The sequence below is a fragment of the Mercenaria mercenaria genome, chromosome 18 (genome assembly GCF_021730395.1).
Source record: "Mercenaria mercenaria strain notata chromosome 18, MADL_Memer_1, whole genome shotgun sequence".
Taxonomy (NCBI): Eukaryota; Metazoa; Mollusca; class Bivalvia; order Venerida; family Veneridae; genus Mercenaria; species Mercenaria mercenaria.
In genome coordinates, this window is record NC_069378.1 from 7,055,069 (window position 1) to 7,631,784 (window position 576,716).

The following is a 576,716-nucleotide window of genomic DNA, read 5'->3' on the forward strand; positions in this document are numbered from 1 at the left end:
TAAAATTATTGTGCTGCCTTGTGGCCAGCTGAGCCGGCACTGCACACATATAACAAGTTATATTAACCGCACAAATGTAAATAAGCCTTGTATAAGTTGTGTATATAATAGTGCTATATTTATCAAAAATATTATACAAAAATAGTAAACTACTGTATACCATAGAATACAGTCCTTGAAAGAAAACTCCCTAAACTTATGGCCTGAGCATTGGTCCCCACATTTCTGCTCAAATGTTCCGGGTTCACACAAAGAGAAAAATGGCATATATGCGACACGTGTAGGCCTTCGGGTATTTTTTAAATATTTCTAGTGGCCTGACACATAAGTCTGTGCACATAATATTGTTTTCTGACAGTTTCTCCAGGCAGTTTTGTGGTTATTTTTCCATAGCTAGGATTTTTATTTACTGTCGTACAACCAAGCCATTTCCGACACCCTTTTTCCCCCACCGGTATAGAATTATCATTTATTTTTTGCTTAATTCTTTCAAAAATCAATTGTCTGGGTTGATGTGCAATGTTTACATTTTTTTTTTATTTGCAGACGACAGAAAATTTTAGTAATTCTACCGGGTGACAATTCTTATAGGTTATAACACACTAAATAGCCACCACTATATATTCTATATAAAATGACAAGTTTTCACAATGCTGCAATACACACCTAGACCCATTTTAAATTTCTTTAGCTTACATTTTCTTGTAGATCAACATTAATACTGTAAAAATATCCAAAGAAAAGTAGGGGTCATGTTTGATGCAAGAAAAATATTTCTGGTCAAACGGACACACCGTAATTTTTACACTGAAATGACAATCACAATTTAGGGTAGGGGTGTATGAATAAATTTCACATGTTAAATCAGTTTGGAGTCTTTTTTCAACATGCAAATGCTACCAGTATGTCAAGTATAGGCATGCAATATGATTTCAACCAATATATAGCAATGATTTCAAGGAAAATCCTTCTTACAGCCAAAAAAACTGAGAACTACTTGAATCCGCCATTATGCGACTACCATTTTTTCATAGGTGCTCAGGCTATTTAGTGTCTGTATGCCTTTAGGAACGCTTACCGGTGCAGTGTGATCTTGAACAGGGAATATGTCACCGTAAATGATATACTTTTAAAATAATGTACCAAAATACATTAAAAACAATTGAATAATTTCCTGTATTGAAACTGAATACAAATAGTTATCAAGATTATGTACATTTTGACCCCGACCTTTTCTACTATTGGAAATAAGTGTTAAACGAATTATAATACACGTGAATTTCATAATAAATGCATTTATTTTGTCTTTCAAATTCATCAACTGTTTGATCTACCTAATCCGTAACAGGTATCTCGCGAATTGCGGCTTAATTTTGCAACATTCAAATCTAAACTATACATTATTCTTAATTTCTTTGAAGGTTGTAGTAGGATGTTCTCAAGTTTTTAAATACCTTTGATAATGTCGGTTTCATGGCAAAAAAGATGTAGCCTACTTTTTCCATTGTAAAATTCTGGAAAACAATATTTCAATAAAATGTTGTTTTAAAAATTTTACAAAGCTTTAGCATGTAAATGTTAAGATATCCTGAAAGTTTCATAACAATCCACCCAAACCATATTGAACTTTCAAGTTTTCCAATAATCGGTATTATCGATTTTTTGACACATTAAATAAAGAAGGATAAATTCGATTTATTCGTTATATCTTTTAAATGGTTTAAAATAACGAATTTGCTTCGGCGGCAATCGTTGATTTAATCTTTCCTACAAATGATGATATAATTTTAAAAATTGTAAGTTTATTATTTCACTTACCTTTTGAACCATTTATGTTACCACGCTTATTTTCCATTGAAGTCAATTGTAAAATTCTAATTTTGGACAAAATTTAAGGTCATTTTCATTGATATATCGCTCAAAATAAGGAAAACGGAAAAAAATAATCGTTTTTGCTTCGGTGATGTTGCAAAGAAAAATTAGTGCTCGACTCAACTGTGTATAAATAAAATTAATATTTTCATTATTTCGCTTACCTTTTTGCTTTTTATACAATCACTATTACTTTTAAAATTGAGACTCGGACCGGCTCGGAAATTTCCGAAGTTTCCCGAATGCGAGAGGTAGTATCTAAGGCCTAACTAAACTAAAGGAACCAGCGCGGGAGCCATCTGGTCTAGTCGCGTAATGGCTGCCAGGTATTTGAACACTAATTTTTCACTTGGCGTGGCAACAGAGGTCTAAATTGAGGCTAGTTTCTGTTTAAATTTCATTGTGGATGTATTGTTGACATTTTGGTAGGAAAAATGGGAGAGCAGGTTGTATTTGATGAAGTCAAGCTCAATTTTAGTATGAGTAGTACTTCCAGGTCACAGCAGTGTGATTTTGATGTCAGTTTACAGTAAGTAAATGTGACCAGAGAAATCTCTCTTAGAAGATACATGACCCCTGCTTTTCTCTTCATTTTATATCAAGTTTAAAATAACTCTTTAAAATGAGGTAAGGATTTGTTCTCTGAAATGGGTCTAGCTATGTTTGGTAGCTCTTTGAAAAAGGTCAGTTTTATATAGAATATATAGGGAAAACTATTTAGGCTATTGTGACCTATAAGAAAATGTGGGCAAAAATTGAGATTTGTCCAGATATTGATATAAATGAGCTAGTTTGGTCAGATTTTGGTAAAAAAAATGAGCATTTCATTGAAATTTTGCTGCAAAAATTGATAAAAACCCAAAAAATCACATTTTCACTGTGTTGGGTGTATTTTTTTTTAAAAAAAATGCACATTTGCACTCTAAATTTTGCCCATCTATACCTTTCAGAGGGGACATTTGGTATATTTCAAAGTGTAAGTGTGTAATTTGCTTGCAAATTGTGGTAAAAATGTATGAAATAGGGCAAAAACCAGCTCTGGCTAGAAGAACTGGTTAAAAATTATGTCGCGACATCAGTTTTGAAGGAAAATTGGCGCAGGGACCCGCATTACTGAAAATGCCATAAAACCTGGAAAACTGATTTAATCAAGCTGAAACTTGGTATTTTTCATGCAGATGTGTTACTGGTACTATACAAATGAAATTGAGACTATTACAGAAAACAGTTTTTCTTACAGGCCTAACTAAACTAAAGGAACCAGCGCGGGAGCCATCTGGTCTAGTCACGTAATGGCTGCCAGGTATTTGAACACTAATTTTTCACTTGGCATGGCAACAGAGGTCTAAATTGAGGCTAGTTTCTGTTTAAATTTCATTGTGGATGTATTGTTGACATTTTGGTAGGAAAAATGGGAGAGCAGGTTGTATTTGGTGAAGTTAAGCTCAATTTTAGTATGAGTAGTACTTCCAGGTCACAGCAGTGTGATTTTGATGTCAGTTTACAGTAAGTAAATGTGACCAGAGAAATCTCTCTTAGAAGATACATGACCCCTACTTTTCTCTTCATTTTATATCAGTTTTATCATAACTCTTTAAAATGAGGTAAGGATTTGTTCTCTGAAATGGGTCTAGCTATGTTTAGTAGCTCTTTGAAAAAGGTCAGTTTTATATAGAATATATAGAGAAAACTATTTAGGCTATTGTGACCTCTAAGCAGACGACACGTTTAATTTAAACCTGTACACTTTGTGATCTAAAGATAAATGTCTATGTCCGAGTCATTTAATGTTTTAGATCATCATTATTTATCAGTTTTTAGCTCTTTTTTCATAGACTGATTTAAACTTGTTAAAAACAAAACGTCTTATCATCACATATTTCGGCTGAAAGAAGGAACAATAGATATACACAGGATTTTTAGAGAAAAAAATACACCCACAAGGATGAAGTTGTGTGTTCTTAAAAGAAAGTGTCACCTTGATTATTTTATTTGTTTTCTTTAGACCGTCAAAATATCATCCATGGATTATATAATTATATTTGAACTGTTTCATTAGCATGTTCACATGTGCATTAGAATCTCCGCAACTAGAGAGATCAAAAAATGAAAATGTGTATAGCAGACATCTATTTAAAGTATCAATTTTAAACCAAAGAGCAATAAAATGATATAATATAACAATGTAATATAATACTGTATTTTATAGTTCTTTGTTTAAACAAACTATTCTTGCTTTCCGAATCGGGCGTATAATTATGTATCTGATGAATTTTAAGATGTTGTGTAAATTATCCACTTTTCAAACAACATAGTTGACAAATAAATAATTTTTCATTTTCAATTTATTGTTTTGTCAAAATTGTTGAAATATTTAGATATTCCAAACAGGTACAATAAATCAAACACAATTTTGCGTACGCACTGTTACTTAATTAGTGATCCATTGCTTGTTACTTTTATTACCTTTTGCGGAAATAATCTAGAAACCATATTAGGGGGTAATAAATTGTAATGATGGGGACTGATAGCGGGTATTTTGCACCTTTATGACACTGTACACAATAAACATGTTTCGTTGAAAGAAAGGAAACATTTAATTGCAGCAATAAAATAAAAATCCATAAAATAGTAATAGTAATGTTTTATTCTTTACTTAAACAAATTATGCTTTTCGCCGGCTACTTCAATTTTAGAGTTATACCTCGCAACGAATAAAGATTCTTAAATAATATGCTCATGTTAAATTATATAATGCGAAGTAACATAATCCTACTGCAAAGGAGTAAATGACATAATTATGTCAAATCTAAAGTCACTGGCTTCCAGATTTAGGCTAAAAATGATCTTTCTTTAAAAGTGAATATATGATGAACATATAAACACGAGTTTTTGTTTCTTGACTATCTTAAAAATGTCAAAAAAGTATTATGATTATAAAGCGGTTTACCTCCGGTATCCGGTTACAAACGCCTTTCAATTCTAATTGCAACTTATTCTTATATGTTTCCATAACTTATGAAAAAAAGAATAGTAATTTTCTGATATATATGAAAAGATTCTCTTTTTTAATTTCGCACGATCTGGATTTAATCATCTCATAATCATACCTACGCTTATTGTTATAGAAATAAATGTGGAAGGAACGAATAAATCTATCGGCATATAAATATTGCTTTATATATATACATGTATAGTTTTTTAATAAGGGTTAGGACACTTTAATTAAAACAGGAAAAAGAAAGCGTTTAAACCAACGGTATTATCAATAAATGATGAAACTGATTTTATTGTATGCAAAAGCTAGAACCTGATAAATCTTCATTTTTCAACGCAGACAGTTTATGCATGTGCTTTTATCAATTACTTAAAAAGAGAAAAAGAAGAATTATTCAAGTTAAGTTTTCATAGAATATAATGCGTTTTATACAATAACGAAAAAGAAGGAGGTAGATAACGTGTTTTTAACAATTTAATATCTATAGTTATTTTAGTTATAGCATAGCGAGAGAGAGGGAGAAAAAAACGTGGCTTCAGTAAGATCTTTTTGCCTACATACTTACTGACGTTTTTCTACCACCAGTAAAAACAAGTGTCCATTGAGCCATTAATTAGATATAACTTAAAGACACTGATTCTGGTATGCCTGGTATGTGGCCTATGGGGATGATAAGGTCTGCGTATTGGCGGTAAGGGCCAATACACAAGTCTGGACCATTGAGAGACTTGCTTCTGTTTATCATAATAAGCTACTGTATAGCTACTGTGCTGTAACTAAATTGCAGGTGATATTTCTCACCTTTATAGCAAATCAGTTCTCACCTTTATAATGAGTTTAGAAAGCTTGATTGAATTAGGGCTAAATAAACAAAGTTATAAGATACAACAGTGTTTTTATCATATTTTTAATAAATCAAGTTTTTTAACAATTACATCTCATCATTGCTGTTTTTTTTATCGAAAATATAAAAAATGCATTCAGGCACATAGCTTTTAGAAATAATAAATTATGTGTATTTTGAACATTGATATATCTTTATTGCTGGATTTTATTATACATAAAAGAAACGTTATTTAGACAACACAAGGGGAATTATGCATTTTTAATAAATAAAATCCTTCTGTCCATATTCCTTTTTTATCTATTAAAAATGCAACTGAACGCTTCTTTAATTTCTAAAGAAATCCAGCAATTATCTTTTTTTCTGGTTTTATTTTGTTACTTTTGATAACAAAATCATAATCATTGAATAAACAAACTTGTGATTTCTCTTATTAAGTTTTAAATAATTATTTTATTGTTAAGGAGTGAGAATTGCTTTAATTGCTATAAGAGTTATAATTTAATTGGCCAGGACATTACTCAACATGACTGAGCAATCAAAATTAGTATATTATCAATTCAAATAATTTTGTGTACATTCTGAAAAAAAAAACAAAAAAAAAAACAGCATTTCAATCAATAAAATGCAAAACACAGAAAATAACCAATTTATCTGTAGGCAATAAAATTTATGATTCTCTGACAATAATTAGGCTACATGTCAAGTCTACAGGGGTTTTATGGACCCTTATCAGACTGGACCAGACAGGATCTTGTATATTGGGGATTAAAAAGTCTGGTATTTAGGGGTGGGGGGGGGGGGGGGGGGGGGGGGTCACTTATATTGGAGATTTTCTTTGCAATAAATATCGATTTTATTGAAAACATGGTTTATGGACCCCCGCTAAATTTCGGAGATGGACGTAAATGTACGGAAGATAACGATCAAAGTTACAAGATTATCGATTTTTTCAGCAAGTCTTACCAGCAGTCGCGTTTAGTACAGAAAGTTCGATATGATACAGTCAACATTTAGCTAATTAATATTGGTGTCAAGTATAACCGAAGTACGCCACCTAAAATCGTTTATTTTCTTTTTATGATCAATTCAAAATTAATCGAAGTATTTTGAAAATTTATAAAGTTCGTATTACCACAGTGTAAGTTCTCTTATATTATGCAAAATATCAATGGCATTGTCTTTTAAGTGAAGAAAAATCAAATCTGATACACAAAAGACGAATGGAACAGAATCTCGGCTTTCAAACTTTGAGCTGGACTGGGAATAACGAATATTTTAAACGTTAGATATCATGAGAGAAACGCCACGCGAAGCATTTTGTTGCCAATCACTAGCATTGGACTCGCAGTTTTAATGTTTGAATGGCTTATAAAATAAGCAAGCATATAAATACATTAATCAGACCGATTCTCCATCATTATATAAAGCAGCAGAAGGACAGATGCCAGCTTTATCCTGCCATCATTCTCCTTTAAGTGCTACGAAATCCAGTAAAACAAAACAATCAAACTATTTTAATTGTATAAAGCAATCAATCATGTGACAAATAACTCAAAATTCTTATGACATTGTATGTTAAGGTAGTTCTGCACGTTTGATAAACCGGAAGTAATGGCGTAACGTCATTTATCCGGAAAACGTAGAATAATGCCTGGATTCGGCGTACGGAAACGAAAATCATTTTATAAATTAATGGCAACCAGTGAGTAAATTTATTAAAATGGCACTGTTACTATCTTTATAAAGTTAAAATATGATATTAAAACATCTGACACTTAAATAACTCAAAATAATGTCTTAAAATTAGCTTAAAATAGGCGGTTCACTTTAATCATAGCCAAATATCTCAAAAATAAGCACACGGACCTATATATTTTATTTCATCATATTATAGGCCATATATTTATTTACAACTGTGAGAAGTTTCATTAAAATCTACATTGTAGAAAAATTTCTATTCGCGAAAATGTTATGAAAGTTGCGATTTCCCCATAGACTTCCATTACGAAAACTTGCATGAGGTCGAAATTTTTCAAATCAGTCTAGCAAAAATCAAGCACACGACCCTATCTTTTTTATTTGCTGAATTTTCTTAGTATATTCTGAAGTTTTGAAAAATCAGAGTTTAATCAAATTCTACATTGTAGAAAAAATTTCGATCGTAACGTGCAGAACTACCTTAAAATCTCTGAACAATTGTACCTATTGTACCTTGGTATAACTTATATGAAAATTAGGATAGTACTGTCGTAACTATATATGAAATTAATGTTAGAAAAACGCACAATTATTGTTATGTTTTAAGGCATGCACGTTTCTGATATTTCTAATTGTTGCTTGAAACAATCACTTCTGTTTCTCTTGTAAAACACAATGCAACGTATTGTTTCCTGCAGGTGGCAATTATCTGGATTATATAAAGTCTGAAATCTATTTACAGATAAGAGTGCAGGTCTCTTCAGGCAAAACATACTCTGGTATTAAACAACTAAATTTCATATACTTCACAAGAGCTTATATTATTTAATACAATGCCTTAATCAAATATTCTTATAACCCTGGTGGCGTTCACAAACACTGACCCCCTAACTTGAGCAGACTCTCTGGAGTTATGGCCCTTGGTTTACACCGAACTTCAAAACGTGTCACAGTGTCTGTTCTTTAACTTGAGCAGTTCTTATAAAATGTTCACCAAACTTGGTCACAATGTATATGTACATAATATGTAGTCTTTGATAACAAACTGTAGCCTCTAAGTCTCTCTGGAGTTATGGCTTTTGAATCGCTCAAACTGGTGAAAATTAATACAATGTTTATGGGCTTTATATGTAACCTTATTCAATAACCGTCAGATTGTGGCTATGGAGTTACGGAACTTGAATTACTGAAGATTGCAAAAATTAACACAGTCCGCTTTCTAACTTTGACTATGTATTTTGAGTGTTTAAAAGGGCAAAACTTTTAATTTGCGGATAACATATTTATCTGGATGCATAAAACTTTTGAATTAAAATACCATTTAAATTTTCAATTTGTAATAACGACAAATAGTGTTCTAATTTTGTAACTGATATTTCTTCAACATGCTAGAATGTTAATAGTGCATGCAAACAATCATTATCAAAAGATCGTGTAATTAAGAAATCATGTAGTGTAGTGCAAAAGCCAAACTAATTAGATCGTTTTAGCTTGATTCCTCTGACTTTAATGGTGCCTATATCGATCAGTGTCATTTCCTTATCTTTCCTCTGGTAAAAAGTTTGTAAGGTCTGCGGCTTTTTCCATATAAAACATATTGTAAAGTAGTTACTATTCTACAGTGCTTTTTTAATAAATAATATGTGGCAGTTAAATCTACTGTGCTTCAGAAAAAGTGTCATGATAATTTAGGTCTTCACTATCCTGCTTTGAACACAACAACTAGATCAGTTTTCAGTTTAAGCCAGACGTATGTTTTGGATGATTTTCAATTATGTGGCCTTCCGCTTGGAAGAATGCAAAACAAATAATGCTAATTATAACTGGTCAAAACATATATGTCTGAAGGTAAACAGCAAGCAAAGTTTTGCAAATGACATATATATCCGTTAGTAGTATGCATGCAAATTGCAAATTGTAAATAATTCTTGTCACGTTTTAGCCCTCTAATTAAGACTCGGATGCACTGAATTTGTGCAGTGATCAACTTCCTAATAATGAATCACACAAACAAATTGATCGTTCATTTTATTAATAGTTTTTTTAATATCATATACGCTTTCAACATTCGAAAACAGGTCAGCATCACCCTCAATATCTAATTACATTAGTTCTTATATGAATTCATATCTTTACTTAAAAAAGCAATTACCAAGTGCATGTTGAAACTGGTGACACCAGAACAGAACAGAACAGAACAGAACAGAAAAGAAAAGATTTATTTGACTTAAACATACAACTCATTGTCATATCTATGCATAACATTTCATGACAGTTGCAATTGTACGAAACATACTGTGTCATATCATATATACACATAATATTCACTTACATTTGATAATTTAGAGATTTCAGAGTGATATCACCTTTTAACATCGTTATATATTTAAAAAAGAAAAACCGCAAAATATTTTGAAACATTTTAGGGGGGAAAAATGCAAATTTATGTAGAACAGACATTTTATCTGAATTAAGGACGGCACTGAATTTATACATACTTGGACGAGTTCTAAAATATCTTTGAATATACATATTTTTAAGTTGATTGTAATATGGACACACTAAAACAAAATGAAATTTGTCTTCTATATCATGTGTGTTAAATTAGGTGCAAAAACGACGATTCCTATCAATATTTCTGTTAGACCAGTTTCAAAGTTTAAGTTGTGCGAGTTTAACCTTAATTTAGCAATAACATTTTTAGGTAGCAAGGTACACTTAGATGCGAAAATTTTGGGCACGGACGGTCTTACATGTAGCGAGTCGCAATATTGCACTTCCCCTATGAGCAAAATTGGGTGGCTATTTTACAAATTGCGTGCATGTTTTGTGCTTTTAAATAATGGCAAGATCAGGATTCTCATACAAGAATAAAGAAAGTTATCAAAGCGAAAGGTTTACATCATCCATGAAAAATAGCGTGCCAAAATCATCAATTTTGCACCTTTTGAACAGTCTACAATGATCCCGCTGCAAGAACACTGTCCAATTTTATTGCATTTCTTAATTTAATAGTCCTTACTGAACGTCAGGACATAAACGGAATGGGGCCCATCCAGCTCGTTTTTTCGGAAAATAACGAAAATGTTCCCGAGTATCAATCAACAAGCACAGAACCCTTCCGTGAATTGAATTTTTCCGCGAAATGGTGTCTCATTGATCATACAAAGCTACCAGCAATTAGTTTTCCAACTGACATCAGAATTTTACATGTATCGGCTGTATAAATTTTCTTAAGAATTAATAATCATTATCTCTCACTTTAATTTACAGACATCCAAAATCACGATGTTCTCTTTATAACAAATATTGACGGGGGCCAAAATTCGAAAGTGTACCCTGCTACCTTAATACTTCGGAATATCAACAATGGTAAGGTATTCTGCACAGTTAAAGCACGTTTTGAAATATGTGACACTTTACATTTCAGGTTTGCATTTAACCAAATTGACAAAATTAACTTGTTTGGCGGGAGCAAAAATTAACCGTTCTGACAGCTTTCAGTCTACGAAACAGATAAGATCATGTACCTACATCTCTTTTTCTTCTGGAGGTGTTAATCCTCTCATTAGCAGAATCTAGTAGAGATGATCTCTGCTATTTTAACCGGTAACCCTGGTTATATCTTTGATATCAGTGTTTACATTTCCCGCGGAAGTGTAGAACTTTTCACATCGGTGAATGTACAAAGTTTTTTTCTCACCTATAATTATAGTAATAGCAAGTCAAATTACGCGGACTAAATATGATAAATGCTTGACAGGTCCTCGCATTCGATTACATTGTTGTATTTTATTTAACTCGTTTACTAATTCAATAGAAAAAACAGGCAATCATATGAACTCTTCTATTAATTATGAGCACACTCTTATTTTCTAATCAGTTTCGGTCGTTCGAGTATGTATTAAGAAATCTGAGTTTAAAAATAGTATCGATGATGTATTCCAGAGTACCTGTGTACGCGTTCAGTTACTACGAATTAAAGAGCTTTTTTCTGGAATAAGTATTACATCCATCATGGTAGTCGCATTTGACCTTTTATCATTTATCTTTGCTTCTGATTACATTAAATTGATATATCACATGTATTAGACCGATGGAGTTTTCTCCTACTCGTTCTAAGACATGAATGTAGGGATAATACACGTTTTTTGTGTATTAACGTCTGCAGAAGCCCGCGGGACTGTTTGTAACCGAGACCGAAGGTCGCTATTCTTGCATAAAAAACATTACACGATGACTTAATGCATTGTTTTTATATATGATGGCTTTACGATTCCGATACATTTTTAGTTACCATTCGGTTCTTCTTGGAAACGGTAAACATGTTTTAAATATCCATAACCAGGGCACACATATCAACAACACTACCAAAAGCGTCATTTTAAGGTTTTTGAGCATCTTATTTTTATTTCTAGTTATTACAAACGTTATATTAGCCATAATTTTGCATATAACTTAAAAATTTGATTAACAGGAACACAATTTTAAGAATAATAAATTTACATTCGAATTATTTTGAGTACGATCACATTTAGAGTACGGATGAGTACGAGGGTAGTGACTAGTTTTCAAGGTTTATTATATGAATTCTGCGAAAAATCAGGTAAAAACATACCGACTGATACTAACAAAAATCATAAATATAATACCTAATAACGAGCAATAGCACAAGTTACACGCGATACTTATTTATTCACAGTTATTGACGCTTTGTAAAGGGAGTGAACTCTAAGAGAAGCTAGTGCGTACATTGATGGGGGCAGTCGTTTGGGGTTGGAAACTGATACAGCTAAACATACTATGGATTACATTGTATCTATAATGCTACAAGAAGAGGTTGTTATGGAAGAAACAAGACGCAGATGCCAAATATTAGTGTGCGCAAAAATACATACATATGTCCCTGGCGAAGCATTTCAAAAATAAAAATCATGTATTAACAACACATGAATTGCCTTGTTTGCACACGATTTTTCTCCCGTTTATACATGAGCGGATCCAGTGAAAAAAGTAGTTTTTATGCAAGAATGAGACAAAATTGATATTAACTTGCAATAGAAGTTTTCACAAAACCTTGAAAGGAGTATAATTCTGCTGTTCGCCCTGATCACCCAGTCCCCACCCCGGGTTATATACCTGGTATGACTGTGCACAAGGCCATGTTCAAATTTCAAGCAACTTGTTTATATAGTTTTCTTTGTCTGCATGCACCGCTGTGTTGTTGTGGATAAGAGAAGATGCATTCGCGGATCGTGGCTTTCCTGTTCTATCTCTGTCAATGTGTTTTTATTGTAGCTTTTATAGCTACCCCTTCCCGTTCTTGCCCTCAGCCAGCTTCCACCCTGCCTATATAATTTTTTGAGTGGAGCACTAGAGTAATCAAAGTGATAACATTTCTTCAAAACAATGAAAAAAAATTTTATTCTTTTGTTCTAGAAATCATTAACTTTTGCAAGAACACCACAAAGAACATTTGTGATTTCGAGGACGTCACTGCATAATTCTGTTGTCCAATATCTTTAGATGCTTCCATAGAACCAAAGACGTAAAAAATGAGTACTAGTAGCTTCCTCGCTTGACGCTCAGCATTAAGAGGGTAGTGCTAGGACTGGTCAGCCCGGTGTCAGTAGTGTAATGTGACTGGGTGGAGTATCATGTCACGTGTCTATGGTGTGATATTCCAGTGAGGCAGCACTATAAAGTTAGGCATTGTGCTCACTGCTACAAGTAGACACCGTCGTTTATATGACTAAAAAAAATGTTGAAAAAGACGTTAAACCCGAACACACACGCTTCCATAGACAAATGTTTCATATAATTTAATACAACTATGACACATTTAGTTTAAAGCTGTCATGGAGATTGTTTTAAACTAGAACTAGTCTATCAGACAAGTTAACATGTTTTGAAAGCTTTGAGTTCGAAAATCTATGTGATGTACCGCTGAATTAAAAAATATAACTGATAAGCGCGTCGATACAATTACAGCGATTTTAAAATCCTAATGGAGGAATCCAATTAAATCTTCGATTTGTAAAGTTGTTTTTGTTTAAGAAATAATATATCTCATTTAGTGTTTTACTAATGAATGTATAAATATAAGGAATGTAAATACAATTTCAGTGAATATCCATTGAACCATTTATAATGTTTTGTTAATGTTGACTTTAATTGTTTCGTAACTATTTTCATTTCACGAAAAACAATGGCGAAATGTTGCTAGTCGGTCTGCATATCTGAAATTATAGATTTAAAATATCAATAAAAATATACTTGACGCTTCAATTTTTCAGGCTATATTAAGAAGAAATGGCTCCGGTTCAAGAAATGGAAGACAACACCAGTTGTCCCGCGGGCGGGTCAAAACGATTCGAATGTCAAGTTATTGGTCTTCCCCGTCCGTCCGTACGCTGGTACAAAGATGGTGTTAATATCACTACAAATACAAGATATAAATTTGAATATACACCTGATGGCTGCGTGGTATTGGTTTTAGAGAATGTAACAGCTAAAGACCAAGGAGTGTACTCATGTAGAGCTCAGAATTCGGAAGGTAGCGCGGAAACTGTGGCGCAACTCTATATCAAAGGTAAATATTATATTGACGTAATAACCTGTGTGTTTCTTTTCCCATTTCCTTAGTTTGATTATAAAACTTTACCTGTGCCCAATTGAAATCTACGAAAAAAATAATTGCAGGTTTTATTTTGGGATTGGCGGAGATTTGTATTATACAGGATAGTTTGTCATTATATATTGTTTTATTCAATTTTGAAATTTTTGGTGTGCTTGAAAATGAAACTGAAATGCAATTGCTTTAACTCTTTACACGTAACAAAAATGAACATTGAAGCGATATAAAATGAGAAAGATTTTTGACGACAATTTTTGTTGTAATAATCGTTTTATTCAGGAAAAAGATAGAGGGTATTAAATGTCACCCCCCCCCCCCCTCCCCCACTCCCCCACCCCACTAAATCGCTAGACATACAGTCAAAATTCTTTGTAAAGACCACACTTGGAAGATAAAATATGGTTTCTCTATACAGCTAAGTTTACACTGTTAATAGATAACATGTAAGACAAAATAGCGGCCTTTATAAGCAGGGTCCGTAGTTGTGGCCTTTATTCGGAGGTGGTCTTTAAAACAGGTTTGAGTGTTTTGTTAAAATGGGATGCTAAATGTTTCATTATGCACTGTGCATGTCTCCATTTCTTTTTATAATATTTCTGCTTAATTATTAAAGCAAAATGACGCCAAGTTCGTGCTTCAATCATTCTGCGGTAATATGCTTTGCAGTGGAATCAAAAACTTCATCCTTAAGTTTTTCATTACACAAAACAAACAAGGACTTGGAACACAACTCAAACAGACGTTTTTCAACATATCTACAAATCTATTTTCGCATTTCCCGAAATCCACACTAATTATCGAAGAGGTCTAATATTAGATAATAATCTAGCCAAGGCGTTATCTGACTTTGGTATGTTACCAAAAAATAACTTCATAAGCGTTCTGGGAGTTCGTGTAAATTTGGCGTTTTCTGCGATAATTGATTTAGTTCTTTACATTCACACCATATATGTTTTGTAAAATATCTGTTAAAATCCCTTCATTAAAACAAATTACTATAAAACTGAATACTCTCTATATAGTCAGTTACAAATCAAAACAGATAATAGAAAATTGTAGTAAAATGTATTTTTGTTTGATAACTAAATACTTAAAGGTCATGTGTAAATAATACTATATGAGACCCATATGCACATACCCACCTTCCCCGTTTATATCCATTTTCCTTGATAGATATAATTTAAAAGCATTGCTAGCCTTTTTAGCCAGTTTACACGGTGTAAAGTCTGAAGAGGCATTTTACCACTTTTCGTTCCAATGCGGCGGCTCCCCACTATATTGCTTTATGTGTTTGGTTTGTCAGTCCCTAACCGTTTGTTTTATGTTCCCTTGGAGATCCTTAAGACAGTTGTTTTCTTACAAAGTGACCATTCCATTTAGAGCTGTGTCCTTGTTTAGAAAATGTGTCTTAAACAATTCTTTCTTTTTTTGATTTCTTAAGCTATCATGAACTGATACCGCGTCTAAAATAATCAAAACCCGTCGTTCTAGTGTTTTCTATAAACGGTTTTTGTGATAACCAGTTTTACAATTTATTAAAGATCTATTATTACTACATAACAATCCATGATGGTGCTACTAAGATACCATACTATTAAGCAATAATTATTACTTTATGTCGTATTTTTTCAACCTGAGGGCAAATGTTTCCGATTTACTTTTTCGCAAGCTTACCTCTTTTTCATCAACTGCTCTAAGAGGCTATGTGAATGGTGGTATAAATTAATCGAACTAGATTTTTATACAACGCATCTCCAGGAACTGAACTGTTTTATTTAATAGAATACCTACATCTGTAATTAATTAACCTGAAATAATACCCTCATGGCAAACTCATATAAACACAGTGATAAAAAGTTTGATAAATATCATAAAAAAATCTTTGATAAGCTTATAATATTTTGATTAGTGATACCTGTTGAATATTCTCATTATTAAGTTATATCATATCAATTAGGTATGACCTAAAATTCCCTGTAACTCTTGATTTGTTAATTAAGCATTTGAAGCTGTTTCATAAGTGAAATACTGGTACATGTGTTATTTGTTCCATTTGTTTCAAGAAAAAAAATATTTCCAAAAAAAATCTGGTGCCTCCTTATTTATTGATTAAACTTCATATAAGTCCTAACTGAAATACTAATACATTTGTTATCTATTCCATTTGTTTCTGGAAAATATACCTTTTTTAATTTTGATGGAAATTTCTAAATACGATAGCATTAATATCCCGTATTTTATACGTTTATATGAAAACAGGATTACGTGAAGAGAAACACCGTTTTGCTAATTATCATAATACATGTAGAAAAGCAGCTGCACATTGTATTGATACAAACATCGTCTGGTTGCAATCAAAATATTGCACACAGTAATATAAAGGCAATTTACGTCATATATTTTTTCAATTCCGTTATTTTATTCTTTCCTGTATATAAAATCTATCAGAAGATCCTGTTGAAGCATGGAGCACAACCAGCAGACTCGGTTTGAATGAATTTATTCATCAGAATTAATGAAATGTGCAACACAAAAATTACGCCCAACTCCTAATCCCGACCCACACACCGAAAACCACTAGCAATGTCTTAAGCGACACTTTAATATTAAAATACTGAATGGACTCCGTGATTACAAAGGGCTAGAAGAGAGTCCAAGTGCGTGGAGATTTTACGGCCGGAGTAATCTTGTAAACGTATAAGATGCAGCATAAACTTAATCTAATAATAATTATTTAGTCCCCTACTGGTTGAAAACCAGTTTTGGGGACTATAGGAATGCACTTTTCCGTCATTCCGTCATTCTGTCATTCCGTCATTCCGTCCGTCCGCAATTTCGTGTCCGGTCCATAACTCTTTTATCTATGAAGGGATTTTATTATTACTTGGCACAAATGTTCCCCATGATGAGACGACGTGTCATGTGCAAAACCCGGACCCCTAGCTTAAAGGTCAAGGTCGCAATTGGAGGTCAAAGGTCAACAGGGCTTTCTTCCTGTCCGGTCCATAACTCTCCCATCCATGAAGGGATTTTAATATCACTTGGCACAATTGTACCTCATAATAAGACGATGTGTCATGCACAACTTTCAGACCCCTAGCTCAAAGGTCAAGGTCACACTTTGTAGTCAGATGTTAACATGGCATGAACAGGGTCTGTTTCGTGTCCGGTCCATAACTCTTTCATCCATGAAGGGATTTTATTATTACTTGACACAAATATTCCCCATGATGTGACGACGTGTCATGCGCAAAACCCGCACCCCTAACTCAAAGGTCAAGGTCACAATTGGAGGTCAAATGTCAACAGGGCTTTTTTCCTGTCCGGTCCATAACTCTCTCATCCATGAAGGGATTTTAATATCAATTGGCAAAATTGTACGTCATAATAAGACGATGTGTCATGCACAACTTTCAGACCCCTAGCTCAAAGGCCATCAAGGTCACACTTAGTAGTCAGATGTTAACATGGCATGAACAGGGTCTGTTTCGTGTCCGGTCCATAACTCTGTCATTCATTACGGGATTTCAATATTACTTGGCACAGATGTTCTCCATGATGAGACAACGTGTCATGCGCAAATCCCGGAGCCCTTGCTCAAAGGTCAAGGTCATACTTAGAGGTCAAAGTTTTAATTCAAGAATGACTTTGTCTGGAGCATTTCTTCTTTATGCATGGAGGGATTTTAATATAACTTGGCACAAATGTTCACCACCATGAGACAAATTGTCTTGCACCATAATCAGGTCGCTAGGTCTAAGGTCAAGGTCATACTTAGATGTCAAAGGTCAAATTCAAGAATGACTTTGTCCAGAGAATTTCTTCTTCATGCATGGAGAGATTTTGATTTAACTTGGCACAAATGTTGACCACCATGAGGCACACTTTTTTAGAATTACGTCCCTTTGTTGTTACTATAAATAGATTACATTGTAACTTTTTAATTACTGGCCGTAGGGAAAAATCGAGACCGTTTTCTGTGGTACAACATGCATGTTACATCCAATATTTAGGTGTATTTTGATCTATCTCTACCTGGTAAAGATTTTCTTGTGGACTTACATTTTATAGATTTTTTTTTTAGGATTAATTTCACTTTGTTGTTACTATAAATAACTTTTATGATAACTTTTTGTATAATAGGCCAAAAACATTCCAAATGAAAACAACTGTACGTTTTTATATATGCAAATTTTAATCCAAGACTTTAGTGCTTTGTTATATTATATTGTATATATAGTACAATATTGTTTATACATCATTGACAGATACAGTTCATTATGTTATACTGCAGTAGAGAAAATTAGGTGCCTTCCAGTAGGGGACTTTGTATTGCATGGCAATACTTCATTCACTTGTTATTACTCAGAACTCTCAATCTTACAATTGATCCAAGTCTTATTCTAACTGCATTTCGAAGGGTTGGAAGTTTTGTAATATAAACATTTTTGCAATATCTTATGTTTTAAGAATTGGTATCGAACTTTGTATATTTCTGATATGAGAATTAATTTAATTAAAGATCGGTTCAATATTCGAACATGTTTTGCCATGGACCACATTACTCACTCAAGGGGCAATATTTCAAATGAATGAAACAAATGTGAAGAGTATATCGATGGGATATTTATATATTGATTTTATTGACATTAAAAAACTTTCGTTTTCGAATGGCCACATGTAATGTCTTTGGCATTCATTATTTTAATTATGCTTACATTCCTCCCACATCCCTTTCATTTCCGGACGACTTTTATATGACAAGGTAGATGATCTCGGTTCTCATTATTTTTATGGTAAGGTAAACAACATCAGTGATTTTTATGATAATTTAAACATATTTGGGTTCGTCTTCATTTTTTTATGATTAGGTTCACAAAATCAGTGATGTCCTTATTATTTTATGATAACGTACACAAAATCCTCCATCATTTTGTATAAGGTAGAAGAAATCACCTACTAGTTTAAGATGGCATTAGCGGTGTCCCCATTATATGTGATTCAATATCTAATTGTTTAATCAATGTGCATACGATTTATCAATAAACTTATGTTCTGTTCTGTTCTGTTCATTATTTTTATGGTAAGCCTATCAAAAATATTACAACACAATAAGTCCAAGTGCATTAGTCTGCACAACACTCATGAACTTGAAGACGTTTTCACTAATTCTACAGAGCTATTTTGACATTTCTCGAAATCCCCAGAGAATATAAAGCACGTTTTATATCTATAAAGCTTTTTCCACACCTCCAGAAATTCACGCTAATTATTAAAGAGGTTCCAATTATTAGAAAATGTTATCTGACTTTTGTAGGTTATAAGATATAAGTTCATAAGCGTTCTGGTAATTGATGTGTCAGAAGCAGCAACATACATGTAATATATTTATTATTACAAAACACAAAAAAAAAATCATTAGTATGCAAATTACGTATGTTACTTTTTAATTTTGGTCATGTAGTTTTTGGTTTTGTACAAATTAATGGTAATCAAATATATATTATAATCATGTGTCGTAAAACTATTACATACATATTTAGACCAAATTTCCTAAATCTTAAAACAAGGTCGACCAAATTTGGTTTGCACTATATTTCAAGGAGTCGAAATATCTGCAAAATATTTTAGTATGCTGTGAACCGGAAACACTTTCGCCAGGCGCAAATGGTGTGTTACTTGTCATAAGGTCATAAGGAACATTTAATATATGTGGTCTTGGAAAAGAGATAAGTGGGGGAGGGGGACACCATTTACTTTAAAGTATTGTTTCGGCTAGCTACAGTTCTCATACATATATTTGGCAAAATGGCGAAAAATTAGCGTTTTACCCCTATTACATTTTTTTCCTTTTAATTTCAAGACGACTTTGACAGAATTCGTAGGCGATATGAAACAGTTTCCAAGCTTTCTTAGTACAACCCTGTCTAATTATTGTAACATATTGGATCTTAGTGCATAATTCTGCACAACGGCATTAACATGTGGTAATTTCCGTTGCAAAGGAACCATAAACGCATATCCTAAGTACTGTTCTTAACAGTTTTATACATAAAACAGACATGACATGGAATATAAAAGAGCCATTTGCTACATTACAAAATCCACGATAATTGTTGAAGAGGTTCAATATAAAACACAAACCTAGACAAGACATTATCTGACTTTGATAGGAAATCAGAGAACATTTCATAAAAGTTTTGGCATGTTAATGTCTTGTTACACTTGATGTTTTATAAAGTTATATTGATTCAGTGGAGGAAATAACGCAATTTCTACGTTGTCTGGTATATTTTTAAATCACCCCATCTACAGCGATGATGGGACGGAATGATATGAAAAACGGCGATTCGTTTAAACATAAAGTCAAACCTGCCCTGCAGTTGTTTTGCATGGCTTCATTCTGTGCTTCCAAAAGAGGGTCTCCTTACAGATTTTCAGATTTAGCAGCAGCCTTTGAAAGGTGAACGTTGGCCGTGATATTTCTCTGTGTTGTTTTATTTTCTGGTCCTGTGGGATCATAGATTCCATTCAAGGTTCTTATGTAATAGAATTCAAAAAAGAAACGTGGCTGGTGGCGTTAATGGTGTTGCACATATAATAGTTTATTATGAAAAAAAACTGATTCAAATAGAGTCTGTTATTATTTTGCCTGGCTACGACGTGTTTCTAAAGAATAGTCTCAGATTTTATCGATATGGTTCAGTTTAGTCGAGTACTCAAAAGGGCGCTTTACTCAACATAGCCTAATTTAATCTTTTAATGCACCTACCCAATTGTCTTATTTTCATATTAGAAGTAAAATGTTCGTATTTATTTGCACAGAGCATTAACAAAAGCAATGTGAGACTGAAAATGTTACAAGGTCTTGTAGTTCTCTGAAGTTGTCTAAAGTAAATTGTTGTTTATCTTGACAAAATCCATCGTTACAGAGTAGCTTCTGAAAGATTTTATTATGCCTTTTTACGGCTACTAAACCAGGACCAATTTTCCTTTGTAGGATATTTTCCAAAATGTAGCAGGCTAGTAGGTTTCATTATTTCACGTAAAATAGTACAAAAATTAAATAATCTCCATAGCTTCGCTGTGTTGCTTATAGAATATTTCTCGATTAAAAAAAACATTAGGAGCAATACATAACGTTACGCTACATATAATGGAACTAAATTGGAACTCTTTATAAGCGTCCTGCGGCAGCATTTCTGTTTACGGACGTAAATTTCTCCAGTATTGTTTACATTTGATTTACATTGGCTGGAAAAGTTTGAAATGCATAATTAGAGTATCGTATGTACACTAGTCGCAAATGTTTAGAGGGCTCGCTGAAGCTTGCATTTTTTTCTCACACACATTTTCTATAGCAAACTGCTAGTTGTTGCATATGTGATTCTGATCAGTTACACCATATTCTACATGATACATAATTCCTAGATGATATTTCGTGGTGGTGCTGCTAAGATATCATACTTTTCAGTATTAAAAATATCTGTCTATCTTAAAAATACTTGTTTTACTGCGTAAGGTCTGAAAAAGAACCACAAATAGTAGTTTTTAATTTCTAATAAGTTTTATAGCTTTCTTCATTCTGGGATGTGTTGCGGGTCAATATTTTTAACAAAAAGTATTATATGGCACCGCTTTTTGTTGATCAGTCAAGTACTCGTTTTTCGGGTCATTGCAGATACTTGTATATGAACACATTTGAAATTAAAATGGTCTTTTAGTACGGAAATATCATAAAACAAAATAAATAAGGGTAAAAACTAAACTTATATCAAAGAAAATATTGATGTTTATCAAGCTTGAGTCCACAACTTAACTATGGGGTTATTATTTCAGGTTAATTGAATACATATGTCGGTATTCCAGTAAATAAAACAGCTGTAAATTCCTAATGGTGCTGTGTATAAAGAATCTAGTTTGATTAATACCACCAATGCTGCAGGCTCTTAGCAGATAATAAAACTAAGCGAAGTTAATCTGAGTTAGGCTTGCATGGTTACTGGAAACAGAAAAAATAGAAATGGTTACCTCAAATATTTTATTTTTCAAAGGAAGTGTATGTATACCAGTTTTTTCGTTTTTCTTTCTTTTTTGTTAATTACTCTACATTGTAACTTACCTATTAATAGATTTGGTCCAGAACATTGTATGAACTATTCTAATATGACCAAGCATATAAATTTTTGGTTGCGGTTTATCCCGCTATCAAAGTTAAGTGTATTTCTGACAATCATGTCATCTTTATTTGATTCCAAATCACATCCAAAGGATGTTCATGTGCTACACAAAGTAGTCCCATTCATGAACAATGAGGATAAATTATCAATGACCAAGCAGTTCCTATTCATCCCCTATCCATTCACACTGACCATTTAGATTATATAAGATCTGTCAATGACAAGGTATTCCAGCCCATGGTCACATCACTGACTTCCAGCTGTCAATTAAGATAAGTTCATGTAAGGTCAGGTAGAGTTACTCAACCCGGGGCTAGAGGGCGTGGACGGTAGCATGCATTTCCACTACCGTCCATGAACAGGCTCAATCAAACCGAGCCTGCAACATTTTCGTTTTTGTCGTGTTGAGCGACCTGTGAAGTTTCCACTGTTTGCTATTTTATCTTAGATATGAGGTACATTAGTATTTGTTTCTTATACATGTATATTTATAGATTGGCATTTAAAATGAAAATAAATCTAGCAAAACCCGCAACCACCAGACATCTCAAGGCTTTGATTGTTAAAGCACTCGCGTGCGGTAAATGACGTCACGCTGAGCTACTTTCTGCTGTTGAATTTAACACGACGGTAACTAAATAGCGTGTCTACGACGCCTAGCCCTGTTTAAGAAAATGATGGAAAGAAGATGATGATGTTGTTTCATCTAACATATCTATTTAACAAATAATCACAGTTAAATATGTAGTAGAAAATGCAAATGTTGCTGTTTATCGCTTCCATTTGTCTTTTAGTCTTTTGAGTTTTTAATATCCATTTTTGGGTCCTCAACTGTGTAATACAGGATACTGTGTAAACAGATCGTAGTAAAAAAAAAATCTAAATGGAAATTCCTGTAGGGGCGGAGGTCGAACTGCGCGGAGATCGATATGGGAAATGGAAACTAGTTAACACCAACTTTGATCGACTTGTTCCTAAATTTATAATTCAGTTCAAAAAACAGGAAAAATAAGAAATGTTTTTAAAAACCAAACTACAGACAAGAAATTTTACTTTATCTTTAAATATTGGTCTGCATGTATATCTTTTAACTTCTAATAGAAAAAAGTGCTCGCATTTGAATATAATACTAGTATGGATTCAGCAGAGCAATGATATCCATTTCAATTTAAGGAGGAATTTCAGTGGGTCATTCATGTTTTAGTTTTTTTGATAATTTTTTAAAAAGTTGTGTTAAATACCATACAAACACTATACTATTCTCCAATCACGGCAGCCCGAACAGAAAACATTTTATTACTTATTTATTAATATGAAAGGTAGTCGATAGAATAAAGCCGTTATACAGTGTGTATAGTTTGCCTGATATTAAATAATACTGCATTTATTACAGTTACACTTTATAAACAATTATTGAATCCTATGATGCAATTTTCCTTCTAGGCAAAAATCAAATACTATCTTATCTGTTGTATTATCATTCTTTTTTAAATCGACAGCAAAGATCAGCAACTCTTTTTAACTGTTTTACGAATGGAGTGTCTTGGTCTGTTCTAAGCCATGTTAAAAATGTTTTCATGTTTATACTAAAAAGTATGCCTCTCTCGTCGAATGGGGATTCGATCTGTGGTGAATATCACCGGCAACAGCAGTGTTTATGGTGTATTTACCTGTAACAAAAAGCCTCCTTGCTATGAACACAGAAGTACGAGTATTCTAAATCAAATCCCCGTAAGGCTTCTTGGTCATACAGACTGTCATACATTTTAGTATAAACATGAAAAGACATTCCGCCAATATTTTTGAACTTGGCTGTACAAAGGCCCAGAGCTCTGCTGGCAGCCTGAGACACAAGTTTGATAGTTACACTATTATAATGAATTTTGTTCAATGTAAAACTCTAATTGCTAAGTAAACATATCTATCTTGAATGCTTAAAATGTGTCCACCAAACGTTAAATATATATTAAGTTCTAGTTCTAATTTTGATATGAGCTTTGGCATCGAACTTTATATAAAACATTGCATTTATTTATACAACATATTGGGCATACCGTCTCAACTTTTGTTTTTGCAAGAACAGATGGCACTGTTGCGTCAAAGTTTCGCTAAATAGGAATACAGACTTGTTCCAGAAAGATACTGGCATGTTATTTTTCATGAGCAACATTTATAATGTTTAATGATGATATAAAGCTTGAAAAGGGATTACGGACACATCTTACTTAAAGGTATTGTTTTTGGTTTGGTTTTTAACTCTATATACTTCTTATAGAGTGTGTGACTATCATTAGAATGTGTTCATTGTTGTTGTTATTATTATTATTCTTTGGAATCATGGAGTTTATTCGATGTTCGTGTACAAGAGAGTTTCGCTTAAACCATTGCCCGTGGGCGTGAGAGGTGTTGCACTATTCGTTACCTCTAATGAACACAAAAAGATAGAACCGAGTCTGTTGTATTTTTGTTATCTTGTTTTCAACGACAGCGAAGGTCTTCAAATGTCCTTAGATATTTTAGCAAAATACTGCAACAGATGAAAACTTACAGTAAATAATAAAGACTAAAGTGCAGATTTCAATTATTCACTCTTGAAAATAGTTGACTACTTTGAATAGCTAGGTGTATGTTTATGTCTGCTGGGGCATTCAACAAAACTAACACAATTTCATGTGGATATGCTTTTGAAGGCAATTTTCCAGATGTATAAATAGCTGTATAAATTCACAGTCATCTCTCCACAACATTGTCTTGAGCTCTTTGACAGGTTGATACTGCCAATAATTAACTACTCGTCTGACGTTTGGGGTTTTATCAGGGATATATATGTTGAAAGAATATCTTTAAGCTTTCATAAAAGATTATTATGTGTTGAAGTTTGTACACGGACCAATGTCGTATTTGGAGAGCTGGTTAAATCCTAGTTGTAAAGACTTTGTTTTATGATTTACAGCTGAGTATACAGGTTTTCATAACATTGTATATGTTATTGTGGTAAACAATAATATTAACTAAAAAGATAGCTTTTCAAAATGCTACAATATAAATAAATCTATTTTATTAATCTATTCATATATTCGATAGTTTGACAGTTGCTTCTGTCACTTATTCGGTATTATGGCGTATTTTTCTTGTTTTACTTTATTTTCAGAAAACCGTAGACAAAAGCAACAATGTCCCTAATTATTTGTATAATAATTCTGCCTAATTGGTACAAAATAATGGATATTAGTGCATAATTCTGCACAGCGGTAGTAATTCTGTTCTTGTAACTAGAACCATAACACATTTCCTAAGTACTTCACTTAACACAACATAAAACATAACATTAGAACTGAAACAAACCTTAGGCAACTATATCTAAAGAGCATTTTTTTCGCATTTCCCGAAATCCACACTAATTATTGAAAAGGTTCAATATTAGATAATAAGCTAGGCAAGATGTGATCTGACTTTGGTAAGAAATTAGAGGTAATTTCATGTTGATGTGTACTGTGCTAAATGCAAGGTCGTCTGTATACAAAAAGCCGAGACAAAATTATCTCTTAGCAGGATATGGGTTATCGGCTTAAAGGGAAAGCCTCTAAAATTTGTAAGATATTTTTATGACAAGTCGCAACGAAATGTCTCTTGCAAAACAATACATGTATGAAGTTGAAGGTATAATCAAAAGCAAGCGTCAACGTTTTTTACCTATCTCTGAACCATATTCTTGAAAAACATTATTTTTACATAAGTCTGTATATTTAATGTTTTGAAAGATTTAACAATTTGATCTTACCCTTCGGTTTAAAACCTTCTGTTAATATCAGGCACATATTTATTCACAAGATACTAGTACACAGTTCGTAGCCATGTGTCCATTTTGTTTTATCCTTTTTCTGATCTGTACAGAATATATTGATAAAAAATATTGTGGGTCTTGAAGACATTAATTTGCCATAACAAATTCAGAATATATTAAGATTCTTGCTCTAGTGGAAAAACATGTTTTAAAGATATTTGCCGTTTACACTCTATATTCTTTTATGTTTTCTTGAAGATTTGTAAGTAAAATATATTATTGGGTTTAGAAACTTTCTTATAAATAACACACCAAAATGTATGAAAATCGAATCATATAGGCTAATTGTAAAAGTTTATTTATGTGATACATTATGCCATTCTTGAAACATCACAATAATGCAATTATTTTTTACATCTATAAAATGATCACGAAAGACTGTCATTGATAAGAATTAGAAAACAGAAGTATACATGTATATATTAACTTTTCACTACATATGGCGGCTGTAAAAGTCTCCACGTACTTGGACTCAAGTTGTTATATTTTCTGGTCATTGTGATCATGGATTCATTCAGTTAATTTAGATAGAATTCTGCTTACTAGTAAGATGATGCTAGGGAGCGTGAGGAGTGATGTACATCTCATTACCTCTTCTCATGAACAGGTTCCATCAAACCAAGTCTGCACGTTTTTCTCGGTCGCGTTATATGCTTCCAACGGATCTGCTTATATTTCATTTTACTAGTATAGCAGACAATATTTTATCTGAGGACATCCTCCGCTTTTCATGGAATTACACGCTAGTGTATCATTGAAGGTTCCATGTGCACCGCCGTATGAACACATCTGCAGATGTCTCTAAATTGTTTTTGTACTTTTAGCATGTGTTAATGTTGAGTTCTTCTCAACCCGGGGCTAGAGGGCGTGGACGGTAGCATGCATTTCCACTACCGTCCATGAACAGGCACAATCAAACCGAGCCTGCAACATTTTCGTTTTTGTCGTGTTGAGCGACCTGTGGAGTTTCCACTTTTTTCTATTATATATAGCACAGTAATGACGTCCTTTGTTTCTTTCATTAAAAAAGTACATATTATACCGTTCCGCGTACCAAACTACATTTGAATAAACAAATGATATACCCAGAGGACCATTTTTTTTCAAAACAAAGTAATTTTCATGGTTAAGATGCCACTTGTTTCCAATAAATTAATTAAGTCTATTCCAAGAACGATGGAACATCTATATGCTCTTTTGTATATTTGTATCTCCCAAAGGGTGTTGCTCTACAATGGTTGCACTGTACCTGTATTTTATCATAATAACTGTTTCCCTTCATCATATTACCTCCTGTATAAAGTGTAACAGCTGCGTCATAACATTATCCAACACAAATAACCTTTTATATGAATGTATTACAACGTAACAGAGATTTATACTGCTATTTAGGTTCATAATTGTATGACTGTCTCATGAATGTAATTTAGGTGGCTGAGATTTCAGTCCTATTCATGTACAATATTAAGACTCAATTAACATAGTTTCCTTTTCGTTTTCGAAGAAATTGAGTTTAAAGTCTTAGGCAGTACCTGTTATTATGTGTTTTGTTACAATCGTACATTCTTATTTTGTAACTGTGCATATTGTCTGTTTGTCTATCACATGTAAATTGACGTGTATTATTTTGCTATTTGCTTCACATGTATTTTGCTATATACATCTTCAGAAAATGGAGGCAATAAAGATATATATATTAAGTTTTAAAATATGTTTGGCAATTTGCACGGTAAATTTGTCAGACAAATTTGCAAAAACCTTAAGAATCAGCATTTGTTTTGTCTTGTAAGAACAGATGGACGTGTTATTCAAAGGTTTGTGATATACGATCCAGAAGGCATTTCGTAAAACATACAATTCTATTTAAAGACCTGAATGATCAGGCATTAAATCTCTGTAACAATATTTCCTGTAATTAAAGGAACTGGCACATGTCAACTTGATGACGTTAGTACGATAGAGCATTACAGGAACTGACACATGCCGAGTTAATGACATTAGTTTGCTGCTAGCAACTGTATACATTTAAGCAAAAAATGTTACAACGATTATTATTTTACTTGATAAATATTACAGAGAAATAGCGGTTTGATATTTTCTACGTTAATACTAGTAACTTCATTATGGCAAATTTTAATAATTTTACTAAATGTAGAAAACCAGTCAGAATGAATGGCCACAGGAAAGGTTATATTTACATTTATTTTACAGGTAAAATATCTGAAGCTGACGGAGACACCCCATCTATCCATACTATGTCTTCATTTAAAAAGGTCGAAAATGATGATGAAATGACACAGAGTCAAAGGCGCCCTCTTGTGATTGGAATGTCCATTGACTCAGACAATGTGCCACCATCAGGAGACGAAACAGCTTTAGACAAAACTGACGGCACTGGAGACAATGAAAATGTCCATGAAAGCGAAGAGAAGGGAACGATAGAGACCAAACAGCAAAAATATGGAAAGAAATTTGATACTGGTGATGAAGTGGAAAATGAATGCTCAGAATCAGATGAAGAAACACAAAAGGATGGAGAACTTGCAAATGTGGTAGTGGATCTACTTGAACTAACAAAATTCGGAAATTCTGGACGGCGGCTCACGACAGATAGTGGTATTACATCACGAGGGAGTTCTTTCTCAAGTGAGCCTGACATAAATATCACAGAGGAATCTATACAAGAAATGAAGGAGTATCTTCATGGGAAAGCTGATGCTCTGTATCAACCGTTTGAACACGACAAAGTAAAAGACATCAATGAGTCTGACATTAAAACTGTTATGGCTCGAAGTGAAAAGCTCGCCACGAATGAAAAAGCAGAACATTTAAAAAGTCAAATTGTGAGTATGGCAAATCTTAGACAGGAGAAATATAATACAGATCGTGTAAATGAACTAGACGCAAGTGTTTTAGCTGGCATGTATCTGTTCGATACAGGTCCTTCTAAGTTAGATGAGCACAGGCATGGAATTCCTTCACTTGAGCTCCTTGTCCGGAAAGAAGCGTTAGAAGCCATACCAGATGATGAAAGGGGTAATGGTAAATTTGAAAAGTTTGTCTTAGATTCCAATATATCTAATACGGAAAAAGAAATGTCTCATACACTTGTGGAATACCAAACAGCTGAAATAATACACGAGTCTGAAACTGGTGAAAACAATAAAGTTGAAATCCTGAATGCAATTAACATCGAAAAAAATAGTGAAGCTGTTCGAATACATGAAGCAGAAAAACATATGAAAATAAAAACTGTCAGATACGTTGAGGACGATGAGGAAGGAAAGGACGAAATAATTGGAGGACAGGAAACTCTTAATAACTTAGCTGAAGATAAGAGTAGTGATAAGATGACCATGAAACACGATATAGACCTTCTAAATAAGGAAGATGAAAGCAGGATTAACAAAATTAAACGTGGTATGAAAACTGATGATGAAATAAAAGATGAAACTACTAGAACCCTTATTCATACCGATGCCGATATTGAAACAGGTAGTTCAAAAGAAGCAGTGGACAAATCCATTGGCTTATCGTCTTCTTCGGATGTAAACACTAGCGGTATGAATGACTTATCTCAAGATTTGAATGTTGAAATTGAAACACCAGAAGTTAAGACTAAAGAAGACAGTCAAAATATAGTTCCGTGTGAAATTGGCGAATATGTAGATATAATTCCAATAAGCACCATTGATAGATCAGTTGACCTTGAACAATCAAGTAGAGTAAATGCATTTGAAGATCAAGAAAAATTTAGAGAAAAAAATAATGCTGACACAAATGAAAACAAAGAAGATGGTTTGCTTTCAGTCAGCAACATAGTTGAGGATGAGGAACCCGATACAACTACTGCATTTAAAGACAACGACATTGCAACCGATGAACAGAGTCAAGTCAGCTTGTCTGAATCAAATAACGTGAAAGACCTCGACGACATTAAATCAGAAACACATCCGTCACAAGAGTCTCCAGACTTAAAAGTTGAAAGTGAAGATGTACTGGAACACCAAAATGAAACTACTGAAAACGACGAAAACTTTGCAGAAGACGACTCAATAGAAAACAATGAAGATAAAAATCAGTTGAACTGTAAGGTAATGAAAACTGATATCTCCGGATTACTCGACCATGAACAGATCGATGACAGTGAAGGAAGAATTAAGGCTGGAAAATATTTATTTGTGAATGAAGACTCAAGTGATATAAATAATAAGCATAGCCGTGAACACGAATACCATGTGAGACATGAACCAAAGACTATGGAGGAAAGCGAAGGACTTAATCCAGAAGATCCAACTTTAACACATGTTGACAGCAAAACCAGCGAAAACAATAATAACGATTTTAGCTTCGAAGCTGGTGTAGCGGAAAAAAATCTTGAGAATGACACTGAAATACGAGCTGACAGCTCTACTGTTTATTCCGAAAGGAAAAGCGAAAATGTAAATGATCCTTCAGTCGAAGCGGATTCATGTGTGTATACGAAAATTGAGGAATCCAAGACAGCAGATAATAAAAGCAAACGCCGCTCTTCCGGTGAAGAAAATGCAAGTGACCGTATTATCAATGACAGTTCTGAAACAGAACTTGTATTTTCATCAACAGATATAAAGAAAAAGGATATCACAAATGGTACAAGTCTTGACGATATTAATGTTGTGGAAGAAATTGCGACAAATGAGGCAGAGTTAAAATCTATTGAAGAAACATCTGAAATGAAATCCGGTTCAGTGCAAGAAATTGCTCAAAATGGTATAAATAAAATAAAGAACGAACGCACAGAAACGCATGTAAAAGAATATAGTGGAAATTTGGATGATTCTACTGTGACAATAGATAACAAGTTTAGGCCACACAATGCAGAAATAAGCCAGCTTCAAAAGGTTTATGAACATATTGAGGTACCCAGAAAATCAAAGGAGGTCATACTGTATTCAGCCGATGAGAATTCAGATAGCGGCAGAAAATTCTCGGAGCCGTTGAAAGATATTGATTTGGTACATTTAGATGAAACAAAACCGGAGGTACCAAATATCATCAATATTCAAAATAACTTTAAGCAAAATGAAATAAAAATAAAAGATGCCAGTTTAACAGAAGAAATCGAAAACAAGAGTTTGTCTTTGAAAGACTTGTCGGAAGATCAATACGTTATTAGAGCAAAAGAAACAGAAGCTACAAATAGTCTTGTAGTTGCATCAGCTGATGAGATCAACATGGCGTCATCGGAAAATGAATCATTTCTTATTGAAAATAGTCAAATGGTTCAACACGATGGAACTGGACTAATAGGAAACAAAAATATTACTGGGGAAATAAATGATATTTCTGATAGTAAAATGAAAGAAGGTGTTAAAGAATTAATTGACAAAGAAAGTGTTAAAGAATTACAAACGAACAAAGTCGTAGAAAAGGAGGATGAAGTATCTGAACAAGAAATATCACCACAAACAGCAAAGACGGAATCTGCAGTTATAGATCTTGACAAATTAGATAATGTTACTTTTAAAGAAAGCGAACAAGAAGTGTCTGAACAACAAGTAATTCCAGAGTATTTGAAGAAAGGAAGTGAAGTCCCTGGCATTGAAAAACTTTGTACTGTTGAAAAAGCTATGGATGAGTCGATAAAGACAATGCAAAGCAATGCATATTCAAATGAAGTGAATGAAGAATACATAATTCCGGAGAGCGCAAATAAAGATAAGGCTACACCTGATATACTTGAGGATAAACAATTGGTGGAAGAGATACGTGCACCAAAGGAAGGCAATTCTGAGCCTACAGTAGAAGTTTTATCAGATGACACAAATGTACAGGTGACAGAGGGCATTCCAGTAAAACTCCGTTGGAAAATCAGAGGTGAGAATTTAATTTAATAATAATGTAATAACTTCTAATGACGTGACTGATTCAGAGTATATGTATGCAATTTTAAGCGGGTCCACAGACAAGTGAATTCTGTTTGTCGTTGCCCTGGTGTATCAGCTTGTTCTCCCCAACATTTAAAAAAAATTGACATTGGTCTCGCGTTTTCGTCCGTGCCTTGGTCATTGCAACGTAAAGTTAATGGCGGATAGTCAGTTGTCAGGGGATCCCGAATGATCTATTACCGGGATTTTAAGAAGAAGAAAGTCACACCTGAGAAACGCATTTACTTAAAGTAAACGGTACAAAACCCAGACATGTGTCGAGAGGACTACAGTCTACTCGGGTATTCCAAATCAGATTAAAATGCAAGTCACCTTAAACCAGCCGATGACAACAAATGCTTTACAAAAAAAAGAAAGAAAAAAGAAAACAGTTGTGAAAAAATTATCTATTTGTAGATATGTAACAAACATAGGTTATCACATTTATTCATGAATAACTTGTGCCGCGAAGATTTCAGTTTCTTCTCCAACGCTCTTAAATATTCACCAATGCTATCCCATTCGTTTTAAAATGTCTAATAATAATAATAATAATAATTTCTTTATTTTACGAAGGTAAACTCATTATGCAATCACATAAGCAGATACAAATGAAATCACATATTTACAATGAGGCCTTCAACAAGGTACAAAGTATTTAAAAAAAATGCATATTAAAACAATACAATATAAAAACAACAAAAGGTAAAAACACATTTGATCTGAGCACCTGTAGCATTATGATTATGCTGTCTTGAACTCGTGTGGTTAGTTAGTCTAGTCCAGATAGTAGGGCGTTTAAGACAGCGGTCGCTGTCATTCATTGGTGGGATGGCAGCTATGAAATATGATGAGTAAGGCTATATATAGTTAGCCTGGACCTTTTAATACTACTAAGTGTTACATTGAATAATGGTTTGACAATGTTTCTTTATTGAAATTATAACAATACAGTAAATGTTAAAGCAGTCTCGTCATTTATTGTCTTACTTTGTTTAATTTAAACAAACCATTTGATGCTATTTGAACGATCACAATGTATATCTAAGGCGATATTTCACCAGTCAGATAATGTTTTTATTGGCAATTTAAATGTTGGCTGAGAAAACAGCCCCTGACAGATAGATTTTTCTTCAACCATTGGCGTAGGAGCGATCTCAATGCTCTGTGTGTGTGTGTGTGTGTGTGGTGGTGGTAGTGGGGGGAGGGGGAGGGGGAGATGGGGGGGGGGGGGAACTGGTCAGCTATACCTATCCATATTCCCTTACAAGTTTTTGACAACAAAAAAAGCCCACTCTCCCCCTTATTGACAGTACACTCCATTGATCACACGAAATCCTTATCAGAACTCAAATTGGCTTTTTTCCCTTTATCTACAGTTTTGGGGGTTAAAAGTTGGGGAGGAGGGGGGCAAAGCATATGCTGGCCCCCAGCAGTCAAAATTGGAGAGCCGGTCCCCTCACCCAAGCCCCCTGCGCCTTCACCTATGTCATTGGGAATCTGCACTCATGCGCCTGATTGTATGTCATTTTACAGTTACGTCCCTTAGATTAATATCCCCCATTTACCATGCAACGCTGGAACATAAGAAAACACTGTTTCTGGGACATAGCTTTTTCTTAGAACTCTTTTGATATTGCTACAACAGTAATTTAAGTAATGTCTGATAAATTAGTTCTAGCTGCCATAACGTAACTGACATGCATATTGTCGCCACTTTGTCCGTCCGTCTGTTCGTCCGAGCTCACATTTGCATACTTAGGTGGTAGTCTAAATAATGAGACCTCGGGCAGACCGATTTTACATTTTGATATTTTACGTTGTCTACCTAGAGGTCTCAACCAGAAACAATCAAAACTGTGGTGGAAACTGTGGTCAATTGAAATTACGATTTATCAGTAGTCACGATTTTTCTTTAGCCCTAACTGCTTACCTGTTGTTTTAAATCATAAATAGTAAATAAAAAACATAAGAACAGGACGTATTTATCAAGAATTTCTGTTGTAAAAAATTTAAACCTCTAACGTTTCAATCGTCTTCATGTAATGGCGGTCGGAGGCGTGACCAATGAAAACGCTTCGTGTAGTAATGTTTACCGGTGATCGGCCATTTTCCAGTATGTAGTGCACTCGTGTTAAACCTTGGCAATTTTTTAACTGCCATAGTTTGAATTTTTCTCAAGAAATCTCGGTAATATATACATCATTGAAAAGGAAAAATTACAGGCTTTCTATGTATGTATTTCTTTTTTTTATCCGTTGCATTATTATAACATAATTCCCGCCCAACGGATTCAATTGGGTGTTACTTACGCAAAGAAGAGGACAGTGCTACCACATTCTTTACCTTTTCTGGTTTGTACTCGGAGGCGGATATCGACAAGTCAAAATAATATAACGATATTCAACTCTCGAGTACAATTATTTGGACTAACTTCTAGAGGTGGCTATACAGTAGGAACTATAGGTAACTGTACTTTTTCTTTGATGTCATTCATTCCGTAAGGCTTTTATGTGGCTATTTTTCTCTTACGTGGCTAAAAGAACAATAGAGGGAACAAAAGAGTAGCCACGTAAGTATCCATATGTAGGAATGTCCGTCACAGTTCGAATCTAGATCTAGTCGAACTAAGGCCAAAAAAAAATATGTATGTTTCCTGTGACATGCCAGAAAAAAATAGGATATAGGATAGGTTGGTCGATTTTTTTTTTTTTTTTTTTTTTTTTTTTTTTTTTTTTTTTTTTTTTTAACGATGGATCAGGATACGCATCTTCACAGTAGAGTAACTTCGGGTATATTCGACACCTTAAGCATAAAAACGGTGAAGCAATTTTCGTTGCAGAATGACCGGTGCGAACATTTCAGGAAAACGAAAGTAGACCTTTTCTGCGTCTTCAGTATAAAACGCTGCCCAGTGTTTGCATCTACATCGTCAATATGATGGATTTTATTCTGATTGTTGTCGTCGTGTAAGTTCGACATCTTTCGGGCAAATTCGGCACCCTGATGAATTTTAAAAATTTACAAGTTGAACATTAATCATTTTTGTAGAACTACATTAAAAACACGTAGAACTACATTAAAAACAGCTAATTTCGCAACAGACATAACACATGGTTTTATGCTGACGAGTAGGCTCTAATTTTTCAGATTTCATAACTCGAGCTATAAAAAGTTAAACAAACAATAATCTTTATTGTTCAGTAGATTATACAAACGCTGGCTAATTGTTTCGGGAAACAATATAAGATATAGCCTCATTATTGAATAATGATGTTTATTTATTCATTCGCTGCTGCCTTCTTTTTTGACATGGTACCATTTTCTACCATCTGAACGGCGGAAGCAAGTTTTGACTGAGAGTAGCTGCAACATTTCGCATGAATTTGTCTCGACATCTTAATCTGATAGAAGGGTTTTTGTTACCGAAATATGTGGAGTACTCGGCTATAATTGTTTTAAATAACGATCGATGATATATTCTTATTGTATGCTGTTCAATATATACCACTTTGCATGAATTTTTATTGTCTATTGATAATTAATTGTCATATATTCATATTGGTCCCAGGTGTAATTATGTGCACGCTAATTAAATGAACAGGTGCTTTTTAATGACGTAATTAGCGACGTCAGCTCAGGTTACATACTCTAAGAATCTGTGTGGACAAAATTAGAAAAGCTTGGATTTGTAAAAAACCGCTTAAACCACTTGTATACCGTAAATATCCTTTAAAGGAGATATAAGTGAATAATTTTGAATAGTATGACGAATTTGCACGACAATGTTATATCTTGTCTTGCATATTCGTCACCCCCCTAGCCAAGGTCATGCTTGGAAACATGGGATACTATTTGTTTCTAAACATCAACATCAAATATAGTTCTGTTTATATTTCAGTTAAATAAAGTCAAAATGCAGTTGTAAGAATAGTTTTACATACCTTAGCTTGGCTGACCATTCTTACAGAAAACTGTAACTGCGGTTTTCGTTCAAAATAAATTTGACTGTCGAAGTTACCTGATGAGCGTATCGGAAAAGGAAAGAGCACCTGTGTGATCAAAATGTTCTCATGATGTCATACATAAATATGACGTCATATAAATTACCTAAGAAGAATTATTCTAGGACATTATGGGTTTTTCCACACGGATATTAATTCAAGGTGTCGAATATACACGACTGTCGAATTTATCGGAAGTTACTCTAGTAGAATTTCCTTATCTTTGCTTTTGCCTATTGTCTTATCAATACATATATGTCTGTACTAGAAATTGGTAGATGCTATACACTTTAAATACACAGCTTTTTAAGAACCTTTTGGCTTTTAGTCAGATTATTAAATACATACGGTCAGAATATATCGACAGATGCACCTTTGGTTTTCCGTTGGTTCAAGCCTAGCTTAGAATCATGATTTTTTATGTCAAGTTTAAGGCAGGGGTGTAAATATACTAAGATATTTACTTATTTTCATTTTCTCAAGACTTATTTCCCAAAAAATTTAATTATTTTGAAAAGTGTCCCAAAAATATGGACACAATAATCATCATCCACACACTCGTTGTGAAAGCGAAAAAAACCCAAACAGTTATCGGGAAATTATTCTGTTTATAAGCTAAGTAATTGGCCTTGTTTTCATCATTAATTAACACCCTCTAAAGAGCTAAAAGAAGTGTGTCGGTATCATGGCATCTGAAGTGGAGATCAAAGCGGTATAGTTGCCCGAGATTGTCATGGCATTACGTCATGTTTTCGCGCTATGTGAAACATCACTGTTTGATCGCACCGCCTCGCTTCTTTAATTGTTGAGAAAAAATCAATAAAAAAGTTTCTTCTTTAATTTTTTAACAGCAAATGTGCAATATCAAGAATGAACTGACAGGTAATTGTGTCAAACGATTATACTGGATATCCTACCTCAGTGACCTATTTGCCCTCAAGGAATTTACATTATTGTTAGAGAAGAATATCTTACAAAGTGTCGTGTCAAAAAATACATGTACAAAGATTCATTTAAAACTTAATTAAAAACCGCAACAACATCATACTGCTTTATTCTAAAGCCACATTTATAATTACATTCACGAGGTCACGTAACCTATTCTGCCGCGCTAACAGAAATCTGTTTGCCAAAAATCGTTTTACTCCATGTATTAAATTGCTGCCGCTTCTTCATTATTTAAGATTTTTTAATTCTGTTTTTCATACTTTCTGGTCAAAAGTCTGAATTTTATGACCATATTATGTATCATTTATTTACTTTTAGAAAGAAATAAGTAATTAAGATAGCGCTGTTTGAAATTTTACAAGTGATTATATGAAAATTCGACCGTTTTTATAGAATTTTGCCTACATTTCTGACGCTATCTTATTAAAATTATTATAGAATTCAAACTGTATTACTTCTCAAGCGGTGTTGAAAATTTGAAGCGATTATATCAAAAAATGAATGCACTACGTGCGTTTTTTGTGTACGTGTTGATAAACAAAAGTAACGGCGATGTAAATTAGATGTTACGATAGCTTTACGCTTCGCGGGTAAATTCCAGTCAATCCAGGTATTTTTTCGTGATATAATTTCTGAATTTGGTAAAGTTACGACGTAAAAACCACTCGCCCGATCGGTCGAGTATACAGCAAAGTCCATTCGTCCTATCCAGACTTTAACTCGCCAATGTACGATAAATGTGAATATAGAACTGTCAGATCCTTCCCAAGAAACTGCCTATCGGCGGGTGGCCTTGTTCAAAGAGCTCGGTGAATGTCCATCGATCCGGGAATGCGCCCATTTTTTTACAGAAAAAAAGTTTAGGGTTGAGGGTTAAAATTAGGGTCGGTCGGGTCACTGGAAACATACATATTTTTTTTTTTTGCCTAATCCGACGTATACAGTTTGTTTTATATTGTGTCGGTGGCTGCAAAAGTCGGAAATCAAAAAGCAGCCACTCAGCGACAGTAAGCTTGTCTAAGTTCGAATCTTGTGCGGAGGATAATTAAGGATTCGATGAAACTTCGATGTTTTGAAATTTGAGCATCACCAAATCACAGAAAGAAGGTGTTGTTTTACATAAAAAAGCACAGCTTATAAAATAAGTAGATTATACAATACAGTATTCTAAAAAACAATTGTCAACTTATTGTAAGATTCTTGAATTAGTAAAAAAGGACCACGTTTAGCATTTAAAATATTCTCTAAAAGCTGTCCCTCTTTGAAAAACAATTCCATTTGTAAAGAAATGAAAATAAACATTCTCAAAATTCCTGAGAACAATGTTTAACCTAGTTATTCGACATTTCAGCACTCTTACATTGTTGCAAATGCATCAAAAGGAAGACTTGCAACATCTCTTTGAAAATGGTGTGATTTTAAACGCCCTACACTGTCCATAAAGGTGGACCCTTATTGTGGTCACTTGCATCAATCAGTTAATTTACAATCAGTTTCTTGAATAATATATATATCTATTCTGTAAGGTGTTCAATTTTCATGTAAAACAATTCTTTCTTTCTATGATTTTGGTGATGTTCAAATTTTAATACATCAAATGTCCATCTAATACTTAAAGTAAACCTTGGGAGAAAAAATGCCAAGGTCCCCACTGGTCCATAACTCTGCCATCCTTGAAGGGATTTTGATATTACTTGGCTCAAATGTACCCCATAATAAGACAATGTGTCATGCACAACTTTCAGACCCCTAGCTTTAAGTTCAAGGTCACAATTGGCAGTCAGATGTTAACATGACATGGACATGGTCTGTTTCATGTCCCATCCATAACTCCGTCATTCATCAATGGATTTTAATATTACTTGGCACAAATGTTTTCCATGATGAGATGACATGCCATGTGCATCACCCAGAACCCTAGCTCAAAGGTTAAGGTCACAATCGGAGGTCAAAGGTATACATGTCTTTTTTCCTGTCCAGTCCAGAACTGTGCCTTCTATGAAGGGATTACAATATTACTTGGCATAAATATTTCTCATGAGATGACGTGTCATGCACAACACCTAGAACCCTAGCTTAAAGTTGAAGGTCACACTTGGAGATCAAAGGTCAGTAGGAGTTTTTTCCTGTTTGGTCTATAACTTTGTCATGCAAAACAGGATTTAAATATCAGTTTGCACAAATTCCCCCGGAGTGGGACAAAGTCTCATGCGCAAAACCTGGGCCCTTAGCTGCAAGGTCAAGGTCACACTTGGATGTCAAAGGTCAAAAGGGCTTTTTTCCTGTCCAGTCTTTAACTCAACAATCCTTAAAGAGATTTTAATATTACTTGGCACAAATCTTCAACACCATGAGACGGAGTGTCATGCGCAAGAACCAAGTCCCTAGGTCTAAGGTCAAAGTCTCGCTTAGAGGCCAAAGGTCAGATACAAGAATGACTTTGTCTTGAGCATTTCTTCTTCATGCATGGAGGGATTTTGATGTAACTTGGCGCAAATGTTCACCACCATGTTTGGGACAGATTGTCATGAGCAAGAACCAGGTTCCTGGTCTAAGGTCAAGGTCACACTTAGAGGTCAAAGGTCAAGTTCAAGAATGATTTTGTCCGGAGCATTTCTTCTTCATGCATTGAGGGATTTTGATGTAACTTGCCACAAACGTTCACCACCATGAGGCAGCCTTGTTTTAAAATTACCTTCCTTTGTTGTTACTATAAACAGATTATATTGTAACATTTTTATGCCCCCCTTCGAAGAAGGAGGGGTATATTGTTTTGCAGATGTCGGTCGGTCGGTCAGAATATAGACCAATCCGTTTCCGGATGATAACTCAAGAACGCTTGGACCTAGGATCATGAAAGTTGATAGGGAGGTTGGTCATCACCAGCAGATGACCCGTATTGATTTTGAGGTCTGTATATCAAAGGTCAAGGTCACAGTGACCCTGAATAGTAAAACGGTTTCCGGATGATAACTCAAGAACACTTGGGCCTAGGATCATGAAAGTTGATAGGGAGGTTGGTAATGACCAGCAGATGACCCCTATTGATTTTGAGGTCAGTATGTTAAAGGTCAAGGTCACAGTGACCCTGAACAGGAAAACGGTTTCCGGATGATAACTCAAGAACGCTTAGGCCTAGGGTCACGAAAGTTGATAGGGAGGTTGGTCATGACCAGCAGATGACCCCTATTGATTTTGAGATCAGTATGTCAAAGGTCAAGGTCACAGTGACCAGGAACAGTAAAATGGTTTCCAGGCAATAACTCTAGAACGCTTGGGCCTAGTGTCAGGAAAATTGATAGTTAGGTTGGCCATGACCAGCAGATGACCCCTATTGATTTTGAGGTCAGTATGTTAAAGGTCAAGGTCACAGTGACCCTGAACAGGAAAACGGTTTCCGGATGATAACTCAAGAACGCTTAGGCCTAGGGTCACGAAAGTTGATAGGGAGGTTGGTCATGACCAGCAGATGACCCCTATTGATTTTGAGGTCATTAGGTCAGAGGTCAAGGTCACATTGGCCAGGAACAGTTAAAACGGTTTCTGATCTTCTTGTCCAAAACCATAGGGCCTAGGGCTTTGATATTTGGTGTGTAGCAAAATCTAGTGGTCCTCTACCAAGATTGTTCAGATTATTTCCCTGGGGTCAATTATGGCCCCACCCCGGGGGTCACATGGTTTATATAGACTTATATAGAAAAAACTTTGAAAAACCTCTTGTCCAAAACCACAGGGCCTAGGGCTTTGATATTTTGTATATGACATCATCTAGGGTCAAATATGGCTCCGCCCTGGGGGTCACATGGTTTACATAGACTTATGTAGGGAAAAACTTTGAAAATCTTCTTGTCCAAACCACAAAAACTATGTCTTTGATATTTTGTAATGTAGCATCATTTAGTGGTTCTCTACCAAGTTCGTTCAAATTATCCCTCTAGGGTCAAATATGGCCCCGCCCCAGGGGTTATATCGTTCATATAGACTTATATAGGGAAAAACTTAGAACCTTCATGTCCATAACTTACATCATTCAAATTTGGACCACATGTATAGTTTTGAGTGCAAGATGAACCTTGACATGATTTGACCTTGATCTTGACCTAGTGACCTACTTTCACATTTCTGTAGCTACAGCCTTCAAATTTGGACCACATGCATAGGTTTGTGTACCGAAAAAAACTTTGACCTTGTTATTGACCTAGTGACCTACTTTCACATTTTTGAAGGTACAGGCTTCAAATTTGGACCACAGGCATAATTTTTTGTTCCAAAATAAAATTAGACCTTGATTTTGACCTAGTGACCTACTTTCACATTTCTCAAGCTACAGCCTTCAAATTTGAACCACAAGCATAGTTTTTGTACTGAAATGAATTTTGATCTTGAGATTGACCTAGTGACCTACTTTCACATTTCTGAAGGTACAGGCTTCAAATTTGGACCACTTGCATAGTTTTGTGTTCCGAAATAAAATTTGACCTTGATTTTGACCTAGTGACCTACTTTCACATTTCTCAAGCTACAGCCTTCAAATTTGAACCACATGCATAGTTTTGTGTACCGAAATGAACTTTGATCTTGAGATTGACATAGTGACCTACTTTCACATTTCTGAAGCTACAGGCTTCAAATTTGGACCGCATGCATATTTTTGTACCCCCCGACAACAAAGTTGTAAGGGGGTGTATACTGGTTTCAGGTTGTCTGTCTGTCTGTCCGTCTGTCCGTCTGTCCGTAGACGCAATCTTGTGCGCACCATCTCTCCTTATCCCCTTGACAGAATTTAATGAAACTTCACACAAGTGATCAGTACCAACAGTAGTTGTGCATGGGACATGTTAGATTCTTTTAGAAATTTTTTTTTCAGAGTTATGGGACTTTGTTTTTTTGTTACTATACTATATACATAGACACAATCTTGTGCGCACCATCTCTCCTCATCCCCTTGACACAATTTAATGAAACTTCACACAAGTGATCAGTACCAACAGTAGTTGTGCATGGGGCATGTTAGGTTCTTTTAGAAAAAAAAATTGCAGAGTTATGGGACTTTGTTTTTTTGTTACTATACTACATACATAGACACAATCTTGTGCGCACCATCTCTCCTCATCCCCTTGACACAATTTAATGAAACTTCACACAAGTGATCAGTAACAACAGTAGTTGTGCATGGGGCATGTTAGGTTCTTTCAGAAATTTTTTTTTCAGAGTTATGGGACTTTGTTTTTTTGTTACTATACTACATACATAGACACAATCTTGTGCGCACCATCTCTCCTCATCCCCTTGACACAATTTAATGAAACTTCACACAAGTGATCAGTAACAACAGTAGTTGTGCATGGGGCATGTTAGGTTCTTTCAGAATTTTTTTTTCAGAGTTATGGGACTTTGTTTTTTTGTTACTATACTATATACATAGACACAATCTTGTGCGCACCATCTCTCCTCATCCCCTTGACACAATTTAATGAAACTTCACACAAGTGATCAGTAACAACAGTAGTTGTGCATGGGTCATGTTAGGTTCTTTCAGCGACAAAAATTGCAGAGTTATGGGACTTTGTTTCTTGTTAACATACTATGTACATACAGTCTGCATATGCAATCTTGTGCGTGCCTAATCTACCAAACCCTTACACACAATTTAATGAAACTTCACACAAGTGATCAGTACCAACCCTAGTTGTGCATGGTGCATGTTACATTCTTTTAGATAAATATTCTGCATAGTTATGGGACTTTGTTTTTTGTTACTATACTGTATACATACAGTCTATATACATACAGTCCACATAATTATGCAATCTTGTGTGCGTCAAATTGCAATGTACTGTGTCAGTGCATGCGGGGGTACATTCATCACCTTTAGTGATAGCTCTAGTTGTGTTCTGAATTGAAATTTGACATTGATTTTTACCTATTACCTACTTTCACATTTCTCAAGCTACAGCCTTCAAATTTGAAGCACATTGATAGTTCTGTCTACCGAAATGAACTTTGACCTTGAAATTGATCTAGTGACCTGCTTTCACATTTCTCAAGCCACAGCTTTCAAATTTGGACCACATACACATTGTTTTGTACCGAAATGAAATTTGACATTGATTTTGACCTTGAGCTAGTCTTGAAATTTGGAACATTCAAAAATGGCTCAGTGGATGGCGCCAAGATCACTCTGTAATCTCTTGTTAGGTTAATAGGTTAAAGGTCAAGGTCAGATTAAACCAGAATGATAGAACTTCTGTTTACAGTGAGCATATAATTTCTGTTCCTTGTGCAATTACTGAATGCATCAAGGGGGGCATTTCGTGTTCGACGAGCTCTTGTTATGACTGGCTGTAGGGAAAAATCGAGACCACTTTTCTTCTGTGGTGCAACATGCATGTTACATTCAATATTTAGCTGTATTTTGACCTATCTTTATCAGGTAAAGAGTTTCTTGTGGACTTATGTCATATAGATTTTTTTTTTTTTTTTTTATGCCCCCGAAGGGAGGCATATTAGTTTTCAACTGTCCGTCCGTTAGTTCGTTCGTCACAACGTTAACTTTTTGCATGAAGGCACTTTACTCGCGAACCACTGCACCCAGGATCTTCAAACTTCACATGCTGATAGTACTTATTGAGTACACGACCCCTATTGACTTTGGGGTCACCAGGTCAAAGGTCAAGGTGTTTCGGGGGCATTTGTCACCATTAGTGACGGCTCTTGTTTTAGGATTAATTTCCCTTTGTTGTTACTGTAAAACTGTAGGTTTTTAAATATGAATATTTAAATCTGAGTGTTTTGTTATAACATATTGTATATAGTACAATATTGTTTATACATCATTGGCAGATATCAGTTCATTATGTTAAACTGCAGTAGAGAAAACTAGGTACTTTGTACTGCATGGCAATACTTCATTCACTTGTTTTATTCAACTTTACTTTAAATTACTGTAAAATTATGATTAAACATTCATTACAAGTCAAAACTTTTGCATAAATTTTGTATTTCAGAAAACGTTATAGAGGTCAAAAAAGTCCTAATCATTTTGTGTATAATAAATACATAATAAGTCTTGTAAACAGGCTGTCAGTCATAATGAAAAATCATGTTTGGAGAAATTATTCAAAACATCAAAGCAAATTAACCAACCACAAAGTACATTTATTGAATGAATGTATACAAATTCTCAACTCTATAAGAAATTTTTGTTTGAAGGTGTTTGTTTTTGAGAACAAGTGCAACTGATCACAAGTCTTGGTTCAGCAAGAAAATTCATATATGAGCGCACCATAAAGCCGACATAGTGCGTTTGCGACCAGCATGGATCAAGACCAGCCTGCGCATCCGCATAGTCTGGCCAGCATTCATGTTGTTCGCTTTCAAAGCCTGTTGTAATTAGAGGAACTATTAGCGAACAGCATGGATCCTGACCAGACTGCGCGCTAACGCACTATGTTTTCTCATGGCGCGGCTCAGTTGTCTTTTGATATTTTTATCTAATTGTAGGGGTAATGTTATGTAGTAAGAACTTTTGCAAGTAGCATGTATAGTTAACATAAACTGAATTACCAGTTAAAAGAGACTTGGGGTAATAAAAACAAGAGCTGTCGGAGGACAGCAACGCTCGACTATTCAACAGCCTTGTCGATTGAATGAATACGAAAGTCGAAAAAGGGGCATAATTTAAAAAAAGCAAAATAGGGTTATGGAACCTGCATAGTGCTTATCAGCTCATGACAGTGGACAAGTGTGTGAAGTTTCAATCCATTCCCATTAGAGGGTACTGAGATACCAGCTTACATATAAGAATTTAACCCAAAACTCCTAAGTTTAAAAAGGTGCATAATTTTGTAAAATGCAAAGTTGAGTTATTGACCCTTTGCACTGCATGTCATATCATGACAGTGAACAAGTGTGTGAAGTTTCAATCCTTTCCCATTAGTGGATACTGAGATACCAGCTTACATACAAAACCTTAACCAAAAAATTCTAAGTAGAAAAAGGGGCATAATTTTGTAAAAAAGCAAAATAGAGTTATGGAACCTGCTTTGTGCATGTCAGATCATGACAGTGAACAAGTGTGTGAAGTTTCAATCCATTCCAATTAGTGAGTACTGAGATACCAGCTTACATACAAAACCTTAACCAAAAAATTCTAAGTTGAAAAAGGGGCATAATTTTGTAAAAAAGCAAAATAGAGTTATGGACCTGTGCAATGTAAGTCAGTTTATCACAGTGAATAAGTGTGTGAAGTTTCAATCCATTCCCACAAGTGGTTACTGAGATACCAGCTTACATACAAAACCTTAACCAAAAATTTCTAAGTCAAAAAAGGGGCATAATTTTGTAAAAAAGCAAAATAGAGTTATGGGACCTGTGCAATGTAAGTCAGTTTATCACAGTGAATAAGTGTGTGAAGTTTCAATCCATTCCCACATGTGGTTGCTGAGATACCAGCTTACATACAAAACTTAACCAAATCGGGACGCGGACGCCGACGCATGAGCGAGTCCAATAGCTCTACTATTCTATGAATAGTCGAGCTAAAAAGGCATACAGGTATGCTGATTTGAGAATCTGTTTTTAAATTAATACAGGACTGCCTTTGATAACTTCTGCTTCAATTTTCTAGGTATAGCACTTTCGAACGTGAACATTTATAAAGATGGGCAGAAAGTTGAGACGAGTGGCAGCATCCATGTAGATATTTCGGACGACATAATTTCGCTGAGTATTGACAACGTCACTATTACTGATGAAGCAGTCTACTGTGTAAGAATACAAGAATCAGGGAGAGACTACGGTGAAGTTAGATTGAAAGTCGACACTTCTGTCAGTACTGAAGGAAAGGAGAGGTAACATCATATTTAACTTGACCCTTACCATGCTAATTTTCAAAAATGGACAGGTGCATCATTCAATATGGGCAGTACCACTTATTATTTGAAGGGGTGTTTACTGAAAAATTACACTTCACTTATGTGCAGGCTGATCTTGGTCTGCACTGGTCGCAAAGGCAAAATCACTGGGCGCCAGCAGGCTAAAGGTTAAAAACTAATTCCTTCTAAATTGTTCCTGTCTGACACCATTATTTTACTGTTAAAACTTTTCTTATACAACATTTCAGAGTTATTGACCTTTGAAATTCCTAATCAGTAAATTTTCTGTTGTTTGCTAAGAGATGCTAGTAGTTTGGTTCTTGAACTTTTCTGAATCCATTTTTAATGGTTACTGCCCAATTCTAAAAAAAAAATAAGGTGCCTTTATCTTAATATTCTACAAAATATGATCTGTCAATTTTTGTCTGAAATATTTAAATCCCTGACATGATCATTAGTATTTGTAATTTTATGTAAAACTGAAGAATGTAATTAAGTGATCTTCAGGCAGTAATTAATATAATTAAATTATTAAAAAGTTTACTAGGGTAGTGTCTTGTTTTAGAACAAATTGACATTTTGACGTATATGTACATACAGAGGTTTGTTGCTTTTTAGATGCATTACTAAGAAGGTGTTACGTTATAAGCTGATGTCTACTCTTTTCATCACGTTATGTTAATTATCCTATTTTAGCCAGTTGATTAAAATGTTACAGTGCTGCGCCGGAGGAGCCACAGTTTGTTGTAGAGCCGGTTGTGGATGTGGAAGATGGGAGGAGGTTGTCTATCAAGTGTTCTGTTACTGGTAAATGATTTAAGCTTTCCTTTTAAGTTAGCAGAACCTTGAAGACAGATGGCAAATAACGTATTCTTCATATGCGATTCTTCATATGCGATTTCAGTATTTTCTTTTTAGCTCACCTGTCACATAGTGACAAGGTGAGCTTTTGTGATCACGCAGCGTCCGTCGTCCGTCCGTCCGTCCGTGCGTTCGTGCGTGCGTAAACTTTTGCTTGTGACCACTCTAGAGGTCACATTTTTCACGGGATCTTTATGAAAGTTGGTCAGAATGTTCACCTTGATGATATCTAGGTCAAGTTTGAAACTGGGTCACATGCGGTCAAAAACTAGGTCAGTAGGTCTAAAAATAGAAAAACCTTGTGACCTCTCTAGAGGCCATATATTTCACAAGATCTTCATGAAAATTGGTCAGAATGTTCACCTTGATGATATCTAGGTCAAGTTTGAAACTGGGTCACGTGCCATCAAAAACTAGGTCAGTAGGTCTAAAAATAGAAAAACCTTGTGACCTCTCTAGAGGCCATATATTTCATAAGGTCTTCATGAAAATTGGTCAGAATGTTCACCTTGATGATATCTAGGTCAAGTTCGAAACTGGGTCATGTGCCATCAAAAACTAGGTCAGTAGGTCAGATAATAGAAAAACCTTGTGGCCTCTCTAAAGGCCATATTTTTCATGGGATCTGTATGAAAATTGGCCTGAATGTTCATCTTGATGATATCTAGGTCAAGTTCGAAACTGGGTCACGTGCGGTCAAAAACTAGGTCAGTAGGTCTAAAAATAGAAAAACCTTGTGACCTCTCTAGAGGCCATATATTTCATGAGATCTTCATGAAAATTGGTCAGAATGTTCATCTTGATGATTTCTAGGTCAAGTTCGAAAGTGGGTCATGTGACATCAAAAACTAGGTCAGTAGGTCAAATAATAGAAAAACCTTGTGACCTCTCTAAAGGCCATATTTTTCATGGGATCTGTATGAAAATTGGTCTGAATGTTCATCTTGATGATATCTAGGTCAAGTTCGAAAGTGGGTCACGTGCCTTAAAAAACTAGGTCAGTAGGTCAAATAATAGAAAAACCTTGTGACCTCTCTAAAGGCCATATTTTTCAATGGATCTTCATGAAAGTTGGTCTGAATGTTCATCTTGATGATATCTAGGTCAAGTTCGAAACAGGGTCATGTGCGGTCAAAAACTAGGTCAGTAGGTCTAAAAATAGAAAAACGTTGTGACCTCTCTAGAGGCCATACTTGTGAATGGATCTCCATAAAAATTGGTCAGAGTGTTCATTTTGGCGATATCTAGGTCAAGTTCGAAAGTGGGTCACCTGCCATCAAAAAGTAGGTCAGTAGGTCAAATAATGAAAAAACGTTGTGACCTCTCTAGAGGCCATATTTTTCATGGGATCTGTATGAAAGTTGGTCTGAATGTTTATCTTGATGATATCTAGGTCAAGTTTGCAACTGGGTCAACTGCGATCAAAAACTAGGTCAGTAGGTCTTGAAATAGAAAAACCTTGTGACCTCTCTAGAGGCCATACCCTTGAATGGATCTTCATGAAAATTGGTCAGAATGTTCATCTTGATGATATCTAGGTCAAGTTTGAAACTGGGTCACGTGCCTTAAAAAACTAGGTCAATAGGTCAAATAATAGAAAAACCTTGTGACCTCTCTAGAGACCATATTTTTCAATGGATCTTCATGAAAATTGATCAGAATTTTTATCTTGATAATATCTAGGTCAAGTTCAAAACTGGGTCACATGAGCTCAAAAACTAGGTCACTATGTCAAATAATAGAAAAAACGACGTCATACTCAAAACTGGATCATGTGGGAAGAGGTGAGCGATTCAGGACCATCATGGTCCTCTTGTTTTAATTTATGGAAAGTTATTTGCACGTTCACCTAATTTTTGTCTGCAGAATGCTGACTTGCCTAAGGAGAATATGTAATTGCCAAATATCATTACAGATCTGCTACCTTAATTATCTGCAAAATGAACTGAAGAAAGTTAAACAAGCTGAAAGTTGAAAAGTTTATCTCTTCGGGGTTATTAGCAGATATAGGTTTTCAGTCTGATTTGTAAATTCAGCGCTACTATAATATAATAAGAGAAAAGTATTAATTTTATTTCATTTCCTCTATTAATTTGAGAAAATGATATGTAAGAAAAAGAATCTTATCACTGGTAAAAGAAGGTGCTTATAGAAATATCTGAATCTCGTGTAACTGTTTAGGCAGTAATTTGTTACCGTCTGAATAGTTACCGTCGAGCCAGATATTTCAGTCTGAACCCTTAGCCAGTGAAAGAGTCTTATACATTTGCATTAGTATATGAAGGCATGTTTTTCAATGGAAAGAAAATGATATAATGTTATACAGTGCTAGTGTTGTCTGAAATACCTTCAGGATTTCCTGCACCAGAAGTTACTTGGTATCACCAGGGGAAAGAACTGGATCAAGATGCATTATGGGAGATCTACAGCAAAGATGGCTACCACTACCTTGGTGTGGGTGACCAGTCTGTACTGGACTGTGAAGAGATTGTATGCCGGGTAGAAAATGATCTTGGTTATGTACAGAGAGTAGTATGTGTGAGAAGAGATGGTACATAATTACATATTTTTGTTTACTTCATAAGTTTGTCTATAATACCATATTATGTTTTATTATCCCAAAGACCACATCCTGGAATATTTACCAGATAAAAAAAAATAATATCAAAAATACATCTTCAGTAGCAACTTAGTTTGTTTTATTTGATAAAAGGCATAAAATCTATTAAAAAATCCTTTGGAATCATAAAAACTAAACTGCTGCAGACTCTGTTTAATTGAGTCTGTTCATAATATTTTTATAAGAAGGACTTATGAGTGCATTGTTTTGTAAAATGTTTGAATGTTATGGCTGTTATGGGAACAAATTATCGATGATCACGCTTGATATAGTTTGAAATCTGTATAATCTTTGTTGGATATATTTATCGTTACTAGGAAGTCAAACTTCATCCAGAAGTTGATCATTATCGGATTGTGTTTTTGTTAGGTTTGATGTCACAATGACACAGTTATAGGTCATATGGTGACTTTTCAGCTTTTCTTGGTGGAGGAAGTGCTCGGGTGCTTCTCCAAGCATTAGTTCAAGCACAGGGCAGAACCAGCCAACTTCCGCAAACCAGTTAGATGGCTTCCTCTCATAAAAGAATTCTATGCTTCAAGCAAGGTTTTCTGGTCCTTAGAGATCATGGAGTCATTCAGTTGATGTGTAATAGTCTATTAGAGTTCCACTTAAGCTGGTGCTAGGGGGGCATGAAGGGTGTTACACTTTCCATTACCTCTCATGGACCTCTCATAGACAGACTCAATCAAACCGAGTCTGCTATTATTTTGCTTGGTTACAGTCTGTGCTTCCAAAGGATCTTCATATAGATTTTGTTATTTATCAAATTATGTATATTAATTAATGTATATGATGGCTTGTGTTTCTGTGTTCCAGGAGAGGAAGTATACTGTGAACCAGTTTTGCCACCTGTAAGTCCAGAGCCGTCTGAGGTTACAGAGTTATCTCCAAGCATAGAAATAGAGATCTCGGAAATAGTTGTAAGTTTATCATTCAAAATCTTCTTCTAAAATTAAATCAGTATCACATAAACATGCTTTATATAGAATTATCAGAGAACTTTGAAAGAATTTTCATTAAGTCTTGTCCTGCTATTTACAATGCCTGACGTGCATCCTGGAAATCTGAGAGCTGTTCATAATGTAATCTTATGTCTAGCCATTGTATGCCAAGGAAGGGAAGTAAGCACTTCCTTACTAATGGAACGGAAAGCTCACAGATTACCTCCCTTTGCTATTATACTTTTACAATAGCTAGTACTAATAATTATATTTCAGACTGCCAACTTAAGAAAACTTCCACTGGCCAGTGATTATACAGACAGGCTAAATTTCGTTACATTAAATGCTGGTGATGTTATTGAAGTTCTTGCCTATGAGACAGAAGGAAAAGTCCTTGCCAGGAACATGCCTCACAAAGATAAGGTAACTTGTTCTATTATGGAATACAGTCGAACATGTGCTAACAACCACTGGTGAACCAGTCTATAAAGGTCATTAGGTCCATTTCCAGTTTAGACATGCAGTGTATTTTAAACTCTGAATCAAGACTACTGTGAAAGCATTAACATTATTTGTTGGGGACTAATTTTCTTTGATTTCATATTGGTGTCAAACCATGAAATTAAATCCCAACAAACAGGTTAAATTCATATTCATTAAAAACTGAAATCCACAAAACCATAACCACATGAAACGGCTGTTTTGGCACAGTCTCGAAATTCTGTCGGCCATTCGTTTTCATGGTTTCCGGACAATAACTCATAAAAGGCTTGACAGATTTAAATAAATTTTGGTACATATGTGTAACATCATAACATACATATCAATTTTGACTTTGCCTACAAACCACCATTTTTAGCTCAAAAACTTGACTTCTTGTCAAAAACCGCAAGGCGTAGAGCATCGATATTTGGCATGTGACATCATCTAATGGTCTTCTATGAAGATTGTTCAAATTGTGCCCCTCGGGTGAAAAGACGCCCTGCCCCGGGGGTCCCAAGTTTTACATAGACTTGTATAGGAAAAAACTTTAAAAATCTTCTTGTCTGAAATCACAATACCTAGGCCTTTGATATTTGGTATGAAGCATTGCCTTGTGTTCCTGTACCAATGTGTTCAAATTATGCCCCTGGGGTGAAAAGAGTCCCTGCCCTGGGGGTCCCAAGTTTAACATAGACTTATATAGGAATTTTAAAAAAAAATCTTTTTGTCTGAAAGTCTAAGGCCTAGGCCTTTGATATTTGATATGTAGCATTGCCTAGTGGGTCTCTAACAAGATTGTTCAAATTATACCCTTGGGGTTAAAAGAGGCCCCATCCTGGGGGTCACTTATTATATCAGTTATTTAGGAAAAATACTTCAAATATTATCAGATCATATTTCCTAGACTGTTAAGTTATTAATCTCCCGCCACAAGTGGTGGGGGGGTTATAGGAATGGTCTCCATCCGTCCTTCCGTCCTTCTGTCCTTCCGTAACATTTTGTGTCCGCTTTGTATCTCCTAAACCCCTTGAAGGATTTTCATGAAACTTGGGTCAAATGATCATCTCATCAAGACGATGTGCAGAACCCATGAGTCAGCCATGTCGGTTCAAGGTCAAGTTCACAACTCAAAGTCAAAGGTTTGAGCCTTCCATTTCGTGTCTGCTCTGTATCTCCTAAACCCCTTGAAGGATAATCATGAAACTTGAATCAAATGATCACCTCATCAGGACCATGTGTACAATTCATGAGTCAGCCGTGTCGGCTCAAGGTCAAGGTCACAACTCAAGGTCAAAGGTTTGAGCCTACATTTCGTGTCCGCTCTATGTCTCTTAAACCTCTTGAAGGATAATTATGAAACTTGGATTAAATGATCACCTCATCAAGATGATGTGCTGAACTCATGAGTCAGCCATGTTGGCTCAAGGTCAAGGTCACAACTCAAGGTCAAAGGTTTGAGCCAAATTTTCACCATATCAAGACCATATTATTTGTAGTACTGAAAACATTATGACTTTATTACACAAAAAAGACTTTAAAATTCATAGCTGTATTTGTCAGAAGTTATCAAACTAGACGTGGTTTTCAACTGGTTGTGCAAGTTATAGATGAAATGAGATGATGGATTTTCATTATTTTACAAATTATTCTATTTGTTTGATTAATCCAACTTGCAGAATCATCATGCTGCTGAATAAATATCTGAATCAAATATATATAATCTCTAAATTGTTTTTCTACAGGTGTGTTATATCCCTGTACAAGCTTTGGTAAGTTTCATTTTGTTTTGTAATACAGCTGGTGGTATTTGATGTTTGTGTAGATGTGCAAAAAAAAATCCAGTATACATTTCAATAAGTGTCTGCCATTTGAATATTCAGAGCACTTCAGTTTTAACCAAGTGTAGTCATATAATTATATTCATGTTACACTTGTACAATCCAAATCTTCAGTTGAAACAGTGCATGTTTACAAGCAGTGATAAGATCCAGCAATTTTTAGCAGACACTTAAAGCAAAATATATATTGGAATTTCCTAAATCTGCATATTACTAACTTAACCTCTCTCATGACAAAAACCTCAACTAACCTGTGTCATAGAAAATTTAGCACCTTTGTTAAATGAAGGCTGCCTACTATCTACTTATTATTTGCTTATTATTTAGTTACTATACTTTGAAATGGCATTTTATAAGTTCTGTACAGAATCAGGCTTATCAGGAACAGAAAGACAGTTTTCTCAGAATACACAGGTAAAATTTTATATGACCACAAAAAATGTAATTGATATACCTTAATCTAAGGCCTTTGTGAAATCTCACATATACTTGCTCCATAATGAGGATATTCTGTATTTTGAAAATGCAGTCACAGTTCGATATATGGTGACAGACAGAGTGCATTAAAACATTAAGCTGAAGTTTCACATGTAAAAGGGAATAATTTATGGAATATTAGTGCCAGAGTTGTAGGACTTTGTGTGTTATGATGTGGTTGATGATGTGGAACAACTATATATTAAGTTTGAATAAAATCCATAAGTAGTAACTGTACGAAAATGTGTCAAAACTTTAAACTGAAATTCTAAGTAAAAAGAGAACATAATTCACGACATTGGTGCGAGAGGTTTCAACTTTTGAACCAGTTCTATTTAGTAAGAGCTAGAGTGAAAGTGTATCAAACTTGTATCAGATATCCTACGTAAAAAGCATAAAGGAATTAATTGAAAAGGGCATAATTTATTAAATATTGATGGCAAAGTGTCATATTGATGAGGAATAAGTATTTTAAGTTTGAAACAAATCCATTAAGTAATATAGATAAAGTGAAAGTGCATCAAAACTTTAACCAGGAATCTTGCTTTAGCTCCATCCAAAGACTTATACGATACCTTTCCATATATTTTGTACAGTTCAGCCAATGATTGGAAAAAGATGCTCAGATAATAATTCTGAAACTTTTGAAGAGAATTCAGTGACATTTGACAATTCTTCTGTACCAAATTCTTCATAGGAATGTTCTGTCCCTAGCACATCCTACTACACATTTTTGACTGGTTTTATGGCTGAATGATTTTCAGCATATTTGTAGATGTTTGAAATCTCGAGTCATATCAGATTACAGTTGATTTTAAGAATAAATAAAAAAAAAAAGATTACTTTTTATAGTCATCAGAGCACAAGGTTGTGATAATTGGATGCCCATTGTCCGAACGTCTGTCAACATTGTCTTCAGACTGAAACTGTTATGTGGAAATTGATGAAACTTGGCTGGATGTTTTTTTGGTAGTCCTATTCCAAAGTTGTTCAGAGCCTTAAGCTTGGTTGAACATAGATGGCCAGAGCTAAAAATACACAAATCTGCAAGTGATATTAACTATATGGCTGGCACGATAACTTAAAGACACCCATTGCCCATATTTCACTGTAGTGTCTAATCTTTAAAGCTGCTCACCTGCTGAAAGGTTTACAGATTCACAGCACTATATGTTTATGTAGGTAAAAGTACAGCATTGCAAACGGTTTATTATTTTTCCAATATAGCCATATAGAACGGTGAATCCGTAAACCTGTTTTCATAAGCCATTTTTAGCCCACCATCATCAGATGGTGGGCTATTCAAATCACTCTGCGTCCGTGGTCCGACATCAGTCCTTCCGTCTTTCCGTCCTTCCGTCCGTTAACAATTTCTCGTTATCGCATCTCCTCAGAAACTACCAGGGGGAGTTTGACCAAACTTTGTCAGAATGATGTATTGGTACCCTAGTTGTGTCCCCCTAAAAATCAGACTGGTTCAACAATTCTTTAGTGAGTTATGGCCCTTTGTTTATTTCTATAATTTACATAGATTTATATAGGGAAAAACTTGAAAATCTTCTTGTCCAAAACCACAGAGCCTAGGGCTTTGATTTTTGGTATGAAGCATCATCTAGTGGTCCTCTACCAAAATGATTCAAATTATTTCCCTGGGGTCTAATATGGCCCCGCCCAGGGGGTCACATGGTTTATATAGACTTATATAGGGAAAAACTTTGAAAAACCTCTTATTCAAAAACACAGTGCCTAGGGCTTTGATATTTTGTATGCGACATTATCTAGTGGGCTTCTACTAAGATTGTTCAAATTATTCCCCTAGGGTCAAATATGGCCCCGCTCCGGGGGTCACATTGTTTACATAGACTTATATAGGGAAAAACTTTGAAAATCTTCTTGTCCAAACCACAAAGCCTAGGGCTTTGGCATTTGTAATGTAGCATCATCTAGTGGTTCTCTACCAAGTTTGTTCAAATCATCCCCTAGGGTCAATTATGGCCCCGCCCTGGGGGTCACATGGGTCATATAGACTTATATAGGGAAAAGCTTTTAAAATCTTCTTGTCAATAACCTACAACATTCAAGTTTGGACCACATGTATGGTTTTGAGTGGCAAGATGAACCTTGACATGAGTTGACCTTGATTTTGACCTAGTGACCAACTTCCATATTTCTGTAGGTACAGCCTTCAAATTTCGACCACATGCATAGTTTTGTGCACTGAAAAAAAACTTTGACCTTGATATTGACCTAGTGACCTACTTTCACATTTTTGAAGTTACAGGCTTTAAATTTGGACCACATGCTTAGTTCTGTGTTCCGAAATAAAATTTGACCTTGATTTTGACCTAGTGACCTACTTTCACATTTCTCAAGCTACAGCCTTCAAATTTGGACCACATGCATAGTTTTGTGTTCCAAATGAAATTTGACCTTCATTTTGACCTAGTGACCTACTTTCACATTTCTCAAGCTACAGCCTTCAAATTTGGACCACATGCATAATTTTGTGTACCGAACCAAACTTTGACCTTTACATTGACCTATTGACCTACTTTCACATTTTTGAAGGTACAGGCCTCAAATTTGGACCACATGCATAGTTCTGTGTTCCAAAATAAAGTTTGACCTTGATTTTGACCTAGTTACCTACTTTCACATTTCTCGAGCTACAGCCATCAAATTTGGACCTCTTGCATAGTTTTGTGTACCGAAATGAACTTTGACCTTAAGATTGACCTAGTGACCTACTTTCACATTTCTGTAGCTACAGGCTTCAAATTTAGACGTACATGCATAGGATTGTGTACCGAAGCAAACTTTGACCTTGACATTGACCTAGTGAGCTACTTTCACATTTTTGAATGTACAGGCTTTAAATTTGGGCCACATGCATAGATTTGTATTCTGAAGTGTAATTATGTCTCCCCCAGGAGACATATTGTTTTTGCCCTGTCCGTCCGTCCGTACGTCACACTCCATTTCCGAGCAATAACTGGAGAACCATTTGACCTAGAACCTTCAAACTTCATAGGGTTGTAGGGTTGCTGGAGTAGACGACCCCTATTGTTTTTGGGGTCACTCCGTCAAAGGTCAAGGTCACAGGGGCCTGAACATTGAAAACCATTTCCGATCAATAACTAGAGAACCACTTGACCCAGAATGTTGAAACTTTATAGGATGATTGGCCATGAAGAGTAAATGACCCGTATTGATTTTGGGGTCACTCCGTCAAAGGTCAAGGTCACAGGGGCCAGAACATTGAAAACCATTTACGATCAATAACTAGAGAACCACTTGACCCAGAATGTTGAAACTTCATAGGATTGTAGGGCTGCTGGAGTAGATGACCCCTATTGATTTTGGGGTCACTCCGTCAAAGGTCAAGGTCACAGGGGCCTGAACATTGAAAACCATTTCCGATCAATAACTAGAGAACCACTTGACCCAGAATGTTGAAACTTTATAGGATGATTGTTCATGAAGATTAGATGACCCCTATTGATTTTGGGGTCACTCCGTCAAAGGTCAAGGTCACAGGGGCCTGAACATTGAAAACCAGTTCCGATCAATAACTAGAGAACCACTTGACCCAGAATGTTGAAACTTCATAGGATGATTGCGCATGCAAAGTAGATGACCCCTATCAATTTTGGGGTCACTCTGTCAAAGGTCAAGGTCACAGGGGCCTGAACATCGAAAACCATTTCCGGTCAGTAACTTGAGAACCACTTGACCCAGAATGTTGAAACTTAATAGGATGATTGGTCATGCAGAGTAGATGACCCGTAACGATTTTGGGGTCACTCTATGAAAGGTCAAGGTCACAGGGGCCTAAACATTGAAAACCATTTCCGGTCAGTAACTTGAGAAGCACTTGACCCAGAATGTGGAAACTTCATAGGATGATTGGTCATGCAGAGTAGATGACCCCTAACGATTTTAGGGTCACTCTGTTAAAGGTCAAGGCCACAGGGGCCTGAACATGGAAAACCATTTCCAATCAATAACTTGAGAACCTCTCGACCCAGAATGTTGAAACTTCATAGGATGATTGTTCATGCAGAGTAAATGACCCCTATTGTTTTTGGGATCCCTCCGTTAAAGGTCAAGGTCACAGAGGCCTGAACATTGATAACCAGTTCCGATCAATAACTTGAGAACCACTTGACCCAGAATGTTGAAATTTCATAGGATGATTGAACATGCAGAGTAGATGACCCCTATTGATTTTGGGGTCAGTCTATTAAAGGTCAAGGTCACAGTGGCCTGTTCATGTAAAATCATTTTTTGAAAATAACTTTAGAACCACTTGACCTACAATGTTGAAACTTAATAGGATAATTGGACATGCAGAGTAGATGACCCCTATTTATTTTGAGGTCACTTGATCAAAGGTCAAGGTCACAGGAGCCTGAACAGTGACTTGAGAACCACTAGGCCAAGAGTGTTGAAATTTAGCGGGATGACTGGACATGCCAAGTAGATGATCCCTATTGCAGCCAACCATCAGTGTCTCTTCGACTTTCGCTCCTGACCCCTATTGACTTCTTGCCTATAGGACTTTGCATTGGGGGAGACATGCGCTTTTTTACAAAAGCATTTTCTAGTTTGACATTGATTTTGACCTAGTGACCTACTTTCACATTTCTCAAGCTACAGCCTTCAAATTTGGACCACTTGCATAGTTTTGTGTACCAAAATAAACTTGACCTTAAGATTGACCTAGTGAACTACTTTCAAATTTATCAAACTACAGCCTTCAAACTTGGTGCACATGCATAGTTTTGTGTACAAAGAACTTTGTCCTTGAAATTGATATAGTGACCTACTTTCACATTTCTCAAGCTACAGCTTTCGAATTTTGACCACATGCACAGTGTTTTGTACGGAAATGAAATTTGACCTTGAGCTAGTCAATAAATCTTAAAATTTGGAACTCTCAAAAATGGCACATTGGTGGGCGCCAAGATCACTCTGTGATCTCTTGTTTCAGAATGTTATGTAGATTTTCCCTTATTTTGTTGATCATGCCTTTTCATTTTACATTCTTGTTATAAAAATGTTGCTTTTGTGAAATTGAATATTTTCGACCAAAATGGGGCGAGCAGCTTTAAATATTTACTTCAAAATTTTATACAGAAAATTCTCACCAAATTTATGTAACTTTACTACATCATGCTTGTCCAAAATATTTGTAACTTTTCTTTATAATAATATATGTATACAGTGGGAAACTGCTAGCCTGATTTCAGAATTATTTCACACAAGTTAATGTTCTTTGCATGATTGTTCAAATTTATCATATTTCGAAGTAATTCAAATAGTTGTTTTTAATTGTTAACTGTTTTGAGCTGCGGAACTCTTGTTGAGTGATAAAGGGGCATCATGACCTTCTTGTTGTTTTTCTCTCTCATAGAAATGCATGGAAATCCTTAGTAGGTTGATTGGTAAACATCAAGAATTCCAGGAACAGTAAATGCTACTCTATTGTTTGTTTGTTGATGTAAGAGTTACTTCCCTTTGAAAGCATAAAGATAGGAATTCAAATAATTATATATAATATACCAAAATGTGGCATATGTTCTCATGACAGGCTGATAACTATTCTCATATATATGCCAAACGGTATTCTGTTTTTATTAGCTCACCTGTCACATAGTGACAGGGTGAGCTTTTGTGATCGCCCTTCGTCCGTCGTCCGTCTGTCCGTCCGTCGTCCGTCCACAATTTCTTGTGAACAAGATAGAGACAACATTTTGCAAGCAATTTTGATCAAACTTGTACAAAACTTGTATTGGCATGATATCTCAGTTCCTTTCAAAAACTGGCCAAAACCCATCATGGGCTCTAGAGTAATTGCCCCTTAAAGGGCCAGAATTTGCTATTTTTGTGCGTCAACAATTTCTTGTCTGCACGATAGTGGTTTCATTTATGATTTTATTTTAACCAAACTTGCACACAACTTGTATTACCATAAGATCTTGGTTCCTTTCTTCAACTGGCCAGATCCCATTATGGGTTCAAAAGCAATGGCCCCTGAAGGGCTAAAATTAGCTATTTTGACCTTGTCTGCACAACAGCAGCTTCATTTTTGATTTGATTTTTACCAAACTTGCACACCACTTGTATCACCATGAGATCTTGGTTCCTTTCTTGAACTGGCCAGATTCCTTCATGGGTTCCAGAGTTATGGCCCCTGAAAGGGCCAGAATTAGCTATTTTGACCTTGTCTGCACAATAGCAGCTTCATTTTTGATTTGAATTTAACCAAACTTGCACACAACTTGTGTCACCATAAGATCTTGGTTCCTTTCTTGAACTGGCCAGATTCCATTATGTGTTCCAGAGTTATGGCCCATAAAAGGGCCAAAATTAGCTTTTTTGACCTTGTCTGCACCATAGCAGCTTCATTTATGATTTGATTTTAATCAAACTTGCACAAAACTTGTGTCACCATAAGATCTTGGTTCCTTTCTGGAACTGACCAGATCCCACAACAGGTTCCAGAGTTATGGCCCCTGAAATGGCCAAAATTAGCTTTTTTGACCTTGTCTGCACAATAGCAGCTTCGTTTATGATTTGATTTTAACCAAACTTGCACACAACTTGTGTCACCATAAGATCTTGGTTCCTTTCTTGAACTGGCCAGATTCCATTATGTGTTCCAGAGTTATGGCCCCTGAAATGGCCAAAATTAGCTATTTTGACCTTGTCTGCACAATAGCAGCGTCATTTATGATTTGAATTTAATTAAACTTGCAGAAAACTTGTGTCACCATAAGATCTCAGTTCCTTTCTTCAACCGACCAGATCCCATTATGTGTTCCAGAGTTATGGCCCATAAAAGGGCCAAAATTAGCTTTTTTGACCTTGTCTGCACCATAGCAGCTTCATTTATGATTTGATTTTAATCAAACTTGCACAAAACTTGTGTCACCATAAGATCTTGGTTCCTTTCTGGAACTGACCAGATCCCACAACAGGTTCCAGAGTTATGGCCCCTGAAATGGCCAAAATTAGCTTTTTTGACCTTGTCTGCACAATAGCAGCTTCGTTTATGATTTGATTTTAACCAAACTTGCACACAACTTGTATCGAACCAAGATGTTGTTTCCTTTTCTTGAAATGGTAGATTCCTTTATGGGTTCCGGAGTTATGGCCCCTGATAGGGCCAGAATTAGCTATTTTGACCTCGTCTGCACAATAGCAGCTTCATTTTTGATTTGAATTTAATCAAACTTGCACAGAACTTGTGTCACCATAAGATCTTGGTTCCTTTCTTGAATCGGCCAGATCCCCTAATGGGTTCCAGAGTTACGGCCCCTGAAAGGGCCAAAATTAGCTATTTTGACCTTTTCGGCTTAATAGCAGCTTTGTTGTTCCTGTACTTGGGGCTTCATCAGTCAAAATTTTGCTCGATGTAATCCTTTGGGCATAAAACTACTGGCCTGATTTGAAAATAATTTTATTTGAAGTAACTTTAAGAAAATTTTAACTATATTTTCTCATAATTCTTTTGATTGATCTGGATTATGATTCTTTGATCTTCTTGTCCTTAAGTGCAATGATATAAATATGGTATAATAATATAATAATAACAGGTGAGCGATATAGGGCCATTTTGGCCCTCTTGTAAGGACTTACTGCCAAAAATTTCAAGAACCATACCCTAATCGTATAAGCAGTTAATTACCTCGGAATGTTAGGGGATTTAGTTTAAATTAATAACTTATTCTATATTTATTTTAGCTTGAATGTGATGAAAGCTTCAGGCTTATCTAAACCACAATTGAGTCTGCTTCTTGCAAAAAACCAGTACTGGCGTCTTATGAGAAGGCCTGATCGTGACCCCAGTAGGGCTTGAACCCATTACTCCCGTCTGAGCGGCTAACGCCTTAACCATTAGACCACTGTTGCCCTTAATTACATGAGTTAAAAAAATGTAAACATAAATAAAGCTAGTTTTGTTTCATTTCATTAAAAAAATGTGCAATACATTGGAAAGCCTCTTTAAAATGTTTTGGAAGATGTTGCCAAAGTATTTCTTCTCTCCAGTAGTTTATATACACCCACAGTATTATCTCACACAGAAGTTATTTCTGGCAGGGCTTATCAGCAAGCTTCACACTCTACAGGTAATGTACCTATACTGTTCCCATGGCAACAATTCAGATTTTTATCATGGAGGCAAAATATGTTTCAGGCTAGGTATATGAAGGCAAAATTCCAAGATAATTTTAAAACATTTTAACATTTATACTGGTGTGTTGTGCTCTTTGCTTTATACGCTTCCCTGTGTGTCATTTTGTAATTTGTTTTTTTGTGGAATTTTAGAAACAAAAGCCATTTTGTATATATTTGATGTCTTGAAAATTTTGTTTTACCTGGATACCATATTACACTGTTTTACTAGGTATGTTCATTTATATTTCTTAACTAGTGTTTAAAATTTATTTTTTGGTTGTTTATGATTGAATTCATGAACGTTAGTGTGATTTGAAGTCATTTTTTTTGTTTAGTTGATGCGGTTATTCTGAACCATTGTTTTTGTGATAACTTGACTTGAGGCCAGGGAGAAAGACTTTCGGAATTTAGAATTTTTCACAGGGTTACTGATTCAGTTGTGTATGTTTTGTATAGTCTACCTAATTTCCAGTAAATCCCCATTATCCGACCCTTCTCATTTTTGGGAATATGGATTTGTGGGTTTCAGTTTAAAAAAAGAAAGGACTTTTGTATTTCGGTTTGGATTTTATTATGTGGCTAGAAGCAGTTAATAATTGACCCACCATATCATAACAAACTGTAGACATTCCAAAATTCCTTCATCAGTTTCTAACAAGTTTATGTTTGATACAGTCAGTGAAATTCATCAGTGGAGTATTATAAATATAATTCATTCAAATTATAGTTGATAATTAAAAAAAAAATATAAAAAAATAGCTTCTATGAAATAGCTTACCAGGTAGGTAAACAGAAGCAGAAGGTGGAGATGTAACTGACCTTTTAGTACTAACAGGTGTCCTGATTACAGGACATCAGATACTAAGGATTTTCAGGACAACAGGAATCAACTTGCTGTCTTTCTAGTCACATGACTAGCATGATGGTCTAGCTGGACAAACATGTGATATAGACTATGTTTTCTTACCTGGTCATTTACCTTTTACTACTATGTGGACTGGGAAAAATGCTTTTTCTGGCTCACATTTATTGCAACTACATGTTTAGACGGGAATTGTAGATAGGTCATTCATTGACCACTAAATGTAATGTACATTTTAATTTTAGGGCAAAAACTAAATTTTATTAAAAAGATGAAGATATTCAATACATGTTTACAGCTGGTATATATTTATTATTTTCAATTACACTGTTGTGTTTTGATCCCTTTAATATTTTTCTTGCATATCATTTATGGAAGTATGAAATTATACAGAGTTATTTAAACACTGAAAGTAATGGCGCTAAAACATTTTAGTTAAAGCTTTTAACTTTCTTTATCTAACAGTTGAAGGAATAATTATTTTATGTAAATCCAGAGTTTGATAATCCCCTCTATTAAAAATACTTTACAAATATATTACATCAAAATTTGTTTGTCCTTTACCTAATTTTGCATTCATGTGATGAAATATATAATGTGTGTCCCTTGCATTTTTTGCGTATGTGCAAATATATTCTAACAAGGTTTGGTTCACATGCATCAGTTTCAGCTGGAGCTGGATTTTTCCTTTTAAAAAATGCGTATAATTCCACTTTAACCTTAGGCATCACAAAACAAATTTCCAGTCAGTTTGTTTGGGGTGTATTTTTGTTTACGTGGCAAACAAAAGGCGCAAGTTTGTTTTTAAGCACAAAAAATGCACCCTAGGAAAATCGCGCATTGGGTGTGTTTTTGTTCACAGTGACATAACATTTGTTTTTGCTCTGGCTTTACTGTACCATGTGGCGAAGTTGTCTCTCTAGTAATTATAAGTAAAATCTATCAAACAGTTGTTGTACAGTTTACCAGACATCTAGGAACATTTTTATAAGTTTCCTCATGAAAGATAAAAAAACATTTGGAGCTTTTTAATATTAATCATTGCATGAATCATTACAAGATTTATTGGAATAGCTGAAATGCACATGATGGTTTAGACAATAGCCGGAGTATTAGACTTGTAACAGCATTAGAATAAAGTAAATTTTTTTCTTAACTGAAGTTAATCATTTCCATCCCCTCACATCATAAGAAAGTTGACAGATATGTGGCTATGTGTTTATTTTTGTATGTTGTGGTTTTCAGACTGTCAGTGGTGACGTAAGCAGCCAGGTATGTGAGAACGCAGCAATCAAAAATAACACCGAGCTTACAGAACAACAATTATACCAGAACAAAGGTAATGTGTAAATTCTTACCATATTATTAATTGGTGTTTATTATAAGTTGCATATATTAGAAACAGGCATAGGCAGGTCGCAGGAGAAGGTATGTGTTGTTTTTGTTGCTATTTTTGTTGCCATAATTATCATAATAGCATAAGTCGCAGTAATTTCAAGTTTTTATATGTAAAAAATAAGTTTTTCAACTTAAGTGAGAACTGATATTGTTTTTGTACAACTGTTTTGTTAATTGATGAATAACCTATTTAGTTTGTATGTTGTTCAGAATTATCTGGTAACAGATTTTCCGGAAAATATTTATCCCAACTCGAGTTCCAAAATCATGTTAATGTCATTCTTGTGCCAGTCTGTCAAAGAAAACAGGACTGTTTTGTAACTTGTTAGTCTTTATATACCAGTATATAAACCTTAGGGCTTACTTATACCATCTAAAGTAAAACAGTAGCAATATTTCGACAGAGGAAGTTCTTGCCATGCAGAAGCCATCTGTCTACTTTTATACTTATATTTACATAACATTTATTAAGTTATAAAAACATCCGTGCATTTATTACAATTACACCTTTTGTTCTAAGATTTGTCAAGGGATCTCGTTATATAGTTTTAAAGGGAGTTTGAAGCATACAGTGTTAACAAAATTGTAAAAGATATTAACCAAGGAGTGTCACTACTTCTGATCTATTACTACAGAAAGCTGAAGATTATCTAAAGTAACAATAAACAACATTAAAGAGATTCTTGGTAAAATCTTAGATTAACACTTCTTTTCAAAGGACCAGTCTCATCAAAATATGAAAATGTATCTAAATATAGACCGCGGCTTCCATACTTTTCTTCCATGATTTCCATACAAAACTGATGGTACTCAAACATGAATCAAAGGTATGGGAATTAGGAACAACCCAATTAAATAAAGGGAAGTTAATATTATGATATAAATAAGATAATCTAATACAGGAAGATAATGATCTTAACAGAAAAGAAAAGTAAAGGAAAGTAAGGGACTGTATATATGATTTACAGATGTAAGCTGATAACTTCGCAGGCAAAAGTATAATTCTCTAATTGATGCAGTACAAGAATAATCAATCTAGTTTAAACCATCTAAACATAACATTTAGAGGTTTTTGTGTGCCCTACATTTTTCTCTTCACACTAGTCAAAATATCATGGTAGATCTATACAGGGTGTGGCAGACTATTGTATTTGATATGTTGTTACCATTAACACTGGTATAACTTACCTACATTGATCAGGTATGCAGATTTACTAATGGGCTTATCCTGATCATACAGATAATTGATAGCTAATTGTTTCCTTTTCCCCAAAGGAAAGGTTGTCTGTAATATTTAAATTATCTTTTTTTGCACAGACTTTCAAGTACAGTAACTTCCTTAAAAGGCTCATAATGCCTTTGATTATAATGTGGCTGCCACATTTTTTTTTATGAACATAAAATATATAAATTTCTTATTAAATCTAATTTCTGATTTTTGTTTTTTCATATATTTGACAGAGGTTAGAATATTAATTGAATCCATTGTTTTTATTACCTCCCTTTATGGCTGTTACTATAAAAGTTCATGAGCAGTATTAAAAGTAGTTCTTTTCTAAACATGTCATTATGCATACTTTCTGTTTTGACAGCTGATTTGTGTGTTTTTAGCATAAAATTAAAAGCCATATGGGACTTACAATCATCGCTTAGCTCAGTATGGAGAGTGCATATTTACTGATCGTGGGGGTTAGCCAGGCATATATTCTCCTTGACGATTTTAAAAAAGACATTGTGTCTCCACCTCTGTTTTTCTGTGGGGAAGTTGGTAGTTACTTGTGGAGAACAGGTTTGAACTGGTACAGAATCCAGGAACTCTTTTTGGGTTAACTTCCTGTCGTTACGTAACTGAAATACTGTGTGCAGGATCATGTTAAATAAAGTTGTATGAAGATTCTCCAAATATAAAACTCAACATTTTTGTGTTGAGTGTTTTGTCTGTCCATATTTCAAGGGCAAACAAATATAAATGACATCATGCCCGGTTTTGAAGGTGAAATAATGTAAGACGTAGTAAGATAACTATCTCATGATGGAATCTGTTAAAGCAGTATGGAATGCCTGCAATATGTTTTAGACATGATTCTGAATGTTACTTGAAATGAGTCCAGTATCTGCCAGCTATTTATCTAGATTATCTATCAGTATTGAACTGCAGAATCTATCAGCATATCTTGGCAAGGAAGCTGCAGTATTTATTGTAATAAATTGGTGATGGCAGCAATTTCGTTTTCTTCTTAATTTTCAGCCACAATGCAGTTATTGAGCTATATCCAATCCATTTCCATTTTTGTTTTCTGTAAGTAACAGACAGCTACCAAATATTGAACAGGTGTGTTATATAAAAAGAATATGTATTTAAATGTTTTAAAAAGACCCACAGATGATACTTCTCAGAAGGTCATCTGTATATGAATTCACATGACAACCTTTTTCTCTAGACCGACATGTATTTCCCATACTTTGTGAGTATTATTGAAATTTTAACATTACTGCAGTGTAATCACATGAATGGATAACAAAGAAAAATATAAGTTTGAAATTTATGATGTCCTTTTGACATTGGCCACTTTGGACACTGAAAAATGTAAATAAAATTTAAATTTCATCTTTATTTTTTGATGTATTGTTATGAAACTTTCAAGGTGTCTTAGTTAGCATAGAAGCAAGTTGAACATTGCCATGCAAAAATTTAAAAAATATAGAAATTCCAATTTTGCATGATGTTTACAATGGGAAAATACATTTTTGGCCATCTAAAAATTGACATTCTTAAAGATATTTAAAACATTTTGAAAGCTCCTGATTCCTCCCTCAGAGACTTTTACAACAATGTGTAATAGTTTAATTTATGGATCTTGCAGCAATAAAGCTGCTTTATTGCTGCGATTTGTGAAAAGCCTGATCACGAATTAGGTGGATCAAACTGTATATAATTCTGAGAAAAACATTTTACAGTACTCTTAGATGTTACTGTTCAGAAAGGATGGAAATTCATGTAAATTTTGAAAAATTATTGTCAGCACTTTACTTTGGCTGGAAACTGTAGTTGATTAATAAACACCTTTTGGAAACAAAATCTCTGAGTGTGTCTATGGCCATGTAGGTAAGGTCACTGACATTGAATCACTTGACCTTAACCTCTCTGGGTTCATCCCCGTGTTCTAGACATTATGGAAGGAAAAAATTCATCAGATTTGAAATGAAAGTTATTATTAGGATGAAAACAAAACGTATGTCTCTGAAAAGTCTTGGGGAAAGTAATTATTATAAAACATGTTTTATAAGAAAAATATGGTATATCAGAATGATATTTATCAAAATACCATCCTCCAGGTGATTTTTGGCACAAGATGTAAATTTTCTAAACATTATCTTAGACTTAGTCAGTGGAAACAGCAATCAGATCTCTGATACTGGAGGTAAATAAAGTTTGTTGTGAGCATTTTTGAGAAGATCAAGATTTATAGAGAAAACAGTTTCTTTGTGCAGATACTGTTCTTACAGTCTACATTTTTAAACACTTGTAGCACTTCAAGTTTAATTTCAAAATGTTTTTTGATTTTAACAAAGAGTTACTGGGCAGATACTAAACATTTTCAAATTATGAATATGAATCAAAACAATCTTAATTAAGATTAAGCTATCAAAATGCTGCTTTTTAATGAAACAAATCAAGCTTTTGACACCAAAAGATACAAAATATAAAGAAATGATAATACAATATGGACAATAAACTAGGTGTGTTTGCGGAATTTTAGGCAAACAATCTGCTGTGTAGAGTTCTGTTTTCCAGGGTACATTACATTGGCAGGTGAGTCTGTGTTTGGAAAAAATGACCTAGTCTGGCTACCAACTACTTAGATAATATTTAAAAAAACAAACATTTTTTCTAAAAAGCTGCATTCTAATACTATCTCAGTAAAATTTGAGAAGAAAAGGGGCATACTTTTACAAAATTTGCATAACTTCAGGAGTTATCTCCTGTGAGCAAATTGTAGGGTCTGAATACAAACAAAAAAATATCCAGCAGTGATACGCATTAAGATGCTGATAATAAGGAGTTTTTGGATTCCAACACATACCAAAACCTTCTTGTATTATAATTTAATATTGTTTTTTGCCTACAGGGCTTTTATCAGTACAGGTGTAGAAATGTTGCTACAATTTTTGAATGCGTAACTATTGAAAAATTTAAATTTTGAAATGTGAGATATGTGATTAATTTAAATATTTTCTATTCAGAAGAGGCAACCATGCCTGAGAGACGTAAAATGAAGTCGCCCAGTCCGAAGATGACGAGTACGCCCAAGATGAAGCGTAAAGAAATGGACACAGAATCATCCGAGGAACTACAGAAAAGACTGGGCTTCAGTGATAACTTAGCACAAAAGAAAGGTAATATGTTTAAAAAAAGTTCTTTAGTGGATAATAACAGATTTATATATTTTTCCTTCATCCCTTACAGGAAGGATCTCCTAAAAAAACCTTTTAAACTTCATCCAGGTGATGACTATGTGCAAAATGCAGGCTGAAGGATTTTTAGCTCACCAGAGCACGAAGTGCTCAAGGTGAGCTATTGTGACCGGTCATTGTCCGGCATGCGGTGTGCGTCGTGCTCTTTAGGTCAAGTTTGAAACCGGGTCATGTGTGGTCAAAAATTAGGTCACTAGGGCAAATCAAAGGAAATTCTTGTTAACACTCTAGAGTCCACAATTAAAGTTTGAAACTGATGAGAATTGGTCAGAATGTTTGTCTTGATGACCTCTAGGTCAAGTTCGAATCTGGGTTATTTGGGTCAAAAACTAGGCCAGATCAACTCTGATGAGCGATAAAGGGCCATCATGGTTCTCTTGTTATGATAGATAACTGGAAGACAGTGGGTCACCAGTAGCCTATCTTTATAGCATGATTGCCTGTTGACACTGGAAGACCCCTATAAATTTGGTGGTCTGTAGGTTAAATGTCAAGGTTGAGCTCTAGGCTGAGAAACAGTTCACAATCATTAGCTGTAGAATGCTTTAGCTGGTGATTGCAAAACTTTGCAAGATGATTGACTGTGGTCAGAAGCTATAATTGTCCACTGGTTGATAAGTCCACAGTGTAAGGTCACAGTATCTTTCAGTCTTAAAATGTTTTTGGTAATAGCTTTAGAATTTGCCTTACAATCATCAAACTTTATAGTGTTACTGTCTACAATCACTAAATCATCCTAATTGTTTTGGGGGTCAGAAGGTCAAAGGACCATGAGACTGAAAAATGATATCAGATCAATGACTGGACAATGCTGTCAGACTTCATTTGGTGATTATCAGTGTACAGTAGAGAATACCTTGTTGTTTTATAGGTCAGTTGGTCAAAGGTCAAGGTCAAAGTCTTCTTGAGACTTGAAACAGTTTCTTATTAATGGCTAGAGAACATTTCTGTCTCCTGTCTTATAATTTCATACCATGAGTCTTTTGTCAGTAGATGATCGAAATTGCCTTTGGGTGTCAGGAGTGCAAAGGTCAATGTTTCGGTGACCTCAAGACAAAATATGGTTTAGGATTTATGGCTAATGAAGGTTTGGCCCGATAGTCATCAGACTTGGTAGCATTATTGTTTCTGGCCAGTAGATGACCCCTTTTAGCTTGACTGTTAGAAGAATAAGGCAGGCTATTGGACATCCCCTGATGTCGGCATCAGCATCTGCTTTGGTTAAAGTTTTTTTTTCATGAAGTGTTCCATATTTACAGAATTATGCTTTTTTAACTTAGAAATTTTGGTTAAAGTTTTTGTAATGTCCAGTATCTTCTTAACTTCCTAAGATAATTGATTGAAACTCTGAAACACTGACTCATGGTGACAGTGTATTTACTGAGACAAGATGCATAACTGTACATGCAGTCTTTCCAGAGTTATACCACTTTTAAGCTTGGAAATTTGGTTAAAGGTTTTATAATGTCCAATATATTTTTTATTACTTCAGAAATTCAATACTGAAACTAGCTGTACTTTCTCAGAGTGTTAGTGTTAGTGTACATTGGTTTGACAAGATGTGTAATTTTACCTGAAGTATTTGCAGAGTTATGTCCCTTTTCAGCCTAGAGATTTTGGTTAAGATTTTTCAAGTAGTATAATACTATGTTTTCAACCATTAAATCTTAAAACTTCACTCCTGTTTCATGTAATAACAGAATGTTATGGCATTATGTCCCATAATTCTTACATGAGTTTTGACAAAATTATTCCCTTCTTTGATTGAAGTTTTGCATGCAAATTCCTCTCTCCAAAGTTGATGCAAATATTGAATTGAAACATTATACAAGTTGTTCAGATGGATAAAACATGATGAAAGGTGCATGTTCCATAACTCTGTGTTGTATCTGTGCACAATTATGTCTCTTTTTAGACTTGGAAAATGCCGTTTAAAGTTTTGCATGTAAATCACTGTCTCTAAAACTGATGTATGTACATGGTTGAAACTTCACACAAATGTTGGGTGCAATTGAACAAGATCACAGCATCAAGTCCAGTAACTCTTGCATGAATTTGGACAATATACATATTCTTAGATAGAAAATCTGTTTTCCTGACAAGCCTTCGAATAGCCGAGCATACTGTCATGGGACAGCTCTTGTCACAATCCCGTCATTAAGTATGGGGATGGGGTCATATTGTGTATGTATATGTGTCTGTATTTGTGTATTTAATTGGAAAATTTTGTCCATCTGAGAATGACCGTAATGACCATACATTGGCTCTGGAATTGTACAATATCTAAAAAAGCCTCATTCTTGGTCTGAATGCATGATTTTTGATTTCTTAAATGGTGAAAAAATTCTTATTACACTCTTTTTGATATTTACAGAATTTTCGACGAAAGATTCGGTTGAGTTCACAGAATACAATGATGGCACAACAAGACCAATGTTCAAAAAGAGACTTAAAAGTGTTACAGCTAAATGTAAGTGTAAGATCTACACACTGTCACAGTTCTTCATAGTGCTCATATTGATTAAAGATAATTGTTCCAAATTCCCCCATTCTTTTGTTGTTGTAGGAATCATAATTTCTCTGTCTTAGGCAGCCTGACTGTGGAAGGAGTGGAAGCGGCCTTTTAAGACAGGCTGTTGATAAATACAGGTTAATTTTCTCTGAAAGTATTGAGATTTGAGATAGCAAATGTGACTGCTTGATAGAGGTGACAATTTATACAGGTTTAACTGTATTTAAATGTCCATGAATTCAGGCCTGGGATTTTTCAGGACTGGTCCTGTTTTCGGGCTTTTGAGTGCCAAAATTTTCTTATAAAACTCTATTGGAAGAAAATATTTCAGGCTTTGGAAATAAAATTTTCAGGCATCTTAGTTTTAACTAAACCACAGGCCTGTGTAATCAAGAATATTTCGTTCCTTACCACAGAACAAGCATCTGTCATACTGCAATATGTCATAATTGAAAGCTTGTATGAGGACAAAACTGTTATGATGTGAATGATTTACTGCTGCAATGGTTGATGCAGAAAAAAAACGAAATGAAAGATTGTTCTGTGAATACACAGTAGGGTTATTTGTGTTTTATATGTTGACTTGTGTTTCTGCCAGAGAAGTACAACTGAGCAGGGAGACATTAGTGTTAGGCAATAAAGTAGGTTAATGGATATATCAAGTTTGTTATGAATGAAAGAAATGATGCATGGTATTATTTGCAGATTTTGCTGTCCGGCATTAAAGTGGGATATACTTTCCTCTACTGTTTACTATACCCAATTTTCCTTTTTTGGAAAAAAAAGTCCATATTATAGACATAAAATGCATTAACCCTCTTGTCAAGATAAAAGCTAAAATAGTCTACTAAGGATCTTTGATCTCCTAGTTTTACAGGTGTACTATTCTTATCCTCTTATCCACCCACCACAATACAGATGAGACAGAAGTGCTCTGTATGTCCTTTCACCAGTCTGTGCAAGCAAACAAGAGGACATTTATTTGGTACCAAGGACAGTAGTTAACGGCCATACTGCTTATTTAGTACTTTTTGTTGCTCTTTAGTACTTTGTAACAAAAGAAATATCCAGTAGATGTTCGCTTAAAAGAATGGACATCCACCTGTCTGTGCTAATAAATAAGTATTTTATGTGGCTTGGATGACAAAACATAACTGTTACAGTAAATCTATTAGTTCTGTTGCTGTTATATGGCTGAAATTTCTCTTCCATGCTAAAGGGAGAATAGAGAGAACAAAAAAGTAGGTATTGTCTGTCCATCCATCCATCCTTTCAGTTATTGTATTTCCTGTATGCTCCCTATCATCTAAACTATGCTAAATTGATTTTGAATGTTTATCAGTTTTATATGTAATGCATATCCTTAATTCTGAGTGTGTCTAACGTGTATTCTGCCATATATATTTTATTTAAATCATTTTCTAATGTTAATAAGTTCTTTTCATATGCAAACAGCTGGAGAAATGGCTCAGCTTGAATGCACAGTTTCGGGTTCTCCACTTCCCAAAATCCTTTGGCTGAAAAACAACCGGCCATTGAAAGCTTGCGATGGTTGTAAAGTGATTGTTGATGAAGGCACAAATATTCTGGTGTTCCCACAAGCAAGAGAAGAGGATGTTGGGATATATACAGCCAGAGCAATGAACGTGAACGGATCAATTATGTGCTCAGCTGAGTTCACATTGTCTGATGGTAGGTGAAAGATAGGAATATTGGACAAATCCCCCCCTGGACAAAATCCCCACTCCCCCATGCTCAATTTAACCAAGGTGGACAAAATCTCCACTGATTTTGTTGAATAAAAAAATCTAAAATTATGAAACAGATATTAAAAGCTTAAATTTTTAAGTTCAATATGAATTTAAAAAAAAAACAAAAGGAAGTGAAAATTTGGATGTAATTGAACAAATTTAAGGGGTGATTTTGTTTACCTCAGTCAAATTGAGCTGGGGGGACTTTGTCCGAGGGGTATTCTGTGGTTATCTTGAAACATAGAAATTATAAGGTCCCTTAAAAAAACCTGCATCCTGAAGTCCACAGGAGTCTGAAATTGTCATAATGAATTGACTTGATTAAAATTGCAAAAATTATTGACTTGGTATGCAGAATTGTGTCCGTGGGAGTAAAAAGTCAATGTCTGTCTGTCTCTTAGTTGTTACATTATTTTCAGTTGCTGCTGATGACAATAGCAATAGCTTTAGATGCAGGAAAATACTTCTTTTTGTATGACAGATAAACAGGAAAAAAGATTGATTTGGTCATTTTAATGTTCTGATGTAAGCTGGCACCAAGATACTTGTTATGCTTGAGTTATTTGTCAGAAATGATATAGTGTACTTGCCATGGCATACAGATTAGTATGTTATAGAACATGATCTACTGTTTCTGTTCATATAAATGTCCAGTTCCTGTATTCTGTTAACAGGTAGGGGACTACCAGCCCAGCCAGTTACAGACAGCCCAATGGACATGGATTTTACAACACCCGCATACTTCTTCCAGATGTCAAGCTGTGAGGTGGCAGAGGGGAGACTGGCTAGATTTGACTGCAGGGTTGTTGCTTACCCTAAACCAGAAATTGTCTGGTATGTTAGAAATTTGCTAAGACATATCTTGACCTGAAAGCTGAAGCTGTTTGTCAATGAAACAAAGAAAAGACAATTTATAAACAAAGAAAGCCAGAAAAGAAACTTGAAAAATGTGAAAATGTTAAACAAAGATAATAACAAAACTCCCAAGAAGAAATCTAGATATCATGGAAAGTTAACAAATATTTCTGATTAAAATCATACTGGTGTAGCTCTCTTTTCTCTGTCCTTTGATTCATCTATTTTAAAGTCAAAGTTTCTTTGCAATTATGTCAAATTTTATGCAAATTAGGGAATAAGTCCATTTGTGTAAATATTACAGGATGAGAGATGGAAAAGTGGTAGAAACCGAGCAACGCTTTAAGCTGCTAAACTTTAACAATGAGATTTATTCCCTGCTTATACAAGATGTACGTATTGAAGATACTGGACGCTACACATGCTGGGCCAGGAACAAATTTGGCGAGGCTATGACAGAAGCTTATTTAAATGTCATAGGTAAATAGCATCATGAAACTTATGTATTAGACACAGTTATTGAGTGCAATGGATCTGCTGGACATACACTTACTTGTCCCAATTATTAGTCCTCTACCAGTGGAACTCCGGATGGGACTATAGGAATGTCATCCATCTGTCCATAAATCTGGATCCTGCAATTACTCAAAAAGTGTACAAGCTAGGTTCATTAAACTTAGTATGTGAATAGAGGGCAATATGTATATTATGCATGAACATGACATATTCTTAAAGGTGAAAGGTCAAGGTCACTATTAAAGGTAAAGTAAAAATTGTTTCCACACCGTAACTTTAAATTTATATGCATTGATGTGTTATCTTAGTGCTACAAAGAGATGTTCCATATGGTGAGACAGTGTGTCAACACATGACCTTTGTGTGTCTGTCAAAAGTCAAGGTCACCATTATCACTGGTAGGGGGCTTCTGTATTGCCACTACAATACGCATCTCAAGTTGTAATATGAAAATCAGTACAAAACTTCTTAGCATCTCTCAAGTGTTTAGCAATTTTAAATAACAGATTCTGATTGTGAGTTGACATCATTGATGAGAATTTGTTTAATAAAGGCCATGATATTGTCCCAAAATGTCTGTTATATTTATAGATTTTTAGCCATGTATCAAGAAATGTACATGAGTTCTGCAGCTGAAATATTGTGCGACATCAGAACACGATCTTATTTCATCAAAGAACCAGTGCATATGCCACAACCCATATTAATGACATCACTCACCCAATATGCAGTTCAGATGGCAATATTTATAGGTTCTTAGCTTTGTATTTGGAAATATGCACGGGTTCTGCATTGTAAATATTGCGCTTCTAAAGTTGTGCAATATTCTTCCACTGAAGAACAAGTGCATATTTCAAATGCAAAGATAATAACCTTTTTATTACATAGGTATCAACACTAAATATAATGTTAAGATTATTTTTCTCATTTCAGCATTAACTGAGCAAGAACCAGAAGGTGACATAGCACCAAAATTTCTCACCAGGTTCTATGACCAACAAACCACAGAGGGTACTGCTACAGACTTCAAATGTTTGATAGCAGGACGTCCTGAACCGAGTGTAACATGGCTGTTAGATGATCTTGAGATACGTGAGGAACAGGGGGTGAAAATGAGACGTAAAGATGGGGTGGTCAGTCTGGAAATAAAATCACCAAAAGTGGACCAGTCTGGAACATATACATGTCAACTTAAGTATGTCTGTTCTTTATGTTTTTACATATACTGTCACAAGTACTTTACAATAATGGAGATGATAGTTGTTTCAGAGTCAAATTGATGTAAATGAATGCAGTTACACTTAATTCACACACTCTGAATTAGTTTTTAGGCACGTTGTGATAAATTGCAGCATGTCTGTGCCATTCTTTGTTATTCAGGGATGTGTTAACTGTGCTATTTTAATACTATTTTAATACTCTGGAACACAGTTACACATTGATGACCTGCTATGTTTGGCATCATACATGTGCCATGAACTGGTACCTCCGTATTTCATTCATTTGTTTACATAAAAAGCATATTAGAATCGAAATAAAATATAATTGAACCATGTTTTAATGTATTTTAACAATTTGAATTGTAAAATAACACCTTATGCATATAACCCCTGTATTGTTCAGATATTTTAAAATTTGGTTCTGCAGTATATTATTTCTTAAATTAAAAGCACATCCATACTATGCAAAAATGCATACTGCATGTTTTAGATTTTTCTATGTGATTGTGTACTTTATTTCAGTAATCCACTCGGGGAGGCAACATGCAGTGCCCGATTGACAGTGGTTGAAGACAAGCTGCACGGGAAAATGCTGCCAAAATTCTTGAAGAAGTTTGATCATGTGACAGTGAAGGAGGGAGAAGAGGCGAGGTTTACAAGTGTGATTGTTGGTGAACCGAGACCTGATGTGACATGGCTGTTTGATCATAAACCAATCTCTGTAAGTACATGTATTGTATGGGATAGGTTTTAGAAAATGCAATCATAACTGACAGTTGTTTTGTGAACCATGTACCATCCTGATAATTTATCAGATACCTAGATGCTTATAAAGAAAAGAACAATTAAAGTGTTGTTTTCAGTAAACAAGATCTCATGTCTTTATAATGAGATTAAATGAGACTTCTTTCCATGTTTTTGTGATCTTCAGATTTTGTTTTATTTTACAGATCTTTGGTTAGGATTATTAATGTAACAGTGTTAGTCATTTATATCTGTCTGAAGGAAGAAAATATTTGCAAGACTTGATTCTGATTGCAGAAATTAAATAAATTTTTGGGGAATTTTTCACAAAAAACTTAACACGCACAAGTTAATGCTTTTCATGACTTAACCTTTACAAGTAGTTTGTTATGTCAGTTTTTATCAAACATGTTGCATCTTCATTGATTTTGCAAAATTCTAATAATGAAAATGTTTCCCATTACTTTAATCTCTTCCTATAAAACTGCATTTATAACAAAGGAAACTGTATTGATTCAGAAATAGTTCTTGTCCTTTTCTTTGAGTTGCTTCCCTTTAAATTGTTACGCAATATATAATGGTATATAACCTTTAAGTTTAATCAAAAGATAAAATAGGTTATGTTTATGGTTATTTAAATGGAATTTGTTCCTTGAGTTAATACTGCCTTAAATTCACATTTATTTTTCTGAACAAACCTCTAAACAAAGAGAAAAACTGCCAGGAAGTAAGAACTTTTTATGCTGAATTTTTCACTTTCATATAAAATGCTTTCCATGGTTCTGAGAAAAATACCTGATCATGTCTAGTAATTATAAAAGTCATAACCCCAAAATTTGAGAAAAATCTTGGAACTCGTTAAAGACAGGAAATTGGTTTCGGATATTAAACACTTAAGTTCAGAAGATTATATGCCCTTGTGTAATAATGGATGTGCTACCCCTTTTACATCTGATTAAAAAAAAACAATACAATGCATAAATGTAGACAGTATATATTTTCTATAATTCAGGACACAAACAGAAGGTTTCAGGTGAAGCAGGAAGGAGATGCCTATACTCTCATTATCAAAAACGTCAGATTTGACGATGGCGGTAAAATCACATGCAAGGCTTCCAACGAGGAAGGCGAAGTATACTGCAGTGCTAACTTACATGTGCGTGAGAGTAAATACATGAGAGATATGCCAGAACAGACTGGGTATGTATTATAGTTACTAAAAACATGAATATGTTTGAGGGATAAAAATTATTGTGGTTTCGAAAATTCATACATCATTTACTTAACAGTGTAGACAGTGATTCATTGAAGATACCTTATTTGTGATGAATAAAAAGTATTGAAACTCTTTCTAAACGTTTAAACAATCCACGTAGATATTATGCTTTCATTCTTATTTCCGTATTTCCCAGTGTTGAATATTGCTGAAAGAGTATACTTATTTCTTTATTCCTAGAAAGTAACCAAATGGCAGAAACCTATTCTGGTGGTAATAGCATGTGCACATGTCCACTAGATGGATGAAATATATTTAATTTAGAAGTTATAGTGCTGAACTTCTGATGGATGAAAATTTTCTACCTTTATGATTCCTTAGGAAAATACTGTGAAATCAGTTCATTTAATGGGCATGAAATTGTGAGCTTTTGGTCAAAATGGCTTTTTGTTGGTAATATGAATTAATAGATTTCAACTTAGAAAGATAAAATGAATGGGAATTATTTGTTGGTATTTTAATTTCATGCATTGATGCAACAGTGAACTTTACAAAAAAGTAGTTCCCCAGGAATATAAACAGTTCACTGCAGTTCTGTGTGCATACTTTATACTTTATATGATAATGAATTACTGAAAGAACCAGTATATTGTATTACAGTGTAAAGGGCCAGGATGAAACAGATTCTAAATTTGGCTACATACCAACATTTACCAAGCGTCTGCAGGATCTGGAGGTCAAAGAAGGAGCAAAGGCAACATTTGAATGCAAGGTCATGGGCATCCCAGATCCCGAGATTTCATGGTAGGTGTTATTAACTTGTCAAGGCATACTTATGACTGTGACACTTCAGAGTTATAGCACTTTGTAAAAGTTCTGCATTTGAATATGTATAGCACCTGAATATGTGTATCATCATGTAGATCCTGGATAGCATTTAATATTGTTGTTATGAAAACTTGGTTAAAAGCTACTGCAAAAAATTCCCTGTCTGTAAAACTGCAGTCATAATGTTTACACAATTTAGTGTCTGTTTCTGCCAGTGATATTACGATGTTGTTAAGGATTTATTATGCTGCCCGAAGTGAAACATATAGCCGCCACTTCGTCCATGAGTCAATCATTCCTGCAATTCTTGTCCAGAATATTTCCTTGAGTTATTGCCCTTTGATTATTCAACATTAGTATACTTTAGCACTATATAATGCCCTGTGTGTTCCCTAGCAAGCACTTGTCCAAATTCAATGAAACTTCATTGGAAACTTTGTTCCTAAGAGGATATATGCATATTATCTTCTTGTTCTTGTTCTTGGATTTTTCACTGAGTTATTGCCCTTTGATTATTTTAACATTAGTAAGCTATAGCACCATCCTTGTCTGAGGTATTTACTTGAATATATTGTTTATGTTTTTTTAAAGTATACTGATATTTCAGGATGAAAGATGGCAGAGTGATTTCCCCTGGTGGGCGGTACCACATGACTTTGCAAGGTGGGACAGGTCAGCTTGTGATTGACAATGTGACAGCTGCAGATACGGGAGTTTACACATGTATTGTATCTAACTCACAAGGAAAATCCTCCTCCACAGCTGCCTTAAAACTTGAAGGTATATAGTAGTTAAGGTGTAGTTATGTATAATTAAGGCAGGGTTCCCAATAATTGTATTTGGCTACCATAAGGAGAACAATTATTTTCTTAACCCGGTGGAGGATTTTTTTTTATGAAGCCATGAAACAGTTTGCCGATCCAAGGTTAGCGTTACGACTGGGACAATTACTCGGTTAACCGGATCCGATTCGATTACTAGGTGAAACCAGTTTCAATTTTACAAAACCTCTAATCGCTCTCAAACAATAAACATCACAAATAATACCTTATCTTGTGTCTCATGTCTTTGACCAGTACAAAGACCCGTAGTATATTTCCGTAGTTTATGAACCACATCGAACTTGAACATAATCAATACAGAAGTCTCTGATTTGCCTGTCATGATATATCTTAAGTGAAATTCACCAAAATACTAACTGCTTGCAAACGATAAAGTCCGCAAGTTCCTACTGTAATCAGCTGCTGGATGTACCCTTATTCTGTCGTCAGGAAAGAAAATAGCATTTTAAATATGGCGGCCAATTAACCGGTTTGATTCGATTTCATACAAAAGATTAACCGGTTTCAAAATTTTGAAATCATCCCAGCCCTAGTTAGCGTCATAACTCGTGCAAAGGACTTGAGCCTTAAATTTTTTGTGTGGTCAATAATATCCTAAACCTTTGGGTAGATTTTCATCAAACTATGGTCAAATGCAGAAATAGTGTTCCAGCTGTTTCAGCACAGGATCAAGGTTGCAAGTTAATTTATGGTTAAACGTTAGAGCCTTTGATTCTTAGTTCAGTTTATATCCTCTGTAAGACTTTTTTATGTAATTTTAGTTGAATGTCCTCATCACTGGCAATATGCATAGCCTTTATTAGGTCACAGTTCTAGGTCATGGTAAAGTCAGTTGGAGGGTGCCAATATTTCTTCTGGGTTTCATATCACCTAAGGGTTTGAAAAATTTCAAATACTGGACTACTGGTTTTGAACAACACTTATTATTTTATAATTTCTCGAAGAGTATAATTATTCGTACCACATAATTAAGCTACTTTGACAAGTATATATGCAACAAGTTGGAGGGCAGGGGGATACTAGTTCATCAACTTTGCTTATAGAAGGATTATCTGAGGAAAAAAGCTCAGCATTTTATAATTTATTTACAAAATTTTTACATATAAAACTTAAAGTAGTAATATATTTACTTGCACTGACAAATCCTGAATGATACACAACCATTGTAGAAAACTAGCTTTAATACTACCTATTCCAGCTCATTATTTGCTTTTTTCATGCACTTTTACTTTTTACAAGCATTTAACAGAAAAACAAAAAGAATTACTGAAAAATTATCAAATTCCGGTGGCACATTGATCTTGTTTGAACAATTAGGAAATAATTGAACAGAAAATTTAGTTAACTATCTTAATCATGAAAAACTCAACCATATTACACTGTATAGAGTTTATAGGTTTCAAGTATAGTAAAAATGAGTCTACATTAATTTTGTTGTATCAACTGATTGGTTTTGTTTAACTTTTTAATTTGATTTGAAATGTCATGAACAGTACAAAAAAGATCAGACTAGAATCCAGTTTTATTGTATTCTTTAAATTATAAGAAAAGACATCTCTGAAATAAAAGTGTCATGATTGACATCTGTTTTTATATACACATATTTTTGTAAGAGAAATCCATTTGAAGTATTTAAAAACAGACATTTCAGAAATGAACAAAACTGATTTGTCACTTTCCATCTAATTGAAACTATCATTCATTGTGGATGCATAAGAAGTGTTTTATTTTACTCTTATATTAAACACTTTAATTTTCCCAGGAGACATTCCTACATACAGTCTGTTGTTATTCTGGCAGTAAGCAACACTCACTGGATAGTTCATTCCATGGCTTTCATTCAGCAATATCTTAACTTTGTTAAGGTCAGATGATAACTGATGAACATTGTTTGACCCACTCCCACACACATATACTGTCCCTGACTCATCTACTGTCAGTTGGCATGGTCCATTCAGCTGACCATCCTTGTAGATGGCCTTGACCTTACCATCAAAGGTCATACTTGGCACAGTGTTTCTGCTGCTGTCTGACACATATATGGTTGTATGGTCTGGACTGATAGCCAGGTACCAAGGTTGGGTAAACAGAGGCTTACCCATAGAATCTTTGTCAATAGTTCTTACTATACGACCAGACATGTCTAGCACCTGAACAGTAACAGGCCCCATAGTACTGACTATTAAATTGTTATTACTGTAAGCAATACCATAATACCCTTTTCTGACTGTTATATCATCAGCATTGACCACAGACATTGATTCAGAAAATGTTATCAATCTGATCATTCTTTCACATGGAAATGTAACAGCAACTTTATTGTCTGCAACTTTTGTGATGGCCCAAGGTCCTGAGAGCATTTCAAAATTTACTGTATCATAGCTTTGTATATTTATCTTTGTTATTTTAAATATGACAAGAGAGCGACTACAATTATCAGCTGCTAGAAGTGTGTTTTCATTTAAACTTAAGAAAGAATTAGATTCAGAGTTTATGTCTGAATGAAAAGTAGCAGTTTTCTCTATAGCTGATTCATGTATTTCTTTGTAGGAGAAGAAAGTTGTTCTGCTCTCTAGAGATTGGATGGATGGCTTCAAATCAATATTTGGTTCAACTTTGTAACAACGTATATAGTTGTTTTGTAGCTCTTGCATATTCTGGGAAAGTTGTTCATGATTTCTTTTTGTAAGTTTCATTGTGAGAAATAGTTTACAATTCTGACCCAATACCTGAGCCTGTTCAAGATCAGCTGATAGTTTCTTTAAATCATCTACCAATGTCAGTTGTTTCTTTTTTAATGTTTTGAATTCAGCATTTAAGTTTTCAACTGTTTTTACAATGTTCTGCTCTGCATCACTGATCTTAGCCTTAAACATGGATTTCTTTTCTGCTAACTCCTCCACCAGATTTTTCCTTTCTTTCTTCAGCTTAGCAATGGTTTCTTCCATTTTCTTATCGAAATTATCAATAATTTCTTTCTGCTGCTGTTCGTAATTTTCAATCAGTTGGTCATTGTGCTGCTTTACTGTTGATTTTGCCCGACCTTCTAGTGAATCAATTATTACACATTTGTCACCCATCTCCTTTTCTGTATTTTTTACATCGTTCGAGAGTTTGTCAAGATTTTCTTTAAGATCTTTAAGTTCTGTACCAGTACTTGGTTTGATGTCTTTAACAAGTGTTGGCAAATGAGTTACATTATTACAATTTTGATGATCTTTATCCTTACACTCTTGACATGCACTTTTTTCACACTCAGAACAGAAAAACTTTATAAGCTCTTTAGGATGAGCTGAACACTTCTCAAAATAGAAATCTTGTGGCATGTTGTCCTTATCTTTAACTGTGTGGTTTTTAAAATGTCTCCTGTGATATCTACAGCAGTCCGCACATTTATACTCCACACAGTCCTCACAGAATCCGTCTGCAGGTGCATAACTGTCTTCATGTTTTTCACATTCCTCACAATACATTTCTTTCACTTCATCATTGCCTTGTGTCTGTGAGGCACTAAAATTGGTAGCCATTTTGTTATTGTTCAGTGCTTGCTAACTCACATTTGTAAACATTATCTCTATATACAAAATTTGTTGTCCATGAAAAGTAGCTTATGACTTAAGAGGTTTAAACAGAAGTAATTAATTTATTGATGCATGGTTATTAATAGCACAGTAGTTTGTCATGTGATTTATATACATGTATGTAATATTATGTGGTAAGTCCTGGTGTATGTATGAACTTTATCAGTATTTCAGTGCGAAATTTTAATAACCCCTTTAGATTTTGGCTTTTGAATACTAAAGAAACAAAAATTGGCCTAAAATGCCATAGAAAATTAACAAGTTTATAGCACCATAGCAAAAGCAAAAGTGTCGCATATTGGTTATGATGTTAAAGTTGCAAAATATATTTTACCTTCTCTTAAGCCAAACTAAAAATGTGTATATTTCCTGTGACATGCCAGAAAAAATAGGGTAGGTAGGTTGATTTTTTCCCCTAGGGCAAGTAGAATAGCCTTCTTCATAGTAGTAGAATTCAGTTCATTCGGGTTTTAAATAAAAACTAAAATATCTGTGTCGAAAAAACCTCGTATGGATCCTCCACACCCGCTTTCAGTGAAACGAGTGTTTTGACTGTATCAAATTATGTTCATGGGAAAATTTGTTCAAAAAGTTGATGGACGGTCCGGCAATGTGGAAAAGTGCCAATTTTTTGCAAAGGGGCAGACATGTGTGAACACTTTTCCAGCAAAACTGCCAGCAAACATGTGGAGTTGACATGCTTCCTGTTTATACAGCATATCAGCGACAAAAACAGAGGATATCCAAATCGCTTTGATTCGCCCTAATTTAAATTATAACCGGTGAATGATTCGTACCCAAATTTATTATCAAAAAACTTTTTTTGGGGTCAATAAAAGGTTTAGGGTCTGGGGTTAAAATTAGGGTTGGTCAGGTCACTGTAAACATGTTGTTGTTTTTTTTTGCCTTATCAGAGTTTCACCTAAGCTGGATCCATCCACAGCATTATGGGGAATATATGAATTAATGACTTTGTTAAGGTGAATGGTTCAAATATCAGGCTTAATATCACAGTAAAATTCTACTTCAGCAAGGTTCAAATATGGCTGTACATGAATGCTCTATAAGTTGTTCTGAAATTTTAACTTTGATTAATAAAGAGCCGATAAACTTTGATAACACTATGATAATACAGATACATGTTTCACTACCAGTCTGTGTGATCTGACTTTCCATATATTGCAACAAAGTGACATAAAATTTTATATTTTTCTGCTTTCTTTTCAGAACCAAAGAAGGAGAGGTACACACCTGACAGGCTTCTTGAAGAAAGTAAGTATTATTACCATAGCAATGTAACCATAACAAAATTCTCGTCCAAAATGTAAGGGCTTTGCGACCATTATGGATTCAGATCAGCCTGCAAATTTGTGCAGCCTGATTTTGCTTATCAGTTGCAAGTGCTGAAATTGATTAACTAGCAGTATGGATGCAGGGATAAACAAACAGTATGGATGTGCACTGGTCTGGTTTTTTGCACAGAGATGCTCATTTGGGTAAGGCTATTTAACCTTTAGCCTGCTGGTGGCAAGTGATTCTGCCTTTGCGACCAGTGCAGACTAAGATCAGCCTGCACATCCGTGCAGTCTGATCATGGTCTGCACTGTTTGCTATTCAGTCAGTAAATTTTCAGTAAATACCCCTTCAGATGATAAATGGTTCTGCCCAAATTGAATAATGGACCAGTCCATTATAGAAATTTAGCAGGGTAAAGGCTAAACTGGGTTAGCTTGAGCACAAAGCTACCAATCTACAGGTTTTAAGGTTGTGCCCTATCCAGGCCTTCATGAATATGCATATAGTTATTTGTCCTCTTCTTATTGATGTGGGGAAGTTGTCTGGCTGTATTGAACAAGGTGGTACTGGTATCAAATCAAGAAAAGGTTGATTAACTAACAGTCCTATACAATAGAACTAGTTTTAAAAAAAAATTGTTAAACCAAACTAAAGTGAACTATATGAAATTACATGTGTTGCACAAAGTCCGTCCGTATCTGATGACAATTTGTACTAAATTATCAAGATTATGAAGATAAAAGTCCAATCATATTTACTTCAGCACTGATAACATAAGTTATCAACTGATAAACTAGTTTTTGTGAAAAATCAAGCTAAGGTAACTGTTACCGACTGTTACTGAAATGCATGCAGATCATATGTTACAAAGGTTAATGTCCTAAATCAACTTGACATTCTGCATGAATCAAATCAGAAACAAAAAATACCAAGCAGTTGGAAAGGTAAGGGTCAAGAAAATATGAGTTGGATGTCTGTGAAACATCCATCTGCCTAAAATGTGTCCATTTTGTTGCTTTGAAAATGCTGAGGCAGATTTTCCAGTTTGCCAAAGTGTTATTTGTCATTGCTGCATATGCTTCTATAGCAACAGTTCAGTTCAGTAACACACAAGACATGTCTATCTATAACTCATTTTAATTTTTGGTCTTCATTTAGGTTCGTATGCTCCATGGTAATTGAAAATAATCCAATTTGAAACAACTTTTTGCAGAACTTGCATTAAAATTGTTTGAAGATCTGAGAAAAAAATGCTTTAGTCGGGCCCAGTTGACACTACAGTTGTATTTAAAATGGAAAATATAAACTTATAAAACCCAGGAAGGGCTTATAAGTAAATGTTTAACACTGCTTTAGGCAATTCCAATTTAAAATTGGTACTACAAAGACTTTTTTTGAATGACATTAAAATCAATTGTTGTCTCTTTTTCCGCTTTATAGGGACTTCAAGAAAAGAGAGATATACTCCAGATAAATATTTGCTTGATGATTCGACCTCTGCAAAACGTCTGTACCTAGATACCGATAGATACGACAAGTACGACAAATATGATGGTATGTAATAACCAGGCCGACAGCGGTTAAGTTAACAGGCTTCTGAGTAATTCACTGGGAAAAAAAGCATGACTTTTTGCTGTTTCTACAGAAACATTTCTTGTTTTGTTTAATAATATTAACAACAGCTAAAAAGAGTTCTATTACTTAAGCTAGGAAAAGTGAACTTGTGTTTAACGTGGCATATTTCAGAAACTTTTCACAGGTGTTGAAATGTTACACGAATTCAAAATTGTCCACCCCTATTGCATGGTTTTGTCAGAGTTACTGAAACCACCTAATATGCATAAAAAATAATTTTCCGTGGTAGTAATTGTAAGAAAATCTATGTTTTGGTCTTAAATGATTATTTTTGTAAGCTTGATAAAAAGGATTGTTCTAGGTAGTTTTCTGTATGTTGGTGACTTAGGTCTACTTTATGTTACAATTGCAATTTGAGCCGCACCATGAGAAAACCAACATAGTGGGTTTGCGACCAGCATGGATGCAGACCAGCCTGCGCATCCGCGCAGTCTGGTCAGGATCCATGCTGTTCGCTTTCAAAGCCTATTGCAATTAGAGAAACCATTAGCGAACAGCATGGATCCTGACCAAGCTGCGCAGATGCGCAGGCTGGTCTGGATCCATGCTGGTCGCAAACCCACTATGTTGGTTTTCTCATGGCACGGCTCATTTATATTTTAGAGGAGTTCTGGTATTTGTTAAAATTTGTACTAACTACTCTAGTATTGAGTAAGATTTGGCTCAGTTCAGTTCAAGATTAATTATATTTTATGCTAAAACATAAAATGGAAACTAACGGCATTTTTGTAGGAAATTTTTCAGCTTGAAACAGGAAACGGTTAGCTTTTCCGACACATGCATTACAGAAGTCACTTTAAACACAAGTTCTGAAGTTACTAAATTTACTGTGTGTATTATTTACTGCTTAAGTTAAATTTTAAAACTATTTGCAGTGACAGTGAAGCTTTTTTTGAACTACTCTAATGAAACAAAACTTATATAAATATTGTTCCAGTTTCATAAAACTTACCTTTTTTTCAGATTTTTAAAGAGCTTTTCATTTATTTCAGTAGCTTTATTTTACTGTTTTCTTGACATGGTTGAAAATCATGCATGTCTTTTTCATGTTTATGTTCTGTAGCTGTTGATAGCGTAATAATTATGCAATTTACAGATTTCATGGTGACAGGATACTTGAACTGTATAAAGTCTTTTCTCAGTTCTTTGTATACTGTTCAAAATGACCCTGCTATTTTTCAATTTCACAGTTCTGGACAGGTTTTAACATACTTCATCTATAGCTAATAGGAGATATTAACTGTGAATAGGTTTTTTTAAGCATTTTATATAAATCAAGATTACATTAACCTTTAGCCTGCTGACTGCAAGTGATTTTGCCTTTGCAACCAGTGCAGACCAAGATCAGCCTGCATGTCCATGCAGGCTGATCATGGTCTGCACTGTTTGCTATTCAGTATGTAAATTTTCAGTGAACACCTGTTTGAATGAAGTGGCACTGCCCAAATTGAATGATAGTCCAGTCCATTTGAGAAATTAAGCAGGTTAAAGTTTAATAGATAGTGGCCATAGTCTCACAGTGCTTCATAATTCATTAAGTAATATGAATATTCATAATAGCCCAGTTTTCCCCCCCAAGTCAGTTTTTTCCCAAGTCAGTCTGTTTTCCCAACTGAAAAAAAAAAGCCAACCAGTTGTTCCCCCACCTCATAGTTACTTTTTCCCCCTTAGGTACATAAAAAGGGAGAAAAAATAACAAGGGGGTCAGGAAAAGACCAGCCCTTCAGTTTCTGTATAAAAGAATAAGGGGGAAGACTAACTAGGATGAAAACAAAAAATCATTGGAAAGAATCAACCAGTTAGAATTTTCTCAAGGAAAAAAAATAACTAGAGAAAAATTGACTTACACTGGTATTTATACAGTTTTTTCCTGTAACCATGGTTTTAAAAGTCTCTTAATTTTCTTTTGCAGTATATACAGGGTGGACTACTTGCAGCATATAAATGGGAAATAAAATACTGAGTCTCACTTTTCTATGCTTATTTCAAAATGTCCTTGCCATTTATGCAAATGAAGTAAGAATCATGGGAGTGTTACTTCAGAAATGATTATTTTGTAAGATTTTGTTGGACTATTACATATTTCTTGAAGGGTATACATATTTGGTGTTGGGTGGGTTGAGAGTCGGGGGGGGGGGGGGGGGGGGGGGGGGGTTACTTCCCATTTATAAACTCATGAAATTTTATTGATGTGTGTTTGTTGTTTGCACTGTGTTTACTTTATTACCAGCAAAAGTCAAGAAAAGCTATGAAAGCCCGCTGGCTTCTACAAAACTTGAAGAGAGTTACGTGCCTCGCTCAAAGAAGAAGTATGACAGCCCAAAGAGTTCATACGATAGCTTTAAGCCTAAGTTTGACACCTCTTACGAAAGCCCAAAACTGTTGTATGATAGCCCACTGAAACAGTATGACAGTGCTTACACCAGGCTTGAAAGTCCAGTTAGACAATATGATACGTATAAAAGGTACGAAAGTCCAATTCGTCAGTATGAGGGGGTGTCTACAAGGTACGAAAGTCCAATTCGCCAGTATGAGGGAATATCTACCAAGTATGAAAGTCCTGTTCGACCATATGAAAGTATTTCGACAAGGTACGAAAGTCCAGTTCGACAGTATGAAGGAATATCCACAAAATATGAAAGTCCTGTTCGACCTTACGAAGGTATTTCAACAAGGTACGAAAGTCCAGTTCGTATGTATGACACACCAAGGAGTTTGTACGAGAGTCCTAGAAGACGATCTTCAGTAGGTAGAGAAGAAAAAATTAAAGCTATACCAAAAATACCTTTTGATAGGCCAGCATTGTTGAACAAGCGTGAAGACTCAGTGCAACTTTCCTGGCTCCCAGCACCAACTTATGACCTTCCTGATGATGCTAGACACATTTCGTACGTTGTCGAATCTCGAGAAGTGCCCAGCCGAGACTGGACAAAGGTGGCATCTTCTGTGCCCGGCACTTCATACACAGTCAGGCATCTGAGACCAGACAAAGAATATGAATTCCGTGTGCGAGCCCAGAATCAACATGGCGCTAGCGAACCTACTTGGAATGCCACGCTTGATAAAAGAGTTGGTTAGTTGTTGCTAGATTTTGTTTGTACTTTATTTGCTTATCCTGAACTGAGTGATGCTTCAACGTAAAATAGTATTTGAAATATGAGAACATACATTCTTTAAAGATAAACAAGAATAAATTGAAGGATATAAATCAGATCTTTATAAATGATTTTAAAATACTTTTACAACCAAAGCATTAATAAGAAATTAATATTTTAATACAGAACTCATTTTTATATAAAAATTTTCTGATCCTGACTTTTACGAAATTCTGTTCCATTCTTCAAGGCATGGAATACACTTTGATTTACCAGTTGTTTCCTCCTATGCCACAACACAAGTCAGTTATAGCATGACTCTCACATGTCTGGACACAATTATGTCACTTTCTCTTAAGATAAAATGTCAGATTGCACTTTTTCAAGCTCTTCTAATTCACTCAGCATTTGAATTGATAAACTGTTAAGAACCTAATTGAAGGCTTTTAACCTTTTCTATGTTAAAACATGCATCAAAATACAGGTTATGGAGTTACCTCACTTTTTCAGCCATTTTATAGTGAGACACTGCATGCTGTGTTTTGTGCCAGTTTTAAAAAGCTTTTTTATCCCCACTTCCATGTTCTGAATATACCAGCTTTTTACTGGGAAATGATACCCTCTTGCACAGGTTGTATATGCATTTTCACCATCTTTCTTACCACACAAGTTCATACCTGTCACATGTGTTCACCCGAGTTGTGTTAATGACAATCCTGTTTGTTGATCTACAGATTTTCTTTGCTTGCTTTGTATTACCCAAAGGTATGCATAAAACTCCTGGAAACATGAAAAATTTGAAGAATTTTTGGCTGAAATGCGTCAAAAAGAATTGATATACAACTTTTGGAGTTTTATGTTTACTTTAATTTAATGACAAACATTTTATTTCACATTTAATTTAGCTTGTTTCTATTCTCTATTTCTGTTTAGATGAAACTAGCAAACAGTTGGATTTGCCCGAAATGCGGGGTTAGTATAAATATTTTTATATTAAAAATGTTTTGATTTAACTTTTTTCAGTATTTTTATTTTTGCTAATTAAATTTATGAATATTGTTGTGTATCAAGCACTAATGTTATTTATTGTCTAAGTTAATGCTTAGTTATCAGGAAGTTAGATTAACATTTTAATGGTGTGTACTTTTGTTACAACTTGATAACGAAAATATTAATTTTGATGATAATAATAATAACAATAATAAAAGTGATCATTTTAATGACTCATTACTAATGCCTCATTCTAAACATTATAGACTTCTAGATATTGGCCCATCCAGTTAGCTAAGTAATAGGAACACAATATAAATTGAGAGGCCATGAGTTAACTCCCCTGGCAAAGGTAATTGTCTCCCTTTGAAAGAAGACCATACTGTCTGAAGTAAATCAACCACTTCTGATTGATACAGTGAAGTTTTCAGTTACTGCTGTAGATGTCTGTACTGGTACAGAATCCAGGAATACTAAATTAAATGTGATTACCTGGCAGCCATTACATAACTGGAATACTGTTGAAAAACAGTTAACCAAAATTCAAAAGAAGTCAAATTCTGTGTTTGGAGAAGATTTAAACATCAGTGAGGTAATATCTTTATTTTCAATTCTGTTTTCATCTCTTCTGTTCATATTTAGCTCCGCCCAGATTGCCTACACATCGACCAATCATTACTGATTTAGGGGAGGAGACTTTGAGGTTGGCATGGCGACCAGTGGAGACATACCAGTCAAAGAGAACACCCCCAGTATCATACAGACTGGAAGCTAAAGAGCTTCCTGGTATAATGCCATCTTAACATTTTCATAATTAACACAATTAACAGTCATTTTTCATTTTATCTACTTTCGAGGCGAATCTTTAAATAATTAGCGCATTATAGAGATGGACAAATTACCAGATGTTGTGATATTTTCTGAATTTGTTTTTAGGAATTTTAAGAAATTTATTTCATTTCAATTTTATTGGTGTGTGATGAAGGCTAACATAGTATGTATATGTCTTGGATGCATATTTACCTGAAAGGTACAGTATGTGAAGTATTTTTTTTTTAAACAATCCTTGTTAGATTGGAGGATTGAAATTTTGTGTAAATTAAAAGAAAATAAGGGAATTATTTGATGCATTAATCCATTAAAGAAATAGGATTAGAAGGAACTTTTTTATGTAAATAAGGTGAAAACAACATCTGACATTGGTATACTGTCACTGACTCTCAAATTTACAGATTTCTTTTCACTTTTTTAGCACAAATGAACAGGGACCTTGTCTAACATAAGATATATTTAGGCAAAGAAGTAATTTTATGAAATTGCCAATATAAAATTTCAATATATCTTTTATATTTTATATGAACCAGTCAAAACATACAAAGGGTTATTGTCTTGACATTATTTTGTCCTGCAGGAAAAGACTGGATGCCTCTGTCAAGTCGCCTCCGAGACACAACCCACTATTTGTCTGAGCTTCCACATGACAGAGATTACATGATCAGGGTGAGAGCAGAGAATGATTTTGGTATCAGTGAACCAACAGAACCTTTGTGGCTTCCCAGGGCTACAGGTACGTTAAATAATAGATTTCAAATTTCTAATCAACACTAGATAAGAACATATTTTACGGGCATTACTAGGAAGAAGTAGTACCCTGCTGCTGACCACATCCCATAATTCACCAGTACAAGCATTTCTTATGCTCAGCAGGAGCCTGTTCAGCTCCATAGATAGAATTCTATGAGACTATTACATTCAACATTATTCGAGGTGAATGCTGTCAAAGGTGACTGTACATAAAACATGATACAGTAAAACACCAATCAAACAAGGTTGCTGGGAGGGGAGTGGGTAGGAAAGAAGAGCAAAATGCTTGAGGTATCCAGAGTTGCAAGGGATCCAACATCAGATGATACAAAGAAAAAGAAAGTACCTGGCATCATGATTGCTCGAGCAAGCCCGGATGATCAAGCCATTGATGCTCGAGCGAGCAGTGTTTCACAATATGTCAGAAGTCCTCGAGCTCAGATTTCTGTTGGGAAGTTGTCTGTTACTTTTGAAAAACAAGTTAGACTGGTTATTTTAACTGACTGTCATTACATAAATAAATTACTGTTCAAAAAATGTTGTTTAACCCATAGTAAACAAACATTCATATTTTCATTTGAATGCTCCAGTAAAGAAGCTAATCAATAAATAAAGAAGCACTTGGATGGCAGTTTTATATGAAATATATCAATATTAAACTTTATTGCAATATTTTGTTATGGTATATTTCAGCATTCCCCGGTGTTCCTGTTACCCGGCCAGAGATCATTGACTATGAGGATACTAGAGCCAAGTTGTCCTGGTCACGTGTTGATATACCTGCATTTGGAATGGATGATGCTCCACTTCTCTACATGCTAGAGGTAATGCTATGTACATGTGCCGAGAACATAAAACATTGAAGAGTTAATAAAGTTGAATAACTTTATATCTATGCTTTTGTAATTCTATTACATTGATATAATTTTATTCAGACCGTTGAGGTACTTTGCACATTTTCAAGTGAAAGCATGTAAAATGAAAGAAAAATTCAATTTTAAAGTTAAAAGCTAATTTTACAGCTTTAATTTGATTTTATACAAATTTTATTTTTGAAAGATTCTGACTTTATATATTATAAGTTTAATTGTTTAGATCATATTGTAATTGACATCTTAAGAATCATGAAAATTGAGTGAAAATAATGTTTCAGGTTGAAGAGCCACCACACAAAGATTGGAGAACCATCGCCAGAGATTTAGACGACACTGAGTACATTGTTGAGGGTTTGAGACCAGGTCATGACTACAGGTTTAGGATCCGAGCCAAGACACCAACCGGTATAGTCAGTGAGCCATCACCTGCAGTGTCACTCTACACAAAACTTGGTAGGCTGATTAATTAGGTCTCTCGTATTATAAGTGTTGGTGGTTTGTATATGTTTTGTCTGTCTTTTTATAAGATCTTCACGTGGTTCCTTCCAAAATTTCTTGTTTGATTTCAGTAAAATTTGGTATTAAAGACGGATAAATATTGAATCCTTTCTTTGCTGTGTCAGTTAGGATGTATATAGATCGGGGTAACTTTGTGAAAGTGTAGGTCTGTCTGACAACTAATTATATAAAGATAGAAAGACTAGTGAATTTGTAAATAGAAAACATGAATCTTTTTATGTGGTTGTCATGTTTACATGAAGCGTCTTGCATTCTGTTATTTTCTAAATTTTACCTTGATCATTTGACATTCTTTACCTGTCAACAATAAAACATTTATATCCAAGTCTTTCAGGTTGATAATCTCCCTTTAATTGCAGCCCAGACCAGGGCACCAGTTGACAGACTGGAAGTGTTAGAGTATGAGCCAGATACCAGAAGTGTGAATTTGTCATGGGACCGTGTAGATATTCCCCCATACAATATAGATGAAGAACCATTGATGTACATGTTGGAATACCAGGAACCACCACTGCCTGAGTGGAGAACACTTATTACAGGTAGGTATATGTACATCTTCAAGGTGACGGTGTCCCTCTTGCAAATAAATATAAACAGACAGTGTGCTTACTCCCTATCTGAAACTTAGTATCTAACTGGCTCAGCTGTTTTACAGAAATAAGGGCCAAACATATTTGCTCCACTGTGAGATGAAATATTCTTTTTTTTTAAAAGATTGCAACAACGCTTCAGTTTTCACACAACATTCATCTGCCAATCTTCATATATAATATGCTTGTTTCTGACTTAAAAGCTACCTGTATATTGTGGGATAGGCTATTGCTTTATAAAATTCATAGATACCTGATTGATATATTTTGTCCTGTGACAGGAATACCCACTACCAGATACAGAGTGATGCACCTTGACAGAGAAAGGGACTACAATTTCAGGGTTCGAGCTCTGACACCTTACGGAGTCAGCCCACCCTCCCCAGCTTTGCCTGTAACCATGAGGCAGACACCAGGTCAGTGTTTACTTTCATTTGCTATGTGCTTAAAGGTTTGGATGTCAGATTGGCCACAACAGCGGTGACATGAATAACTAAAAGGGTTTGGAGAGCGGTCATAAAATCAAAGAGCTATAGATATAAATACTATATACTTATACTTTTTTATAAGAATGCAGTATTACCATGTGTCAGTTTCAAAATGTAATGTTTCTATTGGTCAGTTTCACAATCAACGCAGTATTACCATCGGTCAATTTCAAAAAGAAGTAATTCTATTGGTCAGTTTCATGAAGTAGTGTTTCCATTGGTCAGTTTCAAAATTATGCTCAAAAACAAGATATTAGCTGTTACAGCTTTTAGACTGATATCCAAATCATCTGTATAACATTGGCCTTAGTAGTATTAGCTTGGTGAAAAAAGGCACTGTGTCAGACATTAATCATTATCCACATAAGTATGAAATTTTCTGGTTACTCAAGAAAAAAGTAGCCCCTGTAAAATCATACGTTTTGTGTGGCTGAAATTGGACTTTAAGAGTTCAATTTTTAGTACTTGTTTGGGCTTTGAACTAAACACAACTGAGCCGTGCCATGAGAAAACCAACATAATGGGTGTGCGACCAGCATGGATCCAGACCAGCCTGCGCATCCGCGCAGTCTGGTCCGGATCCATGCTGTTCGCTAACAGTTTCTCCAATTCCAATAGGCTTTAAAAGCGAACAGCATGGATCCTGACCAGACTGCGCGGATGCGCAGGCTGGTCTGGATCCATGCTGGTCGCAAAGCCACTATGTTGGTTTTCTCATGGCGCGGCTCATTACTAATGAAAAGAGTCCTATAGCATAATGTATGACAGCATGATTGGTACAGTACCAGTTAGGATTTATGTTTGATAATTTGGTAAAGTAGTTAATACTGTATAGAAAAACACTATTGGACAATTGGACAAGGAGGAATGCCACAGAAGTTTAAGGCAACAAGCAAATTATTTTGTCAGAAAAACTTTTAAATGGCAGTGACTGCTTATGATTTAGTCGTCTGCCAATTCGTTTTTAAGTTTAATTTAAAATTAAAAAGTGAAATCGCAAAGTAAATTGCCCTCATTTAGGTAATTGCTAGTTTTTAACATATGACTTGTGTTATTTTCCTTAACATGTTTTATAACATGTTTTGTTTCTATTGCAGTAACGAGAGGTTTGCCAGAGAAAGTTATAATCTCAGAAGTGGAGCCTCACTCTCTGAGGTTGACATGGCGACGACCAATGTATGACCTTGATAAACCAATCAATTACCAGGTAGAAATGTTGGAATCTCCCTTTTCTGAATGGCGACCAATAGCAACAAGAGTCTTGGAAACCACATATAAAGTCACAGGTATACTTGAAATACTTCACAAACTTCTTTTTGCCTAAGTAAGGTTTGAAAGATTAACTTGAAAAGAATTTGAAAAGCACAGATTTTAAGAGAAAAAAAAAATATATAGAAAAATAAGTGAGCTGTTTCTGTGACCTTGTGGTTAACCTTTAGCCTGCTGGTGGCAAGTGATTCTGCCTTTGCGACCAGTGCAGACAAAGGTCGGCCTCCACATTCTGCAGGCTGATTTTTGTCTGCACTGTTAGCTATTCAGTCAGTAAATTTTCAGTGAACACCCCTTTGAATAATAAATGGTACTGCCCAAATTGAATGATAGACCAGTCCATTTTAGAAATTTAGCAGGCTAAAGGTTACAGTTGCTGACTTCGAATAGTTTGCCTCCAACCATTGTTTGCCTTGCCTCTAGCCATTGTAGATTATGCTATATCTTGACATATTACAGGTCTGAAGCCGACGAGGGACTACCAGTTCCGTGTGATACCTCAGGTAGACACTGGGTACCTCGCTCCTAGTCCATCAGCATCCCTGACCACCATGCCTGGTAAAATTAATTTTGTATTTAGTAATAAAATCCTTTCCATACCAAATATAGAACATAGGGTCTAACTCTAAGGCCACACCAAACTGATTACCTGTTCGTCGGATTAGCACCAATTTGACGGGAAATGAAAAAAAAATATTTTGATTTTTTTTACCACCCGCACCTAGCGTATTTTTGGCGCTGGGTCGAAATCAGTAGGAACGAAGAAAAAAGGTGGAAAAATCCGAAGTTTAAACACACCTTACTGGTAATTTATCATAGCAACGGAAGAACATGTTCTCTAATACAGTCACCGATCCGACTACGTAGTCTCCCTACCGCACAGAAGGGATACCTACCCCGGTAGTATGAGTTTATTCGATTAAATTTTGTAATATTCGATAGCTTTAAAAATTGGGCATAACAAAATGGCAGCCCCCTATGTCTTTTTTTATCTCATGCTGAGATGACGAACTGCAGGTATTTTCAGCAACAGCTGTTGAGATTTTCCCGAGCTGCAGTTTTACAGAGATATTAGGGCTGCTGCGCTATACAATAAGATGAATATTTCCGCAGATACAGTCGTGTAAAACCCGCCGGGGTTATGTGTGTTTCTCAAATGCAGGTTGTTTTTTATACGCCTGAAGGGATGTATTATGTTATGACGCTTGTGTCCGTCTGTCCGTCCGTCTGTCCGTTAGCAATTTCGTGTCCGCTCTGTAACTCTTGAACCCCTGGAAGGATTTCAAGGAAACTTTACACAAATGTTCACCACACCGAGACGATGTGCAGAGCACATGTTTTGGATGTCTTGCTTCAAGGTCAAGGTCACAATTAGGAGTTAAAGGTCATATCAGTCTGTTTCGTGTCCGCTCTGTAACTCTTGAACCCCTTGAAGGATTTCAAAGAAACTTGACATAAATGTTCACCACACCAAGACGATGTGCAGAGCGCATGTTCGGGATGACTTGCTTCAAGGTCAAGGTCACACTTAGGGGTCAAAAGTCATATCAGTTTGTTTCGTGTCCGCTCTGTAACTCTTGAACTGCTGGAAGGATTTCAAAGTAACTTGGAAGAAATGTTCACCACATTGTAACGATGTGCAGAGCGCATGTTCCGGATGACTCTCTTCAAGGTCAAGGTCACACTTAAGGGTCAAAGGTCATATATGACTTTGCTTTTTGTATATTGCTCTGCATTGCAGTGCTCTTGTTTTTATTTGGCAGATCTCTTTTTTGTACTTACAAAATATTTTTTTTTTTAATTACTTCCCTTTTATGTTACTATAAATAGCTTATATTGAAACTTTTTTATTATTGGCCGTAGGGAAAACCGAGACCACTTTTCTGTGGTACAACATAGATGGTACCTTTAATTTTAAGGTGTATATTTTTTACATACCTGTACCTGATAAGGATTTTTTTGTAGACTTTGAATATATTTTTTGTGGACTTAGATTTGTTTTTTGAAGTTTTCCTTTTGTTGTTCCAGTCCTTTTGGGCTACAACAGTCAAGTTCTTAAAATTTTGCTCCCATCCTATGATGTAAGCCTTCGGGCGTATATTGCCCCGCTTGGCGGCGCTCTTGTTTTTTATTGTTCTACAATTCTTTATTTGGTTTGAGTGATATTAAAGATGGTACATGACAATACATCAGGAATTCTAGACATTTGCTTATATGTCACTCAAAAGTGTCAACATTTGTTTTTGTTTACTTTGTATAGTCAAACTCTCAAAGTGCTGGATTTTCATTTGATTTCTGACAGTAAAACCCAGCCTGCAGACTTCGCACTGAATAGTACCACCTCAGATTAACAGGTTCTATAGAGTTCTGTGTGATCTACATTTGTAATAGATACATGTTGTCCAGCACTTCAAAGGTTAAAAGGTCTAATGTCACTAGCAGAGAAAATTGTTAAGTGATATGGGATAAATAAGACATTTCAGAATAATAAAAGCGCTGATATATTTCTTACTTTTTATTGTATGCATCACACATTAAACATTCAATACTCCAAAGACAATGCTGTCTGAATGTTACTTCACACACATTTGTTTTTCCGGCTTATGAATAGAAATACACTTGATTTGGTGATAAACATGACACAAGCGATTATTTAAAAAAAATTATTTCATCGCTCTTCGCTCGCTTCAATAAATGATGATATTTTAATTTTTTTTTCGCTCGCTCGCCCCAAATATTTTTGAAAACAATCCGCAGAACAAGACATCAATTTGGTGTGGCCTAATGTGAAGTTATCTGTATATGCCTTGTATTTAAACATTTATCCAGTTTGTAGATTTGACGATTTATACAGAAATATGATTATCATGTTATTCCATTGAAGCTCTGGCCAACAGTTTTATCTATTGACAGACAAACCATTGAGTAACCGATATTGTATTAATTCTAAACAGTACAGTATGTAGTGTTTGACCAATGGTGATAATAAAGACTTTAATTAAAGAGAAAACACAATGGACACAGGACAAATCTTTCCTGTTGGCCTGTTGGTAATAATAGTGTCATGGTTTTAATTTGGATTTTACGAGCATGAAAGATGCTGTTATACTTGGCCGTCCAGATACTTACACATAACTATAGATAAATATAAATACAGGCATTAATGGTTGTTTCAGAATGCAGTTCTTACCAGTTAGTATGGCTTGCTTTACATACCATACCAAAGTGCACCTTAGCTTTCACGAACAAGCATCATTTTTAGTTTTATGTTGTTGTTTGAATTTAGGTTAAGATGAAGGTATGATAAATATGGTAGCAAGTAAAGCTCTTATTTACTCTATAATTGTTTCAGTCAAACCAAGGTTACCATACAAAGAACCAAAATTGAAAGAGTTGACCCCAGAATCTGTCCAGCTGTCATGGGGATCAGCAGAGACACCTGCATACCAGAGGAAACACTCGCCGATACACTACAAGGTTGAGATGGCAGAGTTGCCATCCAGTAACTGGGTACCAGTAGCAAGAAAGGTACCAGAGACAACATTTAATGTGACAGGACTGAGACCGAACCAGGAGTATAAGTTCCGAGTGTTTGCAGAATCAGACAGTGGTTTGAGTGAACCTAGTATGCCAGTGACACTCTACAGGAAGCCAGGTAAGTTGTTCTTGATATGATTAACTATACATGTATTGGCCTATTGGTCTTCTGTGTTCTGGAAATTTTGATTTGCCTTTAAATATTGAGGCTTTCTTTGATGAAATAACTTATCACTTCTTTTGGTAATTCTGAGTTCTGCAGTTCATTTCTTAGTAGCCTCAAAAGAAGATTGTTTGCAATGCAATTCTGAATTGACTTACTGGAACAGGTGCTTGTTCTTGAGCAAAGGAAGAAAAATCTTTATAATTTCCTCTTTAAGTTAAGGTAATGGACCTGTAATAACAGTCAGCAATTTCCTTGCAACTATGTGTCCTTTGTATGTAAGTTTGAATACAGACACGAAAAATACAAAAACAAATGAAAATTGCCGATTGTCATTACGGGTCCACTACTTTAAGAAATACAATGTTTTGTTCATTTGCATGCAAGAAATATTTTCTAACATTTGTACAGTTATGTACTTGATAAGGATGTGTCAGCAATTGCTTATGTAGCATATTACGCAGCATTGCATGTAATAGATTATTAATCAATATCAAATATTTCTTTCTTCACTGTTGTGAAAGAAGTTTGACATTGTTGTCAGATACTGCAAATATTATATTTATTCATTATGTTATTCTCCATATTTTCAGCACCAAAGTTTGCTTTGAAGGAGCCTTCAATCCGTGATATATCACAGAATATTGTACACCTGACGTGGACACCAGCAGAGATCCCAGACAGTGCCGAGAGTATATCATACATGGTAGAGATGCAGACGCCACCAGGAATCTCTACTTGGAGTGTACTTCACAGAAAGCACCCGTCACCCAGTGTACGTCTTGCTGACCTCAGACCTGATTTAGACTATCTGGTACGAGTGAGAGCACAGTGTGGTTCCTACCGCAGTGAACCTACACATCCTGTCTATATACCAAGACGTGCAGGTAATGATTGAATAAGGTTATTGTTTATTCTGAAGCTTCAACAAGTGAGAAATTGTTTTTACATATACACTCAAATTCTATTCATTCAGCTTTCAGCTTAACTTTGTTTCAATACTTAGGCTTATATATCGAGGGCTCAGAGCGAAACTAGTCTATCTGCTTCTATTTCTGTATACACTTAGACTAGTTTTGCTCTGAGCCCTCGATATGTTAAATAGCAAAGCATCACAGTAAAGAAAAACGTTTCAAATTATGTCAAGCTTTAACGTTTGGTAGATAAAAGACAGATTATAGTGTGTTAATTGGGTGTCAGAAATACAAGATCCTGGAAAACCAAGGAACTGGACAAAAGTAGGTAAATAAAGGGAAATAACTTCCCTGAAATTTAAAGTATTGTAAAGGAGTCCAGAATATTCTAGGATTGACGGAACGCAATGGAAAGTTATTCAAGGACCTTAATGTTGAGTTTAAAACTTTGCTATAACTTGGCGTCAAACAATCTGTTTAGTTGCACAGATATTGCATAAATCTGGAACTATCAGAAAGTATATTGATCAGTACCTAAAAGTGCTGATATCACAGTTGTCTTGTTTCTTCTTTTGTGATATGCTTGTTTGAAGAATACTAATATGTATGAGTTACCTCCCTTCAATGCAAACTTTTAACAGCTCCACCAAGACTGCCAGTAGAGGAGCCGTATGCTGTGGACATTAACTCAGACTATGTGAAACTACAATGGAGATCAGCTGACCTACCAACACATATACAAGATTACGCACCAGTTACATACAGGTATTTAATGGGAGAATAAGAGGGTTGGATAAGTGGATAATGTATCGGCAGCTCATCCACCCCTGTCAAATACAGTAGTAGTATTACTGGAGAGCAAAATTGTGAGTTATTGAAAAGCTTCTAGCTTTCCCAGCAGTCAAGCTATTATATATATGAATGTTGGGAAAAGAGTGTACTGTTTACAAAAAGCTTTAGTTAAAGATTTCTTTTTGCTTTTCTGTTCAGAAGTGTGATATTTACTTGAAAAGCCATGATCATACATTTGCTTACATGAATGTGGAGTTTACCTGTAAGATTAATGCTTATTTTAAGATCTTTATGAATAGTTGACAAGTAATATACTGGATGAAACTTTTTAGTATAAAAGTTTGAAAACTGTGTTTAATATTGTTCAAGATTTGTTTTAAGATATCAGACACATCTTGCAGTCCATGGACTGTGGCAGCAATGGTTTGTTTGCTTAACTGATGAAAAACTAATTGTATACATTTGCAGTTAGACTGTTGCATACACAGTCATTTAATAGACACTTTCACAGGTAAGGTTGGTTTTATGTGGTTGCTGGTTGCATTATGAAAATTTCATTTAATGGAATATATTAATATAGTAGAACTATTTAAGCAGGATTTAAAGTGGTTGCTTTATAAAATAGTTGCTTTATACAGATAGTTGTATGTACATTGATATCTATGTTTATGTTTAGACATTTTAATAGCAGATTAATGATTACCTGGTATTTGAAGAAGAGACTAAAAGGAACATGTATTACATCAAGTAGAAAATAATATCTGTTTACATTTCAGACTGGAAGCACAAGAATTCCCTGATACTAACTGGGTCACTATCGCACGTGGCATCCCACACACTGACTTCAAGGTGACAGGTTTGAACCCACAGAGGGACTATAATTTCAGAATAAGAGCAGAAAATGAGTACGGGTTGAGTGACCCAACACACCCAATGTTGATAAGGAAAAGATCAGGTAAGGGAACTATTTCTTGTTTTTAATCTGATGATGTTGCTAATTAAAAAATGCCAGGAAAAAAATCAGTTTGAGCCCTGACCTTGTCTTGATGTAGCCAGCAGTTTAATTGAAACTTTATTTTTATTATCTTTGAGAGACTAATTTTCGGGGATGTATCAGTCCACAAAAGTATAAAACTCCTACTCTATAATGTAAAATGTAGAATCCACGAATTTTAAAGGGTTTATGAACATATTGAGGTACCCAGAAAATCAAAGGAGGTCATACTGTATTCAGCATGAGAATTCAGATAGCGGCAGAAAATTCTCGGAGCCGTGAAAGATATATTGATTTGGTACATTAGATGAACAAAACCGGAGGTACCAAATATCATCAATATTCAAAATAACTTTAAGCAAAATGAAATAAAAATAAAAGATGCCAGTTTAACAGAAGAAATCGAAAACAAGAGTTTGTCTTTGAAAGACTTGTCGGAAGATCAATACCTTATTAGAGCAAAAGAAACAGAAGCTACAAATAGTCTTGTAGTTGCATCAGCTGATGAGATCAACATGGCGTCATCGGAAAATGAATCATTTCTTATTGAAAATTGTCAAATGGTTCAACACGATGGAACTGGACTAATAGGAAACAAAAATATTACTGGGGAAATAAATGATATTTCTGATAGTAAAATGAAAGAAGGTGTTAAAGAATTAATTGACAAAGAAAATGTTAAAGAATTACAAACGAACAAAGTCGTAGAAAAGGAGGATGAAGTATCTGAACAAGAAATATCACCACAAACAGCAAAGACGGAATCTGCAGTTATAGATCTTGACAAATTAGATAATGTTACTTTTAAAGAAAGCGAACAAGAAGTGTCTGAACAACAAGTAATTCCAGAGTATTTGAAGAAAGAAAGTGAAGTCCCTGGCATTGAAAAACTTTGTACTGTTGAAAAAGCTATGGATGTGTCGATAAAGACAATGCAAAACAATGCATATTCAAATGAAGTGAATGAAGAATACATAATTCCGGAGAGCGCAAATAAAGATAAGGCTACACCTGATATAATTGAGGATAAACAATTGGTGGAAGAGATACGTGCACCAAAGGAAGGCAAATCTGAGCCTACAGTAGAAGTTTTATCAGATGACACAAATGTACAGGTGACAGAGGGCATTCCAGTAAAACTCCGTTGGAAAATCAGAGGTGAGAATTTAATTTAATAATAATGTAATAACTTCTAATGACGTGACTGATTCAGAGTATATGTATGCAATTTTAAGCGGGTCCACAGACAAGTGAATTCTGTTTGTCGTTGCCCTGGTGTATCAGCTTGTTCTCCCCAACATTTAAAACAATTAAATAATTTTCAGTATTAAACATGTGACAGGCCCTTTCCGATTGAAGCCCTTTCCGATCAGCGCGGTTTATGCAATGACCCGTATTTTGTCTATAATTCATTTAAAAATCGAAAATTGATAATATTTTTTCTTAATTTATTTTCTTTTTGATTTGTTAAATGAAATATGAAGAAATATTTCAATAATTTCAAATAATAAACATGTGACAGGCCCTTTCCGATCATGTTATGTCCTTTCCGATCAGCGCGGTTTATGCCATGACTCGTATTTTGTCTATAATTCATTTAAAAATAAAATGATAACTTTTTTTTCATAATTTATTTTCTTTTATTATGTCTTAATGACATATGAAGAAATAATTAAATAAATTCCAATAATAAACATATGGCAGGCCCTTTCCGATCATGTTAAGTCCTTTTTGCAAATATGCAAATATTTATATATTTCTATACTATGATGTAAATTATTTGATAGCTGCTTTTAGCAATGTATTTTTTTTATGTCACAACACTGTTAATTGATAGCAAACTTTCAAACCTTGAACAACAACAAGTGTACTTTTATTTTTTTCAATCACTGAACATCAAACAAAGGGATTAAAATATTTTTTAGTTTTGTAACTATTATCAAAAGTACCTTTAATCATCAAAGTCACATTTTTAATCATTGAACAAACAAATGGATTAAAAGATAACCTTGTAAATAACTGATGTTTAAAGTTTATGGTCAACTCTACTAACAAACATCATAAAATATTTTTTTTATGTATTAACCTAATTATAATACATATGAAATTATTCATAACTATACAACTTCCCCCCCCCCCCCCCCCCCCCCCCGCAAAAAAAAACAACAACAACATTATAATCATATTTAATAATAAAAACAAATAAGGGGTGAAAAGTCTTCATATGCTTTAAAACACCAGACTTTTCACCCCAAAATTGGGAGTGAAAAGTCTTTGGAGGAACAGTCTTGGGGGTGAAACGTCTGACACCCCGCCTGATTGTATGTCATTTTACAGTTACGTCCCTTAGATTAATATCCTCCATTTACTATGCAACGCTGGAACATACGAAAACACTGTTTCTGGGACATAGCTTTTTCTTAGAACTCTTTTGATATTGCTACAACAGTAATTTAAGTAATGTCTGATATATTAGTTCTAGCTGCCAAAACGTAAACTCTGACATGCATATTGTCCGTCCGTCTGTTTGTCCGTCACAGTTCTTCTTCTTAACAGGCTGGTAATTAACATTGCCCGATCGGGCTTATGACACAAAAAGTAATATTTCTTGACAAATAATGAAGATATTTCTTTCAAACTTGGTCCATTTATTAAGCATTACATATAATGCTTATCAAGATAGAAATAACTTTGTTGCCTTCAGTTTAGTTAGAATTACTTCCCTTTTTCAGATTTTTATGATGCATAATTTTTGAAGTCCAAAAATATTATGTTTTAATGCAATGTTTAAAACAGAAGAGGGTTCAATGGCTTTCTAGTGCTCCAAACTTGTGCGCCAATACCTTTATTCTATATATTTAGGGTAAATACTTTCTTTGTAGTGCAGATGTATGAGCAATTTTTTTAGCACTAACATTTCTCTATAATGTTGTAAGTGAAAGCAGAGTAAAATGCTTACATTCATGTACTAGCGCAATAATTTAGAGCATTAGAAAGCCATTTAACCCTTTTTTGTTTTAAACTTAGCATTAGAACATTGTTTTTTTGGACTTCAAAGATTATGCGTCATAAAAATCTGAAAAGGGGAAATAATTCTACCAAAACTGAAGGCAACCAAAAATTATTTTTATTCTAATTTGTATCATTTGTTATGCTTAACAAATGGACCAAGTTTGAAAGAAATATGTTCATTATTTTTCAAGAAATATTACTTTTTGTGTCATAAGCCCGATCGGGCAATGTTACCAGCCTGCTTAATACTACACTCCCTCATAATAATGAAGATTATGTGTAGTTCGAATCTAGTCGAACTAATCCGACGTATACAGTTTGTTTTATATTGTGTTGGTGGCTGCAAAAGTCGGAAATCAAAAAGCAGCCACTCAGCCACAGTAAGCTTGTCTAAGTTCGAATCTTGTTCGGAGGATAATTAAGGATTTGATGAATATTCGACGTTTTGAAATTGGCAGTGGCTAGGATTACGGTACCGTAATCCTAGCTTCTGGTTCTAGGATTACGGAAGTTCCGTATTTCCAGAAAATCCTATGAGGGTAGGCTAGGATTACGGAAGAATGTAAGAGGCATCAAGTATATGTAAGAACATGCATAAATGATGTTGTAAACTTACTTATTTCACTGAAATAGCGATTTTTTCATGCCTACCGTATTACATGTATTTCGTGTTATCGATCTGCCATTTTGGGTTAGTCGAGTTTTCCGTGAAGAAACAGGGGAAGTCAACACCTGTATACATACGTTTTCTTTCCAAAAGCATACTAAATATAAACTTTTTTTTGAAAATGACAGACAAATGTAAAATTATATTCTTAATGATAGCTCAAAAGGATTTTAAAAAATATTTTATACTTTAAATTTTATGATTTGATTTTGCCTGTGACTTTAGATCAAGTTCCGCGCATATAGAATCGGGCGAAATCAACACCCGTATGTACGACAGGAATACAAATCGCTATTTTAAGTGAAATAAGTAAGTTTACAACATTATTTATTCATGTCCTAACATATATTTGATGCCTCTTACATACTTCCGTAATAAATCCTAGCCTATCCTCATAGGATTATCTAGGAAATTACGGAACTTCCGTAATCCTAGAATTGAAGGCTAGGATTACGGTACCGTAATCGTAGCCACTGCCTTTGAAATTTGAGCATCACCAAATCACAGAAAGAAGGTGTTGTTTTACATAAAAAATGCACAGCATATAAAATAAGTAGATTATACAATACAGAATTCTAAAAAAAACAATTATTGTCAACTTATTGTTGGATTCTTGAATTAGTAAAAATGGACCACATTTAGCATGTTAAGCAGTTTAGGGGTCACCCTTCTGGACAGTGAAGTGCCTTTAAAATCTTACCATTTGCAAAGAAATGTTGCAAATCTTCGTTTTGATGCATTTGCAACAATGTATGAGTTCTGAAATTTCGAATAACTAGGTTAAACATCATTTTCAGACATTTTGATTTATTTCTTTACAAATGGAATTCGTTTTAAAAGGTGGACAACTTCTTGAGAATATTTGATGTTCAGGACAGAGGTCAGCATTAAATCTCCCGCATTGAATGTACGCACGCATAAACCTACGTTAAACCTAACCCTAACCTATAGTCAGTATTTAGCACACTCAATATGTGCGTATATCTAATAGGGGCGATTTAATGTTGGTGTCAGTACAGAACGTGACAATACATTTAAACATTTATTGGACAGGGATTTCTGGTAAACATATTGTCCGTTTACCAATAATTGTTAGATGTTGAAGTATACGGTTCATTATATCTTTTTTTATGGAATAATCGTGTCTGTTTCACAAAAGTCATTATGTTCGTTTGTTAATGACAAACTGTGAAATATTGCATATTATAGACAAATAGAAAAGTGACAATCCTCAAATTAAAAAATATGCAATTGTATCTAAGGGAAACAACTATTGTAAGCAGATGTACATAATGACTTGCCACAGGGCCCTCGTTTGCCGATTTTTGGGGCCGAAATTCCCCCCTCGAAATAGTATGTTTTTTTCCCCCCAAGTATAGAAAAATTCCCCCTCGAAAGAAAAAAAAATTCAAGAAAAAAATCGATACCCGATAGTCTTAGGAGCGTCTCGTAACTTAATGGGCCTGATAAAGTTTTACTGATCCGTATAATACGCGCGTTTTTCAGTTCCCCGGATGCGTGTATGCAAAGTTACTTCCCTTTGGAAAAAAATGTCGCATAATGCAAAATCATACCTTAAAAAGATCACGGATGCAACAGGGGCGAAATGCGCAAAGATAGATTTGCTTTTTAAGCAGCATGCCCTCAAAAAACAAACTACTGTCACGGACACCGCTGTTTCACCAGGGCCAGACATGCACGATCAGGTAGATATGATGAAGGGAAGCCCTGCTCCGGCTGCTGCTGAGACAATGTCCGTGGATACTGCTAGTGCTACCGATAATGACGATGATGTTAGTGTGAATAATTTTATATTAAACTCTGAATAATTTTTGCTAAGAAATATTTGACCTCAATTTAAATTTTTTGTTGTGTTGTGCATAAAGTAAACCTCAGAGAAAATATCAACTTCAAGGGCAAAACCAAGCCAAGGATCGAACCAGTCAGTGTCGGTGTCAGTAAGGGGTTATGATCAGATGTCATATCTCCAGAATGAATTCCCCCTTCCCTTGAAAACGACGCGAAATTCCCCCCTCCAAGGGCCCCGGCCCCAATCCCCCAAAATGTAGAGAGGGCCCTGCTGAGTTGCATGAAACGAACATGATTAATCTATAAAAGGAGAATTACAAACTGTAAAACTAAGTTCTAACAATTGTTTGTAAGCGCTCAGCATATTTACTGACAATGTAGTTATTCAATATATGTTTTCCCATTGTGTCCCATACATTCTCGTATTTAAAATATTCTCAAAAAGTTGTCCCCCTTTGAAAAACAATTCCATTTGTAAAGAAATGAAAATAAACATTCTCAAAATTCCTGAGAACAATGTTTTACCTAGTTATTCGACATGTCAGCACTCGTACATTGTTGCAAATGCATCAAAAGGAAGACTTGCAACATCTCTTTGAAAATGGTGAGATTTAAATGCCCTACACTGTCCATAAAGGTGAACTCTTCATGTGGTCCCTTTTAGGAAATTCTCCACCATTAAAGCTGGAAAGTCGCCATATGACCTAAAATTGTGTCGGTGCGACGTTAAACCCAACAAAATAAATAAATACTTTTAGGAAATTCAATCAGTTAATTTACATTCAGTTTCTAGAATAATATATCTGTTCTATAAGCTGTTTAATTTTCATGTAAAACAATTCTTTCTTTCTATGATTTGGTGATGTTTAAATTTTAATATGTCGAGTATCCATCTAATTCTTAAAGTAAACCTTGGGAGAGAAAATGCAAAGGTCCCCACTGGTCCAAAACTCTGCCATCCTTGAAGGGATTTTGATATTATTTGGCACAAATGTACCCCATAATAAGACAATGTGTCGTGCACAACTTTCAGACCCCTAGCTTAAAGTTCAAGGTCACAGTTAGCAGTCAAATGTTAACATGACATGAACATGGTCTGTTTCGTGTCCCATTCATAACTCTGTCGATCATCAATGGATTTTAATATTACTTGGCACAAATATTTTCCATGATGAGATGACATGCCATGTGCAACACCCAGAACACTAGCTCAAAGGTTAAGGTCACAATTGGAGGTCAAAGGTATACATGTCTTTTTTCCTGTCCTGTCCAGAACTGTGCCTTCTATAAAGGGATTACAATATTACTTGGCATAAATGTTTCTCATGATGAGGTGATGTGTCATGCACAACACCTAGAACCCTAGCTTAAAGTTCTAGGTCACACTTGGAGATCAAAGGTCAGTAGGATTTTTTTCCTGTTTGGTCTATAACTTGGTCATGCAAAACAGGATTTAAATATCAGTTTGCACAAATATTCCCCTGGAGTGGGACAAAGTCTCATGCGCAAAACCTGGGCCCTTAGCTGCAAGGTCAAGGACACACTTGGATGTCAAAGGTCAAAAGGGCTTTTTTCCTGTCCAGTCTGTAACTCAACAATCCTTAAAGGGATTTTAATATTACTTGGCACAAATCTTCAACACCATGAGACGGAGTGTCATGTGCAAGAACCAAGTCCCTAGGTCTAAGGTCACTCTTCCTCTGTGGTACAACATGCATGTTACATCCAAACATCCAATATTTAGGTGTATTTTGACCTTTCTTTATCAGGTAAAGAGTTTCTTGTGGACTTATATCATATAGATTTTTTTTTTTTTTTTTTTTTTTAAGGATTAATTTTCCTTTGTTGTTACTGTAAAAACTGTAGATTTTTAAATATGAATATTTTAATCCGAGTGTTTTGTTATAACATATTGTATTGTCCGTAAGTATTGACCTGGCACTCGTGAATATTCCGTATATTTCCGTAAATTAATTTTCGGTGTCCGAACATAAATAGCGATATAACTAAAAATTACATATATCGATCTTAATTGATATACTTTAGCATGTGCAGGTTGCTGTGCGGACAAAGCGTTTACCTGCCAATATCAGGATTGTAGGTTCGAGTCCTACGTCTGACCATATCTTTTTTCCCCCAAATTTTTTTATGCAGACATACCACTCATTTGATCAAAGGTATCGTGATATTTATGGTTCATTTATTAAGAGTAATCATATAAATAAAGATATTTACCCGTTGTAAAAAGTGGAATAGAAGTATTTTAAATGTATCTTAGATAAAAAGACAAATTATCTGTCACCAGCATTCCAGAAAATAAATACTACAAGAGAAAACAATTAAAATTCATGACATATGACACATAAAATAATGTAAACAATAAAATTACAATACAATAAATTGAAAAAAAAGATCTATTCATTAAGTGATTTCAAACCCGTGTGAACGTGCGTGGAAGTCAGTCACCTTACCTCTATGCCACCATGTCATCGATTAACTTTACATGTTACTTTAGTAATGTAGATACTTTCAGGATACTAATATTGCGTAAATTAACGAAAAAGCCCGAAAATATTGGCGTAGACTAATGAGTGCCAGGTCAGTACGGACAATATATATAGTACAATATTGTTTATACATCATTGGCAGATATCAGTTCATTATGTTCAACTGCAGTAGAGAAAATTAGGTACTTTGTATTGCATGGCAATACTTCATTCACTTGTTTTCTTCAACTTTACTTTAAATTACTGTAAAATTATGATTAAACATTCATTACAAGTCAGAACTTTTGCATAAATTTTGTATTTCAGAAAACTATATGAGTCCTAATCGTTTTGTGTATGATAAATACATACTAAGTCTTGTAAACAGGCTGTCAGTCATAATGAAGGATCATGTTTGGAGAAATTATTCAAAACATCAAAGCAAATTAACCAACCTCAAAGTACAGTTATTGAACGAATGTATACAAATTCTCAATTCTATAAGAAATTTTTGTTTGAAGGTCTTTGTTTTTGAGAACTAGTGCAACTGATCACAGAAACCAGAAAATTATATATGAGACACATTAAGAGGATTACGGCCATCATTGTTCAATGATGAAGTTTAAGGTATTTCCGCAAATTGAAATTAGAAATCCATGTGAAAAATCAGAACCCTCGAAACAGCTTTCGAAATGCAAGGACACAAAAAATATATGATAAAAATTGAAAAGATATATCTGTTGGTAAACTTGTGAGCATGAAAGCTACGCTGAACCCTACCTCCACAGTGCTTTGGAAGAAAATGAGTGAACATTTTTGGTGCAAAATTTCGGTATCGTATGCAACCTAAATTGTTATAAAACATTTATTTTCAAATCAAAGAAATGCCAAAATAGTGCATACGAGCGTTACTTTTTCAAGAAAATGTCGTTAAACATTCTAATGCGCAAAACACGAGCACAGTTTTTCTAAAATATTTCGCCGCCATGTTTATTTCAAGGAATAAAATATATGATTGTTCTTTTACCTGAGATTCCTTACTGAAATATGTATGTCTCCTTATTCATGGTTAGAGATATCCATTTAGTATAGTTTTTCACTGTCCGATCTCCAAAATGTGTTACCGATCCTTCACATTTAAAGAATAAACGCAATGTGTAATGATAGTTTTTCGCTTTAACACATCTCCCTTGGACAAGAAAGCCGTTTCACTTAAAATTTGTAAGCATCCGCTGACAAAATATTACTAAAGATCGAAACTTTTTCTAAAATAAAGTTGAATTTCAATCATTTTCAAAAACTGTAAATATTACACACTGTGTTGAATTTATAAATAAAACAAAAATCCCAAAAATAAACCATTTTAGATCTTTCCGGGAACTATACGTTTCAGCCGAACAACGCATTTCAAGATGACACAAAAACTGATTTCTCTTCGTAAACAGTGTCAAAGTTCACCTGAGGAACATTGCTGAAAAAGTAAAAGTGCTTAATTGTTTCAGTTTTACGTCCTGTAGAAAACAATCAACTTTCAACTTTAAATGCATAGATGTTCTATAATTAGTCCAATATAAGAAACCCTCCGATCTTTTCCGTGAGAAATAAAACGAAGCAAATTTAACTATTTGTTTACACTTCAACCATGTGAAATTAAAGGCATGTATTATCACGAGACTCCCGTGCATTTTGAACCTCGTGGTGAATAAACTGAATTTACTTTAAAGTATGGTGTCTCAGTTGAGCCAGTTATTTGTTATTTCAGAGAACATACATTAAAGGAGTGTTTATGAGATTATGCATGTGTACGAATATTTACAAGTCTACTTTATATTAACGACGATAACAAGTGTGCACTCGGCAAATAGCAAGTCTATCATTTTCAGGTGTATACTGAACACTGATCCCAATGTTCGTAATTTTCAATATTAAAGAACTCGTTATCCTCGGTTTCGTAGACAGTCTTAGTACTGGACCGCTGTTTCTGCTGTCAACACAGCAGTAATGTAAAGTCAATGTCCATTTATATGCCGGAATTTCAATGCACATTTATTATCAGTTTAAATCTATGAAAATGTGAAAAAATATCATTGTTTAACGAAGAACCAAGATGCAGAAAAGTTACTTTTGATATATTGCTGATTTTAATCATCAGGTTTTCGCGTGAGAAGTTCAACTGACTGCATTTTGTAAAATGTTTCGTAGTTATCTACAACTGTATACAAATTGTATTACCTCCTTACATATTTGGCTGTACATTTTTTCTGCGATTTATTCTCACTGTGTTTTCAAAAACATGCTGCATTATTCTCATATTGTTTAAAAAGTCGATAGATCAAAATTGGTTAGTTTACGAGGCATGAAACATCTAATAAGGAATCACTATACACATCGAACTTGTCCTGGACCAGTATGCGGAAATACTGTGGCCTAATGTTTCAAGATTGTCTAAAAATATTTCGATTGTTTTTATAATTTATAAATATACAATCACGTATGAGTGAGAAAGTTACGTTCAGTATATAATTTCGGTAGTTACCGCAGGAAGTGCCGAAAATTCCATTTCCACCAAATTTTCCGTGAGATAAGCAGCGCGTAAGTACATAAATTCCACTATAATAAATTAAACCTTTCTGATACTTGACAATCCTTGAAAAGAATTTCGGATCGTTGTCAAATCTTGTTCACATTAAGTCTGAGACTTGTCTTACAATTTTAGGCAGTTTGGTACACCATACGTATAAAAATCATTGTCCGCACATTGCACTACTTTTATGTATGCTGAAAATAGCAATATGTACAGATTTATTTTAGTTTTAATACATGAGGTGGTAAGGTTTGAAAACAGATTTTGTAATAAGTTTAGTTCTATTCAGAAAGACAATTCTCCTATGCACTAATTGATACTTTGAACTAACTTTTGCCATTCATGAATTTTTAATAAAGTATTTTGAAAGGATTTATAAATCTAACCAAAAATTTGGAAAAATACAGGTAAAATATCTTCTTTGTTTATTTCCAAATTTTAGTTTTACTTTTTATACAGCTACTTTTAGTTCAGGTCTTGAAAACTGGGCTGTTTTTGTATTCTGGAACAGCTGCATTTGAAAGCTTTTGTTCACTATATTTTCACACTTCAAATGAAGGTCACTCTAAATTCAAGATGGCGGAAGTACCTTAAAAAATAAAACATGTCTTTTGATATTTTTAGTTTAATTGTAGGGGTAAAGAACTTTTGCAAGTAACATGTTGCCCTTGATAATTTATGCCTCAATTTTCTAGGTATAGCACTTTCGAACGTGAACATTTATAAAGGTGGGCAGAAAGTTGAGACGAGTGGCAGCATCCATGTAGATATTTCGGACGACGTAATTTCGCTGATTATTGACAACGTCACTATTACTGATGAAGCAGTCTACTCTGTAAGAATACAAGAATCAGAGAGAGACTATGGTGAAGTTAGATTGAAAGTCGACACTTCTGTCAGTACTGAAGGAAAGGAGAGGTAACATCATGTTTAACCTGCTAAATTTCAAAAATGGACTGGTCCATCATTCAATATGGGCAATAGCATTTATTATTTGAAGGAGTGTTCAATGAAAAATTACTGACTGAATAACGCAGTGCAAACCATGATCAGTCTGCACGGATGTGCAGGCTGATCTTGGTCTGCACTGATCGCAAAGGCAAAATCACTGGCCGCCAGCAGGCTAAAGGTTAAAAAAAACTAATTCCTTCTAAATTGTTCCTGTCTGACACCATTATTTTACTGTTAGAATTTTTCTTATACAACATTTTAGAGTTATTGACCTTCGAAATTCCTAATCAGTAACTTTTCTGTTGTTTTCCAAGAGATGCTAGTAATTAGTTTTTGAACTTTTCTGAATCCATTTTTAGCTCACCTGTCACATAGTGACAAGGTGAGCTTTTGTGATCACCCTTCGTCCGTCGTCTGTCGTCAGTCCGTCCGTCTGTCTCGTGCGTCCGTGCATAAACAATTTCTTGTCTGCACGATAGTGGTTTCATTTATGATTTTATTTTAACCAAACTTGCACACAACTTGTATCACCATAAGGTCTCGATTCCTTTCTTGAACTGGCCAGATCCCATTACAGGTTCCAGAGTTATGGCCCCTGAAAGGGCCAAAATTAGCTATTTTGACCTTGTCTGCACAATAGCAGCTTTATTTATAACTTGATTTTTACCAAACTGGCACACAACTTGTATCACCATAAGATCTTGGTTCCTTTCTTGAAGTGGTCAGATTTCCTTATGGGTTCCAGAGTTATGGCCCCTGAAAGGGCCAGCATTAGCTATTTTGACCTTGTCTGCACAATAGCAGCTTCATTTATGATTTATTTTAACCAAACTTGCACACAACTTGTATCACCATATGATCTTGGTTCCTTTCTTGAACTGGCCAGATTCCGTTATGGGTTCCAGAGTGATGGCCCCTGAAAGGGCCAAAATTAGCTATTTTGACCTTGTCTGCACAATAGCAGCTTCATTTATGATTTGAATTTAATCAAACTTGCACAAAACTTGTGTCACCATAAGATCTCGGTTCCTTTCTTGAACCGGCCAGATCCCATAATGGATTCCAGAGTTATGGCCCCTGAAAGGGCCAAAATTAGCTTTTTTGACCTTGTCTGCACAATAGCAGCTTCATTTATGATTTGATTTTAACCAAACTTGCACAAAACATGTATCACCACAAGATCTTGGTTCCTTTCTTGAACTGGCCAGATTCCTTCATGGGTTCCAGAGTTATGGCCCCCTAAAGGTCCAAAATTTGCTATTTTGGCTTTTGCAGCCATATAGAGACTTCATTTATGGTTTTATTTGATACAAACTTCCAAAATATCTTCAACAACAATAAATCTTGGATTCCATGACAAATCAGATCCATTCGTAGGTTCCAGAGTTATTTTATATCTGATTAACTCCCCTGAGTGTAATCAAAATGGATTTATATCAGTAAGTACTTATAGGACTTATTTGAAATTTCATTATTGTTGGACTGAGCCAATAAGGGTAGATAACTATGGACTGATTTTATGTCAAATTACCTCCCTTTATTTCAAATTAAAATGGGTATATCTCCGTAACTAATGAAGATACTGATCTGAAATTGCATTTATGTCAACAGATTTATTTGGCAGATCCTTCTTTTGTTAACTTACAATCATTTTTATGCCCCCGGCATCTACTGATGCGGGAGGCATATATTAATCGTCCTGTCCATCCGTCCGTCCGTCCGAGCTCACATTTGCATACTAAGGTGGCTATAGGAACAATAGGTAACTGTACTTTTTCTTTGATGTCATTCATTCCGTAAGGCTTTTATGTGGCTATTTTTCTCTTACGTGGCTAAAAGAACAATAGAGAGAACAAAAAAAGAGTAGCCACATAAGTATCCATATGTAGGAACGTGCGTTTGTTCGTCCGTCCATCTGAGGTTAACCAAATGGGACCGTTTCGTCTAGCATCAATACCCCTTACTAGAATGACTTGATACAAATGCAGATGTAACCTGTGACCATTCCTCATCTTCAGACATCACCTGACCTCAGTTTGACCATGACCTTGACCTCATTTTGGACTTAGATTGCTTTATATGGGCCATCTCTTGGTTAACCAAATGGAACCGTTTCGTCTAGCATCAATACCGCTTACAAGAATAAATTGATACTAATACAGATGTAACCTGTGACCATTCCTTATCTTCAAACATCACCTGACCTCAGTTTGACCTTGACCTTGACCTCATATTGGACTTAGGTTGCTTTATATGGGCCATCTGTTGGTTAACCAAACAGGACCGTTTTGTCTAACATTAATACCGCTTACAAGAATGAATTGATACTAATACAGATGTAACCTGTGACCATTCCTCATCTTCAAACATCACCTGACCTCAGTTTGACCTTGACCTCGTTTTGGACTTAGGTTGCTTTGTATCGACAAGGATGCCACCGGGGGCAACAAGCGTTTATTGAACGCAGCTCCTTGTTTTTTAATTACTTCCCTTTTACGTTACTATAAATAGCTTGTTTTTAGTAACTTTTTTATTATTGGCCGTAGGGAAAAACCGAGACCACTTTTCTGTGGTACAACATGGATGGTACCTCCAATTTTTAGGTATATTTTGACATATCTGTACCTTGTAAGAATTTTTTTTTCTTTTTGGTTTAATTTCTTCCCTTTGTTGTTCCTGTCTTTTGGACTTAGATATTTTTTCTGAGGACCTTCTTGTCTTCAAGTGCAATGATAACAGGTGAGCGATAAAGGGCCATCATGGCCCTCTTGTTAATGGTTACTGCCCAATTCTAAAAAAAAAAAACATGCTTTTATCTTAATACTGTACAAAAATTATTCTGTCAATTTTTGTTTGAAATAGTTAAATCCCTGACATGATCATTAGTATTAGTAATTTTATGTAAAACTGGAAAGAAAGTAATTAAGTGATCTTTAGGCAGTAATCATTAAAAAATTTACAAGGGTTGTACCTTGTTTTAGAATAAATTGAAATTTTGACGTATATGTGCAAATGGAGGTTTGTTACTTTGGAGATGCATTACTAAGAACCTCCAAGAGGTGTTAGATTATAAGCTGATGTCTACTCTTTTCATCACATGTTAATTATCCTTTTTTTAGCTAATTTATCAAAATGTTACAGTGCTGCGCCAGAGGAGCCACAGTTTGTTGTAGAGCCAGTTGTGGATGTGGAGGATGGGAGGAGGTTGTCTATCAAGTGTTCTGTTACTGGTAAATAATTTAAGCCGTGCCATGAGAAAACCAACATAGTGTGTTTGCGACCAGCATGAATCCAGACCAGCCTGCGCATCTGCGCAGTCTGGTCAGGATCCATGCTGTTCGCTTTCAATTAGAGAAACCGACAGTGAACGGCATGGATCCAGACCAGACTGCGCGGATGCGCAGGCTGGTCTGGATCCATGCTGGTCGCAAAACCACTATGTTGTTTTCTCATGGTGCGGCTCAATTTTAAGCTTTCCTTACATTTAAGGTAGTGGAACCTTGAAGACAGATGGCAAATTACGTTTTCTCCATACGCTATTTTAGTATTTTCTGTTTTGTACGGAAAGTTATTTGCACGTTGAGCTAATTTTTGTCCTGTAATATGCCGACTTGCCTAATGAGAATACGTAATTGCCAAGTGTCATGACAGGTCCGCTACATTTTCTGCAAAATGGACTGAAGAAAGTGAAACAAGCTGAAAATTGTAATGTTTATCTCTGTGGAGTGATTAGAAGATATATGTTTTTCAGTCTGATATTTCTTGACAAGGAAAGTCATTGTCTAAATGATGCTTGCAATCCTTAGATCTGTGCTACGTAAATACTCTCGAAATTGATATAATGACTTGACAGAAGACAATTTTTTTTACAAAAGTCATACAAGGTTCACACGTTGACTGATGTAGAAAAGATGTCAGTTACTTCCGAAAAACAAGATAGTTCCGGTTGGAAATTTAAGAACATTAAGTAAGTTAACCGATTCTTGCATGACTGAAGGGACTTTCCTGTGCTTTGCCGGTGTTGGAAAAACTCACCTTACATGTGCACCCCTGTGTGTAAGATGACTCTTGTGCTGTAAATTATAAATTAATTGGTACCGGTAAATTCAACGTTACTATAATAATAATAGAATAATGCTTTAAAGAAAAGCATTCATTTTATTTCATTTCTGCTATTATTTTGAGAATATGGTATGTAAGAAAAAGAATCTTATCACTGATAAAAAAAAGAAGGTGTTGATGGAAATATCAGAATCTCATTTAACTGTTTAGGCAGTAACTTGTTACCACCTGAACAGATACCGTCGAGCCATCTATTTCAGTCCGCACCTTTCACCAGTGAAAGTGTCTTGTATAATTGCATTATTGCATCAGTATGTAAAGGCATGTTTTTCAATGGAAAGAAAATGATATAATTTTATACAATGCTACTGTCTGAAATACATTTAGGATTTCCTGCACCAGAAGTCACTTGGTATCACCATGGGAAACAACTGGATCAAGATGCATTATGGGACATTTACAGCAAAGATGGCTACAACTACCTTGGTGTGGGTGACCCATCTGTACTGAACTGTGAAGAGATTGTATGCCGGGTAGAAAATGACCTTGGATATGTACAGAGAGTAGTTCGTGTGAAAAGTGATGGTACATAATTATATATTTTTGTTTACGTCATAAGTTTGTCCATAATACCATATTATGTTTTATTATCCCAAAGACCACATCCTGAAATATTTATTAGCATTGAAAATACATCTTCAGCAGCAACTAAGTTTGTTTTATTTGATTTAAGGCATAAAATCTGTAAAAACATCCTTTGAAACATAGAAACTAACCAAGGGAAACAACAGCAGACTGAATGTTTTGATTGAGTCTGTCATGATACTTTTATACAAAGGACTCAATAGTGCATTGTTGTGTAAAATTATTATAAAAATCATTTCAATGCTTGTAGGTTATTGAAATGAATGATATGATAAATGACCATGCTCAATATTGTTTCAGATCTGTGTAATCCTGATTGGATACATATTGTGACTAGGGATTCAAACCTCGGCCAGAAAGTGATAACTATAGATAATTATTATGTTTTTGTTATTTTTTTGTTCGATGTAGCTTCACACCAACATAATAGGTCATATGGAGACTTTGTATCTTTTCATGATGAAGACCCTCACATGCCCCTCAGAGCTTTATTTCAGGCATGGACAGGCACCAGCTGAGACTTCCACAAGCCAGCTGAATTGCTTTAAATTCTCACATGAAAGAATTCTACACCCCAAGCAACATGTTTTTGAAGTTACGTATATTAATTGATTTATATAGTGGCTTTGTGTTCCAGGAGAGGAAGTATACTGTGAACCAGTTTTGCCACCAGTAAGTCCAGAGCCATCAGAGGTTACAGAATCATCTCCTAGCATAAAAATAGAGATTTCGGAAATAGTCGTAAGTTTATCATACAAAAATCTACTTCTAAAATTAAATAGGTATCTAGAGCCCGCCCGCTTAGCCCAATAGGTAAGAGCGTTGGTCTACAGATCTCGGGGTCGCGAGTTCGATCCTCGGGCGGGGCGTATGTTCTCCGTGACTATTTGATAAACAACATTGTGTCTGATATCATTAGTCCTCCACCTCTGATTCATGTGGGGAAGTTGGCAGTTACTTGTGGAGAACAGGTTTGTATTGGTACAGAATCCAGGAACACTGGTTAGGTTAACTGCCCGCCGTTACATGACTGAAATACTGTTGAAAAACGGCGTTAAACCGAAAAAAAAAACAAAACAAACAAATAAATAGGTATCTCATAGGCATACTTTACACAGAGCTATCAGAGAAGTTTGAAAGAATGTCCTGTCATTACAAATTGCCTGCCATGCATTATGGAAATTTGAGAGCTATTCAATATGTAATCTTACGTCTAGCCATAAAGGATAAGAAAGGGAAGTAAGCGCTTCTTTACTATTGGAACTGAAAGCTCCCAGATTACCTCCCTTTGCTAGAAAAAACGTCAACCTTGTATAGTTTTATGGTATTTACAATACAATAGCCAGTACTCTATAGTTGGAAAACAATTATATTTCAGACTGCCAACTTAAGAAAACTTCCACTGGCCAATGATTATACAGACAGGTTAAATTTCGTTACCTTAAATGCTGGTGATGTTGTGGAAGTTCTTGCCTATGAGACAGAAGGAACAGTCCTTGCCAGGAACATGCCTCACAAGGATAAGGTACGTAACTTGTTCTATTATGGAATACAGTCAGACATAATTTATGCTAAGTGAACTAGTCTATAAAGTCATTAGTTTCATTTTCAATTTAGACATGCAGTGTATTGTAATTTCTTAATCAAGACCACTGTATAAGCATTAACAATATTTGTTGGGGACTAATATTCATGGTTTCATGTTTGTGTCAAACCACAAAATTAAATCCCACAAACAAGTTAAATTCATATTCATTAAAAGTTGAAATCCACAAAGCCATAACCACGTGAAATGGCTATTTTGGTCCAATCTCAAAATTGTTTGTCCATGAAATTAAATGATTTCACAATAGCTTTAGATAAAGACCATTTTCTTGCTGTTCAGAATATGGTCTTTGTATATGGGTTTGCTTGGCAGGTAGATGACCCCTATCAGTTATGAGTTTGGTTGCTCAAAGGTAAAGGTCACAGTGACCTTTTGCTGAAAATTGGTTTCTTATCAATAACTCAAGGATGCTTCAATTCAGGAATCTCAAACTTCCTAGACAGGTTGGTTGTGACCAGCAAATGTAACCTATTGATTTTGAGGTTCTTACAACAAACGTCAAGGTCATGGTGATCTTGAGCTACAAATTGGTTTTTGGTTGACACTTGAAGAATGCTTCATGTCAGGAACTTCAAACTTGGTAGGCAGGTTGGACAGAACAGATGACTCCTATCAATTTCTATGTCAGTAGGTCAGAGGTCAAAGTCTTGCTAACCTTGAGCTAACAACCTGTTATTGCAATTCAGTATAATTCATACTATTCATGTTTAGATTTTTATTGTTCTCATTTGATGTGTCTTTTGTGTGAAAGCCAGCTTTTGGGGTATATGTCGCTAACAATAAGAGCTCATGTTTTAGAGAAATATTGCTTATATGCTAAGTAAGATATCCTTAAGTTTCATAACAATTCATCAGTAAATAAAACTGAAAATTTCTGGTGGCCAATTCACAATTTAAATTACTCCATCAGAAATACCCATTGGTGTGTGCGTGCATAATGTTTATATGTGCACATGTTTTGGCCAATCACTTTGATGTATACTTTCATATCTTGAAATAACTTGGTACAAGTAAACATCATAACAAGATGCTGTGTCATTTGCAAAATTCAGACCCCTACCTTAAAGGTCAAGGTCACACATAGAGTTAAAAAATTAAGGTAATTTTTCTTGTCTGCTCTATAACATTCTTACTGGTTCATGGATATTCTGATAATTTTGCACAAACATTCGCCATAACTACCTAGCTAAAAGGATAAGGTCACCTTTAGATGTAGAAGATTTTACGTCTTCATACCTTTTGTATGAATGGATGGATTGTTACCTAACTTGGCACAATATTTACCATTACTAGATGATGTGTTGCATGCAGGACCTATACCCCTAGTACAAAGGTCAAGGTCACAGAGGTCAAAGATTTTACTTCATTTTTCTAGTAAGGGCTATGACTTTTATATTTAAATAACTTGGCACAAACATTCACTGTAATTAAACGATACTTCAAGTGCAAGACTTAGATCCCTAAATCAAAGGTCAAGATAATAAAGGTCTGGTCTATAGCTTTTATATCCAAAAACATTGTTACAAACTTTCACCATAACAGACCATGTGATTTGTTGTACTGAAAACATTGTGACTTTGATACTTGAAAACAAAATCTTATGTGACTGTATTTGTCAGAAGTTATCAAACTAGAAGTGGTTTTCAACTGGTATAAAAGTTGTGCAAGTTATAGATGAGATGAGATGCTTGGTTTTCATTATTACAAGAGGTACACTATTTGTTTGTGCTTGACTGATCTAACTTGCAGAATTATTCTACTTGTTTGATTAATCTAACTTGCAGAATCATTCTACTTGCTTGACTGATCTAACTTGCAGAATCATTCTGCTTGTTTGATTAATCTAACTTGCAGAATCATTCTACTTGTTTGATTGATCTAATTTTCAGAATCATTCTACTTGTTTGATTGATCTAACTTGCAGAATCATTTGATTAATCTAACTTGCAGAATCATTCTACTTGTTTGATTGATCTAATTTGCAGAATCATTCTACTTGTTTGGTTCATCTAACTTGCAGAATCATTCTGCTTGTTTGATTGATCTAACTTGCAGAATCATTCTACTTGTTTGATTGATCTAACTTGCAGAATCATTTGATTAATCTAACTTGCAGAATCATTCTACTTGTTTGATTGATCTAACTTGCAGAATCATTTGATTAATCTAACTTGCAGAATCATTCTACTTGTTTGATTGATCAGACTTGCAGAATAATCATGCTGCTGAATAAATATCTGAATCAAAAATATATAGTCTCTGAATTGTTTTTCTACAGGTGTGTTACATCCCTGTGGAAGTGTTGGTAAGTTTGATTTTATTTTATTACAGAGCAGATGACATTTTGATATTTGTATTGATGCACATACACATTTCAGTATACATTTCAATAAGTGTCTGCCATTCAAAAATTCAGAGCACTTCAATTTTAACCAGGTGTAGCCTTATATATTATATAACGGCTTCAGTTGAAACAGTGCAAGTTGATAAGATGCAGTAATTTTTAGCAGACACTTAATGCAAAATATATTCTGGAATTTCCTAAATCTGCATACTAAAAAACTTAATCTCTCATGACATAACTTTAACCTGTGTCTTAGAAAATTTAGCACCTTGGTTAAATGAATACTGCCTACTATCTGCTTATTATATCCCCACAAAACTAAGTTTGGGGGGGGGTATATAGGAGTGAACTTGTCGGTTGGACAGTCGGTCCGTTGGTTTTCATGGCTTCAGGACAATAACTCATAGAAGGCTTGATAGATTTAAAAAGAATTTGGTACACAGGTGTAACATTATAAAATACAGGTCAAGTTTGACTTTGAGGTCAGTAGGTCAAAGGTCAAGGTCACAATAACCCGGAACAGTTCAATGGTTTCAGGAGGATAAATTGAGAATTTCTTGGGCCAAGGATCATAAATTTTGGTACACAGGTGTAACATCATGAAATACAGGTCAGGTTTGACTTTGAGGTCAGTAGGTCAAAAGTCAAGGTCACAATGACCCGGAACTGTTAAATGGTTTTTGGACGATAACTTGAGAATGCTTGGGCCTAGGGTCATACATTTTGGTATATAGGTGTAACATCATAAAATACAGGTCAAGTTTGACTTTGAGGTCTGTAGGTCAAGGGTCAAGGTCACAATGACTCAGAGCAGTTAAACGGTTTCCGGATGATAACTTGAGAACGCTTGGGCCTAGGATCATGAAAGTTGATAGGGAGGTTGGTCATGACCAGCAGATGACCCCTATTTTTATTTTGAGATCAAAGGTCAAGGTCACAGTGACCCAGAACAGTTAAACCATTTCCGGATGATAACTTGAGAACGCTTGGCCCTAGGATCACGAAAGTTGATAGGAAGGTTGGTTATGACCAGCAGATGACACATATAGATTTTGAGATCAGTAGGTGAAAGGTCAAGGTCACAGTGACCTGGAACAGTTAAATCGTTTCTGGACAACAACTTGAGAACCCTTAGGCCCAGGATCATGAAACTTAATAGGGAGGTTGATCATGACCAGCAGATGACTCCCTATTGATTTTGAGGTTTGACTTTGACATTGGCATACTTCTGTGCCAAGGCCGTATCATAGGGGTATAATTCGTCACTCCTGTGACAGCTCTAGTTATTTGCTTATTTAGTTACTATACTGCAAAATGGCATTCTATAAGTTATGTACCTTATCAGAAACAGAAAGACACTTTGCTCAAAATATGTTGGTAAGATTTTATACGACCACAAAAAATGTAATTGATATACCTTAATCTAAGATCTTTGTGAAGTCGTACATTTACGGATATTCTGTATTTTAATATGCAGTCACAGCTCTATATACAGTGACAAATTTTAACACAAGACAGAGTGCATCAAAACATTAACCTGAAATTTGTGTCTTATATTGTGGTTGATGATGTAGAACAACTATATTAAGTTTGAATAAAATCCATAAATTAATAACTGTACGAAAGTGTGTCAAAACCTTAAACTGAAATTCGAAGTAAAAAGGGAGCATAATTCATGACATTGGTGTCAGAGGTATGGGCCTTCTGCTACATGGTGCAGGGACTTTGTAAGGCCAATTTTGGGGCTGAATTTCGGCCCCATCCCAATTGCAGAAATTTGCTTATTTTCCCAATTCTGAGGTTTAAATTTCCCAAATATCTGCCAAAAAATACCAATTTTGCAGTAATCTCAATTTTCAGGTTTCCAATTTTTCGTTTTGGTTCTAAAGATGTTCCTTAGATTTATTCGAGTTAGCGCTGTTCCTGTGTTAATCGAATAACCGCTCCGATACCGATTTGATTAAATCTTGCAAACTGTTCTATTTTCCGTATACATGACCGCGATCACATTTAATCAAGCTTGCCAATTTTTACCGGAAATGAAAATATGCTGAGCAATAAATAGTAAATATAATACAAAGAAGGTCACAAAAAAAGTACGGTATGCTGCTGACAACAAAAAGCTGTCTAGCTTCGGCTTTGATAATAAAACAAGTGCTGAGAAACAGGCCATCGTGATAAAGTCCAAGGATTCAGTAAGATCGGCGAATGCCGATGACAAATTAAACACATCCTCAGATCAATCCCGTGATAACACTACACAAGTGACGCTGGTACTGACCCACCGAAATCTGAAGTTTTTACTGACCCTTCACTGTCGGAGAGTTTTTTGTGACTTTCTTTGTGTAATTTCAAGTAGACACTTTCAAAAGTAAACAAAAAAACAACAGAAAAATTGACTTGTATTTGTAATGTGACATAACAACAATAATAATGCTGAAATAAAGGTTGTATGATAAACTTATTTTTGAAATTTCCCAATCTTCAGGTTTTACTCGCCATTTTTCCCAATTGAATGGGCCCCAGGTTTGAAACGGTAAAAAAATCCCTGTGGTGTGTGTGATGTGGAACAACTATTTCAACTTTTGAACCAGTTCTATTTAGTAAGAGCTAGAGTGAAAGTGCATCACACTTTAATCAGAAATCCTAAGTGAAAAGGGACATAATTTATGAAATATTGATGGCAAAGTAATGGCCCTTGTGTCATACATTAATGATTAGGAATAAGTATTTAAACTTTTGAAACAAATCCATTAAGTAATACTAGAGATAAAGTGAATATGTATCAAACCTTTAACCAGGAATTTTGATGTAGACTCCATCCAAAGAATAAGTATGATAGCTTTCCATTTAGTTTGTATAGTTGAGCAATTACTTGAAAAAAAGATGCTCAGATAATAACTTTGAAACTTTTGAAGAGAATTCAGTGACACTTGACAATTCTTCTATACCATTGATTGGATATCAATGAAACTTCATAGGAATGTTCTGTCCCTAACACATTCTACTGCACATGTTTGACTGTTTTATGGTTGAATGATTTTCAGCATATTTATAGACATTTGAAATCTCAAGTTATATCAGGGGCCGTATTCATAAAGCATCTTAAGTATAAGTATAATAAATTGATTATTTACTTAAGTATTACTTAAGTAAGAAATTTATTTTACTTAAGTATATTTGTTATTTATAAAACAACTTAATAAGTAATTCTTGGCTTTTATTGTGAACGAAAACATTAAAAAAAACACATTAATTTCAGACAGATACAATATTCACAATTATGTTTAAAGTGCTTTTATCTGAAAAACAACACTTTAATCGTACTCGCGACTCTATTTTGTTTTCTGACTTAAGTCATTTCTTACGTATCTTAAGGTTAAGCTGTTTTATGAATAGGACTGAAGTTTTTATGCCCCCGAAGGGAGGCATATAGTTTTTGAACCGTCTGTCCGTCTGTCAGTCTGTCGGTCTGTCAATCTGTCGGTCTGTCGGTCTGTCAGTCTGTCCGCAATTTTCGTGTCCGGTCCATATCTTTGTCATCGATGGATGGATTTTCAAATAACTTGGCATGAATGTGTACCACATTAAGACGACGTGTCGCGCGCAAGACCCAGGTCCGTAGCTCAAAGGTCAAGGTCACACTTAGACGTTAAAGGATAGTGCATTGATGGGCGTGTCCGGTCCATATCTTTGTCATCGATGGATGGATTTTCAAATAACTTGGCATGAATGTGTACCACAGTAAGATGACGTGTCGCGCGCAAGACCCAGGTCCGTAGCTCAAAGGTCAAGGTCACACTTAGACGTTAAAGGATAGTGCATTGATGGGCATGTCCGGTCCATATCTTTGTCATCCATGGATGGATTTTCAAATAACTTGGCATGAATGTGTACCACAGTAAGACGACGTGTTGCGCGCAAGACCCAGGTCCGTAGCTCAAAGGTCAAGGTCACACTTAGACGTTAAAGGATAGTGCATTGATGGGCGTGTCCGGTCCATATCTTTGTCATCGATGGATGGATTTTCAAATAACTTGGCATGAATGTGTACCACAGTAAGACAATGTGTCGTGCGCAAGACCCAGGTCCGTAGGTCAAAGGTCCTAAACTCTAACATCGGCCATAACTATTCATTCAAAGACTTAAGTGCCATCGGGGGCATGTGTCAACCTATGGAGACAGCTCTTGTTTACTTAGACTTAAGCTGAAATCACCACAAACTTAAGTAAAATCTTCAACTTAAGTCAAAACTTATACTTAAGATGCTTTATGAATACGGCCCCAGATTACAGTTGATTTTAAGAATTAAAAAAGAAAAGCACAAAAAAAAAAAAATTCAAGTCATCATCAGAGCACAAAATTGTGATAATTAGATGCCCATTGTCCGAACGTCTGTCAATGTTGTCTTCAAACTGAAACTGTTAAGTGGAAATTGATGAAACTTGGCCTGGATGTTTTTTTTTTGGTAGTCCTTTTCCAAAGTTGTTCAAACCTTTAAGCTTAGTTGAACATAGATGGCCAGAGCTAAAAATACACAAATCTGCAAATGATACACGGCTGGCACGATAACTTAAAGACACCCAGTGCCCATGTTTCACTGAAGTATCTAATCTTTAGATATTTACTTCAAAATTCATATAGAAAATTCTCATCAAATTTATGTAACTTTACTAGATCATACTTATTCAAAATAATTGTAACTTTTCTTTATAATAATGTATGTATATGGTGGGAAATTTAAAATTCTTCTTGTCAGAAACTGCTAGCCTGATTTCAGAATTATTTCACACATTAATGTTCTTTGGTAACTCTTTACAAAGATTGTTTAAATTGATCATACCACAAATAATCCAAAAAGACATGTTTTTAATTGTTAACCGTTTTGAGCTGTGTGAACTGTTCAGTGAAAAAAAGGGCATCATGACCTTTTTGTTGTTTTTCTCTCTCATAGAAAATACATAGAAATGCAAAGTAGACTGATCATGCTGTTTTCTGTGTTAGCTACCAGAATTGGTATAACATCAAGAATTCCAGGAACAGTAAATGCTACTCTATTGTTTGTTTGTTGATGTAACAGTTACTTCCCTTTGAAAGCATAAATATATACCAAAATGTGGCTAATTTTCACTTCCATGCAAGTGATTATAGACGCATTCAATCACATGACAGGCTGATGACTATTCTCATATATATGGCCATTCTGTTTTTATAAGGATTTATTGCCAAAAATTTTAAGAACCACACCCTGATGGTATAAGCAGTTAATTACCCCGGAATGTGGGGGGATTTAGTTGAAATTTATAACTTATACTAATTTATTTTAGCTTGATTGTGATGAAAGCTTCAAGCTTGTCTGAACCACTGTCAAGTCTGCTTCCTGCAAAAACCAGTACTGGCCATTAATTACATGAGAAAAAAAAAGAGTAAACATAATTAAAGCTAGTTTTGATTTATTTCGTTGTAACAGTCTCAGGAAAAATGTGCAGCCTCAACCGGGATTCGAACCTCGGACCTTCGGCTTACCGTGCCAACGCTCTACCAATTGAGCTACCGAGGCCACCCGATACGAGAACCGCTACACACCTTCCCTCTTATTGCGAGACATTGGCACTCCTGGCCAATGTCTGCCGCAGACCGTTAACCGAATTCAGATGCACACCCCAGCCAAACTGCTTCACCCTGCATGGGCTCCAAGGGTGAGCATCCCGGACGAGCCCCCAAATGTAACAGTCTCAGGAAAAATGTGCAGCCTCGACTGGGATTTGAACCTCGGACCTTCGGCTTACCGTGCCAATGCTCTACCAATTGAGCTACCGAGGCCACCTGATACGAGAACCGCTACATCATTAAAAAAAAAAAGAGTGCAATATACAGGAAAGCCTCTTTAAAATGTTTTGGAAGATGTTGCCAAAGTATTTCTTCTCTCCAGTAGTTTATATACACCCACAGTATTATCTCACACAGAAGTTATTTCTGGCAGGGCTTATCAGCAAGCTTCACACTTTACAGGTAATGTACCTATACTGTTTCCATGGCAACAATTCAGATTTTTATCATGGAGGCAAAATATGTTTCAGGCTAGGTATATGAAGGCAAAATTCCAAGATAATTTTAAAACATTTTAACATTTATACTGGTGTGTTGTGCTCTTTGCTTTATACGCTTCCCTGTGTGTCATTTTGTAATTTGTTTTTTCTGGAATTTTAGAAACAAAAGCCATTTTGTATATATTTGATGTCTTGAAAATTTTGTTTTACCTGGATACCATATTACACTGTTTTCCTAGGTATGTTTATTTATATTTCTTAACTAGTGTTTAAAATTTATTTTTTGGTTGTTTATGATTGAATTCATGAACGTTAGTGTGATTTGAAGTCATTTTTTTTGTTTAGTTGATGCGGTTATTCTGAACCATTGTTTTTGTGATAACTTGACTTGAGGCCAGGGAGAAAGACTTTCGGAATTTAGAATTTTTCACAGGGTTACTGATTCAGTTGTGTATGTTTTGTATAGTCTACCTAATTTCCAGTAAATCCCCATTATCCGACCCTTCTCATTTTTGGGAATATGGATTTGTGGGTTTCAGTTTAAAAAAAGAAAGGACTTTTGTATTTCGGTTTGGATTTTATTATGTGGCTAGAAGCAGTTAATAATTGACCCACCATATCATAACAAACTGTAGACATTCCAAAATTCCTTCATCAGTTTCTAACAAGTTTATGTTTGATACAGTCAGTGAAATTCATCAGTGGAGTATTATAAATATAATTCATTCAAATTGTAGTTGATAATTAAAAAAAAAATATAAAAAAATAGCTTCTATGAAATAGCTTACCAGGTAGGTAAACAGAAGCAGAAGGTGGAGATGTAACTGACCTTTTAGTACTAACAGGTGTCCTGATTACAGGACATCAGATACTAAGGATTTTCAGGACAACAGGAATCAACTTGCTGTCTTTCTAGTCACATGACTAGCATGATGGTCTAGCTGGACAAACATGTGATATAGACTATGTTGTCTTACCTGGTCATTTACCTTTTACTACTATGTGGACTGGGAAAAATGCTTTTTCTGGCTCACATTTATTGCAACTACATGTTTAGACGGGAATTGTAGATAGGTCATTCATTGACCACTAAATGTAATGTACATTTTAATTTTAGGGCAAAAACTAAATTTTATTAAAAAGATGAAGATATTCAATACATGTTTACAGCTGGTATATATTTATTATTTTCAATTACACTGTTGTGTTTTGATCCCTTTAATATTTTTCTTGCATATCATTTATGGAAGTATGAAATTATACAGAGTTATTTAAACACTGAAAGTAATGGCGCTAAAACATTTTAGTTAAAGCTTTTAACTTTCTTTATCTAACAGTTGAAGGAATAATTATTTTATGTAAATCCAGAGTTTGAAAATCCCCTCTATTAAAAATACTTTACAAATATATTACATCAAAATTTGTTTGTCCTTTACCTAATTTTGCATTCATGTGATGAAATATATAATGTGTGTCCCTTGCATTTTTTGCGTATGTGCAAATATATTCTAACAGGGTTTGGTTCACATGCATCAGTTTCAGCTGGAGCTGGATTTTTCCTTTTAAAAAATGCGTATAATTCCACTTTAACCTTAGGCATCACAAAACAAATTTCCAGTCAGTTTGTTTGGGGTGTATTTTTGTTTACGTGGCAAAAAAAAGGCGCAAGTTTGTTTTTAAGCACAAAAGATGCACCCTAGGAAAATCGCGCATTGGGTGTGTTTTTGTTCACAGTGACATAACATTTGTTTTTGCTCTGGTGTTGAATAGGGCTTTACTGTACCATGTGGGGAAGTTGTCTCTCTAGTAATTATAAGTAAAATCTATCAAACAGTTGTTGTACAGTTTACCAGACATCTAGGAACATTTTTATAAGTTTCCTCATGAAAGATAAAAAAACATTTGGAGCTTTTTAATATTAATCATTGCATGAATCATTACAAGATTTATTGGAATAGCTGAAATGCAGATGATGGTTTAGACAATAGCCGGAGTAATAGACTTGTAACAGCATTAGAATGAAGTAAAAAAATTTCTTTACTGAAGTTAATCATTTCCATCCCCTCATATCATAAGAAAGTTGACAGATATGTGGCTATGTGTTTATTTTTGTATGTTGTGGTTTTCAGACTGTCAGTGGTGACGTAAGCAGCCAGGTATGTGAGAACGCAGCAATCAAAAATAACACCCAGCTTACAGAACAACAATTATACCAGAATAAAGGTAATGTGTAAATTCTTACCATATTATTAATTGGTGTTTATTATAAGTTGCATATATTAGAAACAGGCATAGGCTGGTCGCAGGAGAAGGTATGTGTTTGTTTTTGTTGCTATTTTTGTTGCCATAATTATCATAATAGCATAAGTCGCAGTAATTTCAAGTTTTTTTATGTAGAAAATAAGTTTTTCAACTTGAGTAAGAAGTCATACTTTAACTGATGCTGTTTTTGTACAACTGTTTTGTTAATTAATACCAGAATTTGATGAATAACCTGTTTAGTTTGTATGTTATGCAGAATTATTTTGTAACAGATTTTCTGGGAACTATCTACAACTCAAGTTCCAAATCATGTTAATGTCATTCTTGTGCCAGTTTGTTGAAGAAGACAATTATTGTTTTGGAGCTTATTATTCTTTATATGAGCCGTGCCATGGGAAAACCAACATAGTGGCTTTGCGACCAGCATGGATCCAGACCAGCCTGCGCATCCGCACAGTCTGGTCAGGATCCATGCTGTTCGCTAACGGTTTTTCTAATTGCTATAGGCTTTGAAAGCGAACAGCATGGATCCTGACCAGACTGCGCGGATGCGCAGGCTGGTCTGGATCCATGCTGGTCGCAAAGCCACTATGTTGGGTTTCCCATGACGCGGCTCATATATACATATACGAGTATATAAACCTTAGGGCTTACTTATACCATCTAAAATAAAACAATAGCAATATTTAGACAGAGGAAGTTCTTGCCATGCAGAAGCCATCTGTCTACATTTATACTTATATTTACATAACATTTATTAAGTTATAAAAACATCGGTGAATTTATTACAGTTACACCTTCTGTTCTAAGATTTGTCAAGGGATATCTTTATATTAGTTTTAAAGGGAGTTTGAAGCATACAGTTGTAAACAAAATCTTGACTGCATGCCTTGTTAAACAGCAATAAAATTGTGTAACTGTTTCAATTTTAGTAAAGAATGTGACAACACTCCCTGTTATACTTCTCCACCAGAAATTATTTAATCATTAAGGATTAAAAAAAGTCAAAATTGTAAAAGATATTAACCAAGGAGTGTCACTACTTCTGATCTTTTGCTACAGAACACTGAAGATTATCTGAAGTAACAATAAACAACATTAAAGAGATTCTTGGTAAAATCTTAGATTAACACTTCATTTCAAAGGATCAGTCGCATCAAAATATGAAAATGTATCTAAATATAGACTGCGGCTTCCATACTTTTCTTCCATATTCCATACAAAACTGATGGTACTCAAACATGAATCAAAGCTTAGCTATGGGAATTAGGAACAACCCAGTTAAATAAAGGGAAGTTAATATTATGATATAAATAAGATAATCTGATACAGGAAGATAATGATCTTAACAGAAAAGTAAAGTAAAGTAAAGGAAAGTAAGAGACTGTGTATATATGATTTACAGATATAAGCTGATAACTTTGCAGGCAAAAGTATTATTCTCTAATTGATGCAGTACAAGAATAATTAGTCAATGTATGAACCATCTAAACATAACATTTGGAGGTTTTTGTGTGCCCTACATTTTTCTCTTCACAATAGTCAAAATATCATGGTAGATCTATACAGGGTGTGCCAGACTATTGTATTTGATATGTTGTTACCATTAACACTGGTATAACTTACCTACATTGATCAGGTATGCAGATTTACTAATGGACTTATCCTGATCATACAGATAATTGATAGCTAATTGTTTCTTTTTCCCATAGGTAAGGTTGTCTGTAATATTTAAATTATCTTTTTTGCACAGACTTTCAAGTACAGTGACTTCCTTAAAAGGCTCATAATGCCTTTGATTATAATGTGGCTGCCACTTTTTTTGTTATGAACATAAAATATATCAATTTCTTATTAAATCTTATTTCTGATTATTGTTTTGTCATACAATTGACAGAGGTTAGAATATTAATTGAATCCATTGTTTTTATTACCTCCCTTTATGGCTGTAAAAGTGCATGTGCAATATTAAAAGTAGTGCTTTTCTAAACATGTCATTATACATACTTGTTGTTTTGACAGCTGATTTGTCTGTTTTTAGCATAAAATTAAAAGCCATATGGGACTTATAATCATCGCTTAGCTCAGTAGGGAGAGCGCATATTTACGGATCGCGGGGGTTTATCGAGGCATATATTCTCCTTGACAATTTTAAAAAAGATATTGTGTCTGAAATCATTTCTCCTCCACCTCTGATAATTCATGTGGGGAAGTTGGCAGTTACTTGTGGAGAACAGATTTGAACTGTTACAGAATCCAGGAACTGTGGTTGGGTTAACTTCCTGTCGTTGCGTAACTGAAATACTGTGTCGAGGATCATGTTAACCCTTAGCCTGCTGGCGGCAGATGATTCTGCCTTTGCGACCAGTGCAGACCAAGATCAGCCTGCACATCCGTGCAGTCTAATCATGGTCTGCACTGTTCGCTATTCAGTCAGTAAATTTTCAGTGAAAACCCCTTTGAGTAATAAGTGGTACTGTCCAAATTGAAAGATGGACCAGTCCATTATAGAAATATAGCAGGGTAAGGGTTAAATAAAGTTGTATGAAGATTCTCAAAATATAAAACTAAACATTTTTGTGTTGAGTGTTTTTGTCTGTCCATATTTCAAGGGCAAACAAAATATAAATGACATCATGCCCGGTTTTGAAGGTGAAATAATGTAAGACGTAGTAAGATAACTATCACAGTATGGAATCTGTTAAAGCAGTATGGAATGTCTGCAATATGTTTTAGACATGATTCTGAATGTTACTTGAAATGAGTCCAGTATCTGCCAGCGTATTTATCTAGATTATCTATCAGTATTGAACTGCAGAATCTATCAGCATATCTTGGCAAGGAAGCTGCAGTATTTATTGTAATAAATTGGTGATGGCAGCAATTTCGTTTTGTTCTTAATTTTCAGCCACAATGCAGTTGTTGAGCTATCCAATCCATTTCGATTTTTGTTTTCTACTACCTCATATTGAACTGGTTTGCTATATAAAAAGAATATATGTTTGTTTAAAAAAAAAACACACACACAGAAGGTCATCTTGTCATGTTTAGTGTATATGAATTCATATTACATCCTCTTTTCATACTAGATTAACATGTTTTTCCCTTACTTTGTGAGTATTATTGAAATTTTAACATTTCTGTAGTGTAAATAAAAATCACATGAATGGATAATGAAAGAAAAAAATAAGTTTGAAATTTATCATGTCCTTTTGACATTGGCCACTTTGGACTCTGAATATTTTTTTTCTAAATTCTGTCTTTATTTTTTGATGGATTGTTATGATACTTCCAAGTTCCATATCTTAGTATATGCATACAAGCAAGTTGAACATTGCCATGCAAAAAAATTATTTAAAAAAAATAGAAATTCCAATTTTGCCTGATTTTTACCATGGGAAAATACATTTATTGACATTCTTAAAGATATTTAAAACATTTCCACCCTCAGAGTCCTTTAAGATAATGTATATTTGTTTAAAAATAAAGCTGCGTTGATGAAAAGCCTGATCATGAACAAACAGAATATAATTCTAAGAAAAACATTTTACAGTACTCTTAGATGTTACTGTTTAAAAAAGATGAAAATTCATGTAAGTTTTGAAAAATTGTGTGCACTTTATTTAACTGTAGTTGATCAATAAACAGTTAGGAGGATCTTTGGGAGAGGATAACAGAAACTATGTTGCAGACACCTTATAACAACTAACACATCTTTTGTATTTTTCGTACTTATCAGGGACATAGCTGACAATTTAATGCTCCTAAATATTTTGGAAACAAAATCTATGGCCATGTAGGTAAGGTCACTGACACTGAATCACTTGCCCTTAACCTCTCTGGGTTCAATTCCAGTTCTAGTCATTATGGAAGAAAACCGTTAAGCCAACTTGCAGAACATGTGTGCTTGTATCCAGGTGTTCCCCACTCCCCCCCCCTTGCCCCAATCTTGCTTGAAATTATACTCAGCAGGGAACCTCCTCACCCCAACCACTCCCCTCATAAAAGTGTAAAGTTGCTTTATAATTTAAATTCTGTCAGTAACATTAACAGAGAGTCTAAGTATATCTTTGATCAAAACAAATTTGTACCAATGAAAAAGTGTTCAAGTTCATATATTTCAACTAACTACAGCTGTAAAAAGTACCAACCACAATATTTGCTTTGAAAAATACATCTGATTTGAAATGAAAGTTACTATTATGATGAAAACAAAATGTGTGTCTCTAACAAAGCATAATAATGAAAAGTGTTTTATAAGAAAAATATGGTAAATCAGAATGATATTTATCAAAGTACCATCCTCCAGGTGATATTTGGCACAAGATGTAAATTTTCTAAACATTATCTTAGACTTAGTCAGTGGAAACAGCAATCAGATCTCTGATACTGGAGGTAAATAAAGTTTGTTATGAGCATTTTTGAGATGATCAAGATTTATAGAGAAAACAGTTCCTTTGTGCAGATACTCTTCTTACAGTCTACATTTTTTAACACTTGTAGCACTTTAAGTTGAATTTCAGAATGTTTTTTGATTTTGAACAAAGAGTTACTGGGCAGATACTAAACATTTTCAAATTATGAATATGATCAATCAAAACAATCTTAAATAAGATTAAGCTATCAAAATGCTGCTTTTTAATGAAACAAATCAAGCTTTTGACACCAAAAGTTACAAAATATAAAGAAATAATAATACAATAGGGACAATAAACTAGGTGTGTTAGCGGAATTTTAGGCAATCATAATCTGCTGTGTATAGTTCTGTTTTGGGTACATTACATTGGCAGGTGAGTCTGTGTTTGGAAAAAAAAGACCTAGTCTGGCTACCAACTACTTAGATAATATTTAAAAAAAAACAACATTTTTTCTAAAAAGCTGCATTCTAATACTATCTCAGCAAAATTTGAGAAGAAAAGGGGCATAATTATACAAAATTTGCATAACTTCAAGAGTTATCTCCTGTGAGCAAATTGTAGGGTCTGAATACAAACAAAAAATATCCAGCAGGGATACGCATTATGATGCTGATAATAAGGAGTTTTTGGATTCCGACACAAACCAAAACCTAATTGTATTATAACTTAATATTGTTTTTTTCCTAAAGGGCTTCTATCTGTACAGGTGTAGAAATGTTGCTACAATTTTTGAATGCGTAACCATTGAAAAATTGAAATTTTGAAATGTGAGATATGTGATTAATTTAAATATTTGCTATTCAGAAGAGGCAACCATGCCTGAGAGACGTAAAATGAAGTCGCCCAGTCCGAAGATGACGAGTACGCCCAAGATGAAGCGTAAAGAAATGGACACAGAATCAACCGAGGAACTACAGAAAAGACTGGGCTTCAGTGATAACTTGGCACAAAAGAAAGGTAATATGTTTAAAAAAAGTTCTTTAGTGGGTAATAACAGATTTATATATTTTGCCTTCATCTCTTACAGGAAGGATCTCTTAAAAAAGCCTTTTAAACTTCATCCAGTTGATGACTATGTGCAAAATGCAGGCTGAAGGATTTTTAGCTCACCAGAGCACGAAGTGCTCATGGTGAGCTATTGTGACCGGTCATTGTCCGGCGTCCGTCGGCATGCGGTGTGCGTCATGCATCAACATTTGCCTTGTTAACACACTAGAAGCCACATTTGTGACCAAATCTTTATGAAACTTGGTCAGAATGTTTGTCTTGATGAATTCTAGGTCAAGTTCTAAACTGGGTCATGTGGGGTCAAAAATTAGGTCACTAGGCCAGATCAAAGGAAAATCTTGTTAACTATCTAGAGTCCACAATTTAAGTTTGAAACTGATGAGAATTGGTCAGAATGTTTGTCTTGATGATCACTAGGTCAAGTTCGAATCTGGGTCATGTAGGGTCAAAAACTCTGTCACCCGGTCAAATCAAAGGAAAAGCTTGTTAACACTCTAGAGGCAACATTTGTGACCCAATCTTTATGGAACTTGGTCAGAATAATTTTTTTTTTGATGATCTCTAGGTCAAATTCGAAACAGGGTCATGTAGGGTCAAAAGCTAGGTCACCCAGTCAAATCAAAGGAAAAGCTTGTTAACACTCTAGAGGCCACATTTATGACCCAATCTTTATGAAACTTGGTCAGAATGTTTGTCTTGATGTTCACTAGATCAAGTTCGAATCTTGGTCATTGGGGATCAAGAACTAGGTCACTAGGTCAAGTCAGAGGGAAAGCTTGTTAACACTCTAGAGGCCACATTTATGACCCAATCTTCATGAAACTTGGTCAGAATGTTTGTCTTGATGATCACTAGGTCAAGTTTGAATCTTGGTCATGTGGGGTCAAAAACTAGGTCAGCAGGTCAAATCAAAGGAAAAGCTTGTTAACTCTCTAGAAGCCACATTTGTGACCCAATCTTTATGAAACTTGGTCAGAATGTTTGTCTTGATGATCATCTAGGTCAGTTTGAATCTGTCATGTGGGATCAAAATCTAGGTCACTAGGCAAATCAAAGGAAAATCTTGTAAACACTCTAGAGTCCGCAATTAAAATATTTTGACCAAGTTTGTTATGAGACTTGGTCAGATGTATGTCTTGTGATATGCTGGGGCAAAAACTGGGTCATTGGGGCGTAAACATAGGTCCCTTAGCCTATGAAATAAGGAAACTTGGTCACTCTATAGAGGCTCACAGTTAAATTTGAATGATGAGAATGTCAGAGTTTGCTGAGACTTCAAGTCAAGTTGAATCTGGGTCTTGGGTCAAAAATTAGGATACGTGGTCAAATCAGAAGCTTGTTACACTGTGAGGCACATTGTACCCAATCTTTTCGTCAAATGTTTGTGTTGATGATCTCTAGTCAAGTTCGAAACTGGGTCATGTGGGGTCAAAATTAGGTCACTAGGCCAGATCAAAGGAAAATCTTGTTAACAACCTAGAGTCCACAGTTTAAGTTTGAAACTGATGAGAATTGGTCAGAATGTCTGTCTTGATGATCACTAGGCCAAGTTCTTATCTGGGTCATGTAGGGTCAAAAACTGTGTCACCCGGTCAAATCAAAGGAAAAGCTTGTTAACACTCTAGAGGCCACATTTGTGACCCAATCTTTATGAAACTTGGTCAGAATGTTTGTGTTGATGATCTCTAGGTCAAATTCGAAACTGGGTCATGTGGAGTCAAAAGCTAGGTCACCCAGTCAAATCAAAGGAAAAGCTTGTTAACACTCTAGAGGCCACATTTATGATCCAATCTTTATGAAACTTGGTCAGAATGTTTGTCTTGATGATCACTAGGTCAAGTTTGAATCTTGGTCATGTGGGGTCAAAAACTAGGTCAGCTGGTCAAATCAAAGGAAAAGCTTGTTAACACTCTAGGAGCCACATTAAAATTTTATGACCCAATCTTTATGAAACTTGGTCAGAATGTTTGTCTTGATGATCGCTAGGTCAAGTTTGAAACTGGGTCTTGTGGGGTTAAAAATTAGATCACTCGGTCAAATCAAAGGAAAAGCTTGTTAACACTCTAGAGGCCACATTTGTGACCCAATCTTTATGAAACTTGGTCATAATGTTTGTCTTGATGATATCTAGGTCAAGTTTGAAACTGGGTCATGTGTGGTCAAAAATTAGGTCATTAGGGCAAATCAAAGGAAAATCTTGTAAACACTCTAGAGTCCACAAAGTTTGAAACTGATGAGAATTGGTCAGAATGTTTGTTTTGATGACCTCTAGGCCAAGTTCAAATCTGGGTTATTTGGGTCAAAAACTAGGCCAGATCAACTCTGGAGAGCGATAAAGGGCCATCATGGCCCTCTTGTTATGATAGATAACTGGAAGACAGTGGGTCACCAGTAGCCAATCTTTATAGCATGATTGCCTGTTGACACTGGAAGACCCCTATAAATTTGGTGGTGTGTAGGTTAAATGTCAAGGTTGAGCTCTAGGCTGAGAAACAGTTCACAATCATTAGCTGTAGAATGCTTTAGCTGGTGATTGCAAAACTTTGCAAGATGATTGACTGTGGTCAGAAGCTATTGTTCACTGGTTGATAGGTGTACATTGTAAGGTCACAGTATCTTTCAGTCTTAAAATGTTTTTGGTAATAGCTTGAGAATTTGCCTTAAAATCATCAAACTTTATAGTGTTACTGTCTATAATCACTAAATCATACCAATTCTTTTGGGGGTCAGAAGGTCAGAGGACCATGAGACTGAAAAATGATATCAGATCAATAACTGGACAATGCTGTCAGACTGCCAGACTTCATTTAGTGATTATCAGTGTACAGTAGAGAATACCTTGTTGTTTTATAGGTCACTTGGTCAGAGGTCAAGGTCGAAATCTTCTTGAGACTTGAAACGGTTTCTTATCAATGGCTAGAGAACATTTCTGTCTTCTGTCATAAAATCTCATACCATGAGTCTTTTGTCAGTAGATGATTGAAATTGCCTTTGGGTGTCAGGAGTGCAAAGGTCAATGTTTCGGTGACCTCAAGACAAAAAATAGTTTAGGATTTATGGCTAATGAAGGTTTGGCCAGATAGTCATCATACTTGGTAGCATTATTGTTTCTGGCCAGTAGATGACCCCTTTTAGCTTGACTGTTAGAAGAATAAGGAGGGCTATTGGACATCCCCTGATGTCGGCGTCAGCATCTGCTTTGGTTAAAGATTTTTTTTTCATGAAGTGTTCAATATTTACAGAATTATGCTTTTTTAACTTAGAAATTTTAGTTAAAGTTTTTGTAATGTCCAATATCTTCTTAACTACCTAAGATAATTGATTGAAACTCTGAAACACTGGCTCATGGTGACAGTGTATTTACTGAGACAAGATGCATAACTGTCCAATATTTTTTTTATTACTTCAGAAATTCAGTACTGAAACTAGCCATACTTTCTCAGAGTGTTAGTGTACATTGGTTTGACAAGATGCGTAACTTTACCTGAAGTATTTCCAGAGTTATGTCCCTTTTTAGCCTAGAGATTTTGGTTAAGAGTTTTCAAGTAGTATAATACTATGTTTTCAACCATTAAATATTAAAACTTCACTCCTGTTTCATGTAATAACAGAATGTTATGGCATTAAGTCCCATAATTCTTACATGAGTTTTGACAAAATTATTCCTTTCTTTGATTGAAGTTTTGCATGCAAATTCCTCACTCCAAAGTTGATGCAAATATTGAATTGAAACATTATACAAGTTGTTCAGATGGATAACACATGATGAAAGGTGCATGTTCTATAACTGGGAGTTGTATTTGTGCACAATTATGTCTCTTCTTAGACTTGGAAAATGCCGTTTAAAGTTTTGCATGTAAATCACTGTCTCTAAAACTGATGTACGTACATGGTTGAAACTTCACACAAATGTTGGGTGCAATTTAACAAGATCACAGCATCAAGTCCAGTAACTCTTGCATGAATTTGGACAATATACATATTCTTAGATAGAAAATCTGTTTTCCTTACAAGCCTTTGGATAGCTGAGCTTATCATGGGACAGCTCTTGTCACAATCCTTTCATTAAGTATGGGGATAGGGTCATATTGTGTATGTATGTATATGTGTCTGTATTTGTGTATTTAATTGGAAAATTTTGTCCATCTGTGAATGACCATAACGACCATACATTGGCTCTGGAATTGTACAATATCTAACAAAAGCCTCAGTCTTGGTCTGAATGCATGATTTTTGATTTCTTAAATGGTGAAAACATTCTTATTTCACTCTTTTTGATATTTGCAGAATTTTCGACGAAAGATTTGGTTGAGTTCACAGAATACAATGATGGCACAACAAGACCAGTGTTCAAAAAGAGACTTAAAAGTGTTACAGCTAAATGTAAGTGTAAGATCCACACACTGTCACAGTTCTTCATAGTGCTCATATTGATTAAAAATAATTGTTCCAAATTTCCCCATTCTTTTGTTGATGTAATAATCATAATTTCTCTGTCTTAGGCAGCATGACTGTGGAAGGAGCAGAAGTGGCCTTTTAAGACAGGCTGTTGATAAATACAGGTTAATTTGCTCTGAAAGTATTGAGATTTGTAACAAATGTGGCTGCTTGATAGAGGTGACAATTTAAACAGGTTTGACTGTATTTAAATGTCCATGAATTCAGGCCTGGGATTTTTCAGGACTGGTCCTGTTTTCAGGCTTTTGAGTGCCAAACTTTTCTTATAAAACTCTATTGGAAGAAAATATTTCAGGCTTTGGAAATTAAATTTTTAGGCATCTTAGCTTTAACTAAACCACAGGCCTGTGTAATCAAGAATATTTCGTTCCTTACCACAGAACAAGCATCTGTCAAACTGCAATATGTCATAATTGAAAGCTTAATTGTATGACAATAAAAAAAACTGTTATGATGTTAATGATTTACTTCTGCAATAGTTGATGCAACAAAAAAGTAGAAATGAAAGATTGATGAGTGAATACACAGTAGGGTTATTTGTGTTTTATATGTTGACTTGTGTTTCTGCCAAAGAAGTACAACTGAGCAGGGAGACATTAGTGTTAGGCAATAAAGTAGGTTAATGAATATATCAAGTTTGTTATGAATGAAAGAAATGATGCATGGTATTATTTGCAGATTTTGCTGTCTGGCATTAAAGTGGGATATACTTTCCTCTACTCTTTACTATACCTAATTTTTCTTTTTTGAAAAACAGTCCATATTTTAGACATAAAATGCATTAATGCTCTTGTCAAGACGAAAGCTAAAATAGTCTACTAAGGATCTTTGATCTCCTACTTTTACAAGTATACTATTCTTATCCTCTTATCCCCCACCACAATACAGAAGAGACAGGAATGCTCTGTATATCCTTCCATCAGTCTGTGCAAGCAAACAAGAGGACATTTGTTTGGTACCAAGGACAGTAGTTAACGTCCATACAGCTTATTTAGTACTTTCTGTTGCTCTTTAGTACTTTGTAACAAAAGAAATATCCAATAGATGTTCGCTCAAAAGAATGGACATCCACCTGTCTGTGCTAATAAATAAGTATTTTATGTGGCTTGGATGACAAAACATAACTGTTACAGTAAATCTATTAGTTCTGTTGCTGTTATATAGCTGAAATTTCTCTTCCATGCAAAAGGGAAAATAGAGAGAACAAAAGAGTAGCTATTGTCTGTCCACCCATCCATCCATCCTTCCAATTATTGTATTTCCTGTATGCTCCCTATCATCTAAACTATGCTAAATTGATTTTGAATGTTTATCAGTTTTATATGTAATGCATATCCTTAATTCTGAGTGTGTATAACTTGTATTCTGCCATATATATTTTGAATCATTTTCTAATGTTAATAAGTTCTTTTCATATCCAAACAGCTGGAGAAATGGCTCAGCTTGAATGCACAGTTTCGGGTTCCCCACTTCCCAAGATCCTCTGGCTGAAAAACAACCGGCCATTGAAAGCTTGCGATGGTTGTAAAGTGATTGTTGATGAAGGCACAAATATTCTGGTGTTCCCACAAGCAAGAGAAGAGGATGTTGGGATATATACAGCCAGAGCAATGAACGTGAACGGATCAATTATGTGCTCAGCTGAGTTCACATTGTCTGATGGTAGGTGAAAGATAGGAATATTGGACAAATCCCCCCCTGGACAAAATCCCCACTCCCCCATGCTCAATTTAACCAAGGTGGACAAAATCCCCACTGATTTTGTTGAATAAAAAAATCTAAAATTATGAAACAGATATTAAAAGCTTAAATTTTTAAGTTCAATATGAATTTTAAAAAAGACAAAAAAACAAAAGGAAGTGAAAATTTGGATGTAATTGAACAAATTTAAGGGGTGATTTTGTTTACCTCAGTCAAATTGAGCTGGGGGGACTTTGTCCGAGGGGTATTCTGTGGTTATCTTGAAACATAGAAATTATAAGGTCCCTTAAAAAAACCTGCATCCTGAAGTCCACAGGAGTCTGAAATTGTCATAATGAATTGACTTGATTAAAATTGCAAAAATTATTGACTTGGTATGCAGAATTGTGTCCGTGGGAGTAAAAAGTCAATGTCTGTCTGTCTCTTAGTTGTTACATTATTTTCAGTTGCTGCTGATGACAATAGCAATAGCTTTAGATGCAGGAAAATACTTCTTTTTGTATGACAGATAAACAGGAAAAAAGATTGATTTGGTCATTTTAATGTTCTGATGTAAGCTGGCACCAAGATACTTGTTATGCTTGAGTTATTTGTCAGAAATGATATAGTGTACTTGCCATGGCATACAGATTAGTATGTTATAGAACATGATCTACTGTTTCTGTTCATATAAATGTCCAGTTCCTGTATTCTGTTAACAGGTAGGGGACTACCAGCCCAGCCAGTTACAGACAGCCCAATGGACATGGATTTTACAACACCCGCATACTTCTTCCAGATGTCAAGCTGTGAGGTGGCAGAGGGGAGACTGGCTAGATTTGACTGCAGGGTTGTTGCTTACCCTAAACCAGAAATTGTCTGGTATGTTAGAAATTTGCTAAGACATATCTTGACCTGAAAGCTGAAGCTGTTTGTCAATGAAACAAAGAAAAGACAATTTATAAACAAAGAAAGCCAGAAAAGAAACTTGAAAAATGTGAAAATGTTAAACAAAGATAATAACAAAACTCCCAAGAAGAAATCTAGATATCATGGAAAGTTAACAAATATTTCTGATTAAAATCATACTGGTGTAGCTCTCTTTTCTCTGTCCTTTGATTCATCTATTTTAAAGTCAAAGTTTCTTTGCAGTTATGTCAAATTTTTATGCAAATTAGGGAATAAGTCCATTTGTGTAAATATTACAGGATGAGAGATGGAAAAGTGGTAGAAGCCGAGCAACGCTTTAAGCTGCTAAACTTTAACAATGAGATTTATTCCCTGCTTATACAAGATGTACGTATTGAAGATACTGGACGCTACACATGCTGGGCCAGGAACAAATTTGGCGAGGCTATGACAGAAGCTTATTTAAATGTCATAGGTAAATAGCATCATGAAACTTATGTATTAGACACAGTGATTGAGTGCAATGGATCTGCTGGACATACACTTACTTGTCCCAATTATTAGTCCTCTACCAGTGGAACTCCGGATGGGACTATAGGAATGTCTTCCATCTGTCCATAAATCTGGATCCTGCAATTACTCAAAAAGTGTACAAGCTAGGTTCATTAAACTTAGTATGTGAATAGAGGGCAATATGTATATTATGCATGAACATGACATATTCTTAAAGGTGAAAGGTCAAGGTCACTATTAAAGGTAAAGTAAAAATTGTTTCCACACCGTAACTTTTATATGCATTGATGTGTTATCTTAGTGCTACAAAGAGATGTTCCACATGGTGAGACAGTGTGTCAACACATGACCTTTGTGTGTCTGTCAAAGGTCAAGGTCACCATTGAAAGTTTATATCACTGGTAGGGGGCTTCTGTATTGCCACTACAATACGCATCTCAAGTTGTAATATGGAAATCAGTACAAAACTCCTTAGCATCTCTCAAGTGTTTAGCAATTTTAAATAACAGATTCTGATTGTGAGTTGACATCATTGATGAGAATTTGTTTAATAAAGGCCATGATATTGTCCCAAAATGTCTGTTATATTTATAGATTTTTAGCCATGTATCAAGAAATATACATGAGTTCTGCAGCTGAAATATCGTGCAACATTAGAACACGATCTTATTACATCAAAGAACCAGTGCATATGCCACAACCCATATTAAAATGACGTCACTCACCCAATATGCAATTCAGATGGCAATATTTATAGGTTCTTAGCTTTGTATTTGGAAATATGCAAGGGTCCTGCAGCGTAAGTATTGCGCAACTTTAGGAGCGCAATATTCTTCTGCTAAAGAACAAGTGCATATTTCTAGTGCAAAGACAATTATTACATAGGTTTCAACACTAAATGTTATGGTAAGATTATTTTTCACATTTCAGCATTAACAGAGCAAGAACCAGAAGGTGACATAGCACCAAAATTTCTCACCAGATTCTATGACCAACAAACCACAGAGGGCACTGCTACAGACTTCAAATGTTTGATAGCGGGACGTCCTGAACCGAGTGTAACATGGCTGTTAGATGATCTTGAGATTCGTGAGGAAAAGGGGGTGAAAATGAGACGTAAAGATGGGGTGGTCAGTCTGGAAATAAAATCACCAAAAGTGGACCAGTCTGGAACATATACATGTCAACTTAAGTATGTCTGCTCCTTATTCTTATTTTACATATACTGTCCATAGTACACTATAGTGTATCTATCATATGTAGAGTAATTCTGATGTGATAATAGACATTAAGTAGTTAAAGTGATGATATAGGAAAGGGGTTACAATTATCTCAGACACTCTGAATTAGTTATTAGGCACATCGTATAATAAATCGCAAGATGTCTATACCATCCTAAATCATTCAGGGATGTGTTGACTTATGTGCTATCTTAATTCTATTTAAATATGGTTAAAACATTGTTACATGTGGATGTTATATCGGCCTGCTATATTTCTCACCATACATGAGCCATAAAATGCTGCCTTCCTATTTCATCCATTTGTTTACATAAATGAAATAAAATGAAAAAGAACCATGTTTTAATGTATCTTAACACTTCAATTCGGTTATACACTTCATGAAATATTTCTCTAGAACTACACCCTCGTGAAACTATTCCTAATGCATATAACCTCTTCATATAGTTTAGATATTTTAAAACTTTGTTCTGCTATATAGGATAATGGATTTCTTAAATCAAAAACGCATCTATACTAAGCATTTTCTGCACGCTTAAAATTTGATGTGATGAAACTTTGTTACATAATCATGTGCTTCATTCCAGTAATCCACTTGGGGAGGCAACGTGCAGTGCACGATTAACAGTGGTTGAGGACAAGCTGCACGGGAAAATGCTGCCAAAATTCTTGAAGAAATTTGATCATGTGACAGTGAAGGAAGGAGAAGAGGCGAGGTTTACTAGTGTGATTGTTGGTGAACCAAGACCTGATGTGACATGGCTGTTTGATCATAAACCAATCTCTGTAAGTACATGTATTGTATGGGATAGGTTTTAGAAAATGCAATCATTACTGATGGTTTTTTTGTGAACCACATACCATCCTGTTAATATTATTTTATCAGTTACCTAGACACTGAAAAGTGCAGTTAAAGTGTCTTTGTCAATAAACAAGATCTCATGTCTTTAAAAGGAGATTAAATGAGACTTTGTTCAATGTTCTTGTGAGTTTCAGATCTGTTTTATTTTGCAGATGTTTGTTTGGGATTATTAATATAACAGTGTTAGGCATTTATATGTGTCTGAAGAAAATATTTTTGCAAGACTTTGCAAGGAATTAATTAATTTTTGGGGATTTTTTAATAAAAACTTAACATGCACAAGTTAATTCTTTTTATGACTTAACCTTTAAAAAGCAATTTGAGCCGCGCCATGAGAAAACCATCATAGTGGCTTTGCGACCAGCATGGATCCAGACCAGCCTGCGCATCCGCGCAGTCTGGTCAGGATCCATGCTGTTCGCTTTTAAAGCCTATTAGAATTGGAGAAACTGTTAGCGAACAGCTTGGATCCTGACCAGACTGCGCGGATGCGCAGGCTGGTCTGGATCCATGCTGGTCGCATACCCACTATCAGGGCTCCGGAAATTTTTATAACTCAATCGGTCCAAAACGAAAATCCTGATATCGGCACTACCCCACCCACCGCATTCTCAATATTACACATTTTGTAAAACGTGATAGAGTAAAGAAATAAGCATGTCATTCATTAAATGAGTTACCGGTCACCGCGAGTTACCATACAATGAAGACAGTTATTCAGTGTTATGAGTGATCGTTACTTTGTTTAAATTTCGATGTTTTTCCGAGAAAATACTTGCCAGGATAAAATTGCCGAGGCACGTAACTAGTCTAAAAGCCAACGCACGTGACTTCGGTACCGTATACACGGCAGATACTTTGTGATGTTTCCTCATTCTTTGACGGAATTCTGTAAAATACAATGCGTCAAAGTGAATTACACGACATATATTCTCTGCTAAACAGCCTCAGTATTTTAAGAATACTCTGCCGCGAACCGAATGTGTCCGTTATGTGAACGCTGAGATCGAATTTCCCGCATGTACCAAAAGATCACGCGGGTTGGCCACGGATATTTCATTTCACTTGCATTGTACTTCAGTAAGCAACAACATTTTATAAAGTTATATGTTCTCTTCTGATGTAAACAAAATTTCATTTTGAAACGTTTTTTAAAAGACCGATCTGATAAACAGCGCCACCCCGGTTTTCTTTATCATTTTTCGTGTTTGCCAGTCCATTTTTTTCTTTTTCTTTTTTGTACGGTCGGGTTGCAAAGACGATTTTCTGCACTTGTTTCAACTGGAGCCCCAAAAAATGAATCATGTAATTTTTTCTGATCAAGTAATTATAGAAATTATTTTTATCGGTTTTCCGTGTGATGTCTCATTAAATCAAAGACCTATAATGTACAATTATAGCTCGTTGATTAAATGCAGTGACCATTTGTTTTTTACCCATGATCAAACATAGCCTTTTGAAATAAGCCATCCATCGGATTCTAAATAAATGAAGTGGATTCCCGTCAAAATGATTTGGATCCAGTCAGAAACAATTGGAAACCAGTCAGAAATGTTTAATACATTGCAGTCGGCTGTCTGCAAACATTAAAGGATGTGCCGCGCGAGCACTGATTGCGTCACATGCTAATTACGGACCGATTATCAAGGTGACAATCAGACCGATTGACACGTTTATTGATTATCTGAAGGTGCGACCAACAATTTCCTGCTTGACTGGTGGTCGTGTATTGAGATATCAGACCAAAATTTATACTTTTCTCCATTTTTACGGGACCGATTTTTTTCGTTTTTTCACTTCACGAATCGGTCTGAAAAGTCAAAAATCGGTCCAAAACCGACAAACCGGCAAATTTCCGAAGCCCTGCCCACTATGTTGGTTTTCTCATGGCAGGGCTCATTTGTCATTTCGGTTTTTATCAAGTATGTTGGATCTTCATTGATTTTGCAAAAGTTTAGTACTGAAAATGTTTCCCATTACTTTATTGAATTACAAAGAACCTTTCTTTGATGATTCTTCCTATAAAACATTTATCACCATTTATAGCAAAGGAAACTGTACTTATTCAAAAATAGTTCTTGACTTTTCTTTGAGTGGCTTCCCTTTAAATTACCAGTATTACTGATATAAGTTTTATCACATAAAATAAAAAAAGAGTCAGTGTAAGGTTGAAATATCTTTGCGGAGTGAACACCATGGTGAGATACAATATTTTCACGAGTGGCATAGCCACAAGTGAAAATGTAAGAAATGGTGTTCACGAGTGTAAGATATTTTAATCTTGTAAAACAGACAAGTTCACTGTGAAAATACCAGGTATATTTCACTCTATTATTTCAATAATTCACTGAAAAACATGTAATAAAGTAGGATGTGCTTATGGTTATATAAATGGGAATTTGTTCCTTCTTAAATTCACATTTCTTTTTTCTGAACAAATCTCTTCAGGAAAAAAAAAATGCCAGGAATTATTAAAAAAGATTGCTGAATTTTTCACTTTAATATAAAACCCTCCAACTGTCTGTGTGTTTCTAATAATTAAAAAAAGGTCATAACCCCAATGGGGAAAAATCATGGAACTTGTTAAAGACAGGAAATTGGTTTTGTATATTAAACACAAAGTTCAGAAGATTATATGCCCTTGTGTAATAATGGATGTGCTACCCCTTTTAACATCTCTTTAAAAAAAAAACAATACCAAGGCATAAATGTAGACAGTATATATTTTCTATAATTCAGGACACAAACAGAAGGTTTCAGGTTAAGAAGGAAGGAGATGCCTATACTCTCATTATCAAGAACGTCAGATTTGACGATGGTGGTAAAATCACGTGCAAAGCTTCAAACGAGGAAGGCGAGGTGTACTGCAGTGCTAACTTGCATGTGCGTGAGAGTAAATACATGAGAGATATGCCAGAACAGACTGGGTATGTATTATAGTTACTAAAAACATGAATATGTTTGAGGGATAAAAATTATTGTGGTTTCAAAAATTCATACATCAGTGATTCAGTGAAGATCCTTATTTGTGGTAGGATGTTTCGATGAAATTAGATGATAAAAAGTATTGAGACTCTTAAAAGTTTGAACAGTAGAGGAGATCTATGAAGTTATTATGTCTCCCACCACACAGTGGTGTGGGAGACATATTGATTTACTCCAGTCTGTCTGTCTGTCTGTCACAAAGCTTGTCTGCACTCTGTCAAACATTTCTCATCCGATTTTCACCAAACTTAAAGAAAATGTGTTTGACCATAAGACCTCAGCCAAGTTCTATAACTAGCCAAATTGGTTCAGGCGTCTTGGAGTTATGGCCCTTGAATTACCAAAAATCGGCCATTTTACTCTTGTCCGCACTCTAATTCGAACATTTCTCATCCGATCTTCACCAAACTTGAACGAAATGTGTTTGACCATGAGACCTCGGCCAAGTTCGATAACTAGCCAAATCGGTCCAGGCATTTTGGAGTTACGGCCCTTGAATTACTGAAAAATCGGCCTTTTTACTCTTCTCTGCACTCTAGATCTAAGTCGAACATTTCTCATCCGATCTTCACCAAACTTGAACAAAATGTGTTTGACCATGAGACCTCAGCCAAGTTTGATAACTAGCCAAATCGGTCAAGGTATTTTGGAGTTACGGCTATTGAATTACCAAAAAATCCCCCTTTTTACTCTTGTCCGCTCTCTAAGTTGAACATTTCTCATCCAATCTTCACCAAACTTGTACAAAATGTGTTTGGCCATAAAACCTTAGCCAAGTTCGATAACTAGCCAAATCTGCCCAGGCACTTTGGATTTATGGCCCTTGCATTACTGATTGGATCCACTCATCCATCTTATTGGATCAACTTGTCTAAACCATCTAGAGAAACTAGACATTTTTCATAGGGGCAGTTGTGGGAGACATGCGCTTTTCTCAAAAGCATCTCTAGTTATGCTGTCATTTTTCTTCCCATATTTCCCAGTGTTGAATATTTCTGTAAGGGTTTACTTTATTTCTTTAATTCCAGAAAGTTACTAAATGTCAGAAACCTATTCTGGTGGCAGTAGCATGAGTGCACATGTCCACTAAATAGATGAAATATATAAGAGATTATAATGGTTACTATGTTGAACATCAGATGGATGAAATTTTTCTACCTTTATGATTCCTTAGGAAAATACTGTGAAATCTATTAATTTAATGGGCATGAAATTGTGAGTTTTTGGTCAAAATGGCTGTTTTGTTAGTAATATATTAAATAGATTTCAACTTTTAAAGATAATGAATAGGAAATTTGTTCGTTTGTTAGTTTGGATTTTAGTTTCTTGCATTGATTCAACAGTGAACTTTACAAAAAGTAGTGCCTCAGGAGATCCCCAGGAACATAGACAGTTCACGACAGTTCCTTGAGCATATTTTATACAATAATGAATTACTGTAAAAACCAGTATAATGTATTACAGTGTAAAGGGCCAGGATGAAACAGATTCTAAATTTGGCTACATACCAACCTTTACAAAGCGTCTGCAGGATCTGGAGGTCAAAGAAGGAGCAAAGGCAACATTTGAATGCAAGGTCATGGGCATCCCAGATCCCGAGATTTCATGGTAGGTGTTATTAACTTGTCAAGGCATACCTATGACTGTGACACTTCAGAGTTATAGCACTTTATAATAAGTATTGCATTTGATTAAGTATAGCACCTGAATATGTATATCATCGTGTAGAGCCTGGATAGCCTTTCATATTGTTGTTATAAAAACTTGGTTAAAAACTACTGCAAAAAAATCCCTGTCTGTAAAAATGCAAAATGCAGTCATAATATTAACACAATTTAGTGTCTGTTTCTGCCAGTGATATTACGATGTTGTTAAGGTTTATTATGCTGCCGGAAGGTGAAGCAAGTATCTGCCCCTACGTCCATGAGTCCATCATTCCTGCAGTTCTTGTCCAGAATATTTCTTTGAGTTATTGCCCTTTGATTATTCAGTATTACTATACTTTAGCACCATATAATGCCCCGAGTGTTCCCTAGCAAGCACTTGCCCAAATTCAATGAAAACTGGAATATATTGTTTATTATTATTATTATACCAGATTTATACAGCGCCCTTTTCATGATCAATTTCACGTTCAAAGGTGCTTTACATAGTTCAAATGCAGCCACACAGGGCGCACAATATATCCTACTAGTACAGACATGGAGCGATCTGACCAGAGGGACAGAGTGAGACAAAGCCCCCACGACAGAGAGATCAGAAATCAGATACAGGCTTGTCCGGCTAATTTAGCCTAGCTCGTTGCGAATAGACAGCCTGGTTCTTTGATGTGCCCAGCGTATAGCACTGATATATGCAAGGATTGCCTGGGTTCCTGACCAGTACAGCTCTAGTTGGGTGGGAAACACTGAAAAGCGTTTCTGAAAATTCCCGAGTAGCTGCCGGGGATCGAACCCCCGACCTCAGGATTGGAAGGCCAGTGTGCAAACCACTGAGCTATCCGTTTATGTATGTATAAAGTATACTGATATTTCAGGATGAAAGATGGCAGAGTGATTTCCCCTAGTGGGAGGTACCACATGACTTTGCAAGGCGGGACAGGTCAGCTTGTGATTGACAATGTGACAGCTGCAGATACGGGAGTTTACACGTGTATTGTATCTAACTCACAAGGAAAATCCTCCTCCACAGCTGCCTTGAAACTTGAAGGTATATAGTAGTTAAGGTGTAGTTATATATAATTGAAGCAGGGTTCCCACTAATTGGATTTGGCTACCATAAAAGGAGAACTAGTACTTGCTTACTGCCACTGTATGATGTTTATATACAGTTGAAACTTGGTATCGTGAATTCCAAGGAATAGATTGTTTTACTTCGAGATTTAACTTACAATTATATTTTCGGCACATGTTTTTGGGACAGGTCTTGAAAATGTCTTCGAGCTGTAATTTTGAGATAAGCGAGTTCGAAATATTGTGAGTTTTATCTTTATATGGAAGAAATAAAATGGCATTGTTGTTTTTTTTTCAACTTTCTTAAACCCAAATGTGTATGCAAAGTCTGCTCTGATCACAGTGGCCAAAGGTTAGGTAAGCAGCTTAAGGTCAAAAGTTTGAGATTTGGAGGTTGCTTGCCCTTATTTTCTGAACCCAGTGGAGGATTTTTGTCAAGCCCGCTTGCGGAAGCGAAGACATAGTTGTCCAAATGGCAATTCGGTGTATATGCATGCGTGCGTCCTTGAGTGCGTGCATCCTAATTTGTTTGTCCGGACCATAACTTTGACATGCAAGGAGCAATCTCGTTTATATTTGGCATCATGAATGTTAACCTCAGTGAGATGGAGTGTCATGCCCAAACCGCAGGTTCCTATCTCAAAGGTCAAGGTCAAACTTGGAGGTCAAAGGTTAAATTCAATAATGACTTTGTCGGGAGCATTTCTTCTTCATGCATGGAGGGATTTTGATGTAACTTGGCACAAATGTTCACAACCATGTGACAGAGTGTCATGCGCAAGAACCAGGACCCTAGGTCTAAGGTCAAGGTCACACTTAGAGGTCAAAGGCCAGATACAAGAATTACTTTGTCCAGAGCATTTCTTTTTCATGCATGGAGGGATTTTGATGTAACTTCGCACAGTTGTTCACCATCATGCGCAAGAACCTAGAATTACTTCCCTTTGTTGTTACTATAAATAGCTTATACTGTAACTTTTTTGTTACTGGTCTTAGGGAAAAATCAAGACCACTTTTCTGTAGTAAAATATGCATGTTACATCCAATTTGGAGGTGTATTTTGACCTATCTCTACTGGTAAGGATTTTTGTTTTTTAAAGATTTACTTCCCTTTATTGTTACTTTAAATAACTTATATTGTAACTTTTTGCAATCATTTTTTTTTTGGCATAAATGTTTGCCTCAGTGAGACAGGGTGTCATGTGCAACTCCTAGTCCTTTTGACAGCTGGCGAGCTCGACATGTTGCCCGTGGGCATCTAGTTTTATGAAGCCATGAAACAGTTTGCCGATCCAAGGTTAGCGTCAGAACTTAGTGAAAAGGACTTGGGCCTTAAATTTTTTGTGTGGTCCATAATATCCTAAACCTTTGGATAGATTTTCATCAAACTATGGTCAAATGCGGAAATAGTGTTCCAGCTGTTTCAGCACAGGATCAAAGTTGCAAGTTAATTTGTGGTTAGACGTTAGAGCCTTTGATTCTTAGTTCAGTTTATATCCTCTGTAAGACTTTTTTATGTAATTTTAGTTGAATGTCCTCATCACTGGCAATATGCATAGCCTTCAATAGGTCACAGTTCTAGGTAACGGTAAAATCAGTCGGCAGGTGCCAATATTTCTTGTGGGTTTCATATCATCTAAGGGTTTGAAAAATTTCAAATACTTGAACAACACTTACTATTTTATAATTTCTTGAAGAGTATAATTATTCATACCACATAATAAAGCTGCTTTGAGAAGTATATATGCAACAAGTTGGAGGGCAGGGGGAATACTAGTTCATCAACTTTGCTTGTAGAAGAAGGATTATCTGAGGAAAAAAGCTCATCAGCATTTTATAATTTATTTACAAAATTTTACATATAAAACTTAAAGTAGTAATATATTTACTTGCACTGACAAATCCTGAATGATACACAACCATTGTAGAAAACTAGCTTTAATACTACCTATTCCAGCTCATTATTTGCTTTTTACATGCACTTTTACTTTTTACAAGCATTTAACAGAAAAACAAAAAGAATTACTGAAAAATTATCAAATTCCGGTGGCACATTGATCTTGTTTGAACAATTAGGAAATAATTGAACAGAAAATTTAGTTAACTATCTTAATCATGAAAAACTCAACCATATTTCACTGTATAGAGTTTATAGGATTCAAGTATAGTAAAAATGAGTCTACATTAATTTTGTTGTATCAACTGATTGGTTTTGTTTAACTTCTTAATTTGATTTGAAATGTCATAAACAGTACAAAAAAGATCAAACCAGAATCCAGTTTTATTGTATTCTTTAAATTATAAGAAAAGACATCTCTGAAATAAAAGTGTCATGATTGACATCTGTTTTTATATACACATATTTTTGTAAGAGAAATCCATTTGAAGTATTTAAAAACAGACATTTCAGAAATGAACAAAACTGATTTGTCACTTTCCATCTAATTGAAACTATCATTCATTGTGGATGCATAAGAAGTGTTTTATTTTACTCTTATATTAAACACTTTAATTATCCCAGGAGACATTCCTACATACAGTCTGTTGTTATTCTGGCAGTAAGCAACACTCACTGGATAGTGCATTCCATGGCTTTCATTCAGCAATATCTTAACTTTGTTAAGGTCAGATGATAACTGATGAACATTGTATGACCCACACCCACACACATATACTGTCCCTGACTCATCCACTGTCAGTTGGCATGGTCCTTTCAGCTGATCATCCTTGTAGATGGCCTTGACCTTACCATCAAAGGTCAGACTTGTCACAGTCTGTCTCTGCAAGTCTGACACATATATGATTGTATGGTCTGGACTGATAGCCAGGTGCAAAGGTTTGGTAAACAGAGGCTTATCATTAGTACCATTGTAAATAGTTCTTACTATACGACCAGACATGTCTAGCACCTGAACAGTAACAGTAGCACTGACTATTAAATTGTTATTACTGTAAGCAATACCATAATACCCTTTTCTGACTGTTATATCATCAGAATTGACTACAGACATTGATTCAGAAAATGTTATCAATCTGATTATTTCTCCATCTGGAAATGTTACAGCAACTTTATTGTCTGCAACTTTTGTGATGGCCCTAGGTTGTGAGAGCATTTTTATTGTATCATAGCACTGTGTATTTATCTTTGTTATTTTAAATATGACAAGAGAACAACTGTTACAATCAGTTGCTAGAAGTGTGTTTTCATTTAGAAGACATAAACTTGAGAAAGAATTAGATTCAGAGTTTATGTCTGAATGAAAAGTAGCAGTTTTCTCTATAGCTGATTCATGTATTTCTTTGTAGGAGAAGAAAGTTGTTCTGCTCTCTAGAGATTGGATGGATGGCTTCAAATCAATCTTTGGTTCAACTTTGTAACAACGTATATAGTTGTTTTGTAGCTCTTGCATATTCTGGGAAAGTTGTTCACGATTTCTTTTTGTAAGTTTCATTGTGAGAAATAGTTTACAATTCTGACCCAATACCTGAGCCTGTTCAAGATCAGCTGATAGTTTCTTTAAATCATCTACCAATGTCAGTTGTTTCTTTTTTAATGTTTTGAATTCAGCATTTAAGTTTTCAACTGTTTTTACAATATTCTGCTCTGCGTCACTGATCTTAGCCTTAAACATGGATTTCTTTTCTGCTAACTCCTCAACCAGATTTTTCCTTTCTTTCTTCATCTTAGCAATGGTTTCTTCCATTTTCTTATCAAAATTATCAATAATTTCTTTCTGCTGCTGTTCGTAAGTTTCAATCAGTAGGTCATTGTGCTGTTTTATTGTTGATTTTGCCCCACCTTCTAGTGAATCAATTACTACACATTTGTCACCCATCTCCTTTTCTGTATTTTTTACATCGTTTGATAGTTTGTCAAGATTTTCTTTAAGATCTTTAAGGTCTGTACTTGGTTTGATGTCTTTAACAAGTGTTGGCAAATGAGTTACATTATTACAGTTTTGATGATCTTTATCCTTACACTCTTGACATGCACTTTTTTCACACTCAGAACAGAAAAACTTTATAAGCTCTTTAGGATGAGCTGAACATTTCTCAAAATAGAAATCTTGTGGCATGTTGTCCTTATCTTTAACTGTGTGGTTTTTAAAATGTCTCCTGTGATATCTACGGCAGTCCGCACATTTATACTCCACACAGTCCTCACAGAATCCGTCTGCAGGTGCATACCTGTCTTCATGTTTTTCACATTCCTCACAATACATTTCTTTCACTTCATCATTGCCTTGTGTCTGTGAGGCACTAAAATTGGTAGCCATTTTGTTATTGTTCAGTGCTTGCTAACTCACATTTGTTAACATTATCTCTATATACAAAATTTGTTGTCCATGAAAAGTAGCTTATGACTTAAGAGGTTTAAACAGAAGTAATTCATTTATTGATGCATGGTTATTAAATAGCACAGTAGTTTGTCATGTGATTTATATACATGTATGTAATACTATGTGATAAGTCCTGGTGTATGTATGAAGTTTATCAGTATTTCAGTGTGAAATGTTTAATAACCCCTTTAGATTTTGGCTTTTGAATACTAAAGAAACAAAAATTGGCCTAAAATGCCATAGAAAATTAACAAGTTTATAGCACCATAGCAAAAGCAAAAGTGTCGCATATTGGTTATGATGTTAAAGTTGCAAAATATATTTCACCTTCTCTTAGGCCAAACTAAAAATGTGTATGTTTCCTGTGACATGCCAGAAAAAATAGGGTAGGTAGGTTGAGTTTTTCCCCTAGGGCAAGTAGAATAGCCTTCTTCATAGTAGTAGAATTCAGTTCATTCGGGTTTTAAATAAAAACTAAAATATCTGTGTCGAAAAAACCTCGTATGGATCCTCCACACCCACTTTCAGTGAAACGAGTGTTTTGACTGTATCAAATGATGTTCATGGGTAAATTTTAGGGATGGGAACGAATACTGAAATCAGTATTCGAATATTCGGTTTGCCATATTCGAATATATTCGAATATTCGGTTTGTTTTAATGGAAGCTTTAAATTCTTATTAAGTGATTGGTATATACACAATGTATTCATTTGTTTTAAGCGTGGATCATCGTACGTAACAATGTCAAAAACTGTTTGTTTCGGGTAACCTGATCCTAACTAGCAAAACCTGCCGATCCTAGCGTTTTATTTCACGATTCTGTCAGTATAATCATGAACATATTTAACTAGTTCAGTGTTTTAGCTTCAAAATGATATAAAAACTCAAAATGATTATAATTTAGACCGTCGCAATTTTATCTAGGTCGTCCAATTCAAACACGTGACGCGCTGTTGTATTACCGCCGCCATTTTGAAAATTTTCAATCGGCGTGTAAAAATCGTCGTGTAAAAAGCAAGTAAACCTCCTTCAACATGAACTTATACATCAATCATATGTTATTTCTTGATTTTATTATAAAGTACTTCGAATTTAATTCGAATACGACCGATTGCCGATGAAAACCGATTCTGTGGATGGTCTGAAACGTCGTACAAAATATTGTGAAAAGATCGACAATGTCTACAAGTTTGGTATATTGTTTTCGAAAAAAAAAATCTACAACTTGTTGCATAAAACAGGCGCCAATAAAAATGAACAAAAGATAAAAAGATATCACATTTACGCCTGATACAAACTGTTAATCCGTAGCGATGACCCCAGGTAATTATGCATTGCAATTTTCTTGTTAATTGGACATCTTTTGACATGCATCTGACACATTGACGCCTGTTGCAAACTGTTAAACCTTAACGATGGCCCCTGCCAAATATGCATTGCTATTTTCTTGTTAATTGGACATCTTTTGATACACGATAAACCAACATGAAATGGTTTTATTCTGTAGAATTAGCATGCTCATATTGCCCAAAACCAATGATACTTATTTTGAAATTTTTTTACGAATATTCGAATTTGATTTTCATATTCGAATATTCGACCGATTTTCGAATATTCGAATATTCGTTCCCATCCCTAGTAAATTTGTTCAAAAAGTTGATGGAAGGTCCGGCAATGTGGAAAACAGCCAATTTTTTGCAAAGGGGCAGACATGTGTGAACACTTTTCCAGCAAAACTGCCAGCAAACATGTGGAGTTGACATGCTTCCTGTTTATACAGCATAATTATCAGCGACAAAAACAGAGGATATCCAAATCGCTTTGATTCGCCCTAATTTAAATTATAACCGGTGAATGATTCGTACCCAAATTTATTATCAAAAAACTTTTTTTGGGGTCAATAAAAGGTTTAGGGTCTGGGGTTAAAATTAGGGTTGGTCAGGTCACTGTAAACATCTTGGTTTTTTTTTTTTTTGCCTTATCAGAGTTTCACCTAAGCTGGATCCATCCACAGCATTATGGGGAATATATGAATTAATGACTTTGTTAAGGTGAATGGTTCAAATATCAGGCTTAATATCACAGTAAAATTCTACTTCAGCAAGGTTCAGATATGGCTGTATATGAATACTCTATAAGTTGTTCTGAAATTTTAACTTTGATGAATAGAGACAATAACCTTTGATAACACTTTGATAATACAGATGCATGTTTCACTTCCAGTCTGTGTGATTGTCACTGTCAGCAGTTCTTTTCATGTCAACTGACTTACCATATATTGCAACAAAGTGACATAAAATTATATATTTTTCTGCTTTCTTTTCAGAACCAAAGAAGGAGAGATACACGCCTGACAGGCTTCTTGAAGAAAGTAAGTTTTATTACCATAGCAATGTAACCATAACAAAACTCTTGGCCACAGTGTAAGGGCTTTGCAACCATTATGGATCCAGATCAGCCTGCAGATTTGTGCAGCCTGATTTTGCTTAACAGTTGCAAGTGCTGAAATAGATAAACTAGCAGTATGGATGCAGGGATAAACAAACAGTATGGATGTGCACTGGTCTGGTTTTTTGCACAGAGATGCTCATTTGGGTAAGGCTATTTAAACTAGGTTTAAGTGGCAGTAAATCCCCAATTTCATCATCAGATACTGTAAAAGCACATAAATTATGCTGGGTAAAAATTTTGCGAATTTTGAATTTTTGAGTATGTTCGCGAGGTTTGATATTTGCAAAATTGTAAAACTGGTATCCTACTTGAATTTGAATTATACTAATGGTGAATATTTACAGAGGATTAATTTTCATCAGATGTAGGGCCTTGTGAATATAGCGAAAACTAAACCCTCGCAAAATTTCTGCTTTTACATTGAGCATAGGTATAGATAGTGTGTTAGCCACACCTACAGTTTATAGGCTGAAGTCAAGATCTACTTATACCAGGAATTGTCAGCAAGCTTTCATTGCAGTGGCAAGAAATGTGTCTGAACTAATACATCTTGATTGTAGGAAAATCATAACACTGTCAAACCTGCCTTAAACAGCCAGCCAATGGAGTGGTACAGTTGGCTGGTTAAGGCAGGTGACTGCTTAAGACAGGTTAAAATTGAATAGAAAGTTAGATGATTGGCTGCTTAAGGCAGGTGACTGCTTAAGACAAGTTAAAATTGAATAGAAAGTTAGCTGGTTGGCTGCTTAAGGCAGGTGACTGCCTAAGACAGGTTAAAATTGAATAGAAAGTTAGCTGGTTGGCTGCTTAAGGCAGGTGACTGCCTAAGACAGGTTAAAATTGAATGGAAAGTTAGCTGCATCCGCTTAAGGCAGGTGACTGCTTAAGACAGGTTAAAATTGAATAGAAAGTTAGCTGATTGGCTGCTTAAGGCAGGTGACTGCCTAAGACAGGTTAAAATTGAATGGAAAGTTAGCTGCATCCGCTTAAGGCAGGTGACTGCTTAAGACAGGTTAAAATTGAATAGAAAGTTAGCTGATTGGCTGCTTAAGGCAGGTGACTGCCTAAGACAGGTTAAAATTGAATGGAAAGTTAGCTGCATCCGCTTAAGGCAGGTGACTGCTTAAGACAGGTTAAAATTGAATAGAAAGTTAGCTGATTGGCTGCTTAAGGCAGGTGACTGCCTAAGACAGGTTAAAATTGAATGGAAAGTTAGCTGCATCCGCTTAAGGCAGGTGACTGCTTAAGACAGGTTAAAATTGAATAGAAAGTTAGCTGATTGGCTGCTTAAGGTTAGCTGATTGGCTGCTTAAGGCAGGTGACTGCTTAAGACAGGTTGAAATAGAATGGAAAGTTAGCAGATTTGCTGCTTAAGGCAGGTGACTGCCTAAGACAGGTTAAAATTGAACGGAAAGTTAGCTGACTGGCTAAAATTGAATGAAAAGTTAGCTGATTTGCTGCTTAAGGCAGGTGACTGCTTAAGACAGGTTGAAATAGAATGGAAAGTTAGCAGATTTGCTGCTTAAGGCAGGTGACTGTCTAAGACAGGTTAAAATTGAACGGAAAGTTAGCTGACTGGCTAAAATTGAATGGAAAGTTAGCTGATTTGCTGCTTAAGGCAGGTGATTGCTTAAGACAGGTTAAAATTGAATAGAAAGTTAGCTGATTGGCTGCTTAAGGTTAGCTGATTGGCTGCTTAAGGCAGGTGACTGCTTAAGACAGGTTGAAATAGAATGGAAAGTTAGCAGATTTGCTGCTTAAGGCAGGTGACTGCCTAAGACAGGTTAAAATTGAATGGAAAGTTAGCTGCATCTGCTTAAGGCAGGTGACTGCCTAAGACCTAAGACAGGTTAAAATTGAATGGAAAGTTAGCTGATTGGTTAAAATTGAATGGAAGGTTAGCTGATTGGCAGCTTAAGGCAGGTGACTGCCTAAGACAGGTTAAAAGTGAATGGAAGGTTAGCTGGATGGCTGCTTAAGGCAGGTGACTGCTTAAGACAGGTTAAAATTGAATGGAAAGTTAGTTGCAGCCACTTAAGGCAGGTGACTGCTTAAGACAGGTTAAAATTGAATAGAAAGTTAGCTGATTGGCTGCTTAAGGTTAGCTGATAGGCTGCTTAAGGCAGGTGACTGCTTAAGACAGGTTGAAATAGAATGGAAAGTTAGCAGATTTGCTGCTTAAGGCAGGTGACTGCCTAAGACAGGTTAAAATTGAATGGAAGGTTAGCTGATTGGCAGCTTAAGGCAGGTGACTGCCTAAGACAGGTTAAAAGTGAATGGAAGGTTAGCTGGATGGCAGCTTAAGGCAGGTGACTGCTTAAGACAGGTTAAAATTGAATGGAAAGTTAGTTGCAGCCACTTAAGGCAGGTGACTGCTTAAGACAGGTTAAAATTGAATGGAAAGTTAGCTGATTGGCTGCTTAAGGTTAGCTGATAGGCCACTTAAGGCAGGTGACTGCTTAAGACAGGTTGAAATAGAATGGACAGTTAGCAGATTTGCTGCTTAAGGCAGGTGACTGCCTAAGACAGGTTAAAATTGAACGAAAAGTTAGCTGATTGGCTAAAATTGAATGGAAAGTTAGCTGATTTGCTGCTTAAGGCAGGTGACTGCTTAAGACAGGTTAAAATTGAATAGAAAGTTAGCTGATTGGCTGCTTAAGGTTAGCTGATTGGCTGTTTAAGGCAGGTGACTGCTTAAGACAGGTTGAAATAGAATGGAAAGTTAGCAGATTTGCTGCTTAAGGCAGGTGACTGCCTAAGACAGGTTAAAATTGAATGGAAAGTTAGCAGATTGGCTGCTTAAGGCAGGTGACTGCTTAAGACAGGCTAAAATTAAAATGAAAAGTTAGTTTTGGAAGGTAGCTAATTGGTAGCTGATGAAATGTGGTTGCTTAATAAAGATGGCAGTTAAGTCAGGTTCAACTGTATGCATGTTAAGCATAATATAGAACATAAATACCCTGGTTTAGCTTGAGCACAAAGCTACCAATCTACAGGTTTTAAGTTTGTGCCCCATCAAGCCATTCTTCATGAAGACTTTGATTCGAGTATGTGTATAGTTATTTGTTATCTTCTGATTCTTGTGGGGAAGTTGTCTGGTTCTATAGAACAAGGTGGTACTGGTATGAAATCAAGAATAGGTTGATTAACCAATAGTCATATATAATAGAACAAGTTTTAAAAAACACTATTAAACCAAACTAAAATGAATTATATGAAATTATACACGTTGCACAAAGTCGGTCAGTATCTGATGACAATTTGTACTAAATTATCAAGGTTATGAAGATAAAAATCCAATGATAGTTACTTCAGCACTGATAACATGGTGGGGAAACGTGGGAAGTAGTTGTAGTTATCAACTGATAAACTAGTTTTTGTGAAAAATCAAGCTAAGGTTGACTGTTACCGACTGTTACTGAAATGTATGTGATCATGTATGCAGATTATATGTTACAAAGGTAATGTCCTAAATTAATTTGACATTCTGCATGAATCAAATCAGAAACAAAAAATACCAAGCAGTTGGAAAGGTAAGGGTCAAGAAAATATGAGTTGGATGTCTGTGAAACATCCATCTGCCTAAAATGTGTCCGTTTTGTTGCTTTGAAAAATGCTAAGGCAGATTTTCCAGTTTGCCAAAGTGTTATTTGTCATTGCTGCATATGCTTCTGTAGCAACAGTTCAGTTCATTAGCACACCAGACATGCCATTAACTCATTTTCTGGTCTTCATTTAGGTTCTTATGCCCCATTGTAAATGAAAATAATCCAATTTGAAACAACGTTTTGCAGAACTTGCGTTAAAATTGCTTGAAGATCTGAGAAAAAATTACTTTAAATTGCTACAGTTGTATTTAAAATGGAAAATTTGGAAGGGCTTACAAAGTTTAACACTGCTTTAGGCAACTCCAACTTTAAATCGGTACTGCAAAGATTTTTTTTAATGACATTAAAATCAATTGTTGTCTCTTTTTCCGCTTTATAGGGACTTCAAGAAAAGAGAGATATACTCCAGATAAATATTTGCTGGATGATTCAACCTCTGCAAAACGTCCGTACCTGGATACCGATAGATACGACAAGTACGACAAATATGATGGTATGTAATAACCAGGCTGACAGCGGTTAAGTTAACAAGCTTTTGAGTAATTCACGGGAAAAAAACCATGACTTTTTTGCTGTTTCTACAGAAACATTTCTTGTTTTATTTAATAATATTAACAGCAGCTATAAAGAGTTCTAGTACTTGAGCTAGGAAAACTAAACTTGTGTTTAATGTGGCATATTTTCAGAAACTTTTCACAGGTGTTGAAATGTTATACGAAGACAAAATTGTCCACCCCTATTGCTGGGTTTTGTCAGAGTTACTGAAATCACCTAATACGCATAAAAAATAATTTGCCATGAAGGTAATTGTAGTAAAATCCATGTTCTTGTCTAACACATAAAACGGAAAATATATTATAAAAGCAATGTTTTAGGAAATTTTTCAGCTTGAAACAGGAAACAGTTGGCTTTTCCGACACATGCATCGCATATGTCACTATAAACACAAGTTCTGCAAAAGTTACTAAAATTACTGTTTGTATTATTTACTACTTAAGTTAAATTTTGAAACTATTTGCAGTGACAGTGAAGCTATTTTTGAACTACTGTAATGAAACAAAACTTATATAAATATTGTTCCAGTTTCATAAAACTTACCTGTTTTCAGATTTTTAAAGAGCTTTTCATTTATTTCAGTAGCTTTATTTTACTGTTTTTTTGACATGGTTGAAAATCATGCATGTCTTTTTCATGTTTATGTTCTGTAGCTGTTGATAGCATAATAATTATGCATTTTACAGATTCCATGGTGACAGGATACTTGAACTGTATAAAGTCTTCTCTCAGTTCTTTGTATACCCTTCAAAATGACCCTGCTATTTTTCAATTGCACAGTTCTGAACAGGTTTTAACATACTTCATCTATAGCTAATAGGAGATATTAACTGTGAATAGGTCTTTTTTAAGCATTTTATATAAATCAAGATTACATTAACCTTTAGCCTGCTGACTGCAAGTGATTTTGCCTTTGCAACCAGTGCAGACCAAGATCAGCCTGCATGTCCATGCAGGCTGATCATGGTCTGCACTGTTTGCTATTCAGTATGTAAATTTTCAGTGAACACCTGTTTGAATAAAGTGGCACTGCCCAAATTGAATGATAGTCCAGTCCATTAGAGAAATTAAGCAGGTTAAAGTTTAATAGATAGTGACCATAGTCTCACAGTGCTTCATAATTCATTAAGTAATATGAATATTCATAATAGCCCAGTTTTCACCCCCAAGTCAGTTTTTTCCCAAGTCAGTCTGTTTTCCCAACTGAAAAAAAATCCAACCAGTTGTTCCCCCACCTCATAGTTACTTTTTCCCCCTTAGGTACATAAAAAGGGAGAAAAAATAACAAGGGGGTCAGGAAAAGACCAGCCCTTCAGTTTCTGTATAAAAGAATAAGGGGGAAGACTAACTAGGATGAAAACAAAAAATCATTGGAAAAAATCAACCAGTTAGAATTTTCTCAAGGAAAAAAAATGACTAGAGAAAAATTGACTTACACTGGTATTTATACAGTTTTTTCCTGTAACCATGGTTTTAAAAGGCTCTTAATTTTCTTTTGCAGTATATACAGGGTGGACTACTTGCAGCATATAAATGGGAAATAAAATACTGAGTCTCACTTTTCTATGCTTATTAGTCCCCTACTGGTTGAAAACCAGTTTCGGGGACTATAGGAATGCACTTTTCCGTCAGTCCGTCCGTCCGTCCGCAATTTCGTGTCCGGTCCATAACTCTGTCATCCATGAAGGGATTTTAATATTACATGGCACAAATGTTCCCCATGATGAGACGACGTGTCATGCGCAAAACCCGGACCCCTAGCTCAAAGGTCAAGGTCACAATTGGAGGTCAAAGGTCAACAGGGCTTTTTTCCTGTCCGGTCCACAACTCTCCCATCCTTGAAGGGATTTTAGTATTACTTGGCACAAATGTTCCCCATGATGAGATGATGTGTCATGCGCAAATCCCGGACCCCTAGCTCAAAGGTCAAGGTCACAATTGGAGATCAAAGGTCAACGGGGCTTTTTTCCTGTCCGGTCCATAACTCTCCCATCCATGAAGAGATTTTAATATTACTTGGCACAAATGTTCCCCATGAGGAGACGACATGTCATGCGCAAAACCTGGACCCCTAGCTTAAAGGTCAAGGTCACAATTGGAGGTCAAAGGTCAACAAGGCTTTTTTCCTGTCCGGTCCATAACTCTCCCATCTATGAAGGGATTTTAATATTACTTGGCACAAATGTACCTCATAATAAGATGATGTGTCATGCACACTTTCAAACCCCTAGCTCAAAGGTCAAGGTCACACTTAGCAGTCAAATGTTAACATAGCATGAACAGGGTCTGTTTCGTGTCCGGTCCATAACTCTGACATTCATTAAGGAATTTTAATATCACTTAGCACAAGTGTTCCCCATGATGAGACGACGTGTCATGCGCAAATCCCAGACCCCTAGCTCAAAGGTCAAGGTCACAATTGGGGGTCAAAGGTCAACAGAGTTTTTTTCCTGTCCCATCCATAACTCTGCCATCCATGAAGGGATTTTAATATTACTTGGCACAAATGTTCCCCATGATGAGACAACATGTCATGCGTAAAGCCCAGACCCTTAGCTCAAAGGTCAAGGTCACAATTGGAGGTCAAAGGTCAATAAGGTTTTTTCCCTGTCCGATCCAGAACTCTGTCATCCATCAAGGGATTACAGTATTACTTGACATAAATGTTTCCATGATGAGACGACGTGTTCATGCGCAACAACCAGTACCCTAGCTTAAAGGTCAAGGTCACACTTTGAGATCAAAGGTCAAGAGGATTTTTTTCCTGTCCGGTCTATAACTTTGTCATGCAAAGCAGGATTTAGATATCAGTTGGCACAAATATTCCCCTGGATGAGACAACATGTCATGCGCAAGAACCAGGTCCCTAAGTCTAAGGTCAAGGTCATATTTAGAGGTCAAAGGTCAAATTCAAGAATGACTTTGTACGGAACATTTCTTCTTCATGCATGGAGGGATTTTGATGTAACTTGGACCAAATGTTCACCACCATGAGGCACCCTTGTTTTTAGAATTACGTCCCTTTGTTTTACTATAAATAGATTTTATTGTAACTTTTTTATTACTGCCGGTAGAGAAAAATCGAGACCACTTTTCTGTGGTACAGCATGCATGTTACATCCAATTTTTAGGTGTATTTTGACCTATCTCTACCTGGTAAAGAGTTTCTTGTGGACTTATATTATATAGATTTTTTTTTTTTTTAAAGATTAATTTCCCTTTGTTGTTACTATAAATAACTTACATGATAACATTTTTATAATCAGCCAAAAAAATTCAATACGGAAACAACTGTAGGTTTTTATATATATAAATTTTAATCCAAGTGTTTTGTTATAACATATTGTATATATAGTACAATATTGTTTATACATCATTGACAGATATCAGTTCATTATGTTATACTGCAGTAGAGAAAATTAGGTGCCTTCCAGTAGGGGACTTTGTATTGCATGGCAATACTTCATTCACTTGTTTCAAAATGTCCTTGCCATTTATGCAAATGAAGTAAGAATCATGGGAGTGTTACTTCAAAAATGATTATTTTGTTAGATTTTGTTGGACTATTACATATTTCTTGAAGGGTATACATATTTGGTGTTGGGTGGGTTGAGAGGGGAGTAGGGGTGGTTACTTCCCATTTATAAGCTCATGAAATTTTATTGATGTGTGTTTGTTGTTTGCACTGTCTTTACTTTATTACCAGCAAAAGTCAAGAAAAGCTATGAAAGCCCGCTGGCTTCTACAAAACTTGAAGAGAGTTACGTGCCTCGCTCAAAGAAGAAGTATGACAGCCCAAAGAGTTCATACGATAGCTTTAAGCCTAAGTTTGACACCTCGTACGAAAGCCCAAAACTGTCGTATGAAAGCCCACTGAAACAGTATGACAGTGCTTACACCAGGCTTGAAAGTCCAGTTAGACAATATGATATGTATAAAAGGTACGAAAGTCCAATTCGTCAGTATGAGGGGGTGTCTACAAGGTACGAAAGTCCAATTCGCCAGTATGAGGGAATATCTACCAAGTATGAAAGTCCTGTTCGACCATATGAAAGTATTTCGACAAGGTACGAAAGTCCAGTTCGACAGTATGAAGGAATATCCACAAAATATGAAAGTCCTGTTCGACCTTACGAAGGTATTTCAACAAGGTACGAAAGTCCAGTTCGTATGTATGACACACCAAGGAGTTTGTACGAGAGTCCTAGAAGACGATCTTCAGTAGGTAGAGAAGAAAAAATTAAAGCTATACCAAAAATACCTTTTGATAGGCCAGCATTGTTGAACAAGCGTGAAGACTCAGTGCAACTTTCCTGGCTCCCGGCACCAACTTATGACCTTCCTGATGATGCTAGACACATTTCGTACGTTGTCGAATCTCGAGAAGTGCCCAGCCGAGACTGGACAAAGGTGGCATCTTCTGTGCCCGGCACTTCATACACAGTCAGGCATCTGAGACCAGACAAAGAATATGAATTCCGTGTGCGAGCCCAGAATCAACATGGCGCTAGCGAACCTACTTGGAATGCCACGCTTGATAAAAGAGTTGGTTAGTTGTTGCTAGATTTTGTTTGTACTTTATTGCTTATCCTGAACTGAGTGATGCTTCAACGTAAAATAGTATTTGAAATATGAGAACATACATTCTTTAAAGATAAACAAGAATAAATTGAAGGATATAAATCAGATCTTTATAAATAATTTTAAAATACTTTTACAACCAAAGCATTAATAAGAAATTAATATTTTAATACAGAACTCATTTTTATATAAAAATTTTCTGATCCTGACTTTTACGAAATTCTGTTCCATTCTTCAAGGCATGGAATACACTTTGATTCACCAGTTGTTTCCTCCTATGCCACAACACAAGTCAGTTAGAGCATGACTCTCACATGTCTGGACACAATTATGTCACTTTCTCTTAACATAAAATGTCAGATTGCACTTTTTCAAGCTCTTCTAATTCACTCAGCATTTGAATTGATAAACTGTTAAGAACCTAATTGAAGCCTTTTAACCTTTCCTATGTTAAAACATGCATCAAAATACAGGTTATGGAGTTACCTCACTTTTTCAGCCATTTTATAGCGAGACACTGCATGCTGTGTTTTGTGCCAGTTTTAAAAAGCTTTTTTATCCCCACTTCCATGTTCTGAATATACCAGCTTTTTACTGGGAAATGATACCCTCTTGCACAAGTTTTATATGCACTTTCACCATCTTTCTTACCACACAAGTTCATACCTGTCACATGTGTTCACCCGAGTTGTGTTTATGAAAATCCTGTCTACAGATTTTCTTTGCTTGCTTTATATTACCCAAAAGTATGCATAAAACTCCTGGAAACATGAAAAATTTGAGAAAAAAAAATTGGCAGAAATACTGCCAAAAGAGTTGATACACAAGTTTTGGAGTTTTATGTTTACTTTAATTTGATGACAAACATTTTATTTCACATTTAATTTAGCTTGCTTCTATTCTCTATTTCTGTTTAGATGAAACTAGCAAACAGTTGGATTTGCCCGAAATGCGGGGTTAGTATAAATATTTTTATATTAAAAATTTTTTCATTAATTCTTTTTTTTCAGTATTTTTATTTTTGCTAATTGAATTTATAAATATTGTTGTGTATCAAGCACTAATGTTATTTATTGTCTAAGTTAATGCTTAGTTATCAGGAAGTTAGATTAACATTTTAATGGTGTGTACTTTTGTTACAACTTGATAATGAAAATATTAATTTTGATGATAATAATAATAACAATAATAAAAGTGATCATTTTAATGACTCATTACTAATGCCTCATTCTAAACATTATAGACTTCTAGATATTGGCCCATCCAGTTAGCTAAGTAATAGGAACACAAGAATATAAATTGGGAGGCCATGAGTTAACTCCCCTGGCAAAGGTAATTGTCTCCCTTTGAAAGAAGACCATACTGTCTGAAGTAAGTCAATCACCTCTGATTGATACAGTGAAGTTTTCAGTTACTGCTGTAGATGTCTGTACTGGTACAGAATCCAGGAATACTAAATTAAATGTGATTATTTGGCAGCCATTACATAACTGGAATACTGTTGAAAAACAGTTAACCAAAATTCAAAAGAAGTCAAATTCTGTGAGGTAATATCTTTATTTTCATTTCTGTTTTCATCTCTTCTGTTCATATTTAGCTCCGCCCAGATTGCCTACACATCGACCAATCATTACTGATTTAGGGGAGGAGACTTTGAGGTTGGCATGGCGACCAGTGGAGACATACCAGTCAAAGAGAACACCCCCAGTATCATACAGACTGGAAGCTAAAGAGCTTCCTGGTATAATGCCATCTTAACATTTTCATAATTAACACAATTAACAGTCATTTTTCATTTTATCTACTTTCGAGGCCAATCTTTAAATAATTAGCACATTATAGAGATGGACAAATTACCAGATGTTGTGATATTTTCTGAATTTGTTTTTAGGAATTTTAAGAAATTTATTTCATTTCAATTTTATTGGTGTTTGACGAAGGCTAACATAATATGTATGTGTCTTGGATGCATATTTACCTGAAAGGTACAGTATGTGAAGTTTTTTTTGTTTTTTTAAACAATCCTTGTTAGATTGGGGGATTGAAATTATGTGTAATTAAAAGAAAATAAGAGAATTATTTGATGCCTTAATCCATTAAAGAAATAGGAATAGAAGGAACTTTTTTATGTAAATAAGGTGGAAACAACATCTGACATTGGTATACTGTCACTGACTTTCTCAAATTTACAGATTTCTTTTGACTTTTTTAGCACAAATGAACAGGGACCTTGTCTAACATAAGATATATTTAGGTAAAGAAGTAATTTTATGAAATTGCCAATATAAAATTTCAATATATCTTTTATATTTTATATGAACCAGTCAAAAGATACAAAGGGTTATCAATTGTCTTGACATTATTTTGTCCTGCAGGAAAAGACTGGATGCCTCTGTCAAGTCGCCTCCGAGACACAACCCACTATTTGTCTGAGCTTCCACATGACAGAGATTACATGATCAGGGTGAGAGCAGAGAATGATTTTGGTATCAGTGAACCAACAGAACCGCTGTGGCTTCCCAGGGCTACAGGTACGTTAAATAATAGATTTCAAATTTCTAATCAACACTAGATAAGAACATATTTTATGGGCATTACTAGGAAGAAGTAGTACCCTGCTGCTGACCACATCCCATAATTCACCAGTACAAGCATTTCTTATGCTCAGCAGGAGCCTGTTCAGCACCATAGATAGAATTCTATGAGACTATGACATTCAACATTATTCGAGGTAAATGCTGTCAAAGGTGACTGTACATAAAACATGATACAGTAAAACACCAATCACACAAGGTTGCTGGGAGGGGAGTGGGTAGGAAAGAATAGCAAAATACTTGAGGTATCCAGAGTTGCAAGGGATCCAACATCAGTTAATACAAAGAAAAAGAAAGTACCTGGCATCATGATTGCTCGAGCAAGCACGGATGATCAAGCCATTGATGCTCGAGCGAGCAGTGTTTCACAATATGTCAGAAGTCCTTGAGCTCAGATTTCTGTTGGGAAGTTGTCTGTTACTTTGAAAAACAAGTTAGACTGGTTATTTTAACTGACTGTCATTACATAAATAAATTACTGTTCAAAAAATGTTGTTTAACCCATTGTAAACAAACATTCATAATATCCTCATTGGAATGCTTCAGTAAAGAAGCTAATAAATGGTTTAGCACTTGGATGGCAGTTTTATATGAAATATATCAAGATTAAAGTTTATTGCAATATTTTGTTATGGTATATTTCAGCATTCCCCGGTGTTCCTGTTACCCGGCCAGAGATCATTGACTATGAGGATACTAGAGCCAAGTTGTCCTGGTCACGTGTTGATATACCTGCATTTGGAATGGATGATGCTCCACTTCTCTACATGCTAGAGGTAATGCTATGTACATGGGCTGAGAACATAAAACATTGAAGAGATAATAAAGTTGAATATCTATGCTTTTGTAATTCTATTACATTGATATAATTTTATTCAGACCGTTTAGGTACTTAAAGCATATAAAATAAAAGAATTCAATTTTAAAGTTAAAAGGCTAATTTTACAGCTTTAATTTGATTTTATACAAATTTTATTTTAGGAAGATTCTGACTTTATATATAAGTTTAATTCTTTAGATCATATTGTAATTGACATCTTAAGAATCATGAAAATTGAGTGAAAATAATGTTTCAGGTTGAAGAACCACCACACAAAGATTGGAGAACCATTGCCAGAGATTTAGATGACACTGAGTACATTGTCGAGGGTTTGAGACCAGGTCATGACTATAGGTTTAGGGTCCGAGCCAAGACACCAACCGGTATAGTCAGTGAGCCATCACCTGCAGTGTCACTCTACACAAAACTTGGTAGGCTGATTAATTACGTCTCTCGTATTATAAGTGTTGGTGGTTTGTATATGTTTTGTCTATCTGTTTAAGTGATCTTCACATGGTTCCTTCCAAAATTCCTTGTTTGATTTCAGTAAAATTTGGTATTAAAGATGGATAAGTATTGAATCCTTTCTTTGCTGTGTCAGTTAGGATGTATATAGATGACATTAGTGTAGGTCTATCTGACAACTAATTATATAAAGATAGAAAGAGTAGTGAATTTGTAAATAGAAAACAGGAATCTTTTTATGTGGTTGTCATGTTTATATAAAGCATCTTGCATTCTGATATTTTCTAAATTTTGCCTTGATCATCCGACATTCTTTACCTGTCAACAATAAAACATTTATGTCCAAGTCTTTCAGGCTGATAATCTCCCTTCAATTGCAGCCCAGACCAGGGCACCAGTTGACAGACTGGAAGTGTTAGAGTATGAGCCAGATACCAGAAGTGTGAATTTGTCATGGGACCGTGTAGATATTCCCCCATACAATATAGATGAAGAACCATTGATGTACATGTTGGAATACCAGGAACCACCGCTGCCTGAGTGGAGAACACTTATTACAGGTAGGTACATGTACATCTCCAACGTGACGGTGTCCCTCTTGCAAATAAATATAAACAGACAGTGTGCTTACTCCCTATCTGAAACTTTGTATCTAACTGGCTCAGCTGTTTTATAGAAATAAGGGTCAAACATATTTGCTCCACTGTGAGATGAAATATTCTTTTTGTTTAAAAGATTGCCACAATGCTTCAGTTTTCACACAATATTCATCTGCCAATCTTCATATATAATATGCTTGTTTCTGACTTAAAAGCTACCTGTATATTGTGGGATAGGCTATTGCTTTATAAAATTCATAGATACCTTATTGATATATTTTGTCCTGTGGCAGGAATACCCACTACCAGATACAGAGTGATGCACCTTGACAGAGAAAGGGACTACAATTTCAGGGTTCGAGCTCTGACACCTTACGGAGTCAGCCCACCCTCCCCAGCTTTGCCTGTAACCATGAGGCAGACACCAGGTCAGTGTTGACTTTCATTTGCTATGTGCTTAAAGGTTTGGATGTCAGATTGGCCACAACAGCAGTGACATGAATAACTAAAAGGGTTTGGAGAGCAGTCTTAAAATCAAAGAGCTATAAATATAAATACTATATACTTATACTTTTTTATAAGAATGCAGTATTACCATGTGTCAATTTCAAAATGTAATGTTTCTATTGGTCAGTTTCACAATCAATGCAGTATTACCATCAGTCAATTTCAAAAAGAAGTGATTCTATTGGTCAGTTTCATAAAGTAGTGTTTCCATTGGTCAGTTTCAAAATTATGCTCAAAAACAAGATATTAGCTGTTACAGCTTTTAGACCGATATCCGAATCATCTGTATAACATTGGCCTTAGTAGTATTAGCTTGGTGAAAAAAGGCACTGTGTCAGACATTAATCATTATCCACATAAGTATGAAATTTTCTAGTTACTCAAGAAAAAAGTAGCTCCTGTAAAATCATACGTTTTGTGTGGCTGAAATTGGTCTTTAAGAGTTCAATTTTTAGTACTTGTTCGGGCTTTGAACTAAACACAACTGAGCCGTGCCATGAGAAAACCAACATAATGGGTGTGCGACCAGCATGGATCCAGACCAGCCTGCGCATCCGCGCAGTCTGGTCAGGATCCATGCTGTTCGCTAACAGTTTCGCCAATTCAAATAGGCTTTAAAAGCGAACAGCATGGAGCCTGACCAGACTGTGCGGATGCGCAGGCTGGTCTGGATCCATGCTGGTCGCAAAGCCACTATGTTGGTTTTCTCATGGCGCGGCTCATATAATGAAAAGAGTCCTATAGCATAATGTATGACAGCATGATTGGTACAGTACCAGTTAGGATTTATGTTTGATAATTTGGTAAAGTAGTTAATACTGTATAGAAAAACGCTACTGGACAATTGCACAAGGAGGAATGCCACAGAAATTTAAGGCAACAAGCAAATTATTTTTGCAGAAAAACTTTTAAATCGGGAAAAATTGTTAATTTTAATTTTCCGACCTGCCAGTTCTTTTAATTTTTAATTTAAAAATTAAAAAAAGGTAAATCGGGTTTTTGTAAATTTGCCCTTATTTTGGTTTTTTTTGGCAGTTTTTTTTAACTTACAAAAAAATTTTTTTTTTTTTCCCCCCTTTTAAATGTTTTTTTAAATGTTTTTGTTTTTTTTTGGGGCCAAAAAAACCGAAAATTTTTGGGCCAGAAAAAGGGTTATTTGAATTTTGGGTTATTTTTTAAAATCCGACCGGAAAATTTTTTGTAGCCCTTTGATAAAATTTTTTCCCTTAAAAATTTTTTTTTAATTTCCCCTTTTTTGAATCCGGGCCAAAACAAGAAGTTTTTAAACCCCAATTTTAAAACCCCCACCAGGTAATTTGGGGTAATTCCCCCTTCCCTTTTTTTTTGCCTAAATTTTTAAGGTTTAAAAGGTTTAATTAAAGAATTTTGAAAACACAAAATTTTTAAGAAGTTTAGAAAAAAAAGGTAACTTTTTTTTGTTTAAATTTTTTAAAGCCTCTGGTGCGTGATTTTTTTGTTTCGCCCGTAAAAATGGCCTCCAATTCTCACTAATTTTGTCCCCTTTGTTAAAACATTCTTCAAAAATTTTTTCGGGGAAACCCCCCATTTTAATGGAACGGGCCCAATTAAAGAAAAAAGGGCCCTTTAAAATTTTAGCAGGGAAAAGTTAAGTTTTGGGATTAAAAAAGTTTGTTAAAAAAGGGGTTTTAAAAATTTCACTTTTTCCCCCCGGGTTATGCATACTTTTAAACATTTAAAATCTAAAGCCGAAAAGGATTTCCCCAAAATTTTTTTTTCCCAGGTGGGAAATTAAACCTTTGTTGGTGTCAGAAAAAGCGTTTAAAAAAATTACCATGCCCCCCCAAATAAAGTAAATTTTTTTTTGGTTAAAATTTTAAAAACGCAAAACAAGACTTTTTGGGGGCCTAAATGTGAAGTTATCTGTAAATCCCTTGAAATTTAAACATTTACCAGTTTGTAATTTACGATTTTACGGGAAAATATGATTTTATGTTTTTTCCTTTGAACCTTGGCCAAAAATTTTTAATCATTTGACAGCAAACCTTTTGAGAAAACCGTTTTTGTAAAATTCTAAACAGATTCAGGGGTGGGGAAAAATTGGGGGATAATAAAACTTTAATTAAAGAAAAAAAACACAATGGCCACGGGAAAAATTTTTTCCCTTTTGGGCCCCTTTTGGTAAAATATTCAGGGTTAAAAATTTTTGGTTTTTAAACGACATGAAAGGCTGTTATATTTGGGCCGCCCCAGAACTTACAAAAACTATGGGATAAATATAAAACAGGCTTTAAAATTTTTTGTTTCAAAATGCCTCTTACCGGTTTAGTATGGCTTCCCTTAAACATACCATACCAAAGTGAAACCTTTAAACTTTCACGAACAAGCATCTTTTTTAGTTTTATGTTGTTTTGTTTGAATTTAGTTAAGATAAAGGGGAGGATAAATAGGTAGCAAGAAAAAGCTCTTATTTACTCTATAATTTTTTTCAGTAAAACCCAAGGGTTTCCAAACAAAGCCCAAAAATTTGAAAGAGTTACCCAGAATCGGGCCAGGTCATGGGGTTTGGCAGGGGACCCTGCATCCCAGAAAAAAACACTCGCCGATACACAAAAGGGTTTGGAGAGGGCAGAGTTGCCACCCCATAACGGGGTACCATACCCAAGAAAGGTCCCAGACAAATTTTTTAAATGTGACGGGACGGGAGACCGAACCAGGGTAAAAGTTTCCCGAGTGTTTGCAGAACAGACAGTGGTTTAAAGTAAACCTAGTATGCCAGTGACCCTTACAGGAACCCAGGTAAGTTGTTCTTGTTTTGATTAACTTAAAAGTTTTGGGCCAAATTGGTCTTCTGTTTTTGGGGGAAATTTTGATTTCCCTTTTTAATATTGGGCTTTTTTTAAATGAAAAAACTTAAATTCCATTTTTCTTTTGGTAATTTGATTTTTCTGCAGTTCATTTTTTAGAAACCTAAAAAAGAAGATTGTTTGAAAAGGGCCAAATTTGGAATTGTTTAAACTAAAACAGGTGCTGTTCTTGGGAAAAAGGAAAAAAATCTTTTTTAATTTCCCCCCTTTAAGTTAAGGTAATGGCCCCTTAATAACACCCAGCAATTTTTTTTTCAATTTTGTTTCCTTTGTATGTAATTTAAATACAACAGGGAAAAAAACCCAAAACAAAGGGAAAATTCCCAAATTGCCCTTAGGGGCCCACTATTTTAAAAATACAATGTTTTGTTTTTGCATGCAAGAAATATTTTCTAACATTTGTACAGTTATGTATTTTATAAGGATTGCCCAGAAATTTGGGCTTAGGTACCCCAAAAAAAAAAATTTTTCGAAAGGCATTCATTAATAGATTTTTAAACCCAATATCAAAAAATTTTTTTTCTTCACTGTTGTGAAAAAATTTTTGGGACATTGTTGTCAAAACCTGCAAATATTTATTTATTCTTTATGTTTTTCCCCAAATTTTTCAGAAACCAAAGTTTGCTTTGAAGGAGCCTTCTTCCGGATATTCACAGAATTTTGTCCCACCTGCCCGGGGACACCACCGGACCCCAAAGACAGTGCCGGAGAAATATCATACAGGTTAAGATGCGGGCCCGGCCCCCGGGAATCTCCCTTGGAGTGAAATTCCAAAAAGCCACCCTTTAAACCCAGTGTACGCCTTGTGACCTCAGCCCTGATTTAGCCCATCGGTAAAGGGGGAGGGGGGAAAGGCACAGTGTGGTTCCAAACCGCAGTAAAACCACACTTTCCTGCTAAAACCAAAGACGTAAAAAGGAAATATTAAAAAGGGTTTTATTGTTTATTCTAAAGAAAAGTTTGTTTTTGTTTTTTTTATTTCGTTTATTCTTTTTTTCTTTTAGGTTAATTTCCCCAAAAAAACTTTTATTTTCAATTTTTTCCCTTAAAAATTTTTCATCCCCTAATGAAAACAAACCCTCACAGAAAGAAAAACTTTAAAAATTTATGTAAATTTTTAAGTTTTTTAAAAAAAAAAGTTTTTAAGTGTTTTTGGGGCCAAAAATTTCAAGACCCTTTGGAAAAAACCAAAGGGAAACTGGAAAAAAAGGGGAAAAAAGGGGGAAAAAAAACTTCCTAAAATTTTTAAAATTTTGAAAAGGGAAGCCCAAAAATATTCTAGGTTTGACAAAAAAAAATTTTTTTAAATTTTTAAAAAGGCCTTTTAATTTTGATTTAAAAATTTTGGGTTAAAAATTCCTCAAACTTTGTTTAGTTGCAAGGATTTTCATAAATCTGGAAATATCAGAAAAATTTATTTGATCATTACCTAAAAAACCGGGTTTTTTTCCCTTTTTTGTGAAATGGTTTAAAAATTACTAAAGAAATGGTTCCCTTTCCCTTTAAATGAAATTTTTTAAACAGCTCCCCAAGGGACTGCCAGTAGGGAGCCGTATGCTGTGGACATTAATAAAAACATGTAAAAAACTAAAATGGAGATCGCTGACCTACCAACACATATACAAATTACGCACCATTTTACTTACGGGTTTTTTGGGGGTTAAATTTAGGCCGCCTCCCCCGAAAAAGTGATTCGGGGCCTTTGGGAAAGTTTTTAAAAACCTTTTTAAAAGGGGTGTTTATTTAAAAAGATTTGGGAAAAGAGTAAGGCCCAAAAAATTTAAAAAATCAATTTTTGCCTGTTCAGGGGGAATATTTACGGGGAAAAGGGCCAGATAAATCTTTCCAGAGGGGTTTTTAAAGGAAAAAATTTTTTTAAGGTTTTTATGAATATTTGGGGAAAAAAGGAAATTACTGGATAAAACTTTTTGAAATAAATTTTTTAAAATTTGTTTAATTTTGGGTTTCAAGATTTGTTTTAAGATATCAGACACCATTTTCGTCCCTGGGCTTTCACTGGTTTTTTTGGGTTAAGTTAAAAAACAAGTAAATTTTTATAAACCCCTTAAAAATTAAAATTTTACTTTCCAAAGTTAAGGGTTTGGAATTTTTTTTTTAGAAAAATTTTTTAAAGGGGAAATTTTAAAATTTGTAGAATTTTGAGGAAAAATGGGGGATTAGTTTTGGGGTTTTCCGTTAGTTGAGTCTTTGGAACCTTGTTTTTTCCTTTTTCCCCCTTGTTTTGGGAGAGAAAATAAAAAAATGGTTGGGAAAAAATTTTTTTTAAAATTTTAATAAACAAGTTTCCAAAAACCTGGGTTTTTGCGGGCCCCCCGTCCAAGCGTCAGGTTTTCCCAAGGGAAAACCCCAATTTGGCCCCCAAAAAGTTTCTTAGTGGAAAAAAATTATAAAGGAAAAATATGGGAACTATTTTTAATTTTAAAATATTTGGCCCAATATGAAAAAAACCGAAAAAAATTTTTTTAACCCTAATTGGTTTTTGTACCACAAATTTTAATTTTAAATTTTTTTTTTAAATTTTTAAAAAAGGGTTTATTGCCCTTTAAATTTTATTAAAAAAAACCAAATTTTAGTCTAAAAACATTAAAAACAAAATTTTTAAAAAAAATTTTAATTTAAATTTTCCTTTAATTTTTTTTTTCCCCTGGGAAAAATTTTATAAAACCCTTTAAGTTGTGTACCCAAAATTTTTTAAACCCCCTTTTTTGATAAAACTCCCCCGGAAAATCCCCCCGAAACCCCAACCCCCCCCCCCCAAAAAAAAAAACATTTTTTTTTATTTTAATTTTTTTTCAAACAAATTCATAAAAAGATCAAAAACCAAAAATTTGAGGTTTAAAACCCATAAGTTTCCCAACCCAAAAACCCGTAAAAAGGGGTTTTTGGCCCCCAGAATTTTTTTGTTAAAAATAAAAGGGGTTTTTAGATTTTAGGGTAAAGAATTTTTTTCCAACTTTTAAAAAATTTACCCGAATATTTTCTTTTAAAAAATAACAATTAATGGGGGGAAAATTTTTGGATTTTTTTTTTTTAATTTTTTACAAATTTTTCCACCTTTTCAGTTTTTTTTTTCCTCCTTTTTTTTAAAAAATTTTCCCCCCCAATTAATTCCTTGGAACCCCCCCCCTGTTTTAACGATTTTTTTGGAAAAACCCGGCCCCCCAAGCCCCGCCCCCCCCCCCCCCTTCCCCTTTTTTTTTGGCCAATTTTTAAACAAAAAAAATTTTTGGCCCTCCTTTGCCCCCCCTTTCAAAAAATTCCTTTTTTTTTCCCCCTTTTTTTTTTTTCAAAAACCTTTTTTGTACCCAAAGACCCCCCCATTTTTAGAACATTTTGGCCGGTCCGTTTGGTAAAAAAAAGGGAATTCCCCCCCAAATTTTTTCCTTCTTAACTACTTTTTTTGGGAAATTTAAAACCAAAATTTTAAAGAAAAATTACAAAAAATTTTTTTGAGGGTGCAACAAGAAAAAAATTTTTTTAAAGTTTTTTTGGAAAGTTTTTTAAAACCTAACCCCAAATAGTTTCCTTTTGCCCCAAAAGGGGTTTAAAGGTTTTTAAAAATTTTTTAAAATTTTTTTTTTAAAATTATTAAAAAAAATTAAAATTATTTTAAATTTTTTTTAAAAAGTATGGATATTTTTTAAAAGATAAAAAAAACAATTATTTTTTATGATTTTTTCAAAAAATAAAAATAGCCAAATTTTTAATTTTTCATTTTGATAGTTTTTTAAAAAAATTTTTTCCCCAACCCCCTGACTGTTCTGGGGGTTTTTGGTTTGGGGGGCCCCCCCCCCTGGTTCCCCCGTTTTTTTTGTTTACAAATCCCTTTTGGTCCCCAAAAAGGGGTCCTTTAAAGGTTCCCCCCCCTTTTCCCCCACCCGAAAATCTTTTCACAAAAAATTTTGAAAACAAAAAGTTTTGCCAAATTTAAGGGGGTTTTGGGGAAAAAGTTTCGAAAAAATTAAAAAATAGCCAAAATTTTTGGGCCCCCCCCCGGGGCCCCCCTTTGGAAAAATTTGGCCCCTCTTAAAACATTTTTAACTGTTTAAACTTCAAAAGGCCAAAAGGGGAGCCCAAAACCCCCAAATTTGGTTTGGCCCCGTTTGAAAGGGCTTGAAAAAAATTAAAAAAAGAGGGTCAAAGGGATTAACCAAGGGGAAAAGGGGGCAAAAGGGGTTTTGGAAAAAAAAGGAATTGGGAAAAATTAAGGGGCAATGGGAACTGCTTTATAAAAGGTGACCCCTTTACGGTTTTAACTGGAAAGACAGACTTACTTTTTCAGATGGTTTGGCAGTTGTGGGAGACCTGGGGCTTTTTCCCAAAACAGCTCTAGTTTTTTTCCCCCCCCAAATTTTTAGTTTTAAGATACTGACAAAGGTTTTTTTTGAATTTAAATTTTCATCAGGTTTTTCTGGAAAAAATAACCCGAAAATGGTTTTTTTTTTATAGTCAAAAAATTTTTAAACTTTCTGGTGGGCCCCCTTTAGAATTTTGTAGTGTTTTTTTATAAGTTTGGGAGATTTCCTTCCCTAAAAAATTTTAAATTGATGCAAAAAGGACTATTGAAGACCAAGTATAAATTTACTTTAAGGGAAAATTCTTTCTCTTTTTTAAAAAGGAATGGCCCTTTTTAAAAAAATCAGTGGTTTTAAAAAAAAAACAAATTTGGTTTTTCCCAGGTTCTTTATTCAACTGGCAGCAAAGATAGTTAAAAAACTGGGGGTAAAATAAAAGTTGCACATTACTGTTTAAAACACTTAATTTTTTTTTCCAAAGGGAATTTTCAATTCAAGCTTACACAACTTTGATTGTTCTCAAATATTTTGGTTTAAAATTTTTTACTTACCAAATCACTTTCTTATGATGGAAAAAAATGTTTTTTTTGGTTTAACTTTGGGATAAAAAATAGTTGGGATTTTGGTGAATTTATAGGGTTTCAAAAGTCCAGTTTCGGTTCCCCGAAGTCTTGATTTTTTGACCCCGGGGCTTGACATCTTGAAGCTTTGTGGTTTCCCCACCGGGGTCAGTCCCCCCTTTTTGACAAAACACCCAGAAAGTACAACCCTAAAAAGACCGGGGAAAAGTTTCGGGCCCGGGGGAAAGGAAAAACCGTTTTCTCGAGGGGTACCTGACACAAAAATACCAAATTCCCCGGGAAAATAACCCAAAAATTCCCGGGCCCTTTATTCAGAGTAAGAAAAGGACACGAAGACCAACTCTGATGAACCCTTTACTGCCAAATTTTCCCGAGTAAAAAACATAATTTTTTAAAAAAGGGAAACTTTGAATTTTAAATTTTTAAAAAAAAAAAAAAAAAAAATTTTTTTCATGCTGTTTCTAAAATTTGAAAGTTAAAAATTCCAAAAATTGCGGGTTTTTAGACTTACTTTTAAAAGTTTTTCAAATTAAATATGCAACAATTTTTTTTGAAAAATATGCCCTGGGACATTTTGCATAAACTATGAAATAGACACTATAGGGTTAACCGGGGTTATTTGAAACTGTAAAAAATTTTACTACTGGGGGTTTATGGGGACTAACTTTTTGGTTTTTATGTTCTCAGCAAAAAAAATTTTTAAAAAAAATTTAAATTTTTAAAACTTTCAAATTTTTGTCTTGATGAAAAATATCTTTTGGGCCCAAACCAAGAAATTTTAAAGGGTGGGAAAAAAGCCCCTTTTTTTTTAAAAAAAGCTTGCCCTGAAAGTTGTTCTTTTCTTATGCATTTTTAAACAAATTTTTTGATAGTGTCCCTATTAAAGGATAAATTAAATAAAAAATGGGATTTTTTACTTAATGATGATATGTAAGGTTTTAGAGTTGTGATAAAAAATTTACCCCCCAAAATGGGTTTTAGAGGGAAAAGGAAAAACCTTGGAGGCTGGGTTTGCCCAGACCTTAAAAAAATCAGTTTATTTGGGGAAAAAGCTTAAACCCCTTTCATGCAGGACCCCAATTGGGTTTGTGCCCGTGTGACCTGGTTTTAGATCTGAAACAGCCTGCCAAAAATTTTGCAGTTGATCAATATCTGCACTGTTTTGCATTTTGGGTTTTTTTTCTTTTTTATAAACCCCCCTTTTTTTCAGTTAATGATACTTGCCCAAATTGAAAGATGGACAAGTTTATTATAGAAATTCCCCAAGGGGAGGGGGTTTAATTTTTTGTTTGAAATTTTTTTTAGCCCCGACCGGGCTTGATTATATGGATGTTAAAATTTTTTTCTTGAAGTTAAATTTATGTATCAACTTTTTTTCCCTTTTGCACACAGGGGTACCAAAAAGGCCCCCATGTACAGACCAAAAGTTAATGAAGTTGATGAGGGCTCAGTCAGGGGTTTTATGGCAACCCGTAAATGAAACCCGAGGGAGTTTTCCCCGGGGCCCCGGGAGGTGAGCATAAAAATTAAGCTTGTTTTGTTATTGGGCCTCAAAAAAAACAGCTTTTTATCTCTTTTTAATTTCAGAAATTTTGGACCCTTTTTAAAAAGCAATTAGGCCCTTTAAAAAAAAAGAACAAAAATTTGATTTCACATCTTTATTTTCCCTTTTTTTGATTTTTTCCTCAATATTTAGTTAAAGTAATTTTAGGCATTTAAAAATTTTTTTCGGTTTTTTACCAGTACCGTAATTGATGCATTCCCGGATTCTGTACTGATTATTTTAAAGGGGGCCAAATAAACATATTTCTGGTATTGCCCCCAGTACTGTAACTTTGGCCAGGTAAACCCGTGGGTCCCCCAGAATTTTTTACCTGTACTGTTAAAGAGACTAGTTAAAAAGGGATTTTTTGGATTTCCCATACCATTTTGTAAAAAAGGGCTAAAAATTTTTTCTGGTTTTTTCAAAAAGTTTTTGTAACAGGGCCCGTTCAACAGTGTTTTTTGGGTTCTATAAAGCCCCGGGGAAACCAAAAAAGAACATTCTTTGTGGTTTATTTAAGGGACAACACAATTTTTAAACAGGGAATTAGATTTTAAACCTGACATTTGGGGTTTATTTCCGTTTTTTTTTAAAAACCCCCAAAGTTTTGGGAGCCTTAATTTTACAAAAATTAAAATTCCCGGAAAAAAATTTTTTTTTCCCCAATTTTTTGGTGGCATTTTTTAATTTTTTTTCCCGCAAAAAATTTTGTCCCTTTAAGTTTTGGGGCAAAGGGTTACTGAATTTTCCAAAAGAAAATTTTAAAATAAAATTTTTTTTAATTTTTACCTTTTTATTTTATTTTTGGGGAAAAAAACCCCTCAAAAAAGGGCAAATAAAATAAGAACCAAAGAAAATTCTTTTTTTTTAACAAATTTTTGCTGGTTTTACTTGTTTTTTTGGACCAAAAAAAACAAAAAAAAAGGTTTTTTTTACCAAAAAACCAAAATTAAAGTGGTTTTTTTTTTTTAAAAATGCAAAAAACCAAAGGACTCCCGTTTTTTTTCCGGGTTAAAATAAGTTTTAATTTTTTTTACCAGGACCAAAATTTAAAACCCGCGTGTTTTTTAGGTAAAACAAAACCGGCCAAAATTCCGGTTTTTTTTCCATTCCAAAGAAAAGGCCGCCTTTGGTTTTTTTTCCTAAAAATTTAAAAGGTTCTTTTGTTTTTTTTGGACAAAATAAACAAAAAACCGCTGGACATTCCCCCTTTTTATTTTTAAAAAAACTTCCAAGCCTTTTTTTCCCAAACGAAATTGAGAATAAATTAATTTGAATTTTTATAACATTGAAAAAAGGTACCGAAAAAAATTGGAAAAACCTAAAAAAAAAGGTCGTTTTCCTAAAAAATTTCTTTGAAAATTTTCCCAAAGAAAACGCGATCCTAAATACATTTTTTTTTCCAAAAAAAAAATAAGGAAACAATAGGAAAAAATTCAACCCTTTTTACCCAAAAAACAAAAAACAGAACCGAAAAGCTCAAAAATTTTTTAAAAACCGGCACCCAAATTTTTAAAAATTTTAAATCAACCCTTTTTTTTGGCCAAAAAAAGATTTCTTGTACGTGATTTTGGGAACGGAAAAATAGAAAACGGGGGGCCCGGTTTTTTAAAAAAAACAAAAACAATGAAATTTTTTGGTTTTTTTTAATAAATTTTTAATGAAAATTCCCTTTTTGCCCTTCTTTATTTTTTTGAAAAGGAACACCCCTTTTTAAAAAAGAACCTTTTCCTAAAACCTTTTTTAAATTTCCCCAGGGCAAATAGAACAGGGTAAAATACCCTAAATTTTTTATTTGGACACCTTTTCCTGTAGTTTTAACCCCGGGGGATTTCCCCATTCAAATTTAACCCAAATTAAAAAAATTTTTTTTATTATTTTAAACCCCCCCCAAATAGAAAATTTTCCTCTTCACCCTTTATTTAGGAACAACGGTTTGATCCAAAAATTGTACAACCCTTTCCCGGAAAAAAATGAAAAGTAATCCTTAAAAATCTTGGGGGAAACAAAAAACCGCTTTGAAACCCACTTTGATTTCCATATAAGGGAAAATGTTTTGCCCCCTTTAAGGGGGTTAATTTGGAAAAAATGAAAACAAACCAAAAATTTCCCCTTTTTTTATTTTAACCAAAAAAAAGGGGAAAAACCTAAACGTTTAAAAACCGTTTATTTTTCGGTTTTCAAAAGGGGGTGGGGGAAAAATTTTCCCATTCCCAGAATTTTTCCATACTGGGGGACTTTAAAATAATTAATTTTTGTGTTTTTTTTTGGGAAAAAATGAAAAAAACCCTTTTTATTTTACTTCCCAAATTTGGGGGGGAACCGGTTTTCCTTTAAAATTTTATACCCCCTTTTTTTTTTTTTGGGTTAAAACAATTGAACGCGGAGATTCCAGAGCCACACTGGTCCCCCGTACACTGAGATTATGGGGAGAGTTAAAAAGGCAGAGGTCTCCCGCCAAATGTTTACCTCGAGTTTCCCCTTTTGAAGGCAATGTAAAGAAGGTACTTACAGAACCTTCCTTTTCCCCGTTTCTTTTCAGGAGAGCAGGGGAAAAATACTTCCCCAAATTTTTTTATTGTGTGGGTTTTTTTTTTTATGCCCGGTTTTTGGGGAAATTTTTTTTGGGGGGGAAAAAAACTGCCTGCGGCCTTTGGGGCTTTTAAAAAAATAAGAAAAGGCAGGGGGCAAATTTAAAGGGTTTTTAAGGGGAAAAACTTTTTTAGTAAAATAAGTTAAAGCCTTTTCTTTCTTCAGTCTTTAAAAAGGCCATAGAATGAAAAAAAAACAGAAATGGGGCTGGTAACCCTAGATAAGGGAAAAAATTTTTTTTTCAAAATAATGAAAGAAAGGAAATTTTAAAACAATTTTGGGGGATTTTTTCAGGTTTTTTTGGTTAGATTCCCGCTTGAGAACACCCCTAACTTTTTTTAGGGTGATAAAGTACCTTAAAAATTTTTATTTCAGTGATAACCCAAGGTGAAATTTGAAGCCCAGAGGTGAAAGATGTGGGCGCACATCATTGTCTCTGCGCTGGAAACAAAAGTTTAAGTTCCGGGATTTACGTTTAGGAAGAACCTTGTTTTCATAATTGGAAAAAGTCAAAAATCTTCCAAGGGTTTCGAGTGGAACCCGTGGCCAAAAAAATTTCAGACAAAATTTCAAATGTTTTGAACTTGCAACCTATTTTGGTTACAACTCCGGTACTTTGGGGTTTTTTCCTTTAGGCTCACAGAAACCACCCTTAGTTTCGTTCCAGTTTTAAAACCCACGCCCAAGTGAGTTTTAAAATAGGGTTGTTTTTTTAGAGAGTAGTACTTTAAATTTAAGACTTATGGTAGTTTAAAAAATATTTTCCCCCAAATCCCAAACCCGTTTTAAACACTTCCAACTGAAAAAATGCATTTCAACTCTTCCCCCAACAAATTTCCCCCATTACAAAGAAAGAAATTTAAAAAAGTTACGTTTTATAAGTAAGTGCAAAACCCCAGAGGCGTTAAATTTAGTTTCAAATATTTATGACACTAGAGAATTTTTTTAAAAAAGCAGGTATAAACCCCAAAACGGGCCCTGGCCTGAGTAGATTTTTAAAATTTGGGAAAAAGCTTTTGTTTTTAAAAAAAGGGCAAAGGGCAAACCGTGAAGGTAGGGAAAATTCCCACGTGTTGATTTCTTCAAACCCGGGGAATAAAAAAGGTAAAACCAAAGAAAAGAGAATACCTTTTAAGATGGGGACCGCCAAATTTCAAATCGGGGAAATTTTCCCCGTGATGTTGGAAAAAGAAGAGTTGACAAGGGGAAAAAACCAGGGGAAAAATCGTTCATCCAGGGGAAACTTCTTGAAGAGAGAAGGGCTGAAAATTTTTCCCGGAGGGACAAAAAAAATGAGACTTGGGAAAGGAGGGGAAATTTTGCCCAAATTTTGAAAACCCAAAGGTTTTTTTAAAGCTGTTCATCCCCAACCGAACCATCTGTTTGGGTATCCGTCTTTTAGCAATAGATTTTTAAAATATAAAAAAGCCCCTTTATTGTCTCCCCCGTCACTGGAGGTTTGCAAGGGGGACACTCCCGTGGCGCTGGAAATTGGGGGATTTTCAGAGACTTCAAAGGCACTTTAAAACGGGTCCAAGAAATTAAGACCAAAAAAAGGGAAAAACTAATCCCAAAAAAACCCAAAAAAATATAAACCAAAAAAAGGGCTTCATCTCACAGTCACAAGCTGAATACTTTGGGGGGGACATATTTTTCCCTTTTAAGAAAACAGTTTAACTTAATGACATGAGGAAGAATTCCACGGTAATCTACAACCCCCGTAGTTAAAGGGCCTTTTTTCTCAAAACGGGACCCTGGCTATTTCATGATTTCTAAATTTACGCTGTCTGTTGCTGGAGTAAGGAGGGGAAAACCAGCTAGCAAGCAAAACAAGCCTATGTTAGACCAGTTTTTTGGAACCCCAAACCCCGTTGCCAGGGGTTTCCCAAAAAAAAATATAGGGCATACACACCTGAAAAATTTGGTCATACACACCTGACAGTATTTTCACTCAGAAAAAGAATAAGGTCATAAAACCCTGACTTAAAATAAAACACACCAGAGTATAGATCAAAATTTCCCCGAACATAGATACTGCCCAAAAAAAGGCACTGACCCCTGGGCCTTTATTATGATTTCAGGTCAGGTCAGAAACCCCCACTATCAGGGTCTTGAAAAATAAAGGGAAAAGGGCAAAACCCCCGGAAAGATCCCTTTCAAAGCTAAACTTTATGGCTCTGGATAAGATCCGAGTCCCGGTCCCCTCCCCCCCGGAAAAAGGGCCCGAAAGACATTGTTTCCCCCGTTAAGGCCCCCACGGAACCCCCTTTACCCCTCCGGACAAAAGGAACATTTTTAAAAACCAAGGGGCCCTATTCCCCTATCTGTCCCCAGAGCAGAGGTGAAGAAATTTAACGAGTGATTTAGGATTCAAAGTCAAATTATTGGAAATTTTTGAAAGGGTTTATCCCAAAAGGGCCCGGGGAAACTAGTGTTGCCAAGGTTCCCGAAAAAAACGGGTTTTTTTTGCAGAAAAATTAGTCTATCCACTTTTTTTTCCCCTACCCAAGAAAGGGGGTATGTCTTGGGCAAAAACCCGATGTTTCACTTTTGAAACCCCCGATCACATCAACGCCTAAGGGGAAATAATTTTCCCCTCAATAGTGAAGTTTTGCGCTGATCCAAGATAACTTCAACACCAAGAGGAAGGTCCCCCCAAAATGGTTTAAGTACGATCGGGCCCAAGATAAAAGTAGAAAAAAGAAGATCAAGGGTAACAATGAGTCAAGCGGGAAAAAGAAAAAATTGGCTTAATTTTAGCCAAACAGTCCCGCGCAGGGTTTTTCCCCACAGAAGAGCAACCATTGCCCCAAATGAGGGTTTGGAAAACTAAACTAGACCAAAAACATCAAGTCTTTTTCCCTCCCAAAACCCAAAAAGGAAAAAATCAAACCCGGGCCAGTGATCAAATTCAAAACCTTTTCCCGGGGGGGGGTGCCCCCATAAATGAAAAAGGAAAAATAACCTCATCTCAATATAATTTCTAAAAATTGATAAGATGATGTTAAAAAAAAAAAAAATTCTTTGGAAAAAATAAATAAACAAATTGAAAATTTCTATAAGATTTAATTCCCATTAGATTTTTTTTCGGGGAAAATTCCCCAAACGGCTTGAGGAAATTCAGTTGGGGGGCTAAAAATTTTACAAAGGGGGAGGGTCATAACTTTAAAAAGGGGAAAAAATGTGAAAAAAAAAGTAAAAAACTTTTGGGAAAAATTTGATAAACAGGGGTTTAATTTTACATAAAAATTTTATTTGTGGGCTTAAAAGGGTTTTTTTGGGGAAAAGTTTTTTTTTTTCTTTTTTTTCATAGTAGTGTTATTCTATTGATGGAATTCCCTTTAAAAAAAGGGAAACCCCTCAGAAAATTTTTATTTTTTGTAAGAAATAGATCTTTGTCCAAGCCTAAAGGTGTGCTCCCCTAATGATAGAGTTTGGGTTTTGGGGATTTTACCCCTGGAAACCTTTGTCTGGAATTTTAGGTTGAATTTTTGAAAAGAGTTTATGCTACATGTTGTGAATTTTAATGGAACTTTTTTTTTAGGTTTATTAAGGGAGAAACAAAAAACTTTTATAATTATTTTTCATCGTTTTTTTATTTTAACTACAAAAAATGAAAAAAAAGGTTTTAAAACAGATCAACCCGGGTAAGGATTTTTTAGATTTAAATTTTCATGAAATAATGCAAAAATTTTTAAAAGAAAACTGGGGAAATTGTTTTGGAAAAAAAAAGAAATTAAGATGATAACGCACAATTGAAGAACTGTTTTGAAGGGTGTAGCACATGAACAATGCAAAAGTGTAATAAGAAGATTAACAATTGAATTGTTATGAAAGGTACAGCATATGTATGCTGCCAGAGTGAAATAAGATGTTAAACAAACAAATGAAGAATTGTTAGAAGAGTACGGCATACATTGTATGTGATGCAAGAGTGGTATTTTTCCTGGATTTCTGGACCTTGAGGTTTCATGGGTATGTTATTGTTGGACGTTGAAAGTTTTTCCAAAAGAAATACTTCATAAGCTTCTCCTGTGTGCTTTATATCTCTTGTGTGATGACTTCCAGAACTGAACTTGTGCCTTCTGTGGTGTTTCATATTATACCAGATTTCTGCCAATTAGGATATTTAATAGTGCAGTCCTGTATTTCAGTCATGTTTTTGTGATATACACTGGGACCCCGTTATAACGCTGTCCTCGGGGTCCAAGGTTCGAGACCCGCGTATCTAGCGGGGTTAAATTTATAACGCGGGTTGATCGTATCAGCGGTATACGCAATACCCCACCCACCGGTAACGTATTTTGGATGCTGTATTATGTTAATAAGAAATAAGAATCGTATAAACGGGACATTTATTTACCTTAAATGCTACTGAAAAATACATTAAAAGAATTATAACGCTGTGTCATTTTCTCATTTTGTCGTGATTATAAAAGAAAATTGGATTTGTGTATCCCGGAAGTAAACATATATAACGCTGTGAGGAGTGCGCGGTCGTGAGAATTACATATGCAATGCAATTGCACTGGGGTTTATGTAACTAAAAGAGAAAAAACGCGGACAGTCTTAAAAAAATTAATTTTGAATAGATCTACCTGAAGGAAATCGATAAATAAGATAGAAAATTTTTAAATCACCGTCATTGATATACGATATTAAAAAGGGAGCACATTCTCAGTAAGGCTTTCATTGCGTCAAATCTTCGTTATTTCCGATGAATTGAGTGTGATGATTACAAAAAACGGCTGCAGTTTATTACAAAATTCGATTTTTTATTCACTCAAGTGATCATGTCATCTGCTTAACTGGTGCAAATTAAACGGTTTGATAGTTGACTGACCAATGTTACACGCTTGGTATGCAAACAGTCTAATTTTGACACGGTACCAATTGCCTAATTGTCACATGTCTACATGTATTGAAACTTTAACAAAGGCGATACGCAAACAAGTAAGCTAGCAGACAATTATTGATTTTTGTGACAGTTGTCATGGAAAGGTGTTAAAGTACCAAGGTGCTTGTAGTTTTATTGCTGGTTATGATCAAATTAAGTAACATCCGCGGATTTTTTTTTTTTTTTTTTTTTTTTTTTTTTTTTTGATTTTTTTACCCTCTAAAATTTGGGCGCCAAGGCCACACAGCGTTATACCGAGGACCGCGGTATATCAAGTAGCGTTATAACGGGTTTCGAGTGTATAATAGCACTTCAGCGTGTATAGTATATTTTCAGACTGGGCGTAACACAAGGATCAGTACCTTATCCTACTTTTTTTTCCCAGAAGTTATCTATTCTCCTTAGGTGTAAGTCAAGGTTCAGTTTTTGCCCTGGTATTATTTTTGCTGTAGAAAGGTGTCAAGTTGTCCTCTTTTTATATCATCTTATCATGGTGTAAGACAAGGTGAAGCCCTCTTGCCTGTGTCGTCTTTTATTCAAGAGGATATTTCTGACTACCACTGTTCTATATTTATCATGTTTTGTTTTTAAACTTTAAGATGGCAATTATATTTTTGTCATAACTTGTTAAACTAACAGTTCTGTTAAAACTTGTTTCTGTTTAAAATTTGTTTTACATAGTTACATTTGTTTCCTATTTACAAATTGTTAATTGTTTTGTTTCCTCTTTTAAAAGATCAGCTATACCTAGATATATCTTTATGTAACCCCTTCTGTGATACCTGCTATATTACATGCAAAGTGTAACATATTTCTCTAGATTCAGTTAATAGCAGTTGACTGATGCATTATGTTATATAAAGCTATACTTGATTAAAGCAATTCTGCTTTAAATCAACTTGCTTTTGTCAGTAAAATTATAAAAGTTTTTTTCCTGGCAAGTGCAGTATTGCATTAGTGCCACCCTTTTAAAGTTATTGCGATACAATTATTTACTTAGCTATTACATTTTATACCAAAAAGCAGTATTATATTACCTCCCTTTATTGAATATGTTCTGTGCAATGTTTAGCTATAACCTCCCTTTATCAAGTTTGTGCTGTGCAATAATTCAAGTGCCAAATCATGTAAATTATAGAATTTCATACTTGTTTTTTCTCTCTCTTTATTTTCCACTAGAAGTGCTTTCTTAAGAAACAGTCCTGTTGACTATGTCTTATTAGACTGTAAAGGTTTTGTCAGTTTTTACAGTACTGTTTTTAGGAACATTCCCATGTTATTTATCTTTATCATCATTGTGTATTCACTGTATAATAGTACTATGCAGTATATTTTACCAGTTATACTATATATAGTCTGATAACAGTAGACTCAGCTTGTTGTATTGTAGATTTTCACAGGCACTGTATAAGATTTCATTTCTGCATAACATTTGTTTAAAGCTATGCTTCTTTCAAATGTTCAACAAAGTAACCTATATTTGTGGGTGGAGTTCAGAGATTATTGTTGAGCTGTGTTTTAGCTCCAATTTTAACATTTTCTACTACTATTATAAACTAGAATTCTTTATTCATTTATAGTTAGTTTACTGGAATATTAACATTTCTTAAGACTTTTCTAATGTATTTAAATCTAACCATAACAGTTAATTATATCCAAGTTTATACTGATTTACTGACAAAACAATACTAGTATTAGAAAATTTGATGAATTTTGTACAATTACCATAAATGTTTATTTTTGATATGCATCTAGATTTTAACAGGTCAATGAAAATGAAATGACTGGAATGCTATTTCTACATAATTTCTGTTACAGACTTGATATTTCTCAAACTGTGGTTTTGTTGTTGTATAAAATCATTGTTTTGGTATTCAGATGCACAGGAATTACTAGTATATCACAAGGTGCAGCCCAGCACATCTGAATTCTAAACAATGATATTATTCCGGAGGTAATTGCTGTGAGAGATACATTATTTTGATTCTAACACAGAATCAAGAATTGTGGTCAACATCCCTGACACATCCACCAAATATTTGTCTGTTTTGTATGGATTTATTTTCCAGCATGCCACTATGACATTTATTGCTTTGACTTGCAAAGACACATGAACAATAGAGGACAACTGTTATTCAAAAATAAATACAATAGCACATTACATATTATATCAAATTTAGTATCTAAGCTCTGGTATTTGAGTCTGTTTATAGTGCATCTGTTAGAAATTATAATTATCTCACTCACACTGTTCTGTCATCATTATTTGTCTTAACAAAATTGTCATAGTGGCTTTGTTAAACATTTAGAATAGTATCTGATAGATTTATTGTTAAGGAGATTGTCCAAAAAAGAACTAAGAGAAATGTTTCGGCTAAAAAGCTTTTACGCCATCAGACAGACAAAATTCTTTGAACAAACTGAAAAACGAGAAATGAGTTTTGATCAAGGCGTAGGCAAAGAAAATCAACTGCTTGACAATCACTTTGTGAATATAGTATATGTCATTCATATGTAACATGTATTTGCACACACACATATATGCATATATTTATTCTGTAGAGAACACTTTACTCACTGTTAACAGAAAATAGCATGTACACACAAAGCGGTTTCTAATGTGCTGATATGGAATGGAAATATTATAGAAGCTAACTTTGAGAAGCTGCCTTTATATGCTAAGAAAACAAAATGATTAGTCTGTTTCATCAAATAGAATATGGTGTTTATTAAGTGCCTAGAAACTGTTTCAGGTGATATTGTCAATATTAAAAAAATTAAATTGAACACATTGGATTTTGCTACTTTTCCATTATAGATGTAAAAGATATATGAAAAAAAAAACACTGAGTGTAGTTGTTGTATAACATATATAGATAATGAGAATAAAATATCCTGGATAACTTTGGTATATGTAGATATATATATGCATCATCTGTTAGATAAGTGTATGTCAAAACCAACAATCTATATAGCATGGATAGAAAGAGCAACTCACTACATATTATAACTAATATAAATTATTTATGTAATTGCTAAAATTCTTATAGAATGTATATTATCAGAATGGAGTGTATGATAGATCGTAGACAAGAAGCATGCTTTGTATATTATTACACGTAATAAAGTAGAACACCTGTTATATACTATTGTGTTGTTTTCTTTTCACGCTTCTAGAAGATTATGTAATACATAGTGCAAAACCCCTTTAAATGTATGGTAACAAAATATTGATATTTATTAGCTGTATAGATTCGCCTTCTAATTGGGCACATGTGTTGGAAGAGCAGTATATTACGGTATGATAGTGGCTGTACATGAGTTTTCCTCTAACCGTTTATGGATGGTTTGTCTAACTAGTCCTAGACAATGGAAGGCCATATAAAACTATCCCTTCTATCATCTGTTTGTCCTAATGATCAGCACAGGGGTGATTGCAGCTAAGTATTCACTCTAGTCTGGCATTTCAGTCACATTTTAAGTGAATGTTAAGTAGCAAGCCTTTCAATACATTTTGTGTCCATGATAAACTTGAATGATTCTTGACAACTTTGATAAATGTAGGAGTTTGTATTATGCAAATTTAGCTGGATGTCAACATACAGTTCAACAAGTCTGAATGATCAGTATTTCTATGCGAAGCGAAGGGGGGAGCATGCAGTCACCATCTTGTCCGTCTGTTAGTCTGTCACACTTCTAGTCCAGAGGATAACTCCAAAAGTCAAAGGCCAAACACACACACTGGCCTTTATCATTATATAGTTACCAATCAATTACTGGAAAATGTTCAAGCCTACAAATATGAAACTTCATAGGATTTTTACCTGTGGTAACAAGATACCTGTATTTTACCTGTAGTGACAAGATACCTGTATTTTACCTGTAGTGACAAGATACCTGTAATTTACCTGTGATGACAAGATCACCTGTATTTACATCTGGATTGCCATGTCACATTTCCCTTCAAACTGAATAGGGTGATTATTAACTACAGTCTGTTCATAACTGCAGACAGTTGGTCAAAGGTTGAGGACAAATATACTTCTATCTGAATAACGGTTACTATTGAATTATCCACAAACTTGCTGGTAAATTTGTTACCGTGTGAAAGTGTTACAGGAATACAGCAAACTTTACTTGCTATCAGTTGCATAGTTCTGGCTTAATGGTACCTTGTCTTGGATTTCTTTAAAACCAGGTTCTTTCTTCAGCGATGTCATTGGATGGGCAGTTGAACTGTCAATGTCACTATTAATAAGATATACAGATGGGCTGCTCAATAACTTTAGTTTGGAGTGATTGAAATTTCTAGAGAAACATAATTTATATCCATACAGTAATTTTCTAGAGCTTCATTCATGAAGTTGTACTATAAAATGACTTAAGATACAGTTATGTCTTCACAAGGTTTGACCCTAAAATTAAGTATCAAAATCAGAAACAGAAATTGCTTCTGTCCAGTAAAGTTATTCTCTGAACTGACCAAATAAATCAGGAGGTACAAATAACTTATATTTCTTACAGAGACTGCTCCTCATTTTTATCTCATTTTTGTGGCAATCTTGTCGATACTTTTTCCCAGCAGTCTCGATCTAGATCCTTTTCCAGTTTTATGAAAAATCACTGCATTTTGATCATTGCAAGTGGTGAAAAGTGGTCTTCATTTTAAAAAACAAAGAGTCTTAAAACATTATCACATTACTTTTACCCCGCTAAATTTCTAATATGTCTGGTCCATCATTCAGTTTGGGCAGTACCTTTTATTATTCAAAGAGGTAATCACTGAAAATTTACTGTCCATGCAGGCTGATCCTGGTCTGCACTGGTTGCAAAAGCAGAATCACTTGCCACCAGGAGGCTGAAGTTAGAAGCACAAGATCATTAAGAAAATAACATCAAACATTAGATGGTTTTGCCATACCTGTTGTCAGATATATAATTATCTATTGGACATGCTAGTAGGTATCTATTGACTCACCCAAGCAATGATACTTGGCACAATTTCCAGTATAGTGTTAAGGCAGATTTTTTTTTTTTGCAAAAGCGTATTTTGCAACCTATATTTCTTGATATGTGTATGTGTTATTCCATGTACCATTATTTCATAGATGTTTTGAAAATAATAGGAAGTACTTTCCCTGAGATCCCAAGATTGTCTGAGATTATCAGCTTCTAGAAACATTTATATACCATGGGACAGTGGTTTTGACTGCTTCCAAAACACCAGAACAAAAACTGTTTTATTACCTTACTGATTTCTAAAAAATACCCAGGTAACTAGGGTTTGGTTATAAAAAATACAACTGTGCTAGCCTAATACCCCAGTCACACATATGGCGTGGATAGCTACGTTCAATCCGTAACAACACAATCCGTCCGAGCTCACCCGCTTAGCTCAATAGGGGGAGCGTTGGTCTACGGATCACGGGGTCGCGAGTTCAATCCCCGGGCGGGGCATATAAAAGACATTGTGTCTGAAATCATTAGTCCTCCACCACTGATAATTCATGTGGGGAAGTTGGCAGTTACTTGCGGAGAACAGGTTTGTACTGGTACAGAATCCAGGAACACTGGTTAGATTAACTGCCCGCCATTACATGTGAAATACTGTTGAAAAACGGCATTAAACCCAAAACAAACAAACAAAAACAATCCGAACGGCTCAGGTACGGATCAAAAGGGATTACTACGTTTCTATCCGTAGCTAGACGTAGTTATCCGCGCCATATGTGTGACTGGGGTGTTAGAAGTGCTTTACACTATCACTACATGTATTTGTTAAGTGCCAGATACAAGAATTTTACACATTCATGGCCTTTAAAATGCTTTTCCACATTCATGGTCTGTTAAAATTTAATGCTTTTACATATTCCTGGTTTGTTAAATGCTTGATCTGACTTTTTGGGTATTGACCTTTAGCATGCTGACGGCAAATGGTTCTGCCTTTGCGACCAGTGCAGCCCAAGATCAGTATCACATTCGTGCAGGCTGATCATGGTCTGGACTGTACTATTCAGTCAGTTAGTTATGTCTCCTCCCACTGGGGGAGACATATAATTATTGTTTTTGCCCTGTACGTCCTTCCGTCTGTCCATCACACTTTATTTCCGATCAATAACTGGAGAACCATAGAACCATTTGACATAGAACCTTCAAACTTCATAGGGTGGCAGGGCTTGTGGAAGAGACGACCCCTATTGTTTCTGAGGTCACTCCATCAGAGTAGATGACCCCTATTGATTTTGGGGTCACTCTAATAAAAGTCAAGGTCACAGGGGCCTGAACATGGAAAACCATTTCCGTTTAATAACTTGAGAATCACTTGACCAAGAATGTTGAATCTTCATAGGATGATTGGACTTGCAGAGTAAATGACCCCTGTTGATTTTTGGGTCAGTCTATTAAAGGTCAAGGTCACAGGGGGCTTAACATCGAAATCCATTTCCAGTCAGTAACTTGAGAACCATTTGACCTAGAATGTTGAAACTTCATAGGATGATTGAATATGCAGAGTAGATGACCCCTGTTGATTTTGGGGTCACTCTATTAAAGGTCAAGGTCACATAGAAACATAGAAAACGCTTTTCAATCAGTAACTTGAGAACCACTGGACCCAGAATGTTGAAACTTAATAGGATGATTGGACACGCAGAGTAGATGACCCCTACTGATTTTAGGGTCACTCAATTAAAGGTCAAAGTCACAGGGGCCTGAACATGGAAAACCGTTTCCAGTTCATAACTTGAGAACCACTAGGCCCAGAATGTTGAAACTTAGTGGGATGATTGGACATGCCAAGTAGATGATCCCTATTGCAGCCAACTATCAGTGTCTTTTTGACTTTTGCTCCTGTCCTTTGGTGACTTCTTGCCTATACAACTATGCATTGGGGGAGATATGCGCTTTTCTACAAAAGCATCTTCTAGTTTTCAGTGAAAACCCCTTTGATAGACAAATCAGTATTGCCCAAATTGAATGATGGACCAATCCATTTTAGAAATCAAGCAGGGTAAAGGTTAATTTGATTTGTTGGTTTCAACCTTTTAAAGGTAAAATGAATGAGGATTTCATTCGTCCGTAGGGATTTAATTTCGTAGATTTTTACAACCAAGAAATCCATGAACATTCGTCCCCCCCCCACAAATATTAATGATTTCAAAGTATGTTACAGCAGAATGTAACAACTCACAGAAATATCAGTGTTTACAGTTATATGTAATTACAAAGAGGTGAAAAAGCCATCAGAGCACACAATATAACAAGCCATAGTTATGTGTAATAGAAGATCATAGAATGTGGAAATATGTAGATCATAGAATGTAGAAATATGTATTGACATTTTAGCCATGACTTGATCAGATAAAAATCTCTTCAACATTGGAGGCTAGAATGTGGAACCAAGGTTGATGTTGTGTGTTATTAAATGTTTGTTTTAAGCTCACCTGAGCCCAAAGTGCTCAGAGGGAGCTGTTGTAATCACTCACGTCCATCTGTCAATCCGCACTTTTGTTCAGATGCTTAGCAACTACAAGTTAGAATTGCACCAAACTTGGTCAGTATGATCTTGGCATGGTCCTCTATCATTTTTGAACAAATATAACAAATTGCCCTCTTTTAGGGGCCGCCAGAGCTAAAATAGAATAACCTTTAAATTTCTTCTGCTCATGAAACTCTTGATGAATCTTCATCAAACTTGGTCAGTAGCATCATTATATGGTTCTCTGATTCTCTCCCAGTGTTATTCAAATTTGAGTGTTTGGCCTCTTTTAGGGGCAGCTAGAGCTTAAAATAAAAAAAACTTTGAATTACTTATTTTCATGAACCACTTGATAATGTCTTCATCAAATTTTAACTGCAGCATCATTATAAGGTCCTCTCAGAATTTTTTCAAATGGGGGCACTTGGCAGCTTTTAGGGGCTGCAAGGGCTAAAAATAGAAATATTAAATGACCACTTTTTGTGAAACGCTTGATGTATCTTAACAAGCTTGGTCGATCAGTAGTCCTCTACCAATTTTATTCAAATGGAAGCACTTGGGCCCCTTTAGGGGCCCAAAAAACTAAAAACAATAATAATAATAAATAGAAATACCTTTAAACAACTTGCTTGATGGATCTTCATTAAACTCAATCTGTAACATCAATGTAAAGTCTGCTCATAAATTTGTCCAACTGAGGACACTTGGCCCCTTTTAGGGGCCGCTAAAGCCGCTATAAATAGAAATACCTTTGAAGAAATTTTTCTCATGAATGGCATGATGGATCTTCCTCAAACTCAGTCTGCTGCGTCAGTATAAGTGCTTCTCCCAATTTTGTTCAAATGTGGTTACTTATAGCCCCTTTGAACAATTCTTCTCATGAACTGCTTCATTGATCTTCATTTTAAGGTCTGCTCCACATTTGTCCGAATGGGTCCCTAGAGCTTTAAATGGAAAAAACCTTTAAACAACTTCTTCTCACGACTGGCTTGATGGATCTTCACCAAACTTGGTCTATAGCATCATTGTGAGGTCCTCTTCCAAATTTGTTCAAATAAGGGGCCTCCGTGGCTGAGTGATTAAGGTCGCTGACTTCAAATCACTTGCCCCTCATCGATGTGGGTTCGAGCCTCACTGGGGGCATTGAATGCTTCATGTGAGGAAGCCATCCAGCTGGCTTACGGAAGGCCAGTGGTTCTACCCAGGTGCCCGCTCGTGATGAAATAGTGCACGGAGGGGCACCTGGGGTCTTTCTCCACCATCAAAGCTGGAAAGTCGCCATATGACCTATAATTGTGTCGGAGCGATGTTAAACCTAACAAAATAAATAAATGTTCAAATGAGGACACCTGCACCCCTTTTAGGGGCCATTAGAGCTAAATATAGAAATAGCTTTAAACAACTTTTTCTTATGAACCTGTTGGTACAGATAACCATTCTTATACCCTCAATCTGTCCAATATTTAAAGACCTAAGAAGCATATTGTGTTTGAACTGCTTTTCATCTATTGCACTAATTTACGTTATCAACTTCTACTGAAATGCAGGTGAGTGATCAAGGGTCATTATGGCCCTCTCATTATTCTTCAAGTAACTGACAACTTCTACTGGTGGTCTGGATGAATCAGTGTACTCTGCATTTATTGTTCTGACAAAGAGATTCACCATAACAAAATATTGAATCTGTACCTTATGGAAGTTCCAGATTACACTGTTGTTAGACACAAGTATGCAGGTATAATGTATCATTTCAGTATATGTTTTGTTGGCGTTGTTTGATACGACTGTTGTAGGCCCTGTCAATGGAGAAAATCTCCAAATAACCAATTGTCATACATTTTTCAATCCCTGTTTTATTCTATACCTATTTTCTCTGCCAATCAGCAATTCATTTGTGTACCATGTGACTGTCCATTAGATTTCCATATTGGATTTTATTCGAATTTCCATGTTAACTACCTGGTAAATGATAAAATCTGTTAGTCGCTAGAAGTATCCCAGTCAGTAATGCTTGGTGTGATATTTCTGTACTGTAAACTTACATCTAGCCGTTTATCCAGATTCTACTGAGATAAATAAGCATAGAATAGAAAGACTATTTAACATCATCTTGTACAATACAGCTAAATATTTGGACTGGTACCCATCTGAAAAAACATATTAGACTCACCTATTGGCTTCTCCTATATGTTTCTTTGAATGGTTACTCGTCCAAATATATTATACTATGGTACAGAACAATTTTAACTAACCTAGTATTAATGTTGAACAAACACAGATGAAATAGTATGTCAGTCTGATGAAGAAAATCACAGATATTGCTGTTACTGATTCCTTGCTACCTGCAGGATTTTGTATCACAGATCGACTGTAAAAACTAAGGTAGTCCTGCATGTTTGTTACACCTGAAATTGGCTAAAGTGGATAATCTAGAATAAATGCAGGTTCATTTTTTAGCTCACCTGTCACATAGTGACAAGGTGAGCTTTTGTGATCACCCTTCATCCGTCGTCAGTCCGTGCGTGCATCCGTCCGTCCGTCAACAATTTCTTGTCTGCATGATAGTGGTTTCATTTATGATTTTATTTTAACCAAACTTGCACACAACTTGTATCACCATAAGATCACGGTTCCTTTCTTAAACTGGCCAGATCCCACTATGGGTTCCAGAGTTATGGCCCCTGAAAGGGCCAAAATTAGCTATTTTGACCTTGTCTGCACAATAGCAGCTTCATTTATGATTTGATTTTAACCAAACTTGCACACAATTTGTATCACCATAAGATCTCGGTTTCTTTCTTGAACTGGCTAGATTCCATTATGGGTTCCAGAGTGATGGCCCCTGAAAGGGCCAGAATTAGCTATTTTGACCTTGTCTGCACAATAGCAGCTTCATTTATGATTTTATTTTAACCACTCTTGCACACAACTTGTATCACCATAAGATCTCGGTTCCTTTCTTAAACTGGCCAGATCCCATTATGGGTTCCAGAGTTATGGCCCCTGAAAGGGCCAAAATTAGCTATTTTGACTTTTTCTGCATAATAGCAGCTTTATTTATGATTTGAATTCTACCAAACTGGCATACAACTTGTATCACCATAAGATCTTGGTTCCTTTCTTGAACTAGCCAGATTCCATTATGGGTTCCAGAGTTATGGCCCCTGAAAGGGCCAGAATTAGCTATTTTGACCTTGTCTGCACAATAGCAGCTTCATTTATGATTTGATTTTAACCAAACTTGCACACAATTTGTATCACCATAAGATCTCGGTTCCTTTCTTGAACTGGCGAGATTCCTTTATGGGTTCCAGAGTGATGGCCCCTGAAAGGGCCAGAATTAGCTATTTTGATCTTGTCTGCACAATAGCAGCTTCATTTATGATTTTATTTTAACCAAACTTGCACACAACTTGTATCACCACAAGATCACGGTTCCTTTCTTAAAGTGGTCAGATCCCATTATGGGTTTTAGAGTTATGGCCCCTGAAAGGGCCAAAATTAGCTATTTTGACTTTTTCTGCACAATAGCAGCTTTATTTATGATTTGAATTTTACCAAACTGGCATACAACTTGTATCACCATAAGATCTTGGTTCCTTTCTTGAACTGGCCAGATTCCATTATGGGTTCCAGAGTAATGGCCCCTGAAAGGGCCAGAATTAGCAATTTTGACCTTGTCTGCACAATAGCAGCTTCATTTATGATTTGATTTTGACCAAACTTGCACACAATTTGTATCACCATAAGATCTCAGTTTCTTTCTTGAACTGGCGAGATTCCTTTATGGGTTCCAGAGTGATGGCCCCTGAAAGGGCCAGAATTAGCTATTTTGACCTTGTCTGCACAATAGCAGCTTCATTTATGATTTTATTTTAACCAAACTTGCACACAACTTGTATCACCATAAGATCACGGTTCCTTTCTTAAAGTGGTCAGATCCCATTATGGGTTCCAGAGTTATGGCCCCTGAAAGGGCCAAAATTAGCTATTTTGACTTTTTCTGCACAATAGCAGCTTTATTTATGATTTGAATTTTACCAAACTGGCATACAACTTGTATCACCATAAGATCTTGGTTCCTTTCTTGAACTGGCCAGATTCCATTATGGGTTCCAGAGTGATGGCCCCTGAAAGGGCCAGAATTAGTTATTTTGATCTTGTCTGCACAATAGCAGCTTCATTTATGATTTGATTTTAACCAAACTTGCACACAATTTGTATCACCATAAGATCTCAGTTCCTTTCTTGAACTGGCGAGATTCCATTATGGGTTCCAGAGTGATGGCCCCTGAAAGGGCCAGAATTAGCTATTTTGACCTTGTGCACAATAGCAGCTTCATTTATGATTTGAATTTAATCAAACTTGCACAAAACTTGTGTCACCATAAGATCTCGGTTCCTTTCTTGAACCGGCCAGATCCCTTAATGGGTTCCAGAGTTATGGCCCCTGAAAGGGCCAAAATTAGCTATTTTGACCTTGTCTGCACAATAGCAGCTTCATTTATGATTTGATTTTAACCAAACTTGCACACAACTTGTATCACCACAAGATCTTGCTTCTTTTCTTCAACTGGCCATATTCCATCTTGGGTTCCAGAGTTATGGCCCCTTAAAGGTCCAAAATTGGCTATTTTGGCTTTTGCAGCCATATAAAGACTTCCTTTATGGTTTTATTTGATACAAACTTCCAAAATATCTTCAACAACAATAAATCTTTGATTCCATGACAAATCAGATCCAATCATATGTTCCAGAGTTATTTTATATCTGATTACCTCCCCTGATTGTAATCAAAATGGATTTATATCAGTAAGTACTTACAGGACTTATTTAAAATTTCATTATTGTTATTAGTTGGACTGAGATAATCAGGGAAGATAACTATGGACTGATTTTATGTCAAATTACCTCCAATTATTTCAAATTAAAATTAAAATCTCCATAACTAATGAAGATACTGATCTGAAATTTCATTTATGTCAACAGATTTATTTGGCAGATCCTTCTTTTGTCCACTTACAATATTTTTTTTTAATTACTTCCCTTTAATGTTACTATAAATAGCTTATTTTAGTAACTTTTTTATTATTGGCCGTAGGGAAAACATGAGACCAGTTTTCTGTGGTACAACATGGATGGTACCTCCAATTTTTAGGTGTATTTTAACATATATATACCTTGTAAGTTTGTTTTTTTCTTTTTGGTTAAATTCCTTCCCTTTGTTGTTCCTGTCCTTTGGAGGACCTTCTTGTCCTCAAGTGCAATGATAACAGGTGAGCGATATAGGGCCATCATGGCCCTCTTGTCTTTGATCTTAGCCTAAATTATACTTGAAACTTAAAATACTTGTTAACTGTGACAGTCTACACCAGGAGAAAAAATCCCTATAACTCAGATTTGAATTTTGACACAGTTATGCCCCTTTTTATCTTAGAATTGTTTTTAAAGTAAAATGTCTCTGTAACTATCAAAGTTTTAGACTTGAAACTTAAAATAGTTATTTTATTTTATTATAAAAGTCTACACCAGGAGAAACAATCCCCATAACTCTGATTTTTATTTTGACAGAGTTATGCCCCTTTATAACTTAGAATTTTTGGGTTTAAGTTTTTGATAAAGTCAAATATCTCTGTTACTATCAAAGCTTTTGACTTGAAACTTAAAATACTTATTTACTATCAAAGTCTGCACCAGGAGAAACAATCCCCATAACTCTGGTTTGAATTTTGACAGAGTTATGCCCCTTTTTAACTAAGAATTTTTGGGTTAAAGTTTTTATAAAGTTTTCACTGGCAAAGCTCTAATTTAGAGTCATTTTAATTAAGCACTGAGAAAAGTCGAGGGACTGTCTTAGGGACAGCTCTTGTTGTTTTTTTCTTGAAACGAAATAAAATTTACAAAGAATGTGTTTTGCTATAAAATCTACATCATATTTGTTAACTAAACTAGCCAGTTAAGATAACTTTTTTTCTAGAGTTAAGGGACTTGAATGAGTCAAAAGTGAAAAAGGCTCCATTAAATAAAAAGTACAGTATCAATCTAACTTATACAGAAGGTCTAGGAAAGGTTTAAAAAACAAATAATATAGGACATATCACTCCCAACTTGTAGTCCTAGATTTTGTAAAAATTGCTAACATGTTATCACTCCTAAAAATTTTCAGTTTCTAAAAAACTTGTAAAAAATAATATTCTTTATTTAAAATTTAATTTTTGCAATTCTACGGGGTAAAATTAATAGCACTCTCCCATATGTAAGGATCTGTGATGTCAACGACAAGGTCTTACTATCTAAAAATAGATGGAGCCGGACTGCCGCTGACGTCTCAACCACATCGTATTTTTAGCTTTAGGTTGTGGACTTGTAATCAAAATGGACATTTGTGGTTTAACTGATTTCTCCCTTCACTATTTCTGTTTACTTCAATTGTTATAAAAAAATATTATTTGGTATGGCTAATGGATGCCAAAACTGCATACGAAGATTACATAATCACAGGAATATAGCAAGGTGTCATTATAGAGCCACTGCCACAACCTTAATTATACTTGTTTAAAAACAATAAAGGCAGGTAACTCTGCTTAGTTGTGATGTGTATGAAACCTTAATTATACTTGTTTAAAAACAATAAAGGCAGGTAACTCTGCTTAGTTGTGATGTGTATGAAACCTTAATTATACTTGTTTAAAAACAATAAAGGCAGGTAACTCTGCTTAGTTGTGATGTGTATGAAACCTTAATTTACTTGTTTAAAAACAATAAAGGGAGGTAACTCTGCTTAGTTGTGATGTGTATGAAACTGCTAAAATTTGTATGATTTTAACTGCATTGCTTGCTGTATAGAAATCTACAGGTTTGGTTTAACAAGAGCATGTACAGAAAAATTAAATCTCAAAAAAAACAAAGATCAAAACATGGATTCATTTGTTAAAATGTTTGTGGTGGCAGAGTTAGCTTTATATTGAGGGGAGAGAACTGTATAAGAAATAGAATAAAATATAGATATATAAACTAAAATTATCTACTTCATCATAATCTGATAGAGGTTTCCCTGAACACTGACATACCTACATACATATATATGTCTTCACCTATCAATGTAATCATTATCTGTTACACTAATCACTACCACATGTGACCAGTTAATGAACACTTCTACAAACAATACATGTACATCATAGCTTCTGCTGCAGAGAGGTAGAAAAACATGGACAATCAAAGACAAGAAGATCTACTCAGAATCATTAATTTCATTCAAGTGGTACAATAATGCCTCTTAAATTATAATATGATCATAACAAAACCGATATTCTACTGAACCAATTGATATACTGATTGTAAATATTTCTCAATATCATTTCATGTTTTTCAAACTCATAATAACATTATGCCGAAAAAAGTGTAAAAATATATGTGGCAAATTTAGTTCCACGAAAACTGTATTGTTCTAAAATCTTATATCTGAAGTGCTTATATTAGTCATACATCATCATTATCAAGCATCTGTTCACATAATTATGAAATCTCAATTTCTTGGTTCTTAATTATAATATTATGTTTTAGGTTAGTGTAAAACCCCAATCCCCACAATTTTTACATAAAAAATAACAAACCTCTAAGTACATTAAATATGTAAAACTTTAAACTTGAAACACGAAGCAGTATGCTTTTTGGGCCATTATTTTCTAAAATGTAACATATTAATCAAAAATACCATTTTTTTCCATATTTTAACCGCACTATAATATGATTTTCCCTGCCATTTTCTAAAACCAATAAAAAAAACCACTGATTTTATGTAGGCCTAATTGAATAATACGTAGTTCCTATGTTAAGTTATGAAAACATAACATGTCCAGATTTTCCATCAAGGTGAGACAATCTGACTCCCAACAGATGCCTTCTGTTATTACACAAATAATCACAGCCAACCTAAGGCTTATCAGCACTGTCAAATACAGTTATCCCTGGAGGCACCTCTCACAGACCAGGAGAAGTGACTGATGGTAGATTATGATCTGTGCATAGTGTGACTTGATGCACTGGCTTCAATTCTTTTTTCTGTCCATCTTCCCTGTGTGCTTATTCAGCAGTTTGGATTAACTGTTTAGATTAGGAAAGTGCATTATACAAAAAAAATAAAATATAAAAAAAACAGTATTTTCTGGATATTAGTTCTGCAGCGGTAGTGAGTCAAGGAGTTAAGCTAATTCTGCAGGTATGTTTTGATTAACGGTAGCTTGCTGTAGTGGCATAATGAATCCTGAATTGCACGTGTTTTACAAGCCTTTTAGCTTAAGTTCTGTCTCTTGAAGTTACTTAAGAGAATGATATAACATGTGAAGGTAACAGTAAAATTCTTAGGTTCCATATTCTAATGCAATTCATTTATTGTTTGTTTTGCATTAAGTGAATTGTACTGATCAGTACCCAAGGCCAAGGTCATTCAAATAGCAAATCCTTTAATTTTAGCTGTTTGTTACTTCCTTTTCAATTGCTACAACCCATTTTCCTGTTAATGTCCCTGTAACTGCTCGCCCACTCCATCCCCAACCCCTGCATAATGTTATTACTCCAGGTTTCTTCCTTCAACTTCGCTTAATATTAAAAGCCCTTTAGCTTTTAAGCCACTTTCATCAACATTGTTGCTTTATTCATCTTTAAGGCTTTGTTATTGTCCCTCAATTTTAAGGCCCTTGTTTCTTTCCTCAGTTTAGAATCAAGAGTTGACTTTCAAAATGTTTTATAAACATTGCACCTCAGAAAGTTCTGATCTAAATTATTTTTAGAGGTGAATCTTTATGTACAGGACTAGAGAAACTTGCATATTGACAGAATTCCTGCAGGTATTAACAATGTAGATTGTTTTGATTATTTATGATAATGTAATCATTATGTTCATCTTCGTATGCTTGATCTCTCCAACAAGTTACTGCACAACATATGTGAGGGCTGTGTAACAAGTTATCTTGATGTGTTTCTGTTCTCAAGCTACCTTAACATGTTTCCATTTCATTCTCAAGTTACCTTAACATGTTTCTGTTCTCAAGTTACCTGAATGTGTTTCTGTTCTCAAGCTACCTTAACATGTTTCTGTTCTCAAGTTACCTGAATGTGTTTCTGTTCTCAAGCTACCTTAACATGTTTCCATTCCATTTCAAGTTACCTGAATGTGTTTCTGTTCTCAAGTTACCTGAATGTGTTTCTGTTCTCAAGCTACCTTAACATGTTTCCATTCTCAAGTTACCTTAACATGTTTCAGACTGTTCTCAAGTTACCTTAACATGTTTCTTTTCTCAAGTTACCTTAATGTGTTTCTGTTCTCAAGTTACCTGAATGTGTTTCTGTTCTCAAGTTATCTTAACATGTTTCTGTTCTCAAGTTACCTTAATATGTTTCTGTTCTCAAGTTACCTGAATGTGTTTCTGTTCTCAAGCTACCTTAACATGTTTCCATTCTCAAGTTACCTTAGTATGTTCCTGTTCTCAAGTTACCTTAACATGTTTCAGACTGTTCTCAAGTTACCTTAACATGTTTCTCTTCTCAGGTTACCTTAACATGTTTCTATTCTCAAGTTACCTTAACGTGTTTCTGTTCTCAGGTTACCTTAACGTGTTTCTGTTCTCAAGTTACCTGAACATGTCTCTATTCTCAAGTTACATTAACGTGTTTCTGTTCTCAGGTTACCTTAATTTGTTTCTGTTCTCAAGTTACCTTAACGTGTTTCTATTCTCAAGTTACCTTAATGTGTTTCTGTTCTAAAGGTTACCTTAATGTGTTTCTATTCTCAAGTTACCTTAACATGTTTCTTTTCTCAAGTTACCTTAATGTGTTTCTGTTCTCAAGTTACCTTAATATGTTCTTGTTCTCAAGTTATCTTAATATGTTTCAGACTGTTCTTGAGTTACCTTAACATGTTTCTCCTCTCAGGTTACCTTAACATGTTTCTATTCTCAAGTTAACTTAACGTATTTCTGGACTCAGGTTACCTTAACGCGTTTCTGTTCTCAAGTTATCTTAACATTTTTCTATTCTCAAGTTACCTTAACGTGTTTCTCTTCTCAAGTAACCTTAACATGTTTCTGTTCTCAGGTTACCTTAATTTGTTTCTGTTCTCAGGTTACCTTAATGTGTTTCTGTTCTCAAGTTACCTTAACATGTTTCTATTCTCAAGTTACCTTAATGTATTTCTGTTCTCAAGTTACCTTAACATGTTTCTATTCTCAAGTTACCTTAATGTGTTTCTGTTGTCAAGTTACCTTAACATGTTTCTGTTCTCAAGTTACCTTAACATGTTTCTATTCTCAAGTTACCTTAATGTGTTTCTATTCTCAAGTTACCTTAATGTGTTTCTGTTCTCAAGTTACCTGAATGTGTTTCTGTTCTCAAGTTACCTGTTTTCAAGTTACCTTAACATGTTTCTGTTCTCAAGTTACCTTAACATGTTTCTGTTTTCAAGTTACCTTAACATGTTTCTGTTCTCAAGTTACCTGAATATGTTTCTCTTCTGAAGTTACCTTAACATGTTTCTATTCTCAAGTTACCTTAACGTGTTTCTGTTCTCAAGTTACCTTAACATGTTTCTGTTCTCAAGTTACCTTAACATGTTCCTGTTCTCAAGTTACCTTAACATGTTCCTGTTCTCAAGTTACCTTAACATGTTTCTGTTGTCAAGTTACCTTAACATGTTTCTGTTCTCAAGTTACCTGAATGTGTTTCTCTTCTGAAGTTACCTTAACATGTTTCTGTTCTCAAGTTACCTTAACATGTTTCTATTCTCAAGTTACCTTAACATGTTTCTGTTCTCAAGTTACCTTAACATGTTTCTGTTGTCAAGTTACCATAACATGTTTCTTTTCTCAAGTTACTTAATATGTTTCTATTCTCAAGTTACCTTAGCATGTTTCTTTTCTCAAGTTACTTTGATAATATTATGTTCCTATTCTTAAGTTATCTTATCTTGTTTCTATTCTCAAGATACCTTTTAATGTTTCTATTCTAAAGTTACCTGAACACGATTCTGTTCTCAAGTTACCTTAACGTGTTTCTGTTCTAAAGTTACCTTACATGTTTCTATTCTCAAGTTAACATGTTTCTATTCTCAAGAAGTTACCTTGACATCTTTCTTTTTCATAATACTTGCCATTTCACATGTACAGGGATAGTAAGGTCAAAGTGTCAAAGTTATTCTATGATTTTATCAGGCATGAAAATGCATATGTGTTTTCTTTTCATGGAAGCTTAGATGCTCAAGACTTGAATAATTGTCTATATTGTTAAGGTTAAAGGTATCTATCCATCATATCCCACTAATTAAGTATGCTTTTCTCATGGTGCCAGCAGAATTACTTATTGACATGGACAGTGAGTGCACAATTTTGAGTCACCTGCATGACAGTTTTTGCATGAAAAATATTTTTGTTATAATTAATTGTTAATTTATTATTTCTAACAGAATCAATGATGATAACAATACTAGACTATATAGATATAACTAGATATTAATTTATATTATAATTTCTGCTATTGTGTTACAGTCAATCACTTACAGGTTGTATATTTATCATAACTTGTTTGTGAAACAAATTTTTCCAAGTTACAAATGTTTATAGTGGTCTATGCGGGGCCTAAAAATTGATTTGTCAAGTTAGAGTCTCACCATACCATGTTTTACTAGTCACATAACATGATTAATGAGGAATGATGGGTATGAAGGGAAATATTGCCAATGTGTGCATTGTACTCAACCTATTAATAGCAGTTAAAGTAGAAAAAACCTTCAAACAACTTCTTCTCATGAATTTGTTGATAGATGGTCATCAAACTTGTTCATTTCATTCTTGCATAGTCCTCTCTTAAGTTTGTTCATATGCTCTTGTTTGATCCCTTTTACAGGCCATTAGAGCTAGAAACAGAAAAAACTTCAAATAATTTCTTCTAATAATAAACTTCACTGACTTGTTACGTAGCACCCTTGCTCGGACCTCCTGTGTTTTGTTGACATGATTCAGCTTATTAGGGGCCATCAGAGCTAAAAATAGAAAAAACCTTAACAACGTCTCCTCATGAACTATTTGACAGAAAGATATGTGCACTAAACTTGGTCTGTAGTATCCTTGGATGAACCTTTCTTAATTTCTTTTAAGTAGTTCATATGGATTGAAGGTATGAGCTGCCAGAGATGAATTATTAGAAAATCTTGAAACAACTTCTTCTTATGAACTATATAATAATGATAATAACAACTTTATTTTATGAGGCTTACACATTTGGATTATCCAATCTTCCATGTGGGCCTCCAGATACTTGATATGTAACAATATTTACAAAGAATGTATATACAATCACAAAAACATTAACACAGAACAATACTGAAAGATATTAAGAAAGATATAACATAGAATAGAACTATTTCAAAGACAACTCTACAGTAAAGCACTATCATTCAATTCCACCAGAGAACTTCCAGGTTAAATAGTTACATCTTCTTAAATGAAGTTATGTTTTTTGCTGTTCGCACCTGAATGGGAATATTGTTCCAAATCTTTGGCCCAGCATATGCCAGGGACTTCCTAAAGAGTTCAAGTTTGGGCTTAGGTAAATAAAGTAGTTGGTTTGTTGTTCATCTAAGAACCTGATAGACAAAACTTCTATCAGTAGCACCTTTAGTAAATTCTGTCTCATTTTAGTTTGCTCTAATGGTTACACAATTTGGGTCCATAACTGAAAAAAACACAGAATGGTATTTATGATATTTAATGAGCAGTTTAATGCACATTCACCAAACTTGGTCAGAATTAAGGTCAAAAGCCACCTGAGGTGAGCACAATAGGCCCAATTGGACCTTTTGTTTTTATATATCAGTTTAACAGTTAGATTCATATTTGTTTTGAAAATTGAACTTCACCAAATCATAGAAAGAAAGGGTTGTTTCACATGAAAATCGAACAGCTTAAAGACATGTATATTATTCTGCAAAACAATTGCCAGCCTTGAAGTCATGAAAAAAAACTGTTTGAAGAGGCCACACTTTCGTACAGTTGAAAGCCTTCACATGTCTTCATTTTCATATTTTTTTCAATATTGACCAAGGGCTGAATTCCAACATAAATAGGTTGAACATCATTTTCCCTAATTTTGAAAATTGTTTACTTTTATTTCTTTACAAATGGCATAATTTCTTAAAGGGAGACAACTTGTTTAGAATATTTTAGGTAGCCAGTAAAACTAAACAGCATGATACAGTATGTTTAAACACTTGTTGCCAATTTTGTTCAGTGGAAAATATAATGGCTACCTGGTAGACCTCCTACATGAATCCAATAGCTATTTATCAGACCAACATTTCATATTTGAAAATATAAATAACTACTACATATAGTTCATGTAAATACAGAATGAACATATATTTATGTGTATTCACAGTACTATGCATAAGATTTAAAATAATACACATTTAGTACATGTAAAGATACACAAATTATAAATAATTATGTTCTAACAATAAAAGAAATTTTATTTTAAGGTTAAGGAGTTTATCACAAAAACACAGAAATATTTGATAAGCAAACAACATCTTTGCCTTCAATCTACATGACCATTACATGTTCTGCTGTACTGTCCCGTAAGATGGATACTATTCTCAAAAAGTTGTCCCCCTTTAAAAATGAATGTCATTTGTAAAGAAATGAAAAAAGACGTTTACGGAAAACTACATTCCACTGTGTTCAAAGACAGATATTATTGCAAATTGCATCAAATGAAAATATATAACAGTTCTTTGAAAATGGTGAGTTTTTAAAGGTGGTGTTTGAAATTTTTTTCTCAAAATGTTAAGCTAAACATTAACAAACTTCCCTTTTATTATGAATGTAGCTGTACATAGTACACAATTAATATTTATAAATTCAGTATAGTCAGTTGCATTTTAATCATCCGATTATCTGCATTTGAGACACAATATTTTTAGTCAAAAATAGGCATTTGATATCTTTAATCAAGTTTCCAAGCGTTCTGTGTATACACTTTATAACATTTTGACAGAGCTGATTTTGTAACATCCCCCGCAGTTATGATGTAGCAAGATAATGGAGCAATTAGTCAGGTAGCTACAACCTTGATGATGGCATAATTAATAGCAGGCAGTACTTACATGAATCAGAGGAGAAATTTCTTACATCTTTGACATCATTCCTGCTTGCTTGAATAAACTTATCTTGTTATTTGTAATTTTCTCAATTGACTCTAGACCCCCACCCACCTCCATCCACACCATGATGATAGGCCAGGACATACTCAGATGATACTGTGTTACCATTCTTGCCCTGTGTTTGTTATCATGTCCTGCAAAATAGTTTGTCATTCATGGTGGGATTTTTTAAGAACTTGGCACAACAGAACACCAAAATAAAATAATTTGGCATGTACAAGACCCAAACCCATTGTTCAAAGGTCAAGGTCACACTAAGAGATTACTTTCTCATGCTCTTACTTTTGTATGCATGGATGAGTATATAAATAATTTGATGCAATTATTCACCACAGTGTGATAAAATATTTCTTGCATGACCCAGATTCCAAGCTTAAAGGTCAAGGTAACACTTAATACTGTCATTCATGTTTCTTATGCAAGATTCAGACCTATAGTACAAAGGTATTTTTCCCTGTGAAGTCTGTAACTTCAGTATGCATGGATGTACATTCATATAACTTGACAAAACATTTCCAATAAAAAGAAGAGGTATCACCTGCAAGAGCAGAACCCATAAGCTTAAAAGTCATTAACCCTTGAAGGTCAAATTATGTGAAGTTTATTTTTCTTGTTTAGTCTGTAACTTTTTATGTTTTTAGATTGGAGTGGCATTTAAATAACTTCAAAGCAGCATTCAGTATAATAAGACTCAAGCCCATTAATTGATCTCTAATCAGCTGAGTGCTCAAAGGTCAAGGTCATACTGAGGGTTCAAAGACTTTTTATCATTTTCCATGCCTCTATAACTTGGCACACATGACTAAGCTACTAAAATATTCAACATTACATACAGGGACAATAGTGTCCTGTGGACACATTATTATTACTTTTAAACAATAAATAGACAACATGGATGTCTGTAGTTTATTTGACTCCATTCAAGCATGTCAGATACAGATTGCTTTACTTTGTGACATACATTATTTTAGATTCTTAAAACTAATTTTCTTAAAAGTAATATGACTAAGACATTAAAATCTCAAATCTATTAAAGGGAGGTAATAAAAATTCTAGATTTTGATAAACTGATTTTAATAAATAATCTTTATTAATTAAGTGCATATTCCATTGTTATTAAAAAGCTATTTAGCTTCTTGTTGTGGAGGATTAACTCCTGGCCACCCAGTGTTAAATAGCCAAACAGAAATGATCATTTGTGCTAGTTTTGGTGTAATGTTATTCCACAGACTTTGTCTGGAAGCAAAAGTAAATAATATTACTGACAGTATTGCTTGTCTGACAGACTTTTGTAAGACACTGATTTCTCCTGACATGGCATCTATATTTTGTAATTTGTCTAGAATAATGCCAGCATTCTAGTCTAAATGGTGCAATTTCTGCATAGTGCATAAATTGGTTTATCAACAGCAGGTTATATATTGTAAGCCATGCCTATTTGTAGAATTGCTTATCAGCAAACCACTTTGAAAAATAAAGATTGTTTAACTTCCTAGACCTCTTTTTATCACAATTGCTTGTTATTTTATGTTTCAAGTTTTAATCAAATTTGCTAACACCCCCAGATTTGTTTTCTTATAAATCCTTATCATGGTGGACACAAATGATTCTGCCTTTGCAACCAGTGCAGATCATGATCAGCTTGCACATCCATGCAGTCTGATCATGATCTGCACTGTTTGCCATTCAGTCAGTACCTTTTTGGTAAGCACCCCTTTTTAACAATTAATGGTACTGTCCAAACTGAAAGATGGACAAGTTCATTATAGAAATTTAGCAGGGTAAGGGTTAGTAGACTGAAGAGTGTGACATTATTGTGCAACAATGTCACTGTTTGTATGCCACAGTTGTAACATCATAGCATAAATATGTGGTGGCTGTCATATAAAAAGGATGTAGATATTAATCGTCGATATTGTGTCAGAATCAAAATAAATAATGTATCTTTAACAGAAAAACTGTTAGCCCAAACAAATCCAAATCATAGAAAGAAAGGGTTGTTTTACATAAAAATTGAACATCATATCATCATTTATACTTTTATACTAATAAATATAACTTTTATTCTTATTACAAGAATTCAATAGCATATTTAGTAAAAATTGCAAAATTGATTTTATCAATCAATTTAAAACTTATAAATGTGATGAAAAATCTTTTGTCTTTGTATCAAAATTAATTTTATTTACAATTGTGAATATTTTCAGTTCAGCACTCGGTACCTGTTGCAAGGACAGAGGTCTGGGAGGAGGAGCCAAGTTCTGTGAGACTTCGATGGCACCGAGCCTACATCCCACGTTATTATAGTTCTACACCACTTAGTTACAGGTGAGACAGAAGTTTTGTTCAGTATAAAACCACAGGAATGACATTTGATAACTTTAGTTATTACTTACTACTTATTGTAATAATCCTGTGGCTGTTCATAGATTTTATTACAGGTGTTTTTTTTAGAGTTTTTTGTCAGAAATTGAGAGAACTGAGAGTCTGGCCTGCCTGCCTTCCGAAACGCCATCGCACTTACCTGCCTATAAAATTGTCTGTTTCTTACTCTGTAACAGGTCTGTTACCTTTGACTAAATTATACTTTGGTTGTATGTTTTAACCTTGTTATTCAATTATAGATTTTTATTTATCTGGCGCTGTTGCTGCGAAGAACTGATAGTGAAATAAGTATATGATCTACTGTTGGCATTCAGCCATATCTTTTGGTAGCGCCCTTTTAACAGTTTAATGTACTATCCAAACTAGAAGATGACAGTTCATTATAAAACTTTAGCATGAGGTTTAATGCTGTTTTGGACTTGACCATTTTCTTTTTTGACATAACCTGAACTAACCTACAGTGTAACGTCAGATTTACCCAGTCATTCCCCCCCCCCCCCCCCCCCAAAAAATACAACCGTTTGATTTCTACCTCGGGAAAAAACCAACCGGTTGATTCTTTCGCCGGGGAAAGAATCAACTGGTTTTTCCCCCGCCCCCCCCTGCTTGTTTCCCCCCCCACTAGTTTTTGTGCATAAACACAGAAGTTTCACCAAACTGCAGGGAGAATGATGTAAATGAGAAAACCCTTGTAAACACTTTCTCATTGTTAATTGTTTGATTTATTTTCACCTCGAATGTGCATTAAGTATTTTCTTATACACCCTGTTTCAGTATTGTTCAAAGATATTTACAGGTTATTATCTGACAAAGGTCCTTATTGGAGAGAAACTGGTATATATTAAATTTAGTTTAACTTTTCCTGGTGTTTGAGTTGTTGTCCCTCATATTTTTTCCTTTTAGTAAAGATATTTTCAGCCAAAATGTGATTCCTTCCAGAGCTGTATACATCTGTTGCATTCTAATTCGGCTGCTGACTTCAAGTCATTTGCTCCTCACACCTTGCTTGGAACGTAGAATTCTTCATGTGAGGAAGCCATCCTTATGGCTTATGGAAGGTCAGTGGTTCAACACAGGTGCTGGCCATTGATGAAATAATGCACGGAGGGGCATTAGGGGTCTTCCTTTATCATAAAAAGCTGGAAAGTCACATATAACTGTGTCTGTGTGATACTATGCCAACATATTTTATAATCCAAATTCATAATTACTAAATCACAATTTATTTCTTAATTAAACTAACTGTCGCTAACTTTGTCTATTTTTAGAGTTGAGATGCAGGAAGCAGGTGACACAGACACAGAATGGAAGCCAGTTGCCAGGGATATCAGGACGCCAGACTACACAGTGAGGAATATCAGTCCCAGAAAGGATTACAGGTTTAGGATCCGTGCCCAAACAGAAAATGGCGACGTCAGTGAACCAACTCCACCAATACAATTCTACAGAGCTCATGGTAAGGTTTCCATAAAAGATTTCTTTATCCAGAACTCTGGTTCACGTTTTCTATTTTTCTCCTGTTATAAGTAAGTAAGAGGTTTTCACTACTAATAATATATATCAGAATCTCAACTTCCTAAGAACATTTTGTATTATAGATATCGTAAATTATCTTTTTTTTTTTGTATTTAATGACATTGTTCTATTGACAACTTTATCACATGAATACTTGGATTCACATTTTTATCAAAAGAAAAAAGAAAATACATTGTTTTATCTTTGTTCCAGTTCCGCTGCTTAAAGACAGTGAAAATGCACTTGCCGAGTTCAAGCCTGTAGAGTACAAGGCAATTTTCCTCAAACATCCATACTATGAACAGCTCACCAAATATGGTAAGTTCTACAGTTATACCCCATTAAAAGAAGTTTAGGATGGTTTATACTGGAGTCACCAAATATGGTAAGTTCTACTGTTATACTTCATTAAAAGAAGTTTAGGATGGGGTCACCATGTAGGTGTGTGCTTGCATGCATCTGTGAAAACTCTTGAAAGGATGGGTGGATTGAGTTCATTTTTGGTACATAGGTATATCATCATAAGATACAGTTCAAGGATGGTTTTTATTAATTGGATACTTTTTGCCAGAGTTATGGTCCCTTTTCAACTTAAATTTCAACAAAATTTTGATACCTAATAGATAACTTTTGAAAGGATGAATGGATTGCATTCATTGGATTTGGAAACAGGCACATGTTTATAAAATGTATTTTTACTTTGAAAAATGAAGCTAAAAGTAGTTCAGGTGATGCAACAGAACCAAACAGTTAACAGTCAACTCACAGTCCTCTTTTTGACAAAGATACTTAAATAAAGACTTTAATAGGGATCATGGTGTAGTGTCTTTACAACAACCCATGTTGCTCTCACAAATTTATCTGTAGACTATTCTAATGTCAGTATACCGTGATAGGAACTGTACAAAATATTGTACCTGACAGTGTATTTTTTTGTTTCTCCAGGTAGGGCAATAGAAGCTACTAGCTGGAAACCAAAAATCGAAAATCTTCATTGACATATAATTTATAGTAGCAAGTACATGTATTCTGATATTAAAATAGTAACATAATAAATTAATAACAGTATTTAAATGCTAAATGAAAATATGAGATTTTGCCTTGTATATTTTAGTGCCACCAACCCTGCCGATCCACAAGCCTGACATGATTATCATAGACCAAGAGACGGTAGAGTTGAGCTGGAGACCAGCTATTGTTGCTGAGGCCATCAGAGGGACGTGTAATCTCTCTTATACAATAGAGGTATTTTTTTATTGACTTATATTCTAGCTACCGTACTATTTTCCATCGAATAATCATAGGTTATTCTAATATGACTAACAATGCTTTAATCATCACAACGATATTATGCTGACGTCACGTCAAAGTGATATTTAGCGCCATGTACGCATCAAGAAATAGCGCTTTCAAATTTCATGAAATATTTTACTTAATAACATGTTTTAAACGAAATGTCACATTGAACAGCTGTCTTGATTAATTTACACATATATTAAGTTGGTTATTCGCTTTGCAGAATAATTCACCATCTTTTGCGCCCAAACTGAACTCTTCCACAAGTCGTATTACCATTTACGGTCCTGGCGTGCATAAACAAAGAGCATGACGACCTAACAGTTGGTGCCATGCATGCGTGAAGAAACAGCTTTCTCATATTTGATCTAAATTTTACAATAAAATTCATATTAGAATCGAAATAAATTACAGCAAAACGGTGCTTTAGCACTTATTTATACACTCGGGCAGTTATACGTCGTTTGAAATAATTCACTCGGGCTGCGCCCTCGTGATTTTATTATGCTCGGCGTATAACCGCCCATCGTATATAAATAAGTGTTAAAGCACCGTTTTTCTGAAATTTATTTCTTAATTAGCTTTGCATCAGGAAATATGCATGTGTCCTGCAGTAGAAATATTGCCAGACTGTAGGAGCGCAATATTCTTCCGCTAAAGAACGAGTGCATACTTCCCGATGCAAAGATAATAACCTTTTTATTACATACGTATCTACATGTATAATTGTAATGTAAATATTATGACCTTGTTTGATAGCCTGAATAAAATTGACAGTACTGAACTAAATAAAATAATAAATGCAACAACACACATTAAATTACATCACATACCCGATATGAAATTCGACGTCAGTATTTGGAAAAATATTGATGTTTCCGGTACCTTTGTATAGAAACGATTATGTAATAACATATGAAACATTTCTAGTATTTGATTCTGTAAACTAAAGTCATAAATATTCATTAAATCTATCATGGATTTCATGGTTGAGTAAATCAATGAAATTAAATCCCAACAAACAAGTAAAATTCAGATTCATATGAGCTACGCCATGAGAAAATCAACATAGTGGCTTTGCGACCAGCATGGATCCAGACCAGCCTGCGCATTCCCGCAGTCTGGTCAGGATCCATGCTGTTCGCTAACAGTTTCTCTAATTGCAATAGGCTTTGAAAGTGAACAGCATGGATCCTGACCAGACTGCGTGGATGCGCAGGCTGGTCTGGATCCATGCTGGTCGCAAAGCCATTATGTTGGTTTTCTCATGGCGCGGCTCATATTCTTTTCAAAATTTGAAATCCATAAATACATATCCCCAGGATGTAGCCATTTTGGCCAAAAGCATGAAAATTCCCATTTATTTAATTACATGATTTCACATTATGTTTTGTTTTGTTTATTTGACAATGTAATAGTTCAGCGGTGCAACAGCACCTGTATCTTGATTGACTTTGAGCCACTTGTTAGAATTGATTTTGACTGGGATCTCCATAATTGGTTACCAAGGTGGAAGGAATTACTGAGGTCCAGGAAGTAGTGATTCAGCTTACAGTTTGAAGAATAAGACTGGGAAGTGCATTAGTTTATAGTTTGAAAAAAAAAAATGTAGCGGAAAACATGGAAAAACAAAGAGTTAGTAATTATAGACCCATTGTTTTTGATGATTAATTTTTATGGTATCCATAGTTTATTTAGATTTGCACTTCATTACTGTTTATACTGTTATTGATTACTGTAAAATCATTTAATTTTGTTGGCATGAAATTTCGTGGTTTTGGTCAAAATGGCAGTTTCGTGGAATTTCAACTTTTGAACATACAATGAATGGGAATATTACTTGATGTTGGGATTAAATTTCATGGATGGACTCAACCACAAAATCCACTAAAATTAGCCCAAATATTAATGATTCCACAGTATGCCTTTTATTATTCACAATAGATTTGAACAAGTTAGTCAGTCTGATGGTGAAAATTTGCAAAAATAAACCCTCGCCAAAATTACACAGCCGGCAGTGTTAAATATTTTCTTACGCGTCTGCATATTATTTCAGGTACGGTGTCCCCCGAGTTTTGAATGGCGACAATTAGTGACAGGATTAAAAGTTTGCAGTCACACAGTACAGAAGTTACACCCACGTATAGACTATATTTTCCGAGTTCGAGCCTGGAATGAGTATGGTTGCTCGGACGCTGGCCTCCCTGTGTCCCTCTACAGACCTGCTGGTATGTACGCTGCAGTATTGAGTATAAGATAAAAATTAACTATAAAAAAAGTAAAACTTGCTAAATCTTAACATAATTTCTTTTTTTTTCTTGTAAATTGCAAAGCATTTCTTTGAGAATCTTTCTCCAAGCTTTTTTAATAGGAGTAATTCTATGGGTTGTTTTCGTCATATTTAAGCTTAAAAACCACGACACACTGCTGTTAAAGTGTTTTAGACTCTTTTCATTTGGTAAGCAAAGAAATTTCAGGCATAGATTGTGACCTATTCAATCCCTTACAAAGGTGGGAGTGTTGGTCGGAAGCATAGGAAAAAATTCAGAAAACAGAAAGAAAATGGCATAAACTCGAAATATTAATAGAATGAAAATTTCAGACCTTGCTGAAAAAGCGGATTGGTGTTACAACCAAACTTGTTATATCCAAGTATTACCCCTTTAATACAAAGATGAAACAGTGTTAGAATGTTAAATGTTATGCATATTAATATAAAATAGAGTCATTACATCGATCTGCAAGATATTGATAAAGGGATGAAGGTTTATTTTCTTATCCACTCACCATTTGTTGTATTTTATATTAAGCTAGTTACTATGCCACATACTGCCAATAGCTCTTGATTAATGAAATCTATCTTGAAAAATCTTGAAGACAGTATGTTTAGTTCTTGGTATATGTTATAGCAAGAGTCTCAGGCTTATCTTATTTTTCATCATTGTTAATTTTCTCTGTGGATTGTTTCTGCAGACAGTACCTCATGAATAATTATACATGCCTATGCAAGAAGAAATGCATGCATGCAGTGTGCACTCAGCAGTGTAAATACCAATTGAGAAAAAAACTATGTCTGAAGAATTCTCTCAAAAGAGTAACTACTCAAGAGACGTAATTTGTCTGTAGAATCCATCTGTCATTTCTGTGGAGCAATTTGCTGTTGTTTAATTTATGTTTTATACTTTTGCTTACTCTTATCAGATAGATCTGCAGGTACAGTAACACCCTGTTAAAACATACACCTTTCTGTAATACCTTGTTACAACAGACATCTTACAGAAAACCTTGTTTCAACAGACACCTTTCTGTAAAGCCTTGTTACAACAGACACCTTTCTGTAACACCTTGTTAAACAGACACCTTACAGTACAACCTTATAAAAACAGGCACAATACAGTTAAACCATATAAAAAAGACACCTTACAGTACAACCGTGTAACAATATGCACCTTTAAGTTTAACCTTGTTAAAACAGACACCATTTTTAGCTCGACTATTCAAAAAATAGTGAGCTATTGGACTCACCCATGCGTCGGCGTCGCGTCCCCGTCCCAATTTGGTTAAGGTTTTGTATGTAAGCTGGTATCTCAGTAACCACTTGTGGGAATGGATTGAAACTTCACACACTTATTCACAGTGATAAACTGACCTACACTGCACAGGTTCCATAACTCTATTTTGCTTTTTTACAAAATTATGCCCCTTTTTCGACTTAGAAATTCTTGGTTAAGTTTTTGTATGTAAGCTGGTATCTCAGTAACCACTTGTGGGAATGGATTGAAACTTCATACACTTATTCACTGTGATAAACTGACCTACATTGCACAGGTTCCATAACTCTGTTTTTTCTTTTTACAAAATTATGCCCCTTTTTCGACTTAGAAATTCTTGGTTAAGGTTTTGTATGTAAGCTGGTATCTCAGTACCCACAAATGGGAATGGATTGAAACTTCACACACTTGTTCACTGTCATAATTTGACATGCAATGTGCAGGTCCCATAACTCTACTTTGCATTTTTTCAAAATTATGCCCCTTTTTCTGACTTTTTTGTATGTAAGCTGGTATCCCAGTATCCACTAATGGGAATGGATTGAAACTTTTCACACTTGTTAACTGTCATGAGCTGATAAGCACTGTGAAGGTTCCTTAACTCTTTTTCCCATTTTTACAAAATTATGCCCCTTTTTCGACTTTTATATTCATTCAATTGACAAGGCTGTTGAATAGTCGAGCGTTGCTGTCCTCCGACAGCTCTTGTTTAAAACCTTGTTTAAACAAAAACCTGTCAGTTAAACCTTGTTAAAACAGGCTTTTTGCAGTAATTTTTGTTAATACAGACAACTTACAGCAAAAACATGTTTTGAACAGACACCTTTAACCTTGTTAAAAATAGACACCTTTACATTCAAACTTTGTTTAAACAGACACCTTATCATATAACATCTTCAAAACAGGTGCCTTACAGTAAAACCTTTATAAAACAGACACCTTACAGTAAAACCTTTATAAAACAGACGCCTTACATTCAAACCTTGTTAAAATAGACACCTTACATTCAAACCTTTATAAAACAGACACCTTACATTCAAACCTTGTTAAACAGACACCTTACAGTAAAACCTTTATCAAACAGACACCTTACAGTAAAACCTTTATAAAACAGACACCTTACAGTAAAACCTTTATAAAACAGACACCTTACATTCAAACCTTGTTAAAACAGACACCTTACAGTAAAACCTTTTTAAAACAGACACCTTACAGTAAAACCTTGTTAAAACAGACACCTTACATTCAAACCTTTATAAAACAGACACCTTACAGTAAAACCTTTATAAAACAGACACCTTACATTCAAACCTTGTTAAAACAGACACCTTACAGTAAAACCTTTTTAAAACAGACACCTTACAGTAAAACCTTTATAAAACAGACACCTTACATTCTAACCTTGTTAAAACAGACACCTTACAGTAAAACCTTTTTAAAACAGACACCTTACAGTAAAACCTTTATAAAAAAGACACCTTACAGTAAAACCTTTATAAAACAGACACCTTACATTCAAACCTTTATAAAACAGACACCTTACAGTAAAACCTTTATAAAACAGACACCTTACATTCAAACCTTGTTAAAACAGACACCTTACAGTAAAACCTTTATAAAACAGACACCTTACATTCAAACCTTGTTAAAACAGACACCTTACAGTAAAACCTTTATAAAACAGACACCTTACAGTAAAACCTTTATAAAACAGACACCTTACATTCAAACCTTTATAAAACAGACACCTTACAGTAAAACCTTTATAAAACAGACACCTTACATTCAAACCTTTATAAAACAGACACCTTACAGTAAAACCTTTATAAAACAGACACCTTACATTCAAACCTTGTTAAAACAGACACCTTACAGTAAAACCTTTATAAAACAGACACCTTACAGTAAAACCTTTATAAAACAGACACCTTACATTCAAACCTTGTTAAAACAGACACCTTACAGTAAAACCTTTATAAAACAGACACCTTACAGTAAAACCTTTATAAAACAGACACCTTACATTCAAACCTTGTTAAAACAGACACCTTACAGTAAAACCTTTTTAAAACAGACACCTTACAGTAAAACCTTTATAAAACAGACACCTTACATTCAAACCTTGTAAAAACAGACACCTTACAGTAAAACCTTTTTAAAACAGACACCTTACAGTAAAACCTTTATAAAACAGACACCTTACAGTAAAACCTTTATAAAACAGACACCTTACATTCAAACCTTGTTTAAACAGACATCTTACAGTAAAACCTTGTTAAAACAGACACCTTACAATAAAACCTTTATAAAACAGACACCTTACATTCAAACCTTGTTAAAACAGACACCTTACAGTAAAACCTTTTTAAAACAGATACCTTACAGTAAGATCTTGTTAGAACAGACATCAAGCATAAAAAACATTTTTATACAGACATTGAACAATAAAACCTTGTTTAACAAGCCACTTTCTGATCTGATACCTTGTGAACAAAGTTTTCCCTCCTTTGCCAGTTATACTTGGTCAGGATTTATGTCATAGTCCTTTATGTCGTCTGTTTGTTAGACTTGGACTTTTAGTCATGTTTATGTAATAACAGTACATGTAAAATGAGCCCTTGGGCCAATTTGTTTTATATTTGCGGTGTACGCTGTGCCGCCACTGGCACCTGACAAGGCATTTCTTTGGCTTCCTAGCACTGGTCGAGTTAATCTGGTATCTGCGGATATGCAAGCCTTGCGTGATAGACTAAGTAGCAAGTAATGTGTTTTCGCAATATATATTCGGATAAACATTTGGAAATTTGTGGTAAATTCTGGTAAAGGAAGATAAAACCCACAAGAAAAAATCCCTGACTTATTTGGAACAGTTCACAGTAGAAAATCATTACAAATTAGAAGTGTGTTAATTTTACTTGCAGTACAGGTTGCTGGCATATGCCGGATTGTTTGTTTATTCTTAAACTGGAGAAAATTATTTTCTTGCTGCTCATGTGACTGGCTGTCCTGGGTTAGGTGAAATGAATTGGGCCTATGTTATGTTACATGTATCTTTTTTCTGTCCAATATTGTTGGACGCCTCACCTATGTTGTTTCGAAATATAACCATTTCATGTGAGGAAGCTATCTATCTGGTTTTTGTGAGGAAGGTGGTTCAATCCAGGTGGCTGTGCACAAAATAATGTATGGAAGGGCACACCTTTTTTGCCTGGAAAGACACCATATCACCTTAATCGTATTAATTGTGTTTTTAATGTGCTTTGTCTATTAAAAATAATTAGCATAATATGTATTTAATTATCCCTATGAAGTTATTTAAAACTCAGAAAGAAATGTTATTGTAAACTTTTCTTCTTTTTGTTTTTAGCTCACCTGAGCACAGACTGCTCAGGATGAGGTATTGTGATCGCTCACCGTCCGGCGTCCGTCCGTCCGTCCGTCGTCCGTCCACACTTTCCTTTAAACAACATCTCCTCCTAAACCAACAGGCCAATTTTGATGAAACTTCACAGGGATGTTCCTTGGATGGCCCCCTTTCAAAATTGTTCAAAGAATTAAATTCCATGCAGAACACTGGTTGCCATGGCAACCGAAAGGAAAAACTTTAAAAATCTTCTTCTCAAAAACCAGAAGCCCTAGAGCTTAGATATTTGGTGTGAAGCATTGCCTAGTGGACCTCTACCAAATTTGTTCAAATCATGACCCCGGGGTCAAAATTGACCCCGCCCCCAGGGGTCACTTGATTTTACATAAGGAAGTCTTAAAAAATCTTCTTCTCAAAAACCAGAAGCCTTAGAGCTTAAATATTTGACATGTAGCATTGCCTACTGGACCTCTACTAAAATTGTTCAAATCATGACCCCCGGGGTCAAAATTGACCCCGCCCCAGGGGTCACTTGATTTTACATAGGAAAATCTTCAAAAAATTTCTAAAAATAAACCAGAAGGCCTAGAGCTTAGATATTTCACATGTAGCATTGCCTAGTGGACCTCTACAAAATTTGTTCAAACATGGCCCCCGTGGTCAAAATTGACCCCGCCCCAGGGGTCACTTGATTTTACATAGGAAAATATTAAAAAAATCTTCTTCTGAAAAACCAGAAGCCCTAGAGCTTAGATATTTGAAATGTAGCATTGCCTAGTGGACCTCTACTAAAGTTGTTCAAATTATGACCCGGGGGTCAAAATTGACCCGGCCCTAGGGGTCACTTGACTTTACATAGGAAAATCTTCAAAAGTTTTCTAAAAATAAACCAGAAGGCCTAGAGCTTAGATATTTCACATGTAGCATTACCTAGTGGACCTCTACAAAATTTGTTCATATCATGACCCCCTGGGTCAAAATTGACCCTGCCCCAGGGGTCACTTGATTTTACATAGGAAAATCTTCAAAAATTTTCTAAAAATAAACTAGAAGGCCTAGAGACTAGATATTTGACATGTAGCATTGCCTAGTGGACCTCTACAAAATTTGTTCAAACCTTGTCCCCCGGGATCAAAATTGACTCCGCCCTAGGGGTCACTTGATTTTACATAGGAAAATCTTTAAAAAAAATTCTAAAAATAAACCAGAAGGCCTAGATCTTAGATATTTGACATGTAGCATTGCCTAGTAGACTTTTACAAAGTTTATTCAAATCATGACCCCTGGGGTCAAATTGACCCTGCCCCATGGGGTTACTTGATTGTACATAGAAAAATCTTCAAAATTTTCTAAAAATAAACCAGAAGAGCTTAGATATTTGACATGTAGCATTGCCTAGTGGACCTCTACAAAAAATTTTCAAATCTTGTTTTTAAAGTTACTTAAAGAAAATTTCAACTATATTTTCTCATAATTCTTTTGATTGATTTCTGTTATGATCTTTTGACCTTGAAGACTTGTCCTTAAGTGCAATGATAACAGGTGAGCGATATAGGGCCATCATGGCCCTCTTGTTTTGTTATATTTACACAGTTTTTGTTACTTCCAAACATTTTTAAAAGAATACATCTCTGCAGATTGTTTTCATATTTTGATTTTTACATCAATTTTCACTTTAATATATTTCACTATTTTCCTATATTTTATTTCAGTTTCAAATGTTTTTACTTTAAAACATTTTCTAAATACATTTATATATATCATATTTTGTTTTCATATTTTATTTTCACTCCTTTTCACTTAACTAACACATTTGCATTATATTTTGTTTCACTTTCAGTGTATAAGATTGAAGGTGAGGACTTAGACGATGAAGAGTTTGAGAGAGAATGGGAACGTAAATATGGAACTAAAGGTTTGTTCACTGCATAACTTATTCCATCATATGATCTGAATACAGTAAAACTTGTTTTACCATTTTTGGGAAAATGAGAACAATTTTAAATTAACAGAATAAAACTGAAGTGTGTAGACAGTTGAAAGTAACACACACACACACACACAAAATGAGACCTGCAAACAATTCAAGCTTTGAAACCTTTGGCACAGAAAGCAGGATCTAAACTTGGTGCAAAAGATTTTCTAGACAGGGGACAACCTAAACATATTTTACTGTATCTTTGACCAGTACCCAGATTTTTAAATAAAATTTTCCTTTTAATACACCTGATTGCTCTACGAAATGTTTTAAACACCAGTTTAGTTTTCACCATTTATAACGATGTTTCCTATACTCAGAATGTGGAAGTTCTTTTTTCACCCTATAAATCAACTTTTCCAAGTTTTGAAAGATCTGATGTTTATTGACCCCAAAACTTTTTTTTTACTTCTATATTTTTTCAAGTTTTTCCATTTTCAACATTAAATTTAATTTGTTTTTCGTTTTTCAGTTACATAACACAGCATTCTCAAGTACCCATGAGTAATTCATTCAAAATTCGGAAATATTTTTTAAAGCTGCTCGCCCGCAGAAAGGTTTACGGATTCACAGCACTATATGGTTATGTAGGAAAAAGTAAAGCGTTGCAAACGGTATATAGCCATATAGAGCGGTGAATCCGTAAACCTGTTTTCATAAGCCATTTTCTCAGAACGTTACGTAGATTTTCGCTTATTTTGTTGATCATGCCTTTTCATTTTACATTCTTGTTATAAAAATGTTGCTTTTGTGAAATTGAATATTTTGGACCAAACTGAGGGCGAGCAGCTTTAAAATGTTAAAAAATATTGATGTCACGGTTTATGACATGAATTTAAAAATTTAAAGTATAGTGCAGTAGAAAGTTTGATTATGAAATGTATATAAATAACAATTAATTAAAGAACTAAATTTCTGGACTATTTTGTATGTGGTAGCATCCAGATATGCTGTGTTATGTCTCTGTTTGTTCACATTGTACCCTGTTCTTGTTTTCTAAGTCTGTATATTTGTTTGATAATACGTTCCACCATATAATTGTTTGACCATGTGTTTGTGCTCTCACTGTATTGTTTAGCATAAATGATTTTAGAATTTGAGCAGCACCTGCAAAAAGGTAAATTCACCATAGATGTGTGCAGTTTTATATTTCATAAATAAAAAATAAAACAGTAATGTCCACACAAGACTTTTTTATATAAATTGGCATAATATTTGCTTTATCAATGGGGCCCTGGTAATACGTTAAGCATAATGAAAACACTGTTGCCTGTCCAATTGTTATTTAGGACATAAATATACAATTAATGTTACCCATATCAACAATATTGTATGAAAACTATAATAAATAATATTTTTTATGGACATTACTGTCTTGCTAAAGCTGTTGTTTTAATTTGTTGTAAATTACATTTTTTTTACTAGCAAACATTGTATTTTCACCATCAGAATAAAATCTCATTCTAAATGCTAATTAATTACTTAATTGATTCATTTCTTCATGAAACTAATTTTGATTATTACTAAATCATATTACTAGAACATGTAGTCGGAATTAGTTAATCAGTACTGTAATAATGTTTTATATTACTGTAGTTTTGAAACTTGAAATGGATTTTTTTCTTTGAATTGTAACCTATAGGTGATAAGTTTGAAGTTAATTGTAAGTTATAGGTTGTAAGTTTGAAATGAATGTAGCTTTAAGTAATTTTATCACATGTTTGACAACATGGGAGTGAAGTGAAGCCATTACATAAGTTTGGTATTACACTTTATGTAATAAAGCTGTGACGTTGACTTTGTTTTAAGAATAGGAGACGAGACATTGGTCGAACTGACTCTGTCTTTAACACGTAAAAAAGGAGGAAATTTTGATGTTTCAGCTAACATGTGATAAAAAGAATATTATATTTGTGCCTTTTGACATTGAATTTATTAAACTTGATGAAGAAAAGAGAAAAAATGCTTGGCAGAGCCTCGCTTTTATTTATTTTTATTCAACTCAATTAATAAATGCAATATGAAAAGATGCTTATGTAATATCCACTGTATACTAACTATTCATCTAATATTTGAAACAAGCTTGACTCTTGAGTATTTTTTCATGCTTGGCAGATGTGATTTTATAACAGCAGTTCAGTATGTCTTAAGCAAATCACCATGACCTTTTGCTTGCATTTGTCAGTATGTCTTAAGCAAATCACCATGACCTTTTGCTTACATTTGTCAGTATGTCTTAAGCAATCACCATGAGTTGTTGTTTACCTTTGTCAGTATGTCTTAAGCAAATCACCATGAGTTGTTGCTTACGTTTGTCAGTATGTCTTAAGCAAATCACCATGAGTTGTTGCTTATGTTTGTCAGTACGTCTTAAGCAAATCACCATGAGTTGTTGTTTACCTTTGTCAGTACATCTTAAGCAAATCACCATGAGTTGTTATTTACCTTTGTCAGTACATCTTAAGCAAATCACCATGAGTTGTTGTTTACCTTTGTCAGTATGTCTTAAGCAAATCACCATGAGTTGTTGCTTAGGTTTGTCAGTATGTCTTAAGCAAATCACCATGAGTTGTTGCTTACGTTTGTCAGTATGTCTTAAGCAAATCTCCACGAGTTGTTGCTTACGTTTGTCAGTATGTCTTAAGCAAATCACCATGAGTTGTTACTTACGTTTGTCAGTATGTCTTAAGCAAATCACCATGAGTTGTTGCTTACGTTTGTCAGTATGTCTTAAGCAAATCACCATGAGTTGTTGCTTACGTTTGTCAGTATGTCTTAAGCAAATCACCATGAGTTGTTGCTTACGTGTTGTTGCTTACATTTGTCAGTATGTCTTAAGTAAATCACCATGAGTTCTTGCTTGCACTTGTCAGTATGTCTTAAGCAAATCACCATGAGTTGTTGCTTACATTTGTCAGTATGTCTTAAGCAAATCACTATGAGTTTTTGCTTACATTTGTCAGTATGTCTTAAGCAAGTCACTATAACTTTTTGCTTACATTTGTCAGTATGTCTTAAGCAAATCACCATGAGTTTTTGCTTACATTTGTCAGTACTTCTTCAGCATTAAATCACTATAACTTTTTGCTTACATTTGACATTATGTCTTAGGCAAGTCAGTATGACTTTTTGCAGCTCATAATTTTTTTAAAGGTGAAAATGTAAGAATTATAATATGCTTTATATAAAAATTGTTGCTGAAGTGAATAGGATTTATCAAAACTTATGTCTACATAGCATTTTGCTAAGATTTGCAGTGTTGTGTCATTTGTTGTACCAAATGCGTGTAAAGTATTTTTTTTTTCTAATTAAGTTTGCAGTTCAAAGAAGCATTTAAAGAAGTTAATTTTTACAATATTCTATGTTCTGTTTTGGTCAGTTGTTCACTTTAATGTTGTTCCTTTTGTCTACAAATTTATAAACCCTTGAGAATATACATTTCTGTTGTACATTTGTCTCCTACTGTGTCTTTGTTGGAAGTTAAAGTTTTCATGAGAATTCGTGAGAAATATTCCACATGTAATTATGTTGTTTCATTATTGTAGTGCCACCAAAATTGCCTATTGACACACCAAGGATCGTCACCCAGACCACGGACTCTATTTGGTTCACCTGGCTCCCGGCTAGAATTCCAGCTTATGCAACACAAACCAACATCAGCTATGTCGTGGAAATTAGGGTACCAGCTTATTTTATATCATTAGTGAAACAATATCACTAATTTTGACAACTCTTTTTGAAATTATATTACTGGTATATCATTCAACTTATGGTAGCAGTACAAATAAATATAAATAAGAAAGTGTTGAATTCTTCATGTGAGGAAGCCATCCAGCTGGCTTACGGAAGATTGGTGGTTCTACCCAAGTTCCCGTCCATGATGAAATATACATTGAGGCAGAGGGGCACCTGGGGTCTTCCTCCACCATCAAGAAAGTTGCAGTATTACCTTTGTGTCAGTATGACGATAAACCTAACAACAACAACAACAAAAAAGTAAATAAGAAAGTTGCAATAAGTAGTAATATTGCTAAAAGCTATTGATGTCATATTAATCTGGTATCTGTTATGGTTTTAAACTTCATGATGTTTTGTAAACATATACCTTTAAAATGATTCTGTTTTTGCGACCAGGGCAGACCAAGATGAGCAGGCGGGATCATGGTCTGCACTGTTTGCTATTCAGTCAGTAAATTTTTAGTGAACACCCCTTTGAATGATAAATGGTACTGCCCAAATGGAATGATAGACCTGTCCATTTTAGAAATTTAGCAGGTTAAAGGTTAAATATAATTATATGGTGCTTTTTAAGGAGCCGCCATCAACAGCTTGGCAGCGGGATGCAACAGACTTGGTAGACTGCCAGTATGTGAAGGAAGGTTTGAATCCCAACCAGGAGTACCACATCAGAGTCCGGGCAGAGACAGAATTTGGCCCAAGTGACGCAACAATGCCCATCATCATAAGAGGCAAAGGTAAGAGCTTCTCTTTGAAATTTTTCTCACATTGATTACACAAAAGTGTTTTTGTTAATTTTTAAAGACTGCTTCTGCCATTAAAAAAAAAATATCAACTGGCATTAAATTTTGTTTGAACATAAAACATCCAGCTTTTCTATTGACAATTAGTTCTAGGTGGGATACATATATACTGTCAGTTTATTTTGATATCATATTAAGGTTTTTTAAAAAATTTATAACTTATAGATAAAACATTTAATTACTGGAACTCAAAATAGGACCTCAAATATATATTTTGCTTCTAGAATGCAAAGTTCAAGCTTTTAAAATTAATTTATTAAGCAATATATTTGTTACATTTAGGTTCAAGACCTGGTTCAAGGAGATCCAGTGTAGAGAGAGATGAGAGAAGTCTAGAAGACAAAATTGATCTGTCTTACCTTGACAATGTTATGGCAGGAGGTATGTGTTGTTTATTAGCTCACCTGAGCAGGAAGCTTTAAGAAATTGTCCGTCCATTGTCCACAGTTTCTTTGACCCTTACCCTGCTAAATTTCTAAAATGGACTGGTCCGTCATTCAGTTTGGGCAGCATCACTTATTATTTAAAGGGGTGTTCACTGAAAATTTACTGACTGAATAGCAAACTGCAGACCATGATTGATCAGCCTGCACGGACGGACATGCAGTCTGATCTTGGTCTGCACTGGTCGCAAAGGCAAAATTGCTTGCTAAAGGTTAAAGAACATGTCATTCTAAACAACTATGCCAGTTTCAACCAAACTTAACAGGAATGTTCCTTGGGTGGTCCCTTTCCAGATTCCTTCAGTTTTAGCTCATTTGTACAGAATTCTGGTTGCATTACAGGGGAATCTTATGTTTGAAGTGAGTGGTCTCAGAAATTACATAATAGTGGAAATTTGCAGAGGTGCATGTATTAAGAAGGTGTCCGATTTAGGCAATGTCATTCTATAAAATACAGAACATGCATTTAAGGAGGTAGGTTACCTTCATATTTGTATGTGCGCATGTCCAACCGGAAGCGAACGTGACGATTTACGACGACGTTTACGACAAACTAAATGTGTTTGTGTATCCATTCTTCTGAAAACAAATCATGAACATGTCTCCGATCTAATGCTTTACGGTTTAATAATGCAGAAATAATGAATAAATTGCCGCAGAAACGCCTCAAAACAATGTTGTCTTAAAATGACGTCATGACGTTACGTGTCAGTTACCACGCAAAATTAATAGCTTTTATTTTGAAAGTACGTAATTCTGTACATTTTCTTTATTTTAACTATTTTCAAATAACCATTATTTGCTGAAATATTTTTTATGAGTCTTTTGCTCTGAATAATAATCAGTATTTTGCTTCTTTTATGTAGTTATATTGAAATGTTATGCGGAATGTAAGAAAATGGATGATGGCAACCAATGTTATTTGGAATATAGTTGGGTGAAAGGTTACTTGTTACGGCCATTTCAAATAAAAAGTCTAGCAGTTTGATTTGTAATACCTATTTTTCAGGTTTCATTGATAATTTGTTACTTATATACTAAAACTAAGATCTAAAATTGGTCGAATTTCAGTAGAAAATTGTGGTTTCTTGAATTGAATTGACGTTACCATGGAAACGAAGCCCGTGACCTATGTATCTAAATGTAAACTTCAAAAGCGTTGACACTGGTCTATTTAAGAATCACAGCTTCAGCTTTTTATTTTCATTTCAACAATATCCATGAGAATAATAGCAGCACGCTGAACGATTTTTCCATGAAAAATGGAAGACGAGAGGTACTGCTGTACGTATTCTAAGCTGTGAAATTTGTTTGAATAATTGCAAATAACACGAAAATGTAACTTACGTTAGAAATAATATGTTTTAAAGCTACATAAACTAGAAAGATAATCTTATTCAATATTTTTTTAAAGAAATTACGACAAACAGCAAGATATAAGCTATTTTAAACATCTCTGTTGCCATGGTTACTTTAAAATTTAAGAAAAATAGGGTACCATGTAAACTGCTTGGTATTTTGCTAATAATATTACCCAAATATTTTATGTTGGTCATTAACAGAATGGCACTGAAGCCGTCGAAAACCCCTATTTTTATACATAGTTGTTTAAAAATGAGAGAAAATGTGTAACCATGGAAACACGAGCCCCACGACATATACATTTTAAGCTTATATTAGAAAGATAACGTGCATACCAGTAAAATTATCAATTATGCAGACTTCTACGGGTATCAATGAAACTAAAATACACTGAAAAGTGTTGAATATCCGTATTTTCCTTCTTCTTTCAATATGAAATACCTTTGGAGGGTCATGTTCTTCAAACCTGGATAAAAATCGAACTTGAAGGGACATAGACAAAGGAAATTGAGGTTGTAGCAGGTAAAACTTCATATTACACGAAATACAAAAACATGCTGCGGTTCAACTAATTTGAATTTTCCCTTGTAACAAGGTAACCTACCTCCTTAAGTAATAATATATATATATATATACTCGCAAAAATACCAAAAATTTGATCTGTTACTATTTATTAGCCTAATCCATTGTCTATTTGATTTTCAGTTCCTCCAAGAATGGCCTCATCCAGACCACTGAGCTCCAGTGTTGGTCCAGACCGGCTCACCCTCACCTGGAGTCCATGCAGAACTCCTTCCTATGTCAAAGGTATGCTTCTACAAAGAGCTATCTATTGTAAAAGTTCCAATCATTAAAAGGATCTTTAAAATATGTAAGTTTATTCCTATACAGCATGAAATGTGAAACTAAGACTTATTGTAAGGTCTCATATGCATACTGTGCTACAAGGGTTGGATAATCATTCACAGGCTGATATGTTAGATCATTTTTCCTTCTTTTCATGTTCAAAAGAAGATCACCATGACAAATAGATGTGGATATTTTCCAGAATAATGTAGAGTTTATGTGTCATTATATATAACTAGTACCATAGTATCCTCACTAAAAGTGAACACTATTATAGACAAGGTTTTCCCTTGGGAAAAACAGGAATTAGCCCTGATGTGTAATTTGACAAATGTATATTTTCCCCAATAGGTAGCCAAAAATTTTTGATATATTGTATGGACTACTGTAAAAGCAGAAATTTTTGCAAGGGTTTAATTAAATTTTCGCTATATTCGCAAGGTCCTACGTCTCGCAAAAACTAATTATTGGGTAAATATTAACCATTAGTATAATTCTAATTCAAGTAGGATACCTTTTTAACAATTTTGTGAATATTAAACCTCACGAACATACTTAAAATTTCAAATTTGACAAATTTTTACCCAGCATAAATATGTGCTTTTACAGTAAATTTGGTTCCCACTCAGATAGATCAATTTTTTGTCTTTAAGATGCCCAGCATGAAGAGTTCTGGTCAGGCTTTTATTGTACCTCTATATGCTCTAATTTTAAGGATGATATATCTCCCAGCTCGAGTGACAGCTTTTGAAGTTGGGCTTTTTAATACAGTTATTCTCAAAATGTTTTTACTTTAAAGTTACACAAACCATACTGTGTATTTAGTAACTATATTATTAGTGAAAGCTTGAATTTTGGACCCAGACTAAAATAAAAATTACAGTATCTGATTGGTTGTTTTAGAGGACAGTTTTGATATTGACCAATGGCAGATAAGCTTTGTGAGACTGGTTTCTCAGCTCAGTTTTAAACTGTACCTGGAATTTTACTTCATTTCAGTATCAAATGTAACATATATAATTGAGAAGCGTGAGCCTCCAGGACATGTCTGGACTGTACTGGCGAAGGACATTACAGGACACAAGTTTGAGGTTACAGGTCTGAATCCTGAACAGGATTACATGTTCAGAATACGGGCCAGAAATGAGTTTGGGCTTAGTGATCCCACTCTTCCAATGACACTCTTCAGGGATAGAGGTAAGAAATGACTTTTTCACTTGTTTATACAGTTGAAACTTGATATCTCGAACTCCCTTAACTCAAAATTCTTGCTATCTTGAAGACATTTTCAAGTCTGTCCCGAAAAAGGTGCACAAAATATCATTTTAAGTCAAAATTTGGATTGTCTTGAAGTAAAATGCTTGAACCCTCGAAATTGAGATACTGAGTATCAACTGTATTTTGTTAAACTTTACTGTTTGATATGAGCTTTTGGTAATAATATTCACTTATTGAATGAATCCGAGGGACAGAGGGCAAGACTATTGACCGGCAAGCCATTCATTAAGGGTTTTATAACATGACATCAGAAATTAATATTCACATTATTGTTTTTTAATTTTTAACTTATATGCCCAGTAAACTTGTTAAATATTATAAATATAGACCAGTCAGATAGCACAAACTATGTACTGGAAATTTATATAAAAGACATATGTAATTCTATTTTTAGTAGATTTCTCTTTCAGATTCAGGTACATGCCATTGCTATCATATATTATGTCATTCTAAAGAATTCAAAAGGTTGCAAAGATTAAGTACCTTCATAAACAAAATCTCTATTTTTATCAGGATATATGCATTAGCATTGTTCAATGCTATTAGACCACATTATTTCAACTTTTCTTCTTGTAACTGCATATCTCTGCTAAATGTTAAGAAATTTATTGACCAAGAAGATAGCATAATTATGTTCTAATGTAAAATATTGAATGTATAATCTCTGATAAAACTCGCCATCACTATGTATTTTTGTTGAAAAAAATGTATCTTTCTTAGATGACTATGTCCCACCAAGAGTAAGGAGTCGCTCAAGTTCTCGAGACAGTATCTCTATGCTTGTATCCAAGGTGATGAGGCGGAGCTCTTCCATTGACTATAACATCCAACCAATGGAAGATGACAGGAGCTCACAGGAAAGAATACGTAAGACTTATAGTGTCTGAAACAAACAACATGAAATAAATTTATGAATATCAATTCAGTTGGTATGAAAATCTATCTATAATTTCATATTGATAACTGGATTATGCAGAACACATGACCCAGTTACTAGATCCAATGTCCAGGTAACACTTGGAGGTCAAAGGGCAAAAATCTTTATTTTAAAGTCTATTCCATATCTTTTAAATAGCTGGAAGGATTTTCATAAAATCAGCATCAATCATTCACTGAATAAGAGGACATAATTATGTATTGCGAGACTCAGGCCACTAGATCTAACCCCATTCCATGTATCAAAGTGGGATCTGGCATTATTAATCATCTTTAGTGATAGCTCTAGTTTGTATTTTCATATTTAAAATTCTGAGATTAAACTTCAAAATTTACTGGTATAACTCTGTAACTATGTAAAAACTTTTATTCACAAAAGTCACACAAGGGGAGCAGTAGACTAGTGGTAAAGGTGTTTGCTGCTTAACCTAGGGGCCATAGGTTCAAGCCCAATTGGGGTCATAACCACGCTTTTTCATATTACACCAGTACCATTTTTTCCAGGAAGCAAACATGAGAGTGGTTCAAAAAGCTTCAAGCTTTCATTACAAATAGAGTTCAAATAAATAAGTATTAACTAAGTCAAACCAGGAAGGAAAATATTAAAGTGTTACAACTATTGTTACTTTGATTGTTTTTCTACAGCATGTCAACCTCAATATATAACTACTACCTATGACACACAATATGGGGTGCTGGGTAAGAAGGGAAAGATACAGCTTGAGGTACGTGGCTATCCCCTTCCCACAGTACACTGGTACCAGGGCGAGGAGAAAATTGAATATGGTGGTCGGTTCAATGCTTTCGTCACCCCTAGTGGTAAGTTGAAACTTTTGATATTCACAGAAGAACAGATTAAGGATTTCACTCTGTGAGCTTTAAAATCAATGCAGACATATCTCACATGCATTACTTTACGTTTTTTGAGGACCTCCATGGTGGAATTGGTAAAGCTGCTGACTTCAAATCACTTGACACTGACTGCGCTAGGTTTGAAACCCCCCTTACAGAAGAAAAAGGCCTGCTGCGTACTCTTGCTGTGTACATACAGTGTATATGATGCGTACATGATGTGTTCTGAAATCAAGGGCTTTAAATAGTACGCAGGATATACACCGCACATACACCGATAGTACGTTTGTAGTACACTTTTGACATGCAAATGAGCTCTGCCGCGTACTACTTGCTGCGTACATGCTGTGGACTACATAGTACACAGGATGTACGCTGGAGGAATTTAGTATGCGGGAAATAGTACGCAGCATGTACGCGGCACATACACTTTTCACATGCAAATGAGCCTGCGGTGTACTACCCCTGTGGCGTACATGCTGTGTACTCCTGCGGCGTACATGCTGTGTACTCCTGCGGCGTACATGCTGTGTACTCCTGACCCGAGTGCTGCGGCGTACATGCTGTGTACTCCTGCTGCATACATGCTGTGTACTCTTGTGGCGAAACTGCTGTGATAATGTAAATTCCTTACCCCACCAACTTTTGTATGCAAATGCTGATCATTTGGACAGAAAAAAACAGAAAAAAGATAAGTGACATGCATCAATAAGTATTTACCCTTACCAAAATAATGTAGATTGATGTTATCAAATAAATTAGTATGCTTTTCTTCATCCACTTTTCAATGAAATAAATCAATTTTTGTAGCATGTGATTTGGTAAACATTTGAAGAAAATGGCGTAACTGCATCAAGGGGAAACAACTTTAATGCAACTAAATATAAGTGTTATGATTTATTATAGACGATGTGTGCGTAGTATGTATTTATTTTGATTAAAATCCATCTGAGAACAATCTAGGACTGGAATTATATAAGCATTTATACACTTTTACGTCCGTAAAAAGTAGCGCAACAAAAAATTTTGGATTGATTTTTTCCAATGGGGCGAGCGCAATTAGCCAAATACGTTCTGAAAATATACGAGCGGCAAATCCGATGAGCATTAAAGCCTTTATAAAACATGATAGAATGGTGTTTTGCTTAAGAGTATTCAAATAACAGTGAGAGCTATTAATTCTTCTCATTCGGACGCTGTTGAGGCATTAGCTTGGTAATTATTTCATGTATTACAAAATGTAATGCAACGAACTTCAAATAAGGCTTTTCAATTATCCAAGTTAGAAAGCTCCAGGATTAATTCAAAATGAAAAAGAATATATTTTTACACTGCATGCAAGGTGCAGCTCAGAAATCACTAAGATGTAAGCTTCACAAATGAACATTGAAAATAGTAAATGGCAAATTTTCATTGTTCAGAATATCGGTAATCTGAACTATTCTATGCTATTAAGATAAAAGTTACTTGGAAATCAAGTTCTTGCTTCCAAAAAAAAACCAAAATGTACAAATCCTTCCTGCATGAAGTGTACTTCAGACTTTTACCTAAAAAAATTCGAAGTATAAACACCAAAAGAAAATGAACAAGTCCCTCCCGCGTATATGAAGTTTACTTCAGACTTTAACTTATAAAAAAAAAACTGAGTATAAATGCCAAAAGAAATTGTACAAGTCTTTCCCGCGTATATGAAGTGTACTGCACAAATTTCAAAGTATCTGCGGTGTACATGCAGTGTACTATTTTCTTGTACAAGTCCCTCCTGCGTACATGCAGTGTACTCCTTAAATTTTCAGAGTCTGTGCTGCGTACTTGAAGTGTACTAGTGACCTCCTGTGTACATGCTGTGTACTCGTCAAAATAGTGCGTGGCATGTACGCGGCATGCGGTGTATGTAAAATGTACTCCTCTGGCGTACTACTGTGTTCGCGGCATATACACAGCAAATACGCAGCATGTACGCCACAGAGGCTTGCTTCTGTAAGGGCCTGCCTTCAGTATATAGCTCCTTCTTGTGAGAAATCTAACCAGCTAGCTTATGGAAGGTCAAGATTGTAAACAGGTGACTGCTTGTGTTTGAACTATTGTTCTTAAAGGCTTGCAAGTTTCTATGATTAGATTGTGTCAGTGTCACTTAAAACGTATATGTAATGACTAAAAAATGAAAATGAATAACTCTTTATTGTAATGTTATTCTGATTCTCACTAGTGATAACTTCTTACTCTGTATGACCTTTACATTTGAATGGGAATAACATGTTGTGTACTTACAGTTCATACTTCTTGTTTCAAGGGAAATTGCTGCTTTTAACTGTTACTTCTTATTTCAGGGGGAATAACTCTTGAGATCAAGAATGTTGGATTGGACACTATAGGACAATTTAAATGTTATGCAGAAAACGCCAGTGGTGCTGCAGTTAAAATGGTCAATTTCGAATTAGCAGGTATATACCACATCTAGTGATAGTATATTTATAAAGGAATGATATTTTTAAAAAATCCTCAATCATTTAATATGAAAAATCTTTTTCATGTCTCACAAGGTAGCAAGTGAAGTAATTTTAAAACTTTTGAAGAATGTTGCATTAAGGTAGCGTACCCAGAATGAAAATCTATAAATTGCTTATTCTGTAGATCTATGCAATTTGATATTCTCCAGTTTTTATGGAAAGCCATGCTGCAGTTGAGCTATATTTCCTTGTGAAGAATGCTGACTTGCCTAATGGGAATGCATAATATAATTAAAATAGTTGAGTGTCATTAGGGGTCCACTTCCTTAAAATATAAGTCCTTGCCAGTCAAACAGTAAATCATTTTATTTATAAACAGAGCCACCGACTGTCCTTGAAACCATCAAGGATGTTAGTATATTGAAAGGAGACTCAGCAACATTGTCATGTAGAGTCGATGGATTCCCAAGTCCGACTGTCAAATGGATGAAAGATTGGCGTCCGCTGGCTGACTGTACCCGCACTAAAATGGTTAACGTACCACCGGAGGCGTTCAACCTAGAGATAGTGCAGCTTATTGAGGAAGATGATGGACTGTATGCCTGTACTGTAGAGAACATCGCTGGTAAAGTGACAGTTACTGGACGTCTAAAGGTGGAAATAGGTAAGTTCATCTAATATTGTTAGGACCAGAAGTTCAATGGTTATTTGCATACAATATTTCAAGGTGAAAGAATTAAAAGAAAAATGTTCTGATTTCCTACTGTTGGTAAATTATTAATACTGACAGTTTCAATAGTATTTGGAGGAAGCCATCATACTGGCTTGTAGAATATTGTTTGTTCTACCCAGGTAGCACGCCTGTGCCTGTAGTAATGCTATAAGCGGTACCTTGGGATTTCCTCCACTGATAAAGCTGCAAGTGAAATAACTTGCAATTTCAGACCATGAATACGGAAAACATCTCTAGAAATATAAACAAAATGAAGCATGAAATTTTGACAATGCAAATATGGCTGTTATTTATAAAGAAAAATATTACAAAAATACTAAAGCTGAACTGCATGTAGTATTGCCTATTAGTATCACATTATCCATGCAGTTTTGAACATTTATTATTGCTCAAGTACTCTGACAGAAAGATCCATATTGTATTGTTGTTTATTTTCCTATTTATAGATACTTTCCCAGAATCTGAGATCAGCATCAAATCTACACCAATAGAAGAACACTACCACGTTCTGGAAGAGATTGGAAGGTATGTGGTATTTTGTTTAAAAAAAAATGTCATATTTTATCTAAAATAGTAATACTTTAAATTTGAAAACACTAGAGGTTTAACAGAGGGCCTCAGCCTGAGGTAGAGATTGAAGGGAAGAACCTCAGCTTCAACTTGAGCTTTAAGGTAGTTCTGCACGTTTGGATCGAAAAATGTTCTACAATGTAGAATTTGATTAAACTCTAATTTTTCAAAAATTCAGAATATACATAGAAAATTCAGCAAATAAAAAAGACAGGGTCGTGTGCTTGATTTTTTGCTAGACTGATTTGAAAATGTGGACCTCGCGCAATATTTCACAATGGGAGTCTATGGGAAAATCATATCTTTCATAACATTTTATCGAATAGATTTTTTTCTACAATGTAGATTTTGATGAAACTTCTCACAGTTGTATGTAATTACATGGCCTATAATTTGGTGTAATAAAATGTATAGGTCCGTGTGCTTATTTTTGAGATATTTGACCATGATTAAAAGGAACCGGACATTTCACGTTAATTTTAAGACATTATTTTGAATTTTTTTAACATCCCATATGTTTTAATATCATATTTTGACTTTAGAAATATAGAAACAGTGCCCTTGTAATAAATTTACTCACAGGTTTCGATTAATTCATGAAGTGATTTTCATTTCCGTACGCCGAATCCTGGCTTTATTCTACGTTTTCCTGATAAATGACGTTACGCCATCACTTCCGGTTTTTCAAACGTGCAGAACTACCTTAAGAGAGGACATCAGCCTCAATTGAATATTAAAGGGAAGGGCCTCAGCCTTAGCTTAGGGTTTAACAACTGGTTTCAGTCTCAGCTAGAGGTTAAATGCATCCAAAGAGCAAGTGGTTTGACAGAGGGAAGGGTTCGCTTTCTTTAGAGAAAGTTTTTTGGGATGTTCACAGACAGTAGGATATACCCTGATGTTTAGGGGAAGTGCTGAGTTGGAGTGAAAACTATTGGTTAGCAGTTTTAGTGAAATTTTGAAAACCTTTATTTACACAGAGTTATGATAATAAAAAGCATAGAAAATAGTTAAGGAGTAACAACTGGCATTTAATGTTAAGCTTATCTACATATGGAATGATTAGGTTAATACCAAGTCAGTTTTGATAAATTTAACTTTTAACAGATCTGGAGAGAAATTTTCGTTAAGAAATCATGTGAACAAAATGCTTTAAGGGTTACAGGTGTGATGATGTTAATCAGTTTATTGTTTTGTTTTATTATCACAGGGGCAGGTATGGAGTTGTACGCAGGGTGGTTGAGATATCAACTGGTAGAACGTTTGCCGCTAACTTCATGTCAATGAGGAACAAGGCACAGAAAAACTTTTTCATGAATGAATATGAGGTGCTTCGCTCTGTCAGCAAGATGGGTGGGGTACTGAAATTGTATGATGCTTTCGAAACCGAGAGGAGCTTGATCTTTGTCACTGAAATGTATCCTCTTTTATGTAGAATTATTTTGATATTTGTACAAAATTACTGAAGTAAAATAAACTGTGCAATAGAGACTATGGAATAACTGACATTTTCTCACATGTTTAATGCAGATACATCAAACAAACTGTGGTATTAATTTTTCAGTAACGTTAATCTTATATTTTTTAGGCTGTTACTTCATACCACTACAATGTGGAAAACAAACTGAATTATTTTCAGCAGATATTTACTAAATGTTTTCCTCAGATTTTTAAAAATAGTTTGTTTTAAGAATGCTGTTTTTAATGAAACCAAAACCAGTTTTTTTTCTTGTATAATTGTGGCCATTAGAGTTTGTTTAATGCATATTATTCATTGTTAAGTTGTAACTAGACTGCACATACGTCATAGCAGGCTTCTTTTCTCACATACCCTTATTGCGATGAATTCCATCAGAAATGACGTTATAGAACTTGCATCACAATCGATATAAAATAAATAAGTATAAACTAAACTTCAAAGCAAAACAAAATATTTCAGTCTAAACATGTATTTTATCCATAACCATAAAAAGTCTTTCTGAGCCCGAGTTACTGGAGAAAATTATCAGTGATGGGACCTGGACAGAAGCTAAAGTAGCGGCTACCATCAGAAGACTGTTGGCTATACTTCAAGAACTTGCTCAGCTCAGTACTCTACATCTAGATATCAAGGTACAGTGATTTACCTTCCTTTAACCATTATCCTGCTAAATTTCTAAAATGAACTGTTCCATCATTCAATTTGGGCAAAACCATTTTTTATTTCACAGGGATGTTCACTGAAAAATTACTGACTGAATAGCAAACAGTGCAGACCATGATCAGACTGCATGGATGTGCAGGCTGATCTTGGTCTGTACTGGTCGCAAAGGCAGAAACACTTGCTGCCAACAGGCCAAGGGTTAAGTTTTGAATTTCAGATTAATTTTCAATATTTATAACACAAATGCATTTCCTTTGATGAATGCAATAATGTGTTTGATGTTTCCCATTCTTCAATGAATTACTGTGACCTTGTCTGTATTGTATATATTAAGGACAGTGTGCATGTTTTCTTGAGCTTTTCTACCTTCATCATGAAGTCATGTCATAATTGTGCTATTTTCAGCCATGGGTTGTGAGGAAATGCTGCTGTCAAAGGAAATATTTAATTACATTTACTTTCATCTACAATTTATCAGTTCTAGTGATGATACATAATTCAGCAATTTTCATTTGAAACAAAATAAGGCATTTTGTCAGTATTCTCGTTTAACCCAAGCTATGTTATCAAGACAGAAATTAAGCAAGTATTTTGTAAAAATATGAATTCTGGAGTTGTTTCTTTTTTGTTTTGCTGAAGACTTCATTGTTTTCTGTTACAGCCTAGCAACATAAGAATGAGTGGTACCGACATGGATGACATTAAGCTGATTGGTTTTGGACTGTCTCGCACACTTCAAGCAGAGGAAGACATCACACACAACTATGGTAGTGTAGGGTATGCCTCACCTGAACAAGTCACCAATGAAATATTAACACGCAACACTGACATGTGGTCTGTCGGAGTTCTTGCCTACCTACTGTAAGTTTTTAGCCCACCATCATCAGATGGTGGGCTATTCAAATCACTCTGCGTCCGTGGTCCGTCGTCCTTCCGTCCGTCATTCCGTCCGTCCGTCCTTCCGTTAACAATTTCTCGTTATCGCATCTTCTCAGGAACTACCAGGGGGATTTTGACCAAACTTTGTCAGAATGATGTATTGGTACCCTAGTTGTGTCCCGCTGAAAATCAGACTGGTTCAACAATTTTTGAATGAGTTATAGCCCTTTGTTTATTTCTATAATTTACATAGATTTACATAGGGAAAAACTTTGAAAATCTTCTTGTCCAAAACCACAGAGCCTAGGGCTTTGATATTTGGTATGAAGCATCATCTAGTGGTCCTCTACCAAGATGATTCAAAGTATTTCCCTTGGGTCTAATATGGCCCGGGGGTCACATGGTTTATATGGACTTATATAGGGAAAAACTTTGAAAAACCTCTTGTTCAAAACCACAGGACCTAGGGCTTTGATATTTTGTATGTGACATCATTTAGTGGTTTTCTACTAAGATTTTTCAAATTATCCCCCTAGGGTCAAATATGGCCCCGCCCCGGGGGTCACATGGTTTACATAGACTTATATAGGGAAAACTTTGAAAATCTTCTTGTCCAAACCACAAAGACTAGGGCTTTGGCATTTGTAATGTAGCATCATCTAGTGGTTCTCTACCAAGTTTGTTCAAATTATCCCCCTAGGGTCAAATATGGCCCCGCCCTGGGGGTCACATGGTTCATATAGACTTGTAAAGGGAAAAGCTTTTAAAATCTTCTTGTCAATAACCTACAACATTCAGATTTGGACCACATGTATGGTTTTGAGTGGCAAGATGAACCTTGACATGAGTTGACCTTGATTTTGACCTAGTGACCTACTTTCACATTTCTGTAGCTACAGCCTTCAAATTTGGACCACATGCATAGTTTTGTGCACTGAAAAAACCTTTGACCTTGACATTGACCTAGTGACATACTTTCACATTTTTGAAGGTACAGGCTTCAAATTTGGACCACATGCATAGTTTCGTGTTCTGAAATGAAATTTGACCTTGATTTTGACCTAGTGACCTACTTTCACATTTCTCAAGCTACAGCCGTCAAATTTGGACCTTAGGCATAGTTTTGTGTACCGAAACAAACCTTGACCTTTACACTGACCTAGTGACCTACTTTCACATTTTTGAAGGTACAGGCTTCAAAATTGGACCACATGCATAGTTCTGTGTTCCGAAATAAAATTTGACCTTGATTTTGACCTAGTGACCTACTTTCACATTCCTCGAGCTACAGCCTTCAAATTTGGACAACTTGCTTAGTTTTGTGTACCGAAATGAACTTTGCCCTTAAGATTGACCTTGTGACCTACTTTCACATTTCTGTAGCTACAGGCTTCAAATTTAGATCGCATGCATAGGATTGTGTACCGAAACAAACTTTGACCTTGACATTGACCTAGTGACCTACTTTCACATTTTTGAAGGTACAGGCTTTAAATTTGGACCACATGCATAGATTTGTGTTCTGAAGTGTAATTTGACCTTGATTATGGCCTAGTGACCAACTTTCACATTTCTCAAGCTACAGCCTTCAAATTTGGACCACTTGCATAGTTTTGTGTACCGAAATAAACTTTGACCTTAAGATTGACCTAGTGACCTACTTTCAAATTTCTCAAACTACAGCCTGCAGACTTGATGCACATGCATAGTTTTGTGTACAAAGAACTTTGTCCTTGAAATTGATCTAGTGACCTACTTTCACATTTCTCAAGCTACAGCTTTCGAATTTGGACCACATGCACAGTGATGTGTACGGAAATGAAATTTGACCTTGAGCTATTCATTAAGACTTGAAATTTGGAACACTCAAAAATGGCACATTGGTGGGCGCCAAGATCACTCTGTGATCTCTTGTTGAAAGAAGGGATCTAGAATACAGTACTTTCCCATTCCCTTTAAAAGTTACCTCCCTCCTTCTTATATCAGCAGTGACTATGGTCTTGCATCTGTTTTTCCAATTCTTTTTTGCTATAATCCAATACAGTAATCATAGAAAAATATAACAGACCGAGTCCTGTCCGTCAGTTGTTATAAGGAGCTTTCCATAGTTTGCCGTATATGATCGTTTTTCTGAAAATAGCTAGCGTCACAGGGTTTAGTAGCCCGTCACGGAAAATTCAATTTGTCACGGATATTCGGTGTATGTCATGGATGTATGTCGTCACGGACATAACGGAATTCAAGATTGTCACGGCTTTTAGGTGATCCCGACCATTTAGACCATTTAAAACTGTATGAGAAGGACTTATTTAATAATGTGTGGTACATCTTTGTTGAAAAAATATTTTAATAATAAGAAATTTGGTAATTTTGCAATCAATCAGTTGAACCTGTAATAAGCAGCTGTCATGGTATAGGACTTGATTTTTCAAATGGGTAAGAAGTGTGAGGTGGCAGGGTAGCTCAGTTGGTAGAGCATTGGAACAGTGTTCCGAGGCCCCGGGTTTGAGTCCTTGTCTGGTTGCACATTTATCTTACCCTGTGACATTTGGTGCCCAACGTCAGACCATGACGGTATTACACTGGTTAGTTCCCTAAACCTGTAATTGATTGATTTAAAAAGTACCCTCTGAAATTTGAGGACGATTTTTAATAAGGATGGTGTAACATGTCATGGTATAGGACTTGAATATTAAAACAGGATGGAAATGTGTATGCAGCTGGTTAGCTCAGTCGGTAGAGCATAGGAATGGTATTCGAGTCCTGGTCTGGCTGCACATTTTTTCTCACCCTGTGTCACAGCCTCACATGTAACAGACAGAAAAAAATGAGCTTTTAAAATGAGTTGCTCATGTCCAATTTATAACAAAAAGATTTTTTTATGTTTGAAAAATGTGGCTGCTTATGACAGGTAGTTACTGGTAATTGTCAGTGATAGTCAGATCTAACTGTTTAACTGTTTGCATTTGACAGACTGTCAGGAAATGGACCATTTACAGGGAGCAGTGAGATAGAGATCCTGAAATACATGTCTGAATGCAGCTGGACTTTCGAGGGACGTGGTTTCGAAAAATTCTCCAAGGAAGGATTAGACTTCATCAGCAAACTACTCGTTAAAGATCCAAGGTTTGTATCGATAATAAGCTGTTTCATTTGTAACAACATGTGTTAACTGGTAGTTACAAAATATAACATTTATACATTGAGGGGTGACAGCTTACATTTAGACCTCTTACACTCTTGCCCCCAGACATATTATTAAATAATTGACAATTTGTTCTTGTACCTACTGATTTTACTTCTGACTACATTTTATATCTTTCTCTAAGTACTTGATGACTGACACTGGTTGTAGCTACATATTGTTCTATTTGTACTTGTAACTATGGTGTTACATGATGTGCCAGTTTTATTTTGTAACTATGTGACGTTGTCATTATCTATATTGTAACTACATTACGTGATATTTCACTATGGTGTTGCAGCAAGCGAATGACAGTTGAGGAATGTCTCAGTCATCCTTGGATGTCAACCCAGAGTGAGACTAAAATCAACACAGAACAACTTAAACAGTTCTACAATGCCGAGAAACTTCAGGTAGCAAATGTCACATTGAACTTTTCGATGCTTTGGGTTTCCTTTTATTGAGTTTGATGCCAGTTTCAATAAATAACTTAAGATGTGTTGTCTGGAGACAATGATCATAGAGAAAATATTTCTTTCCTGAGATTTGACCTACAGCCTGCTGATTGGGAGACATGTGTTTCACATATTTTCGTGTGTATTGTGTGCACAACTTAGAACACATTGTTTTCTTGACTTGGTGTCAATGGTATAAAATACAAAACTGTTCTAATCCAGACCCCACATGACTTAAGTAAGTTCTTGTTTCACTGCAATGGTTTTACATGTAAGTATTCTGTCAGCATTAACAGGGTCCCCAGTAATCATACAACATGTATACAGTCAAACTTGTTTCACTTGAACTTGGATAATTCAAACACCACTCTTCACTCGAACTCATCGTCAGGTCCTGGCAAAATCCCTGTATAATGTATATTGTTCAATGTCTCGAACTACAGATATCTGGAACAAATTTTGCCAGTCCCGTTGAGTTCAAGAGAATAAAGTTCAACAGTACTCATAAAAATTTGATATAGTTTTAAAATATTGATTCATACGTGCCCTTAATTCATAATTTCAGAGACAGACAGAGAAGGTATTTACAACAGTGCAGCTCCAGAGTTTCGCCAAAATCATACATGGAGCAAAGGCCTTGTACCAACCAGCAGTGGATGTAGAGTCAGGGGAGATAATCTTCCCCGACTGTGATGAGTATGGAGATTACCTTGATGAAGATGCTTGGTATGAATGGCAGCTTCAGGTGAGTTCTCTCCCTTTGTAGCTATCTTATGAAGAAACCCCAACTTAAGTCTGATTTCATTGCTGGTAATATTTTTATTCTCATGACTGCAACAAAAAGATGTACGGAAATTTCTTTTACACCTTCTTATAGAATTAAGATATATTATACTCACCAGCAATCTTCAGATTTTATCTTCATAAGGCAATTTTGCAGCCCATGCACTTTAAAACCCTTTAACAACACATGGAAACAGGTAAAACTTGGAGTAATGATTAGTTTATAAAATGTTAGTGGCTCAACCCATGTTTTGTTTTGAGTTCACTTAGGAGGTCAGAACTACTGTTAACAATTAAAAATCATTACTTGTCTGGAATCAGACCTTACATTTTTCTCTAGCTATTTGTCAACAAAACTAAAGTAAGGTCACAAACATAAAACAAAAACCCATATTTTTTACAGTACCTTGATGACCCTGACAGTCAGATTTTCCCTATACAAGACAAGAAATTCACTGTGAGAGAATGTCGCCATGCTGGAGCACCAAAATACTCTACACCAAAACAGAAAGAAAGATCAGACAAAGACATATTGGATACTGGTAAGTTTGAATTTTCAAAAGGGTGATGCTTCAATCCCTGACAGTGTTTACAGCTGCATAATCGCCTCATCTGACACCAGTTTGTGATATGACATTAGTACTGGATTTTCTCTTAACAGCAGTACCAGATTTCCTCACATAGTGCTTGTTATGACACCTGTACTGGATTTCCACTTATGACAACAGCACCAGATTTCCTCATAATGGTACATGTTCTGACACCATTTATGTCATTAGTACCAGATTTCCTCTCATGGTACTGCTTATGACATCAGTACAAGTTATGTCATGAGTACCAGACTTCCTCTCATTGTATTTGTTATGACACAAGTACTAGTAATGTCAATATTCACCAGATTTCCTCTCATGGTACTGCTTATGACACCTGTACCAGTAATATCATTAAAACCAGATTTTGTCTCATGGTAGTGGTTATGACACCAGTACCTGTTATGACATTAGTACTAGATTTCTTCCTATGACACTAATACCAGTTTTGACACCAGTACCAAATTTCCTCATATGTTACTGATTTTTAGACTAGAGCCATTATGACACTAGTTACAGATTTCCTCTTATGGTGCTGAGTATGAGACCAGTGTGAGTTATGACATTAGTACTGGATTTCGTCTTATGACACCAGTAACAGATTTCCTCTGTATTATACAAGTTGTGGATTTTCTTTAGAATCAACTTGTGAATAACTAAGATAAGCTTCAGTTTTATTTTGCAACTGAGCACATTCGACACATTATTATTACATAACTAAACCTCCCAATACATTTTCTACATGTATATTACTTAAAAAAAGGCTTCTATTAGACTTTCAGTCATCATCATAAACTCACAGAAATATACTGTAAAATCATTTAATTTCGTGGGCATGAAATTTCATGGTTTTGTTCAAAATGGCAATTTAGTGGGGATATGAATTCGTAGATTTCAACTTCTGAACATAAAATGAATGGGAATTTTACTTGTTTGTTGGGATTATATTTCTTGGATTGACTCAACCACGAAATCCAAGAAAATTAGTCTCCCACAAATATTAATGATTTCACAGTATTGCAGCTAACAGAAGAAATATCATGATACTGTAAAGTGACACGCATTTTCTAGAGCTTCATGAATATCAAACAGTATCTCCAAAAAAGAATGTGTGAATTCTTAACAACAGGAAGTATGGGTGTTGTCTATCAAATTGTCAAATTGTAAAATAAAGTGACACAAAAGATACCCAGTCTCGGGTAATATAACTGAAACTGACATTGTGACCCGAGTTACTCTGTATTATACATTTAGGTACTGGAGTTCTTTTCCGAGACAAAATCCAGCCAACAACATTCCTGGTTGGAGAAGACGTTACTTTTACGGCCAAGGTGGTGTCAGAGACTGGGGAAATACCTGTGGTCACATGGTACAGAGATGAACAGCTTCTTTCAGATGATTACAGGTAAAATATTGAGGTTAAATGTCATGTTGTTTAACTTATTCTTCAAATTCAGTAACATATGAAAGTTTTCAATTTATCCATGAATATTCAAAGACAACAGTTTTAATTTGTATTATTAATATTCTTCTTAATACCACATATCAGCTATACTTATTCAAGTTATCAGAGGTTGAAAAAAATCACATAGGTATTTTGCTGGGATCAGATGTGAAGTTTAAGCAATAGGAGTTATTTGTATGATCAGTGTTTGAGGAAATGAAGTTAAACTGAGCCATGCCATGAGAAAACCAACATAGTGCATTTGCGACCAGCATGGATCCAGACCAGCCTGCGCATCTGTGCAGTCTAGTCAGGATCCATGCTGTTCACTTTCAAAGCCTATGGCAACTAGAGAAACCAGGGATACGCAGGCTGGTCTGGATCCATGCTGGTAGCAAATGCACTATGTTGGTTTTCTCATGGTGCGGCTCAACTGTATTTGGAGAAATAGGATCTGTCTTTGCTCATCACAGGTTTTATTCGTAGAGTTTTAACTTTCAAAGTACTTTGATATTTTATTTTTTACATTTCAGAGCTGATGCATCCTTTAACCCAGAGACAGGGCTTGCCAAACTGAAGATTGTGAAGAGCAAAGATTATGATGCAGCAGTCTACAAGTGTGTGGCGAGAATTAAAGAAGGACGTGTTTCTTGTGAAGCAAGGTTGCTCCTTGGAGGTATGATAGTGTGTCAAACTGCAGGGATATATACATGAACTTTTAAATTGACAAATCTACAGCTTTATCATATAAAATGCTATTTCAAAGGAAAACTATGGGACTGTTAGAAAGTTTTTCTCATATACAAACATATGAGCCGCGCCATGAGAAAACCAACATAGTGGCTTTGCGACCAGCATGGATCCAGACCAGCCTGCGCATCTGCGCAGTCTGGTCAGGCTCCATGCTGTTCGCTTTTAAAGCCTATTGGAATTGAAGAAACTGTTAGCGAACAGCATGGATCCTGACCAGACTGCGCTGCGCAGGCTGGTCTGGATCCATGCTGGTCACACACCCACTATGTTGGTTTTCTCATGGCACGGCTCATATAGTTACAATCGTTTTTGCTTATTTGAAATGTCTAGTAATTTTATGTGCTTTATTTGCAAATTCACACACAAAATACATTGTGCGTGATTTGGAGCTAAACGTTTTAAAGTCTCTGTCAAGTATGGTAACCTTTTCTATCAGAGCAGAGAGCTTGCAAAGTAGTCATTCAAATGCATGAAATTCCTCCTTTTTCTGTAAAACCTTACTTTCTTATTTCTGCCAGTTCTGCCTAGTTTGTCTGAACCTAGTTTGTCTGAACCTAGTAATTAATGATTTACCATAAAAATAAGTTAGAAGTGATTATTAATTAACCCATATTTTGTAATGTGAAATGTTGTTAGAATATATTTCATGTACTGTAAAATCTTTGTTTGTGGGGTGTGGGGGGGTGCAAACTTTGTGGATATTATGGTTGAGATGTCCCAGCAAACAGGAAACAAGTAGAGATCCCACTAATCATCAGTAATTGTATGTTCGAAAGGTGATCAGGAAATTTCGTGCCAACAAAATTAAATGATTACACAGTATTAATGATTGCAGATGTAGCAAGCAAGCCTGGACGCCCACTGGTGACCCAGACATCTGGTACAGAGGCTTTCTTGACATGGGCTGGACCTGTATCTGATGGCAATGCGTATCTCCTTGGTTACAGAGTGGACTATAGGAAAGAAGGTAAGTAGTTTAAAGTCATTTCTTCTAGACTAATTAAAGACTTTTCATTGAGTGTTAATGACACAAAACGGTGTGAAATTGCGCAAGACTTGGACATTCATTATTCATTATTTTTTGTCATTCAGGTGATGTTTTAACAGGATAGCAAATGTGTGTTAACAGAGATATTTCCATGCTTACATGCTCTTAACACACCTGTTTTACATATCATCATTCCATGGCAAAGCTTAAATATTATTTGAACTTTTATGGATAATTCAAAAGGAAGTGACATCAGCATGATTAAACAATGCTGACATTCCCGCATGTTTCATGTGCATTTAATGATGTTAATGGACAGTATATTCATTAATTAGCTTTTTTACATGTTTTATGATAGATAAATGTTAACGCATGTTTATTTCATGTTATAACATCTGCAGAATCCCTAGTGGTACATTGGTACCCTTGTCTTACTAGGCTCAGGCACCAACCATTCCTCAGAATTTTGTAGACAATATAAGATGAAAATGCATATGTTATTCCTTTTTATGCTTAATGGTACATATCAATCCTTATTGAATTATGAGTATCAGAGCCTAAGGAAAAAAAAGATTTTCTCTTTTCATTCATCCTGAGTGTACTGTTAAATTCTACACATGACAGATATTCTAAGAAATTAGTAATTATGCACTTATAACTGTGATTTTATACATTGCTTGCAGGTGAAAAGAAATGGGTACAGGGTCCATATGTAACAGAGGAATATGCCTTACTGACTGGACTGGAACCTGATTCTAAATATGTGTTTAGAGTGTCTGTTCACAACAAATATGGAGCCAGTCCATTTAGTTGGTCGTCATTGGAAACAAAGACACTTGGCAAAGGTAATACATAATTACAACAATTTCCCTTTTCTGTTTTATTTGCGGTTTGATTATGTAAGAAATCAGATGTTTTGTCATATAATTCTGCAGACACATTTGAGCCATGACTTGCTGTGGATAATTTTATAAAAACTTGTTTGTTCCAAGTTTATACAGCTAATCAGAGCTCGACCTTAAATTTGAAGAACGCTTGCCTATAGGAAAAAATCAACTTTAACTTAAACAGATGCCCAGATATATATTTTACACCTTGTTGTATGAGGTTTAACAGTAATGACATCAAAAGAAAGATAAAAAAATTGAACAAGATGTTTAAAATATATTAAGGTAGTTCTGCAGGTTTGGATCGAATTTTTTTCTACAATGTAGAATTTGATTAAACTCTGATTTTTCAAAACTTCAGAATATACATAGAAAATTCAGCAAATAAAAATTATAGGGTCGTGTGCTTAATTTTTTGCTAGACTGATTTGAAAAATTTGGACCACATGCAATATTTCACAATGGAAGTCTATGGGAAAGCCGTAACTTTCATAACATTTTCGCGAATAGAATTTTTTCTACAATGTAGATTTTGATGAAACCTCTCACAGTTGTAAATAAACACGTGGCCTATAATTTGGTGAAATAAAATGTATAGGTCCGTGTGCTTATTTTTGAGATATTTGACCATGGTTAAAGTGAACCGGATATTTCATGCTAATTTTAAGACATTATTTTGAACTTTTAACGTGTCATATCTTTTAATATCATATTTTGACTTTAGAAATATAGAAACAGTGCCATTGTTATAAATTTACTCACAGTTTTTGAATAATTCATAAAATTATTTTCATTCCCGTACACCGAATCCAGGCTTTATTCTGCGTTTTCCGGATAAATGACGTAACGCCATCACTTCCGGTTTATCAAACGTGCAGAACTACCTTAAATAGAATAAAATATTGTTTTAAACAAATGGAACATTTAACAGCCAGAAATAAAAGGATTAGAGACATAAATAAGGAACAAACATAAATTTTGGCATGCTTGACTAGTAATTATGTCTCCCACCACACAGTGGTGTGGGAGACATATTGACTCCTCTGTGTGTGTGTGTGTGTGTGTGTGTGCGTGCGTGCGTGTGTGTCTGTCAGTCTGTCTGTCACAAATCTTGTCCGCACTCTAAGTCAAATATTTCTCATCCAATCTTCACCAAACTTGAACAAAATGTGTTTGACCATAAGACCTCGGCCAGGTTTGATAACTAGCCAAATCGGTTCAGGCACTTTTGAGTTATGGCCCTTGAATTGCCGAAAATCGGCCTTTTTACTCTTGTCCGTGCTCTAAGTTGAACATTTCTGATCCGATCTTCACAAAACTTGAACAAAATGTGTTTGACCATAAGTCGTTGGCCAAGAACGATAACTAGCCAAATCGGTTTAGGCACTTTAGAATTATGGCCCTTGAATTACCGAAAATCGGCCTTTTTACTCTTGTCCACGCTCTAAGTCAAACATTTCTCATCCGATCTTCACCAAACTTGAACCAAATGTTTTTGACCATAACCCCTCGGCCAAGTTCATTAACTAGCCATATTGCCCGAGGCACTTCAGATTTATGGCCCTTGAATTACCCAAAATCAGCCTTTTTACTCTTCAAAGGTGTATTTGTAGTGAGTAAACAGTATACAAAGACTGACTTGCTATTCAGATGATTAGGCAGTTGTGGGAGACATGTGTTTTTCTCAAAAGCAGCTCTAGTTTTGTGTGATTTTTGCCTTCCCAGATGAGACATTTATCCTGTTTTCTCATATTCTCAGGGGCCTAAGGGGTTGTTTTTATTCCCAGTAACAGAATAACCGTTTCATAAACAGCACTTGGGTGTTATTTTGTAGGAAATTCACTTGTCTTTCAGATGGAGTCATAAAATGTTACAGAAATTATCCCATTTAATTATTTTGTTACTGTATTTGATACCACCCTCACCCGCAGAAATGGACCAAGAGTTTCTCGTATTCCCGTGGATTTAGATTTGACTTTTCATCACAAATAAGTTGTAGAATTTAAAACATTAAAATTACCATTGTGTAATATAAAGATATATTCTGTAGTACATACATCAAGAAATATGACAATTAATTGCATAATCAATAATTTATGGCAAATTTGCTAACACCACCAGAAAAAAATAAGGATTTTTTTTTAAAAAATGAGTAAAATGTTGATAGTTTCGTCAATATGCGTTCAAATCACTTGAAATGTTCAGTGTGTCAGTTTTGTACCATTCCTGTCTAGAAAATAACAAACTTTAAATTATTTGACAACTTTAAGGCTAAAAACGAGAATATGAGAAACCCTGAGAATACGAGAAACAGGGATACCTGTCCTTGGCAGTCTGACAGTCTTTAATGTTTAGCCCTGAGTTAAAAACAAGCTCGTTAGTTTCTTTATAATTGCTCTTTATCAGCCAGAAAGATAGCTTTTTATGGAAACTTGTTTTAACTATATTTGACAGATGCACCAAAAGTGTCAGTGGCTGCAGACCTTCAACCATTGATGCAGTTTTCAACATTTGACAAGCAGCAGTTGATTCTGCCAGCGGAAAGCAGACGTCCCTCACTCACTGTAGCTGAAGAGCCAAAAATAAATGAAAGTGATCCAAACGAGAACTTCACATTTGCTGATACCATTTCTAAGTATGCTGAAATATTTAAAGAATTTTATAATAGAATAAATAATATGCTATAAGAAAATATGTATATATTTCAATACCTTTCATAGAAATGTAGTAAACAATCAAAGAAGATTTTATTTCTACATGAAATAAGTGCTAGTAAGACTCCAGTAAACAGATGAATCAAGCTGGGTGATTTTTCAACACTTGTCCTTGTTTTATGCTTTTCAGTTGCAAGAATTCTATCCAGTAAGCTCAATATATTTCTCTGTCTGAAAAGAATGTTTCAGGCTTTTTAAATTACTGGTAGACTTTCAGGCTTCTCGATTTTGACGGAATCTTCACTTGTCAATTCTAAGCTTATGAATATGGTCATTTAAACAGTTATTAGAACATATGAAAATTTATTCCCAATAAATCAGATGTTGTTATACTAATATTTTATATAATTGTAATAAAACTTGGATGTAGTTTTTAAACCAGTGCCTCACCTGCATTTATATAAATTTACGTTTTACAAAACATCTATTTACAGGGGCAGTTTTGGAGAATACAAACTCTGCACTAACAAATCAACCAACCAGCAATGTGTTACAAAGATTGTGGCTTATAATAAAGACAAACATGCAGACATTACTGCCGAGTTTGAGCTGCTTCACACGTTACGCCAGTCCAACCTAGTTACAGTACTTGACAGTTACATAAGTGGTGAACAATTCTATGTGATTTATGAATTCCTCTCGGGAATTAACATCGTGCAATACCTCTGTCTACATAAGACGTACAAGGAAGAAACAGTGACAAGACTGGTGCGGCAGGTGCTTGACGCTCTTCAATACCTAGAACATTTCGGAATCGTACACCTAAATCTTCAACCAAGCAGCATGGTCATGGCAACAAGGAGAAGACCTCACGTGAAGTTACGTGATTTCACGCTCGCACAAAAGGTCGAAAATGATAAAGGAATTAAAGTTCCGCTAGCTGGCTATCCTGATTATACACGTATGTCATAAAATTTTACAAGAGATTTTAACATGTTCTAGAGTAGGATTATCTTGTAATTGTTAGATGTCAGAAACATCAGTATTTGGAATGCTGTCTTATAAATAGTGTTTAAATGGATTAACAGTGTTTAAATGGACATGATAAAGTATGAAATATACTGTGAATTTAGTTAGTTTTGTGGGCTTCTTATTTTGTAATTTTGGTCAAAACAGCTATTGTGTTATAAGAAAAAATCATGGATTTTAACCTTTGAAGATAAAGGGATAATTTATTTGTTTGCTTGGAATTAATTTTGTGGATGCACAACAACGAATTCCACAAACATAAGTACCCCACGAAAAGTTCTGATTTCACAGAATGACAGTACTGAGATATTGAGTAAAAAAGTCTTATCTTATACTTTATTTATGTTAGGGAGTTTCTGATGACACATAATTTAGAACACAAACAAAATATTTTGCATTGAAGTCAGTATTTATGAAAAATGTTTTACCAGTTAGTTACACATTGTTAATTTACAAAGATAAAAGGCCTTGTTATCTGAGTTATGTTATTTCTAAAGTATGTCTGTGATGTCTTTCTTTTAGCCCCAGAAATACTCAAGGGAGACAATGTGACATTTACTGCTGATCTGTGGACTTTAGGAGCTTTAACCTTCACATTGTAAGTTAGGCATAATATTGACATTCAGTTTAAAATTAGGAATATTTATACCTTCACCTTGTATGGTTTTGAACTTCACCTCGTAAGTTTTGCATATATTTTTGACTTTCACCTTATAATTTGGGCCTGTAATTGAATGTTCCATATCAGCCAACTTTATTAAGCAACCATTTGCCTTGAGCAGCCAGATTGTGTGACTACCTTGACTGACTGCTTAATTTACGGTCAAACTTTGTTCACTTGAACTCAACGGGACTAGCAAAAATTGTTCAAGTTACGAGTAGTTTGAGCCATCAAGCAATATACATTATAAAGGGGTTTTGCTGGAACCTTCATGAGTCTGAAGGGTGGTGTACCAATTATGCCAGTTCAAACAAACCAAGTTTGACTGTGTACAGATTCGAATGTATCTCAGCTTTGATCTTCACCTTGTAATTTATGTATATTTGTAATAGTTGTAATTAAGGCATAATTGCTTTGACCTTCACCTTGTAGGTTTAGCATGGTTTTTGACAATCATTTTGTAATCTTGTGACCTTCATCTTATAAGTAAGGCATATATTAAGAAGATTTGACATTCGCCTTTTATATTAGGCAATTTGACCTTCACCTTGTTTGTTAAGCATTTTGTAAGAGCTTTGATATTCACTTTATTAGTTTTGTATATTTGTGACAATGGTAAAACCATGCCATTTTGTATTAAAATTTTTGTACCTTTCACTTACAACTTCATAGAAAATTTGTACTTTTATCTGCATGCTAACATTTTATAAACAATTCAGTTAGAGAAAAACCTTTAAGTGCTTTGTTGATTTTATTTATTGAAAGCCACAAACTATAAGCAATTTTATGTTTTGAAATCAAAAATGGTAATAATTACTGTATTGCATTATTTTCACAGATTGAGTGGTATTATTCCATTCAGTGGTAAGAACCTGGAAGAGACGCTGAGCCATATTCTGTTTGACAGATACAGCACAAAAGAAATGTATGACAATGTCACTACAGAAAGTGTGAAATTTGTTGGGAAATTATTAAGCAGGCTCCCAAGGTAAGTAAAATCACAGATTTTTGTGTCAGAATTTGTTGTTGTCATAATGAACTTGTTTTATAATGAAAAACTGTTGTAAAGGGTTATTTAGCTCCTACCCAGTCAGCTTAGTATTTTATTTTTATTCCAGCCGGGCTTTACACTTTCTTAACCATGTGCATAAGAGGAACAATATATAGAAAAAGTCTTACAGGTTTTCTGTTAAAGAAATTTGAAAGTGGTCAGTTGATAGACAAATAGTTACCAATAAAAATCCAGATGCAATGTCTGGTTAATATGCATATGTCTAGAATTATGACAGTGTTGTATGAAGCATGTCAGCAGCTGAAATTCATTACTTTATATCATAGTTTTCAAAATTATCTTATATTTACAGCTAGTTTATGAGGATAGTGTTTAGGTACTTTCTCCCTGATGTTTTAATTGATGAATTTTTTTTTTAGATAAACATTTACCATTTTGTAACTGCTGTTGTTACTAAAAGTATCTTTTTTATTAAAAAAAAAAAGTTTAATTTATTTAGGAATCGACCTACTGTCACAAAATGTCTCAATTCTTCCTGGCTCAATCTGAGTGAAAGCATGGTCAGTGCAAGAAATTCCAAAATGTTCAAATCAGAGAAACTGAGGGCATTTTCTGTGGACTATCTCACCAAGAGATCAGACATCAACTACAGTCTCGCTTTGGTCGATATTGAAAAGCTGCCAAAGGTAACTTTGACATTTATCTTAATAGTGACATATGTATCTTTTCATACATTTTAAAATTGTGGTTATTTTTTTCAGATTTCAGATGCTAAATGAAATCAAAGTCTGTTTTTCTAATTTTTTTTTCAGATGAATACATTTAATCAAATTTTAACACTGAAGAAGTATATGCTCTTCTGTATCATTCAAGACCTTATTTATATATGAGCCGCGCCATGAGAAAACCAACATAGTGGCTTTGCGACCAGCATGGATCCAGACCAGGACAGGATCCATGCTGTTCGCTAACAGTTTCTTTAATTGCAATAGTCTTTGAAAGCGAACAGCATGGATACTGACCAGACTGCGCGGATGCGCAGGCTGGTCTGGATCCATGCTGGTCGCAAACCCACTATGTTGGTTTTGTCGTAGCATGGCTCATATGTTTGCAAGTAACTAAATGCAATCAAAATCTTTGCCTTTGATTTTTTTTGGATTTTGTCACACTGTTTCTTATAAAAATGTGCATTAGAAACTGATATTTCCTGAGCCTGTAGTCATAGTATTGTAAAATATTAGTAGTAGATCAATAACACTTGTAATGAAAAAATATCTATAAATAATATGTTAAAACAGTCATTTTAAATTACATATCTGTTTGTAGTCTAGTAGACAGTCAAAAGCATGGGAAGAAAATTAATATTGACCAAAACATGCATGTACAACACTTAAACAATAAAATACATTTGATTTTTATTAGTGCTTTTTATTTTTTTAAATTTTAAATATAAATTCAGTAATACTGAAATTGAACTAATTATTATTTTGAAAGCTTCTATGTTGTTTTTTTTCCAAATATTTTGCTTGTATATGATTTCTAAAAAAAAAATTTGCTTACAGTTTAATACAGAATATTTTAAAGCATACTAATTTATTTAGTTCTTTCAGAATGCACACTCAATGCTATATACTTACATCAAATTGACTTGAGAAAAGTGCAGGTTAAGCTTACATGTTATACAGACAAATTAAGTTATTAATTATTCCATTAAGAGAAATTAAGGCCATGGTCAACAAGTTGTGTGCAGAGTTTTTAGTCTAAATCAGATCCATTTTTGTTCATGTCAGTTGTTGATACATGTATCAAAAGTTTAAATATGAAACAGTTGGCATAATTATGTTGCCATGGTCATTCAAAATTTTATGTTTCCTCATTCTGTGCATAAGTTATATTTCTGAAATCCAAGATTTTTTTCACAACATCTGGCATTATATCATGTTAAAGTACTTCTTGGCATTCTGATAGAGCATTGTCTCAGAAAAAAAACCTTGTCAAAAAGGTAAGCATATTGAAGTTTGGTTTCTTGAGAATGTGGCCATATTCAACAAAGTCTGTACTATTGTTAATATAGAAAGATTGCATTTGCAGATTACATCAGGACCCTTGGTTCAACCAATACTTAGCAACAAAATTACAAACAGGCTTGAAAATTTAACTAAAACGAAGAAACAGCCAGAAGACCTGGCTGAATCTCTAAAACTTGAAGTTTCCAATTTACCTGAACAACCTCTTCTAGAGAAAATTGTAAGTAAAATTGAAAAAGATACTGAAGTGAAGGAAAATGCTGAAAAAGCAGCAGCTGAATATCAGAAAGTGGAGACAAAAGAAAATGCATCAAAAACTAAAGAAGCACAAACAGTTACTGAAGTGGAAGAAGCAAAGATGACGGTAACAGAAACTGATGGTGAACAAATAGAAACAAAGGGTTTAGACAGTGGAAAAATAGAAGAAGTTGTTGAATACCAAAAGGTGAAGATAGAAGAAACGCCAGTAAATAATTCTTTTGCTGTTGAAGAGAAAGTAGAGGGAACTGAAGCTGCTACGAAGATTGAGAAGACAAAGATAATAGACGCGGAGGGTAAGGGAATAGAGAAGGAACATACAGAAGCAAAGCCAGTTGACACTGGAGTTGAAGAGGAGACGAAGATTGAAGAAACAAAACTTGTCAATGAAGAGTTAAAAACAGAAGGTACTGAAATTAAGAAGGAAAGTGTAGAAACGGCAGTAATTGAAAAGGAAATGGTGAAATCGATTGATACTGAAATGAAAAAAGCAGGTGAAGTTACTGACCCTGAAGTGAAAGAAAGTATGAACTTAGCAGAAGCAACTGAGGCAAAACAAAAGGCAGATATTTCCATTGTAAAAGAAACTGAAAATAAAAAGGAAACAAAGGATATTGACAAGAAAGCAGGTGAAGTTGCTGACTCTGATGTGAAAGAAAGTATAAACTTAGCAGAAGCAACTGAGGCAAAACAAAAGGCAGATATTTCCATTGTAAAAGAAACTGAAAATAAAAAGGAAATAAAGGATATTGACAAGAAAGCAGGTGAAGTTACTGACTCTGAAGTGAAAGAAAGTATAAACTTAGCAGAAGCAACTGAGGCAAAACAAAAGGCAGATATTTCCATTGTAAAAGAAACTGAAAATAAAAAGGAAATAAAGGATATTGACAAGAAAGCAGGTGAAGTTACTGACTCTGAAGTGAAAGAAAGTATAAACTTAGCAGAAGCCACTGAGGCAAAACAAAAGGCAGATATTTCCATTGTAAAAGAAACTGAAAATAAAAAGGAAACAAAGGATATTGACAAGAAAGCAGGTGAAGTTACTGACTCTGAATTTAAAGAAAGTATAGACTTAGCAGAAGCAACTGAGGCAAAACAAAAGGCAGATATTTCCATTGTAAAAGAAACTGAAAATAAAAAGGAAACAAAGGATATTGACATAAATATTTTGCAAAATGAACAAGACAAAGAATTGATAAGAACAGATAAGATTAAAGACAAGAACATTGAAAATAAGGACAATTTTGTGGATGCAAAGGTATCACAGGAAGAAGGTGTTGTTCAAAACACTGAAACTGAAGAGAAAGTGTTAAAAGCTGATGAAGATAAAATTGGGAACGAAACAGATGAAACTGTTGGAAACGACAAGGAAATTGAGAGTAAGGTTGAGAGGACGGAAGCTGAAGGTGAGGAAAAATGGCATGATGCAGTTGCAGAAATAGTAGTAGATAGCAAAAATGAAAAAATAACAGATTCGAAAGAGAAAGAAGAAGAAATGAAATTCGAAGACATCAAGGTTGAAAAAGAAGAAGGGTTGTCTATTTCTGCAGACAACGAAATTAAGGATAAAACACGAGAAGAGGAATTAATGGAAACGCTTGAACAGACCAAACCACAAGAACCAGATGTGAAAGAGAAGTTACCTGAATCTTTGAAACAAGCCGTAGAAACTGAAATAATTAAACAAAATGTTGAAACACCTGACCAGAACGAGAAATCAGAGGAAGGCACTGAAGATAGTGGAAAGGAAAAAATAATGGAAACATATGAAGTATCTCATGCAGCTGAACAAACAGTAACTCATGAGGAACATGAAGAGCATGAAACAAAGTCGTCAATGTCAGACAAACAAGAAGATTCCACTGATGGAAAAGAAACAGCAGAACAGTTGCAAAACACAGAGGGCTCTGACCAAAAGAAAGAGATTGAAAGCGTTGAGAAAGCTGAAGTGCAAGTTAAAGAGATATTGAATGAAGCATCTCAGGAGGCTAGTAACAATGAAACTTTAAACCAAATATCAGATGCCGAAGTTTCCAAAGGAGAGCATAAGGAGCTTGAAGAGATCAGTGAAAAGTTAGAAAGTGTAGAATCTAATGTTGTTCAGCAAAAAGAAATAAAAGAAGTTGTTGAAGAGAAACTTGAAAGTGTAAAAATAGACAAGAAAGAAATTACTCTTTTAAAAAATGAAAACACAGAGTCTGAAACTATAAAAGAGATTGCTGTAAGTGAAAAAACTGAATCCACTAAAATGATAAGTGAATTGGCTGAAACTACCGCTGAAGAAATAAAAAATGCTGCCTTAGAGGAAGTAGCAACTATTTTAAAAGCTTCTGAAGAATCTGAGCAAACAGGTATACAACTGCAGAAAGAAGAAGAAACAGACCAGGCTGCAGTTGATGAGGAGGCAATTACTGCTGAACTGAAGGAGTCAAGTAAAGAGGCAGCCTTAAACAAAACTGAAGTTGATGTTGAGATAGAAAAAGTAGCAGTAGTGGCTGATAAAATGGAAAAATCCAGTGCAGAGATGAAATCAGGAACTGCAGAAACTGTTAAAGATGAGATTAAAACAGAAAATATATTAGATGGAAATGCATCTATTGAAAAGACTAAACAAGATAAAAAGGAGCATTCTGATAAAACAGAAGCATTAGTGATTGAGCAGAAAGAAATTTCAGACGAGCAAAGAAAAGAAACTGTTAACAAAGATAGTGAATCAGTAGTTGACACTACAGACTCTGTGGTAGAGACCAAGACAGAAAAATCTGACATTAAAAGTTGTGATAATGTAAATGTTGAAAATGAAATGAAAACAGAAAGTGTAGAAAAAATGAATGATTCTTTACAAGATAAAATAAAATCTGATACGGATGTAAAGTTAGAGGAAGAATATAAAATAAAGGAAGGAAAGACTGGAATTGAAGATGCAGTATCTGATGTAAAAAATGACAAAGAAAAGGAAAGTACAAAAATAGCCATTTCAGAGAAAGAATCACTGATTGAAGCAGCTTCAGAGAAACTGTCCGAAGTTGTGGAGTCAGCCTCTACAGATATCAAAGAAAAGTCTGTTTCCTCAGTGACGGAAGAGGGCACTGAAGCGGTTTCAGCTAAAAGTGAAATAAATGAATCTGTTGTTGCTGAGTCCATAATTGCAGAACAAGAATCATCTATTGAAAACATTTCAACGTCCGTGGATAAGGAATCAATATCTGAGTCAAAATTGAAACTGGCGGATGCTGAAGTGAAAGAGTCAGTAGAAAACCAGGTAACTGAATCCACCAGCCTAACGGCAACAGATGAAACTGCAACTGTTACAAGTACGTCAGTGAAAGAGGAGACTCTTTCAGCTTCTGTTTCAGAGCAGGTTGATGGTGTTACCACTGAAACAGTTTCAGTAATACAAAAACATGAAACACTTACTGGAGGAGAAACTCTAGAAGGCATTGAAAATGTAACCACTACGACGTCTTCAACGGAGGAACATGTCCAGAAATCGTCGAGTGTTGTCGAACGTTCTGAGTCAGGTACAGTAACTGTTACTCAGAAGCGTGAAACTCTTACAACAGGTGGAGAAACTTCAGAAAGCGTTGAAAGTATAAGCACTGTAACTACCGCAAAAGAAGAGTCTATTCAAGAGTCTACTAGTGTTTTGGAAAGTGCTGAATCAAAAGAAGTATCAAAGGAGCAGAGACAAGAGACTTTAATATCTGGAAGTATGGAGTCCAACATAAAGGAGAATATAGAAATGGTTTCGACTTCCTTGATAGAAGAATCTCTTGTTGAATCTGCTATTTCTAGCAGCCTTGAGACAGCAAAGGTTACTGAATCGAGAGAAACGATTAGGGAATTTATGACAAATGATCTAGAAATTGAAGAAATGAAAAAAGAACTCTTGGAGGATTTGGAAATTTCCTCTGCTGATTGTGGAAAATATCTGATGGGTTCACATGAAGATATATCATCTATTAAAGAGAAAATTGAAAAGAAAGTAAGTTCGTTCGATTTGCTGCTGGTGTATGCTGGTTTTCTCCTGTTCGCCATTGCTACTGTACATGTGGCCTTTATATCCTTAGATGTAAACACAGTCTTTCCCAAAGGTGATTTCTCCAGATCCTTCATATACAGTTGACCTTACCACTATACCCACTCCAGTCCTTTTGTATCACACGTTACCATCGTTGTATTCACATTTTTCACATTACAGTTGTATTGATGCCTTGTAAACGCATTCGGTTTCCTTGTATCAACTAGACATTTTACCAACGGTGTACTCCCTCTTGCTGTACAAAGTCCACATTACCCAACAAATGCACAATGTCACACGTACTTGTTACCTTTGTTTTTATAAATATTGACCTGCATTTTCAGTATTCATTGAAAGTAATACCGAAACACTTTACTGCTTCATGAAGCCCTCACTATGCACCTTGTCAATAAACCTTCTATTACAGCAACTTGTTTTGCAGGTGTTTGACCTTTGGCATGATGTTATTTCCTACCTCAGTAATCATGAAACCGCCACACCCCTTGTACACATACATTAATTATTAGGATGGCCTGTATTTTCAGTTTTTCGAAACATTATACTGCTTTATGAAGCCCTCTGTGTTCACTTACTCTTAAGAATAGTTTATTACAGCAACTGTTTTGCAGTTGTAATCATATGGCATGGTGTTATTATCTACCTTAGCAATTACTCCTCAACTCCCCGGATTACCCCACCCAAAGACACGTGTTGCCTACTTGATTAACTGAGTTACCGTTCTTGAAGTACTTACTTATTGAAACAGCACCTGGTTTTCACAAATACTTCTTGGTCTCCGGTGGATATCAGCCTTGGTTTGAATTATACTCTCTTTCAGCCTTATCCATACTCCCTTCGTTCGTTTTCTTTACTAGTAACTGTGTCTGTCTGCACTGTTGTGATGTTTGTTGAGTCATTTCAAGATGGCACTGTTTCTAACAGAACATTTATCTCCTTAATGTTTTCGCCCATACAGTTAAAGCTATTTTTGATTCCCAGTTATTATTTATGTGCCGTTGTCTGGAGGTTGTATTAGACTGTGACTACTTTTCACCCAGCTTTTGCAGCTTTTGTCCAGTATTTGTGTTTCTGCAGCAGCAAAACTTCTTCATGAAAGTACATGCTTTTTCTCCCTCCCAGTGTAACAAATGAGTGTCATTGCAGTTCCAAGTAAAATGTTCGCCTTGTTTCCTGCTGTCAATTTCCGATGTCTGCCATCCTCTGAAAGCCGCTTGTTTGATGTGGCTCTCTTCTTAACCATTATTTTTCAGACTTTATAACTACTGCTATTTATCCGCCTATTAATCAGTTTAATAAATACATCAATATTTCAGGTCAATGGTAGCTGCTAGCACTAACCGTTTTGCACTAAGACTAACCAACACCTAGCATGGTATTTGAGCATGTATTGCATAAAATTGATAGGTATTTTATCAAGGTATTTTATTCACTCCTTGGATACACACAGTTTATCCAAACTGATTTTAGCTCACCTGACCGAAGGTTAGGGATGTGTTATTAGTATAGACTTATGGTCCGGCGTCCATTATCCTTCTTAGTCGTCCACAGTTTACTTAAACATCGTCTTCTCTGAAACTACTGGTCAAAGTTACACCAGACTTGGTCTAAGTATCCTGGGCGTCTCTCTGTCTTTGTAAGTGGGTTTGCCTGGTCCCTTTAGAGGCCGCTAGAGCTAAATTAAAAGAAGCACATTTAAACAACTTCTCATGGACCACTTGATGGATATTTATCGGGCATATCCTGTAGCATCATTGATAAAGGTCCCTCCCAGATTGATTGGGCACTAGGTCCCGTTATAGGCTACTTCAGCTCAAAATAGAAATATATTTTAGCACATTTTAAGGTTTTCTCCCGAATTTGGTCAAATAGTGGCTCGTGGTCACAAAAGGCGCTGCAAATAATTAAATAGAAATAACTTTCAACGACATCTTGTCATGAACTACTTATTAGATCACCAATCTTGGTCTGTAGCATCGTGTGGGGGTCACTAGAGCTAGAAATACCTTTAAACAACTTCTTCTCGTGAAGCACTTGATAGATCCTTATCAAAGTTCCCTTGGAAAGTTGGATCTTCGTTCAAACTGGTCTGTATCATCATTGAAAAATCCTCTCTTAAATTTGTTTAAATGGGGACACTTGACATGTTTCATGTTTTTTATTCTAAACACAGTTGTTACCAGTCCTGATTTCATTTGTCATACATAAAATCAAAGTCAGGTGAGCAACTTAGGGCCGCCATGACCCTCTTGTTAAAAAGTCTTCCACAACTCGATAGTTTTAGTCTTTCTTTTTATAAACAAAAAATGGTAAGTATTTTACACCTAAAAATCGGTTATTTTTCAGGTTTGAAATAGATACAAAATTATTAAGCATGATGCACGAGCATTATATCTAGATTTGAACTGTAGTTTTTATTTCATGCTTCTGATTATAATAAATAACATAATACTTATTTGTTTTTGGAATTACTTTACGGAACGCATTACATAAAGTTTATGTTTATTAGTAATTGTTTGTTAGTATGCATATTATTTTTACACTTCCTTACAGCTTTTATATTGCATATGCAAATGCAAAATGTATATGGACAATGAAATACGAAACACACGAGAGACTTCTGCAAATTGTAAGTAATGTCGAAAATATCCATGATGGTAGTTTTACAGATTTGTTTTTGATGACAATAAACATAAAAAGTCGATTTGGGCCATAATATTGCAAATTTTTGTCAAAATGTTAAGACATAAAGGACTTTACTCCTTTGTTTTGTTGTTAAATATTTTGCATCTGTTTTTATTGAATAGCCTGATGAAGAGGAGATTGAGAAAGAAACAACCAACAGATATATAGATGATGCCTTGATGTTCTGTTAACGTTTTTGGAGCATTTTAAAATGTAAGACAATTTTGTTAATTTTTCTGTCGTGTAGCTTTAGAGCTGTAAAATGTGTATTTTAGGTAGAATTTTTGTTTTAAGTTTTAGACTCGAATGCTACAATCTTGTTGGCTACCATGAATGTTCAAAACGGTAGTTGCATATGCGGTAGTTACTGTATGTTATTACTACATTTTGGTTAAGAGTTGAAACTACTGGTAGCTGAGAGAAGTGGTCACTCTGAAATACCTTGCTCCGTAAAGTCTTGTAGATATGTATCACTGTTTGTCTTTGCAGTATTTATAATGAGATTGTTTACCATATAGTCATTACCTAAGTTATATATGTTTAAAGTTAAAAGGGTGGCAGGGACTTCTGCAATAGTTCCCTGGGTACAAAATTTATAAAAACCAACTTGGATATTCATCGTTTCCATTGAGTATCATATAGAGTATTGCAAATAAATGTACTTTACTTTTAACCAAATATGTGGTGAAAGTAAATGGAGTAACATTACATTCTGTTTTTTTTTTTTTCAGAATTAACTGTAACGGCGTCATTTGTGTGTAACTGAATGTGGATGCTACGGGAATACATGATGATGTCAGAAATGTGTTTTTCTGTCGGAAGTTTATACATTTTTTTCTTAGTATGTACCATGTGATGATTTTTAGAACTGTGAATGGATTATTTATCATTCAAGACATGGTATATCCATGTGACAGTGAGGAGACAATGGGTGAGCTTCACTAATATAGTCTGTTTCTCGATTTTGTTTCACATTTCTCTTTGGACGAGACTCCTACCATAGCGGGTTTGTAGTCATTGGGAAAAGTCTACAAATATCTTATTTGTTCACGCAGTATATTTGTCAATCAGAAATATGACAGGATATAAAATGATATGTAAGTGAAATGGACAGATGGACAGACTGGATCCAAGCTTGCAACAGAATCGGGAACCAGACAAACAGTGGACTGGTTTTGCAGTTTTCAGCGAAGTTCACCAAGTGGTACAATAGAAGTGCAATACACATGAAATGTGCAATAACATGTTCCTATTTTCTTAAAAAATGTGAACAGTGGCCTCGAAGACCTTATTAGAATATGATCTGGTGTTTTGTTATGCAAGCAAAAAGAAATTGACATACACATCTTTCTATCTCTAAAATTGTTTATAATCAAGTTTTAATCAATGTTTTGGCGTACAGGCTTGACTGGAATATATTGAACGTCAAAGCACACAAAATCTTTCTTTCATGATAATATGAGTTTTAAAGCTCTAAAGATCTGCTTCAGTATTGTAAACAACCTTTTTATCTTTCCTATAATTGAAAGTGGTGGTGGGCCAGTGTAAAAATATCATTTGGTTTTTAAATGTTAACAACAATTTTTGAGGCCAGATCAGATTGTTTCTTATGTAAATATGCCCTTTTTGTATTTAACACTATACCTATATTTATCAACATACTATTATTATTTATAAAACTAGAACATATTTTATGCCTACATAAATGTAGTTTAAGTGATATTTATACACATGCACCAATATGTAACCTAAATGTTATATAAGGCAAGAAAAAGAGTCCTTTTACTTGATAGTGGTTTGAACATTTTTGAAGAGTTTTTGAGACTGATCTTAATCAGTGAGGTGTAATTTTATTAATGGTATGTATATATGTGTTTCTTTTCTTTTGATTGTTTAGAAAGAACGTTTTATTTAGAGTGTGTTTTGACTACATCCGCAATATACCCCTAGGTGTGTGTAAATGTACTTTTGTATTCCATATTTAAACGCACTCAGTTACACAATTTGTTGTTCTCTGGCACCGTTTTTATGCAATAGTAGTGCGGAATTGTTTTTTCCCCTGCACCGTTTTATTATATGGAACTGTAGGTGAAAGCAATACCTTGTTAAATATTGCTTGAAGTTTTATATTATGTTATTTATTGTTTTCAAAAAAAGGAACAAAAATGAATTAGAGACAATTCTTTTTCATCCGAAGTCCGAAAGAACCCACTGAGGTGCTACCAATGAACGACGGCTGACTTCAGCTATGCGAGATATAATGCTTAAATAAAATGAATCTGTTTATTTTCAAACAAGTATATTATATAGCTGTGGACATCGCTTCTATGCCGCTACAAACGTATTTGCTGAAAATTGAAAGTATTTTGGTCTAAAACAACAAAATATATAATTATCTTTCAAGGTATGCATTTATATACCTATGTTTGTTTTATTTAGAGTCTTCGTCCTGTTAACAATAAAAATCACATCTTACAATAATAAACCTATTATTTTTAGAAATTCACTGGTTCTGTTTTTGCTTTGTTTTGGTGTTTCGACGATATCTTAGTAATGTTAGGGCATTCACTCATATGACTCCATTATATAGGTCTAGAATGATCCCAGGGTCAGTATGTAAGGTATACACACGGAAGGGAAAATATAGACCCGAAATGGAAGAAAACATAGGGCATACACTCCCTTTATAAATCAGATAATTGAAGATATAAGAAAGATAATATAGTAAGAATAACCATTTTTACTGCCATTTTTACTAGACTGGGTAATTACCATAATTATGTGCCACACAGTTTCTGCTATCACCTCAAACTGATGATGTGACGACCAGCCCATTGCAAAGAATACAAATGCATTGTTAAACTCGTTCTTGCAATATATATATAATACACTCGTCAAACAAGATAGGTCTAACAGCACGAGATCATCGTTGTCTGCCCCAGCAAATGTGTCAATAAATTGGACGCTATGTGTCACACTTGGCATGTGTCTGTAAATGTCATCATAAAACTTGGTACAAGATATTCACTACCATTAACTACAGAATGCCTTAGAAGGCCTCTACTAAATTTTCCTACAGGTTGACTGAACTTTCAAATAATGTAGACCTTAAATATTACTTAAAATAAGAATATAAGTAGCAGACTCGTTTGAAATTGATAGAATCGTCCAAATAGGTGTTTTACAATGAATGCGTGCATCCTGACAAATAAAGTGAAATGCAGATCGTTCCAAGAGTTATTTTACTGGATGGAATAAATATGGATCACAAAAACTATTTGAAATTGATAGAATTGTCCACATTGGTATTTTACAAAGAATGCCTTCCTGCATGTGCTGTACTTTGTTTTCAATAGTAGACCAGCCACTGTTACGTAGAACATTCTAAAAGACCTTCAAACAGCTGTATACAGGAGCACTCTCGGATAGTTTGATTTTAAGTCGGCATATAGCAGCATTTTCCTTATATAAGAATAGTGAACCATGTACAACAATAGGCAGGACTTCCACCGAGATTGGGGACATGTAAAGATAAAAAAAATGAAAGAAGTTTTCATAAAATATCGAATACTTTATTTAAAAGCAGAAGATTGTGTCTGATTTTTAATACAATACATTACATTTCATACAGAAAATGCAATTTTCGAACAGTTTGTAAGATGTAAGGGCAAAGACAATGAATTCATCTGTTAATTTCACTCCATGCTGTGTCTTGGAATATATTTACATGTTGGTTTTCCAATATTTCAATATTTACGAAAACATTCTTCGTGTAAGATGTTTGTGCTTTTACCACATTTGACATATGCCAATTAATCACTAGAACAGAAATCATTTAATAGGTGAATAAATATAAAGTTTAAAATGCTTTTGTAAGATTTTTTAACACTTTTTTTACACAGATTATTATCTTAGCCTGTTACTTATCATTTACCTTTTCCGAATAACCGTCTTAAAGCAAATGAAAACGAAAAAAAGAATAATTGAAAAAGAGTGAAGAAACTGCCCTGAATAATAATCTATACAGAAACTTAAGAAACTAAAACATTTACGGAATGCTAAACTCCCGTAGCCAGTCACTTCATCTGATTGTTTCAAGTAATATAATACATAATTAATAATAAATGGTCGTAGATTAATATATAAATTTTTACATGTCGATAAGCTATAAGTGCGTGTATACAATGTGGCTAAAAAGTTGGATAACGTTTTCTTTTCTAAAAATCGTGTGGTGTAGACAAAAAACATTTTTGTCACAAATGTACTATTTTTTATCAATTTTCTTTGCTTTCTAAAAGTCTGTTTTGCTGTCGTATTTGCAGATAATAGTTGGATTTCAATATTTTACATATCATTTACTAACACAAAATAATATGAAATAAACAAAATGATATATACAACAATAATTTGGATTATGATGTCATAAGGTTATATCTAATTATGGATAATTTATGTCACGCTAGTGGATATGCGCCAATGTACTCGAACATTGTCTAATTTATCAATGTACTGACTTCGAAAACATTACAATTTTACCAGAGTATAATGTCCGTTCTTTTTAATACATACGATATCGCAAGTATTAAACAAAAAAATAGAGAAAAAAATTGCAAATGGATAATTAGATATCATAAGAATTAAACAAAAACAAAGAAAAGTTTACAATTTTTGTTTGATCAATTTTATCTTTGACGTCACTATCTTGAGGTGTTTAGATATAACCTTATCAGTACGAACATAATGTCGATGAAAATATGGAAGTACCAGAGGTTATATGAGCAAATGAATATAAAACATTAGAAATAAGCAGTCTAAGTAGATCTATTCTATATTTAAACAAATGTTTGTCATACATGTGGTGCTCCTATCTCCCAAATAAATGTAGATTCTGTAATGGAGCTAAGTACGTCACAGATGTATACCTAATTTAGGCATAGAACATAACATGTTCAACACAGTTTGTGTAAAAGTTCACGCTTGCATCTATTTTAAGGCACTTTCATACAACTAAAATCGTATCGATAAGCATATAGATCTAAAAGACAGACACAAAGAAAACATGATACTGCATATAAATGTATATATAAATGAAACATACTATTCGTATTATATTTCATAGAATAACTAACTTTTATGTATGAAAACATCACTTGTCATCATATTTTTGTCGCACATTAAGGAACAGTCGCAATACATTTGTTTTACGGAACAACCAGATCATTACGTCATTATGACGTAACCCTGGCTGAACCTGGTGCTTTGGTGGCTGCGGGGAAATAACTATAAATCTAGGATGATAACTTGACAGTTCATGCTTAAGAAGCTATACGATTAGGGACATAGTTGATTTGTTCTTGGTGGTTTTAAGACATTTTTACACATTTTACGTCGTGGCGATCATTTGCAGCTTTAATGACTGGGCTAGATCCTACGTGCCTATTGGGACATACGATATTTCAGGAACGGGTGGGCATATAGATGGAACCACAGCTAAGTGGTTGACTCTATATATGACATAATTCTACATTCAAACCGGAGTTTTGAACTTTGAAGTGATTCAAGTGAGCGATAATACCATACAGGCTGAGCAGACCACACCTCTAACTTGAAGTATATTAAGATATTCTAATTAATCAATATTTAACCTCTGACTTCCCCGCAAACCGTAGAAATATCCTGGTGCTCTTTACCGTCAAATTACCACCCCACATCTGTACAAATCTACTGTGTTAGGGTACAACAAGCAAGCATTGGTACACAATACAAATTACTGTCTTTCATATTTCTTCATAAAACAACATACAATTGATAACTATGGTTAACCTTCAGTGGTAATTTCATTACCGTTCTTACAAGTCGTTATAATTAAATCTTCTAATATAGATTCTAAACTACTGAAATTGGTAACTTTGAAAATGTCCTTCTTATTGCTTGCTATTTGTTCTATCTCCGAATAGTCATTCATATTAACAGCGATCGGTATTATCCTGGCGCCATTGTCCTTCAGATGTTGTGCTTGATTCACCGTAGTTTCTTCATTAACATTGCCATTTCCGTCTGTGATGAGGAAGATAATGTTCTCTGCGTCATGTCGATCACCCAGGGCGTCCACCGCTATCTCGCTGACAGTTGCAAGGGCATCCGCTGTATTTGTGCTTCCTGGTCTATAGCGGGCAAATTTGATGGCATTCATTAGTACAGGGAGTTGGGTGTATCGACCGAGAGAGAAGACGATCTGGACATCATCGCTGAATGTAAGCAGGGAGAATCTGTTGTAACTGCCTTCACCGCTAAACTCTTCTGCTATAGAGGCTATAAAGTTGAGGGCGGTTTGGTAGTTCTTGGCGCCAATGCTATCTGAACTGTCCATTAGGAAGTAGATGTCCTTCACAGTGACACAAGCTGCAAAACATTGAAAATTGATCTTCAAGGTATGTTTTTTCTTTTAATTTGCAAGCATGCGCGAACTATACAATAAGAATCTTAAAACTCGATAAATGCATATTCTATTGCATTTAAATTTATACTTTATGGCAACAAATACTGTTTCAGAGCAGCAAGACACAGCCAAGCTATGATATAGTACTACATAAATATCAGACATTTAGGAATTAGTATAAAGCTGAAGCATGTATTGATATATCGAAAAATTATGAACACGTCTTACACTAGCGGAATATTTTTTCAAGGGCTGGTAGCTCAACAGAATATGGGGCCTATGCACACGGTGTATAACCGATTCGTATTGTTAATATATATATCGAACTATGTTCTACACTGTTTATGGTATTTTTATATAAGAATTTTTTTATAAAAATGCCAGGTTAAAGTAGACAAAAAGTTGCACTCGGGATGTGGAAACTTAGTCAGATATTCATAATGTAGGTGTTGCGTTTTCGTGTTTTTGTTTTCGCTAACTCTTCGCAAATCCAGTGAATGTATTTGATACTCACAGTCTTGGCAATATTCTCCCCTATATCCTGCACGACATTCACAGAATGGTCCGTTAATTCCCGGCACACATAGACCACCGTTTCTACATGGGTTCTCATCACATACAGTCGGATCTGAAAGAAAACCAACATATAATACATATTTAAGGCACAAGAGTTGACCCAGTATCTCAAAAACCGGCATTTTTATATCTGGCAAAAATGCTTCCCTTTCATCATTTAAAATACGTAACAGATGATCAAACATGAAAACATGATGACCATGACGGTCGTTTAGTGAAATACTTAACTAATTACTTTCTACAAATGCATGGTTAAGTTACGTTTACTTGTAGTTTTAACATATTTTATTACCAATATATGAATAAGGTAATTGCATCATTTGTAGGTATATTAGACAAAGGGCTGACCCACATGTTCTCTCTACACCAGCAACGGGTCTTCCCAATTGCAATTATTTACGTATTTAATTTACAACAATGACAATTAATTAAACATACATATAGTAATTAATCAGTTTACAATACTTAAGCTACAAAAATATAGTAAATATATAATATACTCGTTTACTCAATATAGAAGTTATAAATGAGTCAGTACCTCTGCAAGTTTTCTTCACGATACTGCTGGAAATGTTACCAAGAGCCGTGTAGTCGCTAAGGATGAAGGCATTTTGTGAAGCTGGCTCACTGGCAATGTTGTTTATCTCATACGGATCAAATTTACCAATGCCGACGGCATAAACATGTACACCTGAAAAAAGGATTTAACAGACACATTTACAACACATCAAAGGAAAATATGAATATAAAATATACTTCACTTTCACCAGAGTAGCATACAGGGGTCTGTTTCTCAAAGTTTACTTAGAAGAGAGGTTATCGACAATTCATAGAACATGTAACACAAGGTGAGATAATGGTGCTATTTTAAAACTGCTTTCAAGTAAAATATTTCAGATTTCAATATTATAACCTGTCGAAAAGGTGCTATTAGAACCTGTTTTGAGACATAACTTAAAATTAGTAAGGAATGCCCCAGTTTGGTGCAAAATACAGGTGAAACAAAATTTTGCAAGGAAAAGTCGTGCAATCGAGAAATTGGTAAACATCAATCATTATCTTGAAGAATATGTTACACATCTAAATCAACACAAGGGTATATTGACAGAATGTGCTTGTAAATAAACTTGATTGAAGATTTAAATTATATTTTTCTGTCTCATGAGTTTGCAATACATTTACATTGAAATTTATTCTGGGATTATAATATTGTGAAAAGTATACCTTCGTCTTTAAGCAGACCGGCCTCCACAATAGTTTCGTCTGGGTTAATGTTGGAAACGCCATCAGTGACAACAACAACTACAAGATGAATTAAGAAAATATACGATGGTCAATATGCAAATTAACTACTCTACTGATATAACAGTTCATTATCTATATAATAAATCTATATAATGCAGATGGGCCTCCGTGGCCAAATGGTTAAGGTCACTTGCCCCTCATCAAGGTGGGTTCCAGCCTCACTCGGCACGTTGAATTCTTCACGTGAGGAAACCATACCTCTTGCTTACGGAAGGTTGGTGGTTCTACCCAGGTGCCCGCACATGACGAAATAATCCACAGAGGGGCACCTGACGTCTTCCTCCACCATCAAAACTGGAAAGTCGCCATATGACCTACAATTGTGTCGGTGCGACGTTAAACCCAACAAAACAAAAAAACTATTTAATGAAGGTGATAAAAGATCTGAAAAATTAATCTTATCTGTTTTGACCAGTTAGCACACTGAAAAGGATTTGTTTTGTTATCGTAACACTGTGCTAATGTCTCAGAAAACTTACGGAAGTTCTGAATATTCTGTCTGTCTCCATTTGCTCCGCCGAAGTATCGTTCCCGGACGAGCCTGAGACCAGCAGCTGTGTTCGTGTCACCATACTCGTAGCTTATACCGGCGATTGCATTTTGTAATTCATACAAGCTATAATACTCGCTCATGAAGAAACCATGTCTGCAAACATGAAGATTCAAACATTTTTTGACTGATAAATCAGACCTGTGGAAAGATCCTTTGATAGAAAGCATAGAACACAACCGAGCAAAATGAAAGCAGACTCGGTGTGATTGAGTCTGGTTATAATAGGTAATGAAATGAAAAGTCATGATGTGTGTCATAAAGAAAACACTTTTGACCTACCAACCCCGCTACAAATCCAACGCGACTATTCTGTTTCCTTTTTTCATTGTCCTAACATATTTTATAAATTTTCTACTGCTTTTCTGTCTCTAGGGCTTCCTCATAATTTTATCAAAATCGAAACATGCAAATATCATATTTCTGTTGAAGGACCCTTATTAAAGTAAAAAATGTACCTACATTTAACACTAAGAGTTAATTACAAGCACAATGCAATTTGTTGAGAGGCAATTTCAGTGTTATCACATTTTGTTTCAGGAGAGTGTTTTTTTTTCCATATAAGCTTGAAGCTTTCTACAACCCGACCATGTATGTTATTTCTTTAATGTTACAAGTCGAAATCTAGGAAAAAACAGTTTGTAAAAAAAAACAGAACTGTTTACAAAACATGGACTCAAAAGAAATGTGTTTTCAAACAATTTGATTGAAATATTCTTTAACCTACCTGCTCTGTGAGCTGTATGTCACCAATCCAATTCTTGTTTTGTCTTGACCGATCTGTAGCTCACTAACCATGTTATGTACGAACTGTTTTACTCGACGGAAGTCTACATGTCCAACGCTGCCGCTCGAGTCAAGCAAGAACACTACATCAGCACGTGCTTGACATCCTAAAATAGATATGCAAAAAGTAGTAGTGATTTTTAGGTTTGTGCGTTTCATCTGCAGGAAAATAAAATACCACAGAAAGTTCAATGTTTAGAAAAACCGTTGACATCGTCACTCAACTTATACACAGGATCAGTGACATGAATAGTTCAAAATAGGTATATCAAATCTTCATCAAATTCATCTGCAAACTCACTTGTATAAATGAGATTTACTATTTGATCTTTAGTTTACTCTATTAACATAGTTCTTCAATGTGTAAATATTTTAATGTTTCTATATTCAATAATGCCAAAAACGAGGTTATCTTCTGTAGCAGGAATAGAATTTTCTGTTAACTGAGTCACAAAAGGGGCAACAACTTGTATATAAATTGGCAACAAAATTGACAACATACTGTTTTCACAGAATTTTCCAGCAAATCCGACACCACATTCACAGTAGAAATCACCTCCCAGTCTCTGACAAACACCTCCATTACGACATGGATTCTCAGCACACAAGTCTTCATCTGCAATGATAAAAACAAAATAGTTAAATAAGTCACAGGTCTGGAACACCCACAGGAAACGCGTATTCAGACTGAAATTCTCAAATCATCGAAATGAACACCGTGACCCAGAAAAGTATCATCATTGTGCAGACTTTTCTCTGAAAGGAAACTTAGTGATATTGTAAAAGCAAAAGTAACGGATACAAAACGGCAGATACAAATGGGTCAAACTTCTTTCGACGTTAGTGGTCGACCCTCCCAAAAAGAAAATGTTTAACAATATTATATCATTTTAGCATTAATGGCATTATGAAATATGTCTGTTACTATAATGATTACAGCCGTACCGTCACACATGTATTCCACCACTCTATCAGCGATGTCAGCAAGCTCCTTGGCGTCACTGGCGAACATAGCTGTCTCTTGGTAAGGCATAGACACAGTGGATTCCATAAACTCACGCTCGTCGTCCGTCAAACCAAGACCTACAGGACAGAAACAAGACACATATCACCCCTTTGAAAATGAGTATATTATTGGGATATAATCCAGCGTTATATTACAATAGATCACAGGAAATACTGAAATATAGTTTATCTGGATATAATCAACCGTTGTATCACAATAAACCATTGTAAAGAAATATATTGAAAAGAGAGAAAAAGCTGATAACTGGATGTTAATCATCAACTGAATGATATTAAATATTGGGCGCTTTTAATTTGTATAAACACGAGTCAATACCCTTAAGTAATAAATCCAAGTATACTTCAGAAATAATATAAAATCAAATACAAAGGCTCACTGTAATATTTCAAACATGGCTACTTACTCTACATAACATAGATAGAAAAAATATTTATACATAAGGCACTAGCTTACCAACTCCTAGGACTCTGGTTCCTCGGAGCTTAAGTTTATTGGATTCCTTTAAGATATCCAGTTCATTGCGCATGCTCTTCGTTACAAGGATGAGGTAGTCTGGTTTATCACGGCTGGCGCCAGCGCTATCAAATATTCTGTAATTGGCTTTAGCCAGAGCAGTTGCCGGTTCTGGGTCACCTCCGTGTACTCTGAAATGACAATACATATTACCGTATATTCGTTTATCTCATTAAACAAGTTAAACTCTCGACTTTTAAAACAAACACCTGTAAGGAATACTTTAATGCCGACATCACTTGCTACTACATTTAAGAAGTGAACCCGCCTTAACATCCTCAAATTACATAATTATTGTCCGTGTAAAATTTCGTTATTTTCCACTTTTCACGGAAAGTTATTTGCACATTGAGATAATCACAATAATTTGAGTAAGTATGCTATGAATCTTTCGAGACTTTCACATTTACGTACATGTAATGTATTATTGGGGAAGAAATTAGAAAAAAAATCTTTAGTCTTTTTTTGTGTTAAGAAATAAAATGTTACAGTGCATGTAATTCATAAGGAAATTCATTTCCCATAAAAACCGTTTCTGTTAAAACCATTCGACATACACACAGTTATTATTGATTTAAAAAATATAACTAAATGAAAACTAGAAAGCCCTTTTTACTTGCCTATAGTAGACAGTTACTTATCCTATCCGAACTATTCGCAAATATCAATGCTCTTAAAGATATTCAAAACCAGTAAAGATAAATACCTGAGTCCAGCAATGCTAGAGCGCACAGCTTTCTTCGATTTTCCATCATTGAAGTCCAGACTGACCTTCGCCCAGTCTGTGAACTGTACCATACCAACACTAAATTCGTTACGCTTGAACCTCATTCTCTTCACTATAGATCTTAAGAATCGGCGCACCTTCTTCAGTTCACTTCTTGTGACGTAACGTGACGTATCTACAGCAAATACGACGTCACCTCTTGCTGTACAACCTAAAATGTGGGGAAAATGTAAAAGATATTTTATCAATGCTTGGAAGACATTGTGTAAAAATTCGAGTTATTTCATTTTTTTTTACTTTACAGACAACAAAATGTGACTAATGGCGCTGTGAAGCACTATACCCAAGTTACTATGATTTTGTATTCGGGTTACAACTCTCTAAAAATAAAGGAAGGTATGTTTCATTTGTCCCGACGCTATGACAAAATTATTCTAGTAAGAATGTTGTAATTAATGAAGGGCTATTGAATGCACATTTCTAGATACAGCTTAAGCATATCAAGTTAAAACATGGAAGCAAACAGAACCATACAGGAAGCAGGTTGTTTATATATAGAAACATCGGTGCACGATTTGCGCGTGTTCATCTGCTTCACATTTTAAGGCATTGATTCCTTACGGTATTTACATTCATCGTCTGGAGACATACTCTCAGTCAATATAAGCTTGCTCGACTTAAACAAAGCGTAATAAAGTACTTCCAAACAAAACAAACACACGGACACAATGTATAAATCATGGCTGTTATTATTTCACATAAATTCAGAGATGACGAGATTTCAATCCAATTAATTTGTGTGATAAGCCCAGCCTAGTAGCCACAGAAAAAGCAGTATAAAATATTTAAGTGACGGGCCATATATCTAAAAAGAACAACAAAACGTTTTGTTCTTGGATAACCATTAAATATCTCTTTTATTCCTAGTTTTCTTTGCTCCATAAACAATGGTTCAAGGTGTTATTAGTAAGTCTTAAACTGTATTACAGGACCACTTCTCCGAGCTCAAAACATTGTTGGTTTATACAAAAGTTCGACGAATTTTAACAGTTATGCTAAGGAACTTCGCTATTACAGTATAACTCATGTCTCATTCATGTATATCTAGTATTTCTGTGCTACGGCTAAATGTTTTGAAGTTCCAAAACATTTCTAAAAAGCAGAACGAGTGTGAAGAAATGTTTGTGTTGCTGCTAAATGAAACGGTTTGCTGAGACAGACAGACAGACAGACAAACATAAACACGGGAGACTTCACAGACCATTACGTGTATCTAACATAGCTTTTAAAACATAAAAGGCGTTAGAATTTCTACATAAATAGCGTCCATATTTTGTTTTACGTTTTGTAAAAATTAGACTGCATTTTTTTTATATGTTTGGTGCTTATTTAAGGACCTACCTTCTATGTCTGACTGTTCTTCTGTAAGTTTTTTAATTACAAAAAAATGAATAAAATATAAGAGCCGGGACTAATCTCACGAACAAATATTTCTACAGATGTGACCATGATTATTTAAGAAATGAAATGATTTTTATCGGCAAATCCATGGATTCATGTTTAATTTGCCGATCCTATTCTGTCGTTCATTTCGCATGAAGACCAAAAAATAGTTTCATTTCTTATATTTACATTATATTTCCTCTCCATTTGTAAACTATATAATATTATGAATTGCATATAATTCGAAGCATTTAACATTAAAATTAGCTTCCCGGCCATTCTGTTCACCAGACGGAACAACTGCAACGTCATCTAAGGAACGTTCTCCCTGACTATGCGCGGAAGTCGTCAAAACAGTGGTCGGTTATCTCTAAGCAGCGATGACGTAACTTTCGCGCCTTTCCTTTTGCTGTCCATATGATATGAACGTCAAAAGTTTCAATGGAAAAGAATAGGGCGAATGTAAATATTACAATATAAAAAGTTTCAATATAACATACGTTTCTGACATGTTTCCCCTGTATAGCCAACTGGACAGTCACATGTAAATCCAAATGGTTCGTTCTCACAAGTTCCGCCATTGGCGCATGGATCTTCAGCACAGAAGTCATTGCCTAAAATAAACAATCAGCCGACTTAGAATTAATGGAAGTATCCTCACTTTTAACACAATTAAGCAGTTTGTACGTATTGTACATATTCTTACTCTACACCAAAATTCAGATATCTATAAAGTGTTTATATCACGAAAATGAAATATATTTTAACGCAGACCGGTAGCATATTTTTCTATTGCTGTTACCACAACTTTTAGATAATTTAATTTCAAACTTAATTGTAAAGACATCATATACCAAATGTTTGCTGATAAAATAAGGAATGCTACTTTGAAAATATTTAATCACAGGTGTCACTATCTTTTTTTTCTCAATAAAATATCTAGATAAGATGAAATATTTACTCGCTCTTTTCTAGCAGAAAAAGCAGGCAAACTCTACTAAAAACTTAGTAAATTTTAACGCTTGAAATGTATCTACCTTCGTATAAGGGTTGAAGAATGGTGTCAGTATTTTCTAGAAGGTTAGGTTCATCACTGATTTCGATAACGTTGATACCCTGGTTGCTTGCAATATTGTCTAATTCAAACCTCTCCCTGAGATTTATGCCGATTGGAATGATTCTTACACCGGAAGATATCGTAAGTTCCGCTTCTGGTTCCGCCATCTCAGCGTTCACGTCATTAGTTCCGTCTGTCAGGAAGTAAGCGATATTTCTCGCACTTGGCCGGTCTCCATTCCGTCCATTAAACATTTCGGTCCTCAATGCTCGGAAAGCTGCGGCCATGTTTGCTCGGCCACGGCTGTATGAAATCTGATCAAGAGCACGAACGTTTGTCTCTGTGTCTGTGTGCATTCCTTTAATAGGTCATCAAAGCATGTTTATATTTTGATCATAATTTATAGCAGCTGTTTATATTCTAACGGAATAACAAAAAGTCCCTATCAAAGAAGACCAATGATATTCCAAACATAGTTTTCTTCAGACGTAACATACCATAGACAAAATAACATAAAATGTAATGTTTTGCCAAGTACTGCTGAAAGCATATTGTTTAAAATTTAGTATCGTTTCTACAGGTAATTATTAGGATTAAGCATTCATATTTCAAACTTCTATCTTAAAAAGCAACATAGTACAATCATCTGGTGATAATATTCCAATAATAAACATGCACAATCAGTAAAGTAAGTAAAACACTCTTTCATTAGTTAAATCACATCCCTAAAATGGCGGATACAAACAGTGTCCAATTTCTTTGTTTGAATGTCTTAGCGAATTGATACGACAGATCAGTGCAGTCCGGTAGAATTGTCATTATCAAATTATTGCACATTTGAATCTTTCATGAATGTACCAAAATGATTTTATTTTAATGCTATGTTTAGGTGACTGAAATAGTTATCTTAGCTTTAAGCATGGCCTCTTTTTTTATTTAGCAAAGGTACCGTTATTCATTAACACGTGTTGTAAAGTTATCTTAAACGGTCAAACTGAAAAAGTGAATAAGTTCATTTTATGTAGAATAACGAATGAAACTATTTATGAGACTGTAAATGAGGGGACATAACTCACCGAGACTGACTTGTACCATTGCAGCGGAACTGTATTTAAGGAAACCAATATTGATATCACAAGAATCCTTGTTCATTTCTCGTACCAAATGTTCAGCGTACTCTTTAAGCCTTCCAAAGTTGTATTCTCCAACGGTGTTCGATGAGTCAAGGACAACAACAACATCGGCAGGCTCGCCACAGCCTAATAATGAAAAACCCATGAATATGTACCAAAACATATAAAATTTATATTCGCAAAATTTTATATTTCGCAACACTTAAGCATCATAAATGGAATCATACTATGAAAATTCAGAAATCAGGGGTGTTCTCTCTATCTTAGTTATCTGCAGAAGAGTTGTATTTGGTTCATATTACTTGCTTAGCTCAGTAGGTAAGAGCGTTGGTCTAAGGATCGCGGGGTCGCGAGTTCGATCCTCGGGCGGGGCGTATGTTCTCCATGACTATTTGATAAAAGACATTATGCCTGAAATCATTAGTCCTCCACCTCTGATTCACGTAGGGAAGTTGACAGTTACTTGCGGAGAACAGGTTTGTACTGGTACAGAATCCAGGAACACTGGTTAGGTTAACTTCCTGCCGTTACATGACTGAAATGCTGTTGAAAAACGGCGTTAAACCCAAACCAATCAAACAAACTTTTTCTGGGAGATAACACGTGTACCATTATGAAGATAAAAACAAATTTTTATTTGTTTAACTCGCTTGTAAGGAGTATGAAACTCATTTCATCATAAAGTTTCCAATCGTAGCATTACTGATGATAATATCCGACAAGTCTGTGAGCAATACAGAAAAATCAACATTTCATCATCTTTTTCAGTACTCACGTTTGTTGCAAGTGTCTCCAAAGAAGTCGTCCTGACACAAGCACACAAAGCTTCGGATACCATCCATGCACGACCCTCCATTCTGACAAGGTTTCCTCCTACACATGTTTGAATCTGTAACAGATAGGCAAGAATATAAGAATTTGTACAATGAGATAAGACGCTGATTTTGAACTAAACGGCCAAGATTGACAGATTCTTTCTTACTTCTATCTGGTTACAAGTAATTTAAACTAAATTGATAAATACTAATGTCTTTTTTTTGTGACGTAGATAACGCAACAATAAAATCATTCTTGAGCATTGCTATGACATCAGAATGAGTGAACGCTGAAAAGTTTTGTCTCGAGCGCGTCATGAACCATTCATTCATGATTTGTCAACGTCAGAAAATCAATAGTTTTTACTTCTTATTTATCCCATTTATCCCCTGAAGTGAAATGCGATCCAAATTCTGCAAAACAATTCCCACTTTAGTACATTTTACGCAAGTAGGTATTTGCTATGTATTGAGAAATATTCACGAGTTCTGCAGCGGAATTACTGCACGACTTTAGGAGTAGATCTACCGTATTATTCCGCTAAAAAATGAGTGCATATTTCTCGGAGCAAAGCTGCCAATCATTTTATTGCATATTAATCTACATCTATCAAGATTATGTAATGTCATGACATAGTTCAACAGCCTAAATAAAAGTGACAATACTGAAGTAAATTAAAAATGGCACAAGAACACACATTAAAATGACGTCATGCGCTCAACTTGAAAATCAGACGTCAATATTGAAAAATGTTGACGTTTCTTCTGATGGAGAGTAGAAAACAGTATGTAATGCGTAGACTTTTTACGATTGTACTTTGCAATATTGAACAGTATCTCATAAACATATATATTTACCTGTACAAAGTGGGTTGATCAGCTGCTGTTTCAGTTTGTCAAGTGATTCGTAGTTCTGTACATAGATAAGGTTCTCACTGACGGGTGGTGACGTCAAACCAATAAGTTCACTTGTTTCTGATGTAAACCCAACAGCCACAGTTATAATTGTAACACCAGCTGATTTAAGTGCCCTAGCTTCGGGAATGGTCAGTTCATGATTCACATTCGACTGCCCGTCCGTGATGATAACCACCACATTTGGAACATCTGTAATATATAGAGACAGCAATCACTTTATAAGAATACATTTTCCTGCGAATGCGTTTTTCCAATATTGTCGTCTATCTGACGTAAGATTAATGAAACAGTTGTAATATATTAACTTCTGATTTTTTTTGTAAATAAGATCTGTGAGATCTTTTGGAAGCGTAAAACGCAAGGAAGCAAAGTTATAATGGACTATGTTTTACCGAGTCTGTTAACGAGACGTGACGAAATGTGTGTAACACCTCTCACGCCGTCCCCAACCTCCGCAGCATCGGTTGAAGCAAATTTTATTACTTTACAGCAAAATAAAATGTTCTCCATGGTCACAAAGAACCAGAAAATATAACAACATTGAGTCCATGTACGGGGTGACTCCTACAAAAATTGTAAGCAGGGTAATCATTAACCAGTGAAGAGTACTTTAGAACCTAGATCTACTTGACAGAGGAAAAATGTAAAACACATCTAAATCTCGTCACCTTGTCGATCTCCGGCGGCTGTTGTGAACATTTCCAATCTGACTCTCCTCAGCGCATGCGCAGTGTGAGTATTTCCATACATATACACAACCTAAATCAATAACACAAATATCACATTTTTACATGATAGATTATAGATGATGGAACTATTTGTTATAAGAAGTTAAAATTATTAGTAAATATGTCATATTCTTTTAAATGTAACGTTAACTGTAACGGAAATGACAGTTTCCGCAATTTGTTACACTGATTTTCTTTCGGTGTCGTCAAAACTTCACCGATGAAAACGAAAGCTCATATTTAATCGACATTATTGATATCAACATTTGACGACACCCATTTTAAGACAATGACGAAAATCAAAATTTTAAATCATTTTTGGACGAAACTGTAAAACAGATTGCCAAATACCACTATGTACAGTCAAACCTGTATACAATGGCCATGCTTGGGTGAGCACAAACGTGAATGTTTTTTTTGCAGGTGATCTTTAATCGCAGGTTAATGTACGCTTGAAAGTGAAACTACAGGACCAAAGAACAATGCCGTCTCTGGTCACAGGTGATTTTTATTTGCAGGTTAATATACTCGCAAATGAGAGTAGAGGACCAAAAAGCCGCACGGTTTCTGGTCACAGGCGATCTTTATTCGCAGGTGACACTTGCAAATGAAACTAGAGAACCAAGGAGCCAGGTCTCTAGTAGTAACAATATAGTGAAGTTTGTTTGATATAGAAAACATGCACGGTGCAGCAGCATTAAATACATGTTTGTGAACCCAAGAATGTGAACATATAAGCTCATGTATGAATACAGATGGTAGGTAATCAAATCTTGAATACAAATGCAGTAACATAAGCTTCACCACATCTCATACGTGTATGTATGTAAGAACTGGACTGATGGACATAGTACTGTTTGGCCTTGCAAGGTACTTCTTGCTAACCCGACCCACTGATCATAGCGCAAGTTTCTGCCACCACGGTACATACATCTAGAACTTTTAGGTTAACTGAACTTAATTTACTGCATCTTCTGCTTAGTGCTGATTGAATTTTATCGTAATACTAAAGAAAAATAATAATTTATACAAAAATCTGTTCAGAATAATATAAGGATGGGCAAACAGCGACCATATGTTGAGAATCGGTTAATCGTCACCTTTTCAAATTGGATTTGGTTTCTTAAAGCCTTTTCCTAATAAACTGAATTTTAGATCAAATGTCGAGTCATCCATTTGCATTGCAGTCTATAACTGTAAGTCCTAGAACGTTACACCGATGTGATAAAAGAAATATTATTTTTTTCTGAAGTGTTTCTTTAACTTAAAGCATGACAGCTGAAATATGTAAAATATCACATAGTTCATATAACCTAAATTTCAAGCCAGTAAAAACAAAAGCCCGATAACAGCCGTAAATATGCACCCCCCCCCCTCCAGCAAGAATGCAGCAGAACCATGGAACATTGTCATAGAAAGAGTAACTGGCTATACGCATGCACAGAAGTAAGTATGATAAAAGAACATGCAAGAAATACTTAGAGAAAATCCATTTACAATAGACAGAAACCTCTTGTACATATAATACCTGTGAAAGCTACATTTATATGAAGAACAGCATTACAATTACATGATATTTTTAATAATTTTCCGATTAAATCAAAAGCATACATGTATATATTAACACTTAATTGGTAGCACTCCATCTTCGGTTAAGATATAAATAAGTGTATACAGTTCCAAATAATGTGATAACAGTTGAGGTAACAGAGAGGCTATATTTGATACAATGTAGTTTTCACAGATTTGACCAAGACCAATAAGTCCCACTTTCTCTAACTTTCTCAAGGATGAACATAGATGTAGCTTAATTTCGAGAAAAAAATGTAGCTTTAATGTCGTGGTAGGTTTAATTTCGAGAAATAACTGTTTTTAAGACAACTGATTAAAAAAGTTTTTGGTTTGAATTGCCAGGTATCGCTTTAAATTAAGAAATTCAAGGATTACATAATTTTTATTTCAGAAGCCTAGTCCAGAAAAAGTTTGGTTTGACGAAGTTAGTGAAAGGGGTCTTGCAGACGTGTACAGCACCAGACATATATGCTCAGTTACAACTCAAACCTACCCGCTGCAACACAAAATAAGAAATAGTAATTAAAACATATCAGAAAATTCAACAAAACTTGCATCAAATATAATGAAATATCTATATCATTGTATCAAAGGCTCGGATGACTTAAAATACTACATATGAATACAGCTGATTACTAATGAATGAAAACTTCAATTTCTGAACGAAGATTATGAACTGGAACACTTAAATGAGCCGCGCCATGAGAAAACCTACATAGTGACTTTGCGACCAGCATGGATCCAGACCAGCTGCTTTCGCGCAGTCTGGTCAGGATCCATGCTGTTCGCTAACGGTTTCTCTAATTGCAATAGGCTTTGAAAGCGAACAGCATGGATCCTGACCAGACTGCGCGGATGCGCAGGCTGGTCTGGATCCATGCTGGTCGCAAAGCCACTATGTTGGTTTTCACATGGCGCGGCTCAAATTGTATTATTTCATTTGAAAGGAGAGAAGGCTGTCGACCATATGCCGACACCGAAAAACGTCAAAAACAAGAGATACATTTTCTAACTTTACCATTTGTTCTATATTAAACTCTGCTGCAGGGAGAATTTCAATTTAAACACCGAGCAGATGATACAATTGTGTTACAACTGAACAGAATTTCTTAAAATTAGGAAGAAAATGAACAAGGAACTCTGCCAGTTTTTGTTATAAAATTTGTTTAATTTCAGGAAGAACAAGTGTGTCAGTATATACCAAACAGGCTAGATTGTTGAAAACTGAATTCTTTATTAAAACATATAGCTTAATAATACAGATACTAGTTTTACTTTTTTGTGCAAATTATAACCCCCAAAAAAGTGATTCACAACATAGTTATTAATATTTTAGAAACTATTTCAGAGTGAAAATATTCAGGCTAGCAAATCTATTGCACTTCCAACGTGTTAACGTTTTTTTGTGGGAAATTTAAGGCGAAGTTAACAAAAAGTGCCAGAGTTCCTTAAGTCTAATAGTACACTAAATTTGGTAGAACTCTATTATAACTGAAAAGTAGGGATGAAACTGAATATTAACTTAAAAGAATTATCTAACAGATATATCTATGTTTATTTCAATGATTATAATTGAATATAAATAACACAACAATTCATGCAGAATACATGTAAAACGACATTGATGAAATGTTTGCCAAAATACATATATTGTTGACTTTCAAGTGATATATATTTAAAGCTCTGTAAATTAATTAAACTACAATCGAGGAAAACGTAAATCTTTAATATGAATAAAAATTATATTTCCCATGTGCAACATAAAGGAAATGATGTACTGTAGCAGAATTATTAATATTCTGAGTGGTCTATTTTATACTCAGTATAATGTATTTCTAATTCGTGTATGTGATGTTTTATGTTTCAGAGTGGTAATGTTAATTTGGTAGAAAATTGTAGTTTAATGTTGTTTCATTTTTTCGAGTTGGCTTTTAATATCAAAACACCGAAGTCTGTATCCCAATTTCAAAAATTGAAACTCCATATAAGCATAGTGTATTGTTTGTGAATTGTTTGACACTCCACTACTACTGCTTTGAAATATCATAATCAAATCAAGTAAGCAAATGAACAAAATATGCGGGGATTACTATTAACGATAGGAAAGTTAAACAATCTTTATATATGTATTAATTAAGACAACTGGTCACTGCATGTATTATTTAAATTACCTGTTTTAAAGCATTCTCCATATCATATTTCTTTGAGAACTCATTGAGGTTGAAGTCGAGTCTGGAAGTATCGCTGAAAGTTGTGACACCGACTCTGAACCGCCCGTTATCAATGTCAAGGCCATCAATCGTGGAGTAGGTGAAGTTCAAAACTCTGTAGAAATTGTCTTGTCCAACAGAACCACTGGAGTCCAGTACAAAAATAATATCGCCACTTGATGAACAAACTGGAATAGTTATATCAGAATTAGTTGCTCATAGTATGTCTTGTATTGTAAGTTGATTCATTAAACCTACAGAATACATGTAATTAACAATACGTTTTGGCCTTATGTGTTAAGGCTTTGGTTATAGTTTTATTATCAAAATTGCAGAAAAAGGGAATGCCCAAGTATATCGAATATCTAGCAATTTCCTGGGCATAACAATAAGTCATGTGTTAGAAGAAATACAAATATAAAAGTTAAGCTCTAAAATTTTGGTGACTCAAGTTTTTTGAATTCTTGAGGAAAATAGATATGTGAAACGATTTTTTCCCAGTTTAGGGATATATATATTTTTGAAGACATTTTCCAGAATAGTATGGGTTGATAAACTGTACAGGGTAAGGGCTAATCTTACCTCCAGGTTCGCCAGTGGTTGTTGGTGGCAGAGTTGGGCAAGGAGAAGGTCTTGGAGATCCTGTAAATACAACCGTTATTATGATTAAGAGATTAAAGACTAATTTCGGACTTCCGAAAAATTTACCAAAGCTGATTTTGTATAAAAACATCTGTACTGAACAGGACCACACCAATACAAAATATTTTCAATGGATAATTGTTGCCTAATAGACTATGGAAGTTGACGACATGGTGTAAAAGTTATGACCCATACAAGAAACGTTTTCGTCATCAAGAGCAAAGTCACCCAAATAACATAAAGGAATAATTCTGCAAAATAAAATCGCCATGGTTCCTGTAGATTACATTTCTTCTCAATTTGTGAAATGTAAACTTCATCCATAGAACAATTTTTCAGTTATAATTCAGACAAGCAGAACAAAATATATCACTGAAGTTACACAATAAAAATGGGTCAATTTAGAAGTAGTACGGGGCGGACAATGTACTTCCTCAAACTGTCTTTTATCATTATATAATGTATGAACCTAGCCCCTAGTATAGGCCTTTTGCCAAAAGGTGGGGCCCTAGAAATTGAAACAGACCAAATTGACACATTTTATAAGGAATGTTAACAAAAAGTCAACGTTTTAACAGCGACTTGAAATGAGTAAAATTCATTTAATTGACACAAACCATTTTTGAGCTGGTATAACATAAGTCCTGGCATTTCTCCCATTTCGCTCTCTGCTCTGATTAGCATTTCGTAATCATCTGTGGGCAAGGAAGAGTGAGCGTCGAGTTCGGAAAAGTCTGGTACTTCCCCAAAGCCCACTGCAAACATTCCTACTCTCTCGTTCTAAAATAGTTCATAAACATAGTCAAAGGCATATTTTCTGCGCATGTTCTTCACATAGTAAAAAGTACATTTACTGCGCATGCTCTTCACATAGTCAAAAGTACATTTATTGCGCACGCTCTTGTCATAGTCAAAAGTACATTTACTGCGCACGCTCTTCACATAGTCAAAAGTACATTTAGTGCGCACGCTCTTCACATAGTCAAAAGTACATTTACTGCGCACGCTCTTCACATAGTCAAAAGTACATTTACTGCGCACGCTCTTCACATAGTCAAAAGTACATTTACTGCGCACACTCTTGACATAGTCAAAAGTACATTTACTGCGCATGTTCTTCACATAGTCAAAAGTACATTTACTGCGCACGCTCTTGACATAGTCAAAAGTACATTTACTGCGCATGTTCTTCACATAGTCAAAAGTACATTTACTGCGCACGCTCTTCACATAGTCAAAAGTACATTTACTGCGCATGTTCTTCACATTAGTCAAAAGAAAGTACATTTCTATATCATTAATTTCAATTTACAAGTTCCAGCACTGTACTGTAGTCTTTACAATTGATTTTTAGATAACTCGGTGTTCTGTTTCAATGTTCAATCAGAAGTATAACATATAATGTTAACATTTTATAAAACAAACCTGGAGTCCACAGGCTTCTGTTGCTGAATCGTAGGGGTCATTACTTGGGGCACCGCCCGTAAGATGCACGATGTAATTCTTAGCAAAGTCACGGTCGCCATTTTCTGGGGTAAACATCCGGTACCGTGCAAATTTGAAAGCGGCTGCAGTGTTTTTACTTCCGGGTCTATAGCCGACCTAAATATAAAAAGGGAGCTTGCTAACCATTCGTTTTTGTATACCTTTATACGAATTATTATTATTATTATTATTATACCCGATTTATATAGCACCCTTTTCATGATTAACACGTTCAAAGGTGCTTTAAATATAGCAAACACAGCCACACAGGGCGCAAAATTCATCCTCTACTAGTACAGACACAGAGCCATCTGACCAGATGGACAGTGTGAGATATAGCCCCCAGAACAGATAGAGAGAAATCCTTTTTAGATACAGGCCTGTCCAGCTAACTTAGCCTAGCTCTTTGCGAATAGACAGTCTGGTTCTTTAACGTCCAATTACCGATACACGCTAAGCAGTCTTTCCTGTACAGGCCTCTTAGTTATGTGGGAGACACTCAATAGCATTTCTATAACAGAAATTTTAATCGAGTAATCATTTAATTAACGTATTGAAAGTTTTGTTAAAAATCACCTTTTTATCTCAGCAAATACGTCTGTTGGCTCTTTAAATGTATCAGCGTATACTGTCTTAGCATTTGCTTTCTATTAATACGTAAAGTCAGTAAGCACACATTCTGTAATCTTATCAGCATACAGTGAATGTATAAATACCCTATTAACTGCTGCCAGGACATCTGCCTTGTTATCATTCGAGTCCAGATCAAACTGTCGGTATGCTCCGTTACTGTAGATAAGGTATCCAACTCTGCAAAAATTATATTTAGCCCCTTTAGTCGGCTGGCGGGAAGTGATTCTGCCTTTACGACCAGTGCAGACTATGATCAGCCTGCAGGCTGATCTTGGTCTGCACTGTTCGCTATTCAGTCAGTAAATTTTCAGTGAACACCCCTTCGAATAATAAATGGAACTGCCCAAATTGAATGATGGACCAGTCCATTTTAGAAATGTTAAATATGTGTAAAATGAGTGTTCTTGGCAGCATTTGCCCCTCGGAACAAAAATACATTGTAAAGTTTGATTATCAAATTAAATTCGTGAACTGTTTTACTTCATATTTTCAGTTATATATTGTTATGTTGTGAAAAAAAAATCCATTGCCTGTGCAAGTCTCACATACAACTGTCGTTAGACATTATAACAATTATAACTTCTTGTCCAACATACCGCATATATTTTATCTTATGAGCTCTTTGCCCTGTTTATCTGGCGAGTTAGTTAGGGATATCTGTAAACTTTGATATGACTTTATTCAATGAGAAATTGGGTGTTTATTAAATGAGAAATTGGTACAAGAAATGTATGACTGTATTTCACCAATAAACACCAGTATCTCCCTGATAATGAACTAAATCTGACTGTTCTACCTGAATTCGCCATCGTCGATGCTCATTTCCCGTATGACGTTTCTAGCATAATCATTCATCCATCTGAACTGACTTGGGCTAACAGATGAGTCAAGGATGAATATAACGTCATATCCGTCAGTTCTTCTAGGAGCTGAAAACAATCATTTCCGCATTATTAACTTCCTCAAATAATGTAATCAATTTTATATTTCTTGTCGAATTCTATTTGTTCATTCGACAAACTGCTTATTTTGTCTTACGTATAAGCCATTCCCAAATTTTCTATATTTCATTGATTTAAAATTAATTGTATTTCTACTGCGACTGTATGGAACAAGTCTTTCCATTTAAACAGGGTCTAATTCGAGTGTCCCTGACCCTGATTTAAAACAGGAAATAATTACTCAGTATGCTACAATGTTTCTCCAGCTATTTTAATATTTCCTTTTACTTTAATCTATACACCTATGTCATTTACTTTAATCTATACACATATGTCATTTACTTTAATCTATACACCTATGGCATTTACTATATTCTATATACCTATGGCATTTACTATAATCTATACACCTACGCCATTTACTATAATCTATATATACCTATGGCATTTACTATAATCTATACCCCTATGGCATGCAACAAAGTATATTTAATCACCTAAAGTCACTACTTCGTTTGAAATACCTGTTGTAATACTCAGTAACAAGTTTCATCCATTTCAATAAAGTCGATGCATGTCTCTACTAATATCTTTCTCAAAGTGTTACACCGTTAAAAGTTTATAGCAAATGATCTAACCTGGTTTGACAACGATGCGAGCTTCATCAGAAGACGTTTGACGAGATTTGTCACTGACAACAAGTCTCACTACATACTCTCCTTCCTTCAGGTTGTCCAGGTTCAATGTATCTGTTCTGTCACCGGACATTCTAACACCGCGAGAGTTACCGGAAATGATCGACCACCGGTATGACGTAACGCCGATATCGTCTGTACTTCTGCTTCCATCAAGAGTCACAGAATCTTTTGGAAGCTGAATTTCGTAGTCACGCCCAGCGTTGGCGATTGGAGGTTCGTCCCGAGCTATAAAACAAAGGCGTCATCAGACATTGAGCAGATTATAAGATTATTTTACATTGGAAATGGACTGTTTTTTCTTGTTTACAACTTTTGAGTCAAAGTCAAAACTGCCTATGACTGAAAATAAAATAGAAAAAAAATACAACAGACATTTACAAAAAACAAAAAAAAAATCAAACAATCGCCTGAAAAACCATATCATCTGACCATCATATATCTTGACAACATAGTTATTTAGATACGGGAAAATGTATTAATAATATGTTCCTTACGTGGAAGTACTGTTATTCTTGCGCTGTCGGAATCACTTTGTCCTTTCTTGTCCTTTACTGTTAAGGTAAACACATATGATCCTTCTTTCAGGTTATCTGCCGTCAGTTGACGAGAGTCATCACCCCTGAGGATGACAGACCTGTCCCTTGGTGAAGAAAGCTCCCATTCGTATTGTACGATACCTTTGTCGTCGCTACTGCCACTGCCGTCGAGTACAACTCTGTCCTTTGGTAGTTGAATTGTTTGGTCGATCCCGGCGTCAGCGCGGGGTGGCAAATCGATTTCTAAAGAGTAATATCGATTTTTATATGAAAAGATCTGACTATACATGTTAAAGCAGTAAAAAAACATTAGTAAAATTTTACTACCCTTATATAAGGGTTAAAAATGACTGTTCTCAATACAATTAATCTACATGTCAGTTGACAGCAATTTGAAATAACATCTAAATAACGATTATTTTTGTCTATCATTTATCATTTCGCCTTAGAAACTGTGAAAGTAAAATTTCACTAAAACTGACAGCCAGTTTAATAATCTAACAGCGACGAAAAGATCAAAAAGAAATAGCTACACAACAAATGCACCCCTCTCCAACAGAACGACACCCTTCATCAGTGTCTGTACAGTTGTGTGTTCCAAAGTTACAGGATAGTGTATATAAACTTGTCAGCGATTATGTTTCCAATAGGCACAAATATACTGCTGTTATGGTCATTGCCCCTTGTTATAAATTTTCTCATTTACTAACCAGGCCATAAGAGAAAGCTGGCAAAATTGTATCAATTCACCACGTTTCCTTTTGTAAAATTAGTTTGTTGAAGATTGTCATCCTGCCATTTGAAGTATAAAACGGTTATGTTTGGCGCACCCGTTAGTGTGCCTGATATCGCCGGAAGTGTGCCAAATATCAAACTCATGCTGCTTATATACATTTATTGAGTGCAACATTTTTGTTACTATATTTAAAAGCTTATGCAATTTTTGTGTTACTATATTTAGAAGCTTATGCTTTAAGCAGTATAAACTTACCAGGGAGGACGTCTATAGTGACAGTATCTGTGTCTTCATGTCCCGCGGCATCAATTACCTTCAACTCAATCTCATAGGTGCCTTCCTTCAGATCAGTGAGCTCTAAATAAGGATTATCGGACGGTGCCACAGTGACCGGTGGTCCGCTAATTTGAGTCCAAACGTATCGCTCAATTCCTTTATCGTCAGTACTCCTTTCGCCAGAGAGCATCACGACGTCATCAGGAAGCTGAATGAGAACGTCTCGACCCGCATTAGCGACAGGTGGTTCATCTAAATCAATTATCAGAATAAAGTAAAATACAAGGGTTTCACTTTTGGGCCAGAAATATATTTATGGGCGAATCTATAGAAAAGTGCATAAGGCACAAGTATAACATGATAATTTGACAACTTAGAGCGCATAGAAAATGTTTAAGATAAGGCGAATTAAATGCTATAGCTGAAACCAACATTGCTTTCCTTATTTTGATAGCTTATCTGCACCATCCTACTTGTTCTACTTTGTTCTTTTACACCACTTGTTTCTTTTCTTCTTTTCTTTTGCATGGAATTGTCAAATTGTCACCTTGGAACTATAATAGTTGCCCCTCTAAAAACTTGTGAATGTATACGGATAAAGCGTGTAAACTAATCTAGTGAACTGGAAGCTTGAAGCAATATAAAAGTTTGAATACGATAAAAACTATAGTTGCAATAATATAATTTATCTAGGGATTTAAAACTTACAACGAAAATATTAATTTTGAAAAAAATGTAGAATATTATTTCTTATTCTGCTGTAGATATCACACTCAATAATGACATATACAAGTAAAGTTAAAGCATGCTACATGCAGTCTTCATCTAAGGATGAAAACATTTCCTCTACCAAACACTGAAGTTAACAAAGGTTATAAACCCCATTTCCCTAATAAAAGACCGATACTTGAAGCAGAAATCAACCTATTCATTCTAAATTTAAATATATTTCCCCTACAACAAAATCACGGTGTATTTTCTGGCAATCGAACGTTTCGAAAAGTTATCTTCATAAATTACATGTTGTTGTTTATGCTTGTTGAATACTTTATATGAGCCGCGCCATGAGAACATCAATATAGTGGCTTTGCGACCAGCATGGATCCAGACCAGCCTGCGCATCCGCGCAGTCTGGTCAGGATCCATGCTGTTCGCTAACAGTCTCTCCAATTCCAATAGGCTTTGAAAGCGAACAGCATGGATCCTGACCAGACTGCGCGGATGGTCTGGATCCATGCTGGTCGCAAACCCACTATGTTGGTTTTCTCATGGCGCGGCTCAATTATATATTCGGCAATAAATGGAGTCTCAAGAATAGCTGGAATTTACAATGGACATTATTTCTTTTTGAAGATTTTTGTGACTAATAAACTATTTTACAAAGATAAAAATGTTTCCTACTTCAGCCCACCACAATCATTCGAGTTCTGTATAATGATGCAGAATACAGTAGTAATTTTATCTTAAGATATTTTTAAAGAAAATGAAAAGAGACCCTTTTACTGACTAAATCAGTAAGGTAGTTCTGCACGTTTGATAAACATGAAGTCATAAAAGAACATCATTCACCCTTATAACATAGAATTAGGCCTGGAACGGCGTACGGAAAGAAAACCATTCAACATATATATTTCATCCCGTGTGTACATTTGTTAAAAATCGGGTAATGACATTCTTTCTAAATATAAAATTGATAAATAAAAATGTTGACACGTGAAGTAATTCCAAAGTAGGCCTAGAGTAAATTTCCCATATACTCCTATTATCAAAACTTGTACGAGGTCAAAATTTTTCAAATTAGTGTAGCAAAACCTCAAGCACACGACCCTATCTTTTAATGCCATATTTTCTTAAGACATTCGAAGTATGAAAAATCAGGGTTTGAACGAATTCTAAATTGCAGAACAAACATTGATCCGAACGTGCAGAACTGCCTAAATTAGACATTACAGCTGATACGTAGATACTTAAGTACAAACACTGTTAAAGGTATAGTGATGCCAATTACCAATACGTTAGTAAATTTGTGTTCTGTTTACAAAAATTCTCTGTGGAAGTGCGTTACGAGTTTATAGTGAGTAGCTCTTCAGAAAACCATACCAATTCTATTTGTTACCATTAATAGTTAAAAAACCGGCATTTACTTTATGAATTTAAAGATATTTTTGAATCTGAGTCATGTAACAATTCACTGATTTGAATACAATTCAATTATCTAAAAATAATGATAGCAATAAAATACTTAGATTATTTTTTCCTTGCCAAGTTTCTGTCGTTGGTTCGACTATTTTCTAAATTGATACAAGAAGGTAGATAAAGAAATTTGAATCTCACTGTGCATGATGTGCTTAACCCTTTAATTGATATTACAGTCAGGTTTTTTATTAGTCATATCTTCACCAGAAAGTTTACATTTTCATATACAACGCCTAATTATTTCTTGAAGATAAATTGAGCTGATGTCTAAAAACACTTTTCATTCTAGCTAAAATGAATGTGATTTATCCCCATGAACATGCTAGAATACACCTTGTATGTCAATTTCTCGCACTATTTTCCGAAAGAAAAACATTAAGTAAATGCCAATTTTTGACATATAAATAAATAACGCCGAACCAGTCCGTTATTTTTTTTTTTTACCTCTTTTACATGTTCCTTTGAACATTTGTTTAGGGATATCATCGAGTAAATCAAAGTTACGAACAGCAAAGCTGTTTTCAGAAGCTGGTGGTGTCGCAATATTCTTGATCTCGGTGGTATCAGGTATACCAATTCCAATCGTATACACGTGAATATTATTAGCCCAAGCCCGTCTGGCTTCCCGTAAAACCTTCCTTTGGTTTAAATTGCTTACACCATCGGTTATCAGAATTGCGTAATTTTGTACACCACTTCTATCCCCCATTCGTCTACGAAACATTTTTGTTCGCATTGTTTTAAGAGCATCATATATGTTTGAAGAGCCGTACTCATATACAATGTTGCCAATTGCTCTAAGAATATCAGCTTTAATAGTGAAAGTGTCTAAATGAAATTGTACGCTAACTGATGTACTAAAAATAGCAACGCCAATTCTAACGCTACCGCTGTCAATATCAGCTTCCCTAACAAATTTTTTCGTTAATTCTAATATTTTTTGAAAGTTTTTGTTCGTAACGCTTGTTGATGTGTCCAATAAAAACACTACATCAGCATCCGTAAATCCGCAAGGTGGTGCTGAAAATCCAAGCATGCAAATAAGAATTGAAGAAATCCAGAAAGACAGAAAAAGCAAATATCTATCAGCAATAAAAATATAATTAATTAATTAAAATATATAACTAAAAAGTAAAACCGACACAAAACTAGGAAATAAAAAAATACACATAACATTTCAGACTGATAAATAAAGCAAAATGTCAGTCATGCTTTTCGAAGAGGGAAATTGTATTTGATGTAGTAGACATCGAGGCGTGTTTTGCCTTGTGTTTCCAACAGCATTTCATGAAGGCACTGGCGATAATATGAAATGTGTTATAAACGGCACTGTCCCTAGTAGTAAAGGCTTCCCCGATGGCACATTATGGACCTCACAGTTACTCTCATGACTGGATAGTCTGATCAGTTATGGAGAAGTATCAATCATAATGATTAAATAACTTCGTTCATCAATATTAAATTTGGATGTCCTATCGATAAATCCTTAAGATATCCAGTCCACAAATAAGAAAGTTCTATATAACAGTGCTATCAAAATATATAAAATATTGAAGTCTGGTAAGCTCATATAATTTTTGTTTTATTTGAAAGTGTATTGTCTACTGTAAAATAAAATATAAATTACATGACAAAATACAGAATTTATATTTTTTACTTTATAGTTTTCAATTAAACTTCGTCAGAAATCAAGTTATTACAGTGGGAGATTCATCATTTTGCAGTAAAAAAAAAACGACTGTAGTGGTTCGTGCATCTTATTTACTAAATTATATATGCTTGTTCGGCCGACACAACACATTGAAATGTTATTCATTTGTGGATCGGATACCTTAAGCTATCAACAAAAAATTTAAATAAGGATGCTTTACAGGTAACAAGAAAGAAATTAGATGCGGATGTCCTATCGGTAAAAAAGGGTAAAATAAATGTGTATGTCTTTTATGTTACAAGAAAAAAATATGAAATGTTGGTGACGTTAACGTATCAATTATTACGAATATATGACTTTGTCAATATTGAAATACAAGGATCTTTACAGGATTTATAAATATGTAATTTTATATTGACGCAACCTAGTGACGATAATGTGCATAATAAAAAGAAACTTTATATAAAGTGTTTCGAGACGATCGTTCAAGTAAATCTTTAAATCTTTTTTTAATTTACATCTCAAAGACTGTTACTACATTATGAATTGTTCAGAATAAGAATGAAACACTTTATACAAAGGTCACCTTTTTTTTAAACATATATCTTCTCGTATATAACATTTAGCCTACTTCGACTGTCCACGTTCTATTTTGTAGAAAATGTCAAACGTCTTTTACAAACACACTTTGTCTTTTACTTTGTTTATCTAACATAATATTCTAGGTACTCCCAACAATGAAAACTGATTGACTTATCTTTCTGTTGAAACATAGGAAATTTTTGTCATTTTAGTAGATCAAAGTTTAGATATGATTTTGAAAAAGAAACTCGACATTTTCCAAAACATACAACGTGAAAAGTTAAAAAAGTTAAAGTACATGTTTAAAAAAAAATTGTTTTGTTCCAAACAAAACTACATCTCTTGAAGCTTTTTCTACATGTTTTGAATAGTTAGGAATACTTTTTATAATACAAAAATGCCTATGAGGCGTTTAAATCTAAAACAAATTCACCTTGATGGAAGATTTCAAAATAGTTTACTTGAAACTTAAAGCGGGGCTAATTTAGCTCTAATATACGTCGTATAGGTTACACATGTTTGTTATAAGGTAATGTCCAAATAATGAATTGTGCAGTGGTTACAAAATAATGCTTCTGAACCTCATTACTATAAATATCTATCTACGGACAGCTAAATATGCTTGCGAAGGCATGTGTCATATGAAGGGCTCTATTAAACATAATGAACAAGTGGCGAGTATGCAGTGGTATACAGAAGTCCCTACCTGAAAATTGAATGTTCGTTTTACAAAAGTTAGGATAAAGCTCTGGGCATTCAGACTAAGATTAGATATCTTTAGTAAACTTCAATGTGACTTGAAGTACAAGCAGATAGCAACGCACATTGTCTGTTCAGATTGTCTGCAGTACTAAGATAGTTTAAATATATTAATAACGATATATAAAAAAAAGATTATCTAGTCGGTAGCCAGATTATTTTTATATATACGCTATTTATTCACCATGTGATCTGAACAATTTATGCTTCAGCTACTGTAGAAAACAATACATACCTTCTTCCTCTGTGATTTTTGAAAAATAGAAAAATAAGATATTATAATAAAACACGTAATCGGGTAACGCTTACTGTCTTATAATAATGTTAAAGCATGAAATCCGATTATTCACGTAAATATGCCCTCATGTTTTCAAGGAGCGGGTTCGATGGTTATCACCATTTACAAATAATAATACGAGCCGTGCCATGAGAAAACCAACATAGTGGGTTTGCGACCAGCATGGATCCAGACCAGCCTGCGCATCCGCGCAGTCTGGCCAGGATCCATGCTGTTCGCTTTTAAATCTATTGAAATTGGAGAAACTGTTAGCGAACAGCATGGATCCTGACCAGACTGCGCGGATGCGCAGGCTGGTCTGGTCGCAAACCCACTATGTTGGTTTTCCCATGGCACGGCTCAATAATATTTGTATGAAAATGTTGTAAAAAGTAAAGCTATGGACTTTTCTGAATTATACTTAAGTGTATTAAGGAAACTGCCGGTAAAACTTAGAGTAAGAACTGCTGCATTTACAAAATAGAGGGATTTACCCCATTACTATTACCTTTAAGTTGTTTACCTATAAATCAAATAAGATTGCTGAATTCTTACCTTCACATTGAGCACCACTAAACATTCGTTGCTTAAGTCCTACCAATTCATCAAAGTCATTGACGGCAAAAAGATTTTGGTTCACTGGAGGCGACGCTATCCCTTCTACCTCTCTGGTATCCGACAAACCAATACCAATTACATAGATGTGAATATTCTAATCATAAAAAGGAAGGAATTAAATGTGGATGTTCTATATGTTAAAAGGAAGAAATTAAATGTGGGTGTCTTAAATGTAAAAAGGAAGAAATTAAACGTGGGCGATCTTTATGTAAAAAGGAAGAAATTAAATGTGGATATCTTATATGTAAAAAAAGAAGAAATTAATTGTGTATGTTTTATTTGTAAAAAAAAGGAGGCAATTCATTGTGGTTGTTCCATAGGTTATAAGAAAAAAAAATGAAATGTGTACGCCCTAACAGTAACAAGGAAGCATTTAAATGTAGAGATCTTAAGGTAAAAGAAAGAAATTAGATGTGGAAACCCTATCGGTATAAAAGGAAGGAAATGAATATGGATGTCTTATATGTAACTAGAAAAAAACTTAAAGTAAGAAGGAAAATGTTAAATCAATGTGAAACGTAAGTTCGCAGTACTAATCGATATAATATAACAGGCGCTTCAAGTGAAAGAATTTCTGATGTTCCTGTGATGTTAAAAATAATTGATCTAAATTTACATCGTTTCTTGTGTCTTCAGCTTCAGGTATTGTTCTCCTCGAATTAATGTTGGAAATACCGTCCGTGAGCAGTACACACACGTTAGGTACACCAGGCCGATCACCCCTGGATGTCACAAACATTTCGTCTCTCATTACTTTCAGGGCATCTGCAGTGTTTGTTGAGCCGTAAATATACGGTATGTTGTCAATCGCAGCCATGACATCCTTCTCCTTCGTGTATCTTTAAATGTGAATAATAAACTTATTTTTTTCAGGTATTTCGTGGAAACATCAAAGTTGAACTTTAATTGCAATGACTGTCTTTTATTCTTTATATACTGATGTCATTTAATGATTTTACTTGGCAGGACACTTTTTATGTAGATATATTTGAGATTGTTTATCTGAAGAAAACATGGAATTCAATATTTTTTTCTGTTGGGTTTAATGTCACACCGACATAATTATAAGTCATATTGATACTTGCCAGCTTTTGATGGCAGAAGAAACCCCAGGTGCCCCGCATTATTGTCGGATCGAGAGGGCACCTATAGGTAGAACAACCGACCTTCCGTAAGCCAGTTGTACAGCTTCGTCGTATAAAATAATTCTATACCCAAAGGGAGTTTAGATCCCACAGCGGTAAGGTAAAAGTGACTCACAGTCAGCGACCCTAACCGATAGGCCGCGGAGGGTCCCAAAGAAAACCAATATCAACAAGTAAAATTTTGATGCAGAGCATCAGGTCGTCGGAGAGCTGTCGGCTAATATTTTGAACTTTGGATTGGAAAAAAGGCTAGTAAAGCTATAACCGATATTGCGGTGCATTGCATGCCGTTGAAAGGCTGAAAGACGTCGCATCCTTTATATGATGAAAGTTACTCTTAAACCGTTACCCTCTTAAACTTTTTTCTTTGTTAACAAAAGCCACGCTAAGCCTCGTTCTGAAACCCACGCGCTAGCATCCTAAAGAATAAGAACGAAAATCTACGACGGCAAATATTTTTCGCATTTTCAAACAATGAATGTAAAAGATTTCTTGTAACCGAAACATTTCAACAAATTATATCATATATCTTCTAATGAAAGGCCCATAGTTTGACAATAAAGAAAAAAAGAATCACGAACATGTTGAACAATTCTCCTCTTTGGCGATCTTATCAGTACATCTACGGCACATATTCTGATAAGCCATCAGACAGCGCAACTGATAAATCCTATTCCTAAACTTACATTGATTTATATAGGGAAATGATACATTTACCAGAGAAAATGTCAAAAATTACACATTTCTATTTATTCTATTATACCATCCCGGATATTTCCTTAAAAAACAATTCAATACCTTTACGATGGTATATTTTCCTTCAAAATAAGTAAATATTTGGTTGCTTCAAAATTCGTTTGAAAAACGTCTCTCAAATTCATTATACTCTCTATACATATTTGGCAGAATTACACGATAACCCTGTTTTTACTAAGTATTTTTGAAGGAAAAGTTAAAGTTAAAATACCATCCCGGATATATTTGGAAAGTCCTCGTCATGCACATTCTAGATATATATTTTATTATAAAATAAGTTATTTCTTTCTTGCTTCAAAATTCCTTTAAAAACAGAGTTTCAACGCTTTCTGTATATTGACAAAAGCGTGCCAAGTTTTACGATACGATAGAGCTGTATCGGAATAGGAATACTTGTATAATTATATAACACAGTTTAGCATGATTTTTGGGTGTGTTCCGTCTGACAAATGTTCTTTTAAAAGTTTTTTTTCGTGGCATTTTCCTTTGAAAATACTGAGATATGTTTGTAAAATTCGAAAATAAAAGTGTAAGCAGTTCTGTTGTTGCATTGTAGTAATAACCAAAATAATAAACAAAATATTTATTATGACTTATTTTGACATAACGATTGGGTGTTTCAGTAAAGTAGTTGAATTTGAATTTAAATTTTTTAAAAGTGTCATTTTGGTTAAGTAGCATCCTGTTTCTTGTATACACGTATATCTTCGTGGCACGGGACAGCGTATTGTATTGACAAGATACACTGAGATATTAGCATTATAAATTTTATGGTCATGTGCCTTAAATCAGTGTACGCAAAATTTAAATTTTAATGTGTTAATAAAATTTTAAAGTGACACTATGTTGCCATCCTAATCACAGCAAGTATGAATGAAAGGTATAACATAGTAACACGTGCCGATGTTTTAATATAAGCTTTTGAATTTAAACGCGTGATTTACGTCAAAGTAGCGGATTGTATCAGTGAATTAGAATTAAAATGACATTAAGAAAATTTACAAGATATTGGCTATAATTTTGATGCTCTGTGAAATCAGCAGCAAAATCGTTATTTCGAAATTGCCTGAAATGTTCTTAAATTTTCCGAAATCTAAATTGCTTTAATCATATTATTATGTAGTACTTAACTTAAATGCCGTTTAAAGAATTAATTTGATAACAGTTTTCTAGTGCGTGCCGTTTAACGCCAAAAAGATATTTATCTCTTAATTAGATTATTAATTAACAGTGACCAGATGCACATGTGTTTTCATAATCAAGGAGGAATCGACACCTTATAATTACCACCTGTGTTCATTTGGGCCAACATTTTAGGTTGTTTTTTTTTCATGTTTTACCCTTTTACTAAAAATAACAAGTAACAAGGAAAGAAAATAATTCTCAAATATGTTAAACTGCAAATATTATGTTAAACTGCAAATATAATTACGTATATAGGTTTTATTGTTTATTAAAGTCTCATTAAAGTACACAAATAAATATTAAAGACATGATAAAATTCTATATATAGCGAAGTAGATCATCAAGCAAAAAACGAAGAATTCAGTTTTACATTCAGAGTGCACATAAGAAATTTGAAAAAGAAAATGAAAACCCGCCAGTGAAATGAACACGGAAGAACTAAAAACAAACTGAATTCGCTAGGAATCGTCCCAAAAATTAGAAAACACGATATAAGCTGATACAGTTATTACGCAAAGCTACATTGATGCATATTGATAAGGATGTGTTAAGATGAAGCAGAGATAAAAAAAAAGGGGGGCATGGTGTTGGAGATGATATAATTATAAACAGGTGTGTTGATATTGTATATAATGTACCTGATTTAATATTATCAAGTTTCATAAGAACTCTATGTTTTATCATATCTGCATACATTTACAACAGAGAATAGCCATTCATGCATACATCATATACATGTATGCTTTGATTTGTTTGAATAGCAATACTTGATATTATTGAAAGATGTGCAATGAAATTATTGAATAAATTTGGTAATCTTGATAGATCTATCCTTGTTATACATTCAGTCTGAAGAATACATCAATTATTCAAGTTAATCTGATTTCTCATAATAAATTATATCACAAAACATAAAATATAACACTATATCGTATTGAAATGTTTTCCTCTGGTACAGTTTAGATACTTTCGTTGAATTAAAATTTCAGATCAGAAATCAATACAATGTATAACGAATAAATTTCTAATGAAACACTTGTGTTTTAGGTGCCAAAAAGTATCCATTGTCCCGTGCAAAGAACAGAAAATTGCTATTTTTTTTTTTGTTTAAAAAAAAACGTCAGTCACAACATTCACATTCTGAATAAAAAATGCTATTTATTTATATTCATTGATTGTATAGACAATCAAGCCTGTAAGAGATGATGGCTGGTTACTTGGTCGCTGTTCGAGATAAGAGATATCAAAACGCTATTGCTTTTGCTCACAAGGGGAGAAAACGCTTATAGCGAAATTGACTTAATCGTAGTATTTGCACACTTCCTTCCCCTGATAAGTGAGGAAAATTTCTCAGTATGATTTATAGACTGTTCTTACAGGTTGAAGGTCAGTAATTTTGTCTCATACGAAAAATGACAACATCAGGTCGTCTTTGCGTATCTTTATAGAACATCACTTTTTCCCACAGGTGCCCGTCCAGTCTTGGTGCCCATATGGGTGCCGCCCCCTCAAACAAAAAAAAAAAAAAAAATAAAAAATAATTAAAAACACTGTTTTAAGCCAAAAACGAAAAAAAAAATTTTTTTTGAAATTTTTTTTTCCCCTATATATACTCATATGGAAAAGGTGCATGTGTTGCCGTAACGCTATGGAGGTTTACTAGGACACGCTGTGGAACAACCAAAATGTCCAGTTCAGTACCAGTGCAAGCTACCCTGCTGCAATTTACACATCATGCATTTATAAAATAGTAAACAATCCTATTCTACCTAGTAAACAGTCTTAAATAACTCACATTTAAATTCAAACAAGCCAAATTGTCTAGACACTTGCAAAATAACAGTGACGATAGGCCATTTTGTTTCAAAACGAAAGTAGAAAACCTTTTCCGTTGTTTGCGTCTTAGAATTTAAATGTAAGTTATTTAAGGCTGTTTACTAGGTAGAATAGGATTGTTTACTATGTTATAAATGCATGATATGTAAATTGCAGCAGGGTAGCTTGCATTGGTACTGAACTGGACATTTTGGTTGTTCCACAGCGTGTCCTAGTAAACCTCCATAGCGTTGCGGCAACACATGCACCTTTTCCATATGAGTATATATAGGGGAAAAAAATTTCAAATTTTTTTTTTTCGTTTTAGGCTTAAAACAGTGTTTTTAATTTTTTTTTTTTTGATGGGGCGGCACCCATATGGGCACCAAGACTGGACGGGCACCTGTGCTTTTTCCTACACCTATTTTTCATGAAAGTTCTATCATAAATTAACGACAAAAATGAAAAGAAAATATGGGTTTGAATAGTTCCTAGTGAAATGCCAGTCAGTTGTGGTCTGCCGCCCTCAAAATGGCACATATTTGCTCTTGCCCGCACAATTAAACCCCTACTTTCGGTTTCGATCTGCAAAACTTGCCTAACTTGCCTTGAGGGGTGTATAAACATGAACACAATCTCATTTCATGCAGAATGTATTCTAGCAGTGAAAACGTGCAGTTTAAGCACTCGTTCTACACGAATTCGCGCTAGAAAATGGAAAAATTAGGATCTGTTTACTATGGAATTCTTTCGACTACACCACGGATGCTCACTTTCGACTGAATTACTGACCTTATTCCTAAAGACAATTATGCCCTCAGACTGTATTACTTCCCTTGTCTTACATGCGCTCATGTAGACTGTTTTTCGTCTTTTAATTTTTTTTCCGGCCAAACTAATCAATTGTAGGCCCAGCGAAATTCGAATTTGGAGACCTGATCTCAAATACAGGTTGATGCCTGGATATGTTCCAAAATATGACAGATCTATGTATTATTATAAAAGGGGGTCTTAATTCAAGGCCCAGATGTTATTTTAGAACATGTCTGGGTACTGGCAGATGTGTTTTTATTTGTTTTTGCAATGTTTTTACTGTTATTTTCCTATGATTTTTGTCTCAATTGCCAAAAGTTAAATAAATTATTGAATATTTAGTTAATATTGTTAAGCAACATCATCTAAGAGGAGACCCGCGGTTACCTTCCTGACTTAACACAAAACACGCAAGGGGAAAACTGCCACTGTCCATGGACTACATCTATACTCTACTACTTTATTTCAATAACATTTAAATACTATAGTATGTTGACTAGAGCGTTTAACTCCATGTTTTTAAATTGATGCCATTATTTCATTTTTCAATATTTTTCTATTCTTTTTTTTTTCATTTATCAGGCCGAAAGTTTGAATTTAATGGTCGCAGCGGTTTAATATATTTACTTATAAAACAAAATAGCTATTTACGATCGCGCTGTATGAATTTTACTAATAATTTTGTTGAAAATCGGCTGTTTTTTTTTATATAATTTTGCATACTATTGCGTTGATATCTTATCAAAAATGCACTATCATTCGAGCTATATCTATTCTTTATCGATACTGAAAGTCTGAAGCGTTGTTTTTGGTCTGCAGTAGGATACTCTAAATATAAGCAGCGGGACGTAGACACAGGTCAAGACTCAGCCGATCATTGTTCGCTGGAAATCTCTAGCAGTTCGGGATAAGTTCTTTACACATTTTTCCTATTTTCCTAAAAATGCCATCTTTTGAAATAATAAAAAGCGTATGCAGTTTTCAGCTCCTAATTCCTTTATGTAAGCATTTCAATAACTGCCTTAAATTTCTTTTATTTACAATATCTTTTTTCATTGTCACATTTTGATAACTTCTCTATACCAGTGGCAAAATCCTAAAGCGTATCAAATATAGTCGCCGGACTAGTAACAGATATACGATACTTACTCGTTCAAATGAAACATGATCCGCACATCTGTACTGTAGATATTGATTCCCACTCTGACGGAGCCGGAATTGATGTCCGCATTTTTCAAGAAGTCTTTCAAGAAATCTCTCATCTTCTGGAAATTTACCTCCGTTACGCTTGTGCTGGCGTCGAGGATAAAGATTAGGTCAGTCTTTGATAAACCGCAGCCTGTCGAATAGTGGCACCATTTAAATCATTATATATATATATTGACTGACATGTCTATATTTAGATATTTCACGTTTATGTTTGTCCTTTGTATTGATGTTCAATTGTGTTTCATTTTCAATTTTGTGAAATGTACAGATATTTTAAAAAGAGACATTTTCATGGTGTACTTTTTAAAGTAATAGTTCTTTTTCTTCTGTCGATAAAAGATCGTAATGCGGGTATCAAACTATTTAGAGTGAGTATCTATGTTAAATAGTTACATGAATTATATTAACTAATTTAAATTACAATAAACACGCTAAGTAAACGAAAAGGAAATTAATTAAATCAAGCGTGTCATACTTACTCAGTTTTTATACACATACGCTGTAATAACCTCATTAACTAATTTATATAATATCTATGTTATTGATATACTATACATTTAAACAGCTAAGTTACTTCATTGAGATATGAAATAGTCTCTAATATATGTAATGATACAACATAAAAATAATTAATATAAGTCATTAATGTTAAGCTCTCTCACTGGAGAAAAGAATTATACACAAAGAGAAAATGCAAGTGAAGAATTTGAAAAAAAAAAACACCACAAAAAACACTCTCGCAGTTCACACATACACACGCAATCACATAACAGGTAGTATTCCAAAATATTCACACAATAATTACTTTACGACAGAAAAGTATATTTTGCTAGCATTTCTTCAGAGATTTATTCCACCATAAAGAAGTTTTCGTCATGAAATGATCTGAGTAATCACTTCAGTGTTTCAAATGAACATTGGCTATAAACCCGTCAAGCAGCAGATATATGTGGTAGCGAGGACAATTTACAACACAATGTCATAACAAATTCATGACAGAATAACAAATTTACAATACGCACAATAGATGGGAAAACTGAAATTTGAAATTTTAAACTTAGAATACTTGTTTAGCGAGATAAATAAAAACCTTACTGAAAATGAGAAACTTTTCACATATTTTATATACAAACACGTCACATCCATTTGCCATAAGAATGGCAACATGAGACATCGATCATAATGAAATCAACGTATACAAGATTATAACATTTTTATACCGCTAATGTGAACAATATTCATCTCTGACAGTTTAATAATTCGAAAAAAGGTATTACTGATAATTTATATTATATATATCACTCTTTCTCTTGTTATACTCTCAACGTTAGAGCCACAGAAAATGAAGAAAGTGAACAATTCTAAGGTAAATTAACTTGCTGATAAAATGTCTACGTTCTAAATGATCAATGTACATTTTAAATTTCCATTGCTATAAGCTTGACACAGTTATGATAGGCTATTCTAATCTCCTCTAGCCATGCCCTCAAGCTTGATATTGACCCACCACCACAGATAATCGCAAGCATGAAGCGGCGATTCCATTTAACGAGAAGTAACATACGTTACAATGTAACAACAGGGGGCGAAGATAACTAAAGTAGGAAAGTGATGAGAATTAAACAAATATTAATAAACAGGAGTTAATATATTAATGTCTAGATCGGCTGGAAGTAGTTTTATTGACCAACGTAAAAGAAAAAAGGAAAAGTTGTTGTTATGTAGGACATGAGGACACCTGTTATTACTTGAATCAGTTGTGTTACTATATTATATAAAAGATCGGAGTATTAGGTCAGATTCATAGAGAAAAGTAGACGTATACACAACATGAAAAGCAGTTATCAGAAATGTCAAATCACATCAAATACACATAAGATAAAATGAGTGGACTTCAAAGAACATTAGATGTTTTAAAATACAACATGAAAAGCGGTTTAAAAAGTTGAAAAACGTTGAGGAGAAAAATTCCGACGAAAAAACGGTAAAGAGAAAGCGCACGACAAGTATGTGTTAGTGATAGTCTTACGCGGTACAGTGTGTTAGTCGTTAAATTTGTACACGAGTACATTCACTGAAGTCTGGGTGCGCATGCGCACCATACTCACTCGGGGAAGTCGTTGGCGGAGCTACAAAAGAAAAAAGTATGTAATAAGAACTAACACAAAACTATATGAATGCTAATTTATCATAGACATGAAAGGGTACTTAATTACTTATGGAAAAATTAAAAGAAATGTTAAATAATATATAATAAACATATGACGAAATACATGTTTTCATCTTTGAATTATGACAAATAAATTTGGTAAAATAATAGTAACAAAAACTTATACCTACCTGTGCCCACTGTATCAGCAGAACAAGCAAAATATGCTAAACAATGAATCATATGAAAAAGTTAGAATATAGACAAATGCTTTATGGAAATGTGTGCCATGGACTAAGAATAGTCAATGACTATTTGCAACAGATAGTAACAAGAATAATTTGTAAGATTTAATATTAATTTAACTTCAGGTGGTAGATTAAAATAGTTTACCTGTCGTAGTAGTAGTAGTTGTTGTTGTAGTCGTGGTAGTAGTGGTTGTTGTTGTTGTAACTGAAATAAGGAAATTACCACGTTTGTTTATGGGAAACTACTGGAATAATAAATGGGTATGCTTGTTTATGGCAAGTTCCTGACATAAGTCATTATTAATGATTCTTACGTATTGATTTCTGAAAGAAACTGTTACGTTTTAGGCGTGTAACTTAATTAATAAGAGGGGACTCTCTGTGTAAGGTATTGTAGCAAGTTTGTACGTTTACAAGAACTCTTTATTATAAATATTGCATTTCAAGTTTAAAATGAATGGCGATTGAATTTCGGGTCGTGTACGTATAAGAAACAACCAACCAGCACACGAAGCAGTGAATATTTTGGTCCCTAGTCCTGATAACTCATCAAAATCGGCCACAGCAAATGCATTTTCTCTTGCTGGTACTGACGCAATGCCCTCTAATTCTCTAGTGTCTGTTAAACCGATACCGACAGCATATATATGTATCCCGACATCCCTTGATTCCTCAGCTTCCGGTATAGTTCGTCTGCTGTTGATGTTTGATACACCGTCTGTGATCACTATGGCAACATTTGGTGCGTCATCTCTGTCACCTCGTCTACAAAACAAAAGTTAATAATAATGCGCGTCATTTCTGTCAACTTGTTTAGCAAATGTTATGTGCGTCATTTCTGTTAACTCGTCTGCAAAATAAGATACGTACATCATTTCTGTCACCATATCTACAAGATTAAAGCTATGTGCATCATTTCTGTCATCTGTTCTATAAGATAAAAGTCAAGTGCGTCATTTCAGCCATCTCGTCTACAAAGTAAAGGTATGTGCGCCAGTTCTTTCACGTCGCTTGCAAAATAAATGTTTTGTGCGCCATTTCTATATACTGATCAATATCAAGATCAGAGTTACGTGCATCATACCATTCATCAATTATTTATAATAAGAGTTTAGAAATGGGCCGTTCCAAGTCAAAACCTGTATAAGTGACAAAAAAAATCCAAATTGAAATAACACGGTATTCATGAAGAACATCCTTTTACCTTTGAAATCTGAAAATGTGAACATTTCTAGACTTACAATGCTTCGAAGTAAATCATCGAAGGCATTTAGATACGTGACGTTAAGAAAATCATGGAATCAGTATTATGTCGTCGGGCTTGGCGTGTAATTTCCATGTGATTTATGAGACAAATTATGCGTATCACCAACATGTGAATATTATGAAAAAGTTTGAAGTGAATTTACCGAAAAATAACTTTACTGAGCCGCACCGTGAGAAAACTAACATAGTGCGTTTGCGACCAGCATGGATCCAGACCAGCCTTCTAATTACAACAGGCTTTGAAAGCGAACAGCATGGATCCAGACCAGCAAACGCACTATGCTAGCTTTCTCCTGGCGCGGCTCAAATTTGTATGTTTCGTATTATTACGAGCTTTTCATGTACACACCTCTATATTCTCATGGTGCATGGGTGCTTTGGGACTTTTTACTGCCATGACAACACAAATAACATTTATTTGTAAATTATGGTTGAATTTCATTTACACAAAATACAAGTAACTGATTTACAATAAACTAGTTTCTAGTTTCTGCAAGAACATTAGAAAAACAATCACATTCGTGAATATGAAACTATTTATTATGTCACGAAAACATATTTTTTTTGGAACGGCCTAAATATCTTCTAGCGTGTATATATTCTTTAAACAGCACGTTGAGCAATGTTTAAAGAAACCTTTGTGACACCTTTCTCCGTTTTGTAGCACGGAATCTGAGTCAGCCAAAAGTTTAAAAGGGACATTCAGATGAAAATAACGATTTGTCTAAAAATTCTTTCAACTGCTTTTGAAACAATGTTTTGACCTTTATCGACATACTTAATTTAAAACTCGCCGATTTCTGACTAAAATAATAACAATATGTGAAAGATGTTTTCATGACATTACTACCCTTACATACCGTACCAAAACTATATAAAGATGACATTACTACCCTTACATACCGTACCAAGCCTATATAAAGATGACATTACTACCCTTACATACCGTACCAAGCCTATATAAAGATGACATTACTACCCTTACATACCGTACCAAGCCTATATTAAGATGACATTACTACCCTTACATACCGTACCAAGCCTATATAAAGATGACATTACTACCCTTACATACCGTACCAAGCCTATATAAAGATGTTTTCATGACATTACTACCCTTACATACCGTACCAAGCCTATATAAAGATGACATTACTACCCTTACATACCGTACCAAGCCTATATAAAGATGACATTACTACCCTTACATACCGTACCAAGCCTATATAAAGATGTTTTCATGACATTACTACCCTTACATACCGTACCAAGCCTATATAAAGATGTTTTCATGACATTACCACCCTTACATACCGTACCAAGCCTATATAAAGATGTTTTTTGGAGCTTCTTAAAAATGAATATGTATAGTTCTCAGCTCCTGGTTTTTGTGAAACTGGGTACAAGGTTGAATAAATAAGGTTACAGACCAGTCGAAAAGCTCGTGCATAGGGTTTGATGTATGCGAGTACGACCGGGAAATGAAATATGTATTCTCAAAAGGTCTCCATACTCTCTAGGAGAAGAAATTCTAAAAATCGCATGTCTAAAACTTAGACTAAGACTTGAAAATGTTAAAGATTCAACTTATTACCATATGTTGAAAGTTTTTGAGTTTTTCAGGGAATGAAATTAATTTTGATATATCTGCTGAAGTGACTAAAATGTCAGTATAATTTCAGGTATATAGATGTATTATTAAAAAGTTACAGCTAGATTTTAGATTTAGAACAATGGTAATCTGGGGTCTATGATGATGATCATAATCATCACTGCTTGAAGTCTGAAATTTAGACTGAAGCATGGTTAGATAATATTCAGTTGGCCATTTAGTTCAGTTATTGCTCATGGCAAAGTTCTAGTGCTGAAATTTTATGAACTGTCAGTAGCTGCAGAATGGTCACTTTTGCAAAATTCCATTAGAATAACTGACAATTTACAATGACAGAGCAATAAGAACATTTAGCACAATGAAGCCTAACTATTAATGTGAGATTTATAATGTTGTTGACTTTGTTATTTGAAAAACAAAATACACATTTGTTGGTGAATGTCAAAACTATACCTAAAACTGAACAGGTCATTTCTCATTGTCATCAAGCCATCAGCAGTATTTGTGCTGCCGTAAATGTAAGGTATATTATCAACGGCTGCCAGAACTTCCTTTTTGGTTCTAAATTCATTCAGGTCGAACTGTTTTTCTACTTCGGTACTATAAATCAATGCGCCAAATCGTACACTACCTAAAAGAGAAAGACGGTTTGTAGATACTAAATGAATAAGAAATTTAACCTTTAGCATGCTAGATAAATTGTCGTCTGCTGGAAATGTCGTCTGCTAAAATTGTAAAGTTCATTCAATTTGCTCCAAAATTGGAAGAAATATTGTCAGAGTAGCAAACAGCTTGGAACCTGATCAGACGCCGATTTGTTTGCAAAGGCTGTTAAATTCGCCTGCAGCAGGCTAAGGGTTAACAAACTATATACCAACCATACAATCACCACCGAAATGAAAATATATCTATTTAATAACGGCTAGAATTACTTCTTATAATATTTTAATTTGTGTGAGTGTATGGCTAACACACCTACTTGATGACTAGTTTATAGAATTGTTGTATCTTTGGGAAATAGAATTGTTTTGCGTGATTTGTTGGCATATAAAACACGGTTTATATAAAAGAAAATCTTAGATGTGTCAGTATTCACTCTTATGTCACAATGCATGGCATGTGTTATTTCATGATATAACCCTACCTGAGTCCACATCAGCAAACTCTATGATCGATTTCATAAATTCAAGCTGTTTCTTAAAGTTATCCTCGGTGACACTTGTGGAAGCATCCACTACAAAAACAACATCGGTTTTGTCCAGACCACATGGTTCTTCTGTTGTTGTAGGTTCTGAAAGAAGCACAGCTCAGACGTGAGAAATGCGTTATTTAAACTTGATGATTAAACCCTCCACGCTCCTCAACACAGTCGCAAAGTATGGAGGTATTTTCAGTAATAATATACATGTACAGTAAACTGCATCAAATTTTAAAATCTGAAAACATGTATGTGATCATTAATTAAATAAAGTAATTGGACATTATTTTGGGGAAAACGGACGCAACTCTCCTTGCATCTCTGTTTAAAAGCATACACAAGGCGGTATTTTATTGAGAACTTCTCGTTGAACGAGATGTGGCGGAGCAAATGCGCAATAAAAGTTTCACTGATTCATTGCTTATAAAGACAACTGCTATGAATTAGTTTAAACCTCATCGATAATTTTTATTATCATACGTCAGAAACATTGAATAAATTAAACAATTTTGCATATATAGGAAGTTCCAGACATATTCGGGCGTCACTCAGTGCAATACGCTTTAATACTACAGTCAAGTTCAAATGTATTATCATAAGAATTTTCCTTATATTTATTAAAACAGTAACCGTGCATATACAGATTTTCTTTAAAGAAGGCGCTTTGAGACTATAATTGAGGTAGACGAAATTAAAAAATTGGAATTGTTCTCAACATAAATAACTGCAATGAAAATGTTGTCAACGACGGCGCTATATCTAAACGAAAGGCACAGTCGAAAGGCACCAAGTCGGCTGTTTACGTAAACGGACAGTCTGCTGATCTGCCGATGTCCGTTTCTTATTTCTGTTGTTTAGCATAGGTATGGCGTGAGTAAACGTTGTCTTTATGCAAGCAGTAACGACAAACAGCAGAACATTTAAAACAAGAGTGCCAGAATGTCACAATATACGCCCGTCACAGCAAATTTCTTTACTCTAGCACCTGTATTTCCAAATGGAATTTTAATTTTGTGGTTGTTTAGTAATCATTGTAAGTCTTTTGTTTTTCTAAGTCCACAAAAAAACTCTTACCAGGTAGAGATACCTTAAAATACACCTAAAATTTGAAAGTAACATCTATGTTGTACCACAGAAAAGTGGTCTTGTTTTTTCCCTATGGTCAATTATAAAAAAAGTTACTATATAAGTTATTTATAGTAACAACTAAGGGAAGGTAATCTAAAAAAAAAAAAGAAAAAAAAAAAAAAAAAAAAAAAAAAAAAAAAAAAAAAATTGTAAGTCCACATAAAAATCTTTACCAGGTAGAGATTGGTCAAAATACACCTCATAATTGGATGTAGCATGCATGTTGTACTACAGAAAAGTGGTCTCGATTTTTCCCTACGACTAGTAATGAAAAAGTTACAATATAAGCTATTTATAGTAACAACAAAGGGAAGTAATTCTAAAGAAGGGAATTGCGCATGACACTTCGTCTCATGATAGTGTATAATTGTGCCAAGTTACATCAAAATCGCTCTATGCATGAAGAAGAAATGCTTCAGACAGTCATTCTTGTATCTGACCTTTGGCCTCTAAGTGTGACCTTGACCTTAGACCTAGGGACCTGGTTCTTGCGCATGACACTCCGTCTTGTGGTGGTGAACATTTGTGCCAAGTTATATCAAAATCCCTCCATGCATGAAGAAGAAATGCTCCGGACAAAGTTTTCATTCTTGCATCCTTTGACCTCTAAGTGTGACCTTGACCTTAGACCTAGGGACCTGGTTCTTGCGCATGACACTCCGTCTCATGATGATGAACAATTGTGCCAACTTTCATCAAAATCCCTCTATGCATGAAGAAGATATGCTCCGGACAAAGTTTTCATTCTTGTATCCTTTGACCTCTAAGTGTGACCTTGACCTTAGACCTAGGGACCTGGTTCTTGCGCATGACACTCCGTCTCATGATGATAAACAATTGTGCCAACTTTCATCAAAATCCCTATATGCATGAAGAAGATATGCTCCGGACAAAGTCATACTTGAATTTGACCTTTGACCTCTAAGTGTGACCTTGACCTTAGACCTAGGGACCTGGTTCTCGCGCATGACACTCCGTCTCATGATGGTGAACAACTGTGCCAAGTTTCATCAAAATCCCTTCATGCATGTAGAAGATATGCTCCGGACAAGGTCTGTGGACGCCGCCCGCCCGCCCATCCGCCCATCCGCCCGCCAGGGGCGTTCCCATAATACGTCCCGTTTTTCAAACGGGCGTATAATAATACGAGAGAAATAGAAACATCTGTCCAAATGAAGGACAAGTCCCCGTCATTCCAGACAAAATGTTACAGAAGCGAACAAAAGAACCCTTCGACTTTGTTAAAAGAAAACCCCAACATTAAACTTTTTTTACGAATTACAATTCTTTAGATGAAACATTTAAAATCTAAATGAATATTTTGTCTGCCTTGATAAAATTGAGCAGGGGAGATTTTGTCCGGGAAGAGGTGTTTGCCCGAACCCCTGTCTGTCCATATATATATTTGTTTGAATTTTCTTAACAGAAAGTAATCGAAACAATGTTTTTGTACATTTTTTATGCAACGTACACTTCTTGCGTTCAACTGGAACTCACCTGGTAAAACCACTAACGTCATTTCATCTGTATCTTGATTTCCAGATTCATCTGTAACCGCCAGTTCAAACGTATACGTTCCTTCTTTAAGACCATATACATCCATATTTGGTCTGTCGCTTCCGTCCATTACAACCGATCTATCCCCTGACACCTGTTTCCAGTCATACTGTACTATATTGATGTCATCAGTACTCTGGTCCCCATACAGTGTAACCTGATCCTGGGGCAGCTGTACAGTAATATCCTCCCCAGCATCGGCGACTGGTGGATCGTCTACAAAAATTGTGTATGAAGAAAACTGAAATTAATATCTTAAGCAAAGTATAGTTTACAAAAAATCAATGCCTTATTGTATTACACGAAAACAGGTTTGGATAAAGTTAGCATGACGGAAAAATACCACGTATGCAATTTACATATGTTAGAAACATGTAAAAGGAAATAGTCAACCAATGTATTAATTGTAGAAATACATTAAAAAGTATTAATCACAGGACCAAATGTTATCTACATAAAAGGTTGCGACAACATCTAAGCACAGTGTACATACACCATAAGAAAGGAACAAGTCGGAACGTCGCATACATTGGACATGGCAAAATATTAGCATATTGCTAAATGGCCATGAGATTTCAGCGATTGGTGTCTCAAAACATTGAATCAAAATTGAATATTGTTCGACCAGTAAGCTGTTTGAAATAACATTCATAAATTTTCTTATTTTCTTTGAGCAAAAACAAAAAAAAAGTTATGTGAACCTATGGCTTCGAATTGTGATTTAAAGCCCTAGACGAGACAGACGTGTAATAGAAAGTACTGACGGAATGGATAATTAGCTTGAACAGTCGTTGACAACATATATATATGTACAAAAGATGCTTCTGAAGTAGAATTGATGGCTTTCGACCTAGCTCGCGTCTTTGTAGACTAGCATAAAACACCACAAACGTAAACAATTACTAGTGAAAGAATGATAGGACCAACAGAAATCTACAACTATCGTGTAATTTCGATACTTTTGAGATACTATGAATGATGAAAGAATTCACAAAACAATCAAGTGTATATAACGAAATTACACGATAACTGTGGGTCTTACACAGCAATATAACTTCTCACGTATACATAAACGCTATATCACAAAAAAGATTTGTTTCTATAGCTTTTACAATTTCTCATCTAACTTTTAAAGATGATTTATATGCCAAAATTGTTCAAGAACATGTGGACAGGGTTATTATAATATATAGTCTACTAAATTAAACAACGCAACATTTATAAAATCATATTTCTTGGTTAGTTTTACTAAAAGCAAAATATAAGGACATATATACAAGTATAAAACAAATCTTTCAAGTATTCTTCCACTAGATCTATATTTCTACCTGGCAATACGGTAACTTCAACATAATCAGTATCCTTCAGTTTCTGACCATCGATAACAGTGAGACTGAATCTATAATTGCCAGGTTTCAATTCACTTAATCTCAAAACCGGAGACCTGTCCCCATCCATTTCCAGGGCAGATCTATCCCCAGATCTCAATCGCCACCTATATCGTACTATGCCAACGTCATCGGAGCTTCTGCGTCCGTCAAGTGTGACGTAATTTACAGGAAGTTTTATTGTGACGTCATCACCAGCACGTGCTACAGGCGGAATGTCAGCAGCTGTAGGTTAACAAGCAAATGTACGTAAGTATTGCATACTTTATTTTTGCCATAACAGAATCTTGTTTTACCCAGATAAAGGACTGTAATGATTTATTACTGGATTAAATAAAAGAGAACAAAATTATGGGCGGCGGTAACCGCCAAAATTAGTAAATATACAATCCATTCATAAACAAGTCAGTCAGTGCAGTGCATTTCAACGCCGTTTAGTCTAAAACTCCATCCCGTCCAATAAACGTCTTCACACTGGACTGCATGGCATCAAGTTTTTATACACCGCTCTTAATTATACAAAGCGGTTTCAGTATGCATTAGACGGCGTCAAGTTGTAATAAATCATTTCATTTTACACTGCACGTATTCATGTTGTGATAAACGGCTTCACATTGAGCTGCATGATATCATATTTTGTTGGATGATTTCATATTACGGTTCATCGCAACAAGTTTTTCAATGCATCGTTCCATGTTTAGATAGATGGAATGAAGTTTTGTATTTAATGGTTTCAAATTACAATGCGTTGAATGCAAATTTATTGGACGGGATGGAGTTTTAGAATAGGCGGCGTTGAAATGCACTGCACTGACTGACTTGTTTATGAATGGATTGTATATTTACTAATTTTGGCGGTAACCGCCGCCCATACAAATGACTGAAAGAAAATAAATCGTGGTGGGATAAACAAGTTTTTGTTAAATGGCAAAAACACAGTTTTTTCGTAAAGGTGCGCTGAGCTTGAAAGCTATTCAAAAACAAAGGAAAATCAAAGCAACACAGTGAAGCGTAAAAGGAATTATACGTACTGAGGAACCAAAGGATTTGAAAACCAAATGACTGAATAATTCCTAAACTATATCTCGGACTTTCTTTCAAATACATAACACGTAATATAAATGTTAAATCAATGTAAGCACAAGAGATCACAGAGTGATCTTGGCGCCCACCATTGAGCCATTTTTGAATATTCCAAATTTCAAGGCTAGCTCAAGATCAAAATCAAGGTCAAATTTCATTTCGGTACACAACACTGTGCATGTGGTCCATGCATGCGGTCCAAATTTGAAAGCTGTAGCTTGAGAAATGTGAAAGTAGGTCACTAGATTAATTCCAAGGTCAAAGTTCATTCCCGTTTACAAAACTATGCATGTGCTTTATATTTGGAGGCTGTACCTTGAGAAATGTGAAAGTGGGTACTAGGTAAAAATCAATGTCAAATTTCAATTCAGAACACAAAAATATGCAAGTGGTCCAAATTTGAAGCCTGTAGCTTCAGAAATATGAAAGTAGGTCACTAGGTCAATCTCAAGATCAAAGTTCATTTCGGTACACAAAACTATGCATGTGGTCCAATTTGAAGGCTGTAGCTTGAGAAATATGAAAGTAGGTCACTAGGTCAAAATCAAGGCCAAATTTCATTTCGGAACACAATACTATACACGTGGTCCAAATTTGAAGCCTGTACCTTCAAGAATGTGAAAAATGGTCACTAGGTCAATGTCAAGGTCAAAGTTTTTTTCGGTGCACAAAACTATGCATGTGGTCCAATTTGAAGGCTGTAGCTTGAGAAATGTGAAAGTAGGTCACTAGGTCAAAATCAAGATCAAACTTCATTTCTGAACACAAAACTATGTATGTGGTCAAAAGTTGAAGCCTGTACCTTCAAAAATGTGAAAGTAGGTCACTAGGCCAATGTCAAGGTCAAAGTTTTTTTCGGTGCACAAAACTATGCATGTGGTCCAAATTTGAAGGCTGAGCTACAGTAATGTGAAAGTAGGTCACTAGGTCAAAATCAAGGTCAACTCATGTCAAGGTTCATCTTGCCACTCAAAACTATACATGTGGTCCAAATTTGAATGTTGTAGGTTATTGGCAAGAATATTTTAAAAGCTTTTCCCTATATAAGTCTATATGAACCATGTGACTCCCGGGGCGGGGCCATATTTGACCCTAGGGGGATATTTGAACAAACTTGGTAGAGAACCACTAGATGATGCTACATTACAAATATCAAGCCCTAGGCTTTGTAATTTGGACAAGAAGATTTTCAAAGTTTTTCCCTATATAAGTCTATGTAAACCATGTGACCCCCAGGGCGGAGCCATATTTGACCCTAGTGGAATAATTTGAACAATCTTAGTAGAAGACCACTAGATGATATCACATACAAAATGTCAAAGCACTAAGCCCTGTGGTTTTGGACAAGAGGTTTTTCAAAGTTTTTCCCTATATAAGTCTATATAAACCATGTGACCCCCGGGGCGGGGCCATATTTGACCCCAGGGAAATAATTTGACTCATCTTGGTAAAGGACCACTAGATGATGCTACATACCAAATATCAAAGCCCTAGGCTCTGTGGTTTGGAAAAGAAGATTTTTAAAGTTTTCCCCTATATAAATCTAAGTAAATTATAAAAATAAACAAAGGGTCATAACTCACTCAAAAATTGTTGAACCAGTCTGATTTTCAGGGGGACACAACTAGGGTACCAAAACATCATTCTGACAAAGTTTGGTCAAAAACCCCCCAGTAGTTTCTGAGGAGATGCGATAACGAGAAATTGTTAACGGACGGACGGACGGACGGAGGACGGACCACGGACGCAGAGTGATTTGAATAGTCCACCATCTGATGATGGTGGGCTAAAAATATGATATGTAATTAGCAAATTTAGTAAAAAAAAGAAAAGAGTAAAATATATTGTTATAAAATCAGGTAACATAAACAAATCAGCGGTTAAATTTTAGATAGATTATATTTATACTAAATTCTAAAACATATATCTGTTTTAATAAAAGATAAATTTTCATCAGAATTTTGTATTATTCCGTTAGAAAACATGCACACATTTTTCAATATTTGATTTATCAAGAAAAAGGAAAAAAACCCAAATAGTTTTGGTGTTTGATGAAAATATTTGGTTAGTACACTGTTAAGGTAAATAAAAGTGCAATGGATTTTAAAGCCTTGCGTCTTTAATATTAAAACCATACAGTACCTTTTTATCATTATGATTGTATAAAACATTTAAGTTCGGATTTCCTGCATAAATTATTAAATCATAATGTAACTAAAGACTGCTATATGACTACAGGCATGTGTTCGACAGTAAAAATTAAAGATAGTGAATGTATTCTACATACATTTGTGTACTGAAAATGAATTTATGCTTTAAGCAATAGGTTTTAAATACTGAATAAAATATTTTAAATAAATATGATCTATAAGCAGAATGTATATTTGTGCTTCTTCTAAGTAAGGCTTTATTCATCGGTTTCCAATTTTCTAGGAAAATTGAAATAAGTTGAAATATTACACTCGTGACATAAAAGCAGTAGCTAGTGTATGCAAATATGTGGAAAGGTATCAAGATCGAAAATCTTAAACGGAAACACAAGTGGTATATAAACGAAATATATCTAGTAAAATTATTATCAGAACCTGTTACTGTAATATCAACGGTGTCTACATCTGTCTGGCCAAGAGCATCAACAACGGTTAATTCAAATGTGTAGGAGCCAGCTTTCAGTCCTCGCACGTTTAGTTCCGGGGTATCAGTGCGGCCAATGACTAGTGTACTGTCGTCTCCAGACTTTAATGCCCATGAATATCCAACAACTTCTACGTCATCAGTTGAACGCCTTCCATCTAAAGTTACCTCGTCATTAGGTAGTTTTACGGTGACGTCACGCCCAGCGTCAGCCTTCGGTGGAAAATCTCTCTCTGTAAGAAGAATGTCACTCCAGCTATACCACTGTCTGAGTAAAGAATAATGATGTTTTACTTCCGATTACTCATATTCAATGTAAATATAAACCGAGTGCACGTGAAAGTGAACATATTTCAACTAGTTTTGTAAAAAGATAAAATGTAATGAATTTTAAATAAAAAGAAATATGTTCACTTTCAAGCTGCATGTATTCAGTACAGATACAGTTATGTTATTAACATCTGACTAAATATTATTTACTTGTGATGCACGTAAGTTTAAATATTCCGTTTATATATTTGTTATTTGTTAAATAGATATAGTGTTTTATACATTAATTGTTAGATCTAATTTATTTTGCTGATTTTAAAATTTATTAACTGGTATGCTTAAACAGATACAAATACACAAAACATCTTTACAAAAGGAGCAAAAAATAAGATATTGAACCAGTCATAAAATTCTAGACCTTTTACATTAATAACCATGTCGTCTTTATCAGTTTGGCCTAGTTCGTCATACACGGTAAGAGTTAACGTGTATTGACCAACTTGGAGTCCAGATGCCGTGACATCCATCGAATCTGCTCCATTAAGTTTGACTGAATCATCATCAATAGACCATTCATAGCGCACTATTCCTATATCATCGCTTGATTTAAAACCGCTTGCGGTCGCCGTGTCAACAGGCAACTGGATGTCAACGTCAGGACCAGCATTTGCAACAGGTGGAAAATCTTGAGCTGTGAAAATGCACATTATATAACAAGCATATAAACTTGCGCGTAACAAACGTGCAAAGTAATGGGAATAGAAAGTGCTGACATGTACAAAAGGCATAAAGCAAAACAAGTTTGATGTAGGTCAAAATAATAATGGATTTTCCATGCAGTTCATAACTTTATGTAAATGAAGCTGCCTTTGTTCAAGTTTTGGAAATAATTAAATTTTACAAAAAAAGCAGCCTCCTTATGATGTTTCATACTAGTATACATTTTAAATGCTCAAACAGATATATACTATTTTGACCCACAACAAATACGACATATGATAGACAAGTACCAACCACCGTTTATCTTAACATATGTATCAGTTTAATTAATATCTGAACTGATTTAGACAGAATAAGTTAACATTTTATAGAACAGAAATAAGCCTGCACCATCAAGAAGATGAAAACTGATGCCACCCATAACCAAAAGCAGTTCAGAATAAGTGGTTAAAGCTTAGCCATTTTATAGTGACTGAATAAGGAGAATGACGCTCTACCACAGGACTGCTGCACCTCAGTTATGTATCCTAAATCAAATAATGACCTTTTACGTTGATATTAACTTCATCCTCATCAAATTGACCTAGTTCATCAAAGACAGTGAGTTTAAGTTTGTATGTTCCAGCTTCAAGGCCCATTGCTGTAGGAGTGGCAGATCCTTCATCGTCGAGCTGTATGGAATCTCCTGACACAACTTCCCATTGATAAGCAACAATTTGTATGTCATCAGTGGACTTTTCACCACTTAATGTAACCTTATCTATCGGCAGCTGGATCTCTACATCATCGCCAGCATTTGCAACCGGTGGAAAATCTTGGGCTGTGAAAAAGTGCACATAGCGTACAAACAACAGGTATTTATTGTGCTTGTGTATAACAAACATGCTACAAAAGTGACGGCCGCAATAAGCATTGATAAATGTACGATACATTCAAAAAGGTTAAAAGAATTTGGGCTTGTAAACTGTGCATGCTTCGATAACCTTAAAGATTATAATTTCTTCTTTACAAATGTTATTTCATCATTATTTTCCGAAAGAGCTTTATGAATAAAACATTCGTCAAGACTACCAAACTGTTTCTTTTTTATACGTTTATCCCCCTAATAGATGAATATAGCGGAAATGTCATTTGAATGTTGCAAAGACGGCCTTTATCATCAAAACCTTGTAAAGTACTGCTAAGCTATAGCTACATTTCGCACCAAACAAATTGTATTTTGTGTGCAGACAAATGCTGACGGTGTGCAAACAGTGTATCGTGCAAAGTGCAATAATTGATGTTACGGTGCAATACAGTATGATGTAATCACGTACTAACATGAAGACTAGACATTAAGGAAACAGATGGAAAGACGCGATAAAACAATGCTATTTGACTTATGGAAATGTTATTAGTATTGACCTTTAACAAGAACATCTACTTCATCAATATCCATTTGACCAAGTTGATCAAAGACAGTAAGCTGAAATGTATATGATCCTTCTTTAAGTCCGGTGACGGTTGGAGTGGCTGTATCGACTCCTTCAATAACTGTTCCGTCATCTCCCGCGATTACTTCCCAGTCATATCTAACTACTTCTATATCATCGGTTGATTCAATCCCATTTAATGTGACTTTGTCAACTGGTAACTGGATCTTTATGTCATCTCCAGCATCGGCCGTAGGTGGGAAATCTTGAGCTACAGTTATGCACAAATATTGTAACACAAACATCACAATTTTACATCAGGTGCAATACAAAAAACATGAACACTTCAGTTAAGCATATTCACTTACACCACACAAGCGTCTTACAAAATTTTCAAAATGCGAAGGTTAAATATGTAAAGCCAGAGTAATTGAATAGATATTTTAATTGATAAAAATAGTTTTGGAAGATAACTTTTGATAATAGCTAGTATGCTTAAGCATCGAAGATAGTAAAAATAGAAAAAAAATCGGAACAATCTCGATTTTAGTGATAAACATCAAATTATGAAAGTATTACGCCAATATTCCTTTTCTAAATTTTGGACTTAATGCTATGTGCAAAGAAGTGTATGAATGCAAGATCCCCATCACCAAATGTAAGCAGTGCAAGACAAATGTCAGACATGTCATGGTAACATTGAACAATTTGCACACTAAATGCAATAAAAAAAAGACCTTTAACGTTGATATCCACTGTATCCTCGTCCATTTGGCCAAGCTCGTCATAAACTGTTAGTCTCAATGAATACTGTCCTCCTTTCAGTCCACTAAGTGTTGGACTGACTGTATTCATTCCTTTGGCATCCACAGAACCCTCATCTCCGGCAATAATTTCCCATTGATAACTAACAACTTTAATATCATCAGTCGATCTATCTCCACTCAACGTGACTGTGTCATCTGGTAATTGGATTTCGACATCATCTCCAGCGTCAGCCATCGGAGGGAAATCTTGAGCTACAGGTTTACACAAATATTGTAACACACACGTCACAAGATTTTGCTATATGATGCATACAACACGAATGAAATGTATTTACCGAACTTCAACAAATATATATATATATACCTTTACCAGTGTTTAGTGAAAAGTTATTGTCGAGAACAAATATAACTAGATGATGCTTTTGTAGAAAAGCACATGTCTCCTCAAAAGGATAGTAGTAATAAGCAAGAAGTTCTATAGGGGACAGGAGCGAAAGTCAAAGTGACACTGATGGCTGGCTTAGTGACTAAAATGCAATAGGGATCATCTACTCGGCATGTCCAATCATCGCGTAAAGTGTCAACGTTCTGGGTAAAGTGGTTCTCGAGTAATGGATCGGAAACGGTTTTCCATGTTCTGGCCCCTCGGAAACGCCTTTTCATGTTCTAGTCCTGTAACCCTGACCTTTGATTGACCCCAAAAAATCCTTTGAAGTTTGAAGGTTGAAGGTCACACAGTTCTCCAGTTATTGAATGGAAATGATTTTCCATGTTCTGACCCCTGTGACCTTGACCTTTGATCATCAACAGATGTTATTTAGTCTGCATGTCCAATCATTATATGGAGTTTCAACATTCTGGGTCAAATGGTTCTTTAAGTGTTTGATCGGAAACGGTTTTCCATGTCCGGGCCCCTGTGACCTTGATCTTATATGGAGTGACCATAGGAGTCATCTACTTTGTACTTTGGGGGTTTGGGGAGACATAATTTTCCATATGACATGTCTTAGCAAACTGTACAAATCTTGTTTGAACTTTCTGATGTATAAATTTTGAAATATCTTCATTTCTATTTATCAGTAAACTTTTGAACTCAATGTCTTGGCTTTGATTAAATGCTAGTTTTATCAATTATCATTTGTTGATAAACCATGAAACGGACAAATTTTTATGGTTATGGGATTATGCTTCACGAATGTTTTAATTTCGTTATCTTCTAAACTTATACTTCAAACACATACTTCAAAAGACAAACAAGTGAGTTCAGCAAGAGACAAAATACTAATGCCACAAAATTCAATGTGAAAAACTTGACACTGACATTTTGAAAACATTCCTTAGCATGAATACAATAACTATGTGCAAAGGAGTGTACGAATGCAAGAACCATCACCAAATTTATGCAGTGCAAGACAGATATCAGACAAAACATTATAATACAAAACAATTTGCACTGATTTAACTAGAATTAGCATATATAACTTTACCAGTATCTTATGAAATGGCATGGTCATGTGCAAAATATAATTTTCTTGTGACATGTATTAGCAAAATATGAAAATTAGTTTGTACCGTCTGGTATATTTGAAATATCATTATTTCTGTTTATCAGTATGAGACAAACAAAATGTCTTTGACTAAAAGCTGGTTTTATAAAATATCAAATGTTGATAAAACATGAAACAGACACATGGTTAAGGAATAAAGATCTATGAAAGTTTTAGTTATGCATTCATTTATATTTGATCTAAACTTTTAAGAAATGCTGCAAAAGACAAAGACGTGACTTGCATATTAGACTAAATATGATTTTTTTTTCATTTCAAACTAAATGTGAACATGACCTTGGCGTTATGACAAAATTCCTTAGCATGGACGCAGCAACCAAGTGCAAAGAGGTAAAAGAATGCCAGAACCATCACCAAATTTAAGCAGTGCAAGACAAATATCAGACAAAACATGACAGTATAAAACAATTCGCATACTAAAGTCAGTAAATAAAGACCTTTAACGTTGATATCTACTGTATCCTCGTCCATTTGGCCAAGCTCGTCATAAACTGTTAGTTTCAATGTATACTGTCCTTCTTCCAGGCCAGTTATTTTGGGATGGCTAGTATCCATTCCTTTCATGGCCAAAGTATCCTCATCCCCGGCAATAACTTCCCATTGATAACTAACTATTTTAATATCATCAGTTGATCTACGTCCATTCAACGTTACCGTGTTATCTGGTAACTGGATTTCGACATCATCTCCAGCGTCAGCCACGGGAGGGAAATCTTGTTCTACGTGAAGTATACATATATTACATAAACATTAAGTAACATACATTTTGTTAAAAGCAGACACTTTGCCGACAATAAAAAAATTGAGTACATACGATAAAATCTGAAAACTGTTACTGAGTTAATAAATATATATATACATGTGGGTGTGCAAGTATTGAAAAGATCGGAGAAGAAAGTCGTAAGTTAATCTCGTAACTGTTGAATTTTATTGTTGTCAAAAAATCATATATTCATGGTAGCAGTTTTGTTTTTTCTGAAACATTTTAATAACTTTGTACGAACGTACAAGAAAATGTCTAAGTATCCATATACTGCGATAAAAATACCGGAATAAGTGGTCAACACTAAATTTGAAGGATCAACTGACTTTCTAGCTCCAATATAAACAATGTGAATGATAGCGACCATCACCAATAGATGCATATGTGAATTTATAAAAAGTTGTAATAAAGTAGTGTGATAGGGTTATTATAGCGGTACATGTAATTTGATCCGAGATGCTGTATTCGGATCGGATCGGATCGGATCACACGATGCGTCCAAGTGCCGAGTGTAATTCGGCCTTGCAAAATCCTAATAGGCGAATACAACATCACAGATCTAACTACTTTTATAATGACACTTTTATTATATACCTCCTACTTTCTGCTTGTTTTGTTATGGATAAAAGCTTCCAATTTTCTCGATGTTAAAACAGAACTGAGTGGACTATTTTTGTGTGTGCTATTTATAGCGCTGTGTCAGGATATGAATATTATATATTGATAAATGAAAGTAGTCCTCGAAAATACACAATACAAAACGGAAATTGTTTTCTGCCAGATCGTATTTACGAATTTATACAGGCATATAATAAATTTTACTGAAAGTTAGGAGTGACAACACTTATGTAAAGTAAACGCTCCGTACTGAAATGAATAGCATTTTCACATTAATTACTAGCTGTATCATTCTTCATTTCGACCATATACGACGAAACTGATCTAAATATTTCAAACTTACGAAAACACTATTCAATTCCTTTCAAATGATCTGATTATATAGGTATATGTTACGAGTATATATTTCATTATTAATAGTATATACTATTGGCAATACCTTCTACAACAACTGTTACATCGTCGTCATCACTTTGACCATCAACATCGAATACGGTGAGTGTGAATACATATTCACCGGCTTCGAGATTGTCAAGGTTAAGAATGGCGCTTTCCTCTCCTCGCATAGAGACCCGCCCACCAGACTTTTTAATCCACTGATATTCAACGACATCAACGTCATCAGTAGATTTTGATCCATCAAGCGTTACATAATCGACCGGAAGCTGTATATTAACATCACTACCGGCGTCAGCAACAGGTGGCTCGTTTACTAAAATCAGTAACGTAAATGGTGCACTTTATCAGTAAACTAGAATAAATTGTCACAAATAAGGGGCAATACTTTAAATGTTTGCATTCTTAATGGGGTATAGCCTCAACAAACATTTTATGAAAAGGATTCATATTTCTAGGCCCTATACTTTTTGAGCTATGAGCATCACAAACAAAAAATCCACTATTTTGGCTATTTCAAGGGCTACAATTCTGTAATAAGAGCTAAGATGCTCAAGAAGAATGCCAAGTTAGCAAGGTCACATCACGTTAAAGACTTCAGTAAGGTTTCCTGAATTTACATCTAATACTTTTTGAGCTATGCACATAATTATGTGAAAAAGTGCACTTTTTACTATTTCAGGGGCCATAACTTTAAAAATAGGGGGTGGAGCCAGCCAAAAAATTAGAGGTGTGCAAGTTTATATCATGATAAAGACTTATGCAAGTTTTCAACCATTTATATTAAATACTTTTTTAGCTAGGTGCGTCACAAGGTGAAAATGTAAATTTTTGACTATTTCAGGGGCCATAACTCTGAAAATAGGGGGCGGACCCAAATGAAAAATAGGAGGTGCGCAAGTCCATATCATGATTAAGACTCATGCAAGGTTTCATGAATCTATATCAAAAATTTTTTGAGCTAGGCATGTCACAAGGTGAAAATGTGCAATTTTGACTATTTCAGGGGCCATAACTCTGGAAAATAGGGGGCGGAGCCAAATGAAAAATTAGAGGTGTGCAAGTTCATATCATGATTAAGACTCATGCAAGGTTTCATGAATCTATATCAAATACTTTTTGAGCTAGGCGTGTCACAAGGTGAAAATGTGCAATTTTGACTATTTCAGGGGCCATTACTCTAAAAATTGGGGCGGACCCAAATGAAAAATAGGAGGTGCGCAAGTTCATATCATGATTAAGACTGTTGCAAGGTTTCATGAATCTATATCAAATACTTTTTGAGCTAGGCATGTCACAAGGTGAAAATGTGCATTTTTGACTATTTCAGGGGCCATAACTCTGAAAATAGGGGGCGGAGCCAGATGAAAAATAGGAAATGCGTAAGTTCATATCATGATTAAGACTTATGCAAGGTTTCATGAATCTATATCAAATACTTTTCGAGCTAGGCGTGTCACAAGGTGAAAATGTGCATTTTTGACTATTTCAGGGACCATAACTCTGAAAATAGGGGGCGGAGCCAGACCAAAAATAGGAGGTGCACAATTTCATATCATGATAAAGACTCATGCAAGGTTTCATCAATTTATATCAAATACTTTTCGAGCTAGGCGCGTCACGAGCTTCGGACGGACGGACGGATGCACGGACGCACGGACGGACGCACGGATGCACGGACAAGACCAAATCTATATGCCCCCACCACTCATGGGTGGGGGGGGGGCGGTGGCACAAAAAACATTTAACAACGTTAAGTGTCTTATTTGGAAACATAAACATATGAAAGTATTTAACCTCCCCCCTTTGCTACCTACGCTTTAGACCTTGCACGTGCTACCTTGCATCACTATGCCAGAACACTTTAAAATATTCTATAACTTCGAAATTTCTAATCATAGAAGATTTATATTAAATAAAGTAAAGTAAAGGTTAGACTTGTCTAAATCTTCAATGATGTATGATAAGCTGTCTTTTTTGTACTGAAATATTATAAAAATTGACATAATTCGACCAAGTCATTCTGGTAAAATACCTAAACATATCCTGTCTATTGTCCAGATATAACATTAGGAATGCGACTTTAGCTTCATAGCATATCATCGAAAGCCACTGCTTGGATTTAATTTCAACATTTATTGTTAAACAACATTCTATAGCAAATCATATTTCTCCTCTTTGACAAAGGTAGACATTAAACATTACGCAGTTAGTTCAACAGCTTTTCAACAATCATCTACTGTCACCTGAACAACTACAATAAGCCATGTCGCCTTCTTTCCTCTTATTTTATCCTACTGAAACTGCTAAGTACCGAAAGCCACTGCTTGGATTTAATTTCAACATTTATTGATAAAACTATCTATTTCAAAGGTAGACATTAAACATTACGCAGTTAGTTCAACAGCTTTTCAACAGTCATCCCCTGTAACACACCTGAACAACTACAATAAACTATGTCGCCTTGGTCTTTACTCTTGTTCTATCCTATTGAAATTGCTAAGTACTTTAATTACATATACTTAAATATAAATGTATTTACCACACTCTTCGCCGCCACCAAATATAGTTTCAACCAAACCAGTCAACTCATCAAATTTCTGAACATTAAATGTATATTCTGTTTTAGGTTCGGATGCCATTCCTTCCAACTCTCTAGTATCCGTCAAACCGATACCTTTATAAATAAAGTAAAAATAATATTGCAAAATGGAACACATATACAATACACTTTCATACAATTATAAAGTATTTTATTATCGATGAAAACAACAGCATATCTGCGAACATAAATCGAAGTTGCTCGAATATTATTTGCTTCATGCGACAACTATCCGTAAACAACGAAAAGGCAAATGTTTTAAAGCAATTCTTTAAATCATAAGTTACATTTGATTATAACAAAGGCACAATTTTCTGTCCTAATAAAATTATTTGTCTGAATTAGGGTTCGACTATCTGATATTCTTGGGGATGAGGGCTAGGATTTTTATGAACAAACATTTGACTCTGGATTTGCTATAAAATATATCATTTTTCTTATTGTGTACGAAAATGGACAAAATTAAAAACTGTAATTTGGGTAAAATTATTTCTTACTTGATCACAGAGATATAAAATAGGAATTTTGTACAGCTATTCATTTACTAAAGCAAACTATACAGTACAGGAAAAATATTGGTATCTTGCTGATTACTTTTTTGACAAACAAAAACATAACAAATAAATATTTTTCAAAAAGATGTAAATGTCATTGGTTTACTCTATACAATACCTAGCTTTAGGTCATGAAAGTTTTCATATAAAGCATACAAAAAATATTGGCTCCTGCAAAATCCCTGCCTCCGACAAGAATTTCAAATGGTCGGACACAAACTGGTAAAAACAGTTATCTGTCATACCGATTGCATAAACCTTTATTCCTTTTGCCCTCGCCCTCTCGGCTTCGGGAATGGTTCTCCTGCTGTTAATGTTTGATATACCATCTGTTATCATAAAGGCTACATCCTCTACGTCCCTCCTGTCACCTCGTCGCTGATCAAACAGTTTTTCGTGCATCACTTTAAGGGCATCAGCAGAGTTTGTACTTCCATAGATGTATGGAATTTGATCAATTGCTGCTTTAATGTCGTCGTTTGTTTTATACTGGTCCAGATAGAACTGGATCTCTACCTCCGTACTATAAATCAAAGCTCCTATTCGTACGCTTCCGCTGTCTACATTCGCTTTATCGACGATATCCTTAGCAAACTGGAGCATTTTGTCAAAGTTTACTTGAGTTACACTAGTGGAGGCGTCAAGAATGATTACCACGTCGACTTTTGTCAAGCCACAAGCTGTTTTCAAAATAAAATGTAATATGAAACAGTATATTCCTATTACAACTACTATTTGTAGTGATTTGGAAAATATAGATTTTTAATTTACAGTTGTAAATAAGTGCAATGAGAAATAAGTAGAGACCTGCGAATATCATCGCTTGTCAGTAAGCGTTTAAAATAAAGCAATATGCAAGGAAAGAGTTATGGTTCATGATCTTCTTACTCATCTATTGGTGGTGAGAAGAATGAATAGTTTCAAGGCTACAGTATATCAGAAAACATAACTTAAACAGCAACAACAAACAAGAATCGCCAAGTCAAAAATGATCATAATTATAACAGAATGCAAGCGAGAGGGTTACGGTTCTTGGCATTCTAATTTATTTAATGATGATAAACAGTGTGCAATGTTTCAAAACTTTAGCAATTATAGTTTCTAGAAAAGAGAACCTAGTAGAAAATCTTAACAAAATCCGACGCCGACGATCAAGTGGCGACAATTCTTTCTTCTTTCTTTTTTGGATTTAACGTCGCACCGACACATGATAGGTCATATGGCGACATTCCAGCTTTAATGGTGGAGGAAGACCCCAGGTGCCCCGCCGTGCAAGTGGCGACAATATCTCGCAGATATTTTGGTCAAAATTAAAACAGACTAATAATAACAATTTATGCTATCAAATGTTTTTGATGTCTTGTTAAGATGAATAATGATATTTAAGACAAGAAATTGAAAATGATCTACTCACTTGGCTCTGGAGCTATAGTGGCTGAAATTACAAAGAGAAAAATAATGTTCTATTACTTAAGCTTACTTACAAATGATGATATCAACATATTATAAAGAAGCTAAGTAAAGACAAAAATTAAGTTTTAATTAATTTAACAAATATAGTGAAATAAATATAAGTAGCGATTAGCTATAAGGAATGGATAATTAAATGCAATAAACTGACATCTTTTAAATGCTTCACAAGTTAATGACACTATTTCATGATCACAAGCAATCTTTATGCTACTATTTGAGAATACTCAGTGTGTTACTCGAGGACGACTTACTTTTCACCTAAATTTACTTTAGTTATTCTGCTTACTCAATATATGCAACTACGCTTCAATTACACCATGAATAGGTAGAAATATTATTATCATTCCTTAATTATTGTTTCTACACATTTGGTATTAATAAATAGCAAACAGAGTGAATAAAATTATAGGAGTATAGTTTTAATTCTTTTTGTATTGTTCTCAAAGGAAAACCAAATATATCGACACACAACGTTTATTTTAGTACAAACACGTATGCTAATGATGTACAAAAGAAGCTATGAAAGCTGTTGCTTTATCACTGTATCGTTTCTCAGTGAACTGTATCTCAAACATGGGAAACTGTAGGGTATTAACAATTTCATCTAGGTTTTTATATTGTAAATTGGGTATGTATTGTCTCGCTATCCATGCAACTATACAACTGAAAACATGGCTTACACACCAAAGGACAAAAAAAGAACAAGCACGTATTCATATAAAGCAAAAGCAAAAGAATGACAACGTAAGCTTTTCACAATGAGCTATGATAGAGGTAAAACCTATCAAAAACTAAACAGCCCCATACCGTGTGAAAAGATAAAACATTACGTTTGATAAAACCAGAATGTTTGTATCCATGCATTTCTTTTAACTCTATGAATGGTGGCTAATAGTTCATATCAGGATCTGACATCTTTTCTAACTCCGAGAATTATGCCTTACAGACTATATCAGGATCTGACATCTTTTCTAACTCCGAGAATTATGCCTTACAGAATATATCAGGATCTGACATCTTTTCTAACTCCGAGAATTATGCCTTACAGATTATATCAGGATCTGACATCTTTTCTAACTCCGAGAATTATGCCTTATATAGAATATATCAGGATCTGACATCTTTTCTAACTCCGAGAATTATGCCTTACAGAATATATCAGGATCTGACATCTTTTCTAACTCCGAGAATTATGCCTTACAGATTATATCAGGATCTGATATTACTTCTAACACTGAGAACGTTGGCTTAGGATTTTTCTAAGAATGGTGAAATTGTCATTTTCTCATAAACTGCTGATATGGAAACATGCTCCTATCTATTTACTACATGTATGTTCTACAGTTCTGAAAATGCAAGGCTTAATCAATTCCTACATTGTAGAAAACATCTGATCCAACGAGCAGAACAAACGTATGTGTAAGGCACTCGTGATGATAATATGCAGGAAAGGTTTCTAGTAACAATATAACTTAATTTTAAAGCTATATTGCATGAACACTAACCACAACATTTACCTAAGTCAGTATAAACTACTTTGATTAAGATTTAGCTTCCATGATGGAGGTCCACGTTATTTGAGGGAAGCTATTTCTATCTGCTCTGCACAATTTTTTTTCAAAAACATGCAAGCAAATACAAATATAACGCATCGAGTATATGCATCTAGTATCAGTTAGTCTAACTGCTGAATTTTGGAAATACCTAAAAGAAAATTTGTATTTATAAGAAAATGTTAAAGTTAAAGGAAAGATCTCAAATAAACGCACGGGATAGACGTATACATATTTGACTACACGTTAAGAAGGACCCATGTTAATCTTACATTATGTTTACCTTGACATTCAGACATGTATAAACTTTCAGATAAATCGGAAAGTTCCTCAAAATTCCTGATGGAAAAACTATTCTCCTGCCATGGTTCCGAGGCTATGCCTTCTATTTCACGTGTGTCAGAAAGACCAATACCAATAGCATAAATGTGTATTCCTTGTAAGTGTGCAAATTTTGCTTCTGGTATGGTAAGTTGCGAATTTATATTTGAAAGTCCATCCGTCAATAACATAATAACGTTTTCAGCGTCTGGTCTATCGCCATTCTCAAGCGTGAACATTCGTTTTCGTGCGGCTCTAATAGCATCAGCGACATTAGAATTCCCGGAAACGCGTGTCATTTCATCAATTGCGTCGAAAAGATAATGTTTTTTTGAAAACGAATTCAGATTAAACTGCACTTCCGTTACAGAGCCAAAAGTCATTGCGCCTACACGGACACTTCCGCCATCTGTATCAGCACTATTTATAATGTCTTTACAAAACTGAAGCATTCGAACAAAGTTTTCTTCTGTGACACTTGTTGAACTGTCCAATATGAAGACAAGGTCAGTTTTTGCCAATCCACAAGGCATTGAATCTGAGAAAATGCGATGTTAAGCGTGCTTGAAAATTGATTATCCAAGTTCTAAATAAAAGTAGTTGATGTGACATGAAATTAAATCACTTGTTCTTTGTTATAGATTAAGCAGGTTATTAAAACATCAACATATTTTTTAATATTTTGATTCTGTGCATATTTTTAGAATCGATTTAAGGTGTTTATCCTGTATAATACAGCATAAATCGATAGCATTTATTGAATATGATGCTAATTTTATATTCGATGTGCTTCCAGTTGAATTCTTTTTATACAATGTTTCTTGTATTGCAAAATTATTGAAATTAGTTTAAATCATACTTATCCAAATCGAATGATTTCATTCTAAATTTTAAGCAGATAGCATTTTTGTTCATCTGTTGACTCCATATTTGTCTTAACAACATGGACAAATGCGTTATCATTGGATAATCAATTATCAAACGCCATGGGTGATGAATGGATTAATATCAGCATGTTGCAAAAACCCTTTAGAATATGTGTATATATACGAGAATATGCACTAATATAAGCATCACTTCAATGGTTTCTGGCAGCACTCATTCAAGAATCAGCACCAAGAATATATAAGGGCACTCATTCAAGCATTACAGTTCATAATGGTTGCCACGGGTAACGGACTTTACCACAACATGCAGTTCGACTCAGTGGCTGTCAGTGATATGAGCCGCACCACGAGAAACCAACACAGTGCATTTGCGACCAGCATAGATCCAGACCAGCCTGCGCTTCCGCGCAGTCTGGTCAGGATCCATACTGTTCGCTTTCAAACCCTATTGCAATTAGAGAAACTGTTAGCGAACAGTATGGATCCTGACCAGACTCCATGCTGGTCGCAAATGCACTATGTTGGTTTTTTCATGCTGCGGCTAAATTATGGTTTCGTCTCATGTTCAAAATCAATAGGAAAAACAACGTATAGCGCATCTAATTACATAATCATTAGTTTCAAAATTAATTTGAAACTTAATCAGATGTCATCGGTTTCAATTTACTCCTCTTACAGCAAGAATATAGTGACACTCATCTAGCATAGCTTTTATAATAAATAGCAAAGCGAGACATCTAAATTCAAAATGTTCTCTACATAAGCAACTCTGAAGTGTACAAGACCTGTCAGCGTAAAACATACATAAGCTTAATTCAAAGTACACAACGGAAAAATGCAACTTACTTGTTACTGGTTTGCCTGGAAATAGATATTACAATAATAAAAAAATGAGTGAAATACGTGCTACTTTGAGAGGTGGTGTCCCTATTATCAGCTTATAATTTTTACGTGTTCTGTTTTGTTCATGCTGTGTAGTGTTCTGTTCTGTTCATGCTGTGTAGTGTTCTGCTCGTGATGTGCTTCTTTGTTTGTTCGTGCCATGTTGTGTTCTGTTCATACTGCGTTTTCTTCTGTCCGCACTGTGTTGTGTTCAATTAATGATGTGATGTGTTCGTGCTGTGTTGTGTTCTGTTCATACTGTATTTTGTTCTGTTCATTCTGTTTTGTGTTCAATTCGTGTTGTGCTGTGTTGTGTTCTGTTCATTCTGTTTTGTGTTCAATTCGTGATGTGTTGTGTTGTGTTCTGTTCATACTGTGTTTTGTTCTGTTGATTCTGTTTTGTGTTCAATTCGTGATGTGCTGTATGGTGTTCTGTTCATACTGTGTTTTTCTGTTCGTACTGTGTTGTGTTCTATTCGTGATGTGCTGTGTTGTGTTCGTGTTGTGTTGTCTTCTGAATTGTTGTATTTTTGCAGCGTTATAATTTATTGGCTTTTTAATACCATGATGATTCGTTATCTGAGCTCCGTCTGATAATACTTAAACGAAGCGACGCTCGTGTCGATAAGGTACTGGCAGCTCTGTCCCGTGGTTGTGGGTTCGAGCCCCATTAGGGTCAAGAACACGCATCCTCACATGACACCAGTCTTCTTTCAGAATAACCAATCGACATTGTAAGACAATATATTTTAAAAATGGTCGCATTATATGATTAATACTAAAGGCTTATTTGGTTAATTAACTGTTAAATTACATGTAACACAGTTCTGACATTATTTTGCTTTTGAAAGTATTAAAACAGGTATATTACCTAGATAAGACCATGAACAATTTTTCTAGCAGAAGGTATTTGAAGGAAGGTAAAAATTAATATTATGTTAAACAGGATATTTATTTCCTTACCGCATCCGGTGCCGTCTCCTTCTCCGCCAAAGATGGTCTCTGCCAATCCCTCTAGTTCTTCGAATTTCTGCACATTGAAACTGTACTCATTTGTTGGTTTATTTGCTATTGCATCAACCTCTCTAGTGTCAGTCAAACCAATACCTTAAAACGTAGAGAAATACAACTTCATTAATATCCTTGCAAAACAAAACTCCTTTTTTCACAAGATCCACCTATACAGGAGAAAAATTGTGTATTCATAAAGCAAATCACTGCATGTTTGCTTAAGCACTGGCATGCATATAACATTTTAATAACCTTACCGATTGCGTATATATCAATCCTTTTAGCTCTTGCATTGTCAGCTTCTGGAATAGTCCTTCTGGAGTTGATGTTTGAAATACCATCAGTTAAAACAATGGCGACATTGGGAACACCTGCTCGATCACCAGCAGATCTCGTGAACATCCTGCTATGCATAGTCTGGATAGCATCGGCAGTATTCGTACTGCCGTATATATACGGAATTTTATCAATAGCAGATTTAACAGCTGTGGTTGTCTTGTACTGATTCAAGTTAAACTGGACTTCAACTTCTGTACTGTATATAAGTACACCAATGCGTACACTCCCTGAGTCAACATCTGCATAGTCTACAAGGTCTTTACAGAAATCACGCATTTTCTGAAAGTTTGGCTCAGTGACACTTGTAGACGCATCAATAATGATAACAAGATCGACTTCTGCCAGCCCGCAACCTGGAGAAAAAATACAAATACAATTTCCAACTATTGAACACAATGATTTAGAAGGTCCAGACTTTTATACATGTCTTGAGAATTTAACCCGGCAAGGTAAGTAGAACATGTATGTAGTTTAAAATGCACAATGTGTAAGCAAACAAGTTACACGTGGTACCAGTAATCGAAGTATTATTGCGTTATGTGTTTTGCAGCAAATATAAAAGTGCATATTATTGTTAAGTAAGAGAATCATATAATTTTCTTGAAGATGAAAGTTAATGAATTGAAATCCAGTCTTAAAATATTTTAAATCTTTTAATAGTTACTTTTGACAAAACTGAAGTCATTACTGAATATAATTCATATTCATGTTAAATTCTATGTTAATTCTAATGTTATTTAATAGCCTTAAACAATAAGTATACAAAACCGTAAAACAAAAAACAAAAAAACATTTGTAAATTTGTCATTATGTTTTAAGGTAATGGGCACGTAATCATAATCGGTAAATTACGTATTCTTCGCGTGATTTTTCGGCATTTTCCGTGTTTTTTCCCCGGAAACCCAAGTTGCGTGTTATGCTACATATACATCCGAAGAATCCCGAAGTGCCTTTGCAGAATACGTAATCACACGAACATTGCCGAGAGTCTTTACAGGTCCATTACCTTAGAGCTCAGGGACGTCCTTTAACTGACATGCGTACGGTCGTCTTTTTGATTAAGACGTCGTCCTTTAATTGACACGGTCATGTTTTAATTGACACGCTCATATCTTACCTGGTTGCTTAGTAGGTGCTAGTGTTGTTATTTCTGGTTCAGCTAAAATATATTTGAAACATAAAATATGAAAATAATGAGGTTGTGAAAATAATTATTTCGTTAAATTTTTTTTTAATGGTCACGGATAAACCAGTCAATTTCGGAATGACTCTATATAAGAAAACAGCACTAATATAAACGTGGTTCGAACAGTTAGTTATAAAACCAAATCGAAAAATGAATATGTACGTAGTACCTGACGATATAATAATCAACTTCTTAAGTAGCGGAATGTAACCTTCAAAGGACTTAAATCAACATATTATTAAGTGTATGTAAATGAAATATTTAGATGTATCTTATAGTATCAGAATAATGTACATTTTCTAGAATGACAAAGTTATGTTCAAAAGAATAAAGTCTATTATTCAGTTTTCGCCTACTTGGACACAATGCAGAGAAAATCTTTCTGTCAAGGCCTTCGAGCTCCTCGAAGTTTTGCACATTGAAACTGTTCTCGCTAGCTGGTACAGAAGCAATGCCATCCAATTCTCTAGTATCCCGTAGACCAATGCCAACAGCATAAATATGAATATTTTTTGCTCTGGCAGCCTGTAAAATTCGCGAATGCATGTGATGATTTAAGAATCAACTTTGACTAGAAATAACTGAATGCGTATGTATTGTTACTGTAGCAAGTCGGTTCTTCCTTTTGCTCTATGAAGTTATATTTATTTATGACGATTTATGTCATCAATCTTTGATTAATATAACGGAATGTCGTTCTACTAAATGACAAGTATACAAAACTGTGTTAATTTTCCGTGACTTGGTATTATGATTTTACATGTTCGATCCTTGCATCTGACTAACCATGATGTCAATGATACTGAGAAATAATACAATTTGTAAAATCACAAAAACCGAGGAATTCTGAAAAAAAAATCAGCTTGATAAACATAAAAACTCATGAATAAATAATATTATTCCCATCTTGATAAGCAATGGGAAATAACACAGATTTTAATTAAAAAACCAATGGACAGCTATTGTAAAATGATTTCTAACGTGATACACAGCGGGAAATTTACTAAGTAGTAAGAAAAGAGTGGGAGCACGTTTACTGGAAATTATATACAAATTTGTCATATATAATGAGTAGTTATTAACATTTTCTCAGTTAGTTCAAAGCCGTATTTATATTAGCAACTAACATATCATATCATTCCACAATACATACTGCAGAACAAACATAAAAAATAGTTAAAAAGACGTGGTCTGTTGCACCAAGACAAATCTAACTCTTACGGCACATTAACATGGACCCAGTGGAATTTGACATTTATCTCAGTTAATGCATCTTCCGAGTATTTTTCCTCACTTAAACCTCTAACAAGTGAAATTTCATTTTTACCTCAGCATTTGGTATAGTTTTTCTTGAATTGATGTTCGATATACCGTCAGTAACTACTATACAAGTATTAGGGACGTCAGGACGGTCTCCATTCCTCGACGTGAACATGACGTTTTGCATTGTTGCCAGAGCGTCAGCGGTGTTAGTACTTCCATAGATGTAAGGGATATTGTCTATGGCGTTAAAGACTTCAGCCTTGGTAGAATACCGGTTCAGATGGAACTGTATCTCGACCTCTGTGCTGTAGATGAGTATACCGACACGGACAGCTCCTGATGAATATACGAACTTGTTACAGAAATTATACATTTAGATTAGTAACCATATATATAAATTTGTTGTAAAACAATTGTAAGGTTAACAAGAGTACAAGAATGTCACAATATACGCCCGTCACAGCAAATTTCTTTACTCTAGCACCTGTATTTGCAAATGAAATTTTAACTTTGTGGTTGTTATGTAATAACTAAGTGTTTTGTTTTTCTAAGTCCACAAAAAAACTCCTTACCAGGTAGAGATACCTTAAAATACAACTAAAATTGGAAAGTAACATCTATGTTGTACCACAGAAAAGTGGTCTTGGTTTTTCCCTACGGTCAATTATAAAAAAGTTACAATATAAGTTATTTATAGTAACAACTAAGGGAAGTTAATCTTAAAAAAAAAAAAAAAAAAAAAAAAAAAAAAATCAAAAAAAAAATTGTAACTCCTCACAAAAATCTTTACCAGGTAGAGACTGGTCAAAATACATCTCAAAATTGGATGTAGCATGCATATTGTACTACAGAAAAGTGGTCTCGATTTTTCCCTATGACTAGTAATGAAAAAGTTACAATATAAGCTATTTATAGTAACAACAAAGGGAAGTAATTCGAAAGAAGGGAACTGCGCATGACACTTCGTCTCATGATGGTGTATAATTGTGTCAAGTTACATCAAAATCCCTCCATGCATGAAGAAGAAATGCTTCGGACAAAGTCATTCTTGTATCTGACCTTTGGCCTCTAAGTGTGACCTTGACCTTAGACCTAGGGACCTGGTTCTTGCGCATGACACTACGTCTCGTGGTGGTGAACATTTGTGCCAAGTTATATCAAAATCCCTCTATTCATGAAGAAGACATGCTCCGGACAAGGTTTTCATTCTTGTATCCTTTGACCTCTAAGTGTGACCTTGACCTTAGACCTAGAGACCTGGTTCTTGCGCATGGCACTCCGCCTCATGGTGGTGAACATTTGTGCCAAGTTATATCAAAATCCCTCTATGCATGAAGAAGAAATGCTCCGGACAAAGTTTTCATTCTTGTATCCTTTGACCTCTAAGTGTGACCTTGACCTTAGACCTAGGGACCTGGTTCTTGCGCATGACACTCCTTCTCATGATGATGAACAATTGTGCCAACTTTCATCAAAATCCCTCTATGCATGAAGAAGATATGCTCCGGACAAAGTCATTCTTGAATTTGACCTTTGACCTCTAAGTGTGACCTTGACCTTAGACCTAGAGACCTGGTTCTTGCGCATGACACTCCGTCTCATGTTTGTGAACAACTGTGCCAAGTTTCATCAAAATCCCTTCATGCATGTAGAAGATATGCTCCGGACAAGGTCTGTGGACGCCGCCCGCCCGCCAGGGGCGTTCCCATAATACGTCCCGTTTTTCAAACGGGCGTATAAAAAGCATACCAGTTTTGTAAAAGAACATCAACTGCGATTCCATGTAAGATTTTTAAAAGTAATTTGGATGATTTCAGGTAGGTTAAAAGCATGATGTTCACGTGATAAAATTGAATTGTGAATACTGCGCCGGTTCTAACCTATGCAACTTTGAACCCATTCCTTCAAAGAGTATGATGAATTGAACATACCAAATTGCTATGGTCTATTATGTTAAATTAAGAAAGGGCTGTAATTATAGAACAAAAACCGATGGAAAATGTCTATTATTTACGGTCGTCTTCATGTCAAGAACCTTCATCTGTGAAACTTCCAAGCATATCCTTTCAATAGTGTTTGAGGAGTTGAAAACAATAGACTTTTCTCTATATTCTATAAAAAAAATAATCAATGCAAAAGTTCCTTCCTTTTTTCGTCATCTGCACATCACGCTTCTTCATTGTTGAAAGCTTGACGCAAACCAGACCGATGTGACGCAAACCTGGCCAATGTGACGCGAACCAGGCCAATGTGACGCAAACCAGGCCAATGGCGTGAGAAGAATTAGACACATATGATTTTACTCCATATTCTATCTAATGAAACTATCAAAAGGCCATAACTGCGGTAAATATAGTAGGGAGGGGTTTGACACATAAGATTTCGGAAAGTATGTACAGACAGACGGACTTACGGACAACAGCAACGCTATAGCCCCCCCCCCCCCCCACACACACACACATAAATGCGGGGGCATAAAAGGAAAATGTTTCTTTTTTTCTTTTATGTCATTTGTTGAATGTTCGTAAGCATACAGTGTTCAGTGTATGACAAAAGATATAATCGGTAATATTGGTAAAGTTTGTTAGAAGTTCTTATAAAAACAGCTGCACAAACCTGAATCAATGTCTGATTTTCGGAGAAGATCTTTCGTGAATTTCAACTGTTTCTTGTAATTAGCCTCCGTCACACTTGTTGATGCATCAATTATAATCACAAGATCTGAATTGCCAAGTTTGCATTCTGGCTGTGCTGCAAAATGAATCAACAATATTTTGCTTTTAATTCAGTTGTATTGATACTGACTGCACTATGTCATTTTGCTACGAAACTTATAGAATTAGTTGGAGGTTATCAAGGATCAAGCTATTATAAATGTTTCATTTATACATAGTTTTAGAAAATTCAAAATGCGTTGCACATCCATCCATTTCTGTATTTATTTGCGAACGTTGGCGAGTAGCTTAAATGCACAAAGTTTCTTTACAAATTCCTGGATAGTATTTTGAAAGTTTTCCAAGAATCTTTCTCCGCAGTATTTTTGTTCTACCAGATTTCATTCTTTAAAGAGCTTATTGTGTACTAAGTTATATATTGAGGTTACAAAGAATATTTATTTTCATTTGAATACATGTAATTCACTTTCTCAAATTAACAGTGTTGTGTTTCTAGTTGAAACAGCTGCATGTGCAAATATAATAATTCGAAATAGAAGGATTAATTTAATATGATTCTACTAGGCTAAAGTAATTTAAAACTAAACCCATAATAAAATGAAAGAATGCAAATTAAAATGTTATACAAATTAACTAAATAAAATAAAGAAAGAAAAAGTTAAGGACTTAACCTTTAAGAAAGGTTAGATAACAGAAATTAGAAATAAAACTATTAAATATGTTAATAATCACAATAACCAAGTTACACATTTACATTAAACAACCAAAACAAGCAATAAGACATGCTTATATGTTAATATCTTACCATCTTTCGATCTTCCGAAAATGGCAACAAGACACATAAAGAAACACGTGTATACAACGAATAAAGCAACAACAGACATATACTTGATCCTTAAACCGCGCAATTGTGCGTTAATTAGGAAACGCTATCAAAAAGGAGCGCAAATTCATGATAAAAGACAAGAAACTGCGCAGCTTAAACGAGCTGTGCGCTTACAAAATGTATCATTCAAAATATGTACAACATAGTGAACAGTTTTGCGCATGTACATCTGAAAAACAACAAAACTCTCAATACAAGCACCATTCGTTTACCAAGTACCTTAAGCATCTAGGCAGACATCTTAGCTGAAAGTAACAATATATATCTATGTGCTAATAACTTGCATAGCAACACCGTGAAAACCATGAAATACTTGTGCAGCTTTGAGCATGGTAATACAAATTCTGATATGCATGTAATAAACAATGATATATGAAGTCATGGGTAACACAGTTATCATTTGTTTCTGTGTAGAAAAGGTACGCTTGCATTGCATAAAGTGCCGAATCCAGAACTGCGTGTAAAATTTGTGTATGGTGCCAATATGACGTCACTGCTGACGTCATATACTGCTTCGCGCGCTGTGTGTATTAAACCAATATATCGATATGTTATTTTTTGTATTTATCCCATTTCCTTAATCTTAAATACATGTATTTTTCCATATACCCATATACTGCTACATAATAAACACAGTTTACAATAAAAAAATTATTACTATCTTGGTATATGCTCTGGACATTATACCACCATTACCCAGCATTCCATAATCAACAATACAATACGTGATACATTTATTACAAATACATATGTATAGAAAGCGGTCTTCATTTCCATATGTGGTAAAGCATATTAGAGCGTACATTTACCCGCATACACCATTTGTAAAATACATGTACACACCAATTCCGTGAAACTACCAATTCAAATATTTTCCTATATCGTAATTTACCATAACGACCCATGCAAACGAATGTGAATATGTCATCAATACGTAATTCCATTTCGTCAAACTTTGGAAGAAGCAGCGCAGATTCTGTTGCAATATAGTCAGCTACATTATTAAACTCAGCCGATGACTCTATTTTAATTCCTATAAGAAGTAAACGTATTCCTTCCATTGTCAATGCCTTTAAATTCTCCCGAGATCTTCTTGACGCCAAATCTGACTTTCCATCAGTAATTATAACTGCAATATTTGGCACATCTTCTCTGTCACCATGTACCTTCGTGAACATGAAATTTTTCAAAAAATCTATTCCATCCGAAAATGGCCACTGGCTACTGGGCCGTCTAGTATTTAGGATAGCTTTCATTAAGTCTTTATTTGTTCTGTAGTTATTCAAATGAAACAAAAAAGAATCGTACACTAACATCCCAACCTGAACACGACCTTCATCAACGTTAACTGCAGAGGCGAAATCGTGAATAGTTTTCAACACCTTTTCAAACTCTGGTTCTCTCACGTTTTCAGACAAGTCAAGAACAAATATTATGTCAAAATCTTGCTGTCCGCATGCTACAATAGTAACGCCGTATTTGTTAGCAATAGGTAGTATGAATTTGAGCAACAAGCTGAGATTTATGTTCTTAAACAGTCCTGGTGGGAGGAATTCTTTTGTAAACTTAAACTTGTTCAGAATGTAAACTTACTTATAAACTCTTAAACATGTCGCCTGTAATAATTACTAAGTGATGTTTAGAAGTACAGTTGAAACTAGATATTTCGAACTCTCTTCTCTAAAAAAGTCCGGCTATCTCAAGTCCCATCCCGAAAACACGTGCAGAAAATATCAATTGAGCCGTGCCATGAGAAAACCGACATAGTGGGTTTGCGACCAGCATGGATCCAGACCAGCCTGCGTGTCCGCACAGTCTGGTCAGGCTCCATGCTGTTCGCTTTTAAGCCTATTGGAATTGGAGAAACTGTTAGCGAACAGCATGGATCCTGACCAGACTGCGCGGATGCGCAGGCTGGTCTGGATCCATGCTGGTCGCAAACCCACTATGTTGGTTTTCTCATGGCACGGCTCAATTTAAGTCGAATATGGCTTATCTCGAAGTAAAACGCCCGATTATTTGGAGCTGGAGACACCGAGTTTTAATTTGATTTCAATTTTTAACAGAGAGTAGGAAGAATATCAAATATATAGCTGTAATTTATCACTTACATAGTCTCGGGAGGTCAGAGTTAACTATCACATCTAAAAAGAAATTAGAATGAATTATACTTAAATATATAAAAACCTGAAAAAATACATGAAAACTTCATATATTTTAACACAAAATTAATAGCTATTGCATTTTCTGTTTTTAAATCGTCGTTATTTAGTACTATTCACATCATACGCGCAAGATTACATGTTTCGGGTGGATCTACACTAAGTATTCGAATGACCACCTACACTTTCACTTTTGTTGTGCAAAAATCAGAAATTATGGGGAGAAGATCATCAATAGATGTAGTTCTTACCATTGCAGGTAGATCGAAATAGTGTGTCAAGTTTAAATTCTAATTCGTCAAATCTATCAACATTAAGCCTATTTTCAGGTCGACCAGCTATTCCATCTAACTCAAGCGTATTACTCAATCCAACTCCTATTGCTAACAAAATAATTCCTTTCTCTCTAGCTTGGTCCGCCTCAGGAATAACTTTGTGATAGTCAATATTAGAAACACCATCAGTTATTATTATTCCAATTTTATCTGCTTCTGTTCTGGCCCCATGTTTGTTTGTGAACATTTCATTTCTCATTACATTGATCGCCCCTGCAGTATTAGTGCTTCCTGCCATGTATTCAATACTATCCAAAGCGTCAAACAGCTCCTTTTCTGTCTTAAACTCGTTCAAATGGAACTGTACTGAAGTATGTGTGCTGTAAATAAGCATTCCAATCCTTGTTTTTCCCAAGTCTACGTCTGCACTGGCAATGAATGATTTCGTTGCATCAAGCATAGTTCGAAAGTTCTTCTTTCCCAAACTCGTCGATGAATCCAGTGCAAAAACAACATCTAATGCTGTACTTGAACAAACTGTAACAAAAGTAACAGGTGTTACCTTTTTGAGTTACCGTATCAAATCATATTGGCACCCCTTTACCATCATTTAGCTAACTATCACAGATAATTGTTGTTCTTGCATTTACTTGCTTGCTTGCTGCTTCGCTGGCTTGCCGTTTAACTTTGCCAATTGCAGGGTCTCAATGCATGTTGTTTTGCAGAAACTCGTTTCTGTGGCTGTGTTGTACATTCTAGCGATGCTTTGCTATGTTGAAAACTATGGTCAAACTAAGTAAGACCTGTGCAATTAACAATGTGGAATCATGCGCATGCTATTACATATTTTGATATAGGTAACAATGTGTGTGAAGGTAGTTTATCAATAATTTGGGACAGAATAAAGCCAATTTTCGTTAGGCTAGCTGATTTTATAAATGCTGAGGATTCGATATTGATTATTTGCAGAAGGCGACGGCGCAACAGTATTTTAAACGTCGCTTGCAAACCAAGTTGGCTTGAACATCATGTTAGAACACAGTGTGAGTGTTAAAAAAATCGATGACGACACATAAAAAGAAATAGTGAATTGAAAAAACTAATTATTTAGATCGAAAAGCAAGTGAACAGAGTGGAACCAGGCACCTCACAAAAGACGCTGCAGAACTGTGACTGTAATATAAGAGGCAGATTGAGAGTTGCCAATTACATGTGACAAGACAGCATATGATACTTCAGCCAAACCAACCAAACCCCATGTGAACACCAAGAAACAAATATAATGTTTAAATCACAGACTTACATATATCGGGAATATGAGTTGTTTCCCATGCTGTAAAGTATCAAAGTATTTATTGTATATCAAAACGTATATATTATCTTAAAATTGTGTGTCGCAAAGATAAAACCAATCGATTATTCTAATTATATTCTACTTTTGATATTAAAATTTACCAATAATACAATTTAAGTCACTCTTAGTTTATCAGAAAAGTAAACATTTTCATTTGTTTTGAAATAGATAATCAAAAACGTTTAAATAAAAATATGTGAACAAAATTTAAAGAACTCTGAACTAAGATTTAAATTAATCGTAAAGGGGGAGAGAGAGCGCCAAGAATATACTGAAGATGCCACTATCGTTTCAATTATAAGTCACAATTAGATTTTTCTATTGAACAAATATGTTTACAACCATTACCAACACAAAGCGATTTGTACACAGCATCAAGATTAATTTCTAACTCTTCAAATTTTTCAATGTCAAATCTTTTTGCTGAGTTTCCAGCTATTGCATCGAGTTCTTCAGTTTTGGAAACACCAACACCAATAGCATATATTTCAATCCCAGACTGCCTTGCTAATTTCGCTTCTGGAATGGTTTCATAATGGTTTATATTCGAGACACCGTCAGTCACAATTACTGCAACATTTGGAATATCTTCTCTATCACCGTAAAATGATGAAAAACTCCGTGTCCGCATAGTCTTTATTGCATCAGCTGTATTGGTATCGCCGTACCTATAGTCTATTTCATCTATTGCGTTCAGGAGTTGTTCTTTCGTTTTATAAGTTTTAAGGTCGAATTCAACATGGACTCTTGTACTGTATGTGATAATCGCTATTTGGGTATTTCCAGAATCTATGTCGGCGTCGCTAACAAAACCTTTCACTGCCGATATCATCACCCGGAAGTTGTCCTCATTAACACTTGTGGAAGTGTCCAAGACGAAAACTAGGTCAATATTGGTACGAGTGCAAGCTGTATCGAATAAACAGAGGATAAGTGGTTTTATTTTCATACATAACGATGTTTTTTCTTAGATACTTGCGAAAAATGGCGTCTAAGCTGATCTGTTTTGTCTAATTATTTGAATAACAGAAAAGGAGGAAACCTCGCCATCTATTGTGTCACAAAAAGCCGTAAGCGGCGTGTTGCTATTTCGATAAGAAATAGAGTGTTGACAATATTTCAGAAAAAAACTTGGTAAACAGGGTAACATAAATACTTTTTTTCTTAAACGCACCGTAAATATTTTTTTAAAGAAACTTTGTACCATGAAGTTATGTCCGTTGACATTTGAAATGCTGTAATAAGTTATTGTGTAACCTTTATTTAGTTAAGGTAAGTTTAATGACCATTGTTTTAATTTATATAACGGGTCATTTATCAGTACTTTAGCAATTAGAAATGTTTCAAGATGTACAGAAGTGGAACATATAATCTGAAAGAACTTGGTGGTTTGCCATCAATAAATCACCTTGAGGCTTGAGGACGGCAGTAAGACAATGTGAAGTCCAACAATACTGTTTTATTGTATAAGGATTTCCACGGATATATTTCTTTAAATGTCGAAAGAAGCGATTATATATAAAGGACAATTTCCAGGAAATGTATGATAAATTCAAAAACATCAACGTGAAAAAGATCCATTAATACCTTATTATTTGTAATACATGTAAAGAAATGGTTTGTTTTATAGATTAGCAAAATAATCTATCAACAAAACTTACGGCCTTTAGGTGATGTAGCTATCAGAATTGGTGTTGTTGTTGTAGGCCTTTGCGTTGTTGTTTCTGTAAAAGTATCTTACTAAAATGGTTTTATATCACATGTGAATACAATTACCAGCCAATTATGAACGTCTAGTACTGCACATTTAGGAATTGAAAATCAACACCTGTATTTCTGTTAAAACGCCAGAAATGGAAGTCGACGTAAATTTAATTAGAATTTCGTTGAATAAAAAATCCTTTAAGGAAAATACTATAAAATGTTTATAAAGAACACCCTGATTCTATAGCAAGTAACTGCCAGTTACAATAATTTAATGTCTTATAAAGCATTAATTATATATTTGATTATTGCTGCAATTTTAACTTAACAAAAATTGTTCTATAATAAGCTTTGATGTGTATGTATTCATAACTTATTAGTAAGCGTGTTTAGCGTTTTGATTCACAGTTATTTTACAAGCGTGATAAAAGCATGATATGTTTGTGTTTATAAGCATTTGCAACCTAGTTGTCCGTGAAACAATGATGAACCGCTTGATATTATCTATTATTTCTGCCTATACATCGATAGTGCGATGTCGTGAACAGCGAACAGCCTCATACACGACAGTAATGATCATAGAGTCAGTAGTTAATGTTATTGAAGTGGTATTTATAGAATAATATATACTGCTTTCCACATTATCTTGGATACGCAAGGCCGCCAAACTATATACTGAAATGTGAGACTATTAGTTAAGCTTGTAATGTGCTTCACCTTAGAATGAACTCCATGCTGTTACTCAAGTGTGTATACTGTAGAAAGCGAAGATCATAACACTTTTCAGTTTCATGCATGCATCCCTTTCAAGCGTGAACATCTTTCTAGATGTTGGAAAAGTGAAGCAAACAGTTTATTTGTGATGAATAAAATCGAAGCACGACTGATAAGCTATAGCCATAGATGCATACATTACTGTAATGTTTACCAGGACAAAGATTTCTATATATTCTTTCCATTTTTTCGTCCAATTCATCAAAGTTGTCAATAAAATACCGATTCTCTGTTCTCCCAGCTATTCCATCGAGTTCTGCCGTTGCTGACAATCCTATGCCTATGGCATATATTTGAATTCCTTGTGCACGTGCCCTGTTTGCTTCCGGTATGGTACTGTTTTGGTTTATTGTTGATTCCCCGTCCGTTATCACTATAGCAACATTTGCAATTTCTGGTCTATCGCCATATTCAGGGCTAAACATTTCTGTCCTCATTAATTTCAAAGCAGCTGCAGTATTTGTACGTCCATACGTATACCGGATTTTAGATATAGCCTCTATAATAGCTGCCTTATTGTTATATGTATTTAAGTGAAACTTAACCTCTGCTTCACTACTGAAGACTAGAACACCAATTCTAACATTGTCACCATCAGTATCAATGTCTCGAACAAGTCTTTGTGAAGATAATAGCATTTTGTTCCAGTTGTCTGGCTGAACACTAGTTGATGCGTCAAGAATTATCACCAAGTCAAATTGTGTACTACCACAAGAATATTTGTCGTCTGCAAATACGAAATGTTAGCAATCTATATTTAGCAACTATGTTAATTCTAATTAAGCCTTTAGTTTTAATACTGACAGTAATTTGATATTTTCTACTCATTCTCTTCAGTAGTTCCCTGTTTCCTCGAACCGACTTTAAACAACATTTATTTATCAATTTCAATAGACAAAACTTACATATATACAAAACTTCACAAGCTTTACTACAAGACATAATTGGTACAATACATAAATAATAACGTTACTCAATAAACTCCCCTGGGCGATAACCTCCCCTAGCACTACATTAATCACTGTGGTCACAAAAACCACATGACCATGAAAATTACACAACCGTTTGAAAGAAATTCAAGTATTATTTTCTTGTTGAATTTTGTTTCATTTTGTCACTCACACTGGTCATAAATGTCTTAAAAATATTCAAAAGGCTTTCAATAATCAAAATGTAAAAACACATGATGAAAATAAAAAAAATTATAAAAATCCTGATAAAAATATCTTTAACGAAAGATGTCTGTTTTCTGTAAGAGGAGATTACTGCGTAGGAGATTGAATACTCACGTTAGACCTGTTTTTTTTTCATAAATATTGAGCTAAAACCGTTACTTAATGACTTACTTATTCAATCGTCCATATAAAAGACCATAACGTATGTTACAAATAGACGACAATCAAAAACCACAAACATACCCTCCACCAACATACATTTATAACAATATTAACAATAACGGATATTGCACTGGTGAAATCGCACGAGATAAACGTGACAGAACACTCAACTTACATGCATGCTTAAGAGGTTTGTTGAACACTGAAAAGAAGAAACAAGAGCTTTGTATAATATGTTTGTATTTATGATACACTTACTTTGATACTTGTAACGTAATCTAAGACTTAAAATACTCTTACCCTATCTGTACATATACACTGGTGTAAATGTAGACGATATTATAACTTATAAAGAAGCTATCATTTAAAGGGCATTCTTGCTTGACAGAACAACTGTTTCTTTACTTTCCATGAAGTTTTAAGGGACTGAGAGACTATCAACAAACTATAAACAAAATATATTTTCAAGTTATCATTACCAACTCTGGGGTAAATACTAAATATGTAAAAATTGTAGAACATTGTAATCGTTGCCCTTGAGTTCCAAGAGACAACTGACTTAAGATGGATTATAGGAACCCTTATGTTAGTCAAATATCTTAAATACTCTACCTACTGCAAGAGCACAATTACCTCTCGACCTTATCTACGGTGCATTCCTACACTACATAATACAAGCATAGAACATACTGCATGAAAAATGACTTATTTTATTTTGAGTGATGAACAATGACAAATGTACAACCTTAGAGTTGATCATATCACTCATACGAAATTTTCGTTAATGCAGTATTCCCCACCCATTTATTTAAATGCGTCGTAATGGATTCTTTCTTGAGGTTACCGACCAGTAATTACAAATGGCAATTTCCGTGATATTACGTATTCTCGTATGCCATTTCGGCATCCTTCGACAATAACAGACATTTCGGCATCTTTCGACAATGGCAGAAAATTGCTATTTCATAACAAACAGATAATGTTGAAAATGGCATACGGTGAATAACGTAATGCCAATAGTTGAAGTATAACATCTAAACCAAACCTTATAATGTTTCATTTGTAAGATGTTAGCGTTGATAAGCATAACCAACATCGATGTACACTACTTATACATGATCATATCCCGTTGAAATTTGTTTCATGTGAAATAAACAGTAATTTAAACATTCACAAGTGTTAGGCTTACCTCCATTTCTATTTGCAAAACGCCTTCCACCTAGCAAGAATAGAACCAAAATTCACAAAAATAATTTTAGTTTTCTAAAAGATATGGCCATATTATCCATAATAGATATCTATTTGAGAGTTACTTTAATGCAGAGTAGATATTTTAACACATTTTAATTGTTACATTTTCATAAGAAGTAATTTCTGATCTGCTCAAAAAATGTACTGGTAGATTGAACTGTGAACTGAATCAGTAAAGTGGAAACATTCTATAAAAGAAGAAACAAGTTGTGTTTATCGTAATATTCCATAACTGAGAACTTACATAAAGATACAATTATTACTCTAACTATGTAATATGGTGCCACTGCTGACGGGAAACATCCTAATAAGCTTTCACAGAAATGTGACACGTTAGAATATAAGACGTGTATTAACTTCAGACATAGACACTGTTCAGAAATGAATACATTGTGGTAAAGTACGTGATAATGGACAAAGTCTGTGTGTTTAACAAAATTTAAGGTGTAATAAGCCAAAGAATTTACTACATTGGTTTGGTGAACACATACTACCGGTATTCAAGAAGAAACGTATGAGTACATTTAAACTCAAGACATACCTTTCACAGTCAACATGAAACAACTTTAGACAAACGATTCGTGTTCATAAAGAAGCAAATGTGAATAAGTATACGTGGCACTAGATGTGAAATTGATACATCATCTTACACAAGATTTAAAATGTGAAATACAATACATTTTCTCGGACATCGACGATTAACACTGTCTTATGTGTGCAACATGAAACATGAATTCGCACTTTAATACACTGTACTTCAAGGCTTCTACAAAAGAAGTTATGTTTGTAACTAACGACAAACTTTTGCAAAGATAAAACAAACGGTCTTAAATTATATTTAGTTAAAACATCAATGCAATCCCACCCGCATTTGATACATAGTACAAACATGTTTGCCTAGAAGGCACTTGAATTTTTTACAGCAATTTAATCACTATGAAAAGCGAGGCCATACTGAGACGCCACGAATACATGCATCGATGTGTTTATTTTACAATGAGGACATATACAATATGTGATATGTATGACGTTAAAACAACTATGCGTGTGGAACAGACCAACGCATAGAACACAAATTGATAAGCGAACTATTTCTTTAACATCTATGCTAATTATAATGTTACATAATGTGTAACGACAGATAACAGTTTATTGCGAAACACATACAGCTAGTTTTAGAAAAAAGCGTTTATCTTTCTGCGTGCGCGGTGACTTGATACCTAGACATGTTTTCGGGAATAAGTCCATTTTGATTTCTGCCAGTCTATCAAAGTCATCAACAACAAACCTATTGTATTGTAGCGGTTTACTTGCAATGCCGTCTAATTCATTTAGACTGTTCAAGTTGATTCCAATTGCAATTACTTGTATCCCATCATCACGGGCAAGTTGAGCTTCAGCACCTACAAGCTGATTATTCACATTCGATATTCCATCGGTTATAATCACTGCAACATTTTTGATGCCGTCACGATCTCCTTGTGCTCTTTGAAACATCTGCGTGCGCATTGTTCGGATTGCATCGGCTGTATTCGTGTTACCGTACTTATATGGTACTTTTTCGATTTTTCGAAGAAGGGCTTCTTTGTCTAATACTTCATTTAGTTGAATGATGATGTCTGATTTAGTGCTAAACGTCATGAGACCTACTCTTACACCGTTAGAATGGAAATTAATGTCAATTACCATCTGCTTGACGGAATTTAGCATTTTCATGAAGTTTGTTGCACCAACACTTGTTGATGAATCAAGTACAAAAACGATGTCGATAAAAGATGGAGGACAATCTGATAAAAAAGATAAATAAAACGACTTTTATTTTTGTCGAGAAGTTGTATTATTATCAAGGTCGGCAGAAAAACATGTTTCTGAATACAAAAGCAAACCATTATGAATTGACATTATTACTTGTAGAAAAGAAACATATTTTCTAGCAAGAGTACTATGGTGGCACTAGGTCGCTCACCTGAGTGTCACAGCTAAACAGGTAATAACTTTGATACGGGTTTATCCAATGTCTGCCAAAGTATTTTCAAAACTGCAGGCTCAGAGAGGTTTGCACAATTTATACTAGAGCAATGAAGGGAAAACTAGACCCACCACCAGCAGTTATCTTTATATGTAAATATATAAAACTGGCTTAAGTTGAGGGTCATCCAAGGAAAAAAGGAAAAAAAAATTAAAATTATTTCAAAATCAGATCAGTGCTTCGGGGGAAGATGGCGTTTGAAAATTTTAAACAATTATTTCAAAGTTAGACGACTGGTTGAGGAGATATGTGGAAATATTTCTTTATTTAGCTCAGCTGTCGTGGCCATTTTGTTGCCGATTTCAAAATAACTTGAACGACGTTATGAGAAGGTCATCCAAGAACATTTTTAAGGATCATCTGGCGGTCATGTTTTTCCCCGAATCGACATAATTTAAACAGTCTTGGTAGAAGGCCACCCAAGAAATATTTGTTTGAAATTATTTTCAAATCAATTCTTCCAGAGGTCTCTGACAAGAAGAATTTTAAATTTTCCATGATATACATATTGGGAAAGGTAACCACGTACCCTGCTGGTCATGTTTTTTTATGAATCAGAATGATTTAAATAATCTTGATAGAGCATCAACTTAGAATGTTTTCTATAAAACTGTTTCAAAATCTGGTTAGCAGTTTCTTTCGAGAAGAGTTTTAGATTTTCATATATTCATTATAAGAATATATATTATTTCCTTATAAGGCGAATGGATCACAATGTTAGAGTCATAAGAGGACCACTTTTCTGAATATACCTTGAAATAGGACAAGCAAATATTTAAAGCTTTTCATTCCCGTCACCAAGTGAACAAGAGTTCTGCATGGAGTGGATTTTCTTGGGTATTAGTAAAAGATGACCACACTACGAAGTTTGGTTGAGTAATTTAGGATGAGATGTCGTTTAAAGAAAAGAATGTGTAAAAGACGGACATCGGACGGATGGACAACGGACGGTGTGCGGTCATGATACCTCACGTAAGCTAAAATCAAATTCAAAATGCCAAATTAATCTTCTTACTTGTGGTAATTTGGTAATATATTTCTTTGATATACTAAATTTAGTATGTGTAACTTGATTATTTTGATTTTCTAATATTTCCTACAAGCTAATTATTAACTATAAAATCATTGAAATATTTCACTTCTGAATATTCAGCCAATTCACACAAAGACTTATTACTTACAAGACAATTTTATGATTCGAAGTAAAGTTAGTTACGTATGGACTTTTACCTTCACATAGCGTCTGCACGAATGAAGGTCCATATGAAACTAAAGCTTCAAAGCTAGAAAGGAATACTCCTGTTCTGTTAGTCGGTGCAGATGATATTTTCTGAAACGCATCATAGTTTCTAAGCTTAACGGCGAAAGTATATAGGTATATTCCTGTGTCTTTTACAAGCTGAGCCTCAGGCAAAGTTTGATCTGTTTCCATGTTTGCCTGTCCGTCCGTTATCAATACAGCAACATTTGGAATATTTTCTCTGTCTCCACCAGCTTTGGTAAAACCACCTTTCGTAAGCACACGAAGTGCAGCAGCAGTGTTTGTGTTACCAAATTCCTGCAGAATATTATCGATTGCCCTTAAAACATCTTCGTTCGTGCTGTAAGTGTTTAAATAAAACTCGAGTTTTGGCTGGCTGTTGAAAGTATAAATTCCAACACGCGTGGTTCCATTGCTAATATCAATTTCAGAAACTATATACTTAAGGAAGTTCTTCATATTTTGAAAATCACGACTGCCCATACTTGACGATGAATCCAGAAGAAATATCATATCCACCTGGATAAGACTACAAACTGGAAAAAGATATAATTTAAGGAGCACATCATCTACATATCGGTACGTATTATAGAATAGAATATAAAGCTCTGCATAAGCAAAACATTTTCAATATTTAACTGTTGCATAAGTGTCTATAGCTGTCCAATCACAGTTACATCGATGGCAAGAGAAATTTGTTTGTTTTGGACAAAGGAGTACATTTGAACGATTCATTTGAGCATTAGAGAATGAATTATGTGTTTCTCACACTTGTTATCGTAAGTACTTCTGCCAAGTTTAAATAAAATTGAACTGAAAGAAATAAAGTTATGGCCCAAACAATAATATGCATTTTCAAGGTAGTTTCTGAGTCATCATCACCTGCTCCTTGAACATGATGATATTAAAGAGGCAATACTAAGTGCAATTGTAATGTTTTAAGGAATATTCTTGGAAACCTTTATTAAAGTCAGAATATTGGTGACAACTGTATGGTTTAGATCAGAAGATCTTTATCTTAGATCCTTATGACCCAGTGCCCTAAAAGATAGGAGGTGAGAGAAACTTAAAAATATTGTACGCATATTTTAGCTTAGCAAAAATAATATGGCCCATACAAGAAGTAGCAACTACATTTCCCAAAAATGAACAAAATGCCTAAAATACATAATAAAACAAAGAACCGAACTTGAAAGTACAATAACTGAAGCACTTCAGAACTTGTATGACCTTGACTTTGAAGAAAGACATATGGTTACTAATCATCACACAACAAAGAAAAATCCCGACAAGAGTAACAAACTATTTAATTTCTGTAAATTCCTGAATAAATCTAACCACTTACTGTGAAAGTAAGTTTTTGACTAGACCTTATTTGGTGTCAGAAAATTATTTTAATAAAATATTAGCGGCTGTGAAAATACTTGTACAACTATAACATGTAACTTTATTTCTTTATTAATCATATAAATATAAGCTATATTCTTTACGTTGCCGTTTCGGCACATACTAAAATGCGGCTTTCATTTGCGTATTTGTCGTGTTGAGCGACCTATACAGTTTCCACTTTTTCTATTTCACCAAAGTAAGACACAAATTGTATACATCAACTCTGTACATGTAGCAATATAATGCATTTCTTTATTCAGATGATAAGCTGTCGACTTGTATTTGGGGATTCAAAAGTCTAATAATGATAAGAAGCTTGAGCCAACAATAAATATGCCATCAAGGTTGTAGCAGAATATCTTAGGCAAAACTTCAATTACATAATCTATAGAAACTGGTTTAAACACATAGATTTCTAAATTTGACCTCAATTTTGAATTCTTTGTTACCAACATCAAGAATCAGTGTCGTAACTACATAAACAAGAGATGTCTCCATAGGATGACACATGCCCCCGAAGGCACTTTGAATGAATAGTTATGGCCGATGTTAGAGTTTAGGACCTTTGACCTACGGAGCTGGGTCTTGCGAACGACACGTCGTCTTTCTGTGTCACACATTCATGCGTAGTTATTTTAAAATCCATGCATGAATGACAATGATATGGACCGGACACGTCCATCAATGCACTATCATGAAAAATGACCTTTATGGTCAAAGTGTGACCTTGACCTTTGAGCTACGGACCTGGGTCTTGCGTGTGACACGTCGTCCTACTGTGGTACACATTCATGCCAAGTTATTTGAAAATCCATCCATCGATTACAAAGATATGGACCGGACACGCCCATCAATGCACTATCCTTTATTGTCTAAGTGTGACCTTGACCTTTGAGCTACGGACCTGGGTCTTGCGCGCGATACGTCGTCTTACTGTGGTACACATTTATGCCAAGTTATTTGAAAATCCATCCATCGATGACAAAGATATGGTCCGGACACGCCCATCAATGCACTAATCTTTAACGTCTAAGTGTGACCTTGACCTTTGAGCTACGGACCTGGGTCTTGCGCGCGACACGTCGTCTTACTGTGGTACACATTCATGCCAAGTTATTTGAAAATCCATCCATCGATGACAAAGATATGGACCGGACACGCCCATCAATGCACTATCCTTTAATGTCTAAGTGTGACCTTGACCTTTGAGCTACGGACCTGGGTCTTGCGCGCGACATGTCGTCTTACTGTAGTACACATTCACGCCAAGTTATTTGAAAATCCATCCATCGATGACAAAGATATGGACCGGACACGAAAATTGCGGACAGACTGACAGACCGACAGACTGACAGACTGACAGACCGACAGACCGACAGACGGTTCAAAAAACTATATGCCTCCCTTCGGGGGCATAAAAAATAAAACTAGAAGATGTTTTTTTTTAAGAAAAGCACAGGTGATCTGCCCCCAACCCTGTGAATGGAGAGTTCCAATTTCAGGATATGACGCAAAAGCAAAGATTCCGTTTCGACACAAACACAAGATTCTATGCATGTGTCCAAACCCTTGAAGTGTACTTCATGGGAAAGTGGTCATAGGCAATGGTCAAGGTCATACAGTTTTATTGGGTAACCAAAAACTAATCATTGACTCCTAAATTATAAGCCTGTAGTAGAAAGGTTGTAGGTCTGGTCAATCTTAAGATCAAAGTTTCATTTTAGTTACTACCCATGACCTTGCAGTGTACCCAAAATTAAGCTTAGTGTCGATGTTTAAATTAGAGTTCAACTTAGGTCAAATCCAGGTCAAACTTTTCTTTCGGCATTACACGACTTTATGAGGTCCAAATTATAGGTATCTCCTTAAAACTTGAAATACGGTGATTAAAGTTTGAAATAGTCATAGTCAATTGATAAATGTAAGTTTGTGTACGGCGACTGTGGCTGACGAAACAAAAACATATGCATGTGTGGCGAACATTTGAGACATGTAGCAATAGAAATTATTTGGTCTCAGCTCAAAATCAAAATGAAATTTTAACGTTGGAATTCAGAACTACAATGTGGTCAAAAATTTTGATAGCTTCCTTAAAATTAAGTATGTCCCCTTGGGTTTAATTTGTAAAAGAACAGTGTACATTTCTCAGACAGCACAACCTATACACTGGCCAAATTAAACAGGGCCTTACTGATGGAATGTAAGGTATCACTAGGTAAATCCCGTTCAATTTTATTTCTGAATCATTTGCATAGTCAAATTAACGTACCTTAGAATTAAAGAGGTCATGATCAAAGTTCAATTAAATTCTTTCGTTACAAAAATCTTATCAGAGTAACCAAAAATTTAATGGCGTAAGGTGGGGAAATAGTGAAAGTAGTAACTTACTCAAAATGCAATGTAGAATCTACAATATGAAATAATCAAATACATGTTTCAAACGTAATGCCTTTTAAAAAAGAAAGTAGTTCTACTGGTCAAAAAATGTCAAATACGTGCACAATCATTATATTCGTGGGGACTAATTTGTGGACGTGCGTCTGAAGTCAATCCACTAAAAGTATCCAACAATCAAGTAAATCCCATGTCAGTTTATTTGAAATCCAGAATTCATTTTGTCCTCAATTGCGTTTGTACCAAAACACGAAATTTTCCCACGAATGAATATACAGTTCTATTAAAGTCAATGTGAATCGGACCTTTTAATAGACCACTGAGTAAAACTTTAATAAATGATAAGAGAACACAAATGCTATTAACAAGTATCAACAGAAGGCTTTGTTTATCTTGACAAGAATTTTGTAAAATTTATCACACAGATATACGTATTTAAAAGATACCATGGAGCAAATTGTACCATTGTAAGTTTTAGAAAGAGCATCTTGTCTGGAAAGACCAACAAGTTAGAATTCAAACAACACAAAACAGATACCTGAACCCTTGAATTTCCCCCCGAGTTTTAACATCCTTTATTGCTCACCATCTATCTTTCATAAGTATATATCAATAATTACGTTGCATGAATATTACCAAACAATATTTATATATCCTCTCAAAATAAAATATAAAATTCAACAAATATAAAGCTAGTCTGTTTTGGACAAGAAATTGTTTAGATGTTTTTTATATAAACTCTTATAAAATTATAGAATAAACAATAGGGCCATAATTCATCTAAATTGTTGAACAAGTCTGATTTTCAGGGGGACACAACTAGGGTACCAATACATCATTCTGACAAAGTTTGGTCAAAATCCCCCCAGTAGTTTCTGAGGAGATGCGATAACGAGAAATTGTTAACGGACGGACGGACGGACGGACTGACGGACGGACGGACGGACGGAATGACGGACGGACGGACCACGGACGCAGAGTGATTTTAATAGCCCACCATCTGATGATGGTGGGCTAAAAAGCACATGTCTCCCCCAAAGCATAGTAGTAATAGGCAAGAAGTCAATAGGGGATATGAGCGAAAAGCAAAGAGACACTGATGGTTGACTTAGCGATTGAAATGCAATAGGGATCATCTACTCGACATGTCCAATCACCCCGTGAAGTTTAAACGTTCTGGGTAAAGTGGTTCTCAAGTTATGTATCGGAAACGGTTTTCCAAGTTCCATGTGACATTGACCTTTAATCAAGTAATTCCAAAAACAATAAGGATCATCTACTCCGTAAGTCCTATCATCCTATGAAGTTTGAAGGTTCTGGATCAGGCGGTTGTCACGTTATTGATCGGAAACGGTTTTCCATATTTAGGCTCCTTTGTCCTTGACCTTTGATCGAGTAACCCCAAAATAAATAACAGTTAGTGTCTGTGCCTTTCCAATCATCCTATGAAGTTTCAACTTTCTGAGTCAAGTTGTTCTCAAGTTATTGATCGGAAACGGTTTTCCATGTTCAGGCTAGTCTGACCTTGACGTTTATAGAGTGACCCTAAAAATAATAGGGGTCATCTTCCCTATAAACTCTATCACCTTACGGTGATTAAAGGTTCTAAGTAAATAGTTCTCAAGTTATTGATTGGAAATGAAGTTTGTCGTACGGACAGACTGATGGACTGACGAACATGGCAAAAACAATATGTCTCCCCAGTGATGGTGGAGGTGGGACATTATGAGACACCAAGATTATTTAGTCAATATGAATTATTTTTCGATTCATCTCGCCCTCGACGGAAGTATTTTTACAAAACTGACTTTTAACGTATGGAATTTGCGAATAACAATAGCGAGTCAGGTAATAAAACAATTTTATCAGCTTGTTAACACTACTATTTCCGTCTTGTTAATCTTATAAACAGAAAACGTGTATATACGTTTTCTCCAGACGTTATGCTACAACCTTATAAACACCTGCACACCAATTAAGCAGTGAGCCTTACCTGATGGTATTCTAGGTTGATCACGGAGCGGTATTTCCTTTCTTATTTGTATTTCTGAAATCATTTGGCTAGTCAATAATCGTACTTAGATACAGTCATTATCATTATCATTCCCAATTAAATTCGTTCTGTTTAAAACAATGGCTTATCAGAAACACACAACACACAAATTGAAATTGTGACGTATAGGGTGGAGAAAAGGAAATAGGTGACAATAGATAAGTCTTACTCAACATGCATGTAGAAATCATACAATATGAGACATATATTCATTTAATAACATGTTTCAAAACGTAATACCAGCCTTTTAAAGACAAGAATTACATGTACCTAACTGGCAAAAATTTGTACAAATACTGTGAAATCATTTATATTCGTGGGGGCCTAATTTTCGTGGATTTCGTGGTTGATTCAATCCACGAAATGTAATCCCAACGAACAAGTAAAATTCCCATTCATTTTATGTTGAAATCCACGAATTCATTTTCCCTCGAAATTGCCGTTTTGACCAAAACCACGAAATTTCATGCCCACGAAATGAAATGATTTTTCAGTATTCTATTAAAGTTCAATGATATGATATAAGACTCTTTTGTAAATATGACCATCTGAGTAAAACCTGTCATATAAGTAAATGATAAGAGACACACAAACTGTTTTAACAGTATCGGAACAGAATGGAATTATGACATTTATCCTGTACCAAGAATTTGTGTAAATATTTCATCACCAACCAGATATACCTGATATTTTAAAAGATACGTCATGAAGCAAATGGTACATTTGTCAAGTTTTAGACAAAGTTGAATGCATGCATTGTCTGGGGAAAGACCGAGGACAAGGTTAGAATTCAAACAACAGCGACAAACAGATTTACATGAACACCTGAATTTCCCACCCGCCAGTTTAAACCATCCCCTCTCACATTCCTCGCTCACCATTCTATCTTTCAATAAGTAATATATGCAATAATTATACGTTTGCAATAAAGTCATAAAACAATATTTATATTATCCCTCCCTCCAAAATAAAAATATAAAATTAACAAATATAATAATTGTTTTTTGGATCAAAGTAAAATTGTTTATGACTGTTTTATAACTAGTAAACTGCTGTACAAAATATAACTCATAAAATAGACGGGTAAATGTATTGTTTCAAGTGTATGCATTTTTACGAATGATACCCTATACGTATAGCTGTAAATTATAAATCACTTACTACGTATTTGAGTTCAGGCTAATTAAAAGTATTTAATGTAATTAACTGTAATGTATTTTATCTTGGAAAATATGTTGCTGCTTATAAGAAACTCATTTTTCATAACTTAAATTATGAAAATAAACAATTGAAGAAAAAGGGTCTAATGGAGAAATGTACATGGCGCTATACAAAACACATCAAACCTGAAAACGGCGGTGGTGCTAGGGTGATAAATCTCTCGGAAGTGGTCATTACTTTTTGGGCTGAAAAAAAAACAAGGTTGAAAAGTAAATATATTGTTTGATGATTATGTGTTTAAAGAATTTTTTAGTAAGATATCAGTTAAATTGCATTTATTATACAGATGTATAGAATTTATCAATAACAAATTTTCATTTTCTGAGTAATGTTTATAATTTTTTATGAAACAATTTTCAAACGAATGTAAGGGATTTCAACATCGAAACAAGAATATTATCCCCGTGTACAACTTTTAACATTAAGTCAAACCAATTCTTAATCATGTCGTCTTTCATTGTTATGCTGCCGGCCAACCTTGTATACAAGCTAGCAAAATCTTATTCATATAAGAAATATAATGATAGAGAATGTTACATATCAAGTTGTTAGATCCCACCAGTAAAGCGGCCATCCAGCTGGCTTATAGAAGGTCGGTGGTTCTACCAAAGTACCTGCCCATGATGAAGTAATGCATGGAGGGACACCTGGGATATTCCTCCACCATCAAAGCTGGAAAGTCGTCATATGTCGGTGCGACGTTAAACCCAAACAAAACAAAACAAAACCAGTAAAGCGCAATTTTATTACATAACCTTGTTTATTGCATCGTGGAGATAAATGTTGTTTTATGTTGGATTTAGAGTCACGCCGGCACAAATTAAGTTTTACTTTAATATAACAGGTTTAACTCTCGTACAAATCGGCCAGCAGCGTCAATTAAATTATTATGCCCATATCTTTCTAACGTATTGCGGAGGCAACCTTTTATGAAATGCCTAACACTGCTATGTTATTTGAATTAGTATAAAGTGAACTAAAATTGGACAAATAACGTCTGTTGAAGATTACGAATATATACTTTGCAAAGCACACGGAGTAAAATGATAATGGACAATATTAGAGAAGTGGTAGGAACGCACAATGTCTGTGACATGTTTGTTCTCTTTTTTGTGCCCTAGAAAATGGTAGCATGGATACTGTGTTGCGTATACAATTTTGCCATAAATATCAATGCCGAGTTCAATTAGAAATGAATGTATGTAACAAAGATGTAGCTTGGACAAGGAAGTGCGGAATGTACAGTTCGACTTCCAACTTGTATAAAAGAAGATTTGGAAAGTTTAAATAAAATTAAAACATGAATAATAAAGTTATGGTGAAATATCTAAAACCAAATGAAAGCCTAAGAGTCGATCAGATTGAGCTTTAAATGGCATATTTTCAATGTCTGTTGTGACTCTATTTTCAGATTTTTCTTTCGTGCTTGCGCCGAGCGGTAGTTGCTTTCCTTTAAAGTTAATAAAAAGGATGCAAAGAACCTTACTTGTTGTAGTTGTTGTTGTCGTCGTTGCTTTTCTTGTTGTAGTATCTTCTTTTTTCTTAGAAACTGCAAATGTAAATTGTTTCGGTTCTTGAAATTCTAACTCCCGAATTATGTTGTTAGAGTACTATTACAAAATATTCAGCACGATGAAAGAGTTTTCAAGAGAGTCATGATGACCCTGAATCGCACACCTGAGTAATATGAGCCACATGTTCCAAATGGCAAACTGATGCTAAAATATTAAGAAGTAGGTCAGTAGGTCACATTCATAGTCACTGAAAGTCAGTTGTAAGATCAGTGTGCAAAACTGTATATGTCATCCAAATTTAAAGGATGTATCTTAAAAAACAAGAAAGTAGGTCTGTAGGTCAAGGTAACGGTCAAGTGACCCCTAATCACTTGGGGTCATCAGGAAATTATAATTAAACAGTCTAGGAAATATGATCTGATAAGTTTTGAAGTATTTTTTCCTATATAACTCATATAACAAGTGACTTTCAGGGCGGGGCCTCTTTTTCACCCAAGGAGCATAATTTGAACAATCTTGTTAGAGATCAACTAGGCAATGCGACATAGCAAATATCAAAGACCTAGATCTTGTGGTTTCAGACAAGAAGATTTTGTTTCCCATATAAGTCTATGTTAAACCTGGGACCCCCAGGCTCTTTTCATCCATGGGGCATAATTTGAAAAGTTTGGTAGAGGAAAACTTGGCAAGGCAACCTACCAAATATCAAAAGCCTATGCCTGGCAGGTTCAGGCAAGAAGATTTTAAAGTGATTCCTATAAAAGTCTATGTAAAACATGAGACCCCCGGGACAGGGCCTCTTTTCACCCCTGGATTATAATTTGAACTCTTTTGGAAGAGAACCATAAGGCAATGCAACATACACAATATCAAAGGTCTAGGTCTTGTGGTTTTAGACAAGAAGATTTTTATAGTTTTTTTCCTTTATAAGTTAATGTAAAACTGCACTCCACGGGCATAATTTGAACAATCTTCATAGAGGACAATTAGATGATGTCCCATGCCAAATATCAAGGTTCTAAGCCTTACGGATTTGGATAGGAAGATTTTTAAATTTTTCCTTTCGGTTGCCATGGCAACCACAGTTCTGCATGGAATTTAATTATTGAACAACTTTGAAAGGGGGCAACTAAAGAATCATTCCTATGAAGTTTAGTGTAATTCTGCCCAGTGGTTTTAAAGAAGGATTTTTAGAAAATGTTGACGGACGGAAGACGGACGACGCACAACGGATGACGGACATTGAGCGGCCACAAAAGCTCACCATGAGCCTTTGGCTCAGGTGAGCTAAAAATAACTTGTATTAAAATAACCAGAATAAAAATACAGACATCGATTAACTTTCATTTCCATGGTGAAGATGACGAGAATCCAACATTTTGATGAATTAAACAAAGTAAGAAAGTATAATTACGTGCTAAAATCTTGTCCTGTAGGTCTGCAGCGGCGTCTTTGAGTTGCCCATATCTTTTCACCATCATTACATTTTCAGGCGATGTCGCTAATGTTTCCAATTCTTTTTTATCATTCATCCCTACACCTATTGCAAATATCTTAATCCCTTCTGCAACTACTCTTTCTTTTGTCTCTTCCTGCGATAAAATTAAACTCGAAGTTATTGTTCAAGGAAGGATCAATCCAAGCTTTGAGAAATTCAGAGACTACGAATCCAATCGAATACCAGTCAAATACATGTACTATTTTCCCGGGGACATTACGTGAAGGCCATTCTTCCTGAACCGTTGTTACTTAAGAAAACTGTCCATACAGTGTTGTAAGACTGCATGGACGCTTTGACTAACTGCCGCCTCGTAAATATATTCAAATAGATTTTAATAAACTAAATGTTTGCACTGTTACTGTGATTTTGAATACAAGATATCATTTAACCCTTTTCATGCTGGACACGACTGAGTCTGCCTTTGCGACCTATGTAGATCATGATCAGCCTGAATATCTGTTCGCCATTCAGTCAGTATCTTTTGGTAAGAACCCCTTTTAACAGTAAATGGTACTGTCCAAATTGAAAGATGGACAAATCCATTTAAGAAATTTAGCAGGGTAAGGGTTAAGGACGAAATGCTACTTTTTGCGTAAAGACAGGTATATACTACAAAATAATTGGTTTGCTTTCCAGGAGTATCAGAAAATCAAAAACGATGCCAGGATACGGATCTTTTTAACGTCAACACATATTCAAAAACACTCACACAGGTTAAAGTGGTATTAGCCTACCGTTAAAAACAAAGTTTTAGTGATATTATGGAACAGTTTGCCTCAATCAGGTCCCGCATCTGGACATAGGTTCTTGTTCCAAATATTAAGCGTCAAACTCGTCACCTTGTCTTACCTTTAGACCATCAATAATAGATAGATAGATAAATAAATAAATAATTACATAAATAAATAAAAAGAGGAAAACTAACCAACAGGTCAACATTCTCGTTTGAAGGTTCATCAGTGACAAATATCAATGCAGAAGGAACATCTTCACGCCCGTTGAAATAATAGCTCAACATTTGCCGGCCTAAAGCAAGGGCGCCAGAAGCATCCGTTCTGTAAGACCTCATTCGCCGAGGGTCTAAGCCGTCAATCTCTTTCTTCATATCATCGACACTTTGATATCTATTTTATTAAAATTGAATTTAACGGTCTTTATATATGTGTACATTTAACAGATTTTCAAAAATAGACGCAAACTAAAACGTTGGGAACATGTACAGTGCAACCTCTGTAGGATTGCATCGGTTAACGGTAACAATGCAACCACCAAAAAATGTATATTTATTACCAAATTACACTGGGAAAACGCATAACACTTCAACAACATTATGTATTTTAATATTGTTTTATTTCAAATTAAGAAATGACCTCAACCTACAAAACAACAAAATCAGGAAAGAACGATTTGTATATTTATTATCATTAATTGATATTCTATCTGTACTTACTGATTTATGTGAAAGATGACTTCAGGGTCTGCAGCGTAAAACATTAAGCCAATTTGAACATCTTCGTTCTCTACATTAGCATTATCTATTAGTGATTTCAGGAACTGTTGCACTGCTCCAAAATCAAATGGTGATGCTCCAGGTGTGATATGTACCGCTATAACTATGTCGGCCTTACTTGCTTCTGAAAAGGTGTGAAATTAAAATGGTTATTAACCAATGCAATATAGTGTATTGAACTAAACAATATTGAACAAAACCTTCGTTAAACTGTAAACTATACATTTCACATGAAAAAGACCAAGCCAAAAATCAAACTCAGCCGAACCGGCACAAGAACATCAGTGCCAATATGAAAAAAAGTCAAGTTCAATACCAGAAAACAGTGTCAATATTGTATTCAAGTATGTTGATTGGTTAAACTGAGATACGGAATTAAAATCAATACTGGTATTTCATACTGGCCATATTAGTTGACCGCTTGCATTCTTATTGACACTTTCACTTCAGCCATGAGCCAGTGCAGCCACTCTCGGTAAAAATACAGGAAAATAAAGGAAATGATGACTTGCGTTGGCAGTTTTTGAATTTCATGTTTATAAATAATATAATTTTATTAATTTGCTTGGATGTGTTTTCTTACAGAATGAAATACCTACGTGTCTTCATTTACATGTATTAAACAAATTTTGAATTGCTCAAGAGTGTGAAGTAACCTGAAATGACAAGGACCTTTGGGGCAGTTTGGCTATGTCTACTATCGGTCAGATATCAATTCAATCGTGATTATCACCACACTAGTAACAAATATAACATACGGTAAGATGCCACCATTTATGAACGTTTGTCAAATGTTTAGCGGATAAGTCAAATTATGGTTTACTATTGTTAATAATGAAAAATAACAAACATTTACCTGATAGCGGAATCGAGTATGGAGTAGCTGCAACACAAATAAAATGTATGGTTTACTTGCAATCATTTCAATTACATATTATTAAGAATAGCGGCGTGTATTAATAGAACGATTACATCTAAGAAATGTTATTTATAATGAAGACGAGTAACATTGAATTGCTTTCGGTTTTTTTCTTTTTCACAACCAAAAATCCATGTAACAAGAGCTCGTAGAACAAGAAATGCCCCCTTGATACATTCAGTAACTGCACAAGAAACAGAAATTATTTGCTCACTGTAAACAAAAGTTCTATTGTTCTGGTTCAATGTGACCTTCACCTTTGACGTAGTGACCTCAAATTCAAACGGGGTCATCTGCTGGTCATAATCAACCTCTCTATTAAGTTTCGTGATCCTAAGCCCAAGCGTTCTCAAGTTATCGTCCGGAAAGGGTTTAACAGTTCCGGGTCAATGTGACCTTGATATCTGGCCTACTAATCTCAAAATCTATAGGGGTCATCTACTAGTCATGACAAACCTCCCTATCAAGTTTCATGATCCTAGGCCCAAGCGATCTCAAGTAATCGTCCGGAAATGGTTTAACTGTTCCGGGTCACTGTAACCTTGACCTTTGACCTACTGATATCAAAATCAATAGAGGTCATCTGCTGGTCATGATTAACCTCTCTATCAACTTTCATGAACCTTGGCCCAAACATTCTTCAGTTATCGTCTGGAAACCATTTAATTGTTCCTGGCCAATGTGACCTTGAACTTTGACTTAATGACCTCAAAGTCTAAAGGGGTCATCCGCTGGTCATGACTAACCTCCGCATCAATTGTTCTGATCCTAGGCCTAAGCGTTCTTGAGTTATCATCGAGAAACCGTTTTACTGTTCCTGGTCACTGTGACCTTGACCTTTGACCTACTGGCCTCAAAATCTATAGGGACCATCTGCTGGTAATGACCAACGCCCTTATCAACTCTCACGATGCTAGGCCCAAGCATTGTTGAGTTATCATCCGGAAACCGTTTAACTGTTCCGGATCATTGTGGCCTTGAACTTTGACCTACTGACCTCAAAATCAATACGGGTCAGCTGCTGGTCATGACCAACCTCCCTTTCATCTTTGATGATCCTAGGCCCAAGCGTTCTTGAGTTATCATCCGAAAACCGTTTAACTGTTCAGGGTCACTATAACCTTGACCTTTGACATACTGATCTCACAATCAATAGGGGTCATCTGCTGGTGGGGACCAACCTTCCTATCAACTTTCATGACCCTAGGCCCAAGCGTTCTTGAGTTATCATCCGGAAACGGATTGGTCTAAATTCCGACCGACAGATCGCTCGACATCTGCAAAACAATATACCACTCCTTCTTCGAAGGGGGGCATAATACAAATATTCCATGTGGTTAAATAAAGTTACATTATGTCACATTAACAATATGCCGGGTAACTTACTCGCAGTTTCTATTTCTACGTATCTTCATACTTATTTTGCGCATGGTACACGCATACAATTAAATAGTTATCAGAATAATTTACATAATAACAGAAATATTGCAACACGAGTATTCTATCACAAGCCGTTTACATCTTCTGCTTTCAAATAAGAAAACATGATGTTTACTTTTGAAGAAGAAAGTTTTAGATGAATATATCTGATAGTTGTAATTATCATGTTGTACGTAAATGCATAGCCTCAAATCGTTCCCCTTACCTAAAGTAGTGAAAAGGTAAAATTGAAAATTTTACAGGCACAACAATAATAAACACACATGCAAAGAAGAACATATTAAGTACTCTAAATTAGAATGGAACTTATGCAAACGAAATAAAGAGAATACAACCTTTTAACTACCTGTCTGAAGAAAGTATCAGTCTACAAAGATCATGCGTGTTATAGGACAAAAGCTAAAAATAAAAAGACAGCTACACAAGGTGTTATACAGATTTGACAGCTCAAGGGAAAAGATAACAAATGTTAAACATGCACAATGCTTTATTGACAAAAGATTCATCTACAAAACGACACATCTATTTATGCATGCACTGAACAATATACATATATACAAACAGCAACGGAACTATTCTGGACAAAGCAATATGACTTTAACTGACGCAACCCATGCAAACGGCATGTATGAGCTATAAAGCTGGGATTGATAGGACAGGTGGATACCATAACAATGTCTATTTTGCATTTTATTTTTCAATATAACACGGCAAGACATTATACTCAATGCACTGCATATTCTGAAGATATTCTAATGTTCAAATATATGCGGATTCTCAATTTTTATCTACTTTACGGATGCATAATTAATGACTGAACGGTCATGATTCCATGTGCCAAACACTTACAAAAAACCAGAGGAAATTCTGTTATTGTTGATATTGTAGTCTCTGGTGTAGTGACTTTCTTGGTTGTCGGCCTTTCTGTTGGAAGAGGTGTTGTAATTTTTTGAGGTTCCGTATACGGCTCTGTGACTGGTCTCGTCGATTTTCGAGTTGTTGGGTCGGGCTTAGCTGTAGTCTTTAGTGGAGGTTTTGTGGTACGTTTTGGTTTTGGAGTTTTAGGTTTCTTATCGTCAGACGTATCTGTATCAGGCACTTTCAGGTTTTCAACTAAGAAAGTAATTTTTATTTCAACATGGGATTTTGGTTTTTAAGCAATATTCAATAAGTATCATTATCAGTTGTAACAGAAATTCTGTTGTACGCAAAGATCATTGACGGTTAACTATGAACTTCAGTAATTGTAAATATTGAAAATGTTTCTGATGAAAGTGGGTATTTTATTCAATACTTTTTAAATATGGTGTACTTTAATGGGTATTAATAGATCTAACAGCCAGTTGTGATAAGAGAGGTCAGCCAAATATACATTTAAACGTAACGGATACAGAAGTCCAGATGATATACAAAAGAATATTTATATATTAGTTTACGATAAAACTGGAAAACAAAAGATTTTTGTTTCCTAGTAAACGATTTGAATAACAAACATTCAGGCATTTTTGTGAAATACGAACTTACATAGTTTAATCTTAGATAGCTTTTCTCTAAGTACAGCAGAAGTTGCAAAGTCGTCGTATTTCTTTCCGATGAAAGAAAAATCTTTTGCTGGATCACTTGCTAGAGTTTCAATTTCCTTTGTTTCGGCATCTTTAACTCCGATTGCAAAAATGGTAGTTCCACCACGTTTCATTGCTGCAGATTCTTGAATTATATCTGACATATCGGAACTCGACGCACTATCAGTAAAGATCATGAGGAGGTTAGGAACGTCCGGTCTGTCACCTTTCTTTTCAAGTAAGACTTCAGTTTGAACCAGGTTTAGTAATTTCACAATATCGGAACCTTTTGATCTCACAAGTTTTGGTTTAAGTGCCCTCTTTACAGCTTTAAGAAGTTTTTTGGATTTTTTCATTTTCTTCAAATCAAATTCAACTTTAGCATCAGGCCCAAATACGACAAAAGAGACACGAACAGCTCCTGACTCAATGTCCATGTTTGAAACAACATCGTTCATGAATGGTAGTAGCTTTTTCTTGATGTCGGGAATTTTAACATTGTGTGATACATGCACGGCTATTACAACATCTAATTCTTCGAGGTCTGCAATAGAGGTCAGTCAATATCTGTTATGTAACTTGAATAGTATAAGTTTATATTTAAGCTTTATTTAATTGTCGCAAAACTACCGCGCGCGGCGTGCTCGTGATCGAGGAGAAAGACTTTAGAAAAGATAGTACTGAAGTAGAAGTATAGTGAAGGTATGATTCAGTTATATTTGATGACAAAATATATTTAAGACATGTATTTGTTGATCATTAATATGGCGAATATTCAAAGTAATGAATACAAAAGTAATGAATACGATTCCCTTTTTTTGAACCCTTATTCAGTTTACATAGATACAAACTTAAAGAACTGATTATGTTAATGTATTTAATTTTTTGAACATTTCTATGTTGTCTTAAAATGTTTAAACTCAGGCAAGTTTAAAGCCAGGACATTAACTATTTAATTTCTTTTGATGTTTGCATTGTACTTTTCGGTATAAGCTACGCAACAAAAGGAAACTGCACTTATCTCAACTTAAATATTACATTATTTTCGATTTTGCACATGATTACATCATATTTTAGAGGTAACAATTTTAATCTGTCTAGTACTTATCATGCATACACTTGCACAACACAATTCACTCACAAAATGGCCTGAATGCCGCCGCAAATGTTCTAGTTAATTGTCTGTCTTTTGCGAGTTCCATGTGATCACTGACCATGTAACTATTCGTATCCTTATTATCACCAGTCAATATTTCAATTTCGTTTTGCAAATTCGGATCGTTTCCAATTCCGATAGCAAATACTTCAATCCCATCGCTTTTTAATGATTTCGCTACTTCTTTCAGACGATCCTCGTTAAGTTTCTTTGACGCTTGGTCGGAGACAATTATAATTCCATTAGGACTGTTTGGATTATCTCCCTTTTCCTGTGTAAAAACCGAGTCTTCAACATACTGCAACGCGCCAGTTAAGTCAGCAATTTTGTAACGTTTGGTCTTTGGAACTTTCTTAAAAGTTTTCTTTATAGTCTTCTTTTTTTGAAAGTGCTGAAGATCAAAAATCGTTTCAGCGTCTTTCCCGTAAGTAACAATAGCGAATTTTACTTTTTTGTTGTCTGTCCGCATAGCAAGTGTACTTAGATATTTAAGCAGGTATTTCTTAAACAGCTTTGTCTTGGTTTTCTTTGAGACGTGAATCAGGAACACAATGTCTGCCGCATCGCTATCTGAAAAGGCTTCTCTTATCATTTTTTGCCATATACGTAACAAACCTTCCAAACTCGTTCATGCGGAAACATTCTTACATAGCATATGTTTTCAGTTATTGCAATGCTGATATTTGTCTTAGAGTTAACGAATTAATACGTTCTGTAATTATGATTTCAGTATATGCATTTTTATTTTAACCAATCAGAACATGTTCGAATGAATAGAGTAAGAAAAATATGCAGTTATTTCAGGGTTCGAACCCGGGACCTCTCGCTTACAAAGCAAGTGGCCTACCGACTGAGCTAACCGGTCATCTGACACAATACGACATAAGAATTGTAAATATTAAAAGTCAAGGCTACAGGTAGATTTGCAAAATGTTGTAAGCTAGGCTCTGATTGGCTAGCGAAAGGGTCGTCAGAACGAGGCCATGAATAGGTCGTTCTCAGATCCTATGCGTAGCGTAATAGGATATGTACTTTAGTCAGATTGAGTTACTTGGGTAAAGTAAATACATTTCATATACATGTCAAGGTTATATATAAATTTTAATCCAGTTATGGATATACATGTTTCTACTGTACATAGATATGGTAAACTTTAGATAAAGACTTCTTCATTTATGCATTCAAATGAACGGTTGTCTACGGTGGTTATAAATATTTGCATATTATGCTTACGTTGCAATAGGTGAAGAATGGATAAAATTGTTCATATCTGTAATAGTTTCGATTATATCAGAAACTTTTTTTTTCATTTTTTTTTCTTTTTGGTTAAATAAGAATTAATTAAAATGGGTAGGGCCAATGCAAACTTTCATTTTAAAGAGAAAAGTGTTAGGGGTGGGACTTGTATGTGATGGGACACATAATTATAGCATGCGTACTGTAAAATAATGATACAACACTCTTTCAACAACACGGATGTGAAAAGCATGGTAAAGTTTGCATTCTGCAAAATAAAATACATTTAATGTTATTAAGTGTACAAACAAAGATAATAGTTAAATAAAAGACACGTTTTCTTAATATACACAGGAAATATTTCAAAGGCACATCTTTAACACATACATTATTCGGCAGTGTCCGTATGGGCAGATTAGAAGTTATAAAACCAATATTTAATTGTGTTATTTAAAGGTAAGATGAAGCAATTAAAGATATGCCTTTAGAAATGTTCAGTATTCTGCATAAAGATATTAAATATTTTAACATTGTCAATAATGCATATTAATCAGAATATATGACTTTTTTAGTAAACATGAAAAAGATAGGAGTAGAAACGTAGAAAACATTTAAGCGCATTAGTCATAAACTACGAATATTGTGTTTCTTAACATAAGATCTTTAACTGATGCCACTACTAGCCTCATCAAAGTTTTAAGTCGTGAAATCATCTTCACATACAGTTAAGTTTAACTTTTCTGATTAAAAGATGCATAAATATAAATTTACAATCCTTTCAGCTGGTAAAATATATTTATCTTGAATGTGCTTTTTAAGGTGAAATTAGTTTCCCGAAACATTATGTCCAGTTTTTTATATTTTCTGGTCCTTTTAGATCATGAGTCCATTAAAGAGATGTGTAATAGAGTTCCGCTTAAGCCGGTGATAGGGGGCGTGAGAGGTGTTGCACATTTTATTACCTCTCACGAACAGACTCATCAAACCGAGTCTGCTTTTATTCTTTTTTGTTGCATTCTATGCTTCAAAAAGATTGTTTAAAGATTTTATTTCTATCTAATACCAAACTTATACAATAAAGCGGATATTTTTCTTGTGTTTTAAAAACATTAACAACCATGCCTAAACCTTTTCAAACGCAAAGGTCGGATACAGTTTGGAAAGTCATTAAACTGTGTCTTAAGTCATTATCATAAATCGTCAGTGCTATCAATCAGCTGCCGAATACTATTTGATGATTCAACATACATCTCACTCGGCTGAAGGGCCGTAAAAGAATATATATGCCAGTCCAGTACGGATATAAATTTAGATATATTTCCAGTGCATATGGCTACATGAGTATTTTGAAATATAATTGCTTATTTCTCTCGAAAACTTTTTAAAAAAGTGGAAAAAAACTGAAACGTCACACCTAATTTTTTTTCTAATATTCTAGTTTACTTTACTGACCATCTAGTCAAGCATACACATGCCAATCAGTGAGCCAATCGTTTATATCTTATATCTTACTCCGGCCAATAACTTTTTCAGTTCATATCAACGTTAAGTTAGTCTAGGAATTCATACCTAGTTGAATCATCGAACAATTTAATACCGACAAGTGTAACGAATACATATCATTGACAGGAAGGGAAAAATAAGACTTACCATGTGATATCTATTAATAGTATTCGTTATATACGGCTTAAACATATTACAATATAATAATTTTGAGGTAACGCATAAAACGAAATATAGAGACAATTCTATAGCAAGTCATGCATCAGTTACTTACTCATGACAGTGGTGGCGGTGGTGGTTGTGGATGGAGCTGAAATTTATATAGTCATAATATACTCATAGCAGACAATATCTGTAGGGACAAGAAAAACGAGATTGCAATAACGTTAGGAAAGGGAATACAATATTTCATGTACAACTTATGTTCAGTTTATTTAGTGAAATTGAAACAAATACAATATCTGATTCAATAAACTGTTTTCACTTTTTTAGAACTAAAATATAAAAGTGAGTTTCCCTCTTCCAAGCATTAGTTTATATGTAGGTTAAATATATTCAATTTTATAATCATAAGTCACTAAACACGTACCGAGACGGACCTTGTTTTCTTGATATGTTTCCAGTTCCATAAGAATTAAAGAGTTCATATGAATAAGAGTTCAGTGAATAAAGGTTCCTAATGATCTACAGTATTCTAGATTAGATTTTTTTCCTTAATTGGATTTGCAAATAAGGCTTTGATATAAACATTTTTCGTCATATATAAAACAAAAGATAAGACCTAATGTCAGTTTGATTAGCAGATTAAACAATACTGAAAATATAGGCTTTCTGACTGATGGTAATAAGTCTGTAAAGGAAACAGAAAACATAGAGAAGTTTGCCTTTCAAACGACGTAGTTTTCTTAATACTTATTTCGATAACAGTTTAATCTTTACGAAACGTTTAAGTAAGCCCAAGGTAAACTTACTTGTAGTTGATGACGTTGTTGTTGTTGTTTCAAACGCCGGAATAACTAATGGAAAACCTTCTGTTCTTACTGAAATAATTGAGAAACCGGAAGCGGAAATAATTCATTTTGGAACTGTATAAGAACATAACTATAAACAAAACTCGGGCAACAGTACAGCCTTTAAGAGTCTAGGACAATCTAAAAAATCCATTTGAAATAAATGAAGCAATGAGGATACTTCACGTGATTGATTGAACTATGCATTAAATATGATAAACACAACTTCCAGATAACAGGTCATTGACATGAATATCTAACTCGATCATCAAATGCAAAATGAGGCTGAAACGATGCTTTTTTATTCTAGAAACCTATAATAATTGAGCCGCACCATGAGAAAACCAACATAGTGCATTTGCGACCTCTTCGCTTTCAAAGCTTATTGCAATTGGAGAAACCGTTAGCGAACAGTATGGATCCTGACCAGACTGCGCGGATGCGCAAATGCTCTATGTTGGTTTTTCATAGTTCGCCTCATATCAATATTATCAAAAGTTATTCTTACATCCAACAAAGGCTTCCTGTAGTCTGTATTCTTGACCACTTAAACCAGTTGTACTGTTGACCATAAGTGCATAATCAGGCGAAGATGCAAGTCCATACAGCTCATCGGGGTATGTTACATTTATACCGACCGTGTATATAGCTGTTCCTGCAGCTGAAAATATAAAATTGTAGTCTGTCAATATAAGATGGCAGCAGAATATAAGATTATAAGATGTAAGTCTATATAGCTCATCTGTGTATGTTACATTTATACAAACCATGTATATAGCTATTCCTGCAGCTGAAAATATAAAATTGTAGTCTATATAGCTCATTGGGGTATGTTACATTTATACCAGCCATGTATATAGCTATTCCTGCAACTGAAAATATAAAATTGCAGTCTATATAGTTCAACGAGGTATGTTTAATGTGTACCCACCTTGTTTATACCTGTTTCTGCAGCGGCTGTACATATAACATGTCCGTATAATTTATTGGGGTATACTTAGTATTTCATTTATACCCTTCGTGTATTTTGCCGTTCCTGCAGCTGCATATATAAGATATCGTCGGGGAATGTTACTTTTATACCAATCTTGCATGTAGCAGTTTCTGCAGCAGTAATTATTAAACATTACTCCATAAAGAACACCAGGAATATTGTCCTTTTTCTGACTCTTTGGGATCATAAAGAGCATTCAGTTTCATTAAAATAGAACATCTTAAGCCGGTGCTACGGTGAGGGGTGGGGTGACGGATATTGCCGCTTTCATTACTTTCACGAAAAAAACAAAGCAAAATATCAAACAGGGAGCGCCACGCACCAAAAGCGCAGCCTCCCCAAAACGTACTCCCCAGCACGCAAACGCGTGCACCACACACACACACACAAAGCTTACACATCAGGACAAAACGAACAACACACACACACACACACACCCAAAGCCAACACACAAGGACAAGACGAACAATAAGCATATACACACGCGCGCACACAAAGTCAACACACAAGGACAAAACGAACAAACAAAGGAACACAGTGCGGCACCGCCCTGGAACGGTCAGTGGCAAAAACACCACTGGGGAGCTTAAACCGGCTTATGGTGCGCACCCAACCTCACTCTTACCCCCACCATGTTCCAAAGACATGGGACAGTGTAAATAAAAGTAATCCCCTCCAGGTGAATCTCTAACACACGTAATGGAAACAAAAAGGCATGGCATGTAAAACACAAAAATGCTCGTGTATAAATATATAAAAAGCAAACCTTAAGAACCAAAAACGTATGTACTCAATGCCTTTTCAAAAGACAGAGCAACAAGAGAAACACCCTTAAGGGCCCGACGAAACAGGCCAGAAGACAAATATCAAAACAGTTCAGTCCTGGTAGGATTTAAACACTGCTCATCATAGAGTCCTCCCCCTCTTCCGTCAGGAAGACCTAGTCAAACCGAGTGTGCTATTGATTTGCCTTGTTGCATTCTATGCTTGCAATGGATCGTCGTATATATTTCATTAACCATTAACTAACCCAACAACATTCTTTAAGTGTCATGTGGTGGCTATATAATGTCTCCAAGTACTTGGACACTGTATTGTTATATTTTCTGGTCTGCTATTATTTCTCTTGGTTGCATCATAAGCGTGCAAAGAATCTTCCTATATATTTCATTTATATCCATCATGTATGTAGCTGCTTCTGCAGCTGTCAATATAAGACATAAATCCACATAGCTCATCGGAATATATAACCACCGTTTACATAGCTGTTTATATTTGGTTGTTTAAAGTGTGCTGGAACATGAATCAAAGTAGGTCCAGTCACATAAACTGTGTTACACTATGCTCCACATTTACTAGACATACTAGATGCATATTTCTCTATCAAGACATATTGACACAGAGCAAAATCTGATTGCTTTTTAAACATCTAATTCTAACCTTTCAGTTGTTCTGAAGCTTTGATGGTCCCAGAAACATCCGTATCGGCATTTGAATCAGTTATCAGAATGACCAGATTGGGAACATTACGTCTTACCCCTGCCGAGTCTACAAGCAACGAGGTCCTGACTGTATCCAGCCCAGCTGTTATACTTGCAGACTTTGCCCTACACAGACAAAAATCAGTGGTAATGTGTAGGTATTAGTCACTTTAAAATTTTATATATAAAATTTATTGGTTTTATGGTTCATCTGTCTTTCAAAGATATTTTTACATTTCACAGAATGTCTTAACTAAGACAAATATTTGCTTCAGACATGCATACATGTATAAAGCTTAAAATGTGGGTTGGTCTAAAACGTATTCGCTACTCTGAATATTTATTTGGAAAGAATGGTATACCCCTAGTTGAAATAAATGCGGGAAAATATTAAAATATTGATATCTTCAACACTTCAGTAATTCAATTTCAAAAGAAAAATGCACTGTGTGCAAAAGATATCATTTTACCTGTAATTGTAATTAATTTTGTCGATTCCCGATTTAACTTCGTCTTTGGAGTAATAACTATTGAAGTCAAATAAGACAATTCCACGTTTTCGGAACATAGCAGCACCTACTCGTACTTTGTCATCATCAATGGCAGAATACTCAATTGTTGCTTTCATGAAATCTATGACTCTTTGAAAATCTGGTCTCTTCATAGTATGAGAAAAGTGGATGAGAAAAGCAACATCCAGCATTTCACTGCCTGCAAAGAGTTATATAAATTTACGCCTTTACATGAAATGTGTCCAATATTCTCCGTGTGGAAAAATAGTTAAAATGTTATGTGTTTTCACTGAATCCATCTCATACGGTATATTTATTATACATCTGCAATGGCATTTAAGTATGATTAAATAAGATCATTTTAAGGTATGATTTCATTTTTAGAAATTTAGCAGGGTAAGGGTTAAACATGTTAATTGGTGTCAGTTTCCTATGGTTTCCTCCGTAATTAAGGTAATAATATTATGAAAGATAATCAGCCGTATGTATAATATCATTTCTTATAGACCACCTTACACAGTGTATCGCACAGAGATAGGCTTGATTAATTTTATTTTGTTACATTAATTTTTCAAAATCACTGACTGAAGTGTGACAAACTATTTACCTGCGGCAGGTGAATTGTACGCTTGTTCGGCCCCTGTGAACAGAAAATTTTGCAACAATAAACGTAAACGATTTCTTAATTAATCTTATATAATGGCAACAAATCCATTTCAAACGCTTAAAATACTCTTTAAGTCATAATACGTAAATTGATAAAACAACAAAAGGATTTATTACTTTCTAATTTTCTCAAAGAGGACAAAACTAGCATACTTACTTGTAAATATTTGTGCAAACACTATTTCTTTCACTATATCAAGTTCATACACTGAACTCATGATGAATGTGTTTTCTTGTGTAGGTTTACTTGCAATTTCATTTATTTCCTCTTCTGCCTTATCGTCCAAACCATATCCTACAACAAACATATTTGCGCGGGCGTACTTGAGCGCCTCAGCTTCTTGCAGTGTGCGGTACTCATTGCGGTTCGATTTACCAGACGTAAGCAACAAAACAACATTTGGAACCTCTGGTCTGTCGCGGACTAGTACCTGGGAACGGACGCGTCCCAATGCGTCTGCGGTATTCCTTTCACCCGGAATGAAATCAGCAGTGAACATAGCGTCGACCATGTCTGTTCCTTTAGAATATTTATTTAAATCGAACACTACTTCTGGATGTGTGCTGTATGTAACCAGAGCAACTTTTACAGCCCCGGAATCTACGTCAGCGGATTCGAGAAATGATGTTAAAAATGTTTTGACTGTAATTTCTTCATCGAGAGATTCAGTAGTGTTTGAAAACTTGGATGTATCAACAACAAAAACTAGATCCACAGGACTTGAACCTATTCCTGTAAAGAAAGAAATTTTAACGTCACATTCAACATGAATAATGGTAAGATTTTGATAATGTGACTAATTTTGTGTAATTAAAAAAAACAATGACGTTATAATAATTATATCTAAAAATGTTAAATAATATTGGAATGAAAACAAACTTAAGGAAAAGATATGTTAAATACAAGTCTTTTAATATGGCCAAAAGGCTACATAAAGTGTTCGACAATTCTAAATTATTAAATATATGAAAATCGACAATAAAATCATTCGGAATAAATTGACGAGAAGACGAATGGAGTATATTTGAGAGATAGTCATTATGATGATTGCTTAACATTGGAGGAATAAAAAGGGGGTGTTACACCGTTACAATTTCTGAGCTAATATTATGTTATGATACTATCTGGGAACACAATTAACACACATATGTTTGTGGAGATGTGAGTGAAATCATACTTCAAATAACACAGTCATGCACACTAATCAAAACGAAAATGATGGCAATGTATTAATGCTTCCTATGTGGCATCTGGTCAAAAAGAATGAACTGTTGGTTAGCATAATTATTCTAAAGTTATCTGTACCTAAGTTAACACAGAAAGTTCCATTACATAACCAGATGCCTAAAACTATAGATTGTAAAGAATAATACATGCAACTTTGATGTCAGGTTTAAAACTTAAGGCAGTCAACAAAGGATGATTTGAAAGTCTGTAGCATTCAAAAAGATTTCATATGAACGTTGTCTTGATGGTGTTTGGATTAATTTGAAATACTATTCCGACAGAGCTTTACAAATCAAGTTATATCCAAAAGCATTTTGTTAAAACATGTTATCCCTTCTGTTTGTCTTCCACGTTTACACGAAAATGTAGTTGACATCGCGTACCAAGTATCTATTATTCTCCTTTGTTCTCTTAAAGCACTTAAAATTACAATTTGTTGGCAAATTTTGTTCTAGCAGCTATTTTAATATAACAAAAAACAGCTTTAATAATTTCAAAATAATCTGACTGTTGCATGTTTACAGAATAGTGTAACATAAAGTAAACAGAGCTCATGTCATGCATCGTGTACACACAGGGATAGCTCTATGACGAAATTTCTTACCCAAGTCTGGTAGATCACCAAAGTCGCCAAAGTCTGTAAAATGACGTCATAAGTTTGAAAAAAACCGATTAGAGAACTCCAAATAAAGTCAAAAGCACCCGATAAGCATAGGATCCAACATAAGGTGTAGTACACAGTCAATAGTACAAGAAAAGGAGCAAAAATCACGAAAATCGCGAAATAAAAATACCAGTTAACTGTGAGGAAAATGTTGACACATGGTTAAGAATTTAAAACGCAAGAAGCAGCACAGAATAAAAGAAAAGACAATGAGTAAAGGGTGTGGATGAGCGCGCATTAAAAATAATCTGCAAAAATTGAATAGTGAAAATGAACAATAATTTTTGTACAGATGATAGGAAACGAAAATATGTTACACATGTAAGGCAACAATTTACTAAGAATCCGTTAATTAATCTACCTAGATCTACAAATATCTACATTGAGAAATAACTACAACTAAATTTACTAAGTTAAGTAGTAAATATTTAGTTTTTTGTTATATATATTTGGCTTTTTTACGAGCTGCAATTAAAAAACATAATAATTAATACATTTAAATATCTCAAATTAATGTAAGAGTTTACAACATTGATTAAAAGACGTAAAACGTTATATTGAACACGTATCACACAATTAGTTTTTAATTACATATATAAATATAAGAGGGTTACAACATTTACATGACAAAAAGTCAGTTGTAATTTCAGGATCAACGACAAGTAGTAGTAAGATATAATATATACAAAGCACGCCAAAATATATTTGCAAGAACGTCAAAATTGGTTATGACAAAATGCTTTACTACAAATCTTTGAAATTCAATTTTAAATTTCATTGTAATACTGATTTGTTTTATTTTGAAATAATGCTAATAGAAGTATATTGTACTTTATCTATAACTATCTATTACCTTTTATGGTTACAAATCTCCTGATGCGTATATTTTTGTTGTTTATATATATGCGTGTCGTCATATCAAAATGTTTTCTTAAAATATGACGTCATACTGGTATTTGATTTCATCATGGAGAGTTCAATGTTCCATGATCTTAAATGATACACAAAGTTTCACATGCTGGTACTTACTGTATCCAACAAATTAATAACAATTTAAAATTTAACAGAATGTCCACCAGATCTATGGTCCATTTTGAGTATGACGACACAAATGTTTATTAAAGTACAACATATAACTCACCACCCTGGGCGTGTAAGTGACCAATAAAAAACGTCAGCAACACCACGAGGGACAACATTCCTCCCCGAAATCTCCCCTCCATGTTTAACACTTCTGAAAGCAATGATTCAAAGATGAATTATTATAGAATCATCTTGTCTCCGTACTATGGATACCAAAGTAGAAACTAAAAAGCAAAGTAGACTAACACGTTATGACTAGACTTATGTAAGGAACTTAGTTCATTTCAATCTGATTTCAGATTTTATCAGTCAATACGAATATTATTTCATAAAAACTGCCAGAGGAAAAGCACATTTTTTATATAAAATCAAGTGTTGACAAGCGTCAAAATAATGACGGCAACGTAAGATTTCTCTTGTTATTTGAAATTCTAATGTCTTCCATTTATGTTTTTCATTTTGTAATATAATTAAAGCCTCACTTGTTATACCTGTTCGAAACAGTATATAAATATTGCATTCCTGAGACGGTGATATGAAAAATTTTCACCGCGAAATATGTGAATATCGACCGAGGCGCCACCCTCTCTGGAATGCAATATTCATTTTATTATACCGAAATCTTATAAAGGTCAAAACATTTACTGGAAAATGTGCTTCAAATCTGGAGGCTGTAGCTTGAGAAATATGAAAGTAGGTACTAGGTAAAAATCAATGTCAAATTTCAATTCAGAACAAAAAAATATGCACGTGGTCCAAATTTGAAGTCTGTAGCTTCAGAAATGTGAAAGTAGGTCACTAGGTCAATCACAAGATCAAAGTTCATTCCGGTACACAAAACTATGCATGTGGTCCAAATTTGAAGGCTGTAGCATGAGAAATGTGAAAGTAGGTCAATAGGTCAAAATCAATGTCAACTTTCATTTCGGAACACAAAACTATGCATGTGGTCCAAATTTGAAGCCTGTACCTTCAAAAATGTGAAAGTAGGTCACTAGGTCAATGTCAAGGTCAAAGTTATTTTCGGTGCACAAAACTATGCATGTGGTCCAAATTTGAAGGCTGTAGCTTGAGAAATGTGAATGTAGGTCACTAGGTCAAAATCAAGGCCAAATTTCATTTTGGAACACAAAACTATGCATGTGGTCCAAATTTGAAGCCTGTACCTTCAAAAGTGTGAAAGTAGGTCACTAGTCAATGTCATGGTCAAAGTTATTTTCAGTGCACAAAACTATGCATGTGGTCCAAATTTGAAGGTTGTAGCTACAGAAATGTGAAAGTAGGTCACTAGGTCAAAATCAAGGTCAATTCATGTCAAGGTTCATCTTGCCACTCAAAACTATACATGTGGTCCAAATTTGAATGGTGTAGGTTAATGACAAGAAGATTTTAAAAGCATTTCCCTATATAAGTCTATATGAACCATGTGACCCCCGGGGCGGGGCCATATTTAACCCCGGGGGGATAACTTGAACAATCTTGGGAGAGAACCACTAGATGATGTTACATTACAAATATCAAAGCCCTAGGCTTTGTGGTTTGGACAAGAAGATTTTCAAAGTTTTTCCCTATATAAGTCTATGTAAACCATGTGACCCCAGGGCGGGGCCATATTTGACCCTAGGGGTATAATTTAAACAATCCTAGTAGAAGACCACTAGATGATGTCACATACAAAATATCAAAGCCCTAGGCCCTGTGGTTTTGGACAAGCGGTTTTTCAAAGTTTTTCCCTATATAAGTCTATATAAACCATATGACCCAAGGGGCGGGGCCATATTTGACCCCAGGGAAATAATTTGAATCATCTTGGTAGAGGACCACTAGATGATGCTACATACCAAATATCAAAGCCTTAGGCTCTGTGGTTTTGGACAAGAAGATTTTCAAAGTTTTTCCTTATATAAATCTATGTAAATTATAAAAAAATGGCCATAACTCACTCAAATATTGTTTAACCAGTCTGATTTTCAGGGGTACACAACTTGGGTACCAATACATCATTCTGACAAAGTTTGGTCAAAATCCCCCCCCCCCCCCCCCCCCAGTAGTTTCTGAGGAGATACGTTAACGAGAAATTGTTAACGGACGGACGGAAGGACGACGGTCCACGGACACAGAGTGATTTGAATAGCCCACCATCTAATGATGGTGGGATAAAAAAGTAAGAGCCAGGTTCAATAAAATGCTGTTAGACAAAAGCGAAAATGAAAGTACTAAATCTACAACAGCTGGTGCGTGCACTGTTTTTGTGTGCGAAAAAATGACATAAACATATATAAGTTACATTACACGTACTATAATACTAAAGGGAGGTTATCCTAACATTACAGAAAAGATCACTGACAATAATATTAGTTCCCTTATATTTTGCTATCAACGCTTTCATTTTGACGCCATTTTTATCGGTATTAATTTTATAGATTTTATGTAAACTTTATAAGCAAGCATCTAAACGGGATTAACGTATTTCAAGACGTCTTGGAAAACATTTGCCTCTCCCAAGGATTAGGGTAGGCGTTCTTAAGGCACCTGACGAACTTTAAGCATTGCTAGCTAAACAGATAAAACATGAGAATGTTTGACGTTTTGGGAATGTGTCGGATAGATGATTTTGTACTCGCATTCATCATCTGTATTAAATATTACTTCACACAATTTTCTGTATTTTTTGCTTCCTTACAAACGACAATTGCTTTTATATGTGCCTGTTCCCCCTTACAATGAATGTATTATGTACCCAAAAATGTTTAAATTTATCATTATAAAATTGATATGAAAGTGAAACATTGTGTGTGGCAATTCACCTTGATTTATATTGTGCAACACACAATAAATTCACCCTTTAACATTTTAGATTCGATCAAAGGCAATTATGTTCATTTTCATCAGACCGTGATACATTTTTATACAATTAAGTGATTACAGAAATTAAACCAAAATATATATTTTACGCTTATTTACGCTTAACATATCACTATCCATTTAACCATTTTGAGAAAACATAAAAAATATATTTAAGTTCGCCCATAGATTGTTAATATATATTCTTAATGTTATGTCTTCACGTAGTGATTATTTGAGCCGTGCCATGAGAAAACCAACATAGTGGCTTTGCGACCAGCATGGATCCAGACCAGCCTGCGCATCCGCACAGTCTGGTCAGGATCCATGTTGTTCGCTAACAGTTTCTCCAATTCCAATAGGCTTTAAAAGCGAACAGCATGGATCCTGACCAGACTGCGCGGATGTGCAAGCTGGTCTGGATCCATGCTGGTCGCAAAGCCACTATGTTAGTTTTCTCCTGGCGCGGCTCATTTGTCCTTTGCTATCACAGAGTCCATTCAATATTACGAAAAGAAGAGTTCTGCTAAAGCCGGTGATGGATGTTGCACGTTAAATACCTATCATAAACAGACCTATCAAACCGAGTCTATTATTATTTTGTTGCGTACATCCCATGCTTTTGAAGGATCTTTCAGTACATTTTTTTCTAATACATGACTCAAGCTTGTTAAAATAAGGTAATATATTAAAATGGAACAGTAAAATAACAAATCAATATTTTATATGGCTAGTTATCATAACACGTAAAACAAAATATGATTACCATAAAGTTTAAAAGTGATAATTCTAGAAGAAATCTCGGCACTTTCCAGAAAGAAGGGTTTGTTAATATTGTTTCATGTTTGTTAAGAAAGTATTTATCAACTTCTATTTTTAAACTTGGTTTCTCTATTTCAATATGTGTGTAACAGGTGCTTGTTAAATACAGTGATACTGATAACAGTTTTTGTTCTTACATTATTCTGTAACTTGGAAACATACAATCAAATTGGTGAGGACGATCATTATTCATTTGAGCCGTGCCATGAGAAAACCAACATAGTGGCTTTGCGACCAGCATGGATCCAGACCAGTCTGCGCATCCGCGCAGTCTGGTCAGAATCCATGCTGTTCGCTAACAATTTCTCCAATTCCAATAGGCTTTAAAAGCAGACAGCATGGATCCTGAATCCATGCTGGTCGCAAACCCACAATGTTGGTTTTCTCATGGCGCGGCTCATTTCCATTTCCATATTGTTTTAAGCAGTGCTGCAAAGTTTGAAGCAAATTGTATTCAGATAACAAACAGTTAGATCTATCGAGAAAGCTAATACTTCTGCCTTTTTGTTAGAAAATTGATTTGCATATTTCAATTCAGACTGGTACAGTTTAAAGGTTTCTGTAATCTTTAACACTCTGTTTTGTGGGTCAGGAATGCATTAATGTCTACTAAAAAGAGAAGACAATTGTGATACCAGTCTGTACTCGAAGCTCAAAGAGCAACTAAGCGAAAACCGGTTGCTATTATTTGTTTTGTTTCGTTTTTTGCAGGCACTGTCAAATATCACAAGTAAAACAAGTCAAACCCATATGGAATTATTTATAATGTTTGAGAAAAACATCTTGAAAAACCCTTCAGATTTTAAAGTTACCACTTTTTTCTGCACATTTGTTTATAGTCAAACACTTGGCCTGTCACTTCAATTAGAAGAAGTAGGAAAGCGCCTGCCTACAACACCAGAAGATAAAAAAATCAGCACAACACTACAAATGTTAGTGCTAAGCTCTATAATTGGTCTCCCTGTTGACATCGACACCTTAATTACGAAATGAAATTGGCGAAAGTGCACGTTTAAATATGTTGTCTAGCAGTATAGACTACAGAGAGAAAATGTGAGACATGCTATGCATATACTGCACTTGTTTCGCGTATATAGAATCAACCATAAGGTAGCGTATAATTAAAACCTGAATATTGATTTATCGCCTGACAAGTGAAAATAATATGCTGTCACTTAAAGTTACCTTTCATGGAATTGCAAGCATATATACCTTTTATTTACGTTTTCAGACAATGCAAATAGCAATTGTTATATTTAATTTTTATTTTGTTACTTTGCAATCACTAATTTTCTTGGAGTACCGAAACTTATTTTTAAAAAGTGAACTTGAAAGTGTGTTTTCGTCGTTTTTTTTTTTTATACTTAAAAAAAATCTCATGATATAAAAAATCAACAAAGCCAACCGCATGCAGTAGTTCCGAATTTCGGTAAAATAATTTGAACTTAACTTGTATCTTTTGCTTTTGCTTTACGAAGTGTTCACAATTTTTCCACATAATCATTCTTGCGGCCCGACACTGACATAGTTTACATCCGGGTATAGATGTCTGCGCATGCGCCGAGGTTAACTGGCCTCCGTGGCCCAGTGGTTAGGGTCGCTGACTTCACATCACTTGCCCCTCATCGATGTGGGTTCGAGCCTCATTCGGGGCGTTGAATTCTTCATGTGAGGAAGACATGCAGCTGGCTTACGGCAGGTCGGTTATTCTACTAAGGTGCCCGCTCGTGATGAAATATTGCACGGTCTTCCTCTACCATTAAAGCTTTAACTGTTTAGTAGTATTTCCCATTTAAATCTTTGAACGTATGACGATTTTCGTTGCTTCAATATTGAAAACAAAATTATTTGACCACGTACAAAACGTAAAACTTTTGCCCTTTGTTATATAAATATTGCTGCAAACTTTCGACTGACATAACCATTAAAAGAATTCAGGTCGAAACAACATTTTTTTTCAATGACATGACTAAAAGAAAACGTGCCATTTTCTCGCCCAATCGACCAGCCATGCTTGTCACCAGTCTAAGATGTTTTCAATTATTTCGCAGTTATGACAACATCATGCTGTTAGCATACTTTTGTGATTATGATAGATGTGTTTGTTCTCAATAACTTGTTGAAAACTGAGAAAAATGTAGTACAAGTCGCACATATGTCTGAGAAACTTGTTCTCGATAAAACGGCCTCGTGCTGCTAAGAAATGAAAGTAAGTGTCGTGACTGAATGTAACATTTATACTGTTATTACATCTAGAAACTTTTTTTTTTCAATCTGAATGTTATGCCTTAAAAAATATAGATACATTGAGAAGTCCTTAATCTGTGACTGATTACCATAATACGGTTTGACCAGAAAACGATAGAACAAAAGGATACTGCGCTCTCAATAAATTTTTTTTTTTCATTCAGTTGTTAAGTCTGTTTCTACAAATACGATATATTTTAGTAACTGTATAAACCATATCTTTTTTATGAAATTATTTGTGTCAAACAGAGGGATTTTCTTTCCTAAATCATGATCGAGTTCAGCTCTAAATGTTTGTAAGACAAGGTTTTCTGCTGATAAAACGCTTTTGTTTCACAGTATATGGCTAATTACATATAAGTGGTGGCTAAAAGATTTATTACCTCGCTGACATGAGTTTCAGTTATACCCATATGTTTCAAATTTTCAGAAAAGTTCCTAGTCATGACTTGTTCTTTTCTCCTGATCTTAAAAACTCAGTTAATATGCCAAAATAATAAAATGTGTTTCATAATACCACTTGTGGATTGTTAAAACGTAATTAAGACACATGTTTAATTAAACAAATGTTCCTAGTTACCTCATCTATACACATTAAAGACACAGCTTGTCTTAATACCAAAATGTAAAGACTTTTTTGTTCAAAATTGCATTGTCTGTAGAGTGTGTGCAAGCACACTTGATGTATTTTCGAATCGTATTCATGTAAATTAATTATTTTTCATGTAAAGAAAGGTATATTATTAATCCTTACACTAGTCTCCGATCCATTATTAATGCTTATTGATGGGCCACTGGGTGTTGATTATGAAAATATATTTTTTAAAACGAGGTGTTTCAACTATTCTAAACAATATTGAACATTTCATTGATTTTTTAGAGAGCAAACAAGATAAATTTTGTATTATTTCATTATTAAAAAGCTATACAGAGTCACCTCATATTTCTTACTATTTTATAACTTAAAATTCATACTTTCGAAGAAAAGGAAATCCAATCACATCAAAAATTCAAACCGTCTTTTATTCTTTTATTATCGTTCTTTTATTATCATCTTTTTGCAACTTCCTTGTAGTAGTGAACGCACTCAAAATTCTATGAACTATAATTTTATATTCCGCATCATATTTGAATAGACAAAACGCCGCCGTCACTACATGCTTATAAAGCTTACAAGTAACCAGCTGAACTAGTTTTTGTATGAAATCTTTTCCTAAATGTTTGTAAACCACATCTAAGCACACTTGATATGTATATTTAATATTAAAATCACTTTAATAGCATTTTTATGAATCACACAAAGATAGTGTTTCACACAAAGAATATAATTATAGAGTAGTTATATATTTAAATGGGATTTAATGTCAAATGCTTAATAAAGGTTGATCTAATTTTAATATTTATGATAAATGAGCCGCGCCATGACAAAACCAACATAGTGGGTTTGCGACCAGCATGGATCCAAACCAGCCTGCGCATCCGCGCAGTCTGGTCAGGATCCATGCTGTTCGCTAACAGTTTCTCCAATTCCAATAGGCTTTAAAAGCGAACAGCATGGAGCCTGACCAGACTGCGCGGATGCGCAGGCTGGTCTGGATCCATGCTGGTCGCAAACCCACTATGTTGGTTTTCTCATGGCACGGCTCATATATCAACATCCCATAATATTAACCAAAGAATTTCCCTTAGAGGATAGAATTTGAAGAAAAACCTATTAACCCTTTGCCTGCTGGCGGCAGTAATTCTGCCTTTGCGACCAGTGCAGACCAAGATCAGCCTGCACATCCGTGCAGTCTGATCATGGTCTGCACTGTTCGCTATTCAGTCAGTAAATTTTCAGTAAACACCCCTTCGAATAATAAATGGTATTGCCCAAATTAAATGATGGACCAGTCCATTATAGAAATTTAGCAGGCTAAGGGTTAAGCTTAAATGCTGCCTCTCGGCGGTTCTTATCCTAGATAGTTTCTGGTTGCTGAGAAATCTGAGAAAACAAGGTTTTGCTTTCCTTATCATTTATTTCGTAAGAGAAAACATAATAGAATTAAAATCAGCTTATGATCATTTCTTTCTTGTCATTTTGAAATAGTTCCCAATGGGAAATGTCTAGATTTTAACAGATAAAGTATAACTTACTTACACTCAAGGTGATATCCTAATTGAATATTTGCTGCGTGCAATTTGCAACATGTGGCAGCATTTTACTCTGACACCTTATCATCAGAATGTACTTCAGCAGGAGCAAACTTCCAGATTCGCGACATATTTGCGAAATGTAGAAACTCAAATGTTCATTTGCAAATATTTTTTTAAACAAAATGAATATAAACTGCGTCAGTTAATTAGGGGCCGTAATTATTCATATAACAAACATGCGTATTGTCTGTGCAATTCTACAAAAGAAATGCTATCTAAAAACGCTACAAACATAATGCAAATCTATGGTGAAATGCTTCTCGTGTTTTTGGAAAATGACGTGCAGAGATGGTTACACCAAAAATTATCGCCGTTGGTTAAGATAATGTATGGTTAGCTTTCCTCGAGTTTCTTTTTGTTTATTAAAAATCAGTTTTACATAAATTGTTTTTTTTTAAAATCAACCTTATCAATACAGGATCCTACTGGCATCAATGCCGGCATCGTACTATCGTTGTTATATGCAGTAATGTTTTTTGAGCTACGAGAGCCAATGTATTAATATTTCAGCTGTAGGAATGGCTTATAGGACTAGACAGCAATCTTATCGGCATTTTCATTTCATAACAAATTGCAAATTCAGCAGTTTGATTACCCGAGAGGAATTAGTAGACAACATGTGTCAAGATTGGAATAATTGTTTTTTCCAGCAGTCTTCAAGTGCTTATATAATGATTAATGGTTACAGAACTTGCAAAACCTGAGAAGAAAACAAAGGCTGGATATTTATGTCATTGTATTCAAGCTGTTATATTTCTTTTTTTTTTTCCAATGTTTCTTATAAGGAGTCCCAACGACGCAATTTAGGTCATATTACTAATTTTCCAGCTTTTGATGATTTCAGAAGGGCCTAGATGTTCCTCCGTGCATAAAATCAGACACAGGCTAGAACTGGCCAGCACCTCCGGTCTTTTTAAATAGGCTATTTTAATACGAAAAGCTTTGCCACGTTACAAACACTATACCAAGGTACATAGTAACATACCCGCATTTATGTTCTTTTTTCTTTAACAAAAACGAAACGATTGTAAAACCACAATTTTTTATTTCTTTCTGATATAGGAGGCAGAGTGTTTTACGTCTATCTATATTTTAAATTTGTCAATTCTCCAATCATTCCAAATTGTTAGTGTTTAAATTGTTAAAGTATACAACCTGCATTAAATGCTTTCATGTGCATGCCTCGTCGAAAGTAACACAATAAAATCTTTATGAGTGTATAGAAAGTATTAAAAGTTAAAAAGAAATAAGCACTTGACCGTTGTAGGTTTGAAACCACCCTTAGGTGTAAAATTCTTCATGCGAGTAAGCCATACAGAAACGGTATATATAACAACACTGAATCCATCCACGGCACTTAAAAGACTGCTGCCTTGGTAGTTAATAAAAATATTCCTTTTTTTTTTCATACCCCACAGCAAAATGCACAGAAACCGCAGTAACTGTGGTTTATCATAACATAATATTTTTTCATTAAATGCTTTTTAACGAAAATCATACATATGTTTATATACAAAATTTATCTAAGTGAAAGAACACTGACATTTAATATACAGTAAAGTCTGTACTCTAAAGGACATCAGCTGACAGAGTAAATATGGTTTAAGATAAAAATCAATTTATCAAAAGTTGTTATACATCAATGCTATCGCTACAACCGCTTTGCTCCATAATGGCGGGACTATCTGATCTTTTAATCTAGGTTGTTTCAACTGTGAAGGTCATAACTTGCTGATATTGCATTTTTATCGGAAATTCTGGTCTTCAGATCTAATAAAAGACTAAAGTTATTTAGATTGATCCTCATGTCAGGTGGAGCAGGTATTTCTTAAGATATATGATTAGAAAATATAAACGAAGATACTCCTGATATCAAAGAAATAATACCTGCCTGCAATCTCCCAGCTTTACATGATATATTTCCAAGTATTTTAGTCAATAAACTTTTTCAGCATTTGATATATAAGACATTTCGGAAACGCAAATTCAATTCTGATTCAACTCAGATCTTAATGTATAGATTAAAATAAGAAACGGATTATTCTAACAAAGAAATTTTTAGATACTAATATTATTTAAAGTGCCATATAAATACTAGAATAGGAAAGAAAATATATGGGTTTTTTTGTTAGGGTTAAAGTAACACCACCAAAATTAAAGATCGTAAGGCGGCTTCCTAACATTTCTATGGTTGATGAAGACCCCAGGTGCTCCTTTCGGCATTATTTCAGACACTGGCAGGCACCTGGATAGAACCACCAATCTACCGTTAGCAAGCTGAATGACTTCCAAACATGAAAGAATTCTTAAGCCCAAGTGAAAAAAAAAACAACAACAAAGGATAAATATCAAACAGGGAATGCCACTCCTCCCCAAAATACACACTTACATACAAAGCAAACACACGAGGACAAAACAAACAAATACAGGAACACTGTGGGGCACCGCCTTTGAACGATCAGTGGCAAAAACACCACTGTGGAGCTTAAACCGGTTTAAGGTGTGCACCCAACCTCACTCTTACCCCCCACCATGTTCCAAAGTCACGGGAAAGTGTAAATAAAAGTAATCCCCATCGGGTGAATCTCTAAATATAATCTGAAAAGTAGATTCCTCGGAAGCACCGAGAACAATGCAAACAGTGAAAATTGCAGACTCGGTTTGGTTGAGTCTGTTCATGAGCAGTAATGGAAAATGCAACACTGCTCACGCCCCCTAGCACCGGCTTAAGCAGTATTCAATCTTCAAATCTATATGAGTTGAAATCAATGATCCCGAAGGACCAGAAAATATAACAACACTGAGATGAAGTCTAACACACTTAATGGAAACAAAAGGCATGGCATGAAGTTTTGCACTACAGCGATATCAGGCAAGTGATTTTAAAAGAATGAATATAACGGAAATAAATCAACAGGGTATATAAGACTTATTATATAATTTCAACTAGGCTTTAGAGGGGAGGCTGCTGTGTGGCAACACTATCATTGATCCGACAGAAATGACATTTAAGTCATAACAATGACTATAATGAAAAGAAAAACAATACTAGAAATGTGTCACAGACACGGATGCCCCCGCAACTTGAGAAAGGTCACAAGCATGGTACTGCTCACAAACTAAAAGAAGGACCCTTGGCCTTATTTATTTACAAAAAAAATATTGTAGGAAAACCAGAAAATTTAGTAATCTGTATATGTAGTGAAAATTGGCTAAGTTAAACGAAGAATGTGACCTTGACCTTTGAGCTAGTGAAATGGTTGTTGCGCGTGACACATCATCTCTCCATGCTTATTATTTGTGTCAAATTATTTTGAAGTCGGATCATGCATGTCAAAGTTATGGACCGTACACGAAGACCACATTATCAGTATATATGTAGTGAAAATTGGCTAAGTTCAATCAAGGACTGTGACCTTGACCTTTAAGCTAGTGAAATGGTTGTTGCACACGGCACATCGTCTATCCATGCTTATCATTTGTAACAAATTATTCTGAAATCGGACCATGCATATCAAAGTTAAGGCCCGGACACGAACACTACCCTTTCCCGAACACACACACAAACACACACACACACACACACACAAGGACAGGGGTAACACTATATGCCCCCACCCCCATTTTATGGCGGGGGCATAAAATATGATAACAAATATATAACCATGAATAACTGCACATTACACGTTACTTCTGGATCAACCCTCATAAATCGGGAAACATAATAAAGCTATTCATAGCGGACCATACCTTTTAAAGGAAGTAAAGGCAATTTACGTCTCTCATACCTTGAATGCTTTTCTTAAGAACCGTTACAACAGTAATAAAATATGCAATTAAGTGGTAGAATTTGCTTGAAAATTGACATAACCTTGTTACACAAGTATCAACACGTTTTAAAGGTATATCAATGCTTATAGTAATAAAACCGTATTCATTACCTTTTACGACTTCTGCAATCAGTTTTACGCCATCTTTAGTTTCACATTATTTGGTTCGTGGGATGTCTTGAAGATATTGTTTCAAATTTATAGAATATTAAAGACCAGTAAATGGTCAAAAGTGACGTCCATCAAGAAGTCATATATTGTTTTAAAAATTTATGCTTTCTGTCCTCGTAAAATCGTTTAGATCCTGTGATACTTTTTGACTTTTTCAACATGGCGCCATGGAACAATATGATAAACTGACACAGGTTAAGAAGTAATGCTATTCTAATATCTATTTAGTAATTTAATGCAAGATGTAGAAGCGCATGACTGAATTAATATGCTAATAAAATTACGACACATTTGTATAAAACTTGTGAATATTTATGACAAAAGCACGCTTTAGACCCATATATACGTAAGACATGCATGCCACTTATAATATTACTTCGACTGATAACACAAATGACTTACATTAATGCTGTCTTACACTGTTTCAAACTGTTTTTTATCAATAAGAAAAGTCATTACTCAGTGTTTCCCCTGAGTAATGTTCTAACCTAGAGGCCAGCATTTTTTTCCATGAAAGAGGGCTTCACATATATTGGTGCTATACACCAGGCATGTTTATGAACCAGGATGTCCACTCAAATTGGGCTCGAACAGGTTTTCAGCTAAATACTTTCCCACTCTCTGTTCCGGAGACTTTATCTCGTTCGGTCCCTCTGGTTAGATTGCTCTATGACAATTAACAGAAGATGCATTTGGCGTCCGATGTGACTCTCTTTGTATGAAAAGGATCTATGTTTATCATGAAAGGGTGTTACATATAAATCTGGCATAATTTGCTATAATGCTTATAACTAGCATTTCGTCAAAAAAGGCATATGATAGGAGAGGCCGAGTCGAGACAACAAACTGACTTTAAAATTGAGTGAAAATGTAGTCATCATTTATAATATGTTCCAATAGTTAAAAATAGGTAGTTCAGTCAAAAACGGAAACGGGGAGGAGGAGTGGTGCGGTTCTCAAAATAACTCCACAAACTACCACTGATAGAACATTTTGAACAGAAGCCATAATTTCTAAATAAAAGGCATAATTTTGGCAGCAAACAGTGAATCATGGAAATAAAAAAACACATGAATTTTGAATTTTAATCACTCATTAATGACTCATTTACATGAAACAGAAAATTGCAATAAAAAAGGGATTTTTTCCCAGCAATATTGGCTACGAACTTTGGCTCATCACTGCTTTTGCACTTGCCTACTGTTCACTTACCTAGATACATTAAAATGTTCCGTTACATTTCCTTTGGATTATGCAACTCATTGTATACTTGTGCCTTCAATTACAGAATAACTGATTAATGCAAGTTGGTGTTTAAAGTTAATCCAACAATTACATGGCAGATGCAGCTGAAATTGGCATGTAATTCAAAAATACATTCTTTCAAGGCAGAAATTTTACGACATTTGATAAAAATGTAACGAATGATTGAGCAAACATCTGCAAAAATCAGATGCAGGTTTGATCGCTGTACATGTCTTAAACTTTCACGTGCAATCCAAAAATTAAATTAATTCTAAATAGGTTGTATGCATTTATAAATGTTATAGTCAATGACCTTATTTCGAATACATCTGTTAGCTTTTGGACAAACAAACAACAAATAATTAGAACTTGGGGGGGGGGGGGGGTGAGTTATATTGATTAGATTGATTAAAGCCCCATCGTCTTCAAAAGTGTCTGGACAGTGTACATGTCCATAAAAGTTATCCCCGCCAGGTTAATCCTTAACACATGCCATGGTAATAACGCAAGGTATGTAAAGCAAAAGAAAATGTATCTCTCGTTAATTTATATTAAAACATGCCTAAAGACCCATAAGTAACTGCTCAAGTCATACAGAGTGCGATCATTTCATTTCATTTCATTTCATTTGCTCAAAATAAAAATTGTAAAATGTTGAGACTTGATGAAATAAATTAAAACATAAGGTGTTGCATTATATTACAGAAATATGTTTTCTGTCTGTGCAAAGTCATTCGTTTTTGTTAATACGTGAAAGGTTAACGCACGTAACTCGTTCTCGCGAATTAACGTCAGTTGGTGATACGACTGTACCGTGATGTTCAAGATTTCTGTTTAAATCTTCATCGAAATATTGTACAACTAAAAATTAAAGATTTACATCAGTAAATCGTATTCCCTTTTGTAATTGTGTAATGTTTTTACATTGATTGAGATCTTCGCAATCTGGAAATGTCATTAATGTATATTAGCTAGAGAGTTAACGCTGATATTCAAAGGCTGACAGTAAATGATATATTCTGACATTAAGGCCGGTTCGTATTATACTATTTAATAGTATATGTTTTTGTAAGATTGATAAATTTGTGGGTATAGTCTATTGATGTTAAAATAAGTAGCCTTTCTAACGTTTCGTTTCGGTAAGATCGGTCGCAAAGCCACAGTTAGTGTTTTTTGTGTGTGCATATGTATATTAATGTGTTTAGGCCTCACCAAATTAAAAAGTTGTTCATCGGATTTGCCGCTCGTATATTTTCAGAAACACAAAAAAAAATTTTTTTTTTTGTTTTTGGCTTGCGCTCGCCCCATTGAAAAAAATCAATCCAAAATTTTTTGGTGCGCTACTTTTTACGGACGTAAAAGTGTATAAATGCTTATAACTCAAGTCCTAGATTGTTCTCAAATGGGTTATAATCAAAATAAATACAGACTACGCACATATCGTCTATAATAAATCATAGCACTTACATTTAGTTACATTAAAGTTGTTTCCCTTTTATGCAGTTACGCCATTTTCTTCAAATGTTTACCAAATTACATGCTAAAAAAATCGATTTATTTCATTGAAAACTGGATGAAGAAAAGCTTACTAATTTATTTGATAACATCAATCTACATTATTTTGGTAAGGGTAAATACTTATTGATGCATGTCACTTATCTGTTTTCTGTTTTTCCTGTCCAAATGATCAGCATTTGCATACGAAAGTTGGTTGGGTAAGGAATTTACATTATGAATTGTTTTCAGAACCGTTTCGATTTTCAAATTTTCCAATCATTTAGTTGACAAATGTTAATGCTAATGCACGTTAATCTCCATTTCAGACTTTAATGGAGACTTTGTTTCAACAAATTTAATATGTTATGAAAGTTTAAAGTTAGAAAAAGAGCTGTACAATAAGACATCATGCGAGACTTTTCTGAGTTAGAGCTTTACCAGTAAAAAAGGCATGATAGTCAGAAGCTTTGAAAGTACAGAGCTATTGGTCATTATATAAAACTTAGTATTTGAAATTTTGATGTATCAAAAACTTTGTAAAGTCAGCTAAGAATGCTACATTTTCATAGCAGTAAATATTCAAGTCACATTATGTATGTGATAAGTATGGTGTAATATTATGCATTGTTGTTTATTACACATTTTCTAACAGCATTTTCAAAAGCATGCATTATTTGATTACAGTGTATTGTATGACACTGTTAATACATCTTTTTTTCACGAATTCGCTTTGTTGTGCGTCTGCAGGTCAGATTTTCTCAATCCCTGGGGACTTATTTTTCAATTTAAAAGGGCTTTGCATTCTATTTTAAGGTTTTTATTAGTCAGCCGAGAGCCAAATGAAGATAAATATATTTCTTCGCTCTTCGCTCGCTCCTGATTTTATCAAAACCTATACAAATATTTAAATTATTTTTTCGCTCGCCGCCTCAATTTTTTCAGAAAAAAATCCGATGAACAATTTATCAATTTGGTGTGGCCTTATCGTTTGAAAATATAAATGTTATGCAACTGCATATAACCGTCATTTTTCACTAAAAATGCAGAATTTATAGATGTATAATTCCTTAAATTTTATCAGAATGAATGTGTCTACTATATCAATATTTTTTATACAAGTGTAGTTGATACATTAAAAGAAATATTGTATTAACATAATCTAAATCATTTATGTTAAATGAAAAGGTTGCAAAACATATTTGTCAGACCTTCTCCACATTGAAGAGTATGTAATTATATATATGTTTTCACTGTTCGTCATATCTGTATGTATGCTTGTTATGCCATGATGGGCTAATAGCCTCATGGAATAAATGAAATAAAACTGAAACTGAAAAACTATGTTATCATTAAGGTCGGTTTTCTATCATTAAATTGTTAATACGATATAAGGTGTCTCAAAATTTCAAAATGTATCATAAGACCATAAACAGGCTCATGTGATAGGAGTATTGAAGAAGTTGTTACGACAAACGCATTCGAAGTTAAAGCAAGAAAAGAAGTTACATGTTTGTACGACAAAACTCGTTTTGTAAGTATTTAGTGTTTATTCGTATAAAGTTAATGTTTCATTCACAAATTTCTTACCAAGATATCTTTGTAGATTTGTTTTGTAATATTTTATGATGGTAATTTTGATATCGTAAAATATGCTGCAAAATTGCAAAATTCGATGGAAGGCGATGGTATAATCCAATAAAAATAAATGCTTGTGTACTTTTGAATAATTATTAAATGTTTATGCTGATAGTGTGTCTTATATTGTAGCCATTGAACCATTCCTGGTCGCAAAATATAGAATCCCATCGTATGCACAAATTGCCTTTTAATTACGTCAGTGCTGCACTTCTAGCTACCTCAAGATATTTTGATGTTTCCATGTTTCTAAGCATAATTATATTATATAAAATTAGATAAGTTAAAAATAATCAAGCATCATTAAGCTTCCGAATTCTTTGTTTATAGATTCTCGTAAACTGTCATCCACTGAAGAATGGTTATAATTTGAGCCGCACCATGAGAAAACCAATATAGTGCACTTGCAACCAGCATGGATCCAGACCAGCCTGCGCATCCGCGCAGTTTGTTCAGGATCCATGCTGTTCGCTTTCAAAGCCTATTGTAATAAGTGAAACTACTGTTAGCGACAGCATGGATCCTGACCAGACTGCGCGGATGCGCAGGCTGGTCTGTATCCATGCTGGTCGCATATGCACTATGTTGGTTTTCTCATGGTGCGGCTCATTTGTATCAGTCATGATTGCAAATGGTATAAGGGGGAAAGCAAAGTAAATTACATGCAATTATTAACTAAGGCTGCTCTTGCAACTGTTATAAATTAGTTTGCTTTTTTTCTGTAATTTTTTCCAATTAATTTTATGATTTTTTTCTACAGACAATTGCAAATTGTTACTTCTGTTAAACCGTTTACATCTGTTGCTATTAAAAATCGGCATTTTTATGTGTTTTTCAGATCTTTTATCCATTGCATATTTGCCGTGCCTGCAATTTTTGTGCAAATCGTTTGGATTAAACTTGCTCCAAACAGAGGGATTATGTTCTTATACCTTCTTTTGTATTCATTCGAAAAAGTAATTGCTGTGCCAAAACAACTAGGTAAATGTTACAGATTGTTAATAATTTATCATTGATTGATTGACTGCACCAAATGACATTTTATTTTTTTAAACAGTTCATGTTTGCTTTCTTATCAGCCAAGAAAGATAATATGAAAGTGACCTAATCATCAGGAATTATGTTTTATATCCTCAGTAATGATATTTTATGAAAAAATGTAGTGCATGATAATTCAATATATTTGAGCCGTATGATAAATCATTCCGATCCTGTGAGGAAAATTGATTAAATACTATTTTAAGGGAATTTGAATGTACATTATCGTCTTGGATGATATTTTATTTATATAATATTGTGACTTGACGATAAACATACTATACTGTGATTATTTAAACGAATTTTAAAATATGTTTCCGACGAAAAATTAAATAATACATGAACGTGTGTGTCAACTGTTTCCAGAAGTGTAGTTATTGTCAAATGGAGGTCCAGAGCAAAGGATATTCACTACAAAAAAGTATTTATTGTAAACAAACTTGACAAAGGAATCATTCTTTTCAGCAAACGCATAGACTTTACATAATTTAGAACTGTAACAGCCCGGACCTCATGAAAAAAATTCTAGATAAGGAGTTCATAGATGTGAATATTTCTTGATTTGAACAATTGACCTGCCTTACTAGTAGTGATAAAATAAGATGCTTATTGTTTGATCATATTTCTTTAGATCTGATCAAACTGTATATTTCTCAATGCCTGTGTTCAAGTCCAACATTACCCTACCATCATGCAGTAACCGTTTATTGTAGTGTTCATATACTTAGCAAAACATACAGAATGTAATAAATTTATCAAAGGTATACTTCAGGAAATGTGCAGGTCATTGAGGAAGACAGAAGTCTGCTCAGTTCACAAGTGTATGAAATGGAGTCATTCTGAGCCAAATATACAAAATTAAAATGACGGTAAGACACGATGTTTCTGTTAAATAAACTCGAAATGGTAAAAAAATCATAAAAAATAATATGTTTTCAATGCCTTTTTGACTCGTCGGGCTATTTGTCAATAGTTTTTTTACTCTACATGTTTATCAGACAATCATTATGCTTGTTTTGCACCTGTCTGAATAGTTATGAAACTACAACAGTAAAACGCTTTTGCACGTGTTCGCGAGATCCTTTATAAATATTGTTTATTAACAATTGTCGAACAACACTTTCAGTAAGTATAAAGAAAACACATCGAGAAAACAAGTGTGAGAATGATGGGGCTTAGAGCATAGGCGCAAGCACAGGCAAAATTTCTATCTCCTATGTATATCATATTAACATGGGTGCAAGGTCTTGGCACAAGGCTTAAACATATTTAATGTATTTGTGCTGAATCACAGAAATCAAAACTTAAATTACTTATGTAAGAACACTCGTATTGCAAAAGTCATTAACTACTGCATAAAGCAATTACAGTTTTGGCAAAACTGAAAAATGTATGTCCATTTTCTATTTTACCTTTTCCGAGCCTAGCAATTGGTTCTAATATTCTATTGAAGATCATTCGTTTCTGTTCCATTTATTATTAATTTTTAAATCTAATAACTACTTGTTACGTCATAATTTTTATTCCAGTTATCATTCTTAATGTTTGGTATACTTCTGCGGTATAAAATCTCTTTGAAAACGTATTCAGTTTAGTTAAATAATTCATTTAGCTTTTCTCAATCGGGCAGCACTACGCACATTGATTCACTATGCGCTTCGCTTCCAAATAAATATTTTCCCTTGTGTGTGTGTGTGTGTGTGTGTGTGTGTGGCAGTGAGCACATGGTCCAACTTTATAGTGCTGCCTCACTGGAATATCACGCTGTAGACACGTGGCATGATACCCCACCCAGTCACATTATACTGACACCGGGCTGACCAGTCCTAGCATTATCCTCTTAATGCTGAGCGCCAAGCGAGGAAGCTACTAGTACCATTTTTGACGTCTTTGGTATGACGCGGCCGGGGATCGAACCCACGACCTCCCTCACTCGAAGCGGACGCTCTATCACTAGGCTACCGAGGTGGTTTTTCCCTTGTGTTTAAGATGTGAACTGATTACAAAGAAGAAGCCAAAACATTCTTAGAGGATTTTAGAAATCTTGGTAATCCGTTGACGAGTAACACGCGCTTACGAGCAACCTCCTCTTGCATCAGTTATTTCAATATATTTTAGCATCTAAACTTCTTTCACAGCATTAAAAATGATAGCGATTGATTTGCTTTTAGATAATCATCGATAGCAAATAGGAAACCGTAAATCTTTCCTTTTTTAAGAAACGTCAGAATGTTTTCTTTCTTTCTAAGCCTCCTACACATTGCAAGTTTTATTTCATGATATCAAGCGATTGAATCTACGAATTCGTTATATCTTAACTTTGAGAAAAAAATGGGGCAATATGTTAACGAGTTTGAAAAGTACTTTAACTACAATTTAATTACTGACATAATTCTTGAAAGCTCGCTGGCTGCCAAGCTGCCTGTCAAACATCAGTTCCAGTGATAGCAAGCGTGGAAGACGTAAAACGTTGAACAGTTGATAAGCCTGTCCTTTCCCAAATTCCCAATAGTGTATTCATGCAATTAAAATCTTAAGTAGGAAGAAACAAACCACTTCATCTCGACACTACAAGTGTTAAGAAGTGTTTTTGTCTGATGCATGAAGCATCTCAGTAGCTCTTGACTCCTTTGTTTACAGGTTCTTGCATACTCTCATGGTATTACTTAAAAAAACTTATCATCATTCTTACAATAGACCTTACGAGCATGTCAAGCGAAGAAAACTATATTGGCGGCTTTATCAATTGCTTCAAAGAAAAGGCGATATTAATTCCAAGTTATATCTAGTGCTCGTTTTTACATTACATTTTTGTCATGCACGCAATTTAAGTTTTCATCCGGCAATTAGACAGTGTTCTTATATGATTTTTTTGTGTGTAAATTTGGCAAGTAAATGGCGATTAATTAATTGCTTCGCCAAGCATACCAAGATAAAGGTAACGGATTATGAATATCTTGCGACTTATTCTGGTAGATAACGTTTTAACAAAGTTTGAGTATCTTTTTTACATTTTCGTCTGCTTTTGCGTCAGCTGGAAGTTGTATGCAACATTCTATTGACTGTAAGACAAAAGTTTGTTTCAAAATGCCGTATAAGTACTTATACGGTAAACACTGCCAAAGCACCAACATTGTTAAAGATATCAATGACCGATGATTACAAGTTTTGCTATAAGCCTGATCACTTATCAAGTAACACATCCAATAGCCCTACCCTACATCCCCTTATATGCATTTAGATCTGTCCAGAAATAGTTCAATAATTTCTTGACCTTTTTCAAATATTTTTAAAATTCTTGAGCATAAGTGTAAACTGGATAACGTTAAATAAATATGCATGAGAATGAGCTCTGCCTGAGAAGTTTGGCAGATGCACAAGTAAAGGATTCAATCTTACGTGTACATATTATCGTTACATGGTTCACAGAAATGTGTTTTAGGATTTGGCACAGAACAAACATAAAAATGTGTTTTATACATATGCACCGAAAGACAATCACTTTTGCTTTCCCAGAAACAAATTGAATTACTTACGAAAGAACTCTCATGTTGCAAACAATTACATAAAAACTATTAACTTTTCTGCCAAAATAGAAATAGCAGGTTAAATGGTTTAGCAAAATTTCTGTTTGTACTATTTTTAATTTTCATAGTAAAAGAAAAACGGCTGGCGTTTCACTTTCAATCAATACAGTTTAACATAACATTTAGTAGTTACGAGAGATTAATACATTATGTATTTTGCGCTTGCGTTAGAAAATCTCTTTACAAACGCACTCTGCTTTATAAAATTTTCTAATTTAGTCGGCTAGCAGCCTGCCTTTTGTTTGCCTTGTCTTCTACTTGCTCAAGCGCTTCGTTTTTCAGCTGTCTCAAGACAATTTGTAAGTGTTTTTTCGTATTTTTCAAGCATTAGAAAATATAGAACAGATTCAATCAATGATAAAAAATATCCCAAAATGGGAAGCATGCAATCTACACCATGTTAAAATACTTCAAAATCTCTTTCTTATTTTCTGGTTTCTAAACTTCATACACATCAGAAAATTAAGGGTACGTTTTAGTTCAAGTAATCAACTACTCAAAAGTATAAATCATTAAACCTCTTGACTGAACGGCAGTAAGATGTTAACGAAATTGAAATGCACTTTTTGCGTACAGTTTAATAATTGACATGTCCTTAGTTTAATGATTGACATGATCTTTAGTTTAATGATTGACATGATCCTTAGTTTAATGATTGACATGATCTTTAGTTTAATGATTGACATGATCTTTAGTTAAATGATTGACATTATCTTTAATTTGATGATTGACATGATCTTTAATTTAATGATTGGCATGATCCTTTGTTTAATAACTGACATGATCCTTAGTTTAATGATTGACATGAGCCTTAGAAATTCGTGTACTGACAAGTTGTCTTTCAAGCACCAGTTCCAGTGATAACAAACAGAAAATACTGAGGCTGTAGTCGCCATTTCCTTATTTTCCTTGCGGTTGTATTTATGCAATTAAAACAATCATCAGAAAATAAACAAACCATCACAGCTCAACACTACAAGTATTCAAGAGTGTTTCTGTCTGGCGTAATGTAAATAGTTATTTAGCAAATCAGCAACTCTTAAATCCCTTAATGCTGCGATGGAATTAAGATATTATCCACCATAATTACAAATCTTACGTCTTTAGTATAATATACAATATTGCATGGGAGCTTTACCATCGGCTATATCTGCAAATATTACAGGTTGCTTTGTTGAATGTAACTATTTTGATAGATAAATGATTGTCCATGGACAATTGCATTGGCACCTTTGCTGTTAAAACGATTAAGAGACGTTTGATCACTATCTGATTTTGCTACCAGGCTGGAAAGAAATTTAAGGATTTTCAGGGCTATTATGAGGTCTAGGGATCGCGGGGTCGCGAGTTCGATTCTCGGGCTAGGCGTATGTTCTCCGTGACGATTTGATAAAAAACATTGTGTCTGAAATCATTCGTCCTCCACATCTAATCATTTATGTGGAGAAGTTGGCAGTTACTTGCGGAGAACAGGTTTGTACTGGTACAGAATCCAGGAACACTGGTTAGGTTAACTGCCCGACGTTGAAATACTTATGAAAAAACGGCGTTAAACCCAAAAGAAAAAAACAAATACTTGTCATATTTTTGTATGTTTCAGTCCATCTATTATTTAACTAGATTTCACGTATACACGCACACACACACACACGCAAGCACACACTCATGCACGTACACTATTATTGTTTAGGGGCCTCCATGGCCGAGTGGTAAAGGTCGCTGACTTCAAATCACTTGCCTCTCATCGATGTGGGTTCGAGCCTTACTCGGGGCGTTGAACTCTCCATGTGAGAAAGCCATCCAGCTGGCTTACGGAACCGACCCAGGTGCCCGCTCATGATAAAATAATGCAAGAAGGGGCACCTGGGGTCTTCCTTCGAAGCTGGAAAGTCGCCATATGACCTATAATTGTGTCGGTGCGACGTTAAACCCAACGAAATAAATAATTAACTAACATCGTTTCGTTATAGTTTGCAATAAAAATAAAGTTTGCTAAACTACACTTGTGTTTATGGGATATTCCCAAACGTTTTTCGAACATTGTTCATACCTGACATTTTATGTTTAATCCTTGCAAATACTCACAGCAGTTGGTAGACGAAATGCTTATTCAGATTCTTGTCTTCGATTCAAAATCAAATACCGTCTAAAGAGAGCTGCAAAGTTGTGCTGTTAGCTGAAGTCTGTGACTAGTGCATGCTTCTATTCATATCAAATTGGCTTTGGATCACTTACAAACGTTCTTTGATGTACTTATACAACTAATCCAACAATCTTGTCAAATTCAAATGGAAAAGATTGTACCAAAGTTTTCATATCACAAAAGGCTTATTTTAACACTAAATATCAAATGATTTAGTTTGAACTCCTACGATTCCAATACTGCATGCTTACTTCGTGGTTGAGGATCGTTATCTGTCTGTACTTTAATTTAATTCACAGTCAGATATTTCAAACATAAATATTCCTGCTTTAGATAGTATCGTTGTATACTCGTATTCATAGTTTTGTAAAATCAGTTTCGCCAGATAATGACGATGCCTTTTGAATGAACTCCAGTCTTAAGCATCGTGGCAGAAACTTATCAGAAATTTATTCGCAAAGAAAACGTTCACATGATTTTGTCAGACTAGTAGGATTAAGACAAGAAGAAAAAGTACAGGTTTCATTGCATCAGATTACATAAACACTCATCTTATCAACACAATTCATAACTAGTCATAACAATTTACGAAGTCGTTGGTTTCTAAATGGACTTGATCTGATTTTAATCAATTGTTATAAAATAAATTTCACTGTACAATAACTTGAAATACTTAAATTTGTCCTTCATTAAACTGTTATGATTTCAGAGTTGATACGTTAAGTTGTGATACAAGAGTTAAAGGCTTGAAAGTGTTGTTTATTTAAATACATATAGTCTGAGTTAAAGTCTTGAAGTGTTTAGCGTTGATTTAAATAGTCTAAGTTAAAGGCTTGAAACTATTTAGCGTTTATGTGAATAGTCTGCCCCATGTGGACGATCTGTGTATGAAAAGAATTCGAACCTCTTCCTTACCCTTGCATGATCGTAAGAGGCGACTAATAGGGTCTTAACACTTGGTTTTGCTGTACCTTTGTGATTCCAGCAGGTATGCAAATTTTGATTCCATACCTCATGTTTTTTTTCGATGTAAATGAGATGTGAAACCAAAATTTGTCTTCCTGTTTGGCGCCATATAACCAATACTGTGTTGGTGCGCCGAAAAACACAAATAAATAAATAGATTATGTGAACAGTCTGTACTAAAGGCCTGAAAATCTTTAGCGATTATTTGAATAGTCCGAGTAAAAGGCTTGAAAGTGTTCAGCGTTACATGAATAGTTTAAGTCAACGGCTTGAAAGTGTTTAGCGTTTATTTATCCCCCCACCAAAGGTGAAGGGGATATTAGAAATGCTCTCCGTCCGTGCGTCCGTCCGTCCGTCCGTCCGTCCGTGCGTCCGCAACGATCTTTGTCCGGACCATAACTCCAAAAGTACTTGAGGGATTTTCTTCAAACTTCATACACTGATAGAACACATTGGGAGGAAGTGCAGTGTGCAAGAACAATAACTCTACCTTGCCTATTTTTTGAGTTATTCCCCTTTATCTTATTTTCTTAAAAAATTTTGTCCGGAGCATAACTCCAAAAGTACTGGAGGGATTTTCTTCAAACTTCATACACTGATAGAACACATTGGGAGGAAGTGCAGTGTGCAAGAACAATAACTCTACCTTGCCTATTTTTTGAGTTATTCCCCTTTATCATATTTTCTTAAAACATTTTGTCCGGACCATAACCCCAAAAGTACTGGAGGGATTTTCTTCAAACTTCATACACTGATAGAACACATTGGGAGGAAGTGCAGTGTGCAAGAACAATAACTCTACCTTGCCTATTTTTTGAGTTATTCCCCTTTATCATATTTTCTTTAAAAAATTTGTCCGGAGCATATCTTCTTCATGCATGGAGGGATTTTGATATATCTTGGCACAAATGTTTACCACCATGAGGCGGAGTGTCATACGCAGGAACCAGGTCACTAGGCCTAAGGTCAAGGTCACACTTAGAGGCCAAAGGTCAGATACAAGAATGACTTTGTCCGAAGCATTTCTTCTTCATGCATAGAGGGATTTTGATGTAACTTGGCACAATTATACACCATCATGAGACGAAGTGTCATGCGCAGTTCCCTTCTTTAGAATTACTTCCCTTTGTTGTTACTTTAAATAGCTTTTATTGTAACTTTTTCATTACTAGTCGTAGGGAAAAATCGAGACCACTTTTCTGTAGTACAACAAACATGCTAAATCCAATTTTGAGGTGTATTTTGACCAGTCTCTTCCTGATAAAGATTTTTGTGTGGACTTGCAATTTTTTTTTTTTTTTTTTTTTTTTTTTTTAAAGATTAACTTCTCTTAGTTGTTACTATAAATAACTTATATTGTAACATTTTTATAATTGACCCTAGGGAAAAAACAAGACCACTTTTCTGTGGTACAGCATAGATGTTACTCTCCAGTTTTAGGTGTATTTTATTAATTTTATTATATATAAGGTATCTCTACCGTAAGGAGTTTTTTTGTGGACTTTAAAAAACAAAAGACTTACAATGATTACTAAACAACCACAAAATTAACATTCCATTTGCAAATACAGCTGCCCGGTGGGGGGATTAGCCATGTCTGACATGGCTCTTGTTTGAATAGTCTTGAAAGCGCATGTAGTTCATTTGAATGTTCTATTCTACAGATTTCTAAACATTTATTTTATTGGTCGTTTAATTCGAATAAAAGTTTGCATTAGGTTTGTTTACGTTATGTATTCTAGCAGACACGCTGAGAACAGGAAGTTGAAGAGGGTGTAACGATTTACCTTTAACAATAAAGAATATGCATTTTTGTGTAATGTATTGATCTTGACCAAATAAACTTATCTGAAAACTGACAACGTGTGTTGTAAATTCTTTAAAATTGTTACATTACACTACACAACAAGTTCGTCGTAGGTCAGTGGAAATCTTAGTAACGCGAAAACATGCTAAAGTACTGCGCTCAAAAAGTACACTTCGACCTTCTTTCGACATGTTATATCAATTGTAACATGAGTTTCTGAACCGTATATATTGCTTCTCTGTGGAAATGTGTATCTATTTCTGAATAAATGTGCAAAACAAATTAGAGGTAAAGTTCAGCTACAACCGTTACGTAAGAATTTCGCTTCTTCAAAAGTTTCTGACGCAAAACTAATTAAATTACCTTCTTTAGTTTATTTTCTCAGGTCACAGATTAAATGATCAGTAAAACGGGTGTAAAACTTCAATAGAAATAATTGAGCCGTGCCATGAGAAAACCAACATAGTGGGTTTGCGATCAGCATGGATCCAGACCAGCCTGCGCATCCGCGCAGTCTGTTCAGGGTCCATGCTGTTCGCTTTCAAAGCCTATAACAATTACAGAAACCGTTAGCGAACAGCATGGATCCTGACCAGACTGCGCGGATGCGCAGGCTGGTCTGGACCCATGCTGGTCGCAAACCCACTATGTTGAATTTCCCATGGCACGGCTCATATAAAGATTCAGACGAATCAGTATTCCAGACTATAACATACAGCTGAGTTAACAAAAAACATATCAAAGTCATTAAAAAGTTCTTTTTCTAATTTAGATTTTATTTTTGAGAAATTTTAGATACTTAATTACTCATAAACATCCGGGAAACATCCCAGATATTATAATATGAAATGAAACATCTTAATACTTCCGTGTACAGCATTTGGAATCCATCATTCTCGGCGTCTGAATTACTACTTTCTGAGAATTAAGAGAGGGAGTTCATCAAACAGACTTTTCTTGAAAAGATATACCAGTTTCATTAAGACATTCTTTTTTCTGGATAACACGTGATCAAGTATCATGGGGAAACGATTACACTGTAATTGTATTTTTCTAAAGTGTACATAACTCAGTTACGTAAGACTGACTGGTAATCAAAACAGATTTTTCTGTTGAAAGACAACCGTCTCGTTTTGACTGGCAGTTTCAATTATCTAGCAAAATAACATTGTAATAGAACAATATGGTTGAATTTGAAATAACTTTTTTCTGTCTTACTTTTCCCCTAAAAAATCCTAAGATAAATTTGTTTTACGATAATGTTAATTCTTTAAAGGCGGCTGACGTGAATTAGCCTTTACCCTACTAGATTTCTAAACGGATTAGTCTATCATTCAATTTCGGCAGTACCACTTCTTATTCAAATGAGTGTTGACTGAAAATTTACTGACTGAATAGCGATGTGTGCAAGCTGATCTGGGTTTGCACAAATAGCAAAGGCAAAACCACTTGCCGCTAGCAGGCTAAAGGTTAACTTCTCGACCTTACATGAAGAAATGGCTGAAACAAAACAATGCAGAGTACTTTAGACAGTTTGTTTGTTTGTTTTGAGTTTAACGCCGTTTTTCAACAGTATTTCAGTCATGTAAAGGCGGGCAGTTAACCTAACCAGTGTTCCTTGATTCTGTTCCAGTACAAACCTGTTCTCCAAAAGTAACTGCCAACTTCCCCACATGAATCAGAGGTGGAGGACTAATGATTTCAGACATAATGTCGTTTATCAAATTGTCACGGAGAACACACGCCCCGCCCGAGGATCGAACTCACGACCCCGCGATCCGTAGACCAACGCTCTTACCTACTGAGCTAAGCGGGCGGGCTACTTTAGACAGAGCCATAAAAAACATTTCTTCACTTGTTTGTTCAGAGCAAAGCCTTTTTGAAGCTTAAAAATTTCATTTTTGTAAGAATCTATTTTTTCGGTTTTAAATAAATACCACTGTTACATTGTCAAACATCTCTTTAACTTTGTATGGCACTATCAGATTCGATATATATAATTTTTTTTTCAAATCTGCTCTTTCGTGCTTTTATTTTATCATTATAAATATGATCTTACACCTGGTCAATCTGCTTACTAAATTGCGATCACCCTGTGTTCCATTCGTATTTTCAGGTGATCCTGGGTTTATGACGGTTTGTTCTTGGTCTTTATTTTATATATAGAGGGTATTTTTAAAGAAAGATTTCTTGAGTCTTATTGGTAGAATTTCATACTCCTGTGCATATACGTTTATGCTAGTGTGCTCCCATTCTGGTTATTAAGAAGATGTATCTTAGCGTGCATGAAGAAGGGCAATGTGACCTTTACGACATAATATATAACATCTGCAATTACACGGAGTATTTACAATACAAATGAAGCAGAAATGCTGCAGTTTTTGCAGGAAATAATGTCAATCTATTTCTGAAAAAAAAAACACGAAGAACATTTGGCAGGTAGATTACAACGAAAACGTAATTGTTTATGCATACACGCTTTTGTGCTTGTGGAAAACCTTATTCTAAGACTTGTTCTGCCTTTGAGACATTTTACCCCGGTCTAAAAGAATAATTATGGGATTTTTTCCCATAATTGATCACAAACAAGACACCAATACTACATTGCGACAGCAGTCATATACACAGTACTTTGTTGCCATTCAAACCGATGCGAAGTTTTACTTCAGTCTGAGTTGCGGTATTTCGTAAGAAGCCATCACAGCTTTTAATTATGGACCAAGATCACATTACAGTAGATATGGACCATTGGACACTCCTTGGTAGGTTAAGGCCAAGACAACACTGCTGGTAGGTAAGATCCACGACGATCTCACTGATGACGAGTAAGGACAACGATCACACCTGTGGTAGAGAAGGAACACGATAACACTGATGGTAGGAAATGACCACGATCACGCGGCTGGTAGGTAAAGACCACGATCACACTGCTGGTAGGTAAGGACCGCGACCACACTGATGGTAGGTAAGGACCACGACCACACTGATGGTAGGTAAGGACCGCGACCACACTGATGGTAGGTAAGGACCGCGATCACACTGCTGGTAGGTAAGGACCGCGACCACACTGATGGTAGGTAAGGACCGCGACCACACTGCTGGTAGGTAAGGACCGCGACCACACTGATGGTTGGTAAGGACCGCGACCACACTGATAGTAGGTAAGGACCACGACCACACTGATGGTAGGTAAGAACCGCGACAACACTGATGGTAGCTAAGAACCACGACCACACTAATGATAGCTAAGGACTACGACCACACTGATGGTAGCTAAGGACCACAACCACACTACTGGTAGGTAAAAACCAAAATCTCACCGTTTAAGTTATGTTTAATTGTACATTCAATGGTCGTTTCTTGTTAATTAGATATTAAAACGCTTTACTACCGGATGCAAAACATGCCTGTGGACCAACGTTTGCATGACCGATTACGAGGATTTGCTACATTGCGCAGATGGTATAAAAACTATTTGTAATGTAACCAGAGTTTTTTTTGCCTTACTTGCCTTCAGCAGTGGTTGCTGAACACTGTATTCAACGGTCCTACTGTCGAGCAAACAGTTTTCTGTTTTGTTAAGAAAAACAACCGCAGTCTAGATTTATCAGTATAACGTTGACCATAACAGATGACTTCAGAAACGTTAATAAACCAGTAAAGAATAAAAACACGAAGAAATCCGGAATTGACAGTATAATGCTGATAATTATTTATTAAATGGGAAAATGACCTTAAGAAAGTTAATAAATCACTAGACTTAAATGTTATTCGGAGAGTAAAAGTACAGGTATATGATTCACCATAACACATGAGAGTAGTAGCTGTTGTCTAGAAATGAAAACTGCTATATGGCTTCCCAATTCATCCGCCGTTCGTGCATAACAATGATTTCTTGCTAAAGACGGTCACCGAATAATCTACATTGCTTATTCTGGTTCACACAAGACTTGAACTCTTTTGTGAGATAAGGAATAATTGAGGCCTTACGGGACCTTCTTCGTGTATAATGTAATATCACTTGTCGCGCTTGGAGGGCGACACAGGTTTTCCTATGACTTAACGAAAGTTATTGCTTTAACAGTGTTGATGAATGTTTCAAAGGCTGAAATCAAAAGACAGCTACGTCGTATTGGGCACTGGGAACAAGGCAAACAAGATGGGAATATTTACCGACTCACAAGAAGGTATACGCACTGCTTAACAATCGTATTTATCATTAAATCGCCACAGTGTTAAAAAAATGTACATTGCAGTGCATTCAGATTAAACCTATTCCATACAAACTGCTATGTAAAACACGGGGCTCAATTTTACCTGCTTTAAAAGATTTGCTTGCTAAGATAAAATCGTAATTGTTTTCCCAAACTGTAGATACCTCAATTACATTAGAATGTATGATTATTAAAACAGATATATTCCCTGTGAGATAACATCTCGACTGACTCTTTAGTCGGCGACTTCATTCATCTGGTTCTTTATCAAGGCTTATTGAACTACTTTGAATACATTTCGCTATACTTTACATCAACTCAAATTTAGAATCACGTTTCTGGCATGGACTAAGATCGAAGAGAAACAGCCTAGTTCATACTTTATACATAATCTATTTTAGGTCGATTGTGAAGCAAGTTCTACAACTTCTATTAATCACTCTCGACACCTCATTCCTGATGGAATCCATCGCCATGAGGGTATGAGAGAAGAGACCAGTTTCCCTTTTAATGCTGAGCGCCAAAGAAGGGAGCTACTGGTACGATTTTTCACGTCTTTGGTATGGCGGGGTCAGGGATAGAACCCACGACCTCCCGCACTCGAAGCGGACGCTCTACCACTAGGCTATCGAGCCTAGTTCATATAACGCAGATTCGCTAACGCAAAACATATTGCATATTCATTAGCATGTATAAAAACTATACTCAGCAGTTACAACGGAATCAAAATGTAATATGAAAGTTATGCAAAGTATACTGATAATTTTTAGCTTGTCATGATTTTTGAAAACAATCTACGAGGTATTGTCGTCACTTGATCGTTAGCGTTGCTTGAAACATTTGTTTATGTCCATCATTTCTCAAAACTTTCTCAATAAGAGCTACAGCTTTGAAACTTTGCAGACTTTTTTGATCATCATTAGATGACTACGTAGGCCAAGAACCATAACTCTGATTGCATTTGTCAGAACTATGGCCCTTTTTATACTTAGAAAATTTTAGTTCTATGTATTGTTATCTAAACGACTGACATTTGCTAAATAAACTAAATAATAATGAATAAACACGCAAATAACGGGACACAGTGGTGATTGCTTTTGAATGTGTTGTGGTAAAAAACACATTTGTAAACAACAAGTAAAGCTATTTATTGGCCGCACTTCCTAGTACCACAACCACATAAATATGTACATGATTAACACATATACAAAACACACAAACAAAGTAAAAATACAGATAACGATACACAACAGGGACGCCATGAACAATTACAAGAACACAGTTGGGTACTACTTTAGAATGATCAGTGGTAAAAACAGTAAAAACAAGCAGCTGAAACCGGATAATGCTGACCAAAGCTCATTCAAAACCACAACAATGGTACAAACCTACATGACAGTTTTATTTGAAAATATGCCCGTCTGGTTAATCCCTTATACATGTAACGGTAATAGAAGGCATGGTATGTGGAACATAAAAGTGATTCCGCATGTAGTCAGTGCCTTTGCAGAAGACAGAGCAGCAAGAAAAACACGATTAAGGGTCCGATGAAACAGACAAATATAAAAGCAGCCCAAGTTAAAGTTAAATGAGTGCATCAAAAACATAGTTTATGCAACGATCTGCAGTAAACTTCTTTCTGAGGAACGGACTGTCATGTGATCGTATATTCGTGAATGCCAGAACGCAACCGAACGTTGGCAGCAGCTTCCACCGTAACTATCTGAAGTAAGTTTTGTTGCTGTCAGTTGTCGGGAAATTTGATTCTAAAAGAATTTAACCAGCCCGATCAAAAGCTTCAGGGATGAAATCCCTTTGAATGCTATAATGTCAGAAAAAAAAATCTCGATCTTTTTCAGATAGAAAGTGCCTTACAAATATTACGCTAATTAAGATAATGGTACTTGGAGCTAGAGGTCTGGGTCTTGCGTCTCATTATGGTGAACATTTATGCCAAGTTATTTTAAAATCCCTCCATGGATAGCAGAGTTATGGACCGGACACGAAACAGACCCTGGTAATTTTGACCTCTAAGTGTGACCTTGACCTTGGAGCTAAGGGTCTGGGTCTTGCACAAGACACGTCGTCTTATTATGGTGAACATTCAGGCAAAGTTATTACAAAGTCCCTTATGGATGTCATAGTTACAGCCCTGACAAGAATTTACACAAAGTTCGCACGCACGGACGGACGCATGGACGGACGGACAGTGCGATTTTAATATGCCCACCTTTGGGGGCATAAAAATATATTTCTTATATCATCTTAAATGTATTATATTTTAATGTTTTATATTAGCGAAAAATTCAGGATGTTTGAACACAAATTTATCACACATTCCAGAAGTTTGATAAACACATACTAATGAATGCAAAGCTGTAAGAGTAACGTTGAATCAACAGATTTTTTAAATATGCTTGTCATACCAACCATTTTTGACTTCTATTTAAACTTAAGGACAAATATCTAGTAGAAATAGTCATGTTCAAAGAACGCAGTTCATTCACACTGGAAAAAGTATATAGACAACAAGACATCACAAGCAAGCGCAGGAACACAATGGAGCACCTCTTTTGAAACATCAATGGCACAAAGCGGCATGTAGCCACATCAAATAAATTCTTGGTCAAATCCTGACTCACTTGAGAAGGCCGTCTGACATTCCGTCGCCATGTTTGAAGCATGAGACCATTTTGCTACCATTTTGAACATTTCACAATGGAAAATGGACCGAAGGGTAAGAAAAGTTTCAGAACCATTCTAAATTATGATTATGGCAAAATGAAAGATTGAGAGTTTTTCCAAGTATTTACACAAATATAGAACTTTTAAATTAATACACCATTCTATAATTCCTCTTACCGCTTGATACGACACGGACGTCATTTACGAAGTATTAGTGCTTGTTAAATACGTTTATGCCGTAACCTCTCTTTCTCTCAGTCTGAGGCTCAAATAAGATTTATGCATTCAAAGGCAGTAGTTTCCTAGTTTTGTGAAATTTAATATATGTTGAAGTATTAAGACGACCAAGTAAAACATCGCAAATTTTAAACTGATTTGTGAAGGTACATCGGTTTCTATACTTTGGGTATCAAAGCGATGTGTCTTCTAATGAAATGTTTGTTTTATATTATTTTATACTAAGTACAATTTTGTCTATAAGTAATGATTCAATTATCTTTTTTTAAATATTATGCCAATTAAGTTTTAAATAGAATGAGATAAAATCTGTATAGATCTCCTCAACGTTCATGATTAGCCACATAGTTTGTTCTTTGATGAATTTCAGATATTTGCTCAGTCTATTAATTTAAAAGATGTTTGATTAAATACAATACACAATATCGACAGCAATCACTGTAACGCTTAACGCTATGACTTGTTCAAAATCTCATCACATCTGCATTGTTAATTGATTCTGAAGAAAAGGAAATGTTTCCATGTGAATTTAGCAAAAATTAACATTTGATAAAATGCGTGATATCTGCAGTCTGTTGTTTGTTTATCTATTGTAAATAACTGCTGGCCCTGCTGATACCAGAAGCGCTCATCTGTTTCTATATAAAAGAGAATATTATGTGTGCATACCGTCTGAATTTTTTCACACTTAAAAGAAATGCATGAGATTGAATCGAAATAAGAATGTGTTAGTTCCTAGTTTTAGGCTTATATCTCGTATAAATATTCAGACTGGAATACTCACACCAAAGCCGATTTGTAATGAAGACCTTCCGGCACCTTTTTTTACATGTTCTACAAATAAATTAAGTGATTTCCTTGTTGCCATTACATTTTTACTGCTTTTACATAAAGAAAATGGTGGAATTGAAATAATTATGATATAAAAGACCAGTCAAACCATACACAATAAAGCTAAGCTGTTTTTGTCAAATGATTTAGGGGTTGTCGGTCAGCATATTCTGCAAAGAAATGCCAACCACCTCAACGTTGACACTGGGGAGACTCCTTTTCACGAGCAAAACTGGAGTAGAAACCTTGACAAATCTTTGAATTAACTATGCATTTGATGTGACATTAATACAATATTTGAATACTTGCTTCCAGTATTTTCGCGGACACTTTATCATACGCTTCGTTGGTGTGAAATAAATATGAGCCGCGCCATGAGAAAACCAACATAGTGGCTTTGCGACCAGCATGGATCCAGACCAGCCTGCGCATCCGCGCAGTCTGGCCAGGATCCATGCTGTTCACTAACAGTTTCTCTAATTGCAATAGGCTTTGAAAGCGAACAGCATGGATCCTGACCAGACGCTGGTCGCAAAGCCGCTATGTTGGTTTTCTCATGGCGCGGCTCATATTATGTATCTGACAATGGAAACAAAATACCTAATCTGTAAATCTCATGTATAATATGTTTTGTCTAGCCTTTCAGGGGATTTGAAACATTGCTTTACCTTAAAGAAGTACATATTCAAACATCTATGTGCCAAAAAGAATTGTACCAGATGCCACCTACACAAAACGGTACTTTCGAAAAAAATCTGTTTTTGCTGAGTTAAGGTCACAGCCTTAAACTTGCAGGTCACATAGTGACAATTCAGCTTTTGTTGGTGGAAACCCCATGTGCCTTTCTAGGCACTTCTTGTTGTTTGGTTGGTTTAACGTCATACAAACGCAACTATAAGTCATATGGCGACATGCCAGCTTTGTACAAAGAAGACCAAAGGTGCCCCTCCAGGCACTATTTCTTGTGTTTTATTTATCTATTTATTTTTTATTTTTTGGTTTAAAGTAACATCGACATAACTGAAGGTAATATATGGAGGCATTCCAGCCTTTGATGAGAAACTGCATGCATTACTTCCTGTTTCTTTTCTTTCTTTGTTGGAATTGACGCCAAACCGACACAATTATGATTAATATGGCGGTATTTCAGCTTTAGAGGGTGGAAGAAGACCTCAGATGCACCCTCAAGCATAATTCCATCATAGGCTTAGACCTGGGTAGAACCATCGACCTTTCTTTGAGCCAGCTGGATTGCATCTTCACTTACAAAATTTTACACTGAACCCAAATAGGTTAAATCATTGGAAGCCCGTGACCTTACCCGCCCGGCCACTGAGGCCCCTTTGAAAAATCTGAAGATTTTGTTTTACTGCAGAATTGCTTTCGCGAATGTTTCACATAAAAAAATAAATAGAGTTTCAGCAAAAACTTTTCTGACAATCTGATTGGCAGAAACCTTGTAGAATAGCGCAGATAAAGCATCTTAAATACAATATGCCAAGAAAATACATTAATTCAATATTGAATTTTAAACCTGACGTTGATATATTCATTACAAGTTTTCTGACGATTGTGCGATGGTATCAATAACTACAGAATCATTCTCAAACAATCTCAATTCTGTACAACGAAGTGTTCTTTAATGCAAAACCAATGTTAGAAAAATATCATACCTTGCTATGTTAAAGTTATTCCAATAGAATAATCTGACGTTAGTGAATTGCAAAATATCCTTTAACTAATCCTATCGAGAGATTGTTTGATATATGCAATGCTTAAAGCATCGCCTTTAAATGTGCACGCACTCCTGACCACAGGAATGCAAGTTTGAATGACAAAGGCAGACATGCAATAATGTTGTTTAAAGAAGTTTCGATTAAGGCGCGTGCTCAGTATGTTTATCTATACAGATGTCTACTTAACAGTGACTAGTGTTAATGACGTTTGACTACTCCATCAATTGACTGAACTAAATTCCTCATCCCTAAAGATCCACCACAACCTAGTGACCTACTTTTTCCTCCCACAGGAACTTTGTGAAAGTCATTCTTTTAAAACTGGCAAAGTACAGCTATATACAGTAGGACAGGTAGGCAATTCAGGCCCTCCCTGATATAATGAGTTTTCAAAACTTCATCTGCAAAATTATTTTAAATTAGTCAATCTCTTTTCAGTAAAGTTTTAGAATTATGAATAACTTACACTGTAGAAACAAAGTGAGGTCTAAAACTGAACTTATTAGTACTGTGGAAAATGTTAAAGGCAATGGTAAGACACTAAACATTATCTTGCCCTAAAACAGTTAATTTGTAACTGAATACTTATATATAATTACCGTCATGGAAATACAGAAGAATACAGTTATTCTGTGGTGCGACTTGGTTCCAATACTCCCGCTTTCATAGCTTTGGATATTGCATAATCACCCCTTGGATATGGTGCCTGCTTTTAAATTTTGTCTGTTTGGCAGTTCCTGTGATATGCAGGCTCCATAACCTCAGTTCCCCTTTCTAAATTCCAGTTTGTTTAGTTCTGCCCATTGTTTTCTCGTTTAGGGCAAACCCATTATTTTATTTGGGGACAATACGCCGCTTTTCACGGAGTTACACACTAGTGTAGCATTGAAGGTTCGATGTGCATCGCCGTATGAACACATCTGCGGATGTCTCGAAATTGTTTTTTTGTACTTTTAGCATGTGTAAGTATTGAGTTCTGCTCAACCTGGGGCTAGAGGGCGTGGACGGTAGCATGCATTTCCACTACCGTCCATGAACAGGCTCAATCAAACCGAGCATGCAACATTTTCGTTTTTGTTGTGTTGAGCGACCTGTGGAGTTTCCACTTTTTCTATTTTAAATGTCTTCTGTAGTTGCCTTCCTTTACTATGTCCAGTCTTTAATGAAAGACACGTAACAAATCGATCTTTTAGATTATTTATTGTGCTTATTAATTTTACTGAGAGTTCAACTAAAAATAACTATGACTTTTTCAGTAAGATCAAAGTTATTGGTTTTGAACGATGATGCATTCACATTTTGCTTTGCATTCCGTCAAAAATATAATTAAATTATTTTATAAGTATATCGAATTTCAGTAAATAATCGAAATTATAGAGTGAAATATATCTGGTATTTTCACAGTGAACAAAATCTTTTTCTTTTCTTCACTAGCAAGAAACTATAAAATGGGTAAATTTAGTAAAAAACATGAAATAAAAAAGAATGTTTGTTTTTGATGTAGGTCAAAATATCTTTCACTCTTGTACACCATACCTTACATTTTCACTCGTGAAAAGATATTTCGCTCTTACTGAAACAAACAAATACTCTCTCTGTCAACGTCTCCTTAGTTTCCTTAAGGAGCCCCAACAACTTACTGTCTACAAGGTCAACACCGTCCAGACAAACCAATGTCAAACAAATCGCAGACTGTAACAAAGCCTTACATATGAGCCGCGCCATGAGAAAACCAACATAGTGGCTTTGCGACCAGCATGGATCCAGTCTGGTCAGGATCCATGCTGTTCGCTAACGGTTTCTCGGATTACAAAAAGGCTTTGAAAGCGAACAGCATGGATCCTGACCAGACTGCGCGGATGCGCAGACTGGTCTGGATCCATGCTGGTCGCAAATCCACTATGTTGGTTTTCTCATGGTGCGGCTCATTTGTACAATTACTGTAATTAGATCTCCCCTATATTCATAAACATCGAAAGTACATTTGCATTCCGTGAAAATTCGAGGCTCATTACTATTTAAGTGGACACTTGACACAGTACGTAACAGATGTACTCTTAAATTTGTACTTTAAACATATTTATAGCTGTAAAACCCTTCAGTGCTATATCAGTCTGTGATTACATTTCTTTACTGTATTTGTTTTCTCGGCGACACTGCTGGTAAGGTATATATAGCTGGATTCGTAGGTCACGGGTTCGAACACCAGAGGGACAATTGACTGCGCTGTTAAACAAAACGTCTCTGGCAACGGACGTAACAGCTATGTATATGATATTCAAACGCTGATCAATAATATTCAAACGCTGATCACACAAACGAGAACAGAAAGATAATTTAATCGCTGAAAAAAGTTTTCTTCCTTCTATTTTTTTTTGTAAATCTAATAATTTTTGTTTTACCTTAAGGTCACACCATTTCTGGTTCTATTTTAGGCCTACCACTTATGTATTATATATTTTATTGAAAAATATCTAAACATAAACCGTTATTTTGCAAAAATCACTGTTTTATTGTTCGGCTTTCTTATATTTCACTTTTTTTTTTCACTTTATATGTATAACGCTTTATTAAATTATTCAGTTGATGTCAAAAATATTTATTATCACCCAAACCTCTGTATGATATCCACACGAACGTATTACTGTAAGGTTATAAAAAAAACTATTTTTTTGTTTAGGAGAATAATGGAAAACAAATTGCATCTTTAGTTTTCTAGCCTTGCACTATTTGTTACCATGATAGAGAGAAATAGGTCGTGTCACGTTGCTTGTATACTTGTCAGATCTGATGTCACCAAACGCAAACAAACACCTGTCAGACATCACTGTTGTACAAAAAATCCGATTCATTTCATAACGTTAGGACCACTTTTAGGATGACACGACAGTTACTATAAATCGTGCCTATTACTTTTTTGTATATCTAATGTTAACTTTTGTATTACTGAAAATGTATCACACAACTAAATAGTCAATGGTACACGAAATGCGAAACACACAGTCATATTTTAGCCACTTTGATTGCTAAATTTATTCATTCTTTTCAACTTTTAGGATGTCTAACAGAATACACTATTAAAATTCGGTTGATCATGTTATTTAGACCAGCTACTTGACTAATTACAAATTTGTTTTAAAATATTTTAGATGTACATATTATGATTTTACGTCACCATAATCCCAAACAGAGTAAAGCTACATTGTAACCTGTAGTTTAAAAAAAAAGATTCAATGGTTTTTTTTGCAACATTTCCTAAAACACTTATGTTTAGTATAATGTGTAACACGCATCAATTAACCGATTTCGCTACACTTTCTAGCTGAACTATTCTATATCTAAACTCGATTTTAAGAAGCAGCAACGTGGTCTATATTGCATAAAGAGAGGAGAGAGCTATAATCGTAACATAGCTACAAGTGTACCGTGTATCCAGTTCTAGCAGAGAGATGGCTATATGCGGTGAATATAGCATTCGAATACGCGCTCCGAACAGTGCTCCTAGAAAAGCTCTGTGTGGAGGGATATAGGGTGTGACAATGTACGCCTCTGTCCAAACACTGCTTTAAGATTTTGATTTTAGTGGGATAGTAATCCTTTCCAATCGTAAATAAAGACCAATTACAACAAGAGATCACAGAGTGATCTTGGCGCCCACCAATGTGCCATTTTTGAGTGTTCCAAATTTCAAGACTTATTGACTAGCTCAAGGTCAAAATTCATTTCCGTACACAATACTGTGCATGTGGTCCATGCATGTGGTCTAAATTTGAAAGCTGTAGCTTGAGAAATGTGAAAGTAGGTCACTAGATCAATTTCAAGGACAAAGTTCTTTGTACACAAAACTAAGCATGGGCATCAAGTTTGAAGGCTGTAGTTTAAGAAATTTGAAAGAAGGTCACTAGGTCAATCTTAAGGTCAAAGTTTATTTCGGTACACAAAACTATGCAAGTGGTCCGAATTTGAAGGCTGTAGCTTGAGAAATGTGCAAGTAGGTCACTAGGTCAAAATCAAGGTCAAATTTCATTTCAGAACACAAATCTATGCATGTGGTCCAAATTTGAAGTCTGTACCTTAAAAATGTGAAAGTAGGTCACTAGGTCAATGTCAAGGTCGAAGTTTGTTTCGGTACACAATCCTATGCATGAGGTCTAAATTTGAAGCCTGTAGCTACAGAAATGTGATAGTAGGTCACTAGGTCAAAATCAAGGTCAAATTTCATTTTGGAACACAGAACTATGCATGTGGTCCAAATTTGAAGCCCGTACCTTCAAAAATGTTAAAGTAGGTCACTAGGTCAATGTAAAGGTCAAAGTTTGTTTCGGTACACAAAACTATGCATGTGGTCCAAATTTGAAGGCTATAGCTCGAGAAATGTGAAAGTAGGTCACTAGGTCAAAATCAAGGTCAAATTTCATTTCGGAACACGAAACTATGCATGTGGTCCAAATTTGAAGCCTGTACCTTCAAAAATGTGAAAGTAGGTCACTAGGTCAATGTCAAGGTCAAGTTTTTTTCAGTGCACAAACCTTTGCATGTGGTCCAAATTTGAAGGCTGTAGCTACAGAAATGTGAAAGTAAGTCACTAGGTCAAAATCAAGGTCAACTCATGTCAAGGTTCATCTTGCCACTAAAAACCATACATGTGGTCTAAATTTGAATGTTGTAGGTTATGGACAAAATTTTAAAAGCTTTTCACTATATGTCTATATGAACCATGTGACCCCCAGAGCGGGGCCATATTTGACCCTACGGAAATAATTTGAACAAACTTGGTAGAGAACCACTAGACGATGCTACATTACAAATGCCAAAGCCCTAGGCTTTGTGGTTTGGACAAGAAGATTTTCAAAGTTTTTCCCTATGTAAGTCTATGTAAACCATGTGACCCCCGGGGCGGGGCCATATTTGACTCTAGGGGGATAATTTGAACAATCTTAGTAGAAGACCACTAGATGATGTCACATACAAAATATCAAAGCCCTAGGCCCTGTGGTTTTGAACAAGAGGTTTTTCAAAGTTTTTCCCTATATAAGTCTATATAAACCATGTGACCACTGGGGCGGGGCCATATTAGACCCCAGGGAAATAATTTGAATAATCTTGGTAGAGGACCACTAGATGATGCTTCATACCAAATATCAAAGCCCTAGGCTCTGTGGTTTTGGACAAGAAGGTTTTCAAAGTTTTTCCCTTTATAAATCTATGTAAATTATAGAAATAAACAAAGGGTCATAACTCACTAAAAATTGTTGAACCAGTCTGATTTTCAGGGGGACAAAACTAGGGTACCAATACATCATTCTGACAAAGTTTGGTCAAAATCCCCCTGGTAGTTTCTGAGGAGATGCGATAACGAGAAATTGTTAACGGACGGAAGGACGGACGGACGGACGGAAGGACGACGGGCCACGGACGCAGAGTGATTTGAATGGCCCACCATCTGATGATGCTGGGCTAGAAAAAAGTTATTTACACAAATGAATACTTAATATTGTGAAAACCACAATCTAAACGATAAATAATGATGACATTGCAAAATTTCTTAAGATTTATCTGAAACAGAAACCAATAACAGAAATATTGTATATTGTCTGATATTAAACGCTTACACATTACTGTATAATTTATGCCTACACTGAATATGCGTAAAAATAATTATCTAATTTGAAAGTGTATAGGAAATGCAATATGATTATATCTTTGATTTATATGATAAATATGACATATCAAACTCGTATATTAACTGATTAACATACAAAAGACTGTTGTGCGTTAGTTTTGATATAGCGCACAAGGGTGGTCCGGATCATAACCTGTTTCAGATATTTCTTTTTAATTTGATACGTCACCTTTTTTTGGTTTGAAAATAAGAAAGCAAAATGAAACTTGTCTCGTTTGAAGATCGGTCAATTGATGGAAAAGAACACGTCTGTCAATCTCTCACGCGATGCAGTATCTTTTATGCAACCTTGCAAAAAACGTGTAAGTAATTGAGCATGAAATAAAAGATCTAATACAAGCACGCAACTGAACAATTTAAAACGAATTAAAGTTTGTATCAGGCAAAGAGCATTACAAGTCATGCCTAGCTTATTGTGAAAAGCTAGGGACGTATGAAAGTATCAAAGTATCACTTCGACTGTACAAATAATGACTGTAGTGTGTCGGGAGACGGAAATTGATGAAACCAGATATTAAATTGTCAACAATGTGCGTAATAATTTAACGATATAATGATACAAGGTATATACCGGACTATTTCTAATGCTCAGATACCTACCCGCTTCCACAGCAAACGCATACACTCTCTGATTGGGGTCTTCTAATAGCTTTTCAATATTTATTGATTTAATTAAGCAATTATAATTATTCAGCAAGGATTAACTCCTTGTTATTATTTTTTCATGGATACTCATATTTGTCGTTACATCATGGTCAAACATGTGAAATTCGAAAAAGAAATACTTTTTTCTTTACCAAAATATAAGAGTGATCAATCACTGTTTAGTTTATCAATTTCTTGTCCAATGATCAAAGATCTTTTCTTATCCAATGATCTTTGTTTCGATTCAAATTTCGCTGAAAAATCGTTTCCAAATTTTTGGTGCCGGGTGTTAAATCATGAAAAGATATGGCGGAAATATGTAAATTTGAAATTAAACTTTTTGAATTACATTTTAGTGTATATGCATGTGTAAAATCTGCCGAAAATTGATTTTCATCCAAAATGCACCGAAAGTTTTAGGGTGTTTTCCTTTAAATATTTAGTGTATTTAAATTTCCCTTCTATTTATCCGCATTAAAAGCTCGCAAACGATCTCTACAGTTATGCTTGACAAAAGTAGAAGTGACGCAGCAAAAGGTTTGTTTAAGAAACCACGGGCACTGTGTTGTTTTCGTTGCTTTCTTACTTAAATTTTAGATGATATATACCCAAAGAGAATGGTGTTGATATTTATTACTTTTTCGTGTCACTTTCATTGTTTCTGCATGTCTAATGCATTACATGCTAGCTGCGTATGTTAAAGTATTGCAAGTAAACAATTTAATGTCCCATAAATTTCATGCTAATCCATGTGAAAACGAATCTTAAAACCTAAAAAATCTTTCGTGACTAAAACAGTATATTCTTAATGATGTTTTGTTATTAATATTCGTGTAATGATCCATGTCTGTATTAAGGCTTTACAGTTTTTTTTTTATTAAAGTAGTGTAAAAGTAATATCGGGACTGCTTTTGGCATTATATAGCGAAACAAAAATAGCAGGCTGTTCTGTTCTCAAAGCCTATGGTGTATTCGGTTCGGATTATTCAGGAAAATATAAGACTGTTTCAGACTGTACTTTGTCGCTTTAGATATAAAATAAATATGTAACGCTTGTAAATAAAAACTTTTTGAATCCTACTTTAACCATAATGTTAAGTTATGTCTAAATAAGTAGCCCCTTATTGAAAAGTTTACGTTTAATTTACCGACATTAATTAAGCATGAATTATACTACCATTAGATTCAAATGATGTCATTAGATACCTTTATCGTCTCCCTTTATCATGCTACTAAGTTACAAAATTATATGGTGCAGATGTCACGGTCTCCATACGCGACATTTATCACTTACGATACAATCTACAGATATAGTTTGATTCATGTTTTATGTTGTTTTGTAATCAAATGCGTTACATTTAACTGATACGCTGATGCTTTATTGCATTTTGAAGGGTAAAGTATTCATGAAAATTTTATTTCTCTTTCCGTGTCTCTCTTTTTTCTCTTTCCTTGTCTGTCATAGACACCAAATCAAAAGAAATCAAACTGTTAGGAATACTCCAATTAAAAATGGAAATAGGATATGAGTAACTTAGATTTAAACCTATCTTATGACAGTTTCTGGACAAGCAGAAATATGCAGAAGCACAATCATGATTCATTTTGAGTTTGTATAGTGCTTAGTGTCATTACCACAAAAGGTAGGTCATATGGCATTAATGGTGGAGGGACACTAAATTTGCCCATCAGGGCATTGTTTCATGCACAAGTGGCGGGCAGCTGGCTAAAACTACCGATCGTTCGTAAACTAGCTGGATGGCTTCTTCGCACGAACAGTTATACACCCTAAGGTTTGTTTCAAACCCGCAACGTTGAGGGATAAGTGACACAGATATGATGCTCCCTTCCCTACTGCACTAAATATGACGAAAAGCAAAAACAAACTCTACAAACACTGATATATTGCAGACTCAGTTTCGTTCCTTAAAGCAACTTGCAGACTCAGTTTCGTTCCTTAAAGCAACTTACGATTAACTTTTATAACAAGGATAGAAGGTCTAACGATTAATGATTCAAGAGAAAATATAATTTAAGGGTATACATGTAATGTTTTCATGAAACAACATTACATTGTTAATTGTTTACTATATACATGTAAAATATGAGAAACAGAAATACAGCATTTTGGTACAGACTTACTACAACCAGATAACACTTCATACGATCTTGTAATACCTTCGTTTGTAGCATACCACAAAACGCACAGTAAATCATATACAACACCTCATACAACTATTGAAATGATTTTATACATAGATAACTTACCTAAAGGAACAATGTTGGAAGACATCATATGAAAGTAGAAAGAATTTTATTTTATTAGACGAAGCATTATTATACTGTTCAAATATTAGGAATTCGATAAAAACAATAATTTCATTAACTGGTATGACAGACATCATGTATTTCTATCATTATACTTTAACATTTTGATCTAATTTCAACGGATGAAATACATATTCTTTTAGTAGATGCAAATATTTTCGATATAAACTATATTTTGTTCGTTACATCTTTGTATCTGGTAAGGATATGACTGTCACAATGAATACAACAGTCTTATGCCAATAGCACGGGGTGCACGTGAGTACATACAGAGGAATGTTCAACATTTTTGTCATAATTTTCATTACGAATATCTGCATCACCTTCTCAATGGAGGCTGATTAGTAGAGCAGGAAAAGTAACTTGATAAAAAAGTGCGTGTATAATCTACTCAAGTGGTTAAAGTGTCCAAAATTGTTACCAGACTAACGCCTTATTACTATTCATAATCAGCAGCTAAATAACTAATGTTGGTAATTGCAAAAGGGCGAATGTAATTGAGTGGGCGATATATATTAGAACACATGTGAAGTGTGTTCTTACATCTGTACAAAATATATTTCTCATTTGTCACATAATACACTCGCAAGGTAAAATAATCGCATTTCATTACGTTTCTGCTCACATCGGAATATATCCCTTTTTATTATTTTTATATTATACTAAATTTGTATAGCACCCTCTTCATGACAAACACGTTCAAGGACGCTTTACATACAAAGGCAGCAACTCATGCCGTTACTTAATCTATTACCAATACAGACGTAGAGGGAGAAAAATCGAGAGAAAAACTCAATAGCACAGAAAGAGAAATCGAGAGAATACGAGAGAATTATTTACACCGTGACATGTTTTAACAAGTGAATGAAGTATTGCCATGCAATACAAAGTCCCCTACTGGAAGGCACCTAATTTTCTCTACTGCAGTATAACATAATGAACTATTATCTGTGAATGATGTATAAACAATATTGTACTACATATACAATATGTTATAACAACACACTTGGATTAAAATGTGCATATATAAAAACCCACAGTTGTTTTCATATTGATTTTTTTTGGCTGATTATAAAAATGTTATCATGTAAGTTATTTATAGTAACAACAAAGGGAAATTAATCTTTAAAAAAAAAAAAAAAAAAAAAAAATCTATATATTATAAGTCCACAAGAAACCCTTTACCAGGTAGAGATAGGTCAAAATACACCTAAAAATTGGATGTAACATGCATGCTGTACCACAGAAAAGTGGTCTCGATTTTTCTCTACCGCCAGTAACAAAAAAGTTACAATAAAATCTATTTATAGTAACAACAAAGGGACGTAATTCTAAAAACAAGGGTGCCTCATGGTGGTGAACATTTGTTCCAAGTTACATCAAAATCCCTCCATGCATGAAGAAGAAATGTTCCGTACAAAGTCATTCTTGAATTTGACCTTTGACCTCTAAATATGACCTTGACCTTAGACCTAGGGACCTGGTTCTTGCGCATGACATGTTGTCTCATGCAGGGGAATATTTGTGCCAACTGATATCTAAATCCTGCTTTGCATGACAAAGTTATAGACCGGACAGGAAAAAAATCCTCTTGACCTTTGATCTCAAAGTGTGACCTTGACCTTTAAGCTAGGGTACTGGGTGTTGCGCATGACACGTCGTCTCATCATGGGAAACATTTGTGCCAAGTAATATTAAAATCCCTTCATGGATGGCACAGTTATGGACGGGACAGGAAAAAAACTCTGTTAACCTTTGACCCCCAATTGTGACCTTGACCTTTGAGCTAGGGGTCCGGGATTTGCGCATGACACGTCGTCTCATCATGGGGAACATTTGTGCTAAGTGATATTAAAATCCCTTAATGAATGTCAGAGTTATGGACCGGACACGAAACAGACCCTGTTCATGCTATGTTAACATTTGACTGTTTAGTGTGACCTTGACCTTTGAGTTAGGGGTCTGAAAGTTGTGCATGACACATCGTCTTATTATGAGGTACATTTCTGCCAAGTAATATTAAAATCCCTTCATAGATGGGAGAGATATGGACCGGACAGGAAAAAAGCCTTGTTGACCTTTGACCTCCAATTGTGACCTTGACCTTTAAGCTAGGGGTCCAGGTTTTGCGCATGACACGTCGTCTCCTCATGGGGAACATTTGTGCCAAGTAATATTAAAATCTCTTCATGGATGGGAGAGTTATGGACCGGACAGGAAAAAAGTCCTGTTGACCTTTGACCTCCAATTGTGACCTTGACCTTTGAGCTAGGGGTCCGGGATTTGTGCATGACACATCATCTCATCATGGGGAACATTTGTGCCAAGTAATACTAAAATCCCTTCAAGGATGGGAGAGTTGTGGACCGGACAGGAAAAAAGCCCTGTTGACCTTTGACCTCCAATTGTGACCTTGACCTTTGAGCTAGGGGTCCGGGTTTTGCGCATGACACGTCGTCTCATCATGGGGAACATTTGTGCCAAGTAATATTAAAATCCCTTCATGGATGACAGAGTTATGGACCGGACACGAAATTGCGGACGGACGGACGGACGGACAGACGGACGGACGGAATGACGGAAAAGTGCATTCCTATAGTCCCCGAAACTGGTTTTCAACCAGTAGGGGACTAAAAAAAGATCATTTTTCACACATTCATGCAGCGATGGATGTATAGCATAAATTCAGTGTTTTAGAGGGTGTATGACAAGTGGCGTTTTGTATGTATCACAATTTTGTAAACAATATCTGTTATTGTGGAAAAACTCGTGAAAGTAACTTGTATCATTATGTATCATATTATCCTGATATTTGCAAAAACAAGCCATTTAAAAATGCACCGTGATACGTTTCTTTAACTTTAGAAAGTATAAATTCTGGTAACTATAATATAATATTATGTCTGACTAAAAGTGACGATGTCTAAATATGAGACAATTCGATTTTGATTGTAACCGATTTGGTAAATCTTCATACAATAAGTCATCTATCTTCTGTTTGACCAAATTAATAAAGATTGCTTTTTCATTTCACATTAAAACGAAATGATAAATTTTGTACTTTACCTAATATGAGCCGTGCCATAAGAAAATCAACATAGTGGGTTTGCGACCAGCATGGATCCAGACCAGCCTGCGCATCCGCGCAGTCTGGTCAGGCTCCATGCTGTTCGCTAATGGTTTCTCTAATTGCAGTAGGCTTTAAAAGCGAACAGCATGGTGCCTGACCAGACTGCGCGGATGCGCAGGCTGGTCTGGATCCATGCTGGTCGCACACCCACTATGTTGGTTTTCTCATGGCACGGCTCATATGTTCATGTTTTACTGTTTTCGTAATGTACACAAAAGTCAAAACATTCAGTGTTTGTCCTAACAGTAAATTAAACCCTTATGGACGCATTGATCGAGAGGACTAAGACGCTTTCCTACGGAGGTGAAGGCCCCGGGTTCGATTCCTGGCTACTCCCATTGCGGTGTGCCTCGGACAAGGCACTTTATCACGATTTCCTCAGCCGACCCAGCTGCAAATGGGGGTAAGGTATAATTGTTTTAACTGTTCTTGAAAAAGGGTTACTCAAAAGCTCTACAGGGCTTATGTTCAGTGTTTCACAAAGCGGCGGTAAAAAAATACTGTTACCTTTAACTTTATATCGACATCATTATATATTTAAAGTGTCTATATACTTTCACAAGTGATAATCTTTATTACATTAATATTGCTTGCTTATCAAACATAAGGAGAAAGTAAAATAAAATATCGTATAGATAATAAAGCCAAGTATAAAAATGAGACATTTGTCATTCATATTAATTTAATGAGTCTTAACATAAACATTCCATTGAAAATTGACCCTGTCTACATCTTTTCTAATAAAACTGATGTAAACTTTATTACAAAACCAATGAGTGCCAAGTCCTTGATCCAAATATGTATCGATTATATTTCTATATTTATTACAGCATGATGTACATTGCAGTTGGTATGGGTTGGGAAAGGTTGCATTTGGCACTGTGTTTAAATGTTTTCCGTGTTCGTTTGTGATAAGTCCTGAATTTAGAGCAGTACTATGGATGCTTTTAAAATCCATATAAGTTTTGTACACGTAAATATTTTTAACCTTCCATAAATGTTTTTGATATTATAAACAAGCGAACTGGATCCTATAACACCCGTAAAATTTCGTAGACGTTTGCCGCCTTTCGTTAGTAACCCAATCATTTTATATCACCAGGTGGTGTCGCCATTTGTATGTGAGTTCAATCCTGTCTGCGAATTAATATATGCGTCATAGTACAAGGGTCTTGATGTATTCTGAGGAATTTATTTACAATTTCAGTATTTTTCTTAAATGAAGTATATTTACCATTAATTATACCTGCCTGGTAGACATTAGCCTTAAAGGCGTACGCTAGAATTCCCTGTATATGAGATGGGCGAAAATTTTCCCAATAACAGAATTTCTTTAGACTTTGGATATTGAAGGACAATCATCTAAGAAACCAAAAAATGCAATAAAAATCATAGGTCACCGGATTCCAAAAAGAGTTATCTGCCCTTGAAAACGGCATTTTCCCCAAAAATGACGTTTTCAAGGGCAGATAACTCTTTTTGGAATCCGGTGACCTATGATTTTTATTGCATTGTTTGGTTTCTTAGATGATTGTCCTTCAATATCCAAAGTTTAAAGAAATTCTGTTATTGGGAAAATTTTCGCACCAAATTCTAGCATACGTCCTTAAAAGATGATAAACAACGGATTATTGTGGGACGTCAGGGTTTACTGCAAGCATTACTACTGTATAAATTATATTTTTAAACCATTTAATTTGATATGCAACAATTAAGTCTAATGTTAAAAGTGACTTATATGTCATTTTGGACATAATATAATGCGGAGCTAAATATATTTAAGTAACAACATTATTCATGTGAGAACAGGTCGGTTACTAAGATTAATTAGCACTGTAACTTACAATGCAGGAAGCAGACATTAGTGCATGTCAGCAGAAACATTTTAGCAGATGTATAAATATGCATTATCTTTGGAACAGTCGTTCATATTCGCCATTTTAAAACGAAATTGTTGTCATATTTTTTTTTTTGATTCGTTAGAAGTCAATTCTAAAAGAATCTGCAAGACGATCCTCTGGAAGTAAAGCCAGATACTGGAAATGTATCGAAAATAGTTACGCATTCTCTACAAGAGGAGTCTTGTATTCATGATGCTTAGACTGGAAGAACAAGGGAAGGGGCCATTATTATAAAATTAGCATCTAAACAATGCTTTTAGATGCTTTATCCTAACTAATAACTTGCTTTTACAACACCTTCCGCAAATGCTTATTTAGAATAGCTGTATCTAGATTTAAGGTATAGGCCTGAAGGCCTTATTATGTTTGAGTTGATGTACATTACCTTACACGTTGTTTTGTACAATATTCTAGAATACAGTTGTTGTATTATTACTTTTGGAGGTGATTAAACTGGAGAGTAAACGTGTGTTTACAGAGATATGCTGCAGTTCATATCCTGCTAAACATCTTCCAGGGCAAAACTTTAGCAATTAACACCGACCAATCATTGTGCAATAAATGGATACATTTCGAACATAATGATCCCAACGTCTCCTTACAAGAAACAGGTTTAAAGTATTCAAGAATATACTTAAACCTTCACTATTGTAGAACACGCGTCCACAACAAAAACGTCACAAAAGACGCGTAATTGACATAAATAATGTATGAATAAACCTTTTTATTTGAAATTCCTGCTAAGTAGCTTTAATGCATAGTTGTTTCCAGTTAAAGCATAGTTGTTTCCAGTAAAAGCATCAACATAATCGTTCAGTACATTTTTGTGCACACTTAAAAATCAAGTCATTGTCTCTTCTGAATAGGTAGTTGGTGCATTTATGCATCAATAGATACACCATCAAGTGTAGCCCGGAATGTATTTGATGATTTAAGCTTTATTCATAAAACACACCCTATATCTTTATACACATACTGTCCAATGGTAATATGGCCGGCAAAGGAAATTTAACTGTCTATGTATATAAGACAAAGAATTTTCAAAAATTTAACATGCACTGCATATTCAAGACGGCTGACTTTAAAAACAAGCATCTATACAACTTTTAATTCCTGAACAAGCAAAAGTATCAGAAAGATAAGAAAACAGAGAATGTTTCCATTTTACATTTTACAAAAGTATCTTCTGCGTAATTTCGTTCTATTAGAATGTCTCAAATAGTTTTAAAAGTTCGTATTAAAACATACTTATTTCTTTGGACGACAAAGAGGACCTTTAACGGTAGCAAGTGCTAAAAATTGAACACTTTTTCACCTTACATTTTACGTAAATAATTTTCATTCAGAATGGTTCTAAATAGATTTAACACTTATTATTGTATGTAAGATATTTATTACTTAATTTCGCAACAAACAACCAGGTTTTATGACATCTTACGTAAGATGTAAAGAAGTATGTGATTTCAAATGCAAGGAATGTTAAAGCCCATTAAGTGACATCAATAAAATAGTTATATAACTTTTTTAGGAATTTATGGTTTTTAAGCACTTAAAGTTATATACTTACTATAATGTTTCATTAACTGAATGAAAACTTTCAGAGACTAAATTTATTTCGTATTGTGTATAATTACATGAATCACTGGTCCATAGTTTGAGCTACTAAACGGTTTATCTTTTAGTACTTAAGTTTGTTTGGATAAAGTAAAAAAAAATCTGCGTTTTCAAGTCCCAAAAGCATGCCCGCGGGTGTACGACCAAAGATACGCTTTTTTGAGGTTTTAAGTTTAAAGGCGAAAACCATTTGAAAGTCAAGGTCATCTCTATATATAAGTCATTTTGTAGGCCTTGCCACAAGGTTTGTTGAATGTCAGTATGGACTACATTGGGTCATTTATGTGGGCTGTAGGACCAACAAGAGCACCGCCTTGCGGGTGCTGACGCTCATCTGATTTTTTTTGTATAATAGAAATATTGTCCTACCCATGATTTTCTAAGTCTAAAAAGGGCCATCATTCTTGCAAAAAGCAGGATAGAGTTATGTTTCTTGATGTACAGTGTCCACTTATGATTGTGAAAAACTGTTGCAAGTTTTAAAGCAATAGCTTTGATAGTTTATGAGAAAAGTTGCCTTAAACATAATACTCAACCAAGAAAATGATTTTCTAAGTCCAAAAGGGGCAATAATTATTGCAAAAAGCAGGATGGAGTTATGTTGCTTGCTGTACAGGGTCAGCTTATGATGGTGAACAAGTGTTGCAAGTTTCAAAGCAATAGCTTTGATAGTTTAAGAGAAAAAGTTGACCTAAACATAAAACTTAACCAAGAAATCTGATATTTTCTAAGTCCAAAAGGGGCCATAAATCTTGCAAAAAGCAGGATGGAGTTATGTTTCTTGCTGTACAGGGTCAGCTTATGATGGTGAACAAGTGTTGCAAGTTTTAAAGCAATAGCTTTGATAGTTTAGGATAAAAGCTGACCTAAACATAAAACTTAACCAAGAAAACTGATTTTCTAAGTCCAAAAAGGGCAATAATTCTTGCAAAAAGCAAGATGGAGTTATGTTTCTTGATGTACAGGGTCTGCTTATGATGGTGAACAAGTATTCCAAGTTTCAAAGCAATAGCTTTGATAGTTTAGGAGAAAAGTTGACCTAAACATAAAACTTAACCAAGAAATCTGATATTTTCTAAGTACAAAAGGGGCCATAAATCTTGCAAAAAGCAAGATGGAGTTATGTTTCTTGCTATACAGGGTCAGCTTATGATGGTGAACAAGTCTTCCAAGTTTCAAAGCAATAGCTTTGATAGTTTAGGAGAAAAGCTGACCTAAACATAAAACTTAACCAGGCAACGCCGACGCAGACGCCGACGCCGACGCCGACAACCGCTCAAGTGATGACAATAACTCATCATTTTTTTTCAAAAAATCAGATGAGCTAAAAATGATGTTTATTAAGGTTGAAGGCCATATGAGTTCCAAGGTCATTTATATACAGGTCGGTTTTAGGTCTTGCTACAAGGATTGTTGAGTGTGAGTATGAACTAAAATGGGGTCATTAATGTGGGTTGTAGGCGAAACAGTAAAATCTCGTATGAACGGACAAACGGACGGACAGTTCAGCCGCTATATACCCGGAGACATAAAATATGTACAGTACATTTATTTTTAATACCATTAATCTTGCCGGTCGATTGTCAGAACTATTGCTTGTGTTTATTTAAGAATTGAATGTTTCCTCTTGTGCATTTATACAAAGATAAACCACGTTTGGACTTCTGGCAAACCCACGAATTGCGTCAGAAATCTCAATATATGGTTTATACCCGTATATAAAACACAAGAAGTAGTATTCAATCTTTATATTGATATTTTTACAGGAGCTTACTACAACAATATAGACTAAGTGTTTTTCGTCGTAAATATATAAAAAAAAATCATGTAATAACTCTTTGCAAATAAATAGATATGAAAGATCCGCCTTCGTTAAATTGAAATTTGCCTTCCGATAAAAATATAGTTCGAGATTTTAATTTAAAATATACTTAAAATTCAAGGAAATATCGCATAGTTTTATCAATTTCCATGAAAAAAGGAGTTAAAGCTATCAGTGAAAGTTCTGTTTGAAATTTTGATTGCAATTTTTTATAGATTCTTTAACGACTCCGTTTGTTTTTGCCGAACAACGTCAGTTCGTACGTTCAGTCTCGCGGAACATTATAATCATGTTGAAATACGAAAATAAACGTTATTTTCTTTTTATACAAAATACAGAGTAAATGTAAATAATTACATGTAAGGAGTGTTATATCATTGTGCTGTGAATGATGATGATAATAATAATAATATTTATAATAATAATAATTTTAAAGATCAAAGTTTATATTTATTTACTCAACTACCACTTTACAATTTGTTACCAGATCGGGTAACGACCTAGGTCTATGTGATTTTCCCACACGATTAATGTAATTAAGTTAGAATGGGAACGCAGATATAAAATTCTGATAACTTTATATTAAAACGATTCGTCCTTAAAAAGTATATTCTTATTATTATGGCATTTTGTACAAATAAGTATTCAAAAGATACCAGTACAATATGAATACATATATTTCAAAAGCAAAATAAAGGAGTTACAAAGCATTTTAAGCAACTTCAGCTTTTTTGTATATACTATTATGTACATAGATTTAATTCCTGTTTGTATGTTCCTAACATTGTACAAGTGTTGGTCGATTCATTCCAATTAAATGTAGCGTATGTCGTTTCGACGCTTGCAACCAGTTACGCATTTGTTCGGCATTCTTGCACATAACGTGCCTATATCGCTGGACTATTTGCAAGAGGCTACAATAGCAAATTATTACATATTATGAATAAATGTTTATGCTTGCAGTTCACGTGGCCTGCGCACGCCGGAGCGTTCGCTTATTAAAAAAAATGAAACTTTTTTTGCCGCTCACACGACAGGCGTCTACCGAGTTAGCTCAGCGGAAATCATTTTAATTTAAATTACGAGTTACCGGCAGTGTATCTGACTTTAGGGAAGTTTCTCACTCAGCGGTTAACGACAAGTTTTTTTATGATGTGTGTTGACATTAAGATCGCCTTTCATTTATAAGCGGTTCAAAAGTATCAGTTGTCCTATCAAAGTCATCTTGTTTTTTTTTCTTTGCCTCATATGTCACAAGAGCTCACAATCTTTTTAAATTAATAATTTGTTGAGTAGTAAAAATACTGGATAAGAAGTTGTTACTAAGAGAGTTACCAAAATATCCTTTGTATCTACCGAAAAAATATCAAACTTTAAAGTTTGTAAATATTTTCGATTTTTTTTTCCAAAAAAAAAATATTGTTCAAATTCTTCAGTTAGAATATGTGTTGATAGTATTGGTTGTACATTCTAATGTAAGTGTGATAGAACCTTTCTGAATTAAGAACAGGTTAATAATCATTCAATATATATGATGATAAACCATCTTGTATTGCCAATTTAAGTCAGTTTTGGTACTTCATTTGTTGCTTTTGTCCAAATGTTTTGAAAATCTGACGGCAATTTTCATATTTTGAAATTTACTGATAATAAAAGAATGGTGTATGAATTCCCCTTACTGAAATTACAGTGGAATAGGTGTATACATATACACTTTAGTTATGTTAATGGATGTTTTAGAAGCCCTCTGCTACGAAATAATATATAACATACAAGATGCTTTAAACACGTAAACATGTACTTAATCAGTGTCTGTCCTTATGATGCATTTTCAATAGCAATAAAGTAAACACCATTCTAGGACACAACAAGCCTTTCTTTTGAAGAGGTTTCCTTTCGATGTTATAGGAATAACAATAAAGGATCTAAGCAGCTCTTGAATCCCACTGCTTCTGACAATGCTGTTCAAATTATTTCGTATTATCGCCTTTAAGAAAAATACCAATTCAGCAATTCAACAGTGTCGAATGGGCTTTTCTTCAGATCACGTTTACTTTATTTCAAAGAACATAATGGTATTTCAAACATAAGCAAAATAGAATCGCAGATTACATTGTTTGCACTTCTTCTAAAGAAATGTCTTAATTTCTAAGACAAGTTACATGTAATTATATCTGTATAAAATACCACGAGCATGTGTTTCTGTTATAAAACAAACCGTTATTCCAGCTTTATCACTTGTGTTCTTTTACATATTGCATGTCTGCAATGCCAGCATATTTTTGTATAAAACAATATTAAGCTGTGTAATTTAGAACTACAAAAACAACAAAGACTGAGCTGTTGTTGTGCGTTTCGTTTGATTGATTTCAATTTTTATCACCAGCGGTCTTTTATATACTACATACCAGCAATGCCTGCATCTTTTTGTGCAAAACGATAATAGCATTTAAATGAAGAACAAAGATTACGGTATTACTCATTTCAATATTTATCATTAGCGTTCTATAATGCATCGCATACTTGCATCTGTTTACATCTTATTATACTTAATTGTTTTGGAATAGGATTGCAAAAAGATTTTTAGAACAAAGCTTACACTGTTGGTGTTCTATGTACTAAACGAGCAATCAAGAGTTGATTGCTAGAGATTCTTTGGTGATTTGCAAGAAGTCCCACTGTGGTTTATACCATATAAACGCAGATAAAATAGCATTTAATCCTTATAATGACATTTTTACGAGGGGCGTTCAATATGTAATGTTATTCCGTATGTAGTTCCGTAACCGCTGGTTATTTTTAGATACGGGTTTTTCGGCACATTATGGAGCAATTTATTGGTAATACAATGCTATATAAATTATAAAAATCTGCGTGTTCAAAGTAAAAATATAATCATTTGAGTGAGGTGTACTCAGGTATACTGGACCATAATTATAATTTAGGTTTGTCCTGGGCATCCAGAGTCATAGAAAAATAGAATAACTTGTAAAATCACAAAATTCTATCATTTTTCTACGCGGTACAGCAATTTGTAATGAGTTTGCGTTGTTTTAAACTATTTATTGCATTTTTAATTTTACAACACAATTAAAAAAAATCTAAACTCGAGGTTGATTCCATCTGGAATGGGTGTTGAGAGCGATTAATCAAGGCAGTAAGAACTAGTTTCGCAATCGAGAATTAAGATACTAGTATCAATTTAAGATACAAGAATTCTTTTAATGATGATTATCGCGCCTGACTGCAGAGGTTTATTGTACTGAACTTATCATTTTTCGAATAAAAATATACACAGTCAATTTAATACTGTTATAAACTTTTTTATTTTAGTTTTCAAATGTTTTTTTGTGAAGATCATGATTTGTTTTATCTGTTTAAACTGAAAATTGAACTATAGTTCTAGTTGTTAAATAGTAGAATCAAGGAATTGCATATTACAATCTTAATATTTTGGACATAAAATTGTCCAGTATACCCGAGTACACCTCATTCAAAAGAATATATTTTTACTTTGAATCTACCGATTTTTATCTTTTATACAGCATTGTGTTTCCAATAAATTGCTCTATACTGTACCGAAAACCGCATCTAAAAACAACAAGCGGTTACGGAGCTACATACGGAGTAACATTACATATTGAACGCCCCTCGTACAGTAGCATGCTACAAAAATAAATTGTTTGCTTTACGAGGTTATCAGAAAATAAGAACAAAACGTCAGGATGTCGATCTATTCAACATCAAAATAGAACAGCCGAAAAGACCCTCAAACGTTCAGGCAAAACTGAACGACACTGACGCACATTCAGCAGTGTTTCTTACAAGAACTGTCAGTTAAGACGCGAAATAAGTATGTTTGTTCTGATACTTTTATTAGCGGTAGCGGTTCTATCAGTGATATTGTACTGATACGATTCAACGATACGTAGATGACTTAATGAATTACACCTACCATCATGCTTGAAGACCTGAAGCCAACGGTAGCTAGAACTTTGGACACACTGGGCCTTTGTTGAATAAGAATGATCCCTTATAAAATTTTCATTAAATTATTAAACTGTATGCGTAACTGTTTACATGAATACCACAAGTTCATCTAGATACAACTTTGACATTTAACTGTTACAGTGCAATATTATTATGGAAATGTCATTACGTCAAATCTCAGAATAAGAGATTTGCTTACTCTGGCTATGAAAACTTTGTTTCCTTATATGGCATAATAAGGATTTAGTCACAAATTATATATAGTTGCTGTAAATATTTTGCAATATCATCAATGCGTAGGGGGACTATCGTATACATATTTCAGTGTCAGTATCATCTTGTACGTGCATGTGGTCACGATAATATTATTTGACACTTAATATTATTATCAGTAGTCTACATTTAGGATATGAAATAACCACACCAACCACATTTTTTTGGTGGATAAAACGAATATGTTAAATTGATTTTTAGATGTAAGAAAGGTAATAACAAAATAAGGATAACCATAGCTATGCCTACAATCGCATGTACGTATATGTCTGGCTTCTCTGACAATCATAAAAACATAAAGTGTCTGAAGTGGCTGTGTACAAAATGTTGTCTTGTTTTGAGAGACACATTGGGCAGAATGTAAAGAAATTCATTTTTCATATGTGTGCAAAATGTCTGTTTGAAATAAAGGAATAAGAGCAAACCAGCCTAAACACATGCATAGTGATAAGTGACTGTTTTCAGAATTTTTATTGTTTTCAGAACTTTTATAAGTGAACTAAATGTAAATTGGGTTACTGCAATGATGTATACATGTTATCAGCCTTTACTGAGATTAGCAGCAAACACTCATTTTGAGATAAAACAGTCCAGCAACGCTAAGGTCATTTTTCCAAAACGAATGCCTTATATGTTGACTGGGATGCATATATTTTTATGCCATGAACTTCAAGGTTTTACACTTCACTATTTTAAGTTAAACGACATTTTAGAAATCGTGAATTTTGAATTTAAAACTTCATTTTCACGTTTTGAAAAAATTTAGAAATTGTGAATAAAATCTGTAAGAAGATCCTTTGGAAGCATAGAACGCAACTAAGCATCCAGCTGGCTTGCAGAAAGTCGGTGGTTCTACACAGGTACCCGCCCATGTCTTAAATAATGTTCGATTGGGCACCTCGGGTCTTCATCAAGCTGGAAATTTGCCATATCACCTCACATTTGTCAGTGCGATGTTAAACCCAACAAAAACCGAAGAATAACCGCTCACCGTTACTTTATTTTTGTTATACATCTCCAACTCGTACATGTTCTTACATATTTCCCATCAACATTTGTATACTACTAAAATTGCCTCATATTTTGAAAAATCATTTTTAGATCAGCTACAACTGTTGCCTGACATAACGATATTTTGCAAGACCAACTAATGTATTGCCAGTCCAACAAACAGAATGTTTCACATGCATCAATGTTGTTTTGTCCTGTGTCAAATGGACCTGTAACCATGGTAACAGTCCCATACAAATAGATCAATCATCTACCTGAGACCACATGAAACATTTATAATTTACATTTAGTTAGATTTCCCACTCTTGACGGGATAAAGTGCGCTACTTCCATGCTTTACAATAACAATGTAGTTTCCAAAGTAACGCTAGACAGTCATAATTTATCCGACTGAATTTAAGGTTACCTTGATATTTGTAAGTGCGCATGTACAACCGGAAGCTGACGTGACGATTTACGACGACGTTTACGACAAACTAAATGTGTTTGTATATCCATTCTTTTGGAAATAAATCTTGAACCTGCCTCCGATCTTATGTTTAATGGTTTAATAATGCAGAAATAATAAATGAATTGCCGCAGAAACGCTTCAAAACATTGTTGCCTTAAAATGACGTCACTGACGTCATGACGTTACGTGTCAGTTACCGCGCAAAATTAATAGCTTTTATTTTGAAAGTACGTTATTCTGTGCTTTTTCTTTATTTGAACTATTTTTAAACAGCCATTATTTGCTGAAATACTTTTTAATATGAAAAAGGCAAAGCCTCTGAGCGAGCGTAGCTTAAACGGCAAAGAAACTATTCACTGCTTAATACAATTCCGAGAACCTATTCACTTGAAAAGAAACAAAAATTTAGTGTCATTATACCTGTAACAGCGAATATCATACGTTGCAAAATTTATGGAAAGCCGGTGTCACGGTGACGTCATTACCTGTTTGTGGCGTTCTTATGGCTTTATGCTTATTTATGACATTTTATCCCATTTTCTGGCCAATGCTTTATCTTTTAAAAGAAAATCATATTTCTTTCTACCAACTGGAAATCTTTCTTGCATTATTTTTGAGTGATGGATAATATTCAGCAATCAAATGAAGTTCTGTATTCACTGCCAACAAAGCATTTCCTTTGAGCACCTGTCCTCTAGGGACACGCACTTTGTAAAATAAAAGCAAAATTGAAATTATTTCAGTAACATAACTTTTTTAAAAATAAAGACACCTAATGAACATAGAGATTGTAACTCAAATATAAAATTAAAAAAAAAAAAACAAAAAACAATTTTCCCGACTTTGACGGAAGTAGAACAAAATGGCGGCACCCAAAATGGCGGCGCCCAGACGAGAGGAAAATTTTTCAGCTACATCACTTTGCCCCATTCGGCACACCTTTGTTATATTCGCCTACACATTGCCGTAAGGCGAGCTACGCGCTCGCAATTGCGCTTCGCGCAATTGCTCGCGAGCTACGCTCGCTATTAGTCTTTTGCTCTGAAAAATGATCGATATTTTGCTTCTTTTATGTAATTATATTGAAATGTTATGCGGAATGTAAGAAAATGGATGATGGTAACTGATGTGATTGGGAATATAGTTGGCTGAAAGGTAACTTATTACGGTCATTTACAAATAAAAATTGGGCAGTTTGATTTGTTATACCTATTTCCCAGTTTCCGTTGATAATTTGTTACTTAAATACTAAAACTAAGCTCTAAAATTGTTCAAATTTCAGTATAAAATTGCGGTGTCTTGAATTAAATTGATGTTACCATGGAAACGAAGCCCGTGACCTATATGTCTAATTGTAAAATTCAAAAGCGTTGACACTGGTCTATTTTAGGAACATAGCTTCGGCTTTTTATTTTCATTTCAACAATATCCATGAGAATAATAGCAGCATGCAGAACGATTTTTCAATAAAAATGTCAGACGACGGGCACTGCTGTAAGTATTTTAAGCTGTGAAATTTGTTAAATTAACTGCAATTTATACGAAAATATTACTAACGTTAGAAATAAGATGTTTTAAAGCTACATTAACAAGAAAGATAATTTTATATAATATTTTTTTATAAGAAATTACGATAAAAAGCAACATATAAGCTATTTTAAACATCTCTGTTGCCATGGTTACTCTAAACTTTAAGAAAAACATAGTACCATGTAAAGTTCTTGGTATTTTGCTAATCATATTACCCAAATATTCCATGTTGGTCAATAACAGAATGGCACTGAAGCCGTCGAAAACCCCGTTTTCATACATAATTGTTGAAAAATGAGAGAAAATGCGTTACCGTGGAAACACGAGCCCCGCGACATATACATTTTAAGCTTTTATTAGAAAGCTAATGCGCAAACTAGTAAAACTATTAATTATGCAGACTTCTACGGATAACAATGAAACCAAAATACACTGAAAAGTGTTAAATATCCGTATTTTCCTTCTTCTTTCTATATAAAATACCTTAAGAGGGTCATGTACTTCAAACCTGGATAAAAATTGTACTTGAAGTGACAGAGATAAACGGAACTGAGATTGTAGCAGTTAAAACATTAAATTACATGAAATACAAAAAATCACTGCGGTTCAACTAATTTGATTTTACCCTGGTAACAAGGTAACCTACCTCCTTAATAACTTCCTGTCTACTGATCAAAGTGAAATACGATATGTAAGATATGCAACATTCAGTAAAGTGTACATCTTAAATAAAATCATAACGACTTAACAAAATGGCTTAAGATTCCGTTGAAATAGAAATATTACATTTGAGCCGTGCCATGAGAAAACCAACATAGTGGCTTTGCGACCAGCATGGATCCAGACCAGCCTGCGCATCCGCGCAGTCTGGTCAGGCTCCATGCTGTTCGCTTTTAAAGCCTATTGGAATTGGAGAAACTGTTAGCGAACAGCATGGAGCCTGACCAGACTGCGCGGATGCGCAGGCTGGTCTGGATCCATGCTGGTTGCATACCCACTATGTTAGTTTTCCTATGGCACGGCTCATTTGTTATTCCTCTTCCGAACAAACATTTCATGCAATTTTACATTCGAAATTAAAACATTATCGTAAAAATTCATTTTAAACTTAGTACTAAACGTTATTGTATGATTGTACCTGTAAGTGAACCAGAAAATCACATTACATTGTCGATTTATAGGATAACTATCACATACATTAGCATACAATGGGATGATTGTTGTCTGTTTCATCTAATTTTACCAGGGTGGTCTGTACCTTGACCCATTTTTGGCATAAGTCACCATATTTTAATGAAACTTACCTTGTTTTAAAATCAGGTCTTTTATGGAAATAAAACACATTTTGCCATGATATACTTTACAACTTACACAAACAACACTTCCACATTTTTGTAGTATGCCACCTTGCTAAAATAAAGGGGCAATTTAGCATGAAAAATAAAACAAACTCACGCACTTGCACAATTTAAAACATATTATAGTATGTATCACGCAAGCCCCTCTGTCAGGCACGCTCAGCGTATTGTAAAATGTTAGGAATGTATTCAAGTATCAATTTGAATGAAATGATATGAAGTTAAATCGGTCGACAGGAACTAAATTTGGGTATCAAATTGTGAAGTGTAACTTTTCCTTTGTATATGTAACGATACTTATTCATTTAGTAATAAGTATTTTACAGGTAGAAATGAAATGAGTATAGTGAAGCCACAAGTACGTACCGCTACATACAGATTTGTTAGTCAATACCAAAGTTGATATCATAAAAGGTTATTCCTAATCCTTAATGCCGCTACAAACAAGGACACTTAGGCGTACAGCATTAATTATATGGTAGGGTTTCAAATTTTTAAGACACATCGCTTACGTTCAAACGATCGAATGCTATCGAATATTTATTTCAAACATTCATTTGTTTGTAAACTGTGACAACTCATAAACATACACAGTCGAAAATATGAACAAGAGGGTCATGATGACCCTGGATCGCTCACCTGAGTAATATGAGCTACATGTTTCAAATGTCAAAGATTTTCCGATGTACAATCAAGTAACCCCTGGGGCGGGGCCAATTTTACCCCGGGGGTCATGATTTGAACAAAGTTTGTAGAAGTCTGCTAGGCAATGTTACATATCAAATATCTAAGATCTAGGCCTTCTGGTTTATTTTTAGCAAATTTATGAATATTTCCCTATGTACAATCAAGTAACCCCTGGGGCTGGGTCAATTTGACCTGGGGGGTCAAGATTTGAACAAATTTTGTAGAGGTCCACTAGGCAATGTTACATATCAAATATCTAAGCTCTAGGCCTTCTGGTTTATTTCAGAAAATTTTGAAGATTCTATGTACAATCAAGTAACCCCATGGGGCGGAGCCAATTTGACTCCGGGGGTCATAATTTGAACAAATTGTGTAGAAGTCTACTAGGCAATGCTACATGTCCAATATCTAAGATCTACGCCTTCTGATTTATTTTTAGAAAAATTTTGAAGATTTTCCTATGTAAAATCAAGTGACCCCTGGGGCGGGGTCAATTTTGACCCCGGGGATCATGATTTGAACAAATTTTGTAGAGGTTCACTAGGTTATGCTACATGTGAAATATCTAAGCTCTATGCTTTCTGGTTTATTTTTAGAAAATATTTGAAGATTTTCGTATGTAAAATCAAGTGACCCCTGGGGCGGGGTCAATTTTGATCCCGGGGTCATTATTTGGACAAATTTTGTAGAGGTCCACTAGGCAATGCCTACATGTCAAGTATCTAAGCTCTAGGGCTTCTGGTTTTTGAGAAGAATACTTTTTAAGATTTTCCTATGTAAAATCAAGTGACCCCTGGGGCGGGGTCAATTTTAACCCCGGGGTCATGATTTGAAGAAACTTGGTAGAGGTCCACTAGGCAATGCTTCACACCAAATATCTAAGCTCTAGGGCTTCTGGTTTTCGAGAAGAAGATTTTTAAAGTTTTTCCTTAGTTCTGCATGAAATAAAAATTCTTCGAACAAGTTTTGTAGAGCTTCACCAAAGGAACATTCCTGTGAAGTTTAGATGAAATAAGCCTAGCGGTTTATGAGGAGATGTCGTTTAAAGTAAAAGTTTACGGACGCCGGACGCCGAGTGATCAAAATACAGCTCACCCTGAGCCTGTGGCTCAGGTGACCTAAAAATGAGATCAATTCTGTAAGTATATCGCCTGGTTGCGTTCTAAGCGTCCTAAGGATCTTGTAACAAACATGATTTAATATGGACTAAAAATGTTAATTTTCTGACTTTTTTTACAATAGTTACCAATGGCATCTTTTCTGATCAGGAAAGGCACAGTTTGTCTTATATAGAGATATATTAAATGGCCATATAGAGTATAAATAAAGTTTGCATATAGTGCTACATGCATAATTAAATGTCAAACAGTAACAGCCAGTATTTAGCGATAGCACACAATTATACTGGGTTTATCTATACGTGTAAACAGTGTATGCTATTTTAAACCTAATGCATAGTACTATTTCTACATATAAACTTGTTAAGGTTTCGATGGAGGCCTTGAGAAACAAAAATCAAACAACACCAAATCATAGAAAGAAAGAGTTGTTTGACATAAAAATTGAACAGCATGTAAAACATGTATATTACATTACGAAACAAGTGTCAGTATACTGATATAAACATTGAATTCCGGAAAAGGGCTGCCAAAAGGGGCTCCACTTCCGGACAGTTAAACGCCTTTAAAAACTCACCATTTTCAAAGAACTGTTACACATGTTTGTTTTGATGCATTTGCAATAGCGTGCGAGTGGTGAAATTTCGCATAACAAGGTGGAACACAGTTTTCAGCAATTGTTTATCTTTATTTCTTTACAAATGGCATTCATTTTCAAAGGGAGACAACTGTTCCCGATTATTTTAAGTACAAATGGCATTCATTTTCAAAGGGAAACAACTTTTTCCGATTATTTTAAGTAATCTTTGAGAAAAAGTTGTCTCCCTTTGAAAATGAATGCCATTTGTAAAGAAAAAAAGATAAACAATTGCTGAAAACTATGTTCCACCTTGTTACGTGAAATATCACCACTCGCACGCTATTGCAAATGCATCAAAACAAACATGTGTAACAGTCTTTGAAAATTGGAGTTTATATAAGGCGTTAAACTGTCCGAAGTGGAGCCTTTAGCAGCCTTTTCCAGAATTCAATGTTTATATCAGTATACTGACCTTGTTTCGTAAAGTAATATACATGTTTTACATGCTGTTCAATTTCATGTCAAACAATCTTCTTTTATGATTTGGTGTTGTTGATTTTTGTTTCCAAGCTCCATCGAACTTAATCTGTATACGTAAACTATATGAGTAATTGTTCAGTTTTTAAATATAATATATGAATCTAAATATCTTTGAGATATATATGTGCATGATATTCAGTTGATATCGTCCCCAGATCTGTTTTCATATCTGATTATTATAACAGGTGTTTAATCAATTTGGTTAATTTTCCAAAGGAAACATCTCAGTTATAAATGCATACTTTGCTGAAAACTTTCAACGTGTTACAAAAATACAAAAGATATATTGCTCGCAAGAACGTTCTTGACACAACATGATATAGACAAAACATTCAAATGTACCTCTTTACGTTTTTGCTTGTGGTGATATCTCATTAGCAAATGTGAATCTGGACATACACTTCATTTAAACCTAATAACACCTCTCTAGGAGGTGGCGCTAACTCGAGAGAAGTAGATGTTATCTCATTTTTGTTTTCTTTTTGTACTTGCAGCAATGCCTTTTTGTACTTGCAGCAATGCCCTTTTGTACTTGCAGCAATGCCCTTTTGTACTTGCAGCAATGCCCTTTTGTACTTGCAGCAATGCCTTTTTGTACTTGCAGCAATGCCCTTTTGTACTTGCAGCAATGCCTTTTTGTACTTGCAGCAATGCCTTTTTGTACTTGCAGCAATGCCTTTTACTGCGCAACATGCGCCTTGTACTTGCAGCAAGCTTTGTACTGCACTTGCAGCAATGCCCTTTGTACTTGCACTGACTTTTACTGCCAATGCTTTGTACTTGCACAATCCTTTGTACTGCGAAGCCTTTTTGTAGCTTGCAGCAATGCCTTTGTACTTGCAGCAATGCCTTTGTACTTGCAGCATGCCATGTTGTACTTGCAGCATGCATGGCCATGGTCCCAAGAATTGAAGAGCTTTGTATGGATCTAACTTGATTGTAGGAAAGAAGATATACAGAGGTAGAGCATAGCGATAGGCGGTTTCATAAGTCGGGTGAATTTTACGAGAAATTTAAACATTGCGTCAATAACGTCAAATTATACATGAAACATTAAAAAGTTTAGCAGGCATATACTTTACTGGCATAATTGTTTATTTTATCTAAGTTTGCTAAAGCAAGAAGGTAACTGAGATAGAAAAGAAAAACAATTGACCAATCTTTATTGTTTGATAGCAACCTTGCGAAGCATGTGCTATTTAGGAACAATTTGAATGCTAAGAACTTACTTCGACGCTCATAAATATTTCATTATAAGACTGGAAGTGTGAGAGGCCTTCTTGGCAGACTGGTTATGGTCTTTGACTTGCCCCTTACCGGCCGGTAGGTTTGAAACCTCGATTAGTTTGGACAGTTGTTCTCGCGAGAAATTCAATGCAACTAGCTTTTTTCTCCACATGTGCCGAAGCCTTAAACAATGCAATGTCTGGAGGGACACTTTGGGGTTTCCCCACCGTCTTAAACCTTGTTTGTGTAACACTAAATACAACAAAATCAAAGTTCCGTTGAACAACAAAACAGAACCAAGCAAAATGTTCAGACTCGAAAATGCAAAAGGAATAAATGCATAAGTTTTCAAGTTTTCCTGAACATCTTCCGCTTTAGTTTTAACCTTTAGCCTGCTAAATTTCTATAATGGACTGGTCCATCATTCAATTTGGGCAGTACCACTTATTACTCAAAGGGGTGTTAACTGAAAATTTACTGACTGAATAGCGAACAGTGCAGACCATGATCAGACTGCACGGATGTGCTGGCTGATCTTGGTCTGCACTGGTCGCAAAGGCAGGATCACTTGCCGCCAGCAGGCTAAAGGTTAAAGCACACAAAAGTATCATTGTATACAACATATTTCTCTGCACAGCATGATAGAGGAAGAAATTCAAAGGTACCGCTTTATTTTTGTACCTGTGACGGTAACTCAGTGATACATGTAGATGATAACAGACACTTCTTACAACTCTAATAGCATCTCTCTTGGTGGTGTTTGTTTATTGAATAAAGTACTTACTATCAAGGTTATTCCTTCTTATGTTTATGTGTATATTTTGTATAATCAGCGACAACACTTCTAGCATAAAGATTAACATGATCTGTTTACATTTTATTATCTTACGGAGTCTAAATACATACAATGTAAAACTTTATCTTTTAACTGCTACGTTGTAGTTTATACTTTTCAGTTAAAATAGTTGCATCTTAAAAGTATGAGGGAGAAAACAGTATGAAGCGCTTTTTGTATTTATTCGAACATTCTTAGAACATATTGCTTTTGTTGCTTTGATGTTTATGTATGTGTTTTTTTCTGTTCTGTGATTTATTTTTAAGACAGGAAACACTCTTCTGTTTCCGATGAAAGCTAACGGATAACTATAACTTCTTTCCCAGAGACTTTCCGGGACGAGGGCGAGTAGGGACGAGGGCGAGTATTTACTTTATTCGTAAGTCATAGTCTGATGATCTAATGAGGAAAAGAACAGTTTTGGCAAATACAGTCCATTTCTTGTGTGGTTCAGAAAAAAATTCAGGTTCAGAAAAAAGATTGGTAATCCGCCTACCTGTCAGTTCAAAGTTATATATTCATTATAGCGGTACTGATTAATTTTCTGTTTTTATTTTAGAATCCACGGGACTAATTATAAGAGGAAAAAACAAGCTTACCTATTGTAGACACAAAGTATGACTGATTTACATGAGAGCATTTGAAACTGCAATCAGGTTTTCTGGCAGCGTGTACTATTTGAATAGATTTTTATACTAAAACCCCAAAAATATGAGAAATCGGTAAACATGGAATCTCCACAGGTCGCCCAACACGACAAGAAAAGTAAATGTTACAGGCTCGTTTTAATCCTTATCATGCTGCACATGACTGATTCTGCCTCTGCGACCAGTGTAGATCATGACCAGCCTGCACATGCATGCAGTCTGATCAAGATCTGCACTGTTCGCTATTCAGTCAGTATATTTTAGTAAGCACTCTTTTTAACTGTTAATGGTACTGTCCAAATTGAAAGGTGGACAAGTTCATTATATAAATTTAGCAAGGTAAGGATTAACTGAGCCTGTTCATGGACGGCAAACGGAAATGCATGCTACCGTCCATGCCCTGTAGCCCCGTGCAGATCAGAAGCCAACATTTACACATGTTACAAGTACAAAAAAAACAATTTAAAGACATCCGCAGATGTGTTCAAACGGCGGTGTACATGCAATCTTCAGTAATGCGGAGTGCAAATACAGGAAAAGTGACGTATGGCCCTAATTGAAATAATAGACTTGCCCTTAATGAGGAAATAATGGACAGAACTAAACAAACTGAAATTTCGAGAGAGGATTTGGGGTTATGGAGTAACAGTCTAGATTTGGTGCTGTAATTGCGGAAAAGGGATGAAATATTTCAGAAACTATCATTAAGAGTCCGTGAAAGTCGTTCAGTATGTCATAAATCACATTCAAGTCTGTATTTAGACGCTACTTTATCTTCTTGATTAATAGAGCACAACAGATCTGGATTATAAAGCCGTATTAAATTTTCAAAGCTATATTTTATTTCAAGTTTCACAAAGTATCTTGATATTTCCATTCATAAAAAAAAACACAGTTTGTGATGCATTTTTTCACTTTCTACATGTTAAGTATCTTTTTTATTCTTAAACGTTTGCAATGTAGTATAAATTACAATTGCAAGTTTGACTTTAGATGTTTAGATAAGTAGTCCTTTCTTACAAAATTACCGTTTTATTTTCCGACATTAATTAGGCATGAACGATACAGCCATTACAGTTAAAAGATGTCATCAGATACCTTTATCGTCTGGTTGATCGTGCTACTAAATTACAAAATTGTATGGTGCAAACGACATGATCCCAAAACATAACATTTATCACAGACGATACGATCTTCAGCTTACAACTTGATTCATGTTTAATGCATAGGACGTTGTTACGATTGTGTTATATCAATAGATTTGATGTTTTCGTTTTTCTTCTATTTTACATTAATTTATACTGCAACTGATTACCAACTAATCTCCAAAAGCATGTATCTAAATCTCCCAAAGCATGCATCTCATGAATTTGTATTTTAAATTTTTGCTTTGCAAAAGAAAAGGGTAATAAGACAAGTACATCTTCACGTATTTTGTCAAAGGTGGTCTGTTTAAATTTAATTTCCGTGTACAAACTCATTTCAAAAGTACACAGCAAAATAATGATTTTATTTGCAGTTTCAAAACAAATATTAGACGCCTAAGATAAAAGACACTCGATCATTTCACATCTAATTTTAAATAAACAAATATTATCTGAAACAGTTACGCTGTATAAATACAAAAGTATGATAAATCGCACTTGAAACCGAATTTCTAAATTATGTTTAATGTCTTGTATGATACCTGCTGACAAACATCAATGTTGTGCCTGCTTTCTCAGCATCTTGTTCTCGGTAAATGATTTTTTACACAGTCCTAGCCTATATTTCTCGCGTTTTTAATATTTTCTCTAGCTTGGATTTTTTTTTATTATGAATTTGCAGTCGACAGCGAGAGAAAAACATTTGGTGACTTTCAAACTGTCATGTTAGAGGAAGATTACTGGCGCGCTGTGGACCATCTGTATCTTCCTCATATCAAAACTTTAAACATCCAAAGCGAGGTTTCGAACCAGCATCGTCGATAGACAAGTATTTTAAAGTCTAGTTTTAAAGGATATCAAAAAGTATACCACGTATTGTCTTCTCTTACACATTTTTATGTCACACCTTGTCTGTGGGTGTAAGCAAGTTTCCGAATAAACATATGAGCCGCGCCGTGAGAAAACCAACATAGTGGCTTTGCGACCAGCATGGATCCAGACCAGCCTGCGCATCCACGCAGTCTGGTCAGGATCCATGCTGTTCGCTAACGGTTTCTCTAATTGCAATAGGCTTTGATTATGTTGATTTTCTCATGGCGCAGCTCATATTCATTGCAATTTCCTTTCCTTGTGACTTTATACCTTCTTAAGTTCACCATACCAATCGTTTTACTCGGGACATGCCCAAATTAAACAATTGTATTAAACTTCTTTAACAATCAGACGTTTAACAAGAGGGCCAAGATGGCCCTAGGTCGCTCACCTGAGAAACACACCATAAAACACCATAACAGTGTAAACATGTTTGACCTAGTGATTAAATGGAAAAAATATTCTGACCAATTATCATTAAATTTGATGCAAAAACAAGTATTTTCTTTGATTTGACCTAGTGACCTAGTTTTTGACTCCAGATAACTCATATTCAGTATTGACCTAGATTTTATCAAGGCTATCATTCTGACAAAATTTCATGAAGATCAATTGAAAAATACAGCCTCTATCGCATACACAAGGTTTTTCTTTGATTTGACCTAGTGACCTAGTTTTTGAACCCAAATGATTCACATTCAAACTTGACCTAGATTTTATCAAGGCAATCATTCTGACAAAATTTCATGAAGATCATTTGAAAAATACAGCCTCTATCACATACACGAGGGTTTTCTTTGATTTAACCTAGTGACCTACTTTTTGACTACAGATGACCCACATTCAAATTCTACCTAGATTTCATCAAGGCAATCATTCTGATTTACTTTCAGGAAAATCAATTGAAAAATAAACAGCCTCTATCGCATACACAAGGTTTTCCTTTTATTTGACCTAGTGACCTACTTTTTGACTCCAGATGACCCGTATTCAAACTTGACCTAGATTTTATCAAGGCAATCATTCTGACCAAATTTCATGAAGATCAATTGAAAAATACAGCCTCTATTGCATACACAAGTTGTTTTTTTATTTGACCTAGTGACCTACTTTTTGACCCCAGATGACCAATAATCAAATTCAACCTAGATTTTATCAAGGCAATCATTCTGACCAAATTACATAAAGATCAATTAAAAAATACAGCCTCTATCGCATACACAAGGTTTTTCTTTGATTTGACCTTATTTTAACCCCACATGACCCATATTCAAACTTGACCTAGATTTCATTAAGACAATCATTCTGACTTAATTTCATGAAGATCAACTGAAAAATATAGCCTCTAGCGCATACACAAAGATTTTCTTTGATTTGACCTAATGACCTAGTTTTTGATCCCAGATGACCCACATTCAAACCTGACCTAGATTTTATCAAGGCAATCATTCTGACCAAAATTCATGAAGATTAATTGAAAAATACAGCCTGTATCGCATACACAAGGTTTTTCTTTGATTTGACCTACTGACCTAGATTTTGAACTCAGATGACCCATTTTCGAACTCGGTCTAGATTTCATCAAGGTAATTATTCTAACCTAAATTCATGAAGATTAATTGAAAATTACAGCCTCTATCACATACACGAGGTTTTTCTTTGATTTGACCTACTGACCTAGTTTTTGACTCCGGATGACCCATTTTCGAACTCGGCCTAGATTTCATCAAGGCAATCATTCTGACCAAAATTCATGAAGATTAATTGAAAAATACAGCCTCTATCGCATACACAAGGTTTTTCTTTGATGTGACCTAGTTTTTTAACCCGTATGACCCATTTTCGAACTCGGCCTAGATTTCATCAAGGTTATCATTTTTACCAAATTTCATGAAGATCAGTTGAAAAATACAGCCTCTATCGCATACACAAGTTAAATGTTGACGGACAGACAACAGAAAGACGACGGACGCCGGACATCGAGTGATGAGAAAAGCTAAAAAGACACCAAATGCATTCGTTAGTTCAATAAAATATTATAATAAGTTTATAGATATAACAAGCAAACAATAATACGATAAAAATATGTAAACCGCGTGTTACTATTTTACAGAACTGCTGCCTTTCAATTCCCCTTATATTGTAATGAAAAAATTACATTTTCCAACAAACTATCCGATGTATCGCGGGGTTAGAAATTTTATTATGTTCAATTTTCCATAACACATGAACAGGCTCAATCGAATTATAATTTATATCGTGTTTCGCGACCTGTGGTTTTCCACTTTTTCCATTTCTTTATAAAGACAAATACAAAAGACCTATTTTCAAGTCCATGTGTGAGACCATTAATTCTAAATCGATTGCATGTTATAATAAAATAATGTCTACAGATTTCTTCGGCCTAAAGTTTTGACAACTGTCGGCGTTTGTCATCCATAGACAGACGGGCAATCAAACTGGAGTAAGTTTGAACAACATTAACATACACACACACAATTGAATACATGCGCATCAATCTAAATAATTTAACAATTTACGTTTAGATTGTACTTGCAATTTTATACAACAACATTTAAGTTGTTACTTGCAATTTTATACCACAGCATTTAAGTTGTTACTGGTTCGTCAGCAAAGGAATAGGAAGCTGCACGCATCTTGTTTTCCAAAGAAGCATAATTTACCGCTTACCAAAATTTTAAAGGATGCTGAATGATTGAGCAGCCGACAAAACACTTCAGATGAGCCGTGCCATGAGAAAACCAACATAGTGACTTTGCGACCAGCATGGATCCAGCCCAGCTTGTGCATTCGCGAAGTCTGGTCAGGATCCATGCTGTTCGCTTTCAAAGCCTATTGCAAGTAGAGAAACCATTAGCGAACAGCATGGATCCTGACCAGACTGCGCGGATGCGCAGGCTGGTCTGGATCCATGCTGGTCGCAAAGCCGCTATGTTGGTTTTCTCACGGCACTGCTCAAATGGCCTTTTATATGATACAGACTATGCTTTGGCTATACACACCAAACATTACAGATGTTTTTATACAAAATAACTTACCTAAAGAAGTTGGAAAGACATCATATGAAAATATAAAAAGAACATATATTAAGGTTTGATGTACTGACAACATTTTCTTGTATTACTCAACTTTACGCTTCTAAATCTATGTGCGTTGAAATAAAAAAAAATCTAACTAAGGGTTTCTTCTGAAAACGCATCTTTTTAACCACTGCTATCATTTATGCCAACTTTTATATAAGAAAAGCTATTTTAAATAAACTTACACACAAGTCGGGAATTATACGCCTGCGAAATAATTTCACGAGCCCCAGTGAATTATTCTAATCGACTTGTGACCGATAAACTTTTTCAGTCTAATATATATTTTATGTAAAAGTGGATTAAATAGGAAGGCACTATTTCCTGTGGCAATAATTGTATCGCGCCAAATGGTACGTTGATGTAACGTAACAATTTCTAGTCTTAAATAAAAATAAATAAATCTTAATTACTGAAAGCGCCAGCCATTAAACCCGTGAAGTACTTTGTCCCCAGTACCATTATTACTAGAAGAACTAGAAGATACAGAAGTCTTAAGGGTGTTTCCTTTATTGCTCTGTGTTCTGTAAAGGCATTGAATACAAAGTCATGCGTTTTTTGTTTCTCAATGACTGCTTTTTTTATATAAACTTCCAGGAGCATTTTCGTGTTTAACAAAGCATACCTTCTGTTGCCATTGCGTGCGTTAGGGATTCACCTGGCGGGGATAACTTTTATGTACTGTTTCTGTGACTCTGGAACATGGTGGGGATAAAAGTGAGGTTAGGTGCACCATAAACAGGTTTAAGCTCCCCGGTGGTGGTTTTGCCACTGACTGATCCAAGGAGGTGCCCCACTGTGTTCCTTTATTTGTTCGTTTTGTCCTAGCATGTTTGCTTTGTGTGTAAGTGTGAGTGTTGATCGCGTGCCCGTCCACGTTTTTACGTAGCATGTCATTAAAGGCATGATTTCTACTTAATGCTTTTTTGTAAAGACCGCGATAAGAAGAATGAATACTAAGAATTAGCGTCATGTGTTTTTTTGTTATTAATATATATTAGATATTTTAACTTGAACCTTGTGATAAGTAGAACAGGAATAGAAATCTGATGAAAGAAGTGTGCTTATAATATCCTACGTAAGTGTTTTAAGTGTTAGACGATGCCGACCTACTGAGGCTTAATTATCGCCGATTAGATCATTCAGCCGCAGCATGAGAAAACCAACATAGTGCATTTGCGACCAGCATGGATCCAGACCAGCCTGCGCATCCGCGTAGTCTGGTCAGGATCCATGCTTTTCGCTAACGGTTTCTCTAATTGCAATAGGCTTTGAAAGCGAACAGCATAGATCCTGGCCAGACTGCGCGGATGCGCAGGCTGGTCTGGATCCATGCTGGTCGCAAACACTCTATGTTGGTTTTCTCATGAGCAAAACCGAATAAGGACAATTAAAGCTATTAGTTCATTCTAACATTTAGTCTCCCTGTACTTGGATTCAGTGTTGTTATATTTTCTTGTCCTTTGAAATCACGGAGTCCATTCAATATCTGTATAATAGAAGTTCTAAAGGCGTGAGAGGTGTTGCACTTTCCATTACCTCTCAAGAACAGATTAAATCAAACCGAGTCTGCTTAGTATCATTCTGCTTGATTGCATTCTATGCTTCCAAAGGATCTTCTTACAGATTTTATTTACCTTCAGGCTGCTAAATTTCTTAAATGGATTGGTCCATCATTCAATTTGGGCAACACCATTTATTTTTCAAAGGGATGTTCACTTAAATTATACTGACTGAATGGCGAACAGTGCAGACCATTATTGGACAAATACTGTTCCATTTTGTGAAACCTCCTGATTAGTAATCTTTATGAAAGGCATAAAAAAGATAAATGGGACAAAGGCGAGGTAAATGATAAAATTATCGCTCTTAGCCACCGCATTTTCCTTGCGTTCCGTTTGAATGAATTCCCTCAACACTGTTTATGGCTTTCCCAGACAAGTAATTACACTTAATCAATAAGATAATTAAAAAAAAAAAAAAAAAAAAAAAAAAAAAAGAAGCACGAGTGCTTCTGGTTCTTGTATATTGTTACATTACACTTTCTTTCAGTTTCCTCTATCATTGCATCATGATTCAACAAAATCTTTCAAAGTTTTGGGGGTTATTCTCTGGGCAATAGTGTAACGGACGGAGACTTAAAACTTCAATATTAAGGCAAATGAAAATATGTTAAGTATTATAAGGTTATTGGAAGTTCCAACTTAATATTTCTGAATGTCTCAAATTGATGATGGATGATGTGACTGATTGTTTGAAAAATAAACTTTCTACACAGAAAGCGCCAATTCATTTTTTGTTGTTATTGATATCATTAGTGGCATAGAAGTACTTTATTCGTGTCCGACAATGGTTTGCAAGTGGCAAAATGGGTCAGTTAATTGATTACCATTATTTAACTTTTTTTATAATCGGTGTCTTATTTCCATTCTTTTTAATCTAATTCATTGTTTTGGGGTTGACGAGAAAATAAAACCTCAATATCATAACGCAAATGTAATAAAGAAAAGTACAAAGTGACACAAATGTAATAAAGAAAAGTACAAAGTGACACAAATGACACTCATATAAATGAATATTGAAAACAACATTCCATTGACAATTGATCCCATCTTTATCTTACTTGATAAAATTTATTTAACACTTTTTTATTACAGTATCCATATGTAACTTATCCTCGGTTTGCTAACTTTATTATTATGACCATAGATTTTATAACACTGACTACACTTTAACTTTCGTCAGTATTTCATATGTTAAAGTAAAGTCGATATGGGATCGTAAAACATATAACATTATGTAATAAATCATTGGGGAATAAGTGTTTTCCCTTGTTGAAGTTTGATACATACAAGTAACAGTTTTACATTAGTGTGAAGACGACAAAACATTAATAGAATATCAGCATTTTCATACATATCTTGAAAATTGATCTTTGTTTTGACTTCTATTTTTATCATGTGACGATGTAAAAAGTATCCCCGTATTTGGGGTCAATGCTGTTATATTTTCTGGTCCTTTGGGATCCTGAGTACATTCAATTCTACTGTAAGTTTTTACTTAAAAAAACGTAGAATCTACTTAAGCCTTAGTGGGGCGAGGGGTAGGGGAGGGTGTTGCACAGATCATTGCATCTCATGAACAGACTCGGTCAAATCAAGTCTGCTGTTATTTTGATTGTTTGCGTTCTATGTTCAAAAGAACCTAGAACCTTCTAATACATTTTATTCTAGTACAGGCAGGAATCTCCTGTAAGTACACACTACCCACTGTGTTTTGAGACATTGTTATATCTAACACTAACCGCTTTGTCGTACAATGCATACTTAAAACAAAATATATTTTAAACGAATAGTTGATTTCCTTTGAATACAATGCCAAACTAGAATCTTAATCATTTAATGTTCTGCCAGAATGATTGACCTTACGTTAGTGGGTCAATTAGTAATAATTAAAAGTACGTTAGTGACCCCCTTTAAACTATACAGATGCCTCCAGACATTGTTGATCTTAAGTATGTTCAAAAGAGTTTTAAGTAATGTCGTTTGCTTCTTTCAAAGAACGTTCAATGAAAACAAATTATATTAGACAAAACATAAGACTTCTTGAATATTTAGTTCGCGTTTCAGACAGACAGTATAGCTTTGCGTAAATGAAAAGGTGTTATTTTGCACACAATGACAAAGTTGTTATAAAACATGTGTAGTTTTAAAGTTTTGTTGTCTTAGAAGTTGACTTTAGAATAAATAAAATTGATATATTTCTATGCAATACTACAGTTTTATATCTACATATGAGCGCACCATGAGAAAACCAACATACCTAGTGCATTTGCGACCAGCATGGATCCAGACCATGCTGTTCGCTTACAGTTTCTCTAACTGCAATATGCTTTGAAAGCGGACAGCATGGATGCGCAGGCTGGTCTGGATCCATGCTGGTCGCAAATGCACTATGTTGGTTTTCTCATGGCGCGGCTTATGGATTTCAACGGTTGTTATGAATTTGTATTGTTGTGATAAAAATGTAATTTTGATACTAAATTAGCCATCAGTAAAAAATGATTTTCGGTACAAAGTCATAATGACATCAAACTAACTGGTGTTGTTTTATTTTTGCACTTATTGAAGGGCTGACTGAAATTATTTGATGTGACTCGTCCCGTCTTCTTTATTCAATGCGTGCAGTGACAACACAAGAAAATAACAATGTACAGGTCTGTGATTTTATTTAGTGTTTCCCAAATAAGACAGAAGGGGAGAAACTTCAATAAAAAATCTTAGAATACATGCATCCTCAGTGTAAGTTTTATACTAATATACTAAGGTCAATCAAAATAAGTCCAAAAACATATGTTCATCACTAGGATTTGGAACCACGGCCTTTTGCATGGATGTGCTTCGGTAATTTACTGCAAGAATTAATCGCATAAACTAAGATCTTGTCAATTTATAACACTGGTTGGTCTATTCCTATGACTAGCGAGGAAATATCGTCTCATCTTAATGTCACCCCGTACTTTGTTTTATTGTACACATATGATTTTCTTCTGAAATACAGCCTGTATTTCACTAACGAATACAAAACCATGTCCTGTTTGCAACTCCTATTGGATACGGAAAATATTCAATGGTTTGACCATTTTCTTCAATTATGACGTCAAAATTGACTGACATCATAAATTACGTAATGATGGCATCTCGACGTTCCATGTGTCAAAAAGTTCACCTATCAAACGAGTCATATAAGTCAATTGTAATCGAAATGGCAGTAGAAATAGTAAATTGTATATATGATAAATGGGTTATTAAGGCCGTAGGTCTACCTTGATCTGCAATTGCGAGTTATTTTAGATAGTGTTAATTTGCTCAAGCCGGTACTAAGGGGTTGTAACTATGTCTGGTTACCGACTAGATAATCTTTTTTTTTAAGAAAAAAAGTCTGTAAATAATTCTGACTTCATCAGTCCTGGCTCTGATTATCTAATGTTTTGAGAAGAAAAGGGACATAATTATACAAAATTTGAATAGTCTTAAGAGTTCTCTCCTATGAACAAAACATAAGGTCTGATGAACACAGACTAGATTGTAATCTGCAGTGAACATTTCATGACCTATCATGAAAAGTCTCAATCAAACTGCCGACTCTGCAATTATTATGCTAGGCTGCTTACCTATAGATTTTAATAAGGAATTTGTCTAACGGCAATTGTTATCAGACCTCTAAATTGAAGCATTATCAACAACCGTTGCAGTAATTATGTTACCTTCATTCCTTTCTTCTTGCATCTTTATTTATTTTGCTCCAAAGATAATACCTTTAGGTGAGCCATTAATTACACCTGCTCAAAAACTAATTACATACATTCATAACTTACAACTGCATTCAGTTATATTTAGTTATTAATAGCAGTATGTAATCTAAGTATATCTAGGGCGGAACATATCATTAAAATATATAGTACAAAGATAAGCTATTAGAGATTTGATTAAGATGTTACATCATTGATTATATTCCAATAACTTCCGTGACAGCTGCTCAAAAATGTTGAAAAAAGAAGATTAAATCGTTTAATTGTGTGCAGAAGTAAGCCAGGACTTCCAGGTAGATCATTATTTTTATCTGTAATATCAATTTGTATTTAATTGGATTGTTGAAAATGCTGTAGCTTTTGTCTAAGGTCCTCAGAACGACACTTTGAGAGTATTTAAACTTTGAAATTAAAGATATAACGCATGTCATACCCATTCAGTGGAACATATCTGTCATTTAGGAGGCTAAAAGTTTCACAACCTTTCTCTATAGATCTATGATACTATTTGGTTATACATTTTTGTATATCCTTGTTCAAGACTTAAGTGTATAAACTGAAATACTCAAGAGGTTTTCTTCACATACTAAGCTTTAAATATTTATTGCCTGTTTTCTAGTGTGCGTCCGAAACTGGTAAAACAAGTTTTTCATAATTAAACTTATACAAACACTGTACTTTTAGCCATTTAAGTTACAAAAATTTATAAGCACAAATGATTGTTTAAAATTATTTACTTCTATCCGAATACCCTTCACAAATAAAGTTATTACGCAATCACATGTCACAACACAAGTTAGAGCATACAATAGAGAAGTACTGCAATGTAAATGAGTATATTCTATGTGAAACAAACAGTCTTTTCACTGACAGGCTAAATAGTAAAAAACAAGGGTAAATATCAAACAGGGAATGCCAAGTTCCAAACACTCCAAAGCCTCCCGGTAAACCGTATTAGCTAAGAAAGCGAACAGCGTTCACAAGGTGCAAGTAAAATATATAAGAACACTCTGGCATACGTTTGTTTTGCATAAAAAACGTTCGTAATCATCATTATCTTCAACTATAAAAATGAATAAGAATTATTTTATTATCCTTTTTTAAAGCTAATTAACAACAAGCAGGTGTGTTTCTGAGACGAGCATTCGGTTAATAGCAGGGAAGTATGTCTGCAGAATGTATAACTTAATGCTACTGAAATTCGGTCTTAAATGTTGGAACTTTATGGGTTTTTGAGGAGTTTTATTGGTTTATATTCTCATAATGCTAATATTACCACTGATTTAGTGGCAAAATGCCTCGAGGGTCTCGCAGTTTTTTTGGTTTAAAGATATCCCTAATTTATATAGATTTCGTTTTATTTCCGTCATATTAGCTACATTTTGATACGGAATTTTCTATACGTAATGCACGTGTGATTACAAAATGATGGCCTTTCGCGCCTTTATGTGTGTTCGGTGTGGGCGACGACACGAAGTTTTATGTTGATATATTTTCTGCTCCTTTGAAATCATGGACAAGATTCATGTTTACTGTTACAGAATTTCGCTTTAGCTGATGCTAAGAGGGGTAAGGGTGTTGCACACAACATTACCTCTCATGAACAGCGTCTCATTACCTCTCATGAACAGAGTCTATCAAACCAAGCCTGCTATTAATCTGTTTGGTCGAGATCTATGCTTGCAAATGATGACAGATTTTATTATGCCCATCGACCCGAAAATTTTGTCTGTTCCGTTATTTCGCCCTAAATGTATCATGGCATAGTGTCTCCTCACCAAACAGGCAAAGACACGAAAACAGGACCATGCAGAATGGAGCTGCTGCTACAGCATATGCAATTTAAAATCGAAAATGCTATGTAGCTGAAGATGAAACTTAAGATTCAACACAAGAGAAAAATTCTATACGGAATACTTCTCCCATCTCCATGCAATTTCCTGTCATTTACTTCATATATATATATAATTAGATTTGGTAAAAAACATTTAAAATACGTTCATTATTTGATATCATTGAATATTATATAAAAATTCTATTTGCCAAAATAAAAACAAATACTAGACTTATTCGTATTGATTAACAAACAAATTTAAATCTCGTTTACAAATATTCGAGATAATAGACATTTAAGAAGATATTCTGAAGTTTCAATACGAAAGAAGCAGTTCAAAAATTTGTGTTTATTCAACAAACCTAGAATACAATTTACAATCACGTATGATTTGTACTAAAAATGTTGACAATTTAGCATTCTGACATTCGAATACTCCTGCTATTTGAATATTTTATCATGACAAATAGGTTATTCAAATAAGCGAAATCCACTGAATCACAGTTTGAACTTTAACAGCATAATCCAGAAATTGTTATCCAAAACTATAAATATACCATATCGCATCACAATTAACAAGAACCTGTTGTATTAATGCAATTATACTGAAACTACAAGTGGAAATTAATTAATACAGCATGAAAAAATCGTTAAACATATTTATTGCTACACTTGCAGCTATTTCACGTGTGAAAATGCATTACCATATTACAGTTGCTTAATGTATTAACCGCAATTAAAATGATTATTCAGCAAATTTTTGTTCTTAAGTATCTCTCTTGCGAAAGAAAGTATTATAATATGTATTTGTATCACTCCGAGTTAATTGTATCGAGTTTTTCCAAACGTAGAATTCTATTTAAAAGGTCAATATATAAAATAAATGACAAAAAAGGTTCTGTGCTTGATTATTCTGCTGGACGTATTGGAAACATTTGGACCTCAATCGAGTTATAGGAGTGTATTTGTCGTACTGGTGCGCTAAAGTGTCGTTCTGTGGTATTGGTGCCCATCAAACGCACCAAGTATTTATCGTACTGGTGCAACGAAAACGGGTATTTTTTTGTTTTTGTACTGGCGAACTAATTTGTTGCTCTGGCGTGTTTGCGCCCTTCAAACGTGCCAAAAGTTTTTCCCCGTTCCGGCGCACTAACTTGTCATTCTTTCGCGTTTGAACCCTTTAAACGCGCCAACAGGTATTTATTGTACCGGCGCACTATTTGTCACTCTGGCCGTATGCGCCTTTTAAAGGCGCCAACAGGCTTCTTTCGTACCGGCGCACTAACTTGCCACTCTGGTGCGTTTGCATCCTTTAAACGCGCCAACAGGTATTTATTGTACCTGCGCACTATTTGTCACTCTGGCCGTATATGCCTTTTAAAGGCGCCAACAGGCTTCTTTCGTACCGGCGCACTAACTTGCCACTCTGGTGCGTTTGCATCCTTTAAACGCGCCAACAGGTATTTATTGTACCTGCGCACTATTTGTCACTCTGGCCGTATATGCCTTTTAAAGGCGCCAACAGGCTTCTTTCGTACCGGCGCACTAACTTGCCACTCTGGCGCGTTTTCACCCTTTAAACGCGACAAGAAGTATTTTTCGCACTGGCGCACTGTTTGTCATTCTGGCGTGTTTGCACCTTTTTAACGTGCATATAGGTATTTTTCGTACTTGCGCACTAATTTGTCGCTCCGGCCGTATGCACCTTTCGAATGCGACATCGAACGAAATGGCAGAAATCAGTCAACATACGAAAATCATAACAAACTGTTTACGCATTTCCCCAATTTTTTACCAGTATACATCTTTCTTATTGATTAACTGAAATAAGTTAATAAAAGTTATATGACCAACTCACCTCGATATTATAAACCTGATAAATGATATGTTTATTCAATATAAAGCTTCATTTTTGACAAAGATATTATCACTTTTGTGTGAAGTAAAACAGTTTTATCACTTTTATAGTAATAAATGCTACAGTGTGAACTTCCCATTCTGAAACTGATATCACCAAATAAATTAATGTTTTCTGTCGTTTTAATTAAAGATTTATGATAGGAGACCAAGCATAACAAAAGCACCCTGATTTCTTTGTAAATACTGAAATCAGAAATATATGAGCCGCGCCATAAGAAAACCAACATAGTGGCTTTGCGACCAGCATGGATCCAGACCAGCCTGCGCATCCGCGCAGTCTGGTCAGGATCCATGCTGTTCGCTAATGGTTTCTGTAATTCCAATAGGCTTTAAAAGCGAACAGCATGGACCCTGACCAGACTGCGCGGATGCGCAGGCTGGTCTGGATCCATGCTGGTCGCAAAGCCACTATGTTGGTTTTCTCATGGCACGGCTCATATATAAAAATGTTCACAAAGACATTTTTCCTCCTTCTTGCACATTAAATTATCTCTTATGAACATAATCAACAAAATCGATTCTGGTTTTTCTTCGTTTTGTTGTGTTCTATGTTTCCAATGATAGACTAATGTGTTTTAATTAAAATATGGCATTCTGCTACCGCACAGGAACCACTGATCACTTAAAACTCGCCCTAAGCAGAACAGTGAACCTGCTGTTGTCGAAATCTTCAAAAACACATAATCTTGTATAATTTTATTCCAATACGTTGTATAACAATGCTTTGAATTCTTATATGATCACTTTATCTGCACGGTGTTACACTTCTTCAATTTTGATATACAGATTTAGACTAAAAAAGGGTAATTCTTTAACAGCCACTTTTGTTTAGGGGCTAAACTGTCTTTAGTTTTCTCAAATTGGCACATTCGTTTTACTGACAACAAATTCATTGTTTCTTGATAGAAATAAACACAGATATGTTACAAATAGTATTAAAGTGAGATTTGGTATGATGCTATTGCCATCGAAAGGTATGCATTCAGAAGAAGCAGAAAACACCTAAGGTCACTTTGAATTGGAAAACATGATGAAGGAATTCATTAAGTAAAAACACATTTGTTGTACAAATGTATCTGTTTTGAGAAATATAACTACGCCATTTGACTTCAGTTATACCACTAATATATTAAAGGCATGTGGTATTATAATACAAAAAGATAAAAATTAACTGAAAGCATTAAGTGTTGTCATGTGAACCAAAGCCAAAGTTACATCCAACTTGTAAATGTCAACATTAAACGCTTTACAGACGACCGTCAACGCTCTTTACAGATGACCGTTAATGCTTATACAGACGACTGTCAACGCTTGTACAGATGACCGTCAACCTTTGTACAAACGACCGTCAACACTTGCACAGATGACCGTCAACATCTGTACAGACAAAGTTAACGCTTGTACAGACGACCGTCAACGCCTTTACGACCGACAATACCTGCACAGACGACCATCAACGCCTGTACAGACGACCGTCAACGCGCGTACAAATAACCGTCAACGCCTGTACAAACGACCGTTAACGCGTGTACGAATAACCGTCAACGCTTGTACAGACGACCGTCAACGCTTACAAGTACAGACGACCGTGTATTGACAAAACAGTTATTAACTTAATCGACAGGTAAGTCAGAAACACCGCGACACTTTATCTTGAACTGAATGATAATTGAGCCGTGCCATGGGAAAACCAACATAGTGGGTGTGCGACCAGCATGGATCAAGACCAGCCTGCGCATCCGCGCAGTCTGGTCACGCTCCATGCTGTTCGCTTTTAAAGCCTATTAGAATTGGAGAAACTGTTAGCGAACAGCATGGATCCTGACCAGACTGCGCGGATGCGCAGGCTGGTCTGGATCCATGCTGGTCGCACACCCACTATGTTGGTTTTCCCATGGCACGGCTCATATGGGCTTACGGAAAGTATATTTTACTAAGTTTGAACTGATGTTACAAGCGAACCATAAAATCTAGCGCGCTTTAGAATGTAAAATGGTGCATTAACAATCAATTGACAATGCTTTCGAATTTGGTTAAAGCAAAAACAATGGGACACATATTGCTGTTTCATTTCCTCGTTCATACGGCATTTGTACTTTCAACTGTCATTTAGAATGCATTTTCAACACGATGTTGACAGCGTGTGTACCGAAATACACACAGAAAAATGTGTGGGAATGATGAAACTGTCATTAAAATGATTTCACCTTCGGCGATGATTATTTAATGTATTTAAGTAAAAAGTTGGTGTTGCAATAGATTTTAAAGTATTCTGAAGTGATTTGAGGGTACAAATTAGCTTTACTTTTTGTATTTGATTGCAAAGCTAATGGAATGTGATAAAGTGTTGAAGATAAATAGTTGTTGTCATCTTTGTATTTTATTACTTTTTAATTGAATTTAAAGATGTTGTATGTGAAACAACATTATGGTATCAGTTAAAGAAATATTCCATGTTCATCTCTTACACTTTCTTAAGCATGGGTGGGTAAGAGTTTAGAACCACGATTTTACGCAAGCCAGACATTTTCCTTACGAGAAAATTTCCAAGCCGGTTTTCAAATACTTCGCGGTAACGCACTGCTGATCTAGAGTTTTGAAGCAAGGGAACACAAACTTTTCTGCCTCGGAGTCACTTGGTAATTTTACTTTACCCATTTTCGGATATAGTATTTGTGTTTGTAATATAGCTTTCTAAAATATGTTTGTTTAGTCTTTTGACACATATAATACATTATATTTAAGCAACAACAAGCAAACAAAATATAATTAGTTCAAAATAGATTTCACACAAAATGTTGATTAGACATGTTAACTTAAGCTTACGGCTAAAACAAGTTTGATCGTCATTTAACTTTAAATGATCAATTTCTAACATAGTAAACATAGTGTATAAAGTGAGTACAAATATTTCTCGTTGTAACTGAAGTTTATACAACTTTATGATCACGGTTTAATTGAAACTGTTTGGCTTTTTTGTATTACCATCGAGTCTAATTCCTTGAAGAGTATAGTCATAGTGTCATATAAAGTTATACAGACACATGACATTAGAGGTACGAGCTAAAAAGCTTCTGTAAAAGTGGCCTATACTACATTTCTCAAACTGCTAAGATGTACAAAAGTGTGATAGTAACACAGAGTAGACATCCAGCTGCTACAGCCTTACAGGCATGCGGTGTTGTTTCTTTTTTTTTTTCTCAACATTTATCTGTTATTGTAAAACATCAGAATTTTGTTTTATCCCCATGCATATATTCTCAATATCGTGTAGGAGATGGTTTAAACAAGATACTCTAGATCGACATTTAAGTTTTCCCTTCTACATTAGAAATGAAACCATTTTCATGAAATTGAAAAAAAAGTACGGACTGATATATTGTATATATGGATACATTATTACTTAATCTTTGAATGAGTAGTGAGAAAATCGATCTGGCAAAATATCGCAGCATAATATCATTTGTAACATTCAATTCAGGTAATTCAATGTCAAATAAGAAATGTGAGTCTATAAAAAATGTGTAAAAACTAATTCATTATTCCAAAAAGCATCGCATAATTGAATTATCACGTAAATCAGTTTTAGATAAAGTGATTAACAGATATTTGCATATAACCATCAATGCTATTACCGGTATCTGTATAATATCAATATTCAAGCTTTAGAAAATTATACTGCTAAATATCCTAAATGTCTTTTTTATGGTCTGATATACCGTCTTCATTTTAAAACGAAAGACAACATTAATACAGTAACTAAACGCCAAAGATTTAGAATGATTTATCACCAAAATATCTACTGAAGTAAAAAATAACTAAACACTGACTTCCTAAATATTTTTATTAAATGTCCATTAGAAAATCATTAGAAAATCATTTAAATGTTTAGATAAAACCCACTATCTAGATAATCAAATCAAAAATACATTGATATAAAACTATCATGAAGAAGTTATATTTTTGCATTGAAAAAAAATGGACTACAAAAAAGCGTTGTTCATTAAAATCAATGTTGCCTCATATGATTAACAGTTAAAGTATTAAAAGTTAGGACAACAAGCTAGATGTTATAGTACCAACCATATAAATAGATAATATAAATACATCATCAATATAACAGGAAAATTTAAAAAGTATTAAACACCACTTAACCTCATATAAAACGTTATGGTTATACACCAGCTATTTTAGATTAAGTCTTCTTTACTTGATTTATAATTTAAAGATAATAAAAATCGTCCCAAACTTTTATCTACATAAAAAGCCATCACCTCTACCTATTTCCAAGATCATGTTGGAATCTCTCTTTTTTAAAAAAGTCATTCCACTAACAAAACGCAATACAGTCTTTAAATTTCAAGCTAAATTAAATGTTGCTAAAATAAATGTTGCAAAATATATTTATAAAACAAAAGTAAATCATTTACCTTATTTCCAAAACTAGTTTAAATATTTATATATCCGTTAAAAATCCATTCAGCGTATTAGATTAAAACTTCTAGCTTATTTGTGATATAACAATAACTCCTGTAAAATACATACACACTTGGATGCAGTCGGTAACTCTCTGGCTGTCTCGAATACAGCTAATACTCACTCTGACGTTATACCACAGTAGTGTACCAAAAGTTAATTCAGCCACTTAAAACTTTTATTACACTACTGCAGTAATCTAAACGATTGTAAACCCAACTTAAATCGTTGACTGAAATAGAACAGATATCGGTTACCTTCAGACTGTCCATCAAATGCAGTATGGGGACAAGAGTAGTAAAGAAAATTTCCCCAGATTGCGTTGATAATGATCAAAAATACAATTTTGAGAAATATCAGGGGATGGTAAAACAGTTATATTACATATACCCAGTACTTAATCGAATGGCATTTTCAGCTTTATTATTATGAAAAAGAAACGAGCAAATATCGGTTTTAGGACACTGAAATTTTGAGGCTAAACATCCCAAATTAGAAACCTAGTGACATCTGTCCCGTATTATTTGCAAGTGAATGACCTCAAACATTTACATGTTTTTATAGCATTGGTCAAGACGTAAATAATTGTGATTAGATGAATAGTAATCCCCTAAGATAATGTGATTCCCATCGAAACGCGAGGACGAGTCCATTACATGATAACTGATAAAATAACAATTCATAATGTTAGTATTTGTTTCATTTTAACTACAGTCAACTCGCCAATAGAGAATCACTGCCAATAGCGGGTCACTTGAAAATAAAATGTGAATCTCTCTTAAACATATTAGAGTATACACTGTTTAAGTTTCCGGTTATATAAACTTATCATTTTGCAATTAATAGACAAAAGATGATGGATCTAATCTAATGAGTTTGAGTTCCATGAGTAGATAACTCTTGCAACCATGCTTCCTGACTTGGATTTTAGCACTCTTGAATTCTTCAAAGTAGAATATTTTTGAGCATACCTCACAATTTCTTAGATAAAACCACACAAATTTGGTACCATTTTGAAGAGTGAAACTCACACTTTCATGGGAATAATATGATTTTGAATTTTAGATTGACTTCGATGAAAAAAGTGCCATCAAACAGAGGCGGCCATTCAGCCAATAGAGAATCACCCATTTCAGGGATAATCAAAAGGTTGTTTATTTTGCTTAAAAATACAAATAAAAGGTTGATTTGATGTTGTACTGGTTTGAACTGGCAAATCTAAATAAATGAATAAGGTTCTCTGAATCAATATTTTGATTTTAGTTTTAGATATAGGTGGTGCTAATTATGCATAGAAATACAACTGTGAAAACTAGTGCTACATTCTTTGACTTAATATCTCCTGTTTGAAATGTAAACATACTGTCTCACATAATATTCTGTATTGAAATGTTTATTTCTAATACCACAGTCATGTTTTGTCAGAAAAAGGCTATTTTAGATGGATAGAAAATATGATAAACTAGGTGACCCCCTATTGGCAAAAGTGACCCACTATTGGTGAATCAGACAGGCATAAATATTTCATCATAACTTCAGACGTAAAAGAATGATTCAAATAAATCAAACATTGATATAAATGTGAGCAATTGTTTCAAGTGTTAGTAGGTTTAAATATCACGAAAGTCTAAACATTCTTCACTATATGCTAAAAGTTTAGATAATGACCCGCTATTGGCGAGTTATCTGTACCCACTAAGCATACGGCACATAGCTCAGTAGGATATAATGCAGGTAACAATTGGATATATTATAAAGCAAATCTTTTTTTTACTTCAAATTTTCAGACTTTATTTGTTGTTTTTTCCTATTCGTTTTCATTTTTGCTCCAATATTTTCGTTTCTTTCTTTGATGGTTCGTTTTTGCATATATCTCTTTATATAACTTAATATTATTCGCTTAAGTGCATGCGTCTTACATATAATATTAAACATTTCTAATCTGCCGTTTCGAACCCACACGGCAAAAGATTTGTTTAATATGGACAGTATGCTTTACATCATTGGTACTAAAACTACAATATGTATTTAGATTTTAACATGTTAGAAAAATGTTTACTTCCCAATGTTCCATTTTAATTTATTTATAGTCATTTTTGTAAATATCATGTTATCGTTGGGGCATAGAATCTCATTTTTCGCAGATATTAGCGGAATCTAGATGGATGACTATTTCCGTTTTGACTAATTGCGATACCTTAAGTAAGGTTTTAGACTCTAAGGCACTAAAAATTAACTGTACGTAATTCGTATGAACCCTTAGTTCTTTAAACATCAGCTAGATGAATATCAAAACACCTTTAGAATACATCTACCCAAACGTACCGAGCAACAAAACGAAACTGCCCCGTACCACTTAAACGGTTTTTCATTTTCCACGACGATATAATGATTATTCTAAATTCTTTAAAGATCTTTAGACTTATTTACAAAACTTTAATACCTTCCTCACCATCTAACCACTAGTAAAACCATTAAAATCAAACAGAATGGTTCTAAGATAAGGATACACACTTAGCTGCCTGATATTCAAACTGCTTTGTCAGCAAAAACCATAAGAAACATTTCAATATCATGTTGTTCTAAATGCACCCAGTGCATTGCATCATGCTCGTTAATGAATATCAGTCTGAGCTCTATCAAAGAGGGCATTCACAAACGAAATATTACGTCTGGTACATGCTGTTCTTTTATCTATATATACACTCTGGGCATTTTTGGCAAATCTAACTACACATTATAAGTTTACTTTTAACATAGGATTTCTGTGGAGCGCCCGGTAAAGGACTCTATGTACCTGGCTTCAGTATTGTCAGATATTCTGATTCTTTCGGATAATGGAATCAATTTAATATTTCTTAATTGGAGAAATCCGCTTCAGTCGGTGGCAAATCTTACTAGACATTAAAAATTTACTTTTAATAAAAGATTTCTTTGTGGTTTAAAGCATGTAGCGCCCAATAAACGTCTTAATGTAGATCTACTTGGCTTCAATATTGTCATATGTTCTGTTTCTTTCTGATCATGAAATAAATTTGATATTTCTGAATTGAAGAATTTTGCATCAGGCGGCGGTAGGGAGCGTAAGGAGTGTTACATTATCAACATACCTAAATTGAGTATGCTTTAGCTTTCTATGATCTCATTTTAGGGTAAATGTTGTCAGCTATCCTGAAATTAGAAATTTATCTATCTCTTTGAGGTTTCGTATTTTAATGTAAACAAAAATGTTGTACTTAACAATTTTTAGAGTAAAACAACAAAGCATTGTGAATCAGAGAGTAAAAATAACAAAAATGTACTGCTTTCATATCAGGCCAAGTTGATAATAATTTGACGTGAAACTTCAACTGATGTACTCAAGGTGATCTTAAAAAAGGAACATTTGAGAATCCTACTTTGACTTGATTACCTTAATTAGTGTTTTACAGTTTCCGTTTGTAGAACTCACGTCACAATGCGCTATAGTGCTTGACTTCTTCTTTCTTAAGATATCTTAGTGCAAAAAATGCTTGACCAAAATTTATTTTGTTTGTATTCTGATGACACAGTACACGTTATAAGATAAAAAAAATCTCCTGGTGTATTAAATTGCAGCTGCTACATTTCGATCTTTTAGATCGTTCAACACGACTATAATGTTGTGTTAATGATATCGTTTTCTTTTTCAGCTTAAATATTTCGTCTTGGATTGTTCCCACATTATGTTGTTTCATAACAGAGACATTTTTATTCATAAATGATTTAGAATATTGTACACATGATTTTGTATTCTAATTCTTAATATGAAGTTGTAAGTTAAATGGTATGTTCTTAATTTGAATATGTATATTGTCTCTTGCAGTCCTAGTTAGAACGGTCATTTACAATACAATTGTTTTACGCTGTATGTAAATTTATATGTTTGTAAATGAATGAGACGTAAATAAACTATAAAACTAAAACTTTTAGGTGTTGTGTAATCCCCCTTTGCTTTTTTAATTTTGGAAAATTTCTCTTATGTGCTCCATTACCTAGGGTCCCCTCTGTAAATTCTAGTTTGTTATTTTCTGCCCATTGTTTTTCTTTTCGTTTAGGACTATTCCATAATGGTTTTACTGGGGACAATACGTCGTTTTTCGTGAAATTGTACTGTAGTGTATCATTGAATATTCCATGTACACCGCCATATGAACACATTTGCGGAACTCTCTAAATTGAAGTTTGTTACTTGCAAAATGTGCAGATGTTAAGTGCTGCTCAACTTTGGGCTAGTGGGCGTGTACGTGTCATTTCCTCTACCACCAACGAACACACTCAGTCATGCTTATCCTGCAACAATTTCATTTTTATCGTGTCAAGAGACCTGTGTAAGTTCATTTATTTCTGTTATGTCACTTCCAGCGTAAAGATTTTTTTTCATGCTGTACAGAAACTATTATACACGTAAAGACGCCTCATTGTGACTACGCATATACGTGTTAACAATTACTTCCGAATTTTATCCCATTTTTTTTTCAAAAAAGCTTTCCATATGGTAATTGTGTGAGTAAATAGTTGGGGTTAACAATAATTTCTATTGTATAGTTCCTTGTAATAGTGCGGACACATCGATCTAATAAAAGACAATAAACTAATTAAACAAAGTTTGTCTTGTCCACTCATGAAACATTCTATGTTTGAAAAAAAAATACACTTTAACTTAGTTTGATAACTGAAGTGAACTGTTACGCAAAAATGACAGTTCTATGTATTTCTGCAGTTTCAATTTTAACATATTTATTCCCAACAAACCGCAATTCCAGGTTAAAATATCATTCTTTAAGTACTTACGTTGAAGTAAATTAAAACATCCGGCTTGAGCGATTTATAATGTTTGTTTTATCATATTTTATGCAAAACTTCAATTTTACAAATTATTTAAAAAGGCACTTAGTACTTGAACCATCAAGTTGGCACATAGAAAACTTCGTCATTAGAATTATGTAAAAGCGAACTTTTTCAAAATAAATATATTTTTTCAGCAACAGAATTTTAACGCCCATGATCTATCAATTATAAAATGGAAAACCTACATAAAATACAAATACTTCAAAGCAGACAACGACAATGTTGCTTTGTATGCAATACAAGCAGAAGTATAATTTAACTGTCTATCGTAGGGAAACATTAAAAAGTGTTCGTATACACACCCGCTATCACACTAGTCAATGAAAAAATGTCGTATATCAATCCATAGTTTGTTACATAACAATGCATCCTATTTATAAGTTGGCAAGCATAAGTGTTTATGCCTGGATAATGAACGATATACATATGAGGCACTGACAGAGGTGTGGCGCGTACTAGTAGTGATTATCTTCATTATTTGTTCTCATTTTCTTCAGTATTACCATCTTTTTATACAGTTGTTCTATATTGTAGCTAGGCACGTGTATGTGTTTTTATATGATTTTTGGTGGCTGCTAGCTGCCACCAGTGTCAAAAAGAATACTCCGTTTGAAAAATCGTGTCAGTTCTTAAGACCATTCTAACAACACAACCAAAAATAGTTCCAAGCTTTCTAGGTAAACAATTATCTACACAACGTGCATAATTTGAAAAGCTACAATATATGCCTTAATACCATTTTTAATGTAAATTCGGCGACTAAAATCAATACAAACTGAGGTAAACGTTTTAATTAAAACAACAACGTGTATGAATACAAATATGCAAATTTATGGTCACGGGAATAAACGATGACCTCATGTCACCTGAACTGGAGCGATGATATTGATTAGCTATTTCATAGTACTGCCCCAGAGGTCGCGTAGCTTATAACGTTGAAAAAGGTAGCTTATGTATATAGAAACATAGCCTGGGAATCCAGACTGACAATTCAAAAATGTTTCCTAACCGCAGTGTCACATGTATAACTTCCGAAATTTAAGGCTTTATTTGATGAAGAACAATACTTCTGATAGCAATAATCCGCGGCTAAAAATAGAAACGGAATTTCAACGGAAAAGTTTCCAAACATTTCCGGTCCATAGACAATACCAGTTTGTACTGCTGATAGCTTTTCCAGCAAGTTGTAATACTTTTCAAATATGTCAAAACAAACTTAAATTTCGTCATAGCTATCAAATTGTAAGATATTATATTAATGCAACCCTAGTGATCTAAGAATGTTACTGAATTTTCGACTGCATTGTCTCGTTTTCGTTTCAAGCACGCAAACATATGACCGCATGTTGATTAGGCTATTTATAGAAAATCGATAATCAGCAGTGATATGGATTTCCTCAGGCGTTGATACTGCCAATTAACACTAATTAGCGCAAATTTAGTGAGATGATTTTGAACAGAACAGTACTTTATTGATATAACTTGAACATGTACAGTTCATCGTTATATCAAGAACAAAATATACTAACACATGCCTACAATACGACAGTGAACAAAAATAAAAGAACATTCAGTTAAAATTCATTCGATACGGTTTGCAATGTGACCTGCCGTGAGAATCAAAGACATGTATGTTTTCTAAATAATATTCCCTCACGGATAATCTTCCTTCACCATATGTACAATATAAGATACTATATGTATGCATAGATACACATGTATTCGGTATAATTTCGTCTGACAAAACACGAATTATCAACGTGGAAACCCACAGGTCGCCCAAGCTGAGAAGTGTCTCAAGCTCGCTTTGACTAAGTGGTGCTACTGTATCACGATTTCATCAACTTGTAAGCCCATGAAAGTGGGCGCAGCGATGATACTAATACTTAGTGATGGGCCGACAATCGGCGACAATCGAATAATCGTCGGCTTTGCATTCATGAGCGCGATCGCCGACTTCACTTTTTCCCTGACCGATTAATTACTTGGCACCCTAAACGAATAATTTAGTTGTTTCTGACCTTTTTCTTTCTGGTATTTACGGTTCTTTGGGGCAGTTACGCCAAGGGAAACTACTCTACGTAAAATGGCTTACTCCAAGTCTCGAAAGAAACTGAAGTCATCTATGATCACCCAGATTTTAGAAGATATATGGCTTTTGCAAAATTAAGTCAGGAAAACCAACAACCTAAACTCTTGACATTAGTATGGCAGTATGCATTGCATGCCGTAAGACTTACGCAAGCATATTAGCAAAGGAATTTTCATTTTTTGCTTTTGTGGGATTGAAATAATTCCAGTCGTTAACTAAGGATTAATAAATAAGTTTAATTTAATAACAATATCACTGGGAAAGTCCCTTGTGAAATTAAGACAAGTACCTGATTTTCACAAATACTTTACATTTATGCTATTAACTTACTCATGTTTATGAAGGGATACAAAAGAAATAGGATATTTGATGTCTGTGTGGTTCATTTTTTTAAGTAATGACATAAAACATACACTGTGAGGTGAATTTATAGATACGCAACTAAAGCAACCGATTATCCGATTATATCCGATTAATCGAACCGGTTGGCTTGTCCGATTATGCCGATTAATCGGTTGGCAAATCTAACCGTTTGCCCATCACTACTAATACTCGCCTTTTTGAAAAGGCAATGTGTCAGACTGTAGCAAGTCGTCGGATAACAGATTTGACCAACTTAAAAATTGAATTGTTTCAAGACAGATTCTGCTCACTTCAGCTAAATTCATTCGAGTCGCACCATGAGAAAAACAACATAGTGCATTTGTGACCAGCATGGGCCCAAATCAAACTGCAGATCCATACACCACTCTGATCATAATCCTTGCTGTTAACTAACGCACTATGCTGGTTTTCTCATGGTGCGTCTCAATATATCTGGATACAAATATATGTATAAAAGTTTCGTTTCGCCAGTTACATATTTTCGACTTTTTTCTCGGTCTGACTAAAGTTGTAAGTTTGTCTGACTAAATGTCCAGCATTTTTGTCAAGGAGTGATAATTAATGCACCTCTAAAATACACTAGCTGCAGAACTGACATTCTGAGGTGCATCTGTGGTGCATGTTTGTGTTGTTTTCTTTCACAAAAGTCTCATGAAAACCACAGCTATCTGATACGGACTAAATTAGTATGTATAATAATTCATGACAGACACTGCCCAAAAGCTTTAAATAGAAATCTTAAAAGCTGAATGATTTGGAGAAAAAGCTTATATTATTTATTCATAGTAAAACATTTTCGATGTAATTTATGTTGTCGTTTTCCTCACAAACAATCAAAACTATTCGTTAAAGACCGAATCAGTGTGTATGTAAACAATGACTGGCAGTGAAAAAGGATTGATTTTGAAACCAAAGCCGAATATTAAAAAAAATGCAAAAAAAGTTCTTATAGTTTATATTAACAATTCCTCAGCTTTCTTTGTAATATTTTAAACATTGATTAGCAGCCACCATCAGCGCTTTGAGCGCTTTGATTCTATATGTGAGCTGGGCATACGTCGGGCCTGTTGCTACATGATTGTTCTAAATTAAAGCAAGCACACGACTGGCTTGTTGTTATATGATTGTTCTATATTTAACTTAGGCATACGTCTGACTAGTTATTGTATGATTGCTCTATATTTGAACTAGGCATACGTCTGGCTTGTTGTTATATGATTATACCATATTTGAACTAGGCATACGTTTTGCTAACTGCCTGGTGTTTATAAATATAGTATTGTTTGCAAACAAATGATACTCAGTGCACGGAAAGGTTTTAATTCATACGTTTCCTCCTCAACTTTTTTGTTGTATTGACCAGGATGTGCATGAGTATTTGTAAAATCTTTTGATTTTAAATAGAATTCATATTCCTTAAATGGAAACATATGTTTAGTAATAGATAAATGGTTCATCAATATGTCAAAGTAAGTGTCTTAGTATCATTTCAAATTCAAGGTACCTTGCCCATGACTAGAACATATAAAACTAAAAGCATTTCAAATGTAAGATGGGACTGAATAAGAATATCCTAATAATATATACTAGTAGTATATGTAATTACTTTAAGTACTAAATTGTAAAGATTTATTATTGTCTAAGAGATGAACCAAGCACTGATATCCTTTTCAAACAGAATCTGTTGATGATCCGTAAAGTATATTCAAAAAGAAAATTACAATATTAATGGCCGGTATTGTCTTCAACATATGTATCATGAATGAAAATAAATGAACCAACTTTCATCTTGGCATATTTATGGGTAAAAAAACAGTGTATCTGTTTCTAAATCCAAATACAACATACTTTGCAACGCTAAACAATTTTCATTGCGGTCTGGACCCAGTTGTTCGAAACTTTCACAGATGATTAAGCTAACAGTTGATTAATTTTTAGGGGTTATTATTGTAGCCACAGACTTTTCCATACGTGCTTACTAGACAATAGTGCATCTGAACACTTAACTAACCTGTAAATTTACTTTGAGATTATTAGCATTTTGACGCTTATATTTATTGAAAAAAGGAACTAATTTTATTGAATGTAAATACTCATGCTGTTTTATAACTTGCTTAAAAATTTACACTTATATCTCATCTCACAAAGCAAAGGAACTAATTTTGTAGGGATAGAAATTCATAGGGCGGTTATATAACTTACCTTGACCACTAATATATGAAGAAAAAAAAACAATTTTTTTAGAAACGTAACGCAGACGGCGGTTATGATACTTGTCTTTGACATTGTTTTTGAAGAAAAGGAACTAATTTTGTAGACGTTTATTTATATATGGCAGTTATATCCGGTGTAACATAGTACTAATTAAATCTGTAAGAAGATCATTTTGGAGCATATTAAACAAAATAATAACAGACTCTGTTTGACTGAATCTATTCATGAGAGGTAATGGAATGTGCAACACCTGTCACGTGCCAAGCACCGACTTAAGCGCAACATTGAATAGACTCCATGTCATGATCACAAAGGACCAGAAAGTATAACAACACAGAATCCAGGTACGGGCATTCATACCACAAGTATAAATAATAAAAAAAGACTTTATATAATATTGCAGGAGATAATTTTTCTTTGGATCACTTATTCTACTGAACAATTCGTCTCACTTAATTCCGAATCTAAATCTGAGATTTTCAGAAATTTTAGACCTGGATTTCAAATATAATGTTTAATGACTCATGAGTTTTTAGAAATTATCATAACTTCCCAAAGCCATGATACAACACAAACCAATTGTTCCTATGCAGAATGCAGGATGATAAGTTTATCAAAGAAACTGCCTTCGAGAAATCTGCATGATTCATAAGTTTTTTTTTTTCCACTGATGGAATAGTTTTTCTGTGGTTTCCTTACCCCCATCCTCACACTGGATAACCAGCTATCCTGACGCCCGCTGGAAATGTAACCCAGCTGGAAATGTAACCCAGCTGTAAATCGGTGGGTAAAGTTTTTCATTTATTTCTATTAAAACGAAACCAGTTCTTGCAAATCAACTTGACAGTTTTGTCAAGGAATGACCAAGGCTTACATTTACAATTTCTGGGCCAAAAACGATCGTTATGTTTTGAGATATTCGCTAACAATTTCTTCAGTTTGAAAAAACGAGCAAAAATCCAAAGTTTTGCGCAAATTGTTTTGTTCATGAACAACCTGTGAAAACTTTTATCCTCTGGTTTAACAAATGTGTCCTTTCGGAACACTTGTGTAAAGTTTCCGGGTTCTACGTTATTTTTGAAAAAGTATATTAGCCGTTAAATAGGCATCGTCGAGAAAATAAGACTGTCGAAAACGGCCGCTGTATTTGAAAAGGGCAGTCGTTGAAGTCAGCTGTCGTCTATCGAGAATACAGCTGTATAAAAGTATAAAAGCTGTCTTGTAGACATATTATATGCCCCGTTGTGTCTATTCTTTATGTATGTTTTGTATCTGTTTAGTCTGTCTGTGCTTTTGCGGTTTCTTTCATCTTTCATTCGTGTAAAATGTGTACACTTGCAGTCAGTAAACAGTTTGTATATATTTATGTATGGTCCTTATTGCCATGTCGAGTAATTTTGGTTGATTTCATTATCATTGTCCTTTTGGTTTAGAGTCTAGAAGTTGCTTTGTTCCTTTCGTCCGTCCGCCCACCCGCAGTGTCTTATCCGGGCTCTGATTCTTCATGCACGGACTAATTTTTAAGTATTTATTTTTAAACTTCAAACATGTGTTACCGATGATACAAGTATTAATGAGGCCCATTCATTAATGACCACCTCCAATGTCAGCATAACAAAAAAACTCTAACACAGAGCTATAAATAAGAATTTTGTATCAGGCTGGCAATTCCTACATGCATAGACAAAATTTCAAATATATTGTGTCGTATACCTTTTTAGTAGAACTTTAATTTTCATGCGGTTTTATTTGTTAGCTGACTGTGTAAGGTCGTAAACAAGCAAAGAAGAGTTCCGATCTACCTTGTTATATGTTAATTAAAGCTACATGAGGCTGTCATGTTAAGAAATAGCTGATTAACAGTCATGTGACATTTTCCAAAGTTCTGCTTATTTATATTTGAAACAGTTTGTTGTAAAGGTATTTATGAAAAAATGGCAGATTTACATTAGGAGCAATTAAATAATTATGTGTGAGCAAATATGATTATACACCTATCAAGCGCCGCACTGAGAACACTTTTCAAAACAAGAACGGACATTTGAGATTCATTAAAGAAACTAAATTCTTCAAACGAAATTCAAAGGACTGACGACTAGAAGCAATCATTTGCACTTGCAAAACCCGAGGTGAAATTACTTTCTGTAGTAGCCCGGAGGCACCTGTAGTGGTTTTTCTCCACCATCGAAAGCTGGCAAAATGGCAATATGTACTATAATGCTTCGGTTTAACTGCAAAAAGTATATGGTTGGCTTTCGCATGGCGAAAAAATGGCAAGAACGCGTGAACTAGGTTAAATTTCAGCCCGCATGTGATGGAATATAGTCCTAAAACCTCTTGAAATGAAAGTGCCATTTTAAAAATAATTATTTTCCGTCAAATGACTGCCAGTAATACTTTTTACATACAAAAGTATTGAAAATCATCGGAGTTAATGGATAGTCTACAAATGTTAACATCCGAGTTCAACGACAGCACTAGCGGCGTTTTCGACAGTCTTTTTTTCTCGACCATGCCTATTTAACGGCTAATATACTTTTTCAGGAATAACGTAGAACCCGGAAACTTTACACAAGTGTTCCGAAAGGACACATCTGTTAAACCAGATGATAAAAGTTTTCACATGTTATTCATAAACAAAACAATTTGCGCTAAACTTTGGAATTTTGCTCGATTTTTCAAACTGAAGAAATTGTTAGCGAATATCTCAAAACATAACGATCGTTTTTGGCCCAAAAATTGTAAATGTAAGCCATGGTCATTCCTTGACAAAACTGTCAAATTGATTTGCAAGAACTGGCTTCGTTTTAATAGAAATAAATGAAAAACTTTACCTACCGATTTACAGCTGGGTTACATTTCCAGCGGGCGTCAGGATAGCCGGTTATCCAGTGTGATCCTACGCGTGAAGATATATCCTGGTGCAATTTAAAAACATAAATCCAAACAAAACAATAAATAAGACAATTTTTCACAAATGCTTTTAAAGACAATACAGACAATCAATTGTCCATGCGGGTTTCTCTAAACATTGATCAGCAAAATAAAAGGATAAAAGATATTATTAAAGTACTCACTTGACAAGGAAAAATAATCACAAACTCACAACACACAGAAAATGTAAATCATTTTCGTTAAAGAATGAAAGCACGGCCATGAAATAAACACATTATGCCTTAAATATACTTTTAAAAGTATATTAGATTTAAAAAAACATAAACAATTTATTCTTACAGTTCATGTTAACATAAGATTAACGATTTTATGTATGCATTAGGTTTAAAATAGTATACACTGTATACATATGTAGATAAACACAGTATAAATGTGTACTACCATTAAAAAACTGGCTGTTACTGCATGACATTTAATTATGAATGTAGTTCAATATGCAACACTTAATTTATATATTTAGTAAAGTTAATTTACATTTAATGGGAGTTTTTTACATTTAAAGTAAATATCTAAAGATAAAATATTTTAGTGAAAGATGACCATTGGATACCTTTAAAGGAAAATATGTTTTAAAAATTTCATTACTGTTGAAAACACACGATAGATAACTTTTGTGAGACAAACTCAATACATAACTAATATTCTTCGCCTCTTAAATACTCAGTATCATAAAAGTTTAAATATCTGTATCAGTTACACCAAAATAAAAAACTGTATATTAAACATCTTATGCACTAATGGTCTTCACGCCTCATCAAAGACAGACAAGTAGGTACAGTACAAAATTAATTTTGTATAAAAAACATTTAACAAAAAAAATCATTTATGAATTCAGATGATATTTTTGTCCATTGAGTCTTCATTGATTTAAGTAAATCAATCTTTACGAAAATCTTTAGGGAACATTTAACACAGTCAAGCAAAATATTTGCGGATTCGGTTTGACTGAGTCTGTTAATGAGAAGCAATATAAAGTGCAACTCGCATCACTCCCGCTAGCACTGTAAAGTGGAGTTTTATCATAACGGACTTCATGATCCCAAATCATATTTACAGTAAACCTTGTGAAAATTGGAGATAGTGTACTTCAAAGTGTTATCTTTTATTCCACTTAATATTGTGCTTTTGAAAGCCTAATGCTATCTCCTTTTAAAAAGGTAAACAATATGTAAATATCACTCCGATGTAAACAGTGTTATGGTATTCCTTACTCAGCATTGTAATGAAATCAGTGTTGACAATGTCTTACAAAATCGTATAATATATTTTCGTCTCGAAACGATCCAAAATATTTGAAGTATTTAATTTATTAATGATGTAGGAGACTTTGCATATAAAATGAAGAAAACAATTGTCATTCTTCAAGGATGGTGTGAATGCTTGATACAGTTACTGCTTTTGTTTTGTTGACTGAACTATTTTTTACGTATCAAGGACGTTATGGTACAATAAGATATATTTCGACGGTGGGCGATATGCTTTAACGAACATTACTACACTAATGACATATATTTATATAAAAAAAACAAGATTGAATGAAATTTCAATCATTGTTTTGTACAATATAAACGCTCTTTTACGTCACACAAAACTATTTGTTGAAAACCTAGGTAGCGCCTTATTTGGAGATGTTGGAGTTGTTGATAAAGTAGAAAGAATTTGTCATCTTTGAACTCACGTAGGAAGGCATAAGCTCCTATCAAAGTTAAAGGACTGTTCGAAATTATACAATGCAGTAGACACATGGACAAATGAATGAAAATTTTCCAATATCTCTTGCAATTTAAATACAACAATTAGTCTATTTCAAACACTTTGTCCTTAAAAAATAATATTCATATCCATATATGAAAACATCTATTTTTTAAAGAAATATATTTTTTCATGTGTCACCATTCTGTGCTTTATCGGGTATATGTGAGGAGGATTTGAAAAGAAATTTATACACGCGCAATTCATTCAAAGAGTCATGGAAGATAATGTACAATTTTATCCTTTGTTTCCAGACTGTTGCAGAAATTCTTATGATACAGAGTGTAAAGTACAGTACTGCTTAATACCATTTAATGTTTATACATAAACAAAAACTTGAAGTTATTGCCGAATATACAATTTATTGTTTACACCTGCAGCTAGCAAGACAGTTCATTAACGTAATGACGTATTGCCTGCAGAGATTGTGCACATAAAGTTCTATCAGATTGACAAGTTACATATTTATATTTGACTAGAATTGGCATTTTTATACGAGTTTGTAAAATACATGCCTTTCAAAGATTTAACTTACACTGATAGACGACCTAATGTTATTGTCATTTTGTTTTTGCACCGAACATTATCTAACTAAAATCATTATCTCGCGATGTTTTTCTACAAATTCTAATTTTCAGATTTGTTATTCAAGTAATTTTAAATGAGTTTAACACGTGTTAAGTGAAGTTCTACAGGACATTCGAATGGTTATAACAGTTGTTTGCAAGTGTCACACCTTCTGATTAAATGCGTTTTGGACATAATAATGTGAAACGCCCAGATACTGTAGGTAATACATGTACAGTAGCGGCAGATTTAATTGCATTAGAATCATTAAACATGCAACTTGACGTTGTTTAACTGGCAATGGCAGAATTTCGATTGTATTCCACCAATAAAAGAAGAAATACTATAATATGGTTATTTGTCAGGTGGCAAGAGTGTGTGAAGACGTTGTCTGTCTTGGCTTTTATTGTGTGCTATACACAATGCTGTACGGTTAATTAGATTTATCATTTATGTTCTGTTGTAGAATAATGGGCATGTAGAAAGTATTCAGTTAGCTAAATAGTTGTTTCTTACCTCAATATTCTGTTGACTTTGAAAAAATTTAAACACACAATTAAACACGATAGATGTCTGGTTAATGACATACTGTATCCAATTAGCCAGGTGTTTCGGTAAGCTGTATTAAGGAACATGGGTAAAATCAAGGATAATAGTCAAAAAGGTCTCACTTAAACATTTCCAATTTACGCTCCTTTTTGAAAATTGAAATAAAAGCAGTTAAATGTATAACACTCAACAAAAAGCACTGCACAAAAATGCAATTACTCAGTTTGCGAATTCCCTTTCAGTGAAAATGTTTTTCTATATGCATGTTCCTTAAACTGTTACAGCTTATGCTTAACATATTATAATTTAAACATGTACTTTACATGACTGTATAAATGTTCAAATAAAAAAAATCTAAATTATATATATTCGATACAGGATATCACTATCACTGATGAGTTTGAATTTAAATGTCATAAAATTTAAAACTTTAAAGTGATTAGAAATTCACTCAGACAGAATGTAATCAGTAACAAAAACATACACATCATGCGAAAAGAGAAATAATTTTAAGTCTTCAAGGTTAGTTAATCAGGTGAGTATTTTAGCCCTTACCCTGCTAAATTTCTATAATGGACTGGTCCATCATTCAATTTGGGCAGTACCACTTTTTATTCAAATAGCGAACAGTGCACACCATGATCTGCTTGCACAGATGTATAAATACAGGTATACTTTGATTTAGACGGTGTTTCTAATCGTTTTCAATGTTACTCTCTGCCAAGTTGAAATATTCTTTAGGTTTATCTTAAGAGATGTATGATTTGAATGTGAATAACAGACAAAAGCGTGGTTTGTATCTAGAACTGCTTACGTCTGCAATATTTTATAGCTTTTTAATCGTATATCTTTCATTAAGGCAATTTTGCAGAAGTTAGTCTATCCCAAGTAAGTTTAAATTAGTCAATTAAATTTGTGGTTTCGATTCGTAAATTACACAACAGAGGTATGTATTTACCTGTTCAATTTTATGTTCGTAAAGTAGAAACTGTAAATGACTGCTTTGTTTCAAAAAGAAGTCATGTGATGAGTTGTATCTGAAAGATAATGAAATGCCATTTTATCAAAAAGTACTAAATTAAGCAATGCGTTACTTTGCTCAATCTTTTGAAATTCTTACACAAGTTTTATGAAAAAAATCGAACAGATGTAAAAAGGTTTAACCCTTATCGTGCTGGACACGATTGAATCTGCCTTTGCGACCAGTGTACATTGTGAACAGACTGCACATCAGTGCAGTCTGGTCTTGATCTGCACTGTTCGCTATTCAGTCAGTATCTTTTTGGTAAGCACCCCTTTTAACAGTGAATGGTACTGTCCAAATTGAAAGAATGTTCGTTATAGGAATTTAGCAGGGTAAGGGTTAGACATAGATTGCATTTCGGTAACATAAGCAGGAAAATTACGCATGGTTGTGTCAGTTTGAGAATCATATTTTTCATCTAAACACAACACAAAAATTCACTTACTATTTGACGGTTTCGACCTCAGCTGAGGCCATCATCAGAATGCCGAACTTCGCGAGATCGGTCATACTCGATCATTTCCGTCACTATCTATTTTCAGTTCTGGGGTAACATTTTCCAGCAAATGTTTGCCACTGCAATGGGTAGTCCCGTTTCTCCTATCGTTGCTAATTTACATATGGAGTGGCTTGAGAAGAAGGCAGTAGCAACAGCTCCCGTCAACTGTAAACCACAACTATGGAAACGTTACGTTGACGATATCCTGGAGAAGATAAATAGGGGAGAAACTCAAAACCTGACTAACCACCTCAACACTGTTGATGCCACAGACAGCATCAAATTCACACATGAGGAAGAGAACAATGGAACAATACCCTTCTTAGACACACTGATTGTCAGAAGGCCGGATGGAAGTGTGAAATTACTTGTGTACAGATAGAAAACGCACACGGGCCAATATCTCCACTTCTCCTCCGACCATCCGTTGAAACATAAACTTGGCGTAATAAGAACGTTGTTTGACAGGATGAAGATGACAGAAAGAAAGAGGAAGCTCATATAGTGGAGGCTCTGGGGAAATATGGATATCCAAAGTAGTCATTTCAAAAAGTGAAAAAGCAGATAGAAAGAAAGAAAGACCTAAACACAAAGAAAAAAGGAAAACCCAAAGACAAAGACAAGGACAATTCCAAAGGTTTTGTCATCCTACCTTATGTAAAAGGCTTAACAGAGGGAGTCACAAGAGTTCTAAGAAAACATCATATAGCAACTGCGATAAAACCCAAGCAGACAATACGCAACATCTTGGTACATCCGAAGGACAAGCAGGATAAATTAGAAAAAAAAACTGAAATAGTGTACAAGATTCCTTGCAAAAGTTGTAACAAAGTATACATTGGAGAAACAGGAAGGAAATTTGGAACTAGAATTCAAGAACATGCAAAGGATGTGGAACAAAATAGCAAAGGGGCTTACACAAGATCAACAAGAACGCAGTCTTTAACTGAACTAAACAAAAGTGCAATCACAGACCATGCTAATCAAAACAAGAGCTCGTCGAACACGAAATGCCCCTCCCCCCTTGATGCATTCAATAATTGCACAAGGAACATTAACTATTTGCTCACTATTAACAAAAGTTCTACTGTTCTGGTTCAATGTGACCTTGAACTTTGACCTAATGACCTCAAAATCAACAGGGGTCATCTGCTGGTCATAATCAACCTCCCTAGGCCCAAGCGTTCTCAAGGTATCGTCCGGAAAGGGTTCAACTGTTCCGAGTCAATGTGACCTTGACCTTTGGCATACTGACCTCAAAATCTATTGGGGTCATCTTCTGGTCATGACCAACCTCTCTATCAAGTTTCATTATCCTAGGCCTAAGCTTTCTCAAGTAATTGTCTGGAAACGGTTTAAATGTTCCGGGTCACTGTAACCTTGACCTTTAACCTTAAAATCAATAGGGGTCATCTGCTGGTCATGATGAACCTCTATCATCTTTCATGACCCTTGGCCATAGCGTTCTCACGTTATCGTCCAGAAACCGTTAAACTGTTCCTGACCAATGTGACCTTGAACTTTGACCTAATGACCACAAAATCAATAGGGGTCATCTGCTGATCATGACCAATCATCCTATACATTTTCCTGATCCTAGGCCCAAGCGTTCTTGAGTTATTGCCCGGAAACCGTTTTACTATTCCTGGTCACTGTGACCTTGCCTTTTGACCTACTGATCTCAAAATCAATAGGAGTTACCTGCTGGTGATGACCAACCTCCCTATCAACTTTCATGATCATAGGCCCAAGCGTTCTTGAGTTATCATCCGGAAAGCGTTTAACTGTTCAGGGTCACTGTGACCTTGACCTTTGACATACAGATCTCAAAATCAATAAGGGCATCTGCTGGTGATGATCAACCTACCTATCAACTTTCATGATTCTAGGCCCAAGGGTTCTTGAGTTATCATCCGGAAACGGATTGGTCTACATACCGACAGACATCTGCAAAACAATATACCCCTCCTTCTTCGAAGGGGAGTATAATAACCATGAGACAGACTGGGAGGGGGCGGCAGTAATTTATCGGGAGTCGGATTACAAGACCAGGGTGATTAAAGAGGCGATACACATACGTGTCCATAGAGAGGTCATGAACAGGGACGAGGGGGCCAGCCAGCTCTCACGAGTCTACGATTCGGTTTTCGTCATGGAAAGTGAGGGAAATCACCGAGCATGAACGATCTCGCGAAGTTCGGCATTCTGATGATGGCCTCAGCTGAGGTCGAAACTGTCAAATAGTAAGTGAATTTTTGTGTTGTGTTTAAATGAAAAATATGATTCTCAAATTGGATTATTACCAACACGATGAACTCATTCAAGAATGGATCTGTCAGCTTTCAATATTTCCTTCACATGGTCACTTTCACTGAAAATGTCCTGCACACTTCACAGAAATGACCAACGAGCACTAATGAGGCTCTGCCGAGTGTTGTGCATCGATAAAAAATAACACAAATGAGGCTCTGCCTAGTGTAGTGCGTTGATAACGTATTACGCCCTGTCGAGTTTAATGAATTGATAAAAAGGAACACAGATGAGGCCCTGCATAGTTAAGTTCACTGCTAAAAAAGAACACACATGAGACCCTGCAAAGTGTAGAACATTGGTAAAGTGCGTTGATAACAGATTACACCCTGTCGAGTTCAATGCATTGATCAAAAGGAACATGGATGAGGCCCTGCTGAGTTAAGTGATAAAAAAGGAACACACACGAGGCACTACAAAGTGCAGAACATTGATAAAAAGAGCACAGATGAAGCCCTGTATCGATATTTAAAACAATTTTGATGTTCAAAAGACAGTAAGTTATACATTTTAGTTGCATGTTGGTAGCCTGTTGATTTTGACTGTTCACTACATATAGTAGGAATTTATTCCCTCAATTTGCATTTGTCTGCACTTCAAACACCTAACGGATTATTAAAGTTCACTCCGCCGGTTTCAAACATGTTTTTTAAATGTATAAGAATGTAAAAGTTAATTAAATGAATTAGAATACTTTGTTGTGAGTTGTTGTACCAATTTTCCATAAAGTTGTAGGAAATTCTATAGAGATTCGACTTTTACTTGTAAGATTTTCCAGATGTATCATAGTTTTTGAAGTAACAAAAGTAAGATCAGAAGTCACCTGTCGTATCACAACAAGCCATATCAAAGGTTCCATAACAAGCCATATCAAAGGCTCAAATAACACATGAATACAGCGGTCACAGTTAAGAACAAGAATGACACAGTCTTCAAAGCCCGAATAGAACCTAGAAATTTTCTCAAGTAGTTTTAACAATTTTATATCTCCAAGTTATAGTGCGGCAACTAATGGAATAAAGACGTTATCTTAACACAAGCGGTAATAATGGAATAAAGACGTTATCTAAACACAAGCGGCAACTAATGGAATAAAGACGTTATCTAAACACAAGCGGCAACTAATGGAATAAAGACGTTATCTAAACACAAGCGGCAACCTCATGCTAAGCCTTAAATATTTGTGATGGGAATCAGTCCCACATCCTATTCCATTAAGCGGTTTGAAACTGACCTATGCTTGATAACAATAAACAAATTCAGAAGTGTTCTTGAATATCTAAAATCTCATTCTTTCTTTAATGATTTATTTTTATTTTCTGACATATTGGAATGTTACAATTAGTACTGCGTGAAGTAACTACTCATCAATCATCTCACACAATAATTAATGTCTTGGTAAACAAAACTGATTGAAATAAAATATATGAGAAGATCCTTTGGAAGCACAGAATGCAACCAAGCAGAAGAAAGCAGACTCGGTTTGGATCAATGTGTTCGTGAGAAGTAATTGAAAGTACAATACCATTCACGCACCCTAGCACCGGCTTAAGCGGAACTCTTTTACACGGGTAGTGAATGGTATGGAGTACCACAGGACTAGAAAATATAACAACACTGAACCCAATAATGGGGAGACTTTTACAACCGCCATACGTCAAGAAAAGATAGTTAATAAAATCCGTAAGAAGATCCTTTGGAAGCACAGAATGCAACGAAGCAGAATAATAGCAGACTAAGAACTATACCTCCACGTTTCACATAGTAAGTGTTCATGTAATTATATCATGCTGATGGTACTGATAAATAGACTGTTTCTTTAAAATATTTGTCTATCAGACAAAAAAACAGTGATCATTGATATCTTGTTTTTTACACACCTCGGGTATGTTTGCAGTATATGCAATCGGCATTAGCAACCAATATAAAGGAAACCGGAGGTTTAAATGTGTTTAGGGCATGCCAAACTCACACTTGTCCTATTTGCAATAAGATAGATAATGACAATGTAAATAAATAACTTTCCGCTGAGAAAGTCTCTAACATTAGTGATATTATATAAGATTACAGAAAGTAAAACATATAAAAATGGTCAATCTAAAGTATAATTACACCAATATACTCAACAACTTATCTAAAGTCTTAGCATCAAGAGCCTAATTTCTAACGGCACGACTAAGAAAGTTGCAAGACATAATTCCACTCCCTGTGTCCGTTTATTTGCGGGATCTAGGAGAGAAGCATCACGGAGTCTTACACTTTATTAGTCATCGACCCATCAAGCCATATCGAAGACCTGAACAGTACTGATATACAGACATATAATGCAAAAATAATGCATATTATTCAGAAACACACTATTCCTATACACATAGGCTATTGAAACTCAAGTCTAGACATAAACATGTACAGAAGTAATATATTAATCCATGGTTTGTTACATAAAAATGTTTGGCAAGCGTCAGTGTTAAAATACGGATGATAAACTATTTACATACGAGACACTGACGAAAATGTAGCTCGTAATAGCAGTAATTATTTTTATTACTTTTTCTTGGTTTCTTCTGTAATATTCTCTTCGTTAACTAAGCGTACATATGGCTATCTGACTACAACATTGTTTGCAAATAAATAATATCAACAGACATGCACTAATTCATCGTTTCATCATCAATGCTCTACTTGTCTTCGTTTTATATACGAGAGAGTAGATTTTTTATTGAAAATATTACTTTTAATTACATATAGTTATGAAAATTTGTGTTATACAATCCTCTAAATTATTTTAAATTAATTTTACAAACCTATACACTACATTTGCTTACTATTATAGAAATACTTTTTCTATTGAACAAATCTCTCTTGACTGCAAAACTGGATCTAAGATTGCCAGAAATTTTTGACGTAGGTTTCAGAGTATTTATATTTAATGAATCATAGATATTTAGAAATTACCATGAATTCCAAAGACATGATGTAACAAAAAAAAATACCTGTACATAAGACGGGAAGATAAATGGTACAAAAGAAACTGTATTTTGGGAACTTGTATGATTAATAAGGTTTTCATACTGATAAAAAAAAAATTCTTTTGTGGTTGGTTGAACGTTGTTTAATTCATTTAGTTTAATGCCATGAAATGAAATGAAAGTAAATTATAATTGCCAACGGACAGTTCGTCTGCTTTTTCCAAATCGAATTTGTGAATAAAGCGGATAGGTAATTCATTACTGTAACAGTTTAATTAGTAACGATTTATGTAAATAAGCACATTCAACTGCAATTCCTAATTCGAACCAGTGTCAGCTAAAGTCAAAGAAGTAAACGGTTATATGACACTTTTTCAATGCAATCAGGACATGTTAATGTTCAGGACATGAAAAATATACTTTAGAAAATGACTAAATGTTTGGGCTAATCTAACAGTTACTAAGACGAGGACAAATTTGTCTATTCTTGCTTTCAGTTTATTGCCATTTGACAGACTGTTATTTTACCAGTTTAGTTTGCATTCAATAGCGAGTTTTACTTAAGTATTAGACAAACATTTATTTTTGTAAAGGCTAAGCTGACACTAGAACAATTCTGCCCTTAAATTTATTTTATTGTTGATATGCTATTATTAGCTCCAAAAATGAAGAAGATTTATCAATACAAATAGTATATATTAGTAGTCCGTATACTTTCCCTCTTAAATACTCAGAGTTAAAATATCTACAGCGCTCTGTACATTAGTTTCACTAAAATACAAAACTGTATATCAAACATCTTATGCACGCATGTTCTTCACGCTTCATCAAAGGAAGACAAGTAGGTATAGTGCAAATTTAATTTTGTATAAATATATTAACGAAGAAAATTGAAGTATGGATTCAGAAAATATTTTTGTCATTCAGTGTGAACTAATTTGGTTCAATAAAAAAATCTATAGAAGATATTTTGGAAGTGTGTAACGGAATGGGTCTGTTTAGCAGAGGTAATGAAAGTGCGGCACTACAGTAAACATTCACACAACTATTTCCAAACAGTCTTCATTTTATCAATTTACATATCAACTTATGGTCGAGTAACACTTACCTTAAATTCTAGGTCTTCTGTTCAAATATGAATGTATATTATGACGAATATATTCAAAGTTACAACACGTTATACCATACAATTCTTCACGTACAATTGTAGCACACAGTGACATGTATTTTTTGTTGTTGTCCTGCTTAGTTACTGCAATTCTTAAAATCATTTCAATACCATTCAGACATTCATGTAAATGGACGGGTTCATATCAATAACTCTATATCATGTGCCTTTATTTCAGAAGTCTTTACTGGAACTTCATCATAACATTACATGATCACAATAAAGTTTTAAATAAAATCATGAAATGACCTGGCAGTGTAAAGTTATGATTTATTTATTTAACTAATCAGTTAAAATGCACTGTTTCACAAGCTATTTTTTTTTGTCATCGAAGAATAGATTTATCCTTACTTGGAAAAATTACCGCACCCTTGTGGAAACGCTAAATGATACAACTTCGCTAAATGATACAAAACAAACGCTAAATGATGCAACATTTTTAGGCTCGCTAAAAATTACAAAACATTGACGCTAAAAGATACAAATGTCATATAGGGGTATATAGAAAAGTTTTACATTTGTTGACTATTTCGCGAAATTAATATTCAATTTTATGCACAACTCGTCACACGAACATTTAAATTTAGTTTTGCATGTTTTGTTTTAAATAAACATAATTATACATGATCACATATGTATTTTTCTGGAGTGTTCGCCAGTTACAATTATACATTCACAGTATTCATAAAAAGAGTTAAATAAACTAAAAAAAAATGAAAGGAAGTTTATATCATATGAGCGTAATCTGGTTATACAGGTCATATATATCATATATATTTTACCTCCGTTAATTGTCTGTCTTGTCATGACTGGTTATCATAAAATGTTTTTCTAATTATAAGAAAATACACGCGTTATGCCTTTTAAATTCTTAGACCTCTCAGTAGTTTTGCATTATACCTGAAAGTACTATTTCATTTCAAAATTCTTTTTTATCTTGAGGCCTGAAAAATGTATTGAGCGTACTTACGTAGTCATTACATCTTCATAAAATGCATAACAAATATTACTTTTGAATAGCGCTTACAATAACACTGGTTCGGTTTAAATCATTGTTCAGAAATACAGGCTTTTACTTCGTTTATATTTCCTATCGTGTGATCAAAACTCTTTAATCCTATATAGCTTTACCTTCGGATCACACTCGAACATTTCTGATAATATTGATAATAGAGCACAACCTGCTGTGATATGCCTTTCTAAATATATCAAAAGCTGGGATGAATCATTTTCTACAATAAGATCTTGCTTTTACATATAAATAATAACAACATATAACGGTGTTAACCATCACCTCCGCAACTCGTGAGCAATTTCCCCGACCGATAATGCTAGAACTGACGAAAGCCTGCTACCGACTCCTCTCCGTCGGAAAACCTTGTGTCATTTAGAAACAAGATATCCCCAGTCACCTGCATTTATTTTAGTGTCGCGGATCATTTTCAGTATATTTCAATCAAAAATCGTCAGTGCCAGTTACGACATTTTTTCTTTTTATCAATTTGATTTTATAATAAATTTGTGAACGGATTACTTTAAAATTCAAATCAATATTAAGTATGATGCCAGGCTCCCATAGACAACGTCTGATATAGTTACACTAATGAATTGATAATATGTTCAACAATTGTACATGATTATTACGTTTTTAGTAAGCCACTCCGGTGTTGTTTTGTTTAACCTTTGCAGGTAGTACTTTAATACGTTTGAAAATATAAAAAAATAACAGATATTATAGTTTAAGTATTGTAACACCGCATTGCGAAAGTTCCTTTACTTTTTTCTATAGGTTATTAAAGTGCAACACAGGTCCACGTAATTTTTATCCACTCTCATACAGGTGTTGTTTCCTTGTCCAAATAATCAATGCTAACGTTGTCCATAATTGTTCATTCTTCATTAGCTTTTACTGTAAGTCGAGTGACACCAGGCAAAAATCGTAGACTTTTGTCAAAGTACAAAATATTTCAGCGTTAAAGTCTATACTTGAAGAACGCAATTTAGATTTATTGCTTTATTAAGTTTAATATACGCGAATCATATGTATGTGGGGCCGCTTTCTGGCTACTAACATATTCATTACTTTTATAAATCAATTTTGCTAATGTGGAAGTACTTAGAAACATATTTCTTTCCTACAGAAGTAAATGTTGTACATAAATTCACCTGTTTTGATACTATTCATAAAAGTCAATATATGACCACTTAAAATAATCACATTAAATGTTTGTACATTTCTTCCACGATTTTTCATAAATACATATGCTTGCATATATTAAGAGTATATGAGTAGGTCGTGGACGGATGCTGTTTGAAGATATAAATGCATATCCATATTTATACAGGAACTTGCATAATCAACGCGAGGTCCAATGCATTCACACTCGTTATAGCATATTAACGCACAAGTGTTGCCACAAACGCTTCTTAAAAATATTTTACTTCCGTTTTCAATAGTACTTAGATATAAACTGGCATTCAGTTAAAATATATATAATAATTCCCGTTTTCAGCAGTACTTAGTTATGTACTGGCATTCAGTCAAAAATATTTAATTCCCGTTTTTAACAGTGTTTGGATATGCACTGACAGCATGTTATCCTGTCACAAGAAAGACAACTAACGGAGATGAAAGACAAGACGAAATATGACCTGCATAACCAGATTATATTCATATACTCGTATTATTAACTTTCTTTCATTTTTTTTATTAATTTATTTTATTTCAGATTACACAAATCAGCAGACACATGAACAAGTTGAAAGCAAAACAAAATCATTTAATTTAGAGAGCAAGTTCTATATGTGCAACTGACCAGTTCCTATAGTTTGTGACGCTATTCTTTGCAATGGTAACATTTGATCTTTTGTGGCTGGCTCTAGAACTAAAACATTGCTGTTGGGATTCTGGTGACGCAGGGTTTAAAGTACATTCAATCTTAGTGTCATTCAATGTTATGCATATGAAACGCGCAGTTAAAGTCGTGTATTATTGATTGCTTGCACGTGTTACTGGCACTACTGTTTACTTTACCTCATGGTGCATCACCAACAGACGTCTTGCACATAACTTCTGATTTAACGACTTGCATTGTTGCTTGTTACAAGAATGGACGTTTTTATACACATTTGTACTTTACGTGGCATTATAAGTAATCATGAATGTTCTAGTTATTTTATTAGTCAAGTGTTGTGATGAATAAAAACGTCATCTATTGATTCTGTTTGTCATATCTGTTCTTAAGTTCATTTTTATGATATTTAAAACTTTTTATTCTACATTTAAGCATCTGCTATGTGAAGTGCTTGAAGAAACTGTCGGTTACAGGCTATCATTAACACATTTTGTTCAAACGCGTTCAGGACAATAATAATACAAGACTCCCTATGATTGTAAGTGGCTAGTTAAGAGCGTGTGGTTGTGGCTGTTTTAATTGACTAAAAGTGCCTAAAATGCCTGTTCAAACTACTCATTTCGCTACAATAGTATATATTATTTATTATGTAACTTAATTTGGTTTCACTGTCCATGACCGATGAATTGTTTTTATGTAAGTGGAAGAATAGTGTGGGACTTTTTGTCAAGTGGTATTAGTTTGCACAGGCGTTGTGTTGCTTTTTAGCCCGTGCCATATACAATGTGGTACGCTTGATTGGATTAACAATCTTTTGTAGTATAATGGTGACAAAACCACTTTTCAGTTAGTTTTTAGCTCATTATAGCTTTCTATTCATATTGAAAAATACCGAAACAATTTAAAACAATACCGTTTTGTGCATGAAACAACGTGTGTAATTAACATTTCGGAAATCGTAACTTGATCGCATAACAGGAATATATGCCGATTTTACGAACGTCGCATTGATTATTTTGGAATTGACTGTTTCACATATTAACATATCCTATTTTCTAAATTTTGAATTGAACTATTGAGAATATTTTATAAGCTGAGATTAACATTGTTTTAAGAGTATAGCACAGAAATGCATTAAGTTCAGTTTTATAATAATTGTTCTCTTTAAGCTTGAATATTTTCAAGCATGATGCTTAAACGCGGTAAAAATGTTTTCAAAATCGGATCGTTCATGTAATGTACACAAAAACGGATAAACCAAACCACGACACGCCTGAAATGCTGATTATAGATGATTTTCTACTAAAAAGGCTAAAATAAAAACGAAAATGTACTCCATCAAATATTGTTACCATCAACAATAAATAAATTGGGTGAACATGGAAATGAGAAACTATGAATACTCAAAGACTGGATAATTTAAGAAATGTATAAAACAAGTATATATTTAGTTGTACTGTGTTCTTCGTCATCTGTTTAGATTTTATTTTCAAAATAACTCTAAAAAAGTATACTGACACTTAACGCAAAACATCTTTTTGGTTCAAACTGATACAAATATCTAAAATGTATCAAATGAAATATTGTGGCCAAAAGGCAATTTATAAGCAATATTTCACTTAAAAAGTGTTACAATGCCAGAAAACGATTCTATATCATTAACATTATAAGCTTCCGTTAAGCTTGTATCAATAAGGTTATTACAGCACACGTCTAGACACAAATGTATAAAAGTGTCATATATCAGTCCATGGTTTGTTACATAACAATGTTTCCTATTTGTCGATGCGACGTAAACCCCAACAAACAAGAGGGCCATGAAGGCCCTGTATCGCTCACCTGACCTATTGACCTAAAGATCATCAAGATCAACATTCTGACCAAGTTTCATTAAGATATGGTCATAAATGTAGCCTCTAAAGTGTTAACTAGCTTTTCCTTTGATTTGACCAGGTGACCTAGTTTTTGCCCCCACATGACCCAGATTTAAACTTGACCTAAAGATCACCAAGATTAACATTCTGATTAAGTTTCAAGAAGATACAGTCATAAATGTGGCCTCTAGAGTGTTAACAAGCTTTTCCTTTGATTTGACCTAGTGACCTAGTTTTTTAACACACCTGACCCAGATTTAAACTTGACCTATAGATCATCAAGATTAACATTCTGACCAAGTTTCATTAAGATATGGTCATAAATGTGGCCTCTAAAGTGTTTACTAGCTATTCCTTTTATTTGACCCCCGTGACCTAGTTTTTGACCCGACATGACCCAGATTTGAACTTGACCTAAAGACCATCAAGTTTAACATTCTGACTAAGTTTCATGAAGATACAGTCATAAATGTGGCCTCTAGAGTGTTAACAAGCTTTTCCTTTGATATGACCTAGTGACCTAGTTTTTGACTCCATCTGACCCAGATTTAAACTTGACCTAAAGATCATCAAGATTAACATTCTGACCAAGTTTCATTAAGATATGGTCATAAATGTGGCCTCTACAGTGTTAATTAGCTTTTCCTTTGATTTGACCTGGTGACCTAGTTTTTGACCCGACATGACGCAGATTCAAATTTGTCCTAAAGATCATCAAGTTTAACATTCTGACTAAGTTTCATGAAGATATAGTCATAAATGTGGCTTCTAGAGTGTTAACAAGCTTTTCCTTTGATATGACCTAGTGACCTAGTTTTTGACCCCACCTAACCCAGATTTGAAATTGAGCTATAGATCATCAAGATTAACATTTTGACCAAGTTTCATTAAGATATGGTCATAAATGTGGCCTCTACAGTGTAAACTAGCTTTTCATTTGATTTGGCTTGGTGACCTAGTTTTTTATCCTACATGACCCAGATTCAAACTGGACTTTAAGATCATCAATATTAACAATCTGACCAAGTTTCATGAAGATACAGTCATAAATGCGGCTTCTACAGTGTTAACAAGCTTTTCCTTTGATTTGACCTGGTGACCTAGTTTATGAACCCAGATAACCAAATATCGAACTCGTCCAAGATTTTATTAAGGGTAACATTCTGACCAAGTTTCATTAAGACTGGGCCAAAAATGTGACCTCTAGAGTGTTAACAAGCTTTTCCTTTGATTTGACCTGGTGACCTAGTTTTTGACCCCAGATGACCCAATATCCAACTTGTCCAAAATTTTATTGAGGGTAACATCCTGACCAAGTTTCATTAAGATTGGGCCAAAATTGTGACCTCTAGAGTGTTAACAAGCTTTTCCGTTGATTTGACCTTATGACCTAGTTTTTGACCCCAGATGACCCAATATCGAACTCGTCCAAGATTTTATTGAGGGTAACATTCTGACCAAGTTTCATTAAGATTGGGCCAAAAATGTGACCTCTAGAGTGTTAACAAGCTTTTCCTTTGATCTGACCTGATGACCTAGTTTTTGATCCCAGATGATCCAATATCGAACTCGTCCAAGATTTTATTAAGGGTAACATTCTGACCAAGTTTCATTAAGATTGGGCCAAAAATGTGACCTCTAGAGTGTTAACAAGCTTTTCCTTTGATTTGACCTGATGACCTAGTTTTTGATCCCAGATGACCCAATATCGAACTCGTCCAAGATTTTATTGAGGGTAACATTCTGACCAAGTTTCATTAAGATTGGGTCAAAAATGTGACCTCTAGAGTGTTAACAGTCAAATTGTTGACGACGGACGGACGGACGGACGGACGGACGGACGACGACGGACGCCGGACACAGGGTGATCACTAAAGCTCACCTTTGAGCACTTCGTGCTCAGGTGAGCTAAAAAAGCAACAACAAAAAATCCTATCTATCCCCGGGAGCTTCAAATAAATAAAGCTAACAATTTGCAACTATTTAAACTATTACTATTTCAACACAGCTGCTTATCGTTGGCCTTTTGTACGGATATTTGTAAACAATGGGGCACTTGCCATAGGGTTTCTTCTGCTGGTTTTCCTAATTAGATTGTTTGGTATGTGTTTCCTTGAAATGTAATTTTGATGTTGAGTCTAAATGAATTAAATTTGCGCAATCAAGGACAACGTAAAAAGAAACACAGTGACGAAAAATAATAACAGACACAAAACAAAACGAGCAACAAGACTATAGTCCTGAAGCCGTTACTGCTCAGAGTGTAAATCGTGTTGACAAAGTATCGATTGAGGGGATCAGCGACACTTTTATTCTCTTAAATATCAAATTCATAAAAAAGTTAAATCTACGTTTAAATAGTATACCATAAATTGTTCACGCATGGCCTTCACGGGCAACTTAATGTAGACAGGAAAGTATAGTACAAAATTAATTTTGTATAAAACTTCGAACAGATTTATACGTTTGTTTGTTACATGAATTGAAAAGATGTTAATTTCTACAAATTTATTCGGGTTTCACCTATTTAATCAAACTCCAAACTGTTTTGCCGTTAACATGTTAAAAAGTGTTTCCTTTTATAGCATGAAGTTGTTCTTTATTTCAAAAAGTCGTTGTGCAAGGTACGAGAAAGTACCCTATGTAAACAAGTTTATTTCATTTCTGAGTCATACGGCGTATTGAACGCTTACGGTAAAGTACTTTATATGTGGGTGAAACGTTCAAAAGTACTAAAGATGTGACAACAAGCTTGATCATTGTTTTGAAAGATATTATCAACATTTTATGACACAAAAATATAGACAGATAGTAGATAACATATTTTGCGACATATTACGTGATGTTTACAGAAACGGAAAAACATTGTGTCGTATATCTGCTTGAGAATAATATATGTAGCGTCACATTAACTGATGATTATCAAGAAACAACCTATTGTCTTTTTAGATATGTAAATATTCTGTTTATCACAAAAGTCAATAAAAAAGAGCAGATTTCCTTTCATAATGTATGTTTATCTCTTTTCTTGAGAGAAAACATATCGGCATTTTAAATAGTACCAAGTCACTATATAATTACAATGTACCAGCTGTTGTCAATATAGACATACTAGATGATGCTATATTTACTATCATTTTAATTAAGCCATTTCCGCCTTGATAATCGTATGACAACTGATGATTTGAGTCAAATATAAACTTTTTCATCTGTGCTTGGTCGGTATATATGCAAAAATGTTCGTTTATAACAGGCTTTGCAGGTAGTCGTTAAGAGCGACATACTTTTCAGATTGTCATTTTACGTTTTCTCAAGAGAAATAGTATATACATTTCATTATTACAAAATTGAGAATAGCATTTGGAAGGTATATGGATGCTATCATTACAAACCCAGGGCATTTTTGTGAGAACCATACGAAATAATGACAAACATGGTATTTTACATAAAGGGAGGATATAAGATCACCTTATAGGTTTACAAAAACGGACCATTTGATAAGTATTCAGTATACAAACAAACTTCCAAGGGATCTTCGTATGAATTTTATTAACTACTACAGCAGCAAGCTTTTAGTGCCATGTAGCAGTTATAAAGTCTCTCCATACTCACTGTTATATTTTCTGGTCCTTTTGGATCATGATAACCATGAAATTTTATCAAAGTAGAATTCCGATTAAGCCGGTGCTATGAGTGGTGAATGGTGTTGCACATTTCATTAACATTCGTGAACAGAGACTCAGGACTTACGCTATCATTTTTGCTTGGTGGATTTCTATGCTTTCACGGGATCTTCTTTTTATTTTCATGTTTTTTGCTTTTCTTTTACTAAACAGTTACTATGTTGACCTATAAGTGTTTCATAGCTTTGGGTATTGATTAATCACCCCTTGGATATGGTGCCTGCTTTTTAATTTTGTCTTTTGGCAGTTCCTGTGATATGCAGGCTCCATAACCTCAGATCCCCTTTCTAAATTCCAGTTTGTTTAGTTCTGCTCATTGTTTTCTCGTTTAGGGCAAACCCATTATTTTAACTGGGGACCATACGCCGCTTTGCATGGAATTACACGCTAGTGTAGCATTGAAGGTTCCATGTGCACCGCCGTATGAACACATCTGCGGATGTCTTTAAATTGTTTTTTTTTGTACTTTTAGCATGTGTAAATGTTGAGTTCTGCTCAACCCGGGGCTAGAGGGCGTGGACGGTAGCATGCATTATAACTACCGTCCATAAACAGGCTCAACCAAACCGAGCCTGCAACATTTTCGTTTTTGTTGTGTTGAGCGACCTGTGGAGTTTCCACTTTATCTATTTTAGTTTGCCTATGTACAATACAGTTTGTAGCTGCTGCCTCCAAAGTTTATGCCCCTCATCACTGCCAGTTTGAAACCTCCTTGCCTACGGATAAGGAGTCTTTCATGTTAAAAAAAACCCTCCTCTCTCTGACATGCAGTTGGTCGGTGGTTCTACCCAGGTGTCCCTGAAACAATGTAAGAGAAGCACCCATGGCCTTCTTCCACTGTGAAAAAACATCACTATAATTTTTTGTCGATTTTATAGTGATATGCGTAGTTACTGCTTAGGAGTATGTTTGTGTGTAAACAACAAAACATGCAGGATTGTCAGACTATTAACAGGTGCATCTAACACATCAAGTTTATCACCGTCGTAATGCATTATCAACAGACGTTGGCACGTATCTGATAACTGACAAATAACACAATCATAATTGACAAGAATGAGAGATTTCGTACTAATTTGTCCTTTAATGTCACTGAACTTGTTAACTTCCGCTATTTATAGAAAATATCATTTTTGTTTATTTTTTGTTTATTGTGTTTGTTACAGATTATCACTTACATGAATATGACAATTTACAAGTAATAATAATAATTGTTCATAACACACTGAACAGAGCGTAGTTACATGACATTTTATGCCAAGTTATTTTATGAAACATTTGTACTTTGCGCAGTTTAGCCGCATTACGCAACGATGACTGTTTAAATGTTGAACTTCATTTAGCTTTTGGACACTTTTCCTCTGCAGAGGCTTGCTTTCATTCTAGCCATAATTTATATATTTTACAACAGTGTATATGAACGTCGTGTCTAAATGACGCTAAACTTATTTCAACTATTAAAATGTTTTAAATTATTAAGATCCTGTCCAGACTCGTCCAAATAAAGGAATATCAAATTATAGTGATATTTAATTCACTTTTCTCTTCTATGGAACGAACTCATACAAAATGTAGTTTAAAAAATCCGAAATTTTCCACCTATATTGAATATTTTGTTATGGCATAAAGTCGTACACATATATGTTAACTTGACGCGTACCTCTGAATCATTGTCTGACTCGAGTCATTCTAGTTCTTTATAAGATAAGTGAAATATTTGCACACCAGTACGTTTTGTCTTAATGATTCAGAACTGACGGCATTATACACCTTGAACAAACTTCAATTCACTTTGATTTCGTTTCAAAGCATTGTTTAATTCTGTCAGAAAACTTTGACACTAAATTATGTTTCACTTTATCAAGGAAACCAGTATATCATCAATATAAGCAATGCATTATGATTACGTTTTCAGAATTCAATGGAGAATGCTAACCATTTAGTTATGTCTACGTTTGCATTTTCAACAGCAAGTCTTGAAATTGAGAACGGATATATAATATGGAGGGCTGATGTGTTCGGCATAATCTTCAGTTGGCAATGTACACCTTTTTTTGATATTGTTGTGAAACAGGAGACAAAATGAAATTTTACAAGCCCGCACGGTTAGCTCAGTAGGTAAGAGCGTTGATCTACGGATCTCGGAGTCGTGAGTTCGATCCTCGGGCGGGGCGTATGTTCTCCTGGACTATTTGATAAACGACATTGTGTCTGAAATATTAGTCCTCCACCTCTGATTCATGTGGGGAAGTTGGCAGTTACTTACTGCCCGCCGTTATATGACTGAAATACTGTTGAAAAAGGGCGTTAAACCCAAAACAAAACAAAACAAAACAAAAAAAAAACACGAAATTTTACATTACTTTAAGTATGAACAACATATGTTGCATTATGAGGAAAATATGTAGTCAATAAGGATAGACTATCTAGTTCGTGTGAAAAGCAGAGTAAATTCAAGAATGTTGAATTTATACTTCATTATGGTAATTACTTAATGTTTAATAACCAAAACACGTTTTATTAGTGCAAACACTGCTTCTTGTTTAATACATAAAATCGTCGTTTATTAATATTTAAATTTAGAAAGCAACACTTAATTCACACCGGGTACTTTAGAGTTAGCTTCAGGGTGAACGATATGAATTATTTTAACTCGAGTTTATTTTTCTTTGGTATTATTCGAATATCGTGTTCTTATCATATTCGTATAGTTTGTGATAACGAGAAGTATGGACAATTTTGCATCATGCCTTTAAGTCTTACACAGACAAACGATGGAAAATATAAAATGTCTGTTGAATTTATGAGTACAATCTTTTTAAAACTTCTAAAATAGTTATTATAATTATTATATTTTCTAAAGCAGCACATTCATTGTCACACATATTATCTATTTTAATAGTTACTGCGCCTGTTGGCACTCACCTCAGGAGTACATTTCATAAACACGTCTTAGCATTAGACATTATTGGCAGACATTCTGTGAAATGTGTTCTTTACTAAAGCTAATTCATAACGCCTGCAGTCTAATTATACTTTATACAAGCAATTCAGTAGAACTATGAACATAAGCAGTTAATTTTATATAATGATTGTTTTCTGAATAGTGCCCAAATAGCTTGTCAGTAAATTCTATTCTTAGATCTGTTAAAAACGACAAAAATAACCGAATGTTAGGCCACTTAGCTAGTAATGACGCAAAAGCAAAGAACGTTAGTTACACAAGCAATTCCGACATACAATATTTTCATTCCAGTGAAAATGGTTTAATGTGTGTTTCAGTGGTGATTTAGCAGATTATGAACACAGATCTGTCCATGTGAGTGGCTATGACATAAGTTTTTTACGCTTTGTAATAACCTTAAAATGACAAGAACACCCTGCAAACATTATTAAAATATATGTTTCCAAAATGAATATTATTGCTTTGTGTCCACATCATTGGACTTGTAGGTGTCCAGTATGAGGACGTCTTGCTACGTATCAAATATGCCGACAACAGGTTGCTAAGTGTCCACTATGAGGACGTGTTGCTACGTGTCCACTATGAGGACGTGTTGATACGTGTCCAGTATTATGACGTGTTGCTACGTGTCCAACATAAGGACGTGTTGCTATGTGTCCAACATGAGGACGTGTGGATTCGTGTCCACTTTTCGGACGTGTTGCTACATATCCAACGTGAGAACGTGTGGATTCGTGTCCAGTTTTAGGACGTGTGAGGATGTATTATTTCTACATGTCATAAATGACGACAACGAGTTACAAAGTTTCTAACAAGAGGTGTTCTGCTACAAGTCAACTATGAGGACGTGTTGATACGTGTCCATTTGTAGGACGTGTTGCTACGTGTGAAACTTGAGGACGTGTTGCTACGTGTCCACTATGAGGACGTGTTGCTACGTGTGAAACTTGAGGACGTTTTACACGTGTCCAGTATTAGGACGTGTTGCTGCATGACCAACATGATGTGCTGTTACGTGTCCAATATGAGAACGTGCTGCTACGTGTCAAATATGACGTCAACGGGTTGCTTCGTGTCCAACAAGATTCGTGTTACTGTGTTTCCATATGTGAACGTGTTTATTCGTTACAAATATGACGACAATGGGTTGATACATTTCCAATATGAGGCGTGTTGCTACATGTTCACTCTAAGGACGTCTTGCAACGTGTCCAACATGAGGACGAGTTGATACCTGTCCAGTATTAGTACGTGTTGTTACGTGTCAAACATGAAGACGTATTGCTACGTATCAAATATGACGACAAGAAATAGTGTTAGTACTAGTAGTACGTGTTGCTACGTGTCAAACATGAAGACGTATTGCTACGTATCAAATATGACGACAAGAAATAGTGTTAGTACTAGTAGTACGTGTTGCTACGTGTCAAACATGAAGACGTATTGCTACGTATCAAATATGACGACAAGAAATAGTGTTAGTACTAGTAGTACGTGTTGCTACGTGTCAAACATGAAGACGTATTGCTACGTATCAAATATGACGACAAGAAATAGTGTTAGTACTAGTAGTACGTGTTGCTACGTGTCAAACATGAAGACGTATTGCTACGTATCAAATATGACGACAAGAAATAGTGTTAGTAGTAGTAGTACTAGTAGCAGCAGCAGCAGCAGCAGCAACAACAGTAGTAGTATTATTAAAGGAACATTCTTTCTATTCGTGAATTGTGATATAATAATCAACTCCAGTAGTTTGGCCTATAAATAGTTTAGTATGGCAGTTATCGATTTATTAATAAACGCATGGTCTTTTCGCCTGACCATTTGTGGACATGTAAGTAAAGTTCAAACATTGGTAAGAATATTTTTATTCATCTAAATCAACTGGATGTTACAAATTGATATATAATGTAGGTACAACATTTTCCGTAAACGAACTTGATTTATTAACAGTTGAAAAGGAACATGACTTTCCAGATTTTATTTAATGAGCACCGGCACACGTGAACCCCAGTTTCCTGGGAAGAACAATTACTTGCATCCTAGTGGGCATGAGACATTCGAGAGCACCACGGTAATGTCCAGTGACTGGGCCAGAATTCGAATCATGGTCAACTTGAAAGACAGTCAAGCATGTTTCTACTAGACCACGGGCCCACCCATCAGTGATTATTTACATGTAACTGCTGTGTGAATTGCATTAAAATGCCTTACTTTATTGAAATGACATATAACATACTATGAATTTTTGTTTGTTTAACTTTTAAAGACATTTATCTTTTCTTTTATGATTTATAATGTTTATGGACCTATTGATTATCTTAAAGATCCTTAAACTCCCTAAAAAATAAAATAAAACAGCACTGATTTTTAAAAAAAAAATATATTTTATATACTATTTCTTGATAGAATGAACTGTGCAGCAGATGTTTAAAACAATGTTTTCCTAAAGGTATGACCTTTTATAACGGATAGGGTGTTAAAGTCTATTTTTTTGTTACTTTGGTCTAATTTGATATTCATTCAATTGGTGAATACTATCTGGAAACACGATGTTACTGTTCTTCGTTTAACTAATATGACGCACACTTATGCTGGGAACCAAGCAGCTTTCTAAATTTAGGGAACAAAATGTGCTATATTTAGACTTTATACTAGTATGTCACAGACAAAAGCAATATATAATGCATGGTTGAAAGCGTACCATCTATTGGACTGAAAAAGGTAGTTGTCCAGTCGATGGAATCTTAATATTCCCCTCCTTGTTTTGCAGTTTGTTTCCCTGCTTTCCTATTGTACTAGACTACATTCGGGGACGCACAATAACCGAAAACAATATAATGTCTTGAAGCCGTAGCTCCAAGCAAATTACTGAGAGGTTACAAGTCAGATGGAAATAGTAATTGTGTATTGCGTTGCTGTCATACACACTCTAGCTGCAGATATTGTGCATTTGAGGCAAAACAATGTAATGTGGATGCTTTATTTTTTCCTAGTGAATTAATCAATTAGGACAATGCAGAAATCTTTCTTGCTTTAATAACTGTTTCCAATACACACTGGAGTTGGAAATAACTTATTTACTATAATCTATATATATCCACATATGTTTTACGTATTATTAAGTTTTGCCTTTGTTTTAAAACTTATTATAAACCCTGTTAATCAACGTATTGAATGTTGCAGCAAGTCAAAAGTTTGACAAACGTGTAGGGTTTATGTACTACTTTTAAAGTGGTAAAGCACGCGTTTTCTTCATATTATCAAGAAACTGAAGACAAAGTGTAATTTTATTATTTTGAGTAAGAACAAATTTTGTTGCACCAATGTCGAAAATATGTAGTCAATTAGGAATAAACTTGACGGACTGAGTATCTAGTTTTCTTGGGGCAAATCCTGTGATAAGCATAATTAATTCAAGAATATGGAATGTTACAACACATTGTACTAATACTTAATAACTAAACATGTTAAACTGTAAATACGTTGTATATACTCGCTTTATTCTAATAATGTCTTTACTGAGACAATTCACCCACATACATAAAAGGGTACTACACTTAGTTTCATAGTCAATAATTTTCTTTCATTTCTCTAAATCATTTTCTTTGGATACTCAAAGAATACCATGTTATTAGTACAGATACATTTCACATCAAGCTATGCAAAATAATTAATGAAGTAAGCTTCTGAATCAATGCTTCTGAATGGTAAGGGAAGTTATAAATGTCAACCAGCATTTTAATGTTTAAAATTATTTTAACATTTCTGAAAAGATAGAATTAAAATAATGCAATTTATCCAAAGCCCCAAAGTGAAGTGTTGGTAAATGGCGCTGCCTATTTTCTACTTTCCTTTACCTAAAGAATATTTTCTTTTGGGGTGGGGTTTATGTCAAAACGACACAATTTAACATGTTATGGCGACTTTTCAACTTTTGTTGGTGGAAGAAGAAACCAAAGTGCCCCTCCGTGCATTATTTCATCTTTCATCACGGGCGGGCACCTGGGTAGAACCACCAATCTTTCGTAGGCCAGCTGAATGGCCCTAAAATGTAGATTTATTTGAAACGTAACAACACAGAGCACATTGTCAGACATTTTGTGAATAATGGTTGTTGGCAGAGCCATCCTATAATGCCTATGGTTTAATTAGTCTTCAGAAAACAATTCAGGGGCACTTAAGTGATAAGAACAACATACAACCGATAATTGATTTCTGAAGTCTACCCAAATTGCTTATCAATAAATTAATTGTTGCCTAACACCTGTTGAAAATTAAGGAATCCAGAATATTAATCAACAAAGGAACTCGAGTACTGACGCAAACACACAAAAAGATACTGAAAAAAAAAATAAAGAATTTTAGCCGAAAATCTTAAAATATTTACAGTCATTATAATTCAAAGGAAAATTGTTCAATATGTTAGCACTTTAAAATTTAATTATGTGCATTTTACCCACTGTTTGGTGTGCTTCAAATTATAATGTAATATTAGGTTATTTAACATTGTTCTGTACAATACGGAGATATATTTGGACGAGTACCCGGCTGAGAAAACCATATTGGACGAGACGCCAGGCGAGTCCAGTATGGTTTTCCCAGCTAAGTACGAGTCCAAATATATCTCGTATTATACAGTTCAATGTTAAATAACCTTGTTATTCTATATCTTTTTCATTTAAGTTTAAATTACAATGAGTAATTGAATATTGTATTTCTGCCTGCCTCATTTCAAGACGCATAATCTAACTCTGTACATATAGCGCCTACTTCACCCAATTTACATTTGGAACATTTTCACTCTTTTCGGGCTTTATCGTATGTTAAACATTGGAATTTTTGAACCATCCAAATACGGAAAAAATACAGTTTTTTTGTACGCACGTGCGTCCAATAAAATAGGAAAGCAGCTCGATCTGGAATGCTGTATTCGGCTCGAGTGGAGTTTTGCCAGATCGGATCTCACGAGGCGCGCATGTGATCCGCAAAATCCACGAGAGCCGAATCTAAATACTGTTATAATGACCCTTTTATTATATACCTCTACCTTTTTGTTTGTTGTTTTGCTATTGAACGAAATCTTCAACGTTTATCAATATTAAAATGAAACCAAGTGAAGATTGTATGTGCGCTATTTATAGAACTGTATCAGGTCATGCATATTAATGAAAGTAGAAAGTAGAAAATACAATACGGTAAGGTACAATACGGAATTTTTCTGCCTATTCATATATAATTGTGAAATACAAGACAATTGTTTTGCAGAATTTATATAGGTACATAAAAAGGTAATATATTGTACGGTCACGTGTTGCAAATGAACGTTCACGACTGGATAGATAAAACAGATATAGAATAATGGGGAATACCTCACAGCATCTGAGTCACGTTTTTGAACCAGACTTTAAACTTTAACTGAAGTAAAATGCAGGTGCCCAGCAACGTGGTTTTCATAAGAAATACAGTTCAACACCAGCTGGTTGTTACTTGTCAAAGCGTCTATAATATACAGAAATACATACTTAACAATTCCACCCATTATACCTAAATTGTACAACATGATAACCTGATTTATTTACATTTTTCTTTGGTGCAAAAACAAGAGAAATAAATTATATGGAATTTATATTTCGTTTTGTTCCGAAGGAATTTTCGAAAATTGTAATAGCAAAAAGGCTATTCAAATCCTTTAACTCGATATACAAACTGGAACCACGGACCGTGTTACTTAGACGATGAACCGCTTACACCTTTACATGGTCAAATAAATAAATCCATGATACTGAGACGGCGACCGCTAACAACACTACACTACGTAAACTATGAAACAACATTCAAGCGTATTGAGCTGCCAAATAAAAGAAATGCATTTTTTTTCTGACGGCAAGAACAAAGATATTGAACAAATAATGCAGATAACGATCAAAAGACATTCATTTTAAGTATCATACAGATTTGAAATGTAATTGAAGCATGCCAAAAAGTGCTTGAAAATGAAGACTGATGAGAAAAACTCAGCAAAACCTTGAACATTTTCAGAATATGCATGGCTGATAAATCGATGTAAGTTTCCGGTTTTCATTCCTGACACTTTAGACACATTTATATTTTTCAATTAACATGCATCTAATTATGTTCCAAGGTCTGGAAATGTGCCGATTTAATTTTCAGTCTTCTGGTAAAATTGCTTAAAATGAAAGTGCCATTTATATTAAGTAGCATTTGACACTTTCAAACAAAGTACATACAGCACTTTCTAAATTACAAGGTTAAAAAACTAACAGATAAATAATAGGCATACAGTCATGTCTTCAAAATATTGAAAATAATTATAATGTACCAGCTAAGAGTTAACACTTAAATGAATCAAAACAAACGGTCATGATCTTTTTTCTATTCGTTTTTTACTACGTCATACGTGGCGTGCTTATTTTGTTGCTAGGAAAAATACACGTGCATTTAATCAGTATATATTAAACAATAGCAGTGCTCATGTAGAATCTTGCATTGAACTGACCAGTCTTGTTTATTAATGAATATAATGTTTTCCATTGTCATAGTTACTGTAACGGTCAAAATGTATGTCACAACCTGTAATTCAAGGTATCAGGAGTGGAAAATTTATCATAGCTGAATCTAGCGATAAGGATATAACTGTAATAGTTGTACTTTTGCCCTAATACGGCTTATTGTTGATCATATAATCAGTTTCTTCACAGCCTCGTTTTCCAGTAAATGACTGACATGGAAAAGAAGCATTGTATTAAAGTTCAAACCCATGTGTATTAAGATTATAATGAGTTTTATAATGAGTGAGTTGGATTTTATGGCGAATCGACTGAAAAAGGTCATATATCACCCGAGTCAGGTGGCCAGGTGTTTAAAGACGGCTGTACATCTTCCAAATCATGAATCATGGTCTATGTGTTTATAGACGTATGTATATCTTTAAAATCATGAATCATGGATTATGTTAACATTCCACAGACAGGGGAACAACAAAAGATGAGAAAGCAAAATATTTTCAGACAAATGAAATGTTTTGTGACTGTTTGACCGTGGTTATTTATGAAATGAGCAAGGTAACGAAAGGAAGTTGAAATGCACGTGGATATCCTAGATGTTATGTTTGAACAAATGGAGTATATTTCTGCCATGTCGGGCAGCAGATGCCTAGGAACAGAGCCTTGTTACCGCTCGAATAGTCACACTTGAGCCGGATATTCTCACGTACTCTTATAATATGTTAGCATGATTCATTGGATATAGAACAATATTGTAACGCGGACGAAAAGCAGGTATTTAAATTGAACGTTATGAAATCTTTACATACACTTGCCGAATATGAAATTAAAATTATACCAACATCTGTTAAAATTTGCACTTCCTAAAATTTCCTTTAGTATGTAAATATTGACAAACATTTATTGCCCAATATCTTACATCGTTTGACACCTATTTTCTTGTTGTTCTATGTTAGATAAGCATTTCATATAAAAACAAAGATGAATATCCAATGGGGAAAGCCACGTTCTAAAAACGCAGCCTCCCCAAACGTAAACCCAGCACGCGGATGCGCACACGACCAACACACACACACAAAGTAAACACACAAGGACAAAACGAACAAAGAAAGGAACATAGTGGGGCACCACCTTGGAACGGTCAGTGGGGAGCTTAAACCGGTTTATGGTGCACCTAACCTCACTCTTACCCCCACCATGTTTCAAAGTCACAGAACAATGTGTAAATAAAAGTTATCCCCGCCAGGTGAAACCCTAACATACGCAACATGTAATAATTTAATGTAAAACACAAGAATGCTCTTGTATATTTATATAAAAGCAATCCTTAAGAACTTACGCATGTACTCAAAGCCTTTGCAGAAGACAAAGCAACAAGTGAAACACCCTTATGGGCCCGACAAAACAGGCCAGAAGACAGAAAACGTTATGCAAACTATGATAAGAACATTCTTCTAACAATCGTACTGAGATCTCCCTTACAGATATCATACTAAACGTCATCAATCAGGCATTTCTTTCAGTTTCACTGGCTGTACAAATTGTTGAAATATTTTCACAATTATGCCTATTGAAAGTATCGCTTACAGGATGGCGATTACACTGTTAGACTTAATTTTCTTCCTTAAATTCAGTAGAATGTTTTCCAGCCACTTTTCGTCAAGTATATGCTACACATACAAGAATACAACGATACATATAAGAACATTTTTGCAATACTTTAAAACTCATCTGTTACATAGGTAGTATATTTCTACGAATACAAATAAGCTTTGTGTAAATGAAAAGGAAAAGAAATCATGCTCAGACCACTTGACTCGGAATGACGCCATGATTTAAACAGTAATGATGGAAGGTACTTTGTATTGACAAATCTCAGTTAAAATAGAAAAAGTTGAAACTTCACAGGTCGCTCAACACGACAAAAACGAAAATGTTGCAGGCTCTGTTTGATTGAGCTTGTTCATTGCCGGTAGTGGAAATGCATGCTACCGTCCACGCCCTCTAGCCCCGGGTTGAGCAGAACTCAACATTTACACATGCTAAAGGTACAAAAAGCAATTTAGGTACATCCGCAGATGTATTCAAACGGTGGTGCACATCAAACCTTCATTAATACACGTGTTGTGGCGTGTAATTCCATGAAAAGCGGCGTTTGGTCCCCAGATAAAGTAATGGGTTTGCCCCAAACGAGAAAACAATGGGCAGAACTAAACAAACTGGAATTTAGAAAGGAGATCTGAGATTATGGAGCCTGCATATCACAGGAACTGCCAAAAGACAAAATTAAAAAGCAGGCACCATATCCAAGGGGTGATTATACAATACCCAAGGCTATGAAAGCGGGAGTATTGGAACCACTCAGGCCAAAATGGTCATGCTCAGAAACTAAACAGTACCAATAACACGACATAAAAGTCGTGCTGAACGATCGAAATATAACAGCCCTGATTGAATGTACGGGGAGACTGCATTCCCTACCTTTGTTAAGTTAACCTTAGCCCGTTGTCGCCAAGTGATTATGCCTTTGCGACCAGTGCAGACCAAGATCAGCCTGTAAATCCGTGCAGGTTGACGCTATTCAGTCAGTAAATGTTCAGTGAACACCCCCTTGAATAATAAATGGTAGTGCCCAAATTGAATGATGGACAATTCCATTATAAAAATGTAGCAGGCTAAAGGCTAGAAAATTAAAATGTGTGGTCCATTGACATCAATCGGAGCTTCTAACAGTTGCTCAGAGCAGAACTTGCGGTATGTTTTCCCGGTTGTAGACGATAGTATCATTCATTCACTAATGACATCAATTTTGAATAAATTTCAGTTATCGTGTTGTCAGATATCATCAGATTGCAGATACTATATTTGAGCGTCACATACAGTAAAGTTTAATGTAAAAACAAAAAAGTAAGATCAAATTGCCTATATAAATACATAACGGTAGGTAACTCATTTCTCAGAAAGTAAACACTAATTAATTTCACCATTTTTGTCCGTCCCAGTGAAAAGTAAGAAACAGAACATGCTAAATTAACGCCATAATATCAAATTTTTACACATATATTTTAACAAGCCATATCATGAATCAGTTGTATTTAAGTTGGCATAGCATGAGTTTAACTTATCAGATAAAGTTCAGTTAAATGAGATTTCTACCGGTTGACTTAAGCTATCAATAGCTTTTGTTTGTATATATATTATGTTGACCATGTTAAGTTAATTATGTTAAATCTTAGAGCTCAGTGACACACGTTATGACAAATTATCAGAAATATTTTTGCTATCAAATGAAAATGCTTTTTTTCTTTCGAGATATTTGACATAAAATAGAAAAAGTGGAAAACCACAGGCCGCACAACACAACATTAACGAAAATGTTGATTGAGCCTGTTCATGTTGTAAGCTTCCGTCCCTCAACATTTACACATGCTATAAGTACCAGAATATAATTTTTTGAAATTAAATTATATTTTTCAACAGTACATGTATTTCAGTTATGTAACGGCAGGCAGTTAACCTAACCAGTGTTCCTGGATTCTGTACCAGCACTTAGCTGTTCTCCGTAAGTAGCTTCGAACTTCTCCACATGATTCAGAGGTGGATAACGAATTTACTCCTGATACAATGACTGATATCATATCGTCATGGGGATCACGTGCCTCGTCAAAGAATCGAACTCACGACCCAGCGATCCGCAGATAAATCAAATATACATGTATATTCACTATAATAAGTTTTCTGATGTATTAATTTGAAAAGCCAGCAAGTCAGAATCATTATATTTAAAATATACTTTTGTAATGTATTAAGCGTATTCTGTGCATTGTGCAGTCTAATACGTAGATACGGCTTTAGTCAAATTGAACCAAACCTTGCAGTTATTATCATTATATATCTCATATTATGATTGTTTGTACGTGCATATAAAACCGTTAGCTTGTTGACGTCTTGCCTGCAGAAATTTGGCACGCACCTGTTTTACTGGCGACAAACATAACTGTATTTCAATTAATTGCTTTACATCATTGTATCATTACATTAAGTGTTATTTAAATTGTTAATTTTCGCTGCTGGTGAAGATAACATTATTCTACCGAGTGACTCTATAGTAGAATATTTCTTAACAAACATGTCAAATCAAATCCAACAACTGTTATTCTGTAGTTAGAAATGTCATTTTGCTTTCTGTTTTAATATGTACTAATATTTAACTAATCTGCAGACATTGCATTTAAGAATGTTTTCGCCATCTGTAGAACGAACCCAACTGCGACACCAACTGGGACCATACTTATGACCCCCAACATACTCAAACACCACCTGCCACCTCACTTGCGACTCCACCTTCGACATGACTTGCGACACAACTTGTAACGCCACTAAAATTTTTTTCAATTAGTATAATGTTCTGTTCCCGTAGAATTACCACATTGGTGGCGTCATATATATCTACATCTTTTCTTAGATGTTTTAGAAAATATTTGGTCATTGCTAATTATAAAACCGCTATTTTAATTTTCAACGTTTCCTTGAACGGTTCCTTGGTCCACATGTATCTATTTATAAAGCATTTTATCTCTTGTAAATTGTCAAGATGTATTAGGCTGTCCTACGATTACGCGACCCGTCACAAAATAAAAGAAAAAATTACGGGTCAACCATTGCAACCATTGCCCGCTGATATCTCCATTCAGATGCTTCCTATGTTTTCAGTAAATAAGGGCAGTTAATCTAATCAAGCTTTGATTGCGTGAACAATTAAGCGCATTACAACATGCTTAATCAAGACCTACACCTTGATGTGAGGTATTTAGATTCGCTTTGACTCCATCAGACTTGTTTATGTTTTTACATAATTATTTCATTTTGAAATGTGTGAGATATCTATTTAAACTATAATTAAAACATCGTAAATCAGTATCAATCAAGACAGTTTCATCTTTGGTCTCCACACGAAACAGGTGTAACACTTATATCTACCTCTTAACGCATCTCCCAATGTTTAAGTATGATTTATACCTCGGTAGTCCTTGGTATGATATTATGAATGTTAGAGACTAAATCAATCATATAGGTACAGAAATGAAATAACAGTATTTATAATTTTATCGTTAAAAAAATCAGTTAATGAACAAACTTTTCTACTGGTAAAAATAAACAGACACTTGATGACAGAACTTTCTTTCTCTTATATTTCAGTTAAATGTAAGATTTAGCGTTTAAAATACCAAAACTTTGCAGGATGGGGATCCCTCCCGCAATTTCTCCCATCCTGGCCCCCACCAACTCCGAGAATGCTCTTACACCCTGGTATACTGTGTATACACGATTCAGGTGCACCCAGTGAACCAACCTAAAAGGCGACAAGCATATATTTTGGAAAGCCTACAATTCAGACCTTCGAACATTTAAAAAAAAATGCTGCTCTCCACGCCCGAAAACCTAGTGGTTTTATATGAAGCTGAAGTCCAGGAGACCCATTGTCTCATGGTCATACAAAATAATTTGCTTCTTCTCCCTTTCTCTACCCATCAGACTGCTTGTACATTGCATTATGTCTAAACAGTTACGAACTTTACTTAAAAAGCAATCATTTAAAGATATCAGACATTTTTGTTTGATTAACATCAGCCACACAGACGTGTATAGTGTAGCTATTTGCATAATTACCTATTAGATTTAAAGGCTTGGGCCTGAACATATATCACATTAATAATTCCAAAAGGGGAAATTGTATTTCTAAATATACATCAAAATGCACCAGAGCTACATATTTTTTCCAAGGATGCTTCCCACGTACATTCCTGATCTATCCCTCAGCATCCATTTTGGCTTGCTGTGCCTTTTATGGCTTACTTGCATTTCCACCACCGTCCATGAACAGGCTCAATCAAACCGAGCCTGCAACATTTTCGTTTTTGTTGTGTTGAGCGACCTGTGGAGTTTCCACTTTTTCTATTTACAGATTTTATCATTCATTATTTAGGAATAAGTCATACAGTTTATATAATTATATGTACGTAAATAGCAGACTTTGTAACCCTTTTGCTTGTATAAATTCATGACTGCACAAAATAAGGAACTATAATTTGAAACAAACTGCTTCTTAATTAAAAAATATAATGAAAGGAACTTTCATTTAGCTATTTTATGTGTACTTTTTAAAGGAAATTTCTCAATACAGAATGTATTTCATTCGGACGGATGGATGGCTTTTTATCTTGCAGCTTGCTTAGCCGCGCCCTTAAAAGTCGCTCTTGGTGCTCTGACTTCGCACAAGTTTTGTCACTAAGGTTAGAGCCTTTCTCAGCAGATAATTATTATATTTACACTGTTGAAAATATTGTAAGTGCGAATTGGCATGCCCTAAACGCGTTAAACCCCCCAGTTGCCTTTATATAGTTTACTGACCGTTTCGAGACGTTTTTATTCAACATGTTATTTGTCCGTTACGTATATTGTCTTGTTTGTTGTTGGTGTTTCTTTCCTCTTCCCCCATAGCCCCTTGCATTTATGCACCATTTCCTTCTACTATGAGTGAGGTCCTCGCCATATTTGTGGCCATCGGCCGTCCCTGGGCATTGCCGTACTGTGTTGTTTTTTCTTGCTTGTCTGATTTTTGCTCTGTATTTGTCTTGTGTACGTGCGTCTTTGCGCTGCTGTGTTTTGCGGTGTAGGGAGAACTTTTCTACTTTCCCAAACACCCCAATCCTTCCTACTACCCCTTATCCATTTTTTGTATTTTGCATATAATTAAAATGTACCTTTTCGATTTTTCAAGCAACCAGTTTTTTTATAGTATTTTTCTGTTGCGGACCTACTTTGCGATGCATGGCTACCGCCGTTTGAATACATCTGCGGATGTCTCTAAAAAAATTGTTTGTACTTTTAGCATGCGTAAATGTTGAGTTCTGCTCAACCCGGGGCTAAAGGGCGTGGACGGTAGCATGCATTTCCACTCCCGTCCATGAACAGGCTCAATCAAACCGAGCCTGCAACATTTTCGTTTTTGTCGTGTTGAACGACCTGTGAAGTTTCCACTTTTCTCTATTTTATTATCACAGCAGCGTTGTTTGTGCCGTGTGGCGGCCGTAAAAAGTCTCCCCGTACATCCAATCAGGGCTGTTATATTTCGATCTTCTCAGATCGTTCAGCACCACTTTTATGTCGTGTTATTGGTACTGTTTAGATTCTCAACATGACCATTTCGGCCTGGGTGATTCCAATACTCCCGCTTTCATAGCCTGGGGTATTGTTTAATCACCCCTTGGATATGGTGCTTGCTTTTAATTTTGTCTTTTGACAGTTCCTGTGATTCGTTACCTCAGATCCCCTTCCTTAATTCCAGTTTGTTTAGTTCTGCCCATTGTTTTCTCGTTTAGGGCAAACCCTTTGTTTTACCTGGGGACCAAACGCCGCTCTTCATGGAATTACACGCCTCAACACGTGTATCATTGAAGGTTCCATGTTCACCGCCGTTTGAATACATCTGCGGATGTCTCTAAATTGTTTTTTTTTTGTACTTTTAGCATGTGTAAATGTTGAGTTCTTTTCAACCCGGGGCTAGAGGGCGTGGACGGTAGCATGTATTTCCACTACCGTCCATGAACAGGCTCAATCACACCGAGCCTGCAACATTTTCGTTTTTGTCGTGTTGAGCGACCTGTAAAGTTTCCATTTTTCTCTTTTTTATGGTTGTGTGCTTCCGGGAAATCTACACTTACTTTTTATTTTTTGGTCGTGTGTGCGTACATTCATTCACTGCATTTGAGGAGGATGTGTACTTTGAAATGGCCTTTTCTGTTGGATATTTATCATTTTGCAAAATGATAAAAACACTTTTAATAAAGATAAACCTATCTGTTTTTAACCGTAATCACATTAGAGCATGGACGCAAATTGTCGAAATATCTACACTTCAATTAACTCAAAACTGTTTAAGTCTATCAAAATATAATTACGTAGGACGAACTGTCAGTCTTTTGAAATGTTTTCTGAGATATATCTAAAATGCTTATCAATTAATTGTCTGGCAACTGATGAAAACAGCCAAGTGAAAATTACACAACTTGCACACTCGATCATATGAATTACTGTCAATTACAAAGAAAACGAAAACAAAATACATTTAGGATCTGATGTTTCAATGAGTCCAAAATATGTTAATAAACAATGACGTATTGCATTAGTTTCATTCCAACACCAATACTGCATTCCATATGATATTTGCATTCAATTATTGCGCAAATAAATTAATTATTTGATGACGTCATTTAAAGCTGCTTGAAATACTGTAGTTATATTATGTATGACTATATTAAATGGTATGTTCGTTGCCATCGCAGCATATGATACATGCAGTACGCTAATCAAAATCTAGGTCAAGCTTTAAGGTTGTAAGAGATGGTTTAAAGACCAAGTACAAAGAATGTATCAAATTTTGCTGATATTCTTTTACAAGTATAGTTTTATTATGTACTGCTATACAGGGATACAGCAGAACATTCCCTCATTTCAACCAAGCTCATTTTTGTTACTGTGCTGTGAAGAGCTTGACATTAGTATCTATCATTTAAGTTATTATACAAAACTTTAAATTAAATAATTGGTTAAATTCTATCCAGTGTTATGAGACAATAGAGATGTTAAACCATAGGCTACATGTGTCCAATTTACGGTTTTGATAAGTAACATACTCTCCTGAAGCAACATACTTTCCTGAATGTCCTGAAGCAACATACTTTCCTGAAAGTCCTGAAGCAACATACTTTCCTGAAAGTCCCTATGCATGCAAAGCTTACAAAGTATATCAGCCTGACAAGAATGTAGCGTTTTGGCTTTTTTCATGACGCATGAATTATTTTTTATTCTACAAATTCCATAGGTTTGAAATAATAAACAAAATAACAAGACCCTCGTGTGAGATATAAGTAAACAAATCCTATCTAGATACATACACATAGATGCATTCCTATTATATGTTTCATAAGTCGTCAGACAGGCACAGTAAAATGAATTGCCCGCTACTGCATTCCTATTATATGTTTCATAAGTCGTCAGACAGGCACAGTAAAATGAATTGCCCGCCATATGATATTTTGGACGTTGTTGTTTATGCTAAAAGCAAACTAATGAGATGAGACAAAAACAAAGCCTAAACTCGAAGACGTGAATTGAGGAAATAGAAAGCTGTGGTAGACGGAGTAATTTATACTCGTGTTAGTATAATGCATTCTAAACAATATTATAGATATGCAAAGAACTCGCTAAGAACAAGGAATAATCATCGAAAGTCAAAACCATTACACATGATTTGTTGGTAGCTTTTGTTGATGAACATACATATATCTATCAAGGACATTATAGTTGTACTTTTGCTAAGGTAACAATTCTTTTCAAAGTGTCGGGTTAAGTACAAGCCCATGTAAAGGCCCTAAAACTTTGCAGTATTTTGACAACACAATTATGAAATTTGTAGATTATAATGTTGCCCTTCCTTAACCTTTACCCTGCTAAATTTCTAAAATGGACTGGTCTATCATTCAATTTTGGCAGTACCATTTATTATTCAAAGGGGTTTTCTATGAAAATTTACTGACTAAATAGAGAACAGTGCAGACCCTGATCACTTGCCACCAGCAGGCTAAATGTTAACAACCTTACAAGATATATAAATTAGAACAGACTAATAGCTTTTTTAAAAAGAGCACTTACGAAATTTTTCTCCGGAGTCATGTAATACATACCTTTGCTACAAAAGTTTGGTTTGGGTACTGTTCTATCAATTTGTAATAAAAATGAAGTTTGATTTGGCACAGACTCGAGTCTGTTTAGATGGCTATAAACATGTACCTGAGCTCAATAATTTCACAATTAAAATGGAATAACATAAAAGTGTCTCTGTAAATCTAATTATATTTTTTGTATTTGTGGAATTGTATATGTGAGCCGTGCCATGAGAAAACCAACATAGTGGGTTTGCGACCAGCATGGATCCAGACCAGCCTGCGCATCCGCGCAGTCTGGTCAGGATCCATGCTGTTCGCTAACAGTTTCTCTAATTCCAATAGGCTTTGAAAGCGAACAACATGGATCCTGACCAGACTGCGCGGATGGATGCGCAGTCTGGTCTGGATCCATGCTGGTCGCAAACCCACTATGTTGGATTTCTCATGGCACGGCTGATGTGTTGTTGAACAGAAAGAACACTCCAAATTGACATTAGCTATAAACATAGGTATCTCGTTGTAAAGAAATATACGAAAATCCGAACAGGAGTTTTCGTAAATAAAAAGCTTTGGAATGAAATAATTACATAATTAAAAGAAAACTGCTGATTTATTTCGATTTTTAGAAATTCGGTAAAAAGTGAACTCCGTAAGTAGAGTTAGATGGGTAAGGTTAAAATGGGTGACACTACTTAAATTCAAATTCACGAAGGAATTCGTGTAATAAACACACCTCAACAGAAGAAAGACATTTTAATTTTAATTTGATTTTTAAAAAAAAATACAAAATTATACACGAGAAAGGATAAATATCCAACGGGAAAACCATATTCCGAAAACGAAGCCTCCCTTAACAGTTATAAAGCTAGCGGACGTGCACACGACCAGCACACACACACAATGCAGATTGGGGTAATGCCTTGGAACAGTCAGTGGCAAAACACCGATTGGGAGCCTCATTCGGTTTATGGTGCCATTCCAAAGAAACATATAGTATTTTACTGAATGTCTAGTTATATTTTTATATACCTGAAAATATGGGTCAAATATGCCATCCTATCAGGTAATGAGACGCAAAATCAGTAAGTGAAACTGTCTGGAATTTTCAACAAAATGAGCATAGTTTGCAAAATACAAACCAAGTTGCATTACATTTCGAACATCACTCGCATACTACTTGATTACTGTACACTTTATTGCGTAGTTGCTGCTTAGTAAGATTCGATTTGATTTACATCAACAGAAACTTCCAATTTTTTGTCTAAAATACCGTTGGTTGTCATGATAGATTTGGCAGACAATTGCTAGACTGACTTGTAACATAACGATATTAGACATAAGTGAAACATTTCATACATATTTGTTCATCAAGTGCCATTATGTTGTTAACTGGGTTTTTTTTGTCATAACTTTCTTCTTCTGAATGAGTCTTATGCAGAACATGTGGTCGTATAATGGTTAAATTGTTGGTCTATCGACACGGAGGTCTTGGGTTGGAGTCCCACTGGGGTCACGACCACACTTTGTCATATGACACCAGTACTTTTTTAGACTTCAGTGGTGAGACTACGTTTTAACGTTTCATAGCAATTGAGCTAAAATATATTAGTATAAACTCAACTAAGTTGTTTCTGTTTTTAATTTGAAAAATTATATCTTGAGGGCTGTCAACTAAGCATTTTAAGCACCCATAGTGTTTCTGGCTTGATACATTAACTATATTCGTCTATAAGTATCTCATTGTGAAAATGATTCACAAATTTTCTTTCAATACAAACATCTGTTGTTTACAAGTGTTACATATTATGTTTCAGAGAGCACATATCAATATGCAACACCCACGAATATAAGTAGCTCGTTATGGAACCAGTGGTACAGATATCGTTAAGAGTCCTTCAGTTCATGACCTACTTACATTGTAAATGATCTAGTTATTGGACTGGATACAAGTAGATTAAAGGCAATAAAACAATAAAGTTACTTGTACCTCGTACCACTTGATTGTCACACTGACAGCGCAATTTTTGTCGCTTGACAGCCTTTAAAACACTCGCGTGGCAGCCTTTAAAACACTGAAGTGTGTCTATTTAGGAGAATCAATCTGGTATTATTACTTTATTTGCGAGGAGTTTCTTTAACGTCGGTTATGTAAGCAGTAATGTATTGAACTAACAAATACATTTTGTAGCTGTGTTCTTCACAAGAAATACCATTCGTGTTTGTATACGTTTCAAAACTACGATTTTGCTCTTATTACCCTATTTAACAAATATATTTACTTATATGTGTACTTATAAAATCTATTCATTCATTAGTGAATATCTAATTGAATATCTATTAAAAATCTATGGTTTGCAGGTGATTACATAATCGTAAATCAGGATTAAAGCGTATCTCCACTTTATCTAAGAAAAAAACTACTTCTAAATCAAAATATTCGTCAGAAAGAATGATGTACAGGCAAAACTGTGAACAGAGGTCTCCCCCAAGGGAAATACAAAATTTGGCTTTTGTCTACAGGTGACCTTTATTCAGAGTTGTATTTGCTCTTACTAATAACATGTTTCTCAAAGCACGGCCTTTATTTATTTGTGGTTGCTTACACAGGTTTCACTAACCAAAAAGTGCATGGGCGTTGTCCTTGATATGAGTTTGCTAATGCAAGAGAATATAATACAAAATGTAGGTACAAATTAAACAGAAGATAGAAATAATTTTTGTCTTCTATTCTTAAACGGTATCATTTTTAAGACTGAAACCGTGTGTTATTAAGTAAATTATCATTGTTCGTACTTCACAAATGATACGTCTAAGTGTCAAACGTCATATTTTTATCTCCTATTTTTACATAAAACCATCGAAACTCAGCTAGATCTATATGGCTTCCTCATAAAAATCATTCTACAAGCGTTTTAGAATCACAACGGTGAGGAGCAAGTAATTTGAAGTCAGAGACATTAACCAATCGGCCGTGGGGACCGCCTTCTGTATAAAACTATTTTAGACCAATTACATTGATAAAAATTATTAAATAATGTGACTTAACAAAATTTAATCCATAATTTAATATATTAAACGCATATTTTCAACACTACTCTTCATTGTTTGTTCTATGTCAGATAGAGATGAAGTTGGACGAGTACTATGTGTAATGATAAAACCCATAAGAAGATCCCTTTAAAGCATAGAACACAATTATGCAACATTATAGCAGACACGGGTTTAGCCTGTTCATGAGAGGTAATGGAATGTGCAACACCTGTGAAACACACTAACATCGGCTAGAACGGAATTCCATTTTTGAATGGACTCCCTGATCCCAAAAGAACAATAAAATGCACCCTATGCTTTTTGTATCAAAAGTATAATTAGATTATATTTCCACTTTATATAGCTCAGCTATGATAGAATAAACCATCTGTATTTAAGGAGTGTCTGGAAATCAAACTGAATTTGTTAATGAGAAGTAACAATATCTGCAATACCTTTCCACTCTTCATTTCAAATTTTGTCTAGCACCTGCAGCCATACAAAAATTACAAAACTTGCACACTGTGGTGTACATCAATTACTGATGTATAAACAAAAAATCAAAAGGAATCATTTTCAACAATGAATCCTAAATATGTTAATAAAGATTTACGTACAGCATTATTATCATTGCATGGCCAATTATGCAAAACATATTTACATTCCACATCCAATTATCCTTTGCAGCAGTAATTTACGATTTTCAGAATGTCTGCGAAAATACTGACTATCTATTCATTTTGTTTGCCTCAGTAATTTAACTGTAAAATACAAAAAGTGGAAAATCACTAGGTCGCTCAAAACGACAAAATGAAAATGCTGCAGGCTGAGTTTGGGTAAGCCTGTTTATGGGTGGTAGTGGAAATGCATGCTACCGTCCACACGCCGCAGCCACGGGTTGAGCAAAACTGAACTTTTACACATCCGCAGATATGTTCATACGGCGGTGCACATGGAACCTTCAATGATACACAAGTGTGTTAGCACTAGTGTAAGTGTAATTCCATGAAAAGCAGCGTAATTGGTTTGCGCTAAACGAGACAACAATAGGCAGAACTAAACAAACTGGAATTCAGAAATGGGATATGAGTTGCGGAGCCTGCATATCACAAAAAAACTGCCAAAAGACAAAATTAAAAAGCAAGCTACAGGTATTCAGTGTCTTGACAGTTTAACGCTGTAAGTATCTCAGCTGAAGATAAAAAAAAAGTAGAAAAAACTCAATCACAATACAAGTATAAGACAACTCTGATTTTAGAAGAAAAAAAAAGATCCTTTCACATCCATTTTACGTCTTCTGTTGTGGCTAAACACCTAAACACACAGTTTCTTGTAAAAAAAATAACAACAAATTGTATAAATAGTATTATGTAATTAGATAAAAAAAATAATACACCTGGCACATGCATCAGTAGCCACAAAATAGTTCTGTACAATCACGAAAAGGATTGACTGTTTCTAAATGACATTTATTTGTAGATCCAGTTACACATTTTAATATGTGATTTTAGATTATTATTTTTGTGAATGGTGCGCATAAAACTATGTTAAAGAACATTGATATCGTTATGCTCATTTAAATATTAGATATTGCATTTTTTTCTAAAGTACTACTTCGGTAGAGATATTGCAGTTTATTTAACCCAGTTGTTCAAAACAAGTAACATTTTATTACCTTGTATAACACGAAATTGTCACTAGTAGCAATACTAGACAAGTATTATAGGAGCAAATTAAACTTAAAATGGAAAAGTTCAGTATTATTAAATACTTGTTTTTTTTTAAAGATTAATTTAGTGTGAATTCGAGATTCTAATGACAGATAATATGTAACATATTTGTCTGACAGTGAACTTCACACCCGAGTGGATAAGGTTGCTGACTTCAAATTATTTGTCCCTTACGGATATGGGTTCAAGCCTCACTTGAGAGCGTAGAATTGAATTTTTCTTGTGAGGAAGCCATCCAGCTGGCTTATGGCAGGTATGTGGTTCTACTCAGGTGCCCGGCCGTGATGAAATAATGCCCGTGTGAGCACCTGTGATCTTCCTCCATCATGAAAGCTAGAACGTAACTATATGATCTATGACCTAAACTCAACAAAAAATAGCATATGAACTTTTCTGACGGATCTTCCTCCTCTTGTAATGCCTTTAATTTTTAACGGAATGTCAGGTATTTAACAGGTAATCTTTCCTTCTTTCAATTTAAGAAAATTTATAACAACACCAATTCCACAAACGTGCAATTTGTCACTCGTATTTTACAAACAACTGCTGCTTTAAATACTGCATTACATAAGTATTCGGACATGTGCAGCAAAGCTAAAATTCCCAATAGTATGTTAGCTTTCTTGTATCGAACTATATAAGCAACACAATTACTTTTTATTTGTTACAATATATACTAGACATATTGTTGTACTTTGGTAAGTTATAATATAAACGTCTTAGCGGACAATTCGTCTAAAAGTATCATTTTAAGGGTCAAACCATGTAATGTTTCTGGTCCTAAAGCTTTGAAATACTTTAAAATAAAAGCGCGTTCAATATAGCTGCCATCCTATAATCTCATAACAGAAGTTATTGCACGACGAATGATTTCTTCTTATACTTCGTCAATATTAAAGATTTACAGTACTAACATAATTCTTTTTGATATACATTGTACCCTCGTAATACTTATATACACTACTCAGAAACACTTAATTAAATAGGCATGAATTGAAACTTGTTGTTTTTGCCGAATCGCATTGTTGTCAAAGAGATATTTGGCAAATAACTGCTACACTAACTAGTTTTAATAATACAAGTTAACGCATAGCAAAAGTTCCTTCTAGGGCACATCTATATAAGTATAAAATAATCATCTTGTAAAATTTTGGTTGCAATGTCTGTTTTATACTGCCAAAAAATGTCAAGTAAGTATTTACGCTAGTTATTTAACATCCAACAACAAATTAAATCTGTTACCACTTTCAGTAGAGTAAATACGGCATTAAGACATTGACCCGGTCAATCCATTACGATTCGATGCGTGAATTTGTTGCGCATAATTAGAGGGTCGCAATGGGGTTTGTTTTCACATATTAACCATGCATTTGAAGGTAACGATAATATTTAGTTGTTTAAATTTAAATTTGCTGATACGGAACGCGTTCAGTCAGAGTCGCCTCAATTAGGAAAGAATAGTTTAACGTCAGAGGTTATTTCTAAGGTCACGGAGTTTAATTGGCCAGCTTGTAATGACAACAGCTTTCGATATCAGTAGCTCAGTCAAGGGGGACTTACCGAATTAAAGTGTTCCTTCTGAAGAGAAGGAACAATTGTTATTTTCGTGCGTATTTGTTCATCAAGTGCCATTAAAACTGTAGCCTGTCACTGTTTGTTGACATAATCTTTTCTACGAAGTGAGTCTCTTAAAGAATACTTATAACATAGTTTCTTATCAAATGCCATTTATTCTATATATATAAGCTTGATTTTACGGAAGTTGTCATCTCACTTGATATGCACCTACACGCTGTGAACCTATAAGCTTTATTTTGTAAGCATTTTCACACCTTTTTATTTTACATTCAAGCATCTGTTATGTGTAGTTATGTGAAGTGTCTAAGGAAATAGTCAATTACATAAATTTTATAAATAACAGCTTTTTGCACGTGCTATATAGTATGTTTCATATTACACAAAAAATGTAAACTGTATCAAACGCCTGATGATATAATTAGTTTGTAATGGAACTCCAAGGTAACGAATGCGTTATGTGTCATACATACTTGTACGTTTTGACGACAATCACTATTAACACGTGCAAAATTTAATGTTAAGTCAAGTATATGTGTTCACACGAAATTTCTTTTTCAGATATTTTTTCTGAGGTTGATGATAATTAAATGTTGAATATGCTCAAAGAAATATCGAGAACTTAACGTTTTCTGCCAATGTAAAGATGAGCGATTGAAACTTACAAAAATACACTTTAGATGTCTTCACGGATTTTATTGAAATTAAAATTCTTTTGACGAAACGGTACTGTTTGGAATATTTCCGACTCTGTATTACTGCATGACAATAAACTCATTAACGATATATATGAATGGTCCTAAGACAGCAGCTAATTCACATGAACCCGAAATATACTATGAAAAAAACCTTCGCGAAAATTGTAAATCATTTTTCCTTTCCATATATAGACATGAAAACATCGACATTGTTTTCTTACGTAAGGCAACAGTGCAGATATTGTTAGAATGAAATTCTGATAATAAATATACATTTCAGGATCACGCTATGTAACATATATCTAAAGTATGCCTTTAAAATAGGCACCAACTGAAATGAAAACGTGAAAAGACCGGAAGCGCTTTAATTCCAAAATTGCCAAAATACCGGTATCACGACAAAATATCATCAACAAGAAATATCTTTAAACATGATGGTCGGCGAATTGTAATAAGGAAAGAAGTTTATGAATTTTTCATCTATCATTCATCTTTCATCTAACATTTTTCAAATTGCAAACTAAACACCGCACTTTAACAATTTAAATGGTTCTCTTTTAATTTTTCGCAAAGGTTTCGTAGGGTTGCAATTTTGTTTCGTTTATCCTTAGACGAATAATTACAGCAGTAGTTTGATAAAGATTCATGAAGCGGTTCATGAGAAGAGGTCATTAAACGTGTTTATAGTTTTAGCTAAATTGGTCCCTATCCCGATTTGTAACAAAATAGCAGGAGACCTTACGATATTCATTATTGTTACACATCAAGTTTGATAAAAATCCATTATATTTTAGTGGTTAATGCGAAAAAGGCATATCTACTTTTAGCTATAGTGGTCCCTAATAGGGCCCAAGTTCCTATATAAATAAATTTGGAAGAGGACCTTATAATGATGCTCCAGACCAAGTATGACAAAGATCCACCAAGCTGTTCATGAGACGCTGTATAAAGGCACTTCTAGTTTTAGCTCTAGCAGCCCATAAAAGAGGTCAAATGTCCCAGCTGAACAAAGTTGGCTGCGGGCCTAATAAAGATGCTACAAATCAAGTTTGATTAGAATACATGAGAAAAAATCAATTAAAGGATTTTTTTATTTATTATTTTTATTTATTTCTAAAATAGGCCAGCTGATCCCGCTTTAACAAATGTATATTCGCTATTCATGAAACTTTGGACAATGACGTCACACCTATAAAAAAGTGGAGGTCAAGCAAAACATACAATTGTAATTATTTCAATATTTCTGTTTTATAAGCAAAGTTTGACCGTAGTCATATCACATAGATAAACTGTACGCAGCGTACCTTCCTTTCAGTGTGACGAGATTCAGTCATTATGTAGCATATATATAATGAAACAGATTTCAACTGAGTTCACTATTTGCATACCATACTAAAGAAAAATATTCATATATAATAAATCAGTTAAATAATTTATAACAAATATATCAAAGCAAACAAGTACTCATTTTAAAATGCAATCTGAATAAGTCACAAAAGCAAGAAACCTTTTCATATACAGACGTCAATTGTAACAAGGAAAATCTTTTAAAAAGCACTTCTCTACATAAAAGACTCTTATCACACCCTTATTCATGTGATACGCAGACCGTATTCAGCTCTTTCTTTAATTTGATATATGTTGGTATTTGAACAGGTTTTTATCATATTTATTAAACTTACTTATCATTTTGAGATATATCAATATTCTTGCTAAATATACTGAGCCAAAGTTAGCTTTAAAACTGTGAACAGCGTCGTTTAGGATAAACGCTTTGTCTACATTTCACTCAGCGTAGCATAATCAACAGAGTGAAAGAAATTGACACTCTCGTCCAATCAGGCAGAGTGTTGCATAAATCTTCCATTTTGATAAATTATCTATAATGTGTTATCAAGTAGTTTGATTTGCAAACTGAAGTCACGTGGCATAGGTAACGAAAACGAATTTAGACGGCGTCGTCGAAAAATGAAAATAATTAATACACGTTTCCACAAAGGCGGAAATAAAACAACCAAGACTACAATGTTAATAAAAACTATATCTAGAGTTCAAAAGTCCATAGAATGAATATAGAAATATTCTAAATAAATGTTCTGTTGGATTGGTCCCATATTTTCTGAAAATGTGGCCTTACAGTGATTCGGGATGACGAAAGTACAGGTATTAGGTAATTTTGTAGGGAGAAATTGCCTCAATTCTAATTATGAATTAAGGACAATAAAATGTTTTTGATAGGAAAATGCTGCCCCCTGTAAGTTGTAGACTGAAGTAATTACTATTTTCATTTACATCGTATACCTTTTTAATTGTGAAAAAAAAACAAGGATAAATATCAAACGAGGAATGCCATGTTCAAAAAACGCAGCCTCCCCAAAACGAAACTCACAGCACGCAGATGTGCCAACTACCAACACACACACATTCGCATACAAAGCAAACACGAGGACAAAATAAAGGAGCACAGTGGGGCACCGCCTTGGAACGGTTTGTGGCAAAAACCCTGTATGACATTTTGACATTAGTTAGTTTGCTAACTTGAAGGAATCTTACTATACATTAACCCTTAGCCTGCTAAATTTCTAAAATAGACTGGTCCATCATTCAGTTTGGACAGAAGCAGTTATTATTTGAAGGGGTGTTCAATGAAAATTTACTGACTGAATAGCGAACAGTATTGACCATGATCAGCCTGCATAGGCTGATCTTAGTCTGCACTGGTCGCAAAGGCATAATAACTTGCCGCCAGCAGGCTAAAGGTTAAATATACAATGGCTTACGGAAGGTCGGTGGTTCTACCCAGGTGCCCGTTCGTGATGAAATAATGCACGGAGGGGCACCTGGGGTCTTCCTCCACCATTAAAGCTGGAAAGTCACCATATGACCTATCATGTGTCGGTGCGACGTTAAATCCCCCCCCCCCAAAAAAAAAAAAAACAACAACAACAAAAAACCCACTGTATTCGTTATAAGTAAGCAATATAAATAGTGTACCTAATTAGCATACGACATATACGTATCAGCCAGGAAATACTACATATGATGTAAAAACATATTGAAAATCATGATTAAGATATATTTCATGTACTTTATGAGACATAAACAAGAGTACTGTGAAGACCCTGTATCGGTATAGCTCACATGACCTAGTTCCTAATTCCTAGATATGCCAGTATTTGATCTAGCCTAGACGGTTTCATTGAAATAAACATTCTGACCATTTTTAATATAAATCAGATAGTTACCAAATTTTACAGAGAGCAAGTAGACACCATGGCCTCTACAGTTTTAATAAAGTTTTTCTTTGAGTTGACTTACTGCCCTAGGTTAAGAATTGAAGTAACCGAATTTTTAAATTATCAAGAATTTACGGAGTCAAACATTTTGAAAATGTTCATTGAAGATTGAGTAAAAATGTGACCGTTAGTGTTGACAAGTCAGTACATACGATTTTTGTACTTTGTATACCACTTTACCACATAACTTAATAAATGACAAATTAACTGCCCTAATTCAAAAGACTTTTGCCAGAGAGAATGCTACATTTATTGCTTGCAATTTTGATAAAGCTTTTTTTACTAACAATATTATTAAACATTATACAATGTGGACCTGTGACGAAGTTTGTAAAGCCCTTTCCTTTTTATTGAACAATATTTACATCAGGTTTGGGAATGCAGTTTTTAGACAAGTTGTTGGTATTCCCATGGGAACAAATTGTGCACCCCTTGTCGCAGATTTGTTTTTATATTGTTATGAAAGAGACTTTATGTTGAGCCTCTCTCCAGATACGCAGGCAGATATTATAACGGCATTTAATAATACATCACACTATCTGGATGATATTCTTAATATGGATAATCCGTTTTTTGGTCAATTGGTGGGTACTATTTATCCTAGGGAGCTTCAGTTAATTAAAACTAACAATTCGGATACTGATGCTTCATTTTTAGATTTACATCTCTCTATTTATGACAATTTTATACATACCAAAATTTATGACAAGAGGGATGATTTTAATTTTAGTATTGTAAATTTTCCCCATTTGGATGGGGATGTACCTCAGGCTACATCTTATGGGGTATATATTTCTCAATTAATTCGGTTTGCCAGAGCGTGTAGTCATGTCAAGCATTTCAATGAAAGTAATCAATATATTACAGGTAAACTTCTTCAGCAAGGCTACCGTTATTACAAACTGCGTAAATATTTTGCTAAATTTTATTATCGTAATTCTGATTTAGTTTTAAAATTCAATAGTAATTTAAAGACACTTCTGCGAGAAGGTATTTCTAAACCCGTTTTTTATGGGGATGTGGTTTACAAACTTCGTAAGATCTTGGGTCACGGTAATTTTCCAAATGTATTTGGAAAGATTATCAAACGTTTTATTAAAAGAGGTTACGACCCAACTGTTTTGAGACATACCGCATGTTTAGTGTTTAATCCGTTTACAGTTGGACACTACGCTTCCCTCTTTGATTGCGTCTGACGGAAGAGGGGGAGGACTCTATGATAAGCAGTTTTTAAATCCTACCAGGACTGAACTGTTTTGATATTTGTCTTCTGGCCTGTTTCGTCGGGCCCTTAAGGGTGTTTCTCTTGTTGCTCTGTCTTCTGAAAAGGCACTGAGTACATACGTTTTTGCTGCTTAAGGTTTGTTTTTTTATATATTTATACACGAGCATTTTTGTGTTTTACATGCCATGCCTTTTTGTTTCCATTACGTGTGTAAGAGATTCACCTGGAGGGGATTACTTTTATTTACACTGTCCCATGTCTTTGGAACATGGTGGGGGCAAGAGTGAGGTTAGGTGCACCATAAACCGGTTTAAGCTCCCCAGTGGTGTTTTTGCCACTGACCGTTCCAAGGCGGTGCCCCACTGTGTTCCTTTTGTTTGTTCGTTTCGTCTTATGTGTTGGCTTTGTGTGCGTGTGTGTTGTTCGTTTTGTCCTTATGTGTTGGCTTTGGGTGCGTGTGTGTATGTGTGTGTGGTGCACGCGTCTGCGTGCTGGGGGTTTCGTTTTGAGGAGACTGCGTTTTTGGTGCGTGGCATTCCCTGTTTGATATTTTTCTTTGTTTTTTTTTCCTATTATCTGATGTAGTGTTTAAGATCTCAGATGACCAGGTTTTGATCATATCCTACATTTTATTCAGGTAAATATTTTGAAAAAATTGATAATCAAGTAGATATTGCCTGTAGAGTGTTAACAAGATTTGTGCACGTCCGCGTGCTACGCAACGTTTGGGGAGACTGCGATTTTGGCACGTGGTTTTTCGTGTTGGATAGTTATCCTTTTTTTATGTACGATTCGATCAAGTTGCCTTATTTAAGTTCTGAAGTAACCAAGTTTTGAACTTTACCTAAATTTTATGTGGTCACATATTCACACGCTTAAAAATATCAAATAGAAGATGGGACCTCTAGTATTTTTCTGTGTTTAACCATATGACCAAGTTTTTACAGGTAACCAAGATTCAAACTGACCTTCATCTCATCAATACCCACTTTGTTCCAGTATTTGTTCGTTAAATTCTAATTTTAGCCTGTCTTTGTCTTTGTGTATATGTGTGCATGTGTTTGTTTATATATGATAGTCATCTGAACGTCCGCGTGATATGGAATGCGCTTTGGGAAGGCAGCAGTTTGGGAACATGGCTTTACCAGTTGAATGTTTATCCTTGTTTTTTTTTATTATTATTCAACTATGTGACCTAACTCTTGTCCTCCGGTAAGCCAGATTTAATCTTGACCTGTATTTAATACAGTCAAATATTCTGAGTTTTATGAAGAGCAGGCTGGGCAAGTAGCCTCCATGTGTTTACATTATTTATCTATGACAAGACATTGAAACCAGATGACACATTTCAAACTAAGACTGGGCAAATCATATGGATTCTAAGAGTGTTAACTGTTACAGTAAAATTGTTATTGAAGAATAACGGGCGACGACGACAGTCGACCACTACTGCTCATACTGAGCATTTTGCTAAATACTATGAGAAAACATCCTTTTTATAGGAGGTTTACTTTCCAGAAAAAAAAATGGCTCTGTCTGTAATTTTCGCTAAGCTTTATGAAACATAACAAATATTATTAAAGCTCTCTTACATATATCTTTCATATTGTACTTCTGCAGTGTATTACTTCGGTCATTTACACGGACTTTAAAAAATTACTTTATGTTTAGAAATCAAACTAGAGACTTGTATTTAAACTAATTGCATTAACCTGGGACAAAGAATGTTCTGCGTCCCAAACTCTATTATATCTAATCCTTGTATAACCTTTAAAAGGATTATGAGACAAGAGAATGAGTTCTTGGTAAATAGCGTCGTATTGTACACTGACAAGAGAACAACTTCAAAGATTCAATTCGATATACCGGTAAGGTGCACAAAACGGATGCATAAAAACTGCAGTATTCACAGATGATATTAAATTGATACATACTGATAAAAGGTATTCAAGGTAAAGACACAGACATCAGATTAGATGGAAGCGATGTAAACAATCTACAGCTCCGATATACCTGCCAGAAAATGCACAATGCATGCCAGGTGTTCGCAGTACACTTTTTATATAAATAACAATTCAGACGTTTCGCAATGATAAGCACCGCCTGGAAATGTTATTTTTACACACAATCATTTTCCACATACTGCTTTTACATTTATTTTTACTGCAACAGAATTCCTCTTAAGCTGGTGGTAGGGACATGAAGCTGTAGGGACATGATTTTATAACCTTTCATCAACAGACTCGATCAAACTGAGTCTGCTATTATGTTGCTTGAGTTTTTTTTCTAAGCTTCTTTCAAAGGATCATTTTACAGATTTATTTTAATTAAGCAACAAAGGAGTGAACTTAAGAACATATGAAGTAAACGTGAAGACGGCGCTGAATTAGTAAAATGTTGAATCAATAAATAGTACATTTGTGCAGAAGTGTAAACAAAGATCTTTTGGGAGCATAGAATGCAATCAACTGAGCAATAGCAAAATAAAATTTACATTGCAAGCGTTTTTCCTACTTCATCCTGTTACATTCCAGCATCTGTCAGTTTCATGCAGTTATACATATAATAGTGTTGCGAGTGATTATTTTATCATGCTTTTACGGCGATATGAGATTTTTTTGGTAAATTCTAATTCATTATTATATACACCAGACGTTAAGATTTCGTTTTGCTACTTTAAATCAAACTGAAGCGAGGGAAATTTACATCCTTTAAAAGAAATGAGGTCATGGCATTTTTAAGGCGACTACAGCTGCAGTTTTATTTGAACAAAATCCATTATTCTAACTTTATTTTTGAATGACGCCCAGTTCTTTATTTTCCATCGGGTTTGGATAGCCTTGGTCCTCTAATAACAGCATGCAAGATCCTTGCTATCTATTTACCAAATAGTTATGTTTGTATATGATGTAATAAAGATGAAAGTTTATTTGGATTTGTGTTAAGTTAGGATTCTCTTTGACTTCAATAAATTTAATAAACATTTATTAGATTAAGAGATCGTAAATCAGTATCAAAGGTTATCTCCTCTCCATTAAATAAATCAAACAGGAGCATAAAGCTGAAACTACAGTGCATTGCTGTTTGTAATCCTGCTTGAAAATGAGAAATATAATCATTAACACCAAATAACACTTGCATGTATTTTTCTGGGGTTGGGGTGATTCGAAAATGAAGTAATCAATATGGCGATTATGTTTGTTTAAAGTCACACCGACACAATTATATGTTTTAATATTTGTATATTGCTCCTCTCGTTACATGAAATATGTTTATCTGTTTACCGTATATTAATAACTAAAAACGATTTACTGTTTTCAAACAGCAGTCTCACGAAAAATTAAAATCTAAAAATTCTTGACGACCAAATCTTTAAAGTCGCCTTTGTATTTCTGGCAAAATGCTATCATCTTATTTAGCCCCATAAAGATATATCATATGCTGTAGTATTTTCCCGAGTTCTCTTTAATCTTGGCATACTAGACAAAGATCTAATAAAGTTTCATTTGTTGAATGTGTCACGTCGTTTGAATCTGACATATCATACAATAGCATTATTTAATGACAAGCAAAGCGTGCCCCTTACGTTAAACAAACAAATTAAAAGGAAACAAACTTCACAAGAACCCTACCCCCGTTTAAACAAAAGGGGATAACTGAAGAAAGATAGATTAAAGTAGTCAATAATGCAGACAATGTACCAAGGAATGGTGTCGGTGCAGTAACCTGAATTGTAACAGTCGTACAGAAATAAGGGTACATTGTACATTGATATTCAATTAGACGACGGAAGTGGCTGGAATTAGACGATAGAAGTGAAGCCTATCAAATTAATTCTATCTTAAGTCATCACTGAAGTTAGAATTTACATTGATTGAAATTTCCTGTGTACATTTTGTTAAACGTAAATAGAGATTATTCCTTTTGCTTTTGCCAAAACATCATCGAGTTCTTGGTACAGCGTTAGACTACAGTGTCCAATGTAAAAGTTCGTGTTTCGAACCGAAACCCTTTCCAATTTATTGCGCATACTATTTGGACTACTGAATTACAGATATCGGATAAAATGTGATCTGCAACTTCAATACACCTGCTAAAATGTATTTTCCTTGCCAGTTGTACGTAGTAACAACTATTGATGCATTGTGGGATGATTATGTAAACAAAAAGTAAGATGTTTCGCAATGATAAGACACCATCTGGAAATGATGTATGCTTACATAACAGTATATACAACACACAAGGAAGGTGTGAACGTATGGAATGTACGATGCTTAACGCGGAAATTGCTGACACAATAATTGGTAGCTGGGCGACATTTGTTGTGCGTAAAACTTAAAAAGAGGCTAATTTGTAACCAGACATATAGTTTTGAAATTGTTCTGCATCTTAAATAGCGTTAAGTTTAGTGAAATAAGTTATTTCTATCATTAATGTACTATTAAAGCACTGACTGTTTCATGGCATCTTTCTTTTAAAACTTGATTGGTACAAATATAGCGGTATCATTTTATATTCATTATAAACACAAAAAGGAGAGAGAAAAAGTTCTAGTTTTACAATGATTGCAACATTCTGCAATGCTTCTGGCAAGAAATAATATACAGTCTGCGTTTAGTCTGCGAGGAGGAAACCGTTAAGAACATGTTGAAAACCGTAAACAGTTGTATTTAAAATATTGCATGTACATATCACAAGATACTTACCAGAACGCATCAGAGTAAGTGCATATTTTAACATAATATACACAAATTGATACATAAAAAATATATATTTTTGACACTACTCCGACATAATGTGTTACGTAGAATAGAACTGCAGTGAAAGAATATACTGTCGAAGCACAGAACACAGCAAAACAAAATAATAGAAGACTCGGTCTGATTAATTCTTTTCGTTACAGGTTATAAAATGTACAACACCCTCAAGGCCCCTTTCAAAACATTAAATGGACCTCGTGAGTCCAAAGGACCAGAAAATATAACAATACTGAGTCCAAGTATGCGCGGACTAAACATGTAAAGTAAATGTATGTGCATTTTATGTCGCAATTACGTGGTATGTTATTAATCATACGAAGGAATAGATATCCGCAATTTCCTTTCATTTTTGTTGTTCTTGTTGCTTGATTTTTAAACTTTTTATGCATTGTCTTGTGTAATACGTAATTAATGCTTAGAAACATTACAGAACGATTAAACTCTTACGGTGACCTAACTTTACAATCATTTCATTGCAATTAGCACCTTGTTTATATTATAATTACAAGTAGCAACCTGTTTACGATTGCAGCTAGCAATTTGTTTATAATTGCAACTAACACCTCTAGCACGAAATTTGGCACACAAATGATAGATTCACGTGTAACACATGTGACACGAATAAGTTTATTTCATTTATTTTGTATGGTTTAACGTTGCACCGACACAATTATAGGTAATAAGGGGACTTCCCAGCTTTGATGGTGGAGGAAGACCCCCAGGTGCCCTTTCGTGCATTATTTCATCAAGAGAGGGCACCTGGGTAAAACCACCTACCTTCCGTGAGCCAGCTGGATGGTTTCCTCACACGAAGAACTCAACAACCCGAGTAAGTCTCGCACCCACTTCTATGAGGGGCAAGTGATTTGAATCCAGCGACTTTAACCACTCGGCTACGGAGGCCCTGAATTTATGACTCAAGCTTATTTGTCCTTAAAGTGTCATTAAGTTCTTAATTGTCAGTGACTGTCAGCATTATTTCTTCTACAAAGTAACTCTACTGGAAGCCATTTCGTTATACTGCAATAATGCATTAATTGAGGATGCAAGTAATTTATAAAAGCAAATGGCATTTATTCTGTAGCTAAGTATTCTCGTACTCTCAAATGTCATTTTGCTCGCAGTTTAATCTATTTATACCCACACGCGGTTGCAAGACGGAAAACTATCTTAAATCATTTTGTTTCCTTTTCAAGCATTTTTCAGCTTTTTTTTCAAGCATCTGTTATAAAAAAAACTGTCAGATACAAAAGGAATATTAGTAAATATTTATGATATACATGTATATACATGTATAAGTAACCCGTTATGAAGTAATTCACTTGTATTATAAGTAGCTCGTTATGGAACTAAATGACCATAGTTGAGTTGTATCTAAGTAGCTCATTATGACACCAAGTAAAACAGAAGCAGCACGTTTTGAGATTAATCATCAGGTGACGAAGGGAGGAGGAGACCTACAAAGTAAAAGTAAAAGTAAATTTCACAATATGAAAACTTTTCAAATAGTGTAGGCCATATAAAGCTCTTTGACTTTTCACTGCTTGCTGGTGGAGTGTCTTCTGTAGCAAGAAACAACCAAGAACACAACTGAATCTTGTTTGTTTACACATTGAGTATGTATTACATTTGTGCGGTGCTTGTTTAATCATCACACAGTATCCTTTTTCGGTAAATATTTTATCTAAGCACAAACTTTTAGATACCCGCTCTGACAATAGTTGCTCAACTTCAAATAAATCAATTATATTGATTCTTTGTGCGTATTATATTATCTCTGAATATGTGGCAGCTTCAAATATCAAAATATAATCTTTTTTGAACCCCATTACAACCTGTTCATAAGTCACTTTTGCTTGATTGTTTTAGGTTTAACGCCATTTTTCAACAGTATTACAGTTATGCAACGGCAGGCAGTTAACCTAACCAGTGTTCCTTGATAAATGTTCTCCGCAAGTAACTGCCAACTTCCCTACATGAATTAGAGGTGGAGGACGAATGGTTTCAGACACAATGTTTTTATCAAATCGTCATGGAGATACATCCAGGGATCAAACTCGCGATCGGTAGATCTGCGCTCTCCCTATTGAGCTAAGCGGGCGGGCTTTATAAGTTACTGGTTTACAGATTTATAGCATTGTACAGAGGTGATTCGCCCCTGTAGTGAAGTAGATATGGTTCAAAACCACGAACCTCTGATTGCTATGGACAGTTTCCAGTTAATGATGGCATGAGTGAGACTTAATCAAGCTTTTATCATGCGAAAAATGAAGTGCCTTACGACGTGTTAACCATTCCATGTACAGCTCATTTTGCATTACTGATATATCAGGAATCTCTTTGACCTCCTATGGCATGTATACTTCTTAAATAATTATCTGTCTGACAATATGTTAACTATCTGTTTAAGCGGTGATGAAAACGTCTTAAATCATGATCAAAGATAGTCTTTGGCCACCATGCGAAACTTCTAGATTTCTCCAAATATTTAAGTATAATTTACAGCTTATTTTATTGATATGATTGTATGAATGTTAGAGAATAAATCAAATATACTACACTCTCATAGACAGATACCAACCCTCAGGTTTATTTTATTCAACTGAATTGTTTTCAAGCATGAAACTATAAATCAAACAGACAACATATGGAACTTGATGGCTGTTGTTGTGAAGGTTTGTTAAATCTGTAAGAGGCTTTCTGGGCGCAATGTACGTACGTTGCTTCCTACGCTTGTATTGTTTGGGATATGTAACAGATTGGCTTTATTAGTGCTTTGTATGAATCATGTTTTATTGTATACATTTCACAGATATGATGTAGCAAACATAAGGTTCATGAGATAAAATATTTCAAATGTTATTTTAAAAAACTGATAACTACCGGTATAATATGTTTCAAAAGTAGTATTTTTGAAGTCATTTTGTAGTTCTTGTCTATGCTATAGGCGCTTTTAGCAGTTTTTCTTACAGTAGCTATATAAACTAAGGAAAATTAGCGTCCGGTAAAAGGTTATACATAATGACGTTACAAAGACAAAAACATTTTAAGAGTTCTGGTTCTTGTTTTATTATCTGCAGCGAAGCATCATGTGTTTTTACTTAAAATAACGCACTTTTTGGAGTCTAGAAGTAAACAGTAGAGAACAAAGATGAACTATCAAGGTATTTTAGCAAGGATCCACTATTCAGATGTAGCTTGTAATACGTCATTTAGAGCAGTGTTTTGTAAATGGATTTTTTCAGCATGGGTAAAAACATCGGAAACACCAGTGCGGTATGAAAGAAACACAAAACTATACACTTATTTGCACATCCTATAAACCTGCTCAACTGTCAGCCGTAAGAAACTATTAGGTCTATTCCCATCACATGCAAGCAATCATTTTTGATTGCTGTTTATGATACAGCTTTTGTGTAAGAATAGATGTGTCTACTTACTAAAATAATTGAAAATATAATAAAATGTATATAGAGATACATTTTATCAATCTAATTCTGACTACATTCACATCATTTTAACGTCATAAATTTCTAAAGTTCTGCCATAAAGTTAGTATATATCTCTTTATAAGTAGTTCCTATATCAGCGCTAATCAGTAAGCTATAAAACTATTCAATATGATGCATTCTTAAGAAGCGATGAAATTTAAGTTTATACCTCTAGTCATATAACTCATCAAAATCGCATTTATGAAATAACGTTTACACAAACAATTATGTTTGAATAACAACATATGTTAGACAATAGTAATAAATACAATGATAGGAAAGCCCACAAATTCTTTAAAACTGCTAGTTGGCTGCGAACAGTTTAGATTAAGGTATAACGACATATACAACTTCTAAAACTGCTTATTTGACGAATACTGTTATTTTTATGTTGCCAGTAACTCATAGGTACTAAATTCACACGCTTCATCCAAGACTAGGCAACACAAATGTTTCATAATACATCGCAGTAGACCAGGGCTTTAACGTTTCTGTTTAGTCGGAATTGGCGTTACACTGACAAGATTTATGTCATCTGGTAACTTGCTAGCCTTGGTTTGGGGAAATTGACGTCCGATGCCTCTCAACACATGAACTTAGGCAAATGGGATCCTCAAGGAAGCTGGCTAGCAAGATGTGGATTTCAACTCATGTGACACTAATACTATTCAAAGTTATTACCCTTTCGGGCTACTATATATCCCTTAGGTTATAGAAAACGTTACACCTGATGCAAAATGCAATTCACCAAGGAAAACATTCTTGCATGAATGAACAAAGTTTTGCTTTTATTGGAATTATTAAAATAAGTATAACAAATTTGCAATGAGCAAACCCTGCATACTGGATTTAAATGATAATACTGAAGAGTTTCTTGTGTCATTACTGGTTTGTATCAAGAGCGGATGGCACGACTTTCAAGTAATCTAATAATATTATACGTATAAACAGTTTTCTAAGTCCTGTAGACACTTATGGAAACCTTGTATCTTCCTGACATATAATTCCCTTCGAAAAAAGTGCAAAATTGTGAATATTTACAACTTCTCAATGTGAAGTGTGAAGAAACTTCTAGCAGGAATTTCTATTCTTTTTCTCCTTTCATATTAATATTTTATATGAATTTTTGATTTGAATGTGAAATTAAACTGTCCCACCATAATATTAAGTACTGGTCTAAAATGGTACTAGTACCATTTTCTTATCTTTAATATATTTGAACTGGTTATTCTGTGGCTTTTAATCAAAGCAATTGTTATTGCAATATTCAGTACTTGTCTAAAATGGTACTACATGTAGTACCATTTACTTATCTTTAATATATTTTGACTGGTTATTTACTTGCCCCCAGTTTAATCTCGTAGTTACTGTGGGGCATTTGATCAAAACAAATGTTATTGCAGGCAATTTTGTTTTTAATTAATACAACATCTACTTACCTTTTTTTCGTCCGTTTTAAACTTTATTAAATTACATTTAAAAGCAATACAAAAAATATAATTAGATTTTAGAAAGCAAACAATTACGGTGACGTATATAACAGAGGTGATTTGAAAACTTTCAGTCATACGTTAACCTACCGTACCTTACATACCAGAGGTGATTTTACAACTTTCAGTCATACATTAACCTACCGTACCTTCTATACCAGAGGTGATTTTACAACTTTCAGTCATACATTAAACTACCGTACCTTATATACCCGTTTTCAGTCATACATTAACCTACCGTACATTATATACCACAGGTAATTTGAAAACTTTCAGAGTCATACTCGTATAAAAATAAAAAAGCAAGGCATTAAATAAACAAAGCAATATTCCAAGACTACAGTCTTTCAAGTCGTTGCCCTAAAATAATGTTTCTATGAATGTGTACCTGGTGTATCTATACATAAAGATAGGCAATAGTAAACATATAGACAACGCGGACAAAACTTAAACTTAAAGAAACAGTGGGGCACAAAAGGTAAACTGTACTGGAGACTGAGCGTAAACCAGTTAATTATGCAAACTATTTCGCTCTTTTTTCTCATCGAGTTGCCAATTTATACCACAGTGCTATTAGAAACAGAACGCACCAAGAGAGTTTCTTATTTCACTGTAAGTAGATTTTATGTTGGAAGCACATATAAACATGTTTTTTATTATTAATGTTTATGAATTAATCAAGAAATGCCTTCAGGTGAATACCTTAAGAGATACAGATCAGTGCTAAAACAAATAAATGCCACGGATTTTTGCAGCTTAAGACTTATAATAGCTCAGCCGTAATTCATCATTGATTATAATAAGTAGAGGATCAAATGTGTAAAGTACTTGGTGAAGCACTTAATATTTTTATAGATTGTTTTACAACAATATCAAATACTTATTTAGATAGAATAAATCGCTTGTTTTTCTGGCATTTTACGCGATATTACATATTTTTGTAATTAATTACCAAACCACCAAACCCCCGATTATCTAAAATGTTAAAATGAAACCATTATAAATGAATTCATTGGTATTATGCCTGAAGTTATTTATACATCTGGTTTTAACTGAAATTCTATTACAGTTTATGGTGAAAAAGGATATGATTTATCAGCATTTCATATGATTAATTATGGAATCACACCTTGAACAAAATTCTGTTCTAATAACGTTGTCTCGATTAGGAAGATATACTAACTTCTTGTGAAATTTTATTACTGCACGAACTTCATAACAAAAGAAAAGGGCCGGAAAAAAAGCGGTGGGGAGAATTTCACAGCCGTCAAATGGTTAAGACTCGTTTTTAGAAGCTTCTCGTTACAAGTATAATGGTTTTTCTACCTAAATAAAAGAAAGACATTATAAATTGAAACCAAATTATAGATTTACACTAGAAGGTCCGTTAGGTAAGACGTATATGATCGTTGGTTTCGTCGCTATGATATAACAACGTAAAGAAATGGCACAAATTTACCATCATAGATTCGATTACTATGCAGATATTCAGAGAAAGGTTATTTCAGAAATGTTTAGGTTATTAGCACAAAGCAAATGGCGGGAAAGTTGGACTTTGCCACTGCATTTGTTGTTTGTTCTCTGTCTGCCCGATGTGCGATTGTTTTTTTCAATGAGACAATAAACCAGGTAGGTAAAAAGCCAAAGTCACAAATGGAGTTGAAAGGTCAACGTTATCCTTCCTATTACATGTTCGGAGCATAACTTGATAGCAATTTAAGCTTGGAATATAGGTAGGCGACACTAGGACGATGTGCAGAGTGCATAAACCAGGTCTGTAGGTTGACAGTCAATGTCACAACAAGGTCAAATCTGTTTGTGAAATTTTGTGTCCAGAGAATAACTTGATAACCATTCCATGTATCGACTTCAAACTTGGCGTATAGGTAGGTAACAATGAGACAATGTGCATGGCTCATGAACATGGTCTGAAAGTTCAAGGTCAACCTCACAAATTAAGTTCAAATCAGATTCTGTCCTTTGTATTTTGTGTCCAGAGCACAACTTTTCAAGATATTTGGAATACAATACAGGCGGGTGCTGAAAAGGTGATTGATTTGAGGAATATAGCAATTCTTGAAGCGTGGCTATTCCTCTTGTATCTTTGTCCTTGTTTTTAGTTGTTTTTTTTTTTTTTTTTTTTTTTTTTTTTGCACTGAAGTGTCAGTTTTCGTGAAATAAAAAGTATATCTGGAAAATCTTTTTAATTTTGTACTTCTGTATATCATTACATAAAGTTTTTATATAGACTGCCTCATATAAGCAGCTCCACAGCTTCACTGTCTGGAAGTAGGTATGTCCTAAAATATGAAGCGGGGGAACGATTTTAGCAACGTTAGATCCCGCTTAAACAACTTCATTAACTTTAATGTATGCCGTTGAAAGAAAATAGGTATTCTCGGGTTGTTCTACCATGTTATATTTGCGAATACTTATACTGTCTACTAATGTATTAAAGATGTAGGTCAAAGATTAATGTCATATGTTGACGTACGGTCGGACGGGAGAATTATAACTTGTTACTGAAATGTACTAATGCTAAGAACAGGTTTTGTATAACACTGCCACATAAGCTTGGAAGAATATGACTCATGAAGTGACAACTTTCATCCAAGGACTAAACGAATATTATCCGTCAAGATCTGACACATAACTGCTCCCTTAGCAGGAAATATAGTCTTTGAATGTGACAAAACGGACACAAAACGTAAACTTAGATTCAGGAAAACATAGTATTTAGCTTTTTTCTACCAGCTCTACAATTTGCCCATTTATCTTTCTATTTTACCAAAAATCCCAATCAACTGCTGGGGAATAAGTAATGATCACTTTCGTTATTTACCTTCTGCAAACAAAAACAGCATAATTTCACGGTCGTCTGTTAATTTATCCTTCCATTAGTAAAGTTTGTTTTCTTTTTTGCAGTTTTTTTAACGTTTAATGTGTTATTTGCTTCTAGCTATTCTGTATTCTACTTATAATATATTTATATATAATTGTTTCTGTTGTTTTTGTACGCTTTGAAGATGCATACCAATGCAGACCTGACTTCAAAGTGATTAGTGTCTTCAGGTTTTATTTCTTGTCTGTAGCTGATATATGTATGTTATGAAATTACCTCTGGTTCAATTATCTCACTAGGAAGTTTTTTTTATTGTTTTCTCAAAGAGCTGCTCTTCAAATGCCAAATTCAATCAAAATTCCATCAATTCTCGCGATGTCTATTTGAACCAACAGCAAGGAACATTTTGCTATCTTAGTTTTGAACTATATGAAATGACTATTGTAATGTTATCCACTCAGTTTGAACAGAAAATTACCTTTAGTTGAATCATATTTTATTGTAATTATCATTCAAGTTTAAACAGAAAATTCACATCAAGACATGATATACAGATATATATGCAAAAGCGAGCCAACATCAATACATAATTGCAAAAACGTGAAATACTACAAAAGGGTTGGACCTAAAGGTTTACCAACATAGAATCGGTCCGAGTCTAAAGCGGTGCCCTACTGTGTTCTTGTATCTTACTTGTCTATTTTTCTATGTTAATTGTGTGTGGTTGTGTGTTTATCTTTAGTACATGAATTTCTGCGCTATTGTGGTTTACGTTGTAGTGTAACTATGATAAACGAACATAGCATTCCCTCTGTATATTCATCTTTATGCTACTTTCCCCTTCAACTTCCTCCCCCAACCCCCTTTATACCCCTTACCACTCCCCACCCCCTCTATCTATATCTGGCATAATTTTATATGTACTTGTTAGATTTTTGAAGCAACCAGTCTATAATAATATTTTTTCATCACAGCTTCTTTTTGTTACGGGCCTACTTTGCAAACGCGTGGCTCTGAGGTTGTGTTTTGGTGCTCTGTGCTTCCGAGAAATCTACCTTTCCCTATTATCTTTTGGTGTCAAGTTAATGTTAGAATAAACCAAATGGCGGATTTTTGTCTGGATTAGAATAAAAAAAATATGCAAACCGAGATAGAATTTTCAGATATAAATATGAAAGTAAGCAAAGTTCCCTAAGTTCATTTCCATGGTTTTGTTTCAGTCAATAAAATCAAGTCTGTATGTAGACGTTTGCTTCGTTTTGCCATTTCTCTTTTGATATATGAGCCGTGCCATGAGAAAACCAACATAGTGGCTTTGCGACCAGCATGGATCCAGACCAGCCTGCGCATCCGCGCAGTCTGGTCAGGCTCCATGCTGTTCGCTTTTAAAGCCTATTGGAATAGAAGAAACTGTTAGCGAACAGCATGGATCCTGACCAGACTGCGCGGATGCGCAGGCTGGTCTGGATCCATGCTGGTCGCACACCCACTATGTTGGTTTTCTCATGGCACGGCTCATATATGAATTATAACATAACAATTTATAACAAACTGCACTTATCTATAATGTTTTACAATATATCAAATATACATACAACGCAAGTGAATGCGCAATTGTGATGCTGATATGTCGATATAAGCTAGAGCTATCACTAAATGTGATTTATACCCCCGCTAAATAGCCTTGTTAGGAAAGTTTAAATTGGTAGTAAATACTACTAGTCATTGCAACAGAATACAAGTCAGGTATGGGACTTGTTATATTCGCTGATCTTCCATGATGTTAAGTCATATTAAAGTCCATCAGTAAAGTCAGTTCTTCCTTAAATTAAAAAAAAAGCTAAAAGGGAGACGACTTTTCATTATTCAGTGCAGAGTTACGGTTACTGTGCCTTTCAGTTCCTCTTTACAATGGTACATTAAATTGCCTTCAGTAGATTAAAGTCATTCTGTTGAATATAAAAAAATATCAAAGTTATAGGACTTGTTAGCTCAGCCAACAGGTTTTTGTGAAATTGAAATAAAATACCTCCATTGGTTGCACAGCTAGTTAAGGGAAATTCTATCAAAATAAAAATCAGTTTTCCCGCACTAAATATGTGAATTATGATCCCTTCAACTTGTTCTTAGATTAAAATACAATACTTACGTTTGTTTTAGAGATGTCCAAAGGAAATATCATTTTTGTCAAAGTTTAAACAGAAAATAATTTTGTCAAAATTACATGCAGAGTTATAGAACTCGGTGTGTTAACTAATGTTTTGATCTCAAATGTTTGAAATGTGGGAAATTTCAAACAAACTCATAATAGGTACAGACATATTAAAAACAGTGGTCGATTTGGGGAAATTTTCCGAACGAAAATGGCACATAATTTTGTCAAAAAAAATCAGAGTTGTGGGACATTGGGACATGGTATGTGATCTTGTCTTATGATCCTAAAAAATCTAGATATATGTACTGGTTCCCTAGAAGGGATGGGACTGGACAGAACACGGACGCGAGAACGAGACTCCTATAGTGCACCCACAAACAAAGTTTGGCGGGGGTAAAATAAACCAGTTCGGATCCACCAGGGGTTCGGTGTAATGAATATATTAAAGCAGCAGGGTACAACTCGAATTTTGGCCCCCATCAATATTTGTAATAATTAGAACTTCGTAATTTTGGTCTGTAAATTACAATGATTGTTAAGTCTTTAGAAAATTTAAACAGCTGATACTTGTAAAATTCTGATGTCGGCTGTAAAACTAACTGCTGCTAGCTTTGTATGAATTGGCACGAGAAATTCAGATCATTGAAGAGTTCCATGCTTGTTGATTGGCACTCGGGTACATTTTTGCTATTTTGTGAAAAATCGAGATGGCTAGGCCGACATTCCATTAATAGCCTGTAGTTTAGTAGGTCCCATTCAATTGAAAAATGCAAAAACATTGGACATTGTTCCTGCAACGAGATCATTGCAGGCTGTCCAAACAGTGCAAAATTGATGATTTTGGCATGTTATTTTAATGGATGGGGTACAACTTTCTTTTTGATAACTTTCCGTATTCTTGTACGATAGTCCTGATTTTGTCATTAATTAAAAGCACAAAACATGCAGACAACTTATAAAATGGCCGGCTTGATCCTGCACATTAGGGAGGTGATATTAAGACTCGCTAAAAGTAAGCCTGGCCATGCCCCAAAATGTTTGAATCTAACTGTACCCTGCTACCTTACAAATACACGTGCTCTCAATGGCTTGATTATCTTGCAATTACTGTAAATTAGGCATGGGTTCATTAAATTGATTCGAACGAATACAAAAAATCTATGTAATATGATTGCACAGTGACTGCATGATTAAAACTGTGTATCCGGTCTTAGAGCAACAGAAGAAAGTGAAAACATGATTGGTATGAGATATGTAGTGATGAAATGTATTTAAATGTTTGTACAAGATAAACCTGTGGTTGATATACCATGTAGCTTCATATTCTACAGGGAGTCAAAGTTGAAAGAACCAGTAGTTGTTTATATACAATTAAAATGTCAGAAATACATCTATATTTTGGCATTTAAAATCATTAAGACACGAAACATCATGCTCATGTAACTAGTTTCGCTAATGTCTTTAGACATTTAATTTAATAATTTGTATCGCGAAAACAAATGTTTGTGTAAGTAAAGACTATTGCAACCTCGTGTTTGGTCATTCTTTGTCATCATTTGTAATCATACTGGATACGCTATACGACTAAATTTTATCATATACTGGCATTGACATTAGATATATGACGAAGAGAATAATGACAAATGCAAAGATGAATAGATATTTCTTGATCTAAAACGTTATTACAAATACTCCCATCACTTTTCAACAAATATATCTTCGATCGTAAGTGCCTGTACCTACTATAATCATTTAGACAGCGCTGTATTGAAAATAAGCTAGCAAGCACACCACAAAGAGTCATCTTTGAAAGCCAAATCATCTATCGGGAAACAATAGAAAAACTTAGGGTACAATAACTCTAACGAGATATAACAGGATTATGATAATTGTACCTTGTTATACAATATTGTTACTGTCTGGCCGTCAAAATTATGCAGTCATTAAAAGCGCTTTCGAACAATATACTTTACACTAAAATTTTACTAAATATTTTCTGGAATTTATCTTTACCGACAGTTAAAACATTATAACAACTTTAGTATCCCCTACTTAAGCAATGTGAGCAAGAAGTGACAGTAAGACACGCAAGTATTGTCAGGTCACATGTTCTGCATTTCGCCGAAACTTACATTCCTATTTTAGTTTCTCTTTAAAGCATTGCGTATAATAAATCTGAAGGTGCCTACAATAATTATTATAAGGAAGTCGCAGCTGTTTGATTATAAAATCAGCCGTAAATGCATAACTGCATGTTTTACCTTTATATGTACGTTAAGATCCATCTTATCGTCTGCATTTGTTTGTTTTTACATGGCACATTGTCCTATCGATAAAATGAAGTGTAGATCTTAAGTACATTTGCACAGTGACCATTTGCTTTAAAAGTAAAGTCTTCGGTATTCAAGCGTTACGAATCAATCATATTTATTAGTACATAGTCGAACCACCAAAGTACATAGCTAAAAAGTTAATACCTTTAGTGCGTGCGCCTAAAACCTGGGAAGACCCATGCTGGCTTATACATGGGTGTCCATATCGAATTTACTGAGTACTGATACAGGTCAAAAGATTTTGTACGACGTTCACTTCGTTAAAGTAATAATCAGTTCTTATGAAAAAATAAACATTTTCCCGTATGGACAAAAGTTAGGAAAAGACAACACACATATAATATATTACTGCAAATTTGGAGATCAGCAATGTTGCAGTTTGGATTTATACTTTCTTCTTTGTATCTGAAGGATACGGTATTAAAACGGTATAGTTAATTCACAAATATTTTAAACAGGGCTATAATTCTTTAAAAGTATAAGAAGACTATTCTTCGTCTTCAGCAATTAAATGAAATGCATTTTTTTTCTCTGGCTTAAATTTCCTCTGGCAACAATGCATATAATTCAGAATGCCATTCAGATAATGATGAAGATAGGTTTCGGGATCAAACAAAGCTATGTAAAATGGATCTGAAGAATGCCTTTGATATCGACAGCAATCAAGAACAAAACGAAAGTGCAAAGATAAGATATGACTGCATTATTTAAAATCCGACAATATATCGGTGATTGTGTTCAAATTTATATAAAATATATGTTCAGGTATGAACACAAGAAAGCAAATCAAACAGATAAAAATGTGTTCATGATAAGGTATGAGATGTGCAACACTTTTTAAAGCCTCCAGCTGTCTAATCCTAGATAGCGTAGTATCTAATATGGCATAGACTTCATTAAAACAAACATTCTGGCCATATTTTATGTAATAACTCCCCCCCCCCCACACACACACAAATTTTCTATGTAAATCAGGTATATCAGCATCATTTTTTTCAATAATTTGACATACAGCCGATACATATATATACGACAAAGTTTAATGAAGATCGGGTTCAAGCTGTGGCATCTAAAGTGTGAGCAATGTTTCTACAAGTATCTTACACAAGACATTCTATACCAAGTTTAAAACCTGACATAGATTTGAGACAAATATTCTGTGAAATCAAAGCTACAAATACTGCCGTTAGCGTGTTGATAATATGTTTTTATGCTCTCACCTAGTGACTTACATTAAAACCTCAAGTACTTAGACAAATATTCTGACAAAAATTGATGCTCTTCAGAATGTTAACAATGTTTTCTATAATTTGAAGTAGGACCTTTTTAAAAATCTCGAGTAATCCAAGTTTGAACTGGACAGAAATTTCAAAAATACAAACACGACTAAGATTTGTGATGATCAAGTAGAGATGTGACCTCTAGATTGTTAACATGTTTTTCTATTATTTGACCTAGTTACCTAGTCTCGGGACTGATGTATTCGTGTTATCAACTTAAAATAGATGTTATAGAGGCAACATTGTAACAATGCAAAAACTGGTGATGATCAAGTGTTAAATATGGTTTTAGATTGTTAACCTTATCATGTAGTCTCTAACTTAATGTACCCCAGTTTCGAACTTGACCTATATCACATAGATACAAACATTCCAACAAAATATATCATGATAAAGTAGAAAATGTTTTTTCTACGTGGTAACGCATTTTACGATTTGATCTAGTGACCTAGTTTTAAACCTGGCCTAGATACCATAGAGACAAACAATCTGACAATGTTTTATGAAAATTACAAATGTGACTTTTATCGTGTTAAAGTTTTTCTTTGATTCTGTGACCTAGTTTTTACCAACGCTGACACAGTTTCAGATTCTTTCGAGGTTTGCAGGGATAAACACTCTGACAAAGTATTATTAAGGTTTTGCCAAATTTTGAACTCTAGGGTATCATGGACGTAAGACACTGTGGCATGATATTAGGTCGCCTTGAGCACTTTATGATCAGACTATCTAGAAACAATATCGAAGGGTCTGAAGGTTCAAGTACTTAAAGGCGAACACTATTTATAGTCTCTTTTTGTTCTATAATGAATTACCATGATAGCCCCGTGGTAGTTTTATGAATGAATCCAATTATACTGGCATGTGTATATATGTAAAGTCAGCATGACAAATCATTTCATTTTCATAAAACTAACATGTACGTACCCAATATCCTGTATCAGGCCACAGCACCTAAAATGAAAAAAATAACAAAGTATAAAAGATAATCTTTAGATAATTTTCAAACTTTTCCGTGATTCAGTATAACTGTCTCATATTTTTGTGAAAATAATAACAAAATATAACAAAATGTTTTATTCTTGTGAAAATTTATGTGAATTTTAAAATAGTCCGTATATTCAAAATAGTGGAACACGTGCAAATTTAATTTCTTTTTGACAGGCACGTTTTTGTATTGAATTTCATTAAAAACCAAATAATCAGTTTTTTTAGTGATTTGTGACATAAATAAATTCAATTTTATACCTTGTGATCCACAGGTAGTGCTGATGAAAGTTCTAATTATTGATACTGGACTTTAAATCGTTTTAAATTTCTTTATTCTCTATGTTTATAAAACATATAAGAGAATGAAATTTTGTCAAAATATTCACAAGATAAATGGCTTGGAAATTAGTTCTTGTTGCGGCATTGTGTAAGAAAATGTCAAAAGAACGTCAATGCAACAGCTTTTGAACATTGAACACCACAGAAATGCAATTTGTTAACATAATATTAGATAGATTTTGACTAATACAAGGAATCAATGTACCGATGCTGCGTAGATTAGATTCGAGCAATATTTAGAACCAGCTCCAAAAACCTTTAATATATACCTGACAGTAAATGCAATTTGCTTACCAGTTGTTCGCATTACAAATTGTTTAGTGCTCAAGCATTTTGGACAGATCATAGAAATAAAACATAAGATGTTTGCACAATGAAAGACACCTGGAAATATTATCTTTACGAATGGGCGTATGTAACACACGTGCATTTTCAAAGTGAAAATTGTTTTGCACAATATTATGGAAGATGTTTCACAAGTTGTTACAAACGTATAATATCAATAGAGTTACAGTAGTCAAGTTTGCAAATAGATAACTATGAACAGCCGTTGTATGTTTTCTTAACTAGGGCGTAACAATGCGTATTAAGACAATGGTATATTAATTGTTATTTGAAATCCGCAGGTATTTTTCTTTATAATAGAAAATTAAATTCTAACGATTTTTTTTTCTTTTACTCATGAATAAATCATGATTTCTATATTCCAGTAATTTCTTTTTCCTCGTATTTCTATTATAAAATAGAATAGAAACTGCTATGGACCGTTCCAGTTTTGTTGATAAATTTCATCTAAATCCTCCCTCTATTGTTATTCTATTCATACCCAGGTCAAGTGCTCACAAGCGGTATCACAAACTTGGATTCAGTGTTGTTATATTTTCTGGTCCTTCAACATATGTGAAATAGAGTTCCGCTTAAGCCGGTGCAAGGGACCGCCTCGGTAGCCTATTGTTAATGTTGGTCAATTTTCTTTTGGGTGGCTGCATTCTTGGAACGTAGTTATTCCTATTTGATCCTTGGCTTTTAATGTATCAACAAATCAAAAATGTTGAGCAAAACATAATTCAAACAATTCCAAATCAAATCCAGCAACCTCTTTCAATATTATAATTCCAAGGATAATTTGAATTTAATAGAATAATATACAGACCTACAGCACAAATTCTTTCATACACCTAAAATAAAACAAATCTGTTGTTTGTCACCGTTACTCAGCTCTATCAAGTTTCATCAAATTTTAACTGTTAATTCTTCTGTTGTCCATGTTCTCTCTGTGCAGTCTATCATTGTATTAGTTAAAACAAATCTAATTCAGTGCATTCAAAGTTATTATAAACGTTGCAAAATAGAAGTATGAAAATCTGAATTGAATAGAGTTACAGACTGTACATTGTCTCTTGTATGCTACCCTCTGTGGAGTCAAAGTTATAGTGTCCAAAGTTTTTTTGACGTACACATGGAGGAAAGGGAATGATTTTAATTTTGCTTCATAACTATAAAAAGTAAAATCTAACAACGCTAAAGTTCTGTTGAGAATTGTGCAAGATCTTATTTCAACCGATAAGAATAATTGTATGCTTGAAGAATCTGCAAATTACATATACCTGCACAAAAACTTACATGATAGGCTGCCTGCGTCTATTAACAATTAATGATGCATTTCGAGTTGATTATAAAAGCAAAGAAATCAGATGGTTTTGCACTCAGACACCTTCTGGAAATGTTATATCTGCAGAAAAAGCATATGTTGCACACACTTCAATTTGTCTTGACACAAGGCCTTGAACTTTTTGTACGTTTGAGTATTGTTATATTTAGCAAAAGCGAAAACAGTTGAGGAGATAATAAGGCATTAAGGGACTATGGCGGCTCGTAATGCTGAAGAAGAGACGCTGAGAAATTACATACTTTTGAGAAAAATGTCTGCACCATTTATCAATGATACTTCTCGCATAACTTTTAGTTCTTAATATGCTCCTGAAAGAACCTCTGACATTCGAAAATATCAAAAGAAGTTAAAGAAGTAAAATTCTATTATAAATACTTAACAAACAGAAGCGGAAGTTCATATAGTTAGTTTTGGTTGAGTTATCCCCTTTTCAAAATAGTTTGACTGTGACGGGGTCGAAGTTCATATGATTATGTCGGAAAAGTTATCTCTTACAAAAATGTAATTGAAAAATAATGTTTCATGTAACTCCACTTATACATAAAATGTAAGCGAATTTTATTTTTGTTAACTAATTTGTATTTTTTCGGTGCCCCACTGCGTACCGATATTTGTTCGTTTTGTCGTTCGTTCGTGTGTTTGCTTTTTAATCGAATTGTGTGTGTGTGTTGGTAGTGTGCACATCTGCGTGTTGTGAGTTTCGTTTTGGGGAGGCTGCGTGTTTTGAAAAATGGCATTCCCTGTTTAATATTTATCCTTGTTTTTATTGCATTAAAATAAATGAAATCATGTGATTACTTTTATTAGATTTTCGTGTAATATTCACATGTGAATAAAAGCAGATGTTCCCAACAGTGTGTAAATTTTAAAAGTGTTTATAAAGTAATTTGAAAGATATTAGCAAAAACGCGTATGTTGCGTCAGAAAATCTTTGCATCTATCATTTATTTTTATAAATGAGCCGCGCCATGAGAAAATCAATATAGTGCGTTTGCGACCAGCATGGATCCAGACCAGGATATTCTAGGCGGGCGGAAACAGATAAATCCCAGCTTTACAGGATTTAGAAATTAGGAATTATAAGAACTCGAAATAGTTAGGTTTAAGTTGTTTTGTCTAAGAATCATAGGTTAATAACTTATTTTTGAAACTCCTTAAAATTTTCTGATAGACTTTAAACTTTAAATTGCCTAGGGCAGAATAATAACAAACACCACATATTCTGCAGCTGTATAGTGGCGTGTTTTTCATCCGAATCAAACGAGCAAAATATTTGCAAGAAACTTAATGATCCAGTATTAAAAGAGATTTTCTTTTTTTCAGTTCCTGTTTTGATTCACTGATTTGGCACCCGATAATAGTACAGTATATTACCGATACAGAGAGGGACGTTATCACAGGAAGGTAGTACAGTATATTACCGATACAGAGGGGGACGTTATCACAAGAATGAAAGATTAATCGTAATCAAGATATTATTGTTTTATCAAATTCGTCTAGAATACTTGTTCTTTAAGATGCTGTATTTTACCTGTTATAATTAAATTAAAATTATTAAATAATAATTAAATAAAACCTACGTGCAGCTACACATGTGAGAAATATCATTAAAATGGAACGCTTCAAATTCATTATCGAATAATCAATTGAAAATGATCCCAATACGCATCTGTCTTAACAGTAAAATGCATTATATTTCAGCACCAAACTTTTGAATCTAAGAATTACACCATATCGTATGTGTAAGAATATACAATTGCCGCAAAAAGATGACAAAAGGTATAGTTTAGCTATATCAACAAAAAAATAATGATATTTCAATACTTGGATGCTTACGAATGTCATATCTACAATAAAATAACCGATGCATTCCTAAATATATGCTGAAGATAGTATCACTATATTTTTGAAAGACATAAGTGTATTCCCTCTTGGCTTGATGGGTGGCTGAGTAATATTATCTAAACTTCCGGTCAAATGCATGAAGACGCAGTTTTCTACTAGAATCTAGTTTGAACCCAATTTGCCCTATGAAAAGGTTACACGACATTCATCTACCACCTCTTAACGCCATTTTTTCAACGGTATTTCAGTTATGTAACGGCGGGCAGCTAACTTAACCAGTGATCCTGGATTCTGTACCAGTACGAACCTGTTCTCCGCAAGTAACTGCCAACTTCCTCACATGAATCAGAGATGGAGGACGAATGGTATCAGACACAATATCTTTTATCAAATCGTCACGGAGAACATACACATCGCCCATGGATCGAACCCACGACCCCGCGTAGATCAGCGCTCTCCCTATTGAGCTAAGCGCGCGGACTCACGAAAAGTCTGACATCACTACTCTCACTATTGACCATAATTCTAATTGTGATATTGACTCGAACATAATAACAGTATCGTCAGCGTACAGCAAAATAAAAACCTTTAAAAAGTCACAAACTGCATAATCATTTTGCAATTTTGGAATAACTATTTCCAAATATTCTTTATATAAAAATGTCATATCGATTACGATTATTCAGGTATAGAGAATATAAAAACATGTGAGATGTTTTCTCCTGTTGAACTCCGGCATGTGAAAAAAGAGAAAACGCATAATTAACTCTAACGTAACACTTTCGTTAGTGTTGAAATTCAAAACTTTTTCCCAAAGATCTTTTTACCAAAATCGAATCAAATGCTTTTTTAATTCGATAAACACACAATATAACTTTTCCTGTTAGGAGCTAAATCATTTTTCATTTCATTGTGCTACATAACAGTTATAAAGAGGTAATTGGTTTCAATTAAATTAGCTTATTGTTTCAACTGAGTTTTGAATTCATATATACACGTAAAATAGTGTTGAATCTCTGTGGTCACAACACAAACTCATAGTTGTATTGAAAGGAACATAAATAATTTCATCGTTTTGTCCGTTGATAAAACAGCAGTTAACCGTTTAGTTGCATGTGTATAAATTGGCAAATACATTTTAGAGGAGAGAAAATGTACATTTTAATTTAATTTAGTAGTCTTAGGTAATTTCGAATTGTTTCATAATTTAAAGCATACTTCGTTATCTTTAAAATACAATGAATTAGTTATTCCTTGCCGCCTTTCCTGATCAAGTTCGTTATTTCTAAATTAATTTAAATATATTTTGCATGTTAAAACCACAGTTATTTGCACATAGTGTTTTGCATTACTCTTTTTAAACTTGCACTTAACATCAGGGCAGCTTAAAATAAGTTCAACGTTAAGTTGTCGGTTCAAACTTCACTCTGTCTAGGTAAGATATTCATTCAGTAGGCATGTGGGAAATCGTTTTACACAGGAGGCCACAGTACCTTAGCAGAAGATGTCGCCGTATACCAAAATTATGTCAATGTGACTAAAAGTTGTATGTCAAAGTTTTATTATTAAAAATATGAAAATGCAGCATCGATTACAGTACTACACTTTGAACTGTAAAAGAAATCGACCATACACTTGCAGCAAAATAACTGAGTGTTATTGCTGCAAGTGTATGATTGATTTCTTTAAAATGCGTTTGAAATGATGGAAAGGAAAGCCATCCTACGTATAACTGTCATACTTTGTGTGCATTTATATCAATGGAAAAATTATTTTCTTTTTGAAAACAGCTGTGACACATGAAATTTTCAGCATTGTTGACATAACGAGTTTGCACTTTACCACGACTTGATTTTGATTAAACTATATATTTTAGTCTAATAGTTAGAAAGTAAGGGAAAATTAAGCCCTTTTAAAGGGCCACATTTTACGGCTGGCAAACTTTAATCAACTAAAAGATGATATTTTAGACATATTGAGCATGACCAAACAACTAAATAATGGACACGGTTTTATGGAAGGTTATATAGTGGACAGCACATCTCGCAAACCTAACATCGGTGTAAGAGGACTCTATCTTGAAATCTTCGATTTACGATGACAAAAATAATAAAAGAATTGAGGCTATTGTAACAAGTAACACGTTACTGGTGCTCTTTCAAATAACGATCCGTTACTGAAAGTTACCGAAGAAATTGTCTTAAAAGAGTTTCAATTGTGGTAGAAGACATTTCTCCCGAAGACTACTAAGTAAAGTAAAGTAAATATATCAGTATTTTATCATATCGTTGCAATGTTTAAATATATATAACACCCATATTTCATTTTACCGATAAGATTAGAAAAGTTGTGAAAATGCACATTGCACGCTGTACGAGCTTGTTGTAAGAATTCATGATGCGTTTCAATCTGATACCACAAGAAAGAATCAGAAGTTGTCACATTGATGCACCGTCTTGAAATGTTTGCCAAAGAACATGTTTTACAAACAGTATTTTTCTTAGATTGGCACCTTCGTAATAATTATTGCGAGCTAAATGCGACTTTTTCCGTTCAACTTTCATTTAACAATCACATCTAAATCTAATATACGAACCAATTGGCCGTATATCTTATTATTAGGTAAATGTATAGGTTAAGAAGCAAATCAACAGATAGGAGGGACCCACATCAACCAGTCACATACTTAATATATTAACACTTGCTATAATCTTGTTGTTAGAATTTTTGATTAGAAGAATTGTGCTTGACTATTTAACCTATTAGTGCTTGTTGAGCTCAAATATTAATTAGTTTTGGTGTAATTTCGATGTAACTTAATTTTGATATTATATGGCACAAATGTGTCTTATCATGAGACGATTTTTCATATGCAACTTCCAGCCACTTGCTTCCTCCAACTTTCTAAGAATGTATCTAAACGGAAAAAAATTTTGGTAATAACACGTTTATCAAACGCACTAAATCATTAACGAAATCAATTAGAAGTACTATTTTTTATGTCTGGTTATTTTCAACTTCCAAATTTTGTTTGTTTCTGACATTTTTATAGCATGTAAAACATCAAGAATTATTATAACCAAGAATCCGGACAAACAATTTTGTTGTGTATCAAAGAAAGACCAGTTAATTAGACATGCGTGAGGTCTAAAGACGTTTTCTCATTAACATTAAACAGATGTTATACTCCTGCGTGAAAACAATTTTATATGCATTGCAATAAAACACGAAAATTAAGGAATTCATAAGTTTCAAGTTTTAATATTCGAATTCGTAGAAATTATAATTAATGTATTCTTTACAATTGTTCTTTTAAATTATACACGTAGTCACTCTGTTTAATGAACCGTATTTTATATAGTTGATGCTTGGCAACGTTATAAATCTCTTTTTGATTTCTAAATTAGGGATATACATCACAGCGTTATGTACGGAAATTTGATTTCATTGAGGATATATTATGATTAAGAAACCTATACATGTTTATCACAATATTTAGTTGATTAGTAATGCACTTTTATGTATTTCAGTTCAACTATCATAGATGCATTAGGTTCCAGATAAATTGTCAATTATGAAGTTGTGTTTTTGAATTCCGAAGTAATAATTATGCGCAGTTTGTAACAGATAAATTGGATGAAAGCCAGTCACTACATCTCATTTGAGCCAAGTAGATTTTTACACAAATTGTTATTTAGAAACTATAAATATCAAATAAAACTCTTGAAAACTTAGGCAGGTACTATCGTTTCTGTACACTGGGTGACCCCGTGGTCTAATGGTAACACGGATGACTGTAAATCAAGGTTCGGGATTTGAATCTGGGTCTAGAGATGCTCTTGAGTATCTCACACCGAGTATTGTACTTATCCCTCCAAGTCAAGATAAGGACTTAACCTTTATCAGTTATATACAATCGGCACGCGAAAGAACCAAACTGTATATTTGTTAAAAGACATGTCTCTATCTCACAAATGTCGCTCTTTCTGTTCTTGGGGCTTAACCTTTTTCTGTCTCTAAACTCATTCAACAAAAAATATGTCGTGTAAATGACTTCAAAACGATATAGGTAATCAAATGTAATGACATGTCATTTCAATCGTAAATTTGTGACCAATGCTTTCAGCCGGGGTTTCCATTATATTAAACATAAGTATAATTGCATTTTATACACTATTCCGGTAACCGTGTCATACATACCTGAAAAAAAAAAAAATTTGTATGGTTAGAGGGTATAACCTTCTGTCACCATAGAAGTAATCGAACACATATAGCACAATTTTGTGAAATAGTTCCGCCGAGCAGGCAGTATTTAATTAAATGTAGTACAACCTTTGTGTAAAAGGAGGTATCTTGTTCAAAATTGAAGATATGATATTTTATTGCATTTAGTGAAGTTTTTTGGTACCGGTAATATGAGTAGTTTTACTTAGTAAGTTTAGATGTTAACAAAATCTTTCTAAACATGTACATGCTTACATACGTTTTAATAGTAATACAAAGAGACAAACTTACAAAAAAGAGACTCTTTCGAAGATTTTAGAGCATAACATTCCATCGTCTGTTTTAACATAAACAAAGAATTCAAAGAACGTGTTTCATTTGAGCAAGATGTCAATTAAAACAAAATATAGCTTAAACAACGCGTAATTCATTTTGACAAATTAGAAGAATAAATTTTATCTTTTAATTAGTTGAAGACGCTAAAAGGTTTATGCATTTAGCAATAACTATGCAGCCATTCTGCCAAAATTTACCGATTTAGTATTTTATATGACATTTGTAAATTACTCTCGTGCTCTTACATCAACACTGACGCAGAATAAAGATTTCAAAGAGGAATTGTGTGTTCATAAACATTACGAAATCAATTAAGAAGACTGAAAATACTTTAGAACTGGGAGTACCTTAACGTGCATCAGTAAAGGTATGAACGATGAAACGAAGTAGAATTTCTTTTATGAAAATTTGTCAAAAATAAACACATAATTTCAAAAATGCAGAGTAACATTGTTTATCTTTGGCAATTCAGTTAATATATGGATCAATAATCATACAATATTCATACAATTGCATATGTTTTGTCTATGTATAAGCGAGCGCTATAAGTTTGTTTTTTCTGCATACGTTATGACGTTATGGTTTTTCAGGCAAAATATTTAATTAGACTGTGTGTATTTTGTGATATTTTTCTCAATTATTTCTTTAACGTTTATGTTGACAAATGTAACAGGATGATTTCCTGCATCAAAGATCTCAGGTTGTAAAACTCGACATTAACACAACGACAAAGACATTGTATTTAGACGGTCGGTGACACAAACACCAACAGCATTTTTTCAGCAGTTTCTCAATTCCAACTCCTTAACCCCCACCATAATCAAAACGTACCCTTTTTAAACAATACAGCTTATATTTTCTTGAAGAACATTGTCAGTGATGAATACAAATTACTTTTGCTTTCGCACCATTTTCCCTATTTAGTTCCCGTAAACATAAATGTGACCTGTTCTCTGTTAGGGCAAAAATACTGACACGTGCAAACAATGAAGTAAGAATTAAGAAGTAAGAATCAAGAAATAAGAGTTTCTCTTTGGTTTTGCTTTGGTGTACCTTCTGCCCAAAACGGCACATTTGGATCCATAAAGACATTTTGACTGTAGCCCAAGTGCCAATTATTAAACAAAAAAGTGTACCATTATGGCCCTTAGGCACACCATAATAACCATATATTTATTTATATTTCATATTTTCAAATAATACTGGCACGTCATAGTCTAAAAATCTGTTATGAACTTCACACAAGAAATTTACGTTGCTGTTATGATGTCAATCAGAAAGTTTAAACAGAAGAGATTGAGATTTCGTTACAAAATGAATAAGGCTGAGATATAAATCACATTTAGGCACATGACTCTGTTGCAACGTTCCAAGATAGAAAAAGGCATATCGTCATGATCTAATCTTGTATTAGACGAAAAGAACAATAATGTAACGTGTAAATACAAATCTTTTCACTACTCCCAAGATTGATTCTACGTGATGGAACGGATAGATTCAAGCGATTAAACCATTCTGTGAAATGAATGAAAAACGAATTTTATATTTATCGATTATTCTAACGATAAATGATGCTTTTCCGGCTGATCTTGTTATAAAACAGATATGCATTTTCTTGTAACGAAAGCACACGCTGCTTTTAAGGTAGCAGTCAAACAGCCTAAACGTTAGGAGCATAAGACGCACAGGTAAAATTTTTGCGACATTTGGAACACTTTGAACTCATCATACCTTTGTAAGTGTCGATTTTGGCGTATATTGCTGACGAAGAGACGGATTGAGTTACTTTGAGTTACTTTGACATAAAATATTACCATCCAATAGTGACAACAGTGACAACTAGAGTTGTCACAGGAGTGACGAATTATACACCCACAATATGGCCTTGTCACAGAACTAAGCCAATGTCAAAGGCGAACTTGCTTAACCTTTGACCTACTGACCACAAAATCAATAGAGGTCATCTGCTAGTCATGATCAACCTCCCTATGAAGTTTCATGATCCTCCGCTCAAGCGTTCTGAAGTAATTGTTCGTAAAAGGTTTTAATGACCTTTGACCTTTGGAACTCAAAATCAATACGGGTCATCTGCTTGACATGACCAAACTCCAGATTAAGTTTCCTGATCCTAGTCCCAAGCATTCTCAAGTTATTGTCCGAAAACTGTTTAAATGTTCCGGGTCACTGTGACCTTGACCTGTGACCTACTGACCTCAAAATCATTAGGGGTTATCTGCTAGTCATAACCAACCTTCCTAGGCCCAAGCATTCTCAAGTTATCATCCGGAAACCGTTAAACTGTTCCGAGTCACTGTGACCTTGACCTTTGACCTACAGACCTCAAAGTAAAACTTGACCTGTATTTCATGATGTTACACCTGTGTACCAAAATTTATGATCCTAGGCCCAAGCGTTCTCAAGTTATCTTCCGGAAACCATTTAACTGTTCCGAATCCATTTGACCTTGACCTTTGACCTACAGACCTCAAAGTCGAACTTGACCTGCATTTCGTGATGTTACACATGTGTACTAAAATTTTTGATCCTAGGCCCAAGCGTTCTCATGTTATCATCCGGAAACCATTTAACTGTTCCGAGTCACTGTGACCTTGACCGTTGACCTACAGACCTCAAAGTCAAACTTGACCTGCATTTCATGATGTTACACCTGTGTACCAAAATGTATGATCCTAGGCACAAGCGTTCTCAAGTTATCATCCGGAAACCATTGAACTGTTCAGGGTCACTGTGACCTTGACCTTTGACCTACTGAACCCAAATTCGAACTTGACCTGATGTTACACATGTGTACCAAAAATTATTCAAATTGGTCAAGCCTTTCATGAGTTATCATCCGGAAACCATGCACCACCAACGGACCGACCGACCGACCGCCAAGCTCACTCCTATATACAACCCCCCCCACACACCCGAACTTCGTTTTGTGGGGGTATGATTAAAAACAATTCTAGTGCATAAGTGTAATTGTTAACGTTGAATGACCAATTTTGTCACGCAGACAGAGGCTGTATAGCCGAGTATAAGAAAACAGTGCATGTTGTCTTTTTTTTATTTAAAAAGAACATAAAACATTAATTAACACAGTTATGTTTAACACATATGGTATTCATTTTCTTTTGTCTGTCAAGAATCCTATAAATATGTATTAAATATCGCGTCTGTCAAAAATAACGTGGTTTTGGAGTATAAATAAATGGAAAACAATGCTCGTGTAGTTTGGAATTTAGCCTTTTCTTGTCTGATGGAAAAAGTACACAAAAAACATTCTTGATGTTTGGATCTTAAACATACCTCAAGCATTTTATAAAATTTGTGGAATATTTATGCCCAAACATATTGCTGTTGAGTCTATGTCAGCGTCTTAATGATATTTTTTCTAACTATCTTCAGTCATAAGCATTGGTTTAGTTAATATTCAAGTACTTTAAAAATAAAACATAACTAATTCTTTTGAGTCTACAAACTTGACATACATTTTGAGTCGAGTCACTATAAAAATATCCAATGAGCATCTTCAACTAAAATAGCTAACTGTCAGATACTATTTAAATGTAGAACATCATCATCAATATGAATGCAAAAATTTATTCGGACATGAGAACGCTCTTAAGATTCACCAGAACTAAAGTGGCGGGAAAACAGTAGTTTGAAGCACCTGAAACCAGAGAGCAACAGAAACAAAATGTAGCCAAACATTGACTGTTAGCAAGATACCTTGCGCAACGATATACATAATATAAATGACTGGTTGCATGTACACAAAATGTTGCACTGATTTATTTGACACATACAAAAGAGATAGGATAAATCCAGTGTGGTATATTTGTAACCCTGTACAACCATTTAATCTTTATCCTGCTGGACACGTTTGATTCTGCCTTTACGACCAGTGTAGATCATGATCAATCTGAAGTTTGACTGTTTACCATTCAGTCAGTATCTTTTTGGTTAGCACAGTTAATGTTTAATATAAAATAATTATATATGGAACATTTAAAGATCAATTATTTATACCAAAGTATTTGTCTTATTTCCTTCCTCGACCTCGCAGAATTTACAACCTGCCGCAATAAGCTTACATGATACTTGTAATATAATCAAAAAGTTGAAAATGAAATATTCAATTAAGTCCAGCCTTTCATATTGTATCCACTTATACTAAAGGGGGGATGAATTCATTCCGTATTCAAACATAGTAATCATTTTAAAATTGTTATCATTTCTATTGATTCTTCGAATTGAAAGTTTTTATTTAAGAAATAATAAATATGTGCCTATATTTTATCAGTTAATAAAATATGGGCAGGAGTTCGGATGCGTAATAATTAAATCACGAGTGCGTAGCACGAGTGATTTAATATTCGCATCCGAACGACTGCCCATATTTTATTAACTGATAAAATTATTGGAACATATTTATTATTTCGATTCTAACCACGTAAATTCTTCGCATTTTACAGCACTACATTTTAGTGCGATTGTCATTCGGCTGGCCATATGCTATTATAAAAACCTCCCCACGAATGGAAAGCGTTGCATCAAACGGAATTTTCCGATATTCAGTAAATTTTTATTAAAGTATTAAGTAGTTATTGCCGTGAAAATGTTATTTTCAATAACATCAAAGGTCGGATATAGAAATCAGAGGTAAATACTTAATTCAAGGTTTATATATGCAGTTTCTAAAAATAGTACACGTCACCTACATGATGGCACTGAAACATACACGCCAGAACATTGCCGCGGCATATAAACACGTAAAAACTTGAGTCTGGAAGATTGGAAAATTAATTATAATTTATTTACTGTCAAAGTAGAATCTAGTTGACATTTGTGGTGCCTACAACGCAGAAATTGTAAACTACACACACGACCAGACATAGATGCACTGGTGTTGAAGTTGAAACTTACCGGGCTGAAACATATTCTTACGGTAAAATATAAACAAATAAATTCATCAGTTAGATATTGTTTGTTTCAGAAAATTTGATGTACTTTTTATTACTACTACATAACACTGAAAAAGTCGAGTATTTAGTCGGTATATAACGGAAGCAGAGTAGAATCTCAGTCGTGTTACAATCGTAGGGCGGAATGGAAGAGCTATATTTTATCGTAGATTCATGTATAGGCGATTTCGCTATATGTTTATATAGCAACTGCTGCGGATCGTGTTAGAATTGAAAATATGAAATGGCAGCGGTCAGATTTAAGAGAGAGAGAGAGAGAGAGAGAGAGAGAGAGTTGAGGGGGCGTGTAGCAGCAGGGAAGAGTGTTCTAGACTTGAAATCTTGTTCTATTTTTGCGGAATTCAGCTTTATCATAATTATTCTATTGAATAACGGATAATGACTTTGCGCACGATACAGTTTCAATATGAAAATGATCCAGCATGTAAAGTAAAAAATAGAAAATTATATATTTATATTAGCAGGAAGGTCTAATACGTATCAGTTGTTCTAGACATTAGGTATTTCCCATCAGTAGTAGTTAAAGTCCTTGGTTCATATATAACGAATTTACATTTTTTATTACTACACGTTCATCGTTTTAAAAATAAATGTCCATTAAATTTCCAAATATATTCTTACAGATTTTAGAATACTAGATATCTTGTGAAATTTTTATTTTCGTTTCACAAGACAGCTCCGCCACGTGATATATTAATCCGTGTTCGTTCATATATAGTGGCATTGATGACCGAAGGCATTAAATTGTATCATATCAAAGCCATCTTATATGCTTCAGTAAATTTTATGATCCGCTCTAATTAGGGAACCTCGAAAGGATTTCCTGTTCTGATAACCTAGGTGACATATGTTTTATCATGCCATTTTGCATAAAAGTTACGTAATGATTTCCGGTAGATCACTTAAAGCAGCAACTTCAGTGACATGGAGCCGTTCGATTCCCCCACCCATCCCCAATTATGTACATGCCATTAAAGTCGGAGAAAAATAAATACTATTATTATTTATATATATATTATTTGAAGTTGTAGAAAAAATAGATCTATGATAACAAATGACATTTTAAAATGTAAAGTACAAGTTTTATATGCGTATGATGTGTGGAATTGGACTTGAAATGCTTGTTCTTTTCTGACGAAAATAAGAATAAAGCAGGCTTTTCAGGTAAGATATAATAAAAAATATACATGTCTTTAATCAAAGCATATATACAGTAGAATAAATTACTTGACTGAAATCATCTTTACAGTGGCAAAACATTTCGTAATATAATGAAAATATTATGTATGTTTCCTTAAAAGTAATAATTCAATCATAAACTTTATAAATATCTTCCTTTGTAACATGTATTTTGATTGACTAATTTATTTAAAAGTGTAACTCAAGCGAGCGATACGCGCTAAGCGTATAAATGTGTACGCTAAGCGTATATTTTACCCGGTAAACGCGTAAAAATACACGGTGAGCGTGTACTTTTATAGATCTACCGATTGAAATACACGGTAAGCGTGTAAATTTACACGCTAACCGTGTACTATGGTATCGCTCGAGCGATTTAGACTTTTGACCCAAACGGTACGTCATATGTTTCAATATAGGACTTAAAGCAGGATAGGGGTTGACGTTTCATGTTTATGTGGAACTTCGTATTTTTACATTTTACGACTTTCAATCAATATACTGTGAAACAATAATCATGCTAAAAGTACACCTTCAATTTGAGTGAGCCCATGTACAATACATCGATTACATAGAGGGTGAAACGAACAAATACATAAAATCATAAAATTATATATTTGTTAGTTATGAACAAAGTGTGTTAATATTTGTTCAAACGATATTAATCTTGGTTTGAATCAAATAAATGGAAAATTCATACAATAGATTTATTGAGATTAGCCTTATGTATCATTAGAAATTTATTTTCATGCGTTTACGTGCACCTGTACAAAATAATTAACTTAAAATAAAAGGTTTAAATACTGACAATACTCTTCAGACTGAGAGATTTTATAGAACTTCTGATTTCTCTTAATTTATCATCAAAGTTTTCAAAGTATAGTCATGACGGTTTTGAATTGAATTTTCAAACAAAATTTGGAATACATTCAAGTGAAAGACACTTTAGCGAAAAATTATAAACGTATATTTCTGATAATACTCTTAACATGCTTAAGAAAATGAATCGGTCTGTGAGTCCTGGGATAACTAGAGGTATATATATCATTCTGTTAATTCTGTGCTTTATCATAAAATTAATGACATTAAAAATATGTTAGACCCACATTTGTATTTGAAAATATTATATAGTAAAGCACAGTATAAATGTTCTCTTCCACTAAAATGGAAGTGTTTTTAACAAATGGCATCTAGTTTAGAATGTTGCTTACAATTAAATATATCTAGTTAAGTTCCATTCATTTGGATTTAACAGTAAGTACTGATCTTATTAATACATTACGAAAAACTGTCACTATATTTCATTTTCGCATTAAAACTAGACCGGCATCAATCATTTGTCTTAATGTGTTTTCCAGTTACAACTCATCATTGATTTACAAACCGTCAGCGAGATTAGAGCCATTGTTGTTTGTTTGTTTGATTTTTGTTTGTTTTGGGTTTAACGCCGTTTTTCAACAGTATTTCAGTCATGTAACGGCGGGCAGTTAGCCTAACCAGTGTTCCTGGGTTCTGTACCAGTACAAACCTGTTCTCCGCAAGTAACTGCCAACTTCCCCACATGAATTATCAGAGGTGGAGGACTAATGATTTCAGACACAATGTCGTTTATCAAATAGTCACGGAGAACATACGCCCCGCCCGAGGATCGAACTCGCGACCCCGCGATCCGTAGACCAACGCTCTTACCTACTGAGCTAAGCGGTCGGGTTTCACTCCTTAGCCACTCGACAGTTCTAATACGATGCGAAGACGCAAATATATGATTCGAAGGCGCGAAAATACGATGCGATGAAGCATTTGTACATGGCGTTCTATCATGTTTACATCGTATCAACGTAATATCGCCCATCGGCCTTAGAGTGAAATTACGTTATTGCGATGCGAAAGCGCGATTTAATCATCGCGTTATCATACATTGAAAATGTCGCCTTCAAGTCGACCGGACGCTAGTATTTCAAATCTACAGAGCGAAGGATGGGCCTTACAGAAAACCGTATTGTTGATTTATATCTTAGCAATACGCGCACAAAGATGTGATAAAGTGCATTGTTACTATTTTAATTCCGACGTGTTTATATATACAAATGTCTTGCGCCAAATGTTGCCCACCTGCTTAATGTTAACATGTTTACCTTATATTGCAATGCAGTTCTGTCAGGAATGTGTTAAAAAGAACATCGGGTTAGTAGTCTTTCAAATTCATTTGTTTGAAATTTAACATGACAAATTTCATCGCATGCCTTCACTTTTTTAACTCGATATTTTGAATGTTCGCCGTACGTCTCAAGTTTGTGCTGCCGTTTGATCAATTCTAGACAAGGACTACCTTCGTTGGGCGTAAGCTCTAAAAATCGTTCAAACTTTACTCTCATCTTAAAAGATGAAAACAATGACTAAGCTATGTTTTCTGAAAATGTTGATGTAATTAAGTTATGCTTACTCAAACATATATTTATTTTCGTTGTACAATTCGTAAAAATTCAAAAAACATTTTAGAAACTAATTACATGGGCGGTCTGTTTTATGTTTGATTATATATGTTCTGTTAAGTCTTAAATGACAAATAAATGTAAAATTCAAGTTTTCTTTCAATATCAATTACACCAAAAACGAAAGATCATACCTACAGCTGCGTGTGATTCGAAGTCAGCGGCCTTTAACCATTTGGCCACAAAGGTCCCCTCATAACATTACTCAAAAATAAAAAAGTAAACATCGAAATTCAAGTTACTCTTATATACAACGTATAGTAGTTGTTTGAATACATATATGCCGATTGGCATCTAAAAATTATAAAGAGAAGAAATGCGCTAAAGGTTGATTTCATTTGTACTTTGTAACAATGCTTCGAGAAAGTTTCCATGGAAATAGATACATGTATAATCAAATACTACTATAAAGGTCTTTCAGAAACTATTTGAAGACTGCAAAATCTGTCAACGTCATTTTTGTTTTAAATTACACCTTTTCTTACACGTAATTGCAAAACGTGTTCTGTTATTTTATGTTCTATGTGTTTTCACCCACGCAGTGAAAACTAAACCTGCCCAATGGGCGTAATTACGCTCAGAAAAACTTTTGAAGTGTTTCACGCAATATCATATGGAAATCTTTCATTTTTACAGAGAACACAAACAGAAATTGTATAATTATCATCCTTACGTAATTTATCATGGCAGACACTCAGAACGTTAATTTCTGACTTTTTGTTAACGCCCAGACAATGTTATAATATGGGCAGCACCATGAGAAAACCAACATCGTGGCTTTGCGATCAGCATGAATCCAGACCAGCTTGCGCATCCACGCAGTCTGGTCAGGATCCATGCTGTTCGCTTTTAAAGCCTATTCCAGCCTTCGCATCCGCGCAGTCTGGACAGGATCCATGCTGTTGTTTTTATAGCTTATTGCAATTAGAGAAACCGTTAGCGAACAGCATGGATCCTGACCAGACTGCGCGGATGCGCAGGCTGGTCTGGATTCATGCTGGTCGCAAAGCCACTATGTTGGATTTTCTCATGGCGCGGCTCATATTTAGTTCATTAAGCACAATACTACGTCGTAATTCTTTCAAATTGAATATTTAAGCATGATATAATGCATTCGGAAAAATGTTTACGAGCAAAACATGCACATAGAAATAAATCAATCTGAGATGAAATATTTGTGCACAAACCACCGACACTAATTATGTACAGGGTGGTCTTGCATTAACATGCATCTTCAAAGCGTACAAAAACGTAAAACCATATTTTCCAGTAGACAGAATCCCTCGTAACTTTAGGACTGACGAAAATGATAAAATAAAAAATATTTCAACTAATGGAAGGAAAAGATAGCAAATGATTACGAAATCATACTGTTTTTCTGTCTCCGTCAGTAGCAGCTAATTACATTCTGATTATTACTTATGGTCATGCAATAAATGTAGATATTTTTTCTCTTTCATGACGTTTCATGATGCAGACGTGGTAGAAAAAAATGCGATTTCATGCAATTAGTGCTAAACGTATTGTTTGTTTAGCTATGCTTTAAGCATTTCAATCATGGTAAGGTCATATGACGAATTTAAAGCTCTCGTATACGCGTGTGTCGAATCGTCATAGATCTTTGTTGCCCCACAGATCATGGTTCCTCTTCGTGAATGCTTATGTATCAAACCCAATCGTCAAAAAACCTTGGTGTCGCTACGTAAACACTTATGTGTCAAACCGTCATAGATGCTTTCTTCTCATATCATCATTGTGTATCAAGTCAGATGGTCATAGAGCCTTAGTTCCTCTGTGTGTACACTTATGTGTCATAGCGTCATAGATGCTTAGTGCCCCTTTGTGAACGCTTATCCGTCAAATTGCCATTAATATTTGGTGACTTTGTGAACTCGTATGTATCAAATCGTCATAGCTCCTAGGTGCCTCTTCACGAACGTTTTTGTATCAAATCAAAATTGTGTCGCTACGTAAATTCTTTGTGCCTTGCAAATGAACGCTTAAGTATCAGGTAAAATCGTAATAAATCCTTTGTGACTCGTTATGAAAGCTTATATACCAAATCAAATAGTCATAACTTATTATAATGTTTTATATCTTATAATATCATTCCATGTAAACATACATTTTATACCGAAATAAATCTATTTATGGAGCCAAGGTTCCTCTTTGTGAACACATAAAAAAAAAAATTATGTGTCATACAGTCATAGATCATTAGGTTTTCTTCGTGAACGCATATGTATAAAATTGTATTAGATATTTGGTGCCACATTTTGAACACTTATGTGTTACATCGTCATAAATCCCTAATTTTTCTTGGGGCCTCCGTGGCCGAGTGGTTAGAGTCGTTGACTTCAAACCATTTGCCCCTCATCGATGTGGGTTCGAAACCTCATTTGGGGCGTAGAATTCTTCACGTGAGGAAGCCATCCAGCTGGCTTACGGAAGGTCGGTGGTTCTACCCAGGTGGCCGCTCGTGATGAAATAGTGCACGGAGGGGCACCTGGGGTCTTCCTCCACCATTAAAGCTGGAAAGTCGCCATATGACCTAAAATTGTGTCGGTGCGACGTTAAACCCAACAAAATAAATAAATAAATTAATTTTTCTTCCTTTAATGACTTCGATCAATATTGATCATCACGTCATGCGGGTGGCAATTTGTACAGTCAGAAAAGTTGATAAAAAACTACAAATATATAATACTGTTAATAAAAGAATAAGTAATTTTGAAGCCAAAATCGCTCTGACAGCCAAATTATATGTTTTAAAAAGGGGTAGCCGACACAACCTGTTAAAACTATGTACAAGGCTATATTACCTTACATTGACATAATGGCCTTCTTAAAAGAGTCCACTGTACTAATGGAGACAGTTGACTCAGACAGGCCATTCCAGACTGGTATTAACCTAGGAAAGAAAGAGTACTTAAAACAGTCTGTATGTGGAGAAGGTCTATGGTATTGGCGGGGATGACTGTGTCTGGTTCTGAGTGGCCTAGTTATAATAGGGGTCAGATACCTATCCTTATCGATACAGACTAGATTGTTATGTATTTTGTAGAAAATGGTTAAACTTGAGACCTCTCTTCTTTGCTCTACACTATCCAAATCTAATTCTGTCAACATGTCACCCATATGACTGTCCTACGCCACCTCCTACATGCCCATCTTGCTGCAGTGCGTTGCACCTTTTCAATCCTCTATACATTCTGTTGGGTGTAAGGATTCCATACTGGGGACGCGTACTCAATTTGGGGTCTAACCAAGGTTTTGTATGCCAAAATTCTTGTCCCCTGTGGGGCAAAGGAGAGGTAACGACGTATGAAACCCAGTGTTCTAGTAGCCTTGCTAGCTACATTGTCTATGTGTTTGGACCAGTCCAGAGTATCGGTGATAGTTACACCAAGGTACTTAGCAGTCAACTGCCTCTAGGACTTGACCATGGAGCAAATAATTATGTTTAATAAGGTTGGCCTGTTTATGTCTAGAAATTCTCATAACTTCGCATTTGGCCACAAAAAATTTCATTAACCAAGTTTGCTCTCACTGTTGCAATTTATTCAAACCATCTTGTAGGTTCAGACAATCTGAGTAGGAATGGATATCGCGATTTAAAACGCAGTCATCAGCAAAAAGACGCACTGTTGATATGATACCCTCAGGTAGGTCATTAATAAACAAGAGGAATAGCACCGGTCCAAGAACTGAGCCTTGGGGAACACCAGATACTACAGAGACTGGGTCAGACTCTGCACCATCAAGGACTACCACCTGAAACCTGTTATTTAACAAAGATTCAATCCATGTAAGGGTGGAATCCCGTACACCATAAAATTTTAACTTGTGCAGGTGTCTCTTATGAGGCACTTTATGAAAGGCCTTGGCAAAATCCATGATTAATATATCGGTTTGGACATGTTTCTTGGTTTTACTATTATCCAGGTTGTGGGCCAAGTCATGGACAAATTGTACTAGTTGCGTCTCACACGACCTTTTCTCAACCGTGTTGAAAGTTTGACAAAATGTTAGACAATGAAACGTGTTTCATTAAGTTACTTACAATTATGTGTTTAAGGACTTTACACGAAATATATGTAAGGGAAACCGGTCTGTAATTGATCGGGTTATACTTATCACCCTTCTTAAAAATAGAAGCTACTGAGGCATTACGCCAGTCATTAGCGCATGGAAAGGTTAACGATGATAGACAATATGTCTGCAAGCTCAATTGAACACTTCTTAAGTTTACGGGCATTAATACTATCTGGACCTGACTTATGTGGGTTAAGTTTATTCAATAATTTAAGGACCTCATTACTCTCAACATGTATGTCTGACATTGATGGGTACATGCTAGGCCCCATATCGGGCATTTTTAAGTTATCTTCGACAGTAAAGGCAGAATAAAATTGTTTATTCAAAATATAAGCCTTATCTTTATTGTCTATTTTAAGGATACTATTGTCTCTAAGATAAAGTGCTCAAGGTGAGCTATTGTGACGTCGTGCGTCGTGCATCGTCCGTCGTGCGTCAACATTTGCCTTGTGAACACTCTAGAGGCTACACTTGTGGCTTAATCTTTATGAAACTTGGTCAGACTGTTAGTCTTGATGATCTCTAGGTCAAGTTTGAAACTGGGTCATGTTCGGTCAAAAACTAGGTCAGTAGACTAGATCAAAGGAAAAGCTTGTGAACAATTTAGAGGCCACATTTGTGACCCAATCTTAATTAAACTTAGTTAGAATGTATGTCTTGATAATCTTTAGGTCAAGTTCGAAACTGGGTTATGTGGAGTCAAAAACTAGGTCAGTTGGCCAGATCAAAGGCAAAGCTTTTGAACACTCTAGAGGCCATATTTGTAATCCAATCTGTATTAAATTTGGTCAGAATGTTTATCCTAATGATCTCTAGGTCAAGTTTAAAATTGAAATATGTGGAGTCAAAAAGTAGGTCAGTAGGCCAGATCAAAGGAAAAGCTTGTGAACAATCTAGAAGCCAATGTTTTGAGTCAGTCTTTATGAAATTTGGTCAGAATGTTTGTCTTGATAATTTCTAGGTCAGTTTCGAAACTGGGACATGTGGGATCAAAAACTAGGTCAGTAGGTCAGTAGGCCAGATCAAAGGAAAAGCTTGTGAACACTCTAGAGGCCACATTTGTGACCCAGTCTACATGAAACTTGGTCAGAATGTTTGTCTTGATAATCTTTAGGTCAAATTTGAAACTGGGTCATGTGGGGTTAAAAACTAGGTCAGTAGGCCAGATCAAAGGAAAAGCTTGTGAACACTCTAGATGCCGCATTGGTGACCCAATCTTAATGCATATTGGTCAGAATGTTTGTCTTGATGATCACTAGGTCAAGTTTTAATCTGGGTCATTTAGGGTCAAAAACAAGGTCACATGGTCAAATCAACGGAAAAGTTTGTGAACACTCTAAAGGCAAGTTTGTGAACAATCTAAAGGCTACAGTTGTGACTCAATCTTTATGAAACTTGGTCAGAATGTTTGTCTTGACGATCTCTAGGTTAAATTTGAAACTGGCTCATGTGGGGTAAAAAAAAGGTCAGTAGGCCAGATCAACTCTGGTGAGCGATATATAGGGCCATCATGGCCCTCTTGTTTAAGTTATTAACATATGGCCAGAATTTTTTATTGTTACATTTATCACCTTCTAGGGAGCGTACCCTTTCCTCAAAAATGTTATTGACATATTTATAATGGGCATCTTTTACCTTTTGTACGTAGGATCTCATTTCCTTAAATGTGTCGTATATGTGGGGGTCCTTTCTCTTACGAGCTTTCTTAAAGAGACGATCACGTTTCCTGATCAGACTTTTTATATTATTATCAACCCACGGGTATCCTACCCGGGTCCTGGACATTTTTGATGGTACAAACTTATCAACTGCTGACAAGACCTTAGTCTTGAATTCATTCCATAACTCCTCTACTGAGTTCAAAGATGAGTGGGACAGTACTTGGTCTCTGAATTTACCCAGATAATCCTATAAACCAGGATATCTGCACGCTGATATAAATGGATTTTCCTGGGAGATTGCAAAGATCTTTTGGACTTAATGTCGTATTCAAGAAAGACAATATCGTGATCCATCTTACCAATAGGTGGAAGGGATTTTACTCTAATGACAGGACCAGGATTATTCGTTAAAGCAAATCTAAGGTCCTATCGTTACGAGTAGGTAAATTAACGACCTTGCTTAGACAGTGTTCCTTAACAATGTCAATAAGCTGGTTCTGAATATGGCTCTGTGGAGCACCGGGATGGACTGACAAGTTCTCCCAGTCAATACTACCACAGTTAAAATCGCCACCAAGTAAAATGTTTGCATTTTTATTTGAAATAATGCGCCTTAGGGAAAAATTCAGTTGTTCAAAATAATCTAGATCAACCTTATCCGGAGGTCTATAAAATGAACAAAGGTATAACGATCTAGCTCCAGCCACCTCAAGTCGGCACCATATAAGTTTGCAATTAGAATCTAGTTCTGTTATCTCAATACAGAGAAGATCCCTTTTAAAGGCTACAAATACACCACCATGACAATCAGACCGGTCTTTCCTTATTGCATCATAATCATCTGAAAATATTTCTGAATTTCCTATACTAGGCTTTAGCCAGGATTCCGTTCCAAGGATAATGTCAGCCTTAGTAGAATCGATCACGGTATATAATTCCGCTTTCTTATTCTTAATCGATTGACAATTCATTATAAGTACCCGTAATGGATGATTAAGCATAGCTTTCCCTTTATGCTTACCTGCTTTAACCTGTGCACCTAGGGGAGAGGACGTTGTTTTTAGGGGACCAATATCATCCGGTAAAGGACTTAACGTACTATCATACTCTGACAGAGATTCAAACCTATTAATTACAGAAGTACAACTCACTGAGTCAAATACTGATGAGGAGAAGTTGGGCAGGCCACATCTGTAGCACGTTCAAGAGACATTTTGGTTTATAGACTTATTAAACCAGCTGTACATAGTAGTGTTCATTCCCTGGCAGTCAATGTGAAACCATGTTTCACAGGAAACACAGACTAATCCACGATCCTCCCACCCCACGTTCCTATCACATACCCCACAAGGGTTTTGTGCTGGCCCTGGGTTCAATTCACAGTTACCTGCTGAACTAAGAAGCAGTACAACTAAATACTTACGGAAGCTTACACCTTTTGTATCACACGCCGTTTTAGGTTTAATTGCAGGTGTTGGTAATTTAATTAAATTTGCTAATAGGTCATTTGAGGAAGACACATTCTTATAATCAGGAGTATGGTTTGTACGAGATAAGGAAGATGAATAGCTGAGCACCGCAGCAACATCAAGCAGTAGCACCGTAGGTACGAAAGCCAGTAGTGATCTCATGTTTACTTTTGGGCACCAGACAACCCACAATGGTAAATCCACGCTAAAATAAGGGGAAATAGCCTATGGTTTGGCTGGGGACAAAAGACAAAAATACACAAAGGACGTTAAAAATCCAGCCCACTCGGCCAAAATGTGGCAAAAACACAGCGTATCCCTTGCACACTCAAAGAAGACAGGTTCGTATCAGCTAGCTCTGAAGCAAATTAACAAAAAAAAACTTCAGAGCTCTTTTTTGCAACCATCTGACCGCGCATGCGCACACCCTTCCCCATGTCTTGCGTGCAGAGTAATGTCACAATCTGTTTTGCTCTGATTGATTTATTTTACTTATGAATTGATTAGTCATAAAAGCTAGTCAAGTACAGTTCATTTAAAAATTATCATTTTATTTTCTACAGAACGATATAGTTGCCATTAAGTTATGGTGTTCCGTTTTAGATTTATCAGCATGTTTTATTCTTGGCATTCGCTTTATGTCTGGGAGATCGGATAAATGACATTCCGACATACTTGTTTCAAGGTGAATGTGTGACCTACTTGTTAAATAGGTGATAGAAAGCATTCGCTAAAACTTACATTGAACAGTAATATTGAAGAATAACATAAGAAAGTATTACGGACCTTTAAACAACCTTGATGTCAATAAAATCAGTCAACTTGGAAAATATACTTTCTTACCAACATATCGACGCTATATATGAAGGCTTAATCTATGCTGTGTATTTTCATCACCTTGCCTATTTCCTATAAGTATATACAAAATGACAAGGATCTAGCAGAAAAGGCCAAAGAACACAGCTCCCTCAGAAACCAAACGCGATAACAGTGTATGTTAATTGATTATTCCTGATTTATAGTTCTGACTACAGGACCTTTGTGAACAATTATGTAAAAGGTATGTAACAACATAAATTAGCACTGTTTCTAGCAATACATTATAGTACGATAATGTAAAAAGATGTATCAACTGTTTGCAGCAGCATCTTTGTAATATGAGAGCTTCTGTCAAATGACTAACGACTATGATATTCCTTTTATCTACAGGTAATGCTCGGATCAGTGTGCAGACGGTATTGAAATTTTGCGGTAAGTTCTTTGATGCAACAGGAAACAAGAGATCACAGAGTGATCTTGGCGCCCACCAATGTGCCATTTTTGAGTGTTCCAAATTTCAAGACTTACTGACTAGCTCAAGGTCAAATTTCATTTCCGTACACAACACAAATCTATGCAAGTGGTCCAAATTTGAAGGCTGTAGCTTGAGAAATGTGAAAGTAGGTCACTAGGTCAAAATCAAGGTCAAATTTTACTTCGGAATACAAAACTATGCATGTGGTCCAAATATGAAGCCTGTACCTTCAAAAATGTGAAAGTAGGTCACTAGGTCAATGTATAGGTCAAAGTTTGTTTCGGTACACAAAACTATGCATGTGGTCCAAATCTGAAGGCTGTAGCTTGAGAAATGTAAAAGTAGGTCACTAGGTCAAAATCAAGGTCAAATTTTATTTCGAAATACAAAACTATGCATGTGGTCCAAATTTGAAGCCTGTACCTTAAAAATGTGAAAGTAGGTCACTAGGTCAATGTAAAGGTCAAAGGTCATTTCAGTACACAAAACTATGCAAGTGGTCCAAATTTGAAGGCTGTAGCTTGAGAAATGTAAAAGTAGGTCACTAGGTCAAAATCAAGGTCAAATTTTATTTCAGAATACAAAACTATGCATGTGGTCCAAATTTGAAGCCTGTACCTTCAAAAATGTGAAAGTAGGTCACTAGGTCAATGTCAAGGTCAAAGTTTTTTTCGATACACAAAACTATGCATGTAGTCCAAATTTGAAGGCTGTAGCTTGAGAAATGTGAAAGTAGGTCACTAGGTCAAAATCAATGTCAAATTTCATTTTGAAACACGAAACTATACATATGGTCCAAATTTGATGCCTGTACCTTCAAAAATGTGAAAGTAGGTCACTAGGTCAAAATAAAGGTCAAAGTTTTTTCCAGTGCACAAAATTATGCATGTGGTCCAAATTTGAAGGCTGTAGCTACAGAAATGTGAAAGTAGGTCACTAGGTCAAAATCAAGGTCAACTCATGTCAAGGTTCATCTTGCCACTCAAAAATATACATGTGGTCCAAGTTTGAATGTTGTAGTTACTGACAAGAACATTTTAAAAGCTTTTCCCTATATAAGTCTATATGAACCATGTGACCCCCGGGGCGGGGTCATATTTAACCCTAGGAGGATAATTTGAACAAACATGGTAGAGAACCACTAGATGATGCTACATTACAAGTATCAAAGCCCTATGCTTTGTGGTTTGGACAAGAAGATTTTCAAAGTTTTTCCCTATATAAGTCTATGTAAACCATATGACCCACAGGGCGGGGCCATATTTGACCCTAGGGGTATAATTTGAACAATCTTAGTTGAAGACCACTAGATGATGTCACATACAAAATATCAAAGCCCTAGGCCCTGTGGTTTTGGACAAGAGGTTATTCAAAGTTTTTCCCTATATAAGTCTATATAAACCATGTGACCCCCAGGGCGGGGCCATATTTGACCCCAGAGAAATAATTTGAATCATCTTGGTAGAGGACCACTAGATGATGCTTCATACCAAATATCAAAGCCCTAGGCTCTGTGGTTTTGGACAAGAAGGTTTTCAAAGTTTTTCCCTATATAAATCTATATAAATTATAGAAATAAACAAAGGGCCATAACTCACTCATAAATTGTTGAACCAGTCTGATTTTCAGGGGGACACAACTAGGGTACCAATACATCATTCTGACAAAGTTTGGTCAAAATCCCCCCAGTAGTTTCTGAGGAGATGCGATAACGAGAAATTGTTAACGGACGGACGGACGGAATGACGGACGGACGGACCACGGACGCAGAGTGATTTTAATAGCCCACCATCATCATGATGGTGGGCTAAAAGAAAACGATGCATCAGTTTGATATACTGATAAACACTGTGTTGGTTATCATCTGAAATGTCTTGTATTAGAAGGCAATTTTTCTACAGCGCTTTTTAGATGTAGTCAAGACTTTATTTTTTAGAGGAGAATAATAAGTCATGTTATACTTAGATAAAAGTAGTTCGGTAATATTATATGCAGTTAGAAGGAACATTACAACTAACGTTCATCCGTAAACTCGTGATATTCTTTTACCTCTATATTAATTCTAACTGATTATAGGTACATTGTAAGCTGTATTGTTAGGAAAGACTTGAAAACAAAATGTCTCAAGAATTAACTAAGGGCGCAGTTTAATATTAAGTGGCTGATGTGCTTATTAGCAGATTTTATTTAACTTTATCAATTGGTTTGTATTCTATTTTGTAAATTTCTTTGAATGTCGATTTATTCCTCACCATGCATATGTGTAATTTTCAATTGTCCTGCTTAACAGAATCAAAAGTAATTCATACAAAAAATAGCCATTTAAATATCACATATTTTCTCTAAAATTGACGCATCCGATATCTGAGGCTTATTTCACAAATGTTCATCAGTTTCGTCTAGTTCTCACCTAAACATGGACTTTGAAAACACATTGAATTCATAGGATACTACTCATTGAATTTTAAAACAATGTCCTTGAAACAACGTAAAGATTTTAACTTTATACTATGCTTCGTGAACGGGTTCCGTGTATTTAATAAATAACAATATTCCTCCAGCTATATTGCGTTTAATTGATTGACTGATTGAAGTAACTTATTGTACATGCACATCATAAATTCATAAGGTCTTTTTCATCCAGAAAAGATAAATAAATGCTTAAGCACAGACATTGTAAATTATTGTTACTAAGAGACCATTTAAACGGAATTTCACTCCTAAAAGTAGCTGTCGAAAAACTCAGCAGGTATCATAAAATATACTTTAGTTGGAGTTTATGCATTATACATCATTATTGTTAATTATAGCATATGTTAAATATTTGCAGGAAAGCGATTTAGTTTTGTTCAGTAATGATTGCAAGACTGTGATGAGAAAATAACAGGGTTTGATTATATTGTTTGTTTGAAAATACTTGCACGAGGAGAACATCAATTGTCAACTATCTATTGTAAGAAAACGTGTGTGTGTGGGGGGGGGGGGGGGGGGGGTGTGTGTGTGTGTGTGTGTGTTCGGGTTTAACGTATTTTCAACAATTTTTCAGTCATATAAACGACGGTGTCTACTTGTAGCAGTGAGCACAATGCCCAACTTTATAGTGCTGCCTCACTGGAATATCACGCCGTAGACATTTGGCATGATACCCCACCCAGTCACATTATACTGACACCGGGCTGACCAGACCTAGCACTATCCTCTTAATGCTGAGCACCAAACGAGGAAGCTACTAGTACCATTTTTTACGTCTTTGGTGTGACGCGGTCGGGGATAGAACCCACGACCTCCCGCACTCAAAGCGGACGCTCTACCACTAGGCTATCGAGGCATAAGAAAACGATCATGAAATAAAGTATCTGTTAATGAGATCATCAGTGAAACTACATGCCAGTAAAAGACTAACAACAATTATTATGAACAGATCTTAATTGAAGAGGTAGTTTTGGCATACTTCTTCAAAGGATCTCATAATGTTCCTGTGTAACAAAGATTGTCGAGTATCATTAACATTAGTTAAGTCGACAGCATAC

General features: G+C 34.8%; 6 protein-coding genes across 8 annotated transcripts; 3 read left to right on the top strand and 3 right to left on the bottom strand.

Moving 5' to 3' along the window:
- Positions 1 to 13,719: 13,719 nt before the first annotated feature.
- Positions 13,720 to 98,037, top strand: LOC123539355 (muscle M-line assembly protein unc-89-like). The gene is made up of 32 exons (XM_053530263.1): positions 13,720 to 14,007; positions 28,288 to 31,935; positions 45,567 to 45,789; positions 46,532 to 46,620; positions 49,028 to 49,225; positions 50,114 to 50,217; positions 50,515 to 50,661; positions 52,464 to 52,490; positions 63,328 to 63,421; positions 67,726 to 67,878; positions 70,331 to 70,426; positions 71,924 to 72,160; positions 72,894 to 73,053; positions 73,379 to 73,554; positions 74,524 to 74,785; positions 75,333 to 75,531; positions 76,567 to 76,754; positions 77,431 to 77,574; positions 78,206 to 78,378; positions 83,249 to 83,293; positions 84,758 to 84,871; positions 87,183 to 88,025; positions 88,981 to 89,019; positions 89,680 to 89,823; positions 90,449 to 90,604; positions 91,315 to 91,445; positions 91,775 to 91,949; positions 92,375 to 92,554; positions 92,887 to 93,021; positions 94,191 to 94,379; positions 94,822 to 94,920; positions 97,715 to 98,037. The coding sequence occupies exons 1-32, from the start codon at positions 13,728 to 13,730 to the stop codon at positions 98,035 to 98,037; spliced, it is 9,171 nt and encodes a 3,056-aa protein (XP_053386238.1). The 5' UTR covers positions 13,720 to 13,727.
- Positions 79,470 to 82,083, bottom strand: LOC123539373 (E3 ubiquitin-protein ligase TRIM71-like). The gene has a single exon (XM_053530265.1). The coding sequence runs from the start codon at positions 81,965 to 81,967 to the stop codon at positions 80,165 to 80,167; it is 1,803 nt and encodes a 600-aa protein (XP_053386240.1). The 5' UTR covers positions 81,968 to 82,083; the 3' UTR covers positions 79,470 to 80,164.
- Positions 98,038 to 98,633: 596 nt separating the features above from the next.
- LOC128550831 (muscle M-line assembly protein unc-89-like) lies at positions 98,634 to 211,363 on the top strand. The gene is made up of 32 exons (XM_053530667.1): positions 98,634 to 98,949; positions 99,618 to 99,741; positions 100,545 to 100,723; positions 101,192 to 101,920; positions 112,016 to 112,238; positions 115,413 to 115,501; positions 116,721 to 116,918; positions 117,616 to 117,719; positions 118,357 to 118,503; positions 120,863 to 120,889; positions 129,108 to 129,201; positions 134,463 to 134,615; positions 138,954 to 139,049; positions 140,550 to 140,786; positions 141,527 to 141,686; positions 142,013 to 142,188; positions 143,157 to 143,418; positions 144,055 to 144,253; positions 147,069 to 147,256; positions 148,779 to 148,922; positions 149,851 to 150,023; positions 156,714 to 156,758; positions 160,826 to 160,939; positions 164,708 to 165,550; positions 166,500 to 166,538; positions 167,180 to 167,323; positions 167,958 to 168,113; positions 168,822 to 168,952; positions 169,253 to 169,427; positions 169,842 to 170,021; positions 170,354 to 170,488; positions 211,239 to 211,363. The coding sequence occupies exons 1-32, from the start codon at positions 98,634 to 98,636 to the stop codon at positions 211,361 to 211,363; spliced, it is 6,105 nt and encodes a 2,034-aa protein (XP_053386642.1).
- LOC123538773 (uncharacterized) lies at positions 202,769 to 266,101 on the top strand. Of its 3 annotated transcripts, XM_045323140.2 has the most exons (38): positions 202,769 to 203,040; positions 211,239 to 211,359; positions 212,685 to 212,872; positions 213,145 to 213,249; positions 214,046 to 214,176; positions 216,284 to 216,455; positions 222,983 to 223,057; positions 224,214 to 224,237; positions 224,763 to 224,783; positions 226,666 to 226,799; positions 227,433 to 227,595; positions 227,944 to 228,042; positions 230,172 to 230,273; positions 231,312 to 231,509; positions 232,311 to 232,457; positions 233,172 to 233,345; positions 235,709 to 235,822; positions 236,208 to 236,492; positions 237,008 to 237,086; positions 238,339 to 238,545; positions 239,102 to 239,240; positions 239,933 to 240,132; positions 243,124 to 243,276; positions 243,636 to 243,747; positions 244,355 to 244,534; positions 244,976 to 245,114; positions 246,417 to 246,567; positions 247,140 to 247,282; positions 248,195 to 248,326; positions 249,031 to 249,192; positions 251,689 to 251,869; positions 252,383 to 252,849; positions 253,440 to 253,515; positions 254,417 to 254,566; positions 255,090 to 255,276; positions 256,682 to 260,860; positions 263,722 to 263,812; positions 264,331 to 266,101. In XM_045323140.2, the coding sequence occupies exons 3-37, from the start codon at positions 212,692 to 212,694 to the stop codon at positions 263,788 to 263,790; spliced, it is 9,231 nt and encodes a 3,076-aa protein (XP_045179075.2). In that variant the 5' UTR covers positions 202,769 to 203,040; positions 211,239 to 211,359; positions 212,685 to 212,691; the 3' UTR covers positions 263,791 to 263,812; positions 264,331 to 266,101. The 3 variants fall into 3 exon arrangements, with proteins under 3 accessions (XP_045179075.2, XP_053385363.1, XP_053385364.1); XM_053529388.1 differs by lacking the exon at positions 224,763 to 224,783; XM_053529389.1 differs by lacking the exons at positions 224,214 to 224,237; positions 224,763 to 224,783.
- Positions 266,102 to 267,149: 1,048 nt separating this feature from the next.
- LOC123538769 (uncharacterized) lies at positions 267,150 to 465,834 on the bottom strand. Its single transcript, XM_053530668.1, has 83 exons — positions 465,659 to 465,834; positions 380,002 to 380,094; positions 378,801 to 378,833; positions 377,126 to 377,701; positions 376,910 to 376,942; positions 376,261 to 376,501; positions 375,750 to 375,916; positions 373,824 to 373,976; positions 373,277 to 373,345; positions 372,580 to 372,615; positions 369,552 to 370,136; positions 368,373 to 368,954; positions 367,698 to 367,961; positions 365,346 to 365,372; positions 364,430 to 364,613; positions 363,905 to 364,103; positions 362,893 to 363,070; positions 361,451 to 361,513; positions 360,090 to 360,149; positions 358,684 to 358,737; positions 352,877 to 353,443; positions 350,785 to 351,404; positions 349,862 to 349,988; positions 348,542 to 348,568; positions 347,184 to 347,756; positions 346,213 to 346,275; positions 344,900 to 345,460; positions 343,174 to 343,734; positions 342,872 to 342,904; positions 341,653 to 342,219; positions 339,816 to 339,950; positions 337,264 to 337,535; positions 336,293 to 336,461; positions 335,868 to 335,909; positions 334,669 to 335,103; positions 334,364 to 334,507; positions 333,365 to 333,379; positions 329,699 to 329,719; positions 328,530 to 328,964; positions 327,671 to 327,805; positions 325,172 to 325,444; positions 323,789 to 324,070; positions 321,754 to 322,035; positions 321,009 to 321,287; positions 320,149 to 320,424; positions 319,303 to 319,575; positions 318,566 to 318,847; positions 314,838 to 315,122; positions 313,450 to 313,725; positions 310,771 to 310,917; positions 310,080 to 310,257; positions 307,251 to 307,513; positions 306,894 to 306,953; positions 306,460 to 306,480; positions 304,292 to 304,481; positions 298,045 to 298,267; positions 297,366 to 297,522; positions 293,986 to 294,642; positions 291,325 to 291,597; positions 290,292 to 290,576; positions 289,738 to 290,022; positions 288,955 to 289,087; positions 288,242 to 288,335; positions 287,466 to 287,642; positions 286,658 to 286,820; positions 285,981 to 286,040; positions 285,360 to 285,586; positions 281,557 to 281,647; positions 280,829 to 281,077; positions 279,931 to 280,044; positions 279,099 to 279,281; positions 278,003 to 278,380; positions 277,466 to 277,579; positions 275,502 to 275,733; positions 274,736 to 274,926; positions 274,201 to 274,338; positions 273,758 to 273,871; positions 273,197 to 273,362; positions 272,399 to 272,565; positions 271,839 to 271,916; positions 271,153 to 271,305; positions 270,553 to 270,666; positions 267,150 to 270,001 (listed from the first exon to the last, which is right to left on the bottom strand). Exons 2-83 carry the CDS (start codon positions 380,081 to 380,083, stop codon positions 269,418 to 269,420), a joined length of 18,255 nt encoding a protein of 6,084 aa, XP_053386643.1. The 5' UTR covers positions 380,084 to 380,094; positions 465,659 to 465,834; the 3' UTR covers positions 267,150 to 269,417.
- LOC123538779 (cartilage matrix protein-like) lies at positions 331,339 to 332,422 on the bottom strand. The gene has a single exon (XM_045323153.2). It carries the CDS (start codon positions 332,162 to 332,164, stop codon positions 331,550 to 331,552), a length of 615 nt encoding a protein of 204 aa, XP_045179088.2. The 5' UTR covers positions 332,165 to 332,422; the 3' UTR covers positions 331,339 to 331,549.
- Positions 465,835 to 576,716: the final 110,882 nt, after the last annotated feature.

Excerpts from the sequence above, each read along its gene's own strand:
- LOC123539355 (XM_053530263.1), top strand. The coding sequence starts at position 13,728 with ATGGCTCCGGTTCAAGAAATGGAAGACAACACCAGTTGTCCCGCGGGC. Across the intron at positions 63,422-67,725 it reads ACAATTATACCAGAACAAAG|AAGAGGCAACCATGCCTGAG; the intron begins GTAATGTGTAAA and ends TTTTCTATTCAG. Across the intron at positions 88,026-88,980 it reads CACGCTTGATAAAAGAGTTG|ATGAAACTAGCAAACAGTTG; the intron begins GTTAGTTGTTGC and ends ATTTCTGTTTAG.
- LOC123539373 (XM_053530265.1), bottom strand. The coding sequence starts at position 81,967 with ATGGCTACCAATTTTAGTGCCTCACAGACACAAGGCAATGATGAAGTG.
- LOC128550831 (XM_053530667.1), top strand. The coding sequence starts at position 98,634 with ATGTTATTCTCCATATTTTCAGCACCAAAGTTTGCTTTGAAGGAGCCT. Across the intron at positions 139,050-140,549 it reads TAAAAGTGTTACAGCTAAAT|CTGGAGAAATGGCTCAGCTT; the intron begins GTAAGTGTAAGA and ends ATATCCAAACAG. Across the intron at positions 168,953-169,252 it reads CACTTCTCTACATGCTAGAG|GTTGAAGAACCACCACACAA; the intron begins GTAATGCTATGT and ends ATAATGTTTCAG.
- LOC123538773 (XM_045323140.2), top strand. The coding sequence starts at position 212,692 with ATGCAGGAAGCAGGTGACACAGACACAGAATGGAAGCCAGTTGCCAGG. Across the intron at positions 233,346-235,708 it reads TGCTTTCGTCACCCCTAGTG|GGGGAATAACTCTTGAGATC; the intron begins GTAAGTTGAAAC and ends TTCTTATTTCAG. Across the intron at positions 244,535-244,975 it reads GGTATGAATGGCAGCTTCAG|TACCTTGATGACCCTGACAG; the intron begins GTGAGTTCTCTC and ends TATTTTTTACAG.
- LOC123538779 (XM_045323153.2), bottom strand. The coding sequence starts at position 332,164 with ATGCCTTGTGGATTGGCAAAAACTGACCTTGTCTTCATATTGGACAGT.
- LOC123538769 (XM_053530668.1), bottom strand. The coding sequence starts at position 380,083 with ATGGAGGGGAGATTTCGGGGAGGAATGTTGTCCCTCGTGGTGTTGCTG. Across the intron at positions 378,834-380,001 it reads TCACTTACACGCCCAGGGTG|ACTTTGGCGACTTTGGTGAT; the intron begins GTGAGTTATATG and ends GTCATTTTACAG. Across the intron at positions 320,425-321,008 it reads AGTAGATGTTCTTGTTAAAG|CCCAAGATTTTCCACCGGTT; the intron begins GTCAATACTAAT and ends ACTTTTTCACAG.